Source organism: Dermacentor andersoni, chromosome 3, assembly GCF_023375885.2.
Source record: "Dermacentor andersoni chromosome 3, qqDerAnde1_hic_scaffold, whole genome shotgun sequence".
In the NCBI taxonomy this organism is placed as follows: domain Eukaryota; kingdom Metazoa; phylum Arthropoda; class Arachnida; order Ixodida; family Ixodidae; genus Dermacentor; species Dermacentor andersoni.
Window position 1 is genome coordinate 238,278,442 of NC_092816.1, and position 419,041 is coordinate 238,697,482.

General features: G+C 48.6%; 2 protein-coding genes across 4 annotated transcripts in view; both read right to left on the reverse strand.

Annotated features, from left to right (window-relative positions):
• LOC126537044 (uncharacterized) overlaps positions 1 to 4,642 on the reverse strand; it is a 167,315-nt gene extending 162,673 nt beyond the window's left edge. Inside the window, exon 1 of the mRNA XM_050184161.2 lies at positions 4,534 to 4,642. Within this exon, the coding sequence (XP_050040118.1) occupies positions 4,534 to 4,621 (88 nt within the window). The 5' untranslated portion in view covers positions 4,622 to 4,642. The remainder of the gene's footprint in view (positions 1 to 4,533) is intronic.
• A 53,413-nt stretch (positions 4,643 to 58,055) lies between these two features.
• Positions 58,056 to 325,198, reverse strand: LOC140216674 (uncharacterized). 3 transcript variants are annotated; one of them, XM_072287030.1, is made up of 6 exons: positions 325,098 to 325,198; positions 283,405 to 283,451; positions 225,667 to 225,783; positions 194,988 to 195,029; positions 102,393 to 102,443; positions 58,056 to 58,191 (listed from the first exon to the last, which is right to left on the reverse strand). In XM_072287030.1, exons 1-6 carry the CDS (start codon positions 325,171 to 325,173, stop codon positions 58,165 to 58,167), a joined length of 360 nt encoding a protein of 119 aa, XP_072143131.1. In that variant the 5' UTR covers positions 325,174 to 325,198; the 3' UTR covers positions 58,056 to 58,164. The 3 variants fall into 3 exon arrangements, with proteins under 3 accessions (XP_072143131.1, XP_072143132.1, XP_072143133.1); XM_072287031.1 differs by lacking the exon at positions 102,393 to 102,443; XM_072287032.1 differs by lacking the exons at positions 283,405 to 283,451; positions 325,098 to 325,198 and adding an exon at positions 250,262 to 250,398.
• Positions 325,199 to 419,041: the final 93,843 nt, after the last annotated feature.

Sequence of the window (419,041 nt, forward strand, 5' to 3'; positions counted from 1 at the left end):
GAGCCTTTAGCATTGCGGAATCCTTAGAGCCCTTGTCTACCCAACCCACCTGTGAGCTCGGTGGTGCACTCTTCTGTGAGCTCGTGGACTGTTGCTCGGGACGAGAAGAAGCCGCTTCTCGCGTCGACGGTGTAAGCCTGGGGAACGATTCCGAGCGGTCCCTTGGCGTGCTCTGGGACCTCTCGCGAGCACCGTCTTGACGGTGGCATCACACCTGTTGTTGCTGTTGCTGCAGCGTTGTTTTCGGCACTTTCTCTTCTTCTGGTTGCGCTGCAAGCTTCACCTCCCACGGTCGTTTCTTGACAATATATGGCGTGCGAAACAACATCGTACCCTTCTTATCTCCACTCAAATGTTCTTTGCCGCACAAACAACACTGTGGCACACACTGGTGGTCCCTGCGGCGGTGATGACATACCACACTCGCAGCACTTGGCTTGTGGACTGTTGCAAACGTGTGATCTGTCACCCAGTTCGCTGCACCGATAGCACACTTCGTAGCATTTCTTGAACAGGAAGCAGTTTATGGTCATGCCGAAACACACGAGCGTACGCGGCACCTCTGCTTCCGCGAAGGTGGTTACGACCGTGGTAGATCGACCCATTCTTCGAATCCTGAGAATCTCTGGGTTCTGTTCGTGACCGGCAAAACCCTCCATTATCATCTACTCAGTCATGCGTATGTCCATTCCATGCACGACCCCCTTTCCACAGTTTTCAGGTGTCACCATGTACACAGTCATCTCATGGTCCTTATCTTAGATCTTCAGAGTTTTGATACTCATGACCTTCTCCGCACACTCAAAGTTCAAGGTATGGAAAAGAATCGTACCTCGTTTGTCGTTCACGAAGAATAGATCAGTCTGTCTTGTTCCACTCAAGTGATCCAGCCCTACGCACAGCTTCGCCGAGTATCGGCTGGGAAGTGTTTTCGATCACTGCTAGACCCCTTTTGGTCTGATAATCACTTTCGATCCGTCGTCCGGGAGCTTCGGGAGACGCGATGCCACAGATCTTTAAGCTATCTCTTCCTTCCCACTGCTTTGCACGAGCGAACGCCGCCACAGTTTTGGCTCCAGCCACCTGGCTGCCGGCTTCCCCCCCCCCCCCACACACACACACAATCGACTGTGCGCCGTCTTGCATGAAATCAAGAGCTTGACAGCAGCTCGTCAGGTTGGGAATCAACTTGGCACAAGAAAGACGTTGACCACAATTAAAGCGAAAATTTTACTGGGACCGCTGCTTTTCTTGTGTTTTTGTAGTCACATTTAAATAAGAATTCAGCCTTCCACGATCGTAAACATGGTGAGTAGAGCTAACTATAGCACCTGTGAAACTCAAACAAGCCTGAACATTAAATGTCTACGCCGCAGTTGCAGCAATGCTTTCCAAGGTGCCTACTAGCCGTAAGTAGAGGGAGCATTATGTGAGCTAACAGCTGGCTTGTAGAGGCCTAGGTCTAGAGTAAAACCTACAAAAGACAGGTACTAGCTGTGGCCCTAGCTAGATCAAGCTGGAATGAGTCGTCTACTAGCTAGGTGCGTGCTTCCTGGGATGGGGAGGAAAAACTGACGTTAGAAGTCAAGAAAGCGTTACTTTGAGACACGGTATCAGTTGCGCATGAACTGAATAAATTTAAATTAAAGGTACGCTACGGTACATTCCGACTCTTTCTTAAGAGTTAAACCTACGCGATTTGGTTAAGCGGACAACTGACGTAAAGCGTTCGGAGGCAAAGCGACATTAAAGGGGCCGGGAATTAACCACTTTTCATCGAAGTCAAGAAGTGCTTTTGAAATTAAAATTGGCTTTTTCAGACATATCTTTCCGCAAAAAGTACTTGAACGCATTCAGCAGAAGCGGAGTTATTGGTAATAAACAAGCGGTGATTGCGCTCCACGAATGCCTTGTTTAGCGAGGGCTACCGTGGAGCGGGGCGTTGCTATAACGCTCCGCCTACTGAACGTCACCGTGGTTCGCACTTCAAATTTGATTTCGGATGTTGACATAGACGCCGCTAATTCCAATTTCGGCTGTGACGACACGCCAAACGCGTTTATCCTCACCGGGTCGCAATGGGCCCAGCCAGCGGACTCGTCGGGGCACCTCGGGGCGCCAGCGGTATCTACGCCACGTAGGCAGCTACACGCAACTGCAGTGCGTATGCGCAGTGTTTGCTTTGTCCACGATAGGGTTTGAGTGCGTTATCACACTCATATAGTCCGGCCGTGCTACGTGATGAGCAGCAGTATTATCGTGCACCAGCTTGACTGACGGATAGTAGCCACATCCAACTTGTGCATTTTTACGAGCTCTCAATAGCTCAGGACGCAGCGAAGTCTGCCACGGCGTCTAACCAGGAGCGGCCAAGTGTGAGCGCGACCTGGCAAGCGTCCGTCTGGGCTGACCTTACGTTTCGCGTGGTTCAAGGCTAGTTGAATGTTCAAAACTAGTCGAAATTGGAGAGTCCCGGCGGCTACGACACCTATAAGCAAGATGGTCAAAGCTTAATTCCCACGCGGGATGCCGCGGCCAAGTGTGAGCAGACGATAGTCAATTTCTTTTGGAAGTACGTAATTTGTACGGAGGTACAAATTCAAAAGCGGTTTCTCGCTTACTTCCACCTGTTTATTAAAGAGCGCCAATATGTATTGCAGTAACAGTAGAAACAATTGCACTGATCCAAATATATTTCTTGATTGATGTCATCTGTTGGCCAATAGTAGCCGCTTATGGGAATCTGCTATATTACGAAATAAAGCGCCCCGAAAAGAGTGAGGAGCAGTTTTTTCTTGAAAATACAGCATTTGAGAGAGAAAGATCACATCGCGCTCTCCTTGCGAGCTCCATGCGCCGCGCACGACTGCAAAGCTTGTTCGCAGCAGCAGCGTAATGCCATCGGCGGACTGTGTTGTTTTGTCACCAAGCCCGACGGGTGGATAGCAGCATAGCTTCTACACGACACTACGCAAGTGGCCGCCCATGAAATGAGCGCTTCTGTACCTGCCACGGTAGTAGCGTTATGGCGTTGCTCGAGGTCGCGAGCAACGTCACCAACGCACCACGGCAGCTGCATTTTGACGGGGACGAAATGCATAAATGCATGTGTGCATTTATGCACACATGCATTTATCGATTTAGGTGCATCTTGAAGGATCCCTGGTGGTTAAAACTAAACCGAAGTCCCCAACTACCGAGTGCCTCATAATCGGATTGTGGGTTTAGGACGTACTTTGCGGGTACAGGGGCCCCTGTCCGCTGCTGTGTGCCTTCTGCCCCAGCACCTTTCTTGAAATTGTACTCAAAGATGAAATAAACTTTTATTCATTCATAACTTGTCATAAATCAAAGTTAAACACTTCTGCCACAATGCGATGCGTCGTGTGTGACGATGATCGTGCTAATCTCGCAGGATATACATAATGGCGCACAACAATGCCTCTATCAAACATGACCTCCTGTGTGTTATGTGCTGCGACACGAGTGGTGCACGCAAGGTAATGTCTGAATCGACTCGCCACTGACGTAATGCACTAAACGCTGAAGAACGCTGACGTTCTCTGTAAACATCACCGCAAATTATCATCAATCGAAACAAATAGCGCAGAAAGCTCAACAAGTTCTTTTTCTACCATAATGTCGGCATTGTGGGTGAAGTTTCTGGCTAAATAAATTCAGCCTGCGCTCAATGACAGCCGGAAGTTGGTTGCTTTGGAGCAGGAAGACAGGACGAGAAAGAAGTTTGCCACGCGACTCGCTGTCTATTGAAGAGCACATAGACCGATGCAAGGTCTACGACTAAAGTGGCGTCACACGTTATATAAAGCAAACTAAATGTACACCTACGGTTCACATAGGATGAGCTCTGTCTGCACAAATTTCAAACGAAGACTGAAGTTTTTTGGAGTGAAGAACGCTATTGCGCAGAAAGTTTCGGCAGAATATTTTTTCCTTCCTTGTTTATTTTTACGTAAATCTGCAAACATTGAGAATAAGCCTAATCATTTAGGGGGGCGGGGGGGGGGGGGGGGGCGGGTATCCGTATGTGCCGTCATTAAACTAATAATCGCTGCGAAAAAAAGAGGTTGTTGCCCTGGCGATTACAGGCCGAAAATTCCTTTCTTGGCCTACTTCAGGTCCTCCGGCAAACACGATGTGACCCTCTGCGGTGCCTACAGGGTTTTGCCATGGCGCTGCTGAGCTCGAAGTCGCGGACAACATTTAGATATAAGGAAAATGCAAATAAAGCATCGTGAAGATGTTTTACTTTTATTTCAGTAATTTAACATACAATGCAGTCCGAGGACCAAGCAGATGGGGCGTACAACTAGGTACAAAAAACATAGTGCAGTACAAAATTACATTCAATTTACATACAGGTTATGAACCCCCGGTGGTCAAATTTTTTTTCCGGGGCACTGCACTACGGCGGTCCTCATAATTATATCGTGGTTTTAGCACGTTAGACGCCAGAATTCATTGTTTCGGTTAATGCCCACATTTTGTACATAAGAACCAAGCAATGCTCACGTGGGATGGGGATGGACGGGCAGTCCATTCCTTTCGTCAGCGACCAAGCGGTGACCAGCAGCGCCGAGAAGAGAGCAGCCCTGCACATGGTCCTGCGCGCACTACGCTGTTCCCGTTCGAATGGAGCCCGATTAGGGCCCGCATTCATATAAGGCCACAGAACAAGCGCTAATAGCCACGGCTGAGCAAACATTCCGTATAGCGAGCTGACCCATTGATCACATAAAGCGCGGCTGCCTTTCGAATAATCATTGGCTTTGCAATGAAAGCAACCTCGTGTTAGCTTAAATTGGCTTCACTTGTGTTGTCGTAAAGAAAGCAAACAATTGTTTTCCCGACAATCTCGTATTTTTTGACAAAGTGATAATTATATAGAGGGTGCTTTTCTTGGGCGTTACAATTGTTGTACAAAAAAGCTATAAGCGCAGGTATGGTGGCGTTTTGGCAGAGAAGTTTCTAGGCGAGGTTGACCTACTTTGCCGCAATAACGGAAGCTTCACAGTGCAAATTAAGCAAAAAATATAAATTAGCGTTTTTTTTGTTATTGGGGCCCTCGAGGTAGTTGTTTAAATGTAATATATGGAGGCAGTCATTTTAGTGCACCCTCATGTTTTCAAAACCTTGAAAGTCGCACCCAACTGGAGATATTTGTAGAACTTCACCGGTAAACGCAAGCACTATCGGAAACGAGTGCAGAGAAGGCGGCCCCGCTGCACGCACGAGCGAATGTCGAAGCTGGCCGCCTCAGCCAGTAGCGGCAGGTACCGCGCGCTGGGCTTGCAAGAATGTGCGGCTGTACGCGGGGTCGGGATTTGCCGCTGCATTCGCTCACCATTCAAACTTCGGCCTACACTTTTTTGAGCGGCGTTTCCGCAAGACGAAGCAGCGGAATGTGCTCGGTTTCGAGATTTCCCTGGCCCTCACAATCCCAAATTCATCAGTTATCGTTAGCGACTCCAAAGCAGCCATACATAACTTCGGAGCGGGTAGGGTCTCTAAGCCAACCCTTTCTCTCCTCTTCGCCCATCCTTTGCATCGAACTGTGGCATTTATCTGGACTCCCGCGCATGCGGGCCTTGCCGGAAACGAGGCGGCTCATGCCAGTGCCCGAGGATTTCCAGTCCGGGCTCAGGCATCAGATATGTCGGACCTCGCCACGGAGGAGGCGCTGTTTACAGCGCGGGATCGGCATATTACCTACCACGACATCTGTACACACTACCGATTAGACCGTTTAATCTATCCGCCTCTCATGACCTAATCCCCGCGTAGATGTGAAATTCTGTGGCGACAGCTGCAGACTCGCACCTTTCCCGCCCCTTACCTCCTCCACCGCATCCATCCCTCCAGTTACCTTTCTCCATCTTGTAAATTCTGTGTCTCTGCCAAAGCAGACTTAAACCACATCATGTGGCGATGTCCTAAGCACCTCCTTCCCCCTTTCCTCAAGCAATTAATATCTAGTGAGGAGCAGTGGGAGGCTGCCTTGCGCAGCTCGAGGCCCGACCTTCAGGAGGCCATCCTGGAGTGGGCTGAGAGGATAGAGGAGGCCTACTTGAAGTAGTTCCTCCCCACACCCTCTATTCCGTTGCCCCCTTCCCTTTAAAGAGGGATAAATAAAGTTTTTCACCATCATCATCATCGATATTTCCTCGATCGAGCTTGGAAATTCGATTATTAATATTTCGTATTACGTGTGATTTTCGAGATTTTTGAGAAATCGGGGCGCAGCAAAATGTGACGGCCTCCAAATTTGCCTTTTAAACCCCAAAGACAGAAATATTTGCTTTAATTACACTTCTGGTGCTAGCGTTATAAGCCGCAAAGTATGACCACCTCGGCTAGGAACTACCTTGAAAAATCGCCACGTTCGCTGCGCTTATAATATTCTTACCAAAAATCTTTATGATCTAAAAACACCTTGCATATTCCGATCTCTGTCGAACGGGCTTCTGAGAAACATGGAGCTCAATATATCACGCATCGAATGCTGGTGGAAATTAGTAGGCCAACCATTCTTAAATCTACATTTCAACTAAAATTGTCGTGTTTAATATGCCGGAACTGTTTGTTATGTTATGGGAGACTGTAGGGAAGCCCGCTTAAATTACTTTTGACCACTCAGGGTTCTTTAGCGCGCACATAAATCTACGTACACGGGCACTTTTGCATTTCGCCCGCATCAAAAGCAGCATTTGAAAGCTGCTCCCCCATATCTCGATATAACTCTCATTTATAGCTTGCACCGATTGTCACTGCTATAAAATCTTGTCATGAAGGAAATAAAGAAGAAGGCCGACAGATGGAGTAGCACACTGTGGTACAAAAGTTACATAAGCAAGGATAAGGCGCCTCAGGAATGTTGGCCAAGGCTTCGATAGATGGACCTGCAAAAATAGGTACACCTGTAGAAACGTTGACCAGCCTTTGTGAGGCACCTCATCCCTGTTTCTGTAACCTTTATGTCATAAAGGGAGGAATTCCCGAAAGGTCCTCTTACTTCATTTCTTAGGTGGCCCTCCGCTTACTGAAGCTGGCGTTAGAGGGCAGCTCTTATGCCCCAACCACTGGCACGCGTCGGCAAGCTTCGGCACGCGCCGACAAGCGAAGCGTTCGCTTCGCGTCGGTCGGAGGAAGAGGGCACGCAACCACTGGACACAAGTTCTGACGCGTGCCGAAGCTCGCTCCTCGGCTGCGGCGCACTGTTGCTGGATTATTTTGTCTTCATCCGTCAAAGTCCGGCCTAAAATAGCCTGCTGTAAACTAAGCTTGAAACGATAAGCTAGTGGTCTGTATGCTCTTTCAGTTGGGAAAAACACGTTTGAATAATGAATGTACGCCTGCCGCAACAGCTTGTTTTTATTTTTGAAGTAACAATAGTGCCCAAAATATCGACATCAGCGCTCGCGTGTTGTCTGTCTACAAGATCGCTTTGCCAACACCTGCACGACGATGCCATATCATATCAAAAACTGTTGTACCATTTCATTTTTTGGTAGCTCATTGCACAGCCAACTATGTAAGAATTAGGCGTGCAAAGTATAATTGAAAAAATCTGTGTTGGAAATATTGTCACGTAGTAGAGACGGTGAAATATGATGCAGGCTCAATCGCAACGATAGCGGCGAGCAATGTCGGCAATCATCGAAAATCTCATCTGTGGGCCAAGCGCGTCGGTTTGCGTACATCAATTGTCGAAAGTTCCAGCGCATTCGCTGGGTACCGCGCGCCTTCCAGAAACTACTAGACAATTCGTGTCGCGTATGCGGTCAGATTATACAAAGTTTGTCGACAGCGGACAACCGACAGAACCATTGATAACATTCGCGACAGTACCGGTACGTCCAGGCGCATCATGCACCGAGCGATAACGATAACATTTTTTAGTCGGAGAAATTCAGTCACCGGATAAAGTATCCGTTTCAATATAGTTATGCTTGTTGGTGCATGAAAGAAACGTGAAAAAGTGGGTTTTGAGAAAATCAGCAAAAAAGAATTGAAACACCTGTGGCACTCACAAAAAGAAGAAAGACATCTAGAATAGGTAAAATTTGCAAAATTCGTAGTTTGTCTCCTCCCGATACTTGATTCTGTCAAATCTAGCCCCTGGAGCACCTCATTTATTATTCTAGGTTGTTTTCATGCATCAACGCCGCATCGGGAGTCCTTGACAATGAGTGTATTGCTAAAAAACATCTTCACAGTGTAAAGGCCATGTTCTATTGTGACTGGTTTCAACATGTCAAGTTTGTATTTCAGGACATTAATGAAATGACAATACCGTGAGATATTACAAGCGTGAGAATTGGAGGGTTTGAATAGGGGTCTTTCGTTGCCCTTTGCCAAGTCGTACTATTGAAGTGGCTATTCGAATGTATGGGGGTAGCTCATTTGCACAATATAAGATATATATATATATATACATATATATATATATGTATATATATATATATGTATATATATACATATATATATATATGTATATATATATATATATATATATATATATATATATATATATATATATATATATATATATATATCAACAGGTTATTTTCAAATTTTATACACCGTCATCATGCATAGAAAAAAATACTAGTTTATTGTTTTCAGCCTGCTATGATGTTTTGACTGAGAAAGATATATTGAATTTATTCTGTGAGCCACGCCATAATTGTCGTGGCATATTATATTATTGGACAACACTGGATGCAGTGGCCGACCATTATTGAAGTTCAGAAGAAATTAATAGCACAATGCATATGATCAGACACATAGCATATTAATATGGCACTTTATTAATTCACACCCTTTTTTGAATTGCACATCAAGCTACTGGACTCAAATAATATACTAGTACATAGTTAAAAAGCACGTTTTTATACTACAATTATAATCAATCGTTCAAATGCTTATTATAGTGCTCAGGAACAACTAGAGAGCCTTCATACTGGTGCACTTAACGAGCAATATGTGAGACAAAATGTACAGAAACATATTCCAAAAGGACTTCTTCTTGGGCAAGTTGGCGCTTAGATTTCCTAGATATACCTTGTGGCGCAAAATACATCTCTTGAAAAAAAATGTATTTTGCGCCACAAAGTATACCTAGGAAATGTGCAGAAACATGAACGTGGTAGACAAAAACATGCAAGATAGAGAAACAAACAGGGAAAAACGGAAAAGAGGAAGAGTAAAAGGGAGTTAATCATACATGATTATCTACAGATACACAAAACACAGGAAGTGAACTCTGAAGTATGTCAATACAGGCACAGTTCTTATTATGTGTTTTGGAGTCAAATCTTATATAGCACAATCTTGCAACAAGGCCAGGCAACGAATGTGGAATGCTGCCTGGTATACTGTTGCGGCACGAACAAATGCATGTGATCAAGAAGCTTTAGGGAATGTATAATGTCATGAACCACCCTATACAGGAACAAAAGGTGTGATTAATTAAGTATTGAATTTAGAGGTGGGAGTTGAGGTTTACTTGAGAAGACTCAAGTGTGGTCGTCAGAATGGCAAAAGTTGTGCTTGAAGATAGATGTCAATTTATTCTGAACGCGTTCAATGAGGTTAGAATTATATTTGCACGTTGCACCCCCTACTGCAGAGGCATACTTTAGTAATGGGAGGCAAACAGCAGAATTTGAGAAACAACAGGTGAGCGGAAATCATGCAATGTACGGCATGCAATTCCAAGGGCGTGAAAGGGCATGTTGTGTAATTACCTATGTGAGGAGAAGCTTAGCATTTTGTCGAAGTACACACCAAGATCTTTCATTTATCGACCCCAAGGAGTGGAGCATCCCGTAGGGTGTATGAAAATTTAACATGGTGTGTTTTCCTCATATAACTTAATGTCATAGTATTGGAAGCATTTAACAGTACCTATTCTTTCTGCACCTGTTTGAGAGTGAAAAAATGTCTTCTTGGAGGTCAATGCAGTGGTGAACACTGTTGGCAGTCTCAAATAGTTTTAAGTCGTCGGTACACAAAGCCATGCTGTTCATTTATTAAAATGCTCTTAGCACTAGCAGAAAGCAAGGAATCCAATACCCCATTGAAACACTTTTGACCCACTGCAGAGAATGAGTATAGGCCGGCAGTTAGCAACTGCACATCTAGCACTCGATTTGTGCACGGGCAATGTCCATGCTACCTTGCGAGTGCTAGAAAAGGTAAGATGTTTGTGAGGACAAGGAACAAGTATGATTCCATACGTCTGAACCCTTTCTGACGCCACTTTATCCCGTTGATTGAAAACTTGCTTTCACCCCATCTCTTGTGTCGTCAGAATCATAGAAAGTGTACGGCTGCAGAAAAGATTAGGAATTTTTGATTGTTTAGCGAGTTTTGTCAAGTTTACAAATTTCCACTCCATGCAAAAACTCGCTACAGGAACGTCAAATATGAGAACATATACTATTTTGTGTTTTTAAGATCTTGAAAAGCACTTCCAGCCTCTTGAAAATTATGCCTGGTGCACGACATTCTGAAAAACAATGAAAGCAGTGAACCCGCTACATACAACATGCTGACACAGATTAAAAACAGCCAGCCGTCCACCTTCCCACTCATTTTGCTAAAACATTCTGCACATTATTCAAAATTGCAGCACAGTTCCAATAATAGGTGTCTTAATATGTATGAAACACCTCTTAAATACCCTTATTTTCATCAGCGCTTTTGCTATTGATGCACTCTGTTGCTGTGCACAATTGTGCAGACAGCGTCTCAAAGGGTTAAGCTCTGCGGAATACCATCAGCACCACAAGAAAGGAAGGGTTTTAGGCACTTCATAAACTTGAAAACAAGATTTTCATTGACTTATAGCGTACACACCATGCCAGACTGAGAAGCAAGGTAACTTGAAGCATATTTCACACCATATAGCGAACAGAAATGTTCTGCAAAGGCATCAGCAGTGTTCGAGACATCACCATTTTCATCAAGAAGGCATACATCATTGGCAGTCTCTTTAGAAGAGTGAGAGCGCAGGAAGCTCCAAAAATATTTGGAATTATGCGTCACGTTGGCATCAACACAATCAATGTGGTCGTAGTGATGATGATAAGAATAACAACAACAACAACAATATTAATAATAATAATAATAATAATAATAATAATAATATTAATAATAATAATAATCTTAGGGGTAACATGGCACTCTAGACTAAAGAAAAGGCTGATGCCTGTATGTTAGAGCATCTGATAGCCAGCCATCTAGAGCAGGAATATGCAGGGTGCAGAAGACACGCCCTTCCCCTTCACATGCACACACATGCGCACACACACACTTGCTCAATTACACAGCACACACGCACACAGTCGATGGGTGCACAACACACAGGAGTGCCAATTCAGTCTGGTCGCAAGGAAGGGAAGTCCGAATGGCCAGGGAGGGGGGTAGAAAGCTCTGTATGCCAGATATGATCATGGAGTTGTGGTATCGGGCCATACAGGCGTGATGGGGCTCATCTTGTGCTGACCACGTGTTCAGACGAACTGAAGAAGACAGATGATTGCTGTCCAGAGAGCCGTCAAGCACCCTGCAGAATAGACTAGTGTAATGTTGCACTGGTATTGCAGGGCGTGCCACTTGAGAGGTTTGAGGCAATCCTAGTAGGCTGGCATGAGCTTGCGACAACCGAAAAGACGGGAGTAGAGGGTGCGTGTTTTCCGGCGCCGAACAAGCTTAAGTTTGTTAGCGTTGTGAGCTTGGTACGGGGACTATACTGATGAGCATTACTCAAGTCGTGGCAGAATGATTACTCAAGAGCATTACTCAAGTCGCTTCGGATCCACGTCGCACTGCCACAACCCACCGTCGTCGGTCGTGTCATTAAAGGCCTACTATTACAACACTGTCTTTCAGGAACACTGTCGCGTGCGTCGGGCGTCCAAAGAACTCGGACGGTCGTTGGTGCCGGCGCCTTCGCATGGGCGGCCATCATAGGTATAGCAGCCGGAGGCTTCGCAGCCTCGAATTGGTTGACGCGTGCGACGCGTTGCAGCCTCTCATTGGTGCACGCCGGCGCAGCTTCACCTCGCGTCGGCAAACTTCTAGCATCGGCAGTAGACATAATAGCTGCGCGTCGTCACGCTTCGCCGTGTTCCCGACCGACGCTTTTGACGCTTCGGCGCATGCCGAAGCTTTCCAACGCGTGCCAGTGGTTGAGGCATTAGGCGCATGTTCCGGCGTGTAGCGTCGGCATCCCCCGGCATTGCTCGTAGCCTAGCAAGCGAGCAGCGCAGCGGGAAGTGAAGGAGAGAGAGAAGTGGTTCTTGTGGGGAAAGGAGGAAAGCCAGGCACTATCTTCTGCAACCCTTGTGGGAGCACCGCTCAGCGCCAGCGGGGGGTTGGATATGAGAGTGAAGGAGATAGGAGGAGGGAGAAAGGTAGAGAGTCGCCATGGCAGCAGCGGAGCAGCCCTGCCGGGAAGGCCCAGTGGCTTCGACCGGGGGAGTGGACTGGTGATGGACCATAGGAGGTGGCCCAGCAAAAGCGAAGTTGAGGCGTATGAGGAGGCCGGAGGTAGTGAATAGCCGTTAGGCTAATCGTCTTTGAAGAAATTTCCTAGAGTCTCGCCGAGAGCCCCGACGAGTCGAGGTACTCGACGACACTTAAGAAGGATGGTAGCTGATTACGACTGGGGAAGAGGATGTCTTCCTGTCGTGAACATGGGAGCCCCAGGCGGAAGAACTCTTGCGGAAGTCGGCCCCGGTGCTGCAGGTGAGCAGGGCAGGCCAGGAGAAGGTGCTCCAGAGTCTCTGGGTCACCGCAGGATGCACGGGCTGGCGAGGTAGCTTTCCCAATGCGGTGCCGGCGGGCTGCCGTCCTGTAGCAGCCAACCCGCAGTCGCAGAAGCAACGAGGTATCCCTTCGTGGGATGCCGTGCTGTGGAAGAGGCCGGCCTTCCACGAAGGGATAGCAGCCAACCCGCAGTCGGAGGTGAAGGACGGCAAGCGCACGAGACGAAAAGCGTTGGAAGAGGGCGCGGCGAGAGGCATGAGTGCCGCGTGAGACGTGCTCAACGGCGGCGACCAGGCATGCGGTGAGCGCTATGGGGACAAAGCGCTGGCGTGGGCTTCGGACACACCGCGCATGCGCTAACTTCACCTACGCCTCCGGCGCTAGGGAATGCGCTCCGCACGCGCCACGCGTTCCCGCTTTGTTCCCGAGCGACGCCACCGGTGGAAATGCTTCGTCTGCCGCTGCTGCTGCACGAGCTCAGCGCCGCCGTCGCGAGAACCCTGTTGTTCAGAGTGAAATTTTTTGCAACAATATATTTCGAATTGAAAACACCTAAACAGCTGAGCTCGAAATTCGCATTAGGCAGTATCGCAATAGTCAGTGATTTTTTTTTTCTAGACGTGCTCGTCACTCGCTTGCAAATCAATGCAAACGAAGCTTCTCAACGCTAGAACTGCAGGATAAACGGAAATAAATAAATTAATTGCGACAGAAATACGTGCACTAATGCCGCCAGTATACCGTCTGTCCGACGTAACTTGAGCCAAACCTTAAAAATATGCAAACGCCACGTAGCTGGACGGAACCCAAGTAATATTCTTGCCCGTCGCTTGGAGATATTGAGATTTTCTTGTAAATTTCGCCTAAATATATTATCCGTCTTTAATAATTATTCAACTTCTCATATCTCATAATTAGATGAAAACTGTCAATGAGAAAATTGCAGAGCAACATGAAGAACTCCCGATATATATTTCTATTGCGCAATACGTGCTACATAAAAGTGTTTTTCCAAGCGTGAGAGATGCCTGCGTTTTGAGCGGCCACTCGAACGGCTATTTTTCGTGTATTCGCGGGCTTCTCTCATGCTTCTTCCATACGCCAACAAGCATATATTTTTTTGCTAACAAAGTTTTTTTAGTAAAACATTGCACACCTATTTTTCACATTGTAGGGTGTGGAATGAACCTCAATAAGTAAAATGGGGCAGCAAGTTTTGATATGGCTCCCTTTTATAACGACGCGCGTCAAGTGGAAAAGCACATATGGGTCATTTAATCACCGTGCTCCGAGCATTCACACGATCGGATTAGCTTAATTTGTTGCGAGAACAGGAATCACCTAAGATACGACCTTCTTGAAAGGCTAGGCCTTTAGATTGATTTTCATTTTTTTTTCGAACGCAGAGCTCGCGCCTGTCTCGCCTCTTGTGTATCCGGCACAGCGCGCTCCGTGGACAGATTACGCCATAGGGGACAACGCCTTGAGAAACGGAATTTGTCAGTGAATGCGTTTGTAACGTCTAAGGGCTGGAGAAACTGATGGCGAAGGAGTAAGAAAGGGTGAAAACGGCCCAAAGTCATTACTGTGAATGGCGGTGTTGTCGATTAATCTAGTTTTGACTATCTCAACGGAAACGACTAACTGGCCACCGACGTTAATTGCGATGTGTTTGGGCTTGTATAAAACAAGATACGATCCCGCATATAAAGGCTGCAGTGACCGCCGAGTGGCGTCGGTCCGCAGAAAAACAAGCGAGGCCGTATCTATGTTCTTGAAGGATGATTCTACGGTGTTGTGGCGAGGCTGGATGGGTGGAAATGCGGTGAACGAGTGTTGCAGTCATTGGAGGAATAAAGAAGCGTCGCAGGTTGTGCAAAGGAAGAGGGTCCGGACGAATTGGACCCGAAGATGCAGAATGTTACCATAAACGAGGTGGGTTGGGCAACTCTGCAAGTCTTCATTAAAGGCAGCACCTAGACCCAAAAGTACTACTGGAAGGACATAAACACAGTTTGCCGAGTCACCATCGTCCATGAGTGACGCCTTAAGTTGCCTGTATAGGCACTCGACAAATACGTTGCTTGCGGGTAACACGCAGTCGTTTTGATGTAACGGATACCGAGCCTGTTAGTAAGTTGTCGGAAGAGTGCACTCTCGAACTGTAACTCTCTGTCAGTTGTAATCTGGGATGGGACGCCAAATATATATATCCATGTGCTTATAAGAGCATCTGTGAGAGTTTCTGCGGTGATGTCTGGAAGTGGCGTGACTTCCGGCCATCGAGTAAAATGGTCAGGAGAAGCGATTTTGTCTTCATGGAGGAAGTGGTCCGATGATATCAATGCAAACCTTCTGAAAACATTCACTGGGCGGGAGGAATGACTGTAGGAGACTTCAGATGTGGCGATATGCCTTAGCTTTTCGGCAAGCCAGATATGGGTGTCCTCATGCCTGCACGTCGACATTCATGCCTGGCCAGACGTAGCGCTCAGCGACGAGCCTTTCGGAAGCCTTGATTCCAGCGTGAATGAGAGAATGTAAATGTTCGAATATACGGCGTCAGAGATAATGCGAAATGAAGGGGCGATAGCCACCAGTAGACATGCCTCAACTGAAAAGCGCGTCGCCCTTGCACAGAAGATGTCGCAAGTTCAAGGTGTTTGGTGCTGATCTTCGGTGCCGAAATTTGTCCTTTTGCTTCGCGATGGCCAATTCTTCATGCGAAACACTCGCAATTTCAATGGCTTCGGCTTCGCTGAGGGGGTCTGTTGGAATATTTAATGTTCCTTTAACGTGTTGGAAATGCACCGATGACTCGGCAAGGTAAAGCAGTCATCTTATCTCACGATGGCAGAGCCGAAAGCATGGCTGAGGGGCTTGTGGTCTGTAAACAGATTAAAATAGCGGCCTTCGAGGAAGTAGCGGAAGTGCTTGACGCATAGGTAAGCTACCAAAAGCTCGCGGCCGAAGGCGCTGCTCCTTGGCTTTGCTTGTGATAAAATTTTTTGACAAGGAAGCGAGTGGATGCCAAACGCCAGCCATGTACTGCGCCGACGGCAATGCCGCAATCATCCAACATGAGGGAAGCGCAGGCCTCGGTTGCTAGTTGTACAAGCAAAGTCGCATTCGCCAGTAACGTTTTAAATCTCCGTGAAGGCTTTGTCTGTCGGCTCTGACCACACTAAAGTGGATGTGGGCTTGTTGCTGTTCAGGAGAGTCTCCAAACGTTTGATAGTAGCAGCACAAGACGGACTAAAACTTCTCTAAAAGTCACCAAAGCGACGAAACGTAGTAGTTGCCGCATTGAAGTGGGTCGAGGAATGTTCGTGATGGCCTCGATTTTGGATGGAAGTGGTAGGATGCCTTCGCCGTTCAGGAGATGGCCGAGGAACTCAATAGAAGCACCAAAGTCGCACTTGGTGACGTTGATGACAAGACCGTAAGATTGAAGGCGGTGGAAAAGAAGTCGTAGGTGCTCAACGTGTGTCTCGAATGAAGTACTGGCCATGAGGATGTCAGCGACGCAGGAAAAAACGAACAGCAGAAAACGAACTACCTCATCAATGAAATGCTGAAATGTCTGCGCGACATTCTTCAGGCCAATAGGCACCCGCAGCAACTGAAAAAGGCCGAACGGTGTCGCGATCGCTGTTTTCTTATGTACTTTGGAGTCATAGTAATTTGATTGTAGGCTTTCGCTAGGTCGATCTTGGAAAAAATATGGGGACCATGGAGAACGACAGTAATGTCCTCGATGTTTGGCAGAGGGTATAGATCAGAAATCGTAGAACCACTCAGCGTGCGATAATCTCCTCAAGGGCGTCAATCACCGGCCTTTTACCGCACCATATGAGCTGGGGAGGACCAGGAGCTGCTGGAGGAATGGGCAATGCCAATTTCTAACACATCCTCCAGCTCGTTCCTGGTGATGCGTAGATTCTGTGGTGTGAGCCCATGTGGCGATGTGTGTCATGATGGGCCTTTAGTGATTATGTGATCGTTAACACTCTGAAGCACTGGTTTAGTTCAGTCGGGAGACGCAGTCAAAGACGGATCTTCGTGAAGCAGGGTGGCAAATGGCTCTGGCAACGCGCGCTTCACCGTGAATGCTAATGGAGCGACAGGAGAAGGCTTGCCAACAATGCTGGATCCAGTAGTGCAATCTAGGGTCCCCTTGTTGGCCATGTGAAGGAGGAGGCCCAAATGAGAGAAGTCGGCAGCTAGTGTGGGATGACTAACATAAGAAACAAGGAATTTATACGGTGGCCGAGTTTGAGGGTGAGCGATCTGCGACGGAAAGTGGGAATGCTCGAACCATTCACGGCTTGTAGTTGCAGAATGAGTGTGCGGCGTTTGTCCTCCGCTGTTCCCGGGAACACGCTCACCTCAGCACCGGTGTCATCTAGAAATTTCAGTCTATTGTTGCGGCTTGAGGTGGCGTTTGGGCAAAGAATGCACTAAGCCCATCGACGAGTTCATCCGATAGTAGGAACGAAGGAAAAAGGGTTTATATTACATTAGTGGCAGTGGCTCCAGATACGGAAGCCCACTCCATGCAGGAGCATATTGAGCATCTGAGTTCACATCAGGACACCTCAGCCACTCCCTCTTCACTGGAGGCCTCCCCATTTAATACCGTCGTCTTCTCTAGGCGCCTAGACTAGAAAATCTGATAACTATATCCCGGCCAATCGCAATCGCATCGTTCCGCCGCACTCAACCTTCGATGGTCCTTAATATGCCCCGCATATGTTTAGCAAATTTAGCAAGCGCGCCGAAATCTGAGAATCCGAGGTCGGCGCCGCTCTTCGGTACATGTCAATTGGGTCCCTTTCAGGCATTAGTAGAGCTTGTCAGGTACAGGTCGAGGGGCACTTTGTGGACCGGTCCGGTGTCTGCGCTGGTTTAAGCCCCGGATATGCGCTGACGGATCGGTGGGGTTGCCTCGTGGCAAACGTCTAATTAATCCCCTTCGCCGTGTATAGGCGTAACAGGCACTTGCACCAAGAGATTCAATCTGAGGGTGACCAGCTGTCGGGTTGCCCGAAGTGTCGAGGTTCGGCTGTGACCTCGGGGATTGTTCTTGAAGTGATGGCTAATGTCACACTGCAGCTCGAAGGCCCAGCCCTCGTCTCGTTCTGGCCTTCTCCCTGGGAATACGCAGGCACGCAAACGCCCTGGCACCCGAGCGACACGTCTACTGGACGCTATGCTCGCCTCATCGTTTACATTGTTCTACCCTCTCTCTGTACCTCACTCTCTTTTTTTGTCGTGGTCAGTTCTCGGCTAGACAGAAATAGCTTGCTTATCTCAATAACATCGATAGTGATTCGTAGACAACGCGTTCCTAAAAACATACTCTGAGTTTGTTGCTGAATATCCCCGGTTCAAATCGTCTGCATTCTTTTTCTGGCTCCCTTTAATGTAATTGACCTCGACGTTGTATTCCTGGCATATCAGACTACCTCTGCAGTCTGCCTTTCTTTTTTTTTAGGCATTTGCTTTAGCCCGCAAGAGGGGTCGCTTTCGACCGTGAATTTTGTGCCTTAAATATATAGCATCCCAGCTACTGAATGCGCATACATACCATGCGCAAACACTCTTTCTGCGAGGTGCTACACGACTCCCCTCGCGCTGTCAGGTTTCCACTGAGGCACGGGATGAGACACGGGATGCGTTCGTAAAGCTGGGCAAGGATGGCCGCTGGCCTCACACCAGAGAATTCATTCTCAGCAAAAGTCTGGCGAGACAAGCACAGCCCGTGAATTCAAGGCTTTCCTCTCAAATCAATCCACATCTTCCGAGTATGGCTCCGCAATGTTCCACATTTGTGCGACTCGTGCACTATCCCTTTCTTTGTCTTTTCCACCAAGGACCGGCGCTAAAAAATAAATGTTGCGTAACTTAAGCGCTTAAAGCTACACCAACATTCGAGCTCATTTATAAATACTTCTACGCACTCTCTAAGCGATACTCAAAACGCTGATGTTTTATAAACACACGTGCGAGGCACGCACTAACGCTTTGCTTAGCTGTGTCCGACCAAGACACAGCTTAAAGGAACAGTACAAACACTTCCTAAACTGTGCGTTTAACAACAGCTGCGCCAAATAACGCGTCTTACTTCCAGAGAGAAATCTCGCGAAGTTTTCGAAAAATGAACCTATACTCGAGTGCGCCAACATAGGCTTCTAACAAATAACCTAGACTTGGTGGTGCAAGCGGATCTCCGTCACACACACACTCGAAAAATGAAGCGTATCTGCTGAAACGAAGGAATGAATAATTGCAAAAAGAAAGCTCGGAAAATTTAAGCGCGAAACCATCTCTTTCAAAATATTGGTGAGCTTCTAAAACAAACAATCTAAACAAAGCTCAAAACTGGCTTATCGAAACGATCCCTAGTCTTGGAAATCTTCAAACGTCTAACTAGACAGTAAAATTAAAAAGAAAAAGATTGAAGGACGCTGAAGCTTCGCCTTTAAGAGTGGAACGCCATAGATTTCACAGACTGCTTGTCGCGCTTCCCCGCCAGCGCAGATTTCTTGCGGCCGAGCCGAGCTGAGTGCGACGGTGCCTTTGCAAGGAACCGAGCGGGCCGCGCCGCTCGGAGAAAGTTCCCGCGTAGCAGAATTACGTTTTACGGTATATAAAAATTGAACTCCGACGCTGTCCTGTCTGTTGGTTGTGTGTAGGTCGTACTTGACGATTTTTCTGACGTATACTACTTTGCAGAATTTAATTATATCAGTAACGCATCTACGTCACGTGGAGGGCTTGCGCGGTTGTAGGCCGGAATTATTTTCCACGAAGCGACGCATAGAGAAAGAAATTCAACGAGAGGGGACACTCGGCAAAAAACTGGCGACAGGAAGCACGTCGCGCCCAGTGTTAATCCGATCGGTTAGGTGACGCGAGCTTCTGCAAAAATAAAAAAAAAAGAATGTGACATGAACTTAGACAACGTCTTACTTTTTATTATTTTCAGCTAAAAGTAAAAAAAAAATGCGTATAAATTAACTTACACTTTGCGACTTATTTTTCTTGCGTCACCTAGCAACAAGCTAGCGGCGCGCCAGACGCGCCACCGAAGCGAGTCAGGCCAGCTGCGCATGTGAAGTTCGCCTGTTGGGCGACCCGCTCCTTTTGGACGTATCCTGTATGTTGTGTTCCCGGCGCATTCTTGCATTCCTTGTGCACTTCGACACGGCGCCACTGCACTTTAGGACTGCGCAAAGTGATAAATTTTGTTTGACCGTCAGCGACGCATTTCAAACCCTTTTAAGCTTTTACGGCACGGAACCGAGACTTGTGACGCAGTTAGTGAAAAGCGACTCGGCTGTCCTGGCGTAGGTAGTATGAGTTAACTGGGAGATGTTTGCGAAGCTTCCTATGAGCTGCGACATTATTTTAACTTCTTCCGGTAGTTTTTGGCACGCTCGCCGCGCCTGGCTTTGCGACGCAGTTTTGCGTGTCCTGAATCTTACTGGGACGATTTGGGCGCTTTCTCTGACCCCGAACATTACTTTAATTAATTTCGTTACTTTTTGTATACTTTTGAGACACGCTCACCGCGCCTGGCATTGTGATACAGTTAGCGAAGAGCAGCTTCGTCGTGGTGAGAAAGTAAGTTTGGTGTGTACTGAATGTCAGTGGGGACAAGTTGCGATGCTTTTCGTGGCCCCCTTACAACATTTTTTCAGTACTCACGCTTGGGGAAACGCGACGAGCGATTGCCAGGAATGATAACACTGGAGTGTGTTGCTTACGTCGGCAAAAGGCGCAAAGGAGCTCAAAAACCAAGAAGTTGAAAATCTCTTTCTTCTGAACGACTGAAAACAGGCTTTGCACCCACGCATTTGTCTTGAGTGCAGCATGGTGCGGGTTCTGTTGTGGTTTTGTGGTTGTTGTGGCCACTTCTGTGTATGTCGCTTGCCATCGCGTCGGGTGAGCCCAAATTGTTTTGTAAACGCGCAGTCGCCCTTGTATTTCTGCTCTTAAAGTGCAGGAAATAATGATCGGAAGTGACGAATGCTTGCAAATCATATGTTTTCGTATATTATGGTGTTGCTTGGGATGAGTCGGGTACTCTCCATGCCAATTGTACGTAGAAGCGAATTGCTTTGGTTTGCAATGCCGTCAATTCACGACTTCCGCATGCTTCGCCTCTACGGGCAGTATTCCTAAAAGGTCTAAACACCAAATGACGCGTGCTTGTCTATTTTTCAGCTGATGCCGTCTGGTGGAGCTTCGTATGAGACGAATGCGCGAAAGATAAAAGCACATACAAGATAAATTCACGAAACGTTGGATGAATGCACGAAAAGCCCGGAACGACCATTTATATAGAGCAAAATAAACATTTCCTCATTTACAGAGCGTCTTGCATCTGCTTTATGAAATTGCACGTGGCACAGTTTCGATGGAGCTTTGTAAAGATCGTCCGCAGTCATTTGTACTAAATATAGTGAAGCCGTACTAAGAACGCACGCGGTTGAGCCACTGAAGCAAAGAAGGAAATTAAAATTGCCGCGCCGGTTAGCGTAGCCGGTGGAACGCGTGCCAGCTAGCGTTCAAAACGCGCGCGCCCAAGACGAGAACAGGAAGATGTTCATCTTATCCGCAGTCGATTCGGCCGCTGGGCTCCAAGGGAGTGTACGCTTTTGTTGAATGTCTTTCTCTATGAGCGATATCGACATCGGATTTTTTGCGACACGGTGCCCTTAACGCAGCCGCGTTAAAACTGCTTCCACAAAACCTGTATCGCCGTTATTAATTCCGATTAACGGAAGGTTGCGTCATCTCTTTAAGCCGTACTCGAGGCGGGCGCGGTCTGAAAGCTCCAGTGAGACTTGTCAACCAGGAAATACAAAGGGCACGTAGGCCATTCACCTCGCTACAGATCCCCGATACTTTGAGTACTGTCACCATGCCTTTTTGGCGTTTCACTACGAATTAACTGCCTGGTATGATGACCACTTCGCGTCGTCTGACCACCACGCTGTCCCGTGCCATGCAGGCTACACTTGGAAAACAACCCGACGAGGGGGAACATAATCGCCCCTTTGCTTTTGTCCTCCTCAGCGCTTAACGTCGCTTTCTTTTCTTCCTCATCTAGTGGGTCAGTGACTCCAAACATTCCGGACTACAAACGCGCCTTGCACTGCGCTCCCCACAGGTTTTAGCGGCTTTCGCTTCATTCGACCGTGTTGTCTGCTGTTCCCCATTCCTGACCCTGCGACGCGTCTTTCTCTTAGCCCACTGCCTGGTGCTCATTTCCGACTGCTTTATTTTCCTTCCCGTTGGCGGCTCCTCAGCCTGACCAACTTCCTGAATTTCTGTCGGGAAAATCATAAACATATGCTCTCCCGGCTTAACTACGCCTCCGGAGCTGGCTGCTTCGTCCTCTTTCTTTGCACTGCGTTCATCGACGTGACTTATCTGCTGAGCTACTTCGTGCGCATGGCACCTCGTCAAAGCCATGACTTGGGCTTCAGCAAATGTGCACCCACTTAATCAGAAGCGATGCTTAGCTGTTCGAGAAAAGTAAGGGCCTACTGTCTCGATATCTCCGAAAAGTCCCTCTGAGGAGCGCTTGTGCTTTGCGAGCAAACGCGCCTTCACGGAACACGCCTGTCTCGCTCAGTCGGGTTCCTGCCGGCCGCAACACAAGCAACCGCTCTGGCCATCTATCTTGGTGAAATGACTGCTCTTCAGAAATCCGTTCAAAACTATTCAGGTAGAGACCGATGTCATCGCTTAATTTCTACGGCTGAAGCAAAGCCGCCTCCGCACCACGCTCTATTCTCGTAGCTCTAGTTTTATTTTCGCGAGCTCAATTTCTGTCTGCCTTCGTGACATCTCGAGCTCAATTTCTACTTGCCTTTTCTCGCAACCAATTTGCGCCTATCTGTTGCCTTTTTTTCTGCCTCCTTCTCTTCCGCCATTTCTTTTCTCTTGCGTTCTTTCTCTTCCTTCTCTTCCGCTCTTTCTTTCCTCTCGCGCTTCTTCTCCTTCCTCGCGCGCCATATATTTTCCCAGGCATCCGTGAGCTCGTCCTCACCGAATCCCGCTTCGTCAATCTCCGCGCGAAGTTCCGGCTTCCTCAACCTATGCTTATTCTTCATATCGAACTCTGCTGCCAAGAGCAACAGCTCCTCTTTCTCTAACACTCTCATATTCATGCTCTTCCGAGAGCTGCCTACACCTTCTCCTGTATTGATCACACACGATGGCGGTCAATCACAGCTAATTGCCTGATAGAACTATGTTCTTATCGTCCGGCAATACGTAGTCGCTCTAGCGCTCACCCAACTTCGAGCTTGCGAAGGTCGTGCCTCCAGGAGCCACGTTCCCAGGTCCGCCGATTCCAGATCGTGGAACTGCCTTCTGCTGCTCTTCCTTCCACTTTCCTGGAGTGGTCCAATACTCCACCACAGCGATATTGTGCCTTTCTGAGCAATGAAAAGAGCTTTGGTGATCCTGGATCCACAGAAGTCGCTTTTCCGTCCGCGGTTTTCTCGAGCTAGTGAAGGTTCCTAAGTCCGCCGATCCCAGATCGTGAAGACTGCCTTCTTGATCTCGCCGCTGTCAACCAGTTTGTTGGGGCTCGAGAATCCAGCGAACCCATCGACGAGCACGTCCGGTAGTAGGAATGAAGAAAAAAGGGGTTATTTTACATTAGTTACACTGGCTCGATATACGGAAGCCCACTCCTTGCAGGGGCATGGAGTGTACTTAACCATCTAACTTCACATGAGGAGACGTCAGCCACTCTCTCTGCATGAAAGGTATTCGCTTTTCATACCGTCGTCTTCCACTGGCGTCTAGACTAGGGAATTTGATAACTGCATCCCGGCCAATCACAATTGCATCATTCCGCCTCACTCCACCTCCAATGGCGATAAATATACCCAGCACATATTTAGCAAATTTACCATATCAGAAAATTTAGCAAGCACGCCGCAATCCGAGGTGGGTGCTGTTCTTCGGAAGCCGTCAACTTGTGCCCCTTTCATGCATTGGTTCAGCTTGTCAAGCACAAGTAGAGGGACCCTTTAAGGACCCGTCGTCAGTCGGTGTCAACACTGTGTTGAACATCGGATAGGAGCTGACGGATGGGTGGTGTTGCCTCTTGGCAAACGCCTAAATAATGTTCTTGACTGTGTTGAGACGTAAGACCGTTGACAGGGTCAGGGCTGAAGAAAGGGCGAGTGGAGTTTTTTCAGGGTCACTTTTCGCCATTAGCGCTCCCCGAGACCATTTGCCATCCAAGAACAAGGTTGTGTGCACCGGCGTGCCGAAACGCCAAAACGTCGATGATACCAGCCTAGGAATGGGAGCTGGTGGGGACGGCTCGTGAGAGGCGCGGCGAGTCGGTCAGTGTGACCGAGAGGGAAAAGTACCGCGAGCAGATGGTTTGGCGAATATACCATTAAGTTTAGCAGCGACGAGATCCTATAGCATTGTTACGCGAAGGACGAGTCAGTATGAAGAGCGACTATTTACAGGTTATATGTACAACAGTGATTGCAGCGCTGAGTGGTTAGATTCACAGCGCTAGCTCAATTCGTTCTTCCTACTCTTTTCTTGAGTGATGGCGCCCAGGCGCCTCGTGCAAACAATCAAATACCACATGCGTATGGCATAATCCCCTGGCGGCAGAAGCCACGTCCTGGAGCGTCTAAATGTCAACACTGGGAGAGTGATACAGCTTCAGTCGTGTGACGTGCACTATATCACTGGACTCCGAAGCAGATGGGGCGTCAGGGGCGATCTCGTAGGTGACGGGAGTCACGGCACGAAGCACTCGGTATGGGCCTGTGTAACGAGACAGTAGTTTTTCTGACAGGCCGACCTGACACGACGGAGACCATAGTTGCACCAAAGAACCAGGCGGGAAGTGCACGTCTCAGTGTCGCCGGCCGTACAAACGCCTTCGACTCTCTTGGTATTTCAGTAGGTGTTCACGAGCAATTTCCCTTGCATGGGATTAGCAGGCTATGGCGTCAAGTGCATATTCACTGGTCGGCGCCGCGTGAACAGGGAGGGATGGGTCGAGGGGCAGTGCTGGTTCTCAGCCGAACAGAAGGAAAAATGGGGAATAACCGGTGGTGTCGTGGCGCGAGGAATTATAAGCAAATGTGGGAAACGGTAGAGCGAGGTCCCAGTCAATGTGGTCTGAACAGACATATTTGGGGAGCATGTCTGTGAGAGCGCTCCGTCAGTACATTTCTTTGCGGATGGTATGACGTGGATAGCTTGTGCCTCGTGGCACAGGACTGCAGGATGTCCGCGATAACTTTTGATACGAATGTCCGGCCACGGTATGTGAGAAGTTGTCGCGGAGCTCCATCTAATAAAGTCATGTCGCGTAGAAGAAAATCTGTGACATCTGTGACGCAGCTTGTAGAAAGCGCTCGGGGGATGGCGTTGGGCGTGGCGTAATCCGTGGCCACAGCGATTGGCATAACCGGACCGAACGGCATAACCTTGAATTGGTAGAAGCCATCTGGAATGACGAACGCGGTCTTTTCTTGGTCTTGCTCATCGACGGAAATCTGCCAATAACCAGATCGAAGGTCGATGGACGAAAAGTGTTAGACACCGTTCAGACAGTCAAGAGCGTCGTCGATTCGTGGTAAAGGGTAAACGTCATTTTTAGTATTTCGATTTAGGTGGCAGTAATGAACGCATAAACGTCACGTGCCATCTTTTTTTGGGCTAGCACGACCGGCGATGCCCAAGGCCTCGACGAGGGCTCAACAATGCCTCTGGCGAGCATCTTGTTTACTTCCTGCTGAATAACTTGCCGCTATGCCATGGACACGCGATACGGTCGGCGGTGAACGGGAACAGCATCGTCAGTGTTTATCAGACGCTTAAAAAGGGACGTCTGATCAAGTGGTCGATTGTCAGTGTCAAATATGTCGCAGCAGCAAAGCAAACGGCGATATAGGACGGCTGCCTGGTCAGTTGCGAGGTCCGGAGTGACCACGGGACGTAATGCGCCTTCTAGGTGCTAGGCATCCTGCGGGTAATAAGGAGGATCTGGAGACGCGTCGGCTGCAAAAGCAGTGATGTAGTCGTCTGTCATTGACCGGAGCGTGGCCACCGCTATGCCTTCGGGTAACACTTGCTTCGTCAAGCCAAAATTGATAACGGGGAGGCACATCCGATTAGCGACAAGGGTTACGACGGAGTGTGGCACAGAGATGTCGCGCGCCAGGAGGACATCACGAATAGGTGCGACGACATAGTCGACATTCGACGAAGGTTAGAGTTTTGGGAGGTAAGCGAACAAACGCTGTAGTGCGGAGGATGTTCGGTTGTTCGGGGCGAACGCGTGAAAGAAGGAGCTCGAGGCACAGCGTACCGGTGGAACAGTCGATAAGGGCAGAATGCGTCGTCAGAAAGTCTAGCCCGAAGATTAGATCATGAGGGCAACTGGTCGGCACGGTGAACAGGACTGGAACTCGGCGGCCAGCAATTCCTATGCGAGCAGTGCACATACCCCTGACGGCAACAGTGGCGCCATTGGCGAGGCGTATGGCTCGAGTGATGGTAGGCGTAAGAACTTTTTTGAGGAGACGACATGAATTAGCGTTCATCATGGACACTTGGGCTACAGCAACAATTAATGCCGTCAACGGAACTCCATCTGCGTCTACTTTAATTAGGCTCGTGTAGGTGAGGAACGTCCACGGAGGATTTGCACAGGACGAACGTGATGCAGCACTACCTCCAAGAGCTGCATGGCCTAGTTTACCGTCCGTCGGTTTGGCGAGGAAAAGCGGCGAGGTTGGGGTGACGGGGAGCGACGGCGATGATGCGACAGTGATCTCACGGTGGAGCGGCTGTCAGGGGCATCAGAAGTATGGTCCAGACGGCGAGGTGAATAGCGGTGAGCGTCGGCGTATGGGCGAGGAGCAGGGGATGAGCTCCAGTACGGCGGCATCCAGGTGGTGCGGCAGTGGCGGGATACATGACCAACCCGTTCGCAGCGGAAGCAGACCGGTTTGTCGTCTAGGGTTCGCCATTCAGCAGGATTGCGTGGTCTGGGAGCGAAATACTGGTGATTACAGGATGTGGACATAGGAATTAGTGCCGAATCAGGTCGGGAGACAGAGCATGCGGTAGGGATGCGAGGGTTTGGAATTTATTGCCGCACAACTGCTTGAATAAAAGAAATAGGGGGGGCCGCTTGGTCAAAGGTACCGTCAAGAGGTCTTGGATGAAGGGAAGCCGGACTCGCCGCTTCAATCTCACGGCGAACGATACGTGCGACGTTCTCTTGAAATGCTCGTGTGGCGGTAAGAGAGGAGCACGAGGACAGGACAGGGGTGTTTGGGAGACGGGATAGCTGTGGGACGACGCGGCGGCTTTAATTTGCCTACCTCGAAGCGGTGGCATGCTTTGACGATGGCGTCGACGGTAGAAACGTCGTTATAGGCAAGCAAATTGAAGGCGTCGTCAGCTATGCTTTTTAGGATATGGCCCACCTTGTCAACCTCGGTCATGTGCTCATCGACTTTCCGGCGAAGCGCGAGCACTTCCTGTATGTAGGAGACGTACGATTCGGTCGACGACTGTACGCAGGTGGCAAGCTCTTTTCGCGCAGCCTGTTGGCGACCTGGTGGTTTACCAAATAGGTCGTGAAGCCACTCTTTGAAAATCTGATGTCCCAGCTGGAGAGCTCGATCTCATGGGTGCGAAACCAGACACGCGGCGTCCCGTCCAGATAAAAGGTCACATTCTCAAGCATGATAGTAGGGTACCAGTGGTGGCTTTGGCTAACACGCTCTTACACGCTGAGCCAGTCGTCGACATCAACGTCATTTTGGGTGGAGAATGTCCCAGTATCACGGAGGCTAGGAACCGTAACGTACGTTGTGATTGGCGCCGCAGGTGTAGGTGGCAACGGGGTGGTTCCATCAAAAGCCACGGCTGAGAAGGCGACGGTGCGGCCGCTTCAGAGCTCCATGGTGAGGACGGGGAACGTTCCACCTCCACCACGATGTTACGCAAAGGACGAGTTAGTAAGACGAGCAATTATTCGCAGGTTACATTTACAACAGCGGTTGCAGCGCTGACCGGTTAGATTCACAGCGCCAGCCGAGTTCGTTCTTCCCCTCTTTTCTGGAGTGATGGCTTCCACGTGCCTCGTTCAAACGATCAAATACCACAACCGTGTAGCAGTATTTTTAAAGCGCAAACAAGAGACGCATCACAAAAAAGGTCATACACAGGACACGCGCTAGTTTCAACTGTTTATGCCACAACGTCGACATGAAATATAAATGACACAGACACAGGCGCAAATGCGTTTGTAGCAAAATAATATACAAGATATGAAGGGTATTCTAGAATTATGCGAGAATTTATGAATGTAGGGAACTAGGAAGGAGATATCCTACCTTTTGATTCGTCTAAATTGAATCTTGGATAGAGAAATTGTGCCACCACATGATGGAAGAAAGCTTTCGAGCGCAAGTGACAAAACTGCTGGGAGCAGGTTACCCCCAACAGTCATCACTTCAGTTGCTGAGGGTCTGTTGCAGAAGTTTAAGGAAAGAAAAAAGAAAGGCAATTACGATTTCAAGGGAAAAAAGAGTGCGTTTCAAGTATTCCCCACATTCATAAAGTCTGGCATAATCTCAAGAAGGTCATCAATAGGCACGACGTTGGAGTGATTTTCTGTACTCCCAACAAACTTGACCGCCTTTGCCCTCGCATCGTTACAACGGGCGAAACAAGTCAAGGTTGCCAAAAGAAGCACCGTTGTCCTTATCCAGCGGAGTTGTATATGACATTCTTTTGACCTGTGGCAAAAGCTATATCAGTCAAACAGGAAGGTGTTTGAATAAGAGATTTAGAGAGCACACCTTGAATTTCAAGAAAAAGGAAGGAATGCATTTGGCGGATCACGTGAACTCTTGCGAAGGACGTGTGGCATTATTTCGTGACGCAAATATTCTAGGTAAAGGCCACGGCGAGCAGGCGCTTTTGATACTGTAAGCATATCACATAAAAAGGAGGGGCGAAGGTTGCATCGTTGAGCCATCGTTAAGCCTGTTCTCTAAAGAGTTTGCATTCCTCGGCACTCCTGTGAATTGGGCATTTCTTCATATATTCATGTCTTGTATATTTTTTTCCATGAACGCATCTGCGCATTTGCCTGTGTCATATATATTTCATGTCAACGTTGTCGAATAAACAGTTGAAAGTAGCGTCTGTCCTCTGTATGACCTTCTTCTTGTGACGTGTCTCTTGTTCGCGCTTTAAAAATATTTGTCGAGTATGCACCAACTAGGCCCACAGAATGTTTTTCTGAGATCCGGTAGAGGTGTCGAAAATTTTTGTCAAGGGTCGAAACACCACCGTACTGTGGGACCCAAGAACCGGTCCTGGTATGCTGGTTTCTAAACGATCGTGAAGTAGGTGGATGAACGCGGCCGTTGTCGGTTTCGGCCACGGCAACATGGCAAGCAACAAGCTTTGGAGATGACACCTAGCAGAGTTTGTCGACCAAGGACGCCATATCAGAAAGGCTACCTTCCGATGGGCCTAATAGCAGCATCTAGACGGGAACTGGGAGGCGCTGGAGGAACAGGTGCTTCAGAAGTGCCTCATCGAAGGTGGATGCCGGTGGTCTAAGTAGATGCTGCATATGTCGGAGGAGCTGGGATGGCTGACGATCGCCGAGTTTTGTCGTGGATAGGAGCTCTTGCAGGCAGCATCTCTCACAAAGGGCAGCGCGATCCGGGATAGCGGCCTTGAGGGTGTCTTAGAGCGTCGGAGACTGAGGTGTGCTCAGAAGCTCATTCACTTCGACGGCGACGTCACCAGGTAGGGCAACTAGCGGGTGGGCGTAGTGGGTTCACTTAAAAGGTTACGTGGGCGGCCTTGAAGTTGGCCTGGAGGAACCAGATGTCAGGATGCTGGTAGCTGTACGACAAAATCTTAACAGCATAGTGCGTCACACGGATAGAAAGAGCAGCAGCTATGTCGAGCTGAACCATCGAGGCGTCGTCAGAAGGTGCGGCTGTGTCCGAGGTCACTAATGTCGCGAGAATAGCAATGACCTAGGACACGACCTTCTTGCAAGGCTCACCCTTCAGAGCGATTTTCATTTTCTTGCGATCGCAGATCTGGAGCTTCCCCGGCCTCGTCTCCTTTTGCCGGCACCGCACGCTCCGTGGCCAGACTTCGTCACAAATTCATTGCACAGCTTAAAGGTTCACCTATATGGATGCCTAAAATAGTTTTGTTGGGATGAGGCAAATTAAAATGATGAGACTTGGCGTTAGACCAAAATTGCTCAATCTTCATAATAAATAAATAATATTCTGATAAACTATATGAGATTGTCATGTGCCTTAAGAGTATGCTATATGACATAGACTAATAAACTGTATTGATTATCTTCCCTGTAATTTTTTTACTGGGACTTGGCTTTATATCATAACGGCGCGGCGTGCATTTCATTCGATATTCTAATCTATGCCTGCCTCTCGCGCCGTTTGAAACCAAATCAAACACAAAACTGAGTAGGGTACATAGATGCCTGCCATCTAAGAGCTGAAAGCAGCTATGCAAACACAGCGTCGTGGAAAAAAATAGAAAAATGGAGTTCCCACGAATAGCGTTATCACCGCGCGAGACCATACCACATGCGTATCTGGTGCGCGTTTCTTTTGGAATGTAACACAGTGCATTATATTGCAATGCAAACTAATTTTGGAAGTTTCACAGTCACATCTGCTTGTAATGAACATTCTTTCCGAGCACTTAGCTTAAGTGTCAAGTGCCCGTCTGAACATAAGAAAACTTGGCGTAAGCATCAGTTGAGATTCAGTACGCTTTTTCGCAGCGGCCACCCAGTTGGAGCATGTCAATCTGTTAGCGCGTTCTCCTCGATTCGCGGCAATACAGTAACGTCCGCTGATCACTAGCCGCTTGACGTCAACGGCGACTGTTGCATTTTGTCGGCGCGAAAACTCTGTCGACGACAACTCACCCAGACTCAGCCTGTCTTTTAGTGCAGGCACTAGCAGACGGCGTTCGACTGCGCCTGCGGTAAGATGGGAAAGACGCGCAGAGTTAAAGTAAAGTCTGCTTTATTTCCTTTTCTTGGAAGGAGGAGCCGGAGCTAGAAGCTGAGAAATCAGCTTGACAAGGGATTAGGTTCCCCACAGCACTACAGCCATCACAACGCTTACATTGCCGAAACACAAGGCATTGTGCGTGTTGCACCTTAATGGGCTAATTCGTGGCCAGTTTTTTTTTTCATAATTACAAAACTATTCATTACAAATGCGTAGTTCCCATTTATCTCACTATCTCTGAAAGACACAAAAAGTATTAAGTGTCTGTCTATTTCCGCAATATTTCTATTGAACTACAGACTTTTTTGGGGGAGTTCGATTAGCTTCAAGTATACGTCTGTCCTCAGAGATGCTTGAGGCTTCTCTGCAGCTTTCTTCTGAAGTTAGACTGGAATACGGCGTCTCTTTCGCATGTCGCATCCAGTCTCATCAGCAATTGCGCAGATAGTGGCGATTGCACTGAACTGCATGCGAGAGGTGTTGATCTCATCAGAGACTTCCAGCTTTATACTGTCACGTGGTGGTGACGTTCAAGAACACAGTAGCAATACTGTGAAGAACAAACCTAACTTTTATTGGGCGAACCTGTGCCCACAAAAACAGGCTACACTTATAGCACAACGATAGCGGCGAACACTGTCGGTGATCGTCGAAAATCTGATCTGCGGGTCAAGCGCGTCGGCTTTTATAGAGCAGTCGTCGAATGTTCCAGACTAATCGTTCGGACCCGCGTGCCTTCCACAAAGTTCTACACCATTCGCGTCAGGTTATGAAATCAGATAACATAAGTCTCGGCGACAACAGACAGCGGATAGAAGCATCGATAACTTTCTAGAAACTTCGGATACATGCAGGCGCGTCCCACGCTGTGCGATTACATTTGTTAGGCGGCGAAACGTGGTTGCCCGATAAAGATAAGCACACGTGTCAATACCCCCCTCTTAAAAAGCATCGACCCGATGCTGCAAACAAACGAAGTTAATAAACAAAAGCACTCGTAGCAAAGAAAAGAACAAATAAAATAACAAAGTTCGTCAGCGTCCGTAAAAGGGTTTAAGGCGCACGACGTGGACCACTTCAGATCGTGCGCGGCGCCGCTGTGAATGCGAAATGCCGTCTGGCACGACCTCATAGTCCAGAGCGCCAATACGTCGGATGACCTTGTAGGGTCCGAAATAGCGTCGGAGTAGTTTCTCACTGAGTCCTCGTCGGCGTATCGGGGTCCAGACCCAAACACGGTCGCCAGGCTGGTACTCGACGAAGCGTCGTCGGAAGTTGTAGTGTCGGCTGTCGGTCCTCTGCTGGCTCTTGATTCGCAGGCGGGCGAGCTGTCGGGCTTCTTCGGCGCGCTGGAGATAGCTAGCGACGTCAACATTCTCTTCGTCAGTGACGTGGGGCAGCATGGCGTCGAGCGTCGTTGTCGGGTTCCTGCCGTAAACCAGCTTAAACGGCGTGATCTGTGTTGTTTCTTGCACCGCCGTGTTGTACGCAAAGGTTACGTACGGCAGGATCGCGTCCCACGTCTTGTGTTCGACGTCGACGTACATTGCTAGCATGTCGGCGAGGGTCTTGTTCAGGCGCTCCGTGAGACCATTCGTCTGCGGATGGTAGGCAGTTGTCCTCCTGTGGCTTGTCTGGCTGTACTGCAGAATGGCTTGGGTGAGCTCTGCTGTAAAAGCCGTTCCTCTGTCGGTGATGAGGACTTCTGGGGCACCGTGTCGCAGCAGGATGTTCTCGACGAAAAATTTCGCCACTTCGGCTGCGCTGCCTTTTGGTAGAGCTTTAGTTTCAGCAAAGCCGGTGAGATAGTCCGTCGCCACGACGATCCATTTATTCCCGGATGTTGATATTGGAAACGGCCCCAACAAATCCATCCCAATCTGCTGGAATGGTCGGCGAGGAGGTTCGATCGGCTGTAGTAATCCTGCTGGCCTTGTCGGTGGTGTCTTGCGTCGTTGACAGTCTCGGCATGTCTTGACGTAACGGGCGACGTCGGCGGTCAGACGCGGCCAGTAATACCTTTCCTGTATTCTCGACAGCGTCCGGGAGAATCCGAGGTGCCCAGCGGTTGGATCGTCGTGTAGGGCATGCAGTATTTCTGGACGCAGCGCTGACGGTACAACAAGAAGGTAGCTGGCGCGGACTGGTGAGAAGTTCTTCTTCACGAGCAGGTTGTTTCGTAGCGTGAACGACGACAACCCGCGCTTAAATGCCCTAGGGGCAACGTCGGTGTTTCCTTCCAAATACTCGACGAGGCCTTTTAGCTCCGGGTCAGCTCGTTGCTGTTTAGTGAAGTCTTCCGCGCTTATTATTCCAAGGAAGGCGTCGTCGTCCTCGTCGTCTTGCGGCGGGGGATCGATGGGGGCGCGCGATAAGCAGTCGGCGTCGGAGTGTTTTCTTCCGGACTTGTATATTACTGTGACGTCATATTCTTGTAGTCTGAGGCTCCACCGCGCCAGCCGTCCTGAAGGGTCCTTTAAGTTAGCTAGCCAACACAACGCGTGATGGTCGCTGACCACTTTGAATGGCCTGCCATAGAGGTAAGGGCGGAATTTAGCTATAGCCCAAATGATGGCGAGGCATTCCTTTTCAGTCGTAGAATAATTGCTTTCCGCTTTTGACAGCGACCGGCTAGCATACGATATCACCCTTTCAAGTCCTTCTTTCCTCTGGACTAGGACGGCACCCAGGCCTAGGCTACTGGCGTCAGTGTGGATTTCGGTATCGGCGTCCTCGTCGAAGTGTGCAAGTACCGGCGGCGACTGCATGCGTTGTTTGAGTTCTTGAAATGCCTTGGCCTGCGGCGTTTCCCACTTGAACGCGACATCACATTTGGTTAGATGTGTTAGAGGCTCCGCGATGCGTGAGAAGTCCTTGACAAAGCGCCTATAGTAGGCACACATGCCAAGGAATCTGCGCACTGCCTTCTTGTCGGTTGGCTGCGGGAACTTTGCGATGGCAGCTGTCTTCTGTGGGTCGGGGCGTACTCCTGATTTGCTGATCACGTGGCCTAGGAACAAAAGCTCATCGTAAGCGAACCGGCACTTTTCCGGCTTCAGAGTGAGCCCTGATGACTTGATGGCTTCTAACACTGTCGCAAGCCGCCTAAGGTGATCGTCGAAATTTCCGGCGAAGACAACGACGTCATCCAGGTAAACAAGGCACGTCTGCCACTTCAGTCCGGCTAACACCGTGTCCATGACGCGCTGAAACGTTGCAGGCGCCGAGCACAGTCCGAATGGCATGACCTTGAACTGGTAGAGGCCGTCCGGCGTGATGAAGGCAGTCTATTCGCGATCTCTCTCGTCGACTTCTATTTGCCAGTAGCCAGACTTGAGGTCCATCGACGAGAAGTATTTAGCGTTGCAGAGCCGATCCAATGCGTCGTCTATCCGTGGAAGGGGGTACACATCCTTCTTCGTGATCTTGTTCAGTCGACGATAGTCGACGCAGAAGCGTAGGGTTCCGTCCTTTTTCTTTACCAGGACTACAGGAGAGGCCCACGGGCTTTTCGACGGCTGGATGATGTCGTCGCGCAGCATTTCGTCGACTTGTTGCCTAATAGCTTCACGTTCTCGCGTCGAAACTCGGTAAGGGCTCTGGCGGAGTGGTCGAGCGCTCTCTTCGGTTATTATGCGATGCTTTGCAACTGGTGTTTGTCGAATCCTCGATGACGTCGAAAAGCAGTCTTTGTATCGTCGGAGAAGACTTCTGATCTGTTGCTGCTTACTCACAGGAAGACTTGGATTCACGTCGAAGTCTGGTTCGGGGACAATGCTCATCGGTGTAGATGCGGCTGAATCCGAGAGGACAAAGGCATTGCTGGTTTCCACAATTTCCTCGATGTATGCGATTGTCGTGCCCTTGTTGATGTGCTTGAACTCTTGGCTGAAGTTGGTTAGCATAACTTCCAATTGTCCTCCATGAAGTCGAGCGATTCCTCTTGCGACGCAAATTTCACGGTCGAGCAGTAGATGTTGGTCGCCCTCGATGACGCCTTCTACGTCAGCGGGTGTTTCAGTGCCGACGGAAATAATAATGCTGGCGCGCGGCGGGATGCTCACTTGATCTTCGAGCACACTCAAGGCGTGGTGACTACGACAGCTCTCCGGCGGTATCGCTTGATCTTGTGACGGCGTTATCGATTTCGACTTCAGGTCGATGACTGCGCCAAGTTGATTCAGGAAGTCCATGCCGAGAATGACGTCTCGTGAACACTGTTGGAGGACAACGAAGGCGGCAGGGTAAGTCCGGTCATGAACGGTAATTCTTGCCGTGCAGATCCCAGTCGGCGTAATCAGGTGTCCTCCAGCGGTGCGTATTTGAGGGCCTTCCCATGCAGTCTTAACTTTCCGCAACTGGGCGGCGATGGGTCCACTCATGACGGAGTAATCGGCTCCTGTGTCTACTAAGGCGGTGACTGCGTGGCCGTCGAGAAGCACGTCGAGGTCGGTGGTTCTTTGTCTTGCGTTACAGTTAGGTCTCGGCGTCGGATCACGGCTGCGTCGTGTTGAACTGAAGCTGGAACGTCGCGTCGTCAAGTCGTCTTTCGTCGGTGTAGTCTTGGCTTCCTGACTTCGTCGGGACGGCGGCGTGTCGTCATTAGGTCGTCGAGATGGTTTCTTCGTCGTCTTCGTCGGCGGCGGAGGATCTTCGTCAGTTCGACGAACAGCAACCGCACCTCCATCGGTTGCTGCTTTTAGTTTTCCGGATACGGGCTCGCTGACCGGCCCCGGGCTGGGCCAGTGTATGGTCGGCGCTGCGGCGACACGTAGCGGCCTGGTGACGGCGAACGGGACGGTCGTCGAGGGCTCCACTTAGTAGCGGCGAGGTAGTCGGCGATGTCACGAGGGCGTTCACCTTCCCTCGGGCGCTGTGCGTTGACGGCGAAGCCTCGCAGTCCCATCTCCCGGTATGGGCATCGGCGATACACATGGCCGGCTTCTCCGCAGTGATAGCAGAGCGGGCGGTGGTCGGGGGCACGCCAAATGTCAGTCTTCCTCGCGTAGGTACGCTGGGCGACGGGTGCGCGTGCTGGCGGCGGCGGCGGCGGACGACGGACTTGCGTCGTTGCAGGGCCCTGGCGTGGTCGCGGAGGGGGACCTTGACGGCGTGCGACGGCGGCGTATGTCATCGCTTCTGGCTGGGGCTGCGGTAATTGTGGTTGCAGCTCGGGAACTCCAAGCGATCGGTGCACCTCTTCTTTGACGATGTCGGCGATCGAAGCCACTTGGGGCTGCGACGAAGGCAGGACCTTGCGCAGTTCTTCGCGCACAATGGCCCTGATGGTCTCCTGAAGGTCGCCGGAATCCAGTCCTTGGATGGCGTACTGCGGCGTGAGCCCCTGGCGGTTATATTGCCGATTGCGCATCTCCAGAGTTTTCTCGATCGTCGATGCCTCTGCCGAAAGCTCAGCTACGGTCTTCGGCGGGTTACGAATAAGTCCTGCGAAAAGTTCTTGCTTGACGCCCCGCATCAGGAAGCGGACTTTTTTCTCTTCTGACATTTCCGGGTCGGCGTGCCGGAAAAGACGGGCCATCTCTTCCGTGAAGATCGCGATCGTCTCGTTTGGCAGCTGCACTCTGGTTTCTAGTAGTGCTTGGGCTCGCTCTTTTCGCACGACGCTTGTAAACGTGTGCAAGAAGCCGCTTCGGAAAAGGTCCCACGTCGTTAAGGTGGCTTCCCGATTCTCGAACCACGTCCTGGCGGCGTCTTCCAATGCGAAATAGACATGCCGCAGCTTGTCGTCGCTGTCCCAACTGTTAAACTTAGCGACCCTCTCATACGTTTCGAGCCAGGTTTCCGGGTCCTCGAATGTTGATCCCCGGAACGTCGGAGGTTCCCTGGGCTGCTGCAGCACGATGGGGGACGCTGGGGCTGCCATTGGGGTTGCCTCGTCCACAATCTTCTTGGTCTTCTCAGGCAGAAGTCCGTGCTCCGGGGGCAGCTGTTGAAGACGGCGGCTTGCTCGATGCTCCGGGACTACGTTGGTGTTCTCTTTGCGGTCCGGGCTTGGATCACGGCTTGTCGGGGGCGTTCGGTACATGAACGAAAAGCACCTCCACCAGATGTCACGTGGTGGTGACGTTCAAGAACACAGTAGCAATACTGTGAAGAACAAACCTAACTTTTATTGGGCGAACCTGTGCCCACAAAAACAGGCTACACTTATAGCACAACGATAGCGGCGAACACTGTCGGTGATCGTCGAAAATCTGATCTGCGGGTCAAGCGCGTCGGCTTTTATAGAGCAGTCGTCGAATGTTCCAGACTAATCGTTCGGACCCGCGTGCCTTCCACAAAGTTCTACACCATTCGTGTCAGGTTATGAAATCAGATAACATAAGTCTCGGCGACAACAGACAGCGGATAGAAGCATCGATAACTTTCTAGAAACTTCGGATACATGCAGGCGCGTCCCACGCTGTGCGATTACATTTGTTAGGCGGCGAAACGTGGTTGCCCGATAAAGATAAGCACACGTGTCAATACATACTCCTATGCTGAGCCCCTTGGTATTGTATTGTATTTCACTGCATTAGTTGTACTGGGTTCTGTCGACCATCCCTGTCGAAGACAGCACCAGGACAAGACGTCTAACTCCTTTATTGTCCAAAACACCAACCACACATTTTAATTCTTTTCGTTCTCAATCGCTGGTTAATTATGGAAGCCTCTTTAACCTACCGGAGGTGAGCGCTGCACTATAAGAAATAAGAAACATGAACGAAAGGAAATAGCAGGCTAGAGCGCACAAATATCTATACCTAAAAAAGTGTGTACACGGAATGGAGGAAGGGGCTATGAAAGTAGGGAACCAAGTACCGGGTAATTGAAACTGTTGATAGGACAACTAGAAGTCATAAAAGAGAAAACGAAAGAAACAGAGACGGTAAATTGGATGCGAAGGATGGAAATAAAAAAGACCAGGAAGGTTTAGAGAAACGGTAAAAAGAAATCAGGATGAAAAATCTGTACGTTAAAGCAAAGGGAAGTGCATTGATATTTGAGGCCCGAGCTGGCTTCTGAAGACATAAGAACACCCGAACAAATGTGCGCTACAGGGTGAGGCATGTTGCAGGAACAACTCAGCACATCGTAATGCCAAGGTATTCACCCAGCGAGACCCGTTCACCTTCCGGAAGTGTTGGGATTCAACGAAGACGGAAGCCTAGGCGCCGAGTTTTCAATCTGCCGGTGGAGGGGGCCCAATCCTCGCCCTCTCTCATTCGTGCCCCCCGCGCGTGCTCCTTGTCAAGAAATAGACGCAGGTGGACAGGCAATATATGTAAGCGCAAGTTCTATTTGTTTCTAAAATCCAGCGAATATTCTTTGGCAGCGGCGGCGACGGCGGATGGACGACTGCAGATAAACTATTCCGCAATTTGGAGGTTGTGTCCGGCGCTTGCTGAAGTCCACTGTGGGATGATTTTGCTTTCTTGCTATTGCATTACCATCTCCTCAGGGCTTTTGCGCACGACCCATTGTCGTTTTACGCTTTTTCTGCTTCTGGTCACCGCCAGGACGAAGTACGTCGACCGGGCCATCTACCTTTACCGGCTGCAAGCTTTTCATTCCTTGGTCAACGCTATCAGCTTTCATCTCGGGGGGCGGTACCTGCTGCATTATGTCTTTAACGGTTTCATGTTGGCAGTGGCGGCCACGAAGATCACCTATTCTGCAATGTTGCAGGTTAGTTTGAAAACATCATTTCTATAAAAAGTTTTTCGGCGGTCGCTGTTCCCGCTAAGATTGCCATTTTGACTACAACTTGTGCGCTGTACCACTGACTTTTGTGCAAAAAAATTAAATTATGGGGTTTTAAGTGCCAAAACCACTTTCTTATTATGAGGCACGCCGTAGTGGAGGACTCCGGAAATTTCGACCACCTGGGGTTCTTTAACGTGCACCTAAATCTAAGCACACGGGTGTTTTCGCATTTCGCCCCCATCAAAATGCGGCCGCCGTGGCCGGGATTCGATCCCGCGACCTCGTGCTCAGCAGCCTAACACCATAGCCACTGAGCAACCACGGCGGGTCGACTTTTGTGCAGGCGTGATGTGTACTCTACAGGTAATTTTCCATGTACTGTGTTTCTTTTGAAGCCATGAATGATAACTCTAGTAGCTTAGACGATCCCTTGCGGCAAGGCAACCCACCAGCATCAAAGAGATGGTAAACGTTCTAAATGAGCTTGTTTTGAGGCTCGGAACATTCGCGATTGACTTAAGGAAAGATGTCACCAAATTCGGAGCTCCAGAAATCGAAATACACGCCGAAGTTGAAGGAATTCAAGATTTGATTACTTTCTTGAATGAAGGATTCGAAACCTTCAGAAACGATGTGGAGGTGTTCCGGCGGGAAGTGGGAGCCATAAAATCGGGGAATGGAAGCTATTGGAAGGAAAATTAACAGCTGTGGAAAGAACATAAAAATTATAAGGGAGAAATAGTGAAGCTTAAACAATACTCCAGGTGTGCGAACATTTAAACACAGGTACTTCCACACATCCAAAATGTCAACATGAAGAAAACAGTAACGGACATTGCTGACTCCTTGAGCACTGAAGTGAAGTCGCATGATATTGTTGTCGTACACCGAGTACAATCAAAAAGCAGGGACAACAGAAAACCGGACGTCGTAGCAAAGTTTCTTGCGCGAAGTGCCCGAGAGAAGCCCACGTCAGCTCGTTCGCTAAGAAAGCAAAGTTACGTACCAAGCAGCTAGGTTTGTGTGAGGATGAGCCGTTGTATATAAATAAACATCTTTGTACTGAAAATAAAATCCTTCTGAGCAACGCAAGACAAGCCAGGCTAGATACGAGTTGGAAATTTGTCTTGGTGTCGCAGGGTAAAATTTTAATGAGAAAAATGGAAAAATCACCTGTATTGCATGTCACCAGCGCCGCGGAGGAAGTTATTGAGCCAGTAACTACGGTGTCGAATTTCGTCCGTGTTGTTTTTCAAGTGTACAAATGTAATATCCAGAAATTACGCATGTGATATGCACCTGATGGAAGATATGCTCAACAAATTTTCTAGGTGTGTTTCAACTTGTCTTTTTCTCTTTCGTTTCCAAACTGCTTACGGCTCGCGATGTTTTGAAACTGCTTACTTACAACTTTTCTTGTATGAAAAAGGCGTAGTTGCCTTTTCGCTTTTATGTCCATGCTAGGATGTTTCATCATTGTACGCGATATGCCGAGATCCTAGTGTTAAGAAATTACTCTGCACACAGCTTGCGTTATGTATGTATGTGCGTTTTGTTATTACATTTTCGTGTTTTAAGATGTTAATTAACTTTGACTTAAGGGAACTTGTTATGAATATACTCGCAGCCTACTGTCATTTTATGCAACAATGAATACACCATACACAAGTCCGACTGCGTTAAATTAACTAGAAGCAGATCAGAGCAAGAAGCTCCTAACATTTCGGCAGATTAGCCTGCAATCAGCGCGATCTAAGGAAGGCAACTTGATTGCTTTCATTATAACATTTAGTTTCAACTTTTCAATTATTAGGTTTCCGCAAAGATGGTATCGAGGTTACGCAGATGCTATTGATATTGAGGGATACAAACTGATTAGCTTGAATAGAGAAACAAGAAGAGGTGGTGGTGTCTGCATCTATGCTAAAAATGGGATTACATGCGGTTATATGACTTATTGGGGGCTCTGTTCTAACGACATGAAAACATTTTCTCGAAACTGTGAAAATTTTGCGTTCTCTGTAGCGCACAGGCCACTACACGGAAAAAACAAACTTTTTGAGAATCTCGATAACTTCTTTACATTTGTAAACGACGAAGACTATCACTACTCATGGGCGGCGACCTAAATATTGACGTTATAGAACTCGACAAAGCGCTCAGATTTATTGGCTCTCTTTGTTCGAATTTTGTTTCAAATAAGGTCTCGATTCCTACCAGAATTACGTCAAGTGCAACTCTAATAGATTGCTTCCTAACAAACGCCCCGACCGAAAAGATACATTCCGATGTTTTTCACACGTCAGTGAGTGATAACCACTCCATGTACCTTTGCATGGGCGGCGACCTAAATATTGATATGTTGTAGAACAAGACAAAGCGCTCAGAGTTATTGGCTCTCCTTGTTCGAATTTTGTTTCAAATAAAGTTTCGATTCTTACCAGAATTCCATCAAATGCAACTCTAATAGATTTCTTCCTAACAAACGCCCCGACCGAAAAGATACATTCCGATGTTCTTCACACGTCAGTGAGTGATAACCAATCCATGTACCTTGCTTTAGTTACCCCAGAAAAGAAAACGAAGCTTTTCCGCCACTAAAATAACAAGAAATAAATTCTTACTCACTCTTGTCTTTGCGCAATGAAATTAACTCATTAATTTGGAAGGACGCCTTGTTGTCTGTTCCGCCTGATATAACGTACAACTGTTTTACAGAGATCTTATGGTCGGTATATAAAAAGCACTTTCCATATAAAACTGAAAAAACCCAAACGTGCGCGTAAACCATGGATAACCGCTTACATCCTTAAAATAATCAAAAATTACCTTTATAGTATGTTCCTAACATGACGCGACGCAGCTGCTTTGAAGGCATTCAATGTATATCGGTGTAATTTGACTAAACCCCACAGACTGTCTAAACGCAACTATTATTTCACTTTGTTTGATGGCGCAGTAAATGGGAGACCGATGTGGAACAATTTAGATAGTTATATCTGCAGGGCAACCACAAAGCAGCATTGATCAGTTTAGAGTATGTAAAAGAGTGTACAAAGAAACTGAATTGCCTAACAAATTCAATGAGCACTTCACTACTCTAGTAAGTAAAACATATGATGCTGAAGCTTTAAACTATCTGCCGCATTCCACACAGAATTATTTGCCACGCCAACAAGTGAGCATGCGGTAAATATTGTTACGGTGAAGGGAACGAAGAAGTTTAATTGGACTAGACGAAGACGAAGTCTGGCAGTTGCCTGAATGCCATGTACGCCAGTTGTAAATATACGTTATTTTACACTCGTGGGCCTGCTTTCTTCCTGCAACATTTTGGTGGAGGTGCTGGGTACAATCACGGAACTTCGCAGCGGACGTCATCTACCTGCCGCCACAATGGCAAATCAACGGACACAAGCGACAACGCCTCAGCAGCCCGTGCCAAGGGTCATCCTCACTCATCCGTGGGAACCAGGGACATTTTGTGGCATGGACAACGCCGACGTCGAGGACTGGCTTACGATGTACAAACGAGTGTGCGACAACAACAGGTGGGATCCAGCAATGATGCCAGCAAACGTGATATTTCATCTAAGAGGAACTGCGAGGCAACGGTACGACACACACGAAGCTGACCTAAGGAGCTGGGATGTCTGCAAAGAAATAAATGCGAGACCTGTTTGGCAGACCGGTCGGTCGTCAGCTGGCAGCAAAAAAAGAATTTGCGTGTCGCGCTCAAACGTCCACAGAATCCTATGTCTTCTACATACAGGATGTGCTGGCCCTCTGTCACAAGGCTGATAACAACATGACCGAGGCAGACAAGATTGGTCACATACTGAAAGGTATTGCAGATGATGCCTTCAATTTCCTGATGTGTAAGGATTGTGCCACTATGTATGCAATTAAAAAGCAGTGCCGGCGCTTCGAACAGCCGAAGGGCCGCCGCGTCGCTCAAACTTTCGACCGATTGCCCAACACCGCCGCGACATCTTCTTGCGAAGACCCGCCGCGCTTCGTTCAGCCCACAGGACCGGAAGATATCACGCGCATCGTTCGCCGTGACCTTGAGGCCATGGCTCCAGCTCCAGTTCGTTCTGACTTTCTGGAAAGCGTGCCCGCTATCTCCCTTATACAAGCGGTCGTTCGGGAGGAAATAGCAAGTTTGGGCATTCCATCTCTCTGCTCGGCCCGCCATACAAACACCTACCAGATTTCTCCGGCCGCTCGCTCCCAGACGCTAAGCTTTCCGCCACCCCGTCGCAACCCAGCTGACTGGCGCACAGCGGATGATAAACCTATCTGTTTTAATTGTTCCGGTATTGGACACATCGCCGTCATTGACGCAACCACTGGTCGTCGCCTCCTCGGTGGTCGTCTCCGAGTCACTACCGTCAAGTACCAGACAATCGCACTTTCTCGCCCTATAGACCGTTTTTTCGTAGGCGCCGCCATATTGTGAACGCAGTGGCGCCGCCTATGAGCAGCGCCATACTGGCTTGGGAGAAAGCGGTCTTTTGCATGGCAGGTATACGCTCGGCGGCAGGTTCTGGCGTTTGTTTTCGCGGTCGTGCGGTCTGTTTAGTATGACGCGCGTCTTCTACACGGTAAACGGTTCTGTGAGACTTGCTGAAGTGGTTTAAGGCGTCATGGCCGGAATTTCTGCTGGCGTTGAGGTGGACGGAACACGCAGCGCGATGTGTGCGCGCATACTTGACCCTACAATCAGCCTCGGAGATCAGTTGTGTACTTCCGAACGTTCCAATCAGTAATGTGACCTTATTACAGTATTATCCTCTATTTCTAAGCTGCGGTTTAGGAGCCATGAAACATACGCGACGATCGTAACAGCGTGGGTACCGTTCTGCTACGATAGGTGCTGTGCTATTACACTTTGACAGCATTCAAACTATTCGCTGCAGGTTACATTGCGTGACTACTTGGTTGGATGGATGAGGTTTCCACCCATGAATAAAATTGTTTTGGCTAGTAATAGCAGCATACCTTATACAGTCTGAATTAAGCTTGTCCAGCAAAGCGACCGTTTACGAACTGCGCGAGCGTCCTAAGCAGTAGTAGGTGCTGGATTACAGATATCTTTGTTCTATATAGCGCATGGTCCAAGCATACGGTATCAGCGGTTATATATTTATAAACACTGTGAGACGTTAGCCCGTTTTCTCTTGCATTTTAGAGAAAGAGGATGCTAACCGATTTTTTTTTTCGGTTGTGTTCGGTCAGTTCTCTACGACGTACTCACACGTATTACGGAAATTTTGCGCTCAAAAATAGCCATCGCATTCTTTTTATGCGAACCCTCTCATATATTATGGCTGTATACAGGCCAAAAAGGCAATGCCGAAGCACACAGCTTATATATGTATCGTGCTGGCTCACCAACCGCAGTGATCGCTGTGTTGAGCAGCGCCACGGGCCTCATGCAGCAAGGCTAGCGTAGACATATGGTAATTTCAAGCATACTACACTTGAAATGCGTGAGAACGATGCCAGTGTATCACAAATATTTGATAGCGCCTGCCGCTTAGACGTTTCGTGGTTGCCTTAGGTTGGCCGTGCACGAGCATGCGCTCTTATGTTTTACTCCCTACGCCAATCGATCAGACAGTGAGCTGATTTACCATTTAATGCTGCTAATACAGATACGCCGGTTTTCTTTGTTGAATTAAAATCGATATAAGCAATATAGTAAACAACGCATACACGCACCACGACTGATATGCGCGTACACCGCGGCTGATTATGCGCGTCACATTTTTGCGCCCACAAGACATATTTCTGCCTACAGTAGTTACCGATGCACCGAAAGGCTTCCCTGACGACCTTATATGAACGAACATGGCGTAAATTTCAGAAAGTAAGATCTAAAACATCTCGAAATCGTTCCGCAGCACGCGACAGCAATACTTTCAAGCAGCGCCGCGCCGGATCGCCCAAGCCAGAGAGGAGGAAAGGCTCTCCGCGCGCCGTATCCTCCTCGCCCGATGAAACGGTCTATACGCCGGCTAGGAACATCAACGCCAACAGTGCTCCACCAAGATCCAGCCGCTCCCCGTCTCCGCAAGGTCGTAGGTTCCGTTCGCCTCTCGTTCACCGCTCTTCGTCCCCTTCTGCAACCGGTTGCTTCGCTTCGGGAAACTAGGCGGTGCAGCTCCCGGAGGTGAAGCTGCAACTCCGACCCAGTCCACAAATCCTGTGTTGACCCTGCCTACATGTGGAAACCTACTGGACATTGAAGTCGATGGCGTTCCTGTTAGATCTCTCGTCGATATATGAGCGCAGCTTTCAGTTATGAGCGCTGCTCTCCGCCGAAGGCTCAAAAAGGTTCTGACACCCGCCGTACAGTGCACGGTGCCAGTCGCCGATGGGAGTACTTCACGTGTCCTTGGAATGTGCACAGCACGTGTGACCATTGGGGGCCATTATACCGCTGTTCTATTTATCGGCCTTGAATACTGGCCACACGACATAATTCTCGGCCTCGACTTCCTTTCGAAACACTCTGCCCAAATTGACTGCTCCGCAGGTGTTGTACAGTTGGATCTGCCGCTTCCTGCCGACGCAACAACTTGGGGTTCACACCACTCATGTTCTGCTGAGTTTGCAGGCTGTCTCCACAGGCGGCTACAAATGTCCTCCTGACGCCCTGTCCTCCCGTGCCTGATGGCGACTACGTCGTGTCGCCGCTTAGTGACGTGGTTTTGTCGCGCGATATTGCCATGCCGAGCGCCTTAATCCAAATCCGCGAAAACTGCGCTCGCGTGCCCATGCTCAATTTTGGATTTTTGTCGCATGTGCTGCCACACGGTATCGCCATGGCGCATATCACTCCTTTGGAAGAATTTGAGATTTCTTCTTTGACATCTGAATCCTTCCTCAGTACCAACGGACTTTTGTCACCCACTCATCCGTATTCGACGCCTGCGGACGATGTTTCTAAGATGATCGCCCCTGACCTTCCTTCCGAGCAAACAACAGCTCTTCGTCACCTCCTGTCATCTTTTCGGGACATCTTTGATTTGGATAACCGTCCACTTGGCCAGACATCTGTTGTCACGCATCGTATCAATACCGGTGACGCCAGCCCCATTCACAGATTCATAGGCGGCCATATCGTGTCTCCGCAACAGAAAGGGCCATCATACAGAAAGAAGTAGACAGGATGATGGACAAGGACATCATTGAACCTTCCAGTAGCCAGTGGGCATCAACGGTTGTCTTAGTAAAGAAAAAAGACAACTCGTGGCGCTTCTGCGTTGACTACCGTCACCTCAACAGGATAACAAAGAGGTATGTTTATCCCCTGCCGCGCATTGTTGATGCTCTTGACTGCCTTCACGGATCCGAATACTTTTAATCAATTAAGCTCCGCTCCGGCTATTGGCAGATTAGCGTCGATGAGATGGACCGCGAGAAAACCGCCTTCGTCACACCGGACGGTCTGTACCAACTTAAAGTCATGCCCTTTGGATTATGCAATGCGCCAGCTACATTCGAGCGCATGATGGACTCTCTCTTGCGCGGCTTGAAGTGACCACTTCATGCCTCTCACTGACCTTCTCAAGAAAGACGTCGCTTTCGCTTGGGGCATGCCTCTGTTATATCGACGATGTGATTGTGTTTTCGCCGAACTTTGAGAGCCACCTGCGGTGCCTCACAACCATACTCTCCGTGTTTCGCAGGGCTGGCCTTCAGCTAAACTCCTCCAAGTGCCATTTCGGTCGCCATGACATTAACATGCTCGGCCATCTCGTAAACGCCGCCGGAATCCAACCCAATCCACAGAAAGTCCACACCGTGCGAAATTTTCCTGTACCTTGTTCAACAACGATGTCCGTAGTTTTCTGTGCTTATGCTCTTATTTCCGGCGATTTGTGAAAAATTTCGCCGACATCGCTCACCCTCTCACTGACCTTCTTAAGAAAGACGTCTCTTTCTCTTGTGAACACTGCAGGAGAAAGCCTTTTCTACCGTGATTGAGCGGCTTACAACCTCCCCAATTCTGTCACACTTTCACCCTTCTGCGCCCACTGAAGTACGAACTGACGCGAGTGGTCATGGCATCGGCGCTGTCCTCGCTCAGTGTCAACAGGGCCAAGACCGTGTCATCGCTTACACTAGCCGCCTTCTTTCCACGCCCGAGCGAGATTACTCCATTACTGAGAGAATGTCTCGCGCTCGTATGGGCGGTCGCGAGATTTCGACCGTACCTTTTCGGTCGGAGCTTCTGCGTCGATACCGATCATCACGCCCTCTGCTGGCTCTCCTCTATGAAAGACCCAACTGGGCGAGTTGTACATTGGGCATTGCGTCTACAGGAATATACATATTTTATTATTTATAAGTCAGGGCGCCTGCATAAAGACGCTGACTGCCTGTCCCGCAATCCCGTGGATCAACCGGATGTTACCGATGCAGACTCGGACATCAGTGTTCTATCCATCTCCGGCTTCCTCCATATTGGCGACGAGCAGCGCAAAGATCCTGTTATTCGAACACTTATGGAACGCCTAAGCTCCTCGTCCAATGACCCGTCCCTCCGGATGTTCACCTTAGCGCGATGGAACTTTATACCGTCGTAGCGTTCGTCCTGACGGCCCGGAGCTCCTCCTAGTCGTTCCCAAGCACCTTCAACTAGCCGTGCTCCAGCAACTTCACGACGCTCCCACTGCTGGACATCTGGGCATCGCTCGTACATACGACCGCCTGCGGCGCCGTTTCTTCTGGCCCGGCATTTATCGGTCTGTGCGCTGTTATGTCGCTGCTTGCGACCTGTGTCAGCGCCGGAAGACGCCTACTACGCCTCCCGCTGGTTTGCTGCAACCAATTGATATCCCTACAGAGCCTTTCTTCCGTGTGGGCCTAGACCTCCTTGGCCCCTTTCCAGTTTCTATCAAAGGAAACAAATGGATTGCTGTAGCAACCGATTATGCCACGAGATATGCCATCGCACGAGCGCTACCAACCAGCTGCGCTACAGATGTCGCCGACTTCTTTCTATATGACGTCATCCTGCACCACGGCGCCCCTCACCAGTTGCTGACGGATTGCGGCCGTTACTTTTTATCGAAGGTCGTCGATGATCTGCTCCGCTCCTGCTCTACAGAACACCAGATTGCTACGGCGTACCACCCTCAAACGAATGGCCTCACCGAGCGACTCAACCGCACGCTAACTGAAATGCTGTTCATGTACGTTTCCGACGATCACCGTGACTGGGACGTCGCTTTACCATACATCACTTTCGCATACAACTCGTCCCGTCAAGACACTGCCGGATTTTCACCATTTTACCTGTTGTATGGCGGCGACCCCACCTTGCCCTTTGACACGTTGCTACATTCCGCAGTACAATCACCCAGCACTGGTTAGTCTCGCGATACTATTGACTTAGCCGCCAAGGCTAGAGATGTCGCCCGGGATCACCTCACAGTCTCGCAAGCTTCTCAAAAGCGACGCTACGACCTTCGGCACCCAGACTCCGATTTTTCACCTGGTTTCCTTGTCCTTCTCTGGACGCCTTCACGTCGCGTCGGCTTGTCGGAAAGACTACTTTTCCGGTATTCTGGTCTGTGCCAGTTATTACGCCAACTGTCCGACGTGACATATGAGATCGCCCCAGCCGGTCAGCCTTCAGTGCATCCCAACTTCACCAGCGATGTTGTTCACGTCGCCAGGCTTAAGCCCTATATCCCCCAATTAAGTGAGGCTCTATAGCTTGCACCGGGACGGAGCTACTCCGCCGAGAGGGTGATGTTACGGTGAAGGGAACGAAGAAGTTGAATTGAACTAGACGAAGACGAAGTCTGGCAGTTGCCTGAACGCCATATACACCAGTTGTAAATATCCGTTATTTTACACTCGTGGGCCTGCTTTCTTCCTGCAACAATATATTTAGACGAACTAGTATAAGTAAGAGTGAGGACATCAGTGGTTTAAAACTACAAGCTAATATTTTTCGTACTGACCTTCTCAGTCCGTATTTAGCGCACATATACTCTGTTCCTTTAAGTGCTAGTACCTTTCCTCAACGTATGAAAACCGCCAAAATAACTGTAATATTAAGCGGGGAGTGAAAATCCGGGTAATTACAGGCCAATTTCAATATTGCCAGTTTCCTCAAAGGGATTAGAGAAAATTATCTTTATTGGACTGTAGAGATTTTTTGATGAACATCTGATTATAACACTGAATTAAAGTGAAAAGTTGGGCGAGTCGGTATACATTCATAATGGGAACACCGCGAGCAAGACGACGACGGAGTGAAATGACGCAGGACGAGCGCTGTCCTGTGTCATTTCCCTCCGTCGTCGTCTTGTTCGCGCTGTTCCCATTACGATTATAACACCATAACAGTTCGGTTTCCTACCTGGCCTCTCAAACCAATGTGCGCTGCTTCATCAAAAAGAATTAATATTAAAAATACAGAAGCGAAAATAACTTTAGGCGTTTTCATTAACGTTAGGCCTTCGATACCACGAATCACATAGCTATACTGCTAAAATTAAAATGCTATGGCAGTCGCGGTGTCGTATTGAATTTAATTCAGAGTTACTTGACCGATAGGCACCAGTGTGTATCAATAAATACAGAACTGTCCGCACTAGTAAAAATTAGACTTGGCTACGGCAGGGTAGTATGCTTGACCCACTTTTGTTTATCCTTTATAAAAACGACATCATAAAAGTAGCCATTGCAATAGAATATGTTATTTATCCAGATGACACCAGTTTGATATTTTCTGGAAGGAATTCTGGAATGAATCGGCTAATGACACACTAAGTAGACTGTGCACTTGGATGGAAAAATACAATTCACGAGTAAACTGTTCTAAGACAAAAGCTGTTCATTTCTGAGCCGTATCTACAACCCGCCGTGTTTGCTCAGTGGCTATGGTGTTGGGCTGCTGAGCACGAGGTCGCGGGATCGAATCCCCGCCACGGCGGCGGCATTTCGATGGGGGCGAAATGCGAAAACACCCGTGTACTTAGATTTAGGTGCACGTTAAAGAGCCCCAGGTGGTCGAAATTTCCGGAGTCCTCCACTACGGCGTCCCTCATAATCAGAAAGTTGTTTTGGCACGTGAAACCCCGTATAAAAAAAATCTACAACATGCCCTATGCTCAATTTTTTTGTACCCAACTAATGTCGAAATAGAATTCTCTCCCTTTGCAAAAACATTGGCAGTTGTGTTTCATGAGTACATGTCGTGGGAGCACCACACCAATTACATAGGAAATAACCTTTGTAAATTAGTAGGACTCTTAAGATGTCATCGCATATTACAAGAATAGCAATAACTCATGATATATAATGCTCTATTTACTCTACATCTGCGCTACTGTAATTTAATTTGGGGTACCGGGACCAAGAAATCATTACATAACCTAATCGTATTGCAAAAAATAAACGCCATAGGTTGCATTACAGGTGTACCATACTATAGACATACGCGTGAATCATTTTCGAGATTTAAAATTTTAAAGATTGAAACTTTATGCGGATACTATATTTTAGGTGCGAAATTTAGGTGCGAACTTATCCAGAATGGCCGCCACATAGGTAGATTAGCAAACTTAACTTCAAATCTCTCTGTACGTTCCACAAGACACACTGTTCACTGGCACCCTCCACGGTTGCGTACGAACTATGAATCACAGCTCCTACAGTATTGCCTACCCATGGAACTAAATGAGTTCAAACAAATGACAGTTTACGTGCTCTGTCTGAAAATTCAATTTGAAATATTATCCCAGACAAAACCACGAAAGACTTCGGTCGACTCTTTGGGGACTTCCTTGGGGAGCAACCCAACATGTCTAGCATGTTGCACCGAATTGCACCGAGTAGCTGTCAGTTGTGTCAAGGTCGTGGCATTACCCCCCTCTCAAGAAGCATCGTCTCGATGCAGAACATTTATGCACTGCTGATTGCCACAGTGATACTGTTAAGGAAGACGTAGATGGTGAGAGAGGTGTAGAGCTTTGCGGTCCGCGGGAGTAGTATAGCTTCAACCTAGAGACGTGAACGACATCGGACAGGCGTGGGCGTCGGGGACGGCGAGCGGTGCCTTATCCTGCAGGAATCACTTCGTATGTGACGTCGCCGAGTCATTGAACGATCCTATAAGGTCCAAAGTAGCGGCGCAAAGGTTTTTCCGACCAACCAAGCTGGCGGATTGGTGTCCACACCCATACTATGTCACCAGGTTGATAAGTGACGTCTCAGTGTCGAAGACTGTATTGGTCGGCGCCGTTGTGTTGTTCAGAGCGGATACGCATTCGTGTGAGCTGGTGCACCTCTTCGGCGCATCGAGTGAATTGGGCAGCATCAGTGACAACATTAGAACAGCGGGCGGGTAAAAGCATTGCGTCCAACGTTGTTACAGCTTCCCGGCCATACACCAAGCGAAAAGTGGTGAAGCCGGTAGTTTCTTGAACGGCAGTATTATATGCCAACGTAACATATGGGAGAACGTCGTCCCAGTTTTTTGGTCGACCTTAACATACATGGAAATCATTTCAGCGATCGTTTTGCTTAGCCTTTCTGTGAGCCCATTCGTCTGGGGATGGTAAGCAGTGGCTTTGCGGTGAACTGTACCACTGAGAAGCATGATATCTTCTGTGAGCTGCGCTGTAAATTCCCTGCCCGGGTCAGCTATAACCACTGTTGGAGGTCGCAATACCATTAGTCTCAATACCATTAGCCGTGCCTCGTGGGAGATCTCGGGTTTCAATTTAACGTGTAAGGTAGTCTGCGGCAACAGCAATCCAACGGTTATTAGCCCTCGACGTGGGGATTGGTCCAAGCAAACTTATGCCAACTTGCTGAAAAGCGATCCGCGCAAGATAAACGGAATGGAGAAGTCCAGCGGGAGGCACGGGTGGTGTCTTGCGTCTCTGGTAGTCGCGGCATGTCTTCACGTATTGCTTTACGTCACGGCGAAGGTTAGGCCAGAAGTACATTTGGCGTATGCGTGAAAACTTCCGTGCGAATCCCAAGTGACCCGAAGATGGTTCGTCGTGAGAGGCCCGCAGGATGTCGTCACGTAGTGAAGACGGCACTACAAGGAGGCAGGCGGTTGCGGTCGAGTGAAAACCCAATTTGTAGAGAACACCATCGCGGAGAAAAAATGAGGATAACTTGCGGATGAACATACGAGGTGGCTCTGGTAGACGGTTCTCAAGGTTGTCGATGAGAGGCCGGAGTTCTGAATCATCGCTCTGTTGCTTGCTGATGTCGGATACTCTGATAATGGAAAGAAATGCGTCCTCTTTATCAACGTCGAATGTCGACGGTTGAAATGGAGCACGCGAAAGGCAGTCGGCGTCGGTGTGATTACGCTCGGATTTGAACACTATCGTTATATCGTATACTTGCAAGCGAAGACTCCAGCGTGCAAGACGGGCAGATGGATCCTTCAGGTTGGCGAGTCAGCACAATGAATGGTGATCTGTCACAACTCGAAACGATCGGCCGTACTAATATGGTCGGAACTTAGGAATCGCCCAAACAACAGCCAAGCATTCCTTCTCCGTAGTGGAATAGTTCCTTTCAGCCTGGCTACTCCGCTGCTGCATGGCGACTCTACGTTTCTCCCTCCTTCTATCACCTTCACTCCCATATCCAGCCCCCTGCTCGCGCTGAGCCGTGCTCCCGCAAGGGTTGCAGAAGATAGTGCCAGCCTTTCCTCCTTTCCCCACAAGAACCACTTCTCTATCTCTATAGACAAAGTGTGGCTTTCGTACGTAATGACCCGCTTGGCTCCATCTTACCACTGCACGAGGACGGCGCCAAGCCCAACGTTGCTGGCATCCTTGCGCAACTCGGTGTCACTGTCTTCCTCAAAATGTCCTAGAACTGGAGGTGTCCGCAGACGTTACTGGAGTTCACAGAAGGCCTCTTGTTGGTCCTGCTCCCAGACAAACGGAATATTATTCTTTGTTAACCATTGCTAATGTTTGGCTATCCTATAAAAGTTAACCGCGAAGTTTCTATAATATGCGCAAAGCCTGAGAAAACGGCGGGGTTAGTGTTTGTTTGAAGGTGTTGGAAAGGAAGCAACAGCAATGGCTTTGTCGAGGTCGGGTCGAATGTCTTCGTAGCTGATGACATGGCCCAAAAATTTGAATTCGTCATACCCGAAATGGCATTTTTCAGGCTTTAAGGACAGGCCAACAGTACGAATTGCGTCAAGAACTGCTTGTAAGCGCTATAGGTGCTGCTCAAAAGTTTCTGAAAACACAACGATATCATCTAAATAGGCAATCCATGACTGCCAGTTCAGACCTGATAGAACCGTGTCCATCATGCACTTAAAAGTAGCAGGCGCAGAGCACAATCCCAAAAGAAGGACCTTGAATTCGTAGAGTCCGTCAGGCGTAATAAATGCGGTTTTCTCACAGTCAGGGTCATCAACCTCTATTTGCCAGTAGCTGCTGCGAAGGTCCATCGATGAGAAGTATCGGGCACGTCGAAGGCGGTCCAAAGAATCGTCGATACGGGGAAAGGGATAAAAGTCCTTCGTAACTTTGTTAAGCTTGCGGTAGTCAACGCGAAAACGCATTGTACCGTATTTCTTTTTCACCAGAACCACAGGGGACGCCCATACACTGGTGGAGGGCTGTATGATGTCGTCGGTAAGCATTTGTTGGACTTGATTTCGGATGGCGTCTTGCTCTTTACGAGAAACATGGTAGGCACGTTGGCACACGGGTCCTTCATTGGGATTTATAGTAATTCTTTGTTTCGTAATAGGCGTTTGGTTGACCTGCGATGTTGAAGCGAAACAGTCCGCAAGCGACTGTAAAAGGTTTCGAATGCTAGCTTGTCGTTCACCTCATAATTTGGAATTCACATCAATTTTGCTGTTGATTGCTACGTCAGGGTTAGAATCTCCACCATTGTATCCTAAGGTTAAACGAGCACGAGAGCCACTGACTGGATCGAAATAGGCGATGGCAGTTCGTGGGGCGAAGTACTGGTATTCACGACTGAAATTGGTAACTAAAATCTGAGCAGTCCGTGACGACAGCTGCAAGATGCCGCGGGCTGCGCAAGCCTGTCGAGCCAACAAGACTCACAGGTTGCCTTCAGCGATTCCGAGATGGGGAGGATCATCGTCTCTTTCTACCGTGATCTGGGGCCACCGAGATACCACCGGCAAGGCCAGTGGGATTACTGAAACCGATCGAGCCTCCTTGCAGAACATTTCAGCAGATCGGGATGGACTTGTTGCGACCCTTTCCGACGTCAACATCCGGAAATAAGCGGATTGTCATGGCGACGGACTACCTGACCCGCTTTGCTGAAACGAAAGCTCTGCGGAAAGGTAGCGTAGCCGCAGCTGCGACATGGCGCCCCAGACGTCCTCCTCACCGACAGAGGAATGACCTTCACAGCGGAGCTCACCTAAGCCATTCTGCAATACAGCCAGACAAGCCACAGGAGGACAACTATCTACCACCCCCAGACGAATGGTTTACGGAGCGCCTAGATAAGACCCCCGCCGACATGCTAGCTATGTACGTCGACGCCGAACACAAAACCTGGGATGGCGTCCTCCCGTACGTAAGCTTCCCCTATAACACGGTGGTGCAAGAAAGAACACATATCCCGCCGTTCAAGCCAGTTTACGGCAGCAACCCGACGACGACTCTTGACGCAACGCTGCCGCACGTCACCGACGAAGAGAATCGACGTCGCCAGCTATCTCCAGCGCGCCGAAGGAGTCCGACAGCTCGCCCGCGTGCGGATCAAGAACCAGCAGAGGACCGACAGCCGAAAGGACAACCTTCGACGACGCTACGTCGAGTACCAGCCTGGCGATCGTGTTGGGGTTGGAACCCCGATACGCCATCAAGGACTCAGTGAGAAACTACTACGCTGCTATTTCAGACACTACAACATCATCCGGCGCATCGGCGTACTTGACTATGAGGTCGTGCCAGACGGCATTTCGCTATCACAGCGGCGCCGCTCAAGACCTGAAATAGTCCATGTTGTGCGGCTTAAGTCGTTCTTCCAGCGCTAACGAACTTAGGGACTTTACATAGCTCCTTGCAGGAAAGACCTGGGGAGTGCCAATACACTCTATGCTGCAACTGTACAGGGTCCTCTTTATTGGATTCCTGCGGTACAGCCTACCTGTCATGTCCAACACCTGCAGAACTAACCTGAACACAATCCAAAGCATCCAAGCCCAAGCACTCAAGATATGTCTCGGTCTACCGCGGAGTGCGTCAACGACTGAAGTCATTGCAGTCGCTCAAGATTTCACTATCAGAACGCACATTAACATTGAAACAATGCGTGTGCACATAAGACACGTCGCCCGGACCCCTACCCACCACCTAGCAAGTCTCCCAGTAGATAGGCCCCACACGACATTCAGTGCGACTGTCTTCGCGCACCGTGCCTCTTTCAGGTCAGGTTACACACCTGCGGCAAGGCCTTCTATTAGTCCATGGTGTATGCGCCGTACTCAAGTGAACCTTACAGTCCCAGGACTTCAGAAAAAGTCGGACTTGCCATCATCAGCGCTCAAGCAACTAACTTTACTTCTGTTGTACGAGAAATACAGCGACTGCACACACGTCTACACTGATGGATCAACTACACCAACCAGTTCCGGCGGCGCTGTAGTTATACCAGCAATGAGAATAACCAAGCGATTCAAGACTTCCCATGTCACTACGTCTACAGCTTCAGAGCTCGCGGCTCTCCGCGAGGCGCTTCAAGTGATAAATACTGAAAGTCCTAGAAAATGGGCAGCCTTCTGCGATTCAAGGCCGGCCTTGCAATGTGTGCATTCATTTCTCCGACATGGGAATCACGATCAGCTCACGTGCGAAATCGCGGAACTTGTCCATCACTTAGGAGAAAAAGGCCATGATATCTTTTTTCACTGGATACCAGGTCATTGCGGTATCATTGGTAATGATGACGCCGATAAGGCAGCTCGGACGTCAAACCAAGAAGACCGCTGCGTCCCCATTCCGCTCTCAAGGACCGACGCCGCGAGACAACTTGGCATTCTGGCACGCACGATCTCCTTAGCAGAGTGGAATACCGTACATACAAGGCGCACAAGACTGCACCGACTAAACCCATCACTTCAACTCAGACCTCCAGCCGGTGTGCACCGGCGTGAAGCGTCTCTTCTGTGTCGGTTATGGCTTGGAGTGGCCTTCACGAATGCCTACTCAGCCCTAATTGGAATGGCTGATAGTCCTGCATGTGATGTTTGCGCATGCGAGGAGAACATTGACCACATATTGTGCCATTGTCCTCAATTTCAAGCACAAAGACAGTATTTGTCCGACACATTGAGGAGACTAGACCATCGTCCTCTGAGTGAACAGACAATATTAGAGCACCGTCCCGACCGATCATCGGCTCAGAAGGCAGTGAAGGCACTTTTGTGTTTTCTCAGAACTTCTGGTTTGCTCGAGCGACTTTAACTGAAGTGCTGTCGGTACACGTACCTACACCTTCTCTATCCCTTCTTTCTCTTCCCCTTCTCCCTTCCCCCAGTGTAGGGTAGCCAACCAGACTATTGACTGGTTAACATCCCTGCCTTCCTGTATTCTTCTCTCTCTCTCTCTACATAGCTGAACTTCAATCTTTTTTTGGACGGTGTTACTTTGGACTTTGCTTCTTTGTTGCTTTTATTTAATAAGTGTCCTTTTGTTTCTAGCTTTCCTGTTTGCTTTGCAGCATCGGGACGATGCTTTTTGAGAGGGGAGCATTGACACGTGTACTTGTTTGCCTTTTTCGTGCGACCGCTTTTCACCGTTCAACAAATCATATTGCTGAGCGCGGTACGCGCCCGCACGTATCGGAGGTTTCTCGAACGTTATCGATGGTTCTTTTTGCTGCGTATTGTCATCGAACCTTGTAATCTAATTTCATGCATAAGAGACGCGAATGGTGTAGAACTTTTTGGAATACACGTGGACACCAGCGATTACTTTGGAACCTTCGATGACTGACATATAAAAGGCGACGCGCTTGACCTGCTGATCATATTTTCGACGATCGCCCCGACTGTGTTCGCCGCTGTCGCCGTTCTTTGAGTATAGCCTGTTTTTGAGGACACAAGTTCGCCCAATAAAACGCTAGTTTCGTCCTTCCCAGTTTTGCTGCTTTCTTCGCTGTCACCACTACGTGGCAATATGATTGTAGGCGCGCCGTAATGGTGGACTCCGAAATAATTTTGATCAGCTCGGGTTCATTAACGAGCCCGCAATGGACGGGACACGGGCGTCTTTGCATATCGCCCCCACCGCAATGCGGCCGCCGCGGCCGCGATTTGCTGCCGCGACCTCCCGCACTAAATCCGTCTGCGCGTACTTTCGTCGCGCTGGGCCAGCAATGGTGGTCGGAGCGCGCTGGAAGGAAAAAAAAAGATATGCTGAAGCGTGACGCGTGCTTCCACGTGACAGAGTGGCCAATAGAGGAGCGGAGGAGACGGGAGGAGGCAACGCCGGGGATAGCGGGGTGGCGGAAAGATGTAAGAATGGCCCCACTTTTCGAAAATTGAGGAGTTTTACTGCATCGCGGCCCACGCAAGAGGCCGCGTTTCTGCCATAAAGTCTGCCTTTGTACATAACGTTCGCCGCTAACGTTTCCCGGTAAACATTACGGTTACAATCGCTGCAGTGGCCAGAAAGCGTGAGAAGCAGTCAGGGATCTTTGAATGCTATCGCGTTCCACTCTTAAATACGAAGCTTAAGCGTCCTTCGAAATTTTAATTCAGTCTTTCGAATCTGCCAAATTGCTCATTCTTTTTCTCTCTTTCCTTGCCTTGTTTCTTTCCCCTCTTTCCTGAAGAGCATGCAGGCTCCTTCTGGTGTCAGCTGCTAACTTGCTCCTCGAACTTTTTTTTTGTATCTTTGAAGTGTATACATGATTTTAAACATAACACCTTTAGAATTATTAAAAAAGATAATAATTAAAATAACAATAATGATAACTTATTTGTTGCTCTTTTTGGTAGCATTTGTATATTTCTATGCTGTAGAGAGAAGTCACAAAAGAAAGGCTAGGAGGTTCTTTCTGTGTATGCACTGCATGTGACTTTACCTTGGCATTGTTGTCCTAAATTTATTTCCTAAATAGCTTTTTACAACCTATATTTGTGCGCTACACCTTTATGTTCTTCTTTAATAATTATTGGTGATGCCTTGTATGCACTGCTTCCGTTTGCCCACCCAGACGCACCAGTGTGCTTGAGTGGACAGGAAGTGCAAGTAAACTTAATGGACAAGAAGGTGACACTATTGTTGCTGTCGTATTACTTGGCGAGCGGTGGCGGTGAGCGGTATTCTTGAGTAACCGGACAGCTGTGAACACGATAAATAACCCCTTGAATTGGCGTCGTTACTGCGTAGTTCAGGGCACACAGTTCAAAAATCATTGACAAAGCCACAATCGCCGTCATTTATTCCAAGCTCCGTCTCGGCAGCCACGGCATGCGTTGCCCGCCCCACTGGGTTCCCGACGCAGGCGCGAGCTCACGGGGGCTTCACTTGAGCGATTCCTCGTAGCACTTCTGCAAACGAGAGAGAAGAGTAAGGCGTGAGCGTCATGACAGCACTGGTGCGCTACGGTACTCCAGAAGGTGCCGCATCCGACTTCTTTCTTTGTCTCATTAGTCACGATTTATTTTCGGAATTGCATTTGGCACTGGAGAATTTCTTGCCGTAGATTATTGAAAGCATTTTGAGGCATCTACTACTCTTTCTGAACGAAGCCGATTCATGCCGTGTGCACAAAATAAGTTGTTCTCGTTATTTTAGCCACCTTACCTTTCCCGATGCAGTATTAGGATAATCGGCACTTTATAGACAATTGCTCACTTTGCTACGCACATTGCTAAACTAAACGCAGAACAGAATATTTGTCCGAGAAAGTATATATTTATTTATTCACTAATACTACAATCATGCTTGCAAGTTATTTGCAGGATGCACATACACGCACATAGAATATAGTGTTACGTGGTAGTGACGGTGAAGAAAGCAACAATACGGTGGAATACAAAACTAGCTTTAATTGGGCGAACCTGTGCCCACAAAAACAGGCTACACTTATAGCACAACGATAGCGGCGAACACGGTCGGCGATCGTCGGAAATCTGATCAGCGGGTCAATCGCGTCGGCTTTTAAAGAACAGTCGTCGAATGTTCGAGACTAATCGTTCGGACCCGCGTGCCTTCCACAAAGTTCTACACCATTCGCGTCAGGTGATGAAATCAGATAACATAAGGTTCGGCGACAACAGACAGCGGATAGAAGCATCGATAACTTTCCAGAAAGTTCGGATACATGCAGGCGCGTCCCACGCTGTGCGATTACATTTGTTAGGCGGCGAAACGTGGTTGCCCGATAAAGATAAGTACACGTGTCAATAGGATATATATAGTCTGATCTGTAGAAAGAACACATACATGCACAAGAAACTGAATACAGGCACTAAAATACTTATTTAGAAATATTTTGACATAATCAACTGCGAAAACGAACATGAGTAACATAAATTATAAAAATTAAGGAACAACAAACAGGCTAATTTAAGCGTCATTCAGATAATGACGCTTAAATAATGACGGTGATTATCCTGTTAATATCACCAGTAAGGGTTTTTTTCCATTCAGAAAAGGTCGCAGGGGAAAAGGAACAACTAAAGCAATTGTTAAGCTCTGGTAAAATGTTATTATGAACTAATAGTCTTGTTTTTTGTGTCTCAATGCTGTAGCGACAATTTACTGTCCGAAACAATAAGTTCAGGCTACAGTTACAATAAAGGGACCCGCATTACCTGCTTTGTTAAAAGACGACTCCAAAAAGTTCTGGAGTGTTGTTAAGGGTGCTTGCGAAAACGTATTGTCAATAACTGACGACAGTGGCCTTACCGTTTCTCGTTCGCATGTTGTTACGTATTCAGCGAAGTATTTTCAAAAACATGTTTACATAGGCGTGCTCAGCGCCTGCCAGAATTATGTGACACGAACTTTCCTACAATGCATAGTAACTGATTATGATAGTATCGTTAGTCTTATTAACAATTTAAAGGTTCCGTCATCATGCGGTGTCGATGGTTTAAACGCAATTTTTTTTAAAATTACGGTTGCTTACTCATCCATTTTTTTGTATGAACTTTTCGCTCAGTCTTTATTTCTGGTGTGTTGCCTTGTGATTAGAAGGTGGGCAAAGTGGTGCCGTTGTTTAAATCTGGTGACACTCATACTGCGCTAAATTATAGGCGAATATCATTGACCAGTGTCACTTGTGGCATTTTTGAACATGTCATTTATTCTTACCTGGTTAACTTTCTTGAAGCTAATTCTTTTTTCACATCTCATCAGCATGGTTTCAGGAACGCATTCTCCTGTGAAAGGCAAATAATTTCATGTCCTAATGACCTATTAGGAGCTCTAGATTGGGGGTGTTATATTGATTGTGTATTCTTAGATTTCTCTAAGGCTTTTGGCCTTTTCTGCCATGAACTACTTTATCTTAAGCTCAGTAAATTAAATCTTGGATCTAACATTCTTGCTTGAATAAAGAACTTTTGTTAAACCGACAGCAATTCGTAACTGCTCATGGCTACGATTCTTCTCTCTGCCCTGTCCTTTCAGGGGTGCCTCAAGGTTTTGTCTTTGCGCCCCTTCTTTTTCTAATTTACATAAACGATTTACGTTATTGTGGTAATTCCTCTATTAGGCTTTTTGCAGAAGATGTGTTGTATATCGAACGATTTCCTCTGATAATGAGACATCGCTACTACAGACTGACCTTAACAATATTTCTGATTGGTGTAGCACGTGGAAAATGAAACTCAACGCAACGAAGTGTAAAATAATGAAAATTTTTCGTAAACTTTCCGCTAATGCTTGTGAGTATAACATAAATGGTTCCCCTCCCGAAGAAGCGAGTACTTACAAATACTTAGAGATACACATTCATTCTAACCTGTCTTGGCAACCACACATTCATTATATTGTCAGTAATGCTAACCGCATGCTTGGGTACCTGCGCCGTAATTTTTCAGTGGCCCCTTGTCTCTTAAACTCCTCCTTTATAAAATTTTGTCCCTTCCATACTATAACATGCATCAGCTGTGTGGGATCCATTTACTGAAAGTCTCATTAATCACCTTGAAGCTGTGCAGAATCGTAGCGCACGCTTCATTTTTTTCAACTACTCCCGTCTTTCCACTGTTTCATCCGTGAAAACAGCGTTACAGCTTCCATCCCTTTCCTTAAGCAGGAGAATAGCACGTCTGCCCTTATTTCATGACATTTACTACCATAACTCTCGTCTAAAGCAGGAATTACTTTCCCACCACCCTTCATTCATGTCACCTCGTATTGGCCATTGTTATAAAGTGCTTGTTCCTCGTTGTCACACTAACCAACACTTTCATTCTTTCATCCCTCAAACTTCCGATGATTGGAACCACTTGCCCCCTCCACTATATCTCTTACAGACCCCAGTTACTTTAGAAATGAGCTTGAATATGTTACCTCACATTTCCTTTGTGTCCTTTATTTCCTATTTATTGTTCTCAGTCCCTTCTGTAACGCCATGTGGGCCCTGAATTCATTCAAATAAATAAATAAATAATTAAATAAGTAAATAAATAAATAAATACGTAGTCTCTTAGGACTTCCGCGATCGAGGTGCGCCCGTAAGGGATAAAAGAATTTCATGGCCTTTTCACATTTTCAAGTTTCCTGATGTTGCTTTTAGAAACATCAAAGATCCCATTATACTTTGTAGTTTCACGTGATACATGCTCACGCCAAGACAGCCCGGACCAAAAGCTGCCTTCATTCTAAACAACTCGCTTTTATACATTTGCACTGGTGGAGCCATCTCTCGATGGAAACGTAATGCATGACACACTGAAGAGACAGCTGCCGTCGGTGTTCAAAATCACATCAATTACCCTTTCATGAAAAAAATAAGATGGGATTATCGACAAAAGTTAAACATATCCAGAAAACACCATGATCTATATTAGGCGCACTTGAAAAAGACTAGAATTTAATATTAAGAAAAACGACAAACAAACGAAAATTCCTTCAGCTGCCAACATAGTTTCCGTATCTCACTTGGCGCTTTCTGTCGCGGGGAGACCTACGAAGCAAGATTCAACTATCCGGCTCCTCACTTCTATGCATTGACTCCTGCCGCTCGTCTTGCACAGAAGGGTGGCGGGGCTGTAGAGGCTGAAAATGTGGTGATTCTATGCTGCCGTCAGAAACTAGCTGAAGTGAACTGGCAGAAGGTAACTCTGTGTTGTCGCACGACTGGTTGCTGCCAGGCCCACTTGATTTTCTTGTCTCACTTGGGACAGCAGAGAGTTCTGAGGCATTCCAAGTTCGCCCATTCTCCAAGCCAAACGACCAGCGCTCGTTTGGGATATTAGCCAATATTATAGCCAGAGTTCGACAGGCGCGAAGCAAACTTTATCTTCATGGACAACAGAGCGGCAGATCATTTAAACTTCGCTTTGACAAGGCGCTGCTTGATGGCAAACAATTCACGTACAATGCTGAATCTGATTGTATAGTTGAACTGAGGGCATAGCGGTCACTGCGTCTCTCCAGGCATGCGCGCCCCTCTTCTCCCCCCCAGACCTGCCGCGCCTCGATTACTGTCCTTGTTTATCAAAGTATGTCGGTCTTGCTCGCAAACATGCGTAGTTACCTGCCTAAGAAAGACGCTCTAGAATCTATCTTGAAAGACAACAATACTGACCTTGCTATACTTACGGAATCTTGGCTGCATCCAAATATTGCTGACCACGAGCTACTAAATGATAGCCAAACATACGCTGTTCACAGGCTTGACAGGTTGGAGCGCAGGGGAGGCGGCATTTTGATTTTTGTGAAAGAAAGTGTTCCTTCATATGTCACCAAATTGAACTGTCAACATGAAATTTTGTGTGTAAATATATCACTTCGGTCAAGTATGACTGTGATTATTGCTTGTTATCGCGCTCCTGACTGTGATGTTTCTTTCAACCATGAAATAAATTCTGTACTAGCGAATCTTTACTCACGCTTCCCGTCTGCGAATTTTATGCTCTGTGGCGATTTTAACTTTGCGGACATTAACTGGGCAAATCTAGACGCACATAACCAGCAATCAAAAAATTTTCTTGACACAATCCTTAGATTCAACTTTACTCAGATGGTTAATATGGCAACCCGTGGGGAGAACATTCTAGACCTTGTCCTTGTCTCTAACCCCAAAATAATAAAATCGCTATCATCCGTAGCTGGTCTAAGCGACCACAAATTACTGCTATTTAATCTCTGCATCCAAGTTTCTTTCAGATAGCCTTCGACCAAATATATTAGGGACTACAACAAAGCAGATTTTAGCAAAATTAACACTGAACTGAACACTTTATCACATTTTTTTCGTGAGAGTGCTCCTTCTCGTACAGTAGGTGAAAACTGGTTGGTTTTTAAGAATAAATTATTACGGCTTGTTGAGAGACATGCACCTCTTGTTCGCATTCGCAGTGATTTAGGAAAACCCTGGTTTTCCAACACACTTCAGAGGCTGTCGGGAAGGAAAAAACATCTGTTTCGTTATGCGAAACGCTCTAAATCTTGTTCAAAGTGGGACAAGTAACCCGCCGTGGTTGCTCAGTGGCTATGGTGTTGGGCTGCTGAGCACGAGGTCGCGGGATCGAATCCCGGCGACGGCGGCCGCATTTCGATGGGGGCGAAATGCGAAAATACCCGTGTGCTTAGATTTAGGCGCACGTTAAAGAACCCCAGGTGGTCTAAATTTCCGGAGTCCTCCACTACGGCGTGCTTCATAATCAGAAAGTGGTTTCGGCACGTAAAACCCCAAATATTATTATTATTAAAGTGGGAGAAGTACTTCAAATGCCTGCGCAAATACACTAGCACTTTGAGACAACCCAAAAAAGAAGTTCTTCCACCACGATTTGCCTAACATCATACGTGTCAACCCCAAAAAATTTTGGAATATTCTGAAACCAAACAATAGCTCCAATAACATTTCCTTGACTTATCCTGACGGTTCAAACGTGCCGCTTGATCAGCGGTCAGACGTAATGAACTCATATTTTTCTTCTGTTTTCACTCGTGAGCCTGCACTGAAGGACTTTGATTTGCCCATCCACAGTTTTCCCCTCATGTTTCCCATTACAATTACTTCTCAAGGCAGTATGAAACTTATTGACAATCTAAATATTTCTAGTGCCCCCGGGCCAGATAACATCACTGCTAAGGTACTAAAAGGTACGAAAGCATTTTCCAGTCTAATATTACAAATCATTTTTACCCAGTCGATTACTGATAGTTCACTTCCAAATGACTGGAAGATTAGTAAAGTGGTACCGGTATATAAGTCAGGCAGCCACTCTGATCCTTCCAGCTATCGCCCCATTTCCCTTACGAGTATTCCCTGTAAACTCCTAGAACATATAATATATTAGCAAATAGCATGTCATCTCGGTGATCATTCCTTCTTTTTTCACAATCAGCATGGTTTCCGGCCTGGTTTGTCATGCGATACACAGCTTTTTGAATTTATTACTGAACTTCACCTGAATTTAGACTCATCACTTCAAACTGACGTCATATATCTAGACTTCGCCGAAGCATTTGACTGTGTTTCCCATTAGCGGCTTTCGGCCAAACTTTCATGCCTCGGTCTCGACCCTCTCGCACTGTCATGGATCCGTTGCTTCCTTACTAATCGATTCCAGTACACAGCTATCGGAAATCATTGCTCAACCACTGCTAGCGTCATCTCCGGAGTACCACAGGGGTCCGTCCTCGGTCCCCTTCTCTTTCTCATCTTCATAAACGACCTTCCCAACGGCATATCATCCAATATCCGACTTTTTGCAGATGACTGCGTAATCTACCGTCGCATTACAGACCCAGCCGAACATGCAACGCTCAAAAAGACTTACATTCATTAGAAACCTGCTGTTCCAACTCTTTAATGAAACTTAACATCTCCAAATGTAAAGTTATGCAGGTATCCCGTAAACACTCTAACAAGAATCACTCGTACTTTTTAAACTCGACAGCCCTATCCACCGTTGAGTCGTATCGTTATCTCGGTATTACTATTAATAGCAAGTTGATCTGGTCCGACCATATAACAAAATTGGCTACCGACACTAATAAATCACTTGGTTACGTCAGACGTACCCTTGCGCTGTGCCCCTCATCCACAAGAAAACTAGCTTATGAAACTTTTATTCGAAGTAAACTTGACAACGCCTCAGCTATTTGGAGCCCGCACCAAGCTTACTTAATTAATATGTTAGAATCAATACAAAATCGTGCCGCTAGATTCATCACTTCCAGATACAGCCGTGAAGAAAGTGTCAGTGCGATTAAATCATCTCTAGGACTCGAACCATTGGTGTTGCGTCGGAAAATTGCGAAACTGTGCCTTTTCCAGCGACTTTATTGTAACTTCCCCGAACTGCATGGAAGGCTTCTAATCCCACCAAACCGTACATCTCATCGCCTTTTTAACTCTTGCAGCATCCAGCGCTTGCATGGTTCAACACTTTCCTTTAATCAATCGTTTTTGCCTAGCGCCATTATAGAGTGGAACAATTTACCAGATAGAGTTGTCAATGAGCGCAACCCCATTATCTTCAAGCAGCTGCTTACTGATCACCTTAAACCTGAAGGCCCCTCGCCTTCGCTCAGGGGGTCCGCGAGCCGCTACGAGCACGACAGAGGACCAGTGGCGCAAAGAACAAAAACCGTTTTAATTTACGATAGAATGTAACACTCAAAATTACCGCAGCCTCGCGGCCAATAGCAGAAAAGAACAAGGCAAAGAAGCAAGCAGTAAATAAGCAAAGCAGCAAAAAGCAGCCAAAGCAAAGAAGCAAGCAGCAAAACAGTGAAGCAACAAAATATACAAGCCAAAGGGAGCGACGAAAGAACGGCCGCTACAAACCATCAACCGACAGAATCTTTCGGGCGATAACAGAATGCATAAAGCGCAGAAAGCAAGCAAGCACCGAACCAGGCGCGCAGATAGTCCCACAAGTGAACAACAAGAGCACTCTTTCATGCAGACACAATACAAAGACGCTTTTCCCCCTGCTCTGTAGCACGCTCGGACAGAAACCTAGACGGGCCACGCCCCACCAGCGCCTCCCCAGGCCCGCGCCCCGCAAAAAGCCCCGAGTGCAGTCTCCGCTGCCTTCTTATCGGGCAGCCGCCTTCCCGGCAGTCCCCGCGCGAGTTCTTACGATACCGCGATCGATGCGCATGCTCCATGCGACGAGTGCCGTTGTGGCGCGCGTTTCAAAGGCTTCCCCCGTGCGCGCTGCAGAGAGGGCCAATGGCCCGACACTCCCCCCACGTACAATACCGGACACTCGCCTGGGTGTCCAACAGCACTATGTAAGGACACTATGTAACGACACCATAACAACACTATGTAACAACACTATGTAACAACACCATAACAACACTATGTAACAACACCATAACAACGCTATGTAACAACACTATGTCCAACCGCACCATGCATCGTCCTAGTCGAGTACATCACGGCTTTTGCGAAGCAAAATGTTCGGGGCAGTTGGCACGCCATGGGCTGGAATGGTGTCTAGCGTCGTTCGGAACTCCACGTGACGGCTCCAATTGGCACGGTTAGCAGGGTTAGCTGTCTGATGGGCGCTCGTAGTATGCTTTGAGGTCGTGCAAGCTTACGGGCCCTATTACTCTGCTGCCGTGTTTTTCCCGCAGTAGGTACACCAAACTAGAAATACGTTTCGCGATCACGTAAGGGCCATCCCATCTAGGCGCGAGGGAAGCAGCAAACCCTTTTGCAGCATCGCTGAGTGAGTGCGTGCGGCGGAGCACTTCGTCGCCGACCGCGAACTCCAGGGGCCGCCTGCCTTTGTTGTATTGGTTCCCATGCTCCAGGCGGGCAAGGTCCAAGTTTTCCCTCGCCTCTTTCAGAGTGTGGGCCAGGCGGCTGGAAAGATTCTGTGTGAACGTGGAGTAATTGCGAGTTGGTAGTTCAGAGCCGTTGGTGAATGCATGCTCAATAGGAAAACGGAGCTCGCGACCGAGAAGACTAGCCGCTGGCGTAAACCCTGTCGACCGGTTTACTGTGGTCCTTGTGGCGAAAGCCATCTCCTGGATACGAACGTCCCAGTCCTTGTGCCGCTCGGTGAAAGCCACCAGCATTGCCTTAAGGTTTCTGTTCACACGCTCCGTGATGTTGGCTTGAGGGTGGTAGGGTGTCGTCCTTTTGTGCTGCACGCCAAGAGCTTTGCAAGTGTCAACGAATATCCTGCCTGTGAAATATGTGGCATTGTCCGTGATAAGCTGCGCTGGGAAACCGAAACGGGTGAATGCTTCCAACAGCCTATCCCAGATTATCTTAGAATCCAGCTTGCGTAGCGGGTACAGCTCTACCCATTTGGAGAAATGGTCAGTGACCACTAAGAAGTATCGATTCCCTTTAGCTGACCTGGGGCATGGGCCCATAACATCACATGCCACAATTTCCCATGGGTATCGGCTCTCAACTGGTTGCATGAAGCCTGGTGGCTTCCCTCCCCTCGGTTTCACGGTCTGGCAGGTAGGACATGTGCGAACGTATCGGAAGACATGCTTTCTCATGTGCGGCCATGTCGCGACGCGACACAACTTCTCAAAGGTTTTCTTTCCGTCGCTATGACCGGCGAGGCGGGTGTCATGAAAGTACTCTAGAAAAGGCTTCCGCAGCTTCCTAGGCACAACGACACGGAATGGGGACTCACCGCAATTCGTATCGGCAGCAGGTATATACCGCAAGAGCAGGCCGTCGTCTGCTTGCATGTAGCAGTCGTAGTTGCCGTTACCGGCAGGGTTGGCGCCACCCAGTGCCTTGCGTATCAAGTTGCATTGGTCGTCGCTTAGCTGGGCGTCGAGTAGCTGCTGGCGGGAGATCAGTGTTCCCCAGGTGTCCACAGGCACTGCCACAGCCAGGACTTCGGGTGCCGGCTCGCCATCCCCGGAGAGTGGTGCTCGGGACAGGGCGTCCGCTACCTTGTTGAAGGTGCCTTTCCTGTATTCTACTCTGTAATTATATTTCTGAAGAGAGAGGGCCCAACGGGCTAAACGGCCGGCTGGGTTTTGTAGCTTTGACAGCCACGTCAGCGCCTGGTGGTCAGTCTGAATAGTAAAGTCAGCCCCATCCAGATACATGTCAAATTTCTTGAGTGCAAATACAATTGCTAGGCACTCTTTCTCTGTTACGGTATAGTTCCGCTCTGCTCCTGTGAGGGTGCGACTTGCAAAAGCCAGAGGGTGAAGCTTTCCTTGGTGCTTCTGAAGCAAGACTACGCCGATGCCATACTCACTTGCATCGGTCTGCACGGTGAATGGCAGGTTGAGATCGGGAAGCAGCAGACTTGCGGTATCGGCGATAGCCGATGACAGAGCTCGAAATGATCCCTGCTCCACGTCAGTCCAGTACCAACTGGCACCTTTCCGTAGGAGCTGGTGGAGAGGTCTTGCCAGGTCAGCGCAGTTGGGGATAAAGTGGCGGTAGAAGCCCACCATGCCCAAATACCGCTGCAGGCTCTTTACGTCTGTTGGTGGTGGAAACTGCAGTATGGCCCGGAGTTTCTCCTCGTCAGGTCGGAATGTGCCTTGCTCGACGATGAAACCTAGGAGGTTCATTCTGGGCGAAACCAGTTGAACTTTCCGGGGGTTAATGGTGATGCCTGCAGCCTGCATTCGTTGTAAAACGGTGGTTAGGTGAAGGAGATGCTCCTCCAGGGTATTCGAGAACACTACCACGTCATCCATGTAAGCCATCGCGTAATTCAACTTGGCGTCTTGAAGCACAATATCTATTACACGTTGAAAGGTTGCAGGTGAATTGCACAAACCGAAAGGCAATCGGACAAATTCGAACAGTCCCCGATGGCAAGTGAATGCAGTCTTTGCATTATCGCAGGGGGCGATCGGAATTTGCAGGAAGCCCCTGCTGCAGTCTAAAGTAGTAAAGAACTTTGCGGACCCAAGTGAATACATCACTGAATCGATTGATGGGAAGGGGTACGAGTCTCGAACTGTGACAGCGTTCAACCGACGGTAGTCGACACACAACCGCGCCGTGCCATCTTTCTTAGGTGCTAGTTCAACTGGGAATGCCCAGGGGCACTTAGACGGTCTTACTGCACCGGTAGCGATCATTTCGTCTAGCGCACTATCAAGAAGTGCTCGCTTGTGGATGCTCAGGGGCCGGGGGTTGAAACGAATTGGGCGGGCGCATCCGGTGTCTATCCTATGAGTCAGCACATTAACGCTGCCAGGAGCTCCCGTGAACCCCACGTTGGGCGCCAGATGAAGGCCCCTCGCCTTCGCTCAGGGGGTCCGCGAGCCGCTACGAGCCTGACAGAGGACCAGTGGCGCAAAGAACAAAAACCGTTTTAATTTACGATAGAATGTAACACTCAAAATTACCGCAGCCTCGCGGCCAATAGCAGAAAAGAACAAGGCAAAGAAGCAAGCAGTAAATAAGCAAAGCAGCAAAAAGCAGCAAAAGCAAAGAAGCAAGCAGCAAAACAGCGAAGCAACAAAATATACAAGCCAAAGGGAGCGACGAATGAACGGCCGCTACAAACCATCAACCGACACAATCTTTCGGGCGATAACAGAATGCATAAAGCGCAGAAAGCAAGCAAGCACCGAACCAGGCGCGCAGATAGTCCCACAAGTGAACAACAAGAGCACTCTTTCATGCAGACACAATACAAAGACGCTTTTCCCCCTGCTCTGTAGCACGCTCGGACAGAAACCTAGACGGGCCACGCTTCACCAGCGCCTCCCCAGGCCCGCGCCCCGCAAAAAGCCCCGAGTGCAGTCTCCACTGCCTTCTTATCGGGCAGCCGCCTTCCCGGCAGTCCCCGCGCGAGTTCTTACGATACCGCGATCGATGCGCATGCTCCATGCGACGAGTGCCGTTGTGGCGCGCGTTTCAAAGGCTTCCCCCGTGCGCGCTGCAGAGAGGGCCAAGGGCCCGACAAACCCTAACCTTATAATGACCGTACTGTGCCTTCATTCTTTTTCGATTGCTGTCTCACATTGTGACTGTTCTGCTGATTTGCTTTTGCATACTATTCAGTGTGCCTCTTGGCTTTTTTGTTTGTTTGTTTGTGTTAATGCGAATCCACAGGCTGAGTCTTGCAAGAAATTGTAACCATATCTTTGTTTCTACCCTTATACCCTTATCTTCTGTAACCCCCCTTATGTAATACCCCGACAGGGGTCCTTAAGGAAAAATAAATGATGATGATTCAGTGGTGGCCCAAATCAAGGTGTACCCTTTGAACCTAGAATAGCTTTAGTCACTCTTACGTAATGCCCCAATCGAAATTTTGGCTCTTTGGCTGCCCTGCGGCGGTCGGCATGCAACTTGCTCTCTTCCTGGCTCTCTTGTACGTGATGCCTGAGCCGCTGCATTTTCGTTACGAGATCCCTGCGGGACTCGAGTTTTGGCAGACCACTAACATCAAGTGTTGTCGTGATCCACCGGCCATGAAGCAAAACAGCGGACGACAACCCCGCCGAGCTATCAGGTGTGGCTCTGTCGATGCCGAGGTACTCCACTGCAGCAACCTTAACGGGACGCTACTGCAGCAGTGCTAGCTGGATGTATATCTTCCGCACACGGTGAGCTTTTTCTCAGGTCGTTGACCTGTGGGTGACATATCGCAGAAAAAACATGGTTGATACCTCTAGCTTCCAGGAATGTTTCAAACTCAACTGACGTGAATGGTCGACTATGTTACGGCACCAACTGGATAGCCTTCTCATGCAAAAACTGCCATGAGAAATTTTACGACTGTTCTCGATGTACTCGTAGTGTAGCTGCAGAACGACCCTTCTGGCAATTTAAAGACATAGCCCACCGCCGTGGTTTCATCCTGCCGTCTGGTTGTGCATGTTCAAATGGTCTATGTCAATCCCAATGGATGCTTCCGGAAGCTGAATCAGTTTTAGCGGCGTTAGTGAAAATTTTGTGCTTTTCTCGGCCGACTGGCAGACTGTACAGTGGTTGACCATGCTTTCCATTTGTTTGTAAAGTCATGGTCACCAATACTTTTCCCGGAGACGTCGCTTGGGCTTTAGAATCCCAGGGTGCAATTCATGCGCGAGTTCTATAAACCGAGGTGCCAGCTTTCCGGGTATAATGATGCGCTCTGCGCACATGAGCAACCCCTTAACGGCAGTAAACACTTCTCGAACTTCAGAGTATAGAATAAGGCCAGGCGACAGCTTGGTTTGGGCTGGCCATGCTGCCTGCACGTACTTGAGAACATTCTGAACCGTGCTGACTACAGCGGTAGCCAGTTCGAGGTTATTTAGGTCCGCTGTTAACGTCGCCAAGGCCGCAAGTTTATTGTCAAAGTACAATCCACCCTCTGTATCTGGTGCAGGCAACCAAGACAAGGCATCTGCTACATTGTCTCAGTTATACATACTAGGCGATACATACTGTGAAGTTGTAGTACAACAGACGTGCTATCCACCTTTCGATACGCAGAGAACGGTGACCGGAACTGTGAGAAAAGAACAGCGTCACTAGGGCCTGGTAGTCTGTTTGCAACGTGGAGTGCCTGTGCCACAAATACACGTGCCATTTTTCGCACGCCTAAAGGCATGCCAACGCCTCACGTTCGCCAGCCGAATACTTCCACTCAGCTGCGGTTAATGTTCGCGACGCAAATTCAACTTGTTTTAGCGCTACATCCCTCAACTCGCTGCAGCGAAGCCCCAAGGCCACGAGCGGAAGCGTAGTTGGCTACGAGGACCGGAAAGTTGGGGTCAGAAATGTGTAGGACTTGGTGGGAGGCGAGACATTTCTTCACTGGGGCAAACCTAGGGTCAGTAGGTGCATTCCAAACGACTGTCCTTCAGAAGAAGGCGATGTATTGGTTCTACTTCCTCGGCTAGGCGTAGAACGAACCTTATACTCGAGGAAACTCAAAAAGGAGCGCAACATAGTGGAATCCGAGGCAGTAGTTGGAGGCACAATCGCACCTTCCTTGGCTTCAAGGGTTGCTATACCTTCAGCATTAACGCGATGCCCAAGGAATGAGACCTCACTGACTTTGAATGTGCATTTCTCATTCCGCTAGAGTCCTGCTTCCCCGATATGACGGAGGAGCTACTTGAGGTTCTCTGTGTGCTCCTGCTCGGTATTCCCAAAGACGACGATGTCATCGATATAGCTCAGGACACTTTTCCACCCTCGAAGGATAGCCATCATCATTTGTTGAAAAGTGACTTGGGCTGAACCTAGACCTAATGATACTCGTTTAAATCTGTGGAGGCCCTTGTGCGCGATTAATGCTGTATAAACCTGCTGTCCGGATGAACTTGGTGGTATACTGATGCTAAGCCTAAATGCTGCCGTCTTTTTTGCGTATACAGGGGTCGAAACAAGTGTGACGCATCAATTCTTTCAATGACGTCCGCCGCATCCAAAGGCTTCAGATCGGCGACCGCTGGCTGTCACGGCGAAAGGGGTAGCTGCCTTAGCATCAGTGTGACCGGAGATACTACCGACTTTATTTTGATCTTGTGCTGAATTCGCCTTGCTAGTCCGAGTTCTGGCGAGAAGAAATGGAAAAGTATGGCGTTCAGTGGTGCTGACAGACCCATTCGGGAGGTATGCCAAGGAGAAATCACATCATTGACATCACATCACTTTATTTTCCTTAATGACCCCTTTCGGGGAGTTACATAAGGGGTCATCATCATCATCATCATCATCAGCCTGCTTACGCCCACTGCAGGGCAAAGGCCTCTCCAATCCTTCTCCAACTACCCCGGTCATGTACTAATTGTGGCCATGTTGTCCCTGCAAACTTCTTAATCTAATCCGCCCGCCTAACTTTCTGCCGCCCCCTGCTACGCTTCCCTTCACTTGGAATCCTGTGCATAACCCTTAATGACCATCGGTTATCTTCCCTCCTCATTACATGGCCTGCCCATGCCAATTTGCTTTTGTTGATTTCAACTAAGATGTTATTAACTCGCGTTTGTTCCCTCACCCAGTCTGTTCTTTTCTTCTCCCTTAACGTTACACCTATCCTTCTTCTTACCACAGCTCGTTGCGTCGTCCTGAATTTAAGTAGAACCTTTTTCGTAAGCCTCCAGGTGTTTGCCACGTACGTGAGTACTTGTAAGACACAGCTGTTACACACTTTTCTCTTGAAGGATAATGGCAACCTGCTATTCGCGATCTCAGAATGCCTCCCAAACGCACCCCAGCCTATTCTTATTATTCTGATTATTTCAGTCTCGTGATCCCTATCCGCGATCACTACCTGTCCTAAGTAGATGTATTCCGTTACCGCTTCCAGTGCCTCGCCACCTATCGTAAACTGCTGTTCTCTTCCGAGACTGTTAAACATTACTTTAGTTTTCTGCAGGTTAATTTCTAGACCCACACTTCTGCTTTGCCTCTCCAGGTCAGTAAGCATGCATTGCAATTGGTCCCCTGAGTTAATAGGCAAGGTTATGTCATCAGCGAATCGCAAGTAACTGAGGCATTCTGCATCAACTCTTATCCCCAATTCTTCCCAATACAGGTCTCTGAATACCTCCTGTAAACACGCTGTGAATAGCATTGGAGAGATCGTACCTCCCTGCCTGACGCCTTTTATTATTAGGATTTTGTTGCTTTCTTTATGGAGGACTACGGTGGCTGTCGAGCCGCTATAGATATCTTTCAGTATTTTTACATACGACTCGTCTGCACCCTGATTCCGTAATGCCTCCATGACTGCTGAGGTTTCGACTGAATCAAATGCTTTCTCGTAATCAATGAAAGCTCTATATATAGGGGTTGGTTATATTCCCCGCATTTCTCTATGATCTGATCGATGGTGTGAACATGGTCTATTGTTGAGTAGCCTTTACGGATCCTGCCTGGTCCTTTGGTTTAAAGAAGTCTACGATGTTCCTGATTCTATTTGCGATTACCTTAGTAAATAGTTGGTAGGCAACTGACAGTAAGCTGATCGGTCTATAATTTTTCATGTCTTTGGCATCCCCTTTCTTGTGGATTAGGATTGTGTCACCGTTCTTCCAAGATTCCGGTACGCTCGAAGTCATGAGGCATTGCGTATACAGGGTGGCCAGTTTTTTTAGAACAACCTGCCCACCATCCTTCAACAAATCTGCTGTTACCTGATGCTCCCCAGCTGCCTTCGCCCTTTGCATAGGTCCCAAGTCTTTCTTTACTTCTTCCGGCGTTACTTGTGGGATTTCGAATTCCTCTAGACTATTCTCTCTTCCATTATCGTCGTGGGTGCCACTGGTACTGTACAAATCTCTATAGAGCTCCTCAGCCACTTGAACTATCTCATCCATATAAGTAATGATATTGCCGGCTTTGCCTCTTAACGCATCCGTCTGATTCTTGCCAATTCCTAGTTTTTTCTTCACTGCTTTTAGGCTTCCTCCGTTCCTGAGAGCATGTTAAATTCTATCTATATTATGCTTCTATATGTCAGCTGTCTTACGCTTGTTGATTAAATTCGAAAATTCTGACCGTTCTATTCTAGCTGTAGGGTTAGGGGCTTTCATACATTGGCGTTTCTTGATCAGATCTTGCGTCTCCTGCGATAGGTTACTGGTATCCTGTCTAACGGAGTTGCCAGTATCCTGTCTAACGGAATTGCACAGTCCCTAATGATACCCATAAAATTGTCGTTCATTGCTTCAAGACGAAGGCCCTCTTCCTGAGTTAAAGCCGAATACCTGTTCTGTAGCTTGATCCGGAATTCCTGTATTTTCCCTCTTACCGCTAACTCATTGATCGGCTTCTTATGTACCAGTTTCTTCCGTTCCCTTCTCAGGTCTAGGCTAATTCGACTTCTTACCATTCTATGGTCACTCCAGCGCACCTTGCCGAGCACGTCCACATCTTGTATGATGCCAGGGTTATCGCAGAGTATAAAGTCTATAGCATTTCTAGTCTCGCCATTCGGGCTCCGCTACGTCCACTTTCTGCTATCCCGCTTGCGGAAGAAGGTATTCATTATCCGCATATTATTCTCTTCTGCAAATTCTACTAATAACTCTCCCCTGCTATTCCTAGAGCCTATGCCATATTCCCCCACTGACTTGTCTCCAGCCTGCTTCTTGCCTACGATGGCATTGAAGTCGCCCTTCAGAATAGTGTATTTTGTTTTGACTTTACACATCGCCGATTCCACGTTTTCGTAGAAGCTTTTGACTTCCTGGTCATCATGACTGGATGTGGGGCATAGACCTGTACGACCTTCAATTTGTACCTCTGATTAAGTTTCACAACAAGACCTGCCACCCTCTCGTTAATGTTATAGAATTCCTGTATGCTACCAGCTATATCCTTATTAATTAGGAATCCGACTCCTAGTTCTCGTCTCTCCGCTAAGCCCCGGTAGCACAGGACGTGCCCGCTTTTTATCACTCTATATGCTTCTTTTGTCCTCCTAACTTCACTGAGCCCTATTATATCCCATTTACTGCCCTCTTATTCCACCAATAGCACTGCTAGACTCGCCTCACTAGATAACATTCTAGCGTTAAACGTTGCCAGGTTCAGATTCTAATGGCGGCCTGTCCGGAACAAGGGATTCTTAGCACCCTTGCGGCGTCGCAGGTCTGACCACCGCCGTGGTCAGTTGCTTCGCAGCTGCTGTGGACTGAGGGCCGAGGTTTGATTGTTGTATTCATATAGGAGGTTGTGGCCAGGTACTACTCCAGGGTGGCCAATCCTGCTCTGGTGAGGGAGTGCGTTACCGGTTCTGGTCACCGGGATCAGGCCGCACTCCTGGCCTGTTTATGCAGTTTTATCAACAAGCGGATTTTTTTTCCGGTGGAAAATGGCGCGGCACAGGGATTCGAAAATTGAAAATTGACCATGCCTTACTCCGGCCCTTCTCGTCGTGCAGCGACCACTGCACGAAGCCACTGCCACTGCCTATTCTCTACCTAATCACAAAGAACGTATTCGCCTCGTCACCTTCTTGGATTACGTTGTTTCGACGTCTAGAGAAGAGATTATAAGTGTCAACTCCTGCAAAAGGATGGAAATTTGGCCAAGTTGGTACGTTTTTATACAAAAAAAATCACAGTAACAAGATATACAGAAGGAGGTCCCAAAGTTCAAGGCTGTAGGGGACCTCCGGGAACGCCAGGTCAACACAAGGTGACGAGGCCGACAAGACCCTGTAGTTCTAACTGATGCTGCTCGCGTTCATCAATTTTTCACAGTTCATGTTTCCACACAGGCCGCACCAGGCGTGTTTATCTAGTCAGCTTCTCATGATTTTGCAGACAGGCACGTCCTGTCTGCTTCTAGTCCATGTCCGTGTCCCCTCGTGCTACAATCTAAGATCATGTCAACTGCTGCGACATTGTAGATGGCGATTACTCATTCTACCGTAGGGTCATACCTTATGTTGATGGATTCTGGTTACCCCGGGACTTATTCGCTTCTCTGGGGGGTCTGCATTGCTTACCGCCTTAAACCAAACTCCTGAACCCCAATTGTTGCCTCGTGGATCAACTGTCACTTGCGCTGTTCACACTCATTCCATTGCAATTGTCGCCCTTTCGACAGTGTCACTCGAGTGAAGATGGCCGCCAAGTAGTGCCTCTTTCGCAACACTGTCAGCAACCGTGCTAATGCTTGCCCAGAGTCAAGATCTCCCCATCCTATTGAACAAACACCGTTCCTTGTTTGACATCAATTTGCTCGTCCTCGGTTTCAATACCACCACTACTTACCGAATACAGACTGATGGATCCTGCATTGTTCAGAAGCGTCCATATTATGTTTCTTTTATAGAGCACAAAATCATAGAGGAAAACGTATGAGACATGCTTAGACAAAATATTATACGTCCTTGCTCGAGTCCCTGGTGCCCCCCAGTTGTCCTAGTGTAGTAGAAAGACAGCTCAGTGCGTTTTTGCGTCGATTACCGTGTGCTCAACAAAATCACGCACAAGGATGTTTACCCCTGCCATGTATCGATGATGCACTAGATTCGCTCCATGGCGCTCCAAGGGGTGGGGTTTACAAAATGCAGCCATTAGGAGAAGTCGAAAATGTTGATGACCTACTACGAATTCGTGAACACGTCATGGCTGTAGACGCGAGTTGATTTGCAACAGCGGACGATTGCAAGCAGCGAAGTTCTTCACCCCTATCTGCAGCCGGTGAGATCGCATAGCCTTCAACCCAAGCCATGTCGTGTCTTTCGGTGTAACGTATGGGTAGCCTCGGCTTGCCCTGCACTATGAATCACGCGAGCACGGAATGAGCCAAAAACTGGAATCTTCTGCGTTGAAAAGTCAAACAGCGTGGCGCTGGCACTGTGGAGCCACACTTTCTCTTGAAGAATGTTTCGGAGGTGTTCTTCTGCGAACGCTTACATGACAGAACCCGTATCGACGAGAAACATTGCCCGACGTGTTAATTCAGGGTAGCTCAATGTCGGAGGAGCAACTTGCACACTAATTTTGACCAGAGCAGGTGAGCAGGTGGGCGGAGTACGTGGTCAGCCAGAGCCACCGTAACTTCGGCTTGCATCGTCAAAACGTCAAACGCGTTTCTCACGCCGCGTCAACATGCCCCTGTGTGTTCTCAGAACTCCGGCTGAGAAGCTCCAGCGGAGCGGTAACCGCAATGAAGCAAGGTGGGCCCGCACACGCGCAAGTATACGACTCCGTTAGTTCAGATCCAGAAACAATTCTGCGTGTGCGGCGCCCGCAGCAGCACAGCGGCGCAGGCGCCCAGACGTGACGCTGCGGAAACAGAAGGCCGACGCTAAGCAAAGTCGACAAAACCCTGCACCTAAAAAGCGCCAAGCGGATCACGCCGGCCATGAGCATGTCACAGTACGGGAACACCAGGTCAACACAAGGCGACGAGGCCGACAAGACCCTGTAGTTCTAACTGATGCTGCTCGCGTTCATCAATTTTTCAGTGTTCATGTTTCCACACAGGCAGCACCAGGCGTGTTTACCTAGTCACCTTACTTTTACTGCAATTCACACGGCTAGGTGCACTGCAGTGACCATAGGATGGTTAGAACACGAATTAGCCTAGACTTGAGGAGGGAACGGAAGAAACTGGTACATAAGAAGCCGATCAATGAGTTAGCGGTAAGAGGGAAAATAGAGAGAGAGAGAGAGAAACTTTATTGAAATTGTAAAGATTTGAAGGAGGGGTGGTCGGAGCCTCTCAGTCCAGGGCCCCACTGGCCTCTGCCGCCTGCCTGACCTGGCTAATTAAGGACTTTTGTCCTGCCAGGTCGGAGCTGGCGAGCTGTGCCTCCCACTGCTCCATTGTCCTACTGGTATTTGGCCTATGAGGGTGCTTAGTGCACTCCCAGGTGATGTGTATTAGGGTAGGTATGCCACCACACCAAGGACAGTTGGCCCTATAACGAGTGGGATACATGGCGTTTAGCAACTTTAAATGGGGGAACACCCCGGTCTGTATTTTACGCCAATCGGCGGCCTCTTCCCCGTTAAGTTGTGGGTGAGGCGGCGGGTATTTTTTTCGGACTCCACGCTGATCAGCAAGGATGTCTTTGGCATTTAAATTGGTGGAATTTTGTGAGGGGTAGTGCGGGTGGTTGGGGTTAGAAGAGGACGCCGTCGCTCGGTTAGTGAAGCCTCGAGCTAACGCGTTAGCCTTTTCGTTCCCCTGTACCCCTGCGTGGCCCGGGCACCAGAGTAGGCGATGATGGTGGTTGAAAGATTTGGGGATTATCGCGAGGCTAGCCGCAGTCACGTGCCCCTAGAGAAACATGCGACATGTCTCCTGGGAGTCCGTGACCACGACCGATTTACTTTGCGAACGCTCCGCGTGAGCGAGTGCGATCGCCACTGCCAATATTTCAGCCGAGGTGGGGGATCCCGCCGTGGCCGACGCGGTAATATGCTGTTGGCTGATAGCGTTCACGACTGCCAGGGCGTACCTCCTTTGGTAGCGCTGCCCGGTCGCCTCTGCATACAGAGCTGCGTCCATGTAGTACGTGTTGTACCTATGGTTATTAGAGGAGGCCGATTGAATGTGTTGTGCGCGTGCTTTGCGCCTTTCTTTGTTGTACTCGGGATGTATATTCTTTGCAATTGGATCTCATCGAAGTAGGGAGAGGTACGGCCTGCTCTGTGAGATAAATGGGGTATGCTGGGATATTGAGTCTACCCAATATTGCCCTACCAGTTTTTGTGAAGCTGAGGCGCTCCCTCTGTCGCATCAGGGTGGCTTGCCTCAGTTCGTCGAAAGTATTGTGCACTCCCAAAGCTAACATGCTGAAATTGAAGTACATTTAGGCAGGCCCAGAGCAGCTTTGAAAGCGGTTCGGATTATTGTGTTAGCCTGCTTTTCCTCCTCCCTGTTCAGGATTTGGTACGGTAAGCCATACGTTATTCGACTAACCACTAAAGCCTGCACGAGCCTTAGGGTATCGTCTTCTCGCATTCCCGCTTTTCGATACGTCACGCGACGTATCATTTGGGCTATGTTGTTGGCTGTGGATTTGAGGTTCTTGAGTGTCTGTACTGCTCTCCCGTCGCTCTGAAGCCACAAACCCAGGACTCGCATCGTGGGTACCTCTCGGACTGATTGGCCCTCAACCACGATGTTAATCGATTCTCTGGATTTGTAGCCTTTCGCGTGTATCCGAATAACCTCAGATTTTTCGGGTGCGCACTTCAGGCCACTTCATCTAGAAAATTTCTCCACCGCTAATACTGCACTTTGGAGCGTATATTCCTTATCCCCTAGTGAACCTCTGCTCGTCCACAGCGTGATGTCGTCTGCGTAGAGCGTGTAACCTAGGTCGGGTATCCGATCCAGATCGCGCGCGAGGCGACACATCGCCATGTTGAAGAGAAGAGAAGATAATATAGCTCCTTGATGTGTTCCTTTGTAGGCATTTTAAATAAATCCGAAGTGAATTGGCCAATGCTGATGCTCGCCTCGCGGTTGGAAAGAAACGCTCTTAAGTAATTGTATGTGCGCTCACCACAACCCGCGAGTTCGAGTTCCTCCAATATTGCGGCGTGAGAGACGTTGTCGAAGGCGCCTTTAAGGTCTAGTGCTAGGACTAGTCTCTCGTCGCCGTACGGTATATTAGTTAGAATTTCGTCTCTAAGTAGGAGGAACGCGTCCTGGCAAGATAAACCCGTGCGAAATCCTATCATGGAGTCCGGGAACCAGCTCCGCTCTTCCAGGTATCGCTGCAATCTGCTATGGATAAACCTTTCATAGAGCTTACCTAGGCAGGACGTGAGCGACACCGGCCGTAGTGTCTCAATCGAGGGTTTCTTTTTTGGTTTGGGGATCATGATTATTTTAGCCAATTTCCACTCTTGGGGCAAGTCTCCTTTGGCCCAGCACTCCCTATTAAATATCTTTGTGGTTTTCGCTAGGGCTACCGAATCCATGTTTCGAATCATTGCATTTGTGATCGAGTCTGGGCCCGGTGCCGAGTTTTTAACAGCGTATTGTGCCGCCTCATACACTTCCGCGTGCGTTATATCTTCGTCTAATTTAAGGTTCGCCTCCCCCGCGTATTGTCTCCTCGCGTACGACGATCCCGTGGCAGGTGAGGGTCCTATGTACTTTTTTTGAAGCGCATGAACGAGATCTTGGTCTGTACCCTCGAAGTTGTCTGCTATAATTTGGAGCTTCTTGTTATTCTCAGTACGCGTGCTCATCGGGTCTAGCATGCTTCGTAGTATTCGCCACGTACTGGTCGTTCCGATAGTTCCTGACAGGGTTCCACAGAACATCGCCCATTCGTTATTAGCGAGCTCGTTGGCATGGCCTTGGGCTTGCTCTGCCAAGAGAGCGATGCGTTGTCTCAGGTGTTTGTTTAGACGTTGCCTTTTCCAGCTCTTGGCCAGTTTCCGCCTCGCTTCCCATAGGCTGACCAGGTGACAGTCTATCACCGGCACCTTCGCTGTACGCTCAATGGCTTTAGTGGTGTCCCCGTGTGCTCGTCGAAGGAATTCGGTCCATTCGTGCATGTTGGTCGGGGCTATATCCGACTCCGCGAGCGCTCTCTGGAGTTCTCTATAACGAGGCCAGTCAGTTAATTTAGTCATTCCTATTGTTCTCCGTACGTTGGGCGTGGAGAGCGCTACTCGGATTATGTCGTGATCGCTTCCGAAATTTTCATCAAAGGAAACCCATTGTGCCTCTCTGATGTTAATTGTAAAGGCACGGTCGGGCGCCGTGTCTCTGCTGACGCTGTTACCCGTGCGCGTCGGTTTGCCGATCTGATTGATTGCCCGTAAGCCCAAGGCCGTTGCGGTGCGCTCGAGTAGGAACCCTTTTGGCGACGTTTTCGCGTATCCCCATAGTATGTGGAGTGCATTAAAGTCACCCACTATCACCGCCTTATCCCTGGTGCCCGCTAAATCTTTTATTGCTGAGAGAATGTGGGGTAGGTCGTTCCCTTTGCTTTTGGGAGGACTGTACAGATTTGTGATTATTGTGTGTGCTTTACTTCGTTTCTTTGGCATCACACTGATAACTATGGAATTAGTCTCTCCATCAGTTTGCGGAAGTGTTAATAATTGAGCGTTTATCGACTTGCTCACCAGCGTGGCGACCTTCGAATTTTGAGGATCGCTCAGAGTGTAGTATCCCTGCAGTCATATAGTACCTCCTGCAGACATATCACGTCCGGAGCGATTCCGGAGTTTTTGATAAACTGGTGGAACGCTGCCGCTTTCCTGCAGAAGGAGCGGCAGTTCCATTGCCATATCTCTAATTGGCCTGAATGTTGTATTCGTTGTGATTTCTTAGCGTGATTAGCCATGTTGCCCACTCTTATTTTAAGCCCGTGACGTTTGCGTGTCCGAGCCGTCGGATTCTGTTACGCAGTGGCTTATTTTAGTTTTTGCCGAACCCGCTCCGATCGCAATTGCGCGTTTTTTGGTGCGAACAGCCTTCGAGACTGCCCTAAGCTGTTCCGCCAGGAATACCTTGTGTTTCTCGAAGTCCTTCGTGCACAGTTGTTGAAATTCCGTTAGCCTTTGGGTAATTAACTTCATCATTTCATGCATAAATATTTTCAAGTTTTCCGCGATCATTGTCTGGATCTGCGCTGCCGTTATCTGCGCGTTTTTTTAGATTTGGGTTGTCGGAGACTGCGCGGAGACGGAGTTTATATCTGCCGCCGCTTTTGCTTTGGCTATTTCTTCTGATTGACGCGGCGGTTCCAGCTGTCGTATTGTGCTATTGAAACGCGCCTCTAACTTTGACACTTGTTTCTGAAGTGATTGTCGTTTGCGTTCTTCTCCTGAGAGCTGTTCTCTTAGTCGTGCATTTTCCTTTTCCAATTTTTGAATACGTTTATCATTTTCACCAGTATTCTGTTTTGGAGCAGTGGGAGAAACAACCCTCGCCCAGCTCACCTGCTGTTTTTTAGGCAGTGGTGAGTTTGACCGCTGCGAAGCCCTGGAGCTGGAGGGGTCCCTCGACGGGGTATTGCTCTTCGCTCTGCTTCCGTGTGGAGATCTGGATCTCGATCGGTGCCGGTAGAAGTCCTCCTCTTCCATGGACTCAAACCAGCGCCCCGGTGCCTTTTTGGTGTTCTGTCCCGACCGCTCCCGCGATCGAGACTGGCGAGTCGTCTTCACGCGCTTGGCGGCAATCAGTTTGTTCGGGCACCGACGTGTCTCGTGCCCCGCCGCCCTGCACACGGCGCACTTCACTTCACATTCCTGTCCTTGTGGGGGTGGGTTTTCGAGTCCGCAGCCACGGCATATGTTCTTGGGGTTCGGACAAACGTCCGAGCGGTGTCCCTCTTGCATGCACTCCAGGCACATTTGGATTGTTGGCCTGTATTCCGTGCACCGCATCTCTACTCCCATGTAGTACACGCATTTGGGGCGCGTGCCTCCCGAGAAAGTGAGGAGAGCGGTATTAGAGATTCCTAGCATTCGGGCCCTTTCGATGGTGACTCCTTGGGTCCTGACTCGCAGGTGTTGCTGGAGATCTGCTGATTCGGTGTGTGCTGGGAATCCGTGCACCACCCCTTTGTAGCTATCATCTGGATCCGCTACGTACACGTTGAAGGGGTGTTGCTTGCCTCGCAGCTCCATGCACGTGATTCGACGAATGACGTCCGCCACTTCCAGTGAAGGTGTGGAGACGATGATGATATTTGTTCCCTCTCGGATTCGCAGTATGAAATCTTCTCCAGTGATTTTTCGATGGTTCGGTCCGTTTCCTGTGATTATCGTCCAGGTAGCCCGAATAATCGCTTGTGCTATTTCTGTTCTCAGATATTCCTTGAGCATTAGTCCTTTGTGGGGCTTCAGTATTATCTTGATGTCATTCTTCGGTAATGGTGGCAGAGCAATCCCGGATCAAGCTACAGAACAGGTATTCGGCTTTAACTCAGGAAGAGGGCCTTCGTGTTGAAGCAATGAACGGCAATTTTATAGGCATCATTAGGGACTGTGCAATAGAACTTGGTGGCAACTCCGTCAGACAGGATACCAGTAAGCTATCGCAGGAGACGCGAGATCTGATCAAGAAACGCCAATGTATGAAAGCCTCTAAACCCTACAGCTAGAATAGAACGGTCAGAATTTTCGAATTTAATCAACAAGCGTAAGACAGCTGACATAAGGAAGCATAATATGGATAGAATTTAACAGGCCCTTAGGAACGGAGGAAGCCTAAAAGCAGTGAAGAAGAAACTAGGAATTGGCAAGAATCAGATCTATGCGTTAATAGACAAAGCCGGCAATATCATTAGTAATATGGATGACATAGTTCAAGTGGCTGAGGAGTTCTATAGAGATTTATGCAGTACCAGTGGCACCCGCGACGATGATGGAAGAGAGAATAGTCTAGAGGAATTTGAAATCCCACAAGTAACGCCGGAAGAAGTAAAGAAAGCCTTGAAAGCTATACAAAGGGGGAAGGCCGCTGGGGAGGATCAGGTAACAGCAGATTTGTTGAAGGATGGTGGGCAGATTGTTCTAGAAAAACTGGCCACCCTGTATACGCAATGCCTCATGACCTCGAGCGCACCGTAATCTTGGAAGAACGCTAACATAATCCTAATCCATAAGAAAGGGGACGCCAAAGACTTGAAAATGTATAGACCGATCAGCTTACTGTCCGTTGCCTACAAAGTATTTACTAAGGTAATCTCAAATAGAATCAGGAACACCTTAGACTTCTGTCAACCAAAGGACCAGGCAGGATTCCGTAAAGGCTACTCAACAATAGACCATATTCACACTATCAATCAGCTGATAGAGCAATGTGCAGAGTATAACCAACCCTTATATATAGCTTTCAATGATTACGAGAGAGCATTTGATTCAGTCGAATACTCAGCAGTCATGGAGGCATTACGGAATCAGGGTGGAGACGAGTCGTATGTAAATATACTGAAGGATATCTATAGCGGCTCGACAGCCACCGTAGTCCTCCATAAAGAAAGCAACAAAATCCCAATAAAGAAAGGCGTCAGGCAGGGAGATAAGATCTCTCCAATGCTATTCACAGTGTGTTTACAGGAGGTATTCAGAGACCTGTGTTGGGAAGAATTGGGGATAAAAGTTAATAAAGAATACCTTAGTAACTTGCGATTCGCTGATGATGTTGCTTTGCTTAGTAACTCAGGGGACCAATTTCAATGCATGTTTACTGACCTGGAGAGGCAAAGCAGAAGGGTAGGTCTCTAAATGAATCTGCAGAAAACTAAAGTAATGTTTAGCAGTCTCGGAACAGAACAACAGTTTACGATAGGTAGTGAGGCACTGGAAGTGGTAAGGGAATACATCTACTTAGGACAGGTAGTGACCGCGGATTCGGATCATGAGACGGAAATAATCAGAAGAATAAGAATGGGCTGGGGTGCGTTTGGCAGGCATTCTCAGATCACGAACAGCAGGTTGCCATTATCCCTCAAGATAAAAGTGTGTAACAGCTGTGTCTTAGCAGTACTCACGTACGGGGCAGAAACCTGGAGGCTTACGAAAAGGGTTCTACTTAAACTGAGGACGACGCAACGAGCTATGGAAAGAAGAATGATAGGTGTAACTAAGGGATAAGAAAAGAGCAGATTGGGTGAGGGAACGAACGCGAGTTAATAACATCTTAGTTGAAATAATGAAAAAAAAATGGGCATGGGCAGGACATGCAATGAGGAAGGAACATAACCGATGGTCATTAAAGGTTACAAACTGGACTGCAAGGGAAGGGAAGCGTAGCAGGGGGCGGCAGAAAGGTAGGTGGGCGGATGAGATTAAGAAGTTTGCAGGCACAACATGGCCATGAGAAGAGGTTTATTGGCGGCTCCTAATGCAAAGGCACAGCGACCGGGAGCAGTGAGGCAGCCCGAAGCACTGTCCAAAAAGGACGCCAGCAATCAATAGCGCGAGCCGAAACCGAGTCGCGCATTGGCGATGCGGCTGTGTCGCGAGGCGCGTCTTCTTCACAATCTGCCCCCGTACAAAAAGAGCCATCCTGGCGCCTCAAGAATCGGGAGGCAGAGGGTCGTGGTAGGGCTTGAGACGCGAGGCGTGGACAATGTCACGCCCACGCCAGCGCAAGTCTTCAGGTGGTGACAGGGGCTCAATAAGAAAATTCACCGGGGATGTTTGCTCCAAGACTCGGTAAGGCCCTTCGAATTTTGTGACGAGTTGTGAAGAAAGCCCCGGCGTTCGGAAAGGGACCGACAACCACACCAGAGCGCCTGGAGCGTAGGTGGTGTTTGGAAGCGTGTCGATGCGGTTTTCTTTCTGGCGCTGCTGTTGCTCTGCCGTAAAAGAGCGCGCTAGCTGGCGGCATTCTGCGGCTTGTCGGGCGACGTCGGACACAGGTAGACACTCGGAGGCGTCAGGACGGTATGGAAGGAGCGTGTCGATGGTATGCGCAGGCTCGCGGCCATACAGGAGGAAGAAAGGTGAAAATCCCATAGTGTAGAAGCGTGCGGTGAGGGGCTAGTTGGTATGACATTATGCGAATAACGAAAAACTGCGCAAAAAGGAACAAGACAGAGAAAGAACCACACGACACAGGCGCAGACTAACAGCTGGTTTAATGCTCCAACACCACTTTCCTACCAACAACAGAACGCATGCGCACAAACCGCAAAGACCAATGACGCTATCATGTAGTCAAGCCCAGAAACGCCAACTCCTTGCGGTACAAATGTATGGAAGCCTCACTAACACATTTCTCCAGCCCTAATCTCGCGATTTCTAAAGCTTCGATTATTTCATGCTCTTTCTTATCACTTGCGCGTCCGACAATCTTAGGGCTGCCGAAAAGTGGAGTACAAACTTTGCCGTCATGCCTGCAGGTCTTGCAATGCTTAGGAAGATGCTGTCCTCTAGAATCATCTAGTGAATTGGCATGTTCTAATAATTTAATATTAATGCAGCGGCCTGTTTGTCCAACGTACACGTTGCCACAACTCAGCGGAATCTCATAGATGACATTCGCTCTACAAGGCACAAACTTGTTCCTGTGGTTAGTGCCGCACTCGATTTTCTTTTTTCTATCAGGTCTAGCTAAATTGCACAGGCTGGACAGCTTACAAGGGGCCGAAAAGAGAACCTGTATGTCGAATTTACCCGCGACCCCCTTCAGGCCGTGCGAGACCCTGTGGATATAGAGCATAACTTCATACTTCCTCCTCTCGTGTGGATCCGCCCCTCGAGGCTTTGAACTTGGTCGGAAGGACTTCAACAGGGACTCGGCAACAGCCCGAAGAAGGGCCAACGGAAAACCGGCCGACCGAAGGCGATCAGCTTGGGCATCGAAACTAGACTGAACCTTGTGTGGACAGGACTTCACTAACGAAGCCCTGAGGCACGTTGACGCAATCCCCCACTTGACCAGCTTCGAATGGCTCGAGTTGAAGGGTAGAAGTGCTTTTTTCGACCTAGGCATGTACGCCCAGCAGAGGTGGTCAGGATCGTTAAAAAATCATTTTAAGTCTAAGAATTGCAAGCAAGAGTTTTCAGGAAGTTCAATAGCAAAATTAAAACTGGCAAAAGCAGACTTGAAGGATGCTAAAACCTCCGATGCCACCTGAGTCAAGTTATCATTGTAGTCTAAATTTAAAAGAATTAAAAAATCATCGACGTATCGGAACACACGAACGATGCGGTCGTCAGAAAGTACCCGCGCTAGCGAGCGGTCAAGTTCGGCTAAAAGGATCTCGGACAAAACAAGGGCTACACACGACCCGATACAGATGCCGCGTTTTTGCACATAAAATTTATCCTGAAAACTCACAATGTTTGAAGAAAGATATGCCTTAAGCAACTCTAGAAAGCCTTCCACAGAAATACCACACGCATTCTAGGAAGACACGGCACCAGATCGTCCAATACAGTTCCGGACTGCGCAGAACAGGTCTTCGTGGGGAAGGGAATAGAACAGCTCTTCAATGTCAACCGAGAAGCCCGAGTTAACATCAGAAAGGTTATCCCCTAGTACTTGCGCCGCACGGTCTGAGCTGCTGACCTTGTACAGATCGTCAGGTGCCAGACTTCCCAGATGGCGCAGAAGGTACTGACTGACCGCGGCTTGCCAGGAATTGCCGGACGCGCAAGTGATAAGAAAGAGCGTGAAATAATCGAAGCTTTAGAAATGGCGAGATTAGGGCCGGATAAATGTGTTAGTGAGGCTTCCATACATTTGCACCGCAAGGAGTTGGCGTTTCTGGGCTTGACTACATGATAGCGGCATTGGTCTTTGCGGTTTGTGCGCATGCGTTCTGTTGTTGGTAGGAAAGTGGCGTTGGAGCATTAAACCAGTTCTTAGTCTGCGCCTGTGTCGTGTGGTTTTTTCTCTGTGTTGTTCCTTTTTGCGCAGTTTTTCGTTGTTCGCATAATACCGTAGTGGCCTGGATCGCGGTGTTGTACGCGAACGTGATGAATGGAGGGATGCAGTCCCAGTTACCATGATCAGATGCCACGTACGTAGAAAGCATATTACCAAGTGTGTGGTTAAATCGCTCTGTGAGCCCGTTAGCCTGTGGATGGTATGCCGTGCTTGTCCGATGAATAATATGGCATTCGGAAAGCAAACTTTCGACGACTTCTGAGAGGAAGGCGCGACCTCGATCGCTGAGGAGTTCTCGAGGTGCGCCGTGTCGAAGCACGAAGCGATGTAGGACGAAAGAGGCTATATCCCGCGCTGTAGCACTTGGTAAAGCAGCAGTTTCGGCGTAGCGTGTCAAATGGTCAACAGCAACTACGATCCTCCGATTGCCGTTTGGCGTCATAGGAAGCGGGCCGTATAGGTCAATTCCGACGCGATCGAAGGGTGTGGCAGGGCACGGGAGCGGCTGCAAGGCAGCAGACGGGCGTAAAGGCGGCGATTTGCGGCGTTGACAGTCAAGACAGCACCGAACGAACTTGTGTACAAAATTGTGCATGCCGTGCCAGTAGTAGCGGCGGCGAATTTGTTCGTACGTCTTGAAGACTCCGGCGTGGCCACACTGCGGATCGTTGTGGAAAGCGGCACATATTTGAAACCTTAAGCTGCGAGGAACCACCAGAAGCCACCGACTACCTTCAGGAGTGTAATTGTGTCGGTGCAGCAGCTGGTCACGAATGGTAAAATGAACTGCTTGGCGTCGGAGGGTTCGGGATACAGGGATGATCGATGATCCAGAAAGATAGTCGAAAAGAGAAGCGATCCACGGGTCACGACGTTGTGCGGTGACAAAGGAGTCCATGTCGAAAGATGACACGGAATGTGCGGAAGTTGTTCCGGAGGCCGAGTCTATAGGTAAAGGTGAACTAGACAAGGCGTCTGCGTCGGAGTGTGTGCGTCCGCTGCGGTATACGACGCGAATATCGTACTCCTCGATGCGTAGTGCCCAACGGGCTAGGCGGCCAGTGGGATCTTTCAAGTTGGCGAGCCAGCAAAGTGCATGGTGATCTGTGACCAAGTCGAATGGGCACCCGTACAGGTAGGGTCGGAACTTGCCAAGTGCCCCTACTAAAGCCAAGCACTCTTTTTTGGTCACGCTGTAATTGGCCTCAGGCTTCGTCAGCGTGCGACTCGCATATGCAACTACATATTCGGGGTAGCCGGGCTTTCGTTGGGCGAGGACGGCGCCGAGACCGACCCCGCTGGCATATGTATGTACTTCAGTTGCAGCTGACGGGTCGAAATGGCGAAGAATAGGAGGGGAGGTGAGAAGACGACGCAGCGTAGCAAAGGCGGAGTCACATGCAGGGGACCAGCAGGAAAGGGCGGCGTCACCGCGTAGAAGCTGAGTCAATGGCGCCATGATCGATGCCAAATTCCGAACAAAGCGCCGGAAATATGAGCGTAGGCCCACAAAGCTTCGAAGTTCTTTGATCGTCTGAGGCTTTGGAAACTCAGCGACAGCTCGAAGTTTTGCAGGATCGGGTAGAACGCCGTGCTTGGACACAACGTGGCCTAAAATGGTAAGCTCTCGCGCGGCGAAGCGAGATTTCTTGAGGTTTAGTTGAAGGCTAGCGTTCGTTAGACAGGTCAAAACTTGTCTGAGGCGGAGCAGATGAGTAGGGAAATCAGGCGACAAAACCACGACATCGTCGAGGTAACACAGACATATAGACCACTTGAGGCCACGCAGCGTGTTGTCCATGAGTCGTTCAAGGGTGGCAGGGGCGTTACAAAGCCCGAAAGGCATCACCTTAAATTCATATAAGCCGTCAGGCGTAACAAATGCGGTTTTCTGGCGATCTGCCGCAGCCATCGGGACCTGCCAGTATCCTGAACGCGTCAAGGGACGAGAATAATTCTGTTCCCTGAAGACTGTCGAGGGCGTCGTCGATGAGCGGCAAAGGATAGACGTCTTTGCGCGTTACCTTATTTAACCGACGGTAGTCGACGCAAAAGCGAATAGACCCGTCCTTCTTGCAAACGAGAACGACAGGAGATGCCCAGGGACTGTGCGAAGGTTGAATAACATCACGGCGCAGCATATCTTCAACTTCTTCGGCCGAGACGCGGTACGGTCGTTGACGTAACGGCTGATGTGAACCGGTGTCACTTCCGACGTGCGGCCCAGGTGAGGTTGTGAAACGTCGAATGAACTTCTAAATTTGTGCAGGAGATCAAGAAGGTTGGCGTGTTCAGCAGCTGTGAGGGCATCGCCGATGGCATTCGAGAACGCATCACTGGACGATTGCTCAAACGCGGAAATCGAAGATGGTTGGCCGGAGTCGACATCAAAAGAGTCTCCGGGGACTTCAACCAAAGACGAAGAGTCGAGGTGTTCCACGAAGCCAAGGCATTCACCAACGAGCAACGTAATAGGCGCGCAGAGGGGATTGCAAAAGTATATATTGCTGCAGCCGCCAGCCATGTCAAGCGTCGCGAAGGGTAGTGGGAGAGATTTACGGCTCATGAAGACGTCGGACGGTGTGAAGAGGACCGTTGCATCAGCGACGGCATCGCAAGAGACGGGTACGAGGGCAAAGGAGCCAGGTGGAATATCTGTGTCCTCGCGCACGGTAAGTTTAGAAGGGCGGTCACAATCTTCGTCCAAGGTTGCGTCACAAGGGGAAAATTGAACTTCGGCGCGTGCGCAGTCGATCACGGCTTTATGGCGGGATAAGAAGTCCCATCCGAGGAAGACGTCATGTGAGCACGTGGGAGAACAATACATTCGACGATGTAAACAATGCCGTGAATGAGCACACGTACAGTACAGGCTGCTTGCGGAGTGACATGCTGCGCGCTTGCCGTACGAAGCGACAGTCCAGAAAGTGGCGTGGTCACCTTGCGCAGTGAACAGCACAGTTTGGCGGCTATCACAGAAACGGCTGCACCGGTATCCACAAGAGCGAATGCAGGAACACCTTCTACACAAATTTCGACCACGTTAGCAGGAGAGGCGCGAGGACTTAGACAGTTCGAATGGGGCGCAGTTCTTGCCTCTTGAACTGCGACGTTCAGTTTTCCTGGTCAGGTGGTGTGGGTCGCCGACGCATTGGGGAGAGAGAGCGTCGGCGAGGGGATGGCAAGCGACGCGAAGGAAATTCTGGGATGTCAGCACGAGCGTACGGTTATGGGGAAGGAGTGGCGTACTGGCGAAATGGTTGGCTGCCCTACTGGAAGGGCCGAGAGGTGTCGCCGAACGCTATTGTCAGGTGTCCTCCAAGGATTAGCTCGCGGTGCGGTCCAAGATGCAGCATGGGCTTCCGGTGGCACCGGTTGGGACTGGGTCGCGAACGACGCCGGTGGAGGCCTGCGTACTGCCTGCGCGTACGTAAGAGGCGCGGCCACCGGCAGGACTGGCTGCGCATAAATGAGAGGCGTGGCGACAGGCTGCACTGCCAACGCAGAGTTGAGATTCGCGGCTGCAGGCGGCTGATGGTGTGCGGAAGGGACAACTTAAGCGACCGCTTCGGAAATGAGGGTGCGGAGCGTGTTTGGAAGACGGGAGGTGGCCTCCTCATTCAAGGGGACTAAAGAAACTTGGCGGGCAACTTCCTCACGCACGAAGTCCTTGACCCGCTGAAAGAATGAGGATGGGTCGTACATGTTGTCAAGGCTCGCCAACAAGTCGTCGCTTCCCAGAGCACGCCGAGTCGAAGCGCGTTGCTGCCTTAGCTCATCGTAACTTTGGCACGGGCTGACGACTTCAGACACAGTGCGCGGATTCCTGGCTAGGAGCACCTGGAATGCGCGTCATTGATGCCTTTCAGTATATGGCGAATTAGCTCAGCTTTGCGAATTGCGGCGTTGACTCGTTTACAAAGGTCCACGACGTCTTCTATGTAGCTCGTGAACGTTTCTGCCGTGTGCTGTGCTCGGGGGCGCAAGCGTTGTTCGGCACGCAACTTGCGAGCAGCGGGTCGGCCGAACACCCGTAAAGGTTGCCTTGAAGACTGATCATGTGGGTACGTCACTTTCATGGTTGTGAAACCAGAGTTGGGCAACACCAGCCAGATAAAAGATGACGTGGGTTAACTTGGCTGGATCATCCCACTTGTGCGCGCTCACCCGTTCATATGACGCAAACCAGTCTTCGACGTCTTCGTCGTCTGCACCGCTGAAGCTCTTGGGGTCCCGTTGTCGTGGAACGCCGGTGCAGGTGACGGACTGTGGCGTCAGCGCCGTTTGGGATGAGCTGTCGGTCATGGCGGACGGTAGCGTTCTTGATCGCAGCTCCACGGTTTCAAGCGACGGGGTTTGAGTCGCAGCACTTCCACCAATTGAGAAGAGGTTTATTGGCGGCTCCTAATGCAAAGGCACAGCGACCGGGAACGGCGAGGCAACCCGAAGCACTCTCCAAAAAGGACCCCAGCAATCAACAGCGCGAGCCGAAACCGAGTCGCGCGTTGGCGATGCGACTGTGCCGCAAAACGAGTCTTCTTCGCAGCCTCAATTAGTACATGACCGGGGTAGTTGGAGAAGTATGGGAGAGGCCTTTGCCCGGCAGTGGGCGTAACCAGGCTGATGATCGTGATGACACGGCTACTACAGCTTCGAGCCTCTCACATCGCATTCATTGCTTCGTTCTTATGGCGAAACTGATTTTCTTATTAAGTGCCAAATTGTCAGGTGACGTAAACACCAAGGAACTTGCGGCAAAGGAGCACTTTTCAAACACGCCCCTGTGATTTGCCGTGCGTCCTTTGTTGTCCCCCAGATTTTCGTTTACCACACTGCATCAGCACGTGGGAGGCGGCGCGAAGAGGTAGCCGCCGTACCCGCGGTTTATTTAGGCAGGTCAGCCATGGTGCAGCGTGATCTAGGGAGCGACCGACACCGCGGCCGCTCAGGTCGAGCGCGCTCGCGTTTTCTATTCTCGCGTTCCCTGCACGTGAACTCGTTTTCTTCGCCTTCTTTGGAGGCGATAGTCGCGCCCTACAGGGCCCCCCTCCTACTGCGAAGCGCGATTGAAAGAAAGTCCAATGGCAAAGTCCAGGAAAAGTGTGGAGATTGTGTCGTCGTTGGTAGTGTCGGGTTCACGCATTCTGGGAGATATGCACCAGGCAGCAGCGGCAGCGTAGGTTGTGAGCGAGGCGCAGCCACAGTGGTGCTGTAGTGAGAAATCGCGACCTGCCGCAGGTTCACGTTGGTGTCCGGGCCTACAAAAGTCGACCATCTCGCAGCTTGGTACTTGCGTGAAGATAGTGCAAGTGTTGATTACTCACGATGTAAATGTAGAAGTGACGCTCGAGCCGATGAAACCAGATGGCATGGCTGCTCCTGTAAAACTTCGGTAGGCCATGTATCCGCGGAAAGTGTGAGTACAGAACATCGGAAGGCTCGTCTGCTGATACTCGCGGTGAAATCTCGAATACCGATAGCCTAACGGATGCAGTAGTCGTTGAAGACATCGCGAAGGCTGTGCTTGTGGCGTCGTCGTGCTTGCGTGAGAGAAATATGCTCCTAGTGGAGTCGGAGGGGGAGCCTCTGAATCGGCCATGAGTGAGTTGTCCCCGAACGGAAAGCGGACAGCTTGCGGGAACGTTCAAGAAAGGAAAGCGGCGGGCCTTAGAGTAGCTGGAAGCGCGTGCCTTCGGCCCAGTGAATTCTTTGGAGAGAGTCCTCGCGCAGCTGCCTTTGAGCTGGGGCGATGGAGGGAAGCTTTGATCTTTAGACTGGCGCGTGCTCACGATCCGCACGGGAGAACGCGGGACGGCGAGACACAGGATGGTTCAGATGGCCAGAGCGGTTGTGACTGAGCACTCGAGGTGATCTAGTGAGCAAGGACGACTGCCTGCAAGTCGTCGTTGAAGTCCGGGCCGGGGGTTTGCAACCGGAGTCTGGGACGCAGTCGGAGCCTGGAATCCTGTTGATGCGAAAGTAGCTGTCCAGCTGAATGAATAAGATGTCCGGCATGTCGAAGTAGAATTACCGGACACAGAAGTACCGCGGGACGTCTGCCGGTCCGCGTGAGGAGACGTCACTCACCTTGGTAGAGTCGGTGTGCTGACTATGGCATGGCTGGGCTCATTCGTCTGAGTCACCAATTTGTGCGTTGACACTGGCGCGATTGGACTCGGTCGCCCGGACCTCCAATTTGTGGGAGCCGGCGCGAAGAGATGCCCGCCGTAGACACGGTTTATTTAGGCCGGCCAACTATGGTGCAGCGTGATCTCGGTAGCGGACGACACCGCGGCCGCTCAGGTCCAGCCCGCTAGCGTGTTCTACTCTCGCGCTACCTGCACGTGAGCCAAATGTTGTTCTTCGACTGCTTTGGAGGCGATAGTCGCTGCAACCACATAAACCAGTGTGGGCCAATGAACTAGCGCCGTGCATTTGGTGTATCTCTGTGAATACGGTAAAACGACTGCCTTACTACTGACTTTTTCTGTTTTGCTCAGTTCAAAAGGTGTTCTTGTTTTTTGGGGAGAGAGAGGAAGAGAGAATGAGCTTTATTTCTTTGAGCATTGTTTCACTGATTCCAGTTAGCGTGCATTCAGGCTAACACTTGTCCTATAAACCTTGCAAATATTGGGCTGAGGTTATGCTTGACAAAGTGGTGGCACAATTTTATTCTTTGCCTGCTTCCTCACATGATTATCTGTATGTCTCCTAATGTACTCGGAATTTTCTGAGTCAAAGCCTAAAATTTCCTTCTCCCCCGTCGATTTCTAGAATCAACACGTGCGCTCTTCTCCGCCCCTGATTTTCATATATAAAAACGTAATCTTGAATGTTCTGGTGTCTCGCATGTAAGCTCAACACCTATGTGTGCGCTCTTCAAAGTGTTTAAAATAGCCTCATTGCTAGCAGCTACTTGGCGTGTGCGTTTCAGACAGAGCTGAAAATTATCTACGTATCTAAATACTGCCAGCATAGCTGACGCATTGAACTGTTCCGCTGGCTTGCGGTCACCCGCCGTGGTGGCTATGGCGTTGCGCTGCGAAGCCCGAAGGCGCGGGATCGAATACCGACCGCGGCGGCCCCATTTTATAGGAGCGAAATGGCAAAAAAACCGTGCATTTGGTGCACGTTAAAGAACCCCAAGTGGTCGAAATCAATCCCGAGTACAGTGTGCATCAAAATCATATTTTGGCACGTAATAGCCTAGAATATTATAAATATATAATGCAGTCACCTGCCGCCAAAGACACGTCAGACAATAACGGTGCAGTAGAAGAACCTACCGAGATGCCTTTCTCGTGAGATGCACATATTGCCTTCGAATTCTATTAACTCTGAACTTAAAAATCGTCAACAGGTCAAGAAATACTTTTACATTACACCCGCACTCATTCTGAAATTTCAACATATTGATACAAGGCAGAAACCATCTTTAAACAACGCGTGCAGGTTCGTGCGTTTTCCAACAGGACAACGGCGCATTGGTGAAAAATACGAAGGCATTATGGCACGTGCATTCGCCGCACGCACTCGCATCGTAAGTGACCGTTGTCGGGCAATGCAAGAAGAGGTGAAGTTAAACATTTCGGAAACACAACAGGGAGCTTTGCAAATTGGAATAAGTGTCTCGGTTTTTGGCATGGTGAATGGCAGTCAACACCGGAAATGTTCGCCAACATTAGATGGATTAAAGCGCCAGCTAAATACTTGGGCGTTCCGCTCGAACATTACCGGCGGGATGAGGACTACTGGCTAGAAGAGGCCAAACGACTCAAGGAAAAAACAAATTGGAAAGGTGCTCATCTCTCGATGTTTTCGAGAGCTACTGTATGCAACTTGTTTTTAATAAGCAAAATATGGTACGTTATGCAAGTTTTCTGTTGCTCTCGTTTAAATGTGCAAAGGTTCCATAGAGTTTTTGCTGTGTTCATTTGGGCATCAGAATGGGAGAGGTGCAGCCGCACGAACTTATTTAGGAGAGTCAAGGACGGGGGCTTAGGCCTGTCACATCTTTTTGTGAAGCAGCTAGTAAACCGATTTTCTTTTTTTCGAGACGTGCATGACCCCTTTCTGCGCACAATGTGCCAGTTACGACTGAACAAGCATCTGCCGATGTACGTGGTCTCCAATTTAAGTATGCCTGGTGCTCTTCGAGGGTACCGAAGGGAAGTCGTTGACAGTGTCCGTTTTCTGTCCGTACGTTTTTCTAATGATTATCTCTTTTCGGTGTCGCGGAAAAAATTGTACAGGGATGTAGTTGACATAATTATGCCGGTTCCGATGTACAGAGCCATAAACAGTGGAGGACAAGGAAACGACGTGTTAAAGCGTGTTAAGAAAATGCAGGTGCAGCCAAGCACTAAATCCTTTTTCTTTAAGTTGCATACCGGAACTTTGCCGGTACGGGCCTTTTTACAAGAGAAGGGTTTTTATTTACCATGGGGAGTAAATTGCCTTAAATGTAAACAATTAGAAACAATTGACCATGTTTTTTTGCATTGTTGGGCAGGGGTTTTCTTTTGGGACGTTCTTCAAAGAACACTACAGAAAGAATTGCCTTTAAGTCCATTAGGTATTAGATTTCTGACAGTAGAAAATGAGGACGGCTTGCCTTTGGACTTAATTATGCTAATGGGCCTCCACTGTTTATGGAGGGCTCGAATGGCCGGTTTCTTTTGTGATTCTGACAGCCGGCCTGCGCGGCTGCTCTTCCGGGACGATATTTCCAAGTTCATTGATGTAATTAAACAACAAGAATGTCCTCCGGATTGGCTGGCGAGGATTGAGCCCCTCGCCACATTAAAGGAATTTTAAACTGGACATGGCCAGCCACAATGTGACTGACCGCACAATATGCATGCGCACAAAGTTGAATGTGTGTTTGTGTATGTTTATGTATCACTTACCTTATTTCAAGAAATGTTGCCCTTTGTGTTAGCTTGGTGAAACTTCCGGCAATAAAGAAAAAAAAAAGGTGAGGCGACGCTCGAGAGAGATAGAGTAGAAGGCATTCTCATCTCCTGTTCGGACCGTGGCGGTCGTCTTTTTATTTACTCCCTGGGCACCAGTTAGCCCACAATAAATAGTTGTGTCGGAACCCCTTGAACTGTTCGTTACAATATCAACTATGTCAATCGGCGACTCAACAGCACCGACAACTACTTCCTGCCGTACGTTAAATAATTGTTTCACCGAGCAAAAAGTTATGCTTACGCTTACTTGTGCTTATTTCACAGGCTTCCGCAGTATCAAGCACGCGGCCATTGCGACAGTCGTCGGCGAGTTGACTGACGTGGCTGCACTGACAAGCGGTGTGGACCACCCACAAAGACCCACGTCCGCCATGGTGTCTTGAAAAGAACAACGCATCCATGGTCGCAGCTACTTGGCAGCAGAGGCGGCGAGCAGAGTGGGCGCTTACTTCTGCTTATTTCACAGGCTTCCGTAGTTTCAAGCGCGCGGCCATTGCGACAGTCATCCGCAAATTGACTAACCTGGCTGCACTGAGAAGCGGTGTGGACCGTTCACGAAGACCAACGTCTGCCACGGTGTCTTGAAAAGGACAACGCACCCATGGATGCAGCTACTTGGCAGCGGAGGCGGCGAGCAGATTGGACGCTTACTTCTGCTTATTTCATTGCTTCCGCAGTTTCACGCGCGCGGCCATTGCGACAGTCATCCGAAAATTGACTAACGTGACTGCACTGACAAGCGGCGTGGACCGCCCACAAGGAACCACGTCTGGCCTGGTGACTTGAAAAGGACAACGCGCTCATCGTTACAGCTACTTGGCAGAGGAGGCGGCGAGCAAAGTTGAAGCTTACTTGTGCTTATTTCACAGGCTTCCGCAATATCAAGCGCGCAGCCATTGCGACAGTCATCGGCAAATTGACTATATGATAATATAGGGTACGCGGGAGTGGGAAGCCTAAACATATGAAGGCAGTGCACCGTGCGGTGGCGAAGAGGACACCGACTCTTTGCAAATACCCGTGAGACAGGCATAATCATCATCGACACCGATTTGGGAGCGTCGACAGTGGCGCCTCGAAAAGCGTGGCGCGAGAGAGTGTGGCCCGTAGCGTGAGCAGTGCGCGAGGTTCGGCGTTCGAGGGAAAAGCGCTTCCTGACTGTGCGTGCGGCCCATAGAAGCTCTCGCCGCCCGCGTCACTACGCCACACCCGAATCAACGCTGTCACCGGCTGAGAGGCCAGCTCGCCAAGTTCTTCCGCTGGCCAACTGGTCCAGGAGGGCTGGCGGTCCTGAACCTGGGTGAACGAGCGTTCGGGTGAGCGGTCACAGGGCTACCCCGCCAGCTGTGGACGTGATCCGGTGGCTGCTGCTGTGGGCTCCCGAGCGCAAACCCCGCCGGAGGGAAACCGGGCACGCGGAGGCTCCGGTATATCGACAGTGGCGCAGGGCCGCCTGAGCCCCGCGAGGCGGTCCGACCCTGCTTTCCGACCCTGCTTTCCAACCCTGATGGCCGACATCGGTTCCACGACGTCTCCGACACGGCGACACGTGCTTCCGCCAGAACTGTCGGCCGATTATATTTGAACAATACATATATAAGGCTGCATGTCGTCTAGAAAGTATTTTCGGGAACTGTCGCGTTTGTGTGCCGTTTTCAATGCGTTAAGTGCGTCAATACAAGTATGATGTGTATTTGTGCTTCTGCGCGCTGCTTCTGCCTTTTTCTGGAGTGATCCTGCACCCAATAACATCACGAACTGGCGAGTCTGCCAGGATTCACTCATGAATGCAGTGAAAGAGGAGCAGTTTCGCTTGAGCGCAGACACACATTAGTAGACGGCACCATAGATTTAGAGAAAGTCACGGCTACAGAACTCCACATAGGATTGTCAGGCGCAGAACTTCGCAGGTGGATTGAGGCCGAACAAGCAATACAAAGGGACGAGAGAGCTGCAGAGCGAGAGGCAATCAATGAAGCTGCTGAATTAGCGCGCTTAGCTGACGAGAGGCAGCGTGAGATCCTCCAGCTAAAGCTGCAGCTCTAGGAAAGAGCTCGGAATGTGCCAGAAGCGGCTTCTGAAATTTTGACTGCGTCCAGCACTTCCTCGTCATTCCTCAATCCACAGAAGCTACTTTCTTTGTTTGACGAGAAACACGATGACTTGTACGCGCATTTACAGCGATTTGAGCGCATAGCGACAGAGCGGGACTGGCCACAAGAAAAATGAACTCTTGCTGCTAGCATGTGCCTAACTGGTGAAGCTTTAGCTGCGATCGGTCGGATGACTGTCGCCGATTCATTAGATTACCCGAAGGTAAAAGCTTTACTACAGAGGTTCCAATGCACGGCTCAAGGCTACCAAGAGAAGTTGCGGAAAGCACGAGCAGTAGAGGGTGAAACTGGAAGATAGTTAACAGCAAGAATTTCAGCCTATTTGGATCATTGCATTGAGATGTCTAACGTGCCTAAAACGTATGAAGGTGTACGAGATCACATGATCTTTGAACAGTTTTGCGCGGTTCTGAACCAAAGCTAGTCGTTTTCTTGATGGAGCGAGAGTGCAAATCTCTTAACGAACTTGCTAGCTTGACGGATCGCTTTCTTGAAGCGCAGAACTGGACAAACATAGGGAAAGTTCCCGATAACACAAAGGATTCTGGTGGAAAAAACATTGAAGCTCCCACGAAACCACAACTCATGTGCATCCTCTGTCTACGGTTTGGACATTTGGAACAGCTTGCCGCAGGTGGGGAACGATCCCACATTCTTCGCACGTGTAATGCGAAGGATGTGGGATCGTTCCCCACCTGCGGCAAGGTGTTTTTCATCCACTTTCATTTGTACTAATTTATAATTTCACTATTTCAATTAGTAAGTACAAGTACTTTCCCCTGTGTTGGCCTTGGAGTCTTTGTTTGTCGGCTTCTTATGATATGATTAGTAAAAATCGGGCCGCTCTGTTAACCTCCTTCTCGTTTTTTGAATGCTAGGCAGTTAAGCATATAAGCACATTCCGACAGGAAATCTGCACCACCCTAATCTAAGCGCGATGTAAAGTGATGTTTGTGCATAGGCAGGCTGTTAGTGTGCCTGTAGGAATACAGCAGTGCCCGGTGGCACCGTATTGCTCAAGCATAACAGTGAACAACTAGTAAACAAAGCTGCTGATACTACGTAGCTGACCCATATGTAGCAGCACACATATATATACATATAGAGCGCAAATCTATATTGCGCATGCGCATGCATTGTCTAAGCCACACACACAGTTGCTTTCAGTGTACTGAATTGTAGCCATAGCTTTGATGTGTCAAGTTGTATTACTGCACACACACAGCACTGAAATAAAATCGGCACAATGGGGAGCAATGCGGCAAGGAACGGCAAATTAATTGTTATGCGGGGATACGAATAGTACGTGTGAGTGGCATACCAAATTCACCAGTATGCATGTTTTCTACTTGAACGATTTTACGTTTGGCACAGAGGCACTGTGCCCTTCCTACTGAAAATTTGTGTGCTGTCTTTCACAGTGCTCAGGAACGCATCTTTCCTTTGGCTACCCGAATAGGGAATAGATAATGGAGGAGACCAATCTTGCAGTTTTACGCACAACACTTTGTGTGGCATTCACAAAACTGAACCTCAGAAAGTATTCATTGGTATATTATACAAAATAAGATGTGCGGGCCTGTCTTCCGCCATATCAGCGTTTATTTTATTCTACATGTTAAAGCAGCTACTAAATAAGAAAGACAAACACAAAACCAGATGCTACATCAACCTTTTCACATCAAGAGAGATCACTGAACTCGCTGTTAAGTTACTTTATTATCTTCCTTTGCTTTAAAATAAGATGCAGGTGCTTGCCAGTTGTTCATGTTATGTCATGCATTTTCTTTATTTTCCTAAAATCTGCCTGTGTATCAGCTGGCTAGTTTGTCTCTACATAAATACATAAACAACACGCAGCCCATGCCGAACTAACTCAAATAACCTCAGTTGAGCTTACAATAGTTTACTTATCATTTGCATCCTGTGTGAGCTTATATTTTGCATATATAGATTAGTCAAAATAAAATACGCATGCATGATGCTGGCAGTATCAAGCAGTCTCAAGTCGATCAATAATGTTTGCGGCCATGGCAGTACCATTAAGCAGTACCATGCCTGTCATCGTACTGCTTAATTTTATGCACTTTAGTAATGTTTTGAGCATTGTATAAATGCTAATTTAGTTATAAGTAGTAAAGTGGCAACAGATTGGTCATCCAGGCCGGCAAGAAAGAATTTCATTATTTGAGTTCACTCGGAATAAGTTGTCTTATCAGCAATATAAATTGTTTAATTTCAAATAACGATTCTCCTTCAAAACATCTTCTGAGTTTATATGTTCATAGGGTCTTCACTTACATATTGATTTTATTCCAGCCATAATAAATTGTACACTCGCTGCTTGAGCTTTAATTGCTTGCTCCATCAAGTTAATCGCTTTTACACAACATTTCTACACATGGTAAGTACTTGAACTTGAACTTTATTGAACTTTATTTTGTATCTATACAACGTACAGATGACAGGGGCACCGACAAAAAGCCATAAAATCGGCCTGACTAGGCCTGTGTCCCTTCATTCATGGCTGAGCACATCTCTTATTTTTCCCCTCCAGTTAAGGTCTTATGTTGTTTGGAACGTTTATAAGCAGCAATTAATAAATTTCTATGAGGCATGTTTTATGCCTTACTTCGTCTTCGGTGGTTTTATATAAGTAAAAAAAGGAAAAGGCATTTCATGCATACAAGTGCCTTAAGTACGCTCTTAAAATTGGCAGAGTGAAAAATAAAGAAAGAAAACACGAGGGCAAGCAAATGCAAGTGTATCAACAAGCTGTGCTCGATGCCTCACACGGGTGCAGTGTGCGACCTACGCAGCTGTATTCCGCGACAGATCTGCGGGTGTTCCGTATTGCCGCAAGTTGTCACCAGGACTATAAAAACTGCGCCATCGCGCCGAACACGGGCATTTCGGGCGAATCACTAGCAGCCATACTATCGTTTTCGCGTGACGTAGAACGCGGCAGGGTGGATGATTCGAGGGGTCAACCAGCGAAGGCAGCGCGCACTGATAAGGATCGCTCGTGAATACGTGCCATGCTGCGACACGATGCCATTGCAATAAATATTTAAAAGGTGGTGCAAATAAAATGACTGTGCAGCGCTTCAAACAAGAATGACTGCGCCAATGCGACATAAGCGCCTGCAAAACATAATGTGACAGCCTGGAGTCGCATTTGTACCGTGATGCGGAAAATTAAAATCACATCTGCAAAAGTATGACACAACGGATGGAGGTTATGAGCGATCCTTCTGAACGGGGACGTCGAATGCGCCACCAAGCTCTTGCAATTATATTGCCTACTGTAAAGGAAGTAATGTCTGCTGCCTAAGATAGTTGCCAACTTTGAACACCTTTGCTCCGCCGAATGGTTTCCAATTGTCAACAGACCGCGTCTTCCAGTGCGCGTGCAATCCGCTCATACGGACCGAGCGTGGACCGAATCTTGCGACAGGGTAGGCCTTTCGGGTGGCAGAACCCGGTCCGCACGCGGCGGACGAGAGCGGAACGGACGGTCGGATTGACCATGTTTCGTCCCTTAGATAATCATCGAGGATGGTCTCTTCTGAATTTTTTTCTTTGAAATATTGCTGGTTCTTCATATCCTTTTCCCCCTTCTGTAGTACGTACTCTTCTTTCGCATGGTTCACCACCGGGCCTTACACAGAGTGTTCGTGCCATTACTTCTTTACGCGCTGTATACGCAGATACGTGGCGCTGTTTTGCTCGCGGTAGCGTTTTACACCCCATATTGATTGTTAGCCTCTTACCAGTATTTCCCTGCCTTTCGACCGAATTTGGTGGTTGAATATGGTGTTTTCCTGAAAGTAAACATAAACACACAAATTTAGTCACATGGGTGGGGTGTAATAAATAAAAGCAGTCAGTAGTCCTTGTATAATCTCGAGATACGAGTTCCCTTAATTGGCCAATGTAAAATGAGTCACGACAGTGCTAGAACGTTAAGCGGTTGATGGATACAAAGACCTTCCCATCATCTGCAGGTAATCATCATAGTTCCTTTATTCTATAGTACCTCTACTGTTTAACTGCAGGCATGTTCATTAAAAAATGATATTTCTCCCGTGTACCATCGTACCACACACTTTAATACTTCCACCGACACGTGCACAAGGTGTCCAGGGCTGCTGTGAAGGCACACCTGAGTAGGTCTTCTCGCCTATGGCAAGCGTTTGGAAATCACCCACACGCTGACTGCTATACTCATTAAATATATGTAGATCGTTACTAGCTGCTGGCGCTGCCAAGTGCAGATGCTTGTATTTCTTTGTAAAAAAAAATTCATTGACCCCAAAAAAGGGCCGAGAATAGGGGCTCTGTTTAAGACGCACCCGGTAGTTTCACAGCCGTCATCATCCGCCATGTTGCCTAATTGGCTGTCAAGATATCGCATGTTCTACAATTTTTTTCCAAAAGTGGAAGTTCCGCAAAAAAACAATCTTTTTTTATCAAGATGACTGAACGTTACGTCGAACTCTTGAGTTGTTATTGCCTTTTTTTCTGGTATGAGGCAACAATAATGTTAGCTGTTGGAAAAAACTAAGTGGTAGTGTTGAGAAGACCCCGTGCATTGCATGCGCAGTTTTGCAAATATGTGGTGGTGGTCTGAGACAGCAATCATGACGGCTTGTTGACTGGCAGAAGAAATATCATACGAAGAAGTGTCAAAGAAATGGCCGTTTTGAAAACGTCAATTCGACGTTGCGTAATGTTTTGCTAGGCCCCTATTGCAGAGTTCTTCCAAAGCCTGAAAGTGTGATGTGACGAGGCGCGCATAATAAGCTGATGAGCCGCCGTATATTATGACAGCGGATAGCCGTCTGCGTTTTTGTTTATTTATTTCAATGCCCTCAAGCGTCTTAGTGCTATACATAGGGGGAGAGTATTATACAATCGTTAGGTACAAGGATACAAATACTAAGGAATAGAACAACACATTTACAATAGAAATGGAGCCTTTAGAAATGAAAGCAGGAGAGAGCTACAAATGACCTCTCTCAACCAAAAAATTATGCGTGGATGCGCTATCGTAAACACCAGAGACCAGTGAAGCTGAGGGAAGGCCAGTAAAGTAGTCACAAACCACACACAAGACACACGAGCGCCGGGAAAAAGTCCCTACGGCGTCCGCCAAAGGCATCTACTACGGATGTATAACGCCTCCTGGGTCCAGTCAAGCTGCGAACGGCAGCTTTTAGCCCGGGAGGACGTTTCTAGTCTGTACTAGAAGAAGAATAAACTTGAACTTGAACTTGAACTTGAGTCCGCAATTCGCGTGGCCAAAGCCGTAGGATACGCCGCAGTTGTCTCCACTCTGTACGGAGCGGCGAGCTGGATGGATGGATGTTATAGCGTCCCCTTTGGAAGGAGGCGGTGGGTTGCGCCACCAAGCTCTTGCTGTTATACTGCCTATGTCCTACCTAGGTTAAACAATGATAAAAGAAAAAAAAAAAGAAGTACTGTGAACTACCTCGCCCAAATTCTCTTATCCCCTAGTGCGAACTGTGCTCTTGTACGTCTCCGTCTTTTGTCGTTTCCACACTTTCCTTCCACCAATCCTCCAATCGCCTCTTACTAATGTCTATTGCGGACATGTTTGCTTTAACCCTGCTCCCGCTGAACCCAAGGGCTTCAAGGAGGCCTGTGGTGCCTAAATCGACCGCTGGGTAGACGTACATGCTCTATAGTTTCCCTAGCTTTACCGCAGCAACCACATGCTTCTTGTTCCTTCTTATATCTCGCTTTATAGGTGTGTGTTCTAAGGCATGCCGATCTCGCTTCGAAAAGTAATGAGCTTCCCTTCGAGTTATCATAAATTGTTTCTTTCCTGATTTCTTTTTTTCCTCTTAAGTAGTTACTCATGGCAGGTTTCTTTCCCATCGCCGCCACCCATGACATTATTTCAGCCTCTCTGACTTTCCGCTTGACCTTCTTTGTTGCTGTGTTGCCCACCCTACAGGCCGCATACTTGCTGGTAAGCTTCCTAGTTCTTTTCCTCCACTGTGAATCAATGTTTTCACTGTACAGGTACCTGAACACTCTCCCAGCCCATTCACTTTCTTCCATATTCCTCAGCCGTTCTTCATACTCAATTTTCCTGCGAGCTACCCTCACTTCAAAACTAGTCCAGCCCATATCACCCTGCACAGCATCTTTTGTAGTCTTCCCGTGAGCGCCCAATGGGAGACGACCCACTGATCTTTGGTTCCCGTCGAGTCCTGATTGTAGCCCTGATTTAAAGCAAACAACCGCATTTCCAAAAGTAAGTCCTGGAACGATTACACCTTTCCACATAGCTAGGAGGACCTCGTACCTATTGTAGCCCCATAGCGCTCTGTGCTTCATTATTGCTGAATTTCTCTTCCCCTTCATTGTTATTGTTATTTCCTGTGTTTCCAAATACCTATTGCCTTCGTTTATCCATATGCCGAGGTATTTATATTCTCTTACCCAAAGTACTTCCTGGCCCTATATCTCCACTGTCTGTTCACTGTTTTCATTGAATATCATAACACCTGATTTTCTAACACTAAATTTCAAACCTAAATTGTTGCCTTCCTTTCCACAGATATTAGCCAGACGTTGCAAATCACTTTGCTTGTTAGCTAGCAACACAATGTCGTCCGCTTAAAATAAAGCGGGGAGCTGCTGCTCTACTAGTATTCCCGCCTGTTTGTATGAGAGATTAAACCCGATATTACTTCCTTCTAGCGCCCTCTCCATCCTCACCATGTACATCATAAACAGCAGCGGGGATAAAGGGCACCCCTCCCTCAGTCCCTGTTGATATGAACTTTCTCCTCGCTCCTCATCCCTTCCCATTCAACGCAAACGGCATTTTCTAGGTAAATCTCTCTCAAAAGCTGTACACAATTGTCACCTAAGCCTTCCCCTTTCAGAATATCCCACAAAATGTTGCGGTCTACGTTGTCATAGGCTCCTGTAATGTCTAAAAAGGCCACATACAACAATCTGTTTTCTACTTTTGATATTTCAATACACTGAGTAAGAACAAAGAAGTTATCATCCAAACTCATACCTATTCTGAAGCCATTCTGAAGCTCTCCCAAAATGCCATTATTCTCTGCCCATGCTTGAAGCTTTGATTGCCTGCATTGCTAGCCTGTATAATACCGATGTAATGGTCAACGGTCTATACGAGTGAATTCTGTTTCTTGCCCTTACCTTTATAAATTAAATTCATTCTACTTTGTCGCCAACTGTCTGGTATTCGTCTATTTCTTGAAGTTTTTTCCACTGCTTTCACCAGAGCTTCCTTACTTTTTGGTCCTAGTTCATTGGTGAGCCTAACGGGAACCTCGTCTAGCCCTGTGGCTGCGCGCTTAGGAATTTTCTCTTCCGCTTTCTTCCAGTTTAAATTTGTCAGCACCAGCTGGTTTTCCACTTGGGTCTCTTTCATGCACTTTTTTTCTTCAAATACAACTTCGTCATTGCCTTGCAAAGATTCGGCTGTTACTTTGTGGATATAATTTATTGCCGCTTCTCCTTCCAGTCTGTTTTCATCTTCGTCTAGGATATGTTGTTGTATTGTTCTTGACTTCCTGCCTAATAGTTTTATGTGGTTCCAAAATATTCCAGGTGCGGCCTTCTGTTTCTAACGTATTTCCGACAACCAACGTTCACTTTCACCTTTTAATTTTGCTTGCACCACTTCTTGAACCATAGGCTTTTTCTCCCGGTATATTTCCCATTTACTGTACTTCATCCTGCGGCAACTGCACCTTCTTTGCCTGCCTGTACTCTCGAGATGCTTTCTGTCATTCGGCGATCGCTTCTCGCATCTCCTTGTTCCACCAGCTTTTCGGTTTCTTTTTTTTCCTTTCGAAAGAACATGTTGCTTCTCTTTCCGTATTTCTGTCGTTATTACCCTTAGAAGCTCACCATATTCCCACTCTTGGCCATTTGCCAAGTTCTTCCTCAACTCTAGTGACTATATTTGCCATTTGTTCAGCGTTCAAATTTGGACTGGCTATTTTGCCCACCTTGCTCTCTTTCGCAACTACATATCCCATTTTTAAAATGATGCGCTTATGGTCACTCCCTATGCTGCTAAACCCTTCCTCATCGATGACCATTTCTCTCAACTTATGAATTCCTCCTATCATCAGACAGTAATCAATGGTCGATTGCCTGTTTTTCCACTTCCCACGTGATCTGCCCTTCACACGTAGGCCCTGTATTCACGATAACGAGGGTATGTTGCTCACAAAAGTCTAGCATTGACTTCCAGTTATTGTCGGTATGGCCATCTAAATCCTGTATGTGGGCATTGATGTCACCTAATAGAAAAATTTCAGCACCTTTCCCGAAACCCTTGATATCAGCGCTTATGCATTCCACTAACTCTTTATTCTTCTCTGTGCATTTTTTTCCGGTCCACAAACACGTAACACCCAGCCAAGCTTGTTTCGCACTCATTGTAACTGATAACGAAAGATGCTCTTGATATTGCGAATTTACTATTTTCCATTTGGCTCCGTGATGGATGAGCATTCCGACTCCCCCTCCCCTTCTTTCCGACTTAATTCTGTTGCACCCTTCCCACACATAATTCTCAATAAATGGCGGCTCTGCTGAGTCTCTAAGGTGCGTTTCTGTAACCGCATACACCCCTATTTGTTCTCTATGTAACTGCTCCTCAATCTCTGCCGATTTTTCCTTTCTTCAGCCGCCCTGCATGTATATGTAGCCTATTGCATGGCGAGTTCATTTTCTTGCTTTCCTCCTTTTTTTTTGTTATCGACGGCGATGCTCTTCTGATGTTCCCCTAGCGGACCTTCTTCATTACTATCTACTCTGACCTCTTGAGCGCCTGCGGGCCCGCTAAAGAAGCAACAGCACGACCACCAAGTCACCAGCCCACTTCTCGTGCCAGCCTGCAATTGAAGTGGATCCCGTCTCGTTTAAAACCACCACAACTTCTCACTTCTCTGTTTACTTCCACAACCTCGAAGCCTTTCTCTCGGCTCATTTTCCATACTGCCTCATTAGCAGCCACTATGGCTCTTTGTGCGTGACTGTCACGTACAGGCACCTCCGGCACCGTGCACACCACGATCTGCACCTGAGGGGATAGCTTGCGCAAGTCATCCACCCCCTTCGCCGAGCGCTGGGCTAGTCGTGGCCCTTTCCTGTTTAGGACATCATTTAGACCACCTGCTACTATGACAAGATTGCGCACGTTGGCATTTTCCGCGAGCTTTTCTTTTGCTCGCTCCATGAGAGAACCCAGTGTCCGCCCTGGAAATGTCCCTACCGCCACTCTTTTGTCGCCTTTCACCCTCTCCACAATTGCTTTTGAGCACCCAGCCAGGTTTGAGTCGCCAGCGGTAATAACCCTGTCACTCTCTCCTACCTCGCCCTGCTTCCCCTTATCCTTTTCCGCATGATTTGGACTCGACAAGGAGGATTGTCCCCTGGGCTCCTGCTTTTACCGCGTGGCGGCCTCAAGGTAGGTGCCGCTCTTTCCAGCTAACCCTCCATCACGCTGCCTGCATTCCACGTATCTGGCTGACCCTCCCTGGCCTGTCGCTTCGGGGGCTTGCGTTCTATTGTCACGCACATTCTCGTTCACAATGGCAGCCCTCTTCAGCTTTTCCTCGGCTGCTTCAAGTCTCTTTTCAACTACCTTCTGTGCATCATGCTCCATGTTTAGCTAATTTTTGAGCTCTTGCACCTGTTTGAGAAGCTCTTCCTGGGAAGCCTCCATTTTCTGCAGCCTAGTATCGACATCACATTGTGTGCCGGTTGATTCGATGCCCTCTGCATTGTCATCCGTCTCCTCATCTGCCTTGAGGGGCCCCCCGCGCGCTACTTGCTTTCCCGTCTTTCTCGACATCTATTGCAGGGCTTTTTGCAAATACTACAATACTATAGTAATGCTTCTAATGATGCAAATACTATAACACTATATCAATGCAGAGCGCGCGCCTTTTAGCAAAGACCGATACGCACAGCATCCAAATCCTCAAAATGTTGCAAAGCAACTCTCACCATTGTTTGAAGAACAATCAATGCTGCGGAGACTGAAGGTATGACACGCTCCCGCACGCGCTAAACCACGCGGCCACGCTCTCACTTTCCTACCAAAACACGCACAGTAAAACCACTAATAACTATTTGTCTTGCCACTTCTAAGCTGCCATTTAAAGACTAGAAAAACTTAACGTCCCACCCGGCTGCATGTGTTGGAGCACGTGGCACGAAAGGACGGTCTAACCATCCTGCACAACAAATGTACACGAAGCACACCCGCGCACCCGAAATACGAGAGACAAAAAAAGGAAAGAAAAAGAAAACCACCCAATTACTATTTAAGGACAAAAATTCAGCAAATAAGAAAACAGAAGCAAGCTCAAAGCATGTACAAGAACTTATGATTTCGTCGCCGTCACGGAGCCCGGAAAAGCACGTCCATTCGCCACAACATCCTAACAAGAACCGGGCGAGGCTAGACATCGAGGCCCCCTAGCAGCTGCGCGAGAAGAAGACCCCCCCCTCCACATCGCGCGCCACAGGAGAGGGCACGCATCCGGGCAGCACCACCTAGACAAGAGAAGGCCTGAGCGAGTGACGTCACGTGACGTGATTCATTTGTTCGTAAGGGTATTCGTAAGGGTATTGATTTGTTCCTGTAAATCATTATACCATTTTACTGACAATACCAATGGTGAGTTCTCATATTTCAATGTTCTTGCAAAAATTGGTTGTACTTTCAAACAATGACCCCTGCCCCAAGAGAGGTGCCTGAGAATATTGCTAGGGGCAAAAACTGCATGGCTGTAATGTCGCGAATGAAGGAATGGGATGTGTCAAGATTCTAGAAATTAAAAATGCACTTCAACACCGATACGTTTTCATAGTCAAGTGAATATGTTGATAGGCCGCCTTAAAGTGCACACGCTATTTAGATATCATATTATTTAATCATATTCTAATGCTGATATAATTATTGTTGTGTAAGCATGTAACGTCCTTTCCGAATTCGCAGCTAACAAATGACAAGTTAACACCTAATTTTTTTTATATACTAAATATGAATATTCCACGTTATATGAAGTGCACACCCGGATACTTAAATGATTGTATTGTTGCGATTATGCTGTCATTTATAAATGGAGGTTCCCAGCAGTATTAGCGAGCGTAGAAAACGTAAGCAGCTTCGTTTTGTCAATGTTGATCTCCATTTTACATCATATGCCCCACTCATGTGAACATATTCAATGGCCCTGTAGGAGCAGTACGTCAAGCGGGTTAGTTATTTGTATATCACACAGCCATTGGTGAAATGTCGTATATTAGAAGTAATGTTACTCTGGCTATGTCGTTAGTGCAATTTGTGAAGAGGAGCGGCCCTAATACTGACCCCTGTACGTGGAAGGCCCAATATTACGGCAGTGTAGCTTGATATGTGCTCCCAAATCTGGAATTGTTCAACGTGGCTGCGCAAGAATTTTTGAATCCAAAACTTGGTATTACGATGAAGGCGCAGCTTACAAATTTCGTGTTTCTTACGAAGTCTCTTTTTGGCTCATACCCCCCCCCACCCCACCCCACGCCGTCGTCTTCGTTTGGGCCTATGATTTTCTTTTTTACATTTCCGTTCAGAGCGTTTCCATCGCTTTAGGGTTGTGTGGGCATTTCAGTTTCAGGACTTGATTTCCTTACCATAATTGTTTACGTAACCTTGGTTGAACGTTACAAACGCTCAGCGACTTTTCGTGCTTTTTGCTGCTGCATCCGTATTGCAATCGACGTTAACTACTTTTCACCTTATCAGAAGCCATGACAACAGTGTATTTCTTCAATTATGAAAAAAAAAAGAAAACGAACGCAATGCGGCGCCTCAAAGTTTTATTACATACCATCACGTGGTGTGACTAAGCAACGGAGTGAACGATCGATGGGAGTACAGACGCTTGCGTCGTGCAAGCGGCCACCTTTGGCAAGCGCATCGCTCTTGGCAACCAAGTACAAGACAACTGAAAGTGTAAATAGACAACCAAGTGTAATCAGAAAGAAAGTGAGAAAAAGAAAAACAGCGAATTGGATTCAAAGAATTGAAACGAAAAAGACCATGAAGATTAAGAAGAATAAGAAAAAAGAAATTAGAAGGGAAAATCTGTACGATAGCACGAAGAGAAGGGCCTTTGCTGTTTGAGGATCGAGTTGGTTTCCTAAGGAATAAAACATACTGGAGCAAATGTTCGCATTTAGATGAGGCATGTGTATGCTGCATCAAAAATCCGGAGACGACTCAGTACATCTTAATGGAATGCCAAGGGATTCACGCAGATAGACCATACCTATCGTACAACTTCGACAAGCGCTTAGATTTCAAGCAGACGGAAGTATCAGCCGGTCAGTAGTCCACATAAGCAAGAGACGTTTAGAGTACTGGTGGAAGAAAAGCTGGGAGTAAACAGATATGACCCGAACGATTGCAGGCACAGACAGCAGTACAAGGTCGATAGGGAAAACCAAAGAGATGTATACAAGGTGCTAGAAGGAAGAGCATTCATAGCATACCTGAGTAACTCAAGCAGGCTAGGTGACGATTTGTCCCTGCCCCATTTCAATGGGGATGCCAATAAGTCATTATGATCGGAATATTTGACCGCTTCTCATGCAGCCGAGTCGGGCTAAGTAGCTTGCGGTTTACCATATAGTGATAACGCGGCATGGAATCTGCACTATTCGCCATAAGTCGGTCGCTATGCTGTCTCAAGGTAGAAAGCAAGCAAAGCAAGCGCATTGGCCCGTATATACAAATACACATTTCGCTTCTCGGAAACAGCAGTCTTGGCTAATGTAGCAGATGACGGCTTGCACAGAGCAGACGGCGGAAGTGAGAAGAGTTTTCCATTGAATAATTTTACGTTTTCAGCTTGCTGCTTTATTTTAATGCGATAACAGTTATATGGACATTCCAGGTACATTTTTGCTGTCGCCGTCACCATGATGTTCTGTATAAAGTCGAAGGGCGATAACACCGTCGCCGCACTCCGTATGCTCTATGTGCCAGTGAAAGTACGTAAGGGAAGCCGAGGATCGCGGCTGAATCTGGTGCACGCGACGGAGGAAAGCGGAGAGCAAACGCGCCGTCTTCCCTCGCGCGAAAGGTCGTGCGGGAATGGAGGGGCGGGAGGGGGGCCGCGTCATGGGGCTCCGGCAACAACCGCGTATTTTGCGACCGGGTGGAAGAGGGACTGACGATCGTGGCTCCATCTCACGCACGAGAGGGAGAAATGTGGGGAGGCAGCTGCGAAGTGAGGTGAGAGTGGTTTCTACTCCACCAGCAACTGTGTACTTTGCGCAGAGGCGCGCGGCCGCACGCGCCGTATCTGAAAGCTGTGCTGTGCTCTCGCCACTCAGTTTGCATTGAAGCGATACGCAGGCCTAATGTCACTTCGCTCGCTGCTGCTGCCGCGCTTCTCACGCAAGCGTTTTGACAACGAGTGTCTGCGTATTTGTATTAAACAGTGGTGCTCGGATCCATAAGCGATAAAATGTATGCGTTGTGTATCGTATCGCGTCTTACACGTGTGCTATGCATGATAAGCTGAAGGGGCGTAGTCCCACTTCTCTGTATATCGTAGCATGATCATCTGAGGGGCGTTGCCCCATTTTACTGTATAAAACACCTGCTCTATAAATCCCGGGCACTCGTGCTCTGGCAACCGAAAGCACGGGAGCATGCTGATACATGGTGTCAGAAGTATCTAGCTTCTGCCCATATTCGCTCGTCTGAAGGATAGCAATCGCCGAGGTCGCCGTTCGAAGGCTGCCACCATGGATTTTATAAAGCCAGCGGAGCCGCTGCGGTTTGAAGGTGACATAAGCAAGAACTGGGGGCTGTTCAAGCAACGGTTTCAACTATTCCTGACTGCAACGGAACCAGCGAGTAAGAAAAGAGAAGCATCTACAAAAACTGCGTTGCTACTGAGCGTCGCCGGAGAGGAAGCCATCGAGGGTTACAACACATTCAGCTTCACGGAAGATGAGTCAAAGGATGATTACAACGCAGTAATGAAAAAGTTCGACGAATACTTTGCTTCTCAAGACAATGACGTACATCAGCGCTACCTGTTTCGTAGCCGAATGCAAGAGCCCGGTGAGCCTTTTGAGCATTTCTTACGAGATCTGAAGACAAAAGCGCGAGCGTGTAACTTTGGTGGGCTGGCAGAGTTAATGATCAGAGACCAAATTGTTTTTGGCACAAATGACGCAAAAGTTCGAGAAATGCTTCTTTCTAACAACCAGTTGACGCTGCAAAAGGCTGAAGAACAGTGCAAGGCAGCTGAAGCAGCAGTAGCGAACCAGGCAATTTGGATGCGAGATCAAAAGCAAGTCGACGCAATGCACAGGAGGAGTCGTACTTCGGAAGTAAAACAGCGCAGAAGTTACAAATGTCAAAGGTGTGCAAGGGCGCATGCACCACGAAAATGCCCAGCTTACGGACGGAGATGTCGTGCATGCCAAGGAAAAAGCACTTCGCTATATGTTGCAAATCAAAACCGCAAGTAGGCGAGTTGCAAGGTAGTGAAGATGATTTTGAAATTCTCGCTATCGGAAATGAGTCTAGCCGAGCAGACTGGATGGTGAAAGCGAAGGTGGGAGGAAAACTGATTGATCTTAAAATGGATACTGCATCACAGGCCAACCTACTACCTTTAGCGCTGTACGCCCAGATGAACATGAGGCCACAGTTAAAGCCCTGCAGTGCGGTCTTACGATCTTACGGGGGAAGCGAAATCAAGCAATTGGGAACCGTAAGGCAAGAAGTGACGCTGCGCGACCGCACTTTCACTCAGGATTTTTTCATTGTCCGCAAGGGAGCCCAAGCAATTCTCGGTCTGCAGGCGTGCGAGACCATGGGGCTAGTGTCCCAAGTACACAGCGTGTCGCAAAGCAGCTCAGAAAAAGTTGTGAATGAATTTCGCCACCTTTATTCTGGTATAGGCTGTATCGAGCGTCACTATCGCATGGTCCTGCGCGACGGAGCACTCCCAGTCGTCCAGCCGGCGCGTCGAGTACCATTGGCCTTGAAAGAGCAGCTTCGACACGAGCTGGAGCGCATGGAACGGGAAGGCATAATCCCGAAGGTGACTGAGCCTACTGAATGCGTAAGCCCTCTTGTTATTGTGCGCAAGAAAAACGGTAAAATACGCGTGTGCATGGACCCGCGTAAAATAAATGAGGCCATTAAACGAGAACACTTCGAAATGCCTAGGCGAGAGGACATTGAATCTGAGCTCGCAAGAGCTAAAGTGTTCGCTCGCCTAGATGCGAATTCCGGTTTCTACCAGGTAACCGCTTCACGACGAAACGTCGAGAATTTGCACTTTCGCGACGCCTTTCAGTCGCTACCGTTTTCTCCGATTACCTTTCGCCATATCGTCAGCATCGGAAGTGTTCCAAAAGCCCTAAACGACTTTTTTGAGACTGTACCAGGAACAAAGGTTTATGTGTATGACATATAAGTTTGGGGCTCATCAAAGCAAGAGCATGACGAATGACTGAGGTTGGTGCTAAAGACTGCAGAAAAAGCAGGGCTAACATTCAACCCTGACAAATGCGTTGTTGGAGTCTATTTAACGAAATAGAGTTCCTAGGGGACGTAATTTCTGCAGAAGGAATAAGGCCGAGTTCTTCCCTAGTTCATTCTATGCTCCAAATTGCAGACCCGCGTGACAAACAAGCCGCGCAAAGAATGCTCCGAGTCGTAAATTATTTCGGCAAGTTTATTCCAGCACTGGCAGAAAGGACTAAGCTTTTGCGCAGCATAATCAAGGCAGACGCGGTGTTTGATTGGACGCCGAACCACGCGGAAGAATGGCTTCAGATATGCCACACTTTAAGTAGTCAAGCGTTGCTGTCGGTGTTCGACCCAGCAAACGAAACAAAACTCTCGTGTGACGCATCACGCAGTGGCGTAGGCGCCACACTCTTGCAGAGCTACAACGGCACGTGGAAACCGGTCGCGTGTGGATCGAGAACACTTTCAGAAGGGGAAAAACGCTATTCGCAAATAGAAAAAGAAACGCTAGCCATTACATACGGCTGCGAAAAATTCGACCACTTTGTGTACGGTCGAAAGGTCGTCATTGAGACTGACCATCGCCCTTTGATTGTTATCTGTAAGAAAGCAATCGGTGACATGTCACCCAGGCTACAACGTTTCTTTATGCGATTGCTCAGATATGACTTCGACCTGCAATTCGTTCCAGGAAAACAGCTCATGCTCGCGGACATGCTGTATCGAGCACCCAGCAATTTGGGCACGAATGCGGTTGCCACCGCTGACGTAGAAGTGCACGCCTTGAGTACGGTATCTTCACTCATCAGCGACGAAACATGGAATTGCCTCGCAGCAGAAACAGCGAGTGATAGTTATCTGAAAGTGGTACTGCAAAACCTAATAACGAATGAGCCAATAGACGGTCCTTTGAAACCATTTTCATCTGAGCTATATCATAATAAAGGTGTCCTATTCCAAGCAGTATGAGGCGAGAGACTGCACAGGATTCACGAGGGTCATCTAGGAATCGGCAAATGCAAAGCTAGGGCTCGTCTTCTGGCCTGGCATGAACTCAGGATTCGAGATGTTCGCTCAGAGGGGCGTTGCATGCAAAAAGTATGCGTATAACCAGCCGAAGGAGCCACTTATGATGCGTCCCGTTCCGTACCAGTCTTGGTATCGCGTAGGAATCGACATATTCGACTACGGCGGCAAGTCCTACCTGTGCGTCTGACGCCTTGTGTTACTTCCCAGAAGTAGAATGCCTCCGAGACACTACAGCCAGGACCGTAATTGAAGGGACTAGTGCTATATTTGCTCGTTAGGGCATTCCAATGGAGGTTCTTTCAGACAATGGTCCTTAATTTTCTAGAAGAGAATTTGCCACGTTGTTGCGCACTTACGACTTCAAACACATTACCTGAAGTCCGGGATTCCCACGTTCTAATGGGTTATAGGAAAAGGGGGTACAGGTGGCGAAGACTCCTAATGAAAACTACCGAGGCTAAGCAGGATTTCTGGTTGGCACTTTTGGCTTACAGGACTTCACCCTTGGAGTGTGGCCGGTCGCTAGCAAAGATCCTCCAAGGCCGCCAACTACGAATACTGCTGCCTGCCTTCGAATGTGGACCAGCCCACCAAGTTGTCAAGCACCGTTAGCTACAAACTTCCGCGCAGCCACTAGCACCGCTCCACGAAGGCCATGTCGTGCGAGTCCAGACTGACACGTGGGCCACGAAACCACAGGTTCTGAAACCGTCGACGTACCCCAGGTCGTACCATGTCATCACGCCGGAGGGGCGGTCCTTTCGGCGCAATCGCAAACACCTACTACCGACCGGGGAGACCTTTCAGCGTGACTTCATTCCCAACGGTAGCGACGCGGAACCCGAGTACTCAACATCTGCTCATCGCACCGACGACGCAGCACCGAGTAATGGTGTTACAACAGCCGCGGACATGTTCCACAGTGCGCCGCCAACGCCAGCCAGTGTTCCGAGAACTGAAGACATTTCGGACAGGTCGCCGCCTACACCAGCATCGAGGAGGTCCCCGAGGCAAGCAAGACCACCCCGACGACTGCAGTATGATCGGAACTTTGATGAGATTTCCTAAACACGCTGTGTCAAAATTTATATGCTTTACTTTCGTTACAATTCTGTGACGTCGGAATCATCGCTATAACACATCTGTAAATAATTGCACTGTTTATTTTATATTCTTTCTCGTAACGAAAGAGGATGTATCGTATCGCGTCTGACACGTGTGCTATGCATGATAAGCTGAAGAGGCGTAGTCCCACTTCACTGTATATCGTAGCATGATCATCTGAGGGGCGTTGCCCATTTTACTGTATAAAACACCTGCTCAATACATCCCGGGCACTCGTGCTCTGGCAACCGAAAGCACGGGGCCATGCTGATACACGTTGTACCTGTTGAAACTAATGGTCAAGACTGCTAGGCGTCCTTCAGCACCGCTATAGCCGGTAATGATCTCGTACGTGCTGTAAGGATGGGGAGGTCAATCCCATCACTCGTAACCCGTTGTCAAGATTGGGGTCGGGCATGAATTAGATGGTAGCAGGCCCATGCCGTCGTCCAACTTATCCGCGCTGAGGACGTTGTTGAAGGGAAGGACTGCTTCTCATCGGGAACGAGGAATATGGGTTTATTTACAATATCTACATAAGGACGTTGCAGTTCATCAGTCTAGCATGACTGCGAGAGAAAGTACACTGAGCAGCGGCACAACAGCCGTTTATGAACACTCGGTCCTCCCTCGATCCCAAGGTGAGAGAAACGTTCGACCAGGCACCGTAGGCGAGCAGACCAGGCAAGGCACCATAGGCGAGACGACCAGGCACCGTAGGTGGGAGGGCTTACACACACACACATTTCCGCACAAGTTCACGGTCCCCAACCGAGAGCAGATGGTCTCCGCAGAAGTTGGGGCTTACGTCAGTAAAGGCGCATTTTATTCCCCGAGCTGACCTCCGCAGCGCGCCCGCCGGTTGCCCATTATCTTGTGTCTTGAACGGCGCGTGGGAAGGGGCCTCGAACTACGTTCCCTCGGGGACTCCCTCGTTCACAACAGACCAGGTTGGCGGTGGCAGGTTCAGGCACAAAGCCTGCTTCGTCACACTCATCTTGTCTCCAGCGACGGAGATTCGAGGACGCGCGTATTGTCCTCCACACACAGTCAACTTAGTGACACCGTGGCTAGAGGTTTGCCATGGCGTTCCAGGAAAAGTTGACGCCCGCTGTCACAACTGGCTGGCAAAACTTGCACGTCAGCGGGCCGTTCTTAACAGTGCGGAAATCGTACGTAGCGTGTACGCGCAAAGCGTTCCACGCCACATCCGTGGCCTATGATTTTGATTGGCAGCGGAACTTGGGCAAAACTTGTGAATAGTGATAGCCCCCTGAATTGAATTCGGAATTGTCATGGTGACGCCATCAGAAGCGTGGGCAATCGCTTCCAGAAGCGGCAAACGTCAATGTGCCCGACAAAGAGCTCCAGTGTCACTTCTGACTGTAGAAAAGGTCGGGCCACTGGCTGTCCGACGATCTTTAGGGGGCGAGCCACGTCTGCGGGGACTGCTTGGCGAGCCTCATTCGCTCACAGTAAAGCAGCTAATCCTCTGCGCCATCCGATCCTAGGGGACCGGGAGTTTCCAGAGATGCGTCGGTTCAGACTGGTACATTGGTCGCCCCTGAACGACTGTAAGCCGCTCCATAAGGGAAGTCTCCGCCATCATCGATGCAGTTGTACGAAAGCTTTGGTTCACTTTCCTGAAGACTGTAGCTGCGTGTGCGTAATTTCGGTATCTGCTCGGGCGGCGCAGCGGTGGCGTAGAGGTAGAGCATCCGCCTCGCGTGCAAGAAGACCGCGAAGTGAATCTCGGTGCCGCGCAATTTCGCACCGGATTAAAACATCCACGTGTTGATAAAATTGCATAAACAGGCCTGGAGTGCGGCCTTATCCCGGTGACCAGAACAGGTAACGCACTTCCTCACCAGAGCAGGATTGGCCACCCTGGTGCATTACTTGGCCACAACCTCCTATATAAATACAGCAATCAAACCCCGGCCCTCAATCCCCAGCAGCTGCGAAGCAACTGACCACGGCGTCGGTCAGACCTGTGACGCAGCAGAAGGTGGTAAGAATCCCTGTATCCGGACAGGCCGCCATAGGAATCTGAACCTGGCAACGTTTAACGCTAGAAAGTTATCTAGTGAGGCGAGTCTAGCAGTACTATTGGAGGAATTACAGCGCAGTAAATGGGATATAACAGGGCTCAGTGAAGTTGCCAGGCCAAATGAAGCATACACAGTGCTAAAAAGTGGGAGGTCCTGTGCTACCGCAGCTTAGCGGAGAGACGAGAACTAGGAGTCGGAGTCCTGACTAATAAGAATATAGCTGGTAACATGCAGGAATTGTAAAGCAACAACGAGAGAGTGGCAGGTCTTGCTGTGAAACTTAATAAGAGGTACAAATCGAAGGTCGTACAGGTCTACACCCCTACATCCTCTCATGATGACCAGGAAGTCGAAAGCTTCTATGAAGACGTAGTAGCGGCGATGGGTAAAGGCAAAACAAAATACACTACACTGATGAGCGAATTCAATGCCAAGGTAGGCTACAAGGAGGCTGGAGACAAGTCAGTGGGGGAATATGGCATAAGCAATAGGAACAGCAGGGGAGAGTTATTAGTAGACTTTGCAAAACAGAATAATATTGACACGCGTACTTATCTTTATCGGGCGACCACGTTTCGCCGCCTAACAAGTGTTATCGCACAGGGCGGGACTAGCCTACATGTATCCGAAGTTTTTGGAATGTTATCGACGCTTCCATCCGCTGTCTGTGGCCGAGCCTTGTGTAGTCTGATCGCATGTATGCGCGACGCAAATAATGCAGATCTTTATGGAAGGCATGCGGGTCCCAGCGACTACTTTGGATCATTCGACGACGCTTGTATAAAAGCCGACGCGCTTGACCCGCTGATCAGATTTTTCTACGATCGCCGACTGTTCGCCGCTCTCCTTGTGCTATAAGTGTTGCCTGTTTTATGGGCGCAGGTTCGCCCAATAAAATCTAGTTTTGCCTTTCACAGTATTGCTACTGCGTTCTTGACGTCACGACCACGTGACATCTGGTGGAGGTGCTTTGCGTTCATGTACCAGACGCCCTCACGAAGCAGTGACACAAGCCCACACGCGGAAGACAGCACCAACGTCGCCAAGAACCAGCGAGGTAGCCGCAGGCTGCAAGGACTGCCCCCGGAGCATGGACTTTTGCGTGAGACGACCAGGAAGATCGCCACCAAGTCCACCCCAATGGCAGCCCCAGCGTCCCCCGTCGTGCTGCAGCAGCCCAGGGAGCCTCCGACGTTCTGCGGTTCAACGTTCGAGGACCCGGAAAGCTGGCTTGAGACGTATGAGAGAGTCGCTACATTTAACAACTGGAACAGCGACGACAAACTGCGACATGTCTTCGTCGCATTGGAAGACGCGGCCAGGACGTGGCTCGAGAACCGAGAAGCCACCATAACGACCTGAGAGCTGTTCCGAAGCGGCTTCCTGCAGACATTCACAAGCGTCGTACGCCGAGAACGAGCCCAAGCGCTATTAGAAACCCGGGTGCAGCTACCTAATGAGACAACCGCAATCTTCACGGAGGAAATGAGCCGTCTCTTCCGCCACGCCGACCCTGAAATGCCCGAGGAGAAGAAAGGCGGCCTACTCATGCGTGGTGTGAAGGAGGAACTTTTTGCCGGAATGGTACGAAGCCCACCGAAGACCGTCGACGAGTTTCTTCGCGAGGCCCCCAGCATCGAGGAGACACTCAATATGCGAAACCGTCAATTCGACCGCCGCACGAACTCGACAAACTACGCCGGAGTTCAGTCACTGGCCACCGACGACCTACGCGAGACTATCCGAGCGGTCGTGCGGGAGGAGCTACAGAAGCTGTTCCCATCATCACAGCCTCAAGTAGCTTCGATTGCCGACGCCGTACGTGAGCAGCTACAACAACAGCTCGGAGTAGCCCCTGAATCGCCGCAGCCTCAGCCGCAAGCAATGACCTACGCCGCCGTCGCCCGCCGTCAAGGTCCCCCTCCACGACCGCGCCTGGGCTCCGTAACGCCGCAATTCCGTCGACCGCCACCGCCGCCTCCAGCGCGCCCACCCGTCGCCCAGCGCTGCTACCCGAGGAAGACAGACGTTTGGCGCGCTCCTGACCACCGCCCGCTCTGCTACCACTGCGGAGAAGCGGGTCACGTCTACCGACGATGCCCATGCCGGGAGATGGGACTGCAAGGTTTCGCCGTCAACGCTCCGCGCGCCCGCAGCGAGGGCAACGCCCTCGCGATATCGCCGACTACCTCGCCGCTGCTCAGTGGAGCTCTCGACGACCGTCGCGTTTGCCATCATCAGGCCGCTACCTGTCGCTACAGTGGCCTAGTGTACTGTCGCCGCAGCGCCGACCATACACTGGCCCCGCCGGGGGCCGGTCAGCGAGCCCATATCTGGAAAACTAAACGCAGCAACCGATGGAGGTGCGGTTGCTGTTCGTCGAACTGACGAAGATCCTCCGCCGCCGACGAAGACGCCGAAGAAACTACCTCGACGACATAATGACGCGCCGCCATCCCGACGAAGTCTGGAAGCAAAGAATACGACGACGAAAGACGACCTGACGACGCGACGTTCCAGTTTCAGTTCAACACGACGCAGCCGTGATCTGACGCCAAGACCTAACTGCAACGCCAGACAAAGAACCACCGACCTCAACGTGCTTTACGACGGCCACGCAGTTACCGCCTTAGTGGACACAGAGGCCGATTATTCCGTACTGAGTGGGCACATCGCCGCCCAATTGAAGAAAGTTAAAACTGCATGGGAAGGCCCTCAATTCGAACCGCTGGAGGACACCTCATTACGCCGACTGGAATCTGCACGGCAAGAATAACCGTTCATGACCGGACTTACGCTGCCACCTTCCTTATCTTCCAACAGTGTTCACGAGACGTCATTCTCGGCATGGACTTCCTGAACCAACATGGCTCAATCATAGAACTGAAGTCAAAGTCAATAACGCTGTCGGAAGATCAAGCGATACCGCCGGGGAGCTCTTGTAGTCACCACGCCTTGAGTGTTCTCGCAGATCAAGTGAGCATCCCGCCTCGCTCAAGCATTGTTATTTCGGTCGACACCGAAATACCCGTTGACGTAGAAGGCGTCATCGAAGGCGACCAACGTCTACTGCTCGACCATGAAATTTGCGTCGCTAGAGGAATCACTCGACTGGACGACAAACACGAAAGTGTTGCTGACAAACTTCAGCCAGGAGTTCAAGCACATCAACAAGGGCACGATGATCACATACATCGAGGAAATTCTGGAAACTAGCAATGCGTTTTTCCTCACGGATTCTGCCGCACGTACCCCGACGACCGTAGTTCCCGAACCAGACTTCGACATAAATCCAAGTCTCCCCATGATTAAGCAACAACAGCTGAGAAGCTTACTTCGACGGTACAACGAGTGCTTTTCGACGTCATCATGGATTCGACAAACGCCAGTCGCAAAGCATCGCATAACAACCGAAGAGTGTGCTCGAACCCTCCGCCAGAGCCCTTATCGAGTTTCTACGCGAGAACGTGAGGCTATAAGGCACCAAGTCGACGAAATGCCGCGCGACGACACCATCCAGCCGTCCAAAAACCCGTGGGCATCTCCTGTAGTCTCGGTAAAGAAAAAAGGACGGAACCCTACGTTTCTGCGTCGGTTATCGTCGTCTGAACAAGATCACCGAAGAACATATACCCCCTCCCACGAATAGACCACGCATTGGATCGGCTCAGCAACGCTAAATACTTCTCGTCGATGGACCTCAAGTCTGGCTATTGGCAAATAGAAGTCGACGAAAGAGATCGCGAAAAGACGGCCTTCATCACCCCAGACGGCCTCTACGAGTTCAAGGTTATGCCATTCGGACTGTACTCGGCGCCTGCAACGTTCCACCGCGTGATGGACACGGTTTTAGCAGGATTGAAGTGGCCAACCTGCCTCGTTTACTTGGATAACGTCTCGTCTTCGCCGGAAATTTCGACGATCACCTCAGGCGGCTTGCGACAGTACTAAACGTCATCAAGTCATCCGGGCTTACTCTGAAGCCGGAAAAATGCCGCTTCGCTTACGATGAGCTTCTGTTCCTAGGCCACATTATCAGCAAATCTGGTGTCCGTGCAGACCTGCAAACAATCTACGCTGCAAAACAATCTACTCGTGAAGAAGAACTTCTCACCAGTCCGCGCCAACTACCTTCTTGTTGTCCCGACAGGACTTCGTCCAGAAGTATTGCACGCCCTACATGACGATCCGACCGCTGGACACCTCGGATTTTCCCGGACACTATCGAGGATACAAGAAAAGTATTATTGGCCGCGCCTGACCGCCGACGTCGCCCGCTATGTGAGAACATGCCGATACTGCCAGCGACGCAAGACACCGCCGAAAAGGCCAGCCGGATTACTACAGCCAATCGAGCCTCCTTGCCGACCATTCCAACAGATCGGGATGGACTTGCTGGGACCCTTTCCGACGTCAACAACCGGAAATAAGTGGATAGTCGTGGCAACGGACTACCTCACCCGCTTCTCTGAAACTAAAGCACTGCCGAAAGGTAGCGCAGCCGAAGTGGCGAAATTCTTTGTCGAAAACATCCTGCTGTGACATAGCGCCCCAGAAGTCCACATCACCGACAGAGGAACGGCCTTTACAGCGGAGCTCACCCAAGCCATTCTGCAATGCAGTCAGACAAGGCACAGGAGGACAACGGCCTACCACCCGCAGACGAATGGTCTTACGGAGCGGCTGAATAAGACCCTCGCCAACATGCTAGCGATGTACGTCGACGTCGAACACAAAACCTGGGATGACGTCCTGCCGTACGTAAGCTTCCCCTATAACACGGCGGTGCAAGAAACACAGATCACGCCGTTCAAGCTGGTCTACGGCAGGAACCCGATGACGACGCTCGACGCCATGCTGCCGCACGTCACTGACGAGGAGAACCTTGACGTCGCTACCTGGACTATGAGGTCGTGCCAGACGGCATTTCGCATTCACAGCGGCGCCGCGCACGATCTGAAGTGGTCCACGTGGTGCGTCTTAAACCCTTTTACGTACGCTGACGAACTTCCTTATTTTTGTTGTTTTCTTTGCTACAAATGCTTTTGTTTATTACTTTCGTTTGTTTGCAGCATCGGGTCGATGCCCTTTAAGAGGGGGGTATTAACACGTGTACTTATTTTTACCGGGCGACCACGTTTCGCCGCCTAACAAACGTTATCGCACAGCGCGGGACTAGCCTACATGTATCCGAAGTTTCTGGAATGTTATCGACGCTTCCATCCGCTGTCTGCGACCGAACCTTGTGTAACCTGATCACATGTGTGCGCGACGCGAATAATGTAGATCTTTATGGAAGGCACGCGGGTCCCAGCGATTACTATGGAACATTCGACGACGCTTGCATAAAAGCCGACGCGCTTGACCTGCAGATCAGATTTTTCGACGATCGCCGACTGTTCGCCGCTGTTGTTGTGCTATAAGTGTAGCCTATTTTGTAGGCACAGGTTCGCCTAATAAAATCTAGTTTTGCCTTTCACAGTATTGCTAATGTGTTCTTGACGTCACGACCACGTGACAATATGCGGATAATGAATACCTTCTTCCGCAAGCGGGATAGCCGAAAGTGGATGTGGAGGAGCCGGAATGACGAGACTAGAAATGAAATAGACTTTATACTCTGCGCTAACCCTGGCATCATACAAGATGTGGACGTGCTCGGCACGGTGCGCTGCAGTGGCCATACGATGGTAAGAACTCGAATTAGCCTAGACTTGAGGAGGGAACGGAAGGAACTGGTACATAAGAAGCCGATCAATTATTTAGCGGTAAGAGGGAAAATAGAGCAATTCCGGATCAAGCTACAGAACCGGTATTCGGCTTTAAATCAGGAAGAGGACCTTAGTGTTGAAACAATGAACGACAATCTTATGGGCATCATTAGGGACTGTGCAATAGAACTTGGTGGCAACTCCGTTAGAGAGGATACCAGTAAGCTATCGCAGGAGACGCAAGATCTGATCAAGAAACGCCAATGTATGAAAGCCACTAACCCTACAGCTAGAATAGAAGTCAGAATTTTCGAATTTAATCAACAAGCGTAAGACAGCTGACATAAGGAAGCATAATATGGATAGAATTTAACATGCTCTCAGGAACGGAGGAAGGCTAAAAGCAGTGAAGAAGAAACTAGGAATTGGCAAGAATCGGATGTATGCGTTAAGAGACAAAGCCGGCAATATCATTACTAATATGGATGAGATAGTTCAAGTGGCTGATGAGTTCTAGAGAGATTTATACAGTACCAGTGACATCAACGACGATAATGGAAGAGAGAATAGTCTACAGGAACTTGAAATCCCACAAGTAACGCCGGAAGAATTAAAGAAAGCCTTGGGAGCAATGCAAAGAGGGAAGGCAGCTGGGGAGGATCAGGTAAAAGCAGATTTTTTTTAAGGATGGTGGGCAGATTGTTCTAGAAAAACTGGCCACCTTGTATACGCAACGCCTCATGACCTCGAGCGTACCGTAATCTTGGAAGAACACTAACATCCTAATCCATAAGAAAAGGGACGCCAAAGACTTGAAAAAATTACAGACCGATCAGGTTACTGTCTGTTGCCTACAAAGTATTTACTAAGGTAATCGCAAATAGAATCAGGAGCACCTTAGAATTATGTCAACCAAAGGACCAGGCAGGATTTCGTAAAGGCTACTCAACAATAGACCATATTGTCACGTGGTGGTGACGTTGAATAACACAGTAGCAATACTGTGAAAGGCAAAAACTAACTTTTATTGGGCGAACCTGTGCCCACAAAACAGGCTACACTTATAGCCCAACGATAGCGGCGAACCCGCTCGGCGATCGTCGAAAATCTGATCAGCGGGTCAAGCGCGTCGGCTTTTATACAACAGTCGTCGAATGTTCCAGACTAATCGTTGGGACCCGCATGCCTTCCACAAAGTTCTACAACATTCGAGTCACGCGATGAAATCAGATAACACAAGGTTCGGCGACAACAGACAGCCGGGTAGAAGCATCGATAACTTTCCAGAAACGTCGGATACATGCAGGCGCGTCCCTCGCTGTGCGATTACAGTTGTTAAGCGGCGAAACGTGGTCGGCCGATAAAGATAAGCACACGTGTCAATACCCCCCTCTTAAAAAGCATATACCCGATGCTGCAAACAAACGAAGTTAATAAACAAAAGCACTCGTAGCAAAGAAAAGAACAAAAATAACGAAGTTCGTCAGCGTCCGTAAAATGGTTTAAGGCGCACCACGTGGACCACTTCAGATCGTGCGCGGCGCCGCTGTGAATGCGAAATGCCGTCTGGCACGACCTCATAGTCCAGAGCGCCAATACGTCGGATGACCTTGTAGGGTCAGAAATAGCGTCGGAGTAGTTTCTCACTGAGTCCTCGTCGGCGTATCGGGGTCCAGACCCAAACACGGTCACCAGGCTGGTACTCGACGAAGCGTCGTCGGAGGTTGTAGTGTCGGCTGTGGGTCCTCTGCTGGCTCTTGATTCGCAGGCGGGCGAGCTGTCGGGCTTCTTCGGCGCGCTGGAGATAGCTAGCGACGCCAACATTCTCTTCGTCAGTTACGTGCGGCAGCATGGCGTCAAGCGTCGTCGTCGGGTTCCTGCCGTAAACCAGCTTAAACGGCGTGATCTGTGTTGTTTCTTGCACCGCCGTGTTGTACGCAAAGGTTACGTACGGCAGGATCGCGTCCCACGTCTTGTGTTCGACGTCGACGTACATTGCTAGCATGTCGGCAAGGGTCTTGTTCAGGCGCTCCGTGAGACCATTCGTCTGCGGATGGTAGGCAGTTGTCCTCCTGTGGCTTGTCTGGCTGTACTGCAGCATGGCTTGGGTGAGCTCTGCTGTAAAAGCCGTTCCTCTGTCGGTGATGAGGACTTCTGGGGCACCATGTCGCAGCAGGATGTTTTCGACGAAAAATTTCGCCACTTCGGCTGCGCTGCCTTTTGGTAGAGCTTTAGTTTCAGCAAAGCCGGTGAGATAGTCCGTCGCCACGACGATCCACTTATTCCCGGATGTTGATATCGGAAACGGCCCCAGGAAATCCATCCCAATCTGCTGGAATGGTCGACGAGGAGGTTCGATCGGCTGTAGTAATCCTGCTGGCCTTGTCGGTGGTGTCTTGCGTCGTTGACAGTCTCGGCATGTCTTGACGTAACGGGCGACGTCGGCGGTCAGACGCGGCCAGTAATACCTTTCGTGTATTCTCGACAGCGTCCGGGAGAATCCGAGGTGCCCAGCGGTTGGATCGTCGTGTAGGGCGTGCAGTATTTCTGGACGCAGCGCTGACGGTACAACAAGAAGGTAGCTGGCGCGGACTGGTGAGAAGTTCTTCACGAGCAGGTGGTTTTGTAGCGTGAACGACGACAACCCGCGCTTAAATGCCCTAGGGACAACGTCGGTGTTTCCTTCCAAATACTCGACGAGGCCTTTTAGCTCCGGGTCTGCTCGTTGCTGTTTAGTGAAGTCTTCCGCGCTTATTATCCCAAGGAAGGCGTCGTCGTCCTCGTCGTCTTGCGGCGGCGGATCGATGGGGGCGCGCGATAAGCAGTCGGCGTCGGAGTGTTTTCTTCCGGACTTGTATATTACCGTGACGTCATATTGTTGTAGTCTGAGGCTCCACCGCGCCAGCCGTCCTGAAGGGTCCGAAAAGCGCCTATAGTAGGCACGCATGCGAAGGAATCTGCGCACTGCCTTCTTGTCGGTTGGCTGCGGGAACTTTGCGATGGCAGCTGTCTTCTGTGGGTCGGGGCGTACTCCTGATTTGCTGATCACGTGGCCTAGGAACAAAAGCTCATCGTAAGCGAAGCGGCACTTTTCCGGCTTCAGAGTGAGCCCTGATGACTTGATGGCTTCTAACACTGTCGCAAGCCGCCTAAGGTGATCGTCGAAATTTCCGGCGAAGACAACGACGTCATCCAGGTAAACAAGGCACGTCTGCCACTTCAGTCCGGCTAACACCGTGTCCATGACGCGCTGAAACGTGGCAGGCGCCGAGCACAGTCCGAATGGCATGACCTTGAACTCGTAGAGGCCGTCTGGCGTGATGAAGGCAGTCTTTTCGCGATCTCTCTCGTCGACTTCTATTTGCCAGTAGCCAGACTTGAGGTCCATCGACGAGAAGTATTTAGCGTTGCAGAGCCGATCCAATGCGTCGTCTATCCGGGGAAGGGGGTACACATCCTTCTTCGTGATCTTGTTCAGTCGACGATAATCGACGCAGAAGCGTAGGTTTCCGTCCTTTTTCTTTACCAGGACTACAGGAGAGGCCCACGGGCTTTTCGATGGCTGGATGATGTCGCCGCGCAGCATTTCGTCGACTTGTTGCCTAATAGCTTCACGTTCTCGCGTCGAAACTCGGTAAGGGCTCTGGCGGAGTGGTCGAGCGCTCTCTTCGGTTATTATGCGATGCTTTGCAACTGGTGTTTGTCGAATCCTCGATGACGTCGAAAAGCAGTCTTTGTATCGTCGGAGAAGACTTCTGATCTGTTGCTGCTTACTCATAGGAAGACTTGGATTCACGTCGAAGTCTGGTTCGGGGACATTGCTCATCGGGGTAGATGCGGCTGAATCCGAGAGGACAAAGGCATTGCTGGTTTCCACAATTTCCTCGATGTATGCGATTGTCGTGCCCTTGTTGATGTGCTTGAACTCTTGGCTGAAGTTGGTTAGCATAACTTCCACTTGCCCTCCGTGAGTCAAGCGATCCCTCTTGCGACGCAAATTTCACGGTCGAGCAGTAGATGTTGGTCGCCCTCGATGATGCCTTCTACGTCAGCGGGTGTTTCAGTGCCGACGGAAATAATAATGCTGGCGCGCGGTGGGATGCTCACTTGATCTTCAAGCACACTCAAGGCGTGGTGACTACGACAGCTCTCCGGCGGTATCGCTTGATCTGGTGACAGCGTTATCGATTTCGACTTCAGGTCGATGACTGCGCTATGTTGATTCAGGAAGTCCATGGCGAGAATGACGTCTCGTGAACACTGTTGGAGGACAACGAAGGTGGCAGGGTAAGTCCGGTCATGAACGGTAATTCTTGCCGTGCAGATCCCAGTCGGCGTAATCAGGTGTCCTCCAGCGGTGCGAATTTGAGGGCCTTCCCATGCAGTCTTAACTTTCCTCAACTGGGTGGCGATGGGTCCACTCATGACGGAGTAATCGGCTCCTGTGTCTACTAAGGCGGTGACTGCGTGGCCATCGAGGTCGGTGGCTCTTTGTCTTGCGTTACAGTTAGGTCTCGGCGTCGGATCACGGCTGCGTCGTGTTGAACTGAAGCTGGAACGTCGCGTCGTCAAGTCGTCTTTCGTCGGTGTAGTCTTGGCTTCCTGACTTCGTCGGGACGGCGGCGTGTCGTCATTAGGTCGTCGAGATGGTTTCTTCGTCGTCTTCGTCGGCGGCGGAGGATCTTCGTCAGTTCGACGAACAGCAACCGCACCTGCATCGGTTGCTGCTTTTAGTTTTCCGGATATGGGCTCGCAGAGCGGCCCCGGGCTGGGCCGGTGCATGGTCGGCGCTGCGGCGACAGGTAGCGGCCTGGCGACGGCGAACGGGACGGTCGTCGAGGGCTCCATTGAGTAGCGGCGAGGTAGTCGGCGATGTCACGTGGGCGCTCTCCAAGCTGTGGACGCGGCGCGTTGACGGCGAACCCTCTCAGTCCCAAGTCGCGGTATGGGCATCGGCGGTACACATGGCCGGCTTTTCCGCAGTGATAGCAGAGCGGACGGTGGTCGGGGGCTCGCCAAATGTCCGTCTTCCTGGCGTAGGTGCGCTGGGCGACGGGTGGGCGTGCTGGCGGCGGCGGCGGCGGACGACGGAATTGCGTCGTTGCAGGGCCCTGGCGTGGTCGCGGAGGCGGACCTTGACGGCGTGTGACGGCGGCGTAGGTCATCGCTTCTGGCTGGGGCCGCGGTAATTGAGGTTGCACCTCAGGAACCCCAAGCGATCGCTGAACCACATCTTTCACGATGTCAGCGATCGAAGCTACTTGAGGTTGCGCCGAAGGCAGGACCTTGCGCAGTTCTTCGCGCACAATGGCCCTGATGGTCTCTTGAAGGTCGTCCGAACCCAGTCCTTGGATGGCATACTGCGGCGTGTGCCCCTGGCGGTTATATTGCCGGGTGCGCATCTCCAGAGTTTTCTCGATCGTCGATGCCTCTGCAGAAAACTCAGCCACAGTCTTCGGTGGTTTACGAATAAGTCCGGCGAAAAGGTCTTGCTTGACGCCGCGCATCAGGAAGCGAACTTTTTTCTCCTCCGACATTTCCGGGTCGGCGTGCCGGAAAAGACGGGCCATCTCCTCCGTGAAGATCGCGATTGTCTCGTTTGGCAGCTGCACTCTGGTTTCTAGTAGAGCTTGGGCTCGCTCTTTTCGCACGACGCTTGTAAACGTGTGCAAGAAGCCGCTTCGGAAAAGGTCCCACGTCGTTAAGGTGGCTTCCCGATTCTCGAACCACGTCCTGGCGGCGTCTTCCAATGCGAAATAGACATGCCGCTGCTTGCCGTTGCTGTCCCAACTGTTAAACTTAGCGACCCTCTCATACGTTTCGAGCCAGGTTTCCGGGTCCTCGAATGTTGATCCGCGGAACGTCGGAGGTTCCCTGGGCTGCTGCAGCACGATGGGGGACGCTGGGGCTGCCATTGGGGTTGCCTTGTCCACAATCTTCTTGGTCTTCTCAGGTAGAAGTCCGTGCTCCGGGGGCAGCTGTTGAAGACGGCGGCTTGCTCGATGCTCCGGGACTACGTTGGTGTTCTCTTTGCGGTCCGGGCTTGGATCACGGCTTGTCGGGGGCGTCCGGTACATGAAGGAAAAGCACCTCCACCAGATGTCACGTGGTGGTGACGTTGAATAACACAGTAGCAATACTGTGAACGACAAAACAAACTTTTATTGGGCGAACCTGTGCCCACAAAACAGGCTACACTTATAGCACAACGATAGCGGCGAACACGCTCGGCGATCGTCGAAAATCTGATCAGCGGGTCATGCGCGTCGGCTTTTATACAACAGTCGTCGAATGTTCCAGACTAATCGTTGGGACCCGCATGCCTTCCACAAAGTTTTACAACATTCGAGTCACGCGATGAAATCAGATAACACAAGGTTCGGCGAAAACAGACAGCCGGGTAGAAGCATCGATAACTTTCTAGAAACGTCGGATACATGCAGGCGCGTCCCTCGCTGTGCGATTACAGTTGTTAAGCGGCGAAACGTGGTCGGCCGATAAAGATAAGCACACGTGTCAATATTCACGCTATCAATCATGTGATAGAGAAATGTGCGGAATATAACCAAGCCTAATATATAGCTTTCGTTGATTACGAGAAAGCGAAATTCAGTCGAAATTTCAGCAGTGATGGAGGCATTACGGAATCGGGGTGTAGACGAGCCGTATATAAAAATGCTGAAAGATATCTATAGCGGCTCCACAGCCACCGTAGTCCTCCATAAAGAAAGCAACACAATCCCAATAAAGAAAGGCGTCAGACAGGGAGATACGATCTCTTCAGTGCTATTCACGGCTTGTTTACAGGAGGTATTCAGAGACTTGGATTGGGAAGAATTGGGGATAAGAATTAATGGAGAATAGCTCAGTAACTTGCAATTCGCTGATGATATTGCGCTGCTTAGTAACTCACGAGACCAATTGCAATGCATGCTCACTGCCCTGGAGAGGCAGAGCAGAACGGTGGGTCTAAAGATTAATCTGCTGAAAGCTAAAGTACTGTTTAACAGTCTCGGAAGAGAACAGCAATTTACAATAGGTAGCGAGGCACTGGAAGTGGTAAGGGAATACATCTACATAGGGCAGGTAGTGACGGCGGATCCGGATCATGAGACGGAAATAATCGGAAGAATAAGAGTGGGCTGGGGTGCGTTTGGCAGGCTTTCTCAGATCATGAACAGCAGGTTGCCAATATCCCTCAAGAAAAAAGTGTATAATAGCTGTATCTTTCCAGTAGTCACGTATGGGGCAGAAACCTGGAGGCTTACGAAAAGGGTTCTGCCTAAATTGAGGACGACGCAACGAGCTATGGAAATAAGAATGATAAGTGTAACCTTAAGGGATAAGAAAAGAGCATATTGGATGAGGGAACAAACGCGAGTTAATGACATCTTAGTTGAAATCAAGAAAAAGAAATGGGCATGGGCAGGACATGTAATGAGGAGGGAAGATAACCGATGGTCATTAGGGTTGCAGACTGGATTCCAAGGGAAGGGAAGCGTAGCAGGGGGCGACAGAAAGTTAGGTGGTTGGATGAGAGAAAGAAGTTTGCAAGGACGACATGGCCACAATTAGTACATGACCGGGGTGGTTGGAGAAGTATGGGAGAGGCCTTTGCCCTGCAGTGGGTGTAATCAGGCTGATGATGATGATGAAACGTATGTAAGGCGCTCCATAAGGGAAGTTTTCGACTTCATCGATGCAGTTGTACAAAAGCTGTGGTTCACTTTCCCGAAAACTGTAGCCGAGCGTGCGTAATTTCGGTATGTGTTCTTCAGTCGGACGGATTTTTATTGTGATAGAATTATATGGACACTCCATATCGATTTCTGGCGTCGGCGTCAGCGTAATCTTTCGCCTAATGTACAAGGGCGAAAACGCAATCCCCGCGCGCCCTCGCTGTAGTTGTGTGTGAAAGCGTGCGAGCGCAGCCGACGATTACGGCTCAATCACGCCCGCGACAAAAGGAGGAGAGCGAAAAGGAAGTGTGCCGTCTTCTGTGGCGTGCGAGGCAGCCACTGTTGTGATCACCGGGGGAGGGGAGGTAGAGGGCGACGTACTAGTCCGGCTGCGGCTGTGTAGGTGATGGCTGTATATTGAGAGCGATCTGCGATGGGGGTAGTTTAGGTGCGTCGAAGGCCGGCAGTTCTGTGCTTGCTGTATGTATTCGGCGCTCAGTTTGCGTTGAAGCAATGGACCGCACGAAGGTCACTTCGCTCGCTGCTGCTGTCGCGTTTCGTAACGCCAGCGTTTTGACAGTCAGTGTCCGCGGTGATCCTGTGTGACGTGTTCATGTTTGCTGCGTGCGCTAACACCATGGTTCTTTAGTTAGCAAGCGAATGTTTGCAAGCTGATATGACCAATAAACGTACTTTTCATGCCTTGTATGTCTGTCTGCTAATTTGCTATCGCAATGGATGCTTCGCCTCTTGGGCGAAACTCCGACTATTTTATCATTGTTCACCAATAAGAACTATTTATTATAACGGATGTTTATTACACGACGGGCTGAGGACGGATAAAGCGCTTCACCGAGCACAGTTCTAAGCTCGAACATCTACGGCACGATGCGATGCTTTTGGCAATCCTGCTGCCTACGTCCAAGCGGTCTTCGTTACAATGGCCCCATTGTAAGAATGAGCCAAAACTAAATTATGGGGTTTTATGTGCCAAAATCAAGATCTGATTATGAGGCACGCCGTAGTGGGGGACTGGGGAAATTAGAACCACCTAGGGTTCTTTAACGTGCACAGAAATCTAAGTACACAGGTGTTTTAGCAATTCGCCCCCATCTATATGCGGCCGCCGTGGCCGGAATTCGATCCCGCAACCTCGTGCTTAGAAGCCCAAAACCATTGTCACTAAACAACCACGGCAGGTAAAAGAAAGAAGCCATCCTGGTGACTTAGTCTCAAGATTAGGCCGCAGAGTCATGATAGGGCTTGAGCTGCTGGACGTGGATGACTTCGCGATTACGATTACGCATGTCAGACGGCGTTGTAAGTGGCCCCGTGAGGTAGTTGACTGGAGAAGTTTGCTTCAGAACGCGGTATGGTCCATCGTATTTAGGAAGGATTTTTTAAGCGAGTCCTGGTGTGCGGGTCGGTACGGACAGCCAAACGAGGGTTCCCGGTAGAAAAGTTGGAGTCGAGTTGCGAGCATCGTGTTCTGATTTTTGGAGATTCTGATCGTCCGAATTAAAGCGGTGGGCCAACTGGCGATATTTTTTATCTTGTCTTGCGGCGTCCAAGATTGGCAGGCATTCTAATAGGCCTAGGTGATAGGGCAGGCTGGTATCGATTGTATGAGAAGTATCATTGTCATAACGAAGATAGAAGGGCTAGAAACCATTAGTGGCTTGTTTTGCAGTATCGTAGGCTTAGGTGACGAACGGGGAACTAGATCCCTATTGCAGTAGTCGGATGCAACGTACATAGCGAGCATATCACCAATGATGCGCTTCCGTGGCCCCATTGGTGTGCAGGTGATAGACGGTACATGTGCGATGAACAATAGCACATTCATCAAGCAATTCTTCAACAACTTGAGACAGGAAGGGGCGGCCTCGAATGCTGAGGAGTCCAGAAGACGAAGCACAAACGGCGTAGTATAAAAGTGGCGATTTCCTGCGCTGTAGCAGCTTGGAGGGCAGCGTTCTCTGCATAGCGTCGCAAGTGGTTTACGGCTACTGTAATTCACCGGTTGCCGGACGTAGTCAAAGTAAGTGGACCATACAGATCGACACCGACACAATCAAAAGGTTGTTATGGCAGGGGTTGGAGTTCACCGGCTAGGTGCGGCGGAGATTTGCGTTGCTGACATTCACGCCAAGAGCAGACGAAGTTAGGTGCACGTCCCCCGCCAGTGGTAGCGGTGCCGAAGTCGCTAATGCGTCTTAAAAACCCCGGCGTGGACACGGACCGAGTGGAACCAGGAAAAGATCTCTGTTCTCCAAACTCTCTGGATGATGAGAAACCACGTACGTCCTTCTGTGGCATAGTTGCGTCGGTACAGGAGCTGATCGCGGATTGGAAAATGAGAAACTTGGTGCCGAAGTGTTCGAGAGGCCAGTACTATTGAGGTACCTGAGATAAGGTAGAACAGGAATGCAATCCAGGGCTCATTGTGATGTTCGGCAGCAATTGTGTCAAAGTCAAGAGACGACAACGCGCGCTCACAGGAGGACTCACCAGTGGTCTCTAGCGAGAGTGGTGAGCGGGAAAGAGCGTCGGCGTCGGAATGCTTCCGCTCGGAACGATACACCACGCGTGTGTCGTACTCCTGGATTCACAGGGGCCAGTGAGCGAGGTTGCCAGATGAGTCTTTTTAATTCGAAAGCCAACGCAGCGGATGGTGGTGGGTCACCACGTTTAAAGAGTGGCCATATAAATAAGGGCGACACATTCCCAGCGCCCAGGCAATTATCACGCACTCCTTTTCCATGACGCTGTAATTGCCCTCCGCCTTGGTCCGCGAACGGCTCGCATAAGCCACGACGTATTATGCCGAATCAGGATGGCACTGTGCGAGAACAGCAAATAGGCCTACACCACTTGCATCGGTGTGCACTTCAGTGGGAGCTTGATGGTCAAAATGGCGAAAAATAGATGGCGTCTTGAAAAGACGCCGCAAGGTGATGAACGCATGGCCGCAGGCAGGGGACCACGATGAGAGGTCTTTGGCGCCACTAAGCAGATGTCTGAGGGGTGATAGCATATTAATGCGAAATTTTGAACGATATGCGCTGGAAATAAGAGTGCAAGCCAATGAAACTGCGAAGTTCTTCCATTGTAGTGGGATTAGGAAACGCAGAAACGGCCCCCAATTTCTCAGGATACTGAAGAATGTCATCCTTGGACACAACCTGGCCGACAATCATCAACTTGCATGCGGAAAATTGACATTTCTTGGGATTAAGCTACAGACCGGCGTTGATCAAGGAACTCAGCACGTGCGGAAAGCGGCGCAGGTGTGTTGCAAAATCAGGGGCGAACGCCGCGATGTGGTCAAGGTAACATAGACATATCTTCCATTTAAGGCCGCGCAAAACGCTATCCACTGTCCTTTAGAACGTAGCAGGCGCGTTACATAGTCCGAAAGGCATGACGGTGAACTCATATAGGCCATCTGGTGTAACAAAAGTAGTTTTGGGGTGATCGGCCTTCGCCATCGAGACCTGCCAGTAGCCTGACCGCAAGACCAATGAAGAGAACTCGGCGCCTTGTAAGCAGTCCAGAGCATCATGAATGCGCGGCAATGGGTTAACACCTTTAAGCGTGATCTTGTTTAGGAGCCGAAAATCTACACAGAAGCGTATGGAACTGTATTCCTTTGTTACAAGTGACACAGGAGAAGCCCATGGTCTCTGAAAAGGTCTAATCGCACCTCGTCTGAGCATATCATCAACCCGGTGGACAATGACGCGGCGTTCCGCAGTGGATACACGATAAGCAAGTTCGCGCACCGGTGGGTGAGAGCCAATGTCGAAGTGGTCCTCGACTGTTGATGTGCTGCCTAAGAAGGAGTGTGCGACGTGGAAAGAAGTTCGGAAGTGCTGCAGAATGGTAAGAAGCTGGCATCGCTGCGAGGGTCTAAGATCCTCGGCGATGAATTGGCAGAAGACAAGCGTAGATCTTGGATCAGGAGCAGAGAGGGCACTCAGGTCATGGACGGCCGTAGAGGACGCCTCATCGGAGACGGATGCGATCTGCATAGAATATATAGTCTCGACGTGGCCAAGGCATTCGTGACGAAGTAATGTGAGCGGGGATGAAAGCGTGTTATAAACGGGTATTGTGCTGAAACCGGCAGTAAGGTCAAGAAGAGCAAAAGGCAGAGGAGGGGCATTTCGAGCAACGAAAAGGCCGGATGGCGTGAACAAGACTGTTCCATCGTAGATAGCACCATTTCAGGCTGGTACAATTGCTGACGAGCACGGCGGTTTATTGGTGTCTCCCTTGACAAGTTTAGCAAAAGAATGAGGATCAATGAAGTCGAGGTCACTGAGAGGGGTCAATTCTACATACCTCAACGTGAGCGTAATCGATTACAGTGGTGTGACAAGAGGGAAAATTCCATCCTAGAATATTTGTGGGGGAAGGCGATGAGAACGTCATAATTTCGATAGTGTACATAACGTCTTGAATCAGGACACGGGCTGTACACGCTGCGATTGGTTCGACAGGTTGGGCGATTGCAATCAGAAGTGACAATCGAAAAAGATGCTGCGTTGCCTTACGAAGTGATTAGCAAAAGCTGGCATCTATAACAGAAACAGCTGCGCCGGTATCAACAAGAGCCAGTGTAGCGACACCTTCGGCAAAGACGTCAATAACATTAGCAGGTAAAGAACGCGGACTTCAGCATTTAGAAACTTCCGCAGTTCTTGCCTCGAGAGCTGCGTCGTCTAGTCCCCCTCGTCGTTAGTGACGGGCCGCCGATGCGTCGGTGAAAGCGACAGACAACGTGGGGTTGGCAAGTGGCGATGGTTGAAGAAAGGAGGATCAGTCAGAGTACGAGTTACGGTGGGTCGGATGGAGTGTAGTGTGCATTGTAGTCGACCGGATAACGAGGCGCCCGGGCATCATTGTCGTGTGTTTGCGCCCGGCGGCCGAACCTTGTGACGTGTCCGAGATACCTACATGCAACGTATATAGGCCGATTGTCGTGCGTGTACCGCGGGTTGACAACAGGAGGGCCGGCCCAGGAGATGGGAGGAGAAGGGCGGCGCACGAGCTCCTGAATGGGTCGTATCAGCACTTGGCGTGGCCTGCCAGCTGCTGCAGCATCAGTGAGCGGAGCGGCCGCAAGCGTCTGCTGGGGAGCAACCGGTAGTGCATCGGCGACTTCTCCTTGAAGGACATTGCGCAGAGCGGATGGCAAAGGACTGAGTGAAGGTGCCTGAATGAAGAGTACCAGGGACATGTTCTACCGGAGACCTTGATCTGCGTAATCAGCGACGCTTGGTCGGAGCCAATGGCCAGGTTGGAGATCGACGCATCGGTGCAGCAGAAGGCCTCATCAAAACTCGCTGTTTGCGTAGCGTGTTTTAGCTTTGACAGATGGTGATAACGTCGGCAACAATGTTCGTGTTCTTGGCCGGTAGCCTTTGGAAGGCATCCCCATCAATTCCTTTCGTGATGTGCTTTATTCGGTCCGCTTGCGACATAGTGGCACATACTCGTTTGCATAGATCGACAATGCCCTCTATGTAATTGGTGAATGTTTCACCCGTGTCTTGTGCACGTGTGCGCAAGCGCTGCTCGGCTCGGAGTTTGCGGATGGCGGGACGGGTAAATACCTCTGCAAAAGCCGCCCTGAACGTGGACCACGAAATCCGCCTCATGGTTCTTGAACCAGAGATTGGCCAAGCCCGTGATATAAAAAATGACGTTGGTTAGCTTCGTCGAGTCATCCTATTCATTCTAAGCGCTCACCCGCTCGTAGGACCCAAGCAATTCTTAAACGTCGTTGTCGTCCGTCCCAATGTAGATGGCAGAATCCCGCTGATGAATAGAGCCAGCGCAGATAACAGGCAGTGACTGGAGCGTCTGATCGTCGGTGTCTGGCATGGCGCAAGGTAGCGTCCGAGTGCGGAGTTCCAGAATGGTAGAGCTGAAAGGGACCCAGCACCTCGACCAATTATAAAAAAGGTTTGTTAAACGACGGGCTGATTACGGTTAGAGCGCTTCACTGAACACATTCTCTAAGCACGACCATCTGTGGCACGCGATGCTGTTGGCAATCCTGCTGCTTACGTGCAGTCGTTCTTTTTCATTACAATATTTATTTCGTTGATTGTTCGTGTTGTGATGTCTTTAACACGAAAGTGTTCTCAGCCGAGCACCAGCCTAAGTTAGTCTGATGGACCTCCGTCATGAAAAGGTCATCGGTAGCGCGATTAAAAGACGGGACAAAAGAAGACACACAGGGACACACAGCGCTGTGTGTGTCCCTGTGTGTCTTCTTTTGTCCCCTCTTTTCAATCGCGCTACCGTACAGCCCTTGAAGATGCATTACCAACAAGCCCGCAATGCAACCCTCGTGATTTATATTTGACTCTGAAACCTCATTATTGATCATTAAACGATAAAAATGGTTTTAAGCCATAAAAACAGATATTCAAGATCTTTCTTGCGTGTTTTTCTTCAGCCGGTAATCTGTAATCTTTGTTTTTCACGCGCTGTTTTGCCGGCTCTCTGTTGGAGGCCAGCTAGGAGCTTGTACGGCGCTGGGGCGTTGAAAGCTGCTCGCGTCATCCAGCAACGCCAGCTGCGTAGCGGCCTCGACGCGGCTGTATGACCAGGACATCGGTGAGGAAGCGCAGGTGGCGTCGGTGATGAATAATCAAAGGACCTCTCCAATTATCCCGCCCTAACAGGCCTGGACTACCCGAGGTCGTGTTTTCTGCCAATGAGCGTTTCATGTACAGCTTATCAGACAGTGCTGGACAGTTCGGGACGACAGCTCGAATAAGCCTACTAACAACGGCCGTCAAACAGTTTTGCCACATACGCCGCCTTGTTGGTACTCGCTACCAGGGGGCTGAGCATAGCGGGTGCGCCCCACTTGGGCTCCTGTTTCGACAACCACGCTTACTGGAAATCTCAATTTCTGTGAAACGACAAACACACACCTCATGCTTTTCTCCGCAAGTGTGTGTCAAAGTTCTCCTTCCAGTGCAACTTTAATACAACAACTGGCGGCCGCACCGCTAAGCCACAGCAGGAATGTTACCATGGTCGTGCTCCTCTTCGAGGCTAGGCATGACCAGGCTTAACTGACCCGCGCTCTGGCCGCCTCCCACGGTCCTCCACCGGCTTAACCTGGCCAATAACCTCCCCACTTTCCCACCACCCCTGTGACAGAGTGCGAACCAGTAGTGAACCCTACCGTCTCTTAATTGGCCGAATGCGGTGACTGGATCACTGCTCGTCGCAAGCGCATATCAGTAGCCATCCGCACCACTTCACCAACCTCTTCAGACCCACGCAACACGCCACGCCACTACCGCGAACCACTCCAGCCCTGGAAGAATTTCAAAGTCGTCATCCGTTCCAGAAAAGGCTTCAACTTTGTACGTTGGACAACCCCGCCAGGTGGAACTCAGCCATGTCACTGCATGTGGCCGTACCATCGAAGAATACATCCACATGATCACTGTGCACATCATGTTATCTCAGAAGCATTGCAGTATTGAGCGCACCAATAAAGGACTTTACGGCCCACTTCCCTGAAGAACATTCAGGCGGGAGCCCGCAACTATGCTGCTTTAGCATACCTTGCCACCACTGCCCATTCCACCAAGAATGTCATCTACAATATCACCCTTGGACTCTCGGACAAAAATCTCCTCACCAAACACTCGGCCGGAAGCCGCACCATCCACCATGTGCATATGCTTGGCCTATCATCCTCGGAAGTTATCACCTCCACGGGTCGCAAGTTGCCCTTTCACGTGAGTTACGGAAAGGGTGATCTGCTCTGAACCTTGTTTCCTCACACGATAACAGCCCATGGCATCTCCCAGCATCTCGGACAGCGCACCGACGTCTACGCTACCACAGAAATCTGTACCTACCCTGCTTATGACACACAAAACTCTCGCCAGGACCATCTGTACATTGCTAAATGCTCTAGTTGCATTGTGCCCCACACCACGGCCGCCAAGGACCGTCCCAGGCGTATACTCGCGCTACAACTGTCATCTCATCGCTCCAGCCGCTGGGATCAACCTCGTGCGCGCTCCCACCCCCGCTCAAAATCGGCTTGGCATGCGTTCCTCCCTGTCCCGCTCCAAGACCAGGCCCAGCATTCAATTTATGCTAAACGTCCTACCCCCCCGACAAAAAGAGAAGAGAACGAAGTTGGAAGATCAGCGCCGACGGGACATGCGCTTCCGGCACGAAATTTTGTGCCAAAGACTAAGGTCATCACCATCATCATCTTCGTCATCGCGTTTTTTGACGCTTCGAACGTTGAGTCATCATCATCACCATCAGCCTGGTTACGCCCACTGCCGGGCAAATGCCTCTCCCATACTTCTCCAACAGCCCCGGTCTTGTACTAATTGCGGCCATGCCGTCCCTGCAAACTTCTTAATCTCATCCGCCCACCTAACTTTCTGCCGCCTCCTGCTACGCTTCCCTTCCCTTGGAATCCAGTCCGTAACCATTAATGACCATCGGTTATCTTCCCTCCTCATTACATGTCCTGCCCATGCCCATTTCTTTTTCTTGATTTCAACTAAGATGTCATTAACTCGCGTTTTTTCCCTCACCCAATCTGCTCTGTTCTTATCCTTTAATGTTACACCCATCATTCTTCTGTCCTTAGCTCGTTGCGTCGTCCTCAATTTAAGTAGAACCCTTTTCGTAAGCCTCCAGGTTTCTGCCCCGTAGGCGAGCACTGGGAAGACACAGCTATTATACACTTTTCTCTTGAGGGAAAATGGCAATCTGCTGTTCATGATCTGAAAATGCCTGCAAAACACACCCCAGCCCATTCTTATTCTTCTGATCATTTCCGTCTCATGATCCGGATCCGCCATCACTACCTGCCCTGAGTAGATGTATTCCCTTACCACTTCCAGTGCCTCGTTACCAATTATAAATTGCTGTGCTCTTCCGAGACTGTTAAACGTTACTTTAGTTTCCTGCAGATTAATTTTTAGACCCACTCTTCTGCTTTGCTTCTCCAGGTCAGTGAGCATGCATTGCAGTCGGTCCCCTGTGTTACTAAGCAATGCAATATCATCAGCGAATCGCAAGTTACTAAGGTATTCTCCATTAACTTTTATCCCCAATTCTTCCCAATCCAAGCCTCTGAATACCTCCTGTAAACACGCTGTGAATAGCATTGAAGAGATTGTATCTCCCTGCCTGACACATTTCTTTATTGGGACTGTGTTGCTTTCTTTATGGAGGACTACGGTGGCTGTGGAGCCGCTATAGATATATTTCAGTATTTTTACATACGCCTCGTCTAGACCCTGATTCCGTAATGCCTCCAAGACTCCTGAGGTTTCGACAGAATGAAACGCTTTCTCGTAATCAATGAAAGCTATATATAAGGGTTGGTTATATTCCGCACATTTCTCTATCACTTGATTGATAGTCTGAATATGGTCTATTGTTGAGTAACCTTTACGGAATCCTGCCTGGTCCTTTGCTTGACAGAAGTCTAAGGTGTTCTTGATTCTATTTGCGATTACCTTAGTAAATAGTTTGTAGGAAGCTGACAGTAAGCTGATCAGTCTATAATTTTTCAAGTCCTTGGCGTCCCCTTTTTCATGGATTAGGATTATGTTAGCGTTCTTCCAAGATTCCGGTACGCTCCAGCTCATGAGGCATTGCGTATACAGGGTGGCCAGTTTCTCTAGAACAATCTGCCCACCATCCTTCAACAAATCTGCTGTTACCTGATCCTCCCCAGCTGCCTTCCCCTTTTGCATAGCTCCCAAGGCTTTCTTTACTTCTTCCGGCGTTACCTGTGGGATTTCGAATTCCTCTAGACTGTTCTCTCTTCCATTATCGTGGTGGGTGCCACTGGTACGGTATAAATCTCTATAGAACTCCACAGCCACTTGAACTATCTCCTCCATATTAGTAATGATATTGCCGGCTTTGTCTCTCAACGCATACGTCTGATTCTTGCCAATTCCTAGTTTCTTCTTCACTGCTTTTAGGCTTCATCCTTTCCTAAGAGCATGTTCAATTCTTTCCATATTATACTTCCTTATGTCAGCTGTCTTACGCTTGTTGATTAACTTCGAAAATTCTGCCAGTTCTATCCCAGCTGTAGGGTTAGAGGCTTTCATACATTGGCGTTTCTTGATCAGATCTTTCGTCTCCTGCGGTAGCTTACTGGTATCCTGTCTAACGGAGTTACCACCGACTTCTATTGCACACTCCTTAATGACACCCGCAAGACTGTCGTTAATTGCTCCAACAATAAGGTCCTCCCCATGAGTTGAAGCCGAATACGTGTTCTGTAGCTTGATCTGGAATTCCTCTATTTTCCCTCTTACGGCTAACTCATTATCGGCTTCTTATTACCAGTTTATTTCGTTCCCTCCTCAGGTCTAGGCTAATTCGAGTTCTTTCCATCCCATGGTAAGGTTGAGTAAGTGGATCCATCTCTAACCGTTTCACTTCTTGGCCTTCAACAACTCCAGTGCAGCAGCCCTACCCTTACGGAACAAATCAACAGGTGAGGCTTTTCGTTACACCCTCTCATGTACCAGTCTTCCAGCCAAATACAAAAATGGCGCCACAAATATCGCCCACACCACAACATGTAACGCCTACATAAGCGGTACTTTTGCCATTCGTGCCTGAGCTCCGCACTGAGATCCGAGGCTTCCATGCCCAATTAGCTATGCATAATTCATCCCTTCAAGCAGGAATGTCCCCATCGCACCCAACCCCCTCTCCCCCCCAAGCCCATGTTACTACCTATAAGCTGGAACTGCATGCCGAAATTTCTGGCGCGATTGACGCGCGACGGACGGGCATCGTTGTTGTTTCGACGAATGTGCCCACGGAAATCGCGTCGACGCGTGGTTTTGTGTGGGAAGTAGAAAGAGGTGCGCCGAGTTGCTAGGGTAGCGTTGCGTTGCCCTGCGCCCGCGTCCACCGATGGGAGTTCAGCGCGAATGGCACATCACGATATAGGCCACGCTTTAGTTCCCTCAACACCACCAGATGGTGTTGCCATCCGCGCATCTTGCCGTAGCATCTCGGCGGAACACCCAGTAAACGCGGCGGTGCATTCCCGATAGTTGCCAACGAGCACATGCGGCTGCTGGCGCGGGCGTTCGCCGGGCATCGCGTTTTCGAGAGCGAAAAACGCGCCATGCGGTTCCAGCTTTAGGGACCCGTTGCTACGGCGAGCGCCGGTCAAGGTAAATATAGAACTGGTAGCGAAGCTTCCATACAATCCCATACGTTCAAGATATGGTGGTACATCGGCTGTGCATGGAGCTTAGCGCCATCTATGTGAGCAGGGAAAACTTCCAACGGAAGAAAAATAATGCAACGCCTTCAGGCTATTTCACATGGCGCGATTGGGGCGAAAAAAATCGTTCTGCCGCGTACGTTGGAGAGCGATTTTCGCTGACAGCTTTCACATGCGTTTCCGGCAGCGCAATTTTCGTCGCAGCAATACGCAAGGTTGCCTCCTGCTCACGAAGTATACATAACTGCATCGTTCAATAAAAACAGCATGGAAACTAGTCAAATATTTGAATTTTGCTATTATGATTCGATAATAGAACCAGTACGCCATTTATTAACGTTTAAGAGAGTTGAGACTTTACGACACCTTGCAGATGCGGTGAGTGAGACGCTGCACAACACCGCAAGTATGGGCGTGCAGCTTGTGCGGAGTCGGTGGAGTGGTTCCATTTAGTACACTCTAGTTTTGCTGCTACTATGGAAGCCACAACTTTTTTCCTGGATGAGTATTTGCTTTTGCAAAAGAACGAGCTACTATTGAGTGTGCATGTATAAGCAGCTAGCTCAATTTGTAGTGCTGAAGAGGTTGGCGACGTTGGCGATCAAGTGGTTACGTGCCTTACGTTGAAGCGGCATCCTCCTCCCGACCTGGACAGCGTGCAGCTTCTCCTTTTAAGGAAATTGTGTAAGCGGAAGAAAAATAGAATGTTTATGAAGCTCCTAACGCCGCAGGGGGTGCTGGTGGGTCCGCCCTATTAAAGCATAACTAAAGTTGGCTCGCGAAATTGCTCAACAGAACTACCAACGCGCGGTAAAACAGGAAAGCGCCTATTTTGACGGCGCTTTGATTCGTCACACATTGCCCCTCCCACATCGCGCCAATCGCTGCGACTCGGCGACGGCACGACCAAGTTGTTGGAATCCAGTCGCGGAAAGCCCACGACGTCGCGGTGGTTGCTGAGCGACGCAATTCGTTGTGTCACTGACTGAAAATCGTGCCATGTGAAACAGCCTTTATCCTTTAAAAAGAAAAGCGACCACATGTTGTTCTAAAAGCGCGAAATTTGTTTTGGGGGCCGGCCGTTATAGCTGTGTATTCTAATTACCCGCCATTCGACTTGATGGGCATCCCGAGCTTTCGGCACGGAAAGCGATGCAGTAAAAGATCAGCCATATCTGCGTGTCGAAATCGTACTTCTGCGCAGAACATACTATCTTTGGAGGTCGACGAAAGATTTGGGCGTGGAGGGCTGGTCCCATCATTGGACGCCAAGCCTGTCAGCCAGAGCAGTCGCACGAAAGCAGCTAAAGTAAACAATTATGTGGTGGCCGTAGCTCACTACTTTTCACTGTACAGGTTAGAAAACGATGAAACTACCCGCGCCATCAAATACACATGGACGTCGACAACCAAAACAACACAACGTTTGAGGGGGCGTTTCGTAACAGGTGAACTTGACGAGCGTGCATGTTTTTCTGCACACTTCGAGAGATGCATTCCGTTGCGAGTGATCGCAGTGTCTGATATGGAGGGCGCTGAAAGAAAAGGTATTTATTGATAATCATAAAGTAAAATGGAGCTGTCTTTTCTCATAACGCACGTTATAAATTGAATAAGAATATTATTTTACTTGAATTATTCTTGCCTCATATTAATCAAAAAACGCTTTTTTGTTTCCCTGTGTTTCTTCCGTCCTCGCATAGTCGCGCTTCAATCGCTGCTCCCATAACCACCTTTGCTGATATCAGTGACAATTTGTTCTGAACCACTCGAAGCTTCGGGACCTATTTGAATCGACCTCGCGTCAGCGGCAGCGAATGACCACAGCGAAAGACGAGCCGCAAACTGCGGAGTCCAATGAGAGCGACGCCTTCAGTGACGTGCGCGCAGGTACTGGAGTGGTGCGGGCCTGCCGGACGGCCCGACGCGTACCCGTATCTGGTCTCAGCCGGATAAATCATTTCGTACTATCGTCTGCTCGCGTAAGCTCTCGCTCGGGCTTGTTTGGTTTGCTTGTTTTGGTATTGTTCGCGCTTGTTTATATTGTCATGGTTTGCGATATTGTAATCAGATTGTGTGCGCGACGCGAATTGTGTATTACTTTTTGGAACCCACACGGCACCAGCGATTGCACTAAAAGCCGACACGGTTGACTCGAAGGTCAGATTTTCGACGATTGCTGACTTTGCTACAGTACTCTCTCAAATTCTTAAATGTAGACACGTATAGAGCTGCGCTCAAATTTCTCATTAGGGAGTATCGTAATTGTCCGTGAAAATTTTTCGTCCAGACTTGCATATCACGGTGTTGTAGAATTTGTGCAGTCGGAGTCTCAACCCGGCTAGGCGTCCTGAGTAGTCCTTTAAGTTGGCTAGCCAAAACAGTGCGGGATGGTCGCTTACAACTTGGAACGGCCTGCCATAAAGGTAAGGGGGACATTTCGTGGTAGCAAAAAGTGTGGCAAGGAATTCTTTTTGCGTCGTTGAATAATTGACTTCCGCTTTCGACAGTGACCAGCTAGCGTAAGATCAGCCTTCCAAAACGGCGTTCCTTCTGGACTAAAACAATGCCCAGGCCTACGCTGCTTACGTCGGTGTGGATTTCGGTATGGGAGTCGTCGTCGAAGTGAACGAGTACTGGCGGTGACTGCTGGAGTCGTTTTAATTCTTCAAATGCCTCAATTGGCAGTGTTTGCCACCTAAACTCGACGTCACTTTTCGTGAGAAAAGCCAGAGGTGCGGTGATGTGAGAGAAGTTCTTGACAAAGCGCCTATAATAGGCACACAGCCCAAGAAACCTGCCACTGTCTTCTTCTCGACGGGCTGCGGAAAGTGGGGAATTTCAGCAGTTTTCTGCGGATCAGGAAGTACTGCTGGAGTGTTGATTACGTGGCCCAGAAACATATGTTCTTCGTAAGCGATAATGCATTTCTCAGGCTTCAAGGTCATCGCAGATGCCTTGATGGCCTCTGATATAGTCACAAGGCGCTTAAAGGGACACTAAAGCGAAACAATAAATCAGTGCAGACTAATGAAACATTGTTTGAGAACCCTGCAGGCAGTCATTTCAAAAAATAGTTTGATTATTAGATGAGAAAATGAAGGTACAAGTGTCAGTATTTGAATTTCGCGCGAACCCCAAGCGCCGGTACGTCAGCGTGACGTCAGGGACTCCAAAGTATGTTTTCGCATTTTTGCCGCGTTGGCTCAATAAAGGTTCCCGAAACTTGCCATGTTTATTATTTGGTTCCTTTAGAACGCAATGTAATCAATTTGTACCGCTATATATAATTAGTAGGCCCTAGAAGATGCCATCGAAATCCAAGAACCTGGGGGCTGTGACAGCCCCCAGGTTCGGGAACTTAAGTAGGCGTCGCCACCCGTATTTCGTTCTTGCGCTTTTTCTGGCTTACCAAACGTTTTATCGTTGTAAGACTGGTGTTCTTGGTGTTTTAGAACGGTAATTTACTGATGCCGAAGAAATCATTTTTCACTTTAGTGTCCCTTTAAGGTGGGCGTCCAAGTTTGAGGCAAGGACGACCATGTCATCAAAGTAGACACACAGAAGCCGTATTCTGTAACGACACGGTTTTCAAAGAATTCGCTTTCCAAGCTGCGCTTGGTTGCCGCCTGCATGACGCCATCGCCTCGGATGGCGCACGCATATTATGATGACATCACGCACGTGTCGATCATGCGGAAACCGAATCCATCGCCTGCGACGAAGCGAAGTGGCGCGATGTGCTGCAGTGTGATCCGAAGGCACAGTGCGCAGAGCATATGCGTGCCGAGTGCACACGGTAGAGATCGGCGTTCAGAGCAAAATGGCGGCAACGGTGAGCCCTGCGGCGCCCATGTTAGTGCTTAGCGCGAAAAGTGAAGTGCCTTGTATTTGCACAAGAATGCGTTATTTGAGAAGTTCAGTCATTTAATCGGTATAATGGTGTAAACGCAGATTATTGGTACCTTCAGAAACAATAAGAGAGAATTTAAATTAGAAAAATAAAGTTCATCACAAGGAATACCCATAGGGATACATAAGGCTCCATAGAAAATGGATGGGGAAGTATTATAGCAGGCGTCGGCCAAATTGAAATTTGGGGGTCGACGAACTTGAAATCTGGACGTGGGCCAACTTAAATTGGGGGGTAGGCCGACTAGAAATTTCGGTGTGGACAAACCTAAATTTGGACGTGGGCTAAATAGAATTGGGGGTGGGCTTTCTTGAAATTTCGGGGTGGGACAACATTGAATTTGGACGTGAGCAAACTTAAATTCTGGGGTGGGCGAACTTGAAAATTGGGGATGGGCCAATTTAAGTATCGGGGTGTGCTTTCTGCACGCCATGTTAACGTACGACGTACCACCTAGCGGCATAATCAGGTCAACCGAAGTAAACAAAATATTGTCACGTGGTCGTGACGTCAAAAAACACAGTAGCAATACTGTGGAACACAAAACTAACTTTTATTGGGCGAACCTGTGCCCACAAAAGAGGCTACACTTATAGCACAACGATAGCGGCGAACACGGTCGGCGATCGTCGAAAATCTGATCAGCGGGTCAAGCGCGTCGGCTTTTATACAGAATCGTCGAATGTTCCAGACTAATCGTTGGGACCCGCGTGCCTTCCACAAAGTTCTACACCATTCACGTCAGGCGAATAAATCAGATAACACAAGGTGCGGCGACAACAGACTGCGGATAGAAGCATCGATAACTTTCCAGAAACTTCGGATACATGCAAGCGCGTCCCGCGCGGTGCGATAAGATTTGTTAGGCGGCGAAACGTGGTCGCCCGATAAATATAAGTACACGTGTCAATACCCCCCTCTTAAATAGCATCGTCCCGATGCTACAAATATAAGAGAGCGAAACACAAAAGGACACTTATTAAACATAAGTAACAAAACAACGAAAAGAAATCAAGTCCAAAGGTCAGTTATGCGAAGTCCCAAAGTTCGTCAACGCTGGTGATACGGCTTGAGTCGCACAACGTGGATAATTTCAGGTCGTGAGCGGCGCCGCTGTGACAGCGAAATGCCGTCTGGCACGACCTCATAGTCCAGTGCGCCAATACGTCGGATGATCTTGTACGGTCCGAAATAGCGACGCAAGAGCTTCTCGCTCAGTCCTCGTCGGCGTATAGGGGTCCAAACCCAAACACGGTCACCGGGCTGGTACTCGACAAAGCGTCGTCGGAGGTTGTAGTGTCGGCTGTCGGTCCTCTGCTGGTTCTTGATTCGCAGGCGGGCGAGCTGTCGGGCTTCTTCGGCGCGCTGGAGGTAGCTAGCGACGTCAACATTCTCTTCGTCAGTTACGTGCGGCAGCATGGCGTCAAGCGTCGTCGTCGGGTTCCTGCCGTAAACCAGCTTAAACGGCGTGATCTGCGTTGTTTCTTGCACCGCCGTGTTGTACGCAAAGGTTACGTACGGCAGGACCGCGTCCCACGTCTTGTGTTCGACGTCGACGTACATTGCTAGCATGTCGGCGAGGGTCTTGTTCAGGCGCTCCGTGAGACCATTCGTCTGCGGATGGTAGGCAGTTGTCCTCCTGTGGCTTGTCTGGCTGTACTGCAGAATGGCTTGGGTGAGCTCTGCTGTAAAAGCCGTTCCTCTGTCGGTGATGAGGACTTCTGGTGCACCATGTCGCAGCAGGATGTGCTCGACGAAAAATTTCGCCACTTCGGCTGCGCTGCCTTTTGGTAGAGCTTTAGTTTCAACGAAGCGGGTGAGGTAGTCCGTCGCCACGACGATCCACTTATTCCCGGATGTTGACATCGGAAACGGCCCCAACAAATCCATCCCAATCTGCTGGAATGGTCGGCGAGGAGGTTCGATCGGCTGTAACAATCCTGCTGGCCTTGTCGGTGGTGTCTTGCGCCGTTGACAGTCTCGGCATGTCGTGACGTAACGGGCGACTTCGGTGGTCAGACGCGGCCAGTAATACCTTTCCTGTATCCTCGACAGCGTCCGGGAGAATCCAAGGTGCCCAGCGGTTGGATCGTCGTGTAGGGCGTGCAGTACTTCTGGACGCAGCGCTGACGGTACAACAAGAAGGTAGCTGGCGCGGACTGGTGAGAAGTTCTTCTTCACGAGCAGGTTGTTTTGTAGCGTGAACGAAGACAACCCACGCTTAAATGCCCTAGGGACAACGTCGGTGTTCCCTTCCAAGTACTCGACGAGGCCTTTTAGCTCCGGGTCTGCTCGTTGCTGTTCGGCGAAGTCTTCCGCGCTTATTATTCCAAGGAAGGCATCGTCGTCCTCGTCGTCTTGCGGCGGGGGATCGATGGGGGCGCGTGACAGGCAGTCGGCGTCAGAGTGTTTTCTTCCGGACTTGTATATTACGGTGACGTCATATTCTTGCAATCTGAGGCTCCACCGCGCCAGCCGTCCTGAAGGGTCCTTTAAGTTAGCTAGCCAACACAACGCGTGATGGTCGCTGACGACTTTGAATGGCCTGCCATAGAGGTAAGGGCGGAATTTTGCTGTAGCCCAAATGATGGCGAGGCATTCCTTTTCAGTCGTAGAATAATTGCCTTCCGCTTTTGACAGCGACCGGCTAGCATAAGATATCACCCGTTCAAGTCAGTCTTTCCTCTGGACTAGGACGGCACCAAGGCCTAGGCTACTGGCGTCAGTGTGGATTTCAGTATCGGCGTCCTCGTCGAAGTGTGCAAGTACCGGCGGCGACTGCATGCGTCGTTTGAGTTCTTGAAATGCGTCGGCCTGCGGCGTTCCCCACTTGAACTCGACATCACATTTCGTTAGATGTGTTAGCGGCTCCGCGATGCGTGAAAAGTCCTTGACAAAGCACCTATAGTAGGCACACATGCCAAGGAATCTGCGCACTGCCTTCTTGTCGATTGGCTGCGGGAACTTTGCGATGGCAGCTGTCTTCTGCGGGTCGGGGCGTATTCCAGATTTGCTGATGACGTGGCCTAGGAATAGAAGCTCATCGTAAGCGAAGCGACACTTTTCCGTCTTCAGAGTGAGCCCTGATGACTTCATGGCCTCTAATACTGTCGCAAGCCGCTTAAGGTGATCGTCGAAATTTCTGGCGAAGACGACGACGTCATCCAAGTAAACAAGACAGGTCTGCCACTTCAATCCTGCTAAAACCGTGTCCATCACGCGCTGGAACGTTGCAGGCGCCGAGCACAGTCCAAATGGCATAACCTTGAATTCATAGAGGCCGTCTGGCGTGATGAAGGCGGTCTTTTCGCGATCCCTTTCGTCGACTTCTATTTGCCAGTAGCCAGACTTGAGGTCCATCGATGAGAAGTATTTAGCATTGCAGAGCCGATCCAATGCGTCGTCTATCCGTGGGAGGGGGTATACGTCTTTCTTCGTGATTTTGTTCAGTCGACGATAATCGACGCAGAAACGTAGGGTTCCGTCCTTTTTCTTCACTAAAACAACTGGAGACGCCCACGGGCTTTTCGACGGCTGGATGATGTCGTCGCGCAGCATTTCGTCGACTTGTTGTCTTATAGCTTCGCGTTCTCGCGTCGAAACTCGGTAAGGGCTCTGGCGTAGTGGTCGAGCGCACTCTTCGGTTATTATGCGATGCTTTGCGACTGGTGTTTGTCGAATCCTCGATGACGTCGAAAAGCAGTCTTTGTATCGTCGAAGCAGACTTCTGAGCTGTTGCTGCTTAATCACGGGGAGACTTGGATTTATGTCGAAGTCTGGCTCGGGAACTACGGTCGTCGGGGTAGATGCAACAGAATCCGAGAGGACAAAGGCATCGCTGGTTTCCTGAATTTCCTCGATGTATGCGATCGTCGTGCCCTTGTTGATGTGCTTGAACTCCTGGCTGAAGTTTGTCAGCAACACTTTCGTGTTTCCTCCGTGCAGTCGAGCGATCCCTCTCGCGACGCAAATTTCACGGTCGAGCAGTAAACGTTGGTCGCCTTCGATGACGCCTTCTACGTCAGCGGGTGTTTGGGTGCCGACCAAAATAAAAATGCTGGAGCGAGGCGGGATGCTCACTTGATCTTCGAGCACACTCAAGGCGTGGTGACTACGACAGCTCTCCGGCGGTATCGCTTGATCTTCCGACAGCGTTATTGACTTCGACTTCAGGTCGATGATTGCGCCGTGTTGGTTCAGGAAGTCCATGCCGAGAATGACGTCTCGTGAACACTGTTGCAGGATAACGAAGGTGGCAGGGTAAGTCCGGTCATGAATGGTAATTCTTGCCGTGCAGATACCACTCGGCGTGATTAGGTGTCCTCCAGCGGTCCGAATTAACGGGCCTTCCCATGCAGTCTTAACTTTCTTCAATTGGGCTGCAATGGGTCCACTCATGACAGAGTAATCGGCTCCGGTGTCTACTAAGGCGGTGACTGCGTGGCCGTCGAGAAGCACGTCGAGGTCGGTGGTTCTTTGTCTTGCGTTGCAGTTACGCCTCGGCGTCGGATCACGGCTGCGTCGCGTTGACCTGTGGTTGGTACGTGGCGTCGTTAGGTGGTCTTTCGTCAGCGTGTTCTTTCCTGCCAGACTTCGTCGGGACGGCGGTGTGTCGTCGTTGTTATGTCGTCGAGATAGGCTTTTCGGCGTCTTCGTCGGCGGCGGAGGATCTTCGTCAGTTCGACGAACAGCAACCGCACCTCCATCGGTTGCTGCTTTTAGTTTTCCGGATATGGGCTGACGGACCGGCCCCGGGCTGGGCCAGTGTATGGTCGGCGCTTTGGCGACAGGTAGCGGCCTGGTGACGGCGAACGGGACGGTCGTCGAGGGCTCCACTGAGTGGCGGCGAGGTAGTCGGCGATGTCACGAGGGCGTTCACCTTCCCTCGGGCGCTGTGCGTTGACGGCGAAGCCTCGCAATCCCAGCTCGCGGTATGGGCATCGGCGGTAAACATGGCCGGCTTCGCCGCAGTGGTAGCAGAGCGGGCGGTGGTCAGGAGCGCGCCAAATGTCCGTCTTCCTCGCGTAGGTGCGCTGGGCGACGGGTGGTCGTGCTGGCGGCGGCGGCGGCGGACGACGGAATTGCGGCGTGACAGGGCCCTGGCGCGGTCGCGGAGGGGGACCTTGACGGCGTGCGACGGCGGCGTAGGTCATCGCTTGCGGCTCAGGCTGCGGCGATTCAGGGGCTACTCCAAGTTGTTGTTGGAGTTCCTCACGCACGGCGTCGGCAATCGTAGTCGCTTGAGGCTGTGACGATGGCAAGACCTTGCGCAGTTCTTCGCGCACAATGGCCCTGATGGTCTCGCGCAGATCGTCCGTGGCCAGTGATTGAATTCCGGCGTAGCTTGTTGGCTTGGTGCGGCGGTCGAATTGCCGGTTCCGCAATTCCAGTGTCTTCTCGATGCTCGTCGCCTCACGAAGAAACTCGTCGACGGTCTTCGGTGGGCTTCTTACCATTCCGGCGAAAAGTTCCTCCTTTACGCCTCGCATCAAGAAACGCACTTTTTTCTCTTCGGACATTTCCGGGTCGGCGTGCCGGAAAAGACGGGTCATCTCTTCTGTGAAGATGGCGATGGTCTCATTGGGTAGTTGGCCTCGTGTTTCCAGTAGAACTTCGGCCCTTTCTTTTCGGACAACGCTCGTGAACGTCCTCAGGAAGTTACTGCGGAATAGGTCCCATGTTGCTAGGGTGGACTCCCGGTTTTCGAACCAAGTCCTCGCGGCATCTTCCAAGGAGAAGTACACGTGTCGTAGCTTATCCTCAGAGGTCCAGTTATTGAAGGTCGAGATCCTTTCGAAGGTTTCGAGCCAGGTTTCAGGATCCTCTGACGTAGCTCCACGGAAGGTAGGGGGCTCCCTGGGTTGTTGAAGTACGATGGGTGACACTGGGGCAGCCATCGTGGTTGTCTTGGCCACAATCTTCTTGGGCTTCTCAGGTAGAAGTCCGTGCTCCGGGGGCAGCTGTTGTAGACGACGGCTTGCTCGCTGGTCCAGTACTACGTTGGTGCTCTCTTTGCGGTCCGGGCTTGGATCACGGCTTGTCGGGGGCGTCCGGTACATGGACGAAAAGCACCTCCACCAGATGTCACGTGGTCGTGACGTCAAAAAACACAGTAGCAATACTGTGGAACACAAAACTAACTTTTATTGGGCGAACCTGTGCCCACAAAAGAGGCTACACTTATAGCACAACGATAGCGGCGAACACGGTCGGCGATCGTTGAAAATCTGATCAGCGGGTCAAGCGCGTCGGCTTTTATACAGAATCGTCGAATGTTCCAGACTAATCGTTGGGACCCGCGTGCCTTCCACAAAGTTCTACACCATTCACGTCAGGCGAATAAATCAGATAACACAAGGTGCGGCGACAACAGACTGCGGATAGAAGCATCGATAACTTTCCAGAAACTTCGGATACATGCAAGCGCGTCCCGCGCGGTGCGATAAGATTTGTTAGGCGGCGAAACGTGGTCGCCCGATAAATATAAGTACACGTGTCAATATGCTAAATCCCTCTCCGCTAGCGTGTCACACATATGTTTCATAATGAAAAAAAATAAGAGAGAGAGTGAACTAAACTTTTATTTTCCGAAACGGTAAAGAGAGTCAGAACCGGTTCACCCTAGGTGGGAGTATTCCTTATTCCAAGAACCCTCTGGCTTGGGCTGCCTCCTTGGCCCGGGCGACGAGACAGCGTTGGTCGTCCAGGTCATCAGAGGAAAGCTTGGCCTCCCGCGTTTCAGTTGTCGTATATATCTGCGGTGAGTTGGGGCGCTCTTCTTGTCCTTCTATGGGGTGGCTTTCTTTGGAGTCGTCTTGTGGAGCTTGTGAGGTGGGGTCTGCGGATATGTCAGGCAGTGGGCAATCCTGGACCATGTGTTGCAGGGTGTCTGGAACGGCGCAATGGGGGCATGTGTACGAGTACTGCGTAGGATACAGTCTGTGCATGATTATTGCGTGCACGTAGGTGTTGGTCTGTAGGCGGCGCAGGATGACTTCTTCCTCTTTGCTAAGATTCTTGTGTGGTGAAGCGTACTTTCTTCTGCTGAGTCGGTGGGGTTGCAGAAGCTCCGAGTACTTTAGGGCGATGTCATCAACGTTGGTGGCCGACCTAGTGTGGGATTGCAGGAAAGCCCGGCTGGTATGCTTGCGGGCACCGGCGTGTGCCGCTTCATTTGCTGTCATGCCCTGATGGCCTGGAACCCAGTAGATGTGGGTGTCGAGGAGCGGGGCGCGTGAGATGTGATTTCTAAGTATTTTGAGCGCGATTTTTGATATGCGTCCTTTTTGATAGTTGCGAGCTGCTGCTTGGGAGTCCGTTAATATTACTGCTACTTCAGGGCAAGTTGTTATTGCCAGAGCGATTGCCGTTTCCTCTGCAGTCTCGGGGGCTCTTGCTCGGATGGTGACAGCTGCAAGTTCTTTGCCTTGGTGATCCGTGACGATTAGGGCAAATGCCTTTCGTTTAATATACCGGGCAGCATCGGTGTACCTCGTATCAGTGTCTCTCCCGTATTTCTTGCTGAGTGCGCGGATTCTGATTTGCCGACGCTCCTTATGGTAAGTTGGATGCATATTGCGCGGTATACTTGCAACGCTGATACAGTCCCGGACTGGAGGTGGGATTATTGCTTTCTGGTCTGTGTCTGCAATGAAGCTGTCACTGTCGTTGAGGTAGCGCAAAACTGCACGTCCGGTGGGTGCGAGCTTGAGCCGCTCTAGTTGGCTGATCTTATGAGCCTCGACAAGGTCTTCCCACGTATTGTGGACGCCGAGCTTGAGAAGTTTCTCCGTTGATGCCAAGGGTGGGAGGGTCAAGGCTACTTTGCCTTTCGAATGACAACATTGAGTTTTTTTTTATTTCTGCCGGCTTGAGCGTGAAGTAGGGAGTTCCGTAGGTGATACGGCTAGTTAGCAGAGCTTGAGTCCGCTTCTTTGGTTTGTGATCTCTTGACGAGGTGCGTGACTTGTGACAGTGTGCGTTGGAGACGCGGGAGAGTGGCCCCCCCTGATCCGTCCTTGTGTATATGAAGTCCGAGTACGCGAAGAGAGTCGACTGTAGGGATCGTGGTTCCGTTGAGCGAGACGCTAGGATCGGGTTCGATATAGGTAGGTGGTCTTCCTCGTGTCCAAGCTCTCAGGACGAGAAGCTTCGACTTTTCGGGTGCGCATTGGAGACCGCAGTCTCGGAGGTATCTTTCGATAGTATCGACGGCTTCTTGCAGATTGCTTTCTTGTTGTCAAGTAGTAGGTGCTTTGGTCCAGAGCGTGACGTCGTCGGCGTAAAGGGCATGGCATAGGTTTGGGATGGCGTTCAGTTGTTTCGGTAGCTTGATCATTGCTATATTGAAAAGGGGGGGTGAAATAACTGATCCTTGTGGGGTTTCTTTGTTGGGTAGGCAAAATTTATCACTGCGGAGGTTGCAGATGCCTACTGTTGCTGTTCGGTGTGTCAAAAAGCTGCTGATGTGGTTATAGATCCGGGCTCCGCAGCCTGTATCTTCGAGGTTGCGGAGAATGGCTTCGTGGCTCACTTTGTCGAATGCGCCCTTTACGTCGATTGCCAAGATTGATGATTTGCGTCTGTGATCGAGGTAGTCGAGCAAGTCTTCTTTGAGGAGCAGCAGTACGTCCTGCGTGGACAGATGCTGTCGGAATCCGAACATGGTGTGCGGCAAGTGTTCGTTGTCCTCGAGGTATGTTGCTAACCGGTCGTGCACCATGTGCTCGAGGAGTTTGCCCACGCAAGATGTGAGGGAACTGGGATGGAGGTTTTCGATGCGAAGGGTTGTTGGGTTTGGTGACCATGGTGACCTCCGAATGCTTCCAGGCTGCTGCTAGGTCCCCCTTTTCCCAGCAGTCGTTGTAGTGCTGGAGCAGTGCTGTAGTGGCAGATTGCGGGATCTTGCGTAGGAGCTTATTAGTTATTCTGTCCTTGCCGGGACTGGTGTTTCTAATGAGTTTGGCTAAGACTGCGTGGAGCTCTGCCTGGGTGAATGGTCGATCGAGATCTTGGTTTGGTGCACCGTCGTACGTCTTTCCGCTTGCTGATGAAGTGGGCTTGTCGCTGCTAAGTTTTTGCTGAAGCTCACGAAGGAGATCATGCTCCGATCCAGCGTGATTGTGGATTAGACTGCGCAGATCTTGCCTCTGTTGCGTTTTGGTGCGATCGGTAGCTAAGAGAGCGCGTAGGAGATGCCAGGTTTTCTTGGTGCTGAGTGTCCCTTGCATGCGGTCACAAAAGGTGCGCCAATTTTGCCTGCTAAGTTGATCCGCGTGATCTTGGTCCTGTATGGTGAGAAGGGCGATTCGTTGCTTAATTTTTCTATTAAGTTTGTGTCTCTTCCACCTTTTCAGGAGGCTTCTTTTGGCCTCCCAGAGATGAAGGAGATGCCGGTCGACTGCGGGGGTGTTGGTGCTTAGCTGGATGCTCTTGGTGTGGTTTTTGCGGTGATGAGAAGGCCCTTGAGCCAATGGTCGATGTCGTCGATTGTTGTGTTGCCGCTGAGGTTGTCTCTGAAGGACTTCCAGTCTGTTAGTCGAGCAACTCCAGTCTTGGTTGGTTTCCGGTTATGCGCGATGTCAAGTTGGATAATGTGGTGATGGCTGCCGAGCGTCTCCGAGAGTCGACTCCACTCGGCCCAGTGAACGTTCGCTGTGAACGTAAGGTCCGGGTTTGTGTCCCTAGAGACACTGTTCCCAACTCTCGTGGCCTGCAATGGGTCGTTCCAGAGGACCAGCCTGTGTTGTTGAGCAGTGTCGTGCACTCGCCATCCCTTCTTGGTGGTGTTTGGATAAGCCCATGCTGTGTGTGGGGCGTTAAAATCTCCCATTATGACAACTTGATGGCCTTTCGTGCGTTTTCTGAGTTCACGGACAAAGTAGTCGGATTCCGGAAGTTGATCACGAGGAGGGCTGTATATGCTGGCGATAAAGAGGCTTTGCTGCGTTTTTCTGTTTGGTATGATGTCCACTAGGGTGTGCTCGATGGGGATGTCTTCTATTTCGTGTGCCTGCGTTGTGAAAGTTTTCTTGGTAAAGATGGCTGTGCGTTGAGTTTGTGTATGAACGGTGTCTTCTTGAAGTCGGACGTTGTGGGTATTGGTTTCCTGTAGGGCAATTACATCAGAATGGTCCAGTTTGACGAGTTGTAGGTTTGCGTACCGGGGACGGAAGGATCGACAGTTCCATTGCCAGATGTGCAGAGTATTTTGCGAGCTCTTTGTTGTGGTTTTAGGTGTCGCCATCATGAGGCTCTTCAGCTTCACAGGCAGCTTCATGGCTGGGTGAGATCGAGCGGGCGGCATTGCGACTGTTCGTGCGAGCCTTCTTTCTACCCTGCTCTTTCGTTTTGAGAAGGCTGTCGAAATAGGACTTGGTGACATAATTGTTCTTTGCGTGTGCTATGAAATTGTTGACCTGGGCTGTTATAACGGTCGGTAACCTGGCTTGTGAGAGTGGCGACTTGATTTGCGAGAGTGGTTACTTGGGTGTTAAGGGTCGCAATCTTCTAGACGATAGGCTTGGTGATGTTTTCAATCAGGGAAGGATGTTCTTTGTGAAGACGTCGTCGAAAGCCTGGAGGTGCTTTTTAACTCTTGCTTCGATCGCGGAATCAACTGCCTCCGTGGTTAGCGCTGTAAGTGGTTGCTAGCTTCCATGTTCGTATTCCTTGCATCTTAGGAATAGTCTGTCTATGAGACTGTTGATTTTGTAGGTTGCTCTCGAGGGCTCTTACGGCTACCGCTTCTGCCGATCCGACGCTGGTACTGCCTGGCCTGCCGGCCACTTCAGCGTAATTCACGCGTTTTCGGGAAGACGATCGCGATATTGATCGTGACCTTGACGTGGGTCTGCTACTTCTCGCGGTGCTACTGGAGGCGTTACCTGAGTTGGCGTCGCATCCACTGGCCACCTCAGCGTAATTCGCGCGTTTTCGGGAACGCGACCGCGATCTTGATCGTGATCTTGACGTGGTTCTGCTAGTTCCTATGGTGCTACTGGAGGTGTCACTTGAGTTGCCGGCGCATCCCTTGGCAGCGCCTAGTTCAGGGAACTCATCGCGGTTGGAGCTCCATCGACTGTCTCGCGCTTGGATCCTGTTTTGCCATTGCTGTCTTACTTTGTAAGGCGGTGGGTTAGGCTTGAGTTTTTCTTGCATTCTTTCCAAGCCGTTTCGTGTCCTTTTCCGCAAACCTTGCGCAATGGATGGCAGTCATGATTCGGGGGTTGGTTTGTTTTGCCACATTTGTAGCAGAAATTTGGGGTTGCTTTTGGGCAAGCGTCTTGACGATGTCCGAGGTTGCCACAGGTTCGGCAATACTGAACTGATTTGCGGTAGGGCTTGCATCGGTAGTCGCCACTCTGATAAATGATGTTGTAGGGGACGTGTGGGCCCTCAAAATAGATGATCACCGCCGTGGACTGTCCGAGCATGCGGGCGTTGAGGACTGTATAGCGTGTTGGCACTCGAATTCCATCCATTAGTTCCGCACTGGAAGTCCCAGGCGTGATACCGTAGATAACATCTTTGCTGACATCTTCGGGTAGACGCGAGTTGGCTTTTACGTCGTAAATGTTGCCTCCAAGCTGTATGTTAGTTACCTTGGCTAAGTTTTGAGCGTAGTTCTTGTTTGCTGTACTTGCAATGATGAGATTTTCTTCTTTTTGCATTTGTACTCGCCCGTTGTCGTGGAATTCCTTTTGCAATATTCCGCTGGATCTTCCGACTACGTGAGTGACTGCGCCGAGTGACCATTTGGCGAGTTCAAGGCCAGCTTGTGGGCGGTAGACAATCTTGATGTCGTCCAAAGGTAGCGGTGGCATTCTGGAATTGCGCGGCGGTGGCGGCATGGCTGGCTGTTGGCTGTTGGCTGGCTGGATTGGGTCACTGCGGGGGCTTTGATGCGCGGGATTTCCTTCTTGCCTTTCCTTTCCCATGTCAGCCATTGGTCGTTGAGGTCTATAGTTCTGCCGCTGTTTTTATCGTAGGTCCAAGATTGCGCGACGTCGGCTTCTTCCGGTGAGTCTGTGTGCATCGCGCATGTTTCTTCTTGTCGTTGGCTTGACGTCGCGTTCGTCGCGGGTGTTTCTTGGCTCATCTCAAAGTCTGCTTGTCAGCCGCAGAACCTGCGAGCGCCGAGCTTCCTCTTCGGCTCGCCGTGCACGTGCAACGCACGTGCGGCAGCGAGCGTTGTCGGCCTCCTCTCACGCGCACCGTGTGTGCCTGTTGCACGTGCGACGGCGGTTTTCCCCGGTGGGCCGGTGGGGTCTCGCGCGGCGTTAGGCTTAGCAAGGCGCGGGATGGTCGGTGAAGATGAAGCTCGAAATCTCGACCAAAACGCACTCACTTTTAAAGTAGGTGGTATCCGCTGGTTCCTTGGAGCTTGCCGATTGTGTCGGTGCAAAATGAAAGGGGTGAGTGGCCTTTCTGTAAGAATGAGCGCAAGACGCAGGAGCCCATGCGAGGCACGTCAGTACTCCACGGCCGCCTAGCGGAGAGTTCTCCGAAAAAAATAAGATGTTAATTTTTATTTATCAAAAATTATTCCTAATTTCCTATATTTACGCTTGCTTTGTGACGTACATTTTAAGAAAATACCTGCGCCGAGTAGCTTCTGGCCTTTCTCTAATTTTCATTACATCAGCGAATCGCTACCAATGACGAAATTGCATGACCTTGAATTCTTACCATCTGGCGTCATAAAGGTGGTCTTCTCTCAATGCCTCTCGTGGGTTTCAATTTGTAAGTAGACCGCTTTCACATTCATCGACGAAAAATACTTTGTATTGCAGAGGCGGTCTAACGCGTTGTCTGTCCGTGGGAGGGGTATATGTCCCTTTTGGTTAATTCGTTCGAGCGACGTTAATCGACGTAGAAATGCAAAGGTCCATCCTTTTTCTTTGCCAATACTACAGGAGACACCCACAGGCGTTTCGGCAGCTGGAGGTTGTCGTCGCGCAGCATTTCGTCAACTTGTTACCTTATAGTTTCACGATATCGCATCGAAACTCGCTAAATGCACTGCTAGATTGGCCGAGCGCATTCTTGTGTGATAGTGCGACGCTTAGCAACTGGTGTTTGTCAAATTCTTGACGACGCAAAGAAGCAGTACTTGTATTGCTGGAGGAGGTTTTTGAGCAGTGCTATCTTATGCCTGGGAAGACTTGAATTAACATTGAAGGTTGGTTCAGTAACACGCATCGTCATTGTAGGCTTGACTGAATCCGAGAGTACCAACGTGTCGCTGACTGCTGTAACTTCTAGCCTGCATGCAATTTGTATTCCCTTGTTCAGGTTTGTAAACTCTTGACTGGAGTATGCCACTGTGATGAGTCAAAGAAAACGATGCCGACAACGAAGATGTGTGCACGGGTTCTTTCGTGATAGGACGGTGCATGTGCGTGATCTCACCAAATCAGTGATGGTCCTGTGTAATTCCGAAGATGAGTGGTAGCACGATTGCGTCACGTATGGCGAGCGCGTGGCGGGATGCTTCGCGTCGAGATACGCGCCTCGTCTGCAGACGACGACAGGCGTCGGACGCTGGCGAGCAAGGCTCCGGGGAACGCGGCCGTTCCTGGAGCTGCCGCTCGACCGTTGCCCACGGCATTCGCCAGCGCGAGTACTCGGAGTGTGGCCTGGCCTACCGTGCCAACCCTTGCCGCGAACATCGCGAATCGCCGGCGTCTCCTCGGTTCACCGTTCGTGGTTAGGACGCATATGCGCGCCGAGCACTGCAGCTCACGCGCAAGCTGTCCGGTGGAGGCCCCCCAGGTTGACCATTCCTGCAACTTGCATTGCGGCTAGGCTGAGTGCTCAGCGGTCGACCCCGGTTTGTCAAGAGCCATCTTCTCCTCCAGCACCGAGGCGTGTTCGAAGTCGTCACATCATCGCCTTTCACTTCGGTAACCTCTCATCTCCTGTCTACCGTACTGCGAGCTGCTTCGAACTGTTTCTTTCTGGGACTCACGGCAGTCTTAGTTCTTCTAGTTTAGTATGTATGTCGTGTCACGTGCTTTATAGTCCTGTGCAGTTGCAGTTTGATTTTGTAGTTTTCATAAATGTAGTTTGCTTTTCATCACTACTTCGACTGCTTTTTTTTGCGTCGTTTTCTTATCCTGCGGAACGACAACCAAGTGTGACAAAAGTCCCGTAATTTCTTTATATTTCTCGCATTTCTTTACATTGTCGCGTACGACATGCTGAGAATTACATACCGTGAGTGTTGTGCCAAGATAACAATCGTCGCAGTGAAAGTCCGGTCATGAACGGTAATTCTTGCCGTGCAGATTCCAGTCGGCGTGATGAGGTGTCCTCCAGCTGTCTGAATTTGAGGGCCCTCCCATGCAGTCCTAACTTTCTTCGACTGGGCGGCGATGGGTCCACTCATGACGGAGTAATCGGCTACTGTGTCCACAAAAGCGGCGACTGCGTGGCCGTCGAGAAGCACGTCGAGATCGGCGAGTTCTTTGCCTTGCGTTGCAGTTAGGCCTTGGCGTCGCATTGTGCCGCGGTCGTCGCGTCCTCACGTCTTCTTCAGGTGGCATGTTCTCTCCTGCCGGGCTTCGTCGAGATGGTGGCGTGTCGCTGCTACGCCGGCGAGAGAGATCTTGCGTCGGCAGCGGCGGATCTTCCACATTTCGACAAACCGCACCTCCATGGGCTGCTGTATTTAGTTTTTCCGGATAACGGCCTGCCACGGGTTGGGCTAGTCTATGGTCGGCGCTGCGGAAACAGTTAGCTGCCTGCTGACGGCAAACGACAAGGTCGACCAAGTCTCTACTGAGTGGCGGTGACATAGTCCGCGATCTCACCAGGTCGTTCACCAAGCAGTAGACGTGGCGCGTTTATGGCGAACCTCGTAGACCTATTTCGCGGTATAGGCACCAGCGGTAGGACGTGGCCCAGCGCATATCAGAAGGGGCGGTGGTCGGCGGCCCTCCAAACATCCGTCTACCTTACTGTGTTGCAGAGGTTCACAGGCTGGCTACCGGCGACGGCGGCTGGCGACGGAATTGCGGCGTTACTGGCCCCTGGCGCGGGCGCGGAGGGGGATCGGGAACTTGACGGCCGGTCACCGCGGCGTACGACATTGCTTCCGGCTGTGGTTGCGGCGATGCAGGAACTTCTAATATTTCCAGTCACCGCTGAAGTTATTCATTGACTGTTTCAGCGATCGAGATCATCTGGTGCTGCAATTACGACACAATATCTGCGGCTCTTTCCGTATCTTATTATCATTATCTTGCGCGGGTCATCGGCGCGAAGCTCTTGAGCATCGCCGTAGTTTGATGCCACTGCACGGCGGTTGTACTGCCTGGTCCGAAATTTAAGCGTCTTACCGACTGTTGTACCTCGCCCCCCCCCCAAAAAAAAAAAAAAACTCTGTGACGGTGGTGGGTGGGTTGCGTATCAGTCCGGCGAAGAAATATTCTTTCGCACCCCGCATCAGGAACCGAACTTTTTTTCAGACATGCAAGGGTGGGCATGGCGCCACAGGCGAGTCATATCTTTCGTGAGGATCGCGATGTTCCTGCTGGATAGTTGTACTAGACTTTCCAAAAAACTTCGGCTTTTTCTTGCGTATGACACTCGTGAAGGTGTTCAAAAGGTGCTGCGGAAAAGGTCGCACGTTGTCATGATAGGCTCACGATTTTCTAACCACGTCGTGGCAGCGTTTTCCTAGGAGACGTATACATTTGTCGTCGGAGTTCGATTGGTTCCACTTGAATGTAGCCGCCCTTTCGTATGTTCGCAACCAACTTTCGGGTCCTAAAGCTATGATCTGCGGAAATTCTGATGATGATGATTAATGTTTAATGGCGCAAGGGCATCTAAGGCCAAAGAGCGCCAGGACATGTGTTATGGATTAGTAAAATTGTGAGATTAGGACAATGATTTAAAATAAAGGCTGTATAGAGGCCTACACGTAAGATATATCTTTAAATACTAGTGAATGAATTCTAAAATAACCACGAAGATAAATATAAAGCCTTAAATGCATTGGTTATGGCCACACATGGTAAATTATTGCGGATTGTCCGAGTCCCTTGCTGTACAATTCTTGCCTACGCAAGAAGTGCAAGAGCTCAGACATACTTTTGTGCATCAGACTGTGCCTCACCTGTGAGGCGCAATCTGAAGGTTAGGATGGTATGAGATGATGTCGAGAAAGTTAACTTGCGCAAGATAATTAAGCACTCTTTTATAGTTAAATATTGCATCCTCTGATAAGAACATCGAGGGATGGGGGGGTATATGGTGTGAGTATAGTTCTCTAAAATGAGCCAATCGGTGTCGGTGAAGTTCAGGACATTGAATGAGGACATGTAGGACGGTTAGGTTCTCACCACAGCGTGTGCACGTCGGTGGGTCAGTTGCAGTCAAAAGGTATTTGTGTGTGCCATAAGTGTGACCTATTCTGAGTCGTGCCAGGGTAACTTCGGTGTGTCTATCAAGCTTCAATGGGAAAGGTTTCGTTAATTGCGGTTTAAGCAGGTGCAGCTTATTTTCAACTTCCTTGTCCCACTCAGCTTGCCAATGATTATGGAGCGCCTTTCGTACCGCAGGTTTCATATCTACACCAGGTACCCAGCTTACATCAATTGTATCCCGATGAGCCGCTTCCCCAGCATTTTTGTCCGCTATTTCATTGCCTGCGATACCAGAGTGGCCTGGCACCCAGCATAAAACAAGAGCAAGGTTTTGTTTATGCGCTACGTGGATCTGTTTAAGGAGCTGGTTAATTACAGGGTTTCGGCTTGCCTTGCCACAGGAGAGGGCTGTGACAACGCTTAAGGAATCTGTGTATATTATAGACTTTTCTATTTTGTGTTGTACTATATAGTCAATAGTGATCAGAATACCGTACGCTTCCGCTGTAAAAATGCTGCTATGTTTATGCAAGGTTTTAGTGTTGGAGAAGTTTGGGCCATGGGCTGCACATGATACTGAATTTGCAGACTTTGAAACATCAGTGAAGAATGCAGTAGATCTGTACTTGTCTTCAAGAGCCATGAAATGTTGCTGGATGAGGGCACTTGGACAACTCTTTTTCTTAAGCTCTCTAAAGGACAAGTCACAAGTGACAGGATATTGCTCCCAAGGTGGGATGGGTTCAGAAGAGTCACTTTCCTGCAGATCTGTGAAAGCTATTGCAAGTTTTTCCGCAACAGATTTTACTGCCAACGGGAACGGCGGGGCGTGTGAAGGCCTGTTTAAGTACAACTGATTTGTGGACTGATCACTTATGAGTGCTTTGCATGGATGTTGTTTTAGTGACGTGATTCTTATTGCATAGGTGATTCCCAGATATGTTCGTTGATAATCCAGTGGCCACTGATCCGATTCTGCATATAGACTTTGGACGGGGCTCGTCCGAAAGGCACCAAGCGCTAGACGGATACCTAAGTGATATACAGGATCGAGTACTCTAAGTTGTCTTTGAAGCCGACTGGTATACAATACATCCATAGTCTATGCGGGACAACACAAGGCTTTTAAAAAGAGACAGGAGGCAATACCTATCTGTTCCCCACGACTGATGAGATAAAATCTTTAAAAGGTTCATGGTTTGAAGACATTTCAGTTTCAACTGTTTTATATGCTGTATGAAGGTTAGCTTACTATCGAAGATTACGCCTAGAAACTTTTGTTCTTTTCTATTTATCAGGTTTTTCCCATGCATCGTAATACAAGGGTCAGGATATACCCCTCTACGTCTGGAAAACAGCACACAGGAAGTCTTTTCTGCACTGAATCTAAACCCGTTTTCGTCGGCCCATTTCGTGAGCCGATTAACAGTCAACTGGATCTGGCGTTCACATATGGACAGGTTGCAGGATTTAAAGCTGATTTGGATGTCGTCCACATAGACAGAATAAGACACCATTGGTGGTATAACAGAGCGGAGAGAGTTCATTTTGATTATAAAAAGTGTGCAACTTAGCACACCTCCCTGTGGAACACCGTTTTCTTGAATAAAAGTGCGCGATAATACATTGCCAATTCTTACGCGGAACTTCCTTTGAGATAAGTAATCTTGCAAAATGTTCAGCATACTACCACAAATTCCATAGGACGACAGGTCTTGCAGAATACCATATCGCCAGGCAGTATCATATGCCTTTTCAAGATCAAAGAATACAGATAGACAGTATTGGCTGTGTACAAATGCGTCACGTATATATGACTCAAGCAGAACAAGATTATCGGTTGTCGACCTCGCTCTTCGGAAGCCAGATTGGTGAGGGTCAAATATACCGTTATATTCGAAAAAGAACACAAGGCGACGGTTAATAATTTTTTCAAATACCTTAAGTAGACAGCTGGTCAGTGCAATTGGTCTATAGCTATTAACTAAGGAAGGGTCTTTGCCGTGTTTGAGTATTGGTAGGACTATTGCTTCTTTCCAAGATGAAGGTATATGACCAGTTGCAAAAATCTTATTGTAAAGACCTAAGATGCAGTTTAGGGTCTCATAAGGCAGATTCTTGATTATTTCATATGTTATTGTGTCAGAACCTGGAGCCGAGCTACCACAAGAGCCTAGGGCAAGCTTGAGTTCATGGAACGTTAATGGTCTATTGTACCCTTCTGATGACTTTTTTGGATGTAGAGGAATATTTTCAGCTATTCTTTTATGCTTTAAGAAAATTTCGGAATAATTTTCCGAACTTGATACTCTCTCAAAGCGCTTGCCAAGAGTGTTTGCTTGGTCATCTATTGACTCACCAGAGCCATTGACGAGAGGAAAAGGATTTGGACGTTGTCCTTTTAGTTTACGTACCCTGTTATATACCTTGCTAACATCCGTGTACGAGTTTATGGAGGATACGTAGCGTGTCCAGCTTTCTCTTTTCGATACTCGGCGAATACGGCGGCCATTTGCCTTGCACCGCTTAAATTCTATTAGATTTTCTGTGGTTGGGTAGCGTGAAAATCTACTCCATGCTTTGTTCTGGCGTTTCTTTGCAGTTTCGCAGTCTTTGTTCCACCACGGCTTTGGATTGATTTTATATGTACAGGACTGAGGGATGCAGTTTTCAGCAGAACAGAGAATATGTTCAGTGATGTAGCTGGCCAGTTCCTCTACACCTAGGTGGTCCACATCTTCCAGGCACAGTTTGCATATGTTTCTGAATTTCGACCAGTCTGCACTTTGAAGTTTCCACTTTTTGGGGTACGCTGGTCCATCGTGCCACTTTGTTGTTTCTAGGAGTGTAGGGAAATGATCGCTCCCGTATGGATTACTGATAACTCTCCATTCCAGGTATGGAAGAAGTGACGCTGACCCTATTGCTAAATCTATGCATGAATATGTGTTGTGTGTGGAACTGTAAAAGGTTGGATCTGCCTTGTTAAATATACAGGCTCCAGAAGAAAGAAGGAAGTTTTCTATTGCCCGTCCTCTCGCATCACATCTTGAGTCACCCCAGAACGTGCTGTGAGCATTGAAGTCTCCGATTACTACATAGGGTTCGGGAAGTTGGTCAATCAGTTTTTCAAATTCTGTTGTGTCAAACCGTTCATTAGGCGATATATATATGGAGCAAATCGTTATAAGATGATTGAACAATATAGCCCGAACAGCCACTGCTTCAAATGAACTCTGGAGTGATACATGCTGGCATGCTACTGATTTTTGGACTATGATTGCCACACCACCTGAAGAAGAATTACCATTATTTCTATCTTTACGGAAAACTGTGTACTGTTTTAAGAAGTTCTGGTGTGTAGAGTTTAAATGTGTTTCTTGAACACAGAACAGTCGTGGCTGATATTCCGCAAGTAGTTCTTTGATATCATCTAGATTGCGAAATAGGCCCCTGGCATTCCACAGAATTATTTGTGTAGCCATATTGAGGAAGGTTTTTGTTGTCTGTGTTCAAGAGAAAATGTTAAAGATAGGTAATAAGTATACAAGGACGGTAACCGTTTAGGTTACCGGTCCCTTCCTTTGAGGAGTTATAGGTATTTTATCTCTTCTAGCGCGCTCTTGAGAGCGCTGATCTTTCGGCGTCGATGACGCCGGTGATTTCTGATCGACCTCCATAGCCTTCTCGGAGGCGCTGGAGGATCGTGAACTAGGCGCTGAAACTCGCGTCCCAGGCCGTGGAGTTCGGATTAGTTTTGGGACCTGCGGGACCGGAGTCGGCAGCTCCACCTTCGATGTTGATGGAGCAGCACTTGCTGCAGCCACCAGGGGGGCAGGCGGAGTGATTACCGGGCCACTGTCAGTGACCGCGGTAGACTCCCGAGGGATTTGTGACGCTGCCCCCCGTCGCGCCACCTCGGAAAAGCTTGTGTGATCTAAGTACGAAAGACGTTTCCTTGCTTCGTGAAATGTAATATTTTCTTTGACCTTTAGTGCAATGATTTCTTTTTCTTTCTTCCATTTAGGGCATGTCCTGGAGTAGGCAGGATGGCTTCCTTCACAGTTCACACAATGTGGAGATGAGTCGCAAGTATCTGATTGATGTTCATTTGAGCTGCATTTCGCGCAAGTTTGCCTTCCTCGGCATGTCTGGGATCCATGTCCATACCTCTGGCACTTAAAGCACCGTCGAGGATTTGGGATGTACGGCCTAACACGTACTTTGATATAGCCTGCATCCAATGTACTAGGCAGTAGACTGGTACCAAAGGTTAATACTATGTGCTTTGTTGGAAGTTGTTCATTGTTCCTGCGGATTAGGATTCTTTCTACTTTGATCACATTTTGGTCCTGGAAACCTTCAAGCAGCTCTTCGTTACTAAGGTCTAAAAAGTCATCTTCAGAGATTACTCCACGGCTGGTGTTCATGGTTCGATGTGCTGACACAGTGACTGCTACATCGCCAATGCATTTCAAGTCATTAATTTTATCGTGTTGTGTTTTATCCTTCAATTCAAGGAGCAGGTCTCCATTCGACATCTTTGTAGCTTTGTAGCCAGATCCTATAGTGTTTGCGAGGCATTTCGCCACCAAGAAGGGGGAGATTTTACGCACGCTCTTGTTGCCTTCACTGTGGATTACTTGGTACTTAGGGAAGTGTTCTTGATTGTTCTTCAAAAAGAATTGAAACGTTGCATCGGTGCGCCCTCTTTTTAGAGGGCGATCAAGGGAAAGTGGTTTGCTAGAAGCCATATAGAAGTCGAGTTCGGCAGCAGCGCCAACCGCCCACCACCGAGCCCAACATGGGGACGGAGCAAGTCTTACGAGTAAGACAAGCCCTCGCCAGTTGTACGGTGCTACTATAACCCAATCTGGAGTACCCAAGGTTGGCCACCCACACAAGGTTAACCCTCGCTGCCAGGAAAAATTGGAAGTAAAGAGAAGCGAGGAGAAGACAGGAAAGATGGAAAGTGAGAGAAAGACGAAGGTTGGAGGGAGAGAGAGACAGGAAAAGGCAACTACCGATTTCCCCCGGGTGGGTCAGTCCTGGGGTGCCGTCTACGTGAAGCAGAGGCCAAAGAGGTGTGTTGCCTCCGCCGGGGGGCCTTAAAGGTCCGAACACCCGGCATCGGCTCAACCTCCAGGATCCCCCTTTCCCCGGACACGGCTAAGCCGCGCACGGCTACACGCGGGAGGGTCCAACCCTCGTGTGCTGGGGTACGTGGTGGCGCAACACACCAAACGCCGATCTGCGGAAATTCTAAATCCGTGGTCTGTGGCAGCACGATGGCGGACGCTCGGGCTGCCATTGTTGTTGATGACTTGGCCTTGATCTCAGTGGTCTCCTTGGAAACAGGTCCGCACTCCGGTAGCAATCCTTGCAGCCTGCGGCTCGCTCGCTGGTCCTACGCGATCTTAATATCTTCGCGGTTAGGACTTGGATCACAGCCTTGCGGGGGCCTTCGGTACGTGAACGCAGAAGCACCTCCACGAGATCACACTTTGTAGAAACGGTCAATAACACAATCGCAAATCTGTGAATCGTAAAACTAACTTTTTATTGGGCGGACCTGTGCCCACGAATGCAAGTGAAACTTGAAGCACAACGATATTAGTGAGCATAGCCGGCGATCATCGAAATATGGGTCAAGCGCGTCGGCTTTCATACATTACATGCCAAAATTCCCAGTGTAATCCCTGGTGCATACGTGCTTTCCATAAAGTACTGCACAATTCGTGTCACTCATACGATAAGATTTATCCCTCATGGTTTCATAATTGCTATGGCGTTAGGTTGCGAAGCACGAGGTCGTAGGATCAAATCCCGGCCACGGCGGTCGCATTTCGTTGGCCGCGAATGAAAAAAAGAACACCTATGTACTTAGATTTATGTGCATCTTATTGAAGCCGAGGTGGTCCAATTATTTCGGAGTATCCTACTACGGCGTTCTACGTGATCAGGTAGTGGTTTTGGCACGTAAAACTGAAACTTTCGCCGTTCACAGCGCGTCCACAACCGCGGCCGTTGCCGGAGGACAGGAAGCCTCGAGTTCGCTCCTTGCCGACGCCGCGCGGCTTCGGGGGCCACTGGGAACTGTCGCCGCCGCTAGGAGGCGGCTCTCAAAACTTCGGAGCTGGAATACCAGCTCTGGGCCGTCCGGCAAGTCAAACATACCACCCGAGTCCAAGGACTTCGAGCCACCAGCTGAGGCGAACCCAACCAAAACTGCCGCACCATTTTAATAAAGTTTATTTTCCTCTTCTTCAGATGACACACGGGTCGGTGACGACCGACAACGGGTAGGACCAGCGATAACGTTCACGAAACCTGAGATACACAAAGGCGCGTCTTCTGCTGAGATTGGCTAGTAAAAAGCGTTCACCGAAAATATAAACAATTATGGGCCTGTCAGTGTCCGTACTGTACAGATGTACAGTACGGACAGTACAGAACGGACAGGAGGCTATTGGAATATGAACGTGGCAACGTTTAACGCTAGAACGTTATCTAGTCAGACGAGTCTAGCAGTGCTATTCGAGGAATTAGAGGGCAGTAGATGGAATGTAATAGAGCTCAGTGAAGTTAGGAAGCCAAAAGAAGCATATACAGTGCTAAAAACCGGGCTCGTCCTGTGCTACCGGGGCTTAGCGGAGAGACGAGAACTAGGAGTCTGATTCCTGATTAATAAGAATATAGCTGGTAACATACAAGAATTCTATAGCATTAACGAGAGGGTGGCAGGTCTTGTTGTGAAACTTAATAAGAGGTACAAAATGAAGGTTGTACAGGTCTACGCCCCTACATTCAGTCATGATGACCAGGAAGTCGAAAGCTTCTATGAAGACGTGGAATCGGCGATTGGTAGAGTGAAAACAAAATACACTATACTGATGGGCGACTTCAATGCCAAAGTAGGCAGGAAGCAGGCTGGAGACAAGGCAGTGGGGGAATATGGCATAGGCACTAGGAATAGCAGGGGAGATTTATTAGTAGAGCTTGCGGAACAGAATATACGGATAATAAATACCTTCTTCCGCAAGCGGGAAAGCCGAAGGTGGACGTGAAGGAGCCCGAACAGCGAGACTAGAAATGAAATAGACTTCATAATCTGCGCTAACCCTGACATCATACAAAATGTGGACGTGCTCAGCAAGGTGCGTTGCAGTGACCATAGGAAGGTAAGAACTCGTATTAGCCTAGACCTGAGGAGGGAACGGAAGAAACTGGTACATAAGAAGCCGATCAATGAGTTAGCGGTAAGAGGGAAAATAGAGGACTTCCAGATCAAGCTACAGAACAGGTATTCGGCTTCAACTCAGGAAGAGGACCTTATTGTTGGAGCAATTAACGACAGTCTTGCGGGTGTCATTGTCTAACACCGTTAGACAGGATACCAGTAAGCTATCGCAGGAGACGAAAGTTCTGATTAAGAAACGTCAATGTATGAAAGCCTCTAACCCTACAGCTAGGATAGAACTGGCAGAATTTTCGAAGTTAATCAACAAGCGTAAGACAGCTGACATAAGGAAGTATAATATGGATAGAATTGAACATGCTCTTAGGAAAGGAAGAAGCCTAAAAGCAGTGAAGAAGAAACTAGGAATTGACAAGAATCAGACGTATGCGTTGAGAGACAAAGCCGGCAATATCATTACTAATATGGAGGAGATAGTTCAAGTGGCTGAGGAGTTCTATAGAGATTTATACCGTACCAGTTGCACCCACGACGATAATGGAAGAGAGAACAGTCTAGAGGAATTCGAAATCCCACAGGTAACGCCGGAAGAAGTATAGAAAGCCTTGGGAGCTATGCAAAAGGGGAAGGCAGCTGGGGAGGATCAGGTAACAGCAGATTTGTTGAAGGATGGTGGGCAGATTGTTCTAGAGAAACTGGCCGCCCTGTATACGCAATGCCTCATGAGCTGGAGCGTACCGGAACCTTGGAAGAACGCTAACATAATCCTAATCCATAAAAAAGGGGACGCCAAGGACTTGAAAAATTATAGACCAATCAGCTTACTGTCAGTTGCCTACAAACTATTTACTAAGGTAATCGCAAATAGAATCAGGAACACCTTACACATCTGTCAAGCAAAGGACCAGGCAGGATTCCGTAAAGGCTACACAACAATAGGTCATATTCACACTATCAATCAGGTGACAGAGAAATGTGCGGAATATAACCAACCCTTATATATATAGCTTTCATTGATTACGAGAAAGCGTTTGATTCTGTCGAAACTTCAGCAGTCATGGAGGCATTACAAAATCACGGTGTAGACGAGCCGTATGTAAAAATACTGAAAGATATCGATAGCGGCTCCACAGCCACCGTAGTCCTCCATAAAGAAAGCAACAAAAACCCAATAAAGAAAGGCGTCAGGCAGGGAGATACGATCTCTCCAATGCTAGTTAGTTAATTCGGGTTTAATGGCGCAAAAGCGACTAAGGCTATGCTGCGCCAGTCACAGGACAGTATAAGATCCGATGTTAAGGTAGTTACAGCTGTGTTACCTTAAAGTCGATGTAGATAATCGGTTTCACCTAAAAACTGGAACAGGTTAGTGAATGGCACTAGTGGGTCATCGCCCAATATTAAGGCAGGGTGCAGAGGTATATGTAAGTGATACAAGTTTTTGAAATGTTTCTGCCTCTGTGTTTCAGTGTGTGGGCATGATATAATGATGTGGGTTACTGTGAGCGTTTCGTGACCTTTCTCGCATGTTGGTGGACTTTCGTTTCGAAGTAAAAAATTGTGTGTTAGATGCGTGTGTCCAATTCGAAGTCGACATAACATTACCTCATAGAACCGTTCTTGGTGAGTGCATGATTTCCACTCGCGAAGCAGGGGTTTAGTTATATGTAACTTGTTATTTACGCATGAGTTCCATTCTTGTTGCCATTTTGTTGCTAGGGCCTTACGAACCGCTCTGATACTGTCTCTGTATGGAAGTGTTATGTGTGTTATGCTTTTGTGCGCTGCCATGGATGCGCTTCTATCGGCAGCTTCATTCCCTGCTATCCCTATATGGCTTGGCACCCAGCAGAATCGTATGGTTCCTTCGTATTTCTTGTTAAATACTATGTTTAATATATCGCCAAGCAGGGGTTCAGACGCGGAGTTTAAGTTAAGGGCTCTTAGGGCATTTAATGAGTCGGTATAAATAATAGCATTCTTCTGCTTGTGGGAAGTAATTTTCCTAACTGCCATCCATATCGCATAAACTTCGGCGGTAAAAACTGAAGAAAAATTATTTATGCGAATGCTGTTTCCCCAATTTTTTGTTACGATCCCGACACCTACGTATTCTTGTGTTTTAGAGCCGTCAGTGTAATATTCTGTGTAATTTTTATATTTTTCTTGGATGGCTCGGAACTCTTGTATTATATGTTCTTGTGGAATGTCTTTTTTCTTTATATGTGTTAACGTCCAGTCACACAGCTGTGTAAAATTGCACCACGGGGGCAATCTTGGCGGCCTTTCGGCAACCTGCAGAGCTTCGGGAGGAACATCATAGGTCTGACAATATTGTTCGTGTCTTAAGATGAGTGGCCGAATCATGTTTGGTTTATTTCTGTAGTGTATTCGTGATTGGCACTGTGTTACGATGCTATAGCATATATGTTGTGGTGATGACCGAATTCTTAATACATAGCGAAGTGTAAGTTGTGCTCTGCGGTGCTGTAATGACGGCTCATTAGAGTCAACGTATAAACTTTGTACAGGCGATGTCCTGTAAGCACCACTTGCCAGTCGTAGGCCGAGATTATGAACTGGATCAAGTCGCCTAATGTAGGACTGCCTAGCTGCCCCATAAACTACACTCCCGTAGTCGAGGACGCTACGTACAAGGGACCGATATATACGTAGTAGACATGTTCGGTCAGATCCCCAGTGCTTACGTGATAAAACCTTGAGGATATTTAGCGCTTTATTTCCTTTAATTTTAGTTGCGTTAATGTGGGATAGGAAGTTCAGTTTAGTGTCAAACGTTACGCCTAGAAATTTATAGTGTTCTTTGACTGGCAGCGTTGTACCATGTAAAGTGAGACCTGGAGTGCAGTGCAACCCTCGCTTCTGCGAAAAGAGAACTGTAACAGTTTTGTGTGTTGAGAACCGGAAACCATTTTTATCAGCCCATTGTGTAAGATTATTTATTGTTATTTGTAGTTGTCGTTCGCAGGTGGGTAGGTTTGAGGCGCGGCAAGCTATTTGCAAATCGTCGACATATATTGAGTGCATAACTGATGGTGGGAAGACCTTATTTACAGAGTTCATTTTGACTATGAAGAGCGTCGTGCTAAGAAGGCAACCTTGTGGAACGCCATTTTCTTGTGTGAATGTGCGCGAGAGTATTGTGCCAAGACGTACTTGAAATGTTCGATTTGACATGAAATCGCATAGACAATTTAGCATTCTTCCGCGAATTCCCATGTCAGCCAGGTCTCTCAAAATTCCATATCGCCATGTGGTATCATACGCCTTTTCAAAATCAAAGAAAACAGCAAGGCAGTATTGCTTGTTAAGAAACGCATCACGTATTTCATGCTCTAGTCGCACGAGATGGTCAGTGGTGGAGCAGCCCTTTTTGAATCCGCACTGGTGTTTGTCTATTAGGCTTCTTGTTTCAAGGATGAATGTGAGTCTTATGTTGATAATGCTCTCATAGGATTTTGCTAGACAACTTGTTAGTGCAATGGGTCTATAGCTGCTAGGGGATGTTGCGGGTTTATTAGGTTTTAGGAAAGGCACTACTACCGCTTTTTTCCAATCTGTGGGCATTACCCCAGCCTCCCATATCTTATTGAAAAATTTAAGAAGTGCCCCTACAGATGTTTGGGATAGGTGTGCCAGCATTGTGTAATGCACACGGTCAAGACCTGTTGCCGTTTTTTTACCGGCAGAGAGAACTCTGTTCAATTCATGTATTGTGAGGGGGTTATTGTACATTTCAACTGAAGCCCCAGTGGTAGGCAGTCTCTCTTTCTCAGCCGATTCTTTATATTTTAAAAATGAATTTGAATAGTTTGCTGAGCTCGATATGTTATAAAAGTGTTCACCTAATAAGTTGGCCTGATCCTGTAGTGTTGTTTGTGTGTCTGGACATGTAAGCAGCGGTATTGTGTATGATGAGTATTCTCCTCTAAATTTCCTCACCTGGTCCCACATTCGTTTTGATGTGAGTGTACTATGGATGGAAGATATGTATTTTTGCCATGATAATTTCTCTGCATTTCTTCGAATAAATCGTGCTTTCGCTCTGGCCTGTTTGAAATTTAGAAGATTGTTATAAGTGGGGTACCTCCGTAGGATTCCCCAGGCCTTATTTTGTTCTTTCTTGGCTTCAGTACATTCGTTTGTCCACCAAGGATTTAGTTTCTTGCGCACAATGCTGGATGACTGCGGTATCGCCTTTTCTGCCGCTGTGATTATGACTTCAGTGATTTTCTTATTAAGTTCATCAATACTGAGTTCTGACGAAAAGACATTTTCCACTTTCGCGTTTTCCATAAAAACCTGCCAGTCAGCGAGCTGTATTTTCCATCGCCGTGGTCTAGTTACTAAGGTTTCTGGTGATGGTAGGAGTTTGATGAGTGCGGGTAAGTGATCGCTACCATATGAGGTGTCGAGAGCTACCCATTTAAAATCAGTAAAAAGAGAGGGCGAACAAAAAGCTAAATCTAAACAACTAAATGTGCGGGAAGTCGGTGAGAAGTAAGTTGGCGCACCTGAGTTTAAAAGACAAATATTATTTGACAGGATAAAATCTTCAACGAGTTGCCCCCTTTGGTCAGTTTTGACACTGCCCCACAGAGTACAATGAGCATTAAAATCACCTACTAAGACAAATGGCTCTGGTAACTGATCTGTTAGATTTTCTAAGTCTTTAGTAGTAAAATGTGTGTGAGGTGGAATATAGAGTGAACAAATGGTGATGGTTTTGAAAGATAGAATGGTAACAGCTACGGCCTCTAAGGATGTTTTCAATTGGACATTTCGGGTAGGAGTGCCGCCCGGCACGACTATAGCCACTCCACCTGACAATCGGCTGGAACATTCGCGGTCCCTTCGGACAACGGTGAAACCTTTGAGAATTTGATTATTTTTTGGACCGAGGTTAGTTTCCTGGAGACATACTGCAACCGGTGAAAAGCTGTTGATGATGTCTTTAATGTCACCTAGATTGTGTATGAGACCTCTACAATTCCAATGGATAATAAAAGCCATTTTTGAATTGAAAGGTAAGAAATGGCACTACGGAAAGAACAAGAGGTGAGATGTTAGGTGACATGGATTTTAAAAGGCTTATACAAATGAGCGATAACCTTTAGGTTATCGCTTTCTTATTCTGAGTGGTTATTGGGATTTTGTCCCTCTTACCGCGCTCAAGGGAGCGCTTGTCCTTCGGTAACTGCGGCACCACTGCGCGTGGGCTCGGAGGACTCCGGAGGCCTCTGTGGCGCTGCCCCCGCCTGCGCCACATCGGCATAACTTCTTCGCGGAAGATACGATAGCCGTTTTCGGGCTTCAAAGAACGAAATTTTTTCTTTTACAGTTAGGGCAATGACTTCTTTTTCTTTTTTCCAGCAAGGGCAGGACCGCGAATAAGCTGGGTGATCTCCCTTGCAGTTGACACAATGTGGCGAAGAGGTGCAATTCTCTGATTGGTGGTCGTTAGAGCTGCATTTAGCACAAGTTGTTTGTCCTCGGCATGCATGTGAAGCATGTCCAAATCTTTGGCACTTGAAACATCGTCTGGGATTTGGAATATATGGTCTCACATTGACTTTGACATAACCTGCATCGAGTGAAGTAGGCATTACGCTTGTTCCGAAGGTGAGTATAACATGTTTAGTGGGGATTTCTTGGTCGTTTCTGCGGATTACTATTCTTTGTACTTTGGTGACATTTTGTTCCTGGAAACCTTCCAGCAGTTCCTCGTCGCTTAGTCCAATGAAATCTTCAGATATTACTCCCCTGCTTGTATTGAGTGTTCTGTGGGCTGAAACAGTTACTGTCGCCTCGCCAATACGCGTAAGTTCAGACAGCTTATCTGCTTGATCTTTACTATTCAGTTCTAGGAGGAGGTCCCCGCTAGACATTTCAGAGGCTTTGTATGTCTGTCCGATTTTATCTTTCAGGCATTTGGCGACCAGGAATGGAGAAAGCTTTCTAATAGGCGTGTTACTTTCACTGTGGACTACATAGTATTTGGGGAAAGATGGAGCGTTGCTTCGAAAGGAGAATTGAAATGGTACTTCGGTGCGGCATCTTTTCAGACGCCGATCATGGACAACAGAGATTTGAGCTGCCATAGGAAAGTGTGTGTGTTCGGCAACAGCGCCGACCGCCCACCACGGAGCCCAACGAGGGGACGCGGCAGGGCTTGTGTCCAAGCCTGCACGACGCCAGCCGTACGCCGTCACTATAACCAAATATGGTGTACCCAAGGTAGGATATCCACACAAGGTTAACCCTTGCCGCCGTGGAGAAAGGAAGTAAATGGAAGAGAGAAGAAGACAGGAAAGGTAAAAAAGTGAGAGATAAAGACGAAGGTTTGAGGAGAGAGAGATAGGAAGAGGCGACTACCGATTTCCCCCGGGTGGGTCAGTCCGGAGGTGCCGTCTACGTGAAGCAGAGGCCAAAGAGGTGTGTTGCCTCCGCCGGGGGGCCTTAAAGGTCCAGACACCCAGCATCGGCTCAACCTCCAGGCTCCCCCTTTCCCCGGACACGGCTAAGCCGCGCACGACTACACGCGGGAGGGTCCAACCCTCGTGTGCTCGGGTCCGTGGTGTCGCAACACACCAAACGCCTGCTGACGCAGACGCCCCTGCGGGGGATCTCTCCAATGCTATTCACAGCGTTTTTACAGGAGGCATTCAGAGACCTGGATTGGGAAGAATTTGGGATAAAAGGTAATGGAGAATACCTTAGTAACTTGCGATTCGCTGATGACATTGCCTTGCTTAGTAACTCAGAGGAGCAATCGCAATGCATGCTCACTGACCTGGAGAGGCAAAGCAGAAGAGTGGATCTAAAAATTAATCTGCAGAAAAATAAAGTAATGTTTAACAGTCTCGGAAGAGAACAGCAATATACAATTGGTAGCGAGGCACTGGAAGTGGTAAGGAAATACATCTACTTAGGGCAGGTAGTGACAGCGGATCCGGATCATGAGACAGAAATAATCAGAAGAATAAGAATGGTCTGGGGTGCGCTTGGCAGGCATTCTCAGATCATGAACAGCAGGTTGCCATTATCCCTCAAGAGAAAAGTGTATAATAGCTGTGTGTTACCAGTACTCACCTACGGGACAGAAACCTGGAGGCTTACGAAAAGGGTTCTACTTAAATTGAGGACGACGCAACGAGCTACGGAAAGAAGAATGAGGGGTGTAACGTTAAGAGATAAGAGAGCAGATTGGGTGAGAGAAGAAACGCGAGTTAATGATATCTTAGTTGAAATCAAGAAAAAGCAATGGGCATGGGCAGGACATGAAATGAGAAGGGAAGATAACCGATGGTCATTAAGGGTTACGGACTGGATTCCAAGGGAAGGGAAGCGTAGCAGGGGGCGGCAGAAAGTTAGGTGGGCTGATGAGATTAAGAAGTTTGCAGGGACGACATGGCCACAATTAGTACATGACCGGGGTTGCTGGAGAAATATGGGAGGGTCCTTTGCCCGGCATTGGGCGTAACCAGGCTGATGATGATGATGATGATCTGTACAGTTTAGGAGGAAATAATAACAATAATGTTGATTTCCCACCATTACAAAAATGATGGTGGAGGGGGTGGGAATAAAACCGGCCATCGGCTTCACGAATTTTCACACCCATAACAACACGAAGCAGCAGTGGGGCATACAGTACAGAAACAGTTGGGTGCACAGAGGTAATAGGGCTGGCTCTGCAGTTGAACCATCAAAAAAGGAAAACAAACAGAACGGACGCATCTGTTCTTTGCAAAAATGGGGGGGGGGGGAAATAAGAAAATATATTCATATGCGAACGCCCGTTTACGAGGTCATCATTTTTAAGTCGTATGGAATATTTTAAAGAGGGCCTGTGGCAGATAGCATAATTCTAATCCTTTACCTCGAATATTCAAAGAGGCGGACTGCCGGACTACTCGGCATGCCTCTAGGGGGATATGGTTGACGTTGTCGTTCCACTGCAAGTTTTCTGAAAAATGTACCCCAAACAATTTAAAAGATGCTACTATCTCAATAGCACTTTACTGATATTGTTACGGCGCAACTAAGAGTGGAAACGTTTTGACCTGTACATTTTTAATCGGTCTCACCAGCCATCTTCTTTCTGAATCGTTCTTTTTTGTAATTATGGTAAATACATGTTTATATGGGACTTCTGCAACGTAACACTGTAAAAGATTTCTAAAGACCATAACAGGTTTATTTTTAGGTTGAAAAACGATAGTTTTAGACTTCAACACATTCACAGAAAGCAAGTTTTCTTGCGAACATTTTTCTTTTTTTAACAGCAAATTAATCTCTTGAGTTAATACATCATTATAGATCTCACTGGAGATTAACATACTGGTGCCTTGGGCGTATATCATAAATTGAGCGACAATATCAATGGTTACGATGCCATTAACGTACATATCGAAAACCCGAGGATATTGCCTTGAGGTATACCACAGGAAACACTAGATAAAGATGACCTAAACTGATTAACTTGAACGTACGGTGTTCGTGACGACAAGTAAGACTTACTGAACAGGAAGGCATGACATCTTATCCCGTACAGTTCTAACTTTTGAAAGAGAATATCGTGGGTTATTCGATCGAATGCTTTCGTGTAATCTAGAAAAATGTACCAGTTTCCTCGGTTCAAAAGACTTTAATCTATATTATTTTCAGTGAAGGAGGGCCAGTTTAGTTGAACGATTGTTTCTAAAACCATATTGCAAGTTGTGATTACATATTTGGCATGTTAAAATTCCCCTACACGTCAAAGAACCACTTTCTCGAGACCCTTAGAAAAAAATTCGCGCAGAAACTCATCTGGGAGTTGTCTAAATATGCGTAAGCATAGAGCCTCTTGCTCATATCCACACAGCTCAGTGTCGTTATCAATGTTGTGAAACTTGATCACATCAGTACAAGCTACAGCGCTGCGGCGACACGAACTGGTTCGGACGGTGGCGCAAGGTGCATTGATAATGCAACGAAAGTTCTGTACGTGGCGGCGCCCGGTAGGCGCTGATGACGTTCCGATCATGATAAGCCATTAGGGCCTTATCCATCCGCGTCGAACCATTGTGAACCATGATGAAATTCACACCGGCGGCGGCTGCGCACACGGCATCATCACATGGGCCCATATCTTGAAAACGATCTGCAATGCGGGAAGCAAATGACTACTGCTAAGGGCTCCGCGCGCTATGTTTTCGCCACTTCGCGTTAAAGTGAGACCCGCGGATCCGCATCTTGAAAGCGATCTCCAATGCCGGCAGCAAGTGTCGACTGGCAATAGCTCCGCACGCTGCTTTCGCCGCTTCGCGTTGAACTGAGACGCGCGGGCCCGCATCTTGAAAGCAATCTTCATTGCGGACAGCAAGTGCCGACCGGTAATAGCTCCGCGCGCGGCTTTCGCCGCTTCGCGTTGAAATGAGACACGCGGGTCCGTATCTTGAAAGCGATCTTCAATGCCGACAGCAAGTGTCGACTGGCAATAGCTCCGTGTGCTGCTTTCGCCGCTTTGTGTTGAAGTGGGACACGCGGGCCCGCATCTTGAAAGCAATCTTCATTGCGGACAGCAAGTGCCGACCGGTAATAGCTCCGCGCGCTGCTTTCGCCGCTTCGCGTTGAAATGAGACACGCGGGTCCGTATATTGAAAGCGATCTTCAATGCCGACAGGAAGTGTCGACTGGCAATAGCTCCGTGTGCTGCTTTCGCCGCTTTGTGTTGAAGTGGGACACGCGGGCCCGCATCTTGAAAGCAATCTTCATTGCGGACAGCAAGTGCCGACCGGTAATAGCACCGCGCGCTGCTTTCGCCGCTTCGCGTTGAAATGAGACACGCGGGTCCGTATCTTGAAAGCGGTCTTCAATGCCGACAGCAAGTGTCGACTGGCAATAGCTCCGTATGCTGCTTTCGCCGCTTTGTGTTGAAGTGGGACACGCGGGCCCGCATCTTGAAAGCCATCTTCATTGCGGACAGCAAGTGCCGACCGGTAATAGCACCGCGCGCTGCTTTCGCCGCTTCGCGTTGAAATGAGACACGCGGGTCCGTATCTTGAAAGCGGTCTTCAATGCCGACAGCAAGTGTCGACTGGCAATAGCTCCGTATGCTGCTTTCGCCGCTTTGTGTTGAAGTGGGACATGCGGGCCCGCATCTTGAAAGCAATCTTCAATGCTGACAGCCAGTGCCGACAGCAAGTGCCGGCCGGTAATAGCTCCGCGCGCTGCTTTCGCCGCTTTGCGTTAAAGTAAGAGGCGCGGGCCCGCACCTCGAAAGCAATCTTCAATGCCGACAGCAAGTGCCGACCGGTAATAGCTCCGCGGGCTGCTTCTGCCGCTTCGCGTTGAATTGAGACACGCGGGCCCGCACCTTGAAATCAATCTTCAAAGCGGAGATCCAGTGCCGACTGGTAAAAGCTCCGCGCGCTATGTTTCCGCCGCTTCGCGTTGAAGTGAGACGCGCGTGCCCGCATCTTAAAAGCAATCTTCAATGCCGACAGCAAGTGCCGACCGGTAATAGCTCCGCGGGCTGCTTTCGCCGCTTTGCGTTAAAGTAAGACGCGCGGGCCCGCACCTTGAAAGCAATCTTCAATGCGGACAGCCAGTGCCGACTGGTAAAAGCTCCGCGCGCTATGTTTCCGCCGCTTCGCGTTGAAGTGAGACGCGCGTGCCCGCATCTTAAAAGCAATCTTCAATGCCGACAGCAAGTGCCGACCGGTAATAGCTCCGCGGGCTGCTTTTGCCGCTTCGCGTTGAAGTGAGACACGCGGGCGCGCACCTTGAAAGCAATCTTCAATGCGGACAGCCAGTGCCGACTGGTAAAAGCTCCGGGCGCTATGTTTTCGCCGCTTCGCGTTGAAGTGAGACGCGCGTGCCCGCATCTTAAAAGCAATCTTCAATGCCGACAGCAAGTGCCGACCGGTAATAGCTCCGCGGGCTGCTTTTGCCGCTTCGCGTTGAAGTGAGACACGCGGGTCCGCATCTTGAAAGCGATCTTCAATGCCGACAGCAAGTGTCGACTGGCAATAGCTCCGCGCGCTGCTTTCACCACTTTCCGTTGAAGTGGAACACGCGCGCCCGCATGTTGAAAGCAATCTTCAATGCGGACAGCCAGTGCCGACTGGTAAAAGCTACGCGCGCAATGTTTTCGCCGCTTCGCGTTGAAGTGAGACGCGCTGGCCCGCATCTTGAAAGCAATCTTCAATGCCGACAGCAAGTGCCGACCGGTAATAGCACCGCGCGCTGCTTTCGCCGCTTCGCGTTGAAGTGAGACGCGCGTGCCCGCATCTTAAAAGCAATCTTCAATGCCGACAGCAAGTGCCGACCGGTAATAGCTCCGCGGGCTGCTTTTGCCGCTTCGCGTTGAAGTGAGACACGCGGGCGCGCACCTTGAAAGCAATCTTCAATGCGGACAGCCAGTGCCGACCGGTAATAGCACCGCGCGCTGCTTTCGCCGCTTCGCGTTGAAATGAGACACGCGGGTCCGTATCTTGAAAGCGGTCTTCAATGCCGACAGCAAGTGTCGACTGGCAATAGCTCCGTATGCTGCTTTCGCCGCTTTGTGTTGAAGTGGGACACGCGGGCCCGCATCTTGAAAGCCATCTTCATTGCGGACAGCAAGTGCCGACCGGTAATAGCACCGCGCGCTGCTTTCGCCGCTTCGCGTTGAAATGAGACACGCGGGTCCGTATCTTGAAAGCGGTCTTCAATGCCGACAGCAAGTGTCGACTGGCAATAGCTCCGTATGCTGCTTTCGCCGCTTTGTGTTGAAGTGGGACATGCGGGCCCGCATCTTGAAAGCAATCTTCAATGCTGACAGCCAGTGCCGACAGCAAGTGCCGGCCGGTAATAGCTCCGCGCGCTGCTTTCGCCGCTTTGCGTTAAAGTAAGAGGCGCGGGCCCGCACCTTGAAAGCAATCTTCAATGCCGACAGCAAGTGCCGACCGGTAATAGCTCCGCGGGCTGCTTCTGCCGCTTCGCGTTGAATTGAGACACGCGGGCCCGCACCTTGAAATCAATCTTCAAAGCGGAGATCCAGTGCCGACTGGTAAAAGCTCCGCGCGCTATGTTTCCGCCGCTTCGCGTTGAAGTGAGACGCGCGTGCCCGCATCTTAAAAGCAATCTTCAATGCCGACAGCAAGTGCCGACCGGTAATAGCTCCGCGGGCTGCTTTCGCCGCTTTGCGTTAAAGTAAGACGCGCGGGCCCGCACCTTGAAAGCAATCTTCAATGCGGACAGCCAGTGCCGACTGGTAAAAGCTCCGCGCGCTATGTTTCCGCCGCTTCGCGTTGAAGTGAGACGCGCGTGCCCGCATCTTAAAAGCAATCTTCAATGCCGACAGCAAGTGCCGACCGGTAATAGCTCCGCGGGCTGCTTTTGCCGCTTCGCGTTGAAGTGAGACACGCGGGCGCGCACCTTGAAAGCAATCTTCAATGCGGACAGCCAGTGCCGACTGGTAAAAGCTCCGGGCGCTATGTTTTCGCCGCTTCGCGTTGAAGTGAGACGCGCGTGCCCGCATCTTAAAAGCAATCTTCAATGCCGACAGCAAGTGCCGACCGGTAATAGCTCCGCGGGCTGCTTTTGCCGCTTCGCGTTGAAGTGAGACACGCGGGTCCGCATCTTGAAAGCGATCTTCAATGCCGACAGCAAGTGTCGACTGGCAATAGCTCCGCGCGCTGCTTTCACCACTTTCCGTTGAAGTGGAACACGCGCGCCCGCATGTTGAAAGCAATCTTCAATGCGGACAGCCAGTGCCGACTGGTAAAAGCTACGCGCGCAATGTTTTCGCCGCTTCGCGTTGAAGTGAGACGCGCTGGCCCGCATCTTGAAAGCAATCTTCAATGCCGACAGCAAGTGCCGACCGGTAATAGCACCGCGCGCTGCTTTCGCCGCTTCGCGTTGAAGTGAGACGCGCGTGCCCGCATCTTAAAAGCAATCTTCAATGCCGACAGCAAGTGCCGACCGGTAATAGCTCCGCGGGCTGCTTTTGCCGCTTCGCGTTGAAGTGAGACACGCGGGCGCGCACCTTGAAAGCAATCTTCAATGCGGACAGCCAGTGCCAACTGGTAAAAGCTCCGCGCGCTGTGTTTTCGCCGCTTCACGTTGAAGTGAAACGCGCGCGCCCACGTCTTGAAAGTGATCTGCAATGCGGACAGCAAGTGCCGACTGCAAATAGCTCCTCGCGCTATGTTTTCGACGCTTCGGGTTGAAGTGAGACGCTCGGGCCCACATCTTGAAAGGCATCTGCCATGCGGTCCCGACTGCTAATAGCTGTACGCGCTATGTTTTCGACACTTCGCGTTAAAGTGACACACGCGGGCCCGCGCCTTGAAAGCGGTCTGTGATGCGGACAGCAAGTACTGACTGCTAATTGTTCGGTGTGCAACGTTTTCGCCGCTTCGGGTTGAACTGAGACTCGTGGGCCCGCCTCTTGAAAGCGATTTGAGAGCGGACAGCAAGTGCCGATTGCTAATAGGTTGGCGCGCAATATTTTCGCCGCTTCGGCTTAAACTGAGACTCGCTGGCCCGCATCTTGAAAGCGATCTGCGATGCCGACTATAAGTGCAGACGGCTAATGGGCCGCACGCTATGTTTTCGCCGCTTTGAGTTAAAGTGAGACGCGCGGGTCCACATCTTGAAAGCGATCTGCAATGCGGACAGCAAATTCCAACTGCTAATAGCTCCGCGCACCATGTTTCTGCCGCTTCGCGTTGATGTGAGACGCGCGGGCCCACACCTTGAAAGCGATCTGCAATGCGGAGAGCAAGTGCCGACTGCTAATAGCTGCGCGCGCTATGTTTTCGCCGCCTCGCGTTAAATTGAAACACGCGGGCCCGCACATTGAAAGGGGTCTGCGATGCGGACAGAAACTGCCGGCTACTAATTGCTCGGCGCGCAATGTTTTTAGCGCTTCGCTTTGATGTGACTCGCACGCGCATGCATCTTAAAAGCCGTCTGCTATGCGGTCAGCAAGTGCCGTCTGCTAATAGCTCCGCGCGTTATGTTTTCGCCGCTTCACGCTAAAGTGAGACGCGCGGGCCCGCATCTTGAAAGCGATCTGCGATGCGGAGAGCAAGTGCCGACTGCTAATAGCTCCGTGCGTTATGTTTTCGCCGGTTCGCGTTGGAGTGGGAACGCTCGGGCCCGCATCTTAAAAACGATATGTAATGCGAACAGCATACACCGACTGCTAATAGTGGCACACGCTATGTTTGAGCCAGTTAGCGTTGAAGTGAGACGCGCGGGCCCGCATCTTAACACATTCCGGAGACCCTGGTCCGATTCCCATCCAGCCCATCTTACAAGTTTTTATTGATGAATTGCCTTCCGCCATTTTTCGCTCACGGCCAACGCCGCCGACGCCGACGACGCACCTTTTTTTGTGACATGAGCTCCTTAACGCTGTCGCGTTAAAAGCGGTCTGCTATGTGGCCTGCTAATGGCACCACGCGTTATGTTTTCGCAGCTTGGCGCTGAAGTGAGACGCGCTGGCCCGCATCTTGAAAGCGATTTACGATGCAGACAACAAGTGCTGACTGCTAATAGCTCCACGCGATATGTCCTTCACGTTGAAGTGAGATGGGTGGGCCCACACCTTGAAAGCGATATGTGATGCGGACAGCAAATTCCGACTGCTAATAGCTCCGCGCGCTCTGTTTTGCCGCTTCACGTTGCAGTGACACGCACGGGCGCACATATTGAAAGCGATTTGCAAAAGCGGCAGAGTGCCGGTGTTGCTGAGAACTTCATGAGCGCTGTGTACTGGCCACCGCGTTCTCGTTGAAGCGACAGGAAGCGTGAAGGTACCGTCGCCCGTTGCTGCAGGCTTTATCTTGAAAGCAGCCGTCTTACTGGAAGCGGATGGAGGGCCATTTTTCTCGCTGGATAAGCATAGAAATTCTTACCTATGTTTTGGAAAGTCACTTAAGTCACCTTTTTTTGTGCACCATGGTTAGCCTGGTGATTTGCACGCCTGAAGCGAATTGCGCAGATTTGAAGCATAGAATATGTAAATCTTCTAGCTGACCAGATATCAGATCGATTACGTATTTTAGAGGACGTAGGTGAACGTTATTAACATCACAGGATAGACTGTTGTTCATTTCGGAAAATATGCCTATTATTTCGTTTCTATCGACTGGATCTAAAAACATGGTAGGGTAATGCCTAGCACGCTTTTGAATTGTATGGGCCCTCAATATCGCAGCGTCTTGTTACTGGGAGTGTCAACTCCGGAAACCCTTTCGTTTGCGGATGTCAAGGCTTGCGGATGTCACACTTGGGCAGCAGTGGCGGCAACTTGTTCGTCGGCCCTGTTCTGATCAGTTGTCATACGCAGGATCATCGAAATTCTGGGCATCAACGGCGCAAGCCTCCACCATTAAGCTATCGGTTGTATTATCGCCTTCTAGAACACGTGTGGCCAGTTTTTCACGGAACCGCCCCTTCAATTCGCCTTTAAAAGCGAACACCGTGCTGGCCAGCTTCACACTTGGGCAGCAGTGGCGGCAACTTGTTCGTCGGCCCTGTTCTCACCACTTGTCATACGCACGTTGGTTATTATTTGAATCTAACCTGTATTTTTTGTCATTTCTGTTGCTGCCCCTGCTGCCCTTATTGCTGCCTCTATTGCTGCCTTTGCTGCTTGTCTTTCGTGTTGTGAAGAACTTTCAAATGATGAGGAATCTATGAAATGTGCTGAGTGTTGTCAATACTACCACCTAGGAAAATGTTCTGGCATAAGTGAACGCGCGTTCAAGACGAAAATTGAGGAAGCAAAGAACACATTGAAGTGTCCAACATGTCGCATGTCCGCTTCGCGCAAAGTGCAACGTAGTAATGACTTACCTGCAACTATCCTTAAACAACTTGCTGCGATTAATGGCAGTCTGGTAAATCTAACTGCCAAAGTTGAAGAGTTGTCAAACCTAAAGGAAACTGTCGGTAACATTGAAAAGTTTGTTCAACATGTGTCAGACAAGTATGATGCTCTCCTACAAACTTCTGACAGACATGAGGGGCAGATCGAGAGCCTTAGCAAGAGAGTAGAAGTGTTAGAGGCACACAAAAATGAAGTTGCAAGGCTAACTAAGGAACTAAACGAATTGCAGCAATACAGTAGGCGTAAAAACATGGAAATTCACGGTATACCTTTCACCGAAAAAAAACCTTCTCGCAAAACTGAATAATCTTGCTCAGAAACTCGAGCTTCCCCTGCTGAATGAGCGTGATGTGGACGGTTTGCATCGCCTGCCAGCACCTGTGAACAAAGTGCCGATCATTCTGATAAGGTTTTCCCACCAATCTGTGAAAGTAAATTGGCTTGCAAAGCGTGAAGTTGTGAAGAAGTGTGATAAAGACATTTCTTTTTCGATAATCTGACGGCACTGAACAGAAAGCTTTTATGGCTTGCCAAATCAAGAGCACGCGAATAAGGCTACCAATTCTCGTGGTGTTCCGATGGAAAGGTCTTCGTAAGGAAAGAACCTGGCGCAAGGGCAATAAGGATTGCCTCCGAACAAGACCTTGAGCTAATTGCTTAAGTTGGTTTCTTTTTTATTGCTGCTGTTATTGTTAACCTTCACAATGTATTATACCTACGACTCCCTTAACACGTTCATAAATGAAAATAGTTATTGCAAATATTTCTCCTTGTATCATTTAAATGCACAAAGCCTCAGAAATAAGATTGACGAAATTGAGGCTGATCTCGAGCTCATAAAATGTCACTTTGACATAATTGGATTTACAGAAACATGGTATACATCAAATAGCGATGGCACACAGTTGACAGGTTATGACAACGTCTCTGTATTTAAGAAAAAAAGACGTGGCGGCGGCGTATCTTCGTATATAAAACAAGAACTTGATTATGGGGTTCTTCCGGAATTCACCGAAATGTGTGATGATTTTGAGACAGTTAGTGTGACCAATCATAATACGATTATACTTCTCACGTACCGACCCCCTAACGGATTAGTTGTCACCTTTCTTACTTACATTGAGTCCTTTCTTGAATATGCTACCCTCACTAAACGACATGTTATTATATTTGGTGACATGAATATTGATTTATTAAGGAACAATGCTAGCCAGCTGCACCTCCTCGAGTTGATGTTATCATATGGTTGTGAAAATATTGTAGATAAGCCGACACGAATCGGTCAACACTCTGAAACGCTCATAGACTTGTGCTTTACTAATTTATCTTTAAATAAAATAACATCCGGTGTAATTTTGACGAGCTTAAGGGATCACCTTCCTTTTATGCGAAGCAATACTACTTAAGGTCGCGCTTCAGCCCGTTCCGTGGTGAGGCGGTGATAGGCACCATTGACCTTTAGCGTGACCTCGCTGCGTGACGTCACACCACGTGACCTAGAGTGACGTCACACCAGCTGTGTAAAAACGGGGCCCCATCTCACGCCGTCGCGAGGCGAGGCGGTAGCCACCAACGGCGGCCTAACTCCCGCTCCTCTCACTAGGGGCGCTACGGTCAGAGTGACGCCACACCAGCTGTATAAAACAGCTCCGCTCCTCTCGCCAAGGCAGTCATACAGCCAGATGTTACAATGGTGCCTACGAACAAGGCAGCTCGGTAGAATACAATGAGGAAGCATCAGCGAGCTACGGAAACGGAAGAAGAACGAGAAGAACGACTTTCTAAGCTGCGTGCCCAGTATGCAGCTCGGCGACAACGTGCAACCACCTCTGTGGAAACAGCAGGAGCAAAGGAAGAAATTATGAGTTTGCCCGACAGTGAGTCTCCTTCTACTAGTTCAGAACGCTGGAACGCGACTAAACGGCAGAGGCGTGTCCAAGAAACCCCGGAACAGCGGCAGCAGCGGCTCGAGAAGGAACGTGCATTTCGAGAGAAGGAAAACGAAAAGCGAAGAAAACAGCGTGCAGAAGAACCACCCCAGCAGAGACAAGAGCGTTCGAAGAAAAGACAGGAGAAATCTCTCACCAAGGCTGGCCCGACTCAGCCCGCAGGACCCATTGCAGTAGAACGACGTGAAGAACATGCGAGAAGAGTAAAACAGTTTGAGACGGCAACGCGTGAATTCAACAGACGCTTTACTAACAACCCGTTCGGCTATGCGTGTACAGTGTGTGACCGGTTGTGGCATAGGGACTAACTTACGCCGGTGAGTGCTCTCATGTTTCCCACATTGCTTAAGGCTTACCCGGACTGGAAAGAAGAGACTTTAGCCGGTGCCGTGCCGACGAGCCATACCGTCGTCTCGGCGGTCCGTCAAAGAGGCCGCCCAACCCCATAAAGCGGTCTACTCGAACCATGTTCAACAAAAACAATAAAAACGCGTTTTGCTACCTGGACGAGGTCTCTATAGGCGACGCGTACGAGCGCGTACCGCGCTACAAGAACGGCATTGTAAGACGCAAGATGGGTCTACCGCCGGACCACGGGGCAACCAGCGACACGCCGAACACGCAGATGCACAAGCGGGGCAAACTTAGGATGACCGACGAACGATGGGGGTGTTATGCAGACAACTTGGCCATCTACAACGTGGCCGAAACATACAAGCTACCGCTAATGCATCGTGAAGACGACGAGGAGACGTACAACAAACTGTATCGCATTTTGGACGGGGACAATAATCCCAACATTTCTTACGGCGTAACGCTACCGTACTTTAACGAACGCTACTGCAAGCACCGAGTGGGCATATCTTACGACGCGGAGAAAATGGAGTGTTACCGCACCGTCGGTCAATCGATACTGGAAGATTTTGTAATGGGCACGCTGGTGAGGGAAATGTTTGTCGGCATACACGGATTCGACGGATGGCTTCCTCTTAGATGATTCACTGTAAGCCGTAACACTAGCATAACCCAAGACTACCACTAGCCATACTACCAGCTGATCCGAGAATAACACACTATTGCTTCGCAATCACCAGGCTTAACCAAGCTAAGCCACGGCCGTTTCTTTTTTGCCTTCTTTTCCTTGGTGAAAAAAATGGATAGAACTAAATTCCTCCGACGAATAACCAATGAAAATAACATTATGCAGTTCCATTCACTGATGGCTGACGTAGTCTGCGATGATATATATAGTGAAAGCAACCCATGTACGGCATATAACATTTTTTTAGAGAAAGTGCTTCACCACTATAACAGTGCTTTCCCACTCGTGCCTATAAAAAAGCACAGGAGGATAAGAAAAGAGTGGATTACTCCGGTATTATACAGAAGTATAAACAGAAAAAACTGGCTGTTTGCTCGTTTCATAAAAACGAAAGATCCGGTTCATTTCACGGAGTTTAAAACATTTCGTAACAACTTAACTTCAGATCTTAAAGCAAAATCAGGTTACTACGACAACACATTTTCCACAGTTATGAACAGTCCTAAATTATTGTGGCAAACAGCTAACCACATCATAAAAGGTGGCAAAGCACGCATTCCGCTGGATTTTTACATCGACAGTAAAACATTTTCAGGTGTACCACTTGCAAACAAGTTTAACGAACATTTTCTCAATGCAGGTTCGCCAAATTGCTTACGCATGAGTCAAGCGTTAACGCCTATCACTTCATATGTCCCTTCCACTAATAGCAATTCACTGTTTCTGATACCTACATCGGAGGAAGAAGTTGTAAGTGTTGTAAAGGCAATGAAGGATGGATGCTCGCCAGGAAATGACGATATTAGTGCACGCCCTATCAAGGCCGTACTTCCATTACTTGTGGGTCCTCTAGTATATATTTGTAATCTCATATTAGAGACCGGTATATTCCCTGATAACATGAAAGTTGCACGCGTAACCTTAATATTCAAAGGAGGAGGAAAAAATGATCTGAATAATTATAGACCTATCTCTGTTTTGCCGCTCTTTTCTAAGATCCCCGAACGCATAATATACACGAGGTTAAACGAGCTTTTAAATGCTCATAATATAATATGTAAACAACAACATGGATTTCAGGCTGGAAAATCAACGGAGACAGCACTGCTATTCATAAAGGACCGTATTTTGGAAAACTTTGAACAGAAATTATATACACTGGGCATTTTTCTTGACTTCCAAAAGCCTTTGATTCGATTAAACATGAAATTCTGATGGAAAAACTGGGAAAGTATGGTATCAGAGGAATAGCGCATGAGCTGACAGACAGTTATCTCAAAGGTAGAAAATAATACACTAGTATGAATCAATTTCTCTCAGACATAGGAATAATTAAGTACGGTGTGCCGCAAGGATCCATTCTTGGGCCTTTGTTATTTATTTTATACATCAATGACCTCGTTAACATCCCCCTGACACCTGATATTATCCTTTACGCGGATGACACTAATGTCTTCTTTTCTGGTCCAAATCTAGCCTCACTTGAAGAGCATGCAAATCAGTGGCTGAGTCAGCTACAGATCTGGTTAAATAAGAACGAACTTGACTTAAATATAAAGAAAACACAATATATTATTTTCCGCCCCAAAAACAAGCCCTTGAATCTTCACGTCCAACTACAGTTATATAATACCAATCTATTGCCAACAAATTCTTGCCGCTTCCTGGGCGTCTGTTTCAAATATGACTTAACATGGACAGATCACGTGGACCAGGTTCGTTTGAAAGCATCTAGGCCTATCGGTTTGTTGCAACGCGTAAAATATCTTTTACCTCTGCGTTTGCGAAAGCAGATTTATTTTTCCACAGTTCACTCCTATTTTATGTACTGTCAGCTAGTTTGGGGTACATGTAACAAATCGGATTCAGACCGCCTTTTTTCGCTTCAGTTCAGGGCGTTGAAGGCGGTATTCCGTTCCGCACCTATTACCAAAGAATCCCTGTACGACGTAGTTAAGGTACTGCCATACTATCAACTTTACAGTTTCTCATTGGCTGTACTTATTTTTCATAACATTAAGCATGATTTTACATCCTTCTGCACAAAGTACTTAAACAGGAACCTTATCCATAACTTGCGCACTGTATCTATGGTTTGGTCGAAGTCACGCATAAATTATGGGACTCAGATCATAGACAATCAAATAGTTACACTCTAACACTTATCCTTTAATGATCAACTGTATAAATGATTGCAAAACCCTTTCTCAATTTAAGAAAAAATGAAAATGATGCTTTCTTCTCATGCCTCCTTTGCTTAGAATTGTACCTTTCTTTTATCTTGAGCAAGTGCAATCTGAATGATTATCTACATCATTGTTTCCGTGAATTAGAATGATGTAATCAATGTATAATATCAAATAATAGGATAATTTGCCATATGTGACGCAGCATTGTATTTCTGAATTTCCACTGATTTCATTGATCTCACAATGTAGTGCAGTATTTTGTCATGCCGACCTGCTGTCATAATTTGTGATCCCGAGGTGAAGGCCCTGTCAGGAGGCATTGTTGCCTCCTTTTGCCGCGCCTCGTGGACATCTTGTACCACCTGTGTATGTCCAACTAAACTGAGTTGAATGGAAAAAGAAAAAGCTAGCGTTGCATTCGCTCACCCAGTCAACGACATTTATGAAAGCCGCCGATGTCATCGCCGAATACAACAGCAAGGGGCGTCAGTCGGAGAATTTTTTTACGATACTTCGTAATCTTGACAGGCTTTGTGAGTGCAACATACCTGTAGTGAAAGAACACCTCGTTCGCGACCAGTTCATCGTGGGATTGTGGGACGAAAAGCTATTTGTCCAGTTGTGCTTATATACAAAACTTTCAGCGAAAGAGGGGTTGTGCCAAGCGCAGAAGCATGAGGAATCCGAGAAAGAGGGTCTCTTCGGAGCCAGGTTCTGCGAGATTGCAGCTTTCGACAGCTTAAATGCCAATGCGGCGCGACGCGAGAAGATAGCACTAAGCGCACTGTGACGCTGTAGCAAATCGGCGCAGCAAACTCAGTCAACCTTTTGTTAATGTGGCCACTATCTCCAGCCACGGTACGAATGCCCCGCTCGTAAGGCTAGATGCAACTTCTTTAAGAAGCAAGGTTGCTTCGCTGACCTCTGCAAGGCCAAAAAGCGGGAAGAGCTGTTGGTTTCTGTCGAACTTTACACGTTCAGTACGCACCGGGCAAGATACACTGACGTACGCGTGAATGGCCGCCTTGCACGGTTCAAAATATACTCACGAGTTGAAGTAAAGGTAGGATCTCCTTCTCTCCCAGGATCGCCAGCCGTGTGGCATGAAGTGGAAGCCGAGGTATCCGGTCCCGTAAATCTAAGGTTGCACGTGCTGGGAACTTTTACTGACTCTTTGCAGTGGCGGAAAACAGTGACTGTGCAGACAATGAATGTTGTCAAGACGACTTAGGCGTTGCTCACTTCTTGAACTCGATCGAGAGCTTTCCGTCAAACCTCGCGAAATATTTTGTGGACAGAGGAAAGTGCAAGAGGAATACCACATCCGCTTTTCTCGGATGTTAGTCCCTTTTTACTGAGTTTTCAAAGAAAATACCCCTCGCTCTGCTCGAGCACTTGAAGAAGGAACTGGATGACATGGAAACCCAACGGGTCCTACAAAAAGTCGACATGCCAACCAAGTGGTGTCCGGGCCTTTAGTAGCGCCGAAGCCACTGGGTTGGTACAGGCTCTGTATCGACTTGACGAAGCTTAACAAGGTCATCCTACGGGAATGCTACATTATGCCAACAATTGAAGAAATGTCAGGCCAGCTTGGTGCGCAACGATTCCTTTCCAAGGTCGATGCAAGATCCAGCTTCTACCAAATCAAACTAAGTCGTTATTGCGAAGAACTGACAACGTCCGCTACTCCTTTTGACCACTATTGCTACAGACGTATTCTTTTCGGCATCGCGACAGCGCCCGAATATTTTCAACGCTTTTCAACGCCCACCGCGCTCGACGTCAGCTGTGTTCGCCGATTGCTTGGAATAGCCAACCATGTGACCCGTTTCATTGCAAACATGTCTGACATCTCTTCACCATTCATTCACTCTTGAACAAGAACAACAGCTGGAATTATGGTTACAGCCAGGAACAAACTTTCACCCGCATCAAGTCGTTGCACAGCTCCAATACATGTGTAACAAAGTACCATCGACATTACCCTACTCTAGTTTAGGCGGATGCAAGCTCTCATGGCCTGGGAGCAGCCTTGCTCCAGGACAACCTTCTGGAATTTGACGTGCCTATTAGTTCCAGATCTCACACTCTCACAGAATGGTGCTTTAGTCAAACGGAAAAGAAGACTCGGGCGGTCACGCGGGCCGTGACTAAGTTCGACCAGTGTGTTCGTAGCCTAAGCTTCAGGGTCGAGCCAAATCATCTTCCGCTGGTAGCCCTCCTTTCGAGCAAGGACTTGGAATTCTTGCCCCTCCGAGTACAGCGAATGCGGATCAAGCTGATGCGCTATCAGTACGCTGTCAAATATGTACCTGGGAGACTTACCTACAGCCGCTATAATATCACGAGCGCCTTGCGACTCGCCAACCTGGAAAGCCGTTAACAGCTTGGAAATCTACATATGTGAGGTCCTCAAGGACCTACCTCTACTAGTAGTAAATTGATTAGACCATTGTCTTCCTCTTTATGCTCAAGGTAGAGAGTGTTCCTCAGTTGTGTCATTATGAGAGAGGCTCGTCACCCAAGAACAAAGTACTAATTCACATAGCACCGTACTGGAAAGAAAGAGACATACTGAGTGTGTACGATGGTTAGCGTTTGTTGCATCGCCGTATCGCCATATGCGTCTGTGAATCTTTTTATATTGACCCTGCCACAAGTATGTACTACGAATATCTTGCCATGTTGCTGCCTGTTGTTCATGGGGAGGTGGGACTAGTGAAGCTGCCGTTATGCAGCTTTTATCCTGCCATCCCTACCGCTTTGTATATATCAGTGTACTTATGTGGTAAAATAAACTTCTACTTCTTCTATCTGCTCAACGTCAGGCCTTCCTCGCACTGCTGCGCGAAGGGCATCAAGATGTACGCCACTGTCAAGAACGCGCTTGAGAGGGCGTTTGGTGGCGAAATTACAACCTGCATATTGAACATCTTGTGGTTCTACGTGCTGAGTGTGCGAGACTCGAGTTGTGCGTTGCGAGCCACTGATACAAACTCCCATACCGGAAAGGCCATGGCAGCGACTGGGAATCGACCTATTCCATTTCAAAGGACACGACTATGTCCTGATCGTCGATTACTACTCCAGATTCTCTGAAGTAGTCACACTGCGAACTATGTCATGTTTCGATATCATTACAGCTTCATATGTAACTCCGAAGCTATCAAGGAGTATCTGAGAATAATTTTTGTTGCTTATCGAGCGAACATTTAGATAAAAGCACTTTATTACGTTCTGTTTAAGCCACTTTTGAGAAACGGTGTTCTGTATGCCATGAGGCTGCAGTCCTCGAAGATATCGGGCACTACAGATTTATCGACCGGATTATGAGCTCTCAGTATCCAAAAAAGACCGTAGAAGCTTACCACCAAGGCGCCAGCGAGGTCATTCTTGAAGCAATCCAAGAACTGAAAGTAACAGTAGAAATTATTAAGTAATAAGAAAACTTGCTTTGTGGATATTGTTTAGGTATTGCTCGCTACAAAATTATTTCCTTCTTTTACTTTTGGGAGATTATCGTTTTATTTGGAGGCTGCAGGGATTCTAGCTCAATTTATTCTCCAGCTTATTCAGTCCAAGCGCCGATGAAAGTAATAAATAAGCGGCTTACGCTTAGTCTTTCTGATGTGGAAATGAGTTTGCGCGGCAAGCATCTTAATCCTGAAACAATGGCGTATCTAATCAGTATACATGAGTTTGAGTTTATTTCACCACACTCATTCATATTGTTTAGACAAGCACATAGAAAAATAAACTAAACTGCCGTGTTAAAGGTGGGAAAAGGCTGCGATTTAAGCCCAGCTAAACCGGCTTCACCTACCAGCAAAACCATTCGGCAGTATATCAGCATTCAACATGTCGTACCTGTTACGTTATAATTAGTTTTCCGTCTTTTTGGTTTAAACCAGATGAAGCCCAGCGACACCCACCGGTAAATTGCTTTGACAAGTCCTTTTTAACCTCAAAACGCCAATTTATTTCCCTTTTTTTTACAGGGACTGCCCGAAAAAAATACCCAAATCGACTTTTTCTAGCGGGAAAGGAGCACCAGCCGAATTTTAAAAGTTGAAAGACGCAAGTTCGAGGGTGGCCTGCTTTGACGATCACCGGGCTCTCCCTATCCACACCACCGTCAGCACAAAAATATTTTTTTTTTATCGGCAACGGCTTCCGATTCCATGGTGTGTCAGCGCCATGCATATGACATCATGTTAACGACGTCGTTACTGACTTTACCACTTTTAAGCGCCAATGTGGAAAGGACAATTTTTATTCTAAGAGTGATTAATAGCAAAGAACATGCGGCAATCAGTCTCATTAACCTCGTTGAGTATTCCCGTATCTACTGCAGCAATCTGTAATTCGCGCTGTACGATCACGCTTGCGTTGACCTACGGTAATTGTAAGTATTTCACCTGACTTCCAGCACTCTGGATGTCGTTTTTTTTTTGTGTGGTTGGTGTTCCTGCTTATAACGTGCGACCATTCAAAACACCAAAAATATCAGCACCTAATTACGAATAATTGAGAAGGAAAAAAAGAACCTTAAACGCCGAAAAACATCCGCCGTACTTCTTCAAAAATAAGGACAAAGAATGCATTATTACTATTATTATTATTATTATTATTATTATTATTATTATTAATAATAATAATATTATTAAATAATTAACATCACTGTCGTTTTAGCTCGAGGCGCCTTTTCATATTTTTCAACCTCACGGTTGAAAAGTAAATAGCTCAGACAGGCTAACGCGCGTTGCCTTTGTCGATCAGGTTCGACTGGTGTTCACTGATTGTTTCCGGGGCACCAGTGTTGATTTATGAGCAATTTTGTTCGCAAATACGCAGTTTTCAAGAAACCTGCACTCGATTTTTTTATGTAAACAGAGAAGAAATCACAACTGGCTTACTGTGGATATCATGAATGCAATCGCCTACCGAAACTTGCAGTGGAAACAGCTTAAGCGAACTCCAAGCAATGCTGAGCTTCGCGTTTGCTTTGGATTCGCAAGGAATAAAGTCATTGCTCTTATACGATCCGCTAAACGATGCTACTTTCAAGGTCAGTTTCAATTATCTGTTCGAAACCCGGTGAAGGCGTCGTCACTGATAAACCACCAATTCAAAGCTAGCCGACGTTTTCTCATGTGACCTTGAACACACAGCCACAATTTTCAATCAACATTTCGCACGCGTTTCGGAAGCAACTTCAACCGAGTCAGCTGGCCGCTCTGGAAAAGAAAAAAAATCATATCAGCTTCCGCGTCTTACCGACGACAACCTTTGACGCACTCGCAAGAATAGTTGCTGGGGTTAAGCGACATAAGCCCCTTGGTATAAAGGGTATATCGGTATCTTTGCTCCAACGAAACTTCAACGCGCTATCTGGTATTCTTCCTATCAGACTTAACAGATTCCTAGAGACAGCTACAGTGCCGGCGGAATTAAAAACCGCCATTGTAATGTCATTATTTAAAGGAGGAAAGAAAGGTATTGTGGAGAGTTACCGACCTATTTAGATCTTGCCTCTCATGTCACAAATAATAGAAAAAATTCTCTAAGAAACTATGACGTCTTATCATATATCATATCATAGTCATATCATATCATAGTCATATCGAGCGGTCAGTTTGGTTTTGTCGCGGGACGGGGCACCATTGGCTCTGCTCGAGGAATTTTCAGACGAAATAAACACAGCTTTAGAACAAAACATGTTTGCGTGTGCATTGTTTCTCGATACTTCTAAAGCATTCGATACTGTGAACGACGAACTCCTGCTTGAAAAACTATACCTGCTTGGTCTCAGGGGGCCATTTTGCCATCTCCGAAAGAAATCTATTTGTCCGCCCGCTCACAGGTGACATCTTTAGACAACCAGTTACTCATCAATAACAAACTACCTTTGGAAGGTGGAGTGCCTCAGGGCTTTATTTTGTCTCGTCTTATTTTTAACATATTTATAAAATATTTTTTCTTCAGCTGTCTCGAAGTGTACGATATTTCAGTATGCAGATGATACTGTCCTTTTAACTAAAGATATCTGTTACTCAAAAGCAGTTGCGTTACTTTAAGAGAGTGCGTACGATGCAATGACCTGGTTTGCTAACAACTGTTTGTCAAATAAACAAGGAAACAACACAAAGGGTACGTTTTAGAAATCCCCTTATTACACCTGTCACAAATTTACCGCAGTTTCTGCCCTGCCCTACTTGCCAATTGTGTCACTATGCCCCCGTAGAATATCTAAACTTCATTAAATACCTTGGTGTTTTCTTTGACAGTGACCTCTCATGGAATGAACACATGACATATATTTGCGGCAGGCTCAGAAGTGTTTCATCGCTGCTTTTTAACATTAAATCCATTGTTCCGACGCCTGTAAAAATCACTATCATGCACACCTTAGCATACAGTGTAACTTTATGGCATTACATTATTCGGGTGGTGCTCTTCTCGATGGAAATGTCGAATTGACAGAATTCTAAAAAAGTATGTTGAAGTTCATTGCGTGTAACTCTTCCTCGGCCGACAATGTGAACTTGTTTAAACGTCTGGGTCTTCCGTCATTTATTTATTTATTTATTTATTTATTTAGTACATACTGCAGACCTTTCGGTCCAAGCAGAGGGGCAATAGAACGTATACAAACAAAAGAGAACGAATTAAGAACAAACAAATACAAATTTATACGAATTTTAGTCACACTGTGTCTGTAAACTGTCGTTCCAGTCTGATACTGTTCTGGGAAAAAAAAGAAAATTTAAACGTGTCAGTTCGAGCATAATAGGGTGTTAGTGAATGCGGATGATGCTGTCTTGTTTGCCGTGTTATTGCAGGCGTTATATAAGTCGATGGTTTAATTTCAAGCCTGTTGTTGAGAAAAAGGGAAAGGAATTCAAGTCAGCAGCTTTCGGCGCGATTCAAGAGTAGGTATGGAGTTTTCTGTCATACTTTTAGAGGGAGAGTCCTGTCTTGCGAATTTATTAAATATAAACCTGACTGCCTTTCTTTGTATTTTTTCAAGACGCACGATATTTGATTTAGTGTAAGGAGCCCATGATATACATGCATACTCTAACTTTGGTCTAATAAATGTAAAATAACACAGTAATTTCACATTAGGAGGGGCATTTTTCAGTTTGTATCTTAGGAAACAGAGTTTGCGGAAAGCAGAAGAACAAATATCAATAATGTGCATGTTCCATGACAATGTGGAAGTCAAAGTAACACCTAAGTATTTGTAATTGGGAGTTTCACGCAGAGCTGAAGAACCTAGCGTATAAGAAAAAGTTAGTGGGCTTTTTTTACGAGTAACACGAAGAAATACGGATTTATCAGCGTTAATAAACATACCCCATTCATTACACCACTTTAATATGTTATTTAAATTCTTTTCGAGGACAGTCTGATCATTCTGACAAGTTATGTCACTGTACAAAATACAATCATCGGCAGACAGTCTAATTTACACACCAGGAGTTATTGTGTTAACAATGTCATTTATATAAATTAAAAACAGTAAAGGCCCCAAGACACTACCTTGGGGTACCCCTGATGTGACTGGGAGAGTGGCCGAGCTATGTTCACCTATTGTAACGTACTGAGTGCGTTTGCTCAGGTAAGCAATAATCCAGTTTATGAAAATGCCAGGTATGCCAAAAATTCTAAGCTTGAAGATTAATTTGTCGTGCGGAACCTTATCGAAGGCTTTTCTGAAATCTAAAAATATTACATCTATTTGGCCATTATTGTCTAGAGATAAAGCAAATGAATGAATCACTGATACCAATTGCGTTACAGTCGAATAACCCTTTCTGAAGCCATGCTGAAACTCCGTGAGCACATTGTTTTCAGCTAAGAATTCTTTTATATAGTTTGCCACGATGTGCTCCAAGAGCTTGCAGCATTGTGATGTCAGAGAAATGGGACGATAATTTTGTAATCTTAGGCGATCTCCTTTTTTAAATATTGGAACAACTCGGGCCACTCTCCATTCATCGGGCAGTTGTGCCGACAGCACAGACGCAGAAAAAATTCGTACAAGAAAGCTGGCAATAAGTTCAGGATAACGTTTTAGAAAGATGTTTGGGATTTCGTCAGGGCCACAAGAAGCTTTGGTTTTTAGGTTTACCAACATGTTGACAATTCCAGCATAAGAAATAAAATTTAAAACTTTGTTCACTCAAACGGTTGTCGTAAGACATTTTTGGAACCCTGATTTCAAACAGGAATATATTGCTCGCCGTGCACTGCGGAAAACATTGCGTTTATTAGTACCGCACTGCAACACAAGATTTGGTAAAGCTAGTAGGTATGCTTATATCCCAAGAATATTCAACGACCTAGTTGATCATATATTTACTGCAACTTCGAAACGAAACTTGGAAAAAATGTTGAAGGCACTGTAAGATATGTATAATACTACATTTCTCTTTTCTTGTTTTTTCTATTTCTTTTGTCACTGATTTCAGCTGAGTTTCTGTTTCATTTTTGTGTGATAAACTTCACGAGCTTTTCATTTCTGTACGTGTTGCCATTTTGACTTTGTTTGCCGACATGGTGGGCCAAGTCACGCAAGCTACTTCCTTGGCTTTGGCAGGCCTGCCTTCTGATGTACGATTATTGTAAGATGGCAACGACAACAACAATAATAATAATAATAATAATAATAACAATAATAATTATTATTATTATTATTATTATTAGAAATGCCGTAGCGCAAGCTTTGTGTGTGACATCTTGTGATATCTAACTATGCTCTGATATAGTGACGCCACACGACCCTCTGATGTCATAGGTTTTTCTGTATAAGAACAAGCCGTTCTTGGCAATAAAGTTAGTTGCCTTCCTGCGCCTGGACCGTTGTCGCTCTTCTGCGTTAGTTCATCTGGCGACGAGGATGGGATCACCGTGACCTGGCCTACTGGACACCATCAATGAAGATGCGGCGGCTCAACGAGGCCACGCTACTTCCAGAGGCGTCGCTACCATAGGCTAGCAAGAGATCCAGAATCCAAAGAAGTAACACCTTTACTTCTCCTACCAAGCCATGTCTCGGCTCGGCAGACTAGACAAGTACGACCCTAAGGTTCAGAAGTTCGAATCTTATGTCGAACGATATGAGCATTACGTCAGGGCAAACGAGATAGCGAAAGTGAAGAAACTCTGTTTTCTTGACAGTAATTGGTGCAGAAGCATAGGAAATTCTCAAAAACTTGGTTGTTCCATTGCTGCCAGGAGATAAGACCTTCGCGGAAGTAAAGGAGCTCTTGGAAAGCCACTACAGCCCGAAGACGTCTGTAATTGCAGAAAGGTGCAAATTCAACCGTCGAGTGCAACTTGACCACGAAAGTGTCGAAGACTTCGTAGTAGAGTTGAAGCACATAGCCCGCAAATGTAACTTCCATGGCCATTTCTCCTGGACGCTCTACGCGACAGATTGGTAGCTGGGATCCGAAGTGAAGAAACGCAGAAGGCGTTGTTCATGGCTGACGCACTCACGTTTGAAAGGGCATGCAAAATAGCTCTTGACAGCGAATTGGCCGCGAAACACACAGCCGCAATAAAAGCAGGAAGCCGCGCGGAAAGCATAAACGCAGTGGAAATGAAAACTAACGAGCATCAGCGCAGCGACCGTGACCAAGCGAAGGGTAAAAGCTCGGCGCGAACCAAGACCAAGAAACAAAAATGTTACCACTGTAGCAAGACACACGCGCCAGAACATTGCTGGTATAAAAACTACTCGTGCAAGCTATGTTCAAGAGTTGGACACCTTCCAAACATGTGTCGAACGACCAAAAGTGAGCTGAAGGCACATGCAGTAATGGAATCGTCAGACGAAGACGAGCACACTCTCTACAACTGCACCATCGACACATCTGTGAAGAACGGTTATGTGGTGACTGTAAACGTGGAGGGCCAGAAAGTCGCAATGCAGGTGGACACGGGGGCCGCAGTGACAGTTGTACCTGAAAGTGTGTACAAAGTCAAGTTTGCACATGTGCATTGTGAACCAACTCGTTTTGTTCTAAAGACGTACACAGGCGAGAAAATGGATGTTATAGGGCAATGCAATGTAACCGCGACCAATGAAGGGCAGAGTGCAGTTTTACCAATCGTTGTTGTGAAAAACCGCGAACGCGAGTTACCTGTATTGCTGGGAAGAGCCTGGCTTAACAAGCTTCGGCTGAATTGGAAATCGCTTTGCAGTGTGCGCAGCGAAGACACAGTAGATAAGATTCGCGCAAAGTTTCCAAACGTGTTTTCGCAATCGCTGGGTGCTATCAAGAACTTCGAGGCGCAAATTGTGTTGCAACCGGGTTGTACGCCGGTGTTTTGTAAAGCACGCCCGCTTCCTTTTTCTTTGCGCAAACAAGCAGAAAAACGCCTCGCTGAGCTCGAAAGCCAAGGCGTAATCACGCCTGTGAGTAGAAGCGATTGGGCAACTCCACTGGTTCTGGTCCCAAAGAAACAAGGTGATCAAATACGCCTTTGTGGTGATTGCAAAATCACTGTAAATCGGGTACTTAAAACAGACCACTACCCACTACCACAACGAGAGTCATTGTTCACAGCACTGTGTGGAGGCAAAGTATTTTGTGTCAGATTTGTCATCGGCATACCAACAAGTGGTACTGAGCCCAGAATCAAGACATATTCTGACGGTTAGCACGCACAAGGGGCTCTATCAGTATAACAGACTTTCTTATGGAATAGCCAGTGCCCCTGCTTTGTTCCAGTGTATGATGGATGAGGTTTTGCTTCGTATTCCGAATGTTGGTTGTTATATTGATGATGTCATAATTGCAGGCCAGGACGTGGACGATTGCCAAAAAACGCTCGAGCGGGTGCTAGGCAAGCTTTCGGAGCATAACATAACGTTAAAGCTGGAAAAATTTAAGTTTTTCCAAGATTCTGTCTCTTACCTTGGAGGAGGAGGAGGAGGAAGTAAACTTTATTGCCCTAGAAAGAGTAATTCAGCGGCCGGGCCGGATGTCTTCATCTTCTATTGGTTGATGCCGATCTCCGGCCTGCATGGTTGGCGCCCCTATTCCAGGGCACCACTGAGCGTGGCTGCTCGTCGGGCATGATCCACCAGCCTCCGTTGGAGGCTAGGGTCGCCGCTGGAGAGCACGCTCTCCCACTGCTCCACACTCGGATTTTCTATTTTGTGGAATGCCTTATTCGTATTGCACTCCCATGTGATGTGATAAAGTGTGGGTATTGCGCCACACCACGGGCATGTGTCCCTGTATTGACCTGGGAACATTTTGTATAGTTTATGTAAATTTGGGAAAGTTCCTGTCTGCAGCTTTCGCCAGTAAACTGCCTGTTCTTGAGTGAGTGTATTGTGAGGCGGGGGATATCTGATCCTCGTCCCTCTATGGTAATTTAGTATGTCAGAGTACGTTGGGATCACTGTCATGAAGTCCTCAGGATCTCTGTTTAGGTCCGCTCGGTTTGTATGCTCGCGAGCGATCCTATCTACCCTTTGGTTGCCCTCAATCTCAGTGTGCCCCGGTACCCAAAAGATGGTGTGTCTAATGCGTTTATTCTGTTGGCCAGCGCGGAGGAAGATTTGGAGCGCTTTTAGACCGATTCTGCCGTTAATGTAGTTTCGGCATGCTTCCTTGGAGTCTGTTAGAATTATAAGGGATCTATTTGTGCGGTAGCCCTCCACAGCTGCTAGAGCAACAGCCATTTCCTCTCCCTCGGTTACCGTACAATCCCGCGCCGACGCGCAAGCGATTGCCCTATAGTCCGAGCCTATTACTGCCGCGACGACTCTTTGTTCTTTTTCCCTTCTTTCTCGAGGATATACCGCGGCGTCCGTGTATACCGTGTTCGCCTTGGTTACTAGGTATTTTTCTACATACTTTGCCCTAGCGTTCCGCCTGGCTGTGTGTAAATTCGGGTCCATGTTTCTTGGCAGGGACCCTACCTTGATGGTACTGCGATACTCATCGGGTAGGTTTGCCGTTCTTTGTTCTTTCCTTTCAATTTCTTTATGCCCCAGTTTTTTTAGGAGCTCTCTGCCCGTGGTAGTCTGCTGGAGTCCGAGTAGCTGCGACCCTAATTGTGCTTGTTTGAGCTCCTCGAACGTGTTGTGGAGTCCGAGGGCCAGCAGCTTCTCTTTTAGGTATCTCGTTTTGGTTTCACCCTTTTCCCCGTTCTTTGGCATCGTACTTGTACTGTCGAAATTTACCCCCACTACAGTAATGTGCTTTGGGAACATACAGTTTTCAGAATAACTAAATAAATAAATGAGAACACTTAGCTATCTCAACTTGGACGAATGCGAAAGCATTGCGACGTCTAATTAATGAAAGCTGGTTTACGAAACGTAATCGATTTCTAATGGGCTGGTTTTCGCGTGGCCTTATATCATTTCGCACATCACGTGCCTCGGCCTAGTTCGCGTACTTGCGCGGACGTCCAAAGGAACCGGGCACAGCCACTGACTGAGAAGTCGAATTCGGAGGTTTGTCAATCGGAGCGCACTGAAATCATCCCACCGGCTGGCAGTGGGCCAGTGCCATTAGCGCCTCCGCAAAGGGGGGGGGGGCAGTATGGGAACGCTGGTATGGTGAGCGGCATTCGAGCCAGCTGTGGAAGAAGACGACGAGCGTGCGAGCAGAGGCACGAGTGCGTCTCTGTGAACACGTGACCTTTCATACAATCCCCGGCCACGCCATCGGATTTTCCACTTCATGAGCCATATAATGATTTCGTATAATAAAATACATGAAAAAGTGAACGCCCATCCACTACTGTGAAGAGGGGTGCAAGCGAAGCTCGGTGTCCACGGCTCTTCGTTGTCATAACGCCGTAGCTTCGCACTCCCTCACAGCGAGGTTGGCACGTGGACGACGAGCCCTTTCTCGAGCGAGCTCCCAGCGCCGTTCATGAAACGCCGCCTGTTCTTCGGCCGAACTCACGACGCGCCGCCCGCTACCGCTGCCGTTCCTTCAACGCAGCCTACTCTTCGGCAGAACGGATCAAACGCGTCACCCCATCTGAGTGCCGAGACTGAACTGGTGAGAAATGCTGGCGCGAGGGGAGAGAACACGTGATCACATCTTTTCCCCCTCCTCCTTCAAAGTATGGGGATGCCTTTGGTTGGCTCGCGCCTTGCGCTGCGTCTACTTCTTTATGCAGATGATGATTATGACAAAATGTATTAAGGAATGGCGCGAAGGCCTATAATGGGGAATAGGAAGAGGAGGGGGAGGCGTATTCAGAGCCGTCCTAGAAGCTGCGCGTCCTTGGCGAAAGCCAAGAGTGAGTGCAGAATCGCCCTGTCTGAATCCATCGAGCCAGTTGCCGGTCTAATCCACTCCTCGTAGGACGACATTCGCGCCGCCCTCAGGTGGTGGTCCCGCTGTTGAGCGTGTCGCTGGCACTCCTAAAACAGATGCGCTGCGGATGACCGCGTGGCCATGTCGCAGTCAGGGCACCTGTGTGGCGTCTGGAGCGCTTCTTGGTCCGCGGAGGCTGTGGGATGGCCGGGTTCCTGCGATGGAAGGGAGTTAGGAGATGGAGATGGAGGGCGTCTTTCCCGGCGTGGCCGGTACTGTCGCCACCGCTCCAGCACATCTGGTGTGAGGACGAAGCCGGAACAGAGCCTATGCAGCAGCACCTGCCCCGACCTGGGAAGACCCGCTGGAAGTGGGTCTGGTTCTGAGGGCACACTCGTACGGAGTTCCCTCTTGCGTCGGTTGGCTGCTGCTCTCAGAGCTCTGTCTGGGTCATACGGGGCTCCATTTGTCGTGTTGCTTGTACTGGTTGTGAGTGTTTCTGAAGGATCCCGGGAGACGACGCGGTTGGAAAGAAGGGCGCGCGCCGCCTTATGGGGTCTCTCATCTCCCTCGATGCCCTGGTGACCAGGGATCCAATGAAATCCTGCAGTGACCCCGTGGGCCTCCGCACACCTGAAGGCCTGCTTGACGAGGAGTACTTCCGATGATGCTGTGTGGCGCGACCTGCAGGCATGCAGCGCATACTGAGAGTCGGTGTATATATCGATGTGTTTTACTTCCGTGGTGCTTGAAACTATCTAATGCCCAGACTATTGCGCGGAGTTCAAGTTCAGTTGGGTCGCCAGCATCAGCAGTTGTAAAGGCAGAATGTGTCTCACAAGAACCCACTACGTGGTAGGCGACTGCTCCTTCGCTGGTGCGTGGGTCGAAAGCTGCGTCAGTGTACACTTGTTCATGGCTTGGCGGTGCGTCTGCCAATGTCTGCACATGACGCTCAGCGAATGCTGCCCGGCGGTGCGCATGTTGGGCGCCCATGTTTCGGGGCATTGGTGTAGTGTCGACGACAGCAATGTCATCCCACGGTGAGATGTCGGATGACAGTTGTGACAAAGTTGATATATCCTTTCCCATGTAGGCCAGTAGAGTCCTGCCTTGTCTGGTGTGCTTCAGGCGTTCCTCGTGTCCTGCCTTCGATGCTTCGATGGTTGCACGGAGGGTAGGCAACTTCGCATAGCGATGTAGCTCCTCGACACGTGTGTGTTTCGGGAGCCCTGTGATAACACGGAGAGCTGATCTGTGGAGTACCTCTAGCTGTGTCCAGTGCCGAGCAAGCAGGTCATAACAGCGCGCTCCGTATATCGCTCGGGATGTCAACAAAGCACTAACAAGCTTTCGGCATACGTCGGTACCAGCACCGCCCATGCGGAAACGGATTTGTTTTATGAGGTGCAGAGTGTTGTGCCATGTCCGACGAAGGTCTGCGAGCCACGCATCCGCTGTGCCTGTGCGGTCAATAGGCATCCCGAGAACACGCACTGATTTTCCCGCTCGCTGCAGCGTTTTGCCGGCGAGAGTGAGCGTGAGGGCTGCTTCGTCCTGCGTTGAACCTTGGATCACCACATAGGTTGTCTTCTCTGAAGATGGCCGCATGTCAGTTTGTGGCAGGTAGTGGTCAATAACGTCAAGTGCCGCCTGCAGGGTCTCCTGCTGCTCATCAATTGGTCGTGATGCAGTCCATAACGTGATGTCATCTGCGTAAATTGTGAAGCCCAGTTCGGAAATAGCCTCCAGTCGGTCAGCCAGGCCTATCATAGTCAAATTAAAGAGGAGGGGTGATAGTATGGAGCCTTGTGGGACTCCCACTATGTTTGGGTAAACTTTCCCGACGTCTCCGTCTACCCGTATAGAAAAAGTGCGATCTTGAAGGAAGGAACGCACAAAGTTGAGGGGGCGGCCCATGATTCCGTGCCTCTCAGCTGCCTCGATGATTTTCTCATGCGTCACAGTGTCAAAAGCTTTACGAAGGTCCGCCGCCACCAGGACGCTCGGGCGTCGCTTTGCGCGACCGACTGTCTTTCGACGCAGTGCACCCTCCCTCACAAGTAGGAGGCTGTCATGAGCACCAAGGTTTGGTCTAAACCCTGTCTGTGCTGGATGAAAGCGACCCTTTCTTTCTAGAAAGTGAGATATGTGTGTCAAGGCCATTCGCTCCGCCAGCTTACGCGTAGTAAGTGTGAGAGATACAGGGCGCATGTTCGACAGTACATCTGGCTGTTTGTTTGGTTTCGGTATGGGTGTGACTATCGAATGCTTCCATCCTGCCGGGATTTCACCGTTGATCCACACTTCATTAATCTCCTCGAGAAGTTGCTTTTTTGCGTATTCTTCCAGATTCCTCCGAGCCCCCTACGAAACGCCGTCATAGCCTGGCGCGCTGCGCGTGTTGATGGAAGAAAGTGCCTGTTCGAGCTCGAAGAGTGAGAATGGGGCCTGAATGCCCTCATCGGTCACTCGCGGCGTTTTCCGGTAAATGTCGACGTTCGGGGGCGTCGACGGTTGGGGAAAAAACGTGTTCGCGGCATCATCTTGAAGTTGGCTGACTGACTGGCTAGTTTTCAGCAAGACGTTTGAAATAGCGCTGCGTGTTTTACGCTGACCTGTCATAGCCTTGAACGTGTGCCACACCTTGTGGAGGCCAGTTCTTTCATTGAATGATGAGCAGTGCTGGCTGCAACGTTCCCTATACAAGCGCTTGACGTATCTTCTAGCGATGGCAGTGCGACGTCGAAGTCGCACACGGTCGCGATGTCGTCGGCCATTGGCTTCGTACGTCAACTGTGCTCGCTTGCGCGCACCCCAAAGGTTTAGCATATGTATGTCCGGCGCCGGAGCATCACCTCTCACCTCAGTCTCAGTAGTGGCCTTGCGCAGAGCGCGTGACGCCCGCTCCCGTACGGATGAAGTCTTGGGTTGCTCCGCAAATGCTCTTCTGTAGGCATCCCATCTGATCGTGCGCACAGTGCGCCCGGCCGTACGCTTTCGTCCCACGTTCAAAGTAATCCACAGTGGATAGTGGTCGCTGCCCCAGGCGTCCGGATCGCATCGCCAGTCTTTCACGTAGGCTGGTGTGGATAACGTCAGGTCTGGGGTCGTGGTACGTTGTCCACTATGCAGGGGGGCGCGGATGGGGTAGTCGGTGTCATTTGCGAGCACTAAGTCAGCTGACTCCGTGGCATCTGCGAGTGCCATTCCGCGGGGCGTGTGATAGTCATAGCACCACTGCGGATGCTTGGCGTTGAAATCGCCGCCTATCAGGAAGTCGTCGTTTGGGTAACGTCTCCGCAAAGCGCGAATACACGTGAATGAACCGCGTGTACGGGAGCTAACTTCAGGGCGCATGTATACCGATACCAGCACTGCATTTCGCTTTGCGATCGTGCAACGGGCAGCCACCACCTCCTGCACGGCAGTCGAGTACTGAGAAGTGTCAATCGGCGTTTGCGGAATGTCTGTGCGGATAAAGACAGCCGCTTGTCCCCGTATTACAAATTCTTCGGCTGCACTGGCGATACCATTGTGCTGCGGGTTTCGGTGTCGTTTCCTGTTTCTATGCTCTATTGACGGTTGGTAATAATCATTGAACTGTCGTAGTGTCCGATCTGTGCCATTAGTTTCTTGAAGTAAAAGCGCAAGGGGGCGTCCGACACAGTCAAACAAGAGGTTCAGTTCTGTGGCACAAGTGCCGAGCCCTCGGCAGTTCCACTGTAAAACGTGTGGAGTGGCACAGTCGAGGGCTGTACGCGAAGCCGGGTGGCTATTGAAGCGAGGCGAAGAGCTGTTGGAGCAAGCCATATTGTAGTCGGAAGTGCTTCTCCTGCGCTTGGAATAGAGGGTGTAAACGTTGTTGTGCCAGCAGAGCCAGGTCTGTCTGCTGTGTGGTAGTAGAGGTTGTTTCTTGCATTTTAGTGAGCTCCTGCGGATTCCATGGCTGCTGCTGTCGCTTGGCACGAACACGTTCGAGCAGTGCTGCATGCCTTTTTTCGTTCTCTCCTAGTTTTCGCCGCAGTTCGACATTCTCTCGTGCGAGTTCTGCAATCTCAGCTTCTACACTCTCTTTCGATGTATCAACCAGCTGCGATGGTGAAGGTAGCATAGCTGTGGTATAAGGTAAAGAGTTCGCCGGTTTGTCTCCACTTGATTGAGTTCGCTTGAGCGCTGCTGCGTAGTTGAGGTTGCAGCCGTTTCCTCCCGTTGTTGGTTGTGCACAGTTCTTTGAGACAATCTCGTTCACTGCTTCCTTTATGGTACGTGGCTGCGTTGAGATGTTTTCACGTTCAAGTAGCTGCTGCGTCGATTTGACGTCATGGCACGGGACAGTTCTAGTGCGGCTTCTCGATCGGTGTGCGCCGTGCCTTCTACGACGAGAGCAGGGCTTGAGCGGAGTTTCTTAGCAATTTTTGTGTCGGGCTTCAGTTTAGCTGGACACTTCGTGTCAGTCGCCGTGTGACCTTCGTCTTCGCAGTTGCGGCATCTGGGCGTCGCCTGTTTGCATTCATTGCCCGTAGTGCTACCTTCGTACATCCTTTTTGTGACCAAAGCGATGATAACGATTACACACGATGCTTTTAGGTTCGTAAATTGAAACTCGGGTGATGCGGCCGTAATACACGACTCGGTTAGGGGGGTGGCGTCCTTCAAAAGTCAGTAGACATGCCCCACGCTTTCCCATTGGGCGCGCGTCAAGGATACGTCGGTGCTCCCAGGTCAAGGCGGCCCGGAGTTCAGCCTTTGTTTCATTGCAGTCAACGTTGTATATAACACCTCGGCACATGTCTCGTCCGGGTGCCTGATACACTTGTATTGGTATCTGTGCGTGGTTCACGTCTAGGTGTGAAAGCTTGAGAAGCCCGTCTGCTTGTCGTGAACGAGCAATCTTATGGTGTTAGATGCTGGTTGCAACGTGTACGTCAAAGGCTTGGTGTTGACGGCAGCGGGTGTGGCCATCACGAAGTTGCGGTGGAGGTCCTTGCCTGTTACAGTCGTGAGCGCCCCGTTTACCCGTGGTTTCACGACTAGCACAAAAAGTTTCGTCGTGTTTCCTTATCGGGCCGCGTTTGGTTGTGCTTACGGCGTTGCACTTTCCACACTCCTTCATCACCGTAATCTTCAAACGCGTCCTGGGAGATCGCTCCGGCGTCTCGAATTGTCTCTAGCTTCTCAGTTGAGTTTGCGTAAGAAAACAGTGCTTGAGACGCGTGCAATGCAGTCTCTGCTTGACATGGCGTTGTCACATCAGACTGTAGGCTTGAGGATGTCGGTGGTGCTTGTGTTTGCATGTCGTCTTCGTCACTGGAAGGGGCGGACGCGTCTTCGTAGGTCGATGATGTGAAAGAGTCGTGCCGCGTTCGTTTCGATACCGCAGTGGCCGTCGTTGACAGACTTGCAGGGCGGTCTCTATCACGACGGTGGCGGCTGCGGCTGCGTTCGTTCGGTTCCCTATTGTTCTTGCGTCTTTGGCGTTCGCGTCTATGTTGTTGGTCAGCGGTAGCATGCCCACAGCGTTCTTCATGCATCCCAGCAGAGCGTTCTGTGGTAGACGCTTCCGGAACCCCTTCGGGACGTGGCATACGTAGCCGCTTCCTGGCCCCAGTCTTGGGTAAGCGTCATTAAAGCTGGTTGTACCTGGCGTGGTTCATGGTCGTCAGATGGAGGTAGCTTCGATGACCCAGGCTCGGTAATCAACGCAGTCGTGGCCATGCATTAGGCTTAGCAAGTCCGCCCGCTGGCGCGTAAAAGCGGCCGTAAAACGGCCAGAAAGCAACGCACCTTTCCGAGGCTTGTCTCGACGTGTGGCCGAAGCGACACCGATGAAGAGGACGTACGACAGAAGATGGTGAGACGCGAACAGCGCGCGTAACTGTCGAAAAGGAACGGAGCGCCAGGAAAAGACGTGCGCTCGCATCCGAACCCGAAGTTGATCCTCGTTCATGCAGATAAAACCCTGCTTTAACGGGCGCGTACAATTAACCGACGTGTTGTACTACTCGTTTTGCTATTAATGGTCAACTCTCTGAACCCGTTTCCATTTGCTCTTCAGTAAAACAAGAATGCCCGATGTCCGCATTACTGTTCGCCCTTTATCTGGAACCGCTATGCTTAAGTGTAATTGAGTCGAGTTACATCCATGGCTTCAATGTACTGGGTAATGAAGTAGAAGTCTTAACTTATGCAGATAATTTAGCGTTCTTCTGCACCGATAAGTCCAGAGTTGCAAAGGTAGTATCAACAATAGAGGAATTTGGCAGCGTGTCAGGAGCAGGAATGAATTCCCCAAAAAGCTTAGGCTTATGGTTTGGCTCATGGTGCTATACACCAGAACAGTTTGCAGGCGTTAAGTGGACCGGTTTCCAGCCGAAGTATGTTGGCGTGTCGCTAGACGGATATAAATTAAGCGCACACTATTGGAAAGAACGGGTTTCGGCCCTGCAAAGCTACGCCCAGACATTCGTTCCCCACCGACTTTCTATTCTTGGGAAAGCCGAAGCCTGCAGTAAGTTCGTGGCAACAAAAATTTACTATGTATTGCAAGTTATTCATTGTGCCAGGCTCTACATCCAACACTTGCACCGAATCTTTGCAACCTTCGTACGGTCTTCAACTTTTGAGCCCATGAGCCGAGACAGTATTTTCAGGCCCGTTAGTGAAGGTGGGCTGGGTTTAGTACATCTTTATGTGCGGCAAGTAGTGCCTCGCTTCTTTTTCCGCGATGCATCGCATCCTATAATTCGGTCATCCATGCAAGTCACTTGTTAATGCGTTACCTCATTTAATTGTTTCTTCCAATTTTTCTTCGCGTTTATGCTTGAGGGAGCTCATGCAAGAAGTTTCTTTGGCGGTTCGTTTCCTGACAGTTCGACTTTCCACTGAATAATCGTACTGTGTGTCGCGTAAATCGTTATACAAAGATTTATTGTCCATGCTATTTCCGCCTCCATTTTACCGATCACTATACATTCTATGGCCAGGTCACGATGTACTAAAGCGAGTTCGTAAAATGCATATATCCCCTTGCTGCAAAACATTCTTTTAGAAACTTCATAGTGAAACCATACCGGTAAAAATATGGCTACAGAAAAAGGGTATCTTTGTCTCTTCTGTTAACTTTCGCCTTTGCGACGTGCCAGAGACGATTGAACATTGTTTTATTAGCTGCACCGACGCCATACTATTTTGGGATGTCCTCCAACGGACTTTAAAAAAAGTCTTTGAGATTTACGCTCATACTGTGCGATACCTGCTGCCGACCTCTGATAATAATATATCTTGCGATATGTTTTTTTTTTCTCATCGGAATGCACAGTTTGTGGAAAACACGAATGATGGACCGAAATGCCGAAACGGTTGTACCTACAAGGCTACATTTCATCCAAATGACACTACACCTAAAGCAGGTTTATGATGGACTTGATACACATCCGGACTGGTACGCGATTTTGGTGAGGTGCCTATCCTTACCACCCTTCTAAAGTGAAACCAACATTTCTACCCACAGTATGAACGATGCCTTTTCTCTGTGTGACCTTCATTGTGCTCTCCATTGACTGAGTCTGCACAACTGGTGAATGTCCGGTTGTTGCTACTGTAATAAATACCAGGAAAGAAAGAAAAAAAATCAACCGTGGATGAATCTGTTAGCGTTGTGGTCTCGCAACCCCGGAGGTCGGTGGTTCGAATCCGCAGCCCGACAAGCAATCTTTATTTCCGCATGGCTTGAGTTTTTTCGTACGGCAACACCAACATCGACGCCAATATGAGTGTGCAATGCTATGCTGCAAATCTTCGCTGCAGACATGACCCATGCGCTCTATCCCCAACCATGCTGAATAATGGCGTGTGTGTTAATTTTCCGTGCTTTGGCATTTAACCACGTGGCGTTTTTATTGTTTTCGATATTGCCAACCACCTGGCTAGCGGATCTGCAGCCGCGCGCTTGCAGAGTTGTTCATGTTATCGTGCTGTGCTTGCAGCCGCATCCTCTGTGAAATATACATTTCTCAAATTACAGATACAAAAGCAGCGCATGAATTGAGCAGTACATAAAACGCGAGTGAGAGAAAACGCGCTCAGTGCCCTCTCATACGAAAAACCATGAAGGAAGGAAAAATATAGGAGAGAGCATTACGTTGCCACAGCTAGCCTTGGCAAGCGAACGCTCCGTGAAGCCACAGTGGTGGCCCAACACGTCACCTATTGCGTCGAGATCATGCAACAAATGGGAGCTTTGCCGAGACGCTTGGTTACCGGTAGTTGTTATTCGGTGCGCGCTCAACCGGCAGCTGCTAGCTGCCCAGATGGAGGCCTCCGTGGCTGCTCATGTTTCTCTGCCTGTATCTCTGGTCTTTTGCTTCTCTGAATGCTTGTTCCGCTTCGGTCGTTTCCTTCAAGGCATGTGTTCCGCACTTTGGGCGAGTTGTGAGAGGTTCATAATCCAACTTCAGCGCATTTAGGCTACAGGTATACTTCGGCCGAGGTAAAGAAACCGTTGAGAGTGGTACCAAATATACCACATGCTATCTAGAGTAACACGTAAACACAGAGGACTAAAGGAGCAAGAACTTCGAAGAATTATTGAGGCGCTTGTCCCGTGTGCTCTACCAACTTCCATATGAATCTCTCACCAAGACCCAGCACTCCAAATTAGAAACGGCGCTCCGCAAATATACGAGATTAGCTGTAGGAGTACCTCAATTTCCCGCAAACGACCTTGTGGCCGCCACTGGGCTTTTCAACACACTTGATGAACACATTGCAATTTGCAGACAAGCGCAAATTCAAAGGCTTCAAACATCCCCACAAGGGCGCAAACTGCTCGAACATCAAGGATACCAGACAGGTGTCCTACCCCCTTTTCCACCGTTGTATTCACCATCATGGGACTCGCTACACAGATTCACGGTCCTACCCATACCACAACATATGCAGCCGCACAAACACGAAGCTCGCCGCTCCCAGTTAGCCAACTGAGAAAATAGGGAAAACCCATCATCAGACACTACGTATTATTATACGGACGCTAGTCACTCGGAGGGAAGATGTCTAACTGCAGTAGTCGGCCCTGACTACGAGCATGTAAACGCACACATAGGAGTCCCCGACCCATCCGACGCAGAGGCTCTTGCTGTTATCGAAGCAGTCCCCCCGGCCTCATCATCCTACCCAACGCATCTTTATTCGCAACGATAGCCAAGATGCATGCCGCATGTTTCGCGAAAACTTGCTACCTGAGCATATACATAGCCTACTTCAAAGTCCTTTGGATGCAGACCCTTCGCTCGGTGTTACCTTGCAATGGATACCTGGGCACCAAGGCATGGGGGGGGGGGGGGGGGGGAACTCCCGAGCTTATGAGCTCACCCACGTAGTTAGTTTTCCGGGTCCCCCGTGCCTATGGCCATCCGAATTTAGCCCAAGGGAACACAGAAAGACTTTGCACAAGGAGCGCACATCACTTTTAAAGCAACTTCGCGCCAATGCCGTCGCCTTTATTACTCCTCCTGCTAACCTCTCGCGAGAAGACAGCGCTATTCTCCGAAGACTTCAAACAAACTCAATAGTGACTCCTCTTTTCCGTCACTATATTCAAGGCCTACGTGGGCCACCCAAATGCCCTAACTGCATGGAATATCCGTCCCTGGAGCATTGTCTATGGCATTTCCCTCACACTCAACCCAAACTGCAGTCAGTCCTCTACAACATTCCCACTAACATCAAGCCACAGTCATGGACGGACTGGCTCACTCCACCACCCCAAGCAACCAACATTCTCCTGTCGGTGCTTATCCAGCCCATCAGAGTCTTGTTGGGTGAGGACTGGTAGACCGACCAGGGTTGAGCGCCGGACGCAGGCGCAAAAATAATATTTTTTTCTCTCTCTCTCTGAATGCTTGTTCCGCTTCGGTCGTTTCCTTCAAGGCATGTGTTCCGCACTTTGGGCGAGTTGTGAGAGGTTCACAATCCAACGTCAGCGCATTTAGGCTACAGGTATACTTCGGCCGAGGTAAATAACCCGTTAATAGCGGCAATAAGCGACATAATACTCCGACTTTGGAATCAGCGGCCGGTCAGGCGAAGCACATCGGCGACTATTCATCCCTTCTTGCGAACATCAGAAGTATAATCAAGAAGCGTGACACCTTATCATGTTTTATGGACACGTGCGTAGCCGATATTGTTGTTTTAACCGATACTTGGCTGTCAAATAAAGTCAAGAATTGTGAACTCTTTTCTCGTGAAAAGAAGCATGCAGTGTACAGACAGGACCGAAGTGACCGATCAGGGGGCGGTGTTTTGATTGCCGTTTCTGAAGGCACAAATTCTTACGTTGTCCCGATCCAATCAGAGCTTAAATTTATCTGCACGTGCTTTACCTTAAACCATCACGGTGTCATTATTTGTGCATGCTATCGGCCTCCGCTTTCTGCCACCACGTTCTGTGATGAAGTCAACGATTGTCTGAACAAAGTTGCGTCTCGATGCCCGAAAGCGCCAATTTTTCTCATGCGTGACTTCAATTTTTGAGGTATCCAGTGAAATGATTCCAACCCCATTGTAACTGCTAATTCATCCGAGTGTATACGTTTCACTCACCTCTGTTCTACATTTAATCTTACCCAGCTCGTACAAGAACCAACTCGCGTTCCCCCTTCGTGTGCAAATGTACTCGATCTTGTGCTCAGTGACTCTCCCACTTCTGTCCCTTCCCCTACTGCCAGGTCTAAGTGATCCTCTTACATTCCATTTTACTACGCCATCGCGCTCGCACCGCACATCGAAATAGTCGAAAATAATCCGCGATCACGGGAGAGCAGACTTTCAAGCGATTAATACTGCTTCGGAAAAGTTCGTTGACGAGTTCTTTCCACAGTTCTGGGACGCGCAGTGCAAAAGAACTGGCGGTTATTTCAAACGCAAGCGCTCATCGATAAACATATTCAGCTGCGAAGAATATCTAACAAGAGACGTTCGCCGTGGTTCAACCTATCGTTAAAACACTTGCTAAACAAGAAAAAGCGCATGTTCCGCCGCTGCAAAAAACTTATGACTGACAGAGCAAGGTTGGCTTATCAATCTACCGCTGCGGAATATAAAGGAGCTCTCAACGGTGCTAAACACAATTATTTTCATTCAACCCTTCCTTCTTTACTTACTTCAAATCCACGTAAATTTTGGAACGTTAACGGAACGCGAATCTGATGAAGTTCGCTTGAAGAACGATCGAGGATTCTTTGGCTCAAATAAACAGTGATGTATCTTACTCAATTACACATTTTCACCATCTTTTTTCACATGTTGCACCAAAAACCATTCCTATTATTTCTGCACCTGAGTTCTCTTAAATGAACCCTATCCTTAACAACTGGGTAGGAATTTCTAAACTCATTCAAGTTGCGAAACTTTCATCGCCAGCTGGTACCGATGGTATCAACTACAAGTTTTTTTAAAAAACACCCAGACTTATTCATCCATTATACTATCGTATGTTTCTTTTCGCAGTCATCGCAGAGCGCCACGTTGCCAGACAACTGGAAGGTGGGAAAGGTGGTTCCGGTGCATTAATTTGGTGATGTTCATCATGATCATTATCATCATCATCATCAGCCTGGTTACGCCCACTGCAGGGCAAAGGCCTCTCCCATACTTCTCCAACAGCCCCGGTCTTGTACTAATTGCGGCCATGCCGTCCCTGCAAACTTCTTAATCTCATCCGCCCACCTAACTTTCTGCCGCCCCCTGCTACGCTTCCCTTCCCTTGGAATCCAGTCCGTTACCATTAATGACCATCGGTTATCTTCCCTCCTCATTACATGTCCTGCCCATGCCCATTTCTTTTTCTTGATTTCAACTAAGATGTCATTAACTCGCGTTTGTTCCCTCACCCAATCTGCTCTTTTCTTACTCCTTAACGTTACACCTATCATTCTTCTTTCCATAGCTCGTTGCGTCGTCCTCAATTTGAGTAGAACCCTTTTCGTAAGCCTCCAGGTTTCTGCCCCGTAGGTTAGTACTGGTAAGACACAGCTATTATACACTTTTCTCTTGAGGGATAATGGCAACCTGCTGTTCATGATCTGAGAATGCCTGCCAAACGCACCCCAGCCCATTCTTATTCTTCTGATTATTTCCGTCTCATGATCCGGATCCGCCGTCACTACCTGCCCTAAGTAGATGTTTTCCCTTATGACTTCCAGTGCCTCGCTACCTATTGTAAATTGCTGTTCTCTTCAGAGACTGTTAAACATTACTTTAGTTTTCTGCAGATTAATTTTTAGACCCACTCTTCTGCTTTGACTCTCCAGGTCAGTGAGCATGCATTGCAGTTGGTCCCCTGAGTTACTAAGCAAGGCAATATCATCAGCGAATCGCAAGTTACTAAAGTATTCTCCATTAATTTTTATCCCCAATTCTTGCCAATCCAGGTCTCTGAGTACCTCCTGTAAACAGGCTGTGAATAGCATTGGAGAGATCGTATCTCTCTGCCTCACGCCTCTCTTTATGGGGATTTTGTTGCTTTCATTATGGAGGACTACGGTGGCTGTGGAGCCGCTATAGATATTTTTCAGTATTTTTACATACGGCTCGTCTACACCCTGATTTCGTAATGCCTCCATGACTGCTGAGGTTTCGACAGAATCAAACGCTTTCTCGTAATCAATGAAAGCTATATATAAGGGTTGGTTATATTCCGCTATATTCCGCTATGTTCATAGCCCCCACAACTACAGGCCTATCTCATTAACATCAAAGCCATGCAAGCTGCTTGAACATATAATGTATTCTAACCTAATGTCACATCTCGAATCGAACTGTTTCTTCACACCTAATCAGCATGGTTTTCGCAAACACCACTGCTGCGAAACTCAACTGATCGCGTTTACCAATGATTTGTTTTTCATTTTGGATTGTTCATCATTTGTGGATTGCATTTTTTTAGATTTTGCGAAAGCATTTGATACTGTGTCACATCAACTACTATTTTTCAAGCTTAGTTAACTAAGCTTGTTACTAATCTGATGAAGTGGATCGAGTGCTTTTTGCAAGGCCGTACCCAGTACATTTCATTTAATGAATGGGACTCACCTGTATGCCCTGTAACATCTGGAGTTCCCCAAGGCTCCGTACTAGGTCCTCTGCTTTTTTAATTTATAATAAAGACCTTCCTGATTTCATTGACTCACAAATTGGACTACGCTGATGACTGCGTATTATATAGACAAATATCTAAACCTTCTGATGCAGCCACTCTTTAATCTGATCTGGATAACATCTCTACTTGGTGTCACCCCTGGCCTATGAAACTAAATATTGGTAAGTGCAAAGCAATGAGAAAAGCGCGAACGTCTAACCAGTCTTCATGCACCTACTTCCTTAGCAACTCTTCGTTAACTTCAGCCTCTGATTATAAGTGTCTTGGCGTATACATTACTGCCAACCTATCATGGAAAACGCACGTTGCACATATCAATAATAATTCTAACCTCACACTTGGGTTTCCTTCGCCGTAATTTTTCCCTGGCTCCTGTGCCCCTAAAACTACTTCTATATAATACTCTTGTGCGCCCGAAACTAGGGTATGCTTCTTCCGTTTGGGATCCCCACACCAAATCACTCATACAAGTCCTCGAATCCATCCTAAATAGTTCTGTTCGGTTTAAACTTTCTAATTATTCTCCTTCAGCCAGTGTAACGCTTATGAAGAAAACATTACAGCTTCCTGACCTTTCCTTACGCCGTCGTATTTCTCGTTTATGCCTATTCCACCAAATATATTTCACCAATGACACTCTAAAGCAATCACTCTTTATTACTCCCACTTATTTTTCATGCCGCATAGACCACCGGTTCAAAGTTGGCGTGCCAGTTTGCAGGACTAATGTTTATTTTGATTCGTTTGTTCCGAAGGCAGACTGGAACCACCTTCCTGCCTCTGTCGTGTCCATCGCAGTACCCGAAGCCTTCAAGTCTACTGTATACGATCATGTTCATTAACCTGCCTGCTACAAATGTATTCTTGTATACCTAGTTGCATTTTTGTATTCTTGTATAGCCACTCCTCTCTGTAACGCCGAACGGCCATGAGAGTAAATAAATGAAATGAAATGTATTCGCCGCATTTTTCACCGAGGTCTTGCCCGTGTGTACTTTGCCCTGTTGTGCGAGCTTTATTGATTTGCATTGTCGTTGGAACAGTGGCATTTTACGCGTGACGGTTTGCATGCATGCGATTGATCGCATTGTGGGAGCGCAGCCATCCTTGCAGGCGAAATGTAGTGGAGCTCATTGCCTCAGATGACGCTGACTCTCGCAAGAATCGGTGAGTTGTATTTGCTGCGTACGTGCTATGCTGTTTTCTCGTGAAACGCGGTGCGTTGTCAACTTATCCTCCTCCAAGGAAAGCAGCAGCAACTGCAAACAGCGCTCGTTCCAGCTTTCAGAATTTGAGACTCGTATACGGCCGGGTTATGCGGTCTCCGCTACGTTCCCAAGCACTGGCCCTGCTTCGAACACTGCGTCCTGCGAACTCGAGCAAGCGGTTGGTCAGCGGACGCATACGATTTTATTCCAAATAATTATGGGGTTTTGCGTGCCAAAACCACGATCTCATTATGAGGCATGCCGTAGTGGACCCTGGAATGATTTGGGCCACCCGGAGCTCTTTAACGTGCACCTAAATCTAAATACACGGGAGGTTTCGCATTTCGCCCCCGTCGAAATGAGGCCGCCGTGGTCGGAATTCGAACTCGCGAGCTCTTGCTTACCAGCCCAGCACCATTGCCACTAAGCAACCACGGCAGTTAAAACAAAACATGTATCGGCGGGCGAAAGGCGGACGGACGGAAAAAAATTTTAATGGAAAAAGGACCTGCGAGGTTGCCAGCCCGGGCTCACGCCTCCCGGGCATTGTGTGCGGTGAGGCATAGCCTTTCCACCGCTGCCCGGGCCCGCTAGATAGCGCATAATTGGTCGTGTAGTTCTGAGCTAGTCAGAGCGCTTAGCCATCGCTCCTCGAGAAGGTCCGGTTCTATCTTGTCCTCTACGTATACTGAACTGATCTGTGTGCACTTCCACAAGATGTGTGCCATGTCTGCGTGTTCGTGTTTGCAGAGCTTGCAGCTTGCGTCTGGATATTGTGTTGAATAGTGTTTACGTGTACTGGGTTTCGGAACGTTCTGGTTTGCCATGTTCTCCAACCTGTTTCTTGAGACCTGTCGAGTTGTTTGTGGGGTTGTGGGTATGCTTCTCTTTGTTTCGTGTAGTGTGTCAGTATGTCGTGGTATGTGACCAGTCTGTCCCTGTTGTGTTTTATCGCTTCTTCGTCGTCGTCGCCTCCTCCGTCTTCTCCATCGCCTCCTCCGCAGTCCTTCCCCCTTCCCCGGGGGTTGCGGGGTGTTGGGCCGTCACTGTCCGTGCCGCGGTTGGTTAGTTTTCGCGCGACTCGGTGGGCCTTATCGTTGAGGTTGGGAGGGCCATTCATGGTAACTTCTCCCATATGTGCCGAGATCCATTTGAGGTATTTGGGTGTAATTGTGCCGTTTTTAGAGTCTTCTGCTCTGTCGCTCAGGATTTTGGCCGCCTCGTTGGAGACCCAGCCCTTTGTGAAATTCCTAATAGCCGTCTTGGAGTCGCTGATTATTGTTCTGTATTGTTGCCGAAATAATTATAGCCAATGCGATTGCCATTTCTTCCGCTGCCTCCGACTATCTAGTCCTTACGGAGCCCGCAGTCACGGTCTTTCCTTTCGTGCATACGACCGCCATTGCGAAGAGGGAGTTACCTTTGTCAGCGCCGACACCGCAATTGTCGTCCCTGTTTCGGGGGTACCGCGCGGCGTCTACGAAGAGCACCCCCTCCCGCGCGCCGTGGTTTTTGAGAATCGTATTCGTGCGGCATTTTCTTCTCTCGACATTGTGCACGGGGTGCATGTTCTTCGGGATATTTTCCGTGTTAATTGCGGCTCGGACGTCTGGGTGAATCGTCATCTTGGGGCCGTTGATGCCGTGGTAGTTTATGCCGATCTTTTCTATGATTTCTCTGCCCGCCTTGGTTCCGGAGAGTCTTTCCAGTTGCGCTATTCTCTGTGCTTCTGCGATCTCCTCCAGCGTGTTATGCACCCCGAGTTGTAGTAACCTTTCGTTTCTTGTGTATTGGGGGAGACCCAGTGCTGTTCTGTACGCTTTTCTAATGAACGCGTTGATCCTGTCTTTCTCGGCCTTGTTCCAGTGGACGAATGCCGCCACGTACGCGACGTGGCTGATCGCGAAGGCCTGAACGAGCCGTACGACGTTTCTTTCTTTAATGCCCCTCCTGTTGTAGGAGACTCGAGGTATTAGCCGAATGGCCGCCGTGACTTTCTTTTCCAGGCATGTTATAGTTTCCGTGTTCGTTCCCCTGGCTTCGATCCAGAGACCCAGGACTCTAATCTTTTGGACCATGGGTATCTCCGTGCCTTTCCTCGTGGTTATTCTGATTCCCCTTTTGTTTAGTTCCGCTACGTCTCTGGACGGTTTGCCGAACCTCCTGGGGCGGTAGAGCAGCAATTCCGATTTTTCCGGCGAGCATTCGAGTCCGGTGCCCTCTAGATGATTTTCGATTGCCTCCACCGCCCCTTGAAGTCTGTTCTCCATATCGCCCTCGCTTGCGTCTTTCGTGGTCCAAATCGTAATGTCGTCTGCATAAACGGTGTGATTAATGCCTTCTATTCGGTCCAGTTTTTCCGATAGTCCGATCATGACGAGGTTGAAGAGCATCGGTGACACGACGGACCCTTGCGGCGTGCCAGCGCTGCCCATGTCCACCTGGATACTCTCCTCCTCGTCCAGTCTGATCCTGGCTGTTCTTCCCGTAAGGAAAATTCGGATAAAATTATACGTTCGTTCGCCCAGGACGATTTGCACGATTCTGTCGAGTATGGCCGTGTGCTCGACCCTGTCGAAGGCCTTCTTTAGATCAAGTCCAAGTATTGCCCTCAAGCCCCGCCCCGTGGTATCTATGACTTGCTCCTTTAGTTGTATCATGGCGTCTTGTGTAGAGAGCCCTCTTCTGAAGCCAATCGTGTTGCTGTGGTACAGGTCGTTTGACTCCAGGTAGCCGTTAACTCTACTCAGGCAAGCGTGCTCCATCACTTTGCCAACGCAGGAAGTGAGAGAGAGATCGGCCGCATGTTCTGTATTTCTAAGGGTTTACCCGGCTTCGGGATGGGGATCACGTCGGACCTCTTCCATTCGTCGGGTATCCCGCCGTTCCGCCAGCACTCGTTGATAAAGTCTGTCGAGCGGCTCGTTGCCTGGTCGTCCAGGTTCCGGAGCATCTTGTTGGTCACTTTGTCGGGGCCCGGAGCCGACTTGGTCTTGATGGTCTGCAGGACCACCTTGATTTCTTGCTGGGAGAAATCTCTGTCGAGGTCTTCGTTGGGAGAGCCCGAGTAGTGCTCTCCAACTCGTAAACTAAACGAGAACTTACAAGTTTATAAAACAGTCTTTAGCCTCCCTTTATAAGTGAGGGATGTGCGTGCTTAGCTTCTGAAATGACAACGGACACTACTATGCAATTTGCTGCGACACGAACCACAATGCACAATTACCGCAAAAGCAGCTAGCAGTGTAGCAAGGCCGCGCACCGGCAACATTCGCCTTCAACTTCCTACATGCTTGACATGCTTTCACTCTGATCCGGCTCGCCAAACGATTCGATGCCACAGTGCAGAAATTTGAGCGCGGCACTAAGCGAAAGTGCCGCGCTGGTAGCCATGTTTGTGTTTATTTGAAGATTTCCAAATGGTTTCGAATTGTTATCAATAAAAAAAAAAAGGAAATCAGCCGGGAGTACCAAAACCTACCGCGAGCCCTTACGTTTTCACCACGTGTTGGGCCGCCACATCGGCTTCAATAGCGTTGGGGCAGGCTCCCTCCTATATTTATTTATTTATTTATGTATTTATTTATTTAAGTACCCTAAGGGCCCGTTAGGGCATTACGTAGGGGGGGGGGGACGGAAAAGTTCAAGCATGAGTGAAATCTGTACAATGTAAATATATGAAGGCATTAGGAATTATAAAAACATCTAGCAGAAGCAAAAAAGAAAAAAAAGAAAGAAAGAAAGAAGGAAAGGAAAGGGTAACGAAGTTTATACAATGTTAAGTAGCGTGAAACACGCATAAGGACCTAACGGCGGCCGCATTTCGATGGGGGCGAAATGCGAAAACACCCGTGTGCTTAGATCTTTGTGCACGTTAAAGAACCCCAGGTGGTCGAAATTTCCGGAGTCCTCCACTACGGCGTGCCTCATAATCAGAAAGTGGTTTTGGCACGTAAAACGCCATAAATAATTATTAAATTAATAAGGACCTAAAATGCGATGCAAGCAATCACTACCCATCAGAACATGAGTTTAAGGATACAATCGAATAATGATTTAGGTAAACAGCCTACACAGATACATATCAGATGAAACAATGAATTTTATACAATGCCGAGCACTTGAAAACACTGTTTAAGTAAAAATTCGAGGAAATGTGGGTTCGGACAGGTTGACACGCTCTTAAAAGGTTAGCAGTACTACATGAAATGATGATGATTCCGTAAGCGAGACAATGTTTGCAGGTGGCGAGTTCCATTCGGCAATAGATAAAACTAGAGGCGAATTTCGATAAGCGTTAGTCCTGGCAAATATAGGTTTTACTTTATGAACATGGTCTGTGCGGGTAGAGATGTGGGGAGCGGGAAGAATATGGGCTCGAGCGAATGCAATGTTGCTGTGGTAAAGGCTATGGAAGAAGGTCAACCGTGATAATTTCCTGCGCATGTCAAGTGAAGGGAGATTAAGTAATTTCTTTAAGGCGGACACACTTTGATATCGAGAGTATGAAGTTAAGATGAACTGCGCAGCTGTATTTTGAACTGATTCGAGTAGGTTCGTGAGATTAGACTGATGGGGGTGCCAAATTATTGACGCATATTCTAAAGAAGACCTGATAAGAGAACTGTATGCGTGAAGTCTGGTATCTGTGTATCTGTGTCAGCAAGATGTAAGTGACGTTTCAGGCAACCAAGTTTTTTGCATGCTTTTGTGGTGATGTGTTCAATGGGAGCATTACAGTTTAAATTGGAGGGAAACAGGACACCCAAGTACTTGATTGAAGATACTGAATCAACAGTAATACCACGTATTGTATATTGGTCAGAGGTAGGTCGAGTTTTCGAAGCGAATTTTACGTGTTTAGTTTTGGCTATGTTAATTTCCATCTGCCATGTGTCACACCAGTCAGTTAGTTTTGTTAAATCAGACTGGCAACAAAGAAGTCGGCAGGGCAGCTTATTTCATTATACAAGACGCAGTCATCTGCGAAGAGACGTATTTGTCAGGTAATATTAGTTGCGATGTCATTTATGTATATTAAAAATAGCAGTGGCCCAAGGACGGATCCTTGAGGAACTCCCGAAGTGACGTGAGTGCGGTTAGAAAAGCAGTTGTTGAGACTGATTACTTGAAGTCTGTTCGTTATGAACTCCTCAATCCATCGCATCGTGTTGTAGTCAAGCTGTATGTTTCTAACTTTCAGTTTTAGTCGATTATGAGCTACTCGGTCGAAAGCTTTAGAAAAGTCAATAAAAATGGCGTCTGTACTAACCAATCTGTGCAAAGAGATGTGAATATCTGTTACAAGTTCATAAAGTTGCGTCTGACATGAGCGATTTTGGCGAAAGCCATGTTGGGTAATGAGGAGCAGGTTATTATCGTTAAGATAGGCTCTAATGTGAGAGTATAGGATGTGTTCCAGTAATTTGCAGCAGATAGATGTCAGTGATATAGGTCTGTAATTATCAGGGTCTGCTGTATCACCAGATTTAATTTTAATTCTTTCCTCCATGCGAAAAATCTTGATACGTGCTGCGGCGAAGGGGAAAAAAGGAGAGCAGCAAACCAAGTCATGATCGTCGTGACATTCAACTTGCGCGATCGCACTTACCCAACGTTTTCACATGACATGCATGTGCGACCAGGCTTCCATAATTTCAGTTCACAAAATCAAAGGGAGAATCGAACGCGAGAACACCAAACACAGTACTCATTATGTGTGTGCATGGCGCTGTATTATCAGTTTCAATAAACTTCACTGTAAGTACCGGAGCTTCAGTTTTCCCTCATCACATGCGACGCGTTTTCTTGCACGTGCAATCTGTGGCATTGTATCGCAGTGCGAATTCGCTTTCGATGCCTGACGCGCTAATTGAAGACCGAATGAGCAATTTTGCAGGCAACTTATAGCTCACGTTCGAAGTGGACGTCACCCCGAAAAGAGGCTTGGAGTAGGCATCGGTGTTAAAGCAGTACGGCTCCTGTGAATGACGTGTGGGCCATATCTCGCTGTTCGGCTTCGTTGAATTGTCGCAGCACAGTGACATCGTAGTTAGTGAATGGTAAGACGACTGCTGGATTCTGAAATGGCCCTACGGCGACGATTGCCAAGCCTCACAAGAACCACCTCGCAACTGCGCCGCAACAAAGATAGCGAACGCGGCCAGTGTTGTCTGATCACTATGCACCTAGAATAGCGCCGATTTGCTCAAAAAAAAGCTCTAAGCAGTGAAGTTAGCTCTGCTAGGTCAGTCTTGTATCGGTTGTATAGCGGCACGGCAGTCACAAGTTGTATAAGCCGCATGCATTTAATGTCCACAGGTGAGCGCAAACAGCGAAGCGCAGTTGGGTAGCCCGCCCATGCACCCACCTTTCGTTTGAGCACTGGGGTGGAGCAGACGGCTTGCTTCAACTGGTTCACGTCCTGCGTGTCGCCCTTGACCTCCTTAAGGCACGACACCATTGTTGACTCGAATGCCTGCTTGGCCTTAGAAGCCGTAAAGAGAGAGAGAGAGAGGTTTATCGTTAAGTAAAGCTAAAAGAAACCATAGTCTGGGTTTTACGTGCGACGTCATCGGAGCAAGGCCCAAGCCACTGACCTACCGCTGCGGGTAGGGAAAGACGAGAGGCCGCTCAGGAGAGAGGGAAGTCTATCACAAGACATGCACAGAAAGCAGAGACAAAACACGATAAGCACGAAAGCATTAAATCCTTTGTTCATTCTCTATGGCCCAACCCTTATGTAACACCCCCCCTTTTCGGGAGTCTTTAAGGTGATCTTTAAAGTGAAATAACATGAAACCTCCTCTGAGCCTCTTCACATAAAAGTAGCTGATGTGAACTATTTCCAAGTGTTTTTAAAAATTTACCTGGCTTTGCCCACCTGAGAGCAGAGTATTTTTTGCCACGGACCCAAAATATCTTTTTTCACGAATGGAGAGTATAAATAGTCAATACGCGCCGAAGAGATGGTCACCGATGGCGCAGCGATAACCGACGGTAGACGACAATTATTGTACGGCTATGTGTTGTGGGTTGACGATAATTTATTGGCATCCCCTTTGGAACGGGGAGGTGGCGAATAAGCCTGCTTCAGTTAATCAGTTATGCTATACATGCGTTTCATTCTAACATTGTTTTATACATCTTAATATTTTCTAATCACAGGCGAAAGCATACCACTGCAACGCCTGTCGTCAGCGCCTGAATGGCATGTGAAGTGAATGTGAATGTGAAGTGAGATCACGTGCCGAACCATCCGATTCAGGGCCATCGCGGAATTTCAGTTGATTGAAAATGTTTTACGCGACAGGCGCTCGTTCTTTCTTTTGATCTTATGGTTTTACACGAAGGCCTACGTCAGCGTATGCAATGTTTCTCTGGCCCGATGCGAGTTAGATTTTACTCTACATACTGTCGCATAAATGGAGAGCCTGGTCATCAGCATCATCGAGAGCTAATTTTATGTCCGCTGCAGGACGAAGGCCTGTTTTCGAAGGCTAGTTTTCTGCCGTCCTCGACTGCGCTTCCCTTCTCTTGGCACCAATGCTGTAACTCTAATGGCTCACTCGTTAGCTGCGCTACGCATTACATGACCTGCCCAGCTCCAGTTTTTCTCTCGATGTAATAACAATGTAACCTATCCCTGTTCACTGTCTGATCCACACATCTCTCTTCTTGCCTCTTAACGTTATGCCTAACATTTTTAGTTCCATCACTCTTGCGCAGTCCTTAACTTGTTCACAAGCTTCTTTTTCAGCCTCCAAGTTTCTGTCCGCTATGTTAGCACCGGTATAAAGCAGTGATTGTGCACCTTTCTTTTTTCGATGATTATGGTAAGCTCCCAGTCAAGATCTGGCGATGCCTGCCGTAAGCACTCCATTCCCGTTTTTATTGTTCTGTAAATTTTCTTCTCGTGATCAGGGACCCTGTGAGTAATTGACGTGGATAGACGTACTCCTTCACAGTCTCTAGAGGCTGACTGGCGATCCTGAATTCTTGTTCCCTCGCCAGGCTAAGGATCATCATCCTTGTCTTTTGCATATTAATCTTCAACTCCACTCTCAGGCTTTCTCTGTTAAGGTCCTCAATAATTTTTTGTAACTTCTCGCAGTGTTTCTGAACAGGACAATGCTATCTGAAAACCGAAGGCTGCTAAGATATTCGCCGTTGATCCTGACTGCTAAGATTCCCACTTTAATAGCTTGAAAACTTCTACCAAGCACGCAGGGAATAGCATTGGAGGGATTGCGCCTGCTTGTCTAACCCCTTTCTTTACAGGTATCTTCCTACTTGTGTAGAATTAAGGTTTTCAATAGATTAAGCGCCAAAAGTGACGGCACACAAGAAGAAATACAGACAGGACAAGGCGCTTCCTGTCTGTATTTCTTCTTGTGTGCCGTCACTTTTGGCGCTTAATCTATTGAAAGCTATGCACCAACTAGCCCCACAACGTGTTTTACTGCAGAATTAAGGTAGCTGTACAACATGATATTTACCATGGTATTTACGTAGGCGTTCTGTACTCCTCGATTACGTATTGCCTCTATGACTGCTGGTATCTCTACTGAATCAAATTGCTTTTCGCAATCTATGAAAGCCATATAGAGAGGTTGAATGTGCTCTGAAGATTTCTCGATTGCTTGATTGATGACATGGATGCGATCCATTGTAGAATATCTCTTCCTGAATCCAGCCTGTTCTCTTGGTTTACTGAAGTCAAGTGTTGCCTTTATTCTATGGGAAATCATCTTGGTCTATACTTTATACAATACTGAACACAAGCTAATAGGTCTATCATTTTTCAACTTTTCAACGTCTCGTTTAGTGTGGAATGGTATAACGTTGTCATTCTTCATTGGCTTTGCCTGTGAAGGACAGCAAGATTTTCAAGCATATCTCTTCCATATTTGATTAAATCGACTGTTATTCTATCTTCTCCTGCCGCTTTTCCCCGGGTCATACCTTGCAAGGTTCTTCAAACTTCATCGCTAGTTATAGAAGCCTGTTCATTACTGCTACGAATGAAGATAGCGTCGCTGCTCTGGGCACTGCACAGATCCGTATAGATTCCTTCCGCTGTTTTACTATACCTTCTAAATTGCTGATGATACTACCCTGCTTATCTTTCAGTGCATACGACATGGCTTGTCCTGTGCCAAGTTTTTTTCTCACTGATTTCATGACGCGTCCTTCTTTTACTGCTTCTCAGTCTTCTCCGAAGTTGTAATTTCGAATATCCTTTTCTTTTTGTTCATAAATTTTGATAGTTCCGCGAATTATAACCAATTTCTTGAGTTAAGCACTTTCATGCTTTGTCGTTTCTTTATTAGGTCCTTCGTTAGTTGGGAGAGCTTACGTACTGGTAGCCTTTGTGCCTTACCTCCCACTTCAATTGCTGCTTCTGAAACCTCCCTAGCCGTTACCTCTATGTGATCTTCATCTCTCTGTTCTAAAGCTGCGTATTTGTATGCAAGCACAAGCCTCAAGTGACCTCCTTTTAGCCTTACTGCGCCTAGGCTGGCCTGTTTCTTCTTGGCTAATTTTACTCTTTCTCTCTTCAGACCTCACTAAGTTATGATCCCTGCACTTTACCTTACTTAGCACTTTCACATTCTGTACTATGGTGGAATCGACAGAGAGTATGAAATCTATTTGTTTTCTTGTTTCTCCATTAGAGCTTTTCCAGGTGCACTTTCTGCTGCTACGCTTCCTGAAAAAGGTGTTCATTATTCTCAGCTTATTCCATTCTGCGAATTCTACCAGCACTTCCTCCCTAGCGTTTCCAGAATTGACGCCGTAGCTGCCAATTGCCTGTTCACCCGCCTGCTTTTCCCCCACTTTTGCATTGGAGTCACCCATTACTACTGGATACCGAGTTTACACTTTTATCATCACGAATTCAACATCTTCAAAAAACTCGTCTACTTCCTCATCGTCGCGACTGGATGTTGGAGCGTAGGCTTGTACTACCTTTAATCTATACCTCCTAATCAGCTTTCTTACGACTACTTCTACCACCTCATTAATGCTGTAGAATACGTCGATGTTGCCCGCTATGTCTTTATGGATTAGGAATCCTACCCCGCATTGGTCCCTTATGTGGAAGTCCTCTGTAGCAGAGGACGTGGCCGCTAGTGAGTACTGTATAAACCTCACCAGTTCTTGTAACCTCACTAAGGCCAATAATATCACACGCAATGCTTGACAATTGCTCAAGGAATTCTGCTAAGTCAGCTGCACTCGAGAGTGTTCCAAAGGTTCTTAGCGCCCTCTGCCGCTTCGCAGGTCCGACAGCCGCCTTGGTCAGGTGCTCTGAAGCCGCTAAGGACTGAGGGTCATGGCTTAATTGTAGAGGCCTAGAGCAGTGGCGTAGCCAGAAATTTCGTTCGGGGGGGGGGCTCACGTTGCAGCTCGGCCTCCTCCTTAAGAGGAAGCTTTAGCTCGAGTGCTCCTATTTAAATACATGTAGAAGCGGAAATCATTTTTCCCTGCAACCACTGCACCAAATTTTATGAGGTTTGTTGCATTTAAAAGAAAAAGTTTAATTCTAGTGACTGCTGGTTTCGAATTTTTCGTTTAGGCGGTCAATTCTTTGTTAAAAGTTGGCCAAGATCGAAAAATTTTAGAAAACGAAACTATCAAGTTTAAAACTCCGTGACTCAACAATGAAAAATGATATCGCGATTCTGTAAATTGCATCTAATAGTACGTCTACGTCGGACAGAATAGATATGTTACACACGAACCTCATAAAAATTTAGTATTGTAGAAATACGGCTTTTGCAGAACCCTTGTACACAACGTAACCAATTCACGTAAGATACAAATTGACATAGCAAACTTGTCCGCTTTGACTGTTATAATAGATGCCGTTTACAAAACCGCAATATCTGTTTTTGATTCAAAGCTATTAGTTTGTAAACGTCGTGCTTCTGTGTTTTCTTTTCGAACTTTCGAATTTTTCAAAATGTTACAAACAAAATTCAGGCCCTAAATAGAAGTTCTGTTTCCAACAGACTAGGATTTAACTTTCTCTCTCAAATGCAACAAATTTCAATAAAAGCGATTAGCAGGATTATCTCAGAAAAGCGTTTCTGCGTTTTACGTGTATTTGAATAGGCCGCGTCGGATTGGGCCCGAGCTAAAGCTTCCTCTTAAGCAATTTGTCGAGGGATCAAATACATGAATAATAACTGCATTGCCATTGCCAAAGATGCTGCAAACGAATTCTTGAACGCTACGCACTGCCAAAAACAAGTAAAATTTGTATTTTTTCATAAAAGAATGTACTCGTATGTACCAAACATTGTGCCCAAAATAACTGATATCAGTGCTTCCATATTTTTTGTCTATTTATTAAGTAAAGAAAATATCGCACGAACTTTAGAACTATATCAGTTCGAAACCAGGAAAGCAGTGCATGCCACTGATATGAAAAATGAAAAGGCGATGAAATGAACAAGCTGAGGACAAATATGTTAATGAAACTTTGTCATCCAAGAACCGTGTTTACATTCTTGTATATAAGCAATAGCCAGTGAAAAATCTCAATGACGCTGTCGTTTGTTCAAATGTATTACGCAGGAGCAGCTCTCCCCTGTCGTGTATCGTGAGTAATTGCACCGAAGTTATAGTCGCGACAGAGAGCACGTATAAAAAGCAGGAGTTCTGCAAGATATACGAGGGCAAGTGAAATGAATGTGAGCCAATTTGAATATGTGACAAATGGGGCACTTTATTTAAAAGTTGTCTTCATGAGAATTTAGACGTTTGTTCCATTGCTAACGAGTCGCGCGATTCACTTCTTATAATACTCCTTCGGTTGCTGCTTCAAAAAGTCTGTAGCTGACTCTTTCACGTCATCGTCCGGCACGAATCTGGTTCCCTTGAGCTGTTTTTTCGGCTGCCCCAAAATGTGGAAGTGGGGCCAGGCATTGTCGTGGAACAAGATGACCCCATTCGTCCATTTTCGACGTTGTTTATTCTTGATTGCGACACGCTGCCGTTCCCGCGTTTCACAATATCGTAAATAATTGATAGTCTCTCAAGATCTAGCAAATTCTATCAGTAATGGCCCCTGACGATCGAAAAAAAAGTCAACACCTTTCCGGCGGAAATGACGGCCTTTGCGTTCTTTGGCCGTGGTAAATTCGAATGTTTCCACTGTAAGCTTTGCCGTTGTGTTTCAGGCTCGTAGTAGTGGAATCATGGTTCGTCCCCGATCGCAATTGCAGACAAGAAGTCGTCATCCTCATTGTGATACCGGATCAGACAAGTCAAGGCAGCGCGAAACTTCTCCGTCTTCTCGCGGTGGATCAAAATCTTGGGGATCCATTGCGCACACAAGAGCCGATAACCGAGGTGCTCATGAATTATGGCGTGAACCGAACCGTGACTGATGTTCAGGCGGTCTGCCAATTCATCGATGCTTATCCTCCGTTCTTGTCTGATCAGCTCATCAACCTTTCAAATTGTGTGGGGACTGATCGCACGATGGTTTTGGCCCGGTCTTGGAATGTGTTTGCAAATTCCCGTCTTTCTTTGAACCGTTTGCTCCAACGCTTCACAGTGGCCAATGAAATGCAATGTTCAACGTACACGGCAGCCACACGGCGATTAATTTCTTTTTGGGAAACACCTTCACCTTTAAAAACTTCGCGACACCCAGCTGTTCCACTTTTGAAGTGTCCATTATGTCACGCAACCATATTCAACCCAGTGTATGAGAGCATTAAAGAATAGTTATCCTCACAACTGCGTGTCACTTTTGTAAATGAGACATGCCGCTCTCCTACGCGCATTCCTCGCAGATAATGAACCGAACCATTATTGCGCGGTTAGGGCAGCCTCACTTTCATTTGACTCGCCCTCGTACATTAGAAATGCAAAGATACAATGGGATATACAAATGCGAAAATACGGCTTGGTAAAGAACAAAAAAGTGTCACTGGAAACAAAGTTCACTGCATGTATACACAAAACCTCGCAACAAGATATTTAAGTATACGTCTCCAATGAGTCTGTGTATGTAAGAAAAACTAACTATATAATGCGTCAAACAAGGCAAATAAACATGTTGAGCAATCATAGATTCACAGAATCCTAGATTCCGCCCTCATTCCATCCACTCCCCCCGATGTATCGCGCGCGACGGAAGGCTCTCTTGCTCTCCGCTTTTCTACTTTGCGCACACAAGACAGTCACCATCGTAGGCAGACCCATTCCACCTCCTCTTCTACGCTTTCACTCGCACATACAGTATGCAGCGCGTGGTCACATGATATCACCCTTCGACTTTATACGAAACATGAGGACGACGGCGACGGCAGGAATGCGCCTGGAGTGTCCATATAATTGCTATCGCAGTAATATAATAAACGTATCCGGCAACCGAAGCGTCCCGTCGCAGATTCCGCAAAAGAAGCAACAAAATCGAACTTCCACCATGCGGCATTAGCTGCGCCGCAACAATGTATTTTTTTTTCTTCTGTGGGGCGGGGGCACCGAAATGATAAAGAAAGGACGCATAGGAAAGTGTGTTGGCCAGAATCGAATGCCTACTGTGGGCACGTAATGGGGCTACGCAAGGAATACCGAAGAAAACATGAGACGCTTGGCCCACTGAGAACCATACGCATATTGCTCATTATCCTACACAGGCGAAACAAGACTTTCCGGAGAAGTTCCGCTGAAGCGAACGCGGTGCAATCCTTCGAGTCCCCTTAGGGATGGTGGCGGGCGACCATTGTTTTTTTTTTCTCGTCTGCTAGTCAGAAAGCGTCCAAAACTCTGCCAGGCGAAAATCCACTCGGCCAGAGCAAACCGAACGCGCACTGAAGTGCGCCGCGCGGTGGTCGGGGCCATACGAGAAAAACGTACGTATGCGCTCTGGCTGGCTCTGGCACCCCGCGGGTAGGGTAGCGAGAAAAAAAAAATTGAAGAGACTCAATGTGTCCACGCGAATACAAGTCAAAGTAGAAAAAAAAAATAAGAACGTAGTTACTGTGGCTGGCTTTAATGTCTTGACATGGATGTTCTGGCGTAGGTTAAAAAAATGTCGATATTTTTTTATGCGACATGACGACACAAATCAACCACCACAACGCTTCGTCTCATTGGACCTCGCTGCGTGCTTGCTCAACTTGTCTGCTAGTGTGTTGATTTGGCTTGTCTCGTTGTATGTTCCGATGTAAGACTTTAGGAAAGTCAATGGACCTCTGGCGTCAAATTTTTATAACAACATTAAACCCACAAAGTTCCGCAATCGAAAATCTGAAGCACAACTTTGAAAATGTCAATGCACCTTTCACATCAAGAGCTTACGAGATTTATACCCATAAAGTTTCGCAATTGATATTCATGCGCTGCATAGATTATGCGGCCTCAGCGAGATGCCGCGGCGAGCCCGCTCGCCATCAAAACGCCCTTGAAACTTTGCGCTCGGATGGGACTGCTTGGCGTTATGTGACTCGAGGTGTATGGGCGTTCCCGCGAAATTCAGCCCGAGTTCACAATCTTCGCGGTTAAATGTCTTTGCGAGCGCCAGAAAGACATTCTAAACAAAATCCAGAATGATTTCCGGCACCGGGCGTCGCTTTGGTCGGTGGTGCATTGACAGCACGAAAAAATTTCGGGGGGGGGGGGGGCTGAAGCCCCATAAGCCCCCCCCCCCCCCCCCCCCTGGCTACGCCCCTGGTCTAGAGGGAGGTAGCACGGTATCTTGTACAAAAGCCCAACTCGTTAAACTCCAGTAGCAAATTTTAAAGCGCATATTGTCACGTGGTGGTGACATTAAGAACACAGTAGCAATACTGTGAAAGACAAAACTAACTTTTATTGGGCGAACCTGTGCCCACAAAACAGGCTACACTTATAGCACAACGAAAGCGGCGAACCCAGCCGGCGATCGTCGAAAATCTGATCAGCGGGTCAAGCGCGTCGGCTTTTATACAGCAGTCATCGAATGTTCCAGACTAATCGTTGGGACCCGCATGCCTTCTACAAAGTTCTACACCATTCGTGTCAAGCGATGAAATCAGATAACACAAGGTTCGGCGACAACAGACAGCGGATAGAAGCATCGATAACTTTCCAGAAACTTCGGATACATGCAGGCGCGTCCCGCTCTGTGCGATAACATTTGTTAGGCGGCGAAACGTGGTCGCCCGATAAAGATAAGTACACGTGTCAATATACATATACAAGATAACAAGTTCCACTCTTAAGTGTAATGCTGTCGAATACGTAAAAGCGAGATATACTCGCCTAATGCAGCCAGTGATCCGCATGGCAAAATGGCATATCCTGTAAATTGACAGCGTTTAGTTCGTTTGAACATGTGGAAAGATCTTGGTCGTTGATGTTCGGATTTATTATGTCGTTTTTTTTTTTACAGTGAGCTGTTTACCTCTAGCACTCGTATGCATCCCCTGAATGCTTTTCCAGGAGGGGGGGAGGTACCCTGGGCGGCTTACGTCCGTATCGGTGACAATGTGCGTGGACAGAAATGAATACGGGTAGGGGCGAGGAGTGCACTGATATGGCTCCGGCGCTTTTGCAATGAAGACGGGTAGGAGGAAAGAAGGAAAATGTGGCGCCTGTGCCTCTATGGTTATGACAGCACGCTCACCGGAGGTACCACTCACAGTAAGGTTTGTTACAGCACAACACAAGACAAGGACAAAAAAACGTATAAAACGACGACACGGCGCTGACTCTCAACTGGTTGAGAGTCAACAGTTAGAAGTCTGCGCCGTGTCGTCGTTTTATACCTTCTTTTGTCCTTGTGTTGTGTTGCGCTGTAACAAACCTTACTATGAATTCCAACCAACTGGCCCAAATTGCCGTTTTGATGGAGGTACCATCGTCGCGGCCGGAGCAGATGCACGGGAGCAGAGGTGACCACGGCGGCATTTGTGTCGGCGTAGTGTGGTGGCACACGCCGGTGAAACGAGTTCAAAAACGTCGTCGTCGTCGTCGTCATCACCATCATCATCGTCATCATCATCATCAGCCTGGTTACGCCCACTGCCGGGCAAAGGCCTCTCCCATACTTCTCCAACTACCCCGATTATGTACTAATTGTGGCCATGTTGTCCCTGCAAACTTCTTAATCTCATCCACCCACCTAACTTTCTGCCACCCTCTGCTACGCTTCCCTTCCCTTGGAATCCAGTCCGTAACCCTTAATGACCATCGGTTATCATCCCTCCTCATTACATGTCCTGCCCATGCCCATTTCTTTTTCTTGATTTCAACTAAGATGTCATTACCTCGCGTTTGTTCCCTCACCCAATCTGCTCTTTTGTTGTCCCTTAACGTTACACCTATCATTCTTCTTTCAATAGCTCGTTGCGTCGTCCTCAACTTAAGTAGAACCCTTTTCGTAAGCCTCCAGGTTTCTGCCCCGTACGTGAGTACTGGTAAGACACAGCTGTTATAAACTTTTCTCTTGAGGGATAATGGCAACCTGCTGTTCATGATCTGAGAATGCCTGCCAAACGCACCCCAGCCCATTCTTATTCTTCTGATTATTTCAGTCTCATGATCCGGATCCGCCGTCACTACCTGTCCTAAGTAGATGTATTCCCTTACCACTTCCAGTGCGTCACTACCTATTGTAAACTGCTGTTCCCTTCCGAGACTGTTAAACATTACTTTAGTTTTCTGCAGATTAATTTTTAGACCCACCCTTCTGCTTAGCCTGTCCAGGTCAGTGAGCATGCATTGCAATTGGTCCCCTGAGTTACTAAGCAAGGCAATATCATCAGCGAATCGCAAGTTACTAAGGTATTCTCCATTAACTCTTATCCCCAATTCTTCCCAATCCAGGTCTCTGAATACCTCCTGTAAACACGCTGTGAATAGCATTGCAGAGATCGTATCTCCCTGCCTGACGCCTTTCTTTATTGGGATTTTGTTGCTTTCTTTATGGAGGACTACGGTGGCTGTGGAGCCGCTATAGATATCTTTCAGTATTTTTACATACGGCTCGTCTACACCCTGATTCCGTAATGCCTCCATGACTGCTGAGGTTTCGACAGAATCAAACGCTTACTCGTAATCAATGAAAGCTATATATAAGGGTTGGTTATATTCCGCACATTTCTTTATCACCTGATTGATAGTGTGAATATGATCTATTGTTGAGTAGCCTTTACGGAATCCTGCCTGGTCCTTTGCTTGACAGAAGTCTAAGGTGTTCGTGATTCTATTTGCTATTACCTTAGTAAATATTTTGTAGGCAACGGACAGTAAGCTGATCGGTCTATAATTTTTCAAGTCTTTGGCGTCCCCTTTCTTATGGATTAGGATTATGTTAGCGTTCTTCCAAGATTCCGGTACGCTCGACGTCATGAGGCATTGCGTATACAGGGTGGCCAGTTTCTCTAGAACAATCTGCCCACCATCCTTCAACAAATCTGCTGTTACCTGATCCTCCCCAGCTGCCTTCCCCCTTTGCATTTCTCCCAAGGCTTTCTTTACTTCTTCCGGCGTTACCTTTGGGACTTCGAATTCCTCTAGACTATTTTCTCTTCCATTATCGTCGTGGGTGCCACTGGTACTGTATAAATATCTATAGAACTCCTCAGCCACTTGAACTATCTCATCCATATTAGTAATGATATTGCCGGCTTTGTCTCTTAACGCATACATCTGATTCTTGCCAATTCCTAGTTTCTTCTTCACTGTTTTTAGGCTTCCGCCGTTCCTGAGAGCATGTTCAATTCTATCCATATTATACTTCCTAATGTCAGCTGTCGTCAGGGGTGACTACCCCCGACGATATACGTGCTTCACGTTACGCCGAGATAAAATCGATCTACTTTGGTGGCAAGGAACACGTGGTTGGCGCATATCAAACCGCGCCATATGGCACCGTTAAAGGCATTATTAGAGGTATCCCAATAGAGGACTCCACGGCCGCAATCGACCGGAACATTTTCAACTCGAGAAATCCCTTGGCACTTGGCGCGAAGAGGATTGGTAGCTCGACCACAGTCATCGTGGCTGTCAAGGGCCTGAAGGTGCCGAATTACGTGTGCTATGGTCCCGTTCTCACCAAGTGCAGCCTATATCGAAAACAATTCGATGTATGTAAGCAGTGCGGAAAGGTGGGCCACCGCCGCGACGTTTGTCCAAACCCTCACGTGAGGGCTTGCTTTTCTTGCGGGGCCGTTGACCACAAGGAAGACCATAGTTGTACCCCCACTTGCAGATTGTGCGGAGGGCTACATCTGACCGGTGACAAGGTTTGCAAGCATAGGTTCAAGGTCCCATACGTAGTTACAAGGAGACAATGGGAGCGCAAGATGGCCGAACAACAAGCGCAGCAGCAACAACGAGCATCTCTCAGAGCTGAGGAATTTCCATCGCTGATGTCAGCAACCGCAACACCTGCCGGCCCAGCTGGTCGCCGAGCGTCACGTTCCGTCTCGAAGCGCAGGGCCAGCGAGACTAGACAGCGTAGCCTTAGCCGTAAGCGATCGCAGTCACGTGACCGCGTGAGCTGGGCCGATGCAGCAAGGCACGGTGCCAAGAAAGCACAGGGGGGGTGCCACCACCACCACCACCACCACCACCTCCAATACCGCAACGACCACCGCAACCACCAAAACCATTAGCACGAGCAAGACCGTCGATGGCAACAACAACAGCAAGACGAGGAAAGACGAGGCAATGAGGACGTTGAAGGAAGCCAACGAGGCACTCAGGCGCAAAAACAACGAGCTCGAGACGAAAGTCAGTAGGCAAGAGGCCACTATTAGCAAGATGGCAAACGAGATCATGGAAATCAAGAAGCTTCTGACGACCCATCCCACCAATAACGAAACGCCCCAAGCGGTATCGTGTGAACCAACACCCAGCATCAGCAGCGCTGTACCATTAACATCCGCTGAGAAGGAACCGGCACCCAAGGGACGAGCGATCGAGAACCTGAAGGAGCGCAAGCTCAACGACCGGGTGGACAACCTGAAAGACGAGGTCGACCAAATCGAGGAACACCTCGACGGGCTCGAAGAATATATTAAGACAACGTTCACCACGAAGATTAACGACAGGTTCGCCGCCATCGAGCGGACATGTCAGCAATTAACGAACGCAATACAGCAAACAACGCGGCAGTACAATCAGCAACAATCATGGCCGCTACAGCAACAGCAACAACTACAGCAGTAAGGGTCTCGTGACCTGGCACTGGAACTGTAACGGTTTCGCTAGCAAGAAGGCAGTCTTGCAGCAACACATAACACATGTAGCAAGCAAGCCTGATATAATCATGATACAAGAGACTCGCACTGATGCAGTGTCGCTACCCGGTTATCGGGTATACGCCAAGTCTCCAAAGGTCAGCGGCGGTAGAGGGATATGCACATTGGTTCGCAAGGGACTCACCTTCATTGAGCACGAGTTGCACAATAGTAAAATTGAATACACTCTCATCGAGGTCGTTACGGGCAAGAAACAAAAGAACAGCACCTTTCTGCTTAACGTCTACAGTAGCCCTTCACACTGGAAGCAAAAATTCAAGACGCTCCTTCACAGAGCCAGCACCGTGGCGGAGACTCACAGGCTCGTCGCCTGCGGGGACTTCCACGCGGCACACCCGGCATGGGGATATAACAAGCAATTGGCCAAGGGGCGAGACCTGTTCCAAGACACATTAGACCTGGGCTTCACCCTCATCACAGATCCGACTGATCCTACAAGGATTGGGAGCTCTGTGTCCAGGGATACGACGCCGGACCTCACGTTCGTGAAGAACGACGAGAAGGGGAATATCTCCTGGCGCAACACGGGGTCAGAGCTCGGCAGCGACCACTACATCGTAGAGGTCATCATACCGGAAGAGGTCAAGGTCTCGGAGGACACCAGAAAACATAATTTTACTGATTGGGATGCCTTCCGTAGCCTGTTACCAACGGAGATGGAGGAAACCGAAAACATAAAAGAATGGTCAGCCCACATCGCGGGGAAGGTCACGGAGGCGACCAAAATCACAGAAACGGATGAGCAGGTCGACAGGGTTGACAGCCGCCTCGCGCACTTATTCGAAGCAAAGCAATGTATCCTAAACAGGTGGAAGAAGCAACGACTAAATCGGCGCCTAAGGAAGAAGGTGGCGGAGCTGAATCGCGCCATCGAAGTTCATTGTCGGCTGCTTTGCACGCAACAATGGAACGAAATCTGTAATGCTGTGGACGGGCAGATGCATTGCGGTTAAACCTGGAACTTGATGCGGCATCTGCTCGACGAGACTAAAACAAAATCCCACCAACGCGACCGCCTCGCAAAGATCATTCACAGAGCAGTCAAGGAAAACGGGGAAACTGAAGTAATCAGACGCATTAACAGCAAGCACCTTCCGGTTACACCCACGGAAAGGCATCCTGAGTACGGCGGTCAAGCCAACGAGAAGCTTGACCGCGACATCAGCGTCGAGGAGGTGCTAGCGGCCCTGCACGAACTAAGCAGCAAGTCGGCGGCCGGCCCGGATCACATCTCGAACAGAGCGCTCAAGAACCTCAGCGATGTGGCCATCGAAAACCTCACCGGTTACTACAACAAGTGCTGGAGTGCGGGGTCACTGCCCCAGCAATGGAAGACTGCCAAGACCATACTCATCCCCAAACCAGGCAAGCCGCCGAACACGGACAACCTCCGGCCCATCTCGCTCACGTCCTGCGTGGGCAAGGTGTTGGAGCACGTCCTCATGTGTAGGTGGCAGGATTACCTGGAGGAGGCGGGACTATACCCCACCACGATCATCGGGTTTCGGCGTTCCCTCGGCACCCAAGACGCGATGATTCTGTTGAAGAAAGATATCATTGACGATGACACCCTAACGAAAGACAACAAGGCCATTCTGGGGATGGACCTGCAGAACGCCTTCGACAAGGTGAAGCACTCTGCCATCCTGGCCCAGGTGTCCAGACTCAACATGGGCGCAAGAACGTACAATTACATTAAGGACTTTCTGACGGGGCGGACTACCGAGCTCTGCGCCGGTGATCTACGGCTCCAAGAGAAGAGACTCGGCAGTGTCGGGACCCCCCAAGGCTCGGTCATCTCGCCGTTGTTATTCAACCTCGTTATGATCGGGGTGGCCAAGCGACTCTCTCGCGTCGAGGGCGTCCGGCACACCATCTACGCCGATGACATCACGCTGTGGGTTCCGGGAGGTAGCGATGGTCACATTGAGAGCATGCTGCAAGAAGTCGTCGACGCGATCGAAGACCAGCTGAACGGTTCCGGTTTGATCTGCTCACCGAGCAAGTCAGAACTGCTGGTGTTACCACCGAAGTACGTCAGACGTAAGAAGAGCGAAGCGAGGGATGACGAGGCCATCAAGATCGTGGCGAGGAACGGCCACGTGATCCCGGAGGTCGACAAAATCCGGGTGCGCGGCATGATTATAGACAAGCGACGGGGCAACGGCGAGACTATTTCCCGCCTTACAGCCAAGATTACCAACGCAATACGTCTCATCAGACGGGTTGCCAACCGCAAGGCCGGGATGAAGGAGGAAAGCTTGATTCGGCTTGTGTACTCCTTCGTAATCAGCCACGTCACCTATGTTGCAGCCTTCCACAACTGGCTGCAATGTGAAAGGAATAAAGTCAACGCCCTGATACGCCGAGCTTATAAGGCGGCGCTCGGACTATTCGAGTGTACGAACACCAACAAGCTCCTGAGCCTGGGGGTACACAATACCCTCGAGGAAATTGCGGAAGCGCAACGGACCGCCCAGCTGGAGCGGCTCTCTATGACCGAAGCCAGCAGGCGCATACTTCAATACTTGGGCTTCACGCCCGGAGCGAAAGCGGCGAGTAGCGACGTTTCTGTCCCGGACGGAGCCCGGCGCCGGATTTGGGTGGACCTCATCCCAAGAAACATGAACCCGGAGTATAACAAGGAGAGAAGAGCGGCGAGGGCCAAGGCCCTCATCGACTTTCACGCCAAGGACGAGCACGCAAGGTCCGTGGATGCGGCAGAATAACAGGGAGACTGCGCGGCGTTCGTAGCTACCGTCATCGAGGCGTCGTCCGGCGCGACGAGGGCAGCGGCGAGCTTACGGGTCCGCGAGGCGTGTCAGGTGGAGGAGGTGGCCATTGCCCTTGCCATTGCCGACCCCGGGTGCCAGACGGTGTTGTGCGATTCGCGAAGTGCAGTGCGGAATTATGCAAAGGGCAAAGTGTGTGGCGAGGCTGTGCGCGTTCTGTGCTCGGCTGACCTGCAACGACAGAATCGGTATGTTAGAATCAAGTGGTTCCCGACGCACGCGGGCAACGATGCGTCCGAGAAGCACGATAACCACAACGAGACGGCACACGCAGTGGCGCGAGCGCTAACCAACCACGCCGCTGCAACCGACCGTCCAACGTGGTGTAGTGCCAAGGATCGCTTGAAGACGTTCAACGAACTTACACAGTTCCACCGCCTGGCTCGAAGGACTTTCCCTCCCCCGCACCCGGGGCTGAGCCGAGCGGAGGCGGTGCTGTTCAGACAATTGCAAACTGGTTCTTTACCCACCCCAGTGTTAATGACTCATCTATACCCTAAATTATATGTGAGTGATGTGTGCCGCGTATGCCAGCGGGAGAGGGCCACCCTGACGCACATCCTATGGGATTGCACCAAGTTCCCCAATGAGGCTTCGACAAGTACGACGATTCCGCCGTGACTCGCGGCTGCGGCGGAATGCTACGACCACGAAAGCCAAACCTGGGCCGTCCAGCAGGTCTCGGCGGCTCTTGAAAGACAAAAGCCGAGCGAAACCGACGGAACGTTGCCCCTCAGGGCGACCGACCGCGGAAGTAACACGCGCTGGAGTTGAGTAGAGACCACCCGCTGAGAAGACGTCAGGGCCCGCGTCAGGGCGCCATTTAGTCATGGTGTCGTTCTGCAGGCAACTACATGAAGTTGTCGCCCTCTCTCTCTCTCTCTCTCTTGGTTAAACTTCTGAATAGTGAACACAACTTGACCTTTTGCTTGATTTTCTCAATTACACGCCCTTGATGCAAAACAATTTTACTTCAAGACTGCTTGTACCGTACTGAAAGAATAACTTGGAGCACCCATAGCCACCAATAGCACGCAAGAGATGATTATGAAAATTGTAATATTGTTTTTTTATCTACAGGGTGTCCTAACTATCGTGCACCAAGATTTAGAAATATGTAAATGCAATGTAACTAGAAAGAACGAATGTAGTGTTGTTTGCCATCGCTTGGAGATACTCGGATTCTTTTTTGCATTCTGCCTAATTACGTAATTCCTAATTAGGTAATAAACATTCAAATAATTAAATGAAAAGTGTCAATGAAAACTTGTAGACCAATACGAAAGCCTCTCGATACACTTTTTTGTTACTCATTGTGTGCTACATAAAAGTGTTTTTCCAAGGAATAAGCCTGCGAATACACGTAAAGTGTCTTGAGCGGCCAGTCACGTGTCAATTTTGTGGTGCAAAGCCACGAATACAACTTAAATGGGTTCTTTTAACAAAAAGATTTAGCTCAGAAAATTATCTTTCTTTATGCAGCCTGGGGAGAACAAGGTTCCTTAGACATGGCCATGGCCCTCAAGGAAGATACCGAGGCCACAGGCAGCTCCTCCAGTGACCGTGAAAAGGTCCCCTGGGGCACAAGTCTAATTTGGCACCCCCACCTTTCTCCTGCAGCTTTTCTGTCTAGTTGGCTAACCAGGTGGGTCAAAGAGGGCAAAGGGAAAAAAGAATCAACAGCTTCAAACATAGAACTTGCTAAAGCTCAATGCATTTTGGTGTGAAGTGTTTTCCTCATCATTTATGAAAAAACGGGTAATAAGTATATGATATGGTCTTCATACGGACACCTCTTTCCCGCAGAAAATTAGCAGTAAAAAAAGCTTATGAAGGCTTGAATATTGGCCAGGATAATGTGGCATAGATAAGATAATGGTTATGAATGTTTCTGGTGAAGGTAGTGGTATTAGAGTGAATAATCACAGTTTATATATATATAGATTGAAAGACATTTCGTTCCAATGCCAGAATTTTACATCATCGCAAATAATGCTTGTGTTTGATAGTCTATGCACATCGAGTGACAGTGCTTCTTGATGCTTGCTTCTTGCTGACGTCATTATGCTGCATAATTCACTTGCTTAAATTCCCTATTTCTCCCGTTCAAGCCAATTTACATTCATCATAGGAAACCTTGTAAATGAGTTCCACAAACTTGATGAGATTAGAGGGCGGCGTGCACCCCAGGCTTAGATATGCATTCAGGAGCTTTGTATCTTGCAAATGTTAGAAACACTCCTGCTAAGCAAGTTCTTGGTGTCATACAAGGTTATTTGTGAATACGAATTTGCCTAAATTGGGAAAACAGTCAATCTGAAACATGTCAAGCGATATCGCTGTCAATGCACACACATTCCAACTGAACTAAATACAAATAAATATAGCACCAAATGCAAGAATCATTGGCATAATGCCATTCTTTCAGTGGAATAAAATCTGTCCTGCGTTGTAAATCTATAAGCCTGTATAATCCAGGCTACTAAATATCTCATGAGGGTTGTGATGTGAAATATACATGTTGTATTTATTCCTCATTTTTCAACTTTAAGACCCAATAATGCTTAAACAGTAGTGAAAGTACTGAGATCACTGCACTTATTACTTTATATTACTCCAGAAATCCGTTTCTCTGCCGATCGCAGCATCCGACACTAAGAATTTTTGACAGATAATGTGAGACAGAAGGCACATAACATTTAAGGTGGTGCTATTCACTTTGATTGTTTGGGAACGAAACCCATAATCTACATATTATGGTCCTACGTGTCATTACCTTTGAACAACAAGAAGGTAGGGGGTTTGCGTTTTGCAAAACTGCATGGAGGTTGTTACTGTGTGCAATTAAAACTAGAAACGTTCACAGCTGATACTAAATGCATTTTCCACAGCTTTAGGCTATACAGGTGCACTACTTTACACAGAACACACTCTTTACCTCGTCACTGCCCTGGTGGTGATTCAGATTCTTCGAAGGTGTTTCATTGTATGGGATAGCACATCGCGCTTGACTTATTTGAAGAATATTGCATTCCAATTGTGTCATATGAGATAAATCCATTAGAGAGCTTTAACTTGCCCTAAATATATTACAGCTGTGCACTGGCAAACTGGCAGCAGCTTGCAGTGCTTGTGGAAAAACAATTGTAACTGCCATATTATATGCAACTGCTGCGCACAGGCATCGGCAACAGCAATGGTTAGGGTACACTTGTTTCTTCTACTCTGGGGTATGCATCCTCCACCACGAAAATTGCTTTTTTCGTCTTCCTCTTCTACCACATTGGAATATGAAATGGGGTGTAATTTGTAGGGTATACTCTTGCATAAACTTCATGAGAATTTCTTCTTGTCTGTGCCACAGATCATTGTTGCTACGAGTGTAAAAACAGGGTGCCTGTGTAGAGCACCCGTAGGGAACAGTGTGAATCTTTAACGAAAAGTAATTATGATGAATAATCGAATAATTTTTAGTAATTTTCAACAAATTTAGCACCCTTTGCTTTCCGCTGTGGGGTTTTTCAAACTAATGTTGGCACAAGGTTTGACTTCAGGGTGTTACGTATTCGACGGCTAGACGCCGAGGGCGGCAGGACGACCGGCCCAAGGAACAGACGACCCACGCAGCGCCAGGAAGACAATGATGTTTAGTCGTTCGGCGATGGTGTAGGGTTCATCCGTCAGCCGGCACGATAGGATCTGAAGGGGCATTTGGAAGAGCGGAAGAAACGCAGTAACAACGTCAGAAGTAACCTCGCGCCCAAGTTTAGGAAAGCCCGGCAGTTCAATTCACCGGGAGCAGAACGCGCGAACACGAGAACGAAAAGACGTGCATTTACTGGCATGCACACGAAAAAAAAAAAGAAAAAGCAAACTAGGGAATGCGGCTAAGGCAGTCAGCGTTGGCACGGCGTTTGCCTTTCTTGTGCAGCACTAGAAAATCGAACTGTTGAAGCGCTAGACTCCACCTCATCAAGCGACCGTTTTTGTTTGACATTTGGTTTAACCACACTAAGGGGGAGTGATCGGTTTCAAAAATAAAGGAAGAACCTTTAAAGTAACAGAGCTTTTCGAGAGCCCATACTAAGCAAGCGCATTCTTTTTCTGTTGTGCTGTAGGCGTGCTCGCGTGACGTTAGCTTTCGACTTGCGTAGACAACAGGGTGCTCCTCGCCTTTTTCGTTCACCTGACTTAAACAACGGCCATTGCGTGGTCACTGGCGTCACACTGAACTAAGAAAGGGAGAGAGTAATCTGGTGCCGCGATAACCGGTGCGCTGACAAGAATGTTTTTAATCGCAGCAAATGAGTCCTTACCCGCCGTATTCCAACGTACAATAGTAGGCTCGGTCTTGCGCAGAGCATCTGTAAGAGGACTAGCAATATGTGCTAAGTTTGGAATGTAGCTTCTGTAATAGTCAGCTAAACCCAAAAAGGAACGCGTTAGTCTGATTTTGGCAAAGGAAAGCTAGTGATGGCCTCAACTTTTAATTCGGAAGGTGTCGCTTCCCTTGGCCAACAACGTACCCCAAGTAGTGGACTTCAGTGTTTGCAAGACAGCATTTGCTCAGTTTGAGAGTCAAGCCTGCTTCGCGGATTCGAAGGAATACCTGCTGCAGATGGTCCAAATGCTGTTTCAAAGTACTCGAGAAAACAGCGATGTCATCAACGTAGGGCGCAGCGAAAGACTCGGTGCCTGTGAGCACTCGAGTCATTAGTTTTGAAGATACGAACGGTGCATTCTTGAGGCCAAAAGTGAGCACCATAGGGCGATATGTGTCTGTCGGAGTCAAGAAAGCGGCGAGCTTACTGGCGTTTTCCGTCAGTGGCACTTGCCAGAAGCCGCGTACCAAAGCTAACGTAGAAATGTACTGTGCCGCGGAAACTTTTTCGATCAAGGCGTCAACATTAGTAATGGGAAACGTCTTCGTTTTTGTTATCGAATTCGGCTTACGATAGTCAATACAGGGTCTGGGTTCCTTGCCAGGACTTTCTGCGATAAACATCGGTGACAAGTTTTCGCTTTCTACTGGCACAATGAGGCCCAGTGTCAACATTTCATGAACGGAATCGTACAACGGCTTCTCATGACTGGGCGAAAATCCACGCATCCTTTTACGGAAGGGTTGGTCAGATGGCAATTCAATGTCGTGTTCCACAAGGTTTGTCCTACCGGGATAGAGACTGAACAAATCGCTGAAGTTGTGTAGAAGCTCTTTTAACTCCTTTATTTGCTCGATTGTTAAAGAAGCTTGTTTAGCGACAAATTCGAGTGTTTCGTCTGTTGACGGGGAAGAGCAAGGGGTCGGCACTTGAGGGACTGGAACATTTATTTCATCTGGTTCGTTTAGGACGATGCTCAGCGTCTCTATACGTTCGATAAATGGCTTCTTTAGAGTGCAGTGGTAGATTGTCGCGTCGTTGCGTTTACCGGGCGTCGTTACCAGGTTAATTGGTGTCCGGGCAATCGCATGCTAGTTCCACTTTGTTTGCCTTCGACGACTTCAAAATTAGCACTTTGTCGCCTTCCTTGAAGGCTCGAGTGCATGCAGATTGTCGAAATACACCTTCGCGCGTTGCTGCGCTTCTGCCATGGTTACCTGCGCCAATTCTTGCGATTCACGAAGGCGTTTCAACAAGGTCAGCACGTACTCGACAACGGATTTGTCGTCCCACTTTTCTTTTAGCAAGGGGAGCGGGGAGCGCAGCGCTCGACCGTAAATAAGTTCCGCCGGGGTGAATCCAGTTGCTTCGCGAGTGACTGAGCGCAGAGCATTGCGGGAACAGCTGCGTCCTAGTCTGTGCCCTTCTCGAAGCAGAGCGCACGCAGAATGCGCTTCATTACCGAGGGAAGTTTTTCAACTGAATTGCTTTGCGGGTGGTAGGCAGAGCTGTGGTGAATGGATATGCCACATTTCTTCAAGAATGTCGTGGTAAGCGCGCTTGTAAACACAGAACCTTGGTCGCATTGGATTTCACTGGGAAATCAGATTCTGGCAAATACGCCGAGTAGCGCGCTGACTACAGCTGTTGAGCTTAATTCCGGTAACACCACTGCTTCCGGGGACTTCGTGGCAGGGCAAATGAGTGTTAGCAAGTATTTGTTGCCCGCCGATGTTACTGGTAATGGACCAACAGGGTCGACTACCGATCTGCAAAAAGGTTCGCCAATCAAAGGCACTCGGTCCAAAGGCGCCTTGAATGTCGTTTGGCCGTCCGGTCCTTTGGCAAACGTTGCAAGAACGTACCCATTGCTCAGATTCCTTCAAGCACATCGGCCAGTAGTAGTCATTCAATAATCCGCTCTTAGTTTTATTTATCCCTAAATGGCCAGCCCAGCTATTGCTATGAACCAGATCGAGAAGTGCAGCACGATACTTTTGGGGAACTACCAGCTGTTCGAAAGAGCGGCCTTTCTTGTTTTTGAATGTTCGGTAGAAGAAGCCGTTTTTTGCAGCGAATGATACTGGTCCCTTTTGGTTCCGTCTGGACCTTTTCCAGCACGTCTGTAGTGACTTGTCGTTCGCTCGATCCGTTTTGAGAACGCTTTTGTCTACTTTTGCAAAAAGTTGAAAACTGTCACTGACTGGGCTCATCGTTTCGTCTCCGGGCGCGGAAGCGGCCGGGGAATTAACGGATGGTGTGGCTGGAACGGCTTCGCTCGTTGCGGCAGCTTGTGACGAATCACTTCGCTCTGGAATGTCGGCGCCGCGAGTAGCACGAGTAGTTTGCGCTCTTGTGTGGGACCTCGTGACGACCATTACAGGGGTGCGCATGTAGTTCCATTCTGGCGTTTTGCAAGGCCCTCATTGATTTGTTAGAAAAAAAATATAAGGGATTCTTTGCAGCAGCTTGTCTCAAACAGCGGCTTCAGTTTGAAATTTGCCGAAGCCGCCCGTCATTTCAACTTTGGCTACCGGCAAACACTTCGTGTCGGGCTCTAGCGCCTGACGCACCCATACACACGATCTGGTAAGGTCTTTGGGCTTAAGAGGAAGCTTTAGCTCGGGTGCGCCTATCTGAACACATGGAAAAGAGAATTCGTCTCTCAGCAAGCACTGGACCAAATTTGATGAGGTTGGTTGCATTTATAAGAAAAACTTATCTAGCGACTGTTGGTGTCGAATTTTCGATTTACGTGGTCAATATTTTATTAAAGATTGGCAAAAATCCGAAATCTTCAAAAAACGAAACTATCAAGTTTACAACTAATTCAACAATGAAAAACGATAATACAGTGCTGTGAATTGCATCTATTAGCACGTCTAATGCGGACAAAATTGATATATCACACATGAATAAATAATTTAGCAATATGGAAATACAGCTTTTGCAGAACCCTTGTGAACAACGTAACAAATTCCCGTAAGGTATAAAATGTCATAGCGAATTTGTCCGCTTGGAACGATCTAATGAATGCCGTTTACAGAACTGCGATATCTGTTCTTGACGCAGAGATATGAATTTCTTAACTTCGTGCTCCTATATTGTTCAAACTTTCGTATTTTTGAAAATTCTTTTAACAAAATTCAGGACCTAAATCGAAATTCCGCTTCCAGCAGTCACTAGAATTTAACTTTCTCTCAAATGCAACAAATTTCATTAAAATCGGTCCAGGGGTTATCTCAGAAAAACGTTTTTGCGTCTGACATGTATTTGAATAGGCCGCGTTGGAGTTGGGCCCGAGCTAAAGCTTCCTCTTAAACGACGGGTGGACGATATCAAATGTAGCTCCTGTGTCACGTAGAACTTTGCAACTGACGCCGTTCACCGTCATGTCATAGGTGTAAGGCAAGAGTAAATCGCTCTCTTTAGTTAGCAAGTTAACGGACACAGTTGCTTGTCGGCACCCTACTGCGATATCGCCCGGTTGTTGACCAACGGTGGCTTTTCTTCAAACTTGGAACTTGTTGGTTCACTCGAGTTGACTGCATGCACTAGGGCGGGAACGTTGTCGGATTTCTGTTGGTTGCTTTCTCTCGCTCCTTTCGGAAACTTTTTGAACGCTCCCGATGGTATTTTTTTTTTTTTTGCACTTCTGAAGTTTCCATTCTGCGGGAACAGTACTCGTCCGCCAAAGTGGCTACCATTTGCAACGTATCTACGTTTGGCTTGTCCCGAATCCACAGGCGCATTTGCTCCAGAATAGACGCATAGAATTGCTCTAGCGCGAACACTTCAATCAGACGTTGCTTGTTCGCGTATGCGTTGGCACTTTTAAGCCATTCTTCCAACAAGCTTATGGATTTATAGGCGAATTGCGAGAATGACTCCTTGACTGCTCCTCGTGTTACGAAACTTCATCCTTAGGGCTTCTGTAGACAAGCTGTACTTTCGCCTCAGCTGAAGCTCTACTTTATTGTAGTCACGCGCATCTTCATCTGTCATTCTCGCGATTACGTCCGCTGCTTCGTTTGGAAGCGATTTCAAGAGGCGTTGCGCCCAGGTCTCTTCTGCAAGTGCTGCTCCAGTACACGTCCTCTCAAAGGTGACGAGGTAAAAAGTAATGTCGCTACCAGCCCTGAAAGGTTGCATGTATCCGCGCATGTCGAAACTGTCAGTTCGTTCAAGGCTATGCAGCTGCATCTCTTTTAACTTCAGTTCTATCTCTCTTTGTTTTAACAGTTGGGAAATTGTCCTCCAACATTCCACGAAGTCTTTCGCTCCGCATTTGGATATTGCTTCAATAATTGCAGGTTTACGCATCGACTTCTGTACAGGGATACCTAGCTCTTCTGCTAGCAACACTAGGTTGGGTTTCGTTAATGATGCGAGGTTCATGACTGCTGAGAACAAGTGCTACTCTTACACGTACTAATATTTAGCAAAGTCAAAAAGCCTCGACTACCAAGTAAATGCCGCTAATGCTCCCAATGAAGTCAAGTAAGCCGTGCTCTCACCAAACCGAACGCCAAGGCCACCGCCGACGTGTGCTCCATCCGCTGTCCGCAGTCCGCTGCCACCAGCTGTTACGTATTCGACGGCTAAACACCGAGGGCGGCAGGACGACCGGCCCACGGAACAGACGACCCACGCAGCGCCAGGAAGACAATGACGTTTATTCGTTCGGCGACGCGCTTTTTGAGCGCTAAGCAGCCAATCATGGGGTGGCAAAAGAAAGGAAGATATCGCGGCAAGCGGGGCAATCTTATCTGCAGATTACAACGTAGAATGCGACCAGCACCGCGAATGTTACAAGGTTGTCATTTTGTGTGAAAGAGTGCACTTGTGCGCATAACATCTCATCGGCAACATTCTGCTGCACGGAATGTCATTAGCTTTCGTATGCATTGGTGATTATCTCACAAACCGGCTGCTCCTTTGTTAGTTGGAATGTAGCATTAATGTAAAGCACATTTGATGCTCTAAAGCAAAGAATGGTGCCCTCTTATCCCCTTATTCTCCTCACTTGATGCCTAGTGTTATAATAGCATGGTTGATACCATGAGAGTCAGTGTGGTGTATAATTGTGTCTATGGTGGGGTGGGGGGTGCACAATAACTTAAGCAACTTTTCCAGATGACTTGAATCAGTATTGTGGAATGCTGGTTTTTTTTCACTCACTGTTACCAAGTTTTACTTTGGTTGTGGCAGCAAGTACAATGTAGTTCGCTAGCGCTCCTGCCAACACATGTAATGTGCGGGCATTTGTGTTGAAAAAAAGACCAGCTAATGGTTTACCAGGAGCTAAGGTCCATTTAGACCATTAAATTTTGAGCTTACGCCTGTGGAAATAACTGAAATCTTGCACCTTTTTGTGTATATGCTATGCAATGCATTCATATCACAAAGTGCAAAGTGTTTTATCTCTGCAGACATGTCACTGTGTTGGCAAGACAATTTTCTCAATGGTGACCTGCTGCTTCGGCTACGAGCTGCCTTCATGACATTTGCATTAAAGGAGATGTACTATCGTGGACAAAAGTACCCTGGAAGTGCGAGCATCGACCAAATTGCATTTCTGTTCAAGACCGCTGAAAACAGCGGGTCACGTATGCACATTCCGAACGCAAATGTTAGCACGGCTCATCCCAGCAAATAGTGCACCAATAAAATTTGGTCCACTCTCACACGTCCTGGGCAATTTTGTCCCCGATGCCACATTGTCCGAACAATGGATGCGCTCTGCAAGAGGAAACACGGGAAGCACCTGTACTTGAACGGATATAGTACAGATTCAGCATACGGAGTCTTTCGTTTTCTGAATACGGCAAGCACCTGTATTTTAACGGTTATAGTACAGATTCAGCATACAGTGTGTTCTGTTTTCTGAATACGACAAGCACCGTACTTTAACGGTTATCGTACAGATTCAGAATACAGAGTCTTCCGTTTTCTAGATACAGAAGCACTCCTATCTTGTATTACGGTCTCTCTTTTACAGTTGTCCGTTCTACGGAAATGACCGTTCTTAATTTACGGAAAAGTGTTCGGTCACAAATTACCAGCACATTTTCTGTAAAGTAAGGCAAATTTTTTTTACAGTGTACCCTTCGCTGAGCTACCCCAAGAGCAGCCGCTTCCGCAACAGCATCCTACACAGCTCGCCCCTTCGCTCCGGCGGTTTATTGAAGACCAACTTGCTGAGGCTCTACCAATGCAGCATCAGCAGTACCCTGTCGCCGCGCTACTTACTTACGCATCCGCCGCCGCGCAGCCTCCTCGTCAACCCCTCGTTGCGCTACATCCTCGGCCGCTACCACCCGTTCACCATCCCGTTCATAGACCTGCTCCTGTCTTTGCTAATACTTGGCGCATGCAAGACAACAGGCCCATATGTTATGCCTGCGGTATTCCCGGCCATGTTGCACGACTCTTCCACCGCGGCATGCTGCACTCTGATGGGCTTCTGCAGTCGCCTTCCTACGCCGATGTACAGCCTTTCCACGACACTTATTTTAGTCGGCAGTCGAACAGGCCACCAGCCGAGCGCCCGGTCCTTACACGTCGTTCACCTTCCCCGCGTCGCCGCTCGTTGTCCCCCATGCGTCGGCGCTCTTCCCCCACGCAAGAGGAAAACTAAGCGCCGCAGTTCAGGAGGCAGGAACTGCGTCGCCATCGATCTGTACAAGTCCTCCATTGTCGCCTTCGAACGTCGTCGACCTTACTGTTGATGGCGTCCCTACCGTTGCGCTAATTCATACTGGAGAAGCCGTGTCTGTCCTAAACGAACGCCTCTCTCGCGCTTTACGAAAAGTTACGACGCCACTTTCTGGGTTTTCTCTTCGCACAGCAAGCGTCCAGCCAGTTCAGCCTTCAGCAGCATGCACAGCTACAGTTGTTATTCAGGGCGTTCTATATATTGTGGAGTTCGTGGTACTGCAGTCCTGTTCTCACGACGTGATACTTGGGTGGGACTTTCTTTCGCGAAAAAACGCCGTCATTAATTGTGCACGTGCTGAAGTCGAATTATCGCCTCTGTGTGGCGTGCCCCTCGTCGGCGCCGCTTCTATTCCCGCAAAGCTAGTTCTTCGGGAAGACATCGCCATACCGCCGTACTCATCTGCCGTTGTTCCCGTCTTCTGTGGCGCTGTCTCTGAAGGCGTTGTCCTCTTGACTCCATTCGGAACTCTTCATAACCCGCAAGGACGTTCCCCTTTCCTTTCGCCACGCTTGATATTTGAGCCGGTTTCAGCGCCATCGTTGTCTGCAATCCGCTTTCTACAGCCCTGACGGCTCTTTGCGGCGAAGCACTTGGCCAGGTTTAGCCTCTTGATGACATGTTTATAACCGACGTGCCGGATGCTTCGTATGCAGTGCTCACTGACGTCTGTGCACTTTCCACTTCTGCTCCGCCATCATCTGACTTATTCACACTTTTCATTGCCGATGACCTTACTTCCGAGCAGCGCTCCCAGCTTCTTCACCTGCTTGCCCAGTTCCGCTCTTCTTTTGATGTCGCTCAGCCTACTCTGGGTCGCACGTCAACCGTCAGCCACCACATGGACCCTGGCTCCAACGCGCCATTGCGGCAGCGGCCGTACCGCGTATCCACCAAGGAGCGTGAGGTGATCAGTGAGCACATGGACGACCTGCTTCAGCACGGCGTCATTCGACCTTCCAATAGCCCGTGGGCATCACCTGTAATTCTCGTCACAAAAAAGATAGTTCCCTTTGGTTCTGCGTCGATTATCTTCGTCTTAATAAGATAACGCTAAAATACGTCTGCCCTCTACCGCGCATTGACGACTCTCTGGACAGCTTGCAAGGCGCTGAATTCTTCTCTTCGTTGGATTTACGCTGGGACTACTGGCAGGTACTGATGTCAGCCGTCGATCGCCCTAAAACTGCATTCATTACACCAGATGGTTTGTACTAATTTAATGTGATGCCATTTGGCCTATGCAATGCGCCTGCTACGTTTGAACGAATGATGGACAATATCTTGCGCGGCCTAAAATGGAGCACGTGTTGTGCTAGCTCGACGACATCGTTGTGTTCGCCCCTGATTTCAGCACCCACCTTCTTCGCCTTAGGCAAGTGTTGACGTCCTTGACCAACGCAGGCCTGCAACTGAACCTGAAAAAGTGCCAGTTCACCGCGTGCAAGCTCATAATTCTAGGCCACGTCGTATCACAAGACAGAATTTGCCCCGACCCATCAAAACTTCGCGCTGTGGCAGAGTTTCCGAAACCTAAGACACTCAAAGAACTCCGCGCCTTTATCGGTCTCTGTTCTTACTCCAGACGCTTTGTTCACAATTTTGCCTCGATTATATCACCTCTGACACAACTCTCAAATGGCGCCAACGACCTATCCTCCTGGTCTCCTGCATGCGACACCGCATTCGTGACCTTACGCCGTCTCCTGACGTCTCCGCCTATATTGCCACACTACGACCCCGCCGCCCCAACTGAAGTGCATACCGATGCCAGTGGTACTGGCCTTGGCGCTGTCCTTGCGCAGCGCAAGCCTGGCTACTCCGAGTACGTCGTTGCTTACGCCAGTCGTGCGCTGACCAAAGCGGAACGCAATTACAGCGTCACAGAAAAAGAATGCCTGGCCATCGTTTGGGCACTCGGGAAGTTTCGCCCTTATTTATACGACAGGCATTTCAATGTGGTTACTGACCATCACGACCTTTGTTGGTTATCCTCTTTAAAAGACCCGTCTGGACGCCTTGCCCGCTGGGCTCTGCGCATACAAGAATACGACGTACACGTCATATACCGCTCAGCTCGCAAGCACACTGACGCTGACGCTCTGTCCCGCTCTCCGCTTCCAGCCGACACGGCCTCCCTCTCCCCCTTTAAGGCGGTATCCTCGGTCGACATCGACACCTTCGCATCAGAACAGCGCAAGGATCCTTGGGTGGCCTCTCTTTTGGATCTCCTTTCTGGCTCGCCTGCATCTCCCATCTCCCGCTCCGTGCGTCGCCTGGCTGTCCATTTTGCTGTCCGGGATAACCTCTTGTATCAACGCAACTACCAGCCCGATGGTCGCAAGTGGCTCCTGGTTATCCCTAGGACTTTGCGTTCCGACATGTGCGCGTCTTTCCATACTGACCCACAATGTGCACACGCAGGCGTTTTGAAGACGTATGAACGCCTGTGGCAACGGTACTACTGGCGAGGAATGCTTACTTTTGTCCGAAAGTTTGTGCGCTCGAGCCCGCAATGCCAACGCCGCAAATCTCCGCCTCATCCGGCCCACGGTTTATTACAGCCGCTTCCGTGCCCTGCTCGTGCCTTCGACCGTGTGGGAATTGACCTGTACGGGCCGCTACCGCTAACACCCGCTGGAAAACGATGGATTATTGTCGCAGTTGATCACCTTACACGCTATGCTGAAACCGTTTCTCTACCTGCAGCGACCGCCAGTGACGTTGCATTCTTTCAGCGCCATCATTTCATTCTTCGTCATGGCCCACCTCGGGAGCTGCTGAGTGATAGAGGCCGTGTGTTTCTGTCGCAGGTGGTTGAAGCTCTGCTTGCTCAATGCCGCATATTTCACCGGACGATCACTGCATACCATCTTCAAACTAACGGGCTTACGGAGCGTTTCAAACGCACCCTTGGTGATATGCACGCCATTTACGTTTCATCGGAGCATACAAACTGGGACATCATCCTCCCATTTGTCACGTACGCACATAATACGGCTACACAAAGTACTACAGGATTTTCTCCATACTTTCTTCTCTACTGTTGCGATCCCTCTTATACCATCGATACGGTTTTGCCTTATACACCAGACACATCAGAGTGTGCTCCCTTCAGCATTCGCCCGATACGCCGAGGAATGCCGGCAATTAGCCCGAAAGTTCACCTCCACCGGCCAACAACGACAAAAAGCCAATCGTGACGGCGACGCTACGAATCCGAACTTCGCTCCCGGCACACTTGTATTGTTGTCCGTGCCTTCTACCACGCCTGGACTTTCGACAAAACTTATCTCGCAGTATGATCGACCATACCGCATTGTCGAACGCACCTCTCCGGTCAACTATGTCATAGAGCAGCTTACACCGACATCCTACAAGCGACGCCGTGGACGGGATGTTGTTCACGTTAGCCGCCAGAAACAATTCTACGACCCGCTCGTCTTCACGTCGTAAGTCGCCAGGATGGCTCCACTTTTGCACCGGGAGTAATTGTAATGAAGAAGAAAAGCACAAGAACAAGGCCAGCCAGATCGTCTGTTCCATGCGTGCAGTACAACCAGTGGGCCAGCCGCATCGCCAGTGCTTAGCACGAGTGTGAGCCGTTCGGGCAACCAGCTGTTCCTGCTCTGCGTTACCTGCCTTCTCGATTACGAACAGACGCTACCATCTGAACTGTTCAGTGCACCCCATTACAATATATATATATATATATATATATATATATATATATATATATATATATATATATATATATATATATATATATATATATATATATATATATATATGTGTGTGTGTGTGTGTATGTATGTATCAGGAGCGTAGCCAGGGGGGGGGTTATGGGGCATCAGCCCCCCCCCCCCCCCCCCGATATGTTCTCATGCTGTCCATGCACCGCCCACCCAAGCAATCCCCGGTGCCGGCAATCATTACGAATTTTCTCTAGAGTGTCTTTTTCATGCTCGAAAAGACATTTCAGCGCGAACCTTGCGAACTTGGGCTGGATTACGCGGCAGCGCCCATGCACCGGTAGTCACATAACCAAGCACGAAGTTTCAAGGCCGTTTTGATGGCGAACGGGCTCGCCACGGCATCTTGCGGAGGCCGCGGTATCTGTGCAGCGCATGAATGTCAATTCCGAAATTTATGGGTATAAAGCTATCAACTTTTGATGTGAAAGGTGCATTGACATTTCCAAAGTTGTACTTTAGATTTTCAATTGCGGAACATTGTGGGTTTTACGTTACGATAAATATTGGACGCCAAAGGTGCATTGACTTTTCTAAAGTCTTACTGGTTCTTTATTCTATGGTCTTACATCGGACCATACAACGAGACAAGCCAAATCAACACACTATCAGACAAGTTGACAAAGCCACCAGCGAGGTCGGATGAGATTAAGCGTTGTGGTGGTTAATTTGTGCCGTCATGAGACATAAAAAAATATCATTTTTTTTTTCACCTACGCCAAAGCATCCGCGTCAAGACACTAAAATCAGCCAAGGTAACTACGCTCTTATTTATTTTTTCTACTTCGACTTTTATTCGCGAGGACACATTGAGCCTCTTCATTTTTTTTTTGTTCTCGCTATACCCTACCCGCGGGCTACCAGAGGCAGCCAGAGCGCATGCGTTTTTCTCGCGTTGCTCCCACCACCGCGCGGCGCACTTCGGTGCGGGTTCGCTTTTCTCTAGCGGAGTAGATTTTCGCCTGGCAGAGTTTTGGGCACTTTCTGGCTAGCAGACGAGAAAAAGAAACTTGCTCAAGTAAAACTCTTGCTTGGGCTAGTTGGTTCATGCTTGAAGTAGGTAAAGGCAAGGCGCAGAAGACCAGGACTTAGGAAGGAGAACACAAACGACAAGACGGCCGCGGGACGCTTCAGTTGCCCGTCTTGTCGTTTGTGTTCTCCTTCCTAAGTCCTGGTCTTCTGCGCCTTGCCTTTACCTACTTCAAAAAGAAACTATCGTCGCTCGCCGCCATCACTGAGGGGACTCGACGAATTGCACCGCGTTCGCTTGAGCGCAACCTCTCCGGAAAGTCTTGTCTCACCAGTGTAGGATACCGGGCAGTATGCGTATGGTTCTCGGTGGACCAAGCGTCTCACGTTTTCTTCGATATTCTTTCGGTAGCTACATTAGGTGCCCAAAGTAGGCATTCGATTGTGGCCAACATGCTTTGCGCTTTTTGATTTCAGTGCCCCGGCCCCACAAAATAAAAGAAATACATTGTTGTGGCGCAGCGAATTGTCGTATGATGAAAGTTCCATTTTGCTACTTCTTTGTTTGCGGACAGTAATGGGCCACGGGACGCTTCAGTTGCCGGATAGTCCAGGCGCATTCCTGCCGTCGCCGTCACCCTCATGTTTGGTACAAAGTCCACGGGCGATAACGTCGTGACCGCGCACCGCATGCTGTATGTGCGAGTGAAAGCATAGGGAGGGTGATGTTGGGCTGGATTGGGTGAGACGACGATGGCGGCTCACTCTTGAGTGCGCAAAAGAGAAAAGCGGGGAGCAAGCGCGCCGCCTTCCGTCGCCCTCGATACGTCGGGGGGAGTGGATGGAATGTGGGTGGGATCTAGGATTCTGTGAATCTCTAATTGCAACATGTTTATTTGCCTTGTTTGACGCATTGTATACAGTGACTTTCTTTAGATACGTAGATTTATTGGAGACTTATACGTATATTTAAATATCTTGTTGCGGGGTTTTGTGTATACGTGCAGTGAACTTTGTTTCCAGTGACACGTTTTTGCCTTTTGTCAAGCTGTACCTTCGCACTGGTATATTCCATTGTATTTTCGCATTTCTAATGTACGAAGGCGAGTAAAATGAAAGTGAGCCAACCCACCCCGCGCAGTAATTGTTCGGTCCATTATCTGCGATGCATGCACGTGACACAGAGGCATCTCTCTGTTACAAAAGTGACACGCAGGTGTGAGTATTAAGGTTGTTTAATGCTGTCATACACTGGCTTGAACATGGTTGCACCTAATAGACATGGACATAATGGACGCTCTAGAAGTTGAGCACCATGGTTCCCAGAGGTTTTTGACAGCTGAACATGATTCCCAAAAAGAAATTGGTCGCCGTATGGCTGCCGTGTACGTTGAACATTGCATTTCATTGGCCACTGTGAAGCGTTCGAGCAAACGGTTAAAAGAAGGACGTAAAAGTTGCAAAGACGATCCAAGGCCGGGTCAAAGACATCGTGCAATCACCCCTAACAAAATTGCAAAGCTTGATGAGCTGATGAGACAAGAACGGAGGATAAGCATCGATGAACTGGCAGAGCGTGTGAACATCAGCCACGGTTCGGTTCACGCCATAATTCATGAACATCTCGGTTATCCGCTCTTATGTGCGCAATGCTTGCCCAAGATTTTGAACTACCGCCAGAAGATGGAGAAGTTCAGCGCTGCCTTGACTCATCTGATCCGGTATAACAACAAAGGTGACGACTTCTTGTCTCCTATTGTGGTCGGGAACGAAGAATGGTGCCACTTCTACGAGCGTGAAACACGACAGCAAAGCTTACAGTGGAAACATTCGAATTCACCACCCCCAAGAAAGGAAAGGCTGTCATTTCCGCCGGAAAGGTAATGTTGACTTTTTTTTCGATCGTCAGGGGCCATAACTGATAGAATTTGCTAAATCTTGAGAGACTACCAATTTGTTCCGCTATTGTAAAATGCCAGATCGGCTGCGTGTCAGAATCAAGAACGCACTACGTGGAAAATTGACGAATGGCGTTATCTTGTTCCACGACAATGCCGTCCCCATGTTGCTGATGTGGTTAATACAAAACTGGCAATGTTCAAGTGGGAAACGCTGCAACATCCTCCATACAGCCCAGATCTGTCGCCGTGCGACTTTCATTTTTCGGAGCATTTGAAAAAACAGCTCAAGCGAACCAGATTCGTGTCGGACGATGACGTGAAAGAGCCAGTTGCAGACTTTTTGAAGCAGCAACCCAAGGAATTTAATGAGACGGGAATCACGCGACTCGTTAGACATCGGGACAAATGTCTAAATGATCATGGAGTCTACTTTTAAATAAGGTACCCCGTTTGTCATATATTCGCATTGGCTGACTTTCATTTGACTCGCCTTCGTTTATTTTCCAGAACTCATGCTTTTTATACGTGCTCTCTGTTGCGACTATAATTTCGGTGGAATTGCTCACGAAAGACCACCACTGACAGCTGCTCCTGCGTAATACTTTGGAACAAATGACAGCGTCATTGAGATTTTCCACTGGCCGTTGCAAATGTACAAGAATGTAAACAAGGATCTTGAATGACAGTTTCATTACAATATTTGTCCTTAGCTTGTTAATTTCATGGCCTTTACATTTTTCATATCAGCGGCATGCACTGCCTTCCTGGTTTCGAACTGATATAGTTCTAAAGTTCGTGTGATAATTTATTTACTAGTTAATAGATAAAAAACTTGGAAGCATTGATATCGGTTATTTTGGGCACAATGTTTGGCACATACAAGTATATTCTTTTATGAAAAAATACAAATTTTAGTTGTTTTGATAGTGCCTAGCGTTCAAGAATTTGTTTGCAGCGCCTTTAGTAATGACGATGCAGTTATTATTCATGTATTTGATCCCCAGAAAAATTGTTTAAGAGGAAGCTTTAGCTCGTGCCCAACTCCTACGCGGCCTACTCAAGTACATATAAAACGCAGAAACGCTTTTCTGAGATAACTCCCGGATCGCTTTTAAGGAAACGTGTTGCATTTGAGAGAGAAAGTTAAATTCTAGTGTCTGTTGGAAGCGGAATTTCGATTTAGGGCCTGAACATTGTTTAAATCTTTTGAAAAACTCGAAAGTTAAAAGAAATAGAAGCACAGCGTTTACAAACTAATAGCTCTGCATCAAGTACACATATCTATTATAAAAGTCAAAGCAGACAAATTTGGTGTGTGAATTGGTTAGGTTGTGTACAAGGATCCTGCGAAAGCCGTATTTCCATACTGCTAAATTTCTGGAGATTCACGTGTAACATAGAAATTTTGGCCGGTGTAGATGTACTATTAGGAGCAATTCTCAGAATTGTGATATTCCTCATTGCTGAGTTACATAGTTTTAAACCTGATAGTTCAGATTTCTGAAAATTTGCGATATTGGTGAATTTTTAATAAAGAATTGACAACCTAAATGAAAAATTCGAAACCAACAGTCACTACAATTTAAGCTTTTTTTTTTTTTAAATGCAACAAACCTTGTCAAATTTGGTACATTGGTTGCCGAGAAAAACAAATTCTCCTTCTACATGTATTTAGATACGACACCCGTGCTAAAGCTTCCCCTTCAGGAGCAGACCGAGCTGCAGTGTGAGCCCCCCTCCCCCCCCCCCCCGAACGAAATTGCTGGCTACGCCACTGATATATATATATATATATATATATATATATATATATATATATATATATATGTGGAAGGTATAGTTTCCCGTTGCCTACTCTCACTCTTCCGCTGCACGCGGGGAATCGAACGTTACTGTGGCGACGAGGACCACATAGAATAAAGAAACAACTTTAGAGAAGGGAAACTGTACCTTCCACAGTGGTTCGCAAATAAGAAGCGGCAGCGCATGGAACTTAGCGGGGCGCCCGACAGATGGCGCTGCTTAAACAGGAAGCGGAAATGCCTTTCTTTTTTTACTGCAATATCCAATATGGCCGCTTTATACCGGTTGCGTACGCTCGGTACGCGTCGTGCTCGCCTCGTTAGCTTTGCGGCATGCCTCAGCTGCCGCGTTTTAATCGCCAGGAGACTAAAGAGCCTCTACTTACGCCCATACAAACAAGCCACAAGTGAGTGAACAGGACGTGCGACTTTATTGGCAGAAGAAAAGCAGTGCACCTTCTCGTACAAGAGCAGAAATAAGATTTGCATTTCCAGATACGCTGAAGCCGTTAACGCGAGCTCGTAAACTGCTCAATTTAGTCTTCGAACATGGCGATCTGGCAACGAGCGACAATCAGTAGCGCAAGCAAATTGGGCAGTGAACCACCTGTTTGCATCGACAGTCGCCGTAACTTGCATTGCGAAGCAATCGTGTGATGCAAGGCATCTGCTGCCGCAACCGACACAGCGACATAGCGTAGTCGAATTTTAGCGTTACCTCCTTTCGAACCTGCACGTTTCTTTTCGTTATTTCGGGGGCCGCTAATGTGTAACTCATACTTGGTGCACCACATTCTCAAGATGGGTCACATCATGGCCGATGAAGGCCCACTAGCATAATTTGCCCGCGGCTGCAGCAGAAAAGGTCGAATGGGCAGAGCACCAAATACGGCTCATGTAAATTGGGAGTCACTGTGTGGACTGCAGGAGCAAACGTTTACCTCGGGAGACTGTTGTCCATGCAGCTGACCAGGTCGCCACATCGAAGAAACATAACACGGCGACCATTATCAAATTGGACTTTGCATTCAATCAACGCGTAAGGTTCAGACAATACACTGAACATAGGCTAAGATCCACATGACAACAGTGGGAATTAACGCAATACAGGTCGCTTACAGCACAGACAGCTGTCCGACTTCAGGCATAGTGCTTGCCTACGTCGCACATGGCGGTCTAATTACAAGTGACAACCAGCAGCGCAAGCAGATTGGACAGTGCACCATCTGTTTGCATTGACAGTCGCCGTAACTTGCACTGCGAATCAATGGGGTGACGCAGGCACCTGCTGCCATAGCCAACACAGCGACATGAACTACCTGGCATCCTAGTGTTACCTCCTTTCCTACCTGCACGTTTCTTTTTGTTCTTTCGGTGGCCGCTAATGTGTCGCTCACACTTGTTGCCCCACCTGCTCTCAATATGGACATGGTCCGTTTTGTGGGAATCACCATTTTGCATGCCTTTCCACCCATGTGGATATCATACACTTCAAACCATGTAATCATGTATGATAGTCTCCATTCACGCCATATCGCAGCCAAAGAAGGCCACAAGCACACTTTACCCACGGCTGCAGCAGGAATGAACAAACAGGGAGCACCAATCGCAGTACATGTAAACAGGGAGTTTGTGTCGCTGTGCGGAATGCAGGAGCAGGTGCTTACCTCGAGAGGCCGTTGGCTAATGCAACTGACCAGGCCGCCACATCCGAGAAATGTAACACGGCAACCATGAGCAAGTGGAACAACATTTAGGCAAGACTCTGCAATAAAACCACTTCAGCATACTCTAACATAACGCTCAATCTATACATTGGCTACGATCCACATGACAACAGTGAGCATACACCCACACGGGTGGCTTGCGGCACATTCAACCGTCCGACTGTAGGCATAGTGCTTGCCTTCGTCGCACATGGTAGTCTGGTAACAAGCAACAACCAGCAGCGCAAGCACATTAGACAGCGTGTCCCACGTGTTTGCACCGACAGTCGCCATTGAAAATGAGCAACTTGCATTGCGAAGCGATCGGGTGATGCAAGCATATGCTGCTGCAGCCAACACAGCGACATGGAGTGCTCGGCATTCTAGCGTTACCGCCTTTCCAACCTGTATGTTTCTTTTTTTTTCTTTCGCATGCCACTAATGTGTAACTCACACATGGTGCCCCACATTCTCTAAATATGGGCATGGTCGCTTTTGTGGACATCACCATTTTGCAGCCACTCTTGCAGGCCTTCCCACGCATGTGGATATCAACTTCATACACTTAGAACCATGTAATCATATATGAGGTCTTCATTGACGCCAAATTATGGAAGGCCACAAGCAAAATTTGCACACGGCAGCAGCAGGAGAGGACGGAACAGGGAGCACCAACCATGGTGCGTGTAAATTCGCAGCCTATGTCACTGTGCGGACTGTAGGAGCAGGTGCGTGGCTTGAGAGACTGTTTGCCAATGCAACTGACCAGGCTTCCACATATGAGAAACGTAACATGGTGGCAAGTACCAAGTCGGACAGCAGCGAAACCAGATTCTGCAATCAATCACTTCAATGTAGCTTGCACAAAAACACAGGCTGTCGAGCAAGAATAGCAATCCTGAATGATACAAGGAATTCAATATGGGAATGAGAAAACTTGCATTCAAGAAAGAAGCCACTCTACCTTGCAAGCACTGAAAGCCAAGAACATTAAGAAAAGTTAAGTGCTACATAGCACACAGTGTAAAGGTTAATGCAATAGACACGCCAATGCCGCATCAGTTATTTCAGGAGAGGAATTGCACGTGGCAACATACAGTAGAAAATACTGCTACAGATATGTCTGCTTCTAGACAGTGACTGGGATTAAATATGAGCAAAGAATTGGTTGACCTTTAATGTTTGGATGAGGAAGAGGAATGATCTCTAAAAAAAATGTGGAATGAAAAAGCTTGCATTCATTGAAACAAAGTTATACTTGGCACGAATTGGCAAGGCCAGGAAGCTCACTAAGGAAGGGCAAGCTGACGGAACACTCTTGGCCAGGGTCATCTGTGCTTGTTAAGAGGTTGCAGGTACATCTGAAGACGCAGAATTTTTGTTGTTGAGGTACCTGGATGACCCGACCAATATCCGGGCTGGTGGAATGATGGCTGAGGCTCTTTTCGCTCTTGAAACAGTCGTCCGTAGACTTGATATCTCATTCAAATAATTCTGGAATGGCTTCTTTGTTCGTGGTCTTGCGAATTCGGCTCCAGCTCCTTTCTATGGGTGTAGATGGGGGCTCCCGCGATGACCAAGATGTACTTGGCACAGACTCTGTTGTGGCAGAACAGTGGCACATGAGGTACAGCAGAGATTATCCAAACTCATGTAGTGTTTTCTTTTATGTTTGAACCAATTATTCTGAAGTGTAAACATGAAGAAACATTCATATCATCTGCTACAAACAAATGACATATATCTCAACACTAGCAAGCCAATACAGCATATATCAAGCATATTTATTTCCGAACCAGGTGTTGTTTACCTTGTAGTAGCAGCCAAAGTCCACACAATGACCTTGTGGCAGGCAGCAGCTTCTGTTTAGTGCATGGAGTGTGCCGCTTTATACTGGTGCCGTCCTTATTACTGCATGCCTGCAACAGAAATTTTGACCGCATCAGAAAGCGAATAAGCACAATTTTGCAATATAAAACGCGAAAAGGTGCGACATACACACTGTACTGGTTTGTGACTACAGAACACATGCAAATGTACACTGTTTGTTCATGGGTGCTTAAGCAGCATGGTAAATAAATTTTGTTACTCTCCGTAAAATTGATGTCTGCATAACTACAATGCATGTCAAGAGCTTAAGTATTATTAAGATAACAAATGAGAACATTTGTGCGCTAGTTCATACACTAGAAGAGATCACATTGCTGGTTTCACAAGCAAATAGATGAAAGACATGAAGCTATTAGAAATTATGCATTCTTTTTGTGCATGAACGTGATGCACCGCTTCACCACTGCAAAAATGTCCTGAGGTAACCCAAACTGAACAGCAAGAACATTTGTAACCAACAGGTACAAAATATGGATGAATTATCATGCGTGCAACTGTTTAATACATTAAATTCAGTACATTAGCTTCCGTTTATCACAGGGTTATTCGGTCCTGTGAACGAAAGAAGTTGCCGGTGGACTCGAAAAAAATATATATATATCGATAAGGCTACTCAGTCACCCATGGCTACAGCTACAACGAGATGAAAAATTTGACGCGCGTTCCGATATCGCTTTCTCTTTCGTGAATGTGTGTATAATGATGGCCTCGCAAGTGAAAGTTTATTTCGGAAACAGCAACGGAGGGTCCTGACCGTCCATATGTAATGCAGGATCTAGTTCGTTCTCTTGCCTTCGCCTGTAAGTTAACGAGACGAATAAATTACATAGCCATTGAAACAGCGATGTTAGACTCACCGGTATTGCTGTCCCCAGTCGCAGCAGGATCCGGCTCCCATTTCGATGCAGACGTGTTCCACATGGCTCACGACTGAAACCTAGCTTTCGGGCTTACACCCCAAGTTAAATAACGGCAGATATCGAAGCGCAATAAACTGGTTTTAGCACAAGATAACCAACCGATGCACGAACCGAAGAATCCGTACCTGCCGTGAACGCGAACATACCGGTAAAAATTTTCAATCCAGGACAGATGTCACGTGGGAGGTCGATGATGGTGAGCGCTATTTTGCGTTTAAAATGGCAAAAAGCAACAAAATTGGTAATAAAGAGTACAATATAAATTAGGAATGATAATTTCGTACTCTTTGTCATGTAATAAAAACGCTTCGGTTATTGTTAAAGAAAGTTTGTATGTTAAAATGGCGCTTACTACGGCACCTCTGGCGGAGGATAATGCGCTCAACGGGGAACCTTTTTAATTGGTATACTATGCCTGTTTCTTTAGCAACGCCGTGCGGTCGATTTTTTCGCCCTCTGTGGCCATTTGTTGAACTTGAGAGTGTTCGGGGCCTGAGGAAGACGCGTTGAGCTGCTCGCATGGACGTCGGACTCTGGAGTTTTGCAAGACGCGTAGCGCCACCTGCCGGTGCTAAGAGGCAGTAATTGAGTAGTGTGAAGCCCAACTCCCTCGCTAAGTTGCCTATGCAGCGAGCGACTGCGAAACAAGGATTTAACTAGATTTTGGTCCATATGGCAAGCGTCTTGCGCATTTAACACCCAGACAGAGACCTATGAATTTCTACGCTAGTCGGACGCGCCTCCGAACTGCCATAAAGCGCTTGCTGGCTCATTCGTCAGACTGATGGCGGAAACGACGGCAACCGCGATAGCTCCGCGCGCTACAAAGAAACGCCCCAATCGACGCTACTGTTGTGTTGTAAATTACCATGAACGTGAAGGACGGAATAACAACGTTCAGTTTTACCGATTTCCATCGCGATCGTATGAAGGGGAAAGGCGAGAGCGCTGGATACGGGCCGTTCAATCTGTTGGGTAATCGGATTACTTGCATTCCCCACAACACAGCGGCTTGCATGAGAAAGGGCGACAATTTTGTTCTTCTGTAATTGTTTTGCGTAGCCCTGACGGAGGACCGTAGTAACAAAGCGAAAACGCAAAAATATGCAGCAGCCACTTCGTTGGTAACAGAAAAACCAGCGTTGCGAACCATCTTGCTTATGTGCCATCGATATCTGCGCCTTTTAACAGTCGTCCGTCTCCGCTTGACTCAACAAGTGGAACGGAGAGATCTGGCAGATAAGCTTAAGCAAACATTTTCGTTCGTTTATGAATTCAAAATTCTGTTCTAGAGCATCGTTGCATCGCGAGCTCATTTCTACTTTCGGTATTTTGTATGTCCTGCGCCAATACAACAAACACGCTTCGCATTTGTGCTGAGCCTCCTCGACTGCGTTTTTCAAATGTGAGCAATAAAGTTGCTGTAGGAGCACTGGATAAGTAAATGCGAAATAACGCACATGTGTAAAGAAAAAAAGTCGCACTTATTTACATTTATTTGTGCGCGCTTGTTGCTCGGAGCGTCTGCAAAAAGTTCAAATTAAGGTACTAAGCGATGTTGTAGCTACTGCGAGAAAGAAAGATGCCGCGTAGGCACTGTAGGAAGCTTACTTTCGTTATAATCGCACGCTGTTTGCTGCCTTGGAAAATGTTTTTTGTTTGCTGCCCTGGAAAAGGCTATGAAAGGATTTACTCTGTAAATAATTGCGAGACAAAACATTACGATAAAATACATATAGATATAGGAGATACTTAATAAGTCTTGTGTTCAGGACATATTCAATATGAAACAATTGGAAATGCTTAGATTTTTATGCTGATATGCCTATAGGCAAACTTGATGCTCTCTGTACTTGCGAGTTGCAGCACGCCGAAAAGACACTTGAGACTTTATTTTTTATTGTACACGTACTTCGCCCTGCTAAGCTTCCTTTCCGAAGCGTGGATCAGCAGAAGAAGCTTTCCAGGTCCTTGATTTTTAGGAAACCGTGCCTCAACACAAACGAAAGAGAAGGGTCCATTGTGGCCTATGCACCTTCGCTTGCGGACAGCTCTCCTTGCACTACTCAGTTCGCGCCAAGGCTCCGATGGGGGCGCTGGTGACGGGTTTTTCCGCAGCGCCGCCTGGGCAGAGTCTCAGGTCTATTGCTCTGCTTCTAGTACCGCTGCTGCCCTGAGCTGCGTTCCTGTACTTCGGAAATGCCAGGCGTTGGCAAGCTGGAGCCGTTCGACGCGCAGACGAGCTGGGGAAAGTACCGAGAGCGAGCTGTATAGTACTTTATAGCCAACGACGTGCCGGATGACAAGCAACGAGCTGCCTTGCTCACGTGTTGTGTCCCGGCTTACACCCTGCTTCGGAACCTGCTGGTGCCCGTGAAGCCGTGCGAGGCAGATTTGACCACCATTTTCGATATCCTCGCGAAGCATTTCTCGCCGAAACCGTCGGAACTTGTTGCTACATTCAAATTCAACTCTAGAACACGACGGGCGGATGAAGCGGCTGCCGAATACTTTGCATCATTGAACAAACTAGCTGGGGACTGCGGGTTTGGCACCTTTCGCGACAAATTGCTGCGTGGTGGCATCGTTTCGGGAATTAACGATGAAGCTGTGCGGAGGCGACTGTTGGAGCTGCCGGACTTGACGCTGTACATGGCGAAGAAAACCGTTATCGCGATGGAGGCGGCAAGCAAGGATTCGCAAGCGCTTTCGATGGTACCTGCGCCGTTTGCCGCGCCGACCAACGTTGTGTCACGTGACTCCGCGAAGCCGAGGCGGGAAGAAACGACCATCTCGTGCTTTCGCTGCGTTGGCGAGCGTCTGACGACGCAGTGCCGCCACCGGAATAGTGTGTGCCACAGTTGTAAGGTCAAGGGCCATCTCTCTCGTGTGTGTAAGGGGAGGAAAAACGTTGCGAACTCTAGAGGATCGACGCCGCCGGCTGCGACAAAACTGTGGACGAAACCGAAAAGCGGCAGCATGCGCCTCGGGTGTACGAAATGTGGACTCTGCAAAGCACTACAGAAGTGACTCAGCCGTACCGTGTGGAAGTCGCTGCGAACGGAACTTTGTTGCTAATGGAGGTTGACACGGGAGCAAATGTATCCGTTGTGTCTGGGCTACATTTCATCGTAAGTTTCCGTCGGCCCGCCTGAAGCCATCAACTGTTATGTTGAAGAGCTACTCGGGTGAGTTGTCTCCTGTGCTAGAAGGCTGCCTGTGACTGTTCAGCTTGGAAACCGCAAGTGCGAGGAAGTGTACTTTGTTTCTGGTGCTTGCCCGCCCCTCATGGGCGCGGCTGGATGAACCTTGGTATAGAATTGTGATTCAAAAGAGCTGAACGCAGTTTCGTCGCTTCAAGATGTACTGGCTGACTGCACTGTTTTTGATGACGAACTTGGAACATTCAACGGCGTGGCTGCAAAAATCACCGGCCAGGATAACACCAAGCCCAAGTTTTTCAAGCCTCGACCTGTGCCGTTCGCGATGGTCAATCTTGTCAGTCAATCAAGGAACTGTTCCGTATGGAACGTGTAGGAGGGCTGAAACCGGTGAGAACGTCGGAATGGGCTGCACCCATTGTGCCTATTGTCAAACGCAACGGACAAATCCGAATCTGCGATCACTTCAAGGTCACGGCGAACCCTGTGCCTGAGCACTATCCGATACCTCGTGTAGAGGATCTCTTTGTCAGACTGAGTGAGGGTGAAAAGTTCAGCAAGCTCGGCCTCAAAGATGCCTACTTGCAAGTGGAATTGGACGAATCAACCTCAAAGCTGCTGACCATCAACACGCCAAGGGGGCTGTACTAGTACACTAGCCTGCCTTTCGGCGTGACGTCAGCACCCTCGGTATTCCAGTGGGAGATGGACAACTTGGCGCAAGGACTACAGCACTTTGATGACTTCCTGAAGACTAGTTGCAATGATGAGGATCACCTTGAGAACTTGGTCCGTGTACTGCAGCGCTTGAAAGAAGCCGGGCTGAAGTTCAAGCTCGACAAGTGCACCTGCATGGATTCACACGTGGAATGCCTGGGCCACGTCGTTACGTCGGCTGGTTTCCATCCTAACCCTGAGAAGACTCAGGCCGTACTGAAGGCCCCATGACCTAGTGATGTGAAGTCACTGCAAAGTTATTTGGGACTTGTAAACTTCTACTGGCGATTTCTGCCAAATTTGTCTACTGTTCTTCATCCACTGAATGAGCTGCTCGAAGCCAAGACACCGTGGATGTGGGGTGCTGACCAGGAGCGTGCGCTTCGGCAAAGCAAAGAGTTGTTGGTTTCTGCTGCGGTTTTGGCACACTACGACCCTGGGAAGCCCTTGGTGCTGATTTGTGATGCATCACCGTATGGAGTGGGAGCTGTGCTGGCTCACCGTGACGACACGTGTGCTGAGCGTCCGATCGCTTTTGCATCAAGAAGTCTCGCGCCAGCTGAGCGCAACGACAGTCATTTGGATAAGGAAGCTGTCGCTCTTGTGTTCGGAGTGACCAAGTTTCGACAGTATGGGGCCGAGAATATGAGGCGGTCACCGACCACAAGCCACTGCTTGGTCTGCTCGCCGCTGACAAACCCGTGCCAGAGACGTGCTCTCCGCGTGTGCTGCGCTGGTCGCTGATGCTGGCCGCTTACAACTACAAGCTGAAGTACCGACCCGGAGCCAGCATCGCGAATACCGACTGCTTGAGTCGCCTGCCGCTGCCTGTTTCTGCACATTTCGTCGAGCAGCCAGCTGAAGTTTTCATGCTCGAGGCTGCTTCCCCAAGGTCTTGGTACCGTCTATAGTGGCTGAAGCGACCTCCAAAGATACTGTGCTAGCAAAGGTTTGGGAGGCACTGTGGGCTGAACAGAGCTGCGGGAACCTGCCCTGAAATTATATGCTCATCGCAATACGCAAATGAGCGTGCAAGAAAACTACATCCTGTTGGGTTCATGAGTGGTGATTCCTAGTACATTGCATGAGCAAGTGCTACACCTACTCCATGAACGCCATCCTGGCATTTTGAAAATGAAAGTAGTGGCTCGTAGCCAATTGTGGTGGTCTACCCTGGATGAAGACATCACTAATGCGGTGCGTCGATGCCGTGTGTGTCAGGAGAGCCAGAGGACTGCGCGGCCAGTAGTAATGACGCCATGGCCGTTCCCTGAGAAGCCGTGGTCGCGAATCCACATTGGAATTGTATCGACAGCCTTTATTTATTGGTTATTCTATATCTTCCTTTCTCTTCTTTTTTCTCCTTTCTTAAGCATTTCAAATTTTTTGTCGCATAGTCTATATAACATTTGTACTTTGCGTATTGTAAGCATATATTTATTTCTAATTATCTGTTACAATAACCCCGTGTTCTTTGACATGTGTCATTCCTATGTTCGATAACGTGTCAAATACTACATATTTATTTATTCATACGCTGTATCGGTTTTATTTGCTTGTTTTGAACTTAAATTATTGTAAGCAACTTTTTGTATTTGTTTATTTTTTCATTAACTTCGCGTTTCCTGATGTCTGTCGCTGCTATGTGTCCAAAATGTATTAATTCATGCAATGTTAAATTACTAACAGGAGGTCCCCCTGACAGTTCTTGTAACTCCGGGACCTCCTTCTGTACTAATGATGAATGACGAAATAAAAAAAACGAAACAAATAGACATTGCTGGACCTCTCAAGAATCGGTACTTGCTACTTGTGAGTGATGCCTATTCAAAGTGGAGAGAAGTCGTTCCTGTGACAAGACCGTCGGCCGATGCCCCCATTCCATGCTTGCGGAAGATGTTTGGTACCCATGGGTTGCCAGACGTGATCGTGTCTGATAATGAGCCAGCGTTCGTCAGTGCCAGTTTCAAAGAATTCCTCCAGCGAAATGGCATAAAGCATGTGCTAACACCGTCATAACACCCCGCATCAAATGGTGCTGCGGAGCGCGCAGTGCAGACTATTAAATCGAAACTGAAGAAGGCAGTGGGCGGAAGCTTCGAGTGTCAGCTAGCTCGTATCCTTCTGAACTACAGAACAACGCCACATGAGATTACTGGTTGCTCTCCTGCTGAGTTAAGGATGGGACGCAAGCTGAAAACAGCTTTGACTCTACTGCATCCATAATGTCCACAGTTCTGTCAAGGCAGCTAAAGCAGAAGGTGGCCCACGACACCGTATACCCGACGCCGCATGTGCAACCAGGAGATCATGTCTATGCACGAAACTTTCGAGACGGTCTGCCCTGGGTTCCAGCGACAGTGACTGCTACGTCGGGTGATCACATCGCTGATGTCACATTGCCGGATGGTCGATCCTCGAGGTGGCACCAAGAGCACCTGCACCCAGATTTTGCCGCACCTGACTTGCCTCCGGCTGTTGTGGCGAAACCGCAAGCCTGCCCATGTGACGGAAGCGTACATGACCAACAGACCTCTGCTGGGTAACCGCACCTGAGCACCAACTGTGAGGACGGAGCTATGCAACACAAAGCTCCGCCAAGAAAAAAATCAGTGCTGGATGTGCCAGATGCTGCGGCACCCACTTCTGAACCGCGCTGTAGGGTTTGAGGACGATCCCACCGCTGTCAACCAGTTATTAGAGTTGTCGGATTTGGCGGTCGTAGTTGTAGGGAGGGCCTTGACTCTTCGCCGGGACTTAGGCGTACAGGGTTTATTTACAGTATTTACATTTTAAACAAAAGATACATTCGGCAGTCGAGCGTAACTCCCAAATGGAGCCCGCAAGACGAAGTATACAGCATGCGAGCACGAATCTCCAAACACACTGCTTCTCGAGCACGAGCACATGGCACACGAGTATGATCACAGAGCACACAGCTCACGAGCACACACTAGCAGGGTCAAGCAGCCGCTTATAAACACTCCGTGCTACTTAGATCTCTAGGTGAGGGAAAAACGGCAGTTCACTGCCGATTCGCAGCGTCAAACGTCAACGCAGTCGACCCGCCGGTTGTCCAATATGTTGAGTCTTAAAAGGCGCGTCGGTGCCCCGAGCTGACCCCCACAGTGCGGCCGCCGGTTGCCCATTGTCCTGCGCCTCTAAATTCCAGAGCTGCCTTCCTCGTGTAGTCGCCACGAGTGTCAGCAGACTGTGACGAATCCTGGGGCCCACGTACCGCAAAGCACCCTTTTGTTAGGGAAGCTCTTCTTGCTGCCGAGAGAGACCATGAAGACCCGGCAAATCAACCAACAATACGTTGGGCGCCAAACGTAGCCCGCCCTGCTGCCGTCACCGATTCTCTGAACGAGGCGCATGGTGGATTAACGCTGCCGTAGTGCGCAGTTCTCCGAAGGGAGTTCATGGTCGGTTAGCGCTGTCGTCCTCGCTGGTTCTCTGAAGGGCGCCACCACCGCGGGTCGATCGAAGCACGTGCAGCGGGCTGAAATAGCTTTGCAGAGCAGCACCCCTGCAGGCCGATCGTAACAGCGCACACCCCAAGTGCAAAGAAGTTCGACAGCCAGACGACCCGTTGTGCGGTATTCACCATAAGGCTTGTGGCAGTTGCCTTCCCTGTGTGGGTGGGGAGGGGTGTCGTGTTTGACCACAGCTTTTGCCAAAAAGAACGACAGATGGCGACACCGCCCCATCTCATTGACAAGCTGCGTAGCGTGTGAAGTGCGTGCACGAGAATTTAGTCACCGGAGTCTGTGTTGGCTGGTTGTCTGCTCTCGTCCTTCCGCTGCACGCGGGGAATCGAGCGTTACACAGGAGCTCGTCCCGAGCGTCGCACTCGATCTGCTGCCACCGTGGCTTCGCCGCTCCGAGCTCCTCCGCACGTTCTTCGCCTAGCACTTCTTTTTTTTTTTCGTTTTGTTCTTTTTTCCTTGCAGCTCCCGCGCCACCTGCCTTCAGCTCACCTTCTTCACTTCGGTGTCCGATTTCTTCAAGCTTGTAATTCTATTGAGCCCACAAGCTGCGGTGCACACGTGAAAAAGATTATGAAAAAGAATAGTGTGTCCTTTCCCCACATTTCATTGGGAGTTCTTCGTGATGCGCTTCGATTCTGTCATTTACACTTTTGATGTAATTATAACAATTAAGAAGTTGATTAAGTAACCTATAACCAATTAAGTAACCTATCTCCAAGCGCGACGGCAAACATTACATTGGTTCTGTCCAGCTACGTGGCAGTTGCATGTTTTTAAATCTTGGTGTATGGCAGATGTGACATGTATGTATGTATGTATGTATGTATGTATGTATGTATGTATGTATGTATGTATGTGTATGTATGTGTGCGTGTGTGTGTGTCGTTAGTGTACTAGACTTTAATTAATTGCTTTATTACAATTAATATTAATCGAATAGATGGATTTTTATGCAGAACCCATAACTTCATCTAAAACTACCTCTTGAACTACATCAATGTTTGAAATGGGGGTGGAATGACGTGCAGGCTGCGGAACAGGTCAAAGTCAAATGTCATACATGATATGTCGGGGACAAAAAGCCTTAATAAATGGCTTGACGATAGTTTGTGCGCCCTAAGAAGACAGAGAAGGGAAATAAATGGTTACAGGGATAATAAGTGCATATAAATACACATTTCGTTTCTTCCTCGCCCTGGCGCTATAGAATTTCTAGCAATAAAAATTACATTCACGATAACGTGTATACAATAATAAAGGAAGATTACATACTGTTGCATACTAGACTTTTGCATTGCTGTTGCATTGCATACTAGAATTTTGCATGGCACTGCCAGAACTGTAGGTATGTTGTAGCTGCATTAGTATTTAACGCTTGTTGAGACTGTCCAAGAATGCACTCACAATAATTGTTAACTAGAACCGTAATCCAATTACGCCGCAAATATCCAAGACGCACTTGTCGAAAAGGGAACAAAGATTGCTAGTGAATTGGATGTAATTTGCTTACCAGATAGGTTAAATTTTTTATTGCCTGTTTTATAATTCTTGTTACAAGCTTAATTAGTAAGCTTTATTTATTTACTCTTTGATGAGGAAAATCGCTAGCGCACAAAATGTCCACGGCAGTGGCCATAAAACAAGCCGCCGAAATTGCATGGAAATTTATACGTAAGTGGCAATGGTTTCATTACTGATAAATGTAATTAAACGCTTACATCGTGAGCCGTTAGCACTGCCTACTCGGCAGAAGAGCCGCAAAGTTGAGACGCGTATAAGTAACCTCTATCTCGCAGGTCGTTGGAAACGACTCCACCGTGTGAATCACTGAAGTCTGCTGGGTAGTTTTTTTTAGGTAGCACAAGGTAGCACAAGTGAAAAAATGCTGCACACTGTTGTGAGCTTGCGGAATCACGGCCCAATTTCCAGCGAAGCCGAACTCGCAAAGCTTTGTTTTCGTAAATGAGCTCTTTGCCACATGGCAGCCGCTTTAGCTGTATGATTTGTCCAGCATAAGAATTACCTCACATTTTCTCATTCTAGCATAGGAGGTTTTCCTGAATTCGGACCCTGATTATTTTCTGTCGTCGTACTACAAATTTCAGTTGCTGATAAAAAAAGCACAGTTTAAAGCATGGTCCGCATACAACTCACGTGTTGACGTTGGTGACGTTTTCTATCATTTAATTGGTGTTTCTTCTTTTTGCGTTCGTCTTCAGAGCGATTTCCCTGTGCTACCGCGCCCACTCGCCCAGCTGTTCCTTTGCTTTTGTTTAGGGAATTTTCTGCCGAGGCTGTACTTCAGCCACAAGCTTTCTAGCTTCGCATGCATTCCCCATCGGGCTAAATGCACGACGGGCCAAATTCTTCCCCGAACGACGCACTTTGCCTGCACATCACCCATAACCTTCCCCCTATTTCTACGGAATGTAAGCAAGGTGTCTCGCTTAATCATCAAGGACACCTAAGGCGCCTTACATAACGCATGAAAACAGGTAGAAAACGACGCTTCAATAATTTTTCCTGAGCTCCTTATTAACTTATAAACGTTAACGTTTCACCACGCATTGCACATAAGCCCGCAATTTTCACCAAATTGAAGCACGTTGCGGCATAGCGTCTTTAAACACATTGGGAAGCGCATCGGATAACAGCGTTTAACACGTTCGAGCACTTGGTGAAGGAATTTTCGATGAAGGAAGAAAGAGCTCGAAACGAAGAATCTTGCAGATTGCCTTGCCATGTTCTCAACTTCGTACTTTGCCTTCACATAATTCACGTACACATTACCATAACGTTCTCTTTATATTCGTTCGGTATAAACAAAGTACCTCAATTAGTTCTCTGAATACATACGAAAAAGTGAGTAGGAACGTGGTATAATCCATGAAAACAAACAAGAATGGGTGAGGTATTTATTTGCAAAACTGTTATTCAAGCCGCAAACGTGGAAGTTTCGTCACACATTACACTTAACCACTCCCTCTGTTTTCAGCAAATGTAAACTTGGTGTCACGTATAATTATCTCCTGACACTGGGAAACAACGCTGATAATGGCCTTATAAGGCTTTCGGGCACTTTGTTAACAAGGGAGGAAGACGAAGTGATTCTTTGATAGAACGCTTGTGCTTTTGTCTCCGCTTTTTCGCTTTGTTTCCCTGCATTTCTGGGAGCTGCCGCTCCCTCCTTGCGGCAATGGATGAAGAAATCTCCGAGGACCTTCCTGATGTGCAGCCGTCAGGTCGGCTAGCGTCCAGGAAACGTGGAAGTGCGTCAAGCGATACAGACAGCGAGGCCACTGAGATATGTTCGGACAGCTACGACTCATCGGACGATGACTTCCAGGTCGTGATGAGTAGATCAGCGAAAAGAAGACTACTGCAGGCATCTTCGTCGCCAAGTGCTTCTACCGTGAAGAGTGCACCGCTGCGCTGGCCGCACACTGTGCTCTTTATGCCCGTGGACCCAGCGACCAATTTGCGGCTCCTCAACAGGCAGGTCCTCTCTTCCTTACTCGAGAGAATCGCACCAAATGAGATTAAAGACGTGCGAATAAACTCGCGGAAAAATGTCCTGGCAGTTGATGTGCTACATTGCAGTGCCCTACAACACCTACGTAATATAACTGATATCGACAAGGTAAAGGTGCGATCAATGATCCCTACAAGCGACGATGGTACTGCAGGCGTCATTTATGACGTCGACGTTGCCATTCCTAATGACGACTTGCCAACGCTCATAAAGCCAACGACAGAAGGCAATTTCATTACAAGGATTTCCAGATTGGGAAACACACGCTGTGTGAAGATTTTGTTTGAAGGAGACAGCCTTCCTTCCCACGTCAAAGTAGGACATGTCCGCCATCCAGTACGACCATTCGTACCGAAGCCCCTCCAGTGTTTCAAGTGTTGCAAGATTGGCCACGTGAAGGGTGCCTGCGTGAACAGCGTAGTGTGCCCGCGGAGCTCCGAGTCCCATTCAGAAGACGCCTGCAGCGCACATGTTCTAAAGTGCCCTAACTGCAGTGGTCCTCACAAGGCCTCATCAAAGGATTGCCCGCGCATGCGGAAGGAATTCAGGATTCTAAAACGCATGGTGCGGGACAATTCAACGCATCGAGAGGCTGCTACCGCTGTTCGGCGACGTCGGCATCGACACCGAAAACGTTCAAGAAATTCCGCAACTGCAGATAGGTACACGCCAGCTACAGTCAGAAGGGCTGCCGCATCTCCACACTGCGCCACCAAGACAGATACAAGGAAAGCGAACAAAGAGGAGAGGCTCGCCCGCCCTGAAGAATGGCCTGAGCTACCGAGGGCACGACTCCCTGCTAAGTTACCTCAAAACGCACCGACTGCAACGCCTTCTGCGACTGTTGAAGCGACGCTGGCTGATGATCTCCAGGTCATCAACATTCTGCGGTCGCTCATGAGTGCCATTCGCGTTATACTTACCAACATGAAGTCTTCGTCTGCGCAAAGCGCACTACAGGTGTTGGACACTTTGAGTCCAGTACTTGCAGCTCTTGGTTAATATCATGGCTCTCCAGAAGCCGTCGTTTCGTGACGAAGTCCGAAACGCGTCGATATTTCAGTGGAAGGCCAGAGGACTGAAGTCACGCATGTCGGACTTTCGACAGTTTGTGTTCACAAATAAGTTCCCGGTCATCATCATCTGCGAGCCCCTATCAGATAACATCAGACTGTCCGGGTATGAGTGTTTCATGTCCGCCACCCACGGAGAATGCAGCAAGATCATCGTATTCATGCGACGTGATCTTACGTATGTCCATCACCCAGTGTCGCCAGACCAAGAAAACCAATACGTCTGTCTGACAGTGAAGAAAGGCAAGCTCACTTTCACATTGATTGGAGCCTACATATCGCCCTCAAGTCGGTTGGATTGCGAGAAATTACGGCAAATCACCACAGCGACTCCGCAGCCTTTGGTGATTACTGGAGATTTGAATGCCCACCACCATCTCTGGGGAAGTTCTAAGATAAACTCGAGAGGCAGAAGATTAGTGTCATTTGCCTCCACACAAGAACTGTGCTTGTTAAATGATGGAAGCCCCACCTTTCTACGTGGAACTGCCTACTGTAGCTGCCTGGACCTGACCTTTGTTTCACGCTCCTTCACTAGAAAGGTCAGGTGGTTTCCGGATATTGAAACGCGGGGAAGTGACCACCTACCCACTTATCTTAGGGTTGAAGGGTTGACGGACTCCAGGTTAGCCGCCGTCACACAATGTATCGACTGGCCAATGTTCAAGTCAATTGTCGAAGACGGCTGTCGTGATGACTTGTCCACTAGCCTAGAGGACATCATAAAAGGTGCCCTAGAGGCTGCGAAACATTCGCTTCTGAGAACGTCTACACGCACCGAATACGACATTGAGCTAGAGAAGCTTCGTGCAATTCGTCGTCGGGCAGAGCGAAGATACAGGCGCACGAAGTCTGTACATGACTTGAGGTTGGCCAGAAGAACTCAAAAGAAAATTCAGTGTCGCATGGACAAACTTGCATCACAAAGATGGAAATCATTCTGCGAATCTTTGGATGCACGAAAACCGTTGTCTCACATATGGAGAACTGTTCGTGGTCTCCGTGGAACCCCTCAGCAGCGCCACCCTTTTAAGTCTTTGGCCCTTCACCAACAATGCAGCGAGATTGACGTAGCGGAAGCTTTCTGCAGGAGGATTGCTGGCGAAAGTAGTTGCGCTGGAACATCGACGCTCCGCCACTCACCAATTTCACGCGACTCCCGCATGGATAGTCCTTTCTCCATGGACGAGCTCGAAGCTGCACTGGCCTTGTGCAAGCGTTCATCTTCACCAGGACCCGACGGTATAACCTACCGTGCCCTGTGTAATCTTGGCGATGAGGCTCGAAAAGTGCTCCTGCTCCTGTTCAACAGCTCCTGGCAGACAGGTACGGTTCCCCAAGAATGGAAGACCAGTCGCCTAATTCCACTGCTCAAGCCTGGCAAGTCGCCTGTAGACATTGCATCATACCGACCAATTGCGCTTGCCAGTTACATCGGAAAACTAATGGAGAGGATGGTTCTAGCACGGCTAGAATGGTACCTCGAACATTACCAGGTATATCCAGATGCAGTGGCCGGTTTCAGGCGTGGCCGTTCTTCCATAGACAACGTTATCGACTTGGTGACGTACGTCGAGCACCAGAAGTCCTCCAAAGGTTTTTTGCTGCTCTGTTTCTGGATGTTAAAGGAGCGTACGATAACGTAACGTACGAAGCGATTTTCAATGCGTTAGAGGCAGTAGGACTTCGCGGCAAAGTATATTTTTGGATAAGTAGCTATCTACATAAGAGATCCTTTTTCGTACTTACCGAGGATGGCCCGACCTCCCAGCATTACAGTAACCGTGGGGTGCCTCAGGGCGGAGTACTCAGCCCAACGCTCTTCAGTCTAACACTCATTGGACTCACCGACATCCTGCCAGGCACCGTTAGGATCTCCAGCTATGCCGACGACATTTGCATTTGGACGTCGGCTGTGACACGACTGCAACTTCGCGCGCGGCTTCAAAAGTCAGCTACTTTAACATCATCCTACCTTAGAGAACAAGGACTTCCTATATCATACGAGAAGTGCGCAGCGGTGGCATTTACCTGGAAAGCAATGTCACCATACGTGATATCCGTCGACAGACACATGATCTCGTACAGCACGAGTCACAGATTTTTGGGGGTGGTCCTTGACAAAAATTTCTCCTGGACCCCTCATGTGAATTATGTGAAAAAACGCCTGACAGGAATTTGCCATATGTTTAAGTTCCTTGCAGGAAAGACCTGGGGAGTGCCAATACACTCTATGCTGCAACTGTACAGGGTCCTCTTTATTGGATTCCTGCAGTACAGCCTACCGGTCATGTCCAACACCTGCAGAACTAACCTGAACACAATCCAAAGCATCCAAGCCCAAGCACTCAAGATATGTCTCGGTCTACCGCGGAGTGCGTCAACGACTGAAGTTATTGCAGTCGCTCAAGATTTCACTATTAGAACGCACATTAGCATTGAAACAATGCGTGTGCACATAAGACACTTCGCCCGGACCCCTACCCACCACCTAGAAAGTCTCCCAGTAGATAGGCCCCACACGACATTCAGTGCGACTGTCTTCGCGCACCGTGCCTCTTTCAGGTCAGGTTACACACCTGCGGCAAGGCCTTCTATTCCTCCATGGTGCATGCGCCGTACTCAAGTGAACCTTACAGTCCCAGGACTTCAGAAGAAGTCGGACTTGCCATCATCAGCGCTCAAGCAACTAACTTTACTTCTCTTGTACGAGAAATACAGCGACTGCACACACGTCTACACTGATGGATCAACTACATCAACTAGTTCCGGCGGCGCTGTAGTTATACCAGCAATAGGAATAACCAAGCGGTTCAGGACTTCCCATGTCACTACGTCTACAGCTGCAGAGCTCGCGGCTCTCCGCGACGCGCTTCAAGTGATAAATACTGAAAGTCCTAGAAAATGGGCAGTGTTCTGCGATTCAAGGCCGGCCTTGCAATGTGTGCATTCATTTCTCCGACATGGAACTCACGATCAGCTCACGTGCGAAATCGCGGAACTTGTCCATCACTTAAGAGAAAAAGGCCATGATATCTCTTTTCACTGGATACCAGGTCATTGCGGTATCATTGGTAATGATGACGCCGATAAGGCAGCTCGGACGTCAAACCAAGAAGACCGCTGCGTCCCCATTCCGCTCTCAAGGACCGACGCCGCGAGACAACTTGGCATTCTGGCAAGCACTATCTCCTTAGCAGAGTGGAATACCGTACATACAAGGCGCACAAGACTGCACCGACTAAACCCGTCACTTCAACTCAGACCTCCAGCCGGTGTGCACCGGCGTGAAGCGTCTCTTCTGTGTCGGTTATGGCTTGGAGTGTCCTTCATAAATGCCTACTCAGCACTAATTGGAATAGCTGATAGTCCTGCATGTGATGTTTGCGCATGCGAGGAGAACATTGACCACATATTGTGCCATTGTCCTCAATTTCAAGCACAAACCCAGTATTTGTCCGACACATTGAGGAAACTAGACGATCGTCCTCTGAGTGAAGAGACAATATTAGAGCACCGTCCCGACCGATCATCGGCTCAGAAGGCAGTGAAGGCACTTTTGTGTTTTCTCAGAACTTCTGGTTTGCTCGAGCGACTTTAACTAAAGTGCTATCCGTACACGTACCTACACCTTCTCTCTCCCTTCTTTCTCTTCCCCTTCTCCCTTCCCCCAGTGTAGGGTAGCCAACCAGACTATTGACTGGTTAACATCCCTGCCTTCCTGTATTCTTATCTCTCTCTCTCTTGTTAACAAGTTTTTCCAAAGGGTGCAATTACCTGACGCTCTCTGAAATTTCGTCCATGCTTCACGCATATTATGTCACCCATTTCCCTCAGGATGTGAACTTTGTGGCACACTGCGTTCTTTAGGACATTGGGCTAACTTCCTGCGCGGTTGAGTAAAGTACGCTTGTAAAGCTTTCGCTTCACGTCACTCATAAGATGTTCCCTATGCTGTACAAATGTAGAACGGCTACAACCTTTGTAGGACGGCGGGGAAACTATGCGCGAGTGCTTTAATAACGCCTGTACACTGCAGCCAAAAAACGAAGTAACTGTCATTCATCCATTTATTCACGAACTCATTTGAAAATCTTTCTATACAAGGGACGCTCAGGAAGTTAGTTTCATAATTTCTTTTTTATATTTATTTTGAAAGAGAAGATGATACACCAGGTGAAAGAAATGATCGCCATAAGAATTCACGCCGGTTGCTGGTCCAACGATGGAAGGAGCGTCAGCGGAGGGGAAAACACGCATGCGCAGAGTGCAGCAGCAGGCCGGCGTAGCCGAGGCTATTCGAGTCACGATGGCAGACAGCTGCGTGTGCTGACTCGCCAACGGAAATGCGTGCTCTTAGGCGGTGTGCACCAGCATTGAAAGCCGCACTCTCGGGGCGTCGCTTCGAAAACAATGCTGAGGTGGAGCAGGCTGTGCGACAATTCCTTGCATCGCGAGGGCACCGAGCTTTACCAGGGTGGTTTCTTTAAACTGATTGCACGCTACGACAAATGTCGCGATGTCGATGGCGACCATGTGGAATAATAGTGCGAGGCTCATGCTGTTCGTGATTCACTATTGATGATGAAACTATTCATGATTCACGACATCATGAACGGTTCGTGATATCGTGGTGTATTTTTTTTAGCAATCAAGCTTCCCTGTGAAATTGAAAATCAATCACAAAACTTACTTTCGGAACGTCCCTCGTTCCGTATATTTTACCATATATTGTTCTCGTATACTGCCGCTAATACTCCCCACATTCCCTCTAAATATAGCTTAGTTGTATAGACAGCGCATTTGAAATTAACACGGACACCAAAAAAAAAAAAAAAAGAAACGATAAGCGCTGAAGTGTTCAGCGCTTCTTGAGTGTCTGTCTGGTTTTTCAAGTGAGCGGCCTTATATCTAAGTCACGAATTACCAGCTAGCTTATCAGGACATCTTAAGCGCTAAAAATAAACTCTGTCAAGTTCTCCCAGGATACCATTAAAACAAGCATATAACGTTTTCGAGCACTCTGATTATACTAGTTTCTTCAGTGTAAAAACTTGCAGCTCAGTATATAGGAAGCAATTCGAACTTTTACCAAGATATTTATTGCCTAGGTAGGAACTGCCCGTGCAACATTAGAAATTAAGATTAATTTACTGAATTCCTCTGTAAAACACTTTCTCGCAATTATCAGGACTCGCAGAAATGGAGCGAATATAATATTTATTAAAGAGCAGAGTAAGCCCACACGAACAGTAATGTTACAAGATTGTAGGTAATTGAAAAAAAATAAAGGAAAAAGTTAGCAACGACTTAAGAGAACCATAGTTGCCAACCACATCCTCAGATGTGGTTGGCAACTATGACTTGTACAATATATCAAATGCACAATTGTATAATTAGCGAATATTCACCAGTCAGCCATCTAATTACTGTACGGCCCTTATTGCAATTTGCCAATTGAAGTCATTCAGGTTTTAGGACGCATTCATTTGGAACAAACTTTTAATGTAACCATAGTTTTGAATAAGCACCATCAAAATTGCGTTTAGAACACTCCATGTTACCACATTCTTGCACTACGTTTATTTATGCATTGAAGCACACAAAAAATGTGTTTCTAATTTCTCGGTTATGCATTTCGATTGGTCGTGCAAAAAAGTATGTCTTTTATAGTAATACAGCACAATGAGAAGTGTGCTACATTCCACAGGTAATTTCAAAAAATTCTGTTGCTTTTAATAAACGCCCTATACGTACACAGCACAACACGTAAATATATATATATATATATATATATATATATATATATATATATATATATATATATATATATATATATATATATATATATATGCTTGTTGAAAATGCGGAAAATGCGATTTTTATATCAGATCGCACTAAAAAGTTAATTTGTCAAGGAAGAAAGCTGCATTTCCCTGCTGCAGCTAGGGCTATATCCTTCGTCGTCTAAAAAAACTTTCGCAGAGAGCAGACATTTATTCAAAAAAAGACATTAAAATAAACTCACGTCTTCTTCCAATTCGTGGACCTTGGTGTTGCAGTCAGACCCTGAACCTACAATGACCGCACAAAGAAAAGCATTATCAGAAATTGTGATGAAATTGATCATAAGTATTAATAAACTCACACTGCCTCAGTATAATAAAGCAAACTACTAAGCGTAAATTTTATAGTAATGTTCGGCCTTCTTGTTTCTTCACGCACAAGTAAATAATAACTTGAACACTTACTTGTTACCAGATCTGTAAGATCTGCGCATTTTCTTTATTATTTATATTCGTCCACAACATAGACATAATTCGAATATGAAAAAACGTTTCCGCGCTGGTAGCAAAAGATGAATTGCAAGTAATCTTGACAGCGGTCCAGGCTCAAAATCTAAGTAGGTAATTGAAAGGTTTATTTTTATTATCTACTCATGTTGCTGAAGGGTACTGAATTGGACCACTTTGGTACATCCTGAAAGTAATGAAACAGGAAGACGACGAGAATTCAAAGAAGGGTGAGAAAATATAGTAAATCTTTTGCGACCTGATATACTTGCTAGCAATTTCAGATACTTCAACCATCAACTTTACACAAATAGCTGCGCTAATAATTTACACAAATAGATTCGAAAGATGATTTGAGTTTCTTCTCCTCCAGGCAGACGAATGTTCAAGGAGTCATCGCGGCCGTCCGGCGACACTTTGCGCTCGGGCAGACCAACTTAGGTTTCTTAGAGAGCGGCGGGGGCCTATTATTGGCTCGCTCCCCTCTCCTCTCTACACACTCTTCTAAACGCACTTACGAAATGGGTCGGTGCTCTTATTGTAGATTATCAACAATACATGCTGTGAGTTTTATACTAGTCCGGTTCTTGGACACCACATGGCCACACGCCTCGGTGCAGCCGGGCTGGCCTCGGCTGCGTTTTTAGAATTGTTAGTAGGTACGGCGGGGCGTGGCACTTTTGACGGAGCTCGACGTTTCTGTGCAGGCGCGAGTAAGAGCGGACGCGAGAGACAGAATCTGGGCGCTTGTGCTCCTTGAATGTATGACTCAGCCTAGGCACTACGGAGGAGGTTCCTTAGAGCGCGTTGTATTCGTTTACGCCGCTTGGTGATCGCTGTGTCTGAAGAGACAATGTTCTGACTGGTGTTGTATAAGTCGCGGGTCACTTTTTTCGTCGCGGCGATAGGTCGGATTTTTTACAAGCACTGCTCCAGGAGGGCACATGTAACCGGCAAACGGAGGCCTCAGGAGAGCGCCTGATGTTATATTAAAGCAGGCGGCGCAGGATCTCCGGGGCAGCCAAGCGGTAGCGGGGGATCAAAGCTGGAAGCAGGGCGGCCCGTGGGTTGGGGCCTCTGCGAGCCCCAACCCACGGACCAGTCCGGCTTCTAGCTTTGATGTCGCCGTTGCCGCTTTGGTGTCCAGGAGGCGCCGCCAATACTGCGAAATAATGACACGTTGTTTTCATTAGCAAAAACATGATCGAATAAATATTATCGCCTCGAGCCGCCAACTTGCGGTGGTAAATTCAGCGCTACAGCGCCCCGCGACTTCTGCCGGCACGCCTAGGGACAACCGCATACAGCGCGCACCAAGAGACTCCTCCGTAGTACCTAGGCAGAGTCGTATTTTCAAAGAGCAAAACTCCCCACATTTCCTCTCTCGCACCCGCTCTTGCTCGCGCATGCGCGCAAACGTCCGTCGTCTCCGCAAGTGCCGCGCCCCGCTGTACCTAAAAGCAGTTAGAAATGCGCCGGCTGCGCGCCCCGCGAGCCGTTCCGCTGAGCGCGGCGGCTGCGCGTGCTGGGCACCGCAGCGGGAGCTCCACGAGTGCGAAGGACGACCACCGCCGGTTGCGGAAGAAAACAACCCGCGCCAGTGTGGCTGCCGGGTTACAACGCCGTTGCGTTCAGGGAATACAAGGCTGCCAGCCAACTCAACTGGTGGTGTGTCTCAGCTTGCATTGCCGCGAGCAGGTGATAGCCGTTTTAATGCTGTTTAATGCGCACCATGTGTCCCGTTGTCTGCACTTCTCCGTTTAAGATGTATGCGGAGGGTCTACATTTTTTCTATTCTCGACTATACTAGAGGAGAGCGCATAAATCGGAAGAACATAAGCAAGCATTAAACGTGGCGCTTTACATTCAGCAGAATCAAGTACCGTAATTTAATCATAGCCCGAAAGGTGCCCAACTTCATAGAGTGTGCATGCGGCGATCCCCGCAGCTGCTCATCGAATAATAGTCTCGTGATTCTTACTGTTGACGAGTCCTGTATATTGACACTTTCAAACACTCCTGACATCATGGAAGCCTTGTAGGAGTTATCGTTCTTTTCTGTTTCAATAGTCTGCCTACGCTTTCATTCTCTTTAGAAAGAGCTTACCGGCACTCAAACACAAACTTACGGTAAATATTTTTGCCAGTTCCTCCCCCTCTGAAAGAACCTAAGCGCGCGAAGAAAGCACACCTTAGTATTTCCGCGCAAGTATCGTTGACAGAGTCGATGAATTCGCTTTCGCTGCACAGCTTTCTTATCACGTGCCGCGCGAGAATGCGCACGGCATGTCATAGGATTGACCGCGAATTCCTCAGCGTCGTCGTTGTCGTCGCTCTTCAGTTTCGAGGGGCATGAATTGCAAGGCAGGAACTATGTTTCGAGGAAACAACAACGTTAAAATAAGAGCATCTTCGTGAATCGCTTTCAATAAGTGTTTTTTTTTCTATAATAAAATATTCAATTGTTAGTCCCTTCTTCTCCTGACATCTTTTGCTTATGCATGCTTTCTTTTCTTTGTTTGACTGCTTTTTCCCGTTTAATCGTGTACCAAATGACCCAGCTTTCAACTTTGTTTCTTCGCATTTCTTATGCCATGGACAACGTTCTTCTTGTTCTGTTTCCCTTAGTTTACTTGTCAACTTACGCAAGTACCATCGCTGTAACCACTTGTCATTACTGTTCAATGTCTTACAACTTATAGTGTGACGCCCTTATCCAGGACTTCGTTTCATTCGTTGAAATGTTTGAGCCATTACTGGGCACTAAAAGCGGATTTGTAAAAATTTAAGATGGGAATACTGGAGGCAAGTCAGATTACTGCAAGATTGGCTTTGGTATGATGCATCCGGCAACAAGATGGGTGGATCAGAATCTGACATTTGCGTGAGCATCGTTGCCTAGCTGCATAGGCAACTCACTCCTAGAACCAGGTACGAAGCCAATTATGCGAGACACCATGGTGACGCACCTCCTTTGCACGTCGCTACCATCAGTACAGGATGACGCCCTGAAGGACAGACTGCATATCACCTTGTGTAAAAGGTCTTATGGCGCGGGCAACTATCGCAGACGAGGTGTCGCCTCAAGAGAAAACGAGGGGCTGCGCAAAAGGTGGGGATTACCGGATGATATGCCAGCCCAAGTAGCGTGATGGTAACAAAGATGAGTTACGGCCTGTAGTGGAATAGTTCGCGAAAACAGAACTGAGCTTGCTCCTGGTCTTTAAAAGAAGGCAAGTTCGCAGTGTTCCCATAATATAGCTTAATGATAAAGATATGGCTGCTATAGACAGGAACTTTTGGAAGTCAACAGTGAAGCCAAATAAGGCATCCATGGATTACGGCCGGCACCTTCTAGGCTGTCTGTCAAGCCGAACGCTTTTGGCCTGCTGCTCCTGGACATCTGTAACACGATATAAAAACAAAGGTGGATTTACATCTAGTTTCGCAAGCGGCCAGACCTGGAGTGGCTTGCAAAGATGCATAGCATGTAAAAGTGACAGGTTGCGTGTATTCTTTGTACGAATATATGTGACGCCCGAACCAAAGTGCTCGTTACAAAGTATTCTCCAACAAGATGGATCCTGGCAGAAATTAGTGATACATGTGCTTCAGTCCAAGTTAGCAGTTATGCAGTTATACATGTATTGATTAAACATATATTAGTTATGCATGTATTCAGTCCAATGAGTTAGCTAGTTACCAGTGCTTGTCTATGGTATTTGTTTCCTCGTGTCCTTGTTTTATTCGCGTTGTTTAACCTCAGTTCTAATTATGAAACAACTAGCCCTCATCAAGATCCAAGCTTCACGGGCTGTTTACTGTCAAGGGTTAACTGATGTGACTGACGTCTTGAGAGTAGAGCTTCTGGGTGAGACTTCAGGATTTTCGGTTAGTATCGAAGAGCTGGGGCCCTATAGCGTAAAGCTATTCCAATGTGTTTTTATTTGAATCTCCTAACGTCAAATTTGAGTAACCGCCGACGCAAGCATCGTGCGGGGACCCGCAGGGTTGTCTGAACAGACCAATCAAACGCTCTCCCCGATCATAGAAGGTCACCTTTGTGTGCTTGAAAAACGAATAACATTGCCTACACTGAGCGGCTTGCCTTACCTGACAAGAGGCCTGACGAGAGGCCTAATTGCCTGACAAGAGGCGAGGAGGACAGTCAAGTGGAGAGGGAGTCGACGGGGCCGAGCCAGTGCACTGAAAATCGATAACCGAATGAAGAGGGTGGTGCCGGCGTCTGCCATTGGTCCGCTTTCCCTTACTTAGCTTGCGGTGGCTGGTCTAAAATCGCGGTGGCATACAACGGAAGCTTAATAATGACAATAAAACGGATCCTCAACAAAGAAGAGTTGGTAGAACAAGGTCGTAAACGTGCCGAAAGTACCCGAAAAGGTTACACGGCCACGCAGAAACCTTCATTATACGCAAATAAACCCATGCTTTCCGGCAGGTGCGAGTAGCCAGTGCTTGAGTGATCGGCGGCAGCCATCTTTTGTTCCTTTCGTAACGGGGCAGCCTGCGGCTATCCAGAAGAAAATTCAGTTTTGTTCGGCATACTAATGCAAATTTAACGCGTACACGTCACTTTGAAGCGGTGATTTCTCGTGGTTTTGGGACGCCGCGTGACAGGCAGGTGAAGTGGGTGCAACTCGAAAACTCTTGACCAGTAGCCGAGGGCCAATGACGAAATTTATCGAATCAGAAATACCTATTTTTGTTTTGTTCAGTAAGATCATGCATAATCAGTGTGTACAAGTCATATCATATGGGGAGCTATCGCGGCTTTCGTGACGTTGCGTGACAGACAGGCGAAGTGAGGGTGGTCCAAAAAAAGTTTTTGACCAATCGCGGAGGGCCGATTGCAGAATTGGAATAGAAAAGTTTGGAATAGCTTTACGTTATATTCTCCCCGTTGACAGCGGGTAAATTTGGTGATAGTGTTCATGTAAAAAGCCATATTATTTGTATAGGGTGGATTCTAGTTCTCATATTAACCGTTTACCTGGCAAGCTTTGATTAAGCACTAAAGAAAGTCGTAGTTTCGCCCGAAAGGCGACGCATCAATTGCGATAGCATATTAGTAGATAGCGATACCAAGTAAGGATAGCAGCCTTATCAGCCGTATAATCTTGCAAGCACTCGCGTACTAACGGAAATAACGAGCATGGCGTAGCGCACACGAGCGAACATGAACACACATTAGACCCGATGAGCGCGGACACGCTGTGAAAACGTTGGTTTAAGCGCGGTAGCAGCAGTGAGCGGAGTGACCTCTGTCTATCGCTTCAACGCAAGAGCGGCGAGAACGCAGCGCGCACAAACGCACGAGCCGCCATCTGCAGACGGCGTGCGCGACCAAAGTGCGCACTCACTGGCGGAGGCCCACCCTCTCGCGCTTCCTCCCCACTTTCTTCCTTTGCACGCGCATAGGCGCACCTACCCGCGGGTAGGTGCGCCTATCAGGTAGGTGCACCTGCATTCAACTTTTTCCGAAGCCGCCAGGTATACTGGCCCTGCAGGAAACAGGGTTCGCGTCTCTATCCTTGCAGGGATATCACGTGGCATCCGTAACATCGCGTACCGCTATTCTTATTAATAAAACCCTCCCCTTCATAGACCGAACCCCTACCGGGGGTCCTTCAGAAGGAGGAACCGAGTACACCGCTCTCGAGATTATCCCGTCCAACCCCACATCGGGAAAAGGGCTGTTGGTTGTAAACATATACAGTCCCCCTAAAGACAAGGGCACAAGGATATCGGAAATTTTTGCTCAAACACGTTATACACATCGAATCATAGTGGGCAACTTTAACGCGCGCCATACCGCATGGGGTTATATAAATAACACGCCGAAGGGTAACCTTATACATAACACTATGATGCACCACACACTTACTTTAATCACAGATCCCACTATACCAACGAGAGTTGGCACCAGTACGGCAAGAGACACCACGCCAGACCTCACGATGACAAGCACACATGTGATAGTGAAAGCACACCAGGTCCTGCCGGACACATTAGGCAGCGATCACCACGTGATACAAACAATCCTAACGCAAAATTCCAAAATTTTTCGGCCCAAAATTCAGACCCTCGTTGACTGGGATAAACTTCGCTCGTACATCGCCGTGGAGGATACCACACCGCAGACCTTGGAGTCTTGGACTCAAAAGATACAACATGCCCTCGACAGAGCTGGAAGAAAGATTAAGAACACCAAGAATGCCCCCCAAGTAGACCCCCACCTCCTCCACCTGTGGGAGGCTCGTCGAAGCCTCTCCAAACGTTGGAAGCGCCAGAGATTAAACCGCAAACTTCGCCTTCGTATCGCTGCAGTCACGGAGGAGGCTGCACAATATGCCACCCAGCTTGCTCAAACAAACTGGGCCAACTTTTGCGGCACACTGGAAGGAACGCTGGGCACAAAACGCACTTGGAACCTCTTGAGGGCTGTTCTCGATCCCACTTCTACCAAAACCCATGCGGACACTACTACTCAAAAGCTGATTTACTTAGAGGAGCAAAAGGGCACGGATATTATGGCACACATCAAAAATCTGTATATTCCACAGCCCATACCTACACATCCGAACGCAGCCCCTTTAACACCCCCTGATCCAGACGAAAACCTGGATGCAGATGTCACACTGCCGGAGGTGAAACAGGCCCTTGGCTATATTACCAGGGACACTGCACCAGGGCCCGACCGGATAACGTACAAAGTCCTCCGAAATTTAGATGACATATCTTTGCAGGAGCTCACGGATCTCTTTATCGAACACTGGCGAAAGGGCACACTGCCTGGCGATTGGAAACACGCCAAGATTAATCTTATTCCGGAACAGAATAAATCCTTACTGCTTCAGAATTAACGACCTATCTCGCTCACGAGTTGTGTAGGCAAACTTTTTGAGCACGTGATTGTCCTGCGACTACAACCGCACTTAGAAGCTACGCATTTCTTCCCCAACACTCAGTTTGGCTTCCGCCCCAACCTATCGGCGCAGGATGTCCTTTTGCATATTAAAGAGACCTTATTAAATCCCAAACGACGGACAGCCCACACCAGAGCCATCCTAGCATTAGACATACAAAAGGCCTTTGACAATGTAGGACACGACCATATCCTCAGGACCCTTGCCACCACAGGTTGCGGCCGTAGGATCTGGCATTATGTCAAAGCTTTTTTGGAAAATCGTACCGCTGAGATTAGATTAGGTCCACTCACATCGGCCGCCTTTGCCCTCCCAAACAGGGGCACACCCCAGGGGGCAGTCCTATCACCACTATTATTTAACGTAGCCATGGCCCCACTCGCCAGAGAGCTCGCAGGTATCGCTAAATTGCACCTAGCTTTCTATGCTGATGATATGACTCTATGGGTGTCACAAGGCTCCATTGGGGAGGCCCAAGATGTCCTACAAACAGCTATCAACGTTATAAAACGGCATGTTCGCATAATGGGGCTCTTCTGCTCGCCAGAAAAGTCCGAATTGCTCACTATTAAACCCCAGAAAGGCGACCCAGGCATACACCTGTTCATACACGGTCAACAAGTGCCTCAGGTACATAGAATCAGGATCCTTGGTCTGCACATACAATCTAACCTAGATGCAGGTTTTACACTGAACCTCCTCGATAAACAAATAAAACAAATCTCAGGACTGGTTCGCCGGATTGCGTCACGCAATCACGGCCTGTCTGAAAAGGACACCATGCAAATGATTGAAGCTTTAGTGGTCAGTCGCCTTGCCTACCACCTCCCGTATCACCACCTCACTCAAAAACAAATGGATCAGGCTAATCGTCTAATCAGGCGGGCGGTTAAGACCGCACTGAGGCTGCCGATGCGCGCTAGCACTACCCGCCTCCTACAGACTGGTCTCTATAATACCGTCCAGGAAATCATAGAGGCACAGAGGAGTAATCAGCTTCTACGCCTCACCCGAACACCCACTGGGCGAAACCTACTCGGAACTCTGGGATGTGAGCCAAGCGGCACGATCCCGATGGAAGAGCCGTGGTTCCCATTCTTCTAAGACTCGCAGCTAACATGCAACTCAAACCGTTGCCACGAAACATGAATTCGCACCGCTATCTGGGTCGACGTAAGGCGCGGGCTGATTACTACACCCGACGTTACCAAGATCGCGAAGAAGTCCTTTATGTCGACGCCGCGGTCGGTCCGCTCAAAGGAACGGTCACGGCCGCTGCAATGACGGAGGACGGACGCATTAACATCTCTGCTTCGATTAAAACAGCGCGCACCGATGTGGCTGAGGGGGTCGCATTAGCCCTAGCAGTGGCGCATGCGGCTGCGGATTCTACCATTACAGAAATCTGCACCGATTCCCAAAGTGCATACCGTTACTTCCTTCAAGGCGTAGCACCTAAGACGGTCACACACATTTTGCAAAACATTCCTTCGCTTCCTCACCAGGTGACTATCACGTGGGTACCTGGGCATGAGTGAGTCCGCGGGAACGAGCGCGTTAATGCGCATGTCCGAGGTCTTTCCCTCCGGACCCTGGACGGCCACTCACCCAACCCCATGGAAAAGCCAGGAGATGGGATCTGTACCTACCACCAGATTACCACGTATTACAGGGATGGCAGACGAGATTTACATCCCCCTCACCATTCCCTTACCGCCCATCAGAGTTCAATCTGGCGCCAGATCCAGACCAAAGCATTTATTTCTCCATATCTGGCACATTTATTTCACCCCGGTCTCCATAATCCACAATGTACCACGGCAGTGCCGAGCGCCCCGTGCAGATCTTTTCAACTGTCTGTGGAGCTGCCCCACGCCCATGGCGGTAGAGCCTATTCCCAACCCTTCCTTTTCCTCGTGGGAGGCCGCTCCTCGGGCCACTTGCTCGGATGACCAGCTCTGGCTGGTGGACCGTGCTTGCCTAGAGATGTCGGCCAGGGGGCTCCCGGACGTCTAGGAGCCCAACCACATACAAATAGAACCAATAAAGTTTTATCCATCCATCCATCCTTTCGGGGCTCCGTGGCGACGACAAAATCATAAGTTATTGTGCATGCTTTGAGCTTGCTTCTGTTTTTCATTTGCTGGTTTTTTGCATTTAAATAGTAATTGGGAGGTTTTCTTTTTCTTTCCTTTTGTTTGTCTGTCGTATTTCGGGTGCGCGGGTGTGCTTCGTGTACATTTGTTTTGCAGGATGATTACAGCGTCCTTTCGTGACACGTGTTCCAACACGTGCAGCTGGATGGTACGTTGAGTGTTTGTAGTCTTTAAATGGTAGCTTGGCAGTGGCAAGACAAATAGCTATTAGTGGTTTTACTGTGCGTGGTTGGTAGAAAAGTGAGAGCGTGGCCGAATGGTTGAGCGCCTGCGAGAGCGTGTCATACCTTCGGTCTCCGCGGCATTGATTGTTTTTGAAACAGTGGTGAGAGTTGCTTTGCGGCATTTTGATGATTTGGATCCTATGCGTATCGGTTTTTGCTAGAAGGCACGTGCTCTGCATTGATATAGTATTATAGTATTTGCAAAAAGCCCTGCAATACATGGCGAGAAAGCCGGTAAAGAAGGCAGTATGGGGGGGGGGGGGTCCCTCAAGGCAGATGAGGAGACGAATGAGAATGGAAAGGGCGTCGAATCAACCGGCACACAATGTTGTCGATACTAGGCTGCAGAAAATGGAGAGTTTCCTGGAAGAGCTTCTCAAACATGTGCAAGAGCTCAAAAATCAGCTAAGCAGGGAGCGTGAGGCAGGGAAGATAGTTGAAAAGAGACTTGAAGCAGCAGAGGAAAAGCTGAACAGGGCCGCCGTTGTGACCGAGAATGTGCGTGACAATGGAAAGCAGACCCCGGATGTGAGAGGCGAGGGAGGGTCAGTGAAATATGTGGAACGCAGGCAGGGTGATGAAGGGTTAGCTGGAAAGAGCAGCACCTACCTTGAGGCGGCTACGCGGAAAAAGCAAGAGCCCAGGGGACAATGCCCCTTGTCGAGTCCGAATCACGCGGAAAAGGACAAAGGGAAGCAGGAGGAGGTAGGAGAGAGTGAATGGGTGATTATCACTGGCGACTCAAACCTGGCTGGGTGCTCAAAAGCAGTTGTGGAGAGGGTGAAAGGCGACAAAAGAGTGGCGGTAGGGACATTTCCAGGGTGCACAGTGGGTTATGCCATGGAGCGAGCAAAAGAAAGCTCGCGGAAAATGCCCACGTGCGCAACCTCGTCATAGTAGCAGGTGGGCTAAATGACGTCCTAAACAGGAAAGGGCCAGGACTAGCCCTGCACTTGGGGAAGGGGGTGGACGACTTGCGTGAGCTAAACCCTCAGGTGCAGATCGTGGCGTGCACGGTGCCGGAGGTGCCTGTGCGCGACAGTCACGTCCAAAGAGCCGTAGTGGCTGCTAATGAGGCAATATGGACAATGAGCCGAGAGAAAGGCTTCGAGGTTGTCGAAGTAAACAGGGAAGTGAGAAGTTGTGGTGCTTTTAAACGAGACGGGATCCACTTCAATTACAGGCTAGCACGAGAAGTGGGCTGCCGACTTGGTGGTCGCGCTGTTGCTTTTTTAGTGGGCCCGCGGGGGCTCAGGAGGTCAGAGTAGATAGTAATGAAGAAGGTCCCCTAAGGGAACATCAGAAGAGCATCGCCGTCGATAACAGAAAAAGGAGGAAAGCAAGAAAAAGAGCTCGCCATGCAATAGGCTACATAAACATGCACGGCGGCAGAAGAAAGGAAAAGTGGGCAGAGATTGAGGAGCAGTTACACAGAGAACAAAAAGGGGTGTAGAAACTCACCTTAGAGACTCAGAAGAGCCGCCAGTTATTGAGAATTATGTTTGGGAAGGGTGCAACAGAACTAAGTCGGAAAGAAAGGGAGGGGGAGTCAGAACGCTCATCCATCAGGGAGCCAAATGGAAAAGAGTAAATTCACAATGTCAAAAACATCTTTGGTTATCAGGTACAATGAGTGGGAAAGAAACTTGGCTGGGCGTTACGTATTTGTGGACAGGAAATAAATGCACAGAGAAGAATAAAGAGTTAGTGGAATGCATAAGCGCTGATATTAAGGGTTTCGTGAATGGTGCTGAAATTGTCCTATTAGGTGGCATGAATGCCCACATACAGGATTTAGATAGCTATACCGACAATAACGGGAAGTCAATGCTGGACCTTTGTGAGCAACATAACCTCGTCATCGTGAATACAGGGCCTAAGTCTGAAGGTCAGAACACGTGGGAAGTGGGAAACCGGCAATCGACCATTGATTCCTGTCTCATGACAGAAGGAATTCATGATAAGTTGAGAGAAATGGTCAGCGATAAGGAAGGGTTTAGCAGCATAGGGAGTGACCATAAACGCATCATCTTGAAAATGGAATACGTAGTTGGGAAAGACAGCAATGAGAGCAAAATGGCCAGTCCAAGTTTGAACGCTAAAGAAATAGAAAATATAGTCACTAGAGTTGAGGAAGAACTTGGCAAATGGCCAAGTAAAGAGTGGGAATATGGTGAGCTTCTAAGTGCAATAACGACAGAAATAGGGAAAGAGAAACAACATGTTCGTTGGAAAGGAAAAAAGAACCCGGAAAGCTGGTGGCACAAGGAGATACGAGAAGCGATCGCCGAACGACAGAAAGCATCTCGAGAGCACAGGCAGGCAAAGAAGGCGCAGTCGCCACAGGATGAAGTAAAGAATAAATGGGAAATATGCCGGGAGAAAAAGTCTATGGTTCAAATACTGGTGCAAGCAAAATTAAAATGTGAAAGTGAACGTTGATTGTCAGAAATACGTGAAAAAAAGAAGTACGCACCTAGAATATTATGGAATCACAGACAATTATTCGGCAGGAAGTCAACAACAATACAACAACATATCCTAGACGAAGATCAAAACAGACTGGAAGGAGAAGCGGCAATAAATTATATCCACAAAGTAACAGCCGAATCTTTCCAAAGCAATGACGAAGTTGTATTTGAAGAAAAAAAGAGCATGAAAGGGACCCAAGTGGAAAACGAGCTGGTGCTGACCAATTTTAACGGGAAGAAAGCGGAAGAGAAAATTCCTAAGCGCGCAGCCACAGGGCTAGACGAGGTTCCCGTTAGGCTGACCAATGAACTAGGACCAAAAAGTAAGGAAGCTTTGGTGAAAGCAGTGGAAAAACTTCAAGAAATAGACGAATACCAGACAGTTGGCGACAAAGTAGAATGAATTTAATTTATAAGGGTAAGGGCAAGAAACAGAATTCACTCGTATAGACCGTTGACCATTACATCGGTAATATACAGGCTAGCAATGCAGGCAATCAAATTAAAGCTTCAAGCATGGGAGGAGAATAATGGCATTTTGGGAGAGCTTCAGAATGGCTTTAGAATAGGTAGGCGTTTGGATGATAACTTGTTTGTTCTTACTCAGTGTATTGAAATATCAAAAGCAGAAAGCAGACCGTTGTATGTGGCCTTTTAAATATCACAGGAGCCTACGACAACGTAGATCGCAACATTTTGTGGGATATTCTGGAAGGGGAAGGCTTAGGTAACGATTGTCTACAGCTTTTGAGAGAGGTTTACCTAGAAAATACCGTTTGCGTTGAATGGGAAGGGATGAGGAGCGATGAGAAAGTTCATATCAACAAGGCACTGAGGCAGGGGTGCCCTTTATCCCCGTGGCTGTTTATGATGTACATGGTGAGGATGGAGAGGGCGCTAGAAGGAAGTAATATCAGGTTTAATCTTTCATACAAACAGGCGGGTACAATAATAGAGCAGCAACTCCCAGGTTTATTTTATGCGGACGACATTGTGTTGCTAGGTAACAAGCAAAGTGATTTGCAATGTCTGGCTGTGGACAGGAAGGCAACAATTTAGGTTTGAAATTTAGTGTTAGAAAATCAGCTGTTATGGTATTCAATGAAGACAGTGAGCAGACAGTGGAAATAGAGGGCAAGAAATACCTCGGGTAACAGAATATAAATACCTTGGTATATGGATAAACGAAGGCAATGGATATATGGAAAACAGGAAAAGACCATAACAGTAAAGGGGAAGAGAAATGCAGCCATAATGAAGCACAGAGCGCTATGGGGATACAATAGGTACGAGGTCCTCCGAGGTATGTGGAAAGGTGTAATGGTTCCAGGACTTACTTTTGGAAATGCGGTTGCTTACTATAAATCAGGGGTACAATCAGGACTCGACGGGAACCAAAGGTCAGTGGGTCGCCTCGCATTGGACGCTCACGGGAAGACTACAAATGAAGCTGTTCAGGGTGATATGGGCTGGACTAGTTTTGAAGTGAGGGAAGCTCGCAGTAAAATCGAGTATGAAGAACGGCTGAGGAATATGGAAGAAAGTGTTGGGCTGGGAGAGTGTTCAGGTATCTGTACAGGAAAAACATTGATTCACAGTGGAGGAAAAGAACTAGGAAGCTTACCAGCAAATATGCGGCCAGTAGGGCGGGCAACAGCAATAAAGATGGTCAAGCGGAAAGTCAGAGAGGCTGAATTAATCTCATGGGTGGTGGCAACGGAAAATAAACCTGCCATGAGTAACCACTTAAGAGGAAAAAGACGAAATCAGGAAAGAAACCATTTATGATAACTCAAAGGGAAGCTCATTACTTCTCGAAGCGAGATCGGGATGCCTTAGAACACGCACCTATAAGGCGAGATACATGAAGGAAGAAGAAGCATTTGCTTGCAGCGGTAAAGCTAGGGATACTATGGAGCATGTTTTATTAGAATTAGCGGTCGATTTAGGCACCACTGGCCTCCTTGAAGCCCTTGGGTTCAGAGGGAGCAGTGGTAAAGCAAACATGTCTGCAATAGAGATTAGTAAGAGGCGATTGGGGGATTGGTGGAAGAAAAGTTGGGAAACGACAAAAGACGGAGACGTACAAAAGCACAGTTCGCAATAGGGGATCCGAAAATTGGGGCGTGGTAGTTCATAGTGTTTTTTTTTCATTGTTTAACCTAGGTAGGATATTAGGCAGTATAGTAGCAAGAGCTTGGTGGCGCAACCAACCGCCCCGCTCCAAAGGGGACGCTCATAACATCCATCCATCCATCCACGGTGAGCCCTGTTCACCCTAAAAGAGTGGACGAGCCTGTACGAGCAGCTGCGGGGCTACGACGCGGCGCTGCTATCTCCATCGGGCGCCTGCTTTGAGGGTGCCACCGAGTGACGCCGATCTTTGTTTACTTAAAGCTTGTGTTCGAGCGAAGTCAGGGTGAACACAAGTTTTAAGTAAACGTAGCAACCAACTAACGCGTGAAATCATGGCAGCAGTGTACATCGCCTAGTCAAAAGACGCATGCGTCAGTAGCCCCTCCTTATCGATTACGTCCAACGAACTGGCATTTTTAGCGGGGGGGGGGGGGGGGGGGGTACGATGATTACAGTTATATTTCCTGTTTAGTGTGGCATGCATGATTGACTTTGAATATATGAATGTTTTTTGGTTTGTCCTGTTGGTTGGAGCTGTTATATATTCGTTCTAAGCAATAAAATTCAGTTGCAAGTCAGCGCTCGTCCGTGTGGTTTCTCCCTGCTTGTCCCCGTCAAAACCGCGTTGTTCTGTTTCAAATATGGCTTACCACTTCGCCCAAACGTCCCTTTTAATGGTGAGCTTCCCCACAGTGGATGCACAGAGGCCGGCGATTGCGTGTGCGCCAAACATAAGACCTCCGAGGGGACGTGCGACTATCGTCGATGCAGTGGACCGGGTGCCCCGGAAAATGGGCAACTCGAGCGGTACGAGCAAAGGGCGGCGGCGTGTGCCCAGCTTCGCAGTACGATATCGGATGCGCCCACTGAAGTGACACTGTAGGAGCAGCATGAACGAACAGCGACAGAGAGGAGACAGGATGCCTTAAGGCTTCCGCATAGGTCACACGGCGGTATTCAGTGGGTCCTGCTGCAGTGTTAACAGGAGCCAGGATATCGCGGAGGGCCTGCAGCAACTTGTCTTTGATTGCATTTGCAGTGGCGCTTACCTCAGGGTGCGGTGTCGGTGTGACGCCGGTCTTTCGCAACTATTCACGCACTATAGAGCGGATGAGCTCTCGCAGGCACTCACTGTTGCTACCGATGGCCGTGAAAATGTCAGCAGCGTACATGTGTTCCCTTGCCCCTCATACATGTTGCACCATCATATTTTCCATGGTCATGGCCTCAGACAAGACTTCCGCGACAGTCTTCGGAGGGTTCCGCACGAGACCGGCAAGAGCAGCTCCTTGACCCCTAGCATCAGATTACATAACTTCTCCTCCATCATTCCGAGATCAGCTTGTCTGAAGAGGCGCGTCATGTCTTCGAAGTACGTGGTAACAGTTTCGTTTGGCAACTGGACGCGGGCCTGAATTGCTCCTTTCGCTCGTTCGTAGCGACCAGCACTGGTGTAGGTCTCCTGAAGCCGACGACAAAATTCTCACGGTTCCGATACTATGTACGCGCGCCTTTCTCCAGGTAGAAGTCGACGTGTCTCAGTTTTGCCGCTTCGTCCCCGGAGTATAAGACTCGAAATTAACCATCCACTCTTCGACGTCTTCAAACACTGCGCCATGGAACGTCGTCGGGACCCGTGGGCTCTCAAGTGTATACCGGTTCAACATCGTGTTCTCCGTGCCGGTTAGAGCGGGTTGAACGAAAGCGCTGGTCATACCAGTTGAAGTGATGGGAACCGTAACGTCGATGATTTCGAGGGCTAGTCCCCTTCTCCTGCGGCGGGCCCGATGCACGGGAGTGTGGACTGGCACTGTATTCGTAGTGCCGATGCTTGAAGCGGTCTGCAACATCCATGAGGGCTACCCAGCACATCCACCAGTTTGTCACGAGCGTTCAGAAGTACTCATGGGGATTTATTATACCGCACCGCAGCTGGCTCCTGAGAAGCGCCTCTGTGGGGGCTGGCTCGCGAGCAGGGAAGAGCTGCGTTATCTTTGTTCTTTTGGGCTCAACCCACTCTTGCCCTCGACCCACTGTGTATATGTGGGTATATAGTCACGTAGTAGTGACTATGAAGAAGGTGACATAACTGTGATTAACGAAACTAGCGTTTTATTGGGCGAACTTGTGCCCTCAAAAGCAGGCTACACTCAAAGAACAACGGCAGCGGCGAACACACTCGGCGATCGTCGAAAATCTGATCAGCGGGTCAAGCGCATTGGATTTTATATATCAGTCGTCGAATGATCCAGAGTAATCGCTGGGACCCGCGTGTCTTCCACAAAGTTCTACACTATTCGCGTCGCGCATACATGCAATCAGATTACACAAGCTTCCGTGACAGAAAGTGGATGAAATTATCGATAACATTCCAGAAACTCCCGATACATGCAGGCGTGTCCTGCGCTGTGCGATACATTTGTTAGGCGGCGAAACGTGGAAGCCCGATAAACAAGTACACGTGTCAATACCCCCCTCTTAAATAGCATCGACTCGATGCTGATAACAAACGAAAGTAACAAACAAATATACCCGTAGCACAGAAACAACAAAATACGGAAGTTCGTCAGCGTACGCAAAAGCGCCTAAGACGCACCACATGGACCACTTCGGATCATGCGCGGCGCCGCTGTCAATGCGAAATGCCGTCTGCCACGACTTCATAGTCCAGTGCGCCAATACATCGTATGACCTTGTTGGGTCCGAAATAGCGTCGCAATAGTTTCTCACTAAGTCCTCGTCGGCGTATCGGGGCCCAAATCCAAACGCGGTCGCAGGGCTGGTACTCGACGTAGCGTCGTCGGAGATTGTAGGGTCGGCTGTCGGCACCCTGCTGGTTCTTTATCCGTAGGTGGGCGAACTGTCGAACTTCTTCAGCGTGCTGTAGATAGGTGGCAACGTCAAGATTCCCTTCGTCGGTGACATGTGGCAGCATCAACCAGCTTGAACAGCGTGATCTGTGCTGTTTCTTGCACCGCCAAGGTTACGTACGCCAGGACCGCGTTCCACGTCTTCTGCTCGACGTGGAAGTGCATTGCTAGCGTATCGGCGAGGGTCTTGTTCAGGCTCTCAGTGAGACCATTCCTTTGCGGGTGGTAGGCGGTTGTCCTCCTGTGGCTTGTCTGGCTGTATTGCAGAATGGCTTGGGTGAGCTCTGCTGTAAAGGCCGTTCCTCTGTAGGTAAGGAAGACTTCAGGGGCACCATGTCGCAGCAGGATATTCAGGACGAAAAATTTCGCCACTTCGGCTGCGCTGCCTTTCGGTAGAGCTTTACTTTCAGCGAAGCGGGTGAGATAGTCCGCCGCCACGACGGTCCACTTATTTCCGGATGTTGACGTCGGAAACGGGCTCAACAAATCTATCCCGGTCTGCTGAAGTGGTCGGCAAGGAGGTTCGATTGGCAGTAGTAATCCTGCTGCATGATTTTGGCTTCTAGCGCGAAGTGAAACACGGACACAGAAAGGAGCAGACAGGACGAGCGCTAACTCTCAACTAAATTTTTATTAAAACGAAGAACATATATATAGGTGATTGCAAAAACCGAGAGTTAGCGCTCGTCCTGTCTGCTCCTTTCTGTCTCCGTGTTTCACTTCGCGCTAGAAGCCAAAATCATGTTACCGTACCAACTCGCCCAACTGTCTATCCTTTTGCATAATCCTGCTGCCCTAGTTGGTGGTGTCTTGCGTCGCAGACAGTCTCTGCAAGTCTTGACGTAACGGGCGACGTTGGCGCTCTGACGCGGCCAGTTATACCTTTCCTGTATCCTCGATAACGTCCTGGAGAATCCGAGGTGCCCAGCGGTCGGATGGGCATGTGGGGCGTGCAGTACTTCTTGACGCAATGCTGACGGAACAATAAGACGGTAGTTGGCGCGGACTCGTGAGGAGTTCTTCACGAGCAGGTTGTTTTGTAGCGTCAACGAAGACAATCCGCGCTTAATTGCCCTGGGACAACGTGGGTGTGCCCTTCCAAATACTCGACGAGGCCTTTTAGCTCCGGGTCTGCTCGTTGTTGTTTAGTGAAGTCTTCCGCGCTTATTATTCCGAGGAAGGCGTCGTCGTCCTCGTCGTCTTGCGGTGAGGGATCGATGGGTGCGCGTGATAGTCGGCATCAGAGTGTTTTCGTCCGGACTTGTAGATTACGGTGACGTCACATTCTTGCAGTCTGAGGGTACACCACGCCAGCCGCCCTGACGGGTCCTTTAAGTTAGCTAGCCAACACAACGAGTGACAGTCGCTGACGACTTTGAATGGCCTGGCATATAGGTAAGGGCGGAATTTCGCTGTAGTCCAATGATGGCGAGGCTTTCCTTTTCGGTCGTAGAATAATTGCCCTCCGCTTTTGACAGCGACCGGCTAGCATAAGATATCACCCGTTCAAGTCCCTCATTCCTATGGACTAGTACGGTACCGAGGCCTAGGCTACTGGCTTCAGTGAGGATTTAGGTATCGGCGTCTTCGTCGAAATGTGCAAGTACCGACGGCGACTGCATGCGTCGTTTGAGTTCCTGAAGTGCGTCGGCCTGCGGCGTTTCCCACTTGAACTAGACATCACATTTGGTTAGGTGTGTTAGCGGGTCAGGGATGCGGGAAATGTGTTGACAAAGCGCCTGTAGTAGGCACACATGCCAAAGAATCTACGCACTGTCTTCTTGTCGATGGGCTGCGGTAACTTTGCGATGGCGGCTGTCTTCTGCGGGTCGGGGCGTACTGTAGATTTGTTGATGACGTGGCCTAGGAACAGAAGCACATCGTAAGTGAAGTGCCACTTTTCCGGCTTCAGAGTGAGCCCTGATGACTTGATGGCCTCAATTACTGTCGCAAGCCGCCTAAGGTGATTGTCGAAATTTCCGGGGAACACAACGACATCATCTGAGTAAACAGGACACGTCTGCCACTTCAATCCTGCCAAAACCGGATCCATGACGCACTGAAATGTTTCAGGCGCCGAACACTGTCCGAATGACATGGCCTTGGACTCGTAGAGGCCGTCTGGCGTGATGAAGGCGGTCTTTTCACAATCTCTCTCGCCGACTTCTATTTGCCAGGAGCCAGGCTTGAGGTCCATCGACGAGAAGGATTTAGCATTGCAGAGCCGATTCAATGCGTCGTCGATCCGTGGAAGGCAGTACACGTCCTTCTTCGTGATCTTGTTCAGTCGACAATAATCGACGCAGAAACGTAGGGTTCCGTCTTTTTTCTTCACCAGGATTACAGGAGATTCCCACGGGCTTTTCGACCGCTGGAAAGTGTCATCGTGGAGCATTTCGTCGACCGGTTGCCTAATAGCTTCTAGCTATTTCGTCGAAACTCGGTAATGGCCCTCGCGGAATGGTCGAGCGCACTGTTAGGTTATCATGCGGTGCTTTGCGACTGGTATTTGTCGAATACTCGATGACGTCAAAAAGCGGTCTTTGTATCGTCGAAGACTTCTGAGCTGTTGCTGCTTACTCATGGGGAGACTTGGATTTATGGCAAAGTCTGCTTCGGGAACGATGGTCGTCGCTTTAGATGCGGCAGAATCCGAAAGGACAAAGGCATTGCTGGTTTCCACAATTTCCTCGATGTACGCGATTGTCGTGCCCTTGTTGATGTGCTTGAACTCTTGGCTGAAGTTGGTTAGTATCACTTCCGCTTTCCCTCCGTGGATTCGAGCGATCCCTCTTGCGACGCAAATTTCACAGTCGAGGAGTAGATGTTGGTCGCCCTGGATGACGCCTTCTATGTCAGCCGGTGTTTCGGTGCCGACGGAAATAACAATTCTGGAGCGAGGCGGGATGCTCACTTATTCTTCGACCACACTCAAGGCATGGCGACTACAAGAGCTCTCCGACGGTATCGCTTGATCTTCAGACAGCGTTATCGACTTTGACTTCAGGTTGATGATTGCGCCGTGTTGATGCAGGAACTCTATGCCGGGAATGACGTCTCGTGAACAGTGTTGGAGGATAACTAAGGTGGCAGGGTAAGCCTGATTATGAACGGTAATTCTTGCCGCGCAGATCCCAGTCGGCGTTATTACGTGTCCTCCAGTTATACGAATTTTAAGGCTTTCCCATGCAGTCTTAACTTTCTTCAACAGGGCGGCAATGGGTCCACTTATGACGGAGTAATCGGCTCCTGTGTCGACTAAGGCGGTGACTGCGTGGCCGTCGAGAAGCACGTCGAGGTCGGTGGCACTCTGTCTTGCGTTACAGTTAGGTCTTGGCGTCGCATCGCAGCTGCGTCGCGCTGATCTCTGGCTGGTACGTGGCGTCGTCAGGTCGTCTTTCATAGGCGTATTCTTTGCTTCCACATTTCGTCGGGATGCCGGTGTGTCGTTGTTATGATGTCGAGGCGTCTTCGTCGGCGGTGGAGGATCTTCCTTAGTTCGACGAACAGCAACCGCACCTCCATCGGTTGCTGGTTTTAGGTTTATGGATATGGGCTGACAGACCGGCCCCGGGTTGGGCCAGTGCATGGTCGTTGTCGCGGTGACAAGTAGAAGCCTGGTGACGGCGAACGGGACGGTCGTCGGGAGTTCCACTGAGTGGTGGCTAGGTAATCGGCGATGTCACGTGGGCGCTCCTCAAACTGTGGACGCGGCGAGTTGACGGCGAACCCTCCGAGTCCCTAGTCGCAGTATGGGCATCGGCGGTACACATCGCCGGCTTCTCCGCAGTAATAGCAGAGCGGGGGGGTGGTCGGGGGCTCGCCAAATGTCCGTCTTCCTCGCGTAGGTGCGCTCGGCGACGGGTGGGGATGCTGGCGGTAATGGCGCCGCCGGACGACGGAATTACGGCGTTACAGGGCCCTGGCGAGGCCGCGGAGGGGACCTTGACTGCGTGCGACGGCGGCGTAGGTCATCGTTTGCGGCAGGGGGTGCAGTAATTGTGGTTGCACCTCAGGAACTCCAAGCGACCGCTGAACCTCTTCTTTCACGATGTCGGCGATCGAGGCTGCGACGGAGGCAAGACCTTGCGCAGTTCTTCGCGCACAATGGTTGGTCAATGGTGGTTGGTTGGTCTCTTGAGCCCAGTCTTTGGATGGCGCAATGTGGCGTGAGCACTTGCCGGTTATACTGCCGAGTACGCATTTGCAGAGTTTTCTCGATCGTCGATGCCTCTGTACAAACCTCAGGTACGATGTAGAAGGATCGACATTTGGGCGAGTTGGTACTGGTTGAACATCTTGAAGGGGCAACGCAAAAAGACGATGATAGAAGGCAGGAACACACAGGACAGCCCTGGTACGATCTTGGGCGGGTTGCGAATCACTCCGGCGAAAAGTTCTTGCTTGACGCCCCGCATCAGGAAGCAGACTTTTTTTTCCTGCGACATTTCCGGGTCAGCGTGCCGGAAAAGACGGGCCATCTCCTCCGTGAAGATCGCGCTCGTCTCATTGGGCAACTGCGCTCTGCTTTCTAGTAGAGCTTGGGCTCTCTCTTTTCGCACGACGCTTGTAAATGTTTGCGGTAAGCCGCTTCGGAAGAGGTCCCACATGGTTAAGGTGGCTTCTTGATTCTCGAACCACGTCCTGGCGGCGTCTTCCAATGCGAAATAGACTTGTCGCAGCTTGTCGTCGCTGTTCCTGCTGTTAAACGTAGCGACCCTCTCACACGTCTCCAGCTAGCTTTCCAGGTCCTCGAATGTGGAACGACGGAACGTCACTGGCTCCCTGGGCTGCTCCAGAACTATTGGGACACTGCGGTTGCCATTGGGGCTGTCTTGACCACGATCTTCTTAGTCGTCTCTGGTAGAAGTCTGTGTTCCGGGGGCAGCTGCTGTAGTCGGCGGCTTGGTCGATGTTCTGGGATGACGTTGGTGTTGTCTTTGCGGTCCACGCTTGGATCACGGCTTGTCGGTAGCGTCCGGTACATGAACGTAAAGCACCTCCACCAGATGTCATGAAGTAGTGGCGGTGAAGAAGGTAGCAAAACTGATTAAGGAAACTAGCGTTTTATTGGGCGAGCTTGTGCCCTCAAAAGCAGGCTACACTCAAAGAACAACGATAGCGGCGAACATATTCGGCGATCGTCGAAAATCTAATCAGCGGCTCAAGCGCGTCGGCTTTTATGCATCAGTCGTCGTATGTTCCAGAGTAATCGCTGGGACCCGCGTGTAATCCACAAAGTGCTACACTATTCGCGTCGAGCATACATGCAATCTCATTACACAAGGTTTCGTGACAGACAACGGATGGAACCATCGATACCATTCCAGAAGCTTCCGATACATGCAGGCGCGTCCTGCGCTGTGCGATAACATTTGTTAGGCGGTGAAATGTGGTCGCCCGATAAACAAGTACACGATTCAATATAAACTACCAGAAGCGAATCGAATTAGGTTTCTGGACCTGGACATTTATCACAGACGCACATGTATGTTGGATGTATTCACCACGACCCAACCTGAGCCTCTAGCTTTAAAGTGTGTTTCCACTCAAATCTGATGAAGAATTGCATATACAAGCTGTGCCTCAAGAATCGCGTTGTGAAAAAGTTACTTTCATAAGATACAAGCCAGTTTCCAGAAGCAGGTCGAAAGAGTGAAGGCAGCTTTTCTTTCTTTTCTGACAAAGTCGCAGTGGAAAGCTTCTTGAAAAAATTCAGTGCCATTCCACTCTATGAAGGTGGATGACCAGTGAAGCTGTTTAGCGCACGACACATAGGCGACCCAGAATCTTGAACAAAAGTGCGAACATATTTATTGTCCTCATCTGTGGCCATCGTAGTGATATAGGTATGCATACACATTCGCGTAGCACCTCTGTTATTACATGTGTCCGTCACGTAACACAATGAATGACTGATACACCCATAAACGCGGATTCCCCATTACGACGACAGAAGGGAAGTGAAATTCTACGCTAGAATGATGAGCAGCAACGGAGCCAGCTGTGGAAGACGACGACGATCAAGCCATTGCTGCTGATGATAATCTTTTGCACAACGTAGCCAGCTGTGGACGAAGGCGACGACGACGAACGCGCGAGTAGTGTCACTAGCAGGTTTGTGCGGTTGGCACCGATGATTTTTGAACAGTACGTTTTGAAAAAGTTTTACAAAACACTTCTTCAAAAACATCTGCTTTTTACCCTTGTGCCTGGGACCTCTTTGGATCCTGCCTGTGAGAAGGGTAGTTCAAGGACGCGTTACAGATTCCCGAGCCCACCGGGATATGTGCCATTGAGCTTGGACCCTTTCTGCACCATTAACAAGATCGGCCCACATGATGATTTGCTTTCATCAACATCTCGGACCTCATCTCATGTTCCCTACTCAATGTGACGAACAATGTAAATACTGCAAACAGCTAGGAACCCTCCGGCATATCGTCATAGATTGCAAACAAAATGCAGATTTTCCTCCTCTTCTCCCTACTCCCTAACGCCAAAAGCAGCTAGAGACGCTGCTCTGCAGCACCCACCTCTCGGACCAGATCATGTTGGTTGAGAGGGAGGTCGCCGCATAGACGGCGCATGGATCCCCGTGAAAAGGGAACCCTTACTGCAATTCAAGCATCTCTAATCTCATTAAAGATGCTTTCTCTCTCTCTCTCCGACACATTTTTTTGCAGATCCTAGCCGTAGACAGCGTCACTGTAAAATGGAAGGAGCAAATGGAAAGTGCCGTCATTGTGCAAAACAGGTAAATCGAACTGATACTGCACATACGTTAACTCTCGCAGAACGTAGAGAAAGAGAGCATACTTGATGTCGGCGTAGTGTTCTTGGTACTTCGGAAAATGGCTAGCTTGGGCGGGCACGTCCGCCAGCAAAAGTAAGTAATAAGTATCGACCACATTGGGCGGATATGACAGCGAGAATAAACAATATCAACTACATGGGGTGCATCAGACAGCGGAAGCAAAGAATAAGTACCGACCTCATGGTTATTAGGCTTCCTATATTACACAGCTGATCTCTTGTATCCATGTAGTTGTCGTGCGCAGAGGTGAACACCGGCCAAACTGGACGATCCATCAATGATCAAAAGAATATGAAGAATTCTTTTCGACAAGCCACAATGCACACTTTCCGAGGCATGGAAGGCAGTGCGAGTGCACTCCGATGTATGATTTTCCCATATTATTGCTCTATGAAAACACAAAGTAGGGGAAATTTTAGCGGGTTTCGTATCACTAGGCACGGAAGCCCGTGCGTGAGCGCGACGCCCTCGAGCCTCAAAGACAAGCAGTTGCGAATGGTAGCTTACGAGTAATCTTTTTCTACATATGTGTTTTCTGCATTGCTACTGTGGTGCGTTTTGACGCATGTGCTGTAGTGTTTTGTTTTTTACTATGTGTTTCGGCGAACACGTTCAGAATTTTTTAAAGGTTGCCTGTGGCAGATAGCAAGCACACTCATAGTTCATGAGCTGGTGTACACGAAAAGGCGGACATTACTTGCAAAAAGAAAAATTAAATGCAGATTGGACTAATTAAAAAAAATTCACTAATGAAGTTTCTAACTAAATATCTTATGGCCCATATTCAGACTAGCCGAGGACTTCGCAAGCCGGATCCACTCGGAATTAATTCTCAGGACGACGTTTCGAGATATTAATTGCCGAACTTTGTGGAGAAATCCATTGGCATTCCAATTACTCAGCAAAACGTCGTTTTATGCATTCACGCATAAAAGTAACTTCTGTGCAAATATTTGTGCTAATGACTTGAGTAAATAGTGTCCACAGCTTCAAGTAGAGAAGGTCATAAACTATAAATCTGTTATCAGCCACAGACAGCCTTTAAAATTTTTGAGAGTGCTCGCTGAAACACCCTGTATATGTGTTAGTACCCTAATTAAATTTTATTTTTTAGTTTCAGCTTCGTCCTGTGTTCTTGCTGGTGGACAATTTCTTTTGCTGATTTTCCACCTTAGGTTTCGGATTTGTTTTCGGTTTATTGATCATGTACCAACTTGCCCACGTTTAGACCACGTTGTTTTGGGACAGAATTCGTATATGAAACATGAAATACATTGTCCCACCTCCACACCGTCTTGCTTATACGAGAGACAATATGCCAACTTACTTGACTCTTACTGAGGCACTATGAGTGTGCCTCAGTTCCATGTCTATCATGTACATTATAAAGCAAAAAGGTGATTATGGATAACCCTGCCGCATGTGTTTGCAAATGCAACTATCGTTGCACTTGTTAGCCCTACCCGTACTATCTTTTCTTTATATTGTCGTAAATTTCCTTCAGTAGCACCATCTTGTCTTCCCACATTACTTTACTCTTTCGGATGTCACAGAAAAGTTCTGTGTTTACGTTGTTGAATGCACTACTAATATCCAAGAATGCCAAGTATAAATGTTTTTTTTTTGCCCTGTCTATTTCGATAGAATGTGTATTGTTACAATATCGACCGGGTGATGTAGGTCTTCACTGCAGGAATAAGGAAAAAACGACGAAGCGGGCATCGTGATGATGAATAAAAAAGTAGAAAAGAGTGCATTCACTTCATTGATACATGGATGTGACTCTCGTCTGGGTCTCGAGCGCTTCTTATTAACACGGGGGCCAGCACGGCCTTATATAACCTCTGGCGGTCCTGTGGTCGTCGCCGTCTTCTTCCGGGCCCTTTGCCCATCCTTGGTGTCAGCTCGGGGAAAATGGTGACGTCATTTGACCTCCGGTTTCTTCTTCTGTCCTTTTGTGTCAGCTCGAGGAAAAGGGTGACGTCGTCTTCACCTTGGGTTTCTTTTTGTATACTTTTCTGACAGCTCGTGGAGAACGGGTTGGCGTTCTTTTGACCTTGTGGCCTGCCTTTCCCTTCGCCCATCCTTTTGCGTCAGCTCTGCGAAAAGGATGACGCCATTTCAGAAAAGAGTGTAATTACGTTGACGGGGGGAAGCCCGTTGAAATGCTTCTCGCTACTGACAGGTCGATCATAACAGCCCGTCCGCCGCCACAGGAGGTCTCGAAGGGGCTGCAGTATCCAAGCACCTCGAAGAGATCGGTAGACTCCGTGCTTCTTGCTTCGTTTCGCCGATCGTTCCAAGGCCCGCCTGGTAACACCTTCTGGCAATAAACCAAGTTCAGCCCAAGGCACAACAAACAGCGAGCACCCAACCAACTACGAGAACTGCCAAGTTCACACGTTTTTCACATAACCCTTATCTGAACCGTACCTGAAGTCCTTGATTTCTAAAAATTAACAACGGAGAAAGCAGATTTCAGTGCATATATTAGCCAGCCCAATGGATAAAATTTTTGTTTCCTTTTCCAGAGAAAGCCACGTTTGTTGGGAGACTGAGAACGCATTGAAACCCGGCAATAGCATTAATCCTAAATTCAAAACGTACAAAGAAAAGGACTTCGAAAAAAAGCAAAGAACGAAAGAGGGCCTTTACGACATTGTGCTTCACACAAGGAAGCTACGGCTGAGGCCGTCTGCGTTGGCATTGTCGCATCCTTTCCTGTACCTGACATCTCTAGACATTTGCAGAAGAATTCTGCCGTTCTTTTGGGACGTATTTCTAAGCCAAGTCCAAAGACAGTGGTCAGTTTCTATTAGGAACCGTGATCGGGCCAGATAACGTTGGAGCTTAAGTATTCCACATACCAGGCAAGCGTACTGCTTTTCTGAAGTACTATAGGCAAGTTCGCGGACAGTCAGCTTCTGGCTTACGAACATTACTGAGTGTTCTTCCTCACCGTTTTCATTTTTCTGACTGAGCACTGCGCCCAAGCCTCGATCACTTGCATCGCACTGCAGAAGAAAAGGAATCAGAACTGATAGTTGGGCGAGTTCGTACGAATTCATAGTAAAATATTTTTTCAGATAAAAAACTAACACGTGAAATCACAGAAGCATTTCATATTAAAAAGTGCGCTGAAAGATGCATAAGCCAACCATCGGTTGTAATCACTGAAAATTAATTCGCTTCTTTAAATACTGGTCGAACCTTCTTAATGTGTTTTTAATCTGTTTCTGTTTTACTGACTACTCTTGTTGCACATGCTCAGCGCTGATAGCTGGGGTATGTATGCTCTGTATCTTGCCGAAAATAAAATAATTGTGAGTAAGCGCTCGTGTGTCCCCCTTCGCTGTGTCCTTGTCAGTTGTGCGCGCAAACATATTTTACTATGAAGAAAAGGAAGATTATAAACAGGAGTCCTCAAGACCGGTTTATCGGGTAAAGCGGCTGTTAGGTTGAGAAAAATTTTTCTTTTTGCTCGTTCCACACAAGTTTCACGCGTTCATTCTTTCGTAAACTGTCCGTGAGGGGACTCGCGATTTCTGAAATGTTACGGATGTAATGTTGATAATAACCTGTTAGTTCTAAAAAGGAACGGACATCTGTTTTCGTTACAGGTATTGGGTAATCGCATATGGCGGCTACATTTATCTCAAGGGGGCGTTTGTAGCCACGCCCGAGCTTATGGCCTATATAGCTAACGTCGGCTTTTCTCCCGATCCTCCCAATTATGAAGAAGACTGCGATGCCATCTAAGTAGGGAAAAGCGTCGTTTTGCATTCCTTTCAGAACCTGATCCATAATCGTGAGAAACAAAATGGAGCGCTTTTTAATCCGAAGGGGAGGACATGAGGCCGAAAGGTACCCAGAGAGGATGTGAGGGTGGTGTAATGGCTAGCTTGTCGGTTAATGGTACCTGCCAGTAACCCCTGATTAAGTCTAGAGTGGATACAAATTCAACCCGGCTGATGGTTTCTACCCGCGCTTCCCGTTTAGGAACGGGGTCATTCTGATCCTTGGTTATGGCATTTATCTTGCGGTAATCGATACAAGGCCTGGGGCTTTTCCCTGGAGCCTCCACCAGAATTAAAGGGGACGTCTACTTGCTTTCGGAAGGTACAATTAACCCTAGCTCTAGCATCCTCTGGATCTCTATTTCCAAAATTTGCATCTGCCTAGGTGAAACTCGATAGGGCCTGCACTGAATAGATGCGTCCGATACCAGCTTAATATGAAGCTAGTTCTATCTGTTCTATCCAAAAAAATAGTCTTCAAAGCCACCCACGAGCTCTGGCAGTTCGCTTCGCTGGCGCGGATTTAAATTTTGGTCGGCACCTATGTCCGCGCAAACTTTAGAAAGTTCCGTTGGCGGCATCAGATAAGCAAATTCTGTTTCCACTTCTTTGGGTAGGGCCAGGTGAACTATGGATTCGCGCTCTGGCTTCATTAGGTTCGTCTGGTACATTCTAAGCTCTTTACGCCTTCCCGGTAATTTGACGGCATATTGTCGCAGCCTAGTAGGAGACGGGAAAGCCGGCGTAGAGGACGCATGAAAGCACTTTATCAGAGCAGTCAACGAAACGTCGTTGTCGTCTCTGTTTTTCCACTCGCGAGCTACTTCAGCGTCGTTCTCATCGCCTGGCACATACCCGTGGCGACCATATAGGATGTGGCATTTGCCCCCCCCCCCCCCCCCCCCTTTGAAAAGAAAGGCATCGTCCCGATGCACCAACCGCTGAAGGCTGTGCACAGACGGTGCAAAGTTTGGGTCATGAGGAACAGTATGGCTTCATACGAAGCACGTGCACAACCTCGGGCAGATGCCATCGGCGTTTGGAGCAGTTATGGCTGTCGGGGACAACTTCATAATTCACATCGCTGATGCGGCGCAGTACTGTGTACGGGCCGAAGTATCTTCGCAGGAGCTTCTCAGGCAGCCCCCGCCGACGAATCGGAGTCCAGATCCACACCTGGTCACCGACGTTGCATGTGACGGGTCTGTGCCGAAGATTGTAGTGTCGGGCATCGTATTCCTGTTGTTATTTGATTCGCAAAACGCGCAAGCCACCTGGCTTCCTCTGCGCGTTGCCTAAATTCCTCGGCACCAGTTTCGTCGTCACCGTACTCGTGTGGCAGCATTGCGTCCAACATTGTTGTCACTTCGCGTCCGTAAACGAGGTTGAAAGGCGTCACGCGTGTTGTCTCTTGGCGAGCCGTGTTATACGCAAATGTAACATATGGTAAAATCTCGTGCCAGTTCTTGTGGTCGACGTCGATGTACATATCATGTCTGCCAGACTCTTATTCATACGTTCTGTCAGCCCATTGGTTTGGGGATGATAAGCCGTGGTCTTTCGGTGAGTGGTACCACTTAGTCGCAACACGGTATCCAGAAGCGCAGCCGTGAACGCAGATCCTCTGTCTGTTATGACCACTGCGGGAGCGCCATGCCTTACGACGACGGCTTCGACGAAAAATCGCGCTGCTTCGGCTGCTGTTCCACGTTGGATAGCACCTGTTTCGGCGTATCGAGTAAGATAATCCGTGACGACGATTATCCATCTATTTCCGGCAGTAGATAGTGGAAACGGACCTAAAAGGTCCATGCCAAGTTGTTCGAACGGCGCTTGCGGTATCTGAACAGGATGCAGCAGTCCAGCTGGCTTGCCGGGTAGGGCTTTGCGGCGCTGGCAATCCAGGCATGTCTGTGTAACGTTTCACGATCGACGCAAGTCTCGGCCAATACTACTTTAGCCTAATTCTTGCCAATGTCCGAGTGTAGCCTAAGTGACCAGCGGTCGGCTCGTTGTGACAGGCATGTAGGACTTCGTCGCGAAGAGATGAGGGAATGACGAGTAGGTAGCTGCTGCCACTAGGTGAAAAGTTCTTTTTATAGAGAACGTCGTGGCGTAAACAGAATTAAGGCAGCCCTCTGGCGAATAATCTCGGCACGCTGCTTGTTCTTCCCTCTAAGTACTCGTAAAGAGGAACAAGTTCTGCGTCCTCGCGTTGCTGGCGTGAAACAGCCACAGTATCTAGCACGCCTGGAAAAGCCGCGTCATCATCGTCGTGCACGGCAGTCTCAACAGGAGACTGAGAAAGGCAGTCGGCGTCGGCGTGTCGTTTCCCCGATTTGTATACAACAGTGAAGTCGAACTCTTGGAGCTGAAGGCTCCAGCGCGCAAGCCGACCAGCTGGACCTTTTAAATTAGTCAACCAGCAAAGTGCATGATGATCACTGGCAACGGTGAAACTCCGACCATACAAATGTGCCCGAAATTTCAGGACGGCCCGCACCAGTGCGAGACATTCTTTTTCCTGTAGTAGAGCAGTTAGCCTCCGTCCTTGATAGCGTCCTACTGGCGTAAGGAATCACTCTTTCGGCGCCGTCCTGCCGCTGTACAAGCACTGCGCCAAGGCCGTCATTACTAGCGTCAGTATGAATAATCGTAGGGGCGTCTTCATGAAAGTTTGCGAGCACGGGAGGTGTCTGCAGCCATTGCCGTAAGTCATCAAAAGCCTGTTGCTAGTCTTCACCCCACATAAAGGGGACATCTTCTCTGGGAAGATGTGTCAATGGCCGTGCGATACGCGAAAATTCCGCGATAAACCGTCGGTAGTAGGCGCAAAGGCCCATAAAACGTCGCACTGGCTTTTTATCTGATGGCGTTGGGAAATTAGCGACGGCAGAGATTTTATCAGGGTCACGCCGGACACCTTCACGACTAACAACGTGACTGAGAAATTGAAGTTCTTCAAAACCAAAATGGCACTTTTCAGGTTTCAAAGTTTGACTGGCTGAGCGTATTGCTTCAAAGACCGTCTTTAGTCTCTGTAAGTGTTCCTCGAACGTGACGGAGAAAACAATCACGTCGTCGAGGTACACCAGACAGATTTGCCATTTGAGGCCTGAGAGTACCATATCCATTAATCGTTGAAACTTTGCCGGTGCAGAACACAAACCGAAGCGGAGCACCTGAAATTCATAAAGTCTGTCGGGCGTCACAAAAGCGGTCTTCTCATGGTCTCTCTCATCAACTTCTATTTGCCAGTAGCCGCTATTCAAGTCCATCGACGAAAAGTAATGTGCGTTTCGTAGCCTGTCCAGCGAATCGTCGATACGCGGTAGCGGATAAACGTCTTTCTTTGTGATCTGGTTGAATTTTCGATAGTCGACGCTGAAGCGCAGGCTGCCCTCCTTCTTTTTCACCAACATGACAGGCGATGCCCAAGGACTCTTAGAGGGCCGAATAACTCCGTCCTCAAGCATGGTCTTCACTTGTCTTTGTATTGCCTCGCGCTCTTGAGGTGCTACACGATAATGATTCTGCCGAATTGGTCTGGCGTCGGCTTCGGTGACAATACGGTGCTTAGTGAGCGGCGTCTGACTAACTCGTGACGTGGATGAAAAGCAGCTCTTAAACTCATCGATGAGCTCAAGAAGGCTGTTGCATTCCACGGGCGATAAGGTGGGACTGATGTCAACCACAGGGGCAGGCATAACCACCGTGGACGTGGCGTCCACTGAGAGGCAGTCCTGTATGAAGTAAATTCGTCGAAGTAAGCAACAGCCGTGCCTTTAACAATGTGCCGACGTTCCCTGGTAAAATTCGTCAGCAGGTGTTCAGCATGTCCGTCGTGTACGTTAATTACGGCCCTGGCGATGGAAACCCCTTGAGTCAGTACCAGTGCGTCGATGTGTTCAGCGACGCCAGTCCCGGTGTTCAAATTGTCGCAGATTACAGGTACGAGGGAACAGCTTCGCGGCGGAAGCGTGACGTCGTCGTCGGCGATACGTAAGCGGGGTCGCTGGTGTTCCGTGGGGTCGACGTCGTCTGAGCTCGTAGAAAATGTGTCGACGAGGTCACGGACATTAATCACTGCAACGTACTCTCTCAAGAAATCCATCCCCAATATAAGTTCCTTATAACACTCAAAGACAATGACGAGGCTGGCGACAAAGGTTGCACCGGCGATTACTATCCTGGCTGTACATTTTCCAGTCTTCGTCATCAACTGGCCGCCGGCAGTTCTGATGCTGGGCCCGGTCCACGGCGTCTTCACTTTTATCAGCCTATCGGCCAGCTTTTGACTTATCGGAAAATGCGAACCAGTGTCGACGAGAGCGGCCACTTAGTGGCCGTCAATGCAAACGACAAGATCGGCGCTGACGGCGTCGGTTACAGGGGGTGTGGTTGGAGTCGTCGGAGTTGTAGAGTCGTCGATCGTCGGGGATATCTAGCCGGTTTGCAACCTCATCCACGGAGGTCGCTGCGTCTAGTTTCCCCGGCGCGGGCTAGGGGACCTGCCCCTAGAGGCGTCAGAAAAATCGCGACGGGTCGGTGGGGTGTAACGAGCCGGAGAAGGGGAACGCGATCGAGGCGTTGTTGAACCTTCTGGCCGAAAGTTTGTAGAATTTCCGTCGCAGCTACGAGCAGCATCAGACACAGGGTAATTGCAGTTGGGAAATCTTGCATACCCAGCCGCGCGGTAGTGACACGCGCGGTAAACATGTCCTGCTTCGCCACAATGAAAGCATAGCGGCCGGCGGTTAGCGGTGCGCCACAAATCGGTCTTTCGAAGCGGGTATCCGGCAGGGGATTCGCCGTAGAAACGTAGAAACGAGGCGCAGCGATCAATTGGCGGCGATATGGCATAGTTGGCGGCGGCTGTGACTGTCGAAGATAGGGCATCGGGGGTGGTGGTGATGGCTGCGTCGTAGTGGTCGACGGTGTCAGCAGCATCGAAGTGGCGGGAGGTGGACGACAGACACCTTCCGCGTAGGTTAATTGTCGCGGCACCACCTGCCAGTCGAGCGACGAAAAGGCCTCTCGAACTTCCTCCCGAACGATATCATCGACAGAAGCCATCGCTGGTGCCATGGGAGAGATCCCGAGCTGCCGGATCTCCTCTCGCACAATCTCTCGGATTACTTCACGCAGAGACGTGCTGCAGCTCTGAGGTAGAATTGAAGCATTCACCGGCGAGCTCTTGCGGTCATATTGGCGGTACCGTTGCTGTAATGCCCGTTCTATAGCGGTAGCCTCCTTGCTAAATTCGGCCACTGTCGTCGGTGGTTTCCTCACGAGCCCGGCAAACAGTTCCTCCTTCACTCCGCGCAAGAGATAGCGCAACTTCTTTTCTTCGGCCATCTGAGGGTCTGCTCTGCGGAAAATGCGGGCCATGTCTTCTGCAAACATGGCAACGCTCTCGTTTGGTTTTTGAATACGGGATTCGAGTAGGCGCTAGACATTGTCTCTTCTGTCGGTACTAGTGAACGTGTCTAGCAGCTGGGTGCGGAAGGCATTCCATGTGGTCAAACTTCTCTCCCGGTTCACAAACCACATCCTCGCACTGTCTTGAAGCGCGAAATAGACATTAGACAGCTTTTGATGGGAGCCCCAGTCATTATAACTGGCGACACGCTCACATTGGTCCAGCCAATCTTGGACATCTTGAAAAGCGTCGCCATGGAAACTTTCTGGTATCTTAGCATTCTGCAGCGTCACCTGCGGTGGAGTTGCAGTAGCCATGGCGGAAGTAGGTAGACGCGTTTCAGCAGGGTCCTGCAAAGGGTTGAACTCGGGCGTCAGGCCTAGCAGGCGGCGACTGTACCGGTGAACAGGAGTTTTGACGAACGAAGGTGATTCCGCTTTCGAAGTATGGCTCCGCGAAGGGGTGCCGAGCATGAGGCAATCCTGCGCCGCACCTCCACCAGTGTCGCAACCTAGTAGGAGACGGGAAAGCCGACGTAGAGGACGTATGAAAGCACTCAGAGCAGTCAACGCGACGTCATTGTCGTCTCTGTTTTTCCACTCGCGCGCTACTTCAGCGTCGTTCTCATCGCCTGGCACATACCCGCGGCGACCATATAGGATGTGGCAATATTTCGTTTCTGAGAGCTTCTCTATGACTTCCACAGTTTCTTTTCAAAGAACGTCTCGCTTCTTCTTTCGAGATGCCGCTAGCAAAACACCGTATCTCCTACAGTCCGCTTCCGAGCGTTCCTATCGTAGTATACGTTAGCTTTCCTTTGGGCGGATTTCATGTTTGCTTCCACCAGCTCTTGACGAGATTGCAACCGCTCTAGCAGTTCCAATACGTACTCAACAACTGTAGGATCATCGCCATGCCCTTGTCATGCCTCGCGCACCCTTTGAAGCGGAGATCGAAGCGACCTCCCATAAACAAGCTCGGCTAGGGCTCGACCCGGCTAGACCCTGTGGCTTCATGCGGCACCGACCACAAGTTAAACATAGTGGCCGCTACGCAGGCCTCCCAGTAATTTCTTTAATCGCAACGCGAATCCCGCAGTGCCCTTTTCAGCCCGGAGTGCCACGCTTCTGCACTGTTGCTCTGCGGATACCGCACTGAACTGTAGATGATAAGAATGCCGCACCTTTCTAGGGAGGTGGTAGTAAGGTCACCGGTGAATACGCTGCCCTGATCGCTTTGCAGCTCAGATGGCAAACCTAGTCGAGGGAACACCTAGAGTAAAGCTGCAACCACCTCGACTTGATTTATTTTAGGGGAACGGCCTGCGGGAACTTGGTTGCGGGGCAAATCATTATCAAAATGTATTTGTACCTTGAACTAGTCACGGAGAATGGTTCCACCACATCAACCACTAAGCGTTTGAAGGGTTCCGTGATTACAGAAACCAATTTCATGCGAGCTTTCCTCGTTTCGTGTAGCGTTCCCACTTTGTGACAAGCCTCACATGTCTGGACATGATTTCCTACATCTATGAAGCATCCCGGCCAAAAAAATTCTCGTAGTAACCTATTTTTAGTCTTCTTAATGCCTAAATGACCCGCCCATTCGTTTCCATGGCACAGGTTAAGGATTGCAGCTTAGAATTCTGAGGGAACAGCAAGCTGATCATATTGTACTCCCTTCGTGTTTGTGTACTATCGGTACAAGAGATAACTGCGGCGTTGCAAAGTGATGTTCTTTCTGGCTATACCATTTTCCTCTAATTCTTTCAGCTTGTCGAGGGATACATCGCTCTCTTTTTCTGCCGTGAGACCTTCTTTATCAACCCTCAGTAGGTCCAAAACCCCTCCGAATGCGGCAGTACCAAATTAGTTTCTAATTCCTCTGCTAGCTCCGGCTGCGGTAGTCCTACTGACCCGCATGCCTCTTTGCTAGCGTCTTCGTCACCGATTTCACTGCCTTTTGGTGGTGTTTCCTGAGTGTCTATGTCGTTAGGCACACTTTTGGCTTCACTGCCGTGCTTTGTCTTCGCCGTGATCTCCCGAGCTTTTGAACGCGCGAGAACTTGGGCCATATGGTCGCCCAAACTCAGGCCCTTCTTCTTCAGCAGCATTTCGGAGCGATTTGAAGTAGGGATAATGTTTGGACAGATTTTGCGATACTGCGGCTTCGGTCAGCGATACTCCGAACGGCCCGGCAATCCTCACTCTGGCTATGGGCAAGCAAACACTATTTTCCTCCAACTACCTGCCGCATCCACGAACATTCCTCGGTGAAATCCTCAACTTTCACATACGCTGGGTGGACAATGTCCATTGTCGCCGCTGAGTCCCTAAGTACCTTACATGGCTTTCCATTCGCTACTAGGTCGCGAAGGTAGGGTTCCAAGAGCGTCAAGTTGTTGTTGTCACCATTCACAAAAGAGAAAACAATTCTAGGCTTCCGACAGCCGATCGAAAGGTCCCCATGAGGCTTCTGGCAACGGAAACATACGACCGGTTTTGTAGCCTCCAATGTTCTTGCCAATTTTTTTTTCGTCTTTCGCCGTGGTGTTATTCTGGCCTGAATTATCGGTCGGCACGTTTTCGGTCCCATCTCTGCTTTCTCGATGTGAAAGGCGCGCCTGTTTCCCTCTTTACTAAATTTCGTTAATGGCCTGACACACGTTCGCTCGGATTCGTGAGGTGCCGCGAATTCATCTGCTAGCACCGCAGCACGTTCCAAGCCCTTTTCGCCCGACCTATCTTGAATCCACAGGCGCATCTCTCCGCTCAAAAACCCATAGAACTGCCCCAAGCGGATCAACTCAACAACCTTGTCGTTACAACCGAACGCATCTTCCCCTTTTAGCCATTCAATTAAATTGGCATTCAGCGTATAAGTGAAATCTTGAAAAGACTCGCCCGGCGTTCTAGCCATCTCCCGAAAACGACGACGGAAAGCCTCCGCTGAGAGCCGATAGTGCCTTAGCAGCACGGCTTCTACTTTCTGATAGTCATCTGCGTCGTCCCTCGTTAGCCTTGCAATTATTTCGGTTGCTTGGCCAGGGTAAACGGTCAGAATCTGTTCTGGCAAACTCTCTAGCGCCAATCCGTTTTTCTCGCAGGTTCGTTCAGAAGTAACGAGCAACAATCCCATCTCATCGTTTACCTTGTACGACGGCATGCGATCCTTTATTTTTACTGCTTCACCTGAGCATCTTTAAATTATTGAGATGTTATCTGCCGACTGCATGGTCAGATCCCGCTGCACGTCTAGTTCTTTTAGCTTTATTTCGTGAGCTCTCTGTCTTTCTTCTGCAGCGAATTGCCTCTCCTGTGCAATTCTTTGTTCAGCTTGGTCAGCTCTTTGCCTTTCTTCTAGTTTCTCACCTCGTTTCTCTATCCCTTCCCATGCTTTTGAAATTTCGTCCTCAAGAACCCCGCACTTATCGATAGCCTCAATCAAGTGAATTTTCTCTGACTTTTCCCGGCCTCAGTTCTCAGTTCTTCACAAATTAACAACAACTCTCCCTTTCTCCATTTACGTAAATCCATGGTCAATCACGAACGAGGACTTTCTTACTCTGCTGTGACGTGAGGAAGCTTTCAATAGGAGCCTGCACGTAAAGAAACTCATTTGCAGTTTTAGAAAACACACGAGCTCAAACTTGGCAAATTCTCAAACAATGTCAAGCGCTCATCATTCTGCTGAAGCCAGGACGAAAGGTGGAGTGTCCCATTGCTGCCTACCAGTTGATATAATCTCGAACGGGTGAGGTGGATCTCCACCGCAGGAGTCAGGAAGCGACGACGAAGCCGGCCATCGTGATGACGAATAAAATCGTAGAAAAGAGTGTATTCACTTCATTGATACATGGATGTGACTCTAATCTGAGTCTCGAGCGGTTCTTATTAACAAGGGAGCCAGCACGGCCTTAAATAACCTCCGGCGGTCCTGTGGTCGTCGCCGTCTTCTTCCGGAGCCTGTCTTTCCCTTTGCCCATCCCTGGTGTCAGCTAGGGAAGACGGGTGACGTTAATTTGGACTTAGGTTTTTTTTTATATCATTTTGTGCCAGCTCGGCGAAAAGCGTGACGTCGTCTTGACCTTCGGTTTCTTCTTCTATCCTTTTTTGACAGCTCGTGTAAAACGGGTTAGCGCCGTCTTGACCTTGTGGCTTATCTTTCCCTTCGCCCATCCTTTTGTGTCAGCTCGGAGAAACGAGTGACGCCATTTCGGAGAAGGGGGCAGTTATGTTGACGTGGGGAAGCCCGTTTGAATGCTCCTCACACATGACATGTCGATCATAACAGTATTGACAAAAACACATCCGTGGTGAGTTCTGAATTCGAAAGTATTAACGCCCAATTGAACATTTCTGAGCGGTCCTTCGAATTATAAGCTCCTCGCGGGCAAACGAGCGCGTTGACACACTTGGCCAACGTCTCCTAGATAGTACACGGCCGGCGCACTTCGATCGGCGACGTCGTGCTACCCTGCCGGACTGACATAGAATGTAATGGGGACGCTCCCGAGTAAGCCGGGGCGATATTGATGTAACCTCTTTTGTCTCGCCGGGCGTTGCAAGGGAAATATTGGTCCAACTGCTCGTAGCATGACGTCATGAACAAGAGTGGACAGGCCTGCTATCTAGGAGGCGCTCGTTTAGCCGATTCGGTAAGACACTCGGCTTCTGAGCGTGGGTTCGTAGGCTCAACAATCTCTACAGCCAACGTTTTTTCTTTCGAATTTATTCAGTTTCTTACGCATTGATATTTTTAGCGATTACCGAGGCGCAGTTAGAACGGAGGCCTGAGCTTAGGCGTACACGGAGCGCACGGATAGCACAGGCTTCCGAGAGCGAGAGTGGCGTCGCGGCAGTGCCCTCTCCCCTCACGCAACACCGCTCCTTCGAGGCACGCTCTGTACGTAGCGTTGCAGCCAATGGAAATTTAGGTGCCGTTTTTCGCTTATCCAGACGGCGGATGCCGGCTTTTTCGCTCAATGAGCCGCTTAACGTCTTCGAATCGATATGGTATCGTCTATGTACCTGCCTATTCTGGATTCTTCTTGTAGTTCATCCGTCATCTGGTTCTCCTCTGCTTATGCTTCAAACTTCAATTTCGTGGCTTGCACTGCTAGCCTGCGTACTTCCACGGCGATATAGGGATCATTCTGCATAATTTGATGTTAGTATCGCCTTTTAAAAACCTAGTTCCTTCTAATTCATCGCCAACTATCTTGGATTTGTTTCTCCAGCACGGCTTTTTTTCTCATATTTTTGTTTGGCGTGTTTGCTTCTGAGCCCGTTTATTAACTATCCTCACTGGTACTCCATTCAGTCCTATTGCCGTACAGCATGGTATTTTCTCCTCCGTTTTTTGTTTCACTTAGCGTTGTTCACGACCAGTTTCTTTTCCACATCAGCCTCTCAGCTTTTCCTGTCCTGGTCTGCACTGCTCTTGAATGACTCCGCATGTTCTCTGTAACGCTTTTCATTGCCTCTTCCACCTCGCGCGTGTTCCACTCGGCATCTTGTCTGTAAACCTGAGCAACTTCACTTCTCCCCAGGTATTTCACGTATTCCTGCAGTCAACCTATTATTGTATTTTATTTTCTCCTGCATCAGGTTCCGTACTTCTCATTTCGGCTGTCTGTATCAATTTCGTTTTGTGCATTTTGCGCCTTTGACAGCTGTGCCTTTTTCGCATGCCTGTGTACTCTTGCTGCTTTTCGCATCTCTTTTATGACATCTTGATTACCTTATTCTACCACAACAGGGTTTTATTTTTTACTTTGTACCAATTACCTTGTTACTCTTATGTCCTCAAGTTCACGGTAACGTCAGTTTCTTGCTGCTTGCTTCTATTTCCTGCTCTATGCTAGCTGATATCCTAGCTGTTTGTTGATCACTGAAATTTAACTTGGTGTTCTTTCAATGCTTCTCCACTCTGTTTCCCGCTTCGATGTCCAAAGTGCTAACTGATATGTTTTCTGTCACTTTCCAAGCTTCTAGTACTCTTTCTCATCTAGTAGCATATTATGAAAGTTGCTCTATATTTATTCCTACATCAAACTGTAATTCATAGCCAGCCGCTTATTACCGGATCCCCATTTTAACTTAACCTCACAGATTCCCGATTTACAATAATTAGGCTGTGCTGTTCGCACAATTTAAGCAATAGTCTCCCGCTATAGTCCGTGTATTTCTTCAGCTTTTCAATGTGGGCGTTATTCGCACCTAGGAATATGTTTTCTGCCCTAATAAGACGAAAATAAGCCATAAGTTGATCGTTGCAACGGCTGATACGTAAAAAACGTGGCGTATAGTCCAGTGGTATTAAAATATCATCATCAGCAATGGCTCATACCACCGTAAGCAAGCAAAAAATGCAATGTCTCATACCCGCTTAAGGCAGAGGCTACACGCGCTCAGCAAAGTGAAGCGAACAGTGCATACATTCATTGAAATAACCCATACAACGCAGAGAACATCATGTGTTCAATAATGAAGAAGCTCCAAACAAGCATCCGAACCATCAATAAAGCGTTGTATACACCTCTCTCAAGTATGCTACGGCCGAGGATGCTCGACCAGCGAGAAACGAGGTGCGAAGCAGCAGGAGCAAGGCGTTTGACCGCGAGTGCTACTGAAGAGAAACGTCGTTGGCCCGAGTCGCTCTACGGGCGCGCGAAAGGCCGAACTGCGAAAGCAGAAACGCCAGATGGCAAAGTATAGAGGAGCTCGAAGCTCGCATACAACGGCTTGCCAAGCGCTTACTTCGCACTGCGGTTCGTTATGTCTTCCAAGAAGTCTGACGACTCCGAGCGTGTAACTTAGTGCATTGCCAAGTCTGCCAGCAAGCTTTCGCCTTCATGTGTTACAGGAGTGTAACATGCTGCCGAACCTTTTTGGACTCCCTGATGTGTTCATGCACGCAGTGCTCTAGTTGGTTGTTTCTTTTACCATTACTCCCCGTCCATAAGCAAGCTACTCCAGGGATTGTATCTTTTCCCGCAATTGTTCCGGTCAACCAAAGATGTTTCTCACAAGTGGACTTTGTATTCACCAGTCTGACTTCTGGGAAATCGGTATGCCCACTCCATCTCCTTTTCTCTCTCTTTTTCTTGTGTTACAACTTTTCCAGATGTCGCTGTCGATAAGCGACGGAGCTTCTAAATCCCTGTTTTGAGTTCTCTGCTCAGTCGTTCCTCAAGCTCTAACCACTTGGCTTCTTTTTTGTCTCGCATGTTATTGTAGATAATCATAGTACTTTTATGCTGCCTAATTTTCTTAACGTGACCTATGCCTTTGTTCCTTAAACCATCTGCGTTGTGTACATATTTATTGACAATTCTTAGTGGGTTTTGCTCAAGAGACATGGGCCTCCTAAAAATGCCATCGTTTGGCCCCTTAGTCACCAGGCTACAGCTCCAGCTGGCATATCGCTGAAGTCGATGTCATCGCTAACGAAGCCATCCTTTGGTCTCATCCGCCGCAATTCCCTCTTTAGGACGACTACCTCGAAGTGCATCTCCGGTCCGAGTTGCCTTTGCTAGGAGCGAAAACTGCTTTTGTCCACTTGGCGCCTTTATCTTGCAACCTCTGGTGTATGGCGATCCCGGACGTGGTGCCCTTAATATTTCCCTTCTTTAGCCATTTCCTGTCACACACCACTACCTTCATTGTCAAAAACGTCCCACGGGCCGGCGGCCACCAAGACGCGGTTACAACCTGCTTTCGGTTTCGACAGTTTTTCTCCCACTTTTTTGAGAACCACTCTCAGGGTCTAACAAAAATAACACTACCCTATACAACATCGTACAAAAAGACGTCAAATATATATGTAACGCTCCTGCTTATAAGCAAGAGCCATGTGGCTTTCTCCGAGCACCACTCACGGGCCCTAAAGAACACACCTAAATAACCTAGACATCCCTGTACTCTACTCCTAAAGCTCGCTTGTCCTCCGTGCACCTTTAAACCATGTTCTATGCAAAACTAAAGTTACCGCTTGCTCGCTGTCAATCTCCGAAAACGCCTGAAGAGCAGCCTCAGGCGCCAACTATTGGCGCCAAGCTCAGTTTATTTTTCATCTTCGAAAAAGAGTTAGCTTCACTTCATGATAATGGACATTATCGGTGAGTTTTTACAACCGTCTATGTCGAAAACAAAGTGTCTACTGGCTCCATCACTGCAGCAGCTTATCTCAAGATGGGTGAGCCCGTTTAAAGAAATAGTGGGGTCGCGACGTTCCGAGGCGTGACATATTTTTAAGGAGCACACAAAAGCACTTTCGTGTGCTTTTTTTTTTTGTTGGCCTAGACGCATCGATATTAGCAAGTTCCTTTCTGCTAATCCTGCTAACACATTTATGAGACACTGTATTGCCCACCATCACGTTTCCTAACACCCAAGTGTCCAAAAATGGTATTCTCTGCCTAAAGATGTCAGTCTGTTATTAGCGTGCTCGATACGTTATCTCCGTAATAACAGACTGGGACCTGGGTTAACAAAAGAAGGAAATCCGAGATGATCTTCCCACCGCAACAACCGTTAATGTTCTCACGATGAGCGGCGACACTGAAGCAACAGAGGAAGACGCACCTGAGCTAAAGCAATCCTCCGCAGCGAGTGCGGTGGAACACAGCGCCGTTACCAGGACAAGTGACGCCAGCGACATCGCATCCAACTGCTGTGACTGCCTCGGGAATACGAGGCTCTTCATTCCGGCAAGCATTTATAAAGTATAGCTTCAAGTTTAGCGTGCGTTCCGGATGCCTTTGTTTGAACATTTGTTGCGAATGCCACTGTGCCTGTCATGAAAAGAAAGTGGCCCTGTGAACGGGCACCATAGCGTGCGCCATGCTATGTCGACATTTCACGAATTCTCCGTGACGGCCTAATTGCGAAAACCGGCCGCGAGCCTCGCCGTGCGCGCGCAAGGAAGCGTTCTGCCGCCGGCCGAAAGCCGCTCACCTGACAGCCATGTCGCAGCCGCGTAAAAGCTAAAAATCTGGGAAGGCCACCAGAGTTCCTGTTCCAACAACGCAGTACGCGCTCACAATAGTTTTTCTTTGCTACCAGTTTTCTCCATGTGCCTTTGACGAGTGCGTGCAACGACCGATGTTATCTCTGTAAGCAGCAGTGCTTGCACGCAATTGCCTGCTATCACGAAAAAGAAACACTGTGGCTCCATAGGCTATACAGGTGGCGTACCTCTTTCATCATCATATGTAACGACTTAGGTCAAAGCATCTGAGCACCAACAAACGAACACGTCTATTTGGTAAAACATCTGACATGGTTTAAAAACAAAGGAACGAAAGAAGAAAACATAACATAGTTCCACCACTTGAAAACTATTCTATCAAATGGGAAGCTTGTACGCTGTCCGTAAGGTTCTAAGTTGTTCCTTAGCTTGTCTAGCAGTGGTGCAACAATATCCACTAACGCTGACCGGCCTTATCGCAAGGAGCTGTGAGACGTAGTTGACGGCCGATCGGAAACTGTTTAAAAGCATCAGTACTCACCAAGGTTGACAGCAGCGTGGATAGTTTAGTCAGGAGAAAAGTGGTAAAAGCATGTTCTACTTTCCAAAATATAACACTACCTTAGCATCGCGCGGAGCGAGCTGTGGTGCTATCTCTTTCGGAGACGCTTTCGGACCTAGCGTGGACACACGTGTCTCGTTGGAGCGGCGTGCAATCTGTTCGCTGTTTTGCAGAAAAAACGTTCGCACTGATTGAACGTGAATCGCCAGCCGAGAACGCGGCACCTTGGCGACTTCTCCGCTGGCCTTAATGCATGCTCGAGCAGGGATTACGTTGGGTTGCTGTTGCTTTTAATTATTCTCATTATTGAATGGTTTACCGGGCATGAATCACGGTTTAAAAATGCGCACGCGAGATTATACAATTTTGACACGCAGTTTTTATTGATGGCTTTATGTTTTACTGTCAAGCAGCCCCGAAATGGTGCCTAAGAAATCTTATCTGAGCGTTTTTGTTATCTTCTGACTGTTAAAACTCATCCACTCATATATAAGATTGTTGAGATATTGTGTTATTGGGGCTAGGAGGCTAGGAGGAGTTGCGCTAGTAGTCTCACAGGAGCAACATCTCAAGCGCATCACTCACTGAGGAGGAGGAGGAGGAGAAACATTTATTAAAAAGAAAAGACACCTGCTTGTCCTTTCTTTTTAATAAATGTTTCTCCTCCTCCTCCTCCTCCTCACTGAAACTGATATTCGGTCTAGTTGATGTGGCCTGACAGGTGAACCATTGAGCATTAAACAAGATATGACCGCAGAAATAAGGCCCAAAGAGCGCTAACTTCCTACTCATTTATTCGCACAGAACACGCATACTTACATGCCCAAATATTTGGGATATGGACTGCTGACGCCATCTGTAAGTGGTAGGTGTGCAGCACCCGCGAAGGTCAGTAGGGAATAATAATAATAATAAATAATAATAATAATAATAATAATAATTTATTATCAAATCTGCGAGTATAAGTACAGAAATCGGGTTCGCCTAAGCCATCACAGTGGCTTATCACGCGAAACCCGGCAGTCAATAACAAGACTCAGCCAGAAACTGTCTTTTCTTTCTTTTGCAAGAAATAAAAACAAAAAGACATTGAAAACTAAGGGAGTGAGTGATACAGTACAAGGCAAAAGAAAGAGAATCAAGAAAAAACAACAACAAAGAAAACAAAAAAGCGAAGAAACGACCGCAGAGCGAAGACATGTTTCAACGATGACAGGAAAAATAAAAATATGACGCCTATAATCATTCTGTGTACAATGCCTTTAAAGTTTTGTGAATGTCGCGTACAGACTTACAGGAAGAAATTACGGAAGGAAGGGCATTGAATATATCTGGAACATACAAGGCTCGAGTATATCTGCCAAACCTGGTACGTGTGTGAGGAACTGAAAAAGCAGGTGCACGCCGTAAAGGACGGCAAGGAACAGTGCGAATTTTAAAGGTATCCACCCAGAAGTGTTTCAGTACCACTGTTTGGACAAACAGTGAGCGCATGTTCGGCATTTTTAGCATCTGAAAAAGGTTCATCCCTTGTGGTCTGTATACGTCATAAGTAACACTTTTTAACATACACTTTAGCAACCTATTTACACGGTGATGCCAGGTACTAGAACAATGTACAAATGTTGTAACACCATATCTGAGCACACTGTGGGCTAACGAGTGGACCAAAAGTTTCCTAACGGACAAGGGTAAAAACACTTTGATGCGGTACAGTAAACAGACGATTTTACGAATTTTGGCACATCTGTAAGATAAGTGAGTAGAAAAAAGAAGACTAGAATCAAACCATATGCCTAAATACTTCACAGTGTCCGAAAATTTTATTGGAGGGCAGGAACAATTCTTACATCGAGAGCTGTGCAGATAAAGTGAGGAAGAAAGTGAAACACGCTTGAGTGGGCTATGGAAACAAACCAACTTTGATTTAGAATGACTGATGTCAATTACATTTGCACCAAGATAATCCATTAATTTCCCGACGTCCTTTTGAAGGATTGAGAATGCGTCAGGAAAATTCACATGTGTGGCTAAAATTGCTTCTATGTTGAAATAACTTGCAGACAGATAGCACGTTGCACATGTCCTTAACGTATATATTAAAAAGTAAGGGAGACAGTATGGAACCTTGTGGCACAACGGCCTTCAGAAAAACACGGGAACTGCAAATGTCTGAAATGGAAACAATCTGGGAGCCATCTATAAGGCAATTGCGTAGCAATCGGAAGAAAGGTCCTCGAAAACCTAAATTGTAGAGTTTCTCTAGCATAATCGAATGGCATACCATGTCAAAGGCTTTTGCCACATCTAAAAAAAAGTACGCAACATACAAGATTTTTTTCAAGTGAAGAAAATAAATGTTCACTCAATTCTTCTAATAAAGCCTGAGTGCCCGTTTTTTCAATAAAACCGTATTGACAGTCGGGGAACCCCCCGCTTTGTTAATGAAGCTGTTCATTACTAAGTAGACATGTTTTTCTAGAACTTTTGCTATACTAGGCAGGATAGAAATGGGGCGATATTTATGCACACACTTAGCATCACCACCTTTTAGAAGTGGTCGAACTACGGCCGTTTTTAACCGCGTAGGAATACTTCCGCTTGTAATTATCCCATTGAGGATTTCTAGCAAGACATCTTTCAGAACGCCGAAGTTTCTGTATAGATCAATCATGCGAATTTTATCGATACCTAGTGATTGATGTCTGCCAAAGCTGCCCACTAACGAGTAAAGCTCTTCTTCAGTCATAGTGGGTAGGAAAGCGGATTCAATTACCGGAGTAGCAGTGCTACCAGTGTAGCATGATTGCTTAGACACCCCAGAAAACTAAGAGAAAAATTGGTTAAAATTGTCAACGACTGTTGATAAATCTGAATCAAAATGATTCTGAATATCTTTAGCCGAATTTGAAGGTAGTCCTCTCACCTCGTTTATCAGAGACCACGTTTTCTTAGGATTTCTACGAGATTCATAAAAGCGGTTTCTGTTGTACAAACACTTGGCTGCACGAATAAGAGCATTTACTTTATTTCGAGAAGTTTTAAATTGTGTACGCAGAATGCAATTACTAGGCGAACGTCTGCACCGTTGCCAAAGCAGGTCTTTTTCTTTGATAGCGGATAATATCGTGCTGTTCAACCAGGGCTGGTTCGGGCGGCGTTGGCGAATGTAAATAGACCTTTTACTGGATTTATATATAATGTCCATCGAACGTGATAATTCGTTATATAGCTCGAGCCTGTCGGTATTTTCAAGCAGGCCCGGCCAGTCGAACAACGCGACCAGTTTATCAAAAGTAGCCGTATCGGTAACAGCGTGGCAAGTGTTGGGGCTAGAACATGATAACGACCGAGAAGGAAAGCGTAACTGACAAGCTATGAAGTAATGGTCGGCAACTTTCTGTTGTAACGCTGCACCTTGAACTGAAGCAGACTCCGTGCGGATGTTAAAGTGATCAATACAAGACTTTAGTAAATTATTAAGAAGCAATTCTTCCCTAGTTGTAATATCAATAATAATTTCAAGGCCATGTTTTGCAATGATATCTAAGTAATCGCGTACCGAGGTTGCAATGGGATTAAGAATATCTATATTGAAATCACCTACTAGGCATATGTTAGGAACTAACGTCGTTCTTTGTAAATGTGCCTCCAGCTCATTGAGAAACAAGGACAGGTTACTTGAGGGTGGTCTATATATTGCCAAGAGTGAAATATGACTAAGTTGGTTTGAAACGTGCAGTGCCAAAGATTCCGCACTAGAAAAGTTAGCCGCTACCTGTTCCACACTCCAAGTATCCTGTACGAAAATTGCTATCCCTCCGCCTCTTTGAGTGTCTCGAGTGAACCAAAAGGAAACGAATCCTGGAAGAGTGAAAAGGTTAGTCTCGGCCGAGCATATATTTATTTCAGTAAGAACAAGAACGTCCACTTTATGTAAACTGCTATCAACGTAAGTACAAAATGTGTCCCAATGCTTTCGCAAACTGCGGATATTAACGTGAACAGTGGTAACTGTTGATGGAAAGGAAAACTGACGAACAAGTGCTTGAAAGTCAACCAAACTCTCGCACAGAGCCATGAGGTTGTTTTAAAAAAGATGGCTGTAGTGAATGGTAGACCGCTTCGAACCAATTACGTTAGGCGCAACAGATCATTTACGTCGGTCACACGGATTAAAGAGGCACCCTCCTCCTTCTTAGCAAACACGTTTCCGTCCTTTGTCCAAACATACTTATATTTCTTTTCCTTCCCCTTTTTCCTGGCAAGCCAGAATAGTTCGCGGTTTGCTGGTGTAAGCTTCTCATTAAAATAGAGTTTGTGGTCAGTATCACTTTTGCATAAGCTCTGCAGTTTGTGGCGATAAGCCATCTAAGTTGCTTTTACAGATACCGAAGCAAATTTAATCAGAACGACTGGACTTTTATCTTTCTTTTTGCTCGGTAAACGATGGATGGCAAGAATGCCAGAGCTGTCGAAGTCTTTGATGGTCAATTTGTTTGCTAGATTCGCCGCAACAGCGCGCAAGTCTTCATTAGGTGCAGCAGGAAGGCCGTGGATTTCGAGGTTTGAACGGCGACTGTACTGCCCCTGTTTGTTCATTTCAGCTTTCAAACACTGGATCTCGATCTCTTGCTCCTGCACTTTGAGCGTGAGTGATGAAACCTCCGAGTTGGCTTGCTTGATTTCTTTTTCACTTGCTGCTATTCTAACCAGAAAATCGTCGTATTTTGTTGACATGAATGTAACTGAACTTTGAATCTGATTTACGGAAGACTGTAGCATATCGACAGTCGACGTCAGCACCAAAAGCTGATCGATTTTAGCTGGAAGTGATAACAGTGAATTGATATCTGGTCTAAGGGAAGAGAGACTGTCCAGTTTTTGATTTATAGGTCCTGTTTGGCTTTGCAGAGCATCAAGTTCCTCTGTAACAGATGCATCTGTAGCCGAGGGTCGGTTTTTTCCCTGTCGACAATGACGACATTTCCATGTGTCACGTTTGGACGCACCCATCGAAATGAACGTTGCTTCTGCGATTCCTGAACAAGATGAGCGCAAATGAAAGGTTTTTTTACACTCTTTGCAACACATGAAACAGCCATCATCAGGAAGAGGATCAGAGCAATCTGCACAGGGCGACATTGGCATGGCGCTGTCACAGGAGGATACACCAACCCTAATGCACAAAATATCAGACCCTCTAGAGCAGTCGGCGGCACGCAGAAACTAAACAATTCAATTAGGAGCCTTAGCTCACTTGGGCAAAGACAAACGTCAGTTTGTGGCAAAGAATTGCCGCCGACTGCAGAAGGTTGTGGATCAGTCCGTGCTTTTATAGGTGACAGTGAGACGATTAGCGGCCCTCTGGTGCCCTGGCTTGTCGGGGGGGAGGCAATGTTGCTGCGCAGGCTTGATACCACGATTATCGCACTCGGGTTCTGGCGGAAGATGGCTGCGTGAACCAGGCTGGACGACGCATGGTCCTTCGGATTTCCTGGGCAAAGACAAACGTCAGTTTGTGGCGAAGAATTGCCGCCGACTGCAGAAGGTTGTGGATCAGTCCGTGCTTTTATAGGTGACGTTGAGGCGATTAGCGGCCCTCTGGTGCCCTGGCTTGTCGGGGGGGAGGCAATCTTGCTGCGCAGGCTTGATACCACGATTATCGCACTTGGCTTCTGGGTGAAGATGGCTGCGTGAACCGGGCTGGACGACGCATGGTCCTTCGGATTTCCTGGGCAAAAACAAACGTCAGTTTGTGGCAAAGAATTGCCGCCGACTGCCTAATAATAATAATTATAATAATAATAATAATAATAATAATAATAATAATAATAATAATAATAATAATAATAATAATAATAATAATAATATTTATTATTATTATTATTATTATTATTATTATTATTATTAATCTTTATTACAAATAATCAAATTGTACATATAATTTTTCTAGGTCTGCCGAAGCCTTCTGTGGGCTTCTATGGCAGAAACCTGGCAGTCAGGGCAATGCATTATGTACCTTATTACAGACAAACTAAATGTCCAAATAAAAAAAATTAGAAAAAAAACGTATCACAGGTTTTTCAGGTAAACATGCCCAGTAAACAACACTTAATGTTCAAATGAAATTACGTAGCAGTCAACAACCATTAAAATTGAGTAAACAAAGTACAATATGTAAACAAACTTACAACCTATCGAGAACGAAAAAAGAAAAAAAAATCGTGAAAACAGCGGAAACAATCTGACATTCATTTCGGTAAAGATCACACTACAACAACAGAGACTTTATACATGTGAAATCTATTCTATCATTGCCTTGAGGGCCTTTTTTAATCCCGACAGAGTTGTCTGATCCAGTACAGCACTGGGAAGGTTATTAAACACGTGGGGGATATAGTACCTTCTTTGTCCTTTTCCATAACGAGTTCTTGTCCGAGGAACTACATATCTGGGATGACTACGCAAAACAACACTTTTATGGACAGGTTCTCGGAAAGTATTGCTCCAGAAATAACGCATCACAATTGTTGAACGAATCAGAGACTCGAAATCGGGCATTTCTAAATCTCGAAATAAGTTATCTGTGGTTTCGTTGTACGCGACACTTTTTAGTATGCTTTTTAATTGTCAATTTTATGTTTCCAAAATCCGCTGCAATTAAAAAAAGAGGGAATGCCGTACCTTAAATGCGAGTAGCCTAAAGCATGCACTATCACTTCTTTAATCTTGGTAGGCGCATAACTCCTTATACGGTAAAGGACACATGTAACATTACCTAATCGCGCACAAATTCGAGCCATTTGATTATACCATGATAAGTCAGTCTCAAATTATACTCCAAGGTACTTGACACTATCCGCATATTTACTGGGGCACAAACACAGTCTAAGCAATCAGAACCGTGAAGGAAAACATGTTGACTTGTTACAAGAGCCTTTAACGGATTTCTAAAACATACTAATCGAGTTTTCCGAGCACTGACTTTTATACGTTTTTTTAAAGCCACTTCATCACATTTTTTATGTCGCTTTGATATAAAGCGACATCTGCTTCGTACTGCATGTGTTTAGATACAAGCAACGTATCATCTGCATACTGGAAAATCGTACGTGAAGTTGTTACCTGTGCCAAGTCACAAACGTACAAATTAAAAAGAGGCGGAGACAAAACGGAATCCTGTGGAATCCCTGCGCTAAGAAACCGCAAAGAACTCTTTTTGTCGCCAATACATACGATCTGGGACCTATTTAACAGGTAGTTGTGTATATATGCATGGAAATGCCCCCGAAGACCGTAATTATGTAGTTTAGCACATAGAATACTGTAGCTTACTGAATCGGAAGCCTTTCTAAGCTTAGCGGGCTATACGAAACGTCGCCTAAACTTTCCAGCTGAATCTCGGGTCATGTCTGGTACGAAGAATGGCGCAGCAGCAGAAGCTTGTTCTAGGTTAGTTCATAGCGACCAAAGCAGCACCTGCCAAGACAAACATGGCGATGAGTATTCGGTGACAGCTTATTCGCCACCGACTAATAATAATAATAATAATAATAATAATAATAATTTTTATTGCCACAAAATATACAATATAACACAAGCAGGCCGGTCTAAGCCTCAGTTGGCTTGTAGGACCGTGCCTATGAGTGTAATAAAAAAAAAATGAAAGGCAATAAATTGAAAAAAAACAAGATAACATTTGGTTATCTCCATATAACAAAAGTTGAAGAGGCAAATATTGCGATGCAAAAAAAATGTACAAGAGGGTAATTTTACTGTAGCTGCTTTAAGAAGTGTTTGAGCGTGCTTTTTGATGTCGCGTTAAAGATTTCTTCTGTAGTAATAGTAATAATGTAGCAATAATAATAATAATAATAATTATTATTATTATTATTATTATGCGGCAGTCGGCGGCAATTAGAACGGCTTAACACTGATGCTCTGTATTTTATGAGGTTTGCAAACATCGACCAGTCTGGGATTCACCGCCCTCTTGGTTTGATCATCACCTTGTTCATCCGTCGACGAAAATGATCCGGGCAATTCCATCCTGATCCTGGCATTTCAATCCCGAAAATCGTCGCATCTGGAAAAATTGGCTCCTCGGCTTGCCTATTTAGGAAAACAGAATTCTTATGACGCTCTGCAGCTGGCGGCGATTCGAACGGCACAACACCTATGCTCTGTATTTTATCAGGTACTGGACTCTCATTTACCTTTACTTATTGGTCCTGTTGCCGCTGACAACACCGTGCTTGTCTCGAACTATGACAGATCAAAGAGAATGTGTCGACTGCATTGCACGTCACGAGGTAGCTTCTGTTTAACTGCAAGAAGTCGATTTTGCATTTCAAGCATTCTCGTTTCAGAGCTAGCCTGATTTGTCTGAACCTCAGTGAGTTTCGACAGGGTCTATTTCTGGTTCTGGATTACATTTGCAATCGTCGTTTCCGTTACCGGTCCAGGATTTTCTTCAACGTCGCTCGGCAACTCGAGCAGCAAGCCCGCTAATAATATACACTCCGAAAAGTTGCAGAACACAGTGTGGGGGCAAGGCAACACTATAAGACAAAGGTCGTCACTACGGAAACAGTACTTTGTATGGTTAACCTGCACAATGAGGGGTATGTTGGATGACATAGTTACGGCTGTGTTGCCGTGCCTACTGAAGCTGTCCCTCGGTGCGCTCCAATGTATAGGCAGCAGCAGGTCCTCTTTGGGGGCGGATATCGTGGTCATTGTGCTCGACGAGGATGCGCAGAAAGTGGTTTGCACGTGTGACGTCGGCAGCAGTACCGTGCAGCTTTCCGTGAACGATGTAGCGTAATCGCTGCACGGATTCATGCGGGTCGACGCGATAGCGCTGTGGCGAAGCTCCGAGCATCCACGGTCTGTGAGGGCTGTTATCCTGTTGAAGACGAAGGCATAACATGCATACAAGACCTGCAGAAAGAGCGATATGTTGACTCATATATTTACGGCTGTATTGCCGAGCGCACTGAAGCTGTCCCTCGGTGAGATCCGACTTATAGGCAGCAGCAGGTTTGTTGGGGGCGGATACCGTGGTCATTGTGCTCGACAAGAATGCGCAGAAGGTGGTTTCCACGTGTGGCGTCGGCAGCAGTACCGTGCAGCTTTCCGTGAACGATGTAGCGTATTCGCTGCCCGCGTTCATCCGCGTCGATGCGATAATGCTGTAGCGAAGCTGCGAGCATCCACCGTCCGTCAGGGCTGTTATCCTATTGAAGACGAAGGCATTGCATGCATGCAAGACCTGCACAAAGAGCGGTATGTTGGCTGACATAGTTGCGGCTGGGTTGCAGTGCCCACTGAAGCTGTCCCTCCGTGACATCCGATTTATAGGCAGCAGCAGGTCCTTGTTGGGGTCGGATACCGTTGTCATTGTGCTCGACAAGGATGCGCAGAAGGTGATTTCCACGTGGGGCGTGGGCAGCAGCACCGTGCAGCTTTCCGTGAACGATGTTGCGTAATCGCTGCCCGGGTTCATGCGCGTCGATGCGATAAGGCTGTAGCGAAGCTCCGAGCATCCACCGTCCGTGAGCGCTGTTATCTTGTCGAAGACGAAGGCATTACACGCGTGCAAGACCTGCACAATGAGCGGTAGGTTGGCCTACATCATTACGGCTGTGTTGCCGTGCCCACTGAAGCTGTCCCTCGGTGAGCTCCAATTTTTAGGCAGCAGCAGTCCTTGTTAGGGGCGGATACCATCATCGTTGTGCTCGACGAGGATGCGCAGAAGGTGGTTTCCACGTGTGGCGTCGGCAGTAGCACCGTGCAGCTTTCCGTGAATGATGAAGCGTAATCGCTGCCCGGGTTCATGCGCGTCGCTGCGATAATGCTGTGGCGAAGCTCCGAGCATCCACGGTCCGTGAGGCCTGTTATCCTGTTGAAGACGAAGGCATTACATGCATGCAAGACCTGCACAAACAACGGTATCTTGGCTGACATTGTTGCGGCTGTTGTCCGTGCCCACTGAAGCTGTGCCTCGGTGAGCTCCAATTTATAGGCAGCAGTAGGTCCTCGTTTTGGGCGGATACCGTGGTCGTTGTGCGCGACGAGGATGCGCACGAAGTGGTTTCCACGTGTGGCCTCCGCAGCAGTACCATGCAGCTTTCCGTGAAAGATGTAGCGTAATCGCTGCCCGGGTTCATGCACGTCGATGCGATTATGCTGTAGCGAAGCTCCAAGCGTGCACAGTCAGTGAGGGCTGTTATCCTGTTGAAGACGAAGGCATTACATGCATGCAAGACCTGCACAATGAGCGGTATGTTGGCCGACACCATTACGGCTTTGTTGCCGTGCCCACTGAAGCTGTCCCTCGGTGAGCTCCAATTTATAGGCAGCAGCAGGTCCTCGTTGGGGGCGCATACCGTGGTCATTGTGCTCGAGGAACATGCGCAGAAGGTGGTTTCTACGTCCGGCGTGCGCAGCAGTACCGTGCAGCTTTCCGTGAACGATGTAGCGTAATCGCTGCCCGGGTTCATGCGCGTCGACTCTATAATGTTGTAGCGAACCTCCGAGCTTCCACGGTCAGTGAGGGCTGTTATCTTGTTGAAGACGAAGGCATTATATGCGTGCAAGTCCTGCAGAAAGAGCGGTATGTTGGCTGACATGGTTACGGCTGTGTAGCCGTGGCCACTGAAGCTGTGCCTCGGTGAGCTCCAATTTATAGGCAGCAGCAGGTCCTCGTTGGGGGCGGATACCGTTGTCATTGTGCTCGACGAAGATGCGCAGAAGCTGGTTTCCACGTCCGGCGTCCTCAGCAGTACCGTGCACCTTTCTGTGAACGATGTAGCGTAATCGCTGCCCGGGTTCATGCGCGTTGATGCGATAATGCTGTAGCAAAGCTCCGAGCGTGCACAGTCAGTGAGGGCTGTTATCCTGTTGAAGACGACGGCATTACACGCATGCAAGACCTGCACAATGAGCGGTATGTTGGCCGAAACCATTACGGCTGTGTTGCCGTGCCCACTGAAGCTGTCCCTCGGTGAGCTCCAATTTATAGGCAGCAGCAGGTCCTCGTTGGGGGCGCATACCGTGGTCATTGTGCTCGACGAAGATGCGCAGAAGGTGGTTTCCCCGTGCCGCGTCCACAGCACTACCGTGCAGCTTTCCGTGAAAGATGTAGCGTAATCGCATCCCGGGTTCATGCACGTCGATGCGATAATGCTGTAGCAAAGCTCTCAGCATCCACGGTCCGTGAGGGCTGTTATCCTGTTGAAGACGAAGGCATTACATGCATGCAAGGCCTGCACAAAGAGCGGTATGTTGGCTGACATAGTTACGGCTGTGTTGCCGTGCCCACTGAAGCTGTCCCTCAGTGAGCTCCAATTTATATGCAGCAGCAGGTCCTCGTTGGGGGCGCATACCCTGGTCATTGTGCTCGACGAAGATGCGCAGTAGCTGGTTTCCACGTGCGGCGTCCGCAGCAGTACCGTGCACCTTTCTGTGAACGATGTAGCGTAATCGCTGCCCGGGTTCATGCGCGTTGATGCGATAATGCTGTAGCAAAGCTCTGAGCATCCACGGTCCGTGAGGGCTGTTATCCTGTTGAAGACGAAGGCATTACATGCATGCAAGACCTGCACAAAGAGCGGTATGTTGGCTGACATAGTTACGGCTGTGTTGCCGTGCCCACTGAAGCTGTCCGTCAGTGAGCTCCAATTTATATGCAGCAGCAGGTCCTCGTTGGGGGCGCATACCCTGGTCATTGTGCTCGACGAAGATGCGCAGAAGCTGGTTTCCACGTGCGGCGTCCGCAGCAGTACCGTGCACCTTTCTGTGAACGATGTAGCGTAATCGCTGCCCGGGTTCATGCGCGTCGATGCGATAAGGCTGTAGCGAAGCTCCGAGCATCCACCGTCCGTGAGCGCTGTTATCTTGTCGAAGACGAAGGCATTACACGCGTGCAAGACCTGCACAATGAGCGGTAGGTTGGCCTACATCATTACGGCTGTGTTGCCGTGCCCACGGAAGCTGTCCCTCGGTGAGCTCCAATTTTTAGGCAGCAGCAGCCCTTGTTAGGGGCGGATACCATGATCGTTGTGCTCGACGAGGATGCGCAGAAGGTGGTTTCCACGTGTGGCGTCGGCAGTAGCATCGTGCAGCTTTCCGTGAACGATGAAGCGTAATCGCTGCCCGGGTTCATGCGCGTCGTTGCGATAATGCTGTGGCGAAGCTCCGAGCATCCACGGTCCGTGAGGCCTGTTATCCTGTTGAAGACGAAGGCATTACATGCATGCAAGACCTGCACAAACAACGGTATGTTGGCTGACATTGTTGCGGCTGTTGTCCGTGCCCACTGAAGCTGTGCCTCGGTGAGCTCCAATTTATAGGCAGCAGTAGGTCCTCGTTTTGGGCGGATACCGTGGTCATTGTGCTCGACGAGGATACGCACGAAGTGGTTTCCACGTGTGGCTTCGGCAGCAGTACCGTGCAGCTTTCCGTGAACGATGTAGCGTAATCGCTGCACGGATTCATGCGGGTCGATGCGATAGCGCTGTGGCGAAGCTCCGAGCATCCACGGTCTGTGAGGGCTGTTATCCTGTTGAAGACGAAGGCATAACATGCATACAAGACCTGCAGAAAGAGCGATATGTTGGCTCATATATTTACGGCTGTATTGCCGAGCGCACTGAAACTGTCCCTCGGTGAGATCCGACTTATAGGCGGCAGCAGGTTTGTTGGGGGCGGATACCGTGGTCATTGTGCTCGACAAGAATGCGCAGAAGGTGGTTTCCACGTGTGGCGTCGGCAGCAGTACCGTGCAGCTTTCCGTGAACGATGTAGCGTAATCGCTCCCCGGGTTCATGCACGTCGATGCGATAATGCTGTGGCGAAGCTCCGAGCATCCACGGTCCGTTAGGCCTGTTATCCTGTTGAAGACGAAGGCATTACATGCATACAAGACCTGCACAAACAACGGTATGTTGGCTGACATTGTTGCGGCTGTTGTCTGTGCCACGGTGAGCTCCAATTTATAGGCAGCAGTAGGTCCTCGTTTTGGGCGGATACCGTGGTCGTTGTGCTCGACGAGGATGCGCACGAAGTGGTTTCCACGTGTGGCCTCCGCAGCAGTACCATGCAGCTTTCCGTGAAAGATTTAGCGTAATCGCTGCCCGGGTTCATGCACGTCGATGCGATTATGCTGTAGCGAAGCTCCGAGCGTGCACAGTCAGTGAGGGCTGTTATCCTGTTGAAGACGACGGCATTACACGCATGCAAGACCTGCACAATGAGCAATATGTTGGCCGAAACCATTACGGCTGTGTTGCCGTGCCCACTGAAGCTGTCCCTCGGTGAGCTCCAATTTATACGCAGCAGCAGGTCCTCGTTGGGGGCGCATGCCGTGGTCATTGTGCTCGACGAAGATGCGCAGAAGGTGGTTTCCCCGTGCCGCGTCCGCAGCACTACCGTGCAGCTTTCCGTGAAAGATGTAGCGTAATCGCATCCCGGGTTCACGCACGTCGATGCGATAATGCTGTAGCGAACACTCCGAGCATCCACGGTCAGTGAGAGCTGTTATGCTGTTGAAGACGAAGGCATTACATGCATGCAAGACCTGCACAAAGAGCGGTATGTTGGCTGACATAGTTACGGCTGTGTTGCCGTGCCCACTGAAGCTGTCCCTCAGTGAGCTCCAATTTATATGCAGCAGCAGGTCCTCGTTGAGGGCGCATACCCTGGTGATTGTGCTCGACGAAGATGCGCAGAAGCTGGTTTCCACGTGCGGCGTCAAAAGCAGTACCGTGCACCTTTCTGTGAACGATGTAGCGTAATCGCTGCCCGGGTTCATGCGCGTCGATGCGATAATGCTGTAGCAAAGCTCCAAGCATCCAGCGTCCGTGAGGGCTGTTATCCTGTTGAAGACGAAGGCATTACATGCATGCAAGACCTGCACAAAGAGCGGTATGTTGGCTGACATAGTTACGGCTGTGTGGCCGTGCCCACTGAAGCTGTCCCTCAGTGAGCTCCAATTTATATGCAGCAGCAGGTCCTCGTTGGGGGCGCATACCCTGGTCATTGTGCTCGACGAAGATGCGCAGAAGCTGGTTTCCACGTGCGGCGTCCGCAGCAGTACCGTGCACCTTTCTGTGAACGATGTAGCGTAATCGCTGCCCGGGTTCATGCGCGTTGATGCGATAATGCTGTAGCAAAGCTCTGGGCATCCACGGTCCGTGAGGGCTGTTATCCTGTTGAAGACGAAGGCATTACATGCATGCAAGACCTGCACAAAGAGCGGTATGTTGGCTGACATAGTTACGGCTGTGTTGCCGTGCCCACTGAAGCTGTCCCTCAGTGAGCTCCAATTTATATGCAGCAGCAGGTCCTCGTTGGGGGCGCATACCCTGGTCATTGTGCTCGACGAAGATGCGCAGAAGCTGGTTTCCACGTCCGGCGTCCGCAGCAGTACCGTGCAGCTTTCCGTGAACGATGCAGCGTAATCGCTGCCCGGGTTCATGCGCGTCGATGCGATAATGCTGTAGCAAAGCTCCAAGCATCCAGCGTCCGTGAGGGCTGTTATCCTGTTGAAGACGAAGGCATTACATGCATGCAAGACCTGCACAAAGAGCGGTATGTTGGCCGACACCATTACGGCTGTGTTGCCGTGCCCACTGATTCTGTCCCTCGGTGAGCTCCAATTTATATGCAGCAGCAGGTCCTCGTTGGGGGCGCATACCCTGGTCATTGTGCTCGACGAAGATGCGCAGAAGCTGGTTTCCACGTGCGGCGTCCGCAGCAGTACCGTGCACCTTTCTGTGAACAATGTAGCGTAATCGCTGCCCGGGTTCATGCGCGTTGATGCGATAATGCTGTAGCAAAGCTCTGAGCATCCACGGTCCGTGAGGGCTGTTATCCTGTTGAAGACGAAGGCATTACATGCATGCAAGACCTGCACAATGAGCGGTATGTTGGCCGACACCATTACGGCTGTGTTGCCGTGCCCACTGATTCTGTCCCTCGGTGAGCTCCAATTTATATGCAGCAGCAGGTCCTCGTTGGGGGCGCATACCCTGGTCATTGTGCTCGACGAAGATGCGCAGAAGCTGGTTTCCACGTGCGGCGTCCGCAGCAGTACCGTGCACCTTTCTGTGAACGATGTAGCGTAATCGCTGCCCGGGTTCATGCGCGTTGATGCGATAATGCTGTAGCAAAGCTCTGAGCATCCACGGTCCGTGAGGGCTGTTATCCTGTTGAAGACGAAGGCATTACATGCATGCAAGACCTGCACAAAGAGCGGTATGTTGGCTGACATAGTTACGGCTGTGTTGCCGTGCCCACTGAAGCTGTCCCTCAGTGAGCTCCAATTTATAGGCTGCAGCAGGTCTTTGTTGGGGGCGGATACCGTGGTCATTGCGCTCGACGAGGATGCGCAGAAAGTGGTTTCCATGTGTGGCGCGGGCAACAGTACCGTGCAGCTTTCCGTGAACAATGTAGCGTAATCGGTGCCCGAGTTCGTGCGCGTCGATGCGATAATGCTGTAGCGAAGCTCCGAGCATCCACCGTCCGTGAGGGCTGTTATCCTGTTGAAGACGAAGGCATTGCATGCATGCAAGACCTGCACAAAGAGCGGTATGCTTGCTGACATAGTTGCGGCTGGGTTGCCGTGCCTAGTGAAGCTGTCCCTCAGTGAGCTCCAATTTATAGGCTGCAGCAGGTCTTTCTTGGGGGCGGATACCGTGGTCATTGCGCTCGACGAGGATGCGCAGAAAGTGGTTTCCACGTGTGGCGCGGGCAACAGTACCGTGCAGCTTTCCGTGAACAATGTAGCGTAATCGGTGCCCGAGTTCGTGCGCGTCGATGCGATAATGCTGTAGCGAAGCTCCGAGCATCCACCGTCCGTGAGGGCTGTTATCCTGTTGAAGACGAAGGCATTGCATGCATGCAAGACCTGCACAAAGAGCGGTATGCTTGCTGACATAGTTGCGGCTGGGTTGCCGTGCCTAGTGAAGCTGTCCCTCGGTGAACTCCAATTTATAGGTAGCAGCAGGAGTTTGTTGGGGCCGGATACCGTGGTCATTGTGCACCACGAGGATGCGCAGTAGCTGGTTTCCACGTGTGGCGTCGGCAGCAACATCGTGCAGCTTTCCGTGAACGATGTAGCGTAATCGCTGCCCGGGCAGTAGCAATATATTTATCTGCAGTTTGTTGATGTATTCTTCACTGTGTTGATCCATTTTTGGTTCCATTTCCTTGTCGCATCGTAGGCTGTTTTCCTCTTGCAAGCTGTAATCTTCTACCGAGGTAATGCACTCGGTAGAAGGGCAGACAAGCGAAAGAAAAAGGAACCGACCGTGCAGCGATGGTATGATCCCCTGAGAGCTAGACATTATGTCGACCGCCCATAAGGAAACACCCAAGGGATGATAGCCACGCAGGATGAATATAGATGAACCAATGAAATGGAAGGAGTGCCGACGGGCAAACTTTGTCTTGGTACGACCAGTTCTTTAATCTTGCAGCGACGCCCCAAGGGGTGGCATTGCCTCTCAACTCGTGAAGATACCGAGTTTCGCCAAACTTGGTGCATCCTGCGTAGCACCCTATTTTATAACCCGGTCAAACGTAAGGCAGGCGCACATGTTCTCCTCTTCTGCAAGGGCAAGGATGATTATGTAGTCGCTCTGCTAAAAAACACAGTGCAAGTTGTCCTCGTATGCAGGCAGCACTACAACATCGGGGTTGTAGCGACTTTACCTGACAACCCCAACTTTCTCAAAAGAAATCTCATGCGCCTCTGTAGTTCTGGACAGATATTCACCACACTTGTCCGTAGACGTAGGGACGAGTCGACTTCATTAGCGGTGCATTCCAGGGCCAAATAATATTCTGGGCATCCTGGTGGGATCCAACCGTTTAAGGTGTTAGGTGCTCGGTGGATATCTTCGCTTCTGTGACCTCTGTTGGTTAGTTGCGTATAAGATTAACAATGTTCGGCACAGCAGGCGAGAAAACGGATTCAGGTGAATAGTTGCAGAAATTTCGTAGACCATGGGCCCTATAACGTAAAACTATTCCAATATGTTTTTATTCCAATCTCCTGATGTCGAATTTACGTAACAGCCGATGCAAGCATTGGGCGGTGAACCGACGGTTGTCTGAAGAGACTAATCAAGCGCTCTCATCATTTATAGAAGGTTACTTCTGTTTGCTTTGAAAATAAATAAGATTCCCTATATTGAGCGGCTTGTCTTATCTAATTTGCTGACAAGAGGTGAGGAGCACGTTCAAGTGGACAGGAATTCGATGGGGCCGAGCCAGTGCCATGAAAATTGATAATCGGATGAAGAGGGTGGTGCCGGCCTCTGCGATTGGTCCGCTTCCCCTTACTTAGCTTGGAATGGCTGGCCGAAAATCGTGGCGGCATGCAATGGAAGGTTAAGAATGCTGGTAAGACGGTTCCTCAGCAAAATATAGAAGGCAGAACGAGGTCGAAAACGTGCCGAAAGTGCTCGAAAACATTACGCGGCTGCGCAAGATGTTTTATTGTCGTCTAATAAATCCGTGGTCTCCGGCAGGTGCAAGTAGCCAGTGCCTGAGCCATTGGCAGCAGCCATCTTTTATTCCTTTCAGAACGGGAAAGCCTGCGTATATTCAGAGAAAAAAAACAGTTTTGTTGAGCATATTAATGCATCTTTAACACGTATACGTCACTTTGACGTGGTGAGTTCTCGCGGTTTTGTGGCGTCACGTGACAGCCAGTCTAAGTTGGTGCACCCATAAAACCTTTGACCAATAGCCGAGGTATAATAGCCAAAAGGCATAGAATCAGAAATAACTATTTTCTCTTTTGTCCGGTCCAATCATGCATAATCAGCGTGTACATGTCATATCAGGTGGAGAGCTATCACGGTCTTGACGTCGCGTGACGGACAAGCGAAGTAGGGGTGGTGCAAAAAAGTTTTTGACCAATCGGGGAGGGCTGATTGCAAAATTGGAATAGAAAAGTTTGGAATAGCTTTACGTTATAGCGCCCCTTGTATACGCAGACACGGGCGATGACCTAAGGAACGCCTGGATAAATAGAGAAGCACAGACTCAAACAACTTAAGGTACTTAAAAGGAAGAGGTCTGGACACCGACCAAAAATGGTTTAAAAGAGTTATTTACGTTTCGGCTCCCCCATGGGAGCCTTGTTCACAATGAAAGCTTTCATTGTGAACAAGGCTCCCGTGGGGGAGCCGAAACGTAAATAACTCTTTTAAACTATTTTTGGTCGGTGTCCAGACCTCTTCCTTTTAAGTATGCATCATCCCGACCAGACGGGCTTCCGTCATACTCTCAACTTCAACTTAAGGTACTGCGAAACAAAATAGTAGGGCGTGTGAGAGACAGCTCCCGGAAAGATTTCTTAATGTCTTTAGGGGTATTTATGTAAAGTTCGGCCGACATGAGTGATATACAATTCCGCCAACTGGCTAAGCACGAGGTCGCGGAAGCGAATCTCGGCCACGGCAGCCGCATTTCGATGGGGGCGAAGTGCGAAAACACCCATGTCCTTACATTTAGGTGTATGTCAAGGAACCCCCGTTGGTCCAAATTTCCGCAGTCTCCCACTACAGCGTAACTCATAATCAGACTAAGGTTTTAGGGCGTAAAACCCCATAATTTAATTTGATTTCTCCAGTATCAGCCAGCAGTTCCACTTAGGCATCAATGCAGGCTCTTTAGCCTCAAATATTCCATGAGGATTCGCTCTCAGGTGACACTGTTCTTTTATGCCTATAAGCAATAGCATACTTCGTATCTGCTTGGCTTAGCACCATAGGGTGATCGTATCATACTGAATGAAATAATGTCTGAATTCCTACCTCAGAAATTCGCTGCTGAAAAGCCACGCTCTGAACGCTGGGGACCAGTGAAACTTGGAAACATGATGTTCCCTTCAGGCAGATTCCTAATGATTAGTTTTCCCCTTAGGAACGGAAATTTCGTTTCTGTGGAAGAGTGGGACCGAGCTCTACGCAGCTCGGACCTTGAAGCACAGCTTTGGATTGTCCATCGGGCCCGCGACGCGGCGGAGGGGCATGGCCTCTCTGTCTCAACGTGGGAGCGGCCCGCTGCGCGCTAATCACACGCGCCGAGGGACCTCAATAAAGTTATTCATCCATCCATCCATGCATCCATCCATTCATCCATCCATCCCTTTCTCTGCAATTTCTCACAGACATGGTCTTTAACGGTGTATGTGAGGAGGAGAAAAATAACACGAGGTTACCACAAAATTCAACCTATTAGATTGCGTTGCACCTTTACTGGTTATTAGACTCATAATTATTTTTTTCATTTTTAATATTATTTTATTTTCGCTTGACCATACCGGTAGCGGGTACCTGTCTTATCCGAGGTACAAGAGTAACAATAATGGTCGACCTGTGGAGCGAGTCCCCGCGACCATCCGACTACACGCCGGAGAGCGCCGAGGCAAACGTGCTCGCCAGGAACGGCTACATGCTGGGCGCTGAGATCGGGTCAGGGTCGTACGCCACCGTAGCGTAAGTCTCGTGGATGTGTGTCTGTGTCGTGGCGTGCGGGTCTCTGTTTTGGCGCGTTACAGAAGCGGTGTTGTTACAGCCTTTCGTAAAATTGTCGTGACTTCACCTGCCAGCCTTCTTTTTCAGAATTGACTGCTTGCTGTGTACACCTTTTCATCGGGCGAGGAGGAAAGGGCGCGCAGCGAGCCTTTCATCCTCTGTGGCTTGTGCTATCCGGCACGGCACGGCTTGAAAGTATTGCTGTCGCGTGCTGCGGAACAATTTAGAGATGTTTCAGCTCATACTTCGGGAAATTTACGCAATGTCCGTTAATACAAGGTCGTCGCGGAACCATTGTGTAGCATTACGGTGCATCGGTAACCATAATATGCGGAATACATATCTCTTGGGGTCGCAAACGTATGACGCGCACCATCTGCCGTGGTGTGTACGTGTTCTGAAAACCTTCGGGTGTATCGGATTTATTTCAACGAAGAGAATTGGCGCCTGTGTATTGCCAGGAAGAGGAAAATCGATTCAATATCTGATCTGTTGGCGTAGGAACTAAAACATAAGAGCGCATGCTCGTGTACGGCCAACCTAAGGCAACCCCAAACATGTATTGTATTGTAACTATATGTGATACACCGGCATCGTTGTCGCGCATTTCCAGTCTAGTGGACCTAATATAACTATGATATGTCTACGCTAGCGTCCTGTATGAGGCCAACGGTGCTGCTCAACACAGCCATCACTGCGGTTGGAGAACTAGGATGATACACGTATGAGCTATGTGATTCGGCATTACCTTTTTTGCCTTGTAAAGCCGTAATATCCGAAAGGGATCGCATGAAAAAATGCTACGGCTATTTGTGAGCACAAATTTTCCATAATACGGGTGAGTGTGTCGTAGAGAAGGGGACTAACAAAACCGAAAAAAAATTGGTTGCCAATCTCTTACTCAAAAAAATAAAAATAAAAAGAGAAAACGGGCTAACGCCGCAATAAGACCACGCATAGTCATGCCGCACAACGTATATAGGTCTATAAACTTTGATGTTGCATGCTTAGACAATGCTCTATATAAAGCAACGATATCTGTAATCCAGCATCTACCGCTGCTTACGACGCTCGAACAGTTTGTAAACGGTTGCTTTGTGGACAAGGGTAATTCACAGTGTAAGGTACGCTTGTATTACTAACCAAAACTCTTTTATTCATGAGTGGAAACCACGTCCACTGAACCAAGTAGTCACGCAATGCAATCTGCAGTTAACAGCTTGAACGGTTGTCAAGATATAGCAGCACAGCGTCTACCGTAGCAGAACGGTATCCACGCCATTACGATCGTGGCGTATGTTTCGTGGCTCCTAAACCGCTGCTTAGAACTAAATGAGAATACTGATATAAGATCACATTAGTGAATGGAATTTTCAGAAATACACAATTGATCACCGCGGATGATTGTAGGCTCAAGTACGCGCGCACGCATCGCGCTGTGTGCTCCGTCCGCCTCAACGCCGGCAGAAAGTCCGGCCATGCCGACATGAACCACTTCAGTAAGTCTGGCGCAACACCGTTTTCCACCTAGAAGGCGCCACGTCACACTGACAGAGCGCGAAAACAAACACCAAAAAACCAGCGCATAGACCTGACATACAAGAAGGAGCGCTTGGCCAAGCCAGCCTGCCGACCATATGGTGGCGCCCATGGAAAAAAAAAACGGTCTGTACTTAAGCCAAAAGTGGCAGTGCAAAAACACTAAAATCTCTGCACTTTTATGTCTAGGGTATATACTAGCTCAGATCGCATGTCTACGTAATCAAGGGCCTTATAACGAAAAACTATTCCGATATGTGTTTATTCCAATCTCCTGAAGTCACATTTGCGTAATCCCCTACACAAGTATCGGGCGGTGAGCCGCAGGGTTTGCTAGACAGACCAAACACTCTTCTCGTTTACAGGAGGCCATTTTGTTTGCTTTAAAAACGAATAACATTGCCTACAGTGAGCGGCATGTCTTATCTAATTGGCTGACAAGAGGCGAGGCGCACGCTCAAGCGGAGAGCGATTCGATGGGGCCGAGCCAGTGCACTGAAAATCGATAACCGGATGAAGAGGATGGTGCAGGCGTCTGCGATTGGTGCACTTAGCTTGTAGGGGCTGGTCGAAAATCGCTGTGGCATGCAACGGAAGGTTAAGAATGCCGCTAAAAGGGATCCTCAGCAAGGAAGAGTTAGCAGAGCGAGGTCGTAAACGAGGTTGAAAGTGCTGGAAAACGTTACATAGCCACGGAAAAAGTTTTATTGTACGCAAATACAACCATTCTCTCCGGCAGGTGCGAGCACCCAGTGCTTGAGCTATCGGCGGCAGCCATCTCATATTCCTTTCGGAACGGGGCAGCCTGCTGCTATTTCGAAGAAAATTCAGTTTTGTTCGGAATAATAATGCACCTTTAACGCGTACACGTCACTTTGACGCGGCGAGTTTTTGCGGTTTTGTGAAGTCGCGTGACAGGCAGATGAAGTGGGTGCAGCCCGAAAACTATCGACCAATAGCCGAGAGCTAATGGCGAAAAGGCGCCGATAAAGAAATAACTATTTTTCTTTTGTTCGGTTCAGTCACGCCGAATCAGTGTGTACACGTCATATCCGATGGAGAGCTATCACGGTTTTCTTGAGGGCGCGTGAGTGAGTTCTGGGTGGTGCAAAAAGTTTTTGACCAATCGCAGAGGGCTGATTGCAGAATTGGAATATAAAAGTTTGGAGTAGCTGTACATTGTAGCACCCGAAGTTTTGCTCAGGAGGTGTGCGCTTCCATGGAACTTATTCACGAGGCAGATTGCAGGTGACGAAGAAGATGTTGCAACATCTACGCATATTGCTTTACGAAAGCAGTCAATTGTGTGTCTCGTAAGTCGACTGCGCAGACCTCCGTGAAGGGACAACGGACGTGGCGAATCACGTAGCCTTCCACTGCGTGAGACATGCGTCACTACCACGCGATGGCTTTTAGCTGTATTGTGCTTCTAAAGGGCACGCCAGCTGAGAGGGCGGACATCATAAATAAGGTATAAATCTTTCGCGCTATAAGAAAGTGCTCCATGAGTAGCTACTCTTATAACCTTGTTTAGTTTGCTGTTCTCTGCTTACTGGATCAAGTAGTTGGATATACAGATAATCGTTATTCCTTTCTTTTGTAGCCAAGAGAACACTTACATTCCAGAGCTCATTTTATGCTTTCCGTTTGAGATTTTGTAACGCTGTGCATGATGCTGAGTTATCCTAAACACGAGAAGCTCCTTGAATTTCAAGAAAACCCATGTGTCGTCTCTTAATGCCTTCACTGCGTAACTTAGAGTGACGCGGCGAAGACGCAGTTAAAATAGAAAGCGGGTCGCGGCAGCGATAATGTGTGAGCCTCAACCCGCATGTGTTATGCTGGTGAAAATCTTTGTGAACGAACAAACAAACAGAGGTACACGTTCAGAGCATTCATTTTGATTGGAGGGAAAATTTTGTGGAGATTATTTTAGTGCTTGCGTATACGCTGATGGCGGTTGTGAGTACACTTGATCGAAGTGAAAGGGGTAGCGTCGTCAATCGCATACCGACAGTTGACGGTCAACAATACTTAAAAAACGTGTATGTTTTAGTCCATAAACGACATTGTATATATTACAACATGATGTATTTCGTAATAGCTACTGCAATAATTCTGCCGTTGCGAGGAAGCTCGATAGTTCTGGTAATCTCGCTTGTAAAATTTATTATTATTTATTTATTGTAAACATTTGGAGACACGTCTTTATGTGCACGAGTCTTCACCAAATTACTTCAATAAATCATACGAGATTAAAATGGTGCTGTCTGCCGTTGACTTCTGTCGAAAATTACTAAGCTACTTCATAACAACAAATGCATCATGAGCTTCTTACGAGCCCATCAATTTAATGAACCATGATATCTCATTCACCGTGGACACAGGTCAAAATGTTCAGCTATTCAGGTGTGTCTATGGCCGATAGGCGTTTCAGTGCGAAACAGATTTCAGTACCTTCTGTTTTCTTTTACTAATGCCTAATTCTTTCGATAGTTGTATTGCTTTAGTTAGGGATTCGCCACAACAAACACAGTCCTTCTTCAAACTTGAACTATGGGAATAAATCACCGAAAGAGATAGAATAAACAAACTGTAAGAATTCTTGAGTCTGTTGCACTGGAAACCTTCTGTCGAATCAAGAAGTATCTCATTCGCATACACAATCCAGTGCAATCTTGCTAATTAAATGAAAAAATTACGTGAAAGAAATTCGAGCTTTAGCAGAACAGCAACCGTGAAATAGGTTTGCGTTGCATTTTGGTAATGAAAAAAAAAAGACATCTTTTCTAGAAAATAAAGCTTTTGCAACTCGGTTTAAACGAAAATACGGAACTGATTTCCAATACATTTTTTTGCAGAATGTGAAATATTTTTTGCATGTCTTCTTCAGAAAACTAGCCTTAAAAACCAATGGAGAAGACATAACATAGCAAAACTTGACATAACTATATATATAGCAGGTGCTGCCGCCGGCTCGATTCGAACATGCTCGAATATTCACACGCCTAGGCGGCACGACCACTCTTCCAGTAGGGGCATATGAACAACCGAAACTTCGAATGGCTAACAGCACGCCTTTCCAAAATTTTCACTGCTACCCACACGGGCCACCGAGTCAGGTAGATGGAGCGATGATTTTTTTAATACATCGGCATTGTCTCTTCGAAACCAAAACTAGTGAACCCTTGTCAAGCCAATAGCCGCCGACTGCACCACAGGGTACGCCAAGCCTAATCACTATGCACTCAAAACTGCACTTGCAGTGTGCATGTGTGTAGCATGAGTACAGTGTTTCCTTTTACCCGGTGAAAATAATGCGCTGTCGGGCTCACTTGGTTGTTGCTGGGAATTTTGATTGCTCAGAATAAATAAAGAGCTTCAAATAACGCCAACTCCATCCTAGATGTTTCTGCCAACAAAGATGGCAATAAGGCAGGCTACTGCCGGACAATTAATGTTGCTGTAGAAATCTGCGATCCGACAGATGATGGAGTTAGGCCCAATCCTGCTCAAATAACCAGGGGACATAGATGGCATAAGTACAAAAGTACCAGGTTTTGCAGAACCATCCATGCGTGCAGCAATGTGTTTCAGAAGCTGTTTTTTTAATGTGGAGTATTCTTTAGCTCATCTCAAACCTTTTGTGCTAGGTAGGTTCCCGTTTTGCGTCGTTTTATGAAGTGAAAGTTTAAGTGTCCCATGCTGGGCTCAAGTCTCCAACGCCGAGAGCAGCCGGACGCACTAACCGTTAGGCGTCGATCGTCTGAAAAGCGAAAAATTATTTTCGGACCTTCCCGGACTTTCCTGGCCTTGGTTGCTGGGTGCTGCTGTCTCTAGCACTTAAAGGAAATCGAATAATGCGCACTCTAAAAACTGGGGAGAGCATCGCAGGAGTAAGGATGCCGACTTACTCTTCAGAGCATGATTTTACTCTCCCAAAATTTCGAGTGAAGTAAAATTCATTGCTCACTTCGCCAGCAAGTAGTGTGTGAAATGTTCTTTTCACTCTGCGCTTCTCAAAGAGAGTACAGTGCCCGTTCAACTCTTGCGGCAATGGGAACAAAACGTAGCGTAAACTCTACTTCAACCGTAAAAGGCCGGCCCTGAACATTGCTATGTACCACGCACGCTGAGCAGAGCGCAAGGTTTTGCTTCTAAGGACTCATTTACGCTCCAGCCGCCCATCGCCGCAAGCCTCACCGCACGTGGGCGGTTCCCGAAAAGCGGGCGGTCGTCGCGATAGGTCACAAAATTGCATTTACGCTGAAAACGCATGCTTTGGTGCGGTTCGCATGCGCCCTCTGGTTGTCCAAATCGGTAACTAGTGACTGGCAACACGCATCAGCGTGTTGGCAGCCTCGTGTACTCGCGACCAGCAAAATTTCGCCCCGTGCCAGGATTTTATTATTACGTTTGCTCTTTTATTAGTTAATTTTTTATTAGCTTGAGCGGTTCGCATGCGCCGGCATGCGCACTTCAATTTGGGGCCTCGACGTCTGTTGAAAGCTGGCAAACGTTCGGCAGTGCGCAGAGCGAAGCTGTTCGAAGTCGGCCACTACCGCCAAAAACAGACGACACTGGCATATTTTTGTCGATGTAGGTTGAAGCTTCCGCGTCAAGGCGAAAACGCGACTGTTGCACGGTCACATTCTGTGCTGCATGTGTGGCGTTGACGTGGTGACCCACCTTTGCAACACTGTGCAGTCATCTTATCTGTGCCGCTTTTTTTATTGCTACCGCATAATTTTGCGACAACGTACATCACTATGTACTCGGTTGTGTCCGGCGCGATGACGCACTTTATGTAGCTGCGCTAGCGAAAGCTTGTGTTGTCTACAAGCGACGCACCACCGCTGCTCGGCTGGACGAAGCACCAGCGCGGAAAAAACAGGAAGCGACCACATCTCGAGTCAAGTTTTGAAAATCGTCCGTCGCCCTCAGCGTCTCGGCTACCGGACAGGGACCAAGAGTTTGCCCCCTCGAACACAAACAGCTCTCGCCTGTGTCTTTTGTAGAAAATAAACTCAGTCTGTTTTCTGCCACCAACCGATGCGCACTCCATTCACTGACGGGGCCAGACCCCGTACGTAAGACTAGCGACGAGGCAAGAGATGCGAAGCAGATAAGTTTTCGAAGTTAAGGCCTTGGCTACAGGACTAATGCTCGGCGCTGTCGAGCCTTTCTTGGGCAAAGTTTGGGAATCGTGGATCCAGCGCCTAGTATTTAACTTCGTGGTGAGCGACGTCAGCAACGAAGCGAAGAAGCGGGCACTTCTCCTGACGCTTTTTTGTGGAGCCGACACTTTTGAACACTGTGTGCGCGCTGATAGCGCCGAAAATACCGGGAGAAGTCAACTTCAATGATTTGGTGACACTTCGCAGGCGGCACTTCGGCACCAGGACATTCGACCTTTACAGCCGGTACGTGTGTCAAAGACGCCAACAACGGCCAGACGAGTCGATCAGCAGCGACGCTGCGACCCCCGGGACCTTCACAGCCGACTGCAACTTTGTAACGCTGCCTTCAGCTAAAAAATCGACGACGTCACCTGACACCCAAACGACCGCTTCAGCAGCGAACCCAACTATGCCGCCCCAAGACGTGATGCTCCAGGACAGGTTCGTCCGCGGCGTCTGGGACGAACATCTACCACAGAGACTATTCGCAGAAATAGGCCTGACATTTCAACGCGCTCTGGACATAGCCCTGTCTGCGGAAAGTGCATCAAGGCATCAGCGAAGAATCAAGGGAGTGGCACATTCAGGGGAACTTAACCGGAAGTCGCAAATCAAGGCAGGAGGCAAGCATACGTCCGCACGACATTGCTATCGATGCGATTGCTTGAACAACCCTGAAACATGCGAATTCAAGAAAGCCATGTGCCGTTTCTGCTCCAAGAAAGGTCACCTCGAGTGTGCCTGCATCTCAAAGAAAAACAAACACGCGGAACTACGCTCCGACAACAAGCAGCAACGGACACACAATGTCAATCCACTACCTGTGAGTGAGTCCTGCTGCAAGCTGCACACACTGAGTGTACGTACACACTGCCCCTGGTTCCTCGTGACTTGAAAGTGGAGGGAAAGCGAATCCAGTTTGAGGTGGACACAGGTGTGATATGCTCCCTGATAAGCGAGGACACTGACTACAGAACGTGGCAGAAAGACTCCGTGGCTTTGAAGCGAGCCACTCGATTGGCCCACATGGTCAGGTGAAGAATTACGCGTCCTGGGCTCCGCACAAGTTCGTGTGAGGTTGAGGTAAAGGGACTATCTGCTGTTATCGTTGGTTATGAAGGGCACCAGGTGCAACCTCCCAGGAAGAGTTTGGTTTTCGGCACTTCACATTCAGACGAAGGGGTCCGAGCACGTTGGAGAGCCAGCACCAGAGATTGCAGAGGTCCTGGGATGACACCAAGATGTCGTCAAGGAAGACATTGGCAGCTATCCGGGTCCTTTAGTTCACCTAGAACTCGAAGACGGTGCGACAGCGAAGTTTTGCAAGGCTCGTCCGATTTCAGTGGTGCTGCAAGCGCTTACGGAACATGACCTTGATCGTCTACAGTGCCAAGACATCCTAAAACCAACGCAGCATACCAAATGGGCAACCCTGTTAGTACTTGTTCGGAACACCAACGGTACACTCAGTGTCTGCGGTAACTACAGGAGTGCTGTTAACGCAGCAGCAAAGAAGGCATCGTACCTGTTACCAAATGCAGATGAAGTGTTCGCAAACCTACATGCTGGAACCCTCTTCGCAATGATGGATCTTTATCAAGCATATCAACAAATGAAAGTTGACGAATAGCAGCACTGCTCACAGTGAACAACACAAAACGAATATTCAGGGTGGAACGCCTCCTGTTCTGAATTTCCGCTACACCAACTATCTTCCAGTGCATGATGGACACAATGTTACCTGGAATTCCATGAGTGAATGCTTAGCTTGACGACATCAGAGAGGAAGACGACGACCACGAGCGATAGGCTCGCTTCCGAACGCCAGTCTGTAATTTTAGGTCTTTTGTAGCAAGTGTAGGAGTTAATTTTTCCTCTTTGTGCCCCTCTCTCGCCGAACACCGGTCTGGGGATCACCGTCCTGCGAGAGAAGCGCAGCAAGCGGCTCCCGAAGCGCACCGGACCGACGCAGCGAGGCGAGCCTCCGCCGTCAGCCGCCTTTCGTGATGCTCTGATGGCATCCATCGCAAAGAATCAGCAATTCAGCATGTTCCTTCTGTACACCACAGAGAAGATGAGCAAGCAAGGAAAAGGCTTTGTGAAGATGAGATCGACACAAGGGAATCTACAGGAGACAACGAAGAGATGGACCAGACAGCTTTCACTGTTGTCTCTTAGAACAAGCAAAGAGCCGCGGGTGTTTCTGTTATATTCAAGCCAACTCAGCCTGACAGCAGCTCATGGAAAATAAACCCACATCTTCTGGCTTCTGCGGTCGTGACAACAGCCCAAGAAAAGATACTCAGCCACGGTCTCAACAAGGATGGCAGCCTCATGGTGACAGTGCCTACACTTCCTGCAGCCAATCGCCTCCTCGCAGTGACAGATCTATCGGGTATTCCTGTAGAAGCTCGAGTTCCATACTACTACTCTGCCACGTACGGGAGGATACAGTACGTTCCTGTTGAGTACTGGTATGACGACCTCCAGGAGTATTAGAGTGAACAAGGAGTGATAACTGCTAAAAGGCAAGTTTTGTAAGTCCCTAACAAAGATGGCGTAGTAACGGAAATCCGAAGACGCTCGGTCATTCTGGAATTCTCTAAGGACGCCCCTTTACCAAACCGAGTGTCGCTTGGATTCTGCAGTTATCCCGTGATGGAATATATGGGGTCTGCTACTCAATATTTCAGATGTCAAAGAAATGGACATATAGCGAAATATTGTAAAGGTCCCATCGGCTGCAAGATATACACTGGTGCACATGCGCATAGGGAGTGTACGTCACGTTCCCAGCCTCGGTGGAGTTCAGCATGCTGCGTCATACGGAGGGTGTCCTAAAAAGAAATCAGCCACTCTTGCACGGACAGTGGAGCAATCAAAGGAAAAGTGTGGAAATGACGACAACCACCACCGAATCCGGATGTGATATATACATCTACAAACCAAAAGCAACACGACACGGTGCCACGCAGCGACACGGCTTTGAAAAAGTCCTTCGCCTCAGTCGTGAGAGAAAACCAGCAAAGGTCTTCAACTGCAAAGAGTCAATCAAAGCCCTCAAGTGATATAACCTCAAGCCCACAAAAACAAGTGTCCCCAAGGTCGCAGCAGAAGAACATGAAGAACGAAGAAAAGCTGTTAGATGGTAGCACTGCAAATGAGATATCAAGTATGCTAATTCCCATGATGTTCGCCCCAATCAAGGCTATTCTCCGCGCCAGCATCCCTGAGGTAGAGGCCGTCCTGGCTTTGGAACCGGTGGTGTCGTCTTCTTTCACGGCGCAACGCCGTGATTCTTCGCAGTAGCAACGATGGCTTCGCCAACAATCGTCTCACAAGCGGTGTCCACCAACAAACACTTCCACACATGTACTATATTCCAGTGGAACGCTCGCGGCTTGCGCTCGAAGTTAGCAGACCTTAAGCATCATGCGCGAGTGTAGCAATTCCCTCTTATTGTCATTTCCGAGTCTCGCGTCGACGAGCAGTTTAGGATAAAGGGTTATTATTTTCATCATTCAAGGCGACAAAATGGAATTAGCCGACTGACCATTGGATTTCGCAACGACATGCCTGCCTCTGCGATTGACGTAGCACCACATGACAAGAATGAATATATTTGCGCAACCACAGTGATTGCAGCCAAAGTGTTTACCCTGATCGGCGTCTACTTGGAACCAGGATCACATTTCGACTTGACAAGATTGGGAAACTTATTGACAAACACTCAATCTCCGCATAATATTTGTGGCGATTTTAACGCACATAACGAGGTCTGGGGAGTTCACATACATGTGCTCGGGGTGCTAAGCTGGCGAAGCTTTTTGCAAAACACAATATAGAGCCCTTGAACGATGGCAGCATAACGTACCTGAAAAATCCGAAGACTGTTAGCTGCATTGACGTCACACTCGTATCAAGTCAAGTGGCCCCTATGTTCGGATGGTGTACAGATTTCGAGACTCCAGGTAGTGATCACTACCGGATCCTAATCTCTGCCCTTCATTTTCGGACGTCGCCCAGAAAAATGAAAATGAAGTCGGTAGACTGGGAAGTTTACACAGACCCGTAGACTACTAATGCAGAATTAATACCGACAATAGTTCTTTGCCTCAGACAAAGTACCCGCTCTGCCACTAAGTATTGTAATGTACCAACTAACGACAAGGAATTTGAAAGGTTATGTGCCATTCGAAGGCGTGCCGGAAGGAAGGCTCTAGGTGCTAAGAATATGGAAGACCTCAGAACTTGTCGTCGGGCACAAAGACATATACGACCTTACCTCGCCAAACTGAACCGAAAAAGGTGGAGGGACTTTTGCTGGACACTGGAGATACGACAACCGCTGAGCAAAATCTGGCGAGTCACTATAAAATTCAAACAGCGCTAAACGACAGGACCAGAATGAGGAGGAGACAAACACGGCGCTGTGTTTGTCTCCTCTTGTTCTGGTCCTGTCGTTTTGCGCTGTTTGAATTTTATAGTTACCATGCAACACCAACTCGCCCAATCCGCTGCCCTTTTGCAGTTCATTTCTGGCGAGTCGTCAGAGGCATTCGCAAAGAGCTGCAACCGCTTTATCCTTTCATCGCCTTCTCATTACATGAGCGTGCATACCTGAAAGAAGTGGCACAGCAGTACTGCAGGCTCCTTTCCAACGGGACGCAACCTTCTTGGCAAATTGCAAGCCATGAGCCTAGTCCACCTCGAGCTACACTTCCTGACTTAGAATGACCATTCACCATCGAAGAGCTCAAGGCAGCAATCGGCGAGGTAAACAAGGGATCATCACCTGGCCATGACGGTGTGAGCTATCAAGCGCTCGCAAATCTATGCCACACATCTCGCCTACGCCTTCTGGAGTACTACAACACCTCATGGATAATTGGGGAGGTTCCTACGGAATGGAAGCTTGCGAAAGTTATTCTTATATTGAAGCCAGGGAAGCAGCCAACAAATTACGCCTCCGTCAGACCCATATCTCTGCTTAGCTGCGTAGGGAAGCTATTCGAAAAAATGATCTACAAACGACTAAATTGGTTCCTGGAAACTACAAAAGTTTACCCGGAGGAAATGAATGGCTTCCGGCAAAATAGGTCCGCAATTGATAATGTCATTGCCTTGGTCTCATCAATTGAAGTGGAATTGGTCTCTGGAAACATACTTACTGCATTATTTTCGAGCATTAAGGCAGCATATGATTCGGTCTGTCATAAAGCAATACCTGACGCTTTGGAAACCCTTGGTCTTGGAGGAAGATTTTACGCATGGATTGAAGACTATCTTCAAGGACGCCGACTTTTCATGTGTACCCTGGATGGCCCCACGGCGCTTTATGCCGTCGAGAAGGGAGTGCCGCAAGGAACTGTGTTAAGCCCGGTATTAATTAATTTAGTCCTCATCCACCTGAAAAGAAACCTGCCTCCCGGCGTCAAAATCACGCTGTATGCGGACGAAATCTGCATTTGGAGCGCGGCGCGTTCCCGCAGTACCACCCAACAACGTCTCCAGAGAGCGCTAGCAAATATATCGGCCTACCTAAATCCGAGGGGTCTGAAATTGTCCCCCGACAAAAGCGTAGCCATGGCTTTCACGCAGAGGTGTATGGAAAAATACCCACTAGTTTTTGGTGGTCGTTCCCTTCCACACTCAAAACGCTAAAGGTTTCTTGGAGTGGCGATCGATAGGAACCTCACATGGTCGCCTCAAGTGAAAAAACTGAGTGAGAAGATTGCGTCGGCGTCGCATGTATGCCGATTTTTCGCCGGATCAGGGGCAGCAACTGTCGATCAATGGTGCTCCTCCATAAGGCCTACGTCGACGGAACAGTACGATATTACCTCCAGATCCTGCACAAAATGTCTTCCACAAGCAAGAGAAAACATAAGGCAGCACGAAACAACTGCCTTCGCGTATGTCTTGGCCTTCCGAAGGGGTCATCGCGCTCAGGAACTGTGGCAGAAGCTGGATGCCTCCCTCTTGAAGTGCTGTCGTCGCAGGAGACACTTCGGATTCACCTCCGCTACGTCATTCATACGAAGACTCACTTTTTAAAGGATATTTCTAGAACCCGTCCTACATTTAGCTTTGAGCAGGCCATCGGAAGCACATCTATTTCGATTCCTGCTCAGGCGTCACAAATTATGCCACGATACATTTCACCATGCACACTGTCCCCACTGGAAATCGTGCCATACATACCTGGAATCAGCGCGAAAAAGAAAATGACTCAAGCACAGACTTATCAGATAGCTTTGGAATGTATCTAGAAAGAATACGCAGCCGCAACGTAAATTTTCACAGATGGCTCTACAACACCACATCGCTCATCGTGTGGACTTTTTGTTCCCTCTACACGACAACGATTCTCGTTTCGTCATGAGCGTGCGACATCATCTACTTCAGCGGAGCTACATGGCATTAAGGAGGCCCTTGTGTATGTACTTCGACAGCAGCCGCCAAAGACATCGGTAATTTTCACGGATGCAAAAGCAGCCCTACAAAGTATGTGGAACAGGCACAAGCGTTGCAATAATCAACCTGCAGTACTTGATATTGCTCATCTTCACCACAGGGCTAAGATTGCTGGGCATTGCATAAAGTTCCAGTGCATACCTGGCCATGCCGGCATTTCGGGAAATGAAAGAGCGGGTGAAGCTGCCATAAATGGACTCCAATGCCGCAAGTTCAAAACAACATTTTTTGCAAAAGCCGACGCTTCAAACATGGCAAAAAATATGCCTGTCAAGAAAAAGACCGCATCTGGAACCCACCGCTTCACTAAGATAACTTGCTGCGTTACATTGACACAAATATGAGGCCGAAAATTCCACGACCACTTCCTCGACACTTAGAGACATTGTACCATCGTCTTCGACTGAACAAGGCATACACGAACAATCATCTGTACCGCATAGGGCTTACCGCTAACCCATACTGTGATAACTGTCGCAACTTAAGAGACAATGGAGCACATATTACTATAATTCCCGCGTACCGCGACGAGAGACAATTTTTCGAGCAACAAATGGACATGATTTGGCACGAACCCTTAACGTTACCGAGCATCTTAGGTCCAATGCCCGGCCCTTCAACACAGCGACGGGTTTTGGATTTATTGTTCAAATACCTGTCAGAAATCGGTCTAATAGGAAAGCTTTAAAGATTGCACACTTCATATACAAAATCCTAAATTTACCCGGCATGGCACCTGCAAATATTAGTATCAGGTCCACTCAGACACTTCATATTTATTTTTATGTTCTTTTTCTCCCACTCTCCTCTGGAATCTTTTAATCCTATTCCCCATCCCTATACAGAGTAGCATGCCAGCGGTTATATACGCGCCGGCAAAATTATCTGTTTTTAAAATAAAGAGCTCTCTCTCTCTCTCTTGACGACATCATTGTCAATGGGAATGGTGCAAATGAGCACGCACAGTGTCTGAATCAGGTTCTGTCGAGGCTAACTGAGAAAGGCCTACGCCTCAAGAAAGAAAAGTGCGGGTTCGGAACTACGTAAGTTGAATTTCTGGGACGTAGAATTGACGCCAATGGTGTTCGCACCACTGAGAAAAAAGGTTGAGGCTATACTTCAAGCACCCAACCCATCTGACATGACATCCCTAAAGGCTTTTCTGGGACTTCTTTCATTTGACGACTGCCTTTTATAAGAACAGAGCGATGGTCGTGGTCGAATTGTACAGGCTCCTCTTTTCTGGCCTTGGAAGTCCAGAAAAGAGACGGCGAATGCGGGAGATGGAAATTCAGGACGATCAGCAAAACGTGAACAAGGTGAATGCCGCCTTGAAGAAGTGAAGTCCACTTGTCGAAACGTTGGCTCCTGCATTCACCTTGTTCACGTTTTGCTCAACGCCTTGAAAGTGGCAGAGCAAGCATCAAGCCGCTTTTGTGGCGCTTAAGGAGATGATCCGTGCATCTACAGTCTTCGCTCACTACGACGAGACGAAGCCCCTTCTTTCGTCTGTGGACGCATCGCCCTACGGCGTCGGTGCCGCCCTCGCTCAAGAAGACGCAATTTGCCGAGAGGCATCCATCGCATTCGGCTCTGAACGCTGGGAAGCGCCGAAAAGAACTACCCCTATCTCAACAAAGAAAGTCTAGCAGTAATCTACGGCATCAGTCGTTTTCATAACTACATAGCTAGCCGGCATGTGACCCTAATAACAGATCACCAGCCATTGATTGGAATTGTGAGTGAAACAAAGCAAGAGCCCCAGGTTCATTCATCAAGGATGCCGCGATGGTGTCTTAAAGTAGCAACGTACGATTACAAGTTGGTGTACAGGCCTGGCCTACTGCACCAAAATGCGGACGTCCCCTAAGTGGGCTTCCACTACCGGCACAAGTTGATGAGCAGGAGACGAAACATCTAATCAAGAAATGGCAGCGTATGAAAGCCTCTAACCCTACAGCTGGAATAGAACTGGCAGAACTTTCCAAGGTAATCAACAAGCGTAAGACAGCTGACATAAGGAAGTATAATATGGATAGAATTGAACATGCTCTCAGGAACGGAGGAAGCCTAGAAGCAGTGAAGAAGAAACTAGGAATTAGCAAGAATCTGATGTATGCGTTAAGAGACAAATCCGGCAATATCATTACTAATATGGATGAGATAGTTCAAATCGCTGAGGAGTTCTATAGAGATTTATACAGTACCAGTGGCACCCACGACGATAATGGAAGAGAGAATAGTCTAGAGGAATTTCACATCCCACAAGTAACGCCTGAAGAAGTAAAGAAAGCCTTGGGAGCTATGCAAAGGGGGAAGGTAGCTGGGGAGGATCAGGTAACAGCAGATTTGTTGAAGGATGGTGGGAAGATTGTTCTAGAAAAACTGGCCACACTGTATACGCAATGCCTCATGACCTCGAGCGTACCGGAATCTTGGAAGAACGCTAACATAATCCTAATCCATAAGAAAGGGGACGCCAAGGACTTGAAAAATTATCGACCGATCAGCTTACTGTCCGTTGCCTACAAAGTATTTACTAAGGTATTAGCAAATAGACTCAGGAACACCTTAGCCTTCTGCCAAGAAAAGCACCATGCAGGATTCCGTAAAGGCTACTCAACAATAGATGATATTCACACTATCAATCAGGGGATAGGGAAATGTGCGGAATATAACCATCCCTTATATATAGCTTTCATTGATTACGAGAAAGCGCTTGATCCTGTCTAAACCTCCGCAGTCATGGAGGCATTACGGAATCAGGGTGTAGATGAGCCGTACGTAAAAATTCTGAAAGATATCTATAGCGGCTCCACAGCCACCGTAGTCCTCCATAAAGAAAACAACGAAACCCCAATAATGAAAGGCGTCAGGCGGGGAGATACCATCTCTCCGATGCTATTCACAGCGTGTTTACAGGATTATTCAGAGACCTGGATTGGGAACAATTGGGGATAAGAGTTAATGGTGAATACCTTAGTAACTTGCGATTCACTGATGATATTGCCTTGACCAACTGCAATGCATGCTCACTGACCTGGAAAGGCAAAGCCGAAGGGTGGGTCTGAAAATTAATCTGCAGAAAACTAAAGTAATCTTCTTTAACAGTCTTGCAAGGGAACATCAGTTTACAATAGGTAGTGAGGCACTGGAAGTGGTACGGGTATACATCTACTTAGGACAGGTAGTGACTGCGGATCCGGATCATGAGACTGAAATAATCAGAAGAATAAGAAAGGGCTGGGGTGCGTTTGGCAGGCATTCTCAGATCATGAACAGCAGGTTGCCATTATCCGTCAAGAGAAAAGTGTACAATAGCTGTGTCTTACCAGTACTCACTGACGGAGCAGAAACCTGGAGGCTTACGAAAAGGGTTCTACTTAAATTGAGGACGACGCAACGGGCTATGGAAAGAATGAAAGGTGTAACGTTAAGGAACAAGAAAAGAGCAGATTGGGTGAGGGAACAAACGCGAGCTAATGATATCTTAGTTGAAATCAAGAAAAAGAAATGGGCATGGGCAGCACACGTAATGAGGAGGGAAGATAACCGATGGTCATTAAGAGTTACGGAATGGATTCCAAGGGAAGAAAAGCGTAGCAGAGGGCGGCAGAAAGTTAGGTGGGCGGATGAGATTAAGAAGTTTGCAGGGACAGCATGGCCACAATTAGTACATGACCGGGGTTGTTCGAGAAGTATGGGAGAGGCCTTTGCCCTGCAGTGGGCGTAACGAGGCTAATGATGATGATGATGCCTTGTTACCGTTTGCTGCTGCCAACATTATTTATGAATGTATTCTCTTTTTATTCTTTTCCCCTAGATAAAAAAGAAGCTTGCACAGAATGCATGAAGTCATGAGTTATAGCAAAGTAAGGTTATTTCTTGAGTTGGCAATGGTCCAAATTTCATTAATGTAGTGACAGCCTGGCTAGCTAATGCACAGGCATATTAAAAATAATGAGAAGGGCATAGGCTAATAAACAGGTGCAGAGTACCTGTATTTCATCTCAAAGTAAACCAAGATTATCAAGGAACTACCGAGATTTAGATTAAGGGTACGCAAGCGTGAAGGCCTCCTAGTACTTCGGGCCCCAACGATTGCATCCCCCTGATCTAAAACTCTCTAATAAACTTTGTAATGAGTGCACTGACCTTGCATGCGAAATGGTTGACGTAGTAAGTCGTTTTATGCTTGCCTTTCTTAATCAGTATCTGGTTAAACAGGTACAGAGCAATGAAATTAAATGCTGGCTCATATGGTGCACAAGACACAAGTAGGGCAGAAGATTTGTCATGCCTGCTGTAACGCCAATTCCAACCTGCAGTAGCTTGTAGGCAATGACTGCTTGTTCTTTGTGTCAGTGCAACTTGCACCTACCTCTAATGAAAGAACAGAATGTCTGCAATATAGGCATTAGTTCATTAGCACCCTGTGCGGGGCAGCACAAGAAAGTAAGGGAATGTTTGTTGCCATTTTTTATTTCCATAACCAACAGACAGTTCCTTGGGTGGAGATTTGTGATGAATTTACAATATGTTCCGTGTAAACTAGCAATGCGGACGTGTTCTATTATCCAGTCACTTCATAAGTAGTCAAACGAATGCAGATAGCCCCATAAGCACTGTGCAGCGGAACGCAGAAATTTGCAGTTAAGAAGCCATAGTTACTCACACACTGTCATCATCATCATCATCAGCCTGGTTACGCCCACTGCAGGGCAAAGGCCTCTCCCATACTTCTCCAACAACCCCGGTCATGTACTAATTGTGGCCATGTTGTCCCTGCAAACTTCTTAATCTCATCCGCCCACCTAACTTTCTGCCGCCCTCTGCTACGCTTTCCTTCCCATGGAATCCATTCCGTAACTCTCAATGACCATCGGTTATCTTCCCGCCTCATTACGTGTCCTACCCATGCCCATTTCTTTTTCTTGATTTCAACTAAGATATCATTAACTCGCGTTTGTTCCCTCACCCAATCTGCTCTTTTCTTATCCCTTAACGTTACACCTATCATTCTTCTTTCCATAGCTCGTTGCGTCGTCCTCAATTTAAGTAGGACCCTTTTCGTAAACCTCCAGGTTTCTGCCCCCTACGTGAGTACTGGTAAGACACAGCTGTTATAAACTTTCCTCTTGAGGGATAATGGCAACCTGCTGTTCATGATCTGAGAATGCCTGCCAAACGTACCCCAGCCCATTCTTATTCTTCTGATTATTTCAGTCTCATGATCCGGATCCGCAGTCACTACCTGTCCTAAGTAGATGTATTCCCTTACCACTTCCAGTGCCTCACTACCTATTGTAAACTGCTGTTCCCTTCCGAGACTGGCTTTGCTTCTCCAGGTCAGTGAGCATGCATTGCAGTTGGTCCCCTGAGTTACTGTGCAAGGCAATATCATCAGCGAATCATAAGTTACTAAGGTATTCTCCATTAACTCTTATCCCCAATTCTTCCCAATCCAGGTCTCTGAATACCTCCTGTAAACACGCTGTGAATAGCATCGGAGAGATCGTGTCTCCCTGCCTGACGCCTTTCTTTATTGGGATTTTGTTGCTTTCTTTATGGAGGACTACGGTGGCTGTGGAGCCGCTAAAGATATCTTTCAGTATTTTTACATACGGCTAGTCTACACCCTGATTCCGCAATGCCTCCATGACTGCTGAGGTTTCGACTGAATCAAACGCTTTCTCGTAATCAATGAAAGCTATATATAAAGGTTGGTTATATTCCGCACATTTTTCTATCACCTGATTTATAGTCTGAATATGGTCTATTGTTGAGTAGCCTTTAGGGAATCCTGCCTGGTCCTTTGGTTGACGGAAGTCTAAGGTGTTCCTGATTCTATTTGCGACTACCTTAGTAAATACTTTGTAGGCAACGGACAGTAAACTGATCGGTCTATAATTTTTCAAGTCATTGGCGTCCCCTTTCTCATGGATTAGGATCATGTTAGCGTTTTTCCAAGATTCCGGTACGCTCGAAGTCCTGAGGCATTGCGTATACAGGGTGGCCAGTTTCTCTAGAACAATCTGCCCACCATCCTTCAACAAATATGCTGTTACCTGATCCTCCCCAGCTGCCTTCCCCCTTTGCATAGCTCCCAAGGCTTTCTTTACTTCTTCCAGTGTTACCTGTGGGATTTCGAATTCCTCTAGACTATTCTCTCTTCCATTATCGTCGTGGGTGCCACTGGTACTATATCAATCTCTATAGAACTCCTCAGCCACTTGAACTATCTCATCCATATTAGTAATGATATTGCCGGCTTTGTCTCTTAACGCATACATCTGATTCTTGCCAATTCCTAGTTTCTTCTTAACTGCTTTTAGGCTCCCTCCGTTCCTGAGAGCATGTTCAATTCTATCCATATTATACTTGCTTATGTCAGCTGTCTTACGCGTGTTGATTAACTTCGAAAGTTCTGCCAATTCTATTCTAGCTGTAGGGTTAGAGGCTTTCATACATTGGCGTTTCTTAATCGGATCTTTCGTCTCCTGCGATAGCTTACTGGTATCCTGTCTAACGGAGTTACCACCCACTTCTATTGCACACTCCTTAATCACGCCCACAAGATTGTCGTTCATTGCTTCAACACTAAGGTCCTCTTCCTGAGTTAAAGCCGAATACCTGTTCTGTAGCTTGATCTGGAATTCCTTTATTTTCCCTCTTATCGCTAACTCATTGATCGGCATCTTATGCACCAGTTTCTTCCGTTCCCTCCTCAGGTCTAGGCTAATTCGGGTTCTTACCATCCAATGGTCACTGCAGCGCACCTTGCTGAGCACGTCCACATCTTGTATGATGCCAGGGTTAGCGCAGAGTATGAAGTCTATTTGATTTCTAGTCTCGCTGTTCGGGCTCCTCCACGTCCACTTTCGGCTATCTCGCTTGCGGAAGAAGGTATTCATTATCCGCACATTATTCTGTTCCGCAAACTCTACTAATAACTCTCCCCTGCTATTCCTAGTGCCTATGCCATATTCCCCCACTGCCTTGTCTCCAGCCTGCTTCTTGCCTACCTTGGCATTGAAGTCGCCCATCAGTATACTGTATTTTGTTTTGACTTTACCCATCGCTGATTCCACGTCTTCATAGAAGCTTTCGACTTCCTGGTCATCATGACTGGATGTAGGGACGTAGACCTGTATAGCCTTCATTTTGTACCTCTTATTATGTTTCACAACAAGACCTGCCACCCTCTCGTTAATGCTATAGAATTCCTGTATGTTACCAGCTATGTTCTTATTAATCAGGAATCCGACTCCTAGTTCTCGTCTCTCCGGTAAGCCCCGGTAGCACAGGACGTGCCCGCTTTTTAGCACTATATATGCTTCTTTTGGCCTCCTAACTTCACTGAGCCCTATTATATCCCATTTACTGCCCTCTAATTCCTCCAATAGCACTGCTAGACTCGCCTCACTAGATAACGTTCTAGCGTTAAACGTTGCCAGGTTCCTATTCCAATGGCGGCCTGTCCGGAGCCAGGGATTCTTAGGACCCTCTGCAGCGTCGCAGGTCTGACCGCCGCCGTGGTCAGTTGCTTCGCAGCTGCTGGGCTGAATATTCAGCACACTGTGCTGAATATAAAATAGAAAAAATGCGTAGTGGCAATTCGGGTGGACATTCTCATCTGCCATTCAAATCCATGTATTACAAGTAATATTTCACTTGTTCTTGTATTGCTTACAGTTGCACGAACCTTACTGGAGCATTCGCTGTGGAGTAAAATGAATCGTGCAAGTCACAGCTACTTGTTCGCTCTATTAACATATATTATCCCACAGGCTCTCCTGTATTCCTGCACGCATGCTGGAATAGCGTGGCTCCTTCTATTCCACTGAAGTTAACATGGCGTATATTTGTTACCAAAATGTGCTTTAAGGCATAACTTTTTCTCCTTCTTTAAGCCTCTGAGTAGTAAGCATGGATCCAGTGCCTTGCTGTTGCGGCATTTCATAGGTTCTAACCTACCGTCATATTTCTAAACAAACAATGATAAAATAATATAGTCAAGCCGTACCATTAGTACAACTGAGGTATTGCTTCCCCAGGGAGCCTCACTGCCACCTCCCGAATTGCGTAAATACTTAGACATGTTGAAATTAACTTCACTGCCTGTGTTTTAACACGACAAATAAACCAGATTAACCCAACTCTATATGATTAACCCATCTCATTCTCTTAATTACTTGAAATACAAACTAACGCATGGTATGCAGTCATATTATATTGAGTTTGTATGGTTCGTGAATTGCACAAATCATTTTTGTTGCTCTTACAGCCTAGCTGAGGCTGTCATTTTTTATAATAATTAAGCAATAGTTTTTCTTGGTGAGTTGCTGTGACAACTATAACTAGCTTCACAGTATCACTACACGCGTACCCTCAGGCCACATCCGTATCTATATATGCTATAGGCTGACCACGATCAGCATAATTTGGAAAGCCAGATGAACACAGTGCAAATTCATGTGTATCAATTAAATGTCTGTTCCATTGAGAGGCCGTGTATTTGTGTGCAATATAATTATCAATTTACTATACTTATGGCAGAAGAACAGAATCCACAAAACAACAAAGTCAACTTCTCTCTGAAAAGCTGCTTTTTGCCACTATTATATGCAGCACAGTAAGACTTCAGAAAGCCCAACTATGGCTTGGGCGCGTCTTTGTGCATTGTATAAGTAGAGGTGGGCGAATGTCATTTTTTTTTTTCAAACAGAAATTGAACAAACATAGTAAATATCAAATATTGAATAGTGACACGACGACGTAAGTACTTGTAGAAGCAATATTTATTTCAATATATTTAGGTACTACACCTAAACGAGCTTAGTGCAAAAGAGAGCTAACTATTGGGGACAAAGAATAAGTTTTAAATGCAAGGCTGCTAGTTGTTATATTAAAAAAACTACTTGAATAGTCTATAAACAACTTTAGAGCCTCGTTGCAAATAAGCTTTCCTAGAAAGAATGGCTGCTGTATGAAGAACTCCCAGAAATGCACAATAAATTGTTTCCAAAAAAAATGAAAGCTGCAGAAAAATAAACCTAATGAAGGACCTATGTTTGCAGACACATGTAAAACGACTTGTTGCAAGGAAAACAGCACGAACTTGTCGAATAAAAAAGAAGTCTGCTAGACCAAGAGATGTGTGGTTGGCTTTTACGCAAAAAAAAAAATCCCATGGGAATGTTTTGTGGCAATATGGTCAAAAACTACTTTCGTCAACGTGCTTGCCTTTGGGAGGCTACACATGCAAGTACCTGTCACATATTCGTTGTCAAAAAACTTCCAATTTATGTATCGACGCGAAAGCCTCCTCTGACCACAGAAAAAGAATAGAATTGTCATATAGTATCCTACATACCATCTAGAACATAAGGGTATTATTTTTCACATTGTGCAAATACTCATGAAAGACAGAACTGCAAGAAACAGCATAACATTTTGGCACAATCCATCACTGATTATGTAAATGAGTTTCCCATTTCCGGTGGCAAAGTTGCACAGCGCTGATGGGATGTGACATATGTGATTCGGAGATGCGTCATTGTATCTGGGCACAAGTGTTATCCAACTGATCATTGTGGAAATAAAGAACAGGCATTGATTACCAGTATGTCATCATGCCACTTCTATCTGAAAAATTCCTGTCATTTCAAGTCAAGCATGCAACTGGCACACTTACATTGAGCATCATGTTTATGTGCCCATATATGTGTACCGCATCTCTAATGAACCGTTGCTTTAAGTTATGACCCGCCGTGTTTGCTCAGTGGCTATGGTCTTGGGCTGCTGAGCACGAGGTCGCGGGATCGAATCCTGGCCACGGCGGCCGCATTTCGATGAGGGCGAAATGCGAAAACACCCGTGTACTTAGATTTGGGTGCGCGTGAAAGAACCCCAGGTGATCGAAATTTCCGGAGTCCTCCACTACATGATCTTGGATTGTAGCGCGAAGTGACACGGACACAGACTAGAAGCAGACAGGACGAGCGCTAACTCTCAACAAAAATTCTATTAAAACAAAGAATATATAGTGAAATGAAGTGAAGTCAACTTTATTCTTCTTTTCAAGGAAAAGAGGGGACCGGGACAAAAGGCGGTAAGGCCTGACGAGGCCCCGGCACCCATACAGTTGGCAGTAACGATATAAAAGCAAAAAAAAAAGTGAACATAGAAGGTGCGACAAATATGTCAAAACAACGCTACAATGCGCGCAGTGAAACTTAGTTCGGTAAAAGACAAACATGTGCAAGGTAATATGCAAGCACACAAACTTATGCACGTACAAATACAATGCGTACATGGAATTGAGGCACGAAAACATGCAACTGCAGCAAACTATTGTTGCTTGTCCGCAACAAAAACAGAAAGAAACGTATTTATAAAGAAACGGTAGATACATTTTCTTACATTTGAATTTCGCCTTCAATCAAACGTCGTTTCATGTTTTTCTTGAACACAGTTTTAGATAAAAAGAAATCATCTCTAAAGGGAAATTTGTTGAGGGCGTTGGGTACTTGAAAATTTAGCTTTTGTTTACCATAATTCGTGCGTGTTCGCGGTACACGTAGATTTACCTCACGAAGGTTGTGTTTTATAGTACTGTCAGCAATAGAGTACAAACTGTTTCTATGAATGTATTGCAACAGCCGTAGATAATACACTTGTTGAGCTTGTAATATGCTATGTTTAACAAACAAGGGTTGTGTACGTAATTTATGTGGTGCGCCGCAATAGCCCTCAATAGCACGCAAGGCTTTTTGTAGCAGTGTATATATCTATATATATATATATATATATATATATATATATATATATATATATATATATATATAGGTGATTGCAAAAACCGCAGCATAAGAACGTGACAAGATAAAAAAAAAGACATCAGTTAAACATATATGTAGGGATGGAACAACGTTACTAGACTAGCTTCAGTTGTAAAACTCCCCGCCCGCGCGCTTACAGCCGCTGTCGCCACTTCTGTGACAGCCGCCAGAGGGCAACGCTGTTCCATCGGGCTCCACTGCAGACGCCTCGTCACAGCCTTGAGCTCGTGCGGACGGGCAGTTTGCGCGTGTTTCACGCTCGCTGGCGTTCTTCCTTGTCCGAATTTGTGATACCACGAGAAAGCGGTATCCACCTACAGCAATAAGATTTATCACTCCAGTTCGTTAATACTGAAAGAAGGGTAAACTGCACGAAAGGAAGAAACGCATACAGCGAAACGCAGAAGCTGCGTTTCTAAATGTCGTTTCTTCCTGTCGTCTTAACGTTTCGCGCAGTTTAGGCTCACGAGCCTGAATATATGACCAAAGTGCGTGATTGTAGGATGATCTTCATCCCCACCGAAGCTTCTCACCACGCCAAAGAAGCGCTACAAAAATAAAGATGAGGTTGGTCTTTGTACACACAAGCCACACACACACAAAAAAAAGTCGGATTTTTTATTCCGTGAAGACGCTTAATCAGCAAAGCTGAAACGTGCGGCCCCTGTGTTTATCAGTGGGTTAATCCCGAGGGTTCATTAAAGTATTTCTCAGTTATGAGAAGAAGAAGTATTTTAATGATTGGAAATGTAGAGAGGTCGGCCGGATAATGGAGCATCTGGCCTGCTACTCTACGTAAGGGAAGGGGAAGAGGGGAAGAAAAAGGGTCACAATGGGGGATGATAATGGGAGGAACGAGGTGAATGACACATTACACAACTGGTATCACAGGCGTGAGTCCAGGCCCGTGTCACCTAGGAAACGTGAAAGTGCACGCATTGTCTCTGTCGTCTGCCAACTCTGTGGCCACGCGCCTAGCAAGAGGTCCTCCGACAGTGGTCCATTGTGTAAATGTCTCAATGTATCTGCCAATATCAGTCTTTCTCGCGCATACTCAGGGCACACCACGAGCACATGTTCTATAGTCTCTACAGCGCCACACACTGAACAGTCCGGGGAGTCTGTCCGTCCAATAATGTGCACATATTTGCGCGTGAAGGCGACGCCTAATCGCAGTCTGTGTATCAGGCATGTATGAGGGCGTGGAATTCCACGCAGAATAGGAAATTTCATATCGGGATCAAGGCTTTTAAGGCGGACGTGACGAGCGTCTGGCTGGGCCCAGTATCTTCTCGTCGCACTCCTCATTAATTCCGACAGGAGGCATGTGACGTCCAGTCTGGAGAATGGCACTACAGTTCGCAGGCCATTGCTGAGGGCGCGCCTTGATGCAGCATCGGCCATCTCATTACCGTTGAGCCCACAGTGTCCCGGCATCCATTGGAACACTATGCGGTGGTGTTTTTCTTGAGCGTATGAAAGTAGCTCGGTGATCTGCAGGGCCAGAACCTGATATGCGGTGTGGCGCAGGAAGCATCCCAAAATTTGCAGCGCGGGTTTTGAGTCCGTGAAAATGCACCACTCTTGAAGTCTTTCCCCGCAGATGTGGCGAATCGCTTCCCGAATAGCCACAAGCTCTGCAGCGGTTGATGTTGAATTATGGTCTAGTATGAAACCTCGAGTCATCTGTTGGGCTGGTATCACCAGAGCTGCTGTCGATGCCTTGGGTGACGCGGAGCCGTCTGTGTAAACATGAACATATGTCTGGTATTCTGACCAGATGTACGCGAGAGCAAGTTGTTGTAGTCCACTGACGGGAACCAATGATTTCTTTAGTATGCCGGGGACATGTACGCATAAGGAAGGTTGAACCATCACCCATGGTGGTTTGACGGGGTGATATGGAAGGGCATAGCCTGATGTTATGTGGGGTAGATGGCAGCGGAGTGCACTTGTGAAACTGCTGTCTGGTCGCTCATGTAGAACCGACGTCAATGGATGGCAATGGTGTCGTGTCAGTAAGCGTAAATACACACGAAGTGGTTCGTGGGACAGGTATATCGGTAATGGGCATACGTGGGCTTCCTCAATTGTGCCTTTGTTGGAGGCACGTCGTGGCAACCCGAGGCATATTTTGAGTGCCTGCGCTTGGACGCTCTCTAATGTCCGTAAGCAGGAAATGCTCAAGTTTGAGAGTATCGGAAGGCTGTATCGAATGTAGCCTACGAAAAGAGACTGATAAAGTCTTAGTAATGAGCCTTCCGTGGGACCCCATTTCATGCCTGTTGCGAAGCGAAGAACATGGCAAAACAGATTGAGTTTTTGCTTCAACATATTAACATGCCTCGTCCATGACAAACCGCGGTCGATGATAATGCCCAAGAATCTGTGGTGGGAGACATAAGGTATTATGACACCGTTAATGGAAATTGGGTAGCGGCAGACGGATTTGCGCGTGAATGCAACCACAGCTCATTTTTCGACAGCTAAGCGCAAACCCTGACGCCGTATGTATCGTGAAGTAGATGACACAGCCCGTTGTAATTTCGCACGTAGTTGTGGGCGTGTTGCACCAGAAGCCCAGATGCAGATGTCATCTGCATATGCACTGATGTGGATGCGAGGTGGAAGCTCGCTCACCAGGCCAATCAGTGCCACATTAAATAATGTTGGGCTGAGAACTCCTCCCTGAGGAACTCCACGGCATACCTGATGACGGTTAGTGTCTCCGTCAGGCGTGGACATGTAAACGACACGGCCGCTGAGGTAGCTCACAATCCACAGGTAGAGCCGGCCGCCAATACCCAAGTCATCTAGGGCATCGAGAATGGCTTCATGAAGGATGTTGTCGTAGGCCCCTTTGATATCTAAGAAAACAGCGGCGACGAGTCGGCGTTGACGTTTTTCATGTTCCACTGTCGTAACGAGGTCAATGACGCTGTCAATTGAAGAACGACCCCGCCGAAAACCGGTCATCATGTTCGGATAAAGATCATTTCTTTCCAGAAACCATTCGAGCCTCGCCAGGACCATTCGTTCCTCTCAGTTATGAGGTTACACACACAATCGGCTGCGAGAGAGAACGACATCACTGACGGTATGTCCGCAGTTGTCGCTTGCGTTCGATGTCTCGAGTTTGCTCGGCGGCGTGGTTAGCAGCCTTCGCCTGCGATTTGCCGCTTGTGATTCTTCGAAATTAAATTTCTTCAAAATTAAATCTTTCCGTTACGTATGACCATGAGTGGCTCATACTCCCTTAAGCAATGGCTCATACCCCCGTAAACGCGGCCGCCCCATTATGAAAGTGAAGTGAAATTCTACGCTGGAAAGATGAACGGTCACACAGCCAGCTGTGGAAGACGACGACGAACGCGGGAGCAGTGACACGAGCGCGTGCCGTTGATTTCGCAGTGAGTTCCCGGTCGGCACGAGGAATCGCTCCGTTTCACGCCGAGCGAAGCGTCGCATTGCTGGGAGCACAGAAAAAGTGGTGCGCCGAACTGTCTACATCGTTCCGATAGCGGCCTATGCAGCCAGGTACGCAGCACGTCGGCATCGTCTGCTGATATTCTTAAGAAACTCGGCGAAGGATGACACAGATGACATGCTTGCTGAAATTTGCTGTCAACAACGAACCACAGACTACACCAACGCTGCACCGCGTGCTTAGTCCGGCCCGCCCGCGTAGCCGGCTAGTGAGGAAGTGAAGCCGGGCGCGACTGCAGCGCCACGAAGGCGCGGGCGGGTGGCGGTTCCGCGCAACGGCGCCGAGTTTTAAAACTGAAGCTAGTCTAGTAACGTTGGGGATGGAAGTAAAAAAGGAAACATCTTTATATCTCTGTCTCTGTTAGAATGCGAATTTCAGTAACTTCACGATACGTGTATTAATCTGAAGTAGTTTTTTGTTGTTTCCTTTTTGACTTCCATCCCTCCCGATATGTTTAACTGATGTCTTTTTTCTACCTTGTCACGTTCTTATGCTGCGGTTTTTACAATCACCTATATAGATATCTGTTCTTCGTTTTAATAAAAATTTAGCTGAGTCTTAGCGCTCGTCCTGTCTGCTTCTAGTCTGTGTCCGTGTCACTTCGTGCTACAATCCAAGATCATGTTACCGTACGAACTCACCCAACTTTCTGTTCTTTTGTCCTCGAATACGGCTTGCCTCATCATCAGAAAGTGGTTTTGGCACGTAAAACCCCATAATTTTATTTAATTTTTAAATTATGACCAGTATCATGTCATTCCTGTATGTAATTCAGGTTTTGCACATTACACCTATAAAGCTTTTGATCAGCTTCTGAGTACGTTTCCTTGCATTTGCACCACAGGCTTTGTGTCTCAACACCCACTTCGGACCCATGATAAATATTGCAGTCAGTAAAATAGAGCTTTAGATTGTTTTCTAAACTGCTTTCATTCCAGCAAGTAGACACCGAGCAGAGGCTGTGCCGTAAGAGAACATTTGTAAGGGCGTTCATCCTTGCTGCTTACTAAGGAGGCCGCAAGATAAATGGAGGAAAAGTGTACAGGTGAAGCGAAGTTACGCCGTCGTATACATGCGCGTAAACATAGCTTACGCTCATGGCATCGAAATATTTTTTTTGCGTCAATCCTCCAGCCATGGAGCCTGTACTGACAGTATGGAAAGCAGACACCGAACAGACGGCTCGGTCTGGATGAACACATCTTGAGGGGTATTCAGCCTTCCTATTACCTAAGGAGCCCAACAGCTTTCCCAGTGCTGCAAGGAACTATTGAGAAGGAGTACAGCTCAAAGAACACATTGTTAGCGTGAAAGGTTGGGCAGGGGCAGAGACGGTGCTTTACTGCATCGTCACATGCGCAAAAAATTGCATAAGGAGCAATCGCATAGTTTCCATTGCAGCAGATGGCACCTAGCACAGAATGAATAATTGCAATACGTGGAGCATTTATATAAGTTCTAAGCTGTTCTCTAGCCTGCCCTCTTCATAAAGTGCAAAATGTGCACAGAGAGCTCTCGAAACAAACGTGTATAAAGCAAGGAATCTGCTTTGATACATTTCATATATTGAGAAACATTAGAGCATAAGCGACCAGCGATGCTTCTGCTTTTGCAATGTTTATTACTTCACAGCACATGCAATCCACAGAAAAATATCATATAGAATTACGATACTCCATAATAAGAAACTTGAGTGCAGCTCTATCCATGTTGTCATTTCGCTGGCGTGGAGAATCGGTCTCGGGTGGCATGTTGCATATGGAGCGAAGTGTGGCGCCCCTGCCTTGCCAATATGGAGATCACGTGAGCCAGTGAATGGGTGACGCGTGGGCGTGATTCAAAAAAGCCACCGCCAACAAACCTCCCACACATTGTGTGCTACTCTGGCACTATCTCGTAGCTACCGTCCCCGCACTTCGCTTTTATTCTCGCGCTTTCGCCCTGCACTTCTCTGCTCTCGGCCTCATGGTTCTGCTTCACCTTCCTCTCCGATTTCGACCTCTTCTCACTTGCCGCTTTTTCTTATCTCCCACTGCATGCTGCATTTGTCCTCATGTTTTGCTGTGCTCGTTGGATCGGTTAAATTGAGCGAATGAGTGGTTCTCACAGCACGACAAAAGCTAAAGGGAATGCGCTCAAAAGTATATCGCTAAGTATGAACAGCTGGGCAAGTTGGTTGTGGTTAGCATTATAAAACATCGTTCCAGCGCACAATTGAACACGGACGAGAAGAGAAAGACAACACTAACGCGTTCGTGTTGTCTTTCTCTTCTCGTCCGTGTTCAATTGTGTGCTGGAACGATGTTTCATAATACTCAAACGTAAACGGAATGACCATCGAAAGGAATACCCTGAATGCATGCACTATAAGACACGTTAAAGGATTGGTTGAACGCGCCATAGACGTGGTCTGCAATATCCCTTTGACACGTTGGGCTGATTACGTGGGCCAAACAGGCAGGTGGGTAGACGATTCACTGTCCGAACGTCGATACAGCTGCACTCTGATACAAGCACCCAGAGACTTCGCCATACATTGTGCTTCATGCAAGTGTAAGCGTATCTTCCACGCGACTCTGACCTTCTTGAATTTTGTACTTACCGAAGCAAGAGAGAAGTCGTGGAAGCATACATCAATATGACCCCATGTGCCATCTATATTGACACGTGTACTTATATTTAACGGGCGACCACGTTTCGCCGCCTAACAAATGTTATCCCACAGCGCGGGACGCGTCTGCATGTATCCGAAGTTTCTGAAAAGTTATCGATGCTTCTATCCGCTGTCTGTTGTCGCCGAATCTTATGTTATCTGATTTCATCACCTGACCCGAATGGTGTAGAACTTTGTGGAAGGCAGGCGGGTCCGAAGGATTAGTCTGGAACATTCAACGACTGCTGTATAAAAGCCGACGCGCTTGACCCGCAGGTCAGATCTTTCGACGATCACCTACTGTGTTCGCCGCTCTCGTTGTACTATAAGTGTAGCCTGTTTTGTGGGCACAGGATCGCCCAATAAAATCTAGTTTTGCCTTTCACAGTATTGCTACTGTGTTCTTAACGTCACCACCACGTGACATCTGTTGGAGGTGCTTTACGTTCATGTACCGGACGCTCCCGAGAAGCCGCAATCCAAGCCCGGACCGCAAAGAGAACACCAGCGCCGTCCCGGAACATCGAGCAAGCCGCCGGCTACAGCAGCTGCCCCCGGAACACGGAATTCTACCGGAGAACACCGAGAAGATTGTGGCCAAGGCAACCACAATCGCAGCCCCAGCGCCTCCCATCGTGCTGCAGCAGCCCAGGGAACCACCGACATTCCGCGTTTCCACATTTGAGGACCCGGAAAGCTGGCTGGAGACGTATGAGAGGGTCGCTGCGTTTAACAGTTGGGACAGCGACGACAAGCTACGGCATGTCTATTTCGCACTGGAAGACGCCGCCAGGACCTGGTTCGAGAATCGAGAAGCCACCTTAACGACGTGGGACCTGTTCCGAAGCGGCTTCTTGCAAACGTTTACAAGCGTCGTGCGAGAAGAGCGAGCCCAAGCACTACTAGAAACCAGAGTGCAGCTGCCAAACGAGACGATCGCGATCTTCACGGAGGAGATGGCCCGTCTTTTCCGGCACGCCGACCCGGAAATGTCAGAGGAGAAAAAAGTCCGCTGCCGGATGCGGGGCGTCAAGCAAGAACTTTTCGCAGGACTTATTCGTAACCCGCCGAAGACCGTAGCTGAGTTTTCTGCAGAGGCATTGACGATCGCGAAAACTCTGGAGATGCGCACCCGGCAATATAACCGCCAGGGGCTCACGCCGCAGTACGCCATCCTAGGACTGGATTCCGGTGACCTTCAGGAGACCATCAGGGCTGTTGTGCGCGAAGAAATGCGCAAGGTCCTGCCTTCGTCGCAGCCCCAAGTGGCTTCGATCGCCGACGTGAAAGAAGAGGTGCACTGATCGCTTGGAGTTCCCGAGCTGCAACCACAATTACCGCAGCACCAGCCAGAGGCGATGACATACGCCGCCGTCGCACGCCGTCAAGGTCCCCCTCCGCGACCACGCCAGGGCCCTGCAACGACGGAATTCCGTCGTCCGCCGCCGCCGAGATTAGCTCAGCACAGAGATTAGCTTAATGATTGACAATAGATGGCGTGGGTAGACAGGGAAAAGCATCCCTGCGCATGCAAATAGGCTATATGAAGGTATTATTTTCTGAAAAATAGAATATTTGTTAATTTGCTCTCAGGTGTCGTGCATTATTTTTCTGTCTTAAGTCCTGTCCCTTCCTCACTTGGCGCAACAGTCTTATGTCTAACCAACTAGCCCACTGGGAAATTTTCTTTATTTATATGTAATACTCTCTGAGTGCATGTTTTAAAATTGTGGGGTTTTACGTGCCAAAACCACTTTCTGATTATGAGGCACGCCATAGTGCAGGACTCCGGAAATTTCGACCAACTGGGGTTCTTTAACGTGCACCTAAATCTAAGTACACGGGTGTTTTCGCATTTCGCCCCCATCGAAATGGGGCCGCCGTGGCCGGGATTCGATCCCGCGACCTTGTGCTCAGCAGCCTAACACCATAGCCACTGAGCAACCACGGCGGGTGAGTGCATGTTTATGTGGCAGTCTTGTTTTGCAATGCACATGTGAAAGAGCGCACAAGAAAGATGCCATATTAGAAGTGAGCAAATAGAGATTTTTGGAACTAAATATAATAGTGCCAGAAGCAAATTGAATTGAATACTTTTCTACAAATGAATAGCCGTTATCATAATTAATATAAACTGATGTTCACATCCCAGCATTTCGGAAGTTAGGAAGTTTCTGTCATTATATAGTACCTTATTAAGTATTGTATTTGAAAGCAACGTCTAACTGATCGCAGGAAGAAGCTTACGCTGTAGCTTAAAGGAGGCGTCGTATAGGCGCTTTCCAACCATAGAGCAAGGCCGCTTTCAAGGTCGCATATTTTACGCGCGGCTCAGAACAATTGTAAGACGGCCCATGTCGCCACTGAGAATTCGCCTTTGAGCGAAAGTCTCAGTCAATGTACCCTCCTCACATCCGAACTCTCTGCCTTGCGCGGCTCATTAGTACCAGATGCCTCTCGTTCGGAATGACTTCTCCGATGCATTCAACAGGCAGCCGCGACCGTGAGTTGTTTGGTTTACCGCCTTGAACACGCTACTAGTGAATTCCCGGTAAGCGTTGAAAGTTTTATTTCTTCTCATTTTCTTACTTTTCTACACGACATTTAAGTATTGTTCAAGTTCGCCGAAAATGCATCGTATATCTAGCCGCGTTCATGACCGCATGCGTACGGGTGACTCCAAAACCACGATGTTGGAACCATTAAGCGCCGTGTCAGCGGCACACGTGCGACTCGGGAACTACGAGGCCGGAACCGTTTAGAAATCGTTCTATATTGCGTTACCCATCCCGATCGGGAAAACAATTCTATCGCGGACAAATCAAAGATGTTTTTGCTGTACTTTTCGGCGATATGGTAGCCATGCCACCTCCGGCATTATCTGACTGAGCTATGGCGAATGCTCGGTTGCCATAGTCCGAATTTCGAATCCCACTAGAAGTTCTTTTTGTAATTATGTATATATATATATATATATATATATATATATATATATATATATATATATAGATATATATGTTATCGCGAGATGCTCAAGAGACCGCCGCGAGAACGACGATGAAGTGGATCTGTGCCCTTGGCGCGAGCGACTGTCGGCCTGGCTTCCTGGCTCCAGTGTAAATAGTGTGTAAATAGCCTCTTTCGTCTGTGTCTTTCCACACGTAACATTCTGGTGGAAGTTAGCGACCTCCGTCCTCGCCACGGAACTACGAAGTGGTCCTTACATCGAGCTTGTCACCACGCTTCCCGGTGACAAGCCCGCCTCCGCAACGGCTTCGGCTTGTCCGACTGCTCCAATTGTCACGGTTGCCAAACATCGCGACCCTTGTGTGTTCTCTGGCCTGGAGGGACAGGATCTTGACAAATGGACCAAGCTCTATGAACATGTCAGTGCTAATAACAGGTGGGACCCAACCATTATGCTCGCCAATGTCATCTATTATCTCTTCGGCTCTCCACGCGTGTGGCATCGAACGCATGACGACGAGATAACAAGTTGGGACAGTTTCAAAGAAAAGCTACGGAAACTGTTCGGCGACCCCATTGGGAGCAAGCTTGCCACAAGAAAGGCTCTTGCATCTGGTGTTCAGACACCTACAGAGACAGACATTTCATATATCCTCTACGTCTTGGCTCTATGCCGCAAAGCTGACGATACTATGCCTGAAGCAGATAAAGTGGCGCATGTGCTAAAAGGCACCGCCAATCACGCTTTCAATTTGCTTGTTTTCGGCGACGTCTCGACTTACGATGCCATCATTACAGAATGCCGTCGCCTTGAACAAGCTAAGAGCCGCCGTATCTCACACCACATCCCGCGGCTACCCAACACTGCTGCTACGTCGACATGTGAGGTTCGAACGCGTCAGACCACCACCTGTGACGACGTAACCCGTATTCGCCGCGAAATCGAGGCTACCTGTTCGCCAGCTTTCTTCGCGACGCCTCCCGATCCGCCAGCAACCAGGATTGCGATGATTCAGGCCGTCGTCAGACAAGAATTTTAGAACATGGGTGTGAATTCAGTGTGCTCAACTTCTCAACCCAACGTTCCCCACTTCTCTATCGGCCCTCCTCGTCCCCGGCAGTCTTTTTTCACCACATCTCGCCGCAACCCGTCCGAATAGCGTGCCCCTGATGACAGGCCAACCTGCTTCCACTGCTGTCGCATCGGCCACGTCGCTCGTCACTGCCACAACCGATGGCCACCACCTCCTCTAACATACGCCACCACTCATTCCCGCACCTTTGGAGCTTCTGTTCCCTATACTACCCGCCATGAACCCACTGCCGCTGATGCTCCTGCTCCGGACATTCGCTACAGCCGCTCGCCCTCACCTCGACGCCATCAGACTCGTTCGCCCCAACCCCGTCGCTTTTCTTCGCCGCCTATCGCCTCCCGGATCCAACCGGAAAACTAAGCACTGCAGCTTGTGGAGGTGAAGCTGCGTTGTCAACCCTGCCCTCAAATGATCTGCTCACGTTACCCACCAACCAAAACCTTCTTGACGTTGATGTTGATGGCTAGCTTGTCATGGAACTCATCGATACAGGAGCACATCATTCTGTTATGAGTGCTGCCTTCCGACGACGACTGAACAAGCTCTTCAACCCAGCGTCGGCATGCCTCGTCCGCGTTGTGGGGGCGGCACTGTGCCTATCATCGGAAAGTGTCAGTGCAGACACGTGTAAGCATAGCCTGCCGTCACAGTCCTGTGCTCTTCACCGTGATTGCTCACTGCCCCCCCCGACCTAATCTCGGCCTCGATTTTCTCTCCGCGCATTAGTCTCTTATCGACTGCTCTGCCAGTAACTTTCGCCTTGAGTTACCGATTCTCGCAGAACCTTCTGACGCACCCCAGAGCCGCTTACGCCCTACCGGCTTTCTTCGCCTTCCGCCAAAGTCAATAGCCTATATTGAACTGTTGTCTTCCCCATCAGTTCCTCATGGGGAGTACCTCGTCACTCCTCTGCCCGACATTCCACTACAGTTTGGCGTTACCATGCCTCACAGTATACTTACTATTACGGCGAACCGCACTGGCATGCCTGTCTTTAACTTTGGATTGGCAAAGAAAATTCTACTGCAAGGTATTTGCCTTGCCAACGTTGATTGTCTCGGCGACCATTACGTGGCAGCATTATCAACTGATGGCTCGTGTGAGCTCAGCAGGCCCCCCACGCCAGCCTCTGGCGCTGATTTCAACATAAATAAAATGGTCGCGACGGACCTGTCCTGTGCGCAGACTGAACACCTTTGCCAAGATATTTTCGACTTCGGGGATCGCCCTTTAGGCCAGACGCTCACTGTCAAGCATCGGATTCGTACTGGCGATGCTACACCTATTCACCGATGACCGTATCAAGTTTCTGCATCGTAACGCCGAGTAAATCAAAGTGAAGTGAAGATACTGCTAGATAAAAACATCATTGAGCCTTCTTCGAGCTCAGGGTGTCACCTGTGGTGTTGGTTAAGACGAAGGACGGCATGTGGCGCTTCTGTGTTGACTACCGTCATCTGAAAAACATGACTAAGAAAGACGTCTACCCGCTCCCACGTGTAGACGACGCCTTTGACTGCCTGCACAGTTCGAGCTATTTCTCTTCTATTGATCTTCGTTCTGGATATTGGCAGATTCCTGTTGACAATATGGACAGTGAAAAAACCGCGTTCATCACACCTGATGGCCTATACCAATTTAAAGTAATGCCGTTTGGATTATGCAACGCCCCTTCCACCTTCGAGTGTATGATGGACTCCTTGCTCCAAGGTTTCAAATGGTTCAGATGCCTCTGTTACCTCGACGACTTCATCGTCTTCTCCCCAACGTTCGACACTCACATTGAGCGTCTAACAACTCTACTTGGTGTATTTACGAAGGCGACGCTGCAACTTAACTCGTCCAAATGTCGTTTTGGCCACCACCAAACTACTCTTCTGGGCGATATAGTTGACGCTTCCGGAGTACAGCCTAATCCCGACAAAACTCGCGCTGTCCGAGACTTCCCGGTTCAAAAGACAGCCGCAGAAGTTTGAAGTTTTGTAGGGCTATGCTCGTGCTTTCGTCGTTCTGTTCAATATTTTGCGGCAATTGCCAGACCCCTAACTAATCTTCTGAATAAAGGCGTGAAATTCTCATGGGGTAGTTCGGAAGCCGCCGTTTTTTGTTGTCTCGTCACTCTTCTAACCTCACCACCCATTCTCGCCCACTTCAACCCTGATGCCCCTACAGAATTGCGTACAGATTCCAGTGGTTATGGCCTAGGTGCCGTCTTAGCCCAGCTTCAACGTGGCCAAGATCCCGTTATTGCTTATGCGAGCCGCCTCCTAGCACCATCGGAGCGCAACTATTCCATTACGGAACGAGAATGCCTTGCTGTTGTCTGGGCGGTTGCGAAGTTCCGTCCTTACCTGTACGGTCGCCCTTTTTCCGCAGTCACTGACCATCATGCTCTCTGCTGGCTCTCATCGCTAAACAATCCTACAGGTCCGTTTGGTCTATGGGCTCTGAGGCTACAAGAATTTTCATACTCCATGGTGTACAAGTCTGGCCGCCTGCACCAAGACGCTGATAGCTTGTCGTGTTACCCTGTTGACGACTCTGACTCCTCCAATATTACCAGTGCTGCTTGCGTATTCTCTGTATCACAGCTGCTTCATTTCCTCGACCAGCAACCTCGTGACGCCTACATCAGAGCACTCATCTACCGTTTTGAACACTCTCCGGCCGATGCCACTCTACGCCTCTTCGTCCTCCGCGACGGTACTCTGTACCATCGTAACCTTCACCCGGACGGCTTTGAGTTCTTACTTGTAATACCTAAACACCTCTGCTCCACCGTTCTAGAAGAGCTACACGACGCACCAACGGCAGGCCACCTCGGCATATCTCGAACCTATGACCATGTACGTCGCTGTTTTTTCTGGCCGGGCATGGCCCGTTCCGTACGACGTTACTTTGCCAACGAACTTGTGAACTTTGCCAACGCTTGTGAACATCGCGAACGACACAAGAAGCCTTTCCAGCTCCCCGCTGGTTACCTTCAGCCGCTCGACATTGCTGCCACCGTCACTCGGTGGCAGGAACGACCACAGTGGCTGTGGCGACGACCGTCACTCGGACCTGGCTCTACCTTACATTACCTTTGCGTACAACTCATCCCGTCTCGAAATTGCTGGGTTTTCCCCGTTTTACCTCTTGTATGGCCGAGAACCGACGCTACCACGGGACAATGTGCTTCCGCCCACCACATCTTGAACTAGCGATTATGCCATGATGCAATCGTCCATGCTGACCAGGCTCGCCAAATTACGCGCGCTCGTCTATAAGTGTCTCAAAACAAACAGAAGCAACGCTACGACCTCCGTCACCGTGATGTCCATTTTGCGCGCAGAACCCTCGTGCTGCTTGCTTTGGTGATCATCACGTAAAGCTGGCCTTTGTGAAAAACTGCTTTCCTGTTACACAGGCCCATAGCGCGTGCTCCGCCAAGTGACCGATGTCACCAATGAAATCTTTCTAGCCACGCCCACTACGTCCTCCGCTGTGGCAACCAGTGACATTGTCCACGTCGCCCGACGCAAGCCCTACACCTCTCCACGCGCCTTGGATATTTAACAGCAGCGTGATGGCGCTGTTGCCGCGGGCGCTGGTAGGGGGGGAGGGGAGGAGGGTAGTATGACGATATTATCGCGAGATGCTCAAGAGACGAGCCGCCGCGAGAACGACGATGAGCGAATGTCGGCCTGGCTCTCTGGCTCCAGTGTAAATAGCCTGTAAATAGCCTCTTTCATCTGTGTCTTTCCACACGTAACAACATTGTCGTGGTACAACGCGGACAGAAGACAGGGAGACGTTCAAGAACAACAGAACAAGCTGTTCAAAAACAAACGGAACCTAGGCACGTCTTCTTCGTCCTCGCCAGAATCTCAGCCACCCACTAGACGGAGTCCGTTATTGTCCCCATCGTCGTTGTCTTCTAAGTAGAATATACGCGTCATTTGTCCCTCCCTAAACGAGCATCGCCCCGATGCTAAACCAGAAATGTCACTCGCGGAAGTACGAGTCTCTCACATAGTTATTCGCTCACATACGGCTTCATGCGGACAACGTGCACAAGTTCAGGACAATACGTGCGGCGCCGCCTACAACTGGCACTATCGGGGACGACCTCGTACGTGACATCACTGAGTCGGCGCAATACTCGATATGGTCCGAAGTATCATCTTAGCTTCTCGGAGAGGCCTCGTTTCCGTATGGGTGTCCAAACACACACTCTCTCGCCGACGTCATAGATGACAATTCGACGGTTAAGATCAAAGCGCCCTGAGTCGTAGTCTTGCTGCTGGCAGATCCGCAAGCATGCGAGCGGCCGAGCCTCTTCTGCGCGTTGCGTAAACACATCGGCGTCCGTATCCGTGTCGTCAAAGTCGTGTGGAAGCATTCCACCCAACATCGTTCGTACATCCCGTCCGTGAACAAGGGTGAACGGAGTCATGCGCGTTGTCTCTTGTTTCGCCGTGTTATATGCAAAGGTGATATAAGGTAGGATGTCGTCCTAATTTTTCTGTTCAACATCCACGTATATGGAGAGCATGTCTTCAATTGTTTTGTTTAGGCGTTCTGTTAATCCTTTGGTTTGTGGATGGTAGGCGGTTGACTTTCGATGAGACGTTCCACTTAGCAGCAAGACGTGATCTAACAGTGCAGCCGTGAATGCGGTTCCACGATGTTTTATTACGAAGGTTGGTGCGCCGTGTCGCAACACAACATGCTCAATGAAAAAGCGCGCCACCTCTGCTGCTGTACTTCTCTGGATTGCCTTTGTTTCAGCGTAAAGTGTGAGATAGTAGGTTTCAACGATAACAAAGCGATTCCCTGCAGTAGAAGTGGGAAGTGGGCCCAATATATCCATTCCGATTTGGTAATAGCTGTGTCTTACCAGTACTCACCTACGGGGCAGAAACCTGGAGGCTTACGTAAAGGGTTCTACTTAAATTAAGGATGACGCAACGAGCTATGGAAAGAAGAATGATGGGTCTGTTATTGAGTCCGTTACGTTAAGGGATAAGAAAAGAGCAGATTGGGTGAGGGAACAAACGCGAGCTAATGACATCTTAGTTGAAATCAAGAAAAAGAAATGGGCATGGGCAGGACATGTAATGAGGAGGGAAGATAACCGATGGTCATTAAGGGTTAAGGACTGGATTCCAAGGGACGGGAAGCGTAGCAGGGGGCGGCAGAAAGTTAGGTGGGCGGATGAGATTAAGAAGTTTGCAGGTACAACATGGCCACAATTAGTACATGACCGGGGCTGTTGGAGAAGTATGGGAGATGCCGTTGCCCTGCAGTGGGCGTAACCCGGCTGATGATGATGATGCTGCTGCTGCTGCTGCTGCTGCTGATGATGATGATTTGGTCAAACAGTCTTCGAGTAACCTGGACGGGTTGTAGGAGGCCGGCTGGTTTCGACGGAGGCGACTTGCGCCTCTGCCAGTCGAGGCAAGTGCGAACGTGATGTTTCACGGTGGTGGTAATTCTCGGCCAGTAGTACCTCTGCTGCACTCTGGCCAGCGTTCTCATGTAGCCTAAGTGACCAGAAGTCACCTCGTTGTGACAGGCATCAAATGCTTCCGTACGAAGAACTGCAGGAATGAGGAAAGATAGGGGGACCCGGTCGAAGAAAAGTTTCGTTTGTAAACTACTTTCGCCCGCAAACAAAACGACAACAGTCCTCTTGCGAAAACTCTAGGTGGTTTCGCTGATCTGCCCTCTAAGTAATTGATGAGTTCAAGCAACTCAGGGTCGTCCCGTTGTTGTTGCGCGATGGTAGATGTGTCCAGAACATAAAGAAATGCTGAGTCTCCTACGGGTGGAGCAGACGACTCTATCGGCGATCGAGACAGGCAGTCAGCATCCGTATGTCATTTCCCCGACTTGTACTTGACAGTCATGTCAAAATCTTGCAACCGTAGACTCCAACGCGCCAGTGGTCCCGAAGGATCTTTAAGGTTTGTCAACCAACAGAGTGAATGGTGGTCGCTTATAACTGTGAAGTGGCGGTCATACAAATATGGGCGAAATTTCATAACCGCCCATACTACGGCGAGACATTCTTTCTCAGTCGCGGAGTAATTAGCCTCTGTGCGTGAGAGTGCTCTACTTGCATAGGCAAGTACTCTTTCTGTGCCCTCCTGCTGCTGCACAAGAACAGCTCCCAAGCCAACATTGCTTGCATCAGTGTGGAGCAATGTAGGAGCGGTCTCATCAAAATCAGCAAGCACTGGAGGTGTCTGGAGACGTTCCCGCAAGTCGTTGAATGCACCTTGCTCTTCGTCGCCCCATACAAAAGCAACGTCGTCTCTCGTCAGGCGAGTTAACGGCGACGCAATATGAGCGAAGTCTGCAATAAACCGCCAATAATAGGCACAGAGGCCGAGGAAGTGTCTGACAGCTTTTTATTGGATGGTACGGGAAACTGTGCGACGGCGGCAATTTTTTTCGGGATCCGGGCGGACACCTGCGTGGCTGACGACTTGACCAAGAAACTGTAGTTCCGCAAAGCCAAAGTGGCACTTCTCCGGTTTCAGGGTAAGGCCGGTGGACCGGATGGACTGCAGGACCGCTTCAAGCCGTTCGAGATGTTCTTCAAATGTTACGGAGAACACGATGAAGTCGTCGAGGTATACTAAGCAGGTTTTCCACTTCAGGCCTGAAAGCACAGTGTCCAGCAGGGGCAGAGCACAAGCCGAAAGGCAAAACCTTAAATTCGTATGGGCCGTCTGGTGTCACAAAAGCAGATTTTTCACGGTCTCTCGGGTCTACCTCGATTTCCCAATATCCGGTTTTTAAATCCATTGAAAAGAAGTAACGCGCGTGTCGAAGCCTGTCGAGTGAATCGTCTATACGGGGAAGCGGGTACACATCTTCCTTTGTCACCTGATTTAGTTTTCGGTAGTCCACACAGAAACGCAAGCTGCCGTCCTTTTTCTTGACTAGAACTACAGCAGATGTCCAGGGACTCATTGATGGTTGGATCACGTCGTCTTTAAGCATTTTTGTCACTTGATATTGTATGACTTCACGTTCTCTGGGAGCAACACGATAAGGACGTTGGTGAGTTGGTCTTGCCGCATCCTCTGTAATTATTCGGTGCTTTGTTAGAGAGGTCCGACCGACGCTGGACGTCGACGCAAAGCAGTCGCTGAATTTGACCAGTAGCGTAAGAAGCCGTTCCCGATCGTGTGGTGACAAAGCAGTGCTGGCGTCAAGTACAGGAGCTGGGTCTTGCGCAGGTGCTTCTTCTAGTAGTGAACAGCAGCCGCGGACATCCGCAACACCGTCAAAATAAGCCACAGCCGTGCCCTTTGGAAGGCGCCGTCGCTCTGTGCTAAAATTCGTTAGCAACAGGTTCGTGCGTCCGTCGGTGACATTTACGGTTCCTCGTGCGACCGAGATACCATGAGGGAACAAAAACCTGGTCATTTGGTCGGCAACGCCTTCGCAATGAAACGGTACGTCACATGCTACCGAAACAATGGTACATGATTGAGGTGGGATGACACAAAGTCGTCTTCTGTTAGAGGAAAGGAGTGGTGTTGCGGCGATAAGCAATTGATGAAACCAGGACTCTTATAAAACGTCACCATGTGATGCGGGATGTTAATTACGGCGCCATTTTCTTTCAGAAAATCCATTCCAAGAATCAAATCTTTACAGCACACAGGCAGAACGATGAAAGCGGCCACGAAAGAAGAATCTCCGATATGAATTCTAGAAGCACATCTTCCACTAGGCATCAGTAATTGACCGCCTGCCGTCCTTATGTGAGGTCCCGTCCATGGCGTCTTTACTTTCTTCAGGCGGAGGACGAGTTCCTGACTCATTATCGAGAAGTCGGCACCAGTGTCGACTAACGCTGTCACTGGCTGTCCGTCCATCAAAACATCAATGTCGGCGCTCACAATTTCGTCGGTGTTTATCGGCTTCACAGCGTTCTGCAGAGGGAGTGTTGGGGGCTTTTTATTGGCTTACGGCAGGCCTGCAACCGTACCCCCAGAGGTCGCCGCCTTCAGTTTCCCCAGCGTGGGCTGGGCGGCCTTCGTCCTCGGAGGTCAGCAAAAGTACGTCGAGCAGGTGACGCCATATGATGTGGAGGGGTGGGAGAACGCGACCGACAGCCGAAATCGGACCTATCGTTGGGCACCGATTGGTCATTCGGGTGCGCTATTGGAGGTTCCCGAAAAGTAGCGTCGCCTCGGGGTAGCATGGAATCGTCATATACACATGGACCATAGCACCACGGACGATGAGGTCGACATGACGTGTCGTGATGCCAGCAATTACGCGAAATATGGCCGGCGCCTCTTCAGTGAAAGCAAAATGGTCGCCTATCAACGGTGCGCCATACGTCGGTTTTCCGAAATTGCGGCCGTCCCGTAGCGTCGCTTTGCGACGTTGACCAAGGGATGGCGAACGACGGCTGCTAGTGTGACTGCAGCGGCATAACGGGTGCGCGCCTCGAAGCGTCCTCTTACGGCGGCGACCAAGGAGCGGCTGTTGGAGGCTGGTGTACGGCGGTGTGGTTGTGACGGGTGGTGGACATCGGACAGCAGCGGCGTAGGTCATCGGACGCTGGTGATCTTGAAAATCGGCTGCCGGGAACGCCTGCCTGATTTCGTCGCGCACCACTTCGGCGATTGATGCTACATGTTTATGCAACGTCGGTGTCAGAATCTTTTGCACTTCCTCTCTAACAAGCTCTGTGATCAATTCGCGGAAGGAATTTTGATACTCGGCAGTCCCTGCGGCGGCATTGATTGCATTGCTGGTGGACAGTCGATCATACTGCCTGCACCGTTGATGAAGGGCCCGCTCAATAGCCGTAGCCTCTTTGATAAAGTCAGCGACGGTGACTGGTGGATTCCGCACAAGCCCCGCGAACAACTCCTCTTTTACACCTCGCATGAGGTAGCGCAACTTCCTATCTTCGGTCATGTTCGGGCCGGCTCTATGAAAGAGGCGGGCCATGTCCTCGGCAAACATTGTGACCGACTCATTAGGTTGTTGCACCTGTAGCTCCATCATCTGCTGGGCGCGGTCGCGTCGGTGGGCACTTGCAAACGTATCCGTGATCTTCTGCTGAAAGTCATTCCACGTCGTCAGGCTAGCTTCATGGTTCTCGCACCAAGTACGGCCACTGTCGTCAAGGGCGAAATAGACGTGGGAAAGCTTTTGTTGCTCAGTCCACTGGTTAATCTGTGCGACGTGTTCATACTTGTCAAGCCAGTCTTCAATGTCTTCGAAGACTGCACCGCGATAGCGATCGGCAACCAGTGGATGCAGAACGGTTACCTGTTGTGGACTGGGAGACCGGCTGCTTTGTGGTGCTTGCGGTGACCTGGTTTCGGCCATTACGAGATGTGTGCTGCTGCCGGAGAGAGGTGGTTGAAGAGAGGAAAACTCCGGGGCAAGGCCTAGCAGTCGGCGACTAAAGTGATGCACGGGTGTCGTAACTGGTGGCAATGCCTCCGGGCTAGATGAACGACTCTCAGAAGGACTCCGGAGCATCAGGCGAACTCAGTACCCAGCACCTCCACCGGTGTCGCGGTACAACGCGGACAGAAGACAGGGAGACGCTCAAGAACAACATAACAAGCTGTTCAAAAACAAACGGAACCAAGGCACGTCTTCTTCGTCCTCTCCAGAATCTCAGCCACCCACTAGACGGAGTCCGTTATTGCCCCCATCGTCGTTGTCTTCTAAGTAGAATATACGCGTCAATATATATGATGTTGAGCTTGAGCTTCACATCCTTCAGTGCACAACTTCTGCAGGCTTGGAGTGATGCCTGTCACGGGCAAAAGATGCCGAGAGCGAGTGGGGCTATACTAATCCAGGTACAACCAAATTAGAAGGCCTACAAAGCTTCAACACGCCCTCACCAGATCAGGAATTGGTCTCTCTGGTGCGGTATTCGGCCGCCCCCTCGCAAATGGTTAACTGAATTACCCAATGGCCCTCAGTCCCCAGCAGCTGCGGACCACCCAACCAAGGCGGCGGTCAGACCTGTAAAGCAGCAGAGGGTGCTAAGAATCTCTCGGTCCGGAGAGGCCGCCAATGGAAACTGACCTTTGCAACATTTAAACCCTGAACCCTCTCGAGTGAGGGTAGGTTAGCAGGACTCTCTGAGGAACTTGACATTATTTGGGAGATCACCGGCCTTAGTGAGATTAGAAGAGCTGATGAGGCTTATACATTGCTGAATAACGTATGTGTGCTCTGCTATAGAGGTCTCCCAGATAAGAAGCAATACGGGGTAGGATTCCTAATCCATATGGATATAGAGGGCAACATTGACAAATTCTACAGCAATAATGAGATGGTACCTGTAGTCGTAATCAAACTTAATGAGAGGTATAGATTAAAGGTAGCACACGCCTACGCCCCAACATCCAATCCCGATGATGACGAAGTGTAGCAGTTTTATGAAGATGTCGAATTAGTCATGAGGAAAGTGCAAACTCATTATACTGTAGTAATGGGCTACATCAGTGCAAAAGTGGCGAAAAATCAGGCTAGTGAAAAATCAATTGGCAACTACAGCGTCAATTCTAGGAACGCTAGAGCATAGATGCTGGTAGAATTCGCTGAAAGGAATAAGCTTCGAATAATTAACACATTTTTCAGGCAGCGTAGCAACAGAAAGTGAACCTGGGAGAGCCCTAATGATGAAACAAGAAATGACTGACTTCGTATTTTCTGCTGATCCCAGCATAGTGCAGGATGTAGAAGTGATAGGTAAAGTGCAATTATCATAGATTAGTGAGAGCTAGGATTCCCCTCAGTTTGAAGAGAAAAAGAGCTAAATTGGTCAAGAAGAAACAGGTCAACCTAGAGGCAGTAATGGTAAAAGCAGACAAATTTAGGCTGGTACTGTCAAACCAATATGCAGCCTTAGAACTGTGAGATGATGATGGCATAGAGCTAACGAACGAAACCGTAACTAGTTTGGCTTCAGAGGCAGCAATTCAATTGGGAGGCAAGGCACCAAGGCAACCAGTAGGCAAGCTCTCCCAAGCAACAAAGGACCTAGTACAGAAAGGACAAAAAATGAAAGTGTCCAAACTCAAGAGTTAGGATAGAATTCGCGGAACTGTCAAAACTGATGAACAAAGCGAAAATAAGGGATATTCGAAACTATAACGTGAGGAAGACTAAAGAAGCAGTAAGAAATGGACGCAGTCTGAAATCGGTGAGGAAGAAACTTGGCATAGGACAAAACAATATGTATGCACTGAAAGATAAGCAGGGTAATATCACCAGCAATCTCGAAGATATAGCAAAAGGAGCGTAAGAATTGTGTACTGACCTGTACAGTACCCAAAGGAGTCAGGATACCTCAATTAGACAGAGTAATGAACAGGTTATAGGAACTCCTCCCATAACTAGCGATGTGGTCAGAAGGGCCTTGCAAGAAATCAAACGAAGAAGAGCGGCAGGACAAGATGAAATAACAGTCAATTTAATCAAAGATGGAGGAGACATAATGCTAGGTAAACTGGTGGCTCTGTATACAAAGTGTCTATCGACTGCCAGGGTCCCAGAAAACTGGAAGAATGCAAATGTTATATTAATCCGCAAAAAGGGAGATGTTAAAGAACTGAAAAATTATATGCCCATTAGCTTACTCTAAGCATTATATAAAATAGTTACCAAAATAATATCCAATAGAATAAGGGCAACACTGGACTTTAGTCAACCAAAGAAACAGGCTGGCTTCAGGAAGGCATACTCTACGATGGATCAAATCGATGTCAACAATCAGGTTATCGAGAAATCCGTAGAGTACAATAAGTCTCTCTGAATAAAGGGAAAAACGGACATCCACCCGTTCGTAGCAATTGCTACAAAGGAAACCCATACGGGTTCCTCGAAAGAAAAGCCTCCGAGTTGAAGAAAAATTCGTCCTGGTCCGGGACTCGAACCCGGGACCACCGCCTTTCCGGTGCAGCCGCTCTACCATCTGAGCTAACCAGGCGGCTAGCAGATGGCAGGGCGAAGTCGAATTTGCCGACAACACGAAGCAAAGGCAAGCGTTTGACGTAGTAGTAGTACTACGTCAAACTCTTGCCTTTGCTTCGTGTTGTCGACAAATTCGACTTCGCCCTGCCATCTGAGTACTACGTCAAACTCTTGCCTTTGCTTCGTGTTGTCGACAAATTCGACTTCGCCCTGCCATCTGCTAGCCGCCTGGTGAGCTCAGATGGTAGAGTGGCTGCCCCGGAAAGGCGGTGGTCCCGGGTTCGAATCCCGGACCAGGACGAATTTTTCTTCAACTCGGAGGCTTTTCTTTCGAGGAACCCGTATGGGTTTCCTTCGTAGCAATTGCTACCAACGGGTGGATGTCCGTTTTCCCCTTTATTCATTACTTCTCGCCACCTTGCGGGTTTCCGCAGAACTACTACGTCAATAAGTCTCTCTATATGGCTTTCATAGATTACGAAAGGGCATTTCACTCAGTAGAGATATATTGTAATTAAGGAGTACAGAACGCTTCCGCAAATACCTTGGAAAATACCTACATAGGTTCTACACCTACCTTAGTTCTACACAAGAAAAGCAGGAAGATACCTAAAAGAAAGGGGTCAGACAGGGAGACAAATCTTTAAATTGCTATTCGCTGCGTGCTTAGAAGTATTCAAGCTATTAAACTGAGAAGGCTTAGGAGTAAGGATTGACGGCGAATATTTCAGCAACCTTCGGTTTGCCGAGGACATTGTTTTATTCAGCAACAATGCAGACGAGTTACAACAAATGATTGAGGACCTTAACAGAAAGAGTATAAGAGTGGGGCTGAAGATTAATATGCAGAAGACAAAGATAATGATGAATAGCCGGGCAAAGGAACAAGAGTTCAGGATCGCCAGTCGGCCTCCAGAGTCTATGAAGGAGTAAGTTTACCTAGGTCAATTAATCACAGGGAGCTCTTATCATGGGAAAGAAATTCACAGAAGAATAAAAATGGGTGGGATCGCATACGGCAGACTTTGCCAGCTCCTTACTGAAAGCTTACCATTATCATTGAAAAGGAAGGTGTACAATCCGTGCATTTTACCTGTGCTGACATATGTGGCAGAAACTCGGAGACTGACCAAGAAGCTTGAGATCAAGTTAAGGATCGCGCAAAGAGCTAGAACGAAGATGGCTAGGCATAACGTTAAGATACAGAAAGAAAGCGGTTTGGATCAGAGAGCAAACGGGTACAGACGATATCCTAATTGTCATCAAGAGGAAAAAATGGAACTGGGCAGGTCATGCAATGCGCCGGTTAAGTAGCCGTTGGACCATTAGAGTTACAGAATGGGCACCAAGCGACGAAAAACACAATCGAGGTCGACAGAAGACTAGGTGGAGCGACGAGTTAGGAAATTCGCGGGTGCTAGTTGGAATCGGTTGGCGCAGGACAGGGGTAATTGGAGATGGCAGGGAGATGCCTTTGTCCTGCAGTGGACATAAAACAGGCTGCTGCTGCTGATGATGATTTGAAAAGCACAAATTGAGCATTACGCGCAAAGGAGTACTTTATTCCTATGCACAGGGCTCTTCAGAGGATGCAAGTTATCACTGTAGAGCCTGTGAAGGGTGGCTACCTGAGTGACGTAGCCTACTTCACTGAGCAAGTTCTCATGTTTTATGGCTATACTCTGCGTGTCGTGGTGAAAAGTTACCGCACTTTACTGCAATTTAATGTTTATGTGGCTGCAGTTAGCGTTCTGAAATACCCGAAAGGTATGATATTCACATTTAGAAAAAGTGACCACTGAATCGACTTCGATGCATTATTATAAAGTTGAAAATATTCGCACATCCATATGCAACACAGATAGCTTAAAATATCGGTTTGGACACTTATATACACACTACATGCTCCAGCAGCCACTAGAATATTGACGCGTGTACTTATCTTTATCGGGCGACCACGTTTCGCCGCCTAACAAATGTAATCGCACAGCGCGGGATGCGCCTGCATGTATCCGAAGTTTCTGGAAAGTTTTCGATGCTTCTATCCAGCTGTCTGTTGTCGCCGAGCCTTGTGTTATCTGATTTCATCGGGTGACGCGAATATTGTAGAACTTTGTGGAAGGCACGCGGGTCCGAACGATTAGTCTGGAACATTCGACGGCTGTTGTATAAGATCCGACGCGCTTGACCCGCTGATCAGATTTTCGACGATCGCCGACTGTGTTCGCCGCTATTGTTGTGCTTTAAGTGTAGCCTGTTTTGTGGGCACAGGTTCGCCCAATAAAAGCTAGTTTTGTCTTTCACAGTACTGCTACTGTGTTCTTTAACGTCACTACCACGGGACATCTGGTGGAGGTGCCTTTGGTCCATGCACCGGACGCCCCCGACAAGCCGTGATCCAAGCCCGGACCGTAAAGAGAGCACCAACGTAGTCACGGACCATCGAGTAAGCCGTCGTCTACAACAACTGCCCCCGCAGCACGGACTTCTACCTAAGAAGACGAAGAAGATTGTGGCCAAGACAACCACAATGGCTGCCCCAGTCTCACCCATCGTACTTCAACAACCCAGAGAGCGCCCTACCTTCCGTGGAGCTACGCCGGAGGATCCTGAAACCTGGCTCGAAACCTTAGAAAGGATCTCGACCTTCAATAACTGGACCTCTGAAGATAAACTACGACACGTGTACTTCTCCTTGGAAGATGCCGCGAGGACTTGGTTCGAGAACTGGGAGTCCACCCTAGCAACATGGGACCTGTTCCGCAGTAACTTCCTGAGGACGTTCACGAGCGTTGTCCGAAAAGAAAGGGCCATGTTCTGCTGGAAACCCGAGGCCAACTACCCAATGAGACCATCGCTATCTTCGCAGAAAAGATGACCCGTCTTTTCCGGCACGCCGACCCGGAAATGTCCGAAGAGAAAAAAGTGCGTTTCTTGATGCGAGGCGTAAAGCAAGAACTTTTCGCCGGACTAATCCGAAACCCACCGAAGACCGTAGCTGAGTTCCTGACACAGGCTACGACGATTGAGAAAACGTTAGAAATGCGCACTAGGCAATATAACCGCCAAGTGCTCCCGCCTCACTGCGCCATCCAAGCGCTGGGCTCCGTTGATCTCCAAGAGACCATAAGGGCCATTGTGCGCGAAGAACTCCGCAAGGTCTTGCCTTCGTCGCAACCTCAAGTAGCCTCGATCGCTGACATCGTGAAAGATAAGGTTCAGCGAATCGCTGGGAGCTCCTGAGGTGCAACCTCAATTACCGCAGCCCCAGCCAGAAGCGATGACCTACGCCGCCGTCGCACGCCGTCAAGGTCCCCCGCCGCGACCGCGCCAGGGCCCTGTCACGCCGCAGTTCCGTCGTCCGCTGCCACCGCCGCCAGCACGACCACCCGTCGCCCAGCGCACCTACGCGAGGAAGACGAACATTTGGCGCACCCCCGACCACCGCCCGCTCTGCCACCATTGCGGCGAAGCCGGCCACGTCTACCGACGATGCCCATACCGGGAGATGGAACTGCGAGGTTTCGCCGTGAACGCTCCGCGCCCGCAGCAAGGTGAACACCCTCGCGATATCGCCGACTACCTCGCCGCTACTCAGTGGAGCTCTCGACGACCGTCGCGTTCACCATCACCAGGCCGCTACCTGTCGCCGAAGTGCCGATATACACTGGCCCAGCCCTGGGCCGATCCGTGAGCCTATATCCGGAAAACTAAAAGCAGCAACCGATGGAGGTGCGGTTGCTGTTCGTCGAACTGACGAAGATCCTCCGCCGCCGACGAAGACGCCGAAGACGCCGAAGAAACCACCTCGACGACATACCAACACGCCGCCATCCCAACGAACTGTGAAAGCAAAGAATACGACGAGGAAAGACGACCTGACGACGTCCCATACCAGCCGCAGGTCAACGCGACACAGCCGTGATCCGACGCCACGACCTAACTGTAACGCAAGACAAAGAACCACTGACCTCGACGTGCTTCTCGACGGCCACGCAGTTACCGCCTTAGTGGACACAGGGGCTGATTACTCCGTCATGAGTGGACACATCGCCGCCCAGTTGAAGAAGGTTAAGACTGTATGGGAAGGCCCTCAAATTCGGACCGCTGGAGGACACCTGATTACGCCGGCTGGAATGTGCACGGCAAGAATTACCGTTCATGACCGGACTTACCCTGCCACCTTCGTTATCCTCCAGGAGTGTTCACGCGACTTCATTCTCGTCATGGACTTCCTAAACGAACACGGCGCAGTCATCCACCTGAAGTCGAAGTCGATAACCCTGTCTGAAGATCAAGCGATACCGCCGGGGAGCTCTCGTAGTCATCATGCCTTAAGCGTGCTCGAAAGTCAAGTCAGCATCCCGCCTCGCTCCAGTATGGCCATTTCCGTCGGCACAAAAACACCTGCCGACGTAGAAGGCGTCATCGAGGGTGACCAACGACTACTGGCAGACCGTGAAATTTGCGTCGCAAGAGGGACAGCTCGACTCCACGGAGGGAAAACGGAAGTGATGCTAACCAACTTCAGCCAAGAGTTCAAGCGCATCAACAAGGGCACGACAATCGCATATATCGAGGAAATTGTGGAAACCAGCAATGCCTTTGTCCTCTCGCATTCAGCCGCATCTACCCCGATGAGCATAGTCCCCGAACCAGACTTCAACGTGAATCCAAGTCTTCCTATGAGCAAGCAGCAACAGATCAGAAGTCTTCTCCGACGATACAAAGACTGCTTTTCGACGTCATCGAGGATTTGACAAACACCAGTTGCAAAGCATCGAATAATAACCGAAGAGAGCGCTCGACCACTCCGCCAGAGCCCTTACCGAGTTTCGACGCGAGAACGTGAAGCTTTTAGGCACCAAGCCGAAGAAATGCTGCGCGGTGACATCATCCAGCCGTCGAAAAGCCCGTGGGCCTCTCCTGTATTCCTGGTGAAGAAAAAGGACGGAACCCTACGCTTCTGCATCGATTATCGTCGACTGAACAAGATCACGAAGAAGGATGTGTACCCCCTTCCACGGATAGACGACGCATTGGATCGGCTCTGCAACGCTAAATACTTCTCGTCAATGGACCTCAAGTCTGGCTACTGGCAAATAGAAGTCGACGAGAGAGATCGCGAAAAGACTGCCTTCATCACGCCAGACAGCCTCTACGAGTTCAAGGTGATGCAACTAGGACTGTGCTCGGCGCCTGCAACGTTTCAGCGCGTCATGGACACGGTGTTAGCCGGACTGAAGTGGCAGACGTGCCTTGTTTATTTGGATGACGTCGTTGTCTTCGCCGGAAATTTCGACAATCACCGTAGGCGGCTTGCGACAGTGTTAGAGGCCATTAAGTCATCAGGGCTCACTCTGAAGCCAGAAAAGTGCCGCTTCACTTACGACGAGCTTCTGTTCCTAGGCCACGTCATCAGCAAATCCGGAGTACGCCCCGACCCGCAGAAAACAGCTGCCATCGCAAAGTTCCCGCAGCCCATCGACAAGAAGGCAGTGCGTAGATTCCTTGGCATGTGTGCCTACTACAGGCGCTTTGTCAAGGACTTTTCACGCATCGCTGAGCCGCTAACGCATCTGACCAAATCTGATGTCGAGTTCAAATGGCAAGCGCCGCAGGCCGACGCATTTCAATAACTAAAACGACGCATGCAGTCACCGCCGGTACTTGCACATTTCGACGAAGACGCCGATACCGAAATCCACACTGACGCCAGTAGCCTAGGCCTCGGTGCCGTCCTAGTCCAGAAAAAAGACGGACATTAACGGGTGATATCTTATGCTAGCCGGTCGCTGTCAAAAGCGGAAGGCAATTATTCTACGACTAAAAGTAATGCCTCGCCATCATTTGGGCTACAACAAAATTCCGCCCTTAACTATATGGCAGGCCATTCAAAGTCGTCAGCGACCATCACGCCTTGTGTTGGCTAGCTAACTTAAAGGACCCTTCAGGACGGCTGGCGAGGTGGAGCCTCAGACTGCAAGAACATGATGTCACGGTGATCTACAAGTCTGGACGAAAACACTCAGACGCCGACTGCCTATCACGCGCCCCCATCGATCCCCCGCCGGAAGACGACGAGGATGACGACGCCTTCCTCTGAATAATAAGCGCAGAAGACTTCACTAAACAGCAACGAGTGGACCCGGAGCTAAAAGGCCTCGTCGAGTATTTGGAAGGGAACACCGACGTAGTACCTAGGGCATTTAAGCGCGGATTGTCTTCGTTCACATTACAAAACAACCTGCACGTAAAGAAGAACTTCTCACCAGTCCGCGCCAGTTACCTTCTTGTTGTTCCGTCAGCGCTGCGTCAGTACTGTACGCTCTACATGATGATCCAACCGCTGGTCACCTCGCTTTCTCCCGAACGCTGTCGAGGATACAGGAAAGGTATTACTGGCCGCGTCTGACCGCCGACGTCGCTCGTTACGTCAAGACATGTCGAGACTGTCAGCGACGCAAGACACCACCGACAAGGTCAGCAGGGTTACTACAGCCGATCAAACCTCCTTACCGACCATTTCAGCAGATCGGGATGGATTCGTTGGGACCGTTTCCCGCGCCAACATCCTGAAATAAGTGGATCGTCGTGGCGACGGACTATCTCACCCGCTTTGCTGAAACTAAAGCTCTACCGAAGGGCAGCGCAGCCGAAGTGGCGAAATTTTTTGTCGAGAACATTCTGCTGCCACATGGTGCCCCAGAAGTCCTCATCACCGACAGGGGAACAGCGTTTACAGCAGAGCTCACCCAAGCCATTCTGCAGTACAGTCATACAAGCCACAGGAGGACAACTGCCTACCATCCGCAGACGAATGGTCTCACGGAGCGCCTGAACAAGACCCTCGCCGACTTGCTAGCAATGTACGTCGACGTCGAGCACAAGACGTGGGACGCGGTCCTCCCGTACGTAACCTTTGCTTACAACACGGCGGTGCAAGAAACAACACAGATCACGCCGTTTAAGCTGGTTTACGGCAGGAACCCGACGACGACGCTCGACGCCATGCTGCCGCACGTCACGGACGAAGAGAATCTTGACGTCGCTATCTATCTCCAGCGCGCCGAAGAAGCCCGACAACTCGCCCGCCTACGGATCAAGAACCAGCAGCGTACCGACAGCCGTCACTACAACCTCCGACGACGCTTCGTTGAGTACCAGCCCGGTGACCGTGTTTGGGTTTGGACCCCTATACGCCGACGAGGACTGAGCGATTAACTTTTGCGTCGCTATTTCGGACCGTACAAGATCATCCGACGTGTTGGGGCACTGGACTATGAGGTCGTGCCAGACGGCATTTCGCTATCACAGCGGCGCCGCTCACGACCTGAAATAGTCCACGTTGTGCGACTCAAGCCGTACTACCAGCGATAATGAATGCTGAGCACGAGGTCGCGGGATTGAATCCCGGCCACGGCGGCCGCATTTCGATGGGGGCGAAATGCGAAAACACCCGTGTACTTAGATTTAGGTGCACGTTAAAGAACCCCAGGTGGTCGAAATTTCCGGAGTCCTCCACTACGGCGTGCCTCATAATCAGAAAGTGGTTTTGGCACGTAAAACCCCATAATTAAATTAAATTAATTAGCGATAATGAACTTTAGGACTTCGCGTAACTGACCTTTGGACTTTGTTTCTTTTCATTGTTTTGTGACTTATGTTTAATAACTGTCCTTTTGTGTTTCGCTCTCGTATTTGTAGCATCGGGACGATGCTTTTTAAGAGGGGGGTATTGACGCGTGTACTTATCTTTATCGGACGACCACGTTTCGCCGCCTAACAAATGTAATCGCACAGCGCGGGATGCGCCTGCATGTATCCGAAGTTTCTGGAAGGTTATCGACGCTTCAATCCGGCTGTCTGTTGTCGCCGAGCCTTGTGTTATCTGATTTTATCGCGTGACGCGAATTGTGTAGAACTTTGTGGAAGGCACGCGGGTCCGAACGATTAGTCTGGAACATTCGACGGCTGCTGTATAAAAGCCGACACGCTTGACCCGCTGATCAGATTTTCGACGATCGCCGACTGTGTTCGCCGCTATCGTTGTGCTTTAAGTGTAGCCTGTTTTGTGGGCACAGGTTCGCCCAATAAAAGCTAGTTTTGTCTTTCACAGTACTGCTACTGTGTTCTTTAACGTCACTACCACGTGACAATATCATACATTGACAGAAGGGTGTTTGACTGCACTAGTTGGTTCCTCCTTTGAGGATTGCAGCAGCAGAACTTAAGGAACACGGACACAGAAGGAACAACTAGACGAGGACGCAGGTGCACTGTCAACTGATTTGTTTATTGAAATTCCCACTCTTATTTATTTCGTCGCCACATTCCTTCTCGTATCTATCTGAAGCTGTCTCAAAACGGTGACTTCATTTCTTGTCAAGGCGACTGAGGGTGTGCTTACACATCGCGCTCCTGTTTTACTTATCTCAAATGCCTCGAGAATCTCTCCAGTTATTCGAGGAGTGACGAGGTACTCGCCATCAGGAACTGGTGGAGAAAACAATTCAACATAGGCTATTGACTTTGGCGGCAGGCGAAGAAAGCCGGTGGAGCGTAAGCGGCAATGCGGTGCGTCAGAAGGTTCTGCGAGAATCGGCAACTCAAGGCAAAGAGTACTGGCAGAGCAGTCAATAAAAGCAGAATGCGCGGAGAGAAAGTCGTGGCCGCGAATTAGGTCGTGGGGGCAATGAGCAATCACGGTGAAGAGGACAGGAGTGTGGCGGCTGGCGATGCTGGCACGTGCCGTACACATGCCCACGATGGGCCCAGTACGGCAATCCACAGCGCGGACGACGCATGCCGACGCTGGGGTGAGGACCTTTTTCAGTCGGCGTCGGAAGGCAGCACTCTTTATAGAAATATGTGCCCCTGTATCCATGAGTGCAGTGACAGGATAGCTGTCAATGTCAACGTCAAGACGGTTTCGTTTCGTAGGTAACGTGAGCAGAGGAAATGAGGGAAGGGTCGGCAACGCAGCTTCACCTCCAGAAGCAGGAGTGCCTAGTTTTCCGGCTGGATCAGGGAGGCGATAGGCGGCGAAGAGAAGCGACGAGGTTGGGGCGAACGAGACTGATGGCGTCGAGGTGAGGGTGAGCGGCTGTAGTGAAGGTTTGGAGCAGGGGCGTCAGCGCCAGTGGGTTCATGACAAGTGGCATAGGGAACAGAAAGCCCGAAGGTGCGGGAATAAGCGGTGGCGTATGTCCGAGGAGGTGGTGGCAATCGGTTGCGGCAATCACGAGCGATATGGCCGATGCGACAGCAGTGGAAGCAGATCGGCCTGTATTCAGGGGTACGCCTTTCGGATGGGTTGCGGCGAGATGTGACACAAAAGGACTACCGAGGTTGAGGAGGGTCGCTATAGAACTGGTGAACGCTGGATTGAGACGTCGAAGACATGGAGTTCAGACACATGTTCTCAAATTCATGTCTGACGACGGCCTGAATCAGCGCAATCCTAGTTGCTGGCGGATCGCGAGGCGTCGCCGAGAAAGCTGGTGAACAGGGGGCCTCGAGCTCGCGGCGAACAATACTGGTTACGTCGTCACAGGTGGTGGTCTGATGCGGTCGACGCTCACATGTCGACGTAGCTGCAGTGTTGGGTAGCCGCGTCACGTCGCGTGCGATACGGCGTCTCTTAGCTTGTTCAAGGCGACGGCGTTCTGTCATGATGGCGTCGATAGTCGAGACGTTGCCGAAAACGAGCAAATTGAAAGCGTCGTCAGGGATGCCTTTTAACACATGCGCCACTTTATCTGCTTCAGACATAGCATCGTCAGCTTTGCGCCATAGAGCCAAGACGTCGAGGATGTAGGAAACGTACGGCTCCGTAGATGACTGAACACGAGACGCAAGAGCCTTTCTCGCAGCAGCGTTGCACCCAATGGTGTCACCGAACAGTTCCCGTAGCTTCTCTTTAAAACTGTCCCAACTGGTTATCTCGTCGTCATGCGTTTGGTGCCACACGCGTGGGGTACCGCAGAGATAAAGGATGACATTGGCGAGCATAATGGTTGGGTCCCACCTGTTATTAGCGCTGACATGTTCATAGAGCTTGATCCATTCGTCAACATTGTGTCCCTCCAGGACAGAGAACACACCAGGGTCGCGATGTTGGGCAGCCGTGACGATTGCAGCAGGCGGACAAGCCGAAGCCGTTGCAGAGGCGGGCTCGTCGCCGGGAGGCATGGTGACAAGCTCGATGTACCGACCACTTCGGAGTTCCGTGGCCAGGACGGAAATCGCTAACTTCGACCAGAATGTTACGTGTGGAAAGACACAGACGAAAGAGGCTATCTACAGGCTATTTACAATGGAGCCAGACAGCCAGGCCGACACTCGCTAGCGCCAAAGCCACAGAGCAACTTCGTCGTCGTTCTCGCGGCGGCTAATCTCTTGAGCATCTCACGATGATATCGTAACAATATATATACCTTGATATATGGATAAACGAAGGCAATACATATATTCAAACACAGGAAAAAGCAATAACAGGAAAACGGAAGAGAAATGCAGCCATAATGAAACATAGCGCTATGGGGACACAATAGGTACGAGGTGCTCCGGGGCACGTGGAAAGGTGTAATGGTTCGAGGACTTACGTTTGGAAATTCGGTTGTCGGCTAGAAATCAGGGGTACAATCAGGACTCGATGGCAACCAAAGGTCAGTTGGAAGCCTCGCACTGGGCGCTCATAGGAAGACTACAAATGAAACTGTGCAGGGTGATATGTGCTGTACAAGTTACAAAGTGAGGGATTCTCACAGCAAAACTAATAAAGAACGACTGTGAAGAAAGTAAATAGGCTGGGAGAACTTTCTGGTATTTGTACTCGAATAACAATAATTCACAGTGGAGGAAAAGAACTAGGAAGCTTACCAGCAAGTATGCAGCCTGTATGGGGAGCAGCACAGCTACAAAGAATGTCAAGCGGAAAGTCAGAGAGGCTGAAATAATCTCGTGGGTGGCGGCAATTGGAAAGAAACCTACCATGAGTAACTACTTAGGAGGACAAAACAAAATCAGGAAAGAAACAATTTATGATAACTCAAATGGAAGCTAATTACTTTTCGAAGCGAGATCTGGATGCCTTAGAACACGCACCTATAAAGTTGGATGTAAGAAAAAAGAAGAACCATGTGCTTGCTGCGGTAAAGCTAGGGAAACTATGGAGCATGTTTTATCAGAACGGGAAGACGTCTGTCCAGAGGTCGATTAAGGCGCCAGTGGCCTCCTTGAAGTCCTTGGGTTCAGCGAGAGCAGGGGAAAGTAAACATGTACGTAATAGGGACTAGTAAGAGGCTATTGGGAGATTGGTGGAAGAAAAGTAGGGAAACGACAAAAGACGGAGACGTACAAGAACGAAGTCGAAAATAGGGAGTCCGAAAATTTCGTTATGGAAATTCAATGTGTTGTTTTTTTTTCGTTTTTTTCAGCCTAAGTAGGGGATCAGGCAGTATAACAGCAAGAGCTTGGTGGCCCAACCTTGCGCCCTGTTCTAAAGGGGGCGCTCGTAACGTCCATCCATCCATCCATCCATCCATCCATCCATCCATCCATCCATCCATCCATCCATCCATTCCTTTCGTTAGGCTTCGACTCGTTTGAAGCCAGAAGCAACCTCGAAAACCCCACAAAGTTATCCATAATACTCTGTCGTCGAAGGGGCCTGAGACTAAGCGAAAGCCGTTTACACAGCCATTTGCTACGAACCAAGTGAATTTTCCAAAAGCAACGCCAAATTTAATTAGAAGCGGGCAGCCGGGACCACCGCCATGTTTGACGCAAACTCCGCAAACCACCCAATGACGCTAACACTAAATCTGAGAAATAGCGTACGTATCCTTTAATCTATGAGTCGTTTGGCATTCTGCGCAGGTGCAGTGACGACCCGATATTTTATAGCTTACGCAATGGTATAGCGTACGCTAAACTAAAACTGTCTAATAGCCACAATCTGAAAATGGGTGTAGTGCTTTTCGGAACGGCACAACCAACCACGCCAATCCGCACGACGAAATGCACTGGTCCATGTGGACGCTGCCCAACCAGAAGAAGCAAACCAGCTGAAGGCCGCACGACAGGCAGCAAAAAACGCCAGGGAGACAGAGCGCACTGCCCTGCTAAAACAAGAGTGAATTCGGCACTTTTACGCGCGAAACCACGATTTGATTATAAAGCACGCCGTAGTGGGGGACCCCGGATTAATTTTGACCATCAGGCAATGTTTAACTTGCCCCCAATGCGCGACTTCGTGCTGAGGAGCGCAACACCAGAACCGCTAAGTCACCATGGCGTGTAGAAGCGCCTGAAGGAGGCGTCACCTATCAACGCGACGCAAGGCCCACAAACAGCTGGCCCTCAGTGCCACGACATGACAAAAAATGTATAGTTCCCTGTGTCAGCCTTTTGAACGTCACCATTGTAAATTATAAATTAAGAACAATCTGCGTACTAGAAGCTACAGCTTCAGTAATATTGTGAACAAGATGAACTCGGAATCAATATCTTTTTTAGCTTGTTTTGGCATTAACAAGCGAATGTAATGCGGTCCTGTGCAAAAGGTTGGGGCCAGAGGCCACTTTCTCGTAAAGTTTTGTCTTGTTCCCCGATGATCTCCCTTTGTTCTGGGAACAGAGCTCTGGCTTTTGGCTCAAGCTCAATTAAAATTCGCTGACAATGGGAGCTAAAGGCATTTCATGCTTAAAAATGTCTTCGTGAAGTTTTCGAACTTGTGATATTGCATCTATCAGCTATGCTTCCCATTTTCTCGACATAGCTGTGTAGGATACATAATAATATTTTGGGGAAATGGAAAGGTTGGCCATAGTAAGTGACATGTCTCACAAAATGTTTACGCTTCCGTTTCAATTAAGAGCGTTGCAAATAATTACGTAACGAGCTTTTTTGTATATTTTCAAGCGCAGTAGGAGGTTCGCATTTCCTTTCTATGAGGTACTAGGTGAATTAATGAAGGCACATTGGTTATATTTGGCGCAAATAACGTGCACGTTTTGGGTCATGCGTAGGCTACATTCAAAGTGAGGGGACAAATTACGACACTTGCAATAAAACACGCATGCAAGTGATGACGAGGTTTACTAATGTGTTTTACGAACAAAGCAGAATTTATCTCTTTGCTCTGAGAGAATTGTGAAGAAAACTGAGATGCAATCTAGCAAAAATACAGGGGGGGGGGGGGAGGAAAGGGGTGAACACGTGACATGTTCTGGTGAAGTGAAATGTCTGTTGATGAACTACTGGCTTTGGGCAACTTCCTCAAAATAAGTGATCGATAGTGTTACACGCTGGCAAGATTTCAAACTATCATAAAGAGCCACTTTTTAGTGTGTATATGCAATAAAGTAAAACTCTTACTTCAACTGCTCGAAAGAAATAGCTTGACTGGTAATTCGTTTGTAATTCTGCAAGTTCGCACACGTCTATTGACTTTTATTTTTCTTTGTTGTTAATATTGTATTTTATGTTGACTACTTTCTTGCATATAACCTTGTAGATGTCGCGTGCATGCGATTACGCGATACAATTGCGTCAACACAAGTAAACAGAAGTAAACACAGATCTACTACCAAAGGAACTTGTAACAGAAATGTTGCGCGATTCAGAAGAGGCAGCGACTTCTGACGCTACACGACGACTAAGCCCAACTCTCCTTCCAGCGTGTAAACTTACCGAGACGCCGTCAGAGACGCTGGCTGTATACCTACGGAGAACGCGGGAAAATGTGGACGGCGTCGGCGGTACCTCTGTCCCATCTTTCGGTGCATTGCCTCGTTGATGCTGCTACATAGGCCCGGGTAGTGAAGAGGGCCGGTGAACTTTAAAAATGTGTTTAGGCACAAGAAATGAGACACGGACAACAAAATGAAAGACGCGGACCTGTTGCCCGTGTCTTATTTCTAGCGCCTTAAACCATTTATAAAACCATGTAGCAACTGGTCCGGCAGCAGACGTTACTAAGCCCGGTAAAATTCGGGACTCTGAACTGATCTGAACGATACGGAAGGATGCGCGGTGGTTGTAGCCGTGGAAGTGGTCGGAGAATGCAACGAAGTAGCGGCAACGTAGCTGGGAGGGATGACATTGCCGGGACTTGTACGAGATAGCGGATATTCAATGATGGCTGCTTTTAGGCGGTTAATTCACCCTGAATTATGGCGACCGTAGAACTTGTCACTGAATTGTCGTGACCATATAGCATTTGTCACTGCGCTTGATGAAGCGATAAGGGTCATCATAAGGCCGCTGCAAAGGCTAGCGTACTGTGTCGCGACGGAGAAATTCATGTGTTACCTTCTCCAAGTCGGGAGGGATGTAGGAAGAAGCACGGTATTGTGGGCGAGGATGCGGAGTACAAAGATTACGCAGAGGAGAGCGCAGCTGCACCACATATTCGGCCAGGTCCGGTCAAGGCGAGGTGAATGTAGGGATGTTCGTTGCTCCGGGAAGACGGAGCGACCTACCATAGATGAGATCAGCAGCTGTACACTTGATGTCCTACTTTGACGTTGCCGTAAGGCTAAGCAAAACAAGAGGCAGCGAAACGACCCAGCTGACCGTGCCGAGTTGCGCCATCAAGGATGCCGTGAGTGTCCGGTGGAAACGTTCTACCATGCCATCTTCGATGGGGTGGTATGCCGTGGTGCGAATCTGCGAACTTCCTAGCAAGGTCATCGGGTTTTTAAAAGGAAGACTCGAATGGTCGACCTGGCATGGTGGTGATGGCAGATGTAATGCCGAAACTGTGACGCCCATCCCGAAAGAAAAACTTTTGCAATTGTATCACTTTTGATGTAGCGAATGGGAAACGTCTCTGGCCATCGGATTTACCAGTCAAAGCACGTCAGCAGGTAGGCGTTTCCATATAATGGAGGCCATGCTGTAAAAATATCAACATGGACCTTGTCGAAACGCTCTGAAGGTGGTGCGAAAGAACCGTACAGAGACGAGGCATAACGATGAACCTTGGATCTGGCAGTCCGCACCACTGCGAGTCCACCCACGGATGTCCTTGTTGACGCCCGGCCAGACAAAACGCGGGGTAATAAGGTGTTGCGTGGCGCGGATGCCAGAATGGGAGAGTCCGTGCAGAGATTCGAAAAAGCGCGACAGAAATCACTCGGAAGAGGCTTAGTATTTCCAATAGACACGTCGCAGAGAATGGGAACAGTTGGGGACGGAAGGGTAACTTCACGAACGTCGAGTGTTCCAGGGGCCAGGCGAAGCTTAACGATTTCTGCGTTTTGTGCTTGCGCTATTCCCAGGGCGGTATAAAAGACATTTGTTGGCGATGTGGCGCCACATCCGGATTGTGTTAAGCGAGAGAGCGCCTCGGCGGCAGCGTTCGCAGATGCTTGCTTGGGCCGGATATCCGGCGTGAATTCCACGATATAAGCGAGGTGACGACTTTCATGGGGTGAAAACTTGCTATTGAGAGATTTGATGGCGAACATCAACGACTTGTTGTCCGTGGCGATGAAGAAACTGCGAGCTTCGAGGAAATGCCTGAAGTGACGGACGTTCATGTAGACAGCTAGGAGTTAACGGCCGAAAGGCTGTAATTGCTTTCTGTAGAGGAGAGCTTGCAGGAAAAGAACGCTAGTGGTTGCCACGATCCGTCTATGCATGATTGTAAGGCGGTTCCGACTGCCACGTCTGACCAAAGCCACCTAGAAAAATATGTAAGGCCACCGCATCACCTCCTCTCCTTGTCAATACGTCACGAGAGTCGGATGGTAGCGGTGGATAGGGGAGCGCTGCGTTTTTACAACGCGGCGCGCGTTCTGAAAACAAATTCTCTCCGTGGCTGCAACGCTAGACCGGCAACGCGTGGAGCTTATTCTTGGTGGCTTTGGTGGGGCATGCTGCACCGTAAACGCGATTGCTTTTCTTCGATTGTGCGTAGTTCGTCGTACACGGAAGCGCAACGATGCCTGGCTGTTGTTGCGCACCAAACTGCAGGTCCAAATATGACAGAGGACCAAGTGTGCGAGTGCACAAGTTCCCATCTGACCGAGCCACTCGGGAAGCATGGACGAGAGCAGTTCCTCGGAAGGACTTCTCGCAACGAAGTACACAGTGGTAAGTATTTCTTTTCTCTATTGTTATTCTGGGTTTGAAGACGAATAGGTTTCGTCAGCATAGTGCGCAATGCATTCGTGCACGCGTGTCGACGCGCTTGTAAATTCAACATTTTCGTCGAGCTTCATACCTGTAACGGCTTGTTTTTTTTTTTCAGCTCTGTGAAAAGCATTTCTTGCCATCGGATTGAAGACGACAACCTACATGGACGTCAAGACAGGAAAAGTGGTCGAAGTTGCCATGAAAAACATTCGTCTGAAGAAAACTGCAGTTCCGAGCTTGATTCCCGATTGCCCTGCCTATTTATCGCGTCCGCAAGCGTGCGTTCGAGAAGCGCCGAGTGCCAAAAGAACGCGCTTGGAAGCCACATATTTGCAAAAAGCAATAATGCTTTCTCAGCAAACCCAAGCAGAAGAGGACGCCAAAAATGTGGTTGGTAGCTTTGCGGACTTGCTGAAGGCCATGCCAAGCTTTCAGAGTTCGGACTTCTGAACAGTTTCGAACAACGGCTCCAAGGTTTTCTTTTTGGACTTGTCACTTCAATCTGCTCCTGCAGTCCGTACTTCGGTGATCGTGTCCACAGACCTGCGCGTCGAAGTATTTTTTGGGGAAACGGGTGTGAAGAAGTGTGGTGATGTGTTAGTTCCTGAAAAGCTGTGCGACTTGAGATATTTAAAAAGTGTGTTACACATGATCGAACAGACACGTAACGATATCAGCAATGAGCGTTCTGAAAAGGCCCGTCATCTACTGACATTGGTTTCGACATTGCTAGAGGAAGTAAGTGGAAAACATTTCGCATGCGAGTTGCAAGAATGGCATTTGGAAGTGCTTAAATTCTTGAAGAGTCAAGTCGATCTTGTTTTGAATAATGCTGGCCGATATCCCCCCGATTTATTGGTTTTTGCTAGCCTTTTGTTCACAATTTCACCTCATGCATATAGATTCCTGAGAAGTTCGATGAAGCTTAAGATGCCGCATCCAGATCCGATCAGAAGACTGTGTTCATCGTACGATGTGCGTCCTGAAACGTAGCAGCAAGAATGTAGCTTTCTTTCCTAGGCAAAGCGTATTGTAAGCACATATAAAGAGCATGAAAAGACTGTACCGTTATTGATTGATGAGATTCACCTTCAATCATTATTTAATTACAAGGCTGGCTTTGCTACTGGTGCTGCGGTAAATTCATCGACTGGAGCAGAAACTGCCCACGTATTTATGATACAGAGCCTGCTTTCTTCAAACAAGGATGTTGTACACATTCTTTCTGTGGCACAAATCGATGCTAAGGCGCTGCACGACTTCCTTCGGAAGACTGCTCTTGATCTAGAGGCATCTGGTTTTGGAATAATCGCAGTGATCTCGGACAGTAAGTCCATAAACAGAAAAGCCATGTCCTACTTCGCTAAGCCGGCAAGTGTCAGCATTGTTTACCAGCATCCTGCTGACCCATCCCGACCCCTGTTTTTTGTTTTCGACCCAGTTCACATGCTAAAGTGTATAAGAAATAACTGGCTGAATCAAAGAAACATTGGCCAATGCATGTACTTTCCGGAACCGAAGAGTGATGAGGCTGAACCAAAGATACTTACAGCATCTGTCAAGGTATGCCAGTTGCACGAAGCTGAAAAGCATGAGCTCTTGAAGCTAGCACCAACGCTCAATTTGAAGGCACTGAACCCCTCGAATATGGAACGGCAGAACGTTAAACTGGCTTTAAAGATTTTTAACTCATCTACAGTTGCTGCTCTCAGTGTTGCAATGTTCCAGCATGCAAAGGAAACATCTCAATATGTCGACACCATTTAAACTTGGTGGAACATTGTTAACGTCAAGACGCCGAGAATAGGACAGCGGTTGCCAGATCAGTTGCAATGTCCAATAGTTTCATCGTCATGTCCTCAACTAGAATTCTTAGAGAGAATAGTTCAATGGCTTGATCACTGGGGAAGCCTCAAGCATGACAATGGCTGCTTGACACGTGAAACGCACATAGCTTTCAGCCACACTACCCACGCCTTGCACGAACTTGCCATATACTGTCTCGAAGAGCTTCATTTAGAGTATGTTCCTTTGGGCAAATTCAAACTGATAGCTTAGAGGATCGCTTCGGAAAGTACCGGCAATTGTCTAGCGCCAATTGTGTCTATGAGGCAGATATATGAATCTGAAAACAAATTGCGTTTGCAGAAGGTTCTGGACTTGCCAGATTTGGGCATTCTGCTACCACCGATCGCGAACACGTTGGAGACAAGTGTAAATTCAGGAAACGGCCAGTTTCAAGTCACTGTGACCGACTCCGACATTGAGAAAAAACGTCAAGGCTACCGGCACTAACCTATGTTGCCGGCTATTGTGCCCATGCAGCTCTAAAAAAGTTGACATGCGCATCTTGCAGTGAAAGCCTTGTGATGCAAGACGTCGATCTAGATGACCCTGAGAGTGCATTAATCACGAAGATGACAAGGGGTGGCCTGAAGTTTCCACGAGCAGTCGTAGTTAATGCTGTACTCTTTACTGGAATTATATTGGACAAACTCAGGACACCAGAATATGCCGTACGATTTTTCAGCCTTCCTAGGCAGAAAGATACTATTGTCGGCCTTGTGTTCGCAACCCTTCATGACGTTGAGGATGTAGATGTCTGTGATTTCGGTCATCCTGCACAGGAGGTAATGGGGCATGTAAGTGCTGCAGCGAATCCATTGCTGAACAACTTGTGCCGCACAGAAAACGACAAATTACGCAACGCCAAGAACGACCGAAAATTGCAGACCTTGAAGGCCTGAGATGTTTCTCATTATTTATTTTTTACTCATGAAGCTCTGTTTTGTTGAGCAGCTACGTGTGTTTGTGTTGACAGAACCCTTGTAAAAAGAAACCTGTGGCGTAGCTAGGACTTATTTGCCTACATTATCAAAATTTAAACCCTGCATTTTGGCCAATTCAAATGTTAGCGTTTGAGTGCATTGTGCTACCCGTTTATGATGCGAACTTTCCATGCTACCGTAATCCATTAATTGCATGTTTTCCTTGAGGGCTGAGAGTAGGCCTCTCGTTTTTTACTTACTTTTCACTATTATCTCAGTATTTTATGACGACCAATAAGGCCTGCAAACAAGGCGGGTGGAAATAAAATAACCACAAGAAATGGTACAAAAAAGACGGAAGCTTATTCTATTTGAAAATTAGTTGTGCGTGACCCTACAACGATAAAATTTTCACAATAATATGAACCTCGATATTCGCGTGTCTAGCGAGGACTGTTTTACGCAATGCAAGAGTGAGAATGATAATTCTATATGGAAGACTTAAAATGTTTGTTTCTGAATGCAGTTCGTATCATTTGTGAATAAAGTATATTCTGTGTCTTCAACACGCAGTTTTCCTCTTTCTTTCGTTCCGTCTAAAGTTAAAGTGACTAAGCAGCCTGCAGTTTGCTTGTCTGGGTGGATGTATCATTTTCCCTTCATTAATTACGTCTCTACATCTTCCGGGTTTCCGCTGAACTATGACGCCAGACTCTTGCCTTTGCTTCTGAATTGCTGATAAATTCGTCTTCTTCTGCCATCCGCTAGCCGCCTGGTTAGCTCAGTTGGTAGAACGGCTGCCACGGAAAGGTGGTGGTCCCTGGTTGGAGTCCCGGACCAGGACACATTTTTCTTCAACTGCGAAGCTTTTCTTTCGGGGGACCCGTAAGGGTTTCCCTTGTAGCACTTTTGGGTGGATGTCTCATTCTCCCTTTAATAACTACTTCTGTCCACCTTATGGGTTTCCGCAGAACTATTACGTCAAGTTCCGTCATTATTTGTTTGGCCGATAATTCACGGTGGTAACGAATAATTCCGCGATTGCATGGGTGTTGCAAAAGCAGTACCTGAACCACCAGTTTGCGCGATGGATTGTTCGGCTACAAGACTACACATACGACGTGCGTCACCACGCTGGAGCACAAAATGAACTTGCGGATGATTTATCACAAAATTGAATCGAGGAAGGCCTCCCCGCGGACCAGAGAAAACTGGATCATGTTTCTCAACAAGGCGTGACGACGACCGAAAGCGCAAAGAAAGGTTTGGTTTGCCTTATAGACTCTATTACGGATACGGGGCGCAATGCCAATTTGTTTTACCTGATGGCACTTTGTGTCGTTTCCACTGGGCCAACAAGAAAGACGAACGCCACCTTCCGGTTTTTCCTGGTCTCTTACGATCACGTATTTTGCATGCCATCCATGACAACCCCGATTGACTTACTGAAAAACTTTATTGTTTGAAGTATTTACAGGGAGCGTGTGGAGCAGTCCTTAAGGGGCCGTTCCTTATAAAGACTAAGTGGGCACCTCATTACAGGAGCCCATTGGCTGTAGCCGCGACTCGGGCACGGCCGACCAGGGCCTTCTGGCTCGCCAGGTCGGAGCAGCTGAGCAGGGCCGCCTCCCAGTCCTCCCGGGTAGGGTTAGAAATAGGGGGAAGGTGAGGGGTTGATTGCCATGCCCACACCATGTAGAAAATGTCCGAAGATTTTTCCTCACAGTGCGGGCACTTCCCTGTGCACGCAGGGTCGAAATGTTTTTGGACTGCTGGGCACAGCAGTGTTTTAGTATAGAGGCGAAGGAGTAAACGCTCCTCCGCCTTCCTGAGGCCCTTACAGGGCTTAGGAAAGATTGCATGGCCGTATTGGTAGTGTTGGGTGATTTCTTTGAAGGTAAATGCCGGATTGGGGTCGGAGTTCACAGCGACGGGAGATGAGGGCGATGCCTGGAGAGTGAGCGCGCGGGCAGCGGCGTCGGCCGCTTCGTTTCCCTCGAGACCCTCGTGCGCGGGAGTCCATATTATCGTGCGGGACGCGGGGACCCCGAGATAATTGCTGCCTTGAAGTAAGCGGTACACCAAATAGGGAATAAAGCCCCTTTCGATGTTTCTGCAGGCCCCTCGTAAGTCGCTAATAATAACCCGCGAGTCCTGATCTGCGGCGGCGAGCGCGATGGCCACCTCTTCCGCATGTGTTATGTCTTGTGCTTTGAACGTAAGGCCGTTCACCGCGGTGTTTTGGTGGACGACTGCGGCCGTATACCAACCCCCATGGTGTGTGCCGGAGGCGTCCACGTAGAATACTCCGTGCTTGTTCCCATAGTGACGTGCCAATGCTTACGCCCGCGCGAGGCGCCGGCCACTATGGTCGTCTCGTGTCATGTTCGCCGGAAGAGGGCGCACGTGCAGGGCGTATCTCCAGATTTCCGGGATGCGCACGCGCTCTTCCGTAAGTGTTGGATGGTGGATGTGTAGTCGGGCAAGAAGGCGGCGACCCGACCGCGTCTTTGAGAGTCTTGTGTAGTGGTTCATCAAGTGTGCTTCTCGGAGTTCCGCGAATGTGTAACCAATCCAAGGCCGAGGAGGCGCTGGTTGGATATGTTGATCGGGAGGTCGAGAGCACGCTTGTAAATTTTGCAGAGAATCACCTCGTGGGCGTTCTCGTCAAACCTGCGAAGGTGGAGGTAAGGAGTCGAGTACAACACTCGACTGGTTACGAATGCGTGCGCCAACCGCAAAGCGTCTTTGCACCGTAACCCCCCGCGTTTATTGGAAACCCGGCGAACCATGCGGCCCACCCGGTCCCCCCCCCCCCCCCCCTTGCGCAGTTTGGCCAGTGTTGTGTCGACTCGGCGGTGTTTATGAATAAAGAGACCCAGTACTCTGATCTGATCGTGTTCTGTGATGGGTCCATTTGGTAGGGACAGTTCGATTTTGGTAGTGCACTTCGGCGAGGGGCGAATGTGCACAAATTGCTATTTGGCCGGGGAGCATTGAAGGCCGCAGCGGCGGGCGTAGGCATCCACGATCTCCGCCGCTTGCTGCAGGTTGGCTTCAATGTCTCCTACCGACCCGTGTTTAGCCCAGATGGTGATGTCGTCGGCATACAGCGCGTGCTGTATGCCTTCTACATTCTCCAGCTGAGCCGGGAGTTACAGCAACGCCAAATTGAATAGTAGGGGTGAGAGGACTGCGCCCTGCGGGATACTTCTGGTGCCTAATTGGTCGGGTCCGTGTTCTTGATCTTGTATCCGGATGTACGATTACCGGTCGGAGAGAAATTGCTTAACGTATTGAAACGTGTTGTGTCCACAGTTAGTTTGGAAGAAGTGTGTCAGAATTATGTCGTGTGTGACATTGTCGAAAGCCCCCTTCAAATCGAGGGCGAGTACTGCCTTGTCATTGAGGGGGTATTCGACGGGATTTAGAATTTCGCGGTCTAGTTGAAGCAGAACATCTTGCGCGGACTGGTGCGGGCGGAACCCGTACATGGTGTCTGCGAAAACGTTTTGGTTTTCCAGAAACTCGGACAGCCTATCTCGCACCATAGTCTCTATCAGCTTTCCCGCACAAGACGTGAGGGAGATGGGGCGGAGGTTGTCCGTGGTTATGGCTTTTCCGGCTTTCGGAATGAAAGTGACCAGGGCGGTCTTCCATTCGATTGGAAGGGGAGCCTCACCGAGCCAGATTGAATTTATGTATGCGAGGAGCGCCTCGTAGGCCGGGTCGGGAAGGTTGGCAAGTAATTTCACTGTTATTTTGTCTCTTCCCGGCGCCGTTCCTCGCTTCATTTTAGTGAGGGCCGCCTTCAGGTCGTGAAGCCGGAACGGTTGGTCCTGCTCGGCGTTCTCGGAACCTGCATACGAGTACGCTGGCCCTCGGGGGTCCTGTTGTATACAAAGGTATTGATCGCGTAGTTTGCATGCTAATTTTGAGATGTCTCCGTTGAAGCTATGGATAGCCCGTTGGAGATGCTTTTGTGTCTCGGCTCTGGTTTGAGTCGGATCGATCAAGGCGCGAAAGAGACGCCAGGTGCTCCGGCTAGACATTTGTCTAGCGGCCGTGTTGCATCGGTCCACCCAATTCGAGTCGGCGAGCTGGGTCGCGTACACTGCTGCTCGTTGGGTGAGCTCGGCGACGCGAATTTTGAGCTTCCGATTGTGTTTTTGGCGGCTCCACCTACGGACGAGGCTGTGCCGCGCCTCCCATAGGTGCAGGAGGTGGTTGTCCACCTCCGGCCTGGCCTCTGATAGTCGAACTTGAGTTTCCGTCGAGCGAAGGTGTGCAACCAATTCTTGTGACCACGCGTGGTAACCTTGTCGGTGGATAGGGGACGAATTAGTGTAGTTTTGCCGGAACTTGGTCCAGTCGGGTAGGCGGGCTTGGGCGTGGGATCTTGCCAATGCTTTGTTTGTGACAGTTGTGTTGAGTATGCAGTGGTCACTGCCGAGGGTTTCCTCGGTGTTGGCCCATTCTGCATGTCTAATGTTTTTGGTGAAGGTAAGGTCCGGACACGTGTCCCGAGTCACGGAGTTACCCACCCGCGTTGGATGTGCAGGGTCGGTGTGAAGAGTCAGGCCCAGCGTGGACGCAAGTTCCGCTAGCTTGCGCCCGCGCTTTTCTTCAGGCACGTATCCCCAGAGTGTGCTGTGAGCGTTGACATCACCCACGATCACCAGGGGTCCCTGCCCGCAGCTATCCGGGCGCGACTGAAGAGGGCTGCGAAAGTTACATTTTTGAGCTTGGGATAACAATAGATGTTGAGTATATGTAATGGTGCGTTTTGTTTGTTAGGCGGAAGAAGGGTGACCATCACATAGGCATAATCAGTGTTGAGTTCCAAATCAACCTGGTTGGCTCTATAATTTTTGTGCACGCAGATAGAGGAAGAGGGGTTCTGCCGGAACGTGGTACAATTTGTAAGGGTGGCGCCGCTCCCTGGCTCCTGGAGGGCGACCACCGCGGGGAGTGAAGCGAATGTTGACAAGAAAAGCCGGAGGTCCGCCCGCATGGCGCGGGAGTGGAATCCCCGGCAGTTCCATTGGGTAATTTGGATGGGGGTGGCCGAATTGGTACGGGGAGAGCGCCTAATTTGAGGGCTGTCCGCCATGGTCATTGAAGGGAAAGACCAATTGCAGGGACGCTGCTCCGGAGCCAGCACTCGCGGGGAGGGGAGCATCCTCCATTCCGGAGAGCGAGCAGCTGTCATTGTCTTCTGCTTCAGTTCCAATGTTGCGGCGCGACGTTTTAGGACAGCGGCCAGACACGTCTTTGATACGACCACAGGTTCTTCGGACGCCACGCGAGGATTGCGCGATGTGTTGTGCCACGATTGTCGGTATGTTTTCAGTTATTTTGGCGATGGCGGAGGTGATTGCCGCGGAAATTTGACTTTCTAGCGTGTTGAAACGGGCGTCTATGCGGGCCTCTAGACGGGCCTCAAGTGCAGCTTCCGCGCTCAGTGCTGCATTCGGTGCCGCGGGCTCACTCTCCATAGCCTCAGTTGCGGGGGTAGAGGGGGGAGTGGTAGGCTGTTTTAACTACGATTCCAGGAGCGTAATTTTCTTGAGCAGCATCTCAATTTGGCCCTCGAGAGCCGCTATCTGGACTTGCTCGGCACTGCGTGCCGCAGGAGGGGAGGAGGTAGGGCAAAAGGAGGCAGCCCTGCCCGTACCGCTCACCTGCGTTCCGTGTTTCACGGCGTTGGCCCAGGCCCTGGCCTCGCCTCGTGGTGGCGACGTCGACAGCTTTCCAGTGCCGCTGTGTGGTGGCGGCTGCGTCGGCGGTCGCTTGCCGGCTTCTCCGGTAGGTGGCGCCGGCTTCTCGGTGTTGCTGTCGTCCCGGCTCGGTGACTCACCGGGGAGGCCAAGATGGCGGCTCTTCTTCTTGGCCGCCATTTTCCTCTTTGTCCCGCCCTTCGGGGCGGCTATCTTGTGTGTGCGGAATTTTGCCGCACACTCCCGTGAGTTTGTGGCGTGTCCACCGCCACAAACAGAGCACCGTGGAACACACTCGTGAGGGGCCCGCACCCCCTCCACAAGCAGGGCTTGTTGCCCGCAGAGTCCGCACATGTTCTGCTGCGTGTTGGGACAAGCATCCGCTCGGTGGCCGACAACCCCACACAGGCTGCAGGCCCAGATTGTCCGGTAGTAGGTTTGCACTGGGATGAGCATGTTCTCATAGTGCACAAAACGCGGTTTCTCCCTCCCGGCGAAGGTTACCCGAGGTTTGTTAGATGAGCCGAATTTCCTCACCTCGACAATGCTGCCTGCTCTCCATTGCACCTGCTCTCTAAGCGATTCAGTAGTGTCAGAGTTGCTGATGACGATGACGCCGTGGCAGATATCGCCTCCGTCTTGCCTAAGGTATCCGTGGAGCGGAATCGCCCCACGCTCGGTGTTGATTGAGAAATCCCCGAGGAGCCGATCTGCCGCCGCCGGGTTCGGGGTGTGGATCAATATCAGGTTTTGTTCACGGGACTGCAGAACCGTAACAGACCTTGCCACCTCAGGCCCGAGGTAGGCCGTAATGGCGGCACCGTAGCGGTTCTCTGAAAAGGCTTGGTGCAGCGACACATGTTCGCGTGGCTTGAGCACGACCACGAAGTCGTCAGGGCCCGGTTTTGGAAATGGCCGAGGCTTCCTTGCGTTTGCTTCCCGCAGCGCGCGAGGCGGGAGGCTGGGTCTTGCCGTCCGGTGTGCCGGAGGCCGGGGCGGCGACGGATGCCGCCGTCTTGGCTTGAACGAGCGAGCGACGCGCGACCGCGTCATTGAGAGATTGGTGCCGAAATGTAGGAACAGGAGCGGAGTTTCGATCTTCTGATGTTGAAACCGTCGTCCAGGCCATGGCGTTGGGATCGTAGCCCCTCAGGAATGACGCGGGAGCCGTCATTTTACCTCGGGAGGCCGGTTCCACGCCGCTGGGCGTCGGCGTCGCCGTGTGGCCTAACGGCATCGCCCACGAAGGCGGGTGTAATTCGGTCGTAAAATCTTCAAAAGTGGTCCCACCTGGTGAACATTAGTATCCACGTGGTCCAGACGGTTTGCTGCGTCGATTGAGGTCGGTCTTGCTGGGGTGCAGAGGATTGAGCCGTGACTCCAGCCGAAAATCTACGGAGCCGATACACCACACGTCTTACGTCGTCGCGCGCTAGCAGCGTCCCCCCCACAACCTCGAAAGATGCCATGTCGGCTATTGAGCAACCGTACGCAAGACCAAGAATGGATAAGGATGTATATTGATACGTCGCCAGCTGTGCGGTCTGTCAACAATACAAACGATAGTCCCCGATGTCAAGATCGATTCCTTATGCTCATTACGACTCCTGAGACAGTTTTCCACCCGGTGGGCATCGGGCCTCTTCGAATGTCGGGAGCAGGTAGTCGCTATAATATAGTTCCTGTGGATTACTTGCACAGGTTCATAGAGGTCGCGGACGTGCCTTCGTTGTCGCCAGCTGTCATCAGATTCCTGAAGGACCACTTCGAATGGAAACACGGTCTTCCAAAAAAGTTGATCTCCGAAGCTGGAGTTGCGCATCACTTCGCCTCTGCCTACCATCCTCGTCACCACTGAAGTAACTGAACGTAGCCGGCGGGTAGTGGCAGATCAAAGAGCGCTTTATTGCTTGGTGTTGCTAGTTTTATAACGAAACAGAAAAGGGTCACATGACTGGACGTGATAGCAAGAGTGCAACACGTGTCATCTGTCTTGCTCATTCTATACATCAGCACGCGGCCTTGATAACGTTACATCACGCGTGCTTGATAACACTACAGTTATATTGCGCTCAGTTTTACAAACATGATATTAAGGAAGGACAGGACATGGACGGACGTAGCGAATATTGCGCTACGTCCATCCACGTCCTGTCCTTCCCTAATATCGTGTTTGTAAAACTGAGCGCAATATAACCATGAACGTTGACCAAATAGCCCCCTTCATTACTTTACCGTATGAAGGGCCTTTGTTTATTACCGAGCGCCTGGGCGAGAACACTTGGCAAGTGCGGACCACGGCTTTCGACTCGCGCATAGACAAATGAAAGCGAAATCTTTGGTGTGCATGTGTCAAGCATTAAGAACTGCATCCGTCGACAGACGTAACGTGACGCCATGTACTTTTCTTACAGGAGCAAACCAGCTGCAGCATCGTCGTGTGTAGTGAAGAGTGGATCCATGGATGGAGAGGGAGAAGGTGGAGGACGACAAAGTCAAAAATAGAACAAGTAGCCCAAGGAACGGCTGTTGTGTCGATATCGTCTGTTACAATATATATATATATATATATATATATATATATATATATATATAT

Excerpts from the sequence above, each read along its gene's own strand:
- LOC140216674 (XM_072287030.1), bottom strand. The coding sequence starts at position 325,173 with ATGTCGCTGGCGTCACTTGTCCTGGTAACGGCGCTGTGTTCCACCGCA. Across the intron at positions 225,784-283,404 it reads TCCACGAATTGGAAGAAGAC|GCCAAGCAGGCATTCGAGTC; the intron begins GTGAGTTTATTT and ends ACGGCTTCTAAG. Across the intron at positions 58,192-102,392 it reads CGAAAGGCAGGGAAATACTG|AAGTGCTACGAGGAATCGCT; the intron begins GTAAGAGGCTAA and ends TCTCGTTTGCAG.